This window comes from Pelophylax lessonae (genome assembly GCF_965119305.1).
Source record: "Pelophylax lessonae genome assembly, chromosome: 8".
Classification (NCBI taxonomy): Eukaryota; Metazoa; Chordata; class Amphibia; order Anura; family Ranidae; genus Pelophylax; species Pelophylax lessonae.
The window spans coordinates 71,852,428-72,429,143 of record NC_138775.1 but is presented as its reverse complement, the minus strand read 5'-3'; the positions used below and the strand labels follow the sequence as shown (position 1 = coordinate 72,429,143).

Below are 576,716 nucleotides of genomic sequence, written 5' to 3'. Positions count from 1 at the left end.
CAAGTATGCCTATACAGTGTGTAAGAAATAACTTCATAATATGACCATTTTGTGACAAATATTTTTTTTTTTAAAAATCTTCATTTTGCAAAGAATTGTGGGAAAAAAATTACAACTTCAAAAAACTCACCATGCCTCTTACTAAATACCTTGGAATGTCTACTTTCCAAAAAGGGGTCATTTGGGGGGTATTTGTACTGTCCTGACTTGTTAGGGTCTCAAGAAATGAGATAGGCCGTCAGTACATCAGGTGTGATCAATTTTCAATGATTGGTACCATAGCTTGTAGACTCTATAACCTTCACAAAGACCAAAAAATGTATACTTATTTGGGTTATTTTTACTAAAGATATGTAGCAGAATACATTTTGGTCAAAATTTATGAAGAAAAATGACTAAATTTGCAAAATTTAAAACATAAACGAAAAAAATAGCATTTTTTTTTACAACATTTTCGGTCTTTTTTCATTTATAGCGCAAAAAATAAAAAACCCAATTATGATTAAATACCACCAAAATAAAGCTCTGTTTGTGTGAAAAAAAGGATGAAAATTTCATATGGGGACAGTGTTGCACGACTGAGTAATTGTCATTCAAAATGTGAGAGCACCGAAAGCTGAAAATTGGTCTGGTTAGGAAGGGGGTTTAAGTGCCCAGTGGGTAAGTGGTTAATGTAAAGAAAAAATATACCGAGGTATATTCCCCGTGCCTGGTGTTTTCAATATATTAATATATAAATATATATATATATATATATATATATATATATATATATATATATATATATATATATATATATGTACGTTTTAGCAGCTGCTATAGAATAATGGGTAGGTTGTGAAAAAAAGTAGTCTACTGATAAAGCTACCTATAGTGCTTGCTGATATATTTACACCTTGATAATATAATAAATAAATATTTGTGTCTTGTGATAAATAATGGTGGTTGATAATATTTCCTAATTGATATGTACCATAAAAAACATCTAATACCTTAATAAATGAATTAATAAATGATATTTAGTAAAATTAATAATAATAATGAATAAAATTGTTTTGCAATAATACACTAGTAATTCTATACAGCGATAAATACAAATTAATGGTGAAATATATAAAGTGCTTGTGGCTTATATAATAAAGTCCATAACATGTGACTGTAGTGATAAAGTTCAAAAATAATTTTGTGGATCTCTTGTGCAAATGATGCTTATCCAAAAAAAAGTGCAGGTGCTCAACGCGGAAATTTTCCGTTCACTTTGTGGCAATAGTGCAGCTCTGGTTCCTTTTCCACCGTGATAAGATAAGGGTGGGTCACTTACAAGATGATGTGGGTCTTGTATGCCTTATAGCATCAAGACCAATAATACTTAAATAGCCTCCAGGCTAATAGGGGTCTCCTCGTGGCTCTCCACACATGAGATGGATGGGATGGTGGGCTCCCTCCTCTCCTCTCACCTCGTTAGATATGGGGCCAATATAGGAAGGAAGACAAAAGGTGCTCTGGATAGTGTAGTATTTGTGTTGATGAAACTCGTAAGTTTTGGAACGCACAGCGTGACGTGATGTGTGACGCAGGTGGAACGCAAGCCGGATATTCCCCGCTCGCCACTCTGCAGCTGGTTTGCACTAGCACACACGGTCACAGATAGCCATAACAGCCTTTGGAACTATACTTTTTACTTTGTTTTGACTTTTATCTGTATCTTGCCCTGATGTTTTTTTACCCATGGAATGGGAATAAAATTTACCTTTAAAAATACTACACTATCCGGAGCACCTTTTGTCTTCCTTCCTATATTGGCCCCATATCTAATGAGGTGAGAGGAGAGGAGGGAGCCCACCATCCCATGTGTGGAGAGCCACAAGGAGACCCCTATTAGCCTGGAGGCTATTTAAGTATTATTGGTCTTGATGCTATAAGGCATACAAGACCCACATCATCTGGTAAGTGACCCACCCTTATCTTACCATGGTGGAAAAGGAACCAGAGCTGCACTATTACCACAAAGTGAACGGAAAATTTCCGCGTTGAGCACCTGCACTTTTTTTGGATAAGCATCATTTGCACAAGAGATCCACAAAATTATTTTTAACCTTTATCACTACAGTCACATGTTATGGACTTTATTATATAAGCAACAAGCACTTTATATATTTCACCATTAATTTGTATTTATCACTGTATAGAATTACTAGTATATTTTTGCAAAACAATTTTATTTATTATTATTATTATTATTAATTTTACTAAATATAATTTATTAATTAGTTTACTAAGGTATTAGATGTTTTTTATGGTACATATCAATTAAGAAATATTATCAACCACCATTATTTATCACAAGACACAAATATTTATTTATTATATTATCAAGGTGTAAATATATCAGCAAGCACTATAGGTAGCCTCATCAGTAGACTACTTTCTTTCACTTCTCCACATTAAACTTCATTTGCCATGTCGTTGCCCACTCTGTTATTTTGTCCAGGTCATTCTGTAGGATATCTGCTTCATGGCGTGCAGTTATTGCCCTGTCCAATTTTGTGTCATCTGCAAAAACTGATATAGAACTACTGATCCCGTCCTCAATGCTGTTTATGAATAAATTGAACAGGGTTGGTCCCAGAACTGAGCCTTGGGGGACCCAACTTACCACCTCAGACCAGTCTGAGTATGCGCTATTTATTACCACCCTTTGGACACGCCCTTTTAGCCAGTTCCGTATCCAAGAGCAAACCTGGCGGTCGATGCCTGCAGACCTTATTTTATGAATTAAGCGCTTGTGGGGAACTGTATCAAACGCCTTAGCGAAATCCAGGTACACCACATCCACTGGTCTCCCCCTATCTAGCTCAAAGCTCACCTCCTCGTAGAATGTTAAGAGATTGGTTTGACAAGAATGCCCATTTGTAAACCTGTGCTGATTACTGCTGATGATGTTGTTGTCTTTGGCAAACTCTATGATATAGTCCCTTATCATCCCGTCCAGAAGTTTACATACTATCGATGTCAGACTGACAGGCCTATAATTTCCCGGGACATGCCTCTGCCCTTTTTTGAATATCGGTATCACGTTAGCTTTCCTCCAATCCCCTGGTACATTTCCTGTCATAATACTGTCAGCAAAGATCAGGAACAGTGGTCTAGATATGATATCTGATTGGTTTCTTTTAGTTACAACTCCAGTTCTCTGCTCAGATTAAATTCTAATTTTTTATTTGTAATTTTCCTGGAGCAGGCATTTTTGCACAGTGACTCGCCCTATTAGTGCCCACACCATTCAGAATGGATAACAAGTTGCAGCAAACTATATCAAACTGGTTATCAATGAAAGAAGAGTGATCACTGGTGCGGCAATGAGTGGACAGCAGAACCTGCAAGGCACCTAAACATTTCCCAATAGTTCAAAGTCAGTGGAAATACAAACCAGTCATAAAGTGTGTTTTTTAAATTAGCACAGTCCGAAAAATGGCAGAAAGATTTGGGAAGCTCCTGACAGCCCACTCAGACGAGATGATGGGCCTGGAGAGATCAGAAAGAACAAAAGCAAGTCTGAACCAATCTGGAAGCCACTAAGATAGATTTGAAAGAGAATGGTGGGACCAGGTGGCAATGGCAGCCAAGCGAAGGGTGCTCAGGCAATGCCAGCAGCAGGTATATGACAAAAGTAGTTTAGGACATCAAAATTCATGAAATTCAGTCAGAATCTAATGCCATCTGAATTTCAGGATCAGCTCTAGTGGTGATGTTTATCCTAACCAGTTTTGCTTCTAGAAAACCAAGATGTTTATACCGTGAGGGTAGAACTGGTAAAGTCTTTCTTGGCTGGCGAAGTGGTTAATAAAACCACGTTTTAATGAAATATTAGTGCCAGCCCATAAAGTATTATTAGTTTAATTTGGTGGTGAAACAAAGGCCTTTGCATTTGAACCATGATTAATGGCACCCTTCTGTTACCCAAACCACAGAAGAATAAAACATATGAACATTTCCAGGAGAAAACATAAGAAATTATTACTTTGTCATTATTTGAACGCACTGAAATCTTTATTTTCACGTTGCAAGCAGCCGAGCATATTATTTTTTGTGTTGGCAAGTGATTTAAATAACTCCACCGGCAGAGACTATGAAGTCATTGCCCACAGCTGTGCAGCCAAATCTCCATTTAGTTGGAGGAGTGGAGGGACTTACACAAATAGGCAGTGCTGACCTGTTCCCGGCTTCATCACATTTCTTACCTCGAGCTGAGAGATTTATCATTAGGTCCATTTCAATTTTGCAACAGTATTGCAGTAAAAACAGCCCGGCTGTTTATTTTCTCTTTTAAAAGTTATGAGTTGTTATACGTACATCTAAGTGCACTTTTATGCCAAGGCTAGGTCCAAATGTAAACTTAAATTATTTCAGTTTTCAGGTGTATTTGTATACTTTATCCATACAACTGCTTAACCATTACAGCTTATTATACTTTACCATATTTTTGATTGATTTTGTATTTTCAAAAATTGTTTATTTAATGGTAAGGTAGCGTTTACGTGAAAATCATTTGATTTAATTTTTATGCTTATACTGCATCATAATTGTTCACAATCACTTTACTGTTCACTTTGAAGCAAAACTGCACTTTGTGCACACCAAGCAAAAAAGCAGGTACACTTTACAGTGTAAGTAGCCTTCATTAACTTCTTCCTGCACTTTCCTATGGCTTGATACTACAGCATTCTGAAAATACAGGTTCCCTGGCTATCATGATTATCTAATAGTTTCAGCATTTTTTGTAATATTGAATTGAAACAAGTATGCATATTAGAGCAGGGGTAGGCAACCTTTCAGAGGTTGAAATCTTTGGTAGAAAGGACAAAAAAGAAAAAGAAGGGCGCACCGACCTAGTGCATTACCATAAAACCATTTATTAAAATATTAAAAAGTGTACAAAGTACTCACAAAACTAGTGTGATACAACACACATCGAAAATAGCATATACAGTCTCCAAGGTAGCCAGGTCCCAATTTTGACGAATGGGCATGCAGATGGTCGCATGGGGCTGCTGTGGCTAGGCTGACGCGTTTCAGGGGCGAGCCCCCTTCCTCAGAGCTAGCGGCATTTCATCTGGCTCTGAGGAAGGGGGCTCGCCCCTGAAACGCGTCAGCCTAGCCACAGCAGCCCCATGCGACCATCTGCATGCCCATTCGTCAAAATTGGGACCTGGCTACCTTGGAGACTGTATATGCTATTTTCGATGTGTGTTGTATCACACTAGTTTTGTGAGTACTTTGTACACTTTTTAATATTTTTATAAATGGTTTTATGGTAATGCACTAGGTCGGTGCGCCCCTCTTTTTCTTTTTTGTCCTTTCTACCAGTGGTTCTGGATACCCTTGATCCTGAAGGGGGCAGCAAGACCAAACAGCTCTCTCTACATCTGAGTCTGCAGTGCACCTCTTTCTACTCCATCAGACAGCACTTGAGCGCAGGAGGTTTTGGTTTTTCTTGAAAAAAAGAGGTTGAAATCTACCTGGACAATACAGAGGAAATCAAAGATCCCGGGGGACAAGACCCAAAAGAAAAAAAGCCTATATAGCCCTCAATACAAAGACAGCATGAAGAACACTTAGTGTATCATAGTAGTATACTCTGCCCACCTTCATATCACTTCATATCACCCCCCCCCTACAATAGCGCCTCTGACCCCCTCCCCCCACCCACATTAATGTCCTCTGCCCCTGACACAGCAGTGTCCTCTGCACCCCTTTACATCACCACCCCCTCACTGTAGTGTCCTCTGACCCCCCCCCCCCCAATTGCAGTGTACCCTGCCCCTTCACACCACCCCCTCCACTTTATTGCCCTTTTCTCCTCTGACCCCCATAGCAGTTTCCCCTGCCCCATTTACATTAACCCCCCCCCCCATTGTACTGTCTGCTGCCCTTCTGCCCCTTCCCCCTCATAGCAGTGTCCTCTGTCCCTCTGGCTCCCATAGCAGTGTTCTCTGCCCCCTCCACATCGCCCCCCACTTTTTTGTGTCCGCTGTCCCTTCGCATTACCCCCCTATAGTTTATGCCGCCCCTCTGCCCCCCCCCCAATAGCAGTGTCCTCTGCCCCTCCGCATCATTCTCCCCCACTGTAGTGCACACTGCCCCTCTGCCCTCCCAGAGCAGTGTCCTCTGCCCCTTCACATAATCCCCTCCCCCACTGTAGTGTCCTTAGCCCCCCACAGAAGTGTCCTGTGCCCCCCCAAAGCTGTGTCCTCTGCCCCCCCTCACCTTCCACTCGGTGGTGCCCCCCCCCCAATAGCAGTGTCCTCTGCTCCTTCACATCACCCCCCCTTACTGTAGTGTCCTGTGCATGCCCCCAAAAGTAGTGTTCTCTGCCCCGACCCCCAGCAGTGTCCTTTTCCATATCACACCATCCCTTGACACAAACAGGAGTGTGCAGGTAGCATTCTACTACCTGTTGTAAGGTGTGCAGCAGAGGGGAGAGCGGGAGGGGAAGCAGCACAGTACTGTATGGAGGGTGGGAGCTGCCAGTGTTAACTTTTCATATCAAAAAGTTAGTTATTGGTTGCTGGAGCCAGCTTCCTAGCAACAAATCCCCTGCTGGTTAACTGCAGCAGCTCCTGATCTTTCCCTCCATCCACTATGCTTCCTCCCGCTCTCTCCACTCTCCTGTGAACTGAGAGCTGCAGAGGTGGAGGGGAAAGACCGGCTAAGCAATCTTCGAGATCTATCTGTCAGATGCCTGTGGTTGCCCGGTAGATCATGATCAACGGGTTGCCGACCCCAGTCCTAGAGAGAAGAAATGGTTACAGTATGTCTCTCCTCTGAATCATTCAGCATTTTGTTGATTGCAGTGGCGGCTGGTGAAGTTTTAAGATGGTGGGGCGCAAGACCCGCCCTTCCATTGTAACCCCTCCCATTTCTAAGAAGCCCCACCCCTTATAGACTCCACCCATTTTGTCCCCTGTATTTTGCTTGCGTGAACAAATTCTCCCAATATATCACATATTAAGTGGTCCATCAGTACTAGTATATCCCATAATAGGGAGCAGGGGCCCTATTATGGGATACACTCACTGAGAGTGGCACAAACCCCACAGTACAGACCCCCCCCAGCACAAACCCCTCAAGCACAAACACCCTAGCATAAACCCCACAGTACAGGCCCCCTAGCACAAACCCCACAGTACAGGCCCCCTAGCACAAACCCCACAGTACAGGCCACCTAGCACTAATCCCACAGTACAGACCCCCTACCACAAACCCCACAGTAAAGGCCTCCTAGCACAAACCCCACAGTACAGGCCCCCTTTCAATGCAGTGACCAGCGTACATGCCTCCTTTCAATGCAGTGACCAGCGCACATGCCCCCTTTCAATGCAGTGACCAGCGTACATGCCCCCTTTCAATGCAGTGACCAGCGTACATGCCCCCTTCAATGTAGTGACCAGCATACATGCCCCCTTCAATGTAGTGACCAGCATACATGCCCCCTTCAATTTAGTGACCAGCATACATGCCCCCTTTCAATGTAGTGACCAGCATACATGCCCCCTTCAATGTAGTGACCAACATACATGCCCCCTTTCAATGTAGTGACCAGCATACATGCCCCCTTCAATGTAGTGACCAACATACATGCCCCCTTTCAATGTAGTGACCAGCATACATGCCCCCTTTCAATGTAGTGACCAGCATACATGCCCCCTTTCAATGTAGTGACCAGCATACATGCCCCCTTTCAATATAGTGACCAGCATACATGCCCCCTTCAATGTAGTGACCAGCATACATGTCCCCTTCAATGTAGTGACCAGCATACATGCCCCCTTCAATGTAGTGACCAGCATACATGCCCCCTTCAATGTAGTGACCAACATACATGCTCCCTTTCAATGAAGTGACCAGCATACATGCCCCCTTCAATGTAGTGACCAGCATACATGCCCCTTTTCAATGCAGTGACCAGCGTACATGCCCCCTTCAATGTAGTGACCAACATACATGCCCCCTTTCAATGCAGAGACCAGCGTGCATGCCCCCATGATTATCAATGAATGCAGTGACCACCAGCTTGCCGTGCCCCCATCATCAATGGCAATGCAGTGACCAGTGACCACCAGCTTGTCTGCCGTGCCCCCCCATCAATGCAGACACCAGCGTGCGTGCGTGCCCCCTTCAAAGCAGACAGTGTCAGTGGAAGTGTGCGGGCCGGGCCCCCCCCCCCCCCTGAGGCATCACTTACCTCACTCACGGACGGTCTGCTGCTGCTGAGTGCGGGACTACTCACTGCAGTGGTGTATTTAGGTTTTGTGCTGCCCTAGGCCTGACTAAACTTGTGCACCCCCTAATTTACATATGACCCACCCCTTGCTGTAAAGGCCACGCCCTTTACTGTTTACAACCCGCCCTGTCATCTGTGAACCACAGACCACAAGTCTATCAGTACCTATCAGCGTAGCCTCATCAGTTCCCATACGTTCAGGCTCATCAGTGCCCATCTGTGCAGCCTTATCAGTGCAGTCTCATCACTGACCGCTTTATGGGGTTGCCGGACTAATTTGCCTCCTGGACTCTGCCCTCAGGCCCAATTCACCCCATAAGACTGGCACTATATTAAAAGTGTAGCGCAAGCCGACGGAGAGCCTTTTCGTGCAGGACCTGGGGGAGGCTGTTTTTTTTTTCGTGCAGGGTGCAGTTTTTTTGCTGCCCCCCTGCAAAGTGCCGCCCTAGGCCTGGGCCTTGTTGGCCTAGGCCAAGATACAGCACTGACTCACTGTCTGCGCCTGCGAATTCTGCGAAGAAGTGGGGAGACTGGTCACACTCACTGCCTGGAGATGAACGTTCTCACATTCTTCTTCGAATCTTCTGACTTCCGACTCCGAGTTCCGACTCCTCACACGCGGCTCTGCTCTCTGCTCTCTCGGCGCCAGCGGGCGGGAAGGTGATCACGTGATGCTGGGACGGTGAGTGACTGGCGCATGCACCGCCCCCACGCCTCACGTCACCAGGTCCCGGGATGTCTTCCTGTGTGATTGGTCCAGGCTGGAGTCTGGACCAATCACAGGCAGGACAGAGCAATGCGCCCCGATTACCCCCAGAAGGCCGCCAATCGGCGCCTCTGCCCGCCACACGTGGGGTGAAAAACTCCACCCCCCCCCCCATACCCACCACTAGGTCCGGCGCCCCTAGTGGGCTGAAAATTAATTTTTTTTTTTATCTTTTTTTCCTCTGCCCACAGATTGGGGGGGGGCGTGCCCCTGCGCCCCCTATAGACAGGCCGCCACTGGTTGATTGTTATCTTGCCTTCTATTGAGGTTCATTTTGCAGCATAGCTGTGTGCCTATAGAATGTAACGGTTATAGCTTGATCTGCTGGAATACAAATGGTAAATATTTATATATGTGTATGTAATATTTATCTTAGTAAAAAATAAAATTGTATTTATTTTTATTACTGAATGCATAATATTAATAAAAATGTTTAAAAAAAACTAGATGTTTCTTATAAAAGTGAACTGCATGAAGTATACAATAAGCATTGTATAAATATGGCTTTTCATGAAAAACGTATATTGAGATGAACTGATCAGATTTTATTTATTGTAAGATTTTTTAGTCATATTGGTAGTTTGTGAGTTATTTTCACATTTATTCTTAGAAGTCTGATAAAGCCTGAAGTTGAAATTAGCGGAATCCTAGTTATGCTGTATCCTTCCACAGATACTAATCCATTAATTAGCCACCAGTGAACAGGAAATCTAAATTGAAACTTGAACTTTTGATGAGAGATTTAAGTCCTGTTTTGACTTAACAATTGTTCAACAGCTAAAGACTATGACCTCCCGCAATGATCAGGTCTGTACAATAGCGTAATGATGTTCTGAGGCTTTAAGTGTTAAGAAACACCACTAAAATCATTTATTGTAAAGTTATATTTAAAGGTACACTACAGCCAAAACTAAAAAGTAAGCAAACGTACAGCCTACCTGCTCAGTTTTTTTTTTTTTTTAATCTAGGCTTGTCTAAAGCACCTTTCCACCCCATTCACTTTTGTTAGTAATCTGGTAGTCTTGTAACCTGCTTGAAATGCTGGAACAAGCATCTGGCTCTATGTCACATAAAGAAAGGCAATGTAAAGCATGGTACACACCTTTCGCTGAACTTAGTGGGCTGAATAAAAAAAAAAAAAAAAAGGTTGCTGTGCTAACTATGCAATGTTAGTACAGTTACCTCCTCGCTGTGCTACTGTGTTTTGACAGGGGTCCGCCCCCCCCCCCCCTTCAAAACACATCGGTCAGTGCTCACAGCCATTGGCTGCAAGTACTGATCAGATGCTGATCGGCTGCTGGTTTTCCAGCATACTATTTCAACAGAAGCCAGTCGTGAGATCAGCTTTTGTCCCACAAGGAGCTGTACACACAGGCCAAATGTCAGCCGGTTCCTATTGTATTGGCTAAATTCAGCCAATATGTGGCTTGTTTGTACGGAGCTTAAGACATCATTCACATGGGTGAGCTGATCAATACACCCGTGTGAAAGGCTGCTTACACCCCCCACGGAAGCACAGGTGTTGCTGCATGCAGGCAGCCTGTTCCAATTAGCAGCTGCACACACCTGCATGGGTTTCCAAGCTCATCCCCAACTGTACATCTATAAGGGACCAATACAAAAATCAGAAAACGGTCTAAACACCTGTAATGGTGAATACAGCCCTTTGTATGATTACTAAAGCTTTTTTTTAGGCCTCACTACATGGGTATTACTTTCATACAGTAGGCCCATGTAATGAGGCCTAACAAAAAACTTTAGTACTTACAGTAGATGTTTCTCATACCCAGGGCTGGGACAAAGGGTGGGCAAGAGGGGCAGTTGTCCTGGGCTCAGTGATGCAAAGGGGCAAAAAAATAGACACAGGGTGGTACACCCGTTCTACGGCATGTATTATTACTGGGGGAGGGAAGTGCAATTCTGTATCTTTGCCCCGGGGGATGGATGACCCTGTCCCGGTACTGCTCATACCCAACAATTAGATATAAACCTGCTTTGAAAATTTGAATATGATTGTTGATGCAGAAAGCAGAAGCAGGATGTTACGTAGCTCCAGCTTCAGGAGGCACATGTTCATTGACCCTGTGAGGTACTCTGTGTAATTTGTTAATGTACTTTGCCATAGAGAACTCAAATTAGGCTGAATTGATTGGATTTTCTTTAGTTTGGAACAGCAGCAGTGTGCCAGAAAGCTTTAAGAAGAACTAATACTTGGTACAGTATAATATTTGATACTCCGGTCCCTCAAGGTACAAAGCGCATATAGCATTTTGTCCCATATTTTTAGGAGCTGTAAAATCTGAGATCCATTATGTGACAACGTGCCCCCAACTGCACCTCCCGATTCCCTACCAAATTAGTGGCGTATCAGTTTAACACTGGATAGCACAGGTATGTTCACAGCAGTGCTGTTCCTGTGCTGCTCACACATGGTGTCTGTTTACAAGCTGGGAGCAGTAGCAGTGTCAGAACACGGCTTTCCTAATGGCTTTAACTTACTATTTGTTATGAAAGCCTTGTTTCACGGTATGTGTACATATGGAAGTAGGGCCTCATTCTGACAAGACTGCTGCTCCCAGCTGCTAAATAGACAGTGCATGGGTGAGAAGCACAGGAACAGCACTGCTGTGAACATGTCCATGTTGTTCAGTGTTAATTTGACATGCCTCCTCTTTTGCATCCAGAGTGATGGCACTTTTGTTGGGAAAGAACATGGAGGATGATACAAGCAGTCAGTCATACATCCATCTCCTTGAAGTGTTGTGGCCGAGGCTTGGGTGTGCCATCACAAGCTGGATCTCAGCTTCCACAGCCACTATAAAGATAGGACAAAGTTCTATATGTACATTGTACCCTAGGGGACTGGGGCATCAAATAATATATCCAATCATAGTTCTTCTGTGTCCCACTGCTGGGTAAATTGTTGCCTGGAATTGCCTGGATTTGTGTTTCTACGTTCTTTTAGTACACTTGTTTAAAAACTCTTGCCTCCCATGTACATTGTGTTGGGAGGGCCTCCAGAATGCTTCAGGAGGCCTTCCCTTTTCTACAAAAAAAAGTGTAGAAAAGTGCCATGAAGGTGCAGATCAGGTATGGCAGCCTCTGTTCCCCCTGGCTGACATTATATTGGAATTGTGTTCCTTGGCACTTGTAATGAAATCCTATTTAGAAAGAACAATGTCATACATGGAGCCAATATCCCAATGATTTATAGGATAAAATACCGTATATGCTCGAGTATAAGCTGACCCGATTATATAAGCTGAGGCACCTCATTTTACCACAAAAAAACTGGGAAAACGTATTGACTCGAGTATATGCCTAGGGTGGGAAATGCAGCAGCTACTGGACACCACTGGACCACAACGAGACCCAAAACAGGGGCTGGGGGCATGGTGCAGGGGCTGCGGACATGGTACAGGAGATGCAGGGCTGTGGGCATGGTACAGGAGATGGTACAGGCATGGTACAGGAGATGGTGTAGGCATGGTACAGGTGATGGTTCAGGCATGGTACAGGAGATGATACAGGAGATGGTATAGGCATGGTACAGGTGATGGTTCAGGCATGGTACAGGAGATGGTACAGGCATGGTACAGGGGATGGTATAGGCATGGTACTGGTGATGGTTCAGGCATGGTACAGGAGCTGCAGGGCTGCGGGCATAGTACAGGAAATGCAGAGCTGCAGGCATGGTACAGGAGAATCTTCTGTACCATGCCCGCAGCCTGCATCTCCTGAGGAGATGCGGAGGAGTCTCACTTACCTTTCGGTGAGAAATCCTTACATTTAAAAATGTCCCAAGTGGCGGCGGCACATTCGCACTGCACTGGAGAAAGTGAGACGAGGGGGGCTTTTTCAGCATAAAAAAAAATGTGCTGAAAAAGTCGGCTTATACTCGAGTATATACATTAAGTGTTTAGGAGTATTGGAGGGCTATATTTGTTAAAGTATTTGATTGACTGATTATCCTAGAAAGTCTGTGTAGACCTACAACAGCCATATTCCCTTTACAAAGTGGGAAAATAAAAGCAACGCATCAACAGAGGCTGAATGACTTTTTCACACTTTTTAAAAAAAATAAAATGAAGATGCAGACATTATAAAAATGAAGAAATCTTTAGATGTCTTGGGCCTTTTTCACACAGGTGTAAAAAAGAGGTGTTTTTGCTCCATTGCTTAAGATCGTTAAACATTTTGCTAGGCCCATTCCTGCACTTTACAAACTGTGTCGTACACTATTAAAAATCCCAGTCCGTTTGCACCACTTTGGTCCACAATTAACTGACGTTGATTTTTGTCTGGTCTGCACCATTTGGCAGACATTGTCAACTTACAATGCTTGCCTTGGTTTAGGTCAGTGGAAGCACACCATAAACGCACCTATTTAGCATGCATTTGCAGGGCACTAGAAACTAAATCTGGATAAGCATCCAAAAAATCATTGGGAAATTTTTAGCATGTGTTCTGATGCTGCATAGTTTTTCAAAGGTGTGTGTGCTTCTTTGGTGCAAATTGTGCGCATAGGGAAGCCCACTGAAATGAATGGGCTGTGTGAAAAGTGACACACCAAAATGAGTAAAAACACATGTGCACCGTTGTGCCTGCATAGAGGTGGAAGGATCCTAAAGGTGGATCAGGCTATAACTTTGTTTTCCCAGCTTAGATCCTCACAAATAAGAATTCAAATCAGAGTTTAGTACAGAAAACTCAAAGGTTGCCTCTGTATATATTGTTTTAAAGCGGAATTCCTGGTAAATGCAAACATTTCCTCCCCTAAACCATATTTATTAAAAATTTGTAGAAATATTTTTTTTTAAACCGAACCAGTTGCCTGCATAAATTGTATTAAACTAACAATACATCAGAGTCAATCCCTATCACAAAATATTCCTTAGTCCTCTCTTCACAAATGGAGTCCTACCTTCAAATCTTCAAAATGACTGCAGCATCGTGGTAAGGGGAGGGAGGCCAAGCAGGACTTCTGCCCTCTCCTGAACTCCTACCTTGGAGCAACATCATCTATTTTCATGGGTGGGCCACCAACACCATAGCAATGAATGATGTTGTACGTCCTGGTCCACCTCTCTTTCCACCATGGAAAAAAATGATGCTGTTTTAGCAGATGGGACCAATGCAATGTGAAGCCATGCTGTGTTTGCATCACAAAGTCTGCATGCTACATGCCAGCCCTTCCAGTTCCTGATACCATCACTAGTTTTGGGGGGCTTGACTCAAATCTGTTTGGGGCACATCATCCCAGCACCCCCTTAGATCTGGCCCTGAAAAACTTTATTCCAAAAAGAAGTCAGTAATCACAATGATAACTCCCATATTTAGGAAGCTTTACATGCAGATGTTTCAGGAGGAAGAGTTGGGAACACAAACATGACTGTAAACTTTAGGCATGGAGAATGCCATACAAGAAGGCAGAACAGAACTATAGGATGAGGGCTATAGTTAGGTGCAGCCAATGTTTTGAAAACTGTGAGCTCTGCCTGCCATAATGGACAGATTTTATTCTGTCCGTGTTCAGATCCCCCCACCTTTGCAATTTCTCCTGTTGAATTTTCCATAAAATAACTACAAAATCTAACAAAGAGAACAGGAATTCCTCCTACAGTAATGACCACAGAAGGTGCACAGACTCAGGGACTTACTTATAGATTCAGGTGTGTTAAAATTGTCAGGTGGTTTTACTCTTCAACACCTACCAAACGCTAAAATGTCAGTTTTGCGTCTACAGATCCTTCCATAAATGTATCTAACTGCATGAAGAGTTAAGATCAGGGATTTCTAAAGACTGACAAATTATTACAAAAAAAAAAAAACCCTTTCAGATGTGAAGAGAGACCTCTGCAGGGCAATGACATGAAATGACAAAACACATTACTAAACAGTGTGCTTCCCCCGAAAAACACCAACACTGTATACGCTAGTTCAACATGTTCTGCAAAAGCTGTGTAGTTTTTTTTTTTTTTTTCTAAATATCACAAAGAGTTTGTTAAATGTGAAAAAATATATATTTAGGGTTATATTATGCAAAAATCAACCGGACAATAAAATATAGATAAAGATGTATAGATTTTAAAACTAGAAAGAAACACCCCAAACTAAAACTCCAAATAAATCTAATTATTAATGTAATATTAATGCATATTGTATTGTATAATATTAAGGAAATGATTGTCAGTTTTGTAATATAAACATATAGCATTAACACTGTAATAACAAAAAAGTGTATAATAATTCTGGAAGGGTCTAAACAGAAAAGTTGTACTATATATGACATCAGCATATTATGAGCTTTATTATTCAACTAAATATATATACTATGTATACATATAGTTTCTATCTCTCTTTCTCTCTAATATATATATATATATATATATATATATATATATCAATCAACATATTATGTGCAGTCAGAATTGTGAATGTAAGACAAGAATGATCTAAACAACATATACACATTTGTACTGTTATACAAAATGCTAAGTACCAGAGAGAAATAAAAAAAAAATACTGTAGCAAGCAAAAATAAACACATTTCTAAATTAAATAGACAATAGAAAATATGATTTAAAAATCCAGTGATAAAAAGGTAGAAAATATGTCTATTACATCATTCAAAAAAATAAAATAAAATAACTTGATTAAAAAAAACAGTGATAAGCCAATAACACAGATGTAACAAAATATTCAAGTAATCCTATCATTGTCACATACAGCTACTGAATTATACAGTAGACCAAATGCAAACATGGCGGAAAAAAAAAACAAAGATTTTACAGGCATTTGGCGTTTATTTTTTCAGCCTGTAAACTCACCCGTATGTTACCCATTAGGGTGGATTTACTAAGGGCAAACAGACTGTGTAGTTTGCAAGTGCAATTGTGCTATGCAGATGAAGCTGATCCAGTGCTTAACCTCCCTGGCGGTATGATTCTTTCATATTTTAGGTGCTGAAAGCGGTACCATTATTTTGCATGTAATTCTTAAGAATGAGCAGCCCAAACCAACTATTTACATATGATTTTTTTTTTTTTACTGTGCATTCTTCTTTATAACATCTCGGGTATTATAAAGTTTGAAACACAAAATCATAAATTATAATATAATAAAAAACTATAAATAAGTTAAAGTATGTATGTATGTATATATATGTATATATATACATATATTATGTATTTATATATATATATATTGTAAGGGATTAGCTCGGTGGTAGGCGTGGATGACCCCTTTGGGGGGTGCGTTTACACAAGAAAATATCCGAGAAGGGGTTGCAAACAACAGTTTGGTTTATTAATGCAATTTTCTTCACCAGACTGCAAGCGTCAAAAACAGCCAAAATAAAATAAACACAAAATAAATCCTTGCCTCTGTGGGCGGCTACCTTCACACACTGGAAGCTATCTAATGAAGTCTGTCTCCAACCTACTGTTGGGCAGACTTGGCTGATCATACAGCAGACTTCAATAGTCCATGTTTTAAAAATCTTTAAAAAAATCTTTAAAAAATAAATCACAAAATACCCTTAAAATTAATTATTTTCTATCATCCCACAGAGTTTAAAACATTTTAAAATAGGAGAACTTTAGCAAATAGATTATTATGAATAATGTTTTCCAAACATTCAAATTGCACCTATCACCCATCAGTCGAGATCGATGCAAGCCGACTGAGACACCGCTGAAATATAATTTACTGTTTAAATTCATGTCACTGCTGAGTCAACAGTAAAGAAAAATTAGAAGCTCCTTCAATTTAATCTTTAACACTTTTGCATAGAGCAGCATTTCAAATGCCTATAAACTAAACAGAGCTGGATTGTTCCATAGTACTCTGTACCTGAATGTTGCAAAAAATGATTCAGCATGGCCAATGCCACTGTGAAATACATTTTTATTACTATAACATTAACCAGGCCATATAGTGAAATTATTTTTTTTTTACTATAACATTAACCAGACCATTGTTGGTATTAGTGGGAGGAATCGTGCCCCATCATTGGTGTCTGTGGAAGGAATAGTGTCCTACTGTTGGTATCAGTGGGAGGAATAGTGCCCTATCATGGAGGTCAGTGGAAGGAATAGTGTCCCATTTTTTGGTAGCAGTTTAAAGGAATAGTGTCCCGTTGTTGGTATCAGTGGAAGGAATAGTGTCCTGTTGTTGGTAGCAGTGGAAGGAATAGTGTCCGACTGTTGGTATCAGTGGGAGGAATAGTGCCCTATCATGGAGGTCAGTGGAAGGAATAGTGTCCCGTTGTTGGTATCAGTGGAAGGAATAGTGTCCTGTTGTTGGTAGCAGTGGAAGGAATAGTGTCTCATTGTTGGTATCAGTGGGAGGAATAGTGTCCCATTGTTGGTAGCAGTGGAAGGAATAGTGTCCCGTTGTTGGTATCAGTGGAAGGAATAGTGTCCTGTTGTTGGTAGCAGTGGAAGGAATAGTGTCCCGTTGTTGGTATCAGTGGAAGGAATAGTGTCCTGTTGTTGGTAGCAGTGGAAGGAATAGTGTCCCATTGTTGGTATCAGTGGGAGGAATAGTGCCCCATCATTGATGTCAGTGGAAGGAATAGTGTCCCGTTGTTGGTAGCAGTGGAAGGAATAGTGTCCCGTTGTTGGTATCAGTGGAAGGAATAGTGTCCTGTTGTTGGTAGCAGTGGAAGGAATAGTGTCCCGTTGTTGGTATCAGTGGAAGGAATAGTGCCCCATCATTGGTATCAGTGGGAGGAATAGTGTCCTATTGCTGGTGTCAGTGGAAAGAATAGTGTCCCATTGTTGGTATTAGTGGGAGGAATTGTGCCCCATCATTGGTTTCAGTGGGTGGAATAGTTCCCCATTGTTGATATCAGTGGAAGGAATGGTGTCTCATTATTTGTGTCAATTGTAGGAATAGTACCAAGGGCAGAATAAAGGCAAGCAAAGGGCCTCATCTGGCCCATGTGCCACAATTTGTAGACCACTGCCCTAGAGAAACAAGCAATAGATTTTTTTTCTCATCTGGAAAGCAATCATCTGGAAAGCAATTTTTAATCATTTTGAAACTGCAGCAGTTCACCATTAACCTCTCAAAACTGGCAGGACACATACATGGCAACACAGTGTTGGGCATTCACAAAGGGGCCAGCACCCCTTGTTTATGTTGGGGGCACCAAATCACAGTTTTTGATTGTGTGCCAGCAGACCAGTTCCCTGATCACATGATCACTGTGACAGCCAATCACAGCGATCACCTGACCAGGAAGCCTATGTAACGTCTCCAGTGTTAAGAACTGTTAAAGGGCCAGCTCCCATTAGCTAAAAAGGGTTAAGATACCTTTTTAGATATGCTTACGTGAATCTGATACAGAAGTACGAATTTGAAAAACATTGTTTTTTTTTCCCTAGCATTATAAAAGCCTGTGATGAATTTTGAGTCTGAGTAAATACAGTAAGCTTGTGGAAAAGCTTTCTCTCATGTTTGAAATAACATCGGTTGGAAGCTTGGCTGAAACTTTCAGCCTGCAGCATGTTAAAACAGAGGCTATATCATTAATTATAATTATTATACTTTTTAAGAGCAGAGAAACAGGAGACAATCTCATAATGTACATTGGACCTGTCCAATGTGTTTACACAAATGCTGTGAATTGTGCTGTTTTCTTACTACAAATCCATGTCAGATGTTAATGGAAATAGCATAATTTTTATGTCAGAAATGGCGCCCTGCCATGTAATGTTAACAAACGGAGCTTTTACTGCATCAGATGGACTCGGGAAAGCACAGAGATGAATGTAATGTCTGCAAGATTTATGTGGGATGGTGCCAAGTGTCACTTCTGCACGGCCCTGATTGGTCGGAATGAGAAAAAGCAGTAGAGGGAAACCTTTTATTAGAGGCCATTCATCAGCCGGGGACTGACAGCTTCACCACATTTAATCCTTATAGAAATTACCTCCTCAGTAATGGCATCCCCCTGTTTACAAGTCGCTGGATTTATTAAGTGCTCCAAGTTGCTGTTTGCTAGAAAAAGTAAATTGTGGCTACACTTATTCACTTATTTGCCTAAATACAGCAAGCCATGTTTGAACAAATAATTAATAAATAATTATTTTTGGCAGAGCAGGCTTGATAATGTTATCTATGTCTTTGTGCTGCCTGTCACGTTACCCTAAGGTGATGAGGGGAATGGAGGGCCTACAAATTTACATCAGCTATGAAAAAAAAAAAGATTAAGGCCCCTTTCACACAGGCGATCCGATCCGCCTGTCAGTTTTTCAGGCGGACCTGATCGGATGCTCCATGCATCCCTATGGAGCGGCGGATGTCAGCAGTGACATCTCCTCTGACACCCGCTGCTATCCGATCCGATCCTGTCCGTGAAATCCGGACGGATAGAAACCCTATTTTCCATCTGTCTGGTGGATCGGATGGGTTCGGATGAGAACGGACAAACTGTGCGTTCTCATCCGATTGCCCAATAGAGGACAGCAGGAATCTGACAGCTCAATCTCTGCACGCAGAGACGGAGCTGTCATCCGCCTGCTAAGAGGGGATCGGCGGATCGATCCCCCGCTGAGCAGAATGGACGCCGTCAATGGAGAATGAATGCCAGGTATGACAATTTTTACATACTTATACTGGTCTAACTTGAACCAGTGTAAGTATGTATGTGCCAGAACTGTGAGATTTCCCTGAAGGTGCAACTTCCTGTAGTAGCCATTGCTAATACAGTGATCTCCACTAGCTTCTGTGTCCCGTGCCCTGCTGCATTGTCAACACAAGAGGTTGCTCACTCGAGGCAAGTGCCATTCAGGCAACAGTTTGTATGTTCTCAATGAATTCATAATGTTCTCTGAGTGGACGAGGTAGGGAGTCAGGGCAGTGACGTCTACTGTGATTATAAAAGGTGAGTGTTATCCTGCAGATCAGAGGCGTAACTAGAACCTTCAGGGCCCCGGTGCAAGAAACCATGAAGGGCCCCCTGGACCCTGGCCGGGGCCCTTCCCACTGATCCTGGGGCCCTTTACTCTCGTTGCGGGGCCCTTTATTACAGTCCCACAGCAGGACCCTTTCACAAGTTCTTCAGTGGGCCCCCTTGCTGCCATCTTGGGGGCCTCCCCACAGTGGTGGAATGCCAGGGCCCCGTCTCAAGTGTGACTTTTGCAATCCTGGAAGTTCACCCACTGGCGTCAGTAGTGTTTATTTTTTTGTATTTTAGAGCCTGTTCACATTAGAGCGATCCGACTTGCCGGGGCGACCGCGACCTCGGAGCGGCCGGCACGGACTTCATAACATTGAAGTCTATGCAGGTCGCTCCGGGTCGCCCCAAAGAAGCTCCGGACCCTTTTTCTAAGTCGGAGCGACTTGTGTCGCTCCTATTAGAACGGGTCCACGGCTTCTCTATGGCAGGCGACCTACGGCGACCTGTCAGGCGAAAAGGTCGCCTGACAGGTCGCCCCAGTGTGAACCGGCTCTTAATTGTATTATTTTGTATTGTTTTATTTTGTTTTTTTCCAATGTCCCTGACTATAACTCTGTTCATTCAGAAAAGGAAGGAGCTGGTAAATTACATGGTAGTTCTCTATTGTGACACATCCCCTGCAGCAGCCGGCAGGAGAGGGGAGGGAGCATAGTGTGGGGGGGGGGGGACAAGGGGAGCACACATGGGCCCAGAGACAGCAGAACACAAGTGAACTGGATAGGAGGAGTGGCGGGGGCACCATACAGAGGAACCAATGTCCTCCATTTTCCTCCTGCAGCTACAGGAGGAAAAAGGAGGACAGTGATTTCTCTACATGCCCCTCCTATCCAGGTGTACAGGGGAGCCGCACAGGCCCCCCTGGAGCATGGGGCCCAGTTGCAATTGCAACCCCTGTAGTTACGCCCCTGCTGCAGATGACTTTCCAAGCCTCTTACTAGATTTCCAATCCACTTATGCCCAATGGGTCTAAAAAAAAACTGTCAAAGTCACCAACTGTGTCTTCTGCTTTTTTATTCACCTTTGCTTCCAAAATATCTCCAACTTGTCACATGAGAAACCCAAAAAAACTCATATAGTGTAGTATTTTATAAATAAATGAAAACAAACCTATCTATACTGTACTCACATGTGAATATACCACCATCAGTACACAACCAGTGATAAAGTGCTCCAAACGCCACTTGTTCCGCCTCTTACCAAATAATCAAATTAAAACCACATATCATTCTATTCCATGTAGGTCAGCGGATCAACATCCTTTAGTTTTCCTCCTCTGAAATTGACTCAAAAGAAAATTACTCAAAATAGTGTAATACTCTAAAGATTACACTGAGATTAAACTGAGTATGCCAGGGGGTAATAATGGTTTAGTAAACCTCTCAGGTATGAAAGATTTTGAAACATAGGACTGCACAAAGTCCGATGTTAAAATTGGGACGATAGAATCTGGTTTCCTTTCTTATTGTCCTTCCACTGTCATCTCTCTTCGAGCAACAAACCACGCACATCCTTGTAGGTGCTGACTTTTTCTCAGTTGGTGGGATGTAGTCCATCATGTGACGACCAGTCAGGCTTTCCGGGTTGACAAAGCCAACAGCACGACCTCTAGATCTATTCCCAGCCATTGATGGTGTTTGGTGATTCAGAAAGATATGTTTGGCAACTTTCCAAATGATGTCCGAATAAATCACAGGCTTGTCACTCACAAGCATTGCTCAAGAAGATGTCTGAAGATCTTCTTATAGTACTTCTTTTGCTGTTTCCTCATTGCTGCGTGGAATGTCATTGCTTGGTCGGTTCTGTCGACACCTCCCATGATGCTTTTGTAGTCTATCACTACTTGTGGCTTCATTACTTCTTTCCCACCTTTCATGTGTACCATAACAGTAGAGGTGTTATGCACTGTATTTAATAGGCACACATCTTTCTTGTCCCACCATCACAGTGCCATCATTTTGCCTTTCTGCCAGGCAACCAATTCTCCTGCCTTGAGCTTCTTTTTGCCAAACATTGGCAAAAAGCCCTTATGGTTCTATAGGCATCGGTTTTGTTTTGCAGTAGAACCTTATAAAGTTCAGGAGATGTATAAAAGTCAGTTGTTACACAATAGCCCTGATTTAGCAATGGCTCAATTAGTGAAAGAACAGAAGATGTTGCCATTCCATAATTGCTGTATTTTTTATTGAATTTTGTTCCTTTTTCAGTGTATATCAGTGTATTCCAAATGTAGCCATGTGGGATTTTACGCCAAATCGTGCCCTCTTTGATGCAATGTATTTCACCGAGCTGAGCCTTCCCTTGTAGGCCATTAGACTTTCATCTATGCTGATGTCTCTTTCTGGTACATAACTCCATTGGAAATTCTGTAGAGTCATTTAATATACTTCCCAAATTTTCTTTAGTTTTGGTGCAGGATGAGAAGTTTCATCAAATTCTTTATTGTTTTCGAAGTGGAGATTTTTCGTTATGAGGGAAAATCTGTACTCTGACATGATCGTACCAAAGAATGGAGTGGCAAGTAATGTATTGGTTGTCCAATACCACTTCTGCAGGGGTTTCCCCACCACTCCCCAAAGAATGATTAGACCCAGAAATTTCCAAATGTCATCTTTGGTCACTGGTTCCCACTTTCTGCATCTTGCAAACTTCTGATGCGTAGCCAACTGTTGCTCTTTGTACTGGTTTGTCTCGGTAACTATTTTTTCAATAACCTCATTGGTCAGAAATAATTGTAGGTATGCCAAGGGGTTGTCGTGGTCAACATCAACTTTCATACCAGGTGCTCCATTAAAATGGGAATCTTGGGGGAGCTGCCTGATCAGTACTGTAGTCAATAGAGCACCAAGTTCTCACATCGCTGAGCTCAGTCGCAGAATCGTCGCTGTCGTCACTTTCAGTACCTGATGATGAATTTTTCCATGAATCACTATTACTCAGTTCTTCAAATAATTCCAATTCATTGTGGCTGTTTTCCAGTACATCTAAAAGCACTTTTCAGCTAAAAGAACGCTTTTTGGACGCCATGGACGTTCTCAATTTTCCAGACACAAAGAACTGCAAAAGTACAGGCAGGGTACTGGAAAAGCCACTAGGAGAAAAGCTGTGGTGAAATGGCTTGATACAAAGTTGTAATCCTAACAGATTACACTGTATCATGTAATTTGTATTATTTATTTTTTGAATTTCCCACTGGTTCCACCCCCCATCTTCGCGGAGCTCACAGGGAAGGGAACCGGAAGACAGGTGCGGGAGGATGGCTGGAGGACGGCAGCAGAGCACGATTGGGGATCGTAGCGGAAGATAAGTGTGATTGTGGGGTAATCCTAAGTGTGGCTCGGGGTTACCGCTTTTGGCACTGTATATTAACCCCCGAACCACACTCGGGAATACCGCCAGGGAGGTTACAAACTAAAAAAAAAACTTTTGCCTTTTACTTCAAGACATATACAGTATGTAACTAGCATTAAAATGTAAATATATAATTTAATAAATGATGAATTCTCCTAAGTATAAGGTAGTTTCAAAAAGAAACAGCTCCCAGAGTGAAATACACAAACGTGCACCCATTAATACACTAAACAAAAATAACTTAACCAGCCATTTATATTAAAAATAGGTGTACACTGGGTAGATACTCCTTAATAAATGATCAAATCTTGACATATACAGTAGAAATTGGGGTAGTCAGAATAATTTTAGTCCCGTTAGGGACAAAGCTGGCATGGCTGTTTTTTTCATAGAGATTACAAGGTGTCTTTAGTTCATGAGTAGAAGATAGTAATTGGGTCCCCACATTGCTGAAACACTCAAATAGTACAGCAAGGTTTCCACTGTGCTAATGTAATACTAAAAGTAATCTTGTCACTACAAGGTAGTCACTACAAGGTCAAAACAGCAAAATGCATAACTATAAAAAGAAGAGGTACCATATCTAACTTTCCAGCGGCCCAGGTCTTGAAACACCGTTGCAATGTTTCTCCCCAGCCGCTGCTACCCTAGCCACATGCAGTGGTTCCTCCCACTGGCTCAGAGGAAACCACTGTTAAACAGGAAAGCAGGCATCTGATCTAGGTATCCAACCAAGACACAGGCTGAATGTTAAGTATAATGCCTCCTCTTTTACAAGTATTTCTTCTTTTTTTTTTAGTTTTAACCTTTTAGTGACATGGTCAGTATATTGGTTGCAATACACGTGTAGAAAAATTATTAATTTTTTTTCCAAGTGATCTTTTATGATAGAAATAACAAATCTATAATGGACAACCCATTTGATCAATATGGCACACACAGGGAATTCAGATTTAATTTCCATAGTTAAGATTTAAACAGTATTTTCTTTGTACATTATTGATTACATCTCTGTCTCCATCATGTAATCTCATATACAGATCAATTGAAATACAATCATATTCATGATCAAATTATCTCCGTATTGCCAATCGCTGCAAAACGATCAATAATTTTCTGCCCTGGATGATTGACTCAGTTTGATCAAATCTGATCTTAGGCTGGGTTCACACTTATCCGAATTGGATGCAGATTTCCCCGCATTAAATTCACATGACAGAAGACTGTGCCACACTCTCAGTGGAAACGGTTCACACACCTTCGGGGAGGCCCCAGTCCTAGGGTTGCCACCTCATCCCTTTAAACCAGGACACACATTAATTACACAGGTTCTGTGGCTGATTAAGATGGTAATTAAACTAACTTAGTGCCTAGTGTGCATTATATAAGCCTCAGAACCTGTGTAATTAATATGTGCCCTGGTTCAAAGGAATGGGGTGGCAACCCTACATGGTCCGCACTGGAAAAGGGTCCTGTTCGTCTTTGGCTCCCTTTAAGGTCTGAAATCAGGCAAAATTCGGACTTGCTGCGCACATGAAACTGAGAACTGGACCCCCTGCTGCAAGCCATGGCCGCATAAGTGTGAACCCGGACTAAATCAAGTCTAAACCTATCAAAAGGGAAGTTATGGCTATTCCATTGTTGCAGATTCGTGACATAGGATAGGTGACACTGGGGTTGGTTTACTAAAACTGGAGAATGCCAAATCTGGTGCAACTCTGCATAGAAACCAGTCAGCTTCCAGGTTTTTTATGTCAACGCTTAACTGAAAAAGCTGAATTTAGAAGCTGATTGGCTACCATGCACAGCTGCACCATATTTTTAGTGAATCAACCCCATAGGTACCAGAATGAAGCTTATATATGATGTTTGGGGTCTTATCATATATATAGGGGGTACAATCTCTTGGAGACCAGAGTGAATGGCATGTGTTAATTCAGGGACAAGGTGCTTACCTGGCTTTGATCTAAAGATGATGTGCTGGTTGTATGGAGGGGGTCTTCAAGTGAATTTTTGGCTTTTAATGGAGAGTTACATGAATCAAAACACCATTTTTCTTACCTAAAAACTTAGCTAAAATGTAACTTATTTCTGGATTTGAGAATCAAAGAGCTTGGTAATGGTTTGAAAAACCCCATCTTTAGGAAGCCAAATTCTAGAACTATGCTTCTTCATGCCACCAGCCATCGTCAATGGCTTCTGAAACTGTCCCCACGAGATAATGTTTGCATGATTGCATGAACATCATGGATCTGCAGGGCTTAAAGGAGAGGTTTAGAGCTAGGGGTTACTTACACAGGACTACAGAGGGAGGCAAGGTAGAGGCACTCAACAGGAAAAGATGTGAGATTCTGACATAAAAAAGGAAAAATAAGCACATAAGCGGGGCACAGTGCCTAAACTTGGTTCTCATTGGGACAAACTAAAATCTCTGCTGTCAAGACAATGGCATATTTTGGCATATGTTGATGAAAACTGCACCTTTTCCCCATTTAGCCTAAACAACCCTTTTTGGTAATATGTTACATGTAGCTGAAGGGGATTGTTCATGATGTTTAAAGCGGAGTTCCGGGCACAAAAAAGATTTTTTTTTTTTGTGCCCCTCCGCTAGGTATGCCGCACCTGAAAAGGAATTGGATAGTTATTTTTTTTTTTTTTGTTTACTCACCTTTAAACGTCATAGCTCCCAGGAATCAATGCGCCGCACCGGCCCCGCTCGTCATTTCCGGGCGACGCCGCATTCCCCTGCTAAACAGCTTCTGGGCATGCCCAGAAGCTGTTTAGGAATGCGGCGCCGCACCGGAAGTGACGAGAGGGGCCGGTGCAGTGCATTCTGGGACACGAAGACGCGGAAGAAGACGGAGAAGAGGACCGCGCCGGCTTCAGCTGCCCACAACCGAGATGGAAACGCTGTGGAAGAAAATTTCTAAGTAAGTATTTCTTCTAAAAGGTAAGTGCGAACCGGGACAGATCAGAGGCTAGCCATTGTGGATTGTGCTAGCCCTGACTGTCCCGGGGGTATGTTCATCCAAAAAACGTTTCTCTGCCCGGAACTCCGCTTTAATAACAAGTTGTTGCATATTAAGACAATGTTGTCTATTTTTTAATGACTGTGAGAAAAGGTACAAATTTTTCTAAATAGATTAATTTTTTTTAAATCAATTTGCGGGATATGATCTGTGGTGTGTTTTGCAATATTCATGATTTATTTCTTACTGTATTGATTTGAGTGTTTCCACCTGCCCTAAATTGTGAACGTGACCCTGCTAATTTTTCTTTCCATATCACCTTTAAGGGGTGGAGACTAACTTCCTAGAAAACTCCCTTAACTATTTAATATATATGAAATTGATCTGTAGTCCAAGATAAGAACTAGGAATGCTCTTTGATATCACACAGGATGTGCAAAGAGGACACAGCACAGCTCTGAATCAACAAAATCAACTGTTATTTTCTCTTATCCAATAGATATAACAACAATCTTCCAATGGTATATTAAAAAGGCCAAAAGACCTTATTAGGGTTTGACTATACGTTAAACATAAAGCAATATAGTGTATAACATTATTAGTATGTATCACATTATTTTTAAGTGATATTTTCCTTTTAGTACAGGTGGATTTAGTAAAAATCAGTTCACTTTTCTGTGAAATTGTTACCCTCCAATTTTGGTTCCAGTGGCTACCACCAAGCTAAGCTTGATTGATGTCTATAACCTATACGTAATCTTTACATTATCTAAAAGGTTAGAAGACAGGATGTGCTGCCAGTTAAATAAGTTTCTTGCTGACATCCAAAATTACAATACTTGTCCAAAAAGATAAGGAGCTGATCAATGTCCCTACTCTCAATCACTCACTGACCTCCTTCTACTCGCTCATGTTATGCTAACTGCTGGCTTTTAAGCAATATTCATTAAGCCTCTAGTCATTAGGCAAAGGATAGGATCCACTTTAAAAATGTTACACTGTTTTCTATACTCATTTGTCATTTCAAAGCCAATGGATTTGTCACACATACATAACTGGTTACACCCATCCTAATGCCTGCTGGAAATAAACAGTTTTCGGTTCTTAGTATTTTTAAACAAAAACACTCTAAAAGTAACTCTTCACTGTGCCAAATTTTACAGAAACCACTGTCAGATATGGACTAGTCATCTTATAAACAACTCACTAGTTTATATCCAGTAAATAAAAACTCTGCTCTGCCCCCCAAGACTTAGTTAATACCGCATTGAACTCCACCATCTTACCTGTTACATATCACAAAGAAGGTGTAACTAAGTTGTCAATCACAATTCACAAACTGCGTGTCAAAGACACACATTCCTTTCTATAACAGTCAAGTGTTACTGCACCTCCACCATGATAAAAATTACCACATTGTCACTCACAACATTACCACAAGTGATTTTTTTAAAAATACAAACATTAATTCACTCACGTTTAAAACTGAAATCCTCACAAATTTTAAAAGCATATGTGTATATAGAATATAGAATATCTTGTCGCTATTTAACCCTGTCGTCAGGCATCTCTAACCCACCCACTCTAACCTTGTCTGCATGTTCTCCGTCATACTCTAAAAGGTGTTTGAAAAAAAAACCAAGGAAAAATATTACACATTGAAGAATAATTTATTGGAACACAGTTACATATATTTATATTGTTTCAGTTTAAGTGGACTTTATTTATATGTATTTGTTATAAAACTATTCTAGTGATTCCAGTTGCAGTAACAGTGAGTAACTACACTGTTTCTTTGGTGGTTGAACTATTAAACTGTTCCGCCACTGGTCAATTTGTACAAAGTTGAGGGCTTTAGCTTTATTTTTTATAAAGCATTATTAGATGATTTCCCACCATGTGACTCTAACCCAGCCTTTCTCAACTGGGTTGCTGCCGCACCCTGGGGTGCTGCATGTGCTCATCAGGGGTGCCGCAGCATCCTGGTAGAAAAAGGCTGTGAGATGACTGCAGACTCCAGAATCCCCAGCCGAACACTAAATTGAAACTGCGGCAGCTCAGTAAGCATTAATTCAGTCAACAAAGTGAAAGCAGGGAGGGGGAAATGCCTCCCCTAGTGTGTGTGCTGTGCTCCCTGCCTGCCCTATCAGTGCTCTGGAGCCATTGTGGTGAGAAGAGACCTTAAGTAGAGAGGAGGCTTTCCGATTGGTATGGATGATCGATCATAGTCTTGTCATATCAGTGCTCTGGAGCCAATGTGGTGAGAAGAGACCTTAGGTAGAGAGGAGGCTTCCCGATTTGTATGGACGATCGATCATAGTCTTGTCATATCAGTGCTCTGGAGCCAATGTGGTGAGAGGAGACCTTAGGCAGAGAGGAGGCTTCCCGATCTGTATGGACGATCGATCATAGTCTTGTTATATCAGTGCTCTGGTGAGTGTTGACCACCTAGGGGAGAGGTCTCACGAGGTGGGGTGACGGGTCTGGTGGATTTCGTTTGGACGTCACTCCTTTTAAATATTTTTTATCACTGACACCCATATGGTGCTGTAAAGGACTTATAAAGGCACAGGAGGTGTATTTCTTCTGAAGAGCGCTGCTAATGTGGACATTTTTTTCTGTATGAAAAGTGTAGGCATGATAGAAAATGATTGTTGTTTATTATAGCAGCTGCCACTAGTGTCAAAAACTTCTATGAACATTTTTGTATTGTGACTTGATTTGTAAATGCAAATCATATTATTGGTCATTGCAATTCTACAGGTGCTGGGAGAAAGGATGAGTGGTCTTTGAACCGTAAAAGTCACTTTCGTGTTGTTTTTTTATGTATGTATGTGTGTTTGAATGTGTATATGTGTGTGTGTTTATATTTATATGTGTATATGTATTTATGTATGTTACTTTTAAACCTCACCCCTATTTATGTACTACCAGAACTGCTTTTTTAGGGCTTATTTGTAATAGAAACAAGGACTGGTGCTCCTCTGAAAAACGATTCAAGCTCAGACCCTTAAATGCAGCATCACTATGCAACAACTGCTTGCAATGCAAACAGTTGGAGGTGGTAGAAACAACTCGACCTGGTGGTTTTCCCAACCCCCATCCTTACATGTGAAAGAGCCCTTGGGTCACATCTGTGCTGCTGTATGTTGCATGTAGGGCAGCCCATTCCTTTCAGTGGGCTGCCCTACCCACAGAAATACAGGAAAAGATGTCCCCAACCATTTTTTTGTAAATCCCTCCGCATCAAAAACACTCTGTGTTTGCCAATGTGTGGGGTACCATTAAGGCCCCTTTCACACAGGCGGACCGTTCAGATCCGCCTGTCAGTTTTTTGGGCGGATTTGAACGGATGCCCCATGCATCTCTATGAGGCATAGGATGTCAGCGGAGACATGTCCGCTGACATCCAATCCAATCCGTCAAATCTGGACGGATGGAAACCCTATTTTCCATCCGTACAGCGGATCAGATCGGATGGGATTGGATGAGAACGGACAGACGGTCCGTTCCCATCTGATTCCCCCATAGAGATGCATGGGTCCTGACAGCTGTGTCTCCGGACACTGCGCAGGGAACAGCTGTCATCCTCCTGCCCAGGGGTTGGGTCGGCGGATCGATCCCCTGCTGAGATAAACTGAGTCCTCTTGTCTTGTTCCTAGTGTGAAAGAGCCCTTAGAGTTAATGGCACCACTGCGCATCTGCTAAAGAGCAGCACATTTGTCTGCGTGTCAGGAATATACGCTATTTTGCGCAACACATAGAAACATTAACCAAGCCTTGGACTGGGGTCCCTCGAGACTGAAAATACTTTTGAAGGGCGTCCTGACTGGAAAAAGGTTTGAAAACCACTGCTCTAACCCACGCAGATTCCCTCATGCCCACTGATGATGGGAAGAAATGTGTGGCTGATTTCTACTTATGTAAAATATACCTCTTTGTGCTTACCACCTAAAGCCAAAGGCCTAGGGGCCCTTACGATTAATCCAGCCTTGAAAACCAGTGCCATGGACTACTGATTTCTACCTTTTCATAGCATTTTGACTCATACATTACGCTTAGCCAATAATGGTTCAAATAGCAGAGTTCTGCAAAAATCCATAACCACCAATCAGCTTTCATTAGCCCTCACCTGCCAGAACCCCTTGTTTAATTTGTTGTTATGGGTTACTGCGCACCACTGCTCATTGCATTGTGTTATTAAATAAGGCCACATGTATTTCAATATAATTGAATTTAGATCATTTCTAGATGTAATACAGCAAATTATTATTGTCAGGAAGGAAATGTTGCCAGGAAAATAACAATAATTTAAATAAGGAATGATATAAACCTAGTGAGAGTTGTGTGATGGAGCCACACAGATTTCCAGATGTTCTAACATAAACAAAGACTTTAATCAGAATTTGGTAGCTATCGGACCGTCTTTGATGAGACATATCTGAAGAAATCAGAGCAAGGAAATGATGCGTTAAATTTAGCATGGAACTGAACTTCATGTCCTGTATAATCATTTACCATATGTAATCAGAGAAACCAGCCCTGAATTGCCATGCAGTTAATGGATCATGATGCAATTAGAGCTTAAAGAAAAGACAGCACTGGTGCAAGGTATGATAAAGGCCAAAAGCTTTTTTTGGAACACAAGGCTTACCCTTATTTATACTTTTACATGTTTCATTACTAGCACTATTATCATTATGTCCTCAGGTCCACCCCAATGGTATACAATCAGGACGGTGTTTAGAGATCAAGATAGCTTGTGAATGATGACATCCTGCCCCAAAGACCCTACCGTGGGCTTTATTTAGATATCATTCTGCATGTCTCCCAACTGCGTGAGATGGAAAAGAGAAAAATATTTTAGGACAAAGTATGTAGGCAAAGGAGAAACACACCCCTGGCATGCCCCCAGTTATGAGGTCCGTGCAGGAATAACTACTTACTGACCACTAGGGATCGTCCGATTATCAGCAAAGCCAATATATCGAGAGCCGATATGCACTTTCCCCGATATATCAGAATCGGCCACCAAGGTTACCGATATTGCCGATATTTCAGAAAGCGCTTGTACCGAAGTGATGCCTGCAGCTACAGACATCACCCCAGTACCGGCGTCCATAGCCATCGGTCGGCTGTCTTGTAATGGCAACCTATGCGGCTAAAAAGCTGCTGGGCTGTCATTACAAGGAGCCGGAGGGGACCCTCCTCCCGTCGCCTTCCACGGCTTGCCCGGGTCTCCTGTCCCACCGGCACGGCTGCCGAAGACCCGTTTAAAGCCACATTCGGCTCTGATCGGGTCTCCATGCAAAAACCTGGAAGTGATGTCATGACATCACTTCCGGGTACTCTGCGCCAAATTGAAAAAAATGACAGCATTCAAAACAGCCAAACTTGGCGTTTTGAATGCTTTTAAGTGCAGAGGAGGGGTCTGGGATCTTTTAGACCCCCAGATCCCTCCACAAGAGTACCTGTCATGTAAAAAAAAAAAAAAAAAAAATTTAAATGTACGAAAATATCGGCCCATTTTGGCCAATACCAATACGCGATGACCAAAATATCGGTATCGGCAATGAAAAAACTATATCGGTCGATCACTACTGACCACCCGCCACAGATATACTGCAGCAGGCTGGCTCGGCTTCTTCTCTCTGAAATGATCACGGAGCACCTGTGTTCTTCCTATTTGGGATCACAGGTCTCTGTAGTCATTTCACAAGTCCCTCCCCCATACAATTAGAAAACACTCCCCTAGGCTCACACTTAACGCTTTGATCACCCCTGGTTTTAACCCCTTCCCTGCCAGTATCATTATTACAATAACAGTGCATATTTTTGGCACTGAATACTGTAGTAATGTCACTGGTACCCCCAAAAGTGTCAAAAATGTCAGTTAGGGGTCTGATCTGTCTGCCGCAATGTCGCTTTACCGCTAAAAATCGCTAATCGCCGCCATTACTAGTAAAAAATAAAATTAAAAAAATGACATAAATCTTTTCCCTAGTTTGTAGACGCGATAACTTTTGCGCAAACCAATCAAAATACGCTTATTGGGATTTTTTTTTTTACCAAACATATGTAGCATAAAACAAATTGGCCTAAAATGTTAAAAAATTTTGATTTATACATTTTCTGGGGGGGGGAATTTCATATAAAAAAAATGTGAAAAATATTGTTATTTTTGCAAAATTGACGCTCTTTTTTTGTCTATAGCGCATGATCAAAAAATCGCACAGGTGATCAAATACCACCAAAAGAAAGCTCTGTTTGTGGGAAAAAAAGGACATCAAATTAGTTTAGGTGCAGCGTCGCATGACCGCGCAATTGTCCGTTAAAATCACGCAGTGTCGAATCGCAAAATAGGCCCTGGTGAGGAAGGGGGTAAAATCTTCCGGGGCTTAAGTGGTTAATGTTGGATTAAACTGAAGAAGGTAATATGCTGTCTGTTTTATATGCTGGACTAGTTTTCAATTTAAGAGACCAACAAACAAGAGAAAAGGGAGACCTTTTGATACTTTTCAAATAATAAGGTCTTTGGCTGAATTTATCCACTGTCAAAAGGTGGCCAGAAAAAGGAAACAAAACATGTAAAAAGTTATAAACTGTAAACTTTTGGAGCTTGATGTTGTCCCCTTTAACTTTTGTAAATAATATACAGTTTTCTCGACCTATAATTACACCGTGTAGTCCACCAATCTGCAGAGGAAATAGAGTAGAATCTAAAAAAAGGGTTTTTACATTATGTTCATCGCTGCTGAGTGCATTGTGACTGCTCTCAGTAATTTTACCTTTATTTCTTCTGTTGAACTTACCTATAAGTTACCAAACAAGCTAAAAATGTGAGCAGCATTGAAAGTGTTTTTTTTTTATCTCAGTCCTCCCTATTTCCTAGCCACTGGTACCTGGACACATAAGGGCTCATGCACACTGCAGCTAAAAAAAAGCTGCTTTCACAGGCATTTGAGCTTTTATTTCTTTGCCTACAAGCTTGAACTTTTGTACGCTCTTTTGCACGTTTTTTTCTGAGCTTCTGTGAGTTTTTTAAACATATGCGTGTTTTTTATACAAAACTCCCTTCAGCTCATTTCTCCTATTTTTTTTAGCGTTTTTAAGCTCTTTTGAGCTTTTTCACATTTTTTTTGTGCGTTTTTGGGCACTTAGGCGTCTTTTCTGCTCGAAAGCGCCTCTCAAAATCGAGAGTTTTGGGGGGTTTTTCTGCCTGTATGAACATATACTTGTAAACTGAAAAAGCCATAGTGTGCATAAACACATTGGCTAATGTGGAGGGGAGTTTCCAGGCAGAAAAAATGAGAGCTCAAAAAAGCTCAAAAGCCTGTAGGAGCCGCTTCTTTGAGATGCAGTGTAAGAACACAAAAAGGGGTGGTTGTGACGCAAAATTGTGATTACCAAATGCTAAGAACCATAAGTCCGTAGGTGGGAAAAATAAAGCAGTGGGCAGATGAGAAAAGCCATATACAGGCGGTCCCCGGGTTACAAGTTGGGAGTGTAGGTTTGTTCTTAAGTCGAATGTGTTTGTAAGTTGGAACAGATACATTTTTTAGGTTTAGCTCCAGCCAAAAAAATAATTTTTAAGTATTTTGGATAGCATAGGGAAGAGTTAGCATCCCTGTACCATTTGTTTTGATGTTTCTACCCCTGTTCAGAAGATTTCACCTCACTTTCTGTCCCTATGACAACTGTATTTTGAAAATTTTGGGTTGTTGTGGAAACAAGGATTGGGGATAAAGCATTAGTGGAGACACCTTTTTCCCATGGGAACTCTTACAGGAGTGAATTTCCCTTCCTAGGGGGAGATTTCTCATCACTTCCTGTTGTCTCTCTCCATTTGTAAGTAGGAGTCGTTTGTAAGTCGGATGTTTGTAACCTGGGGACAGCCTGTATTAGAGTTAGGCTGATGATAATATCCTGCAGTGATAGTGGACAGTCCAGAGCTCAGGATAAGACTCTTGAGGGAAGTAGAAGCATAGGAACATGTAGAAAAAACAAAGATAGAGGCACCTTCTAAGTGTAGACTGTATAACATTTATTAGACAAAGGTATAAAACCATTCACATTTAGGCAAGTAAAATCAGGGACATCCGTTTTTTTCTTTGACATGCAATTTGCATAAGCCTCATATTGACAATGACTCCACACATAAACATCAGCTAGTTTCTACCCAATAGCAAAAAGATCAAAACAAATTTAAAAAAATAAACAATTTAGCAAGATGGGACAACAGGCTTATATTTGTGTTTGGTTGGGCGGTAAGAACGCACAGTTGAGCCCCCTTTTTACACCCCAATCGCTCCCCCTCTAAGCTGCAAAGACAGCAGAAGGGTTTTACACTTACCGTAAAAATGATCCCCCTTATTGCACGGAACAGGGCCGTGCTGCAAATGTGTGCTATGCACCCTATTGTGCGTGGTGATGCAATTTTTTTTTTACTGGTTAAAACAGGTGGTGAGGGAGACAGAACGTGCCTCTCTCCCTGTCAAACGCATTCTGAAAAACGACCCATTACAGATTGTTCTTCAGAAGGGCAATGCCAGTGTAGATGGGATGTTTGTTTTGTGACTGAGCCGACTCTCATTGTGGCTGTAGGGCAATTATTTTTATATTTTACCCTTTTGTTTTGAAATGCACCTATCCTTTAATGCCCCCCTCCCCAGTAGAAAATTCTTACCTTTCCTTTACTCCCCCACCACTCTGTTCAGTTTCTGCAATTGAAGAAAATTGCCCAATGCTTCAGAGTATAGAGGAGCATGTGATTCACTCTGTATGCTTGATAATTGCTCCATTGTTGTCACATACGGGAGATGAGAGTCTTTACCTACAGTATATCGAAGCTCTGATTGCAGCAGTGATATGGTGGCTTAACAGGCAGTGGGAGCAGAGGAAAGGAGAGTAAGTACTGTTGGGCATAAAGCTAACTTGCTGCTTGGCCCCGCATAATAAGTGATGAGTGGCAACACTGTGGGGAAGATTTACTAAAACCGGAGCACTCAAAATCAGACGCAGCTCTTCATGGTGTAGCCAATCAGCTTCTAACTTTAGCTTGTTCGATTAACCACTTCACCCCCGGAAGGCTTTACCCCCTTAATGACCAGGCCATTTTTTGTGATTCGGCACTGCATTGCTTTAACTGACAATTGTGCGGTCGTGCGACACTATACCCAAATACAATTGATGTCCTTTTTTTCCCACAAATAGAGCTTTCTTTTGGTGGTATTTGATTACCTCTGCAGTTTTTCGTTTTTGCGCTATAAACAAAAAAAGAGCATCAATTTTAAAAAAACACCAATATTTTCTACTTTCTGCTATAAAACATTCCCAATAAAAAAAATTTAAAAAATCTAATTTTTTTTATCAGTTTAGGCCAATTTGTATTCTGCTACATATTTTTGGTAAAAAAAAAATCCCAAAAAGTGTATAATAATTGGTTCGTGCAAAAGTTATAACGTTTACAAACTACGGGATAGATTTATGGACTTTTTATTTTTTGTATTAGTAATGGTGGAGATCAGCGATTTTTATTGGGACTGCGACATTGCGACGGACAAATCTGACACGAAGTGACACTTTTTGGGGACCAGTGACACTAATACAGTGATCAGTGCTAAATAATATGCACTGTTACAGAATAAATGACACTGGCATGGAAGGGGTTTACACTGGGGGGGATCAAGGGGTTAAATGTTTTCCCTAGATGTGCTTACTAACTGTGGGGGGGATGGATTGAACAGAGGCAGAGGGAGACCTGGCTTAGCTCAATCACACAATCTTGCCCTGCCTCTCTGACAGGAGAGCGGTCATTGTTTACATACCAGACAGCTCTCTTGTCAGTTTTGCCAAAGATCGCGGGAGGCCAGCGGCGATCAAGCCCGCTCCTCCCACAGTCTGCCTCCCGCTGTGTCTAATCACAGTGGAAGCACGGCGCCGGTGGCGCTTGCGCCGAAACCATGTGCACATAATAATTAGATCTATGTAATTATACGCAGCCGAGCCGCCCTGCTGTAGTAAATTTGCGTGGGGCGGTCAGCAAGTGGTTAAGTTTTGACAATAAAACCTGAAAGCTGATTGGTTTCAATGCAGAGCTGCACCAGATTTTGCATGCTCCAGTTTTAGTAAAGCTCCCCCTGTATCGCTGCCCCTGGTGGGTTCACCTCCGATACATCCACATACACCTCCTCCAGTCGGCTGCCAGCCCAGCTCACATGCAGCACAATGTGGGACAAGAAAAGTTTGGATGGCTGTACATCAACGATCCACTTTATTAAATTGCTAGTTGTTGGTAGTAAACCTCAGTTGGAGAAAAAAAATAAAAAATTCTCTGCAAGGCAACGTCATAATGTGCTAGCATGCATTGCATAATAGCACAGTATGAGAGACTTACCTTAAAACAAAGCCCTCCAGCACCGCTGAGAGGGCTGACATCTGCCTTCTGGGTTCCCAGCCTTCGGCTACATAAGTGGCTGCTGGCGCATTGACGTCACTCACATGCATGCGCATGGGAGCCCCCATCTACAGAACAGGCTCTGAAGGTGCGGCACTGTATGATGGACCTTCAGAGCGCATGCTCCTGTAATGTCACAGGCTGCATGCACGCAGAATATCTCCTAAAGAGTGAAAGTTTAGGAAATATTCACTGTACCTACAGGTAGGCCTTATTATAGGCTTGCCTGTCGGTATATGTGGTGTAACAGAGTTTACTACCACTTTAATAAAGTGGATCGTTGCTGTGCAGCCATCTGGATTTTTCTTGTCCCACTTGTGGAGTGATGCCCATGCAATAATCTTTTAAAATTGTGTTTTAGTAAATATGACACACTAGCATTTTTTTACCAAGGCGTCAACTGTAATCCCGCTATAACCTTTCTCATGTGTCCTGTCTAAAAATTGGGAATTTGCATCACCTATGCATTTTGTGTCATGTTCAGGTATGAGATATCACAGGACGCTGACTAACGGTTCTCTTCCCAAATGTATCTCATTATCTTCTGTTTCTTTTTTTGTCCAGCCTTTACTAATATGACTAACATGCCTGTTAGGGGTAGTCTAGAAATCATCGCTAAGCCGTCCTGGGCAAGACACTACCCATATGGAGGCCACATGGACCAGATTCCTATAGACTGGTGGACAAGAAGCCGGGCTGCGGTGCATGTGTGAGAATATTAACAATGAGGTAATCCATTAATGAAACATTCATTGTATTTTACATTAAACAGAGGCAGGGGATTTCATACAAGACGTGATCCGGATGTTAATAACAAGGAAAGATAAATTGATTTAAATTGCAGGTCTAGTGACGTGGTAATCCACAAATGTACTGAGCTATTCCTGCTGCGTAATTGGCTGGTAATTTGCATTCCCAGGAGACTGAGATGGTTATAGGGAATGAAGGTATCTACTTCAATATATGCTCACTGCTATCTTTTCAACTTCCCTAATTGCAAGATGACTTCCCTTTTAAAGCCCCTGTGTCACTCTAATAAATTTGCTTTTGTAAGGCAGGGCAGTAACATAGTATACTTTAAACATATTATTTATTGTCTTTACTTGTGCTCTATACTTGTTGAGTCCTTAGAAAATCTACATTTGTTGCTTGAAGACACTAAGGCTGATGTGTGATACAGTTCCTGCTGAGAGGAAATTTTCTCTCTCTCTCTCTCTCTCTCTCTCTCTATATATATATATATATATATATATATATATATATATATATACAGTCAGGTCCATAATTATTGGGACATCGACACAATTGTAATCTTTTTGGCTCTATACACTACCACAATGGATTTGAAATGAAACAAACAAGATGTGCTTTAACTGCAGACTTTCAGCTTTAATTTGAGGGTATTTACTTACATCCACATCCGGTGAACGGTGTAGGAATTACAACAGTTTGTATATGTGCCTCCCACTTTTTAAGGGACCAAAAGTAATGGGACAGATAAACTTTCACTTTTTAATACTTGGTTGCAAATCCTTTGCAGTCAATTACAGCCTGAAGTCTGGAATGCATAGACATCACCAGACGCTGGGTTTCATCCCTGGTAATGCTCTGCCAGGTCTCTACTGCAACTGTCTTCAGTTCTTGCTTGTTCTTGGGGCATTTTCCCTTCAGTTTTGTCTTCAGCAAATGAAATGCATGCTCAATCAGATTCAGGTCAGGTGATTGACTTGGACATTGCATAACATTCCACTTCTTTCCCTTAAAAAACTCTTTGGTTGCTTTCGCAGTATGCTTCGGGTCATTGTCCATGTGCACTGTGAAGCGCCATCCAATGAGTTCTAAAGCATTTGGCTGAATATGAGCAGATAATATTGCCCGAAACACTTTAGAATCCATCCTGCTGCTTTTGTCAGCAGTCACATCATCAATAAATATAAGAGAACCAGTTCCATTGGCAGCCATACATGCCCACGCCATGACACTACCACCACCATGCTTCACTGATGAGGTGGTATGCTTTGGATCATGAGCAGTTCCTTTCCTTCTCCATACTCTTCTCTTCCTATCACTCTGGTACAAGTTGATCTTGGTCTCATCTGTCCATAGGATGTTGTTCCAGAACTGTGAAGGCTTTTTTAGATGTTGTTTGGCAAACTCTAATCTGGCCTTCCTGTTTTTGAGGCTCACCAATGGTTTACATCTTGTGGTGAACCCTCTGCATTCACTCTGGTAAAGTCTTCTCTTGATTGTTGACTTTGACACACATACAACTACCTCCTGGAGAGTGTTCTTGATCTGGCCAACTGTTGTGAAGGGTGTTTTCTTCACCAGGGAAAGAATTCTTTAGTTATCCACCACAGTTGTTTTCTGTGGTCTTCCTGGTCTTTTGGTGTTGCTGAGCTCACTGGTGCGTTCTTTCTTTTTAAGGATGTTCCAAACAGTTGATTTGGTCACACCTAATGATTTTGCTATCTCTCTGATGGGTTTGTTTTGTTTTTTCAGCCTAATGATGGCTTGCTTCACTGATAGTGACAGCTCTTTGGATCTCATATTGAGAGTTGACAGTAACAGATTCCAAATGCAAATAGCACACTTGTAAATGGGATAATGAGGGAATAACACACACCTGGCAATGGAACAGCTGAGCAGCCAATTGTCCCATTACTTTTGGTCCTTTAAAAAGTGGGAGGCACATATACAAACGGTTGTAATTCCTACACCTTTCACCTGATTTTGATGTAAATACCCTCACATTAAAGCTGAAAGTCTGCAGTTAAAGCACATCTTGTTTGTTTCATTTCAAATCCATCATAGAGCCAAAAAGATTAGAATTGTGTTGATGTCCCAATATTTATGGACATGACTGTATATATGTGATTATGCACAGCACAACTGGCCTTTAGCAGTAAAACTGCTATAGGGCAGTCGGCAAGTGGTTAACCCTTGTATTTATATTAATTTTTGTTTTTATTGTGGTAATGATTTTACTATTTGTAGTCGAGTTTTCTGTGTATGTATACTATTTTAATTATTATTTATTAAGTACATTCATTAGGAAGTGCCTAATCTTACAGTTTATCTGAAGACCTGGGTGTTTAGCAAATAACCACCATAGCTAGTAGTAGTTAGTTAAGGTCAACTGGACTTGTTCAGAAATGTTAAAGACGTTTCATAGCTTCTCCAAGCCACTTTTTAATTCCCAATGAGTTTCAGGAAGATACCCCAGGTTTTAAATCAGGTAGCACAGACACTTTAGGCTAATCACCATGAAATGTGTAAATGTTGATTGTCCAAGAACAGGGTGAGAAGTGTAAAAGTTGTGGAACTGGGGCATCTTCTTGACATTCATTGGACAATGTAGGAGAACACTTGTGAGAAAGACAAAGAGCATTGTTGTCCTATGCCAGAAAGTGCCTAAACAAGAACCTTTATAGCAGGATTGCAAAGTTTTATTTTAACGAACGCTGAAGATTTAAAAGATTGGAATGACCTTTGATATTACCTTAACATGTTCAAGCCTAGGTGAGGTTTTAGTGATCGGTTTACATATACTTTAAACTTGCAGCCCAGTCAAAATTGAAATGCAACTAAACTAAGAGTAAACCTACCCTATCTTTGTTAATCCTATACCAGAAAAACGAAAGTATCCTTCTGGGTTTTAAAGAAGAATATTTGATTCTTTATAAATGATATATGAAAACTTGAGCCAAGAGGAAAAAAGCTTGCATGCATTTTGCCTTGGGCTGCCGTACTGAGCAGTTGACAGGTGCACTTTAACTAGGTTTATGGCAACATGGACAACATATGGACCTTTTATCTCGAGACAAGTATAAAGGATGAGATATTGTCACTTTTTTTATAACAGGATGCAATTTTGCTTGTAAACTTGAATAGATTTCCGTCTTTTGTCAAGAAAGTGAGATCTAGAAATATGGTATGTCAGATTTAATGCTCTTTTGTTAAATCCTATGCATTAAGGCAAGTATTCTCCTTATTCATTGTTGACTGATCATATGGTGAGGGGATCAGTCACTAGATGACATCTGTATACAGAGATAACAGCGTTTATCAAAATGTTCACTTAGTCAAATGGAACGTTAATCCTGCAATGACAGAAAGTAAGATGGCACATTTATTTGTCTTGCCTATTTCAACAATTGTGGCCATACAACACTTTTATTTTCATAGGGAGTTAATAAAGGCATACCGGAAAATCAAGCTTCATGGGCAAAGGAATGATTGCATAATAGGTTAAAAATGTTACGTTATCGTAAGTATTTACTGGTGATTTATAATATTTCTGTTTGGGAAAAGCAATAATATTCAGAGTATTTAACAATCAAAGTAGATCCAAAGGTGGACATATTCCCTCTTCAATCTTTTGCATCGGGTCTGGCATAGGAGGAGTAAATGAGTAAATGTTACTTCTGCATGGTGGTCTAATTCTTTCGTTATCCACCACTTTGTTTCTTGCACTGACCAATATCCAACTGGGTTCCAAGAAGAGTTCAAAAATTTGTACAGTTACTACATGTGCATGTGGTCATCATTGCTTCTTTGATAATGTGTTTTACATTTAAGTTTTTAATTTACTGATCTTTTAGATGCTATCTATAGGTATTTAACTCAATCTGGTTAAGATTGAACTTCCCAGAATGGTTTAAGACAGTTGACTTGGTATATTGGTAATTTTAATACATCTTTGAGCCATGTAATAGCATTAGCAGGAGAGTTATGCTTTTTGACTTCACTTTCATGTGTTTATGAACAACCTGAATAAATCAAGTATTGTATTTTTTATTTTTTATTTGATAGATAGAATTAGGGTCAGAGCTTTTATCAAGACTTTCTGTTTGAGGTGCATTGCAAATGAAGGTAAACAAAAAAATACTTTTTTTTTTTTTTTTGGTCTTTTAACTTGTCTAGCAACATTTTATTAACTTTGTTAAAATAAAATGGACAATTGCATTTTTGTAAAAAAAAATAAAATAATAAAAATTCAGAGGAAGGGGGTGTTCCTTTACATGTACAAAAAAAAAATTCTGCTAATTTAGCCTTGCATAGTATAAATCATCAATCTTTGTCCATGCCATGTCAGTGAATAATTGTACAGACTGAAAGTGGAAATTAGGTTATACTGAAGGAAGTTTTCTGCTCCAGTTGAAATGCAACAGCTGGGAACATCATCTTACGGTATGGTGATATTTAATAATTGCTTTTTAAATAGTTGGCATGCTGCCTAAGCATTGTAAGCCATTAAAAGACTTACTGTGCCATCGCCAAATGCACAGTAGATCAGGAAAGGCCACTGTGCACTAAGGCCCACTGGAAAGTGAATACATATTTATTTAAGGAGAACAAGTCATCTAAGTGAGATCAAAGAATGGCCAGTTGCTGTGTGGATGAAACTATCTTCTGAAGAGAGTGTCAAGTCTAAACTAGAACACAGGATTAATGAAAAATGTAATGCTTGAGTTTCACATTGTGAGTCCAGAATAAACAAGATGACAGTGTATAGTGTTATTAATGCATTCCAAAATGTATCATTTTGTTGGGAATAAAGACATGGACAGAACTAATTGGTGGTCTTTAGGTTTATTTAGAGCTTGCATAAAAAAACACATTCTAGCTGTATAATCTACAATACCCCCTTAGCTTTTTACAGTAAATGAAATGAGTAGAAATAGCGTTTGTGTTATGTTCTAGAGTCCCAGGTCTGGCCCACTTTATAGTATGTCATTGAAAATTCCGAATTGATAAGACTTCTGGATATGATGGATATGATATCAAGTGTGATTTCACAATTTTCATTCTCCCCAGCTGTGGCTACACACATTTATTTTATTTGAAGTCTCTATTAGACACCCTAGATTGTAAAGGCAACATGTAATCAGAAATTGAAAGTAGAACTGTAGGCAAAACTTTTTATCATTTTGGATAGTTTAAGAGAGAGTTGTAATCCCTGTCAGTTTATTTTTGCCATCTGTGCTCCATTGGGGAGATTTCCCCTCATTTCCTGTCCCTTAGCCAAAACAGAAAGAGAGGAAAGTGAGAAGAAATCCCAGCAAATTAAAAGAATCAGTTGGGGACCCCCATGTCACTAGAACTATTGTCCCCACTGGAAGATTTCCCCTTTGTTATCTGGGGACAACTCAAAATTTGGGATTTTCTTTTACTTTTTATGATAATGGTAAACAGGACAAATAGACAGTGTGAATCTCCCTAACAGGGCACATCTTCACTCTGTCGAAAACTTAAAAAAATGTTTTGCCTTTAGTTGTAAAGTATACAAAGAATAGTGATCAGTTACTTCCCCTTTCTTTTTTTGGTGTCTGTTTCCTGCTTGATAGACTTCCCTTCACTTCTTTACCTGGAAGAAAGCACAGCAAGAAATGAGAAAAAAACATTTTCCTTGTCCCCCTTAAATGACTTGCACCAGAACAAGTGCTCACATTAGAAGATTTACCCTCTATTCCTGTTCTCATGACCACTGTACGACTATAGACTTTCCATCACTTAATGGCCCAGAGAAAATTGGCACCAAGACAAACATAGAGGGGGATTACTCTAAATCCACTCGCACAAATAAACAAATAAATGTGACAAAAATTAAAATCATATATTTAAAAAACCCTATAAATGAATTGAGCTGCTGCAAAACCAATAGTGTATCTTAAGAGTAAAAAGAGCTTCTGAAGACGTCACTTTGATGACGAAATGCATCAAGCTGGGATGCACGTTGCCATGTTCCTGGTGTTAGCTGGAACGCATGCTGTTACTAGGCGGCTCATCTTGCACTTTTCCCATTAAACAGTGCGGGAAAGCATACGAGAGTGTTTTGCATACCTTTTTTTAAATTCTTTTAATATTTTTTGTATATACATTGACCCCACAAGGGGTTTATAACCAATAAAGTGCATCCAAACTTTTTTACGCTAGAAGGAGCCCGTCTGTTGTTTTTGTCTCCTTTCCTTGGAATCGCACTGGCAGTTTTTCATCGGTAGGAAACTGACCGGGAGGATTTGTTGGAAGCCTGCATCTTGGTCAAAAAGACCACCAACGGTCTGTTTGACCCCCTTGCCATATGGTAAGAGGGATCAATATTGTCATGGGGAGTGGGACATTTTTCTATATCTCTCACGGAGGGTGTCACCACTCCTACTCTCAGGATACACTCTCATGACATATCTGGCCATAGTGGCAGGAAGATTGTGCCACTCCTGGGTGGAAATCCAAGAAGGATTCAGTATATACTAACTTTGGACTGTTTTTACTGGACTGTAACCTTCATTCCTGAGTGCACTGGGTTCATAGGGGTCACCCCCCGTTTGCCTTTTTTCTTTTCTTGCACTTTCACATTTTCTCACTAGCACTTTATGATATATATTTATCAATCCTTTTGGATTATATTAATTATTATCGTTGATTTGTGTTGTCACATTTGTTTGGGAGTTAGCGCTGTGGTTCGCATAGAGCTTACCACTCTTGCGGAACATTTAAATATAGAGGGTGAATGAAGGGAATATCCCTTGCACATCATAATTGCATATGTAGTGCTACCCCCGCAGGAGCCACTTGGTCATTTGGTTTCTCTGTTCTGCACCTCAACTTCAGGAGCAACCTAAGCTCCTCTACCATACCTGGTTAAATGAAAGTTACTGCAAGAACAGGAATTTGGATATCTTTAATTAGGTTGTCACTTAGCACCAGTAAATCAACACAAGACCGTTTAATGGTAAATGTATTTGTATGGGTTAAAATAAATGGTGGTTTAAGCATAAATGAACACACAGAAGGTAGGTTCAGACACAGTCCACTAGACAGTGTAATCACTATACCAAGGTAATTTGGGCTGGGTTCACATTATATGCGGCGCGGCTTGCAGCAGGGGGTCGGAAGCGTTCCTGTTCACCATTTCAGGTCTGAATTAGGTCAGAATTTTTGCCTTAATGCAGATGTGAAACAGAACCAAAGATGCACAGGACCCTTCTGCAGTGCACTCCACGGCCACCCTGGAGCTGTGTGAACCGGCTCTATTGAGAGCCAGTCAGACTCTACTGTCATGCAAATTGGATGTGGGGAAACCCGCATCAAATTCACATCAGTGTGAACCCAGCCTTAGAATAGAGTTCTGTACCACTAGACTGGAATTAACACATAAGCAAAGTCAGCAAAAACAGTGCAAATAAGCAATAACTGCAATGGGAATAATAATACTACAATTAGTCTAGAGTGCGCTATAGTAAAGTGGTTAGGATATGGTGCAAAGTCCCCTGAGAGGTACCTCTTAGTATAGGCAGTAGGTGAAAGTCTCTGTTTAGACCTGCTTATGCATGCAAATATCCATTATCAATGTCTCTTTCATATGTCTATCCTGCTTGCATTGTGGGTTCTCACTTGATTGTGCACTTGAATAATGACTACACTGTTGTGGCATTTCAAAAAACTTTAATCAAAAAACATTGAAACAGAAAGTCTCTGTATAGCAACTATAAACAGACAGTCTTTAGTCCTAATTCTTTAGCCAGCTAGTGTCGGGGCCCAGTTGTACCAAAGGGTGCACATGAGATTAGTCCCAGTCAAGCCTAAAGGCAGGAGTAAGGGTACTAGATGACTGTATGGTCAGTTCCTAAAGGGCTCAGTCTCTCTCTCTAGCAGCAAATAGTAAATCCCCACAACTGCCGACATGCAGCAGTAATGGTGTACACTGGACAGCTATATGCCCTCTCCGATCTCCCTCACCGCAAGAGAAAGCTGCATCCTGTACAGCTAGATAAAATTCAGCTCTTTCCCCATCACCTGGCAATCTGTCTTTGGGAAAAGCTATTGATTACATCCTGACTCAGCCTATTAAAAGCTTTCTGCTCAGCAGCTCCCTCCTCTTCTCTTGCTGATATCGTTTTTAACCAGTTTAGCACCGCAGGGCAGCGGCTACAGAGAATAGCTGCAGCTAGTGCTTCTCCCACTCTCCATTCTTAGCCAAGCATCTTGCTACACACACACACAGAAATAAAACAAAGTGGTTGCTGGAATTTCTAGATAGAGGTGTAATCAACCCAAAACTACAATAGAACAGTAACTATGGGACAAGCACACCTTCAGCTATCGTACACATTTACTGTTAAATAACATATACAAATTGTACAAAGCAAAGCACAATATGATGCAAGAATGAGTTACCAACAGCAAACTCAAGAGGAAAGTGAAGTTTCTTACATAGTATATGACGTTTTGGTCTCAAGAGAGATGAAACTGCTAAAGCCCCTTTTACTATTAAATAAGTTGTGGACTCCCATGGGCCAGCCTGAATATATTATTATATTATAGTATATTGCACCTATATTTCCTGAGACGTGTGCACAATAGATGAGTGGTCTGACCAACATACACCAAGCCGCATTTTAAGTAACATAGTTTGCATAAGAAGTACTGCTATTATAGGAAGCAGAGGTCGAGAATAGACATGTTTCTTTCCAAAACAATATTCGGATAAATTTTTTGTTATTCGGAGATTCAGATATATACAAATCCCCGAAATACAGTACAAACAAATTTTACCAAATTCTCAGAATTAAGAAATTAAATTTGTTAAAATTTCTGAAATTCGACTCGAATTTTGCATCAAATTCCATTCAAATTCAAACTGTTAACATATTTTTTAAATCAAAGACTGTGTGTGTCATTAGTGTATAATTTCTAAATAATGCTGTTTTTGTTAAGGCAAAGGTTATTTAACCACTTAAGCCCCGGAATATTTTACCCCCTTGCTGACCAGGCCCTATTTTGTGATTCGGCACTGCGTGACTTTAACAAACAATTGCGCGGTCGTGCGATGCTGTACCCAAATTAAATTGACGTCCTTTTTTTCCCCACAAACAGAGCTTTATTTTGGTGGTATTTGATCACCTGTGCAATTTTTACTTTTTGCGCTATAAACAAAAAAAGAGTGTAAATTTAGAAAAAATAACAATATTTTTCACATTTGTTTATATGAAATTCCCCCCCCCCCCCAGAAAAAATTTAAAAATCAAAATTTTTTAACATTTTAGGCCAATTTGTTTTCTGCTACATATGTTTGGTAAACAAAATCGCAATAAGCGTATTTTGATTGGTGTGTGCAAAAGTTATTGCGTTTACTAACTAAGGGAAAGATTTTTGTCATTTTTATAGTTTTTTTTAACTAGTAATGGCGGCGATCTGCGATTTTTTTCGCGGGACTGCGACATTGCAGCGGACAGATCAGACCCTTGACTGACATTTTTGACACTTTTGGGGGTACCAGTGACATTACTACAGTAATCAGTGCTATACATATGCACTGTTACTGCAAAAATGACACTGGCAGGGAAAGGGTTAACTTTATTGGTGATGCAGGGGTTAAGTGTGTCCCTAGGGGCGTGCTTCTAACTGTAAAGGGGTGTGGCTAGTGATGTAACCACAGAGACATACGATCCTACATAGCAGGATTATATGATCTCTGCAGTTACACCAGGGAGAATGACAGGCAGCTTTGTTTACATCAGCCGCCTGCCTTTCTCCCTCTCCACCGGGAGATCGCGAGTGGCCGGCAGACATCGGGTCCGCCGGTCACACGTGCGGACATGTTAGGGAACGACGGGAGCGCTCGCCCCCTAGAGGCTCACAGGCTAGCGATGTAGTACTACGTCATTTTGCCTATACGGGGCTGACCGCCGCAGTAAATAGTCGTGCGGCGGTCGGCAAGTGGTTAAAGAGTCATTGTAATCATTTGATGAAGATATTTTTTTTTTTTCATTCACCTCGCAAGTGTAAAATTGATAAAAAGAAACCAGTAAAATATAAATATTTAAAAGCATTTGACATTATTTTTTCCCAGCTGGCTAAAATGTCTGCAAAGTATTGTACATATGAAATGTTGAAAGTAAGATGTTGATTTTATTAATTAGAACACTTTGCATATTTTGAATAAATGCAATATTAATAAAAACAAGATCAATGTGTATAAATAACAATCAGATGTTTGGTTAATTTCCATTTTCAATTCGACCGGTATGAAATTTATCGATTTGAACATTCGGAATCATTCGAAAAATACATCGATTGAATTCCAAATACAAATTGCGAATAGAAATCCCAAATATGAATTCAACTAATCAACCAAATTTAACGAAACTAAATAACTAGAATAACGAATATGTTCAAATTGTTTAGCATACCTAAGTACACATCCAGCATGCGTGAATTTGCTGTAAGGAAAATTTTTCCTAAAAGGAACTGATAAAGATTTTCCACAGACATGTCATTGTGTTTCTCTTTTTCTTTGCAAACCATATTAGTAGAAAGATGTCACTTATGTTGCTGTAAATCAACATCCAAAAAATGTATGCAGCTGCTCTGAAGTATGAAGGAATTAGTGTGTAAACATGGATTCAGATAGGAATGAAATGATAATAAATCCGACCATGGAAGATCATTTTTTTTTATTCAGTCAGCGGGCTGAATTCCTCCATCCTCCAAGCAAGGTGGATGGAGGAGTCCTCCCCATCAGAACATTGTATTCTGACATCGGGACTCTTCTGCTGTCAGAGTACCCTAAACAGCAGCTCATCAACAAAAGTTTTTAAACATTCCCGCTTGGCAGAAGTATCGAAATTCAGATGGCCAAGTTACACTCCATCTATGACCAGCTTAAGTCTTCTTGTGATCCTTGCCAGATGAAAAAAATATCATCAAAAAAGAACATGGCTGAGATTCAGTAATTGTGTGTAAACATAGGTTTTCCATCATGAATGAGGGTCACATACAGTAGATAAGTAGTAGTAGATTAGCCATCCTCTGAAACTGTTGAAAAATCTGCACATCAAAACAGAAGTAGCTTTTAAATAGCACAATGAAAAGAGGTGCCAACAGGAGATCCTTCATATCCAACTGTAAATTCATACTGGTAAAGACATCACAAATTGCGAGAATATCGTCTGAATGTGTGATAGAGATGTACAGTATAAGTTACTCACATGCATAGTACAAAGCAATTATCAGGTAATGTACCCACTCTCTGGATGCGATATAGAAAGTCAGTAGTGTCCTGAAAGTAGGAATGCATGGTCATCACTTTGGGCTGTAATAGCAAAGCGAGGAGGACTGCAAGAGACTGAGACACAGGGATTGAATTGCTAAATGTAAATAGACACTTGTGCACTTTGCAAGGGAAGTTGAGCTCTGCTAGGTAATAATCCTCAGAGCTTAGTGAATGAGGTGAAGCTCTGCTGACTTTCATTATCCAATCATGCTATTTTTCTAAATTTTACCTGCACATGATGGGTATTTGCAAAGTGATATTTCATCATATTTATTAAGTTCTGGGTAAAACTCCCTTGCAAAGTGCAACTTCTCTTGCAAAGTAAACAGCCTATTTGCCTTTAGTAGGTAAATCCAACAGAATGTAGTGTAATGGCGCCAGCTACAATCTGACATCCTAGTGCAGGGATCCTCCCTCCAGCTGTTGCGGAACTACACATACCATGAGGCATTGACATTCACAGGCATGATGGGAATTTTAGTTCCTGAACAACTGGAGGGCCATAGTTTGAAGACCCCTGACCTAGTTGATGGCATACCTCTTGTGTATTTTTGGGAGACAATGAAGGGATTACCTGTGCATAAACATTTTGCCATCAGTGGTGCCATTCTAAAGGGTAGACCCAATAAAAGTGTCAATCCTCAGTTTATCCACTTAAGTACTAGCCTAAATTCCCCCTGTATTACCCATCTCTGCTTAAAGTAAACAGCAGAGGGGATGCTGCAAAGTATGCCGAGACGCCAGAAAGTTGTGGAAAGAGATGGTCAGCAGACAGACAGAACTCACAACAGAAAAGGATATTTTGCAAGTAAGCTTGTGTTGGATTGTCAACAATTAGTTATTTATATTGCTATTACAGAGCTGATGTTATAAACTGAAAGTGTATGCTGGCTTGTCACCATAGATCTAACCCATAAATCAAGTCCTCTTTCCGGGATATTAATAATATTTATAGTGCCCTAACATAGTTCAGAATAAGTTTATTAGGTAATTTAAGATACAAGTTGGCAAAAACTTGCTTATGTTTGGTCCAGGCGAGTGTCAAGGCTGATATCTACTTGGATACCGAATCGTGGAGATAGTGGACATATTCTACTGAGGGGGCACCTACACATGTATTGATATTCGTTTACCATTTCTGTAGTGTGTCATGCCATGTCATGCCATGCCGTGATTTGGGTGAGAAAAAGCTAGCTTCCTAGACTTTGCTATTTCCATGTTTGGTACATGGGTCAGATCAGGCAGCTTGGTCTTTATATGAATGGTCAACATTTACATTAAGCTGGAGTTGTTAAAGCTGTGTATCAGGTACTCTTCTCCTGGGGAAACACATTGTTTGTCAACAGTACTCATCAGTTGCTTGGTATTAACTTGTATGGCTAAAATTGGCACCCAAATGACAGTCCCTCTACATGTTGCCTGGGTTTGCTGATACTATGACCATACATTGCCTTGCGAAAGTATTCGGCCCCCTTGAGCTTTGCAACCTTTTGCCACATTTCAGGCTTCAAACATAAAGATATAAAACTGTAATTTTTTGTGAAGAATCAACAAGTGGGACACAGTCATGAAGTGGAACGAAATTTATTGGACATTTCAAACTTTGTTAACAAACAAAAAACTGAAAAATTGAGCATGCAAAATTATTCAGCCCCTTTACTTTCAATGCAGCAAACTCTTTCCAGAAGTTCAGTGAGGATCTCTGAATGATCCAATGTTAACCTAAATGACTAATGATGATAAATAGAATCCACCTGTGTGTAATCAAGTCTCCGTATAAATGCACCTGCATTGTGATAGTCTCAGAGGTCCGTTTAAAGCGCAGAGAGCATCATGAAGAACAAGGAACACACCAGGCAGGTCCGAGATACTGTTGTGGAGAAGTTTAAAGCCGGATTTGGATACAAAAAGATTTCCCAAGCTTTAAACATCCCAAGGAGCACTGTGCAAGCAATAATATTGAAATGGAAGGAGTATCAGACCACTGCAAATCTATGAAGACCTGGCCGTCCCTCTAAACTTTCAGCTCATACAAGGAGAAGACTGATCAGAGATGCAGCCAAGAGGCCCATGATCACTCTGGATGAACTGCAGAGATCTACAGCTGAGGTGGGAGACTCTGTCCATAGGACAACAATCAGTCGTATACTGCACAAATCTGGCCTTTATGGAAGAGTGGCAAGAAGAAAGCCATTTCTTAAAAATATCCATACAAAGTGTCATTTAAAGTTTGCCACAAGCCACCTGGGAGACACACCAAACATGTGGAAAAAGGTGCTCTGGTCAGATGAAACCAAAATCTAACTTTTTGACAACAATGCAAAACGTTATGTTTGGCGTAAAAGCAACACAGCTCATCACCCCGAACACACCATGCCCACTGTCAAACATGGCAGCTTCATGGTTTGGGCCTGCTTTTCTTCAGTAGGGACAGGGAAGATGGTTAAAATTGATGGGAAGATGGATGGAGCCAAATACAGGACCATTCTGGAAGAAAACCTGATGGAGTCTGCAAAAGACCTGAGACTGGGACGGAGATTTGTCTTCCAACAAGACAATGGTTCAAAACATAAAGCAAAATATACAATGGAATGGTTCACAAATAAACATATCCAGGTGTTAGAATGGCCAAGTCAAAGTCCAGACCTGAATCCAATTTGAGAAGCTGTGGAAAGAACTGAAAACTGCTGTTCACAAACGCTCTCTATCCAACCTCACTGAGCTCGAGCTGTTTTGCAAGGAGGAATGGGAAAAATTTCAGTCTCTCCATGTGCAAAACTGATAGAGACATACCCCAAGCGACTTACAGCTGTAATCGCAGCAAAAGGTGGCGCTACAAAGTATTAACTTAAGGGGGCTGAATAATTTTGCACGCCCACTTTTTCAGTTTTTTATTTGTAAACAAAGTTTGAAGTATCCATTAAATTTCGTTCCACTTCATGAATGTGTCCCACTTGTTGTTGATTCTTCACAAAAAATTACAGTTTTATATCTTCATGTTTGAAGCCTGAAATGTGGCAAAAGGTCGCAAAGTTCAAGGGGGCCGAATATTTTTGCAAGGCACTGTATATTCTAAAAACACAATGGTTTGGTTAATGTTGTGGTCTCTTTTCAATTCTGTCAATTTAATGTGATAGTGAACAACCCAGTAATCGTTGATGTCTGATTACAAACTGTTTTGGTGCAAGATAACACCCAGCATGAATTTTGAAGAAGAGTTCAGACATATTAACCTCTACATCGAGATCCTGCTAATTTCAAGTACAGGGCTCAGTATATAGGGCAAGAAGGCCAAAAAAATCCTTAGATTTTTTTTATTAAGCAAAGCTGTACCAGTGTATATAACAAGCAGAGATATATTATGCAATGTAAATATCCAACTATAGAAGTCAACTTTAAAAGTAAGCAGCCCATTATTGGGCACAAAGAACTACAGTAAATATTTACAATCCATATTTCTAGAATATTAGAAGGCATGTAGTTATGTATTGGAAGGTTAATTTAGTCTTGGGGCACACTAGACAAATATAATAGCCATTCTGACAATGTTTATATGTAATATTTAGTCTTATTTGCCCCACTTTTCATCCTAAGTTTTTCTAAAACTCAGGATTGGAGTGGAATTATTGAGTTTAATCACACTGTAAATGTTTCTAAGTACATTCTGGGGTTTTAAAGGGGCTCACATAAATGTACACAGTGTTTTTCCTTAACATGAAAGCTGTAAAACATCTAAATTGTATGTAAATCACAGATTTTCCACATAATAAATCATTGAAGCTTATGGTTGGGGAGTTGAATGGTTTAATTAACTGTTCTCCACCTAGAGCCAAGTACAACAATATATATGTAGCTCTGTAAATGCATTTCGGATTAGGTTCAAAGTCCTGGCAGCTTTATAAAACACAAAGCAAAATACAGTGGCCTGTATCATTAACATTATTTTATTAATAAAGTACTCATGGTTCAAGAGCTTACCAAAATATCATGCATATCATACTGATAATTTGGAGAAATAAGTAATGTTGCATTTATCATAAAGTGAGTTTTGGCAGCATATTCATTTTTATTTAAACTGTTATTTTAGATGAATCCTAGCAAATAACTGTATGTATTTAAAGAGACCTTGTCATCAAAACATTCATTCCAACTGCAACATTTATCTATGGGAAGACAGGCAAACTGTAAAATATGAAATGTTTTGGTGTAGGGTTTTGATATACTTTATATCTGTCTATTAACTAGTTTTTACTGTATGTAAAATAACATGAGTGTTGCCTGTGTATATACAATATACAGTGCATCTGGAAAGTATTCACAGCACTTTACTTTTTCCACATTTTGTTATGTTACAGTCTTATTCCAAAAGTGATTAAATTCATTATTTTCCACAATATTCTACAAACAATACCCCATAATGACAACGTGAAAGAAGTTTGTTTGAAATCTCTTACACTCCATTAGGTTGGATGGGGAGCGTCGGTGCACAGCGCTTTTCAGATCTCTCCATAGATGTTCTATCAGGTTCAAGTCTGGGCTCTAGCTGGGCCACTCAAGGACATTCACAGATTTGAGATTTGTTCCATAGCCACTTCTTTGTTATCTTGGCTGTGTGCTTAGGGTCGTTGTCCTGTTGGAAGATGACCCTTCGCCCCAGTCTGAGGTCCAGAGTGCTCTGGAGCAGGTTTTCAACAGGGATGTCTCTGTACAGTACATTGCTCCATTCATATTTCCCTCGATCCTGACTAGTCTCCCAGTTCTTGCCACTGAATAATATCCCCACAGCATGATGCCGCCACCACCATTCTTCACTTTAGGGATGGTATTGGCCAGGTGATGAGCGGGGCCTAGTTTCCTCCAGACATGACCATTGCTATTCAGACCAAAGAGTTCAATCTTTGTTTCATCAGACCAGAGAATTTTGTTTCTCATGGTCTGAGAGTCCGTCAGGTGCCTTTTGGCAAACTCCAGGCAGGCTGTCATGTGCCTTTTACTGAGGAGCAGCTTCTGTCTGGCCACTCTATCATACAGGCCTGATGTGCCTGAGTGCTGCAGAGATGGTTGTTCTTCTGTAAAGTTCTCCTTTCCACAGAGAAATGCTGGACCTCTGTCAGAGTGACCATCGGGTTCTTGGTCATCTCCCTACCTAAGGCTCTTCTCCCCCGTTTGTTTGGCTGGACGGCTGGCTCTAGGAAGAGTCCTGTTGGTTCCAAACCTTTTCCATTTACAGATGATGGAGGTCACTGTGCTAATTGGGACCTTCAATGCTGCAGAAATGTTTGTTTACTCTTCCCCAGATCTGTGCCTCAATACAATCATATCTCAGAGGTCTACAGAAAAGTCCTTGGATGGCTTAGTTTGTGCTCTGGCATGCACTGTTAACTGTGGGACCTTATATATACAGGTGTACGCCTTTCCAAATCATGTCCAATCAACTAAATTTACCACAGGTGGACTCCAGTCAAATTGTAAAAACATCTCAAGGATGATCAGTGGAAACAGGATGCACCTGAGCTCAAGTTTGAGGGTCATAGCAAAGGCTATGAATGCTTACGTACATGTAATATTTTTTTGGTTTTTATTTTTGATAAATTTGCAAAAACAAACTTCTTTCGTGTTGTTATTAAGGGGTATTGTTTGTAGAATATTGAGGAAAATAATTTATTTAATCCATTTACAAATAAGGCTGTAACATTTCATTAGCTGGTTGATTTTGACCCCGTCCACAAGCACCATTAGATGAAGAGCACAGGAGTCTGCAGGGTTTTTTGTTTATTTTGAATAAAGGCCACTTTATGCTACCGGTGTGTCAGTGAGTTTGGGTACAGTTAGGATGGGTCACCACAGGGTGCTGCAAACAGTCCCATCTATTATTCAGTAGCTCCTAGCTCTACGTATAACAAGTATATCCTTGCAAACTAGAATTGCTTACTGATTCAGCATATAGAGTTGTCTACTGCACTGAGCTAAGGAGAGCTCCTGTTGACACCAATGTAGACAAAAGAAGATCTGTTCTCAATTCCAGGCAATTAGAGGAAACTGTACTAAGGCTGTAGGCCAGGTTTTCTCAACCTTTTCACCCCAGAGGAACCCTTTAAATAATTTTAGGGTCAGTGGGGAAAAAGCATCTTACACTGTTGGCTAGAGGGAAGAATGCCCCCTTACAGTGGTGGTCAGAATGCCACCCCTACAGATAGCTAAATATCATTGGTGACATGTCGCTGGCTCTTTGAAGTGGCACTGGCCCCAGAACTATGTAGATACCATCAAATGGGATGTCAATTATACACAGCTCAAGGAACTCCTAACAACCTCTCGAGTAACACTAGGCGTCCACAGAACCTTGGTTGAAAATGACTGATATAGGCTGACTTTATTGATTTTCTAGGCTGGCTTTACTGTACTGAGTTTTCCTGCTAAAAATGCTAATTGCCTGGCCATCATGCTGACTCAATGATGTCAAAGTAGTTTGCATCACTGACCTGAAACAAATATGCAGATCAGGAGTTCTTAATTTGCTTTGATATCACTTGCTGTGTTATTCTTTGGGTCAGTGGCACAAATTATTGAAGCCAAAGACAGACATATATATAGCATTTTCAGAAGGTCAGTGATGGAAGCTAACATATTTCTCTAAATACAGGCGTGCCTTAAAGCCCATTTCCAGCTGTGTCTGGTAAAACTGTTGTTAGGGGACAGGAGGTGAGGGGAAGTCTTTCTTTTTTTCAACTTTAACTTTTTATTGGTTTTAAGCAAGTACAGAAAATGATCCATAGTACAGAAAATTCACAGCATAGTAAGGTACAAAACGCAATTAACATTTTTCACATTGTAACATAGAGGATCACCCTTTTGGGTACAAAGATGGTTAATGCAATGGTCAGTACACAATAAGAAATTATTAGAACTCTGTAGGTCTTGTTGCCCTAGGGCTGCTAAGGCCACTTCTAAGTACCTTAGTTCACACAAGGGAACCAAGGAGACCCAAACTGGTCCCCCCATTTCCTGTACGGTAGGGAATAGAAAAAAAAATAACAAAAAGAAAAACTATAACTGTAATAATAAGCCTGAAATCCTCACTTGCGTAGTATTCTGTGTATTCTTACCTTCCTATATGCTAATACCAAAAGCTGTAACCCACGCTCTCCATTTTTGCCAAAGGGAATTTTTCCTGGCTTGAGTTAGTGCGAAGGAGTGCTCATACGAGCACTGAACATGTACTCTGGATGTTACTTCTGCCTACAATTGCAGAAGTAACATTCAGAGTACATTTTCAGTGCTCGCATGAGCACTCCTTTGCACTAATTCAAGGCAGGAAAAATTATTTTATGAAAAAATGGAGGGGAAGTCTTTCTAACAGAGCCCCAGATAGCAGTAGAAACCCAACAAGGGTTCTGGTCCTCCTCAAATCTATTTACTTCCATTTATTAAAACAAAAATTTCTTAGAGTTTATATGACTATTTAACATTTTTATGCATGCTGTTTACCTTTGAAAAACTCCCTGGTGTAGATATCCAAAATCTCTGATCCAGCTGCTGGGCACTGCCATCTTGGTTGTAATATCAACCGTTCCAGCAGACTTCATTCAGTTAGCAATCTATAGTATTCCCATTTGCTTCTCTCCTGGAAGCTACATAAAAGGTGATGTAGGGAGGTAAGGGGAAAAGTGTAAATTCAGCACAGTTATTAGAAATTCCCAGACAAGGAGAGGGCTATAATGTGCGGTGGCGCTGTTCTAGGGAGCTGACTCTTTTTGGAGTAGTGAGATTTTCTAGCAAGTTCAAAGGTACATTACAAGTGAATAAAAAAAAAAAACATATTTTGAAACATTTAGAAAGATAAAACAGTGCATGTAAGCATTTAAATACTTTTCACCACACTTTTATCTGCGAAAGTTGGTCACACACTTTTTAAAGTATATCTGAAGCTCAAAGTTTCTTTTTTAGTTTTGGATAGAGTAGGGAATGCTTTAAATCCGTTTTTTATTTTGCATTTGTGTCCTACTTGAGAAATTTTCTTTCAACAGGAAGCAAGGAAGTTGGGTAAATGCCCTTTTAGACAGCTGTCAGCAGAACAAGTGACCCTAAGGGAAGATTTTCCCTCTATTCCTGGTTTGGGGAGAACTCAAAGTTTTAGATTTCTTTTTTTCAATCCTAATGACAATGGTCACCAGGATAAAGAGAGAGAGTGAATCTCTCTAGCAAGGACACAAACAGTAATAAAAGCTCGATAGAGCATCTAACCCTACCTTGTATCTAAAACCAGAAAAAAAACATTTCACTTAAAAAACACTTTAACCAAAACTAATTTTTAAGACATAATTTCAACTAACAGTTCCTGTTGAGTGATGTCTGACAGCTGATCACCTATTCCTCATTGTTACTATAACGGTCTAAAATTTTTCTTTCTGCTCCATTCAACAAACACAACTTCCGCACGTTCTTGATATGTTCCTCACGGATCAAGTCTTCTCCTACTTGACCACAAACACACTGCGGTTTGTTATTTCTTTCGTTTTTTTTTTAATCTGTCTTTTCGTACACTGCTTCAAGATCAAAGACTTGAACAATCCTAATTGTTAAGATTGATCTCACTCTTGTGTGTTTATCGTAGATCAAAAAACAAACTCAGGCACAGTGCTGGGAGCAGGAATGTAATTAAAATGACTTGATTTGTCCGACTTTAGATTGTTACAAGTTAAAGAAAAACTGAAGGGGAATTTAATTTTGTTTTTCCTTATGCTCATTAAGGATACATCTGGGTTGTTCAGTTGCTGCTGGAAAGTTCACACAAGTGCGTCACAAACGGAGATGAGCCAAGGGCTGAATTTCAGTGATATGCCCTATAGATCTCTTTTACAAGGAAAATTACTTTTGTTTCTGACTACAGCTTGTGTTGAAAAATGCAGGTAATGGATAAAGATGCATTAGACCGATGTAACTAATTATGTGCCATATCTGTGGGATTCCGGTGGAAGATGGAAATTACTGCAGTAGGCACCGTTACAACAGTAATCTCCACTAGTTTCCAGGTCCCGTGCCGAGCGGCTGCCCTGCTGCTTACTGAACATAGGAGATAAGCTTCACCAATGTAACTATTTAAAAATTGCCATACCTAGAATTCAGCTGTAAAACTTATGTGAAGTATGCATGTAACAAAAAGCCTATCAAAGCATATGCTCCATTAAATCTAAAACACCACTGCAATCTTCAAAAATGGCTCACAATTGCTTTTAAAAGAGGTTTTGCTGTCATGTAACTGCAATCAGGTTTTCTGTGTCACTTTTATAGGGCCAGGGGTATGGGTATTATAGGTGTAGGTTGGCCAGAAGTCATTTGTAAGAGGGACCCAGTTTATCCCCATGTGGCTGTCACACGTATCTGTACAAACAGAGTTGTAGGGTGTCACTGGCTGTTCAGCCCAAACCACATACTGTGCATGCACAGATGTCGGTCCTAGACCTCTTCTCCCCATCCTCAGGGCCACCTGACCCATGCTGCATGAGGGGGTTCTCTCTCACAGTCAGGCAGGGGCTTCTTTTTTATTCCATCACCACTCACTCCAGAGGCATACAGGCTTGCACCAGTAAAGCACATAACTCTCTTCACTTCCTAGGTATTGGCTGAACTTAACACTCTACTTTTCTAGGTCATCACACAGAGGTTCTTTGTTGATATAAAACGTATTTACTTGCGTTAAATAGGAAAATGAAGCTGTACAGTCCAAATGCACATCATACTAAATCATGGCATATAATGAAATCTTCAATATTTAGATCAACATAGTTCCATGAGCATTAAAGGAGCATTGTGGTACCGGTGTCGCAGTCTACCTTTTATTCTAAATCTTCCTTATGCTTTGCAGCATAGTATAGCAGGCATCCTCCCCCCCCCCCCCCTCCGAAGAGGAAAGCAAAAGGAAACCTCAAGAACACCCTTCCTTAGCAGCTCACAGTCTCAGCACTCAGGACCTGAGAGACGGCTCCACCAACTTAATATGAGGCTCACTATGCAGTCACTTCACCAGTAGGAGGAACGACCTTTAATGGGAACCCTACCTGCATACACATTGTCAATCTGGCTCTTCAGGGTTGGGTAGGAAAAGCGTGTCACCTGGTGATATCACAGGCTGACAAGAGGACTACATGTCCTCCTGAAGGAAAGTAGTAAGTGAACTGACTACGCCATTATGAATATGCATCCATTGTTAGCTTAGTCAGATTGGCAGCTTTATCCTTTGGGTTGCCATATACTTGAATTGCTTATTGGTTTATTACTTCTAGCTAATCTATCAGACATTTTAAACTTTTAAATGGTAATGACCTGCCTAAAAGCAGAAACCACAGGCGATGAAGAGCTTCTTTTTGTGCTCCCTTCTGATAATAGTTTCACTATGTCACTAAAGGCTCATCATCGGCGAAGACCTACCTAATGTTTTCCTATCCAGCTAGAGCACCAGCTTTGGCAACTGAAGTGCTCGTATTGACCAGGACATGATGGGTGGGTAAACCTTAGTGCTAAAGATGTAGAAGCAAAAGCCCTAACCAGGAGAATAAAAACAAGATCAGAGGGGTGCACATAGAACTGTGTTTAGGCTTAAAGCCTTACTAAACCCAGAACCTGCATTGACTATATCTGGTCTCCCACAGTACACAGAACATGGAAATACAATTTGTTTATAAATATAAACTGCTAAATACCTTTTCTTATCAGCAGTATATAGCACTCTTGTGACTTCTATTAGTTCCTGGTAAAGCTTATAGGAGTTTTCATACGACACTGAGCTTTCCTATCAGGATCCAGGACCCCTGACCCTCTGTCTGGACTGTGCTCATTGGCCCTGTGCTGATCACATGCACCCTCCTAAAAAGAAGAAAAAAACCTCTCTAGCTCTCTAACAATACACACCAAATTGAGCATGTGCAGCCTGACTCCAAAGGCTCTGTACTATCAGGAAATGTTCTGGAGTCAGGAGGATCTGTGCATACAGGATCAAACAGCCTTTTTACACAATGCAGAGGATTAACCCCTTAGGTTCCACAGTGAGTATAACAAGAATACTTTACTGCATATTCACACTGACTTTACTGTAGTGGGTTTAGCAACACTTTAAAAATATGAAAACACCATTGAGAGAAAGATATTGGGACTGCACATTGGTGCTACACTAACATGACACTAAACGATATCCTTATTCTCCAAAAATAATCAATACACATGCACTATTTAATGGCAGTGTAATCAGGGGCTGACTGGCAACTTTCGGCCCAGGGGGCAAGCACAAACCAGAAGCCCATGGTGCAGCGACTCGGCCCCCCTCCCACTCTCCCTCTCCCTGGCCTCCTCCTGACCCCCATTCCAGGCTGAAGCTCTGCTCCAGGTACTCTCTACTCACCGGCCGAATCTGGGTTCCTGACCTTGCCAGCCGGGGACATTTGGGGGAGCTGGGACAGGGGGAGGAGAGTCTCCAGTGGGGCATGGAACCTGTCTCTGCTCAGACACAGTTTACACCATCCATGCTGGGGGGGGGGGGGCTACGCTCTGTCCTTGTCTTTATTCCGCACTCAGTAGGTCAGTGGGTGGGACATTTTACTCCTCTTCACCAGGAGACCTTTAGGCATGTCTGTGGCAAAAGCGGTGCAGCCTTTTTACATGGCATCAGAGCGGCCAGGGGGGAAATTGCCCCCCTGCTCCCTGGCTCAGTCCTCCCCTGAGTGTAATCTATATTTCATTAAATTGTTTCATATTCTGATTTTCTGCCTCTGGTAACCCCCGTGAGCTCTAAAACCTCTCCTTTTCTCCCTCGCTTCCATTTATTTGGAATGAGTAGTACATAATACTTGCGGTCACATGCACAGCTCTATGTACATTACAAATCCCATAGTCAATAGTCCCTAGTCTTCATGGGAGCAAGCAAGAAAGGGCGGCTACGTACCTACATACAAGGGGACAATGGAGAATGAGCGTAGTCATACTCTAAGAGGGCGTAAGATCACAGCAGCAAAAAAAAAAAGGGAATTTGGAGAAGGTTTCCAAAAATGTTCATTGTTTTGAAAACAAATAAAAGAAGGAAGGGCTGTATATGCTTCAACAAATGATACACGGTAACAGAATACTTATGACAACAAATGCTTTCACAAAAAAGAGTTCCCTCGATACTAGTGATCGACCGATATTGTTTTTTCATTGCCGATACCGATATTTTGGTCATCGCATATCAGTATCGGCCGATATAAGCCGATATTTTCGTACATCTATAAAAATGTTTTTTTCTTCTTGACAGGTATTCTTGTGGAGGGATCTGGGGGTCTAAAAGACCCCAAACCCCTTCTCTGCACTCTGTTTTGAATGCTGTTATTTTTTTTAATCTAGCGCAGAGTACCCGGACGTGATGTCATGACATCACTTCCGGGTTTTTGCATGGAGACCCGATCAGAGCCAAATGCGGCTTTGATCGGGTCTTCGGCGGGTGTGCAGGCTGGTTGGGGAGACCCAGGCGAGCCGCAGAAGGCGGTGGGAGGGGGGATGCCCCCTCCCACTCCCACTCCTTTTAATGACAGCCGAGTGGCTTCTCAGCTTCTCATTACAAGACAGCCGACCCTCAGCTATTGACGCTGGTACCAGGGTGATGCCTCTAGCTGCAGGCATCACTCCGGTACAAGCACTTTCCAAAAGAACGGCAATATCAGTAACCTCAGGGGCCGATTCCAATATATCAGAGAAAGTGCATATCGGCCTTCAATATATCCGCTTTTCCGATAATCGGTTGATCCCTACTCAATACCCCACCATTCACCACTAATCCTTTACTCTATTTCAGTGCAAACAAGTTTTTTCACTTCATCCCAAGCTGGTTTTAGTGATGGGGTAAGGATAATGATCAACACGTTTCACAGATCTGGGATAATTTGAAATTAGACTAATGATATGGTTACCTTTTATAGTCACACTTTAGAAATGTGCTCAACATTTCCTAATGAAGCAAACCCAAAAATTGGTTCCAAAAGAATGACAGTCCCTCCAAATGAGAGACAGTTGGGAGCTATGCCAACGCTGTCAGAGGAGAGGAAGTTACATGGTTCTTCATACCCAGAAGTGTTGAGTGTTGTCTTTGCTCCCAGCAGCCAAACACAAGATTGGAGTAGCAATAGGTAACTAATGTCCCCTTTCCCTGTAGCTAGAGAGGGAAGAATTAAAGTGAAATTGTTACACTGGAAATACACAGGTTTGCTTCACACCCTGGTATGTGTATCCTTTTCACAAATTAAACACTTAAGGACCGGAAGGTTTTACCCCCTTAATGACCAGGCCATTTTTTTTATACCGCACTGCGTTGCGTCATGCAACGCTGTACCCAACAAAATGTGATGTCCTTTTTCCCCCACAAATAGGGCTTTCTTTTGGTGGTGTTTTTATTTTTAGCGCTATAAACAAAAAAAGAGTGACAATTCTGAAAAAAAAAAAGAATATTTTTTACTTTCTGCTATAAAACATATCAAATAAAGAAAAAATTAAAAATCTATTTTTTTCATCAGTTTAGGCTAATATGTATTCTGCCACATATTTTTTTTTAAAAATCCCAATAAGTGTATATTGATTGGTTTGTGCAAAAGTTATTGTGTCTATAAACTAAGGGATAGATTTATTTCATTTTTTTTATTTTATGTTCTTTTACTAGTAATGGCAGCGATTTTTAGCGGGACTGCGACATTGTGGTGGACAGATTGGACACCTAACTGAAACCTTTGAGTGGACCAGTAACATTACTACAGTAATCAGTGCTAAAAATATGCACTGTTACTGTACTAACGACACTGGCAGGGAAGGGGTTAAAACCACGGGGCATTCAATGGGTTAAATGTGCTCCTAGGAAATGCTTTCTAACTGTGTGGGGGATGCACTCAATGGATGAACACAGAGACCTGTGTTCATCAATGGATGAACACAGAGACCTGTGTTGCTAAATAGTAGGAACACAGGATCCCTGTGTTCATCTGTGACAGAACGGCAGTCTGCCTTGTTTACATAGGCAGACCGCCATTCTGTCTCTATGGGGAGTGATCTTGGGTGGCCAGCGGACATTACATCCGCCAGACATGCTGATTGGCTTCCCCTCTGGCGGCACGCACGCGCCCCCACTGTCTTTCACACAAAGCGATGTACAGGTACTTCACGTAATAGAGCCGACCTGCCAGAGTAAAACTACGACAGCTGGTCAACAAGTGGTTAAAGGGGAAGCATGGCCAAAGCTCTCTAGGCTCTACATCCCCTGTAGGTCACAGGAGTGATCCTCATTATGCACTCAAGTGACCCGTTTTCAGCTGACAGCTAGGTTCTGTTTGATCCTGACTAGGGATGATCGAACGGTTCGGGTCCAACATCGGTTCGGCCCGAACATTGGGTGTTCGAGGTTCGGCCGAATTTAGAACTTTTTGCCCAAAAAGTTCGGAATTCGGCAACCAGAACTGACCAAAATGCAATGCTTCAGGAAATGGGCTTTAAAAGCCCGTGATTGGACCAGAACGTTAGCAAAAGCCAATTGAGGGGGCAGGAGAATGCTAGGAATGTGATTGGAGTGACTAGGGGGTCCCTAGACCAATCATTAGTGAATACGCCCCCCAGTATATAAGATAGCCCCCGCCATATTCCTAGCATTGTTATACTGGACATGGAAGAGAGTGGAAGCAGTTCTGTTAATTTTACTTTAAAAGTGTCATTTAGCATTTATTAGTGTGAGGAAAGGGATATCTAGTGTAGTTAGAGTGCTCCTTTACACTTAAGTTAGCTTCAAAAATTTAGTTTCTGTAGGGAAAGTGTTAAGTGTAAAGGGACCGTAGTGTAGTGTAGGGTTAACTGGCAGTGACTGCTATGGAAGGGTGACAAAACCCTTCCATAGCAGGGTGACCGCTATAGAGAAATGATCATTTCTCTGAGTTGCTTCGGGACAGGAATATGGCTTCTCACCAGCAAGCATTTTTCATGCTGCAGGGGTTGCCATTGCCAGTGCTTTTTTGAGGACATGTTTGATGTCAGACATGACATCTGAACATGTGTATAGGGGGTATATATACACATATATGTCTGTATATATACCCCTAGACATATATAGGTGTGATAGTAGCAGAAATATATGCTTGCGCTAATGAAATCATTTACAGTAATATATTTCTGCTACTATCACACCTATATATGGCTAGGTGTCTATATACATATAATTATGTGTGTGTATATATACCACTATACACAAGTTCAGATGTTTTGCCTGCCTCAAAAGAACCCAAAAAAATGCCAAAAAAACGCTAGCGTCAAAAAAAAAATGCCCAGGTGTGTTTTTGCTGGCATTTTTTGGGGGGTTTTGGAGGCAGGCAAAACATCTGAACTTGTGTATAGTGGTGTATATACACACATACATATATTTATATACACACCTAGACATATATAGGTGTGATAGTAGCAGAAATATATGCTTGCGCTAATAAAATCATTTACAGTAATATATTTCTGCTACTATCACACCTATATATGGCTAGGTGTCTATATACATATAATTATGTGTGTATATATACCACTATACACAAGTTCAGATGTTTTGCCTGCCTCAAAAGAACCCAAAAAAATGCCAAAAAACGCTAGCGTCAAAAAAAAATGCCCAGGTGTGTTTTTGCTGGCATTTTTTGGGGGTTTTTGGAGGCAGGCAAAACATCTGAACTTGTGCACAGTACAACTATACACAAGTTCAGATGTTTTTCCTGACTGCAAAGAACCCAAAAAAATGCCTGCTATTAAACCGGCAAGGTGTGAAAACCGAGAAGAGAAGCCAACCCCCTGAGCTGAAAGTGTTCTAATACAAACAATCCTTTTTTTTTATGGTTCTGGACATGCTACAGAGCTGAAACTTCACAGGTACACATTTTAGACCCCCCAGATACGAAATCACACAAAAGTTCTTAAAAATTGTCATTTTTGATAAAAAAGCCAATTATTGAAAAAATTAAAAAAAAAAAGAGATTTTTTTTATTTTTACTTTGGATTTCAGATCTGGGGGGTCTAAAAAGTGTACATGTGAAGTTTCAGCTCTGTAGCATGTCCAGAACCATAAAAAAAAGATTGTTTGTATTAGAACACTTTCAGCTCAGGGGGTTGGCTTCTCTTCTCGGTTTTCACACCTTGCCGGTTTAATAGCAGGCATTTTTTTGGGTTCTTTGCAGTCAGGAAAAATATCTGAACTTGTGTATAGTGGTACTGTGCACAAGTTCTGATGTTTTGCCTGCCTCCAAAAACTCCCAAAAAATGCCAGCAAAAACACACCTGGGCCTTTTTTTTTTTTTTGACGCTAGCATTTTTTTGGCATTTTTTGGGGTTCTTTTGAGGCAGGCAAAACATCTGAACTTGTGTATAGTGGTATATATACACACATAATTATATGTATATAGACACCTAGCCATATATAGGTGTGATAGTAGCAGAAATATATTACTGTAAATGATTTCATTAGCGCAAGCATATATTTCTGCTACTATCACACCTATATATGTCTAGGTGTGTATATAAATATATGTATGTGTGTATATACACCACTATACACAAGTTCAGATGTTTTGCCTGCCTCAAAAGAACCCCAAAAAATGTCAAAAAAACGCTAGCGTCAAAAAAAAAATGCCCAGGTGTGTTTTTGCTGGCATTTTTTGGGGGTTTTTGGAGGCAGGCAAAACATCACAACTTGTGCACAGTACCACTATACACAAGTTCAGATGTTTTTCCTGACTGCAAAGAACCCAAAAAAATGCCTGCTATTAAACCAGCAAGGTGTGAAAACTCCTGTGCTGAAAGTGTTCTAATACAAACGATACAGAGCTGAAACTTCACATGTACACTTTTTAGACCCCCCCAGATACGAAATCCAAAGTAAAAATAAAAAAATCTCTTTTTTTTTTTAAATTTTTCAATAATTGGCTTTTTTATCAAAAATGACAAATTTTAAGAACTTTTTTTTGTGTGATTAATAGTTAATGGGGCATGACCCAGAACCCTAGGGACTTTTTAGGGGCATTTATTGGGTTTTAGGGCTTAAAAATTGTGTTTTTTGATTACCGAAGTTCGGGTCCCATTGATTTCAATGGGGTTCTGAAATCCGGGCCGAACTTTCGGGAAGTTCGGATGTTCTGGCCGAACCGAACTTTTCAAAAGTTCGATCATCCCTAATCCTGACTTTAATGTCAAGATCCACCCAGATGTCTAGAGCGGCAGCTGACTCAGCTTCTCAGTGAGCAGCTGGGAGATGACTGAGCCATTCGCTCCCGCCCCTGCACAGCCCAGTGCTCCAGTGAGGGGCAGATCAGAGGGTCACTGGCTCTCTGCAGACTGGATACCAAGATTTGAGCGACCAGCAGTCTTTGATTGCTCAGTTCTTGGTCTTGCAGGCGGTGGATCAATTTTGCATCCACCTAGGTGAGTTTGTAAAGCGCTTCACCAAAAAATGTGCACAAACCAATCAGCAAAAATGTACTGTATATATGTATATACACCGTATGTATTCACACTATAAAAGACTCTCAATAAATAACTGTGTTTCAACTTCCATTAATTAAGTAAAAAAGTTCAAATAACGTTCATAATCCGACAGATATCCTTCCAACGCCATGAAAATGGAATGGAAAAGGGTGTATTGTCAAAACAAAGAAAGGGTATATCTACAAAAAAAAGTGCTTAATAGTGTCGTTTTTTTATACAAAGTAATAAATAAACCAATATAGTCACATATAAAATTGCCAGAATGGCGCCAATGCAAACAGCTTTTGGTATGCAAGGGAAGAATGCAGCCTACTCGTGGAGCTGGCGTATGTTCCGCAGACCGGAATGTCCACCAACCAGAAAGGGCATCCCAGAGGATCCCGGAAATGACGACAGTGGCCCCATCTCAATGGGTTTTGCACTCTATTGTCCTCAGAAAGCGTCGCTGTAACAGTGTAGGAGCGGCGTTGCATTCTTCCACTACACACCAAAGGCTGTTTGCATTGGTGCCGGTCTGGCACTTTTATATGTGACTGTATCGGTTTATTTAATACGTTGCGGTTTTATTCAATAAAAAAAATACACTATAAAGCACTTTTTTTGCATGGCATTTATGATTACCATCTACAACGTAGAGAGGTTTCTGTGGGTCGGGGTGTTGTTGGAGTGCTGATGTACCCTATTATCATATTCTTGGAGGTCCATTTTGTTATATGCTGATTTGGCAATTTTTGGCCAGAGCTGTCTGGTAAGCCTCCATTGCTTATATCACGTGGTGTATTCATAAAGAAGATATACACTTTGCCAATCCATTTGCACGGTGTTGGGAGGATATCTATTGGATTATGGACGTTATATGAACTTTTTATTTGATTAATGAACGTTGAAACACAGTTAAATATCGAGAGTCTTTTATAGTGTCAATACATATGGTTATATATATATATACTGTATATATATATATATATTTTTTTTTTGATGATTAGTTAGTGCACATTTTTTGATGCAGTACTTTAGCTTTATTTATTTATGATATGCACATTACATATTTAGACATTCTTAACAAGCAAAAAATAGGCTACAAATCTTTGTAGCTGTGGGCACTGTAAAGAGATCCATCCCTAAAGTTTACAGCAGAAACACTAAGGACCATCCCTAAGGCAGTTCTGTTCCCCACTTTCCAACAGTGACTTTGAAGACTTCCAGTCTCCCAATCTCTATTGCAAACACAGAACCCTTAATGACTTTTGTAGCTGCAGGCATTGTGAAATAAATAATACTCAAAGTTTACAGCAGAAGAAATAAAGTTGTTTAGCTGTTTAGGTCACCCTGCTTCAACATCATTACAGGCAATCCCCATCCAACTTACATACGACTCATACTTAAAAACAGAGGGAGACAATAGAAAGTGAGAGAAAATCTACCCCTAAGAAGGGAAATTCATTCCTGTAAGAGTTATCATGGAAAAAGGTGTCTCACGGAAACTTTATCACCAATCCTTGTTTCCATAACAACCCAAAATTTTCAAACTCCAACTGTCACAGGGACAGAAAGTGAGGTGAAATCTTCTGAACAGGGGCATAGACAGCAAAACAAATATTACAGGGGTGTTAATCCTTCCCTATACTATCAAAAAAATGTAAAACAATTTTTTTTGCCTGGAGTTACACTGAAAAAATGTATCTGTTCCAACTTACATACAAATTCAGCTTAAGAACAAACATACAGAACCTACAAGGTTACATAGTTACACAGTAGTTAAGGTTAAATAAGGACAATAGTTGATCCAGTTCAACCTGTGTAGGTGTGTGTGTGTCAGTGACGATAATAATTTCCCATATCCCTGTATATTGTGTTCTTTGAGATGCACGTTTAAGAGTCTTTTAAAAGTATCAATACTCCCCGCTGATACCACAAATTGTTCCATATTCTTACTGCCCTACGCAGCTTAGTGTTAAACTGCTTCTCCTCCAATTTTATTGTGTGGCCACGTGTCCTCTTACACTCCCTGAGATTGCATATTTTTTTCCTATCTTGTTTGTAACCCAGGAACTGCCTGTAATGTGTTTTAGTGCAGTAGTAATCATATTTTGGGTTACGCTGTCACCACTTTAATAGTTTTACACTTTCAGTGTTAATAATGCAGCCTTCTTTATCATCCATGGCAAAGGAATGGCAATAGGGGCTTAGATTAAATGGAGATCGAAAATAAATATGTTGAGCGCCATTTCATATCTCTGCAACAAGTCTAACAACTACATAACTCAAGGTCTGCTATAGAGAGGGAGAAGTGACCACATGACGTGCATACCTTCCTGCACTTGAAATATATTGAAATATATTGTGTATATTGTCACCCTCTGGCTCTATTCTACACTCTCTAACCCACATCTTCAGTCTCTCCCTCTCTTCTGGCATCTTCCCTAACGCTCTAAAACATGCACTAGTCAGCCCCATACTTAAAAAGCCCTCAATGGACCCAACCAATCTTAACAACCTATGCCCTATTTCCTTGCTCCCCTTTTTATCCAAACTCCTTAAACGTCTGGTCTACAACCAACTGGGCAACCTCCTTGCCGTGAATAGCCTTGTTGATCCCTTTCAGTCTGGATTTCAGCCTCAACACTCCACAGAAACTGCTCTCTACAAACTAACAAACTATCTATTAGCGGCCAAAACCAATGGACACTATTCTGTATGCCTACTCCTGGAACTTTCTTCTTCCTTTGATACAGTTGACCACCCCCTCCTCCTCAATAAACTTCACGCCTTTGGTGTACTCTTTAGTGGTTCTCTTCCTACTTATCCAACCACACCTTTAGCGTTACTTACAATTCTACTTCGATCTCTTCTCTTCCTTTATTGGTTGGGGTCCCCTAAGGTTCTGTTCTTGGACCTCTCCTATTTTTAATCGACACCTCCTCTCTGAGTCAGCTGATAGCCTCCCATGGCTTCTAATAACATCTCTACGCTGACGACACCCAAATCTATTTATCCACCCCTCAGCTCACTCCCTCACGCATCACTAATTTACTAGCAGATATCTGGATGTCACACCACTTCCTCAAACTCAATCTATCCAAAACAAAATTTATAATTTTTCTTCCACCACATGCCCCTTCCCCTGATCTCTCTCTTAAAATGGATGGCACAATTATCATCCAATCCCCGCATGCCAAGGTCCTAGGTGTAGTCCTGGACTCTAAACTCTCCTTCAAGCCCCACATCCAATCACTGTCCAAATCTTGTCAAATCTTGCTCCTTGACTACTGCAATTCCCTTCTCATTGGCTTACCTCTACATAAGCTATCCCCCATCAATCCATCATGAAAGCTGCTGCCAAAATCATCCACCTTACCAATCGCTCAGTGTCCGCAACTCCTCTCTGTCAATCCCTCCACTGGCTTCCGCTCACCCAACAAATTAAATTCAAAATACTAACAACAACTTACAAAGCCATGCACAATTTAGCCCCCAGCTACATCACTAGCCTAGTCTCAAAATACCAACCTAATCGCTCTCTTCGCTCCTCTCAAAACCTCCTGCTCTCAAGCTCCCTCGTCACCTCCTCCCATTCTCGTCTCCAGGACTTTTCCAGAGCCTCTCCAATCCTATGGAACTCCTTAGCCCAATCTGTCCGATTATCTCCTACTCTATTAGCTTTTAGATAATCCCTGAAAACCCTCCTCTTCAGAGAAGCCTATCCTTCCCCACCTAACAACTGTACTTCCATTTTCTCCATCAGCTCATCCTCCACAGTTATTGCCTTTTGTTTCAGTTACCCTCCCTTCTAGATTGTAAGCTCTAACGAGCAGGGCCCTCTAATTCCTCCTGTATTGAATTGTATTGCAACTGTATTGTCTTCCCTCATATTGTAAAGCACTGCGCAAACTGTTGGCATTATAAAAATCCTATATAATAATATTATTTCACAATCTATGGAATCCAACAAAGACTTTGATTGGTTTCCCTTTGCTCTGAAACCAAGCGTTTAGCAATTCTTGCTAGGTACAATGATATGCAGCCAATGTCACAGTCAGACTCACTTTAAGAAACATCTCTTGTTTGACTATATAGAATTGCAGAAATGAACAGTATTAAATAGTTTGTATTAAAAACAAACTGTTGGATTATTCTGTCTGCCAAATGGAAATGGTGATCTATTTCATTGTGCTCAGTCTTCTGATTACCTTATAATGTCAGATCCGAGCCAGAACAGAATGTTAAAATAACATGACGTGAGGTTATGAACTCTGCAGATATTAAAGCTGTCTTTCATTTATACGCTGGCACTTTCCAAGCCCGTCTCTTTCCAATTTTCCCATAGTCAAAAGTTTAGTGAAGTCACCCTGACCATCTAAAATAAAATAAATGTTACACCATTGTTACATATAGCCTGAAGTGGACCAATTCCAACAGTTTTACCAACTAGCCAAGCAAATATATTTAGAGTGTCAGCTGTTTTTTTTTTTTTTACTTTTTTTGCATGGTGGAATAGTTCCATGATACGTGGTGTAAGTTTTCTTTTAGAAAGGTCATCCCATAGTTCAGCTTATTGGATGAATTAAATACTTACACTCATCAGCCATAACATTACCACCCACCTAATATTAAATAGGTCCTCCTTTTGCCACCAAAACAGCTCTGACCCATCGAGCCATGGATGCCACTAGGCCTCTGAGGGTATGCTGTGTTATCTGGCACCAAGCCATCCATAGCAGATCTTTTAACTCCTGTAAATTACAAGGTTGGGCCATCATGGATTGGACTTATTTTTTCAGTACATCCCACAGATGCTTGATTGGATTGAGATCTGGAGAATTGGTAGACAAGTCAAAACCACAAAGACTCCTTCTTGCATTGCTCCGTGGTCCAGTTCTGATGCTCATGTGCCCATTGTAAATGCTTTTTTCTGTGGACATGGGTCAGCAGGGGCACTCTGACCATTCTGCAGCAACAAACTGTAATGCACTGTGTGTTTTAACACCTTTCTATCTGAACCACAATTAACATTTTCCGCAATTTGAGCTACAGTGGCTCCCCTTTTGGATCGCACTACAAGGACCAGTCTTTGCTCCCCACATGCATCAATGAGCACTGGCCGCCCATGACCCTGTCACTGGTTCTCCTTTCTTGGACCACTTTTGGTAGGTCCTCCTGACCACTACAGTCCACAAACATCCCACAAAATCTGCAGTTTTAGAGATGCTCTGACCTAGTAATCTAGCCATTACAATTTGGTCATTGTGAAAGTCACTCAAATAGTTACACTTGCCCATTTTTTCTATGTTGAACACAATAACTTCAGGGACAACATGTTCACTTCCTAATTTATCCTAATCTCATTCAGGTGCCATTGTTACCAGGTCAATGTTATTCACTTTACTTGTCAGTGGTCATAATGTTGTGGCTAATCGGTGTAAACTGTCATATATAAGGATGTAGCTTGTATTTACATAACAGTCATGAAGAGAAGGAGCTGTGATGTTGAACAAGACAAAATGATGTCAGGGTGTAATCCACAAATTAAGGGGCTCCATCTAGGGTGGAGTCTTTGGGGTATATCCCAAGTTGGGAAATCTCTTTAAAACGTAACCTTCACATCCTCTCTTTGGGAAAAAAAAAAACAGTTTTTAGCACTGCTCATCCGTATTATAAAAACCTTTCGAAATGCTTCTTATTATTGGTTAATGTTCTCTGAGTTTTTCAATAGTATTTAAAAAATGGGTTTTCTTGTTATCTATGTCCATGATCACTTGACCAAGTGTAATGGGGCAGTGTCATATGGGGCAGAAAAACCATGATGCTCTAATGTGCAAATATTAGCCAGATCCCATGCTTAAGAGCTGGGGGTCACCCCTTCCAGCACCCAAAGTTCACTTTTGGTCATTTGATTATTCAAGAGCTGTCCCAATAGTGAAGATGGAGGCAGCATTGTAGCACATTATGGAGAACTACAGGTACACTTTTAGGCAATTTTCGGAATTGCAAGCAAGAGGATAGTTAGTGTGACATAGACCTTATCAGGGACAGCTTAAGACATTCTTGGTATACACAACCACTGGAGTGAGCCCTTACAAATCTGCATAGGGAAAATATGGACCAGCAGGCAGGTAAAGACGCAAAAGTCCTGTCAAAAGTTACTTTTATGTAAATGTTTAATAAAACAACCTAAATTGTGCAATTACTGAAAACACACTACTGATTAAACTAATATATCACTGCTTTACCACTAGCCGTAAAGGTGTCAAATTTGTTTATGCTAATAAGCCATCTATCTTATTGCCTCTGTGAATAGTAACAGGTGCACAATTTCAATATATGTGCTTACTTTTTCTAGTAAAACACCCCCCCCCCCCATCCCTCCCTGTTCTAAGAATCACCATATTGATATATACCCTGTAACTGATTGTATGTGTATTAGTCATGTAGCACACAGGGGAATGATAGAGCAATCACAGTATCTATAGCATATGAAATCGAGTGGAATCCAAATAGTCACAACGTATGACTCACTCAACCATAGCAGATTTACTGTACTCTCTGATGCAGGCATATACAATCACTTTGCCCCATTGTAATGGTAATTCTATTTGACTAGAAGACATTACAATTTTAATCCCAGGAGGAGATGGGGGAATCGCTGATGGAGGCTAAAATAAGTAAGTAAATAAAGGGTTTTGTAGAAATTCTAAGATCTTTGGCCAAGTATTTTGGCAGCAGATAAATGGAGAGAGCCCTTAGTGATTGTTAAATTCAATATACTCAAACTCGTGCCAGCTAAGACCTCCTTGAAATCTGTAAAGTGCTTTCAGCTTTCACGACCAAGAGGTACCTCTGTTTTCCTTGCTGGGAATGTAAGTCCCGTTAGAGTAAATGCGGGATAGTTGGTGCTGTGAAGCTAGAGTCAGTTACAGTATCTGCTTAATCTTGCAATGAGCCACAATTAACAAAATGACTTTATTAAGTAGAGGAAAACATTTCCACTGCTAGAGGTTCATATTTCAAATTCCTCATGCTCCTTGGCACCATAGACCAGCAACGACTATTCGGAGATACAGAGAGAATTAGGGCGATTGGCAGACGGTATACCAGTAAGTGCAGTGCAATCTTATGTTTGTCCTAGCAATATATTAAGTGACCCAGTGCAGGCTGCTGAGAGATATGATTAAGGTCTTATTATGCATACATTTACAGATTAATGCTGTCAGGAGGAATTGCCCGGTCTATTTCATGTAGAGTACAAGCTAATTAAAGGGGATTATTTTCAGGAAAATAACATATAGGTTTACACAAGAACCAAGCTGACATGGAGCTGTGAGAAGTAAAAGACTTTAGCTCAGTCTATGAGCTGGAACACTAAATGAAAGTCTCATTCTTTTTTTTAAGGAATGGTATGTTTATTAATAAAAAGGTCATCCAGCATCAAACAGACCAGGAATGCATCCCATAATTAGAAGACAAAACCCTAAGTGAGAGGTGGCCCCATGCACACCCGCTCCCATGACAGAGTTTGGCGTGAACAGGGTCAGCCTTGGGAGGGACAGGAACATGATGTACAGGAATGTAGGTTGGACTTCAAGTCATTGAGGATTGTTGAGCAAAGGCTACGACCCATTATGTGCAGGCCTGTCTGAAGCCTAAAAAATTACAATGTGCTGATCCAGTGATGGAAGCTTTGAGATATGATGGGTATACTGTATGTGCTGAGTATAAAGGGGTTAGAGGTTGGCTGCGCTGAGCATATTGGGGTAATACATTATTTACACAATACATTGATTGCCATGGGTTTTGGAAAACCTGAATGCATGTGAAGTGGGTTTAAATATACTGTAGTTGTGACTTTACACTGATGGTCTGACTCACTCTCTACTTTCTGATATCTCCTTTGGAGGCAACACAATCTGTTTATCACTAGAGTGCCCATAGCCACAATCCATCAAAGATTTATTATGTAACCACTGATGCCCATGCTTTTGAAAGACTATTACCTTCATTAACCCTTTAAAAAAGATTTACAGACATCTAGTCTTTATCTTATATTTAAACCACTGGTAAAATTGTCCCTAATTCACCTCTACTTCCTTGCGTGTAGCCCATTCAGTAACTCACCAAATTTATTCACAAAGCACAGCTGTACTTTGCAGGGCCATTGTAGGCTGCCGTGGGTGTGGACATTTCATAGGAATGAATTGGGCTCCAGTGAACATGCACAGGAACAAGAAAAGCTGTCTAGTCCAGATGTTTTCTTTGTAAAGGTTTTGTCAACCTAGGCAGGGCAACACAGTGAGCCTCACTTGATCAAGGCCTAAGCTAAGTATTTTACTGGGTGGGTTGTACTCTGGAGTGGTGGAGGTGGTGTGTGTGTGTGTGTGGGGGGGGGGGTGTTAGGATTAATTAAAGAACAACTGCAAAAAAGGTGAAGTTGTCCTTCGAGAAAACCCTGAATGGAGGTTGTCTGGACATCCAATGGCAACTGGCCAATACCTCAACCAGGAAAACATTTTTTAACTGGTCAATAGCTGGCTGTTATGCTAACCCTCTTATTTCAGTAGGTTAAATAACCATACCTGTAGAAGGGAGAACTCATCCTTTAAACCCAACCCTTTATATACAGTAAGGTCAGTATCCCTTCAGTAGATCTTCCACATTGTATCTCCACATGATCCATTGCTGTGGAGATCTACATTAGTGCAATTGTATTTTATTAATAAAACTTTTCAATACAAAAGTGGCAGATTACTCAAATGTTTCCTCCAGACACAAGCAGCCAACATCACAGCATATTGACATGTCCTCGTCCACTGCAATTTGCAGATATCACTTACGTATTTAAAATCATTTAAACATTTTTTAACATTATGAATGGCATTTATAATGTTACCTGGGAGGAACTGCAGAGGCGATAGGAGCTATATGTTTTTAACTTGGTATACTGAATAGTATTTTTGTAACATTAGGAATGTATGTATCTGTTATAAATGTATTGTTGTTGGCATCTCAATAAAATTGTTCTCGATTAAAACTTTTGCCAAAACAAACCAAGAAAAAAATGTTGCCTGGTTTTAGCCCTTAAATGATGATTTTGATAACATTTACTATGTTTAGAAAATGGAAAATGTTACAAGATTTGCCCATGAACATTCACCTAATTAAAGTGTTACTAAAGGCAATTTGTCTTTTTATTCTAGTTTTGGATGGAGTGGAGAGAGATTAGAACTCTTGTCAGGTTTTATTGCTGTCTGTGGCCCTTTAGGATGATTCACCCTCTCTATTTGTCCTGTTTCCCGTTATCATCAAAAGTTAACGTAAAAGAAAATCTCAAATTTTGGGTTGATATCAGAACAGGAATTGAAGGAAAATCTTCCAATTGGGACACTAGTTCTGGTAACCCAGGTGACACCCCAGAATTCACTCACTTTGACGGGATTTCCCCTCACTTCCTATTTTGGCTATGGAACAGGAAGAGATGAGAAAATTTTGCAATGGGACACAGATGGCAAAAAAAACCTTCCTTGCTCTATCCAAAATGTTTTGCTCCTCCATTGATTTAGTGTGGGAGATGTGCAGCATTCTGTTGCCTAAATGCACCTTAACTCCCTTATAACAGCATTACATATACAGTATATGCAGGCAGCATGGAAGTTGAGCTTTAAAGCATATATGCATTGTTGTGTTGTCCTGGTGCGCACTTAATTGTACCCAGAACTGTCACTGACAGCTCGCTGTCAACAACCGACACTCAAGAGTTGGTAGGATCAACATTCTATTACATCATCACTGTGCAATCACAGTGAATGAATACATGGGAACCCCTCCTACCAGATTCTGGCATCATGGCCCACTTAAAGGACTGGCTCCTGCAAGCGATTACTCACATTCACCGGTCACCCTATGCAATTTTTTTACAACTAACTTTTTTTTTATTCCATAAACAACTAGCTTTATAAACTTGGGGCATATGGCTGGTAGAAGTGTGAAAATGTGCTTACATTTAAAGCTAAATTCTGAGCCAAATGAATATTGTCTAAATGCATGAGCCACGTGTATTCTTACCCATGTACTCCATGTTCTTTATGTATTTCCTCAAGATCTCTGTAGTGATCCAGAATGAAATAACTCCTGCACTTTGCCTATGTTCATGAATTTCCTGTAATAAAGACCAGTCAATATCGCTATCTCTCCTTGTGCAGCTTGCCTGGTCTTGTCCTCATCCCCTCCTGTGGTTTATAGCAGGTATTCTGTAGTAGGTGGGGCCTGCTGGGTCCCTCCTACAGCTCTGCTCAGACTATGTACAGTTCAGTGAAGATGTCACTATTAGGCTAAGTTCACACTGGCATTAAAAGCAGAAGTTTGAGGGGCGTTAAAAATGCCCCTCAAACGCCTATGCAAATGATACAACGGACAGCACGCAGCGCTGTTCATACTATCAAAACATGAAGCGTTAGCACCGCGTCACTTCAAAAGTGAAGCCTCATGTTGAGTCAGGAGGCTTTTGAAGCCTTTGAATGCCTCCCATTCAAGTCTAGGGTAGCGCTTCCCAAAAATTCTGACAGGCAGTTGCGGGGCGTTAAGATTTGTTTATTTCCCGTAATGGGATAGGTATTTGTGGTGCAGTTTTGACACGCCTTAACGCTCATCAAACACTTCAAAACTGCCCAAAGGGCTTTTGGGGAGCATTTTTAACTCATCATTATCACTTGTAAAACGCCTATCTAATGCCCATACTAAAGCTCATAACGCAAATCTAACGCCCATACTAATGCTATAGGAGCGTTTGTTAAGCGTGAGAAATGTAGTCAAGTGTGAACAAGCTCCTACTTCTGCGAGGAAATATTTGAGTATGCAAAGGCATTTGATGCACACAAAGTGAATTTATACCCTTCGCAGCTATAAAGCAGTGGTCTCCAAACTGCGGCCTGCAGGCTGAATGTGGCCCTTTGCTTGCCTTTATCTGGCCCTTGATGCACCATTACTTTCACTGACACCAATGATGGGTCACCATTTCTCCCACTGACACTAATGATGGGGCACTATACTTTCCAAAGACACCAACGATGGGGCACTATTTCTTGCACAGACACTAAAGATGGGGCACCATTGCTCCCACACACACCAATGATGGGGGATCATTCCCCCCAACAGACCCTAATGATGGGGGACCATTCCCCTCACAGACACCAATGATGGGGCACTATAACTTCCACAGACCCTAAAGATGGGGCACCATTGCTCCCACAGACACCAAAGATGGGGGACCATTTCCCCCACAGACACCAATGATGGGGGAACATTCCCCCCACAGACACCAATGATGGGGCACTATTCCTTCCACAGACACTAAAGATGGGGCACCATTGCTCCCACAGACACTAAAGATGGGGGACCATTCCCCCCACAGACACCATTGAAGGGGCGCTATTCCTCCCTTGAATACCAACAATGGGACAATTATTCATCCCCCTAAAACGAATGATGAGCCATTGTTTACTTCCACTGACACTTGGGCATTTTCTACGTTCACTGGCCACAGTCCAGCCCCCCTAAAGCCTAAAGGACAATAAACTAGCCCTTTGTTTAGAAAGTTTGGAGACCCCTGCTATAAAGGAATACATTTACGTGAAAGTTTTTAGTTTAGCTTTAACCATCTAGTAAAATAAAACCCCTTTAGATAATCTGTGAAATTGTGATTTGTCCGTCCAGACTTGGCCTGCCCATACCAATAAGACATTGATAATGACAGCAGAATTTTGTAAAAAAAAAAAAAAAAAGTTTCCATAAACAGTAATAATTTATCTACTAAAAAGATAGTTTGTTCACAAAATACACAAGCTACCATGCCTGATAAAATCAGAATGGTATTTACAGATAAACAGTAGGAGATGCATACGTGTGTTACATATGATCATTTGATTATTCTGAGATGTAATTTCAGACATGGGAAGAGATTGTTCCATGGACAAAAAATTCCATGGGAACAGACTGCAAGACTACTATGATGTATCTCAGTTGCCTTAGATTTAGTGTGCTCTTCTCCAGTCCTGAACCTAGATCTGGCCACATACACTCCAATAGATTGTGCAATATCTGTGCAATCAACTTTGGATTTACCAACAAATATGTGGTGTGATAGCATAGCTAGACACCCGATTCAGGGCTCTTGCAAGGAAATGAGTGGCAGAGGACCACGAGGAAGGTAAGGATCAGTAGAAGGAAGGGAGCAAGGCAATTGTTTTTTTTAATGGACACATACCCTGAATAAATTATGTTGTTTTTTTAATCTGCATGGAGTCCAGTTTTAAGAAAAAAAACATATGAGATTCAAATGATTTTATTTATTTTAAATGATTATAGACTATAAAACATGACAAAATTATTAGTGTTCGACCCAAGGGAGTTAGATGCTGCACTAAACAGCCCATACATCAACACTGTCGGCTATGGAGTAATAAATAAAGCATCCCGAACATTAAAGCTGGGGGATCTTGCCAGTAAATCAGTAAATATCCATTTTGGCAGATTTCCCTTCATTACTAATTTCCTATAAGCTATCCAACTAGAAAGAAGTATTTTAAATTGAAGACAGAGATCAGTTAAGATAAACAGTATAATTGCATTTTTATTTTATTAGGTTAATATATAAAATGTAATGACTTCTTTGCTCTCGTGGCGCACTATTATCAGTAAGAAGTCTTAAAACAGAATTAGCTCCCATTTGTTTTCTACCTTTTAAAGACAGCAGGAGATTTTAACAATACTATATTATATTTCTGTTACAATTACTAAAGAGCCTTAATGGATAGCACTAAGCCTTTCACATGCATACAATTAATAGTAGCAGCACATGCATATTCCTAGAGGATATGTCAATTTGGACATGGGTTCATATAAGTCTCAGCAACTATGATGTAACTGATATATTTGTAGAGTTAGATCATTTGTAGCCACTTGCAGGTCTGGAGCTCCATCTAGTGCCCACTCAAAAATATTAATTGAAAACTAAAATGGTTATTATTTTATATATAGATTTGAGGTCCAGCATGTGTAAAACTCTTTTTTGCAATAGGAATAAATAGATAAAAAAAACACACAGAAGCAAATTAATTAATCTCCCACCTTTATGAAGGAGAAAAAGAACAAGGGCTTGGCCCTTCAAAACTGATTTTGTGGTTAAAGTGGAACTTTAGGAACATTTTTTTTTACATTTTGGATAGAGCAGATTTTTTTTGCCATCTCTCTCCTATTGCAGAGATTTCCCTCCACTTCCTATTCCATAGCCAAACAGGAAGTAAGAGAAAATCCCCGCAAATATAAGGAATTCTTTGGGGACCCCCAGGTCACCAGAACTAGTGTCCCCATTTGAAAGATTTTCCCTCTATTACTTTTCTGGGGACAACCCAAAATTTGTGCTTTTTTTTTTACTTCCACTTTCAATGATAATGGTAAACAGGACAAATAGAGAGGGTGAATCTCCTTAACGCATGCACAGACAGCAATAAAAACTGACAGGGGTTCTAATCCCTCTCCCTACTATTCAAAACTAAAAATACGTTTTGCCTTTAGATACAGTACACTTTAAGGGTGGACTTCACTTTAAGGGTGAGATCTCCCCTGTCAATATTATTACTTATTAAGCTATCAAGTCTCAAAATAAGTCCCCCTTAAACTACAGGTTAGTTTAGTAAAAAAAGAAAATCTTAAAGTGAACCTGTAGCCAAGCTATGAACATTAAAGGGGAAGTAGGTCCAAAGCACTTTTGGCCTTACTTCTCCTGGGGGTCACAAGAGTAAACTTCATTCTGCACTCCTGTGACCCATATTCAGCCAACTAAAACCTGCTATCGGCTGATGTCACTCGCTAGTTCTGGCCCTGCAGTGATCATGACCTTAGTGTTGTGATCACTCCAGATGTCTGAGTGGCAGTTGGCTCAGACTCTCATTGTGCCACTGAGAGCCTGAGCCAGCCACTCTTGCTCCCTTCACAGCCTGATGCACCAATCTAGGTGGAAGTAGCATCAGATCGATGCTCTTTTAATTTGCATATTGCTAAAAGGATGTACATTAGCTTTAAAACAAACCCTCACTGATCTCTGTAGCTGTTGGCACTGGGGAGCAATTCATCCTGAAATTTCACAGCAGAAGCTATTGGAAGTTCAGCCCCCCCCCCCCCCCCCAGAGCACCTGCATTGTGTTTCCATCAAAGATTAGAAGGCGGCTGAGGAACTCCTATAAGTGAGCTGAGCTGGAAAGAGAATATCTTGCTCCTGCTGTGAACCTTGATAATTTTTTGACACTTTTTGCAGCTGCAAAGGCAAAGGTAAGGGCTTGTTTAAAGCTCATTTGCTGCTTACTAAAATTTGCAAATATTTGAACATCTATAACCTGGCGAAGTTAAACAATACCATTTAGACCCTTGCATATGGGGAGCCTGGGAGGAACAGGTGCAGCATGTACAAGGTCCTCATTACCTTTGTTGATAGTAAAGTTAGAAACATATGAAAGGTTGCACATGTTAAAAGGACCCAATAACTAAAATGAAATCTAAAAGAACTCATACCTGTAAAAGAACAGTGTTAGTATTTCCTTATCCTGCTGCCTGGGTTTTCCGATAACTCTCCTGCCAGTAAAGTTTGCAGTTAAAAGGGCAGAGTATTGATCTCTATGGTCCCTGGCAACTTTGATTCTTTCCGCTGACCTCCAATGTAACTACTTTAGCCTTTAGTGGAGGTTAGAGGATGGAATCAGTGGGATCTGTGAGGTCTCGGAGACCGACATTCCTGGAAGTGCCAAATTGCCTGCAGACTTCAAAGGAAACGTTCTAATGGTAGTGTTCAGGGGTGTAGGCAATATGAAAGGTAAGTATTTACACTGGAATTTTACAGGTAGAAGTTTGGGAACATTTCATTTTAATAATGGTACTTTCAAAGTGCCAACAAAAAAAAACAACCTCTTGATTGTGTCAGACATGTAGTGCTGTTCTGTCCATTCTGCATTGTTAGCTCAAACAATCCATAAAGCCTTGATAAACCTCACAGAAGTTACCTCTGTGAACCACAGAACATCTCCATCCTATACTATTAAGAGGGGGAGGTGTTTTTTGGTCCACATAAGGAGTGAGCAGCCTTGAGTGACATTGCTGTTCCTCCAAATATACAGTACAGTACAGTAAATGTCAATCTAAGTAAGTAGGCGTGTTACTAGCAGGGTCATTGGGTGAAAATAAAAAGAAAAAAGGCCTGAAAAAAATTAAAGTAATGCAGCCACCACATCTTAGCAATATTTCATTTTTGTTCTTTAGTTGCACTTGAAGTCACCATAATCTTTTTTACCACCACTGCTCCATACACTTGTGAATATCGAAAATCACTTCGCCAGTCTTTAAGAAACAAGATCCATCATGGCGATCACATGGTACCAGCAGCGAGCTGCTGGTCATCGGCCGTGTCCTGCGGACGTGGCCAGTGACAGATCGTTCCGCTGCGCTGCAGCCACGTTCGCGCATCCTGACAGGACCTCATATAGAACCCAGTCAGGATAACTGACCCACTGCTCGGCTGTCAATTTGCTATTGGCCCGGGCAAGAAGGTGTTAAGAAACATGCAGAACAGGCAGTCCTATATTAATCCCAAAGGGCCTGTTTACACCAGGTTGGTTGAAACTGCTCTGGGCAGACTTACCTAGTGAACTTCCAATGGAAAAGTGCTGTGGTGTATGCTGAAAAACAGTACAGCATGCAGTACTTTTATTTTTTTCAGTGTAGCGTAGTGTCATACAATTTGCCACCTTGAACCGCACTGTAGTAATTACCTAATGAGATGTCACGCTATGACATCTCGATAAAGTTCACACAAAAAAGCAAACAGTGCAATGTGCTGTTTACAGTGCATTAACACCGCTGCCTTTACATCACACGCCAGCCACTGCTGGTGTGAATAAGTCCAAATTGAACAGGATTCTTATCATTCAGATCAAACTTGTAGACCATCCTTTATGTGCCACAACTCCAGTCAAATTTAAAATCTATCAACGATAATTATATAAAGGACGTTCTAAGAGCTGTCACTTGAAAAATGCAAGATGCTTTAAAATCGAACTCTATGTTTACTTTAACATTAAATCAATTTGTCCAAGCTGGCTCAATCGTTTTCCTTTACTAAAAGATGCACCCGCTGTCAGCTCTGTATCAGCTACATAAAGTATACAGCCCTGTGTTCCGGCAGTAGAATGGGGACTTCCCATCTGCTGCCTGAACAAAATGAAATTAGGCTGAGAGCTTCACAGCAAGCCTTGTGTTTTCTCAGCATATACAAGCCTTTCTCTGATTGGCTGAGAGGTGGGTGGATGAAGTCACAATTTCAACCTCAGCCAGTCAGGGAAAGCCTTGTATTCACTGATAAAATACATGGATTCCTGTGACTGGCTGAGCAGCATTCAGCCAGACTTCATTATTTGCAGCAGCAGATGAGAAGTACCCAGATGATGCAAACAGTAGCATACAATATATGGATGTAGCACACAGTATTTACAGCGCTGACAATGGGTGCATCTATTAATGCAGGAAATAGTTTGTTTATGCCAGCTTGGCCCAAACAAACTATTTAAAGTGAAATAAACCTGGAGTTGGGGTTTGAAGCCTAAGTTTGCACCTTCTATAAATCTAACATGATCTGTGAATGGAGGGATGAATGATAGGTCTGCCCCCTCCAATCACAGAAGCAAACACACAGCAGGGGCGCCAAGGTCACGCATTGAGTTATGGTTTATGAGAAGATCCACAACAGGCAGCTCAGTACTCATATAAACGTGTATGAGGAATCCACAAAAGAAACTATTCCAGAGTGCCACGTTATCCCCAAGGTCACAGGAATGCCAGGCATAGCAGTAAAAAACAGTTTATTTATCCAAATGGTACAGTCAATATATTGCACATAAAAGGTTAAAAGTAGTATTACCAGGTTGCTAAATTGTAACAAAGCAATCACATACCCTCATACAGCGGAGTCAGGGATGTATCCAGACTGGGTCTCATAATATGGGGAACTAATTCTGGATGTCACCTCTGTGACTGCCGATAAACAGAGGGAATTCCAGTGTCTGTCGAGGCTTGGACCACAGCTAACTGTGGACTGGAAGTGACGTGGGTGGTGAACTGGATGTGACGTTACAAGCTGGCAGAAACACTCCAAGGTAAAGCTGCTGTAAGGGCAAATCACTTGACGGTCTGGCAGCAATCAATCACAAGTAGATGGAATGATAAGAACAGTCAGTTGTCTTGACTACATTTTTCGGGGCATGCCCCCCCGTCGGGTCATCTCCAATCCACGCCCCTCCAACTATAGAAGCTGTGGTATGGATTTTATGAATGGAGCAAATGGAACCAATAGGCCAGCATATTTGGGCACTCTTGTCGAGTGCCTGCCACAGTCCTTTAGTTTTATTAACCCCCACCACACTGGAAAATTGTGGCAGTGAGTGTGGGTGGGCAAAGGAGGTTAATTTTGGCAAAAGCAAGACACAGCAGCACTGAAAGTATGTAATGTCCCTTATGCTAATTTTTTAAAAAAATGTTGTTTTAAGGTAAAATTTAGGGTGCGTTTTGTTTGAATGAGATTAGTTTAGGATGTTTGTGAGGCCCTTAACAAGGAACAGCAGTCTGTTTTGAATTCCTAATAATGTGTATGGGGAGAAAAACAGTTCAAGTGTGAACAAAAGTCCATGTACATAGCAAGCCCTAAAGAAGACCCAAATTCACAACTATTTAATCTACATTAAGTTAAGGTTGATAGAGGCAGTCCTTGTGCATCCACAATGTTAAGATCTAAAAGGCACTATATAGTGCTTCCGGTGATTTCCTTCCCTAACTGCTCACATTGTTATTTGTGCATTTCAAAATTTGATGTTACCCACCATATTGACATCGGAAGCAGCATGAAAATGTATAAATGTGTACTGTACAGTTTTAGAAACATTGCAGATGATTTATTATGGTTCTGCTAATACCCCTCTACTTTGGAGCATTTATGAACCTGTCACACTGATCATTTTGGTGGCTTTCTACTTTTCACATGTAAAATGTCTTGCATTGGATCTTTTAACTCTATTATTAAAACAGAGATGAGTTTAGGATGTATCTATAGCTATAGCTTTATTCGACAGTGTGTAAGAGTTATAACCTCAGGGAGGTTAATATTGCCTTGTGCCCCTGCTGGGGAGATATACCCTAACTAAGACATTGACCATTGTTCCTGAAACAGAATATCATGGAAAGCCCCACATTTTATTTGAAAGGGAAGTGAGGGGAAACTTTCCAATGGGTATGCCTGTTCTGATAAAAACTGTCCAAAGGGAATTTGGCATCACTTTGGGAACTCTGGATTCAGAAATCTCTCCCTTTGGAAACAGACCCCCCCCCCCCCTCAGCAATTTTAAACATTCCCTTCCTCATCCAAAACTAAAAAAAAAAAGTATTTTGTCCATAGACAACCGATTCTTTGCCACTTTACACAGGCACATGTAACAGGACCACCATTAAATAATAATGGCCTCTAATATACTTAAAACGGTTACCCTGATGGAGTTCGCCCAAAAATGTCACGTCCCGGCTTGCTTGATCTCGGTCGATCCCGAAAAGGCCTTCGACCGGGTTTACTTGCAGTTTCTTGACAGTACACTCCATCAAGTGCGCATGGGACCTAATATGCCGTGCAAAATGCGTGCTTTGTATGGGGACCCTACTGCGCGAATTCGCTCTAATGGCATGCTGTCAGATTCCATACAGATACGTAATGGCACCTGTCAAGGCTGCCCCCTGTCACCATTACTGTATATACTTACTATGGAGCATCTAGCTAATGCCATCAGACAAAATACTGCTATTGAAGGAATTTCTGTTGGCCAACGCCATTATAAATTGTCCTTATTTGCAGACGACCTTTTATTATACGTCTCTAATCCCTTGAAATCTATTCCCGCCATTAACGAAAAGTTCTCAGAGTTTAGCGTGGTGAGCAACTTTAAGGTAAACTACGACAAAACTGAACACCTTAACGTGTCTTTACCCGAGCCTCTCTTATCTAGCCTACAAACTACCTTCCCCTTTAAATGGCAAACTACTACAAGTAAATACCTTGGCATCACTATACCTTCCTCTTTGTCTACCCTGGCGGATATCAACTACACGCCCCTATTCAGGGCGATACACACGTCTTAGAACATACGATAAACCAAACCTTTCTTGGTTTGGCTGTATTAATGCTATTAAGATGGACATTTTACCCAAGCTTCTATATATCTTTCAAGCACTTCCTGTTTCTCCACCCCGGGGCTTTCTGCAGGATACCAATAAAGCTATCCAATCCTTTATTTGGCAGCACAAGAGATCTAGAATTAACCCACACACCTTGGAATTGCCTAAAGCTAGAGGAGGAGTCCCTCTTCCTAACCTAGAGATATATTTCCATGCGGCAGTGCTTACCCGGGTGGCTGATTGGTATTATGGCCATTCCACCAAACTATGGTCTATCTTGGAGAATGATCTGATCCTTCCAGATCTCAAATCTCTTCCTTGGGCAGACCCACCACATAGACCCCTCTCTGCCCTATTGCCTCTTGCAACATTCAACACACTACAGATGCATATCTGGCTAAGGGATTGCTATCCTCTAGACCTAGTCCCCTGACCCCTTTGTTCGGCGTTGCATCCTTTTCCCCTACTTATACCAACACCAAATTCCTGTCCTGGCAAAAATCTGACAATCCTTTGCTGGCACACACGCTTTGTAAAGGTAAAATAATCCCCTTGCCTCAACTGATCCCCAATTGCCACAACCCACCTGGAGCTTGGCTTTAACACACCCAATTAGTTAATTTCTTGGGCAAGCTACCGAACGCTAGTGACCTGACTAGACCGAAAACATCCTTTAAATTAATACTGTCCCACACTGACAGACCAGGCCACTTGGTATCCCAACTTTATCAGCTATTGATACAGGAAACCCAGCCTGACCCCCCTCCATTTATATCTAAATGAGAACAGGAATTATGTACACCTGGAGAAGAGTTGGAATGGAACAAAACACTGGCACTTTCTTTTAAATTATCTGTCAGCTCTATAGCTCAAGAATGCAATTACCGAATCCTGTCTAGGTGGTATCGTTGCCTTAGTGTCCTTCATAAAATAGACCACACTATACCAGATACATGCTGGAGATGTTTGCAGGCGCCTGGCACCATGACGCACATATGGAGCTCATGTCCGCAGATTTTTTCCCTTCTGGGATAAAATGCTTTGCCTGTATGAAACACTCACAGGGGACAGGTTCCCGAATGTTCCCCGTATAACCATACTGTCCATGTTGCCCATCTCCTATAAACAAATTAAAAAAAGCCTAATTCGACATTTCCTGATGTCTGCCCGCTCTGTGATTGCTAGACATTGGAGGCGTACACTGGCGCCATCAATGGCGAATTGGACTTGTGAAATGGACAGGAACGCCTGGAACGCATGATCTCTTGGGATTATGTGGATGGTGTGTCTTAATTTCCGGTTCTCCTCAGCCTTTGCTGACTTTGTAGCGGAGGGCCCAAACCACTCTCAAGGGTAGAGTTTTCCTTTAACCTCGTCCCCTTTTTTTTTCCCTATTTCCTTTCTTCCCTTCTCTGTCTCTTTTCTAATCCCCTCATCTTTATCTTAACTTTACTTCATATAAATAAAACCAGTTTTCCATACCTACTTCTTCCATACCTAGTTTGCTTTATGTACTCGTGACATTGCTCATATGCTTCGTGGCTGGGAGTGCTGCCCTGCGCCTTCGACACAGCTAGTGCCCGGTGGGGGTGTTGGGGCATTGGGACGGCACACCCGAGGTTCGTGGATATCATACCTTGCATTTATTACTTGCTTTATAAATACACAGGATAAATTACTGTACATATAATTGACTGACAGGTACCTTGGCTGTCCAGATTGTACTGACAGCCGTTTATTTACCACCTATGTACTTCTCTCTTTATTTTCCTTCATGTATTGTTTATGATTTTGTTTGGAGAACTGCAAATAAAAACCGATTGAACAGAAATGATGGCCTCATCTTGACCTCTCATTAATATCTAAATTCCAGGCATACTGCAGGCTGTGACCATCTATAACAGCAGTCCTGCAGCCCCGAACCTTTATACCCCCACCACCATGGAAACTGTGGCGCTGTTGGGAGTGAGCTGGACAGTGGCCCAGGGGGGATAATCTTCCTAAGCACTGTGATGTGAGACTCATACAGTCTATGTAGGCCAGCAATAATAACCAAAAAAGAAAGAGTACAGGCGCCTCTGAGTGTAGACTGTAAGTAAATTTATTCCAGACATAATAAGTAGAATTGACATGTAAGAAGTTAAAAAGAAGCATGTCATGAAGATTCAGGCGTCCGGTGATGTAGAGAGACTACAGAGGTTCGGGCTAGAGCCGTCTCTGCCGATCGTGAGGTGGTCTGAGCTGGCTGGATGGTGGTATGATGGAGGAGAGCGGGAAGCAAGCATGAAACACAAGCTGGAATGCAGCACTGACCGTGATTATGTCACCGGCAAGCTAAAGGCGCGTTTTGGAGCATGCGTTGCGTTGTTTTCATTAACTGTATAAGTGTATTATCAATCAAGGTCCATATAGTAGATCTTATGTGCTGCCTGATAGATTAATATCTTCCCCACTAGATGGCAGCACATACAAGGCACGTCTGGCCTCTGTCCCTGTAGCTTAAGAAAGGAGCGCGCATCTTCTCCATTTCCCAGGTGCGAATGCTCTGAAACGCGTTGTTAGCACGCCAGTGACGTCATAATGGTCTGCGCTGTATTCCAGCTTGAGTTCCAGCCATTGCTTATGGCTCTCCTCCATCATACCACCATCCGGCCAGCTAAGACTACCTCACGAGCAGCAGACGGTTCTAGCGTGAACATGTGTAGTCTTTACATAACCGGGTGCCTGAACCCTCATGATGTGCCTATTTTTAACTTCTTACATGTGAGTTTTACTTATTGTGTTTGGAATAAATTTACTTACAGTCTACACTCAGAGGAGCCTGTACTCTCTTTCTTTTTTGCATATATGGAGACTGCTTCTACTCCCCACAGAAAGGCTGACCCTGAAGCCGTAGACTATTTACTACAGTAGAATTACTTTCACATGCACCACTGTCTATATGTTTTGTCAGCATCAGCAATAAAAAACCCCCACCAGAGATAATAACCTATTATTGCTGAGAGAGGTTATTATTGATGGGTGTAATCAGCAAAAATACCCTGCCTCAGGCCAGCAATAATAGCCCCTACTAGCCCTCCATCCTACTGTAGAGACTCCCTCTCCACAAGCTGAAGCCTTGCACAGTTCCAGTACCCCAAAAGTAAACAGCTGCTAACTCCTCACTTTTCCTCTGGCAGATGCACTGGCATATGGCAGAGAGAGGACTTATTTATCCTCCGTCCACAGAGTAATCCCACAGTTCTCATTAATTAAAGTATAGGTCCTGCTTGCGTGGCTTGCCAGTTTAGGGCTGTCCCTGACAGACTGATATATAGGAAGAATTGTAAGTTACTTGTTTTCCTCTATATTAATTTTCTAGAGAAAGCCCTGCTCCAACAAGTCAGAAGTATTACTAAGCATTCATTTCAATAATCTCTGGCCAATAGAATTAATAAACGCCCAAAAGCTTGACGCGCCTTGACGCGTTTGGAAAATGCAGCTTTAGGTGTGTTGCTACGCTGCTTTTCTCTTGCCAGGAAAAAAGGCATTCAGAAGAGCTGGGCAAAAAGTGTGCATGAGACTCAATATGTCTTCTTAGTTACCATGACTAAAAGGTGGCAGTATATTGCATGCTATAATGCTTTAGGTGCCTTTTTAGAATTTCTTACATGCATCAATTCTCCAAGAATTATAAATAAGTATGCATTAGATGACTTTTAAAGTTTTAAAAAAATTAAAAGAGAACCTCTAAAAAGTGCTAGAACCATTGGGCCCTATCCCCAAACTGATCAGCTTGCTTCTCCTATCATGCCCATTTTCAAGGTCCAGTACCCATTTCTAAGAAAATCTGAAGATGCACGAAAAACACAGACACATTTGTATACAAAACCTGAAATATTTTACTTCTTTTAAACTTTGATCTAAGTTTACTTAGATTTCAGTGACTTAATACAAGAGCATTTTGATTTAATTTTGTAAATAAAACACTGTAATAGCCACAATAAACTTCATTATAAATGTACATGATGCAAAAATAAAAATAAACATAAAAAAAAAAAACAGCATGAAAGGGAGAGGTTATACGCTATTATATAGATGCTGAGCAAGGACAATACACAATGTCTAAGTAAGCTTCGGCAGAACTCTGGGACCCTATTAGGTGGACATTCCTGAACCTCCTTCCCAAGGGGACAGGGCACCTGTAGAGCGTTGATAATCCTTTAAATTAATAAGGCCGCCATTGTTTTGCGTAGCTGGATTTTCATAGACATAACATCCGGGTAAATGTGTATATAAACAAAGGTCATACGAAATGTACAAGTATAAAAGATTACAAACATTAATAAATTATTACATCATCACAAAACACAGAACACTTCACAAGGTGCTATTAAAATAACTGCATCATCTTTTCATAGTACAAGAATTCAAACAAGGAGCTGGTATATCTTTTGAAGGCCAGACTTCAAACTATCTGCTTTTTTTTTTTTTTTTTTACTGAATTTCTTTTACATTTTTTTTTTTATATTTGACAATTTTTTATAAGACATCTTTTATGGCTGCACAAATAAACTTGATTTTCAGGCATTTTTTTTTTTTTTTTTTTATTCTCCTTTCTCAGTCGCAAGGACAACAACAAAAAAAAAGTATACACAACCTAAAAATAATTTTTTTTTATACTTGATAGATTTCTAAATGCAAATGAAGTTATCTCTAGAAAAAAAAAGTAAAAGTTCTAAAAGGTATTTGATCTCGTAGAAAAAAAAGTATTTAAAAAGCTATTTACAAGCTATATTCTATGAAAAATTATGCCTTAGCGAACATATAACAAAGGATAATGAAGAGTATGGGATTGACTGAGGAATAATGGTGTTTTTTTTTAAGTGTCGAAGTGCAGACAAACCATTCCTATGCTAATTGCTGGAATCAAACGAATCCAGATTAATTGTCAGAACGCGACACCTTCCCATATATTCAATACTAGGCTTTTGCAGCGGCAACTATTCAGAAAATGATTTTATGGTGAGTTTCTATGGCTGATTGAGCACCAGTTGCATTTTTCTAATGAAGCTGTTGTCCAAAACATGGACACTGGGGCAAAATGGCAGGTATAATATGTTCACTGATGATCGAACTTGAAAATGACAAAACATAGAAAGGGAATGAAAAAAATGTGAAAAATTAGCGTGCAACATAATGCGCTGCATTTTTCTTTTTTTTTCATTTTGTCTTATAGAAAGGGAATGGCTTACAAGTGCTCAATTAACAAAATAAATGTATTTAAACTATATGATATTACCTAGATGTAGACAATAGATAGTGTCAAGAATTTGAAAAAATATTGGGCTTTATTTAGTCATTATGGAACAAATAATATTATGCAGTAACACACAAATCCCAATCAGAAATCAGTGTTCAGATAAACTGCTGATATCTCATAGGCTGTTGGAGTCAGGCAAACTGTAGACTTGAATGATGTAGATGACCATGAAAATGGCTGGGCTCTTATGCCAATCTCTTATGACTTCTTCAGAATATACATACTGAAAGCAGTGGCCACAAGAAATGTTGCATTGAGCTGGAAAATGACAGAACCTTCCCAGAGCTGGTCATGTTGCTTGTCTGATTTTTACTAGAGAATTTTGGACTGGTCAGGTCGCTAGCAATAATTGGCCTCAATAGGGTCAGCTATGGAGGCAAAGATCAATGATTTTCAGTAGCCCATACCCACCAATTAGAAATTAGCTTTCATAAGACTGACTACAGTACACTGCTGAACGTCGGCATCTGAATAGTTGAAGCCATCAGTGGTCCACCATTGGAGGTACAAAACGCTGCTAGATAAAGCCCAAATATTTATGTTGTGCTGAGTGCAATTATCTGGAGCTACGCTGGTGCATGCATATGTATTTTATGTCAACCAAAAAATGCATTATCAACAATACTAATGGTTTGCTGAATCTTTTCTATCTGTACACATGGTTGGAACAAATATGACAATGAGTGCATTTGATCACCAAAGCAAAAGTGATGTTTACCTTTTTAGTGGTCCCTGCTTTTTGAAGCATCAAAAAGGATATTATGGTACTTGGCATAACATATGCCCAATGGACATAATTATATTGCAAAAATACAATGTTGGAGTCGGCTGATAAACATGATAAGGTGGGAGGGCAAATGTTAGAAGTGTAGTGTAAGGTCATAGTGACTACAACTACCATCTAGCCCTGATGAGCACAAATTACCCTGAGGGCATGGATACTACATAAATGCCAAAACAGGGAGCCCCTATCGTAAACCCTTTATCTATAACCCTTGCCCATAACCGGGCTTTCTTTAAGCAGGGTTGCACCAGAGAATGTGAATTATGAGCAGAAACAGACAAAAAGTATCCAAAAGATCAGGTGTCTACCACATAATGATTTCGTCATGTTAATGGGACTGAAACATTTCTAGTACACAGGACAAATTATGGTACTGAGCCAAAGGTTATTTTAATGGCAAGTTCCAAAAAGCTAAAAAATACTCCCTCTGATCTTAAATATATTTCCAGCCAAAACTTTTTTTTTTTGGATAGAGCAGGGAAAGGTCAGTGAGGTAAAATCTCCAAGAGAAACAAGGACAATAAAATACTGTAATTAATACACTATGGGAATGCAATGATCCCTGATAGCTTTGTATTTTTTTTTTGTTATGTCCCCTTAAAAATGTTTCCTCAGTCCGGTCCTGGTGACTTTTAGTTTTATTTACTATCATCTATTCATATGTCATTGTGAGGGTTTTTTACTCAGTGTCGCCTATATATCTTTCCTTCGGTCCTGGTGACAACACTGTTGATGGGACAGGAAGTGAGGGGAACTCTAAGACTACAAACAGCATTATAAACCATATGAATGTTCTAACCCTCCCCCATTCAGTCCAAACTTGAAAAAACGTTTTGGCTGGAGTTGTACATTAAGGTTTAGCACATACTTAATTAACAAAGCACAAAGAACAACGATCATTTATTATTGGTTGATATGGGTTAGCTGCATACTCTTCTTTGCATTTTGAAAGGGCTTCGTGCTAGAAATCTATGTGTTATACACGCTACACAATAAAGCAGTAGCAAACTAAGAGTTATACACTGAAACATGCCAAGTGCCACATTGTGAGTTAGGTGGAAATTAGGAAAAGAAAAATATATATATTTATTCCTGTGTATTTCGAAATTCCATCAACTGTGCATTTACATTGCATCAACATACTATCTAAAAACTTAAAATAAGCCTGTTGTGCTGTGCAAGCACCTAAAATTTACTGGTCAAAAGTGCCTTAAATCCCTAAACGGGTGGGGCCTTATAAAATGGGTGTGGCTTTTCGAAAATCAGTGCATAGTTTTCAGATTTGGGTGGCACAGGGACCAATTTCCTGGGGATTTTTAGTTCTGAGACGCGGAAAGGTGATTCACTTGTGTTAATGTATGATAAAAAAAATACTGGGGTTTATTTACTAAAACTGGAGAGGGCAAAATTTGGTGCAGCTCTGCATAGCAGCCAATCAGCTTTCATTTTTTTTTCAAAGCTTAATTGAACAAGCTGAAGGTATAGCTGATTGGCTACCGTGCAGAGCTGCACCAGATTTTGAACTCTTAAAGAGGAAGTAAACCCTCCTCAAAAAAAAAAAAAAAAAAAAAAACCCTGTAAGACAAAGGCATAATGAGCTAGTATGCATCGCATACTAGCTCATTATGAAATACCTTAGAACGAAGCCCCCCGCAGTACCGCCGGCCCTGCTTCCTGATTTGCGTCCTCCGGCCATCTGATTTGCCAGAGGCGCGATTACGTCTCTCCCACGCATGTGCACAGGAGCCACCGTTAATGGCACAGGGCTCTGAAGGAACGGCACGGGTGGCCGTTCCTTCAGAGAGCATGCCCCGATGACGCCATTGGCTGCATTAAAAGTAAATATCTCCTAAACGGTGCAAGTTTAGGAGATATTTACAGTACCTATAGGTAAGCCTTATTAAAGGCTTACCTATAGGTACAAGTTCAAAGAGAGGGTTTACAACCTCTTTAAGTTTTAGTAAATCAACTCTGTATTTAAAAACCTTCAATTTTTGAATTGCACACCTTACAACACCACATGATGGCGTAAGTTCCAATTCCCAGCAGTCATCATAGTCTAATTAGCAAACTCACTATGACAGCATAAACACAAAAGATCATCTGAGCTGCACCAGTATTTCCTCAAATAACCCTTTAACATTTGACCATGTAACCTATAAGAATAATGCTCTGTGTTTTTTAAGATGTTATAACTATATGCTCAGTTGCCACTTTATTAGGTACACCTGCTCTTTAATGCATAAGCTAAACAGCGAATCACGAAGAAGCATGAAGACCTGGTCAGAAGCAGCTGTTCAATTAAAGACTAACTCCACTTTTGTTGAGAAAAAAAAACATTCTCCTCTGAGTGATCTATGTACATTGCAAGGATTTTTACAATCTTTTTAAGGATTCCTACCTTTTGTTATTTAGCAGGAATAGCTGTGTGTCTGTGTCTATGTGCAGAGTGAATCTGTATGGAAGTGGTTTTATAATTACTAGTCAGATGCTGCCCCTGCAGGGCAATAATGAGTATAGTGGCAGGGTCTGTATATCTTTAGACGTAAACTGCTGCCTTCCTGGCTTTTCCAAATGGTTTCTAGAGTTTACAGAGAATGTTAAGAAAACTAAAAAACATCCAGTTAGCAGCAGTTCTGCGGTAATATAACACTTATAAATGAGACGAGAGGTCTGAGGAAAGTTATCAGACAACAAGTACACTTTACAACAGTGGGGTGGAGATGGGATTCGAAGAACACACAACACGCCAAGAGGAAAGGTTCAGTATCAGATGACCCTTCCAGATTCAAACTTTGAACAAGAAAAGGATATAAAGGGCATAAGATCAGCCAAACTGGATAAATGAAGATTGGAAAAACACTGCCTGGTCTGACCGGGTCTTCAGTCTCAATTTTTAGTATAGGTTAGACTTTGAAGTACATAGACCAATGGATTCATCCTGTGTTGTATCAACAAATGAGGCTTATGGTAGAGTATCGGAATGTTTTTATGGCCCACATTAGGCCCTCTATTACTATTCAGGCATCCTGTGAATGCCGCAGCATACTTGAGAATCACTGCTAACCATGTGCATCCCCTTATGGATTACTGGACAGGTTAACTTAATGAAGTGGCTCCTGAGTGTATATTAAGGGTAAAATTTGCAATAAATATCATTAAGTGCAATAAAGTTTTCTTTTTAATTGCTTGAACAGAGATGTCAACTGTGACAAAGTTTAACCCCCCCCCACCAAAAAAAAAACAATGGAGCACTGGACATCATTTATCGTAGCAATTAATCAGGTTCTCAGTGTAATTCCCCCAGTGTAGTAAGGGACATTTCTTCATTTAGACATAGTAATAGTTAAAACTCAGGGTGGCCTCTTTTATCACATGGGGCAACATATATATTTATAGAGCACTCGGCCTATGTAACAAATACTCCTTGGCATAAAATACAACATAAATTATCAATGATGATTGGCTAAGCATGTTAAAGGGAACTTAGTTCAAACTTTAATTTGCACATGCTGTGGGCAGTATTAAATCTATTGGTCTTAAATTCCTAATAGGTTCAAAGCAAAAACCCTTTTTTCCCCGTATACATGTGCTTCAAAGTCATGTCCCGTGATGCTTTTCTGAATGGCGGCTGCTACATGTTAAGAATTTCCATAGCAATCCAAAACAAATGTAAGTGAAATTTGAACAATTGGTAATGGGATTAAAAAAATGGGTTATTGCTTTTAAACCATTGAGAGTTTGCTTGTTTTTTTTGTATAAGGTAGACCAATAAAAGCAAAACATATCTAAGATCCATTAGTGTTCCCTTTAAATATTGCTATTCATTTTTGATAAAAGTGTAAATACGGAGTCAAATGGTTTGTCTTAGATTTAAGGCCAGCTGTAATAAATGGTTCATACAGGAGAGTCACACCATACCTAACAAATTAGCTTGCACGATTTCTCCTTCCACGCTGGAGGACGTGAATGTTCTGGAACCATGTGTGTGCACAGTGTAGATTGAGATTTAATAGTCAAAAGTCTTTATAGGCGATTTTCTTTTTGTGTACCCATTAGAAACACAACTAAAAGCCTGACATTTACTTAAAAGGTAAGTCCGCTTAAAGCTGATATTTCTGTTTTTGGTAGATGCTGGACATTTTAACCACCTGCTAGTTTCTTTTACCTCTCAGGGTCTTTATTAATGAGATGTCTGTGCCTGGGTCATCATTTTCCATTATGATGGGGTCTTGGAATCCCTGTTGAATTATTTAATGTATTTTATAATATGGAGAACACAACAGGAGTAGCTGGAACATAAAAAACTAGGCAGGATAAACAAAACTCTGGAGTGGACATCACTGTTGGAGTATCCAAGACATATAAGTCTGGGGTTGACTCAGCCTACCAGGTCCATCCTCCTTGCAGTATTTTAGACATTTAAGAAGCCAGGGGCTGACTCAGCCTACCAGATCAACCTATCACATTTTGGTGTACTTACCAGTGCCCTTCAAAACTCTGTTTTAGGTTTTGTGTGGTTGCTTGGCAAATGAACCACGCCCTGCCTTCTCTTTTGGTCTACAGCAGTAAAATATTCACTACTAATTTCCAGTTGTGTCCAATTGCCACAGTCAAACAGTGTTGTCAAAAGTTTGATTTTTAAAGGCCACCTGTAAAAAAAGTTACACCTTCATAATGGCCTTGTCAATGGAGACACACATTTATATAAGGAAGATGCACATCTGGAGCCTCTGATAGATAAAAGAAGCTGGCAGGTGATTCGAGTTAATTGTACCCAGCCACAGCTGGATATCTCATTTGAGTGCAGTTGCAGAATTAAGAATTCCAACATCCTAGATAAACTGAACCCCATGGACGCCTCGTGAACTGCTATATGATAGCTGGTATACCCCGGATGCAATTCTTTTTATGGTACCAAGTAGGATAAAGACTAGATAAAGGAAAAGGAATTGGCAGCACTCCAGGTTGAGTCAAAATCCAGATTTATTGACTGGACATCCAAATATGACAATCGTGACAAGGTAGACGCGTTTCACACACTGACTGTGTGCTTAATCATTTGGTAATGATTAAGCACACAGTCAGTGTGTGAAACGCGTCTACCTTGTCACGATTGTCATATTTGGATGTCCAGTCAATAAATCTGGATTTTGACTCAACCTGGAGTGCTGCCAATTCCTTTTCCTTTATCAAGTTTTCACGGAGGCGAGCCGGGGCATGCACCAGTGTGAGTCATCAGGCAATCACACCACCTTGAGCAGTGAGTTCTTGTCTTTTCAATTAGGATAAAGACTAACTGCTTCACTACAAAAATAATTAACTACCTCTCATGCCCATGATCAGTAAGGGGGTGAAGCTTTAGTTGTAGACTTAAAAACCAGCTCATCACCAATCAAGATTACAATGGATGATACAAATACAAAGCGCACAACACATTTCCTACTCATGGCATGGCTGCAGAATGTGTGACAAGATTCCTGACCAGAATGTTGCACAAGACGTCATGCTGTATACAATGCCTTCAAAAGAAAACAAATGAAGCAATGCATTTTGTGTTTCTCTCACTGACCGCGTTTGAAACAGGTTCTTTCCTAAGACTGGAATGATCCTTTTTTTTTTTTTTTTTGTTTTCTTCTTTCCTGCAAACTAGTCACTCTCAGCAATTTGAGAAAGGACATTATTATTATTATTAAAAAATATTAGCAGTATTCTGTACACGTCAACTGCTGGAAGTTAAAAAGAATTACTAAAGTGGTGGCAGGAAGGTAGAGCAGGGTGGGTTCCTCCAACAATGTCTGCAGAGCGCCACTGCAGTCCTGCAAGAGTTCAAGGTTTAGTGTCAGCTTGCGGGGTCCACTAGCCACAAGAAAAAGTCTGTCTTAGCAAACACTAAAGGAGAAGCTTTCCATTCCGATGGATTTTCAGGATCTTCCCAAGCCTCTGCTTAGCTGTTGCCATGCCTTTTTTTGTACGTTTACCTGAAATGATAATACAAAACAAAGCAGTTAGTTTAGAGGGACCAGCACAAACATCAGCTCTGGTCCACATTATAACTTGGATCTTGGAGTAATAGAGTATGGGACCGCTTTTGGAGTCAAAGAAAAGTGCACAGCTCCAACCCCCTACCAAAGCGCTTCTCTCATAAACTGGGGTTAGGTGATGGCTTGGAATCTGGGACTCCTCCACACAGCTCAGTAATCCAAAATAAAAGCTGCACACCGGTGATGTCTTCACAGGCAAAACTTTATTCAGCCAACAAGCTTTAGCACATGGTCCCGTGAACAGGGCCACCCCTCTAACATGGACTTGATCATTTATCTTCTTTTCATTAAGGCAGGAGGTATAAACATGTTAGAGGGGTGGTCCTGGGGGTAGGACCATGTGCTAAAGTTTGTTGGCTAAATAAAGTTTTGCCTGTGAAGACATCACCGGTGTGCAGCTTTTCTTTTCATTTACTGAGCTTTGTGTGGAGAAGTCACAGATTCCAATCCGGCACCCAATCCCAGTTTATGAGAGGAGCGCTTAGGTAGGGGGATGGAGCTGTGCACTTAGTCTTTTGCCATGTTAGCTATTGATCAATACTAAAACATTTGCAATTTAAGTAATAACTTTTACACTTTTACTGGCTAACTCACATTATTAAAGATGTAAACGTTCAGGACTCCTTAGGTCACTTTCTCAACCCTGATGGGGTCCCAAAAGCTTTCATCTTTAATAAATTGAGTTAGACAAAAGAAGGCATTACTTAAAGTGTAATTAAACCTGCATCATTAAAAACTATCAATAAAGTCTGTATTATATGCTGTTTATATTCACTTTCAGTTTTGGAAAAACCTGGTTGATTCTACTGTTCTTTATCCCTCCCTCTTTTCCATGTCCCTACTACAGTTGGGGATTTTGCAGAGCAGTGTTGGCAGCTAGTGCACATGCTCAGTTTTCAGTGAGTTTCTATGCTAAGCATTTCCTCCCTATCACATCTGAGCAGTCCATGTGACTACAGTCACACATGTGGGTGTATACACAGTAATAAATGACAGCTCACTCCCTCCCTCCCTCCTGACACAGCCTGTTACTGGAAGAAATCCACCACCCACAGCATGTCATTGCAAAAAAATTATAAAAAAATTATTTATTTTTACGCTGTTTGCCAAAGGCTGTTTTTATTTTGAACATGTGACTATTATCAGAGGACTAGAAGCTCTTCCTGACACTGTTTCTCTACAGACATGCTGGGAAAAAAGTTGGGTCATGTGACAGGTGAATATCGATTAAGAAAAAAGGTAATTTATTATTATTTTTTTTAAATGTTTTTTTGAGTTTTAAACATGGATACATATTTATGCACAGCATTTTTTTTTTTTTTTATTAAAATGATTTCAGTGCCATCATCCACACACAGAAAGAGAAGGGATCATTTAAATTAAACAGAGTGTGTTTAGTATCACTTTAAGCTACAAATTTTTTTATGTTATCCCGATCTTAAAGTGATGTTCTATGCAAATTAGACACACTTGTAAAATGGCTACTTGCCTGGCTATTGTGCTTATTCTTTGACTTTTTGAGTTACTGACCAGGAACCAGAAAGCAGCAAATGATTAGGGAACTCCTGATCTGCATACTTCTCCAGGATCAGTGATTTAGAAAGTACAGAAGCAAGAGGATAAGCATGATAACCAGGTAATTAGCATTTAGGCAAGGAGGTCAACAATGGCAGCTTTCATATTTGTGTTGTGACACTGAAGCAATAGTATACTTTGTAGACATGTCTTCAACAACATGACCAGTACACATTTACTAAGTTTTGAGTAATCTTACACTGGTGTGAAGATCTCTGGTCTCCAGGGCTGCAGTACTATGCTGACCTGAACACCTTCATACAATGTTAACAGACCTCCCATTCATCTTTATGATGAATGAAAGTTTCAGTAGAAGTTAGAGGTGTGCAGATCTTTAGACCCAAAATGTATGTACCTACTCCAAAAACTAACCAGGACAGTAGACAAGTCTTTAATTCTGCAACAAGTTCATACGTATTTATTGTAGTAGGACAACCTATATCAGGGGTCTCCAAACTATGGCCCTCCAGTTGTTCAGGAACTACATTTCCTATCATGCCTAGTAATGCCTGTGAATGTCAAAGTTTAACAAATCCTATGTATGTCTTCACACTGGTCCTTTGGGCTTCCATTGCAGTGTAATGTACCTCCCAATTGAAATTAAAAAAAATGCGACAAAAACGCATCAAAACCGCACCCGTGTTGCGTTTGTGATGCAGTTTTTGAGTTACATGACCTATGAAAATAGGACAAAATCTAGGTAAAATCACGTCAAAATCACGCACATTTTCAGTGGCCATTCAGCACCTTTTTTTCTATCAGCAAAACGCTGATAACCCTGTTTTCGCCCAAAAATTTTTGACGGCTGATATATCGATGTATCCCTAAACAATAGGACTGGCTGCAAAGAAATGCACAGAACACCTGTGCATCCCTGTCCGGGTACACAACATCGTACACTGTATGTTGTAGTACACCCTGTATCAATGAGGCCTAATTTTGTCTGACAAGTGGGTGTCAGTATGATGCCATGAGCATATAGGTAACATATGGGAGCTCTGGCCGAAAAGGAAAATAACTTTTTTTTTATAATAAACTTTTCTCTCTGAAATATGCATTTTTGCAAAAGCACCAGGATCAAGATATAAACCCATACTGAACAAAGGCCAAAGTAAAGAGGCTCTGTCACCATATCCCACCCTCAATGCATTGTTAACAGAATGGCAATCTGTGTTAGGCATAGAATTTGGGAATTATAAACAAAGAGATCACCCTACAAACCTGGCAGAAATAGACAAATCCTGGAAGTACAGGATAAAGGTACAAAATATCTCAGTGATGATCTTGATACCCTGACACCTTTCTCTACTCTACTACTACTACTATTCTGGATAATAATAAAACAACGCTTGCATAAATAAAATTAAACATATACAAAGAGAATTATTGTGCAAACCATCAATAAGGTGCTATTAACCTTCTTAGCGGTATTCCCGAGCGTGGCTCGGGGTTAAATTTCAGAGCCAAAAGCGGTAACCCAGAGCCACACTCGGGGTACCGCCAGAAGCATCGCTGGATCCTGTAAGCAGGGTTACTTACCTTGTCACCGGGATCCAGCGATGTATCCCGGCGGTGTCTAGCGGCGATTCTTCCTCCCGATCCTCTCCGTGCCCCGGCTTCCGTCTCCTGCGGCGTGACGTTCGCAGGGGGGTGGAACCGGCGGCAAATTCAAATGTAAAACACACTGATACAGTTCAAAATAAAAAAAAATCACATTAGTTTGCCCCCCAGTGCCCTTTCCTGCAGTTTTACTGTACTTTTTATGTATATATATATACGTATATATATATATATATATATATATATATAATGTATACAGTTGGTTTGGGCTGCTCATTCACAAGAATTACATGCAAAATAATGGTACCGCTTTCAGCACCTAAAATCCGAAAGAATCATACCGCCAGGGAGGTTAAGTGAAACTATCTAAGTATGAGACTCAGAAATAAATGAACAAGAAAACAGCGCTTGCCTAAAAGCTGATAAATCTAGCAAAAAAAATATTAAAGTGTTAAAGTGCAACAGTATATGAATAACATCAATAAGGTGCTAGGGTATTTACACAAATATAAGTGCAACAAATGCTCCAAATGTCCATAAGAGTGCATAAATGTGCTTGAAAGTATAAGGTGCTGGAATGCTTGAAACAAATCAATCGGTGCGGGGTGCTTCTCGCTCCCCTCCTGTGCCCCAACTCACCGGAAATATTGGATCCTCAGCTAGGGCCAATAGAGCTTAAGACCAGTGAGGTGAATGCCAATGGTCCTCCTTGTTGATGCCACACTCAGTTGACCACCGACTTACATACGATCTTTAAGGCTCAAAAATAAAAGACTGGCATAGTGAAGTCCGTAAAACAATATTTTATTGTGCACAATGCTACTTACAAAAAAAATAGGACAGATTCCACCTTTGGTAGAGTACAACTCTTCCGGGAATGCCGCCTAGTGTGCTTTCCATGGAGGACGGGAAGTGACGTCAATGGTTTTGGCGTAACTGGAAGTATGTCAACGCATTTAGCCCCACCTTCTAGGGTGTATTTAAAGGACCCGATACCATTGACGTCACTTCCTGTCCTCTGTGGAACGCATGCTAGACGGCGTTCCCGGAAGAGTTGTACTCTACCAAAAGCGGAATCGGTCCTATTTTTTTGTAAGTAGCATTGCATTGTGTGCAATATAATATTGTTTTCGGGATTTCACTATGCCAGCCTTTTATTTTTGAGCCTTAAAGATCGTATGTAAGTCGGTGGGCAAGGGAGTGTGCCATCAACAAGGAGGACCATTGGCATTTACCTCGCCGGTCTTAAGCTCTATTGACCCTAGCTGAGGGTCCAATATTTCCGGTGAGTGGGGGCACAGGAGGGGAGTGAAGCATCCCGCACTGGTTGATGTTTTTTAAGCATTCCAGCACCTTATACTTTCAAGCACATTTATGCACTCTTATGGACATTTCGAGCACTTGTTGCACTTATATTTGTGGAAATACCCTAGCACCGTATTGATGTTATTCATATACTGTTGCACTTAAACACTAATATTTTTTTGCTAGATTTATCAGCTTTTAGGCAAGCGCTGTTTTATTGTTGTTTACTACTATTCTGACTTTAAGATTTTGGGTGAAATCTTTCCTTAGGGTTGTAATGCATGACTGCGGGTGACATATTCACACTTACAGTTCAGTCATATATTCTGGACTTATTTTTTTTTTTTACAATATATCCCTTATACTAGTACAAAAAGCGTTGCAATATGATGCTCAGTATTCCTGTGTATAACGTCTACTATAAGAGCCTCAGACGAGTCAGAATTTTACATATTCAGGTGGTGTTTATTTGTCCTACATGTAGCAGACGCGTGTCTTGGCTGAGATCTATACCGCTAACTGAAGTGTAACTAACAATTAGCTGCTTATTTTATTAGGCAGTGTTCCATGGTGGAATGTTAGAGGCTGAGTGTAAATCAAACGATGTCTTCCTATATTACTGTATTATGTCATGTGGAATTGTTGTCATTTTCTGCCATGATGTCTTATTTCATTACATGTGTCAATGCTGCAAGGTACTTTAATGAAAATATTCAAAGCTGACAGTTAAAATAACAACATTTTCTTGAAACAGCTTATAATCAAACACCAGTGACTCCCTAGGCACAGTAGCAGTGTCTGCTCCACGGCATTTAGCTGTAATTGCTGTGAGCTTATCTTTGTACTTTATACATTTATTGTGCATTGCCCCTCAGTAAAGTGGGGGGGGGGGGGCAGGGTGTATAATGGGGTACTGTAGTAAAAGCCTATTCTACTAAAAAGTACACTATAATCTGGCTTTTCGAAAGAAAATCCATTAACCCCTCCATGACCAGAGGTCACTGAAGCCTAGGTGCCCAGGCCAAATTTAACAGCATCAGTATGCAGTGGTGTACTTACAAACAACTGTGTTTCCTGCAATACCCACTGTACCATGATATATGTTTATGGAATTTTGTTTTATTCCTTTGATGTTCACATGTCTCAAAAACTTCAATAAAAACATTGGAAAGGAAAAACAACTGTGTGACAAATCTACCCATCTAAATATTTTTAACATGTTTTTAAGGACAAACATTTATTATCAAGTACACTGTTTTATTAGACAATCATTCTCTGTTTTTTTTATTATAGATAAATTAAAAAAGTATATTTAAGCATGTAAACGTGATAAATAGGTGTGCTAGATATGATCAGTGTGTGATTACCAAAGGCAAACACTGAATAAAATATGGAATAAAAGTGTTACCTTATATGGTGAATGTGAAAAATACAAAGAATAATCACAATATATGATCTCCATTCCCAGTGGATGCATCATCAGGGGAAATGCGTCGGGTGGAGAAGCCTGCGCTGTCACTATCTGTGGCCCGCGCTGCAGAGCGGCCACGATCTAGATTTCACTCGCCTTTCAAATCCAGCTTAAATGTAAGTGTTCTACCTTTCAATAAAACATTTTTTAGAGGTAATGCACTATTGCCCATTTTTTACTTCTATGTGGATACTTGTCTGCGGCTGTGTACTGTGAGGGGTCCAAGGAAGGAGCATACCTCTCCACAGCAATAGGAGTTAGAGCAGGATTTTACAAGGGAGTATATTGCCTGAAAATCTGGAGATCAAAATCACTCCTCATTCTAACCTGTGATATACTCACCTCTGGTGAGAGGTCTCTGTGTACCTTACACCGGGTGGAAGAGTGAAAGGTTGGGAAGTTCTTCTGTTACATCACATTGGCTGTTGTTATCCACAAAGTGCATGATATCTTTTATTTGGTAAGGGCATTACCTCTTCATCTTTAACACACTGGTGCTAAGAGGGATTTTGTGTTTGCACATCCTTCCTTTATTCTCAATTCACCTTTAAGAAGATTTCAGCTCTTTTTGTTGATGGACTTTTGGGACCCATTCATTTATTTGCTTTATATCACATATATATTTGTATTGTTTCATTGTTATATATTGTGATTATTCTTTGTATTTTTCACATTCACCATATAAGGTAACACTTTTATTCCATATTTTATTCAGTGTTTTCCTTTGGTAGTCACACACTGATCATATCTAGCGCACCTATTTATCACGTTTACACATTTTACTCTACCGAGGTTAGAGTTTCGGTTGTTGCTGGAAACTCTTTTTATTTGTTTGCGCACCTTATTTTTTTATCATATTTAAGCATGTATTAATGGATACAGAACTGCATTAAACAGTGTCTTTTGTACCTGGAGCTCAGCTTTAAAGCACTATTAAACTCAAAAGCAAATATTTACTATATTGCAGCCAATTTTTATATATGGTTGCTGCATTCGTTTTATTTTTTAGGCTTTCTTCCCTTTATTTTCCCCTGGTGATCTGGCCAGTAAGTCTGTTCTTTTCCAACAGAACAAGCTGTTCTGCAGATTTAACAGTTCAAGGGTTAAGACAAAGCATTTACTACTGACACGGGTGCCTACATGGATCAGATTTATTTCTGTAAAACCTTTATCCCAAAAGAAAAAAAAAAATGTTTGCTGCAACTGCTTATAAAGTGTTAGTTGGAGTTCAATTCAATTTGTTAGTGGAAACCTGCTAGTACATATAAAACTACCCCCCTCCCCCTCCAGATTAACAATGCTGCTGTCCAAAGGTGCCTCCTTGTGATCCTCCATTCAGAGAGGAGGCACTCTAATACAGGAGTTGTGTTACTGGTCAGATCACCAGGTGAAAAAGCTCCCCCCCCCCCCCAAAAAAAAAGAAAACGGAATGCAGCCATCATATCTAGTGATTGCTAAGCTGCAATATATTACACTTTTGGTTTTTGATTTAATTTAATTGAGGAGAAACTATAACAGTTTTTGGCCAATTTCATATTATTTTAAAATTATTACAGTCTTAAAATAATATTTTAAATGTGTGTGCATATATACAGTATACAGTGGATATAAAAAGTCTACACACCTGTTAAAATGACAGATTTCTGTGATGAAAAAAAATGAGACAAAGATAAATAATTTCAGAACTTTTTCCATCTTTAATTGGGGGGGGGGGGGGATAAAAAAAAAACTCAAATTATGTGGTTGCAGAAGTGTGTGTGCACACTCTCTTATAACTGGGGATGTAGCTGTGTTCAGAATTAAGCAATCACATTCAAACTCATGTCAAATAGGAGTCAGTACACACCTTCCATCATTTAAAGTGCTCTGATTAACCCCAAATAAAGTTTAGCTGTTCTAGTAGGTCTTTCCTAACATTTTCTTATTCACATTCTACAGCAAAAGCCATGGTCCGCAGAGAACTTCTAAAGCATCAGAGGGATCTCATTGGTAAAAGGTATCAGTCAGGAAAGGGTACAAAATAATTTCCAAGGTGATAGATATACCATGGAACACAGTGAAGACCGGCATCATCAAGTGGAGAAAATATGGTACAACAGTGACATCACCAAGAAAAAGACGTCCCTCCAAAATTGCTAAAAAGACTAGAAGAAAACTGGTCAGGGAGGCTGCCAAGAGGTCTACGATAACATTAAAGGAGCTGCAGGAATATCTGGCAAGTACTGGCTGTGTGGTACATGTGACAACAATCTCCCATATTCTTCATATGTCTGGGCTATGGGGTAGAGTGGCAAGATGGAAGCCTTATCTTACGAAGGAAAACGTCTAAGCCTGGCTAAATTTGGCAAAAACACATCTGAAGTCTCCCAAAAGCATGTGGGAAAATGTGTTATGATCTGATGAAACCAAAGTTGAACTTTTTGGCTATAATTCCAAAAGATATGTTTGGCACAAAAACAACACTGCACATCACCAAAGGAACACCATACCCACAGTGAAGCATGGTGGTGGGAGCATCATGCTTTGGGGCTGTTTTTCTTCAGCTGGAACAGGGGCCTTAGTCAAGGTAGAGGGAATTATTAACAGTTCCAAATACCAGTCAATATTGGCACAAAATCTTCAGGCTTCTGCTAGAAAGCTGAACATGAAGAGGAGCTTCATTTTGCAGCATGACAACGATCCAAAGCATACATCCAAATCAACAAAGGAATGGCTTCACCAGAAGAAGATTAAAGTTTTGGAATGGCCCAGCCAGAGCACAGACCTAAATCCAATTGAAAATCTGTGGGGTGATCAGAAGAGGGCTGTGCACTGGACATGCCCTCGCAATCTGACAGATTTGGAGTGTTTTTGCAGCAGAGTGGGCAAATATTGCCAAGTCAAAATGCTGACAGACTCATACCCAAAAAGACTGAGTGCTGTAAAATCAAAAGATGCTTCAACAAAGTATTTGTTTAAGGGTGTTCACACTTAAGCAACATATTATTTTAGTTTGTTAATTTTACTTCCCTCCACCTAGAAAATTTCAGTTTGTTGCTCAAGTTTTTAGGTCATATTAAAGGTGGAAAAAGTTCTGAAATTATTTATCTTTGTCTAATTTTTTTACATCACAGAAATCTGACATTTTAACAGGGGTGTGTAGACTTTTTATATATATATATATATATATATATATATATATATATATATATATACACATTTTTTTTTTTTAAACAATACTTTTTTTCTCACCAAAGCAGTTGTTCGTATTAGCCTGGTAAAGTTGAAAAGGAGCTTAGCACTCCACTCAGTAGCTGGTAATGTAATGGCTCTTTTCCACTACATGGTATGGCTCGGTACGGCTTGCTTAAACAGTACCACCTCGGTTGGGGTTCCAAGCGGGCTGTACCTATACCATATCCCACAATCCTTTGCATGCAGCCTTGATTGTTTGTCACTACTAGCCACTGATTGGTCAGAGAATCATTGTAATCCCAGCCACTTACTACTTTAGTGGAAAAGCAAACCAAGCTGAGTAGAGCCCATACAGTGCTGAAAAGTGCCGACTCGTACCACGCAGTGGAAAAGCAAACTGAGCCGACCTGGGCCAAGCAGTGCCGAGTGGAGCCGAGCCGGTACTTGCAGTGGAAAAGTGCCATAAGTATGAAGTTTCAATGTGCAATGTTTCATATTCACTTGACATTAAAGGAAAAAAATATTGATTTTAATTAATAAATGAATAGTAAAATAAACCAGATTAAAATGTGTTAACATACGAATTTACCAAAATCATTCAAATTATCCTTTGAATTATCTGGGTGTTAAATGATGGCTTCCACAGGCATTCCCAATACCTCTGTTTAAAGCTGAACTCCAGGCAGATATTAAAGGCAGAAATAAAACATGTCTGTATTCATTAATAAATCAATAAATTGATTTAAAATTAACACCTAGTGAAAATACCTGAATTGACTAGGTGTTAGCCTCTTGCAACAACCTCTCACACAACACTCAGCGCCGGTTCACATATGTGCCATGACAGACATTGCATGTGATTCGGAGTGCACTGCTCTGCAAATCACATGCGATGTCTGTGCGATGCAAATTCAGCCATACAGATTGTATGGCTGAATTTGCATTGCATTCGGACACAACTCGCACAGGACCCTTTTTTGGGTCCGCACCAGAATCAGATTGCATGGGTGTTCACACCTATGCGATCTGATTCATGTTGGAACTGACCGTTCACACTGCGATATACGAACTGATCTGGGGGTGTCGTTAACTCCGTATTGACACCCCCCAGCGATTCGCATATGTCAGTGTGAACTGCCTGGAATGCGATGTGGGAATCCGCAGTGGATTCGCAGGGTTCCCGCATCACATATATGTGAACCGGGGCTTGACTGACCTCATGCTGCTAACAGAGTCTGAGGACTATTTATAGCGGATACCACTATCTGCTGGGCACATACAAGGTGGTATCAAAAAGTCTCAAGACTAGTTTTGTAACACGCTAACAGATGGCAGCACAAGGCTACACACACCCTCACAGGGAGCACTGACCTTCATAAGTCAGTGTGCCAAAAGTCATTGTTTTATGGATATCGGGAGCTGTGCAACTGGTGCTATTCTGAACAGGTGGGTTACCACGTCTGCTATTTCATCATAGGCAGCAAGTTAATACAAGGAGCAAATGTGAAATTCACCCTGAAACTGGGACAATCTGCCACAGAGAGGTTTGACATGATTCCGCAAGTTTATGGCGATGCTGCAATGAGTAGTTCGAGGTGTTTTGGATGGCACTCATGATTATTCTCCGACGATCATCATGCACAAGTTGCTGAATGGTTTCAACATTTTCAGGGGTTGAGCCCGTTGAAGGTTTTCCGGATTTCTCGTCTTCTTTCAGTGATGTTCCTCCGCTCTTGAAGCGTGCGTGCCACTCAAAACACCTCAAACCACTCATTGTCGCATCGCCGTTGTCGTCATCATTAGCATCATTGCTGTCCATGATGAAATAGCAGACGTGGTAACGCATGTGGTCAGAATAGCACCAGTTGCACAGCTCCGGATGTACATAGGACAATGTATTTTGGCACACTCACTTATGAAGGTCGGTGCGCCCTGTGACTTTGCATGCACCCTTGTACTGCCATCTGTTGGCGTGTTACAAAACTAGTCTCAAAACTATTTGATACCACCTCGTACACTGCACCTGCACACCTGGTACACTGCACCTGCATTGTATATTTCATTCATAAAATGCAAGCCGTAGTTTTGACCCTACAGCGTTCCATAGAGTTTTCTCTCCATAACACTGAAGAGAATACTCTGATTGGTGGAGATACCTGTCACAGACTTTGACAGATAATGTAACCAGGTTGTTTTTTTTAACCAATAAGTGAAGTGAACAGGGCTCAACTTGCTTTGGGACACTTGTTCAATACATCTACAGAGCGCATCACTGTGCTTTATAAATATATATATATATTTTTTTTATTAACAGCGTTTCACTCTCCTCAAAGAAATCCAAGTGCACTGGGCCCCTGTGCCATTGACACATGCAGATTGCAGGGGCAGGAAAGAATCCATAGTAGGCACTATTGACTTAGGAAAATACACTTTATGTGAGGCTATGCTTTGTTTAATTTTTCATTTAACCACTTCCTGACCGTATACTGTATACTTCTGGGTCTGAGGCGCGCGCACCGCCAGACACGACGTCTTCCGGGACCCGCCGATCATTTCCTAGAGAGACAGAATGGCGGTCTGCCTATGTAAACAAGGCAGATTCCCGTTCTGTGAGAAGGGGAGGTAGTATTGCTGTGTTTCTGCTAAGCAGGAACACTGATCTCTACCTTTCCATAGTACAAGAACCTCCCACAGAGTTAGGAAGCACTCCCTAGGAACACATTTAACCCTTTGATTGCCCATGATGTTAACCCCTTCCCTGCCAGTGTCAATAGTACAGTGAAAGTGAATTTTTTTTTTTTACCACTGATTACTGTAATGTCACTGGTCCCAAAAAAGTGGCACTCAGTGTCTGATTTGTCCGCCGCAATGTGAAAATAAAAAAAATAAACATTCTATCCCTAAAATTATGAAGAAATTAGATTTTTTCAATTTTTTATTGGATATAATATAAATATAGCAGGAAGTAAGAAATATTGTTTTTTTTCGGCCTTTTTTTGTTTATAGCGCAAAAAATAAAAAAGCAGAGGTGACCAAATACCACCAAAAGAAAGCTCTATTTGTGGGAAAAAAGGACACAAAATTTATTTGGGTACAGCGTTGCACGATTGCCCAACTGCCAGTTAAATTACCCTAGTGCTGTATCGCAAACAAATTGCCAGGTTATGAAGGGGGGTAAACCTTCCGGAGGGGATAAACTATTAAAAGTTGATAAGGCCTTATATGCACACTTCAAAAACACAGTTTTTACAGGCATTTGACTTTTTTCTTCCCTTAAACGCCCCTCCATGTTAGCCTATATGTGTTCATGCACACATAGGTATTTACAGGAGTTTAGAGGCAGGAACATTTAGAAGGAAAAAAAAAAAAAAAAACATCGCTTGTGCGTTCAAGAGAGGAGTGTTTTGGCTTAAAAAAAAAACCCCACCAGAATGCATCTAAGCATTTAGCTCTTGAGCCCTTATTCATTTCAATGGCCAGAATTAATTAGTATTCTGGCCAATGAAATGAATAAACGCCTAAGTGCTTAATGCACCTAAACACGTTTGCAAAAACACGGCTTATGCGCGTTTTTGAAGCTGCTTTTCTTCTGCCAGTAGAAAAGAGTTTACAAAGGCCCCAGTGTGCATGGGCCCTAAAACTGGGCCCAGCATGACCAGCAGTAAACCCGAATGGTCATTTGATCTTTTACTTTGAGAGCTCAACTAGTCAGGATAAAGATGCTGAATTACTAAAGGAATTGAGAATTTTCACACATAAAATGTGCTCAATCACGAAAAGCAAATCAACTTATTTTATCTGCACATGTTCTCATAATTGGAGTGAATCTTCACACAATTGGTGTGTACATTCGAACCTCCGACAGTATAAATGTTATAATAATTTAAAGGCTGAATATCCTGCTTGTTTCCTAAACCAACAGTGACTGAATGAACAACCAGCTGTTTCATAAATTTAACAAGATTTGAAGATTTTCTAGAGTCTAGCATTTAATCCATTCACAGATCCACTAATCGGGTTAAAAACAAGGTAGAAGACAATGCAATATGCTGGAACTCCGACAAACTGTTTTATGTGAACATCCCAGAATTGCTATATACAGGCGGTCCCCGGGTTACAAACTAGATAGGGACTGTAGGTTTGTTCTTAAGTCGAATTTGTTTATAAGTGGGAACAGGTATATTTTTTAAGTTTAGCTCCAGCCAAAATAATAATTTCAAGTATTATGGATAGCATAGGGAAGGGTTAACACCTGTCCCTATATCAATTGGATTTTGAAAATTTTGAGTTGTTGTGGAGACAAGGATTAGTGATAAAGCTTCTTTGGAGACACATTTTTCCCATGAGAACTCTTACAGGAGTGAATTTCCCTTCCTAGGGGTAGATTTCTCCTCACTTCCTCTTGTCTTCCTCTGTTTGTAAGTAGGAGTCGTTTGTAAGTTGGATGTTTGTAACCTGGGGACAGCCTGTATATCTTTAGAGGGTGTAATTAAATGTGGTGCATGGCTAAGGAACAGAGAATCATAAAATTAACACAATTCAAATCTTTGTTACTGAATTTTGCACACAAAAAAAAAAAATACATTTTTGGCAGAAAAACAAAAAGTCTGGTTTGTCTTTTGTGATACCTTTTTCGCTTTTGTGCTCGTTCCCAGCTGTCCTTTTGTACTTAAGACACAGGTCCTGCCCGCTTGTGTCACATGACTCATTCTGAAAGGGTTCTATAATGGAACACATAAGATGAAACACACCATGATCAATCCATGACCTCACATACAAACTTTGCTTTTCTACTGTCATAATGACTTAATTTTGTAGATTGTGAACTTTACAACAAAATAATTTCTAATAAGCATTCATAATACCATCATTCCCATTTTCCCCTAATGAACCCCGTGTTGCCAGAACTGTTCTACAAGGCCGCTTTTAAAGCACTAATTGTGCAACTTTTTCTTACATTTCTGTTTCAATCATTTTTTTTTCTTTTTAAATGTTTTGAGTGCTTCACTGAACAGCAAACAACCCTTGCATGGTCTGTACATACAACAAGAAATGGTAAATAAGTGAAGGGGAGGGAAAAATGGACCAGAACAAAAAAAAAAGGGGGGGGGGGGGGCTTGGTAGATGGATAGACCGGCTAAGTCTTCCATAAGGCCACGGGTGAACACATGGACACCAACAGAAGTAAACATAGTAAACGAGCATTGAGCTATAGATAGCATATAAAACAAGGCCGAGGTAGCCATCCAGACGACTGCCCTTTACATCAGAGTATGGAACAATAAGTCATAAGGATCTTGAAGACGATTTACACTGTAAATAGGCCTAAAAAATAGAAAGGCCTCAATTCAGTGATTATAGCTTCTTAAATATTTCCCAACACCAAGCAATAAAATGGTCTCATTGGGGAGCTTTAGTTCCCCAACTGCAAACATGAGTTGCTTAATTAAGAAATCTTTTTCTTACATTTCAATGATATGTTGGTTATTGGGGTTTCGGGTGGAGGCATGTGGGTTTATTAACTGTGCACCTTAATCGAAAAACTGTTACAAGATAAAAAGCAGTACTCTGAAGCTGGCCATAGATACAGGCTGGAAACTGCTACGGAAAATTGTATTTAATCTTTAGAATATCTGTAGATTGAGATGTGGTACAGTGTGGTTGACCAAAAAATGGCAAACATGTACAAAAGCTATTCTTACTGGAAAGTCAGTTATTCCAATTTCACCTCATGACCCTAAATGACTACACTTTTAAGGACCAAATTTAAAGGAAAGTTTCAACTGTATTTAAAATATATGGAACATGTAAAAGCCTTTAACTTTCAGTAAATGATAATATGTATGTGTGGTAATGTTTTTAAACTTTGCTTGGAATTTTTTATTACATATGTAACTGGGGGCAGCAAACCTTGCCTATTACATACCCAGGCTTTACTTCTTGCTTTGCAGTTTTTTACAGTGGAGGGAGATCTACTATATCTGGAGCACGCAGAATCTGGTGCAGCTGTACATGGTAGCCAATCAGCTTCTAATTTCAGCTTGTTCAATTAAGCTATGACAATGAAACCAGGAAACGAATTAGTTACTATGCAGAGCTCCATGAGATTTCTCACACTTCAGTTTAGTAGTAAGTGTTTCTACTACTCCTCCTCCCAAGTCTATAGCTGGCCCTTTGAAAAGACTGCACTCCATGTGTAGCTATTGTCACTGCGTTATTTAATAGCTGTTTTTAATACAAATATATAGAAGAGCACAAATAAAATATGTAATGGTCATAATAAAATAATTTTTACGTAAAAATAGTATTATTAACTCTCAAAACGTTGTCATTGAAGACACCTCCCCTTTATTAGGTGCTCATACAGACTCTTCCATGGAGAAAAAAAATGATGATGTACACATACCTGCTTCTGCCTCCTAAACCTTCCTGTCACAACCAAATATTGGACTGTTCTGACCAGCACTTCCCGCCTCTTGCACATTCCTATTGACCAACGAGGCTGTACATAACAATGATGGGCCAATAGGAATGTGAACAGGAATGGCTTAGCGGTAAGTTCCAAAACTCTCTAAAAGTGTTGTGGAAATGTTATATTTGTGCGGACCTTTTTCAGGATATGTTTTATTTAAATTGACGTTATGTCTCCTGGTGTTGGTTTATTGGTATTCGCTATGCACACCGAATATGATTTTAACTGGCACTGAGGAAAGACCTGTAGCTGTGGAAATCTTCCATTAAATGGAGACTGCACGCTACTTGCCTGATCATCCCTACCGGCGGGGGCGCTCTGAGCGGCTATCGCGAACGAGAGAACGCCGCTCCAGATCTATGGCAGTGCGATGTAAAGTCCACCGCGAAAATGTATATCAGTCAGCCAGGGCCCCAGTATTCACTGGCAAGCATATGTTTGTGATGCGGAATTATTATCGTTTTGATAAATATCTTCCCTTTAGCAGGAATAATGACCGGTAGCTTTCTGTTATGCTCGATCCGCATGATCAAAATATTGCTACTATATCCTTTGCCGATATAGTCTCATTTACAAGAACAATAGTATAATCACTATAAAATATGGTTATTATGAGCTATATTATATAGGATTCACTCTAATAGGTTATGATGGGAGTGCATGCGCATGTATTAGCGTGGCCGCGTTCATGAGAATACACGCCAGTTCCATTGTATAGTGTTTGACACGTGGGGCAATAGTGCATGGTTCCTCGTGCACTCAATGGCTGGAAACTCTTGCACACGGCTCAGCTCGTTCATTAACATACACTTCCCTTTCTATTGAACGTTTGAATGTAAACATGTCTGTGATTGGTTGTGTTGTATAGTTACCACCTTCCATTGTAAACCATTGTTTCCTGACTATAAATAAACAAGAGCCCTGTGTTGGAGCAGGACTGATTCTGTTGGCACCGATCGTGACACAGCTCGGGCCTGTTTCCCTCTTTGCCACCGAGCGCTAGGATTTCTTTATACAAAAGAGCTGTACAATGTACCTTCAGCACAAGGGATTAATGGCGCTTGGCGCATATTAACACAGCGAAGTTCTCTGCACACCAAGCGAGTTTCTATGCACCAAACCCCATTAGGTTACACCACAAAAGTGTTGAGCATTTTGCCTGTCAGAACAGCCTGGCATTTAGCCATTTCGGGAAGGTTTGGAAGTTTGGCAGCAGGTTTTTTTTTTTTTTTCACTGTCAGACTCTCTCAGACTAAGACAGGCCATACAATATGCCAATATCTTTCCCGTTACCATGGGTTGAAGGAAAGAAAAGTGCTTAATTCCCTCCAACAACACAATCAATGTTGATGGGGGAATCCCTTCCACTGCGCTATTGTATTCTGACAGCGGGTAATGGGTAATAAAAAAAAAAAAAACTGACAGGCTGGTTGTATTGAAGTCAATTGATAGATCGACTTCGGTACAACAGTCTGCCCACAGGTGGATTGAAATTCAGCTGGTCCCTGTTGAACCGGCTGGATTTCGATCCATCTATGGCTGCCTTTATTTTATAATGTCCATTTAAATTAGTATGCTGATTCACTTATGACAAAAATATAGCACCCCTATCAAAAGAATCTCCATTTTAAATGGACCCAGTTGTTTCAGATTCAGATTTCAGATGCCTTCTCTCAATAAATAAAGATTTTCATCTCTCTAAAATGTACTTCACATTGTGTTTTACAAGTACAAATGTTATTGCAGATCTTTTTTCTTCTAGTGGTAGTTGCAAAGCTGCTTCTATAAATGAATGGCCATTAACAGCACTGTATGAATTGGTTCCTTATATGGTAGCGCTCTAGGAAGGTATAGCACCCAGTGCAGTAAACTTTTTTAGTGAACCCAGCTTCCTAATGTGATTGTAACAGTTTTTTTTTTTTTTCAAATAGTGTTACTGCAAACAAAAAATATGCATTTTATTCTATAATTTGCCTCATTTGCAATATCATGACACTAAAATTACAATTCTGGTATAATACATTGCAAAATATTTACAAATGAAATAGATTTTTTAAAAATTGTACACACTAAAAAAAGAAACAATTTCACAATGAATAAAAACCAAACATGTAAATGATAATGGTTTAAAAAAAGGGGGGGGGGAACTGAAAAATAATAGCTTAAGGGAGAAGGGGTAACAGACTAAATGAGAGATGATTACGGATAACTAAAGGGAATTAGGGGGTAAATAGGTATTAAATTATACTATTTTTTTTTCTTTGTACTTCTCAGGTTACCCCTTTGATCTGTTATGAATCAAAGTAAATACAAAGCAACAATAATGTTACATTGTATTTTTTAACTGAGCATCTGGACAGTGTTGTAAACATTGTTCAGAAGTGCCATGTTATATTTTACACAGCAAGTTTTGATTGTCAAAATACAGGGAAGAGCCATAGGGGGAGAGGCAGCAGGGAACAGGCTGTACATCTACTTCAATTAAGCATTTTTGGGCTTACATCACATGCCCAAAGTCTGCAACCCATTAAACTTAAGAAATGTGTTTAGTTAGAACATTTTACTGCACTGGGACCTTCAGTTCTATACATGTTTAAGTAGCGTGTCAACTTTTTACCTACTACTAAGAATTGGACCATTGTCTGAAGCAGCTAATAATGTTTTGGGAGATCATTTTTAACCCCCCTTTTTACCAACCCTTTTAACACCAGAAGCATTTTCTGGGCTTCCTGATTATGTGATCATTTTGATTGGCTGTACAATGATCACGATACTGGGAGTTCCCAACCATTGCTAAGTGACTGGGAGCTGTCAGTGACAGTGTGGTCACAGTGCTGTAAGCTGGCGATTGAGCATGCTCCCAGCACTAAGTTATGCATATACAGTATCTCACAAAAGTGAGTACACCCCTCACATTTTTGTAAATATTTAATTATATATTTTCATTTGACAACGCTGAAGAAATGACACTTTGCTACAATGTAAAGTAGTGATTGTACAGCTTGTATAACAGTCTAAATGTGCTGTCCCCTCAAAATAGCTCAACACACAGCCATTATTGTCTAAACCGCTGGCAACAAAAGTGAGTACACCCCTAAGTGAAAATGTCAGAATTGGGCCCAATTAGCCATTTTCCCTCCCCAGGGGGTCATGTGACTCGTTAGTGTTACAAAGTCTCAGGTGTGTTAGATTGGGTGTTATCGCCCTCACTCTCTGATATTGGTCACTGGAAGTTCAACATGGCCCCTCATGGCAAAGAACTCTCTGAGGATCTGAAAAAAAAATTGTTGTTCTACATAAAGATGGCTATAAAAAGATTGCCAAGACCCTGAAACTTAGCTGCAGCACGGTGGCCAAGACCATACAGCGGTTCAACAGGACCGGTTCCACTCAAAACAGGTCTCGCCATGGTCGACCAAAGAAGTTGAGTGCACATGCTTAGCTTCATATCCAAAGGTTGTCTTTGGGAAATAGACGTATGAGTGCTGCCAGCATTGCTGCAGAACCTGAAGGGGTGGGGGATCAGCCTGTCAGTGCTCAGACCATACGCCACATTGCATCAAATTGGTCTGCATGACTGTCATCACAGAAGGAAGCCTCTTCCAAAGATGATCCACAAGAAAGCCTGCAAACAGTTTGCTGAAGACAAGCAGACTAAGGACATGGATTACTGGAACCATGTACTGTGGTCTGATGAGACCAAGATAAACTTATTTGGTTCAGATGTTGTCAAGCGTGTGTGGCGGTAACCAGGTGAGGACTACAAAGACAAGTGTGTCTTGCCTACAGTCAAGCAAGGAGGTGGGAGTGTCATGGTCTGGGGCTGCATGAGTGCTGCCAGCACTGAGGAGAGACAGTTCATTGAGGGAACCATGAATGAAAACGTACCGTGACATACTGAAGCAGAGCATGATCCCCTCCCTTCAGAGACTGGGCCGCAGGGCAGTATTCCAACATGATAACGACCCCAAACACACCTCCAAGACAACCACTACCTTGCTAAAGAAGCTGAGGGTAAAGGTGATGGACTTGCCAAGCATATCTCCAGACCTAAACCCTATTGAGCATCTGTGGGGCATCCTCAAACAGAAGGCGGAGGAGCGCAAGGTCTCCAACATCCACCAGCTCCATGATGTTGTCATGGAGGAGTGGAAGAGGACTCCAGTGGCAACCTGTGAAGCTCTGGTGAACTCCATGCCAGTTAAGGCAGTGCTGGAAAATAATGGTGGCTACACAAAATATTGACACTTTGGGCCCAATTTGGACATTTTCACTTAGGGGGTGAACTCACTTTTGTTGCCAGCGGTTTAGATATTAATGGCTGTGTCTTGAGTTATTTTGAGGGGACAGCAAATTTACACTGTTATACAAGCTCACTAATTTACATTGTAGCAAAGTGTCATTTCTTCAGCGTTGTCACATGAAAAGATATAGAAAAATATTTACAAAAATGTGAGGGGTGTACTCACTTTTGTGAGATACTGTATGTGGCTGCACTTTAAAACGCCCACCTCCATGCTGCCACATATATGCGTACAGCTTGGGAGAAGGGATTAAAATATATATAAACCTTATATCTCTTGTAAGCTTTAACATGTTAATGTGATTTCAAAAGTAATTGTCAATAATTATAAATCTGTTGCTTTTGCCAAAATAATATCTAGTAATCCTGCCAAGATCTTTGGTCAACCACTTCCTGTTTTAGGGTGACAATGCTTTGTCCCTGTGTCCCATTTGTGCTCCGGCAACCTCATTCTTTCATAAGGGCTTTCACGCCATTGTACTGTATTACCACAGCTTTGTGTATTGGTGCACTCCAGTGTCATTCACATTTTTTCCAAGACACACATATGTTGCACTGTATGGCACTGCAACCCATGGTAATGCATTACAGTGCATTTCAATGTGATACAAATGAATGGGCTGCCTTAATATAAGGATTAAATGCATGGCTTTGGATCACTCATGGTATGAAAGGGCCCTCAGGGTTTAAACCTACAGTGCTGTGAAAAAGTATTTGCCCCCCTTCCTAATTTTTTTCTTTTTTTTTTTTTTGCATATTTGTCACACTTCATTGATTCAGATCATCAAACAAATTTTAATATTACACAAAGATAACCCGAGTAAACAAAAATGCAGTTTTTTATTGATGATTTCATTAAGAGAAAAAAAAAAGCTGCAAACCTGCCTGACCCTTTGTAAAAAAAAGTAATTGCCCCTAAACCTAATAACTGGTTGTGCCACCCTTAGCAGCAAAAACTGAAATCAAGCGTTTGCGCTAACTGACCAGGAGTCTTTCACATCACTGTGGAGGGATTTTGGCCCACTCTTCTTTGCAGAATTGTTTTAATTCTGCCATATTAGAGGGTTTTTGAGCTTGAATGGCCTGTTTAAGGGCATGCCACAGCATCTAAATCGGATTTAAGTCCAGACTTTACCTAGGCCACTCCAAAACCTTAATTTTGTTTTTTGTTTTTTTGTTTAAGCTATTCAGAGGTGGACTTGCTGGTGTATTTTAGATCACATTCCTGCTGCATAACCCAAGTATGGTTGAGGTCACTAACTGATGGCCGGACATTCTCCTTCAGGATTTTCTGGTAGAGCACAACAAAATTCATGGTTGCATCAATTATGGCAAGTTGTCTAGGTCCTGAAGCTGCAAAGCAGTCCCAGACCATCTCACGACCACCACCACCACATTTGACTATTGGTATGATGTTCTTTTCATGAAATGCTGTTACTTTTAAGCCAGATGTAACGGGATGAACACCTTCCAAAAAGTTCAACTTTTGTCTCATCAGTCAACAGATTATGTGCCCAAAAGTTTTGGGGATAATCAAGATGTGATTTGGCAAATGTGAGAAAAGCCTTTGTGTTCTTTTTTGTCAGCAGCGGCTTTCCCCTTGGAACTCTCCCATGGGCGCCATTTTTATCCAGATGTTGAACCATTAAGTTTCGGTTCACACTGGTGTGATGCGTGAAACCCTGTGAATCAGTGCCGGTTCCCGCATCGCACAGTGATATCTGCGAATCACTGGGGGTGTCAAGGTAAAGTTAATGACACCCCCAGATTGGTTCTCAAATTGCAGTGCGAACTGTGAAATAGTGCAGAAATCGGATTGCATAGGTGTGAACACCCATGCGATCCGATTCCAGTGCGGAGCAAAAAAAGGTTCCTGCACCATTTTGGTGCGAATGCAATGCGATTTCAGCCATACATTTTGTATGACTGAAATCGTATCGCACAGACATCGCATGTGATCTGCACAGCAACACGATCTGAACAGCAATGCAATGTCTGGCATCGCACTAGTGTGAACCAGCACTAACACTGACTTTAAGGCAAGAGAGGCCTGCAGTTCTTTAGATATTGTTCTGGGTTCTTTTATGACCTCCTGGATGAGTCGTCTTCGTGCTCTTGGAGTAATTTTGGTAGGCCAGCCACTCCTGGGAAGGTTCACCACTGTTCCAAATTTTCAACATATGTGGAGAATGGCTCCTAGCGTGGTTCGCTGGTGTCCCAAAGCCTTAGAAATGGCTTTGTAACCCTTACCAGACTGATACATGTCAATTACTTTGTTTCTCGTCTGTTCTTCAATTTCTTTAGCTCCCGGCAGGATGTGTTGCTTATTGAAACAGCTTCTATGTAAGTAATTTATTGATTCAACGGGTCTGGCAATTGAAATTTAACTCAGTTTCCAAAAAAAATGTGATTAATCACATTTCATTCATGATTTAGCAGGGGGGGGGGGGCAATTACTTTTTCCACAGGCAGGTTTGGACAGCTTTTTTCCCCATAATAAATTAAATTCTTATTTAAAAACTGCATTTTGGATTTACTTGGGTTATCTTTGTATAATATTAAAATTTGTTTGATGAATCATTTAAGTGTAACAAATATGCAAAAGAAAAAAAAAAAAAAGGAAGGGGGCAAATACTTTTTTACAGCACTGTACCACTGTACCTAACCAGTTATACTTTACATCAATGCCACTCCAGCCTTTCCATTTCTGTTGTTCTCTCTGTATCTGTTCATTCAGATATAACAGTCATCACAAAACACCTTCTCACAATGCTATGCAAGCAGGTCTCAAGCAGAGGTCCACTTTTTAGATATCAGTGTCAACACTGAGAAGTATTTTCAAAAATCTTGACTATATCAGCTCATGTTCTTCATGGTTCCTTCCACCCTTCATTCCCAAAGCAACAAATCCCCAACTGACACATTTGGACTAATTTATGAAAACTGGAGTAAAAGTTGATTTTCTGCCCAACTGAAACTTGAATCAAAGTTTTATTTTCAAACCTATGCTAGGAAAATAAAACAAAGAATCTCATCCTCTGCCATGGGCAACAGCTCCACTTTTCATAAATTCAACCACTGCTCGCACAAGTCAGTATACATTTCACACGTACATTTACCTTTGGCAGCTGAGTTATTTTGGGAAGACACAGACGGTCTTCTTTGTGTGAGGAACACCCCGGGGGCCATAGGCTGGGACCCTCGGTTTACTTGGGCTACACCAAACGTACTGACACCGGCCGTGTACTCGTGGTCCGTTAGGCTAGACCCCAAGGATTCCAGCTTTGTGGCTTCAGGAGAACTGCTTTCCTGACATAGTTTATTTGTATTGTTGGGTGAAAGCTTCTTTTTTGTGTTCTTTTTCTTCTTGACCTTTTGTTCCTCCTTTAAGGAAGAAAATTGTTATCATGAGGCTGCTTAGAAGTAAAGGTTGACTTCTAAATAGATCTAGCAAGTGCAAAGTTCTCTAGAAAAGAAAGCTCTACAGAATAGATAATAGATGGGCATAAGCAGGCTGTCTGTCTCTTCAGGAAATAAAGATAGGTAGGAGAGAAAAGTGTTTGATTAATAGGGTTCCTTGGAGGAGTTGCAGTAGTCCATTCATTTATTTTACAGTTTATAGGGAATTTTGTCAATAATATTTAGTAGTAACTAAATGACTGTTTGTATTATTTGCATTGCATTATAGTTTTATTTTATGTTGGCATGTTTATTCAAGAATAATTATTGCTACATTATTGCTACATTATGGTGCAATGGATCCCTTTTCTGCTTTAGACATATCTGTTTCCACACAGAAGTTGTCTTATGCCTAATACACATGATGAGAAAATCGTACAAAAAACACAGCTTTCAAAATAGTTGTATGATAATCTGATCGTTCAAGAACCGATAACGACAGTTCAAGCAAAATTATTCGAAGGGACAGACACGAAAAATGTGTTTTTTGTCTAACCGTAAAATTCCATTTCTCTGATGTTCATTGACGGACACAGCTCCTGATATTCTTAACCATTGGGTTATACTGCCCTCTACAGGAGTAGGACACTAGGCAGAAAAAAAGCTTAACAGCGCCTATGGGCAGTCCCAGGGTATACTCCCACTATCAGCTATAGGCACTCAGTTTTGCTACAAGCAGTGTCAGAAGAAATCCAACTCCACAGAGGAGTGGGTGCTTTGTCCGTCAATGAGCATCAGATACATTTCCTCTATCGTTCATTGACGAACACAGCTCCTGATCTTCTTAACCATTGGGACGCCAGGCACCATTGGGACGTCCCAAAGCAGTGTTAAACATGATGGGTGGAAATAGCAGGAAAAAAATGCCCAAAGCTAAACCATAACCAACCAAGTAACATGCTCAACCAAGAACAACTGGTGCTCACCTGAAAAAAAACAAAACACCCTCAAAGAGGACGAGGTCCTCTAAACAGCAGCCTGCAAAACCTTGCAGCCAAAGGAAGCATCCGCAGATGCCAACACATCCACTTTGTAAAATTTTGTAAAGGTGTGCACAGACGACCAGGTAGCTGCCTTGCAAACCTGCATCACTGATGCCTGATGACGGTAGGCCCAGGAGGCACTAAGCGCCCTAGTAGAGTGCGCTGTAAAAGGGAAAGGAGAAACCTGACCCTTAATTGAATAGGCTTGAAACACCGTCTGCCTGATCCATCTGGAAATGGTCGGAGCAGAAGAAGACAATCCCTTTCGTGGTCCGTCTGTGAGCACAAATAGTAAATCTGACTTCCTAAAAGACTCCGTAGCTCCCAGGTACACCCTAATTGCCAAAACCACATCCAAGGAATGCAAAGTAATTTCCTTAGGATGTTTTGGCCTAGGACACATCGAAGGCAACACAATGTCTTCATTCAAATGAAAATCAGAGACAACCTTTGGAAGGAACGACGGACAGGGGCAAAGAACCATCATATCTCCCTGAACCACCAAGTAAGGTGAACAACAAGACAACGCCCTCAGCTCCGACACCCTGCACGCAGAAGTGATTATCACAAAAAGGCCACCTTCTGGGATAACGTAAGCAGAGGAACCTCAATAACATTTTCAAAAGAAGGTTTCTGGAGGACTGAAAGCACGAACTTGAGGTCCCAAGGTGGCAATGGAGACAGCACCGAGAAAGGCAAGTGTCGAACTCCCTGGATAAAAGTAGGCGCCAAGGAAAGTATGGCCAATGGTCGTTGAAAGAAGACCATCAAGGCCAAGACCTGCCCCTTGATAGTAGTCAAGGCCAGGTGCAGCTCAAATCCCTGTTGGAGGAAGGTCAGCATCTGAGCTACTAAAAAGGAGTGAGGATGAACCCCAAGAGACTGACACTACTCAATGTACGACTTCCATGTACGATGGTAGATCTTCCTAGAGGTAGATTTTCTAGCTTTTAACAAAGTAGGAATCAGTGATTCAGACAGGCCTCTATCTTTAGGTACCTGGATTTCAACGGGCAAGCCATTAAAGCAAGCGACTGTAAAGCAGGATGGAAGATTGGCCCTTGGGACAGCAGATCTTCCCTGAGAGGAAGTCTCCAAAGAATATCAGTGACCAGCTGTGCCAGATCAGCGTACCAAGACCAGCGACGCCAGTCTGGAGCCACAAAGATGACCAGAATCCCTTCGGACTTGATCCTGCGCAGAAGTCTTGGCAGAAGCTTGAGAGGGCGAAAGGTGTAAATCAGATGATACTGACCCCCAGGGGGCAAACTGTGGCATCCGCCAGAGTGTCCCGAGACCATGCCACAAACCTCTGCACCTTCCTGTTGAGTCGAGAGTCCAACAGGTCCACCTAGGGATTACCCCACCAGGGGCACAACTCATGAAACACCTCCGGATGAAGTGACTTTTCTCCCTGGTCCAGGGCCTGCCGACCGAGGTAATCCGCCTGCCAATTTTCCAACCCCAGAATGTGTACAGCAGAGATGGCTGGAACAAAACAGTCTGCCCACCTTAGAATGCCGGCTACTTCCCGAGCCGCCAGGACACTTCTTGCGCCCCCTTGGTGATTGACATAGACCACAGCCATGGCATTGTCCGATTGAATTCGTCCTGCACACCCCCAAAGACGTTCCGTCCAATGATCAAGACAAAGTCTGTTCGCTCAGAGCTCCAGTACATTGATTGGCAGTGTCTAGACCTCCTGAGCAGAATCTTTTCCAAGGACACCTCTCCACCCGGACAGGCTGGCAGCCATGGTGACCACTGTGCAGTACAGGGGGAGAAAGGATTCGCCCTGGCGAAGTGCTGGAGAACAAAGCCACCAGAACAGGGACCCTCTCATACCCTGGCTCAGCCGGATCAGATTGTCTATAGACTGTGGATTTTTGTCCCATTTGACTAGAATCTTTCTTTGCAGATATCTTGTGTGGAAGTGTGCAAATGGAACCGCCTCGAAGGCAGACATTATCAGGCCCAGCACCCGAATGCAAGTCTGAAGGGATGAACTTCTGCTGGACAACAGAAGTTGAATTGCTTCCTGCAGTTTCTGGAGTTTTTCCAGAGAAAGGAACACACTGGCTAAGGCCGAGTCCAGAGTAAGACCCAGATAGTCCAGATTTGTGGACGGAACCAGAGCAGACTTCTGAAGGTTCAGAATCCAACCAAACTCCCTCAGAGTTCACAGAGTAATCTCCAAGTTGTCCACAAGAGCAGTTGGGGACTCCGTTCACAGAAGAAGATCGTCCAGTTACCCCAGTGCCACGATCCTCTGCTGACGCAACAATGCCTGCACCGGGGCCAACACTTTTGCGAAGACCTGAGGAGTGGAGGCAAGACCAAAGGGAAATGCCACAAACTGATAATGCTCCTCCCCCACGGCAAAGCTGAGGAAGCGCTGGTGACCAATACATATTGGAATGTGAAGGTAAGTGACCTTGATGTCAATAGAAGCAACAAGATCCCCCTGATGCAGGGATGCCACTACCGTGTGAATGGACTCCATTCGGAACTTCTGCAATGGCACAAAGCAGTTTAGCGCCTTGAGGTCCAGAATTGGATGCACCTTGTCCTCCTTCCTGGGGATTGTAAACAGGTTTGAGTAAAACCCCTGAAAACGTTCCGAAGTCGGAACCAGGACAATCACCCCTTAGCTCAGCAAGTCTTGCACTGCCCGAAAAAGACCCTGTAAGCGGTCTGGGGACAGGCGCAAGTTGGAGGGAAAAAACCTTTCCGGAAGGAAAAAACAAAACTCAATCTTGTAGCCGGACCATATGACTTTGTGGACCAGGGAGGTCCACGGGTCCAGAAACCAGCAAAGACCTCCCCCCACCCAACATACAAGTGAGGGAGCCTTGTCTGCAGGTCTGGAAGGTCTGAAGAAGCCCGCTCTCGGCTTGCCAGAGCAGGTTCGTTTGGATCCTCTGGAGGAGACCTGTAGGGGGCAGTAAAACCCAATGATTAAGAAGATCCGGAGCTGTGTCCGTCAATGAACGATAGAGAAATATTTCTCAGACTAATTATTTTCATTTAATCAGTACAGTATTCGTCCAAAAAAAATTAATGACCAGGGCCCCACATGCTCATAAATGAAAGAATACATTACAATACAATACATTACATCACTTCCGAAGGTTTGTATTCTGTTGTACGAGAATTTTCATCACTTAAAGTGGTTGCAAATCTGAGACATGTGATATGAACAAAGCATATCCCTCCACAGTGTGTAATGTCACATTTAAGAGCGCTAAGTGCCATTTCTGTCTGCTGCTTAATTCCACTGCTATCAGCATGAATCACTTCTGACAAGTTTTCCTGACACCAAGAGAAAAAAGGTGACAGGCGAGAAAAGGTGACAGGGGAGGGACATCCAGCAGATTGACAGCCTTAGCTCTGTTACTGTGTGGAGAGGGATGTGTCTCTTCCCTCCAATCAATTCTCAGAGCTCTCCTGACTGAGCTCTGCAGAGTGTAACTTCAGCTCTTTGCCCCGCCCCCCTCTTTTTTTGGAAAAGCTTTAAAATTCAGTACTTTGAATGTATGTAGAGAAGAGAAGAGTGCAGATAAACAGGTAAAACCTATGTAGGAGGATTTGTTTAATCTCTGTGTCTGACCTGAGGCCAGTCACTTCACTGAGTATATGTAAGGGTTTACAACTACTTTAAGTAACCTCTTCATTTTTGATATAGCTAGACTAGCATGAAAAAAAAATACGAACGATCATTCATCCAATATTCTTATCATGTGTATGAGGCTTAAGTCAACAGTTTTAGCAGCATTGTTAAGCTGGTCATACATTATACAATTTTCTTATTCAATTTCCTTTAGATTTACCTTTGGTTTGGTACATCTAAAGGAAAATTCTACAAGAGAATTGTATAATGCATGGCCAGCCTTAAGTAGGTTGTACATGACCATGCATTAGTTACATTATGTTATGTTTTTTTCTTTTTTTTGGCACTTGTTATTCAGACTAGCTAGTTAATTATTGATACTTTTGGATTCTACACAGCGTATCTCTAATATTTCCACAGAGTTGTCCAACTCAAACTACTGGCCGGATCTGTAGAAACTGGACCACAAGAAAACTACTATCCTCATCAATACTCAGATGGTATTAAATTAATTTTTCATAGTTGGATGCTTTCTAACTTTTCGAGATGGGGAAAAAGGATATATTTAGACAAAAGACACACTTTTGCCACGCTCTCAATCATGCAGACAAGGAAAAAATTTAACACGCAAAAATTGGCAAACCTACTGGTGCTTTTTACACCACTACCTTTCCTTTATACCAGCAATTCTATCATCTGAAAAATGATAAAACGTTTAGTAAAATATAAACCCATCTTGGCAGTTACATTCATTCATACGGGGATAATAATCAAACGCAGTAGAGGGAACCTAAGGGAGGAACAGAGGGATTTGGTTCCAAAAGAGGACCAAATAATTGGGAGCTAAGTAGTTCTAATGGGTAAGGGCTCCAGTATGCTTTGGCCAGGTTTCAGAAATTCCACAAGTTTGGTGTAATAATAGAAAAACTAAAAGCCAAGAAGGTTGTACTTTAGGAAGTTACATATTAAAGGTGTTTTGCATGTAAAAAACCTTTACATTCCTGCAAACAGCTGTATAATTATTAATCTATTTTCTAAAATATAAGGTACATACAGTGCCATGAAAAAGTAATTATATCCCTTGACATTTTCTAAATTTTGTCACGTTACAACCAAAAACTTAAATGTATTTTATAGGAATTTTATGTGATAGACCAACACAAAGTGGCACATAATTGTGAAGTGGAAGGAAAATGATAAATGGTTTTCAAAATTTAAATAAATATCTGAAAAGTGTGGCGTGCATTTGTATTCTCTCACCCCCCCACCCCAGTCAATACTTTGTAGAACAACCTTTTACTGCAATTACAGCTGCAAGTCTTTTTGGGTACTTCTCTACTAGCTTTGCATAACTATACTCTGATACCCCTAACTAAAATCTATTGAAACCAATTGCCTTCAAAAGTGACCCAATTAGTAAATAGAGTCTACCTGTGTGTATTTTAATCTCAGTATAAATACAGCTGTTCTGTGAAGCACTCACCAGACAGGTCAGGGATAAAGTTGTGGAGAAGTTTAAAGCAGGGTTAGGTTATAAAAAAATATCCCAAGCTTTGAACAATATGGCACAACTATAAACCTACCAAGATATGGCCGTCCACCTAAGCTGACAGGCTGGGCAAGGAGAGCATTAATCAGAGAAGCAGCCAAGAGGCCCATGGTAACTCTGGAGGAGCTTCTGAGATCCACAGCTCAGGTAGGAGAATCTGTTCACAGGACAATTATTAGTTGTACACTCCACAAATCTGGCATTTATGGAAGAGTGGCAAGAAGAAAGCCATTATTGAAAGAAAGCCATAAGAAGTCCCGTTTGCAGTTTGCGAAAAGCCATGTGGGGGACACAACAAACATGTGGAAGAAGGTGCTCTGGTCAGATGAGACCAAAATTGAACATTTTGGCCAAAAAGCAAAACGCCATGTGTGACGGAAAAATAACACTGCACATCAGCCTGAACACAACTTCCCCCCAGTGAAACATGGTAGTGGCAGCATCATGCTGTGGGGATGCTTTTCTTCAGTAGGGACAGTGAAGCTGGTCAGAGTTGATGGGAAGATGGATGGAGCCAAATACAGGGAAGAAGAAAACATGTTCGAGTCTGCAAAAGACTTGAGAATGGGGCAAAGGTTCACCTTCCAGCAGGACAATGGCCCTAATAATACAGCCAGAGCTACAATAGAATGGTTTAGATCAAATAATATTCATGTGTTAGAATGGCCCAGTCAAAGTCCAGACCTAAATCCAATTGAGAATCTGTGGCAAAACTTGAAAATTGCTGTTCACAGACCCTCTTAATCCAATCTGACAGAGCTTGAGCTATTTTGCAAAGAAGAATGGGCAAAAATTCCACTCTCTAGATGTGCAAAGCTGGTAGAGACATACCCAAAAAGACTTGCAGCTGTAATTGCAGTTAAAGGTGGTTCTACAAAGTATTGACTCAGGGGGAGCTGAATTCAAATGTACGCCACACTTTTCAGATATTTATTTGTAAAATATTTTGAAAACCATTTATTATATTACTTCCACTTCACAATTATGTGCCACTTTGTGTTGTTCTATCACATAAATTCCCAATAAAATACATTTACGTTTTTGGTTGTAGCATTACAAAATGTGGAACATTTTAAGGGGTATGAATACTTTTTCAAGGCACTGTAAGTTAATACTTATAAGGATGGCTGCATATTTTACCCCACTTCTGTATAAACAGGGGTAATAAATTCCCATTCAACACCATACTGAGCTGATATTCCCTACTAGAAAAGTATGCTATAATTTTAGGTGGTCTCTTAAGAAACCTCAGAATCTCTACAAGTAATGCATTAATTACTTGTTAGTGAAAAAAAAAAAATATATAAAACCAATAAAAATTGTGAATTAAATAAATTAAAATAAAGTTGACTCAGGACCATTATAGCTTTCCTTTTAAATGGAAATGTGTTAAAAATAAATGCAGCACAAAAATAGCCTTTTAGACCCAAGCCTTTAAGACCTATGCTTTAAATGTATTTATATGATGCATAGCACATTACAACAAGCTTTCTTTTTCTGAAGCTTTGTCTTAATAGGAGCAAGCGCATTTTATTACTTTTATAACTGGGACATTTTTTAATCTACGTGGTCATCATGCGTATTAACTAGGAAATTATTATTTTATTTAGATAAAATCAATAGAGGGACAAAATATAATTCTAAAGTTCAAGCATGCTAATCCATTTTTTAGTTATTTTGTAAAATCAGATGTAAAAAAATGACATGCTAACCTTAAAATAAAATTACGACAAATGTTCCCTCTGCTATCATGTGATTTCAAAAACAATTCATGATGCCTATAATAATGTGCTTAGACAATCATATTCGTTTTTGTATTATCACACGGTTCTAATTAAATAATCTTTAATAATCCAATGATCTTAAAATATGATTCTTGTGATGCCATATTCAAGAATAAATTAGAGGGACCTTGAGAAATCAAGCAGATGGATAATGTGAATTTCAAATTTACTAAAGCAATTTATTTTAGGGAAAGAGCAAACAAAGCAAATATAAGGAAAGATAAATAAAAGAAAACACAGACAACAGAGAAATAATGATCTGAAACTAACAGATTTACAATTTCAACTGAGGATAAAAGCTTTAAAAAGTAATCAAAGCTAATTCTAAAAAAAGATTAGATTAGTTTTATCTACAAATCACACTTTAGGTTAATTCCAGTGGAAATAGGATAACCAAAGCATATTAATATATATATATATAAAATAAACATTCTTACAAAATACTACTAATAAAGGTTTAACAAAAAAAAAAGTGTAATATTATATGTTATCTAAATAAAATAAAGCAAATAAGTAAAGTGGGTGGAGCTCTCATATAAGTGTTAAATACCTACCAGGCGATATAGAAAGATATAGTCAAGTGCAATCCACTTCAACCTGTATACATATTAAATAAGCGAATTACCCAAAAACAAAATTGCTTTCTATGCATGAAATATATACCTTTGTGATATGTAAGCTAAACTGTATACAAAATATTTACTGCTATAATAGTGTTACAGCCACAAATCAATGCCCATGTGTTCCTTGTGCAACAGTTTGTGTGTGTCTTCCTAAGGGGAAGATAAGGCTAAAGCAGAACTTCATCCAAAAGGGGAAGTTCTGCTCTTCCTCCTCCTTCCCCCTCCCCCTGCCATATTTCTTTTTTTGGGGGGGAGAGGGGGTGAGTGGGTACCTATTTTTGACAGTTACTCACTTCCACTAGGCGATCCAAGCAGAAGTCCCGTCCCCAGTCCGCAATCTTCTGGGACACATTCACAAAGCGTAGTGTGCAGCCAGCTGTGAAGACCCAAGTACTGACAGGCAGCTGCCCACAGTTAACATGCCGGCACTGGGGACCCAAAGATTGGTGAAAAACCAGCCAAGGTGAGGATGGTGCTGGATGCATGGACAGGTTACATCAGCAGCTATAGTTTTTGTAATTTTTGCACAACTGAATGAAGGTCCTCTAACTACAACTATTCCTAAAAATATTCCACCCCATCCTCCTACCTTTTCTGCATACCCAGTAAAAAGAGATATGTATACTTAACATTTCTTAATCTGGTGCGGTAACACGATCTAGCACCTCCAGCTCCCCTGTGGCAGTAAGCGGCTGCTGCAAGGAAGAGGAGGGAGTGCCAAGAAAGGGCCATGGGAGCCCATGGGTTACATGAATGCTCCGAGAGCTCACAGCCGTTGTCAAGCAGCCTAGGCTGTATTTGTATGATCAGATCAGATTAAAAAAAGGTAAATACACAGATCTTTTTTTTTTTATACAGGGTATACATAATAGGTATAAGGAGGGAGGATGTTAAGTTCTAAGAATAGTTAGAGTTGACCTTATCTTCCATTTTATAAGAACACACACAAACTGATATGCACAAAAAGACACTCATGGACATTCTGACTTTTTCTGGAACGTTTTTAAGAATAGTTAGAGTTACCTTTACTAACGCTTTAATTATTATCCTTTTCAGCTCCTGTGTACATTCCCCTTGAAAAGGTGCAATCCGATAACCTGTGCTCCCACAGATAACTCACCGTAAAATGATGACCTTTCTTATATCTAAAGCTCTGCAACGCTTATTTACAAAACTCCATTTCCCATGAGCCTCCTATTTTCATCACATTTTTTTTCTCTCCCAGCTTTTCTTTTATTGTATGCCTGAAAGAGGAAGACTATGATGAAAATAGGAGGATCGTGGGAGATGGGGTTTTGTAAATAAGCGCTGCAGATCTTTACTTATTCATAATTTTTGGTGAATTACAGTATCTGTTAGAGCACTGGTTGTGGGCTTGCATCTATTTTAAGTATATTTTACATAGCAGGGAAAGAAATAATAATTAGGAAGCATACAGACTGTTGTTGCACAATATATTCATTTTTATTTGCACAACAATTTGTGATTGTAACACTGTTATAGAAAAGAATATTTTTTATATCACTGGAGCATATTGCACAGGAAGCAATTTAATTTTTAGGTGGCTTGTTAATTTGATATTGACTTGATTATTACTCTTCATATCTACTGGTTAAGGTGTCTCTTAGCCTCTGACAGTCATTACGTGAGAAACAGCACACCTTTTACTGTCTCCCAATGATCGCAAAGCAGGATGGGAATAGAAAATACATAAATCTTTTTTAGAAGATCAGCTTTTTTTTTAGCCATTCCAGGTTTAGAAAATAAAACAACATTAATGATGGCTGTATTTAGAGCTGCCACAGTCTATAAAAGTTTATGTTTTGACTAGAGTTCTTACAGCAGTATTAAACCTAAAACCAAAAATGAAATAATTTGCAGCCTACCAATCAATAGATGTGGGGGCTGCATCAGTTTACTTTTTTGTGCCTTTTTCCTCTGTTTTCACCTGGTGATCTGGCCAGTAACACAGCACCTGTATTAGAGTACCCCCACTCTGGATAAATATTTGGACAGCAACACTGTCAGTCTGGGGGTTAGCGGGTCCCCAATCTTTTTGGTGCCAGGGATCAGTTTCATGGCAGCCAATTTTTCCAGGGACTGGGGGGTTTGGTTGGTTGGCAGGGCACAGTGGTGAGGCAGGGGGGGTGGGCGAAGTCAAACCTCCCTGCTAATGATCTGTAGAGTGGCCACTAATACAACTGAGCCTCGTCTGACTTCTGCCCACCCTACGCAATGTGGCCCGGCCCCCAGCAGGTCACAGACATGAAATAAATAGAAGGGTGATCACTGTCAGCACCCTTTTCAATGCACCTGTAAATGGTTTATCTCAATCCTTGAATTGTTACATCTGCAGAAAACAAACAAACTGAATATCCGCGCTACCAGTGTGAGCAGCTGTCATAAACCACAGTGTGATCAGAAAATGAAATATAAAATACAGCGCTGAAAATGAAATCCTATGTATATATGGAAAAGTAAATACAATCAAAAATAACGATAAAATTCTGGAACAGTCCAATCCACCCATGCACCATGGCAAGTGAAGAGATCCGTCTAATAGGTGCTTGAAAAAGTGAGAACCTCCACCACATGTATAGTGACCAATTGGCCTCTTACCGAATACAGGTGACCAATGCTCTCACAAAGGTCATCAACGCTTTTGCTCAAGGCGGGACGACCAGATTCCCAAAATGATGACAGAAGCTCCTAGATTTCTTAGATCTCCTTCCAAGGATAGGATCTATCATGCAGTGTCCCTCATCCAATGTCTTATGTTCACAAAACTCAGCACATGCTTGTCATGTCAAATAAACTGCCTCCCAGTTGTGTACTGATTCTTCATTGCCATTTAATTTCTTCCAGTATCCACATACTGCTGAGGATACTAACACCTGTGTTGATGTTTATGGTCTCTGGTGACAGTGCGGATTCCGTTATGAACTTCACTGAACGCCCCGTCCTCCTCCTCCTCACAGCTGCTGCACTCTTTTTGTCCCCATGACATGAACACTGATGGGCAAATTCTTTTAGATGCTCCACAGGAAAATGCTTAGGCAATGAAACGTGTTTTCCTTATTATTGTTGGGCTGCCACAAAAGGAAGGATTCGGGACTTCTTGACTGTGATGCAAACTTGTTCCAGGTGGGTCTGGTCCGGGGATCGGAGGGATGCTGATCGGTGACACAGATGAAGAAGATGGGCACTCCGGCACCAAGGTGGGCGGGTCTCCCCAATGCTCCCTGGAGTGTGGGCGGAGAGAGGGCGGCGGAGATCTGGCTGCCCACAATTCTCAGCGTTACTATCAGACGGGAGACTCCGTGATGACAGCAAGACGAGCTGAACCCGTACTTGTCTGCCTGGAAAAGTCTGGCGACACCTTGTGGATAGCGCCCGGGCGCTATCCACAAGGTGTCGCCAGACTTTTCCAGGCAGACAAGTACGGGTTCAGCTCGTCTTGCTGTCATCACGGAGTCTCCCGTCTGATAGTAACGCTGAGAATTGTGGGCAGCCAGATCTCCGCCGCCCTCTCTCCGCCCACACTCCAGGGAGCATTGGGGAGACCCGCCCACCTTGGTGCCGGAGTGCCCATCTTCTTCATCTGTGTCACCGATCAGCATCCCTCCGATCCCCGGACCAGACCCACCTGGAACAAGTTTGCATCACAGTCAAGAAGTCCCGAATCCTTCCTTTTGTGGCAGCCCAACAATAATAAGGAAAACACGTTTCATTGCCTAAGCATTTTCCTGTGGAGCATCTAAAAGAATTTGCCCATCAGTGTTCATGTCATGGGGACAAAAAGAGTGCAGCAGCTGTGAGGAGGAGGAGGAGGGGGCGTTCAGTGAAGTTCATAACGGAATCCGCACTGTCACCAGAGACCATAAACATCAACACAGGTGTTAGTATCCTCAGCAGTATGTGGATACTGGAAGAAATTAAATGGCAATGAAGAATCAGTACACAACTGGGAGGCAGTTTATTTGACATGACAAGCATGTGCTGAGTTTTGTGAACATAAGACATTGGATGAGGGACACTGCATGATAGATCCTATCCTTGGAAGGAGATCTAAGAAATCTAGGAGCTTCTGTCATCATTTTGGGAATCTGGTCGTCCCGCCTTGAGCAAAAGCGTTGATGACCTTTGTGAGAGCATTGGTCACCTGTATTCGGTAAGAGGCCAATTGGTCACTATACATGTGGTGGAGGTTCTCACTTTTTCAAGCACCTATTAGACGGATCTCTTCACTTGCCATGGTGCATGGGTGGATTGGACTGTTCCAGAATTTTATCGTTATTTTTGATTGTATTTACTTTTCCATATATACATAGGATTTCATTTTCAGCGCTGTATTTCTACATCTGCAGAAAAGCCTGGTCTGTTGAAAAAGAACAGATTTACTGACCAGATCACCAGGTGAAAAAAAAAAGCCTGAAAGAAGAAAACAAATGCAGCGTTTGCATCTAAGAATAGGTAAGCTGCAATAAATGTTTGCTTTGGGTTTAATACTGAATTACGTTGCTAAATATAAATGTGTTTTTATAAGGAACAATATGTTCAACTCTAAAAGAACCATTTAATACATTGTAAATCTTTTTGTCATGATTTGGAAACTGAACAAAAATAATTTTTCATGAATTTATTGTTAAACTACTAATGGAAATTTCTCAACTATAAATTACATTTATATAGACTGTTTACTGAAATAGTATGCACAATTATTAGAACTTGGAGATAAGTAGAACTGCTTCTACAGTCTGTTTTTTTTTTTTATTTAGAGCATTTTCATTTCTAACAGATGTAACATAGCAAAGGGTAGGGTGTGAAAGAGACACTTTCACATCATCTCACCTGCTGAGACAACTTGGCTGCAGCAGCCGCAAGTCCAGTTTCAATAGAGGCAACCCTCGTACCTTCACGGATAGGCCTGTCTTGTCGGGGTATGGATGGGCCGACTCTTGCTAGATAACAAACATTTAATGTGGAACCAGCATGAATATAATAGCAAACAAAAACCTTAAACAGTCAATTATTACTCAACAAAAATGTTCAGGGAGACAAAATTAATAACCCATTTAAATATTTTTTATGTGGTCAAATTTATTTTATGTGCTCCATGTATTGCCATGAATAAGTATGAAGAGCAAATGCTCTTGGCCGAATTTGCGCAAGTCTCCATAGAACCTCTACTGTCCTGGGAAGAAATGGTAAAATTTTGTTTAACAGTTCAGATTTAATTATTCAAATACACATATACTGTATATTAAAAGCACAAAACCACAAGGTAAAATAAAATAGGGTTTGCATAGTTAGAGGATTCATGAATACATTAAGTGATCATTTTCAAGAAAATGTTTTATCTAGTTTTTTGCCTGTTATGAGAAGAGATGGGTGGATTGCAGCAGGTCCTTAGCCTTTTTACAGAAAGAAACGTCACATAAAATATGCTGGCTTTTCCAGTAAATAAACCCCAAATTCTCTGAACATAGCCAGTCACTGATGGATTGTTGATGGGGCAGAAAAAAAGAGGGTAACAATTGGGGGTGGGGTGTTGCAGTCACATCCACTAAGTTAAAGGATAAGTTCACCTTTTGTAACATATTAGAAGTTACACCTGTATTAGAGGTGTAACATGTAACATGTCATTGTTGCAGCAGATCCCGCATCCTCCCCCCCCCCCCCCAATCTTCTGTTGTGATAGTGGGCAAGGGATGATCTCCTCGCATCTGCTGTCACAATTTAAGAAAAATGCAGCCGCACAGGGCTCCACCCACCCAGCTGCATCATTTATTCACAGATTTCTGTGAATGGGAGAACTACAAGTAACAACAGAATTTGCGGCTAGCCGGTAGTTGTTTTCAATTAAGTACCAGGGCACTGTTGCATGCTCTAAGTCAGTGGTCCTCAACTCCGGTCCTCAGGGCCCACTAACAGGCCAGATTTTAAGTATTACCTTGGGGAGATGCAGACTAGAATACTGCAATCACTGAGCAGCAAATGAGATCACCTGTGATGTAATTTAGTTATCTTGCAAACCTGGCCTGTTATTGGGCCCCGAGGACCGGAGTTGAGGACCACTGCTCTAGGTAGTCCATGGTTCTTGTCATTGTATAACTGCCTGCTCGCATGACATACGAGCAGACAGCTTACACTGACAGTTTGAAAGAGCCTGAGATTGCACCCCTGATCTGGTGATCGTGGGTGCAATGTTTCGCAGGCTTCTAGTAAAAAAAAAAACAACTGTACCTTTTGTTACCTGCAAAAAGATGTGCAGGAAGGGGATATATTCCAGAGATAAATTTATAATCCTACAACTTTATAAAACTCTAGCCAGGCCTCACCTGGTGTATTCTGTCCAAAGAAGGGCAACTAAGCTAATTAGGGGATTGGAGGACCTAAATTATGAGGAGCATTTACAAGCACTTGATTTATTCTCCCTGGAGAAGAGACGCCTGAGAGGGGATATGATAGCAATTTACAAATACCTCAACGGTGATCTCAGCATTGAAAAAAACTATTCAGTCGCAAGGAGTGTAAGAGGACACGAGGCCATTCAATGCGATTAGAGGAGAGGCGGTTTAACCTCAGGCTAGGCAAGGGGTTTTTTTTACAGCAAGGGCAATAAAATTGTGGAACTCTCATCCACAAATGGTGGTAGCTGCGGGGAGTATGGCTACTTTTAAAAGAATCTTGGACATACATCTCCAAGTTTAAAACATTCAGGGGTATGGGAAATTAATATATCCACACACACCTACACAGGTTGAACTGGATGGACTATTGTCTTTATTCAACCTCAACTACTATGTAACTATGTAACATTTATTTATTTTTTTTACAAAGGTGAATTTATCCTTTAAAGAGGTGTTATCACATCAACCATTACCAGGAAATGGGCATTTATTACATTGCAATTGAAGAATAAAGTATAAATGTTATACTTTATTCTTGTGCACCTATGATGGTCTATATCTGCCCTGAGTAAATCTGGACTTTTCATCGCTTGTAGCATCTTTCTGAAGGGCTGAAGTAGTCTAATAATATTGCTCTCGATGACTCCCTGAAATGACTAAAGTTACCTACAGACAAAATAATATTCTAAAGAAACAGGACATTTTGCATCAAACATGCATTTGTCTAAGAAAGATCACTCATAGGATCTTCGAAAGAAAACCATGGATAGAAAAAATGAATCTGTACAACTGGAATCTTTCATTTGTTCTGTCTAATAAACAGTAACAAAGTAGAATGCAATAAAAATTTTATGTGCCCAACACTATTTTGATACCTAGCATCACTCCGGTATATTTTTTGGATACTTCCTGTAGTACAGAAAATAATCACTGTTTATTGGATGATGTTTCCTACAAAAGATTGTTCATCCCAGGCACTGGCTACAAGTCTGTTACTGTTGTATGTCAATTATTAGCTTAGGTCCTACTAAAAATCCACACCTGCAGAGCCTATCTAATAGAGATACATTGCTTCCATTACAAATGTATGCCACTAAGACCTCTGCTTTTATCAGGAAGCAATTTTTCAGGCCGGTTCACATATATGCAATGCGGGAACCCAGCAAATCTACTACAGGTTCCTGCATCACATTCAAATCGCAGGCAGTTCACACTGCCATTTGCGAATCGCTGGGGGTGTCAATACAAAGTTAACGACACCCCCAGATCAGTTTGTATATCGCAGTGCAAACTGTCAGTTCGGACATGAATCAGATCGCATAGGTGTGAACCACCATGCGATCAGATTCTGCTGCGGACCCAAAAAAGGGTTCTGTGCGTATTCTGTCCAAATCCATACAATCTGTATGGCTGAATTCACATGGCACAAACATTGCATGTGATTTTCAGAGCAGTGCTCTCTGAATCACATGCAATGTCTGGCATCACTATAGTGTGAACCAGGACTTCAAGGATAAGTTCACCTTTGGGAACATGTTACATGTGCCACCCGTTTTTAGGGTGGAACATGATTGAAACATGTTCCCACTGCTGCAGCCCCTGCCCGCTGCCCTCTCTCCCTGTGACAGCAGTATGGGGAGAAGTTCCATGTACTAGCTGTCACTTTTTGCTCACACTGCCGCATCGTTCATTCACACAGTTCTGTGAATAAATGAACTACAAGTACCAACATCATTTGTTGAGGTTGGCTTGTAGTTCTCAATGAACTACCACGGCGTTGTTGAGCGCTGTGGTAGTTCATTGAGTCTTCTTGTCAGCTTACACTCACAGCATGCTGGACTCCTGCAAGTGAATTTATTCTCTAAACCAGGTGTAGTACTTGGAAAAATGTCTGCTTTTACATTTCAATTGTGTGAATATATGCTACTTTACATACTTTTTTTTTTTAATCACATTTTTCAAATTGCAGTTTTTCAAAATTTTTAGCAGAAAACAAAAACAGAGTAAAATACATAATTTGAAGGATACCAGAGCAACATGTGAAAAAGAATCATACAAAGACAGCACTAATAGCATGTGCATTCCTTCTAACATTTACAGGTTGCAAGAACTTCCTTGCCTGAGCCCTGGAACATACATTGACATATTTTATATAAATAATAATAAAATAAACAAGAGAAACATGCATATTATCGTTTATCGAATATCCATTTCTAAAACCTATCGCCTCTGCTGAAATCTGTAACATTCATTTGTTACAAATGTAATAGCTACTTAAAAATAACTATAGGGGAAGGTTTAGCCTGGAGGATGCTATCAAATCTTCTCAAGCCACAAGACCCTTACTTTTGGAGTTAGGGTGTAGAAACCCCAGTTTTTGTGCGGTAAAGAAAGCTCTGCAAATAGCATCTGTAGTATACTAATCTAGGGTGGATGTTTGAAAAAAGCTGAGCGTAAGAGGGATACACTCAGGAGAAATACCAAATACGGTGTTTAATGTGGAAAACACATCATTCCAGTATCTGAACAACTTTGGACATCTCCATAGGAGAGGAATTGATTCTGCCCATTCATACATGTATTCTATATTTCTTTCTTAGCTCTAGAAGTCAATAAAGCAGTAGAAAAAAAAATATTTAGCTGTCTTTGTCCCACTGGATAGACTTCCCTTCACATTCTGTCCTTTAGACACACCAAGCAGTGACAGGATATCTCTACAAAGTAGGGAATATCTCTTAGACAGCTGGCACCAGAAGTGTCCCCATTGTACGATCTCCTCTCTATTACTATTCTGCTGACAGCTTAAAATATTTGATTTTCCTCTTACTTTTAGTCCAGACGACAATGTTCACCAGGACAAATGAAAACAGTTAATCCCCCTAGTGGGAACACACAGCAATGAAAATGTGACAGAGATTCTAAAGCAGGGATCCTCAAACTACGGCCCTCCAGCTGTTGCATAACTACACATCCCATGAGGCATTGTAAAACTCTGACATTCACAGACATGACTAGGCATGATGGGAATTGTAGTTTCTGAACAACTGGAGGGCCATATTTAAGACCCCTGTTCTAAAGCATCACCATTCCAACCAAAACTAAAAAAAATAAAAAGATGGTTTTGGCTTTAGATGCCCTTAAAGAATTCACTCATTATAAAAGGCATCAATCTTATCTTAATGTTCTAGGTTCAGTTTCCAAAGGATGCTATCTGTATGGAGTGTACACTACTGTACAAAGGTTTTAGGCAGGTGTGAAAAAACTCTGTACATAAGAATGCTTTCAGAAAAAAAAGTGTTAATAGTTTACTCTTTTTCAAATAGTAAAATGGAAAGTCAGGGTCCATGTACTCTGGGCTTAAAAAACCTGCCTATAGATGTTATCCTATGTGTCCATGCACATTAGGACGCTTAGAGGCAGAACAAAAAAAACCCCTTCACAAGTGAGTTTTTGAGAGGAGATTGCAGGCAGAAAAATGTTTTTGGAAAAAAACGCTTATAAAAACAAATGCCCACAAACTCTACTAAACTGCTACTATGAGCATTTTTTCTGCTGCTTTTTCTGCCAGAGGTTCTGGCATTTTTTTCTGCTCCTAGTGTGCATGGACCCTGAATGGACAGAAGAAATCCAAATCAAATCAATATTTGGTGTGACCACCCTTTGCCTTCAAGACAGCGTCAGTTCATGTAGGTACACTTACACACAGTTTTTGAAGGAACTCAGCAGGTAGGGTGTTCCAAACATCTTGGAGAACTAACCACAGATATTCTATGGATGTAGTCTGACTCAAATCCTGCTGTTTCTTCATGTAATCCCAGACAGGCTTGATGAAAGTTGAGATCAGGACTCCTTGTTTTTCCTTTACACTTAAGATAGATTCCTTGTTCTTCTTTATACTGAAGATGATTCTTAAAGCGGAGTTCCACCCTGGGAAATTTTTTTTTAATAAAAATAACCCCGGGACAGTCAGGGCTAGTGCATTCCACAATGGCTAGCCTCTGATCTGTCCCGGGTTGCACTTACCTTTTAGAAGAAATACTTACCTTGAAAATGTGTTGTCCAGCGCTGCCATCTTAGGTGTGGGCAGCTTGAAGCCAGCGCGATCCTCTTCTGTGTCCTCTTCTTCGATCCCACGATGCACTGCACCAGCCCCGCCGTCACTTCCGGTGTTGCAGCGTCATCCCTGCACAGCTTCTGAGCTGTTTAGCAAGGTATGACGGCGCCTGCACCGGAACTGACGTCGGGGCCAGTGCAGGTGCATTGATTCCTGGGAGAAATGACGTTCAGCTCCCAGGAATCATTGCAAGCCAGGAAGTAATGAATCGCCGTGGCCGCCGAGGGGAGGAAGAGGAAGTAAGTCTATTTTCTTCTAAACCAGGTAAGTAAAAAAAAAAAAAATTGCGATTATCCATTTGTTTTTCAGGTGACCCGGAGCGAGAAGATGGAGGTAAGTATAATTTTAGGGTGGAACTCCGCTTTAATAACGTTGGTTGTATGTTTGTTGTCCTCCTGCAGAATACATTTACGGCCAATAACACACCTCCCTGATGGTATGACATGATAGATAACTATCTGACTGTATTTCTCAGCATTGAGGACACCATTGATCCTGACCAACTACAGCTCCATTTGCAGAATTGTAGCCCGAAACTTGCAAGAACCTCCACCATGCTTCAACTGTTGCCTGCAGACACTCATTATTGTACCGCTTTCCAGCTCTTTGGCAATCAAACTGCTTCTTGCAATAGCCCCATTTTTTCAAATTGCAATTTTTCTGCACCCCAGTCCTCATGTTTTTGTGCATAGTTGAGTTGCTTAGCCTTGTTTCCACATCAGTGGTATGGCCTTTTGGCCACAATTCTTCAATGAAAACCACTTCTGGCCAGACTAGAGTAGATAGGAGTACCTGGGTCCCACTGGTTTCCACCAGTTCTGTGCTGATGGCACTGCTGGACATGTGGAAGGGATGTAAGCACGATGTGTCTTTCATCTACTGCATTAAATTACCTTGGTCCACCACTGCATCTACGATCCACAACTTAGCCCTTTTTTTGTGGTTCTTCAAAAAAGCTTGATCAGCACATCTTGAAACCCCAGTTAGCTTTAAAAATCTTTGCCTGGGAGAAACCATGCTGATGCAGTATTACTACATTTTGTCCTGTTGCTGTGCTCAGTTTTGCCTTGGTGTGTCACCTGTGACATGAAACTGTCTTCCACGACCTCACCTAGTAAAAAAATGTGCCTGTTCATCACCCAGTTTTAAGCTTCCTACACAGCTGTTTTTGATTCAGTTAATGATTGTGTTTCAACCTACATATGAAATTGATGATCATTAGCACCTGCTTGGTATAATTGATTAATCATCCACCTGACTAATCCTACAAAATTCCTGACTTTGTGCAAGTGTACAAGTGTAAGAATTGATGCCTGGTTTGAAGCCAAAGGGTAGTCACACCCAATATTGATTTGATTTAAATGTTTCTTCTGTTTGCTCACTTCACATTTTGTAAATTATCACAAATAAACAATTAAAATATATATTTTTGAAAACATTATTTCTTCACAACTGCCTAAAACTTTTGCACAGTACTGTATATGTCCCTCCCTTGTCTATATGTGTTTCTCCACATAATAAAAAAAAAACCCAGCATGCTAATTGATTGCAGGGCCCTACTATATGCACGCACATTTAACTGTAGTAAGGATAATAAATATAAGAATACCTAGGGCTTAAAAAAAAATAGGCTCTATATTACGTGATTTTAAATTACAACGACGAGGTTCTTTATGACCCCAATAGCATAAATGTACCAACACTAGTGGAGTTTCAACTATGGTGGTCCTTACTGTTTCTCAGTGCCCAAAAAGAGATTATTACTTACAAGGAGTTCCTATTTGCTGGAACACTGTGCGAGGGATCAGAATTTCAATGAATTTCCTTATACCATGACCTTGGCCTCATCAGAAATTCCATGAAGTTTTCGGGAAGTAATTCTTTTCAAACATGTTCGCTAATTCTCCAACATCTCTATCCAACCCACAGCTCAGCAGCATTTTTTCAGTTGTGACCAGATTGTTAGTATATGATAAAAAAAATGCAGTCAGCTTTACCAATGACAAAATGTGATGGAATGATGACATGAGACCTTCCTATGGCTGGCAAAAAACAGAAAAATAGATATGGAAGAATAATGTTGCTCTGACATTATTGCTGTGACTTAAACCCTTAATAAACTAGTTAAAGGCAGTGTGCTTATAGTTTTATTTTTTAATAAACTGAAAAAATACTGCTGTATCGGATAGAATAACAGAGGACTTGGGAGTCTATATTGCAGGAGGATCATAGGAGATGCATGCTCACCTGTGGGGCTATATGGAGCATCATCAGAACATTTTCTCTTCCTTGATCGAGATTTGAACACAGGGTTATCTTCATCTGACTCGAGAGATGGGTAAACTATACAAACAGAGATCAGTGTTATTGGAGTGTACTGCAAAATCTCCACTGCAAATATGGGCTACGTAAAGAACAAGGTACAGTAACCCAGAGCAAATAACCGCAATTCAGATTTCATCTGTCTGACAGTAAAAAGGTTTCTATAGGTTTCTGCACTTGGAACATTTATATTGCATTTTGCAGTGCCCTATATAATAAGCATGGTAATCAGCTTAGCTTTCTCCAATATTGTCAGTCATAGGTGGGTGATATTATTTAGGACAGCATTTATTTAGCTATGGGACTACACTAAATCTCACTTTTTAATGTACGTCGTCCCATTTTGCACACCTCAATTGAGACAGCTTTAAAGGTAAGAAAACCTAAATTATAACTTAATTTGTACAACTAAGCAAAAAAATTTAATATATCGAAAAAAATATGTTTGGTAGCGTACCACAATTTGGGATATAAAAAGGAGAAGGCGGTCTCAAATGGATAATTTACATTTTGGTTGCATGTAGCTTCTTGCAACACAAAATTTGATATCAAGCATCTCATAATTTTAAAAAAATGGGAACTTTTATTTATTCACTGCATTTGAAACTAAATTAGTAGCTCTTTTACAAAGTAAAATAAATGCCAATTCAGATTTGTATGCCAAAATGTTTTAATGCTAGGGGGAGACACTTTTACTACCCACTGCAACAGAAACTTGAGTAGTATCTGTTACAACAGAACAGTTGATGCTGGAGATCACTAAAGAACCTCTGTCTTTAAAAAAAAAAAAAAAAGCTCCTAGCAAGTAGTGTAGGTAGCAAACGTTAGAGTTCACTAATGAGATAGGAAAAGCAATTTTTGCATTTTTTCTTTTAAATTATTCATACACAGGAGTATTTTATGTGAATGATGAATTTATATGTTTCACATGGTTGATTAATAAAATTGAACAGAATAGTGATGGGTCAGTAAAAAAATATGGGGGCATGAAGGAGCATGAAAACAACCAGAACAGCCTGGCACCATGGGGGTACTAAAGGCAGCTGTAGGTGTGCAGGCACCGCTAGTTACCTGCGCTCTATACCCGTCATCCTTTTTTTTGGTTTTTTTTTTAATCTTTTTAAGTGACGGAGTCACTGCAAATAAAGAATATGACACGTAAAACAAATAGCAAATCAAAAAATAAAATGCAAGCTATCCAATTTTAAAGTGTTACAAACAGAAATGTAGAGTGTGATGTGATTTTGATTTGAAGTCTGACAACACAATAAAACTGTTTTTATATTTGCTGTAGAAAATAAAAAGATTTCTACAGTATTCTTCAATGAGTCTGTTGCCTAAAAATCTACTGTGTATAGGAAAAATATCTCCCCCCAAGACCTGTTCAGTTCCACAGGCCTCCAATATGTACCGTATACACATAAATGTCTATAAAATAACTCCGCTCATCTGAGGTGTGCATCATAACAGGACATCCGAATATCGGAGTAAGCACAAAAGAAAAGAGGACACACAATGCAATCGGCGGGCAGCTTGCTACAGATGAAGAGAGAGCTAGGCTTAACTATTTAGTGTATTCTCTAAGAAAACATAATTATGCTTTTATGTAATGGAAATGGATGAGGTTGTAACAAAACAAAAACACAGAAGTGCAAATGGTATTGGTTATCTCATAATGTATGCTTAGTTATTTTCATGAATGAAACCATATCTTTCATGATACACTGTACCGGTAAAAATAACCTTCAAGGACACATCATAATTACTGCACAATAAGACAGGATGTAGTTTGATCATCTGCAGAGTTCAAGGGCAGGGATTGCTTCTATGCTAGTTAAATGTTTTGACCTTCAGTTAAAGAAAACATTTTAGAATTAGGCTATAAAGGTTAAAGTATATCCAACACCACTTTTTTTTAACATTTTTTAATAAGTAAGGGAAGTAGTAAAAACTATTATGTGTTTTTTGTTGTCTGTGTCCCATTAAGGAGAATTTCCTTTACTTCTGGTCTCAAGACACAACCGGAAATGAGAAGAGATATCTCTAAGGAAATGTAAACCCTCACCTAGAAAGTTGTCACCGTAACAAGCATCCCTAGTGGAAGAAGTCCCATCAAGCCCTCTTAAAGGATAAGTTCACTTAAAAAAAAAATGCATTTTTTTTTGCAGGTAAAAAAGTGTGCATTTATTATTTGTTGTAGGAGCCTGTAAAGCATTGCACCAGCATTCAGAAGATCACCGATGCCATGCAGGTCTCCTGCACACTGTCAGTGTATCTGCTTGCCTGTACATCCAGATACCCACTGACAGAAAGACTCAATGAACTACCACAGCGCTCCACAGCATCGTGGTAGTTCACTAAGCACTACAAGCTGACAGCGGTTAAAGCGGAGTTCCACCCAAAAGTACGTCCCGGAAGTTCGGCCCCCTCCTCCTTCCCCCGCCGCCAAACCAATAGAAATGTGCAGTAGGTACCTGGCCGTGAAGCCGTAAGGCCTGGTTCCCTTACCGGCAATGGCAGCACCTGACAGCCGATGGAAACATCAGCTGCGGTGCCGACATCGCTGGACTCCAAGACAGGTAAGTGTCCTAATATTAAAAGTCAGCAGCTACAGTATGTGTAGCTGCTGACTTTTAATTTTTGGAGGGGAGGTTGGAACTCCGCTTTAAGGATGAGGGGGGCGCAGCACTGGGAACAAGTTACATGTTCCACCCTAAAATTAGGTGTAACATGTAACATGTTCCCAAAGGTGAACTTATTCTTTAATTGTAGAATTTACCCTTGGATATATCTAGAGCCCCCAACAAGGGCACAGAAAGCAAAAAAAAAAAACTGTCAGGGACTCTAACCCATCAATACTGTCCAAAGTGGTAACTATACTAAGGTTTAACTATTTTTCCAAGTACCCTAGGAGCCCCTGAAGATGCAAAATACCAGCTTCCACTTTGGAATATTTGGTACTCTGGCAAACACCTTTGCAATGCAAAGCTTTCTTCTGGCTGGAGGGGCTCAAAGCATTGCACAATTGAAAGGGGGGGGGGAGTGTTGGGGGGTGTGTATGCTTGGGGATTGGAGAGACTGGGCTTCCCAAGGCACCCACAAAGATATAGGAGATATATGTGGCCACTTTTCAGCTTTATAGCACCTAATACCAAGTCGAATACTCCAGTCATACTTTGCTTAAAAAAAAAAATGTCCTCCTCTGTCTAGAAAAAAGGAAAATGTTGGACAAAATGTGGCGCCTCGGGTAGATATGATCTGACCTCAGTCCTCACATATTACAGGCCACAAATCTAAGAGCATGTATGAATACCGGAGGTGTCTCTGAGGTTTGTGGATCAAGATTAGTATGTGCTGTGATTTCTCCTTTGGACTGCTATGTTTCTAATGTATGCACTAGTGACACAGGGGTCAGAAGAAAGAACCACAGCGTGAGGTCGGGGGAGCGGACAGCCAACACCCCCCAAAGTGTCAATCATTAACATTATACTGGAATTTTTTCATTCTTCAGCAAACCCATTAAATAAGTGGGGGCCCTTTTTTTTAAAAGATTCAATCCACCATCACTTTAATGCAGCACAACTTTTACACAGTCTAAATTATTTTCCTGCCTTTTTTTAATGTAGATTGACTGGATGTTGTGGAAAAAGTAAACTGTGCATGTGTATAAAATGGTAACACAAGAGCCCCGGTCTCGTGCACCCTGCAGAGGTTTTTTTTTTTAAAACATTACAGTGCAGGAAACATTCTCTAATAACCAACCGCTGCAGGGCAGAAGGTACATCTTTACTGTCTGGGACCCTAGCATGATTGTTACAGATTTTCAGCTATTGTTATCACCAGTGTAATAATGCCCTACCAAAATAACCAGCCATAAGCCAGAGGAGAAGGAAATGGGGTATCATCTCACTTCAGCAGTAAAAAACACACTCACATTTAGTAAGATGAAAGAAGGCAAAAAATAAAAACCAAGGGAAGTCATCTCAGGGACTCAAGCCGAACTGCAGCAATCCAGGGAGGTGTACAAAGAAGCTGCCTGCAGCATATAGAGCAACAACACCACTATTGCTGGTTAGACAGTGTGCGAATATTCCAGGATGGTGTTTGGGGCATGGCTATACGTTTTAAGGCAGTAACATCTCTTTCTCAAGCCTGAAGCTTGAGAAAGAGGTGTTAAAGTCTTGAAATGTGTAGCCACACCCCCTCCCATGCCCCACAGCATCTGACATCATCCTGGAATTTTCTCAAGCTGTCCAACTGGCTCTGGTAATGTTGTAGCTCTATATGCTGCAGACAGCTTCTCTCTACACCTCCCTAGATTGCTACAGTTAGGCCTGGGTCCCTAAGATGACTTCCCTTGGTTTTTAGATTTGCTTTCTTTCATCTTACTAAAAAAAGTGAATTTTTTATGGTTTTTAATAAGAAACACTAACCTGCTACACTTAGAAGTTCCCTCTGGTGCCCATTTTACTCTATTAGAGATAACCTTCAATCTGCTAATGAGCTGCATTGGGGTCATGCAAGCTGTCACTATTTGGACTTATGAACTGTGTTTAGTTCTTACCGCTTTTGCATCATACATTTTCTTACTTAGATATTTTAAAAAATATCCTAGGATCAACTCCAGCTTAGCTGAAAAGTCAAGCTCAACAGTGTTATGGGAGGGGGTGGATCAAACCTTTCCCCCAAGAAGAAATTCAAATTTCTCTGTGTTTTTTCTTTAATCCAGAGCGGCATCTTTAGCAACAGATTAACTTTTTGTGTGTTTTGAATTTTTACTATTACAGCTTGATTTGGTTTTTCATTGACAGGTTAACATTAGTGTTCTATCTAAGCAGAAAAAAATGGAAGGCAAAATCACAGTGAATATCTGCCAGTAACTCATCAACTCACTGCTGGCAATCAATGTAATTGGCATCCCTGCCTCTGCTCCATAGTGTGTAGATTTGCCAATTTTCTCTGCATATGGGGAATGTACTCTTTCAGAAAGCACATCATTTGCTGTATATATGCATCATAATCCCCAACATACACATTAAAACAAGTACATCCTATACTTGGTAGGGGTTAAAGGTTCAGCCGTTTCTTCTAATCTGATACTTTAAAAATGACCAAACTGAAATTACTGGAGTGGAAGACAGTATTTCTGTATTATATGGACAGCCAATATCAATAAAGAGATAGGTATAAGACTATATTTGCCATAACTGTATAAAGGCATGTGGTGCTGCTTTACTGGGATACAAATCCTTTTTCCTACTTTAATCTATCATGATGTATTTATTAAAATAGCAGGCGCTACATTTGCATCGAGCACTTCTAAAGTGCTCTTATTATGATCATAACTGTAGACAGCAAATCAAATTACTGAACCGGTTTGCGAAAACATTTAGAATGTAATGTCTCTCTTTCATGCATTACTTTCCCTGAATGCGGCAAGTAATTAGATTTACAAAATATTGCTGTGCCGGTTTTGCAAATCTTCTCTGCCACCACACACAAACACAACACTTACAAATCTTCAAATTATCTCTTATTTTCACACAAAAAAAGAGAGCAATCATTTTTAAATGTGCCCCAGCTATTATACATCACTGAAGATAAGAAGTATTTAAAGCAGACCTGTAGCGATTGCTAGATTTGCAAACTGCCACTTGGACGGAAGAACAGACACCCCAGGTTACCTGCAGGCAGTTTAAAGCTGAACTGCAGGCAGATAAAAGGAGGTAAAATGGAGCATGTCTGTATTCATCAAGTTAATAAATGTATTCTTTTAAATGTAGCCAGTATAAGTAACTGAATTTTACATGGTACCAGCATGGAATTTGACATGGTACCTGAGTGCTGCCTACAACTAAGCTGCATGTAAGTGTGCCAAAAAGGAAAATGCTGATAGGAGGAAAGAGCAGGGAGATGGCCTCATTAGTCTGCTGCTCCTCCTTCAACATCCAGCTAGCAAGCTAAGGGAAGGAGAGATAACACCACTGTATTCAATTTGCAGTTTAAAACAAGAATTTAGAAAATGCTGTCATATGCCTGGCTTGGCTGTGAAAGAGATCCATTTAAATCTCAGAGCTGGATGAACAGGAATTCAAAATCATTTACTAGGTAAAACAGCTTTCCTATATGTACTTATTTTTGCATTTAGGTGTTTGGAGTTCAGCTTTAACCTTTCTTCATGGTTCCTTTAGGAGCGGTGAAATTCTGGGAAGGCCCTTTGCATTACTGCCAATGATAGGATGCTTGAGCCTTGGACCCACTTTTCTATGCCTATTCTTCAATTTTGGCCCATCTCTGGAAGAGCTAGCCTCAGTTACCCACAGTTGAACAAGACATTGAGCCAAAGCTTCAACGTACTAGTTGCAGTTGGCATCTGCATAACAGAGCTCCCTAGGTTAAGAGGCTTCTTGAACACTCAAAAATATACTTAAAGCGGAACGAAACCCTCCTATCCTTTTCAGCCAAGGAAGCTGCCATCTTAGCCTCTGTTTGATTTGCAGCTGCCAGGATGCTGCACATGTGATCAGTTATGACTCCAGCCATTTGGTGGTTTGACAGTTTGGTTAAAAGCATAAGCAAATGAAAATGTTAGCATTCCCCGCATGCTAGAAACACAACTTTTTTTGAAACTGTTAAATTGATGGGTTTAGTTCCACTTTCAGTGCCTCCTGTTGCAGTTACTTGAAGGTTCACCAGCTTTATAATCATCTCAAGTACAGTTAAGCAGAACAAAAAAAAAAGGGTGTATAATCAGACACAATTCAGAAATTAGCTATCAGTAGCAAAGTTTGAAAAGTTGTTATGGTATACTTTACCATTGTTCTCTACACTAAAGATCAATAAAATGACACATGCAGTAACTCAGTACAAGAACATCAAATAGATCTCCTGGCACAAGTGCCAAATGTTCAATCATCATATTTTACTATGATGACACCAATAAAGAAAACAAGAGCTATAACAAAGGGATTGTTGTGTGGCAAAATGGGCCTTTCAAAATCACATAACGCATATCCCCCAAAAAGGAGCAGGAGCTTCTTTTCAGGTGACAAAGGCGAGTAGAACAGACCACTCAAGTGAATGGGTTGGCCCTATGCTATGTGCCAAATCGCATGCAAAACGCTTAACAAAATTGCGAGCAGGGATGCTAGTTCCTGTTACGCGAAAATGTGAATGTTGCCAAAAGCTGTTCTTTGCATATGCAAGGCAAAGCAAAACCTTATAGCTGCTCCCAGCACAGCCCAAACTAACCTTCACTCCTCGCCATTCCATTCATCACTAGTGGGGAGAGGAGGCCATAGTAGTCTTACTCAAAGTTAAGGATTTTCTCTCCTCATCTTAGTATGATATCACTGGGTGCTTGAGCAGCCAATTGCAAGCACCAGCACTGTTACACAAGAACCCTAACATCACAAGCAGAGTGAGTGACATACAGTGAAGTACCAGGAATTTCTTTTCGCTCCCAGCAGTGACTGGAGTGTCGGGGGAATGAAGCAAAGGTGAGTACAGTATACGCTTCTACAGAGGCCAGCATTTAAGTGAGCAAGTTGCTTTGTAGTGCTTGTGCAAAGCAGCAGTTCACTTTAACCTAGTTCTTACCATGTTGGAAAAATATCCCCCATTTATGGCATTTAGGGGCTTTTCACCTGCCCCAGTGCAGTTCATGGTGTTCAAATGTGTCCAGATATACAATAAAGGCATCAGGGTTTCAGACTATCCCTCCTAAACACCCTTTAGCCTTTTGGACTTGTTTTAGTGAGCCCTCTGCTATGCCATGCCTAGACAAAACACTTCAGAAGTACTTTTCTCCAACTGTCTTCATGTTTAATGTTGAGTTTACTTATGCTCCACTATAATCAAACACGTGGTCCTTACCATAGTCAGAGTCTTTAAAACACGCTCCCAGGTTATCTTGCTCTTCCTCATAGTCATCCATGGTGATACTATTCTTTGAAACTTTCTTGCTGGGCCTTTTGCTTGCACATTTGTTGTTGCTGTTGTTGTTGCTTGATTTCTTTGAGTTCTGAGCTGATATGGAATTGTTTTTTGCTTGGTTTGTGCTCCACGATGTTTGTAGACAGGAGTCTGAGGGCAAATTCGCCATTGACAACATGCCCTGTATTGCTTCTTGTGTGCTTGGTGATGCAGGTGGCTGACTGTGGAACAACATATTAAGCATTAAAACTAGCACATTATCTATTTTAGAACCAATAACATGATCCTATACAAAACGCTTGCCATTTGGAGTTAAAAGAACAAAAAGTTGGGCTTGATCCATTTAGACTCCAACATTTCTTGAATGACATTGCTTCCCAGGTTCTCTGTTTTTTTTTTTTCCTATGTCACATACAGAATGATAATGATGCAATGAAATGCCGTGTAAGAAAATGGTAACATGGATATCACAATGATCAGTATAGAAGCAAGTACTGATGATTGCATTGCTCTAACCTCTAATACTAAAAACATTGCACAATTGGTATAGACAGAAGTTAAATGCTCTTAATGTCCTCACATTGCCTGAAGTTTAATTAAAGCAATAGCAAGACAGAATGTTTCGGAGGATCCCTACATGCATTAGAAATTCAGAGAAGATAGAAGATGGCGATGAGGAAGGCGAAATACTTAACTGTTGTGTTAGACCAGCTAAGTACTGAATTGCAAATTGGAATTCTGCTTTAAAGCATGAACTGATTCTAATAAAATTATTTCTATTTATCGGTTCACATTAATATGTAAAACTGGTAAGCTGAAAAAAAATGAAATTCCCTTTAATAGCAAATGTTAATGACAATGAAATAAATGACTACGAGGTTTAATAAATGCTTCAGTGGTCTCTCTGCAGAGGCCCAAAACACCTTCTGCTGAGTCAGAGCTCTCCCCTGGTGGAGCTACACAGAGCTACATATATTACTACTGCTTCCATACAGGGAGCAAGGACCCTTCTAAGCAGCATGCTGGCAGGAGACAGACTTGTTTCTTACTCAAGTTGTGGCTGATATTTAAAGGGAGCAAACTGTAAGACTTTGATTGTCCTTCATTTTGATACATCTGGAAAATATATGTTGGAGTGTTTAGCTGATTTAAACTAAAAGTTCAATTTGGAATTAAACTTTTGAACTTCAAAAACTTCTAAGATAGAATGAGTCTAGAGATGGCTAACAAAAATGGTGAAAAGTCTGGGAGACAAAACATATCGAGAGATTTCAAGAACCTAATATGTACAGTCTATAGGGGAAAGAAGGAAAAGGGGAGACATGGTTGAAACCTTTAAATACTGTACATCAAGCAGGTGGATAAGGTTCAGGAGGGCAGAATTTTTAATATGAAACCAAGATGAAGAACATGTGGACATGACCTCAAACTAACAGGAGGAACTTTCATAACTAGTCTTAGAAAGTATTATTTTACTGAAATGGTAGTTTATGCTTGGAATAAACTTCCTTAACCACTTGCCGACCGCCGCAAGTACATTTACTGCGGCAGTCAGCCCCTCCTGGGCAAAGCGACGTAGTACTACGTCACTCGCCCAGGAGCCTGTAGGGGCGAGCGCGCGCCGCCCCCGCTCATTCACGGCCATCCCCTCTCCCCCTCGCGAGTGACCGACGGCTCAGATGTCCGCCGGCCACTCGTGATCTCCTGCTGGAGAGGGAGAAAGGCAGGCGGCTAATGTAAACAAAGCCGCCTGTCATTCTCCCTGGTGTAACAGCAGAGACTATACGATCCTGCTATGTAGGATCGTATGTCTCTGTGGTTACATCAAAAGCCACGCCCCTTGACAGTTAGAAGCACGCCCCTAGGGACACACTTAACCCCTGGATCTCTAATAAAGTTAACCCCTTCCCTGCCAGTGTCATTGTTACAGTAACAGTGCATATGTATAGCACTGATTACTGTAGTAATGTCCCTGCTAACCCCAAAAGGGTCAAAAATGTTAGTCAGGGGTCCGATCTGTCCGCCGCAATGTCGCAGTCCCGCAAAAAAAAAATCGCAGATCGCCGCCATTACTAGTTAAAAAAAAACAATAAAAATGACATAAATCTTTCCCTTAGTTAGTAAACGCATACCTTTTGCGCAAACCAATCAAAATACGCTTATTGCAATTTTTTTTTACCAAAAATATGTAGCAGAAAACAAATTGGCCTAAAATGTTTAAAAATTTAGATTTTTACATTTTTTTGGGGAATTTCATATAAAAAAATGTGAAAAATATTGTTATTTTTTCAAAATTGATGCTCTTTTTTGTTTAAAGCGCAAAAAATAAAAATAAAAATCGCACAGGTGATCAAATACCACCAAAAGAAAGCCCTGTTTGTGGGAAAAAAAGGACGTCAATTTAATTTGGGTACAGCGTCGCACGACCGCGCAATTGTCCGTTAAAGTCACACAGTGCCGAATCGCAAAATAGACCCTGGTCTTTGAGCAGCCAAATCCTCCGGGTCTTTAGTGGTTAAGAGGTAGTGAGTCAGTCAGCAGTAAACATGCTTGGGACCAACATAGATCTATACTCTATACTAAAAAAAAAAAACCGAAAACAGGTATAAAGTAAAAAAAAAAAAAAACGCCAGCAGACTTGATGGACTACTTGGTCTTTTTTTCTGCAGTCACTTGTCTATATTTGTGAATTAGTGACCCCAAATAAATGTGTACCATGCTCCTGATCTGCATACTTGCTATGTGACTCACAAAGTATGGAAGCTAGGCAATCGGAATGAAAGCCAAGCAACTACAATATTTCGAAGATCAGCAACAGCTGTCTACATATTTTCCTCATCATAATTCTCAAGAAAACATATCTGGGGTGAAATGTGGACCAAGCTTCAGACATTTTCTTGATGGTACTACTGGGTGGCTGACAATTGCTGCTCCTGTCCTACAGCCTGTTGTGGCTTATTCAGCTCACCTATAGGAATGTGAGTGGCTATGCGGTTGTCAAGAACGTCTGATAATAGCATCATTGCAACATCATGATTAAGGGATCCCCTACGCTGCAAAGACCCAGAGAAAAAGCTTATTGTCCAAGTGCAAAGAGGTGCTGGTAAATCTTATCAGCAGACTCTCTGATGGTACACATCTCTTGTATATACATCTTGTTGTAAAATGATGAGTACGTTCATGCATGCAGGATGAAATGTTGGAAGAGTGCAGGTAAGCTGCTTCCCACACACCACTTGAAAATAAAGGTAGCCTAGATCGAATTAATACCTGCTTTGATTGTGATAATCCTGCAAACTAATTGCATAGCTTTAGTCCATACTTAAGAGAGATTTAAAACCAAATTACCTGATAATCAACTTTTAAGTACCGTAAAAATTAATTTTCAGAAGTGATATCTCCAAGCAGATGTGATTACATTTTGTGGCTTATCTAGGAGCTCCTAACTAAATACATTCTGCACTGAATTAAAGGGACACTCCATCCACAGCACTTATGTGGAAAACCCTGCTGCTTGTGGACAGGTGACAACCAGCAGAGGATATCTCCTTCAACTCCACCTTCATCCCTAGCAATTGTTTTACAAAAAGCAGCTCCAAGGCTGATTGAGCTTTTGTTGTTGTGACTTATCTCAAGGTTTAGGATCTTCGTAAATATGATGGGTCTAAGATTTTAGTGGTAACAAGTTGAAAAGAAAATCTAGCTCTTCTACATCCTTGTTGCTGCTTTTTGTGAAAAAGAGATCTGAGAGAAGCAAATTCTGCTAATCTTAATCATCCAACAAGTGGAGGATTACAGCTAAAGATGGAAAGTGGCTTTAAATGTATCATGGAAGGAAGAGGTTTAGGTGGTTCATACCATTCTTCTTGTTATCCTATTTAACAGTACCTGTGCACAGGGGATGTGGTAAACTCTTCTTTGCCCCCTTTTTGTGTTACAGCTCTCTAGCAAATCATAGATAGCAGCTATGAAAACTGTGTACAAAGTAGACTTTACTTTTAATAGTGCCTCTGTTCAGTCTGTTAGTACAATGATACTGCCTCTCCTTTCCGGATTGGCTGGAATTTTTTTTCTATTGGCTGGTCTCAAATTAAAATGTGATGGGAGTTCTAGCTGTGCGTACAATTTGTCCAATCACCTGAAGGTAAGAGCCTAAAAGTCTATGAATACTTAGCCTGTGTTCTGTACAGTATGATTAACCAATTAAGCCCCGGAAGATTTTACCCCCTTCCTGACCAGGGCCTATTTTGCGATTCGGCACTGCGTGACTTTAACGGACAATTGCGCGGTCGTGCGACGCTGTACCTAAACGAATTTGACGTCCTTTTTTTCCCACAAACAGAGCTTTCTTTTGGTGGTATTTGATCACCTGTGCGATTTTTTGATCATGCGCTATAAACAAAAAAACAGCGTCAATTTTGCAAAAATAGCAATATTTTTCACATTTTTTATATGAAATTCCCCCAAAAAAAAAAAATGTAAAACTCAAAATGTTTTAACATTTTCGGCCAATTTGTTTTATGCTACATATGTTTGGTAAAAAAAAAATCGCAAAAAGCGTATTTTGATTGGTTTGCGCAAAAGTTATCGCGTTTACTAACAAAGGGAAAGATTTTTGTCATTTTTGTTGTTTTTATTTTTACCGCGTAATGGCGGTGATCTGCGACATTGCGGCGGACAGATAGGACCCTTGACTGACATTTTTGACACTTTTGGGGTTACCAGTGACATTTCTACAGTAATCAGTGCTATACATATGCACTGTTACTATAAAATTACAATGGCAGTGAAGGGGTTAACTTTGTTTGAGAGGGAGGGGTTATGTGTGTCCCTAGGGGCGTGATTCTAACTGTGATTGGCTGTGGCTTGAGCTGTAGAAACAGTAATCAACGGTCCTACATTGTAGAACCGTATGATCACTGTTTCTACACAGGGGAGAATGACAGGCGGCTTGTTTACATTAGCCGCCTGCCTTTCTCCCTCTGCAGCGACGATCGCTGAGTGACCGGCGGACATCGGGTCCGCCGGTCACAAGCGCGGGGGGGCCCGTGACCACGCGGGAGCTGGAGCGCGCCTCCGGGGGTGCGCGCTCGCTCCATAGACCCTCACAGGCTAGCGACGTAGATCTACGTCACTCTGCCTGTGAGGGGCTGACTGCCGACGTAAATAGTCGTGCGGCAGTCGGCAAGTGGTTAAAGCTGGTCATACATTATACAATTTTCTTTTTTAATTTCCTTTAGATTTACCTAACCATGTAGTGCAATGGCCTGCCTGATTACATACAAATTGAAAGTTTTTAGGGTTGACCTCATATGGTTTTGGTAAATCTAAAATAAAATTGTACAAGAAAATTGAATACTGAGTGACTAGCCTTTGATAATGAATTTTATTTTGTCTGTGTTGCAGTTTGAGAGTTCATATCACTTCCTAATATGATGTCTGCAGAAATTAGGGATAATCTGCAAGCATCTTGTGGTATCTGTTATTAGCAAGACATTAACTTTTGGAAGTCTAAAATTGTTGACAAAACTTTTTTTTTCCAGTTTTTGATATATTGGGAAACTGTTGAAAACCCTGTCTGAATTTTTATTGTTGGGGATATTCACCCAGGATGCACTTAACAGGATAGAAAGTTTTAAATTTTATTGTTACAGTTGATGGATAATCCCTAGGTAACGAGAAATCTTCTCACTGTGTTTTAGTGACAACTTGGTGGAAATTTCCAATCACTCTGGAGAAATGTTCACTCACTTCCTGTTGTGTCTCTGGAACAGGAAATGAAGATAAAGCTTCAAGAAAGAAAGAAAGAAATTGACAAGAGTTTAAACCGTTCTCTACTCTATATAGTGGGGGCCGATTCCCACAAACTAAAAGCACAGTACCCCCACACGCATAGGTGTGTATGAGCCCTTATGGTTTCTCAGTAAAAGTATACCATATAATGCACCACACAAATGTGAACATAGCAAAGAGCTGGATATCTATTAAAATACTTTTTCATGCAGCAAATTTCATGTGTATCATTGCGCATGTGCGTGAAAATATACAAGTGTTAACAACCCTAAAACTTAAAAAAAAGGCTTTAGACGTTAAGCTTCTTTAAGAGGTTAAAATGGGCCAACATGCTGCAAATAAAATTATAGTATTGGAAAAGACAAAGCAGTGAAGATAAGCATTGTACCGGACTACATGAAATATATATATAAAGTATATAGTATAGTTTTATATATATATATATATATATACAAACACACACACACATATAATGGATTTCCATATAAAAAAGCAACTAATACTTAAAATTTGGTGGTTTATTTTACTACTGCCTTTATGTTCAGTCATTACAAATTTTTATGTGTTGTCCTTATTTGAACTATTGTTTTCTAAAAAAAAATAAAAATGTTATCCAATCACATATGGAATATGCCAAGTAAGACTACAGTCGTTTCCTGTGTGCGGCCTTCTCCTGTAACTCTCAGAAGTAATTGTGGAGGAAACGGACCATCAAACCTGACCAAAACCAGTGAGAGGAGCTGCCGCTGGCTATTTCTCTGCGCAATTAACGGCCACATATAAAGCCAGATCGTTTACTTAAACTGTCCATTAGTGAATATGCACAAAAACTGTCTGAGCATTTTACAGATCATCATCATAAAATTTATACAGTCTTAGTTACTTTAAAGCATGACAGTTTTGTATTTTAAAACATTTGTTCCTTATTTAATAAGTCAATATTACTGCATTGGGTATAAACTTTGAGTTACACTTCTGTAACCTATAGAAACCAATTAACCATCACCTTTTACTATAAATACTGATTTAATGTCATGGGTTGACTGTTTTGACTTATGTATAACCTGCATATGCAAAATTGTCTATATATATATATATATATATATATATATATATATACACACACACACACAGTATCTCACAAAAATGAGTACACCCCTCACATTTTTGTAAATATTTTATTATATCTATTCATGTGACAACACTGAATAAAATGACACTTTGCTACAATGTAAAGTAGTGAGTGTACAGCTTGTATAACAGTGTAAATTTTCTGTCCCCTCAAAATAACTGGCAACAAAAAAGAGTACACCCCTAAGTACAAATGTCCAAATTGGGCCCAAAGTGTCAATATTTTGTGTGGCCACTGTTATTTCCCAGCACTGCCTTAACCCTCTTGGGCATGGAGTTCCCCAGAGGTTCACAGGTTGCCACTGGAGTCCTCTTCTGCTCCTTCATGATGATATCACGGAGCTGGTGGATGTTAGAGACCTTGCTCTCCTCCACCTACCGTTTGGGGATGCCTCACAGATGCTCAATAGGGTTTAGGTCTGGAGACATGCTTGGCCAGTCCATCACCTTTTCCCTCAGCTTCTTTAGCAAGGCAGTGGTCGTCTTGGAGGTGTGTTTGGGGTCATATCATGTTGGAATACTGCCCTGCAGCTCAGTCTCCGAAGGGAGGGGATCATGCTCTGCTTAAGTATATCAAAGTACATGTTGGCATTCATGGTTCCCCCAAAGAACTGTTGCTCCCCAGTGCCGGCAGCACTCCTGCAGCCCAAGACCATGACGCTCCCACCACCATGCTTGATTACAAGCAAGACACACTTGTCTTTGTACTCCTCACCTGGTTGCCGCCACACACGCTTCACAACATCTGAACCAAATAAGTTTATCTTGGTCTCATCAGACCACAGGACATGGTTCCAGTAATCCATGTCCTTAGTCTGCTTGTCTTCAGCAAACTGTTTGCGGGCTTTCTTGTGCATCACCTTTAGAAGAGGCTTCCTTCTAGGACAACAGCCATGCAGACCAATTTGATACACTGTGTGGCGTATGGTCTGAGCATGGAATGGCTGACCCCCCCGCCCCTTCAACCTCTGTAGCAATGCTGGCAGCACTCATATGTCGATTTCCCAAAGACAGCCTCTGGATATGACACTGAGCAGGTGCACTCAACTTCTTTGGTCGACCATGGCGAGGCCTGTTTTGAGTGGAACCTGTCCTGTTAAACCGCTGTATGGTCTTGGCTACCGTGCTGCAGCTCAGTTTCAGGGTCTTGGAAATCTTCTTATAGCCTGGGCCATCTTTATGTAGAGCAACATTTTTTTTTCAGATCCTCAGAGAGTTCTTTGCCATGAGGTGCCATGTTGAACTTCCAGTGACCAGTATGAGGGAGTGAGAGCGATAACACCAAATTTAATACACCTGCTCCTCATTAACACCTGAGAACTTGTAACGCTAATGAGTCACATAACACCGGAAGGGAAAATGGCTACTTAGGCCCAATTTGGACATTTTCACTTAGGGGTGTACTCACTTTTGTTGCCAGTGGTTTAGTCATTAATGGCTGTGTGTTGAGTTATTTTTTAGGAGACAGCAAATTTATATTCTTATACAAGCTGTACACTCTCTACTTCCCATTGTAGCAAAGTGTAATTTCTTCAGTGTTGTCACATGAAAAGATATAATAAAAGATTTACAAAAATGTGAGGGGTGTACTCACTTTTGTGAGATACTGTATATGCATAACTTAGTGCTGGGAGCATTCTCAATCGCCAGCTTACAGCACTGTGACCACACTGTCACTGACAGCTCCCAGTCACTTAGCAATGCTTAGGAACTCTCGTGATCACTGTACAGCCAATCAAAGTGATCACATAATCAGGAAGCCCAGGAAATGCTTCTGGTGTTAAAAGGGTTGGTGAAAAAGGGGGTATGTATGTGTGTGTGTGTATGTGTATATATATATATATATATATATATAGTATATATATTCTGCAAATAAATACATGCTTCCTACTTATCTCTCTAATAAAATCTGCAATTTTTAATAATGTAAAACATCAACAATGGTAGCCAGAGACCAGTGACTTAAGAAGGTTAATGTTAATGCCAAAAGGTACTTTTTTTTCTCCAAAAAAAATCAGTTCTTTAGTATTGAGCCCTATTGATTCATGTGAAGTGTGATTTTTAGTAGAGTTCACATTATTCTAAGCAATACACAAACAGATCTTGATATTCAGCACAATGACAAATACATAACTGCCAAATTTTGTATTTTTAAAACACCAGAAAATGAACATGTAGAATACACCTGTCCATATTATCTGCGGTGCACAGCACAGTCTGTCCTCCTTACCTATTAGAGTTATAATCTAAGCCACCAACTTCTTTGCTGGCTTGCAAGAGGTCCAGAATCCCCCCTGAGCTTGCACTGTCTTTTTTCACTTTGGAATTTCTTGCTGGTTTTGCTTCTGTGTCAATGTGAAGAGATCCCTCGTCTGACGAGTCATCACTCTAATGCAGAGACAAATTGATATTAGTTTGCAAAGAGAATGTTATTTTAAGCCTTATATACTAAAGGTGACTGAAAAGTGCCAATCAAAGTTCTCCTTTCATTTCAGTCTGCTCCGAATAAATGGCAGTTGTTTGAAGGGACAATCCAGCCAACACCAACCAGACTCTTCTGACAGCTAAAGATAACAACATTCTAGGGATTATGTATCCCACTTTTGAACAAAGAAGACACTTTTGAACACAAGACATGGATATTAAAGGGATAGTCCTCCCAGACTAAAATTTTAGTCATAGGTGGAGTCTGAGGGCCCTCACCCACCAGCTTCTTATATCTCTGCGGACTCTAATAGTAAGAGGTCTCTGTCATTATTTTGGCTGTGATCCTGTATATTTTGAAGCCTTACTTTATTTATGCCCCTCCTTCTATTGCATTTTGCAAACAAAATAGCAAATTAAATAATTGGGAGGATAAGTGAGACACCATCATAAGTCATACTAAACCCATACTAAAACCAATTTAACGGGAGTCAATAGCTAAAATGCCACATTAGTAGTCAGTATGGAAAATACAACTCCTACGGTGGAGGTCAGAATGACGCCCTTCTGGACAGGCATGAATTGGTGTCATGCCACTGGCTCTGTCAAGTGGTGTTGGACCCAAATCTATCCAGTCACCATCAGATAAGAGGTCAATAAGCCACAGCTCAAGGAACCTCCAGCAACCTCTGAATGAATCCTAGAGTGCCACGAACCCTAGTTGAGAATGGCTGGTCTAATGGATGGAGTAATTCTATAAAAGTGATTCTAAAAGGAAAGAATTAAAAAAAAACAACAACAAACACGCTGTACTTACCGGCTCTGTGCAATGGTTTTGTATAGAGCAGCCCTGATCCTCCCATTCTTTTTGGGTCTTCCGCCAGCAGTCCTGGCTCCTCCCCCATGCTCAGTACCTCTAACAGCAAGCTACTTGCTATAGAGGCACTTGAGCAGGCTCGCTCCCAACCCATGCTGTGTGTGTCCATTCACACACAGAGCATGGCTCGGCCCGCTATCTCCTCATTGGCTGTGAACTGCAGTGTGAGCCAATGAGGAGAGAGAGACCTAGACGATTTGCTGCTCTCATGCACATCGCTGGATTGAGATCAGGCTCAGGTAAGTATAAGGGGGGGGGTGAGAGGGGGGCTGCACCCAGAAAGTTTTTTTACTTAATGCAAAGAATTGAATGAGTGGAAGATGATTTACCTCATTGCTTATGATTTAAGACATTTTAATTTATTAAGAAAAAAACATTTACTAATTTATATCTTAGTAAAATGTTTTAACTAGTGCATAGTAATCAGCTATATAATTGCCAAATTCAGCAACCCAAACTTGGCCAAGTCTCCATCTGTTATAAAATAAGTTGAAATGATCAGACTTTAAAATAAAAGTAATTATTTCATGGTTTATCAAAAGACATACACCTGTTGATTCCAAATGACTTGCATGGTAAGGTGACAAAACTAAAAAAATACTTTACATTCAATAATGAAGGCAAAAAATAGGCATGAATGGTGCTGTAATAGATCCAAGCAAAGTAACACCAAACTTTTCTACTTGAAAGCATGACCAGCTGCTTCATATTCAGGTTATGTTCAAACCAGATGCTCCGATGTGATTTTCCACAGATTTTCCAGCACAAAACAAAATTTATAGACATGATAAATTCACAGTTTTCAGACGGGCCCGTTAACACCAATATGTTCAGCTGAGGTGTACAGAAAATGTCCCCCATGCTGCATTTTGATGTGTTCACTTGAACTGTCTCACTCAATGAAATGGAATTTTGTTATGCAACAAAAATGGGCGCAACACACATTAATGTAAAACCTCTTATTTAAATGTAAACAAGCCTGAACAATGCAGATGAGAAGTCTCCAAGCTTATGTGATGAAACTGGCTGCAACATCCACGGCTGAAACATGAATGCATGGAAAAACGCATGTTATATATTACAAATAGGCTGCAAAGAATGTGTAACCTATGTATTTAGCGTATACATAGTCAGTTTAGCCTATTAAGAAAAAAACTTATTAATTCAAACAAAAATGAATTACCAATTAAATACTCAGTGGATGCCAAGCGTATACAGTATAAAACACAGAGACCAAGGTTGAAGGCATAATGGGAAATAGTACTTTCATACCTTATACTTCTCTTGGATTTTGGGCTTCTTGGGCGGTACCAGTGGCGGAGATTCCTTTGTATCTGATAAAACTAAGGACAAAAAAAATTACTTGATCCAAAAAATAAAAAAGTTTACTATAAGACAAGAGTTGATTGCATGCTTACCGGGCTACATGCACACACCAGTCATGCTAAAAACAGACCCAATGTGCAAATGCAGTAACCCATAGCAACCTATTAAAATTTATCTCTCAACAATCTGACTACTGAAAACCGAAACATAGTTGTCACTTAGTTATGTGCACATTGGGAAAGATTTATTAAAACTGGAGCACTCAGAATTTGGTGCAGCTGTGCATGGTAGCCAATCAGCTTCTAACTTCAGCTTGCTTAATTAAGTTTTGACAATAAAACATGGAAGCTGATTGGTTTCTATGCAGAGTTGCACCAGATTTTGCTCACCAGGACTAAAAATGTGAGGAGCTTGATGCAGATCTTTAACCCGTGAGAAGGAGTCATTGATTAAGTCTAATGGCATAGATTCGGTAGCTCTCCAACAAAGCCAGGATCCCTAAAATGTGTGGGCCACCCAACCCAAGGAAACCCAATGTAAAATAGGTTAAAAGAGTCATCTTAACAGTCAAAGGTTCTTTATTAGTAACTTGAAAAACTAAAGGAAAAAAACAGGTAGCCAAAGATCTCCCTTTAACAATATAGCAAAAGGTATCTAAGTTGTAGTGTTTGTACCTGTATTTTCAAGTGATTGCGCCAGTAACAAAGGTTGAGTAAAAGAATGAAAAAAAAAAAGTTTTAATTTAGCTGTTTTTACCGGCATAGTCACTTTCAAAACATTCACAGCTTACCACTTGTAAATCATTTAACCTGCCAAAAAGAAAATGTCGAACTTTGTCCAATTAAATATCTCTTGCTATATTGTTTAAATCCTTGTAAAGGAGAGATTGTTGGCTAGGAGAAATGTTGGCTGCCTTTGTTTCCCTATTGTTACTGAAGTTATTAATAAAGTATATTGGGATGACTAATGCTCATTTGACTTTTTTACATTAGCAAGAAATAGAAACAGACCAGAGGCTACTCTACATTTTATGTAAAACTAAAAAAATAAAGTTTTGGGAAAATAAGGAATATGTTCATACATGTGTGCAATAACAAGGAGGGTAATAAACAACCTAAACTCAGTTTACCCTCTGATGTGATTATTGATAAAGTTGTTACTATATCTAAAATAGAATGTCATTTATAAAAACCATGAATAATAACACAAACTATGTTTGCATCATTTTATATACAGATGGAATCTGATCTTACATGATAACTCTCTCTTTGTCGTTGTTGATTTCTTTCTTCTGATGGGAAATTCATCAATTTTCAGCTCACCATCATCTGAAACATATTCATACTCATCTCTGACTGGCTTGTTTTTATCTTCTTTAAAATTCTGAAGGGATCCGAAGATGCTAGGACTGGTTGGTGGCTTGATTCCCTTGGGGCTGTGAAATACAAAAATATGTTGGGTTATTACATTAGTCAGGAAGGAAAAGAGTGCCCAGTAAGGGGAAGTTACACTATAATGGACAGGGTCACAGTGGGCCCCAGAATTAAAGATTTTTTTTAACAATATGGACACAGGAAGCGCAACTCGGGATATTGTCCGTAGGTGTGCTACAATAGGAATTGCCTTCTTGTGGTGGCACACCAAGAAGAGGAGCCAGGAGGGCCAGCGGGGGACTCGAGAAGAGGAGGATCTGGGTTGCTCTGTGCAAAACATGTAAATATAACATGTTTATTTTAGGGATGCACCGAATATTCGGCGGCCGAACATTATTCGGCCGAAAATAGAGAAAATTGCACTTTCGGTGTTCGGCCGAATAAGTCAAAAGGCCGAATAATTTTGAGCGGAACAATGTCAGCTTCCGCCCTGACCGCTCACCTTCCTCATTGCGGCTCGCGGCTCCCTTCTCACACGCCACCGGTGTCCTGTCCAGCCGCGAGTAGGGGGTGTGACGTCACGCGTGCGTCCCGCCCCCTGCTCCTGACTGCGGCTCCTTCACACTAGGTCCACGCCCCGCCCCCCTGTTCGCGGCAAAATAAATGGAAAAAATGCGAAACACCGCGTTCGGTATTCGGCCTTCGGCCAAGCATTTCATTATTATTCGGCTTCGGGTTCGGCCAAGAATTTCATTTCGGTGCATCCCTAGTTTATTTATTTTCTTTTAAAAATAGGGGAAAGATTTATGTAATTTTTTTTTTTTTTACTAGTAAGGATGGCGATCAGTGATTTTTAACGGGACTGTGACATTGCGGTGGACAGATCGCACACCTGACACTTTTGGGGGTACCAGAGACATTACTACAGTAATTAGTGCTAAAAATATGCACTGTTACTGTATTAATGACACTGGCAGGGAAGGGTTAAAACCAGGGGTGAGCAAAGGGTTAAATGTGTGCCATGGGGATGCTTTCTAACTGTGTGGGGGTTGTACCTACTAGATGAACACAGAGACCTGTGTACCTAAATAAGATGAACACAGGATCGCTGTGTTCATCGCTGACAGAACAGCGGTGTGCCGTGTTTACTTCGGCAGACCGCCGTTCTGTCTCTTTGGGGAGCGAACACAGGGGCCCGGCGGACATTGCGTCTGCGGGACCCGCTGATTGCTTCCCCCTCTAGCCAATCGGTGCGTGCCCCCCCCCCCACTAACTGCTACACAAAACGAGGTACAGGTACGTCATTTCCTGTAACAGAGCCGACCTGCCACAGTATACCTACGGCGGTTGGTTGGCAAGTAGTTAATATTGCATCCACTGATATCAATGCTGAGAGTTACTATTGCTGCTACTGACACCACCAATAGAGGTTTTTTTCACTCCAACTTGTGGTACACTACAAGAACTGCAACAGGGCTGGAAATTTCAGGCGTTGAGATTCGTTATAGTTCATTCTGGGCTGCCTATCTTTATACAATGCAGCTCAACACATCAAAACACTGCAACTGTGTGGCAGTGTTAATTTCGTCGACTAAAACCGACTAAAACGTTTTCGTCCACTAAATTAACACAATTTTAGTCGACTAAAATACGACTAAAACTAAAACAATTCAGATGACTAAAATACGACTAAAACTAAAATGGCATTTTAGTCAAAAGACTATAACTAAAACTAAATCGAAATTTGCTGCCAGAATTAACACTGGTGCATGCTCAAAGCCTAATACCACCATAAATAATAACATATTCAATTTTTCACTCAAGGACCAGCAGTAGTATATAATGAGTTTGGAAATTGTAGAGAAATGCTTAAATAATGCATTACAAATTACAATTGAACTACAACCATTCTATTATAGATGACTAAAATGAGTTTTAGTCGACTAAAATGTAGGACGTTTTAGTCGACTAAAATGTACTGGAGTTTTAGTCGACTAAATACGACTAAAACTAAAACACTTGCAGAAGACTAAAATGGGACTAAAACTAAAATGCCATTTTAGTCCTAAGACTAGGACTAAAACTAAATTGAAATTTGCTGCCAAAATTAACACTGCTGTGTGGCCCTTGGGAGGATTGGGGGGCTTACTTAAAGTATATTTAAAGGCAACATGTTTTTTCCGATAGAGTGGAGATGGATTAGAACGCTTGTCAGTTTTTATTGCTTTCTGTGCCCCGATTAGGGAGATTCACCCACTCTATTTGTCCTGTTTACCATTATCATTGAAAGTGAAAGTAAAAGAAAATCCCAACGTTTGGGTTGTCCCCAGAAAAGTATTGGGAGGGAAATGTTCCAATGGGGACACTAGTTCTGGTGACCTGGGGGTCCCCAAAGAATTCCTTTCATTTGTAGGGATTTCCTCTCACTTCCTGTGTGGCTATGGGACAGGAAGTGAAGAGAAATCTACGCAATGGGACAAAGGGGGTGAAAAAAATCTGACAGGGGTTCTAACCCTCCCTTACTCGATCCAAAATGAAAAAAAAAATGTTTGCTTATAGTTCTACTTTAAGGGCCCATGTTACTTTCAAAATGACCACCACTAATCTTCAACACTCGATCCAAAAACAAGTTGTGGCTAGAGTTCCACTTTCAGAAAGGAGCCAATTACTGACTTTACAGACACAGCAGTATGTTGCAAGTTCCTGTCAGCTCATCTAAATCAGGACTGTCAAGTGACAAATCAGCCATCAGGATAAATGGAGCTTCAGGTAGAGGCAACAAGCAGCACATAATAACATTTTAAAATTACCCCTGGAAACACAGAACAGCATCTGATCAAATAGAGGTTAAATAGCTCCATAAATATAAACTAATCAATTTGGTGTCCTTCGAGTGGATTTACTCTTAACATATTCTTTTCTAATCTTCTACAGTTGCTTTATAATACTGTATAATCAATGTTCATTGATCAATAAATGCCTAAAAAAATAAACATTCTTCAAGGAAAACAATAACTTCACCACCCCTATGAAATGTACAAATACACAAGCCCATTCCTACTGAAATGGGAATATTTAAATCATTATTATTACTCATAACATTACTGCATCTTTGTGTACCTGAACAGCTTCTTGCCAGAAAAAGAAAACTTGAATTTACTGTCTTTAATTGCTGAAAATGGATTTTTTTGCAATTTATGCTCCTCTTCCATTTTTAGTAGAGAATCAGGCTTGCTGTTCTGAAAAACAAGAAATCAAAGGAGCAAGTCAATAATTCCAATACGTCTCCATGTTATTGTGCCAATAAATTCTAAGCAACTTTCTCATTTACTCAACAATGCTTTAACACATTAGAAGCACTTAAACAGAATTCCCGTTTCTAACAAGGACGTTTTCTTATATAGTGGCAGCTGGGTGGGCTGTTCATATAACAGTGGAAGCAAACAATGTACTACTTCTTTATTTGTGCTTTTTCCACTGAGTAGTACTGTAATCAATGCCTTGTCATTGTTATCTTATGTAAAACAGCAGGGGTCATCTGGTATGACACCCAGCTTCTCCTATCATTTAGGAATTCTGGTGGCAAGAGACATCCCCAGCAGGAATTCAACATCAAGCCATGCAGCTATAACAAAGCCAAATGATGGTGTCACACTCCCCCAATGGATTATCCAAATGGCAGGATAAACAAATATCCAGTGAGAGAGTGAAATTTAGTTTTAAGACTTTCGAGTGGGTGGTGGAGACACAAACTACTGTGATTAAACCACAAGTGCCTAAAAAACAAAAAAATGTGAGTGGGATGTCCATTTAACATCTTAAACCTCTTAAATATTGGTTAATTTTATCCCCTTCTTGTCCAGGCCAATTTTCAGCTTTCAGCGTTGTTGCACTTTAAATGAAAATTGCGTGGGCATGCAAAACTGTATCCATATGAAACTGTTATTTTTTAGAGCTTTCTTTTGGTGGTATTTAACCACTTCAGCTCCGGAAGGTTTTACCCCCTTAATGAACAGGCCATTTTTTGTGATACAGCACTGCGTTATTTTAACTAACAATTGTGCGGTCGTACGACGCTGTACCCAAATACAAAAATAGAGCTTTCTTTTGGTGGTATTTGATCACCTCTGAGGTTTTTAGATTGTGTGCTATAAACAAAAAAAGAGCAACAATTTTGAAAAAAAAAAGCACAATATTTTTTACTTTCTGCTATAAAACATTCCCAATAAAAAAAAATTTAAAAATCATATTTATTTTTATCAGTTTAGGCTAATTTGTATTCTGGTACATATTTTTGGTAAGAAAAATCCCAAAAGTGTATTTTAATTAGTTTGCGCAAAAGTTATAGCATTTACAAACTATGGGATAGAATTTTTGACTTTATATTTTTATTAGTAATGGCGGCGAATAGCGACTTTTAGCAGGACTGCAACATTGCGGCAGACAAATCTGACACTAAGTGACACTTTTTGGGGACCAGTGAGATTAATACAGTAATCAGTGCTTAATAATATGCACTATTACTGTATAAATTACACTGGCAGGGGAGGGCTAAAACTGGGGGTGATCAAGGGGTTAAGTGTAAGCTTAGGTGTGCTTACTCACTGTGGGGGGGGGGGGGCACACAGAGATCGGTGTTTCAACTTAGCTGAAACACACAATCTCACTGTGCCTATGTAAACAAAGCAGGCGGCTCTCCTGTCAGTTTCCCCAAAGATTATTTTTTCATAAATGTAGGCAAATATGTATTCTGCTACATTTCTTTGGTAAACCCAGTGTTTAATATTTAGTCTGTAGGAAAGTTATAGAGTCCACAAACTATGGTGTATATATCTGAAAATTGATCAATCCTGATGTACTGACGGCCTATCTCATTTCTTGAGGACCAAAAATGCCAGGACAGTAGAAATATCCCCAAATTTACCCCTTTTTGGAAAGTAGACAGTCCATGGTATTTAGTAAGAGGCATGGCAAGTTTTTTGAGGTTGTAAATTTTTGACACAATTTTTTGGAAAATTAAGAAATTAAAAAAAATAAAAAATGTTTTTTCTTTTAAATTTTTTTTTTGTAACCAATTTAGTACCACACTATAGCCAAAAGACGGCTACAGTGCAGTACTATAGACGTCGTCCCAGAACTCCACCACCCAATGCATCAGGTGCACTCTGTGACCACTGTGTCCTTCAGACACAGTTGATCACAGATGCCAGTAAAGGGCCAATCACAGTGGTCATAGAGCGCACCCGATGCACGCTGAAAGGGGGCGTGCAGTTTGGGGGAGTCCTGGGAGGACGTCTCTGTACGCCCTCCCAGAACTATAGTACCGCGCTGAAGTCGTCTTTTGGCTATAGCGTGGTACTGAAGTGGTTAAAGTGGTTGTAAACCCTTACATATACCCAGTAAAGTGACTGGCTCAGGTGATACACAGATATGAAACAAATCCTCCCACATAAGGTGAACCAGTTTATCAGCAGTCTTCTCTTCTCTACATCTTTTCAAAGTCTGGAATTTATAGAGCTTGTCTGAGCTGTCAGAAAACAGGGGTGGAGAGCTGAAGTTACACACTGCATTGAGTGAGGAAAGCTCTGATAGCTGATTGGAGGGAAGGGACACCACCCCCTTTCACACACAGTACACAGGAACATAACTGAGACTGTCAATCAGCTGGAGATCCCTCCCCTGTCATTATTTTTCTCTCGGTGTCAGGAAAGCTTGTCAGATATTATTCATGCTGATAGCAGAAATAAGCAGCAGACAGAAATGACACTTAGTGCTCTTAATTGAGACAAGTAAACACTACAGAAGGATATACTTTGTTCATATTTCATGTCTGGGGTATACAACCACTTTAAAGTAGAAGTCCACCCTAACACTAAAATCCCTGCATCTATAGACCTCCACGATCTAATACTAACCTATCTAACCCTGTAAAGAAGAAATCCGTATATACACTTTTTCTGAAGCCGATCGACCCGATCCCACGCTGAGATGTACGCGGCGGCTTCTCTGTGGAGGCGGGTGCAGAGGACACAGCTGACAACGGAAGCCCCATAGTAACTCTATGGGTATCATCACTTCCCATTCATTTCACAGCCGTTGTCGGTTGTGTCCTCTGCAGAGCTTCCACCGCTGGAGAATGGATCGGATAGATTTCAAAAAGGAATGTATACGGATTTCTTTGTTACAGGGCTAGATAGGTTAGTGTTAGATCGTGGATGTCTGTAGATGCAATGATTTTAGTGTTAGAGTGGACTTACACTTTAAGTTAGGCTTTTCCTCCATTTTAGGGTTACTTCAACCTGCTGTCACTGTCATTGTATTCAAGCTGGTCAAATTTCTCTTTAGTTTTAGGCTTCATTAGTTTCATAGACCAGTAGAGAAATGACCATTAAGGAATGAATTTCATGACACTGCATCAGAACTCCAGCTTTAGAGAAGAGAGTCCATATCTTATATTTAATGCACAAAGAAAGGGGTAAATGCCTGAACCTCTGGCTACCAGTTTGAGTATGTTTTTATGCGACAGGTTTGCTTTAATGAGAGCTGTTCAGTGACTAACGTTTTATTTTGTTCATTTCCTTTTAGCTCAGCCAGGATCTCCTAGCAATGACAGTATAATAGAAAACCTATTCTCACTGGTAATAATTACATATAATTTCTCCACAATACTGATTCAATGTTGAAGAGATGTAAAATTACTGGTTAAGTGTAAAGCTATGTCATAGACTATTCATGCTTAATTCATGTGACTAACCAACATTACTGAACTGAGGATTTCAGATAAAACTCTTTGTAAATCTGAAATGTGATATCCATTTCACCAAAATCTTTAGCTCCATTGTGTTGTCTAAGGCACTAAAATACAGTCTTATCTGGCCATAGATGATGCAATTTATTCATTCAACCAGTGGGAAAAAAAAAAAAGATGTAATTCCCCTGTCAACATGTTCAGTGTTAATAGGGGAATCCCTCCCGCAGAGCTTTTGTATTGTGACAGTGGGCAGAGTTCCCTGCTGTCAGAATACAATGATCAGTGTTTCCGGCTAGTTGGCAGGCTGGTTGAACAGAAGTCAATTGAGAGATTGATTTTTGTACAACCAGCCTGCCCATTGATGGATCAAAATTTCGATCCATCTTTGGCTGGCTTAGTGTGCACAGCAGTAGAGAGGAGTCAAGGAACTCCTTAACCACTTAAGGACCGGAAGGTTTTACCCCCATAATGACCAGGCCATTTTTTTGCGATTCGGCACTGCGTTACTTTAACTGACAATTGCGCGGTGTACCCAAATAAAATTGATGTCCTTTTTTTCAAACAAATAGAGATTTCTTTTGGTGGTATTTGATCACCTCTGCAATTTTTATTTTTTGTGCTATAAACAAAAAAACAGCATCAATTCTGAAAAAAAACAAAACAATATTTTTTACTTTCTGCTATAAAACATTCCCAACAAAAAAAATAAAAAAATCAAATTTTTTCATCATTTTAGGCCAATATGTATTCTGCTACATATTTTTGGTAAAAAAAATCATAATAAGTGTATAATGATTGGTTTGTGCAAAAATGATCTCATTTGCAAACTAGGGGAAAGATTTATGTAATTTTTATTTGTTTATTTTTTACTAGTAATGTCGGCGATCAGGGATTTTTAGCGGAACTGTGACATTGCGGCGGACAGATCGTACACCTGACACTTTAGGGGGGACCAGTGAGATTACTACATTAATCGGTGCTAGAAAATATGCTGTGTTATTGTACTAATGACACTGGCAGGGAAGGGGTTAACACCAGGGGCGATCAAAGGGTTAAATGTGTCCCTAGGAGGTGCTTTCTAACTGTGGGGGTGGGGGTGGGCTTGCTGCATGAACACAGAAACTTGTGTTCCAAAATAGGAGGAACACAGGATCCCTGTGTTCATAACTGACAGAACAGTGGTCTGCCGTGTTTACATCGTCGCTCCATGGGGAGCGATCATGGGTGCCCGCCGACCCACTGATTGGCTCTCCTTCTAGTCAAATAGCGCATGTGCGTGTCCCCCCCCCCCCCACTAACTGCTACAAGAAACTATGCACATGTACGTTGTTTAACATAACAGAGCCGATCTGCTCTGCTACAGCGGCTGGTCGGCAAGTGGTTAAAGTCCTGAAGAGACGAGTTCAAGACATCTTGTACTGCCCCGCCGACCCACTGATTGGCTCTCCTTCTAGTCAAATAGCGCATGTGCGTGTCCCCCCCCCCACTAACTGCTACAAGAAACTATGCACATGTACGTTGTTTAACATAACAGAGCCGATCTGCTCTGCTACAGCGGCTGGTCGGCAAGTGGTTAAAGTCCTGAAGAGACGAGTTCAAGACATCTTGTACTGCTTTTCCCATAGAAAGACACATTCTTCCACTGCAGCTACCATATTTATAACTGACAGAGGTACTAAGCCATGATATCAAATCTGTAAATCATAACAAAACTACACTTTATACAGCCAGTACAGGGGCTAAGGCAGCCCATAGATGAGTCAGTTTTTTTCATTCAACCAGCAGACTGAATGAAAAAAAAAAAATGACTCAATCCCCCCACCCACACACTCAATGTGAATGGGGAATCCTCCCTGCTAAGTTATTGTTTTCTGGCAGCGAGAGACTTCCCCGCCGTCAGAATACACTGATCAGTGTTGCACGCTATAGTATGCAGTGCTGATTGAGTGAGGAAAATCCCACAAGGTGGTTGTACAGAAGTCGATCGGTAGATCAACTTCTGGACAAAAACAGTGCCCCTTATATCGATTGAAATTCACCCAGTCCCTGTTGAACCAGCCAAATTACTGTACAATCCAAGTATGGCTGACGTAAACCCTCTTTTGTGACCAGGGGTCTGTGAAGCCTAGGTGTCCGGGCCAGTTTGCAGTGTCAGGGTAGCTTGATCAACTTAAAGAGTAATTCCACTTTTGTTGAGAAAAAAACATTCCCCTCTGGGTGATATATGCACATTACAAGGATTTTAACAAACTTTTTTGTAGATTACTACCTTTTTCTATTCTCAAGAAATCCCTGTGTGTTTGTCTGTATCCATGTGGTAACTGAATCTAAAGTGTTTTTTTAATTATCAATCAGCTAAATGTGGGAGTTCCTTACCTAAAATGACATTTTTGTTGCAGGGGATGCCTGAAACCTGACTTGTATCTTAGTGCAGACTTCTGATAAAATCAGGGAGCCAATCACACAAACAGGAAATTATGTTTCTGGGGTGTGGTCAGTATACATTCTGCGTACAGAACACCTCCAGGTAGCCATATTACATTGCATTTTACAGAAAATTACAGAGCTACAGATTGAAAAGCGAAGGTAATTTTTAATAACATTCAGTTAAAATATGACTTGAGTCACAATTGTATACACTTTATTTTTTCCCCACAAAAGTGGAGTAACCCCTTTAAAGTAGAGCTATGGACAAAGGTTCTTTTTTTTTTAATTTTGGATAGAGCCCTTAAGGGAGGGTTATAACCCCGTTCAGTTTTTTTTTTGCCATCTGTGTCCCATTTCGGTGATTTCCCTTAATTTCCTGTCCCATAGCCAAACAGGAAGTAAGAGGAATTCCCTGAAAATTCCCATTGGAAGATTTCCTCTCAATTTTTTTTCTTGGGATTTTCTTTTACTTTTATTTTCAATGATAATGTTAAACAGGACAAATAGAGAGGGTGAATCTCCTTAACGGGGCATAGACAGCAACAAAAATGAACAAGAGTTTTAATCCCTTTCCACTCTATCCAAAAATATAAAAAAAATAAAATAAAGTTTTGCCTTCAGTTATACTTTAAATTGAATTCTATGACTAATGTGCTTACCTGAATCACTTTTACATTCGTTTTTAAAGACACATGGGGGTTGATTTAGTAAAACTGGAGAGTGCAAAATCTGGTGCAGCTGTGCATAGTAGCCAATCAGCTTCCAAATTCAGCTTGTTCAATTAAGCTTTGACCAAAAAACTAAAAAAACTAAAAGCTGATTGGTTTCTAGGCAGAGCTGCACCAGATTTCGCACTCTTCAGTTTTAATAAATCAACCCCATAAGGCTTTTGTTTGGTGCACTGTTTTAATAAAATTCTACTTTATTTTTTATAATTTATATTTACTTTATTATTTATGTATTTTTATTATTTAATTTTAAACACAATAATTGTATCTGACAGTTACAGTATTAAACAGAGACATACTGCTATCTCTAGTCTCCATTCTCATTTGCAGGCTAAAGGAATATTTTTGTGAATGAAGCTCTAAGCTGCAAGTTATGACTAAGCAAGCCATAGCTGGCAAAGTAATCACATGATCGGGAACCACTCAAATTGGTTCTGGAGCATTAGTGGGGCTTGGAGCTGCCAATGACAGCTCGGTCTGTTAGCAAGCAGATGAGTGTTGGCTGCAAGCTGCTGTGTACTGTGTAGGTTTAGCATTAGACATTGTACAGGGAAATGGGAAACCCGCATTATGTGGGAAGGAAGTGGCTAAAATTGCTTTGTGCATAACAGTTATGCTGAGTTTGGTGTCTAAAAACATGCACCATCCTCTAATTGTTTGATTTAACAATTGCTTTGATATTCTTATTAAATATAGCAGTCTTTGATTTTCCAATACACATTTTACACTTAAAATGAACTCTGTAAATGAATGATGTGGCTTTGTGGGCAGAGCCCTGATCGGCTGTGCTGTTTTTAAATTGGGACAGTGGGTGTGGAGAGGATGATCAGGGATCCTTTAACCAATTGTCGATCAGCCGCCGTACTTATATTGCGGAAGGTTGGCTCTGTCCTGCAAAATGACGTACTTGTACGTAGTTTCGCTGGACCACTAGTGAGGGCGCGCGCACGCACCAATTAGCTACAGGAGGAACCAATCAGTGGGTCTGGCAGCCGTGATGTCTGCTGGACACCCGCAAACATTTCCTGTGGAGACAGAACGGCGGTCTAGGGACAAATGTAACCCTTTGATCGCCCGTGGTGTTAACCCCTTCCCTGCCAGTGTCATTAGTACAGTAACAGTGCACATTTTTTTTTTTTTTTTTTTTATAATATTTTTTATTGAGATTTGCAACATACATGGAAAAAAGCATAGAAGGTACACATGTGGCAAACGGTAAACACAGAAAGCAGTGTACATCATGCACCAAACATTGTCTGCATATAACAGTAAAGTACAAGAGAGAGGGAGGGAAGGGGAGGGGGGGGGGGGGAGGGGAAGGACGTTCTGACCATGTTGAAATAACCAACGTGAGCATTAGTAACCTTCGTAAACTTGTATAAACATTTATAAATGAACATACAATACCTCAGTAGTGAGCAAACCATACACCTCCTTATAGCCAAAGTAGTGGTAGCCTGAGGGCAATGCCCGGGTACCAAAGCCTTAGACTGCCCGGAATGGTAGCCCCTCTTACAGCTAAACAAAGAGAAATGAGGAGAGAAGGGAAAGTGCGTGACAGCGAGGGGAGAAGTGGAGCCCCCGCGGCCCCCATTGGGAACATAATTGCCGCAGGAGCTCCCACCCCCCCCGGCTCCACGACCTCCCCAATATTGGTTCTATCAACAGTGCACATTTTTAGCAATGATTACTGTAATAATGTCACTGGTCCCCCCAAAAGTGTCAGAAATGTCAGTTAGCTGTCCGATCTGTCCTCCACAATGTCGCAGTCCCACCTAAAAATTGCTGATCGCCGCCATTACTAGTAAAATCAATAAATAAAAATGACATAAATCTTTCCCCTAATTTGTAGACGCTATATATTTTGCGCAAACCAATCAATATACACTTATTGGGATTGTTTTTATCAAAAATATGTAGCAGAATACAAATTGGCCTAAAATGATGAAAAAAAAAATTAGACTTTTCAATTTTTTTTATTGGGAATGTTTTATAGCAGAAAGTAAAAAATACTGTTTTTTTTTTTTAAATTGTTGCTCTTTTTTTGTTTATAGCGCAAAAAATAAAAATCGCAGAGGTGATCAAATACCACCAAAAGAAAGCTCTATTTGTGGAGAAAAAAAAAAAGATATCAATTTTATTTGAGTACAGCGTTGCACACCTGTGCAATAGTCAGTTAAAACAGCACAGTGCCGTATCGCAAAAAATGGCCTGGTCATTAAGGGGGTAATCGTTCCGGTCCAGAAGTGGTTAAAGCAGAGAAGATAAGAAAATACCTGGAGGACACCATAATTGCTTTATAGGCTATTAGGAGGGGTAACTTGACATGCATCAAATAACAGATTTGTCATGTAGGGTAAAAGGGGACCATATAAGGATCTCCTTTTTTTCTGTACGACCAGCTTGATGAATTCAATTTTCACATGCTTATTTTGTTTAAGAAAAAGAGCTTTCTCCTCTTCAGAACTCCAACATTCACTATACCTTATATTTCCACTTTGCTTCTGTTTTGATTTTATTCTGTTCCCGCATTTCAAACTTTTCCACATCGTTGTTCTGTTTAGCTGTCTCCTCCTTGCTAGGAGGGACCGTTATCTCTTCCTTAGGGACCTGGAGAAAAATAAATGTATGGAAGCATTGGCTAAGATTTGCTTCATCTACTTGAACTGATTCATTATCAAGAATAAAAAAATTGTCATGACATAAAAGAATATATAAACCGAATCACGAAAATCTCAGAATAACTTTCACATATTAATTCCAAAAGTTTTCTTACTAAATAATAGAAAGGAGATCTTGTTATGAAGGTCTTTGTTCAGTCACTTCATGTATGGGGTGACAACTGTCTCCCAGTTGTGCTCTTCCATTTTCCCATTCCCCTAATGGAGATTACAAGTGGCTGTGCCTACACACATAGGTATGTTCCACCACTGTCAACATCAGAAAGACAATCTAGAGCAGTTATGGTGAACCTTGGCACCCCAGACATTTTGGAACCCCATTTCCAATGATGCTCAACTACACTGCAGAGTGCAAGAGCATTATGGGCAATGTAGTTCCAAAACATGTGCGGTGTCAAGGTTCGCCATCCCTGATCAACAGCAATGATGTGCAAAATGACAGGACAGGAAATGACTGAAGAGACTGAATAAGATCAGCAGCATGAAGCTACAAAAAGGATGAGAAACCTTAACATGGTAAATTGTTTATGATGCACAATGTTTTAGCAGACTAAAGGCTAGTACACATGATGAGATTATCGGAGGAATGGCCGTCCGTTTTTGTTTTTGCATGCTAGTCCCCATATCAAAAACCAATAGGCTAGTAAAGTACACAAATTCTCATACGAAAATTGACATAATGTATTTGTATTGTATTTTTAGATGAAACCTGTAATGATTAAACAAAAATCGTACGATCTGGTATCATACCAGAAACATTTTCATGTTTGCCCCTTCAGAAAATATCGGACAAAAGCTGGACATTATACAAAGGTATTTGTGTAAAATACCTTTGGTACAGACGTGCTCAGCGCTCAGCTCATCTCCCGCTCTGCTCTCCTTCTCTTCTCCCCCGCTGACAGCTGGGGGTCACGGAAGCGCCAGCAGAGCGAGGAGAGAGCCGAGATACATTAATGTGTGGGATACCGACAGCTGCCAGCAGAGGGAGGAGAGAGCTGAGATAAGGGAATGTGCGCAATACCGACAGCGGCCAGCAGAATGAGAAGAGAGCCGAGATGCATAAATGTGTGCGATACTGACAGCAGCCAGCAGAGGGAGGAGAGAGCTGAGATACAGGAATGTGCACGATACCGACAGCGGCCAGCAGAAGGAGGAGAGAGCTGAGATACAGGAGTGTGTGCTTCTATGACCCGCTCTGAACACTGCAGAGGGGAGTGGCTGAGATCCCCCTCTGACAGCTATGAGAAGAGGAAAAGAGCAGAGTGAGGGATCAGCTGAGCGCCGAGCGGCACTGTACCAAAGGTATTTCACACAATTAGATTACAGAAACACACTGGACATTATAATAAAACAGTAATAGAGTGGATGCTAAAATTTTACAAACACTAAACTAGGGCTTATTTTCAGGGTTGGGCTTATTTTCAGGGAAATACAGTATTAATGGAATTGTATATTCAGCCACACTAAAGATGGCCAATGACATTGCAATACTTGAGGGTGCTGCAGTGGCAAAGCAAAGGATGACACCTTTGTATTGTAAGCTTATAAATAAATACATGTAATATGCATACCAAGATAAGGGGCCTTTTGTTGGTTACATAAAGCAAAGGTAATTGTCACTACTGCCAGGTGGTGATGTGTTTTATTAAATGCACGACAAATGCAGGTAAACATAATCTGTGTACACAAGCCCAATATGTCATCAAAATAGGGGTTATATCTGTTTTACCAGGCATAAAAGATTAGTAAAAAGTCATAGGGCTATGTGTAAAGTGCATTAACCTATGAAGAAGTGCAAGAATGTTTTACTGCTCTAAACAATTATCCTTTTTCCTGCAGATAACTGCACTTTGGACCACCTAACTAATGAATCATTCTGCTAAACATTATATATACCGTGTGATATATACATACATACATACATACATATATACACACACACACACATTATATATATATATATATATATATATATATATATATAAGAAAGGAAGGATGAGATATGCAAACAATGCAAATTTCTTTACTTCAAATTTATATCCATAATGTACAAAAAATCAAGGCACAAAGCCACAAAGCAACTGTACAGTTTAAAGCAAAAACCTATGCTCTTTCTTAAGAAATGGGGACATGACTTTCTGAAGTAAAAGAACTTGCATTATTTGGATATCTCATCCTTCATTTCCCATACAACTATTGTCCATTGCTGATGTGATTATCCAGTCTGGTTTCTGAAGATTTGTAAAAGTGCAAGGATGCCTCATCTTTACTTGCTTATATATAGATATATATATATATACACTTTTTTTTATGTAATTAATTTCATTTTATTTTTAGGTACAGAGGCAAAACACAATGTAGCAAGTACCAATCACATTGAAGAGCATGTACACATCGAGTTATAGAGGGTTGTACAGCAGTAACAATTATATCTAAAACCTTATGCCTATCTATACTAACTGTAGCCTCAACAACAAGCCAGACCTCCGGTTGATTGATGCCTCATGCAATACGTCATAGACTATCAATATGCCCAAAACCCTTGGAGACAGCATCCAACCATCAGAGCCTATAATAAAGTGTTTTTGTAGGACTTTTCAAGTTAATATCTTTCATATGCAAAAAGTTTCTTGATTTCTGTAACCCACTCATCTAACACAGGCCACAGTGGAAACCCAATTCAATAAAACCATTCTACATGCTGCGAAATGAGACTGTGGAATTGCTAAAACGGTGTTCAAGTTCAGATAGATGTATTCAAAGCAGCCAAGTATACAGGTGAGAGGGGGAGTTACCAGTGTGTACAAAAAGTACTTTTACTATTAGAAACCACTGCATCCCCGTATCTTATACGTTTATGACTTCTCCACAAGAGGTGCATGAGGTCTCCTTGTTCTAAACTGCATTTGCTACAGGAAGCGGTTTCCTGGGTTTCTATCCTATATAAGAAAGCTGAGATCCTATAGGTTCTATGTAACATAAAGAATGTTGTCAATCTGTTGGAGGGGGGCAAAGAAACCTTCACGAAGTGTTAAACACTACCTATACTTACTGTAATATCAAAAAAGCAATAACCTTTTTGTTAAAAAAAAAAAAAATAAAAATATATATATATATATATATATATATATATACACACACACTATTTTGGGGGTTACCATGTTATTGACAGTAATGTGCTTGAAGAGGCCCTTAAGATTTAAGGTCTGGGTCTGGCATATCTTCTGCTTTCTTGGGTAATTTGTAGGCTGCTCTCTGGTACAGAAAATCCTTTATGGGCTCTTGAAACATCATCTCAAATATGCAGGATCAGGAGCACCATTCAAATGTTGATGTCCATGTAAAGCTCACGGATATGGTCCAGAAAGACTCTTAACTTATTTCGGGCCCCTATACGGCCCCCTTTATCAGGGTCATATAGCTGGGCCATAAAGGTTATTATATAAGTTGTGCTTACTTCTTTGGTTTCAATACATTTAAAGTCATATATAGATAAAAGAATTCTGACTTCCTTTGACTTCATGTTCAGAAGGACGTCAGCAATAGCAGCCTCCATATTTCTCCACGGCATGTGTACTTATTAGCTCCAAATAAACTAACTTCTTTATCTAAGAATGAAATAATATGTACTCACCGTAACCTTCTTTGGCGTGTCAACGTTAATCAATGCATCCTTAGTGTGGGCCTCGAGAACATCGAGGTCTGGAGTGGTTGGTATTGATGTGGGTGAATCTTTTATCTTCTTTGCCTTCTTTTTGCCTCCCTCCTTGTTTTTAGAAGGTTTGGGAGGTTTAGGTGGTTTTGGAGTTTTGGGTGGTTTGGCACTTTTGACAGGTTTTGCCTCTTTGGGGGGTTTAGGAGGTTTGTGGGGTTTTGACAGTTTTTCACTTTTATTGGTCTTTTTTTTCGTAAATTTTTCCATAGGTGGTGGACTTTCTGGCACTGGCGAGGGAGGTTCTTCTTTCGGTTCACTCTCGATTTTCTCAATAATATTGTTGCTTTCTGGAATGGTGTTGGCACTAATGTCTGTCTTGATGACTTTTGATGCATTCTAGGTTAAAAAAAAAAAAAGAAACATGTAAAATGTAGTTTACCTTTTTTTAGGTAACTGAGCAGGGAAGTGACTCCTTCCTTCTTTCCCCTCCCTCCAAAGAGTTTTTCCTGAGGTATTAAGAAGAACCAGAGTGTGTGAAAGGAAAGAGCACCTGCAGCTCCTCCGGGACATAATTCACTCACCGCCAATATTCCACTGATTCGCAATTAATCTGCCCTTTAAACACGGTGACTATGGTATATTTCTTTGAAAAATAAATGTCTAAATTTAGAGTGGAACTCCAGGCACTTAGACATTGAAATATATAGCTTCACTGTTTTACCTGACAAAGAATATTTCATTTTTTGTCATTCTTCTTATATGAAACACCTTCTCTAATTATTAGGATCACTCTAAAACCTTTGGGTTTATCCCTATTGTTTACTGGGTCTTCTTAACTGCTTCCAAGACCAGTGCCCTGCTCACCGGACAGAGGTAATAATTCTTATTAACTGTCCAATAAAAAGACTGGAGTCAGAGACATGACATAGGAAGCTGAATTGCTGAACCAGGTAGATAAATTGTTTAATCAGAAACTAATGTCACCTGTCTGGCTGTGAAGTGTGGAAAAGGAGAATTATTCAAAGGATTAGTTTTACAGACTTACACAGTCCAAGCGTCACTTAAAATTTTCTCAACAACAAAAAATGTAAACTTGAATCTCAAGCAGATTGGCAGTGGATTTGGGTAGTGGAGGAGCATGGCGAAGTATTTAAAGTGAAACTTTCCTCTCAATGCTTTAAAAAGAATAGAATGTTGTTCCCTTTTACACAAAAAGATTAAATGCTTTTTTTGTGCTGCACTGCATCACTTCCTGCTTTCTGGTTTAGGCCAGAATGACATAATGCCCTGCTGCCTCCTGAGATTCTCAACAATTTAACACAGAAAGCAAGCAGGCTGTGACATTTTGCGCATGCACACACAGACAAGTCGCAGATGTTCCTGATATGGCAGAGACCTACGGCACATGAGCAAGCCACAGAACCACATAAAGTTTTAAATCAGAACCCGGTGGCTTAAAACGGTAGTAAACTCTTTAAAAAAAAAAAAAAAAGTTACTTCCTGCAAGGCAATATCATAATGTGCTAGTATACACTGCATACTAGCACAATATGACAGCCTTACCTTATAACGAAGCCCTCCAGTGGCGCGCTGTCACTGCTTTCATCTTCACCAGGTCTTCCTTCCGGGTTTGCGGGCTCTGTTTGTCTGATGGGTCGAACCACAATGACGTCCCTTCCACATATATATGCGTGCGGGAGTCTCGGCCACAGCACACAGCTCTGAAGGACTAGCACAGGTATGCCGTTCCTTCAGAGCACATGCACTGGTGACGTCACCAGCTGCTGCTCACTAGAATAACTCCTAAACAGTGCACGTTTAGGAGATATCAATTTTATGTAAAGGTAAGTTTATAAGCTTACCTGTAGGTTAAAATAAAAAATGAGGGTTTACTACCACTTTAACCACGCATGTGTAGAAATGTCTGGACATGCACAAACATGCTGCAGGTCTCTGCCAGTTCCTGAAGACTTGGCACAGAACTGCTACACATCTGCACATTCACCAGATATGTAAAGATGGTGGAGCAGAGGATAACAATATCCCCAGTAAAGTTCCGCTGTAAGTATACTCACTTTAAGTACACTCGCGAGTAAGGACACAGCTTGTTCAGCTTGGCATGACACTACTCCCGGTTTTTAACATTGGCGTCTATTGGAAATCTTGGTCAGCTTGACATGGCACTACTCCCAAACCATAAGTGACAGGGATACTAAACTTAGGGAGCACCGAGAGGGGACCCAGGACTACAACAAATCCTGTCTGTGGCTGGCCAGCTTGCCTAGGTAATCTACTATGTCATAGTCCTGGATCCCCTTAACATGCTCCCCAAGCTTGGTGTCCTTGTCACATGGTTTGGGAGCAATGACCAAGATTTCCTATGGAGCTAGTGTATTTACATGCATTGAGAAATGAAAAAAGGTATTGCTTCACTTTAAGTACATTTTCGTTTTACATACATGCTCCGGTCCCATTGTGTGCTTAAAAGTGGGGTATGCCTGTACTCCATAAAATACAATGAACTGGTTACTTTACCTATTATACGCAAAGTACAAGTCCACTTTAAATGCAACACAAAAAGCTCACCTCTGTTAACCGTATTTCTTTGGCGAGATCCTTGATGAGCTGTGATGGCTTGAAATGTTCAGGAAGTTCATCTTCATGTTCTAGGAGAGCCTACGAATACCAATGGAAACATTTTAGGTTTCTCAAAAAAACAGAAAGTATACAGCTTAAAGGGGAGCTCCAGTTTCCCCCAAAAAATTAAAAGTCAAGTTTTAATGGACATTTACCTGTCCAGGGATCCAGCGATGTCAGCACCCAGGCTGACTCTTCAATCGACTTCGGGTGCAGGTGTTGGCATCTTCACTAAGGGAACCCTGCCGTGAAGCTTTCAGGCTTCACAGATGGTGTCTTACTGCACATGCGTGAGTCGCGTTGCACTTTGTGAAAGGTCCTGTCATCTTCTGGGACCTGTATGTGTCCCAGAAGGCTGCAGGGGGAAAGAGGAGGAGCTGGACATACTCGTAGATCGCTGTGGCAATCTTACCTGGAAGTGGAAGCAGGTACCTGCTCACTGTCCATTAAAATTATAATTTTTTTTTTGTACTAACATACAATTTTTCAGGACAAGCTTTCAGGGTATGTCCCCTTCTTCAAGGTCTAAGCAGTACTCGGACCTTGAAGAAGGGGACATACCCCGAAAGCTTGTCCTGTCGTATAATCCTTTTCTCTAAAGTTCATCAACAGACGCAGCTCCTTATCTTCATGACTCATAGGTTATGCTCCTCCTTCTAGGAATAGGCACTAGGCAGGAAAAAAACGTAACCACGCCTATGGGGGCTGTCCCTGCAGGCATAAGCCCTCAGACTCTGCTATCATCAAACAGTTTATTTGCAAGCAGTGTTTAGAAGACAAAAATCCCATACCTCAGAAGTAGAGGGGCGGGTGATGGGTCTGTCGATGAATTTAAGAGAAATGGATTTTACGATAAGTTCTTACAAAAATCCAGTTTTCTCTATCGTTCATTGACAGATGCAGTTCCTTATCTTAATGACTCATAGGGATGTCCCAAAGCAGTATAATCATGAGGGGTGGAAAACAACGCAGAAACAAAACGTAAGTCCCCATTAGCTAAACTTAGCCAACCAGGTAACATGGAGCTCAACCAGGAACAACTGGCGATCACCGGGAAAAAATTGAACCCTCAAACAGAAACAAAACAGAGTTCTCTTTTAAACTGCAGCCTGCAAAACCAAAGAAGCATGTGTTGGCGGATGCGAACATAACTACCTTGTAGAATTTTGAGAACGTATGCAAAGACGACCAAGTTGCCACCTTGCAAACTTGTAGCACGAACGCCTGATTGCGAAAAGCCCAAGAGGCACTAAGCGTTCTCATAGAATGAGCCTTCACTGGGAAAGGAGGAACCTGACCCTCAGTGAATAGGCCTGTACCACCGTCTGCCTAATCCATCTGGAAATGGTCGCAGCAGACGCAGCTAATCCCTTACAGGGTCCATCGGTAAGGACAAAAAGAGCGTCTGATTTTCTAAAGGACTCAGTGGTCTCTTAATAAACCCTGATCGCCTGAACCACATCCAAAGAATGCAAGGCATACTTCTTGGGATGCTGAGGTTTAGGGCAAAGTGAAGACAACACAATGTCTTCATTTAGATGAAAATCAGAAACCACCTTAGGAAGGAACGACTGATTAGGTCTAAGTACCACCTTATCCCTGTGTACCACCAGATAAGGAGAGCAGCAAGACGTCACCAATTCAGATACCCTGCAGGTAGAAGTGATCGCCACCAAGAAGGCAACCTTCTCAGACAAAGAAAGCAGCAAAATCTAACAATTTTTTTTCAAAAGGAGGCTTTTGAAGAACAGATAACACCAGATTTAGATCCTACGGAGGTAAAGGGGGATCGCCTCGGAGGAGCCATTGGCGCACTCCCTGGATAAAAGTCCAGATTAGAACATGCGTGGCTAACGCGCGTTGAAAATATATAGCCAAAGCCAACCGCTGTTCAACCCCTTTCTGCAAAAAGGCCAAAACCCTAGCGACCCAAAACAAGTGAGGGTGCACCTACAGCGATTCACACCATGAAATGTACGATTTCCACGTACGATGGTAGATCTTCCTGGAAGTTGACTTCCTAGCCATCAAGAGTGTAGGAATCACAGAGTCAGAAAGACCCCTATCTCTCAACACCTGACTTTCAACAGCCATGCCGTTAAAGCCAGCGAATGTAAAGCAGGATGGAAGATCTGACCTTTAGACAGCAGATCTTCCCTGAGAGGAAGTCTCCAAGGGGTATTGGCGACCGGCCTTATCAGGTCTGCGTACCAAGACCGGCATGGCCAGTCTGGAGCCACCAAAATTACCTGAATGTTTTCCACCTCTATCCTGCGCAGAAGCCTCGGCAGGAGTTTAAATGAGGGAAATGCATAAATCAGCCGATACCGACCCCAAGGAGCCACCAGTGCGTCTGTAGCATTGGCCAGAGGATCTTAAGGCCTGGCTACGAATCTTTGCACCTTCTTGTTGAGGCGAGAGGCAAACAGATCGACCTCGGGAGTCCCCCACCGAACACACAGGAGGCGGAACACCTCCGGGTGTAGGGACCACTCCCCTTGATCCAACACCTGACGACTCAGGTAATTCGCCTGCCAGTTTTCCACACCTGGAATGTGTACAACAGAGAGAGCTGGAACAAAGCTTTCCGCCCAGGCCAGAATCTTGGCCACCTCCTTGGCCGCCAAGACACTCTTGGTGCCCCTCTGGTGATGGATGCAAGCCACAGCCGTGGTCTTGTCTGATTGAATCTGAACCGGACAACCTTGCAGACGAGTTGTCCAATGACACAGATAAAGCTTTATTGCTCTGAGCTCCAAAACATTTATAGGAAGTTTTGACTCTTCCATCGTCCAGGTACCCTGGGCACAGAGCTTCCCCAGCACCCCGCCGCAGCCTGACAGGCTGGCGTCCGTGGTTACCACCATCCAAAACAATGGAAGGAAGGACTTGCCCTGGCACAGTGCTGGAGACTGAATCCACCACAACAGAGTAGATTTTGTGTTATGGCTCAACCGAATCACAGAATCCAAGGACTTTGGACCCTCGTTCCATTTTACAAGAATATCCCTTTGCAAAGGCCTTGTATGGGACTGAGCAAACAGAACCGCCTCGAAGGTCGATACCATCAGACCTAAGGCTAACATGCAAACTCAGAGAGGACAGATTGTTGTCAAACTTTTGCAGCTTGCCCGGGGGAAGAAAAAGCATCGCCAAGGCTAAATCCAGAGTCAAGCCCAGATAATCCAGTGTCTGAACCAGAGTCAGCGCGTATTTTTGAAATTGATATTCCAACTGAATTCCTTCAGAGTTCCGACCGTGATCGTCAAATTCCCCAACAAGGCTGAATAAGAGTCCGCTCTCAACAGGAGAGGTACTAGTTACTCCAGGTACCCCATTACCGCAATCCCCCGCAGGCGTAGCAGTGCTTATACCGGTGCTAGTACCTTGGTAAACACTCTGGGAGCGGAAGCAAGACCAAAGGGTAATGCCACAAATTGACAATGCTCCTCTGCTACCGCAAAGCGAAGAAACCGCTGGTGTCAAGCGTAGATAGTGATGTGTAAATATGCGTCCTTGATATCTATGGAGGCTAAGAAATCTCCCTGATGCAGACGCTACTACCATGCGGATGGACTGCATCTGAAACTTCAGTACCCGCACAAAGCGGTTCGGGACCTTGAGATCCAGGATGGGATGCACCTTGCTTCCTTTTCTGGGCATGGTGAATAGGTTTGAATAAAACCCCTGAAAATGTTCGTGAGCGGGAACCGGCACAATCATTCCTTGCGACAGCAAGTCGTGTACCGCTCCTCGCAAGTTCCTTAACCAGACTGGGGATACTTGAAGACTGGACGAAAAGAACCTGTCCAACGGACGAGACCGGAATTCGATCTTGTATCCTAATCGGATCAGTTTGTGAATCCATTTGTCCTGAATCAAGGAGGTCCAGGGTTCCTGAAAGAATCAAAGACGCCCCCCCCCCACCCTAGACTCGGGTGAGGGTGCCCCTTCATGCAGCCGAGGACTTGTCTGCAGGTCCAGATTGGCCAGACTTAGATTTTCTCGACCATGGCTTCTTGGAACCCCCAGAAGACCTAAACAGTTTACCTTTTTCTTGCGACTCGGAGGCACGAAAAAGATGTTTGTGAGCAGTAAAGGAAGGCCCCCACCTAGTATGCGGCGCCTTGCCCTTAGAGGATTGGGGCAGATTCGTGCTCTTACTCCCCGTGATACCTTTGATCAGCTCATCCAGGGAGGATCCAAACAGCCTCTCCTCTGTAAAAGGAAGATCAGTCACAGCCTTCTTAGAAGCCTGGTCAGCTGACCAGCATTTTAGCCATACCATGCGCCTTATAGCAATCCCCACTGCTGACGTCCTGGCCACCAACAAAGCTGAGTCCAGGAAGGTATCACACATGAACACAAGGGCTTGGGTCAACTGGTCTATTAGGTCCAGTACCACAGGGGGAAGCCACTCCGAAACAGATCACCTACCACCCGGGATGGAGGTGCTGTCAGCCAAGGGGAAGCTGCGACTCAGGGCATTCCAGGTCGATGCGTCCCAGCGAGACTTTCCACTCGCAGGCTCGTCCCCATCCATTGGGGCACTGTCGTGGCGAGGCCTAGTTCTGGACTATAACCTGATCACTGGCCAGGCTGGGAGACCCTAAGGATCTAAATTATCCAGTGCGAAACCGCAACCGGCTGTTGCTTGTAGTTCCTCTGGATCTTGATCCTCAGGAACTAACTGGTTAAAAAATAATAATTTACAAACTTTCTCTGTTACAGCTAAGACCGAAGTCCCAGCATTGAGCTAGGTCCTATTCCTAACACTAGCAGAACAAACTGTTTGATGATAGCAGAGACTGAGGGGTTATGCCTGCAGGGACAGCCCCCATAAGCGTGGTCAAGTTTTTTTTCTGCCTAGTGCCTATTCCTAAAAAGAGCATAACCTATGAGTCATGAAGATAAGGAGCTGCGTCTGTCGAGGGACGATAGAGAAATTATATGTTAGTGCAAATAAAATAAGTATCGAGGACAGTACTCACTTTTTTCTGTCGTAAGTGCACTAATATGGCTGCCATCACATCAAGCTAAATTGTACACAAAAAAAATCACTAGCATTTGATCGCTAACCATCTGGATGAAATAGCTTCCTATAATGTAAACTACACAAGCACAGGGCAGGAAAGCATAGCACCCAATCAGCAATACTATTTCATAGTTCTGACTATCCTGGACTGAAGAAACCTGAAATCAGGTTGCTATGGGTTACAGCACTTTGCTAAACATCATGGCTGTCTGCAGCTAAAATATTTCACACATATGAACTGTGAAGTTGGCAGTTTGCCTACTGTTCTACTTTAATAGCACACAGCAAAAATGTTGAGTAACAAAGAAAACGAATGCAGGGGCAGTGTGTTTGAGTCTTCCTATGTAATATTATTTAAATCTACACATGCAATATCACAGTGATTGAAAATACCAATGACTCAGACACTTACATGTTTTTTTGTCCACGATCTAAAGGCTCCGTTCAGTATTTTGGCCCCTAGGACAAGATGCGGTACTGGCTGCTTCCCCGCCTTGTGTAATGCTAAAGTAAAAAAAATGCCCAGGATTAATACAGTAGCAGCCTCTTTACCAAAATGACAGTCATGCATTGAAGGCTATTTTATTATGAGTCTTTTTATTCTGAAGCAGTGGTCTCCAAACTGCGGCCCAGTGGTCAGATGGGGCCCTTCCTTTGCTTGCCTTTTTCTGACCCTTGGGGCACTACATCAACTGACACCAATGACGGGGCACCATTCCCCCTACTAACACCATCAACTGACCACTATTCCACCAACTGACACCAATGATTGGGCATCATTCCCCCCTACTGTCACCATCAATAGGGAACTATTCTTCTGATTGATTTGAACAATGCGGCACTATTCCTGCCAATAAAACCAATGATGGAGAACTAAAAGCCGGGGCATTTTCTACTCCTACTGGCCACAGTCCAGCCCCCCTAAAGCCTGAAGGACAGTAAAATGGCCCTTTTTTTGGAAAGTTTGGAGACCCCTGTTTGGAGTTAACCCTGATGCAATCTCACTTTGACAAGGTGTCAGCCTTGGTACAGACAGTAACTGCAGCAAAAAAAAATTATATATATATATATATATATATATATATAAACATTCTAAGTAAGAGTATGTATAGCCAAGATGTGCTCTTTGTTTTGTTTTGGATAGGGTGAGGAATGGTTACATCATCTGTAATTTTTCTTTTTTGCTGTGTCCCATCGGGTAGCCTTTCATGGCCTGTTACAAAGACAAGACAAAACCTAGGAGAATCCCCCTGACATTTATCACCAGAACAAATAAATAATGAATGCAAAGCATTTTCTGATTGGACGAGGTGGAGAGTTATGTCATCACTCTGCCTCTCCGCATCATCCAATTTGACAACGCTTTGCATTCATTCAACGGATGCAAAGTATTCTCCTGATGGTGCCTGTGCCAAGCGTCTGGCCTTCTCTGTTCAGAATGCATTAGGCGAGCCTCTCAGCATGGAACCCAGCATGGAACCCAGAAGCAAAAGTGGAGATCACTGGAGTAGCAGTGTCTATTTCACTGATTTCCAGCTTTCAGGGACATCGGCCAGGTATGGTTTATGCATAGTTCAAGTTGGACCAATGTAAAAATACACTGTACTTGGAATTCATCTTTAGGGCTTGGGTTGTATAACTACATTTACTTTTTTGCTACAATTACCATACAACCAGAACCTTGGATAGACATTGCTCGATGTGTACAAGGACTCATAGTACATGGCAAATATACTATACAGTAAATCACAATATTCCAACATTTCAAAAGTTAACAAATATATTCATGTCAACTGTGCTGTCATGAAAAATAAATTCAACTTGTTTCACAAACAAGGGTTTCGTTTAGGAAAAAACATATCAATTGTTTGTTTTGTGACTAAGGTATACACAAAATGCTTACATTTAGAGTCCATTCACACTGCCGCGACTTGTGAGACAACTTGTGTGCCCTCAAGTCGCCCCAAGTCGCTTGACATAACAAAAGCAATGTTAATCAATGAGTGCCGTCTTAATTGGCACTACTGAAGTCGCTCCGACTTCAGAAAAGGGTCCTGTACTACTTTGAAGCGACTTTTATCCGACTTGTCCCATAGACTTCAATCGGAGTCGCCTCATTATCTTATTTGAAGCGACTTGTGATCCGACTTTCCATTAAAATGGTCCTGAACCAGAAAAAAAGATAATTTTTCTTAGAATTTTTAGTAGCGCAGGGATGGGGCTCCGCTCCACCTGGGCGTTTTTGTTGCAGGCGTTTATCTGGCATTTTTTGGGCGTCTTTGGAGGCAGGCATGACATCTGAACTTCTGTGTAGGGGTTTATATACACACACACATATATGTATATATACACATACACACATATAGGTGTGAAAGGAGCGGAACCCCATCCCTTCGCTAATGAAATTATTTGCAGGGATGGGGTTCCGCTTCTTTTACACCTATATGTGTGTGTGTGTATGTGTATATATATATATATATATATATATATATATATATATATATATATATATGTGTGTATATACACCCCTACACAGAAGTTCAGATGTCATGCCTGCCTCCAAAGACGCCCAAAAAATGCCTGATAAACGCCTGCAACAAAAACGCCCAGGTGGAGCGGAGCCCCATCCCTGCGCTACTAAAAACTCGAAGAAAAATTATCCTTTTTTCTGGTTCCGGACTCCAGAACCAGAAAAAAAAGATAATTTTTCTTAGAATTTTTAGTAGCACAGGGATGGGGCTCCGCTCCTTTCACACCTGGGCATTTTTGTTGCAGGCGTTTATTGGGCATTTTTTGGGCGTCTTTGGAGGCAGGAATAACATCTGAACTTCTGTATAGGGGTAAATATACACCCACACACATATATATATATATATATATATATATATACACATATAGGTGTGAAAGGAGCAGAACCCCATCCCTGCAAATAATTTCATTAGCGCAGGGATGGGGTTCCGCTCCTTTCACACCTATATGTGTGTATATATACATATATGTGTGTGTGTATATATACCCCTACACAGAAGTTCAGATGTCATGCCTGCCTCCAAAGACGCCCAAAAAATGCCCGATAAACGCCTGCAACAAAAACGCCCAGGTGTGAAAGGAGCGGAGCCCCATCCCTGTGCAACTAAAAATTCTAAGAAAAATTATCTTTTTTTCTGGTTCTGGACATGCTACAGAGCTGAAACTTCACAGGTACACCTTTTAGACCCCCCAGACACTAAATCCAAAGAAATCTCATTTCTTTTTTTTTTTTTTCAATAATTTTTTCAATAATTGGCTTTCTATCAAAAACGACAATTTTTAAGAACTTTTTTTTGTGTGATTGAGCATGACCCAGAACCATCATATTTTGATTGGCCAAATACAAAGTCGTACAAAGTCGTCTATCATACAAGTCACGCTGAATTCGCGCAAAGTCGCCCTGAAAGTCGCGCTAACAAGTCGCCCCTTATGAGGCGACATTCTGGTCGCGGCAGTGTGAATGGGGTCTTAATGACTGGAAAATTCAATTGTAATTTTTAATTCTGCCAGTTTTGTTAAATTGTATATTTTATTATTCTTTATTTTTACATTTTTTTAAATTTTCAAAAATACAGTAAAAACTTTACATAACTCCAAATAGCATAGTAACATGACATTGAGAATATTGTAAATGCAAGTTGTAATAAACTCCATGAAAACCAAGGCCCTTTGTGCATTATATTATTTGAGCACATTGCCAAAAATCTTCTTGTTGTCACTAATGCTAAACTTCATAGTTGGCATAGAAAAAAAATAGAAATAGAAAAAAAGTGTGAGCACCATAAAAATGGTTCATGCGTAAACCATTCCAGGCAAACAAGGACAAAATTATGGTTGGACTTTTCTAGACCTTGAAAGGTAAGAAAATAGTTTAGTTTGAATTAAAAACTTTAGCTGTTCTCTTTTGCCTTTTTGGCATTGTTTTTTTATGCCTAAACCAAATGAGAGGAAACGGCAAAAATATCCTGATCCTGATTGAGGGGAAAAGTGCATAGCAATCCATTGTGAACACAGAGAGACCATCTATCTATTTTATATCAAAAGAGCCTGATACAAAATATAGAGCAAGCTGGGTCCTGGAGGCCCCTTGATTTCTGGTGAGTTAACCCCACATTAATGGTGTTTGCTTTGGAGAATTCATGTTTATGGCAGCTCTTAACTTGACAAATAAGGATTTTTTTTTTTTCGAGGAAAAAATGCTTTTTGCTTTTGGCCTACTTGCACTTTTGCTTTGTTTTGAAACCCCCACATATAATTTCCTACATACCAATTTAAATACACTATACAAATGTGGCATAAAAGGAAAAAAAAAAAAAAAAAAAAAAAACAACTGAATTTTCGTCTTACCGTAAAATCCTTTTCTCTGAGGTTCACTGAGGGACACAGCTTCAAATCTTCAGACCATTGGGCTTTATGCTGTCTCTCTTCAGGAGTAGGACTAGGCGGAAACCTTATTGGTTATGCCCCTGGGGCAGTCCCAGAGGGTATACCATCACTTTCTGCTGTAGGACTCCAATTTGTAGCAAGCAGTATCAGAAGAACCTATAACTCAACCGCAAAAGAGGGGAGGGTGCTGTGTCCGTCAGTGAACCTCAGAGAAAAGGATTTTATGGTAAGACAAAAATCCAGTTTTCTCTTTCATTCACTGACAGACAGCTTCAATTCTTCAGACCATTGGGATGTCCCAAAGAAGTGTCAATATAAGGGGTGGGAAAAAAACAAAGCAAACGCAAAATTCCCAACAAGGCTAAACATAGCCAACCAGGTAAAAATAGCTCAACTAATAACAACTGGAGCTCACCACCAGGGAAAAAATTACACTCTCAAGAAGCGTAAGCCTCAGCAACCGCAGCCTGCAAAACTTTGCGGCCAAACGCTGCATCCAAAGGTGCAAGTACATCCACCTTATAAACTTTGTGAATGTGTGTACAGACGACCACGTAGCCACCTTGCACACCTGAACCACTGACGCCTGATAACAGAAGGCCCAGGAGGCACTAAGCGCCCTTGTAGAATGCACTTTACAATGAAAAGGAGGAACCTGACCCTTAATGGAATAGTCCTGCCCCACCATTTGCCTCATCCACTTGGAAATGGTCTCAGCAGATGCAGCCTGCCCCTTACGAGGTCGATCCATAAGAACAAACAAACAATTGGATTTTCGATTCGGTTCAGTCACCGCCAAGTACAATTGAATCTTCCTCACCACATCTAAGGAATGTAAGGCAATTTCTTTACGATGTTTTGGCTTAGGACATAGGGATGGTAGCACAATATCATAATTCCAATGAAATCCCGAGATAACCTTAAAAAGGAACGCCTGACAGGGTCGCAACACCACCTTGTCCCTATGAATCACCAGGTAAGGTGACCGACAGGACAACGCAGCCAACTCCGACACCCTACGTGCGGAAGTAATAGCACGTAAGCAGACCAACTTCTGCGACAGAGTGAGCAATGGAAGTTCTGGAATATTTTCAAAAGGAGGCTTCTGAAGTACCTACAACACCAAATTTTAGCGTTTTAACCTCAGGCAACGTGGGGGGTTCTTTACTGTTAGGGCTACAAGATTGTGGAATTGTCTACCACAAGAGGTGGTTTCTGCGGGTAGTATGGTGACTTTCAAAAGACTCTTAGACTTACATCTCAAGGATCAGGAGATTGAGGGCTATGTTAGATGATTACAGTCACACACACCTACACAGGTTGAACTGGATGGACTATTGTCTTTATTCAACCTCGCCTACTATGTAACTATGTAACTATGTAAATTGAGGTCCCACGGAGGCATCAGGGATCTCACCAGCGGAGCCAGATAGTGCACTCCCTGCACAAAAGTGTGAGCCCACGACTTTGCCGCCAACAGCCTTTGGAAAAATATGGCCAAAGCAGAAATCTGGCATTTGATGGTGCCCAGAGCCGTCGATCTACACCTACTGTATTTTCTGGCGTATAAGACTTCTTTTGAACCTCAAAAAAATCCCCCAAAAATGGGGGGTCGTCTTATACACCGAGTATAATATCTCCAAGGTAACCTAAGTATAAGTATTATCGGCAGATGTAATCTCTCAAGATGCTGGCTGTGTGGGAATCCTGTACTGGTATACCGTATGTACTGTAGCTTCGGCTACATACAGTGTACCGCGCTGAGCCAATCAGGGAGAGCGATGTATTCTATTATTGAATGCAAAGCCTGCTCGGAGTAACATCAGCCTGCCTCTCTGACTCTGCCAATCCGAGCAGGCTTTGCATTCAATAATAGAATATATGGCTCACTGTGATTGGCTCAGCGCGGTATACTGTATGTAGCCGAAGCTACGGTACATACGGTATACCGGTACAGGATTCCCGCACAGGCAGCGTCTTGAGATTACATCTACTGGTAATACTTAAGAGTACCTTGGAGATATTATGAGAGATTACATGTATTATAGTACTTGGGGTACCTTGGAGATCTATGAGAAATCTGATGTTTTTCAATAGTGTTGCCTTGCTTCGGAAGGGGGGTAGTCTTATATGGCGAGTATAGCCCAAAACCTATGTTTTAACTTGAAAATTAGGGGGGTCGTCTTATACGCCCAGTCGTCTTATACGCCGGAAAATACGGTAGTTATAGAAACTCCAACAGACGAGACACAGAAAAGGAACAGGAAGAAACCCCCCTAGACTCACACCAAGTAATGTACCCCTTCCAGACTCGATGATAAATCCTTCCTGGAAGTAGATATCCTAGCTTTTAACAACGTAGGAATCACAGACTCGAACAGCCCTCAGTCCTTCAACACCTGGCTTTCAATAGCCAGGCCATTAAAGCCAGCTAATGTAAGGCAGGATGGAAGATTGGTCCCTGCGACAGAAGATCTTTCCTGAGAGGAAGTTTCCAGGGATGTCTGCTAACAGCCTTAGCAGGCCTGCGTACCAAGACCGGAAAGGCCAGTCTGGTGCCACCAGAATGACTGAAATCCCTTCCACCTCGATTCTGCCTAGCAGTCTCGACAGAAGTTGTATTGGAGGAAAGGCATAAATCAGACAATACTGACCCCAAGGGACCACTAGAGCATCTGCGGCATTGGCCAGAGGATCCTGAGACCTTGACAGGAACCTCTGCACCTTCCTGTTGAGACAGGAGGCCAGCAGGTTCACATCAGGGGTCCCTCACCCAAGACACAGTTGATAAAATACCTGAGGGTGAAGAGACCATTCTCCCAGATCCAATGTCTGCCGACTGAGATTTGCTTTTGCTTGCCAATTCTCTACCCCCCCCCCCCCCCCCAATGTGCACAGCAGAAAGGGCCGAAACAAATCGTTCTGCCTACCTCAAGATATCGGCCACTTCCTGGGCCGCCATGGCACTCTTTGTGTCCCTTTAATGATTGACATATGCCACACTCGTAGCATTGTCCGATTGTACCTGCACAAGGTGTCCCTGCAAATGCTCCGTCCATTGAGACAGACAGTCTGATCGCCCAAATCTCCATAATGTTGATCGACAGCCTGGACTCCTCTCGAGTTCAAACACCTTGGGCCGAACACACTTCCAAGAAACCTCCTCATCCGGACAGACTGGCATCCGTGGTGATTACAGTCCAATACAGGGGAAGAATAGATTTTCCCAGACGTATGGCTGGGGAGTGGAGCCACCATAGCAGGGACTCCCTCGAACCCCGACTCAACAGGATCAGGTTGTCCAATGACAGCGGATCCTTGTTCCATTTGGTTAGAATCTCTCTTTGCAGAGGTCTGGTGTGGAACTGCGCAAAACATCAGACCCAGCACTTGCATGCAAGTCCATAGTGGTGACCGATGGTTGGACAGCAGGAGCCGAGCTGCATCCTGCAGCTTCAGAAGTTTTGTCTGAGGAAGAAACACCTGGGCTGCCGCTGAATCCAGCGTGAGACCCAAGTAGTCCAGCTTGGTGGACGAGACAGTGCCGATTTCTGAAAATTCAGTGTCCACCCAAACCCTTGTAGAGTTTGCACTGTAATTTTCAAGTTGGCTTCCAGAGCCAAAGACGACTCTGCACGCAGAAGCAGATCATCCGGGTAACCCAGTACCCCAATCCCCTTCTGTCATAGCTAGGGCAACACTGGGGTCAAAACCTTTGTGAACACCTGAGGAGCTGAGGCGAGACCAAAAGGTAACACCACAAACTGATAGTGCTCCTCGCGCAAGGCAAAAGGAAGAAAACGCTGATGCCCGACATATATTGGAATATGAAGGTAAGTATCCTTCATAATAACAAAGGCAAGAGGATCTCCTTGATAAAGGAAAGCTACTACCCTGCGAATAGACTCCATCCGAAATTTCTGAAGCCGCACAAAGTGGTTTAGAGCCTTGAGATCCAAGATCAGACAAACCTTCATTCCTTCCTGGAAACGGGATCCTGTAAACAAATTTTAATAAAAACGTTCCGACTCTGGAACTGGCACAATAACTCCTTGTGCGAACAGGTCCTACACTGCTCTGTAGAGAACCTGTAGCCACCCGTGAGACAGGCGTAAGTTGGAAGGAAAGAACCTTCCTGGAGGCAAAGACCGAAATTCAATCTTGTAACTGAACTGAATCAGTTCGTGGACCTGTGTGTCCTGAATCCGGAAAAAGGTGAAGACGTCCCCCCACCCAAGATGTGGGTGAGGGCGCCCCTTCAGGCTGGGGAAGGCTTTACTGGATGTACTGGGTGTAAGGTAAAAATCCTCTAGCACATATTTGGTGGCAATACTGTGCGACACTGTGCATTTATAAATTATTGTCTATTACATTTCAGAAATATTGTACCCTTATCCATCACCTCTGAAGAAAGAGAAAAACTCTGAAACACGTCAGGTATTTTTGTAGGGTTTTACTTGCACCTTTGTTGCTAACCATCATGCCACTATGTTGAGGTGGCTTGCCTTTCTCTGGTTTCAAGCATTTGTTCTTCTGTATCAGCTTGTTATTTTAACACTAATGTTCAATAAAAATCTTGTAGTTTTGTAATTTTATATATAACTTCTTTTTTTGATTGTTTGTTTATTGGCACTCAATTAAATACATTCTTATAGGCTCCCAAAGTCCCAATAAGAGGCACCCCCTGTCCTTTCTGGCTGGGAAAGGCTTGTTTGCGGAACAAGAAGTGCCCGCTTTGGACTCACCATTCCAGGGTCTTTTGGAGCCTCTCGCAAAGTTACGGGTGGATCTCAAGCCCTTTTCCTGCGATCAAGACAGACAAATGGGCCGCTTGTGAGCCGAAAAGAAAGAACAACATTTACGAGGTTCCTTGCCCTTAGCAGCCTGCAGAAGCAATGTACTCTTGCCTCCCGTTAAGGCCCTTAATCATCTCTTCCATAGAGGCATCGAACAGACGGTCACCTATAAAAGGAGGATCAGTCAGCACCTTTTTAGAAGCCTGGTCAGCCGACCAGTACTTCAACGAGATCATGCAGCGAAGAATCACCGCTGTCACCGAAACCCTGCCGACCAAGGGGGCCGCATCCAGGGATGCATCACAAATATACTGTAACCCCTGGATCAATTGATCCGCCAGCTCAGAAGGGTGTTGACTCCTCTCTAGATCCTGGCGCAAAATCTTAGCCCATTCCATTAAAGTATGGGATACCAAGGTGAAGGCAAACACTGGTCTCAAAATTGAACCAGCCACGGTGAAGAGGTACTGGACCAGAGCCTCAGCTCTTTTGTCCACGGGGTCACTTAAGGACGGAGAATCCTCCACCGACAAAAGTGTGGCCATATTTAGCCTGGAAACCTGAGAATCCACTGATGGTGAAATTGTTTCTTCAGAAGAGACTCCTCAAAGGGATATCTCCTAGCAAAACGCTTAGGTATTCCAACCATGCATTTGGGGGAACCCCACTGACCAGTGACAATCTCGTCAAAATAAGCAGGAAAGGGAAACACCTTAATCACCTTGGAAGATTTGCGGGTGCCAAACTGCAACGGCGTCGCCGACTCAGCCGAGTCCTCCAACTTTAAAGTTTCTCGCACCGTCACAATTAGGATCTCCACCAGCGCTATTTCATGCGCGGCTGCGGAGGAGGAGGATTCATCCTCATTATTAGAGCACTCAGCGTGAGTGGACGCAGACCCAGTGGGCTCACTCTTGTCCGCAGCAGCCAAATCCACCCCAGATTGTGAGGAAGCAGAGGATACAGGTGAAAGCGGGGGGCACTTCTTGCCAGGCCTCCTTTGCAGGGCCATATCTACCTTGGCTTCTAGTGATGGCAGGGCCAAAATGGTCTTCCACACTGCTAGAAAGAGGAAGAGGAAATGCTGACCGGACACTAGAGGCCCCCGCAGCCCAGCACCACATCAGACTACAAGAAAATGGCCGCCGTTAAACTCTATGGGGGAAACCACAAACATGGGCGCTGGACTACACAAATATGGCCACCGAAGCCGGGAATACAGAATCCACGGCAAAATGTCCGCACCACGCTGCGCTGCACAGGACCCTGCACCCCACGGAAGCACACAGACCACAGGAGGGGACCCCACGGCACCCAGGTATAGACATCCCCCCCCAACAGGGAGCTGGCAGCGGCGGGGGGGGTGCAGGTGTCAAATGAGGGCACCTACACAGGGGGAACCCCGCTAAGAAGGAGGGGGAAGCACGGGAGGGAGGAAGGACACAGGAGCGGCCTACCATCCCCGGGGCCTGCGACCACCCCAAAAATTCCGTAAGAAAGGAGGGGGGATACTACTCACCATACCACGGTCACCAGGCAGGCGCTACTCCCAGCAGTCCACCACACTATCTTGGAATGGGGGTGCTTCGGCCTGAGGTACGCTGCGACTCTGATCGTGAATGCTGTCGTGACCAGGGCAATGCGAACTCGCGAGGTGTTTCACTCGCCAGCGAGCCCCCGTCCGGTGGGGCTATGTTATGGCCAACCTAGCGTGGAGCTAATAGTTGGGTCGTGCTCGCAGACCAGACTAGGAAGACCTTAAGGATCTAGAATATCCAGTGCGTTGCCCAGTCCAGCTGTTGATTATAGTTCACACAGGAACAAAAAAAAAGAAAAGTAAAAAATTCCATTTAAAAAGGAAAAAATGCCAGGACCGCAGATCCCAACAGAGAGCCAGGTCCTTACTCCTGACTAGGCAGAAAAAAACTGGAGTCCTACAGCAGGAAGTGATGGTATACCCCCTGGGACTGCCTCAGGGGCGTAACCAAAAAGGTTTCCGCCTAGTTCTACTTCTGAAGAGAGACAGAATAAAGCCCAATGGTCTGAAGACTTGAAGCTGTGTCCATCAGTGAACAAAAGAGAAAAATAAATTCCATGCCACTTGAGCATGGGCTGTTGGCACACACAGATTTAGCTTTTCCACTCAAGAGTATAATATTGTTCACTTATGACAAATTTATGTCACTGTATCTGTACAAAGAATGTTAGCCAAAAAAATGTCTTTAGAAAATCTGGCTTTTTTTCATGGTTCAGTGGCTTGGAGCCTAGTGTATACACTTGTATATGGAGCATACCATGAAGTACATGTGCCACCATCTACAGCAGTTCAATAAGGTCTAAAGAGAACTTGTGCTTTGCCTATACAGGGTAAAGCAACGGGTTTGCTTTAAAGCAACCTGTTTGATTGCTTTTGGGTGCCGTTCATAGTAGAGGTGAAAGCATATCTCTGTGTGCCAGAATATGGGGTGTAGGCTTGCCCTAATACCAATCCAGGGGGGTTAGTAAATGTAAAGAGGAAAGGCCACCAAACTACACATACCCTGATGCATTTCACCCCATCTACCAGGGTTTAGATATATGACTAAGCCCCGGTGGGTGGGGGTGGGCGAAATGCATCAAGGTGTGTGGTTTTGGTGGAGACATGTAGGCTGAAGCCGCTATTTATTGTTTATTCACCTGGGCTGGTTGAGAGTAGTAGAGATCCTTTCCTCTCTACATATAGTAACCTCCTGGGTTTGTTTAAAGGATAACTGTACCTTTCTTTAGTTTTCCAGTTATGAGTTTTCCATACCCACCTGAGTGCTGTCTAGTAAGTGACACATTTACCTTCAATCGCAATCCAGCGATGTTCACCATGTGGCCCTTCCTGGAGGTGCACAGTCTTTTTCCGAACAATGACCAGTTCATTCTTGGCATGCCTGCTGCTGCCCTTTTGTTTCTATGGAAAAGCTATAATCATGCTTGCCTTAGGCAGTTTTTTAGAGTACGGCAAATTACCTGTTTCCTAGCAGCGCATACTCACCACCTTTCCTTTGTGCGCCCACCACTATATTCAACCACTAGGTGTAAAGGAAGACAGCCCTATGGAAGCTCAAGTCACAGCTCTAGCCAGAGCTTACACAGAGCTGGAGACTCTCTCCTTGCCCTTATGGGACAATAACGAGCAATCCTGCTAATGGTACAAAATTGAAAGCCCTTTAATTAAAGATGTCATATTTATGTGTATACGTACATATAATAAGATAATTGCAGATAATTTGCTTTCTTTAAAATCTTTTCCGTTCCTTGCAAGTCCCCAAACCTGGATGCAAGTCCAAACTCTGACAGGGTAGACAGTTCATGACTCCAGGTATGAAAGTGTTCTGGCAAAGCAGGATGTGATATCACTTCCAGTTTTTGATAGGTGCCAAGGTTGAGTGCACCCGTTTTGCTGCTGCTGCTGGGTTTCCGACACCAATTACTACAATTACAGTAAAACCTAGACAATTTTTTATTTTAGTTTTGCAAAGAGTGTGGGGGGATTTTTAGTATTTCTTGTGGCAAGGGTTTCTTTTCACTTGGTATCCCTGTAATTCCAGGACCAGACATGACAAGCATGGGGGTCACTGCGAGGAAGACACAGACAGTAATAAATACCACATGGAAATGTTATTTTCCCCCACTCTAATAAGAAATAGGGATGCACTGATACCTGCTTTTTAAGTGCGAGTATAAGTAATGAGTACTCACAGATACCAATTACTGATACCATATGGTGCAATTTAAGCCCATACAAAATAAATTGGCTCAAATTGCATGCAAAGAATCGCATGTGATTTGAACAGGAATGTGGTGCGATTCCTGTCCAAATCAGATGCGGTTTACCGCACCGCTCCTGTGCACACCCAGGCTGAAATCACTATGACAAGCCTGGGTTCACACAGGAGCGGTGCTAGAAACCGCATGTGATTCGGACAGGAATTGCACCGCATTTCTGTTCAAATCAAATGTGTTTCTTTGCAGTGCGATTTAAGGTTAATCATTTTGTATGGGCTCAAATTTCAGAACAAAAGTATCGGTTGTAGGTATCGGAGCATTTGTACAAGTACAAGTAATAGTGCAAATGCATAGTATACCAGTATCAGTGCACCCCACTAAAAACAGTGTCACAGAGACAAGAAGAAAGGAGAAATTGTTCTTCATGGGGAAAAAACAGCAGTTTCTAACCCTTTCACAGCCTATCCAAAAACTAAAAAAATTAAATGTTGGCTGGAGCTTGCAACAGATATATACAACATGAACGTTACAATTGGAGGATACTGGCACAAAAAAGGGCTTAGGATGAGGACTTCAGGCACCCGAAATAAAGCTCAGGGACCCTGAAGGTGTAAAATGTAAATTACCTTTGAACTTCTCAAGAAAGTGTCTTCCCACATACCAGCAAGCCGTCTCGTAATTTGGGAATTGGGTGAGGCTGACGATCTTTAATCTTTTTTCAACTTCGTATGCTCTGTAGATTCAAGGATTAAGACGCAGATAATTAATACACATTAGTGGCAACATGGCAAAGCTCAACATGCTAATGATATTCCCTACTGTAATTACATGTTATAAGCAAAGCTGCTTTAAAGTACACTTGTGCCCAAGCAATGCACATCAATGTACAAAAGTGGAACTTCCGCTTATCTGATTCCTCCCCCCCTCCGGTGCCACATTTGGCACCTTTCGGGGGGGGGAGAAAGTACCTGCTATTGATAGGTACCTGGCCCTACTTCTGGCGGACTTGGCCGTGGCAAAGTACGTCACAAGCCCAGACCCCCTCGCCCGCCGATGCACCAATTAGAATGTGCAGCGCGCTTCATGCATGTGCAGTAGGGAACCGGCAGTGAAGCTGCAAGACGGCTTCCCTGCCCGGCATGGCGGCAGCAGCACCTGGCAGCCAATGAAAACATCGACTGGTGCCGACTTCGCTGAAATCCAGGACAGGTAAGTGTCCTAATATTAAAAGTCAGTAGCTACAGTATTCGTAGCTGCTGCCTTTTAATTTTTTTTCTTTGGGCACAACTCCGCTTTAAATATTCTAAACAAACAGTAAAAGTCCTTGAAAAAAAAAACACTTATTCACCTTTGTAGCTATAGGAATTATGAAAAAATGTATTTTTAAAGCTAAAATCACAGGCACAGAATTCACATCTTTTCTCCTTCTATTTTCTGTGGCAGCATGTCCTCTATTGTAAACAAATGCCAGACAATATAAACTGCCAGAAACTGATTGAAATTTAATTCAGAGTCTTTGTTTTGACCCAGCGCTGAAGGGAGCTCAGAAGTTCCGACACTCCCAGAAGTTTTGATTGTCTGGCAGAAATGAGGCACTGATATCATTGCTTAGGAGTCTCAGATTTCTGCAGCAGACAGCTCTTCTGTGTGTACACCTAAGACAGAATGCCTACCTGTGTTTAATTGGTCAGGGTAGAAGGTTAAGACAGGGTCCCTTTAAATGCCCCCTAAGTGCCAAGTATCAATTGACCTACCACTATTTCCTCAGATGGAAAAAAATGATTAGAAGACGATAACACTCAATGTGATCACACATTCTTTGCATATAAAAAGAAGCTTGGGAAACTATGCAGGAAAAAATAATCTTTAGGTTCAAGTAGATGTAAATCCTAACTGAATGACCTTTACTAAAACATTAAGTCTAATAAATAATTGCTGTTTTACTGCTTTCATCATTTTTCATCCTTTATTGCATCTTAGTGCTGTTAATCTCCGGCAGTATTTTGCAGACACTTCATGTGACATGCATGCATACCACTGGTGGCTGCATGTTATTGCTTAGGGCAGGCTTCCTGATGGGAACAAATGCAGAACACGTCGGTGCATTGAGCATTGGCATGGCTGTTTATTGTCAATGCCAGAAGCGCATATAACAGGATGACAACGATAAGCAATTGGTATAAAGGGACAGAGCACGGTCACCCCATAACCAGAAATGCCTGAACAAGGATTTATCAGATTTCTTTTAACAAGAGTAACTTTTCAAAAGACTGAAAATGATTTTGAAATGACATATTAAGGCCTGTTTCACAATCAGGTGAGAGCCATGTTTACCTGCATGGAGATGCACAGGTGTGCAGTACATCCCATTTATGTCTATTGGGAGGCAGCAGCTGCCCGGACAGTGCCGCTGCTTCCAGTTTGACGTGGGTGCACAGCTCAGAATGTAGACAGTGTGCATTCGGGGCCATGTACCTGCATCCACACAGATGTCAAAATGAGCACAGTGGCTGTGTCCATGCAGCTGCATAGATATGAATGGGACTGTCTGCATAGAGTGTACAGCCCTTGCACGGGTGTACACTGAGGTATGCTGATGTAAATGAAGCTTTAAACTAAGCTCTTGGGTTGTTCTCCTCTGATCAACTAATCTCTGGCATCAAAAATGAAAAAAACGTAAATTTAAATGGCCTTTTATGCAAAATCTGCAGTCATGTGACATTCCAGTTCTGAGTGTAAAGCCCCGTACACACGTACTGATCGTCGGCCGAACGATCGGCCGTCTTTTGTCCAGGGCTGTCGTGTCTGTTGAAAACTGCAAAAGACTGCACACGAATTTTGTCGGCCAACAACATCCGACTGCAGAAGTGATGTCATGTGATGGTTAACTTTCCTTGTCTTTTTTCTTTTCTGAGCATGCCCAGTCTTGCTAATCTGCTGTCTGTCGGCCGAAATCTGTACTGACTGGCGAACAATCGGCCGTTCTGGTGTTGGCCAACAAAAATATTAATGCCTGCATGACAGATTCTGTTCGGCCGAAAATGCGCTGTCGGGAGCATCATACTAACAAGCCTACAATCGGCCGATCGGTCGTCGGCCGAATATTTACAGCCGACAATCGGTACGTGTGTACGGGCCTTAAGTCTTCTATCTTCTTCTGTACTCAGGAGTTGGAGTTCTCCACCTGCATGATGTGGACACTTGCTACTGACTGTCCAGCACTGAAGTCCTCTCAGGATCAAGGAGACAGTCTGCAAGCAATGATGCTAGCATGAGGCGACCGATCAGTACAGGTACATGTGCTGCTCTGAATTATGGATCCCCTGCACCCAGACACAGTGTCACCGGATGATGAATTTAGGTGGGTATAAGTCACTGAATGGATCAGAGGGAGGAGAGGGGGGTGTTGGGACAGGGTGTTTTTTTTTTGGGGGGGATGCAGGTTTGACCATAGAGCGATTAATTTGGATAATTGTGATTGGGATCATATTTACTTAAAGTGAAAGAGAAAAAAAAGACAGAGTATGTAAGGTCTATGGTCATATATTTATTCATTTTATCAACTATAATCCATACTATACTGTATTTAGTGTCTATTTAGCAACCTTTTTTTCATTGATTAATTTGGGAACAATATTTGAAAGGCATTATAATAGAAGTGCAAGGCTTCAACATATGTTTGCAAAAGTGTTCAACTCAGACCTTTGTTTTTATCATAATATTTAAAGGAAATTTAAATGGAGCTCCCTTTTAGCAGCTAGAAGGGGTCTAAGAATTTGGTTGTGTGCACTTTCAGTGAACCGTCTCTCCCACATGCACCTCCCTTGTCAGTTATGCATTAATGAGCTGCTCCCAATGATATCCTATTAGTCTGCAGGAACCATATGAAAGCTATGAGCTAAGTGCTTGTCTTTTTTTTTTCAACTTTCTTTAACCACTTCAACTTCGGAATGTTTAACCCCCTTAATGACCAGGCCATTTTTTTTGCGATTCGGCACTGCGTTACTTTAACGGACAATTGCGCAGTCGTGCAATGTTGTACCCAAAAACAAATTATGTCCTTTTTTCCCCAAAAATAGAGCTTTCTTTTGGTAGTATTTGATCACTTCTGCGGTTTTTAGATTTTGTGCTAAAAACAAAAAAAAAGCGACAATTTTGAAAAAAAAACAATATGTTTTACTTTTCTGCTATAAAACAATCCTAATAAAAAAATTTAAAAAAATCAAATTCATCAGTTTAGGCCAGTTTGTATTCTGCAACATATTTTTGGTAAAAAAAAAATCACAAAAAAGCGTATTTTAATTGGTTTGCGCAAGTTATCGCGTACAAACTATGGGATAGATTTTTGGACTTTTTATTTATTTTTTTTTGTTTTTATTAGTAATGGAGGCGATTAGTGATTTTTAGCGGGACTGCGACATTGCAGCAGACAGATCGGACCCCTAACTGACATTTTTGACACTTTTTGGGGACCAGTGACATTAATAAGGTAATCATTGCTAAATAATATGCACCGTTACTGTATAAATGACACTGGCAGGGAAGGGGTTAATACTGGGGGTGATCAAAGGGTTAAATGTATGCCTAAATGTGCTTACTCACTGTGGGGGAGGGGGGGGGGGTCTCTGTGACAGGCACACAGCTTAGCTGAAACACACGAGCTCTGTGTGCCTAACAGAAGATCTGCCTGCTTTGTTTACATAGGCAGGCGGCTCTCCTGTCAGTTTCTCTGAAGATTTTGGGAGTCCGGCGGCAATCGAGCACACTTCTCCCACGGTCTGGCTTCCGGTGTGTCTAATCACAGTGGGAGCGTGCGCGCCGCCAAGACCAAATACACCTCATGTCATGCACTATACTACCAAAAGTATTAGGACGCCGGCCTTTTACATGCACATGAACTTTATTGGCATCCCAGTCTTAGTCCGTAGGGTTCAATGTTGAGTTGGCCCACTCTTTGCAGCCATAACAGCTTCAACTCTTCAGAGAAAGCTGTCACAAGGTTTAGGAGTGTGTCTATGGGAATGTTTGACCATTCTTTCAGAAGCACATTTGTAAGGTCAGGCACTGATGTGGACTAGAAGGCCTGGCTCGCAGTCTCCGCTCTAATTCATCCCAAAGATGTTCTACCGGGTTGAGGTCAGGACTGTGCAAGCCAGTCAGGTTCCTCCAACCCAAATTACGTTATCCATGTCTTTATAGACTTTGCTTTGTGCACTGGTCCAAATCATTTGGTGGAGGGGGGATTATGGTGTGGGGTTGTTTTTCAGAGGTTGGGCTTGGCCCCTTAGTTCCAGTGAAGGGAACTCTTAGGGCATCAGCATACCAAGACATTTTGGACAATTTCATGCTCCCAACTTTGTGGGAACAGTTTGGTGGTGGCCCCTTCCTGTTCCAACATGACTGCTCTCCAATGAACAAATCAAGGTCCATAAAGACATGGATGAGCGAGTTTGGAGTGGAGGGACTTGACTGGCCTGCACAGAGTCCTGACCTCAACCTTTAGGATTAATTTGATGGAAGACTGCGAGCCAGGCCTTCTCGTCCACATTAGTGCCTGACCAAACATTCCCATAGACACACTCCTAAACCTTGTGGACAGCCTTCCCAGAAGAGTTGAAGCTGTTATAGCTGCGAAGGGTGGGACAACTCAATATTGAACTCTACAGACTAAGACTGGGATGCCATTAAAGTTCATGTTCGTGTAAAGGCAGGCATCCTAATACTTTTGGTAGAAAAGTGCATGACATGAGGTGTATTTTAACCACTTGCAGATTTACTGCAGCCGGGTGGCTAGGTTGCGCATAATCCCATAGATCTACGTGATTATGCGCAACCTAGCCACACCGCTGCAATAGATTATAGTGTACTATGCGCAGCAGTGCATTGTGACGCATTTCAACAGACTACAATAAAATGTATGACTGCAACATTTTATTGCAACTCACACCAACACAGGCTCTATACAAAACAAGGTTCTTTGCGCTGTCTTTGCGTTGAGGACTGTGAGGAGGTGATAATGAGCCCTAACTTGAAAGTGGCTCTAAAGCCTTAAGGTTTTTTAATTCAATGCCCTTCTGTGCATTAATAACTTCTGTGCTGCAGGATCCCCCCCCCCACCCGTTTTTTTTCTTACCTGAGCCCGATCATATCCAGCAAAGTGCTTGAGAGCAGTGGCTCTTGTCGCTCTCTCCCCCCTCATTGGCCACTGGCTCCCGCTGCTGTCAATCAAATGTTGTGACGAAGTGGGGGGCTGGGCCAAGTTGCCTGCCCTGTGTCAATAGACGCAGGCAGGGTGGCTCGGTAGCGAGCATGCATGGGTGCCCCCATGGAAATCGGATTTCTATGGGGGCACTCCCGCTTTATTGCAGCCTGTTGCAATGCGTCACAATGCACTGCTGCGCATAGTACACTATATTAATAAAAGTATTGGGACGCCTGCCTGCTGGCAGGGTGGCTCGGTAGCGAGCATGCATGGGTGCCCCCATGGAAAGCGGATTTCTATGGGGGCACTTGGAGAGGAGGATCAGGGCTGCTCTATGCAAAAGCATTGCACAGAGCAGGAGAGCAGGTAAATATACCATGTTTGTTATTTTAATTTTCAAAAAAAAAAAAAAAAGGTTTAATATCACTTTAAAGGTAATAGGTCCTGTTTTAACATTTCATAGTAAATTAACACTTTGATGATCCATTAGCTAGTTTACTTGTCATCACAGTCAACTGTTCTTAGCACATCAAAACAGTTAAGCTGGCCATAGATATATAAAGTTCAAACAGAAATTCTTAGGAAAAGTCTTAGAAAAATCTGTACATTTGAATGCCATTCCAAGGATTTTGTTTTCTTTTAACATTTGATTTTGGAATAAATGGACTTTACTGAATGAAAACCACATTTACTGTTCATTTGAGAACAATTTCCATCCTGTTCCTTTGAACTTTCTAGTCCCTGCGGTCAAAAACGAAGCTGATTTGACCCACTAATGATTAGAAAAAGGAACAAACTTTCATAGAGCATTCTTCTCATTAGAAATTTTGTTCAAAATCCTACCCATCTATGGCCAGCTTTAGTGTAGGTGCCCGTCCAGGCAAAATGTGATGGACATTCCATACACAAGAAGAGCCTTCTACATTATAAATTTATTTTTGGAAAACATTCTTAAATTCAGAACAAAAGCTCAAAAACTGCCAGGGTATAGAGAACAAAAGAACAAAAGGAAGCCCATTACCTCATCTGCATTTCCACACTGAGGCTGTGCAAGAAGTGCCCAGAAAATGCTAAGCAGTCCATTGGTGTGAGTGTTGCGTAGATCCAACCTGGAAAGACATGAGTGCTGATAAATATCTTAGCAATAAACACACTGCATTTGCATTGGCTTAGATGACCTATTACTGTGGAAGATGGCAGTTTATGTTGTTTCAGCTGTAGCCCTCCCGGCAAAGGTTTAAAAAATTAAATATTACACCTTTGCCAACACCTTTAGTTTTCCCTTCCTACTGTATTTTTTGCTTTGTTACGAGAGTATTAGCATGTGTATGAGATAACAACTTTGTAGGAACTGGCAAACTGCAAACACACAGAAGGTATAAAGTATGATAAGGGTAACAAGCTAGGCTAAGGCATGCAGGTGTCAAGGAAGTCCTACCATAAACTTTATAAAGTAATCACAGTCTAACCTTCCTGCTCTCAAAATGTTCATCAACGTTCCCCAAAAGGATTCTCCCGCTGCTGGCTCTCAATGCGAGCTGTCACTGAAAGTTTGGGTACCGCACCTACTCATAATCGGGAACCAATCAGAGAGGCTTCCAATCAAATGATTGCTATGTCAGCTAAGGCACAGTGCTCACATTCAGATAGAGGCCTCACTGATAAAAAAAAATCCTTTAGGGCTCTTTCACACGGGCTTTCCGTGTGAGAGCTCCGCTGCGGTCCTTTTTTTTTTTTTTTTTTCACGGAGCGGATGACATTTCTGTCATCTGCTCCGTAGGTCCGCATATCATCCCATCCGTTTGCGGATGATATGCGGACCTAATGTAAGTCTATGGGGATTGCGGATGTCAGCGGATGACACCGCTGACATCCGATTTTCCTTCCTTTCCGTTTTTTGAAAGGAGGAAAAATAGGGTTCTGTTCCGTACGAAAAAACGGAACAGAACTGAAAGGAAGGAAATCGGATGTCAGCGGATGGTATTCCGCTGACATCCGCAATGCCATAGACTTACATTATGTCCGCAAATCATCCGCAAAAAAATAGGATGATTTGCGGACATACGGAGCGCCCGTGTGAAAGAGCCCTAAGATTGCTGATGAACACTGACATCTTCAGGCTGCAGTAGACTTTCCAGTTTCATCTACTTAATAGTATAATTGTCAAATGCAATCACATTATAAAAAATAGTACTAAATCAATTGTTAGCGATATTAACTGATTCACACAATAAATTTATATGTACCTGGCAGCTCTGGCTAGACTATTTCCCATTGGCTCAACCACCTACGTGTTTCCTAGAACTGTAATCCAACACGTGTTAATATCCCCATTGTGAGCCTCCAGGACAGAAATTACCTCTACCCTTTTTTTCCTCTTTCCCTCTTTTCTCCCTTTTCCTCCTACATTTCCATATTTCTATCCAGGCCCTTTCCACCTTCCTCCTTTTTGCCCATAAGCAAAAGCAGTACCTCTTTTTGGTCCTACGGACAAATGTACTGTACTTTATAGTTTAAGAGCCCCTAGTTGAAAGACCTTTTTTAAAAATAAACAAAGTGCATCGCTTTTCCAGACAGGGCTCTGACAATTGACTATCTAGCAATATAATGATGCTTGGGACCAATGACCCTTCATTTCTACATTATTGTTTAATGTTCTGTATCTGCAGAGAAAAACTCCTCCTGAACTTGTTCATATTTTCACATAGTATGTTTGGCGGTGTAACGGTCTATTTTTCGTGTCATTTCCAAAAAAAATAAAATTCAAATGAAAGAACAATAGTACTAAATCAAATAAAAGTAGAAAGAAAAAATCTAATTATGCACCAAAAGCATTCCATTTAATTTAAAAGATTATAAATTATATTTGGGTATGGAAAATAGTAATGGAAGAATGATCATGGTGCAGAGCCAGATCATCCAGTAGGGAACCTAAGCAGAAGACTAAGGTCCTAAGAGGTTGCTAGTCACAGTCAGTTTTGCCATTTTAAACATCAAGAGGTGTGTTAAATGATTAATATTATTTGTTACTATTTGCACACAATTAGTTGTATTCACTATTTTTTTGGTTTTGCACTTATTTCAGTGTTTGTTGTGAATTATCATTTTATCATTCATTATTTTTGAGTTTAAAGGGCCAGCACCTACTTTTAGTTTATTTTGTATATCTTTAAAGTGTTTTTCACACTAAGAGGCAGTTGCCTTGGCGGCAGTGTTAATTTTGGCAGCAAATTTCAATTTAGTTTTAGTCTTAGTCTTAGGACTAAAATGGCATTTTAGTTTTAGTCCCATTTTAGTCTTCTGCAAGTGTTTTAGTTTTAGTCGTATTTAGTCGACTAAAACTCCAGTACATTTTAGTCGACTAAAACTCATTTTAGTCATCTATAATCGAATGGGTGTAGTTCAATTGTAATTTGTAATGCATTATTTAAGCATTTCTCTACAATTTCCAAACTCATTATATACTACTGCTGGTCCTGGAGTGAAAAATCGAATATGTTATTATTTATGGTGGTATTAAGCTTTCAGCATGCACCAGTGTTAATTTTGGCAGCAAATTTCGATTTAGTTTTAGTTATAGTCTTTTGACTAAAATGCCATTTTAGTTTTAGTCGTATTTTAGTCTTTAGACTAAAATGCCATTTTAGTTTTAGTCGTATTTTAGTCATCTGAATTGTTTTAGTTTTAGTCGTATTTTAATCGACTAAAATTGTGTTAACTTAGTCGACGAAAACATTTTAGTCGGTTTTAGTCGACGAAATTAACACTGCTTGGCGGTGTTTATGTGGTTTGGGGTTGGCACCCTCTTATATCCTTTTTAGAGGTGTGTTAAACATGACCATGGCACAGAGAGCCACATCATTAATAAGGCAACCCAAGGCATGGCAGGTCAATTCAAAAGAGAATATGCACTTGTAGGCTGATGACTGATGGGGTAGTACAAGCGAGTACAGACAATGGAAATTAGGTCGCTCCCCAGCACTTACTGCAATCCTTATCAATCCTGGGGTGTTCCATGGCTGGACATAGAGGAATGGCAGACAAAATCTAGCCCTGTGTAAATGCACAACTTTTCATAAGGATGGCAATGCAGTATATACAGTATAATGTGTGCACAGGACTGCCAATTGTCAGTCAAGTGAACAATATCTCCAAATGGAGTAAACCTCATTAATATAACATAAATGCAGTTATGGGTTTTATAGATCATGGCCATTATACTGCTGCACACAGCTTCTCTGCAGCACTTTCAGTGATCAACTACAAAGATTCCATCTTGGCTGAAAATTCCCTCTAGACCAGAGCTGCCAGCAAAAAAGAGATAAGGACTGTCTTACCTGATGGAATGAACAGGGTCTGTCCTTGTTTGACCGTACATTTGTAACATTTGTCCACCTGATCTGCAAAGAACATCTCACCATGATTGGCAGCCGACTGCCAGCGCTCATAGAGGGAGATGTTGGCTGAAGTCGGTCTTATCAGATAAAAAATCTTTTCACCCTGAAAAAAAGTTCAAAGATATATCATTAAAGAGGCATAATCTTTTAGCCTTTCATTTTTAGTAAATTTACTTAAAGTGGTAGTAAACCGCATAGTGTTTAAAAAAAAAAAACACCTGTAAGGCAACTGAATAATGTGCTAGTATGCATCGCATACTACCTTAGAACTTACCTTAGAACGAAGCCCTCCAGCGGCACACTGTCATCGTTGACAGGGCTGACATCTTCCCTCAGTCTTTTTTCCAGGTTTGCGGGCTCTGGCACTGTGAGTGGCCCGAGCCGCGATGACGTCACACCCGCACATGCGCACATAAGCCCTTGGTTCCAGCACAAAGCTCTGAAGGTCCGGCATGGTATGCTGGACCTTAGGGCAAATGGGCCGGTGAAGTCACTGGTTGCATCCAGGGTCAATATCTCCTAAACAGTGCCAGTTGAGGAGATATTCATTTTACCTACAGGTAAGCCTTATTATAGGCTTACCTGTAGGTAAAAATCACCAAGCGGGCATTACTACTGCTTTAAAAAGTGCTACACTTTAATCCTATGCATGCTCGCATAAGGGTCTGGTATGGATTTTGGAGGGGACCCCACGCCGTTTTTTCGGCGTGGACCTACCCTCAAATTCCATACCAGACCTGAAGGGCCTGGTTTGGAACCTGGGGGGGGACCCCCACGCATTTTTTTTCCCATTTTTGGCGTGGAGTTCCCCCTCAAGATTCTCACAGTGCAAGTCGTGCCGCAAGTCGGATCATCCTGATCTGACTTGCGGTGCGACTTCCATTCAAATCAATAGGCTCCCATAGGGAACCATTGATTTTGAATGGAGGCAGAAAAAACGCTGCTAAAAGCAACGTGGCCAAACGTGCAATAAAGCAAATGGAAAAAGCTACTGAAAGCACGTTTAACAGCTGCTTTTTCCCGGCGTCAGAACTAGCTTTGCAGGACGTTTTTTCTAACGTCCCGTGTACATGGAGCCTAAGCACTCATGCACACTTTTTTGTAAACGCTGTTTATCCCGACAGAAGAAAATCAGCATTATAAACTCACCTAAGCTGCATTTTTTTCAAAACAGTTTATGTGAGTTTAGCACAGAGTAGTTTGGCATTTGTTTATTTTTTTATTTGGCCAGAAATGTAATTTATTGTGGCCAATGAAATAAACCTTTGCTAAATGTGCCGAGAGTTTATGAGCGTTTAACATTTTTTGTGGTCAGAATTCCTGCTCCTGAATGCGATTTGAGGGCGTTCAGAAAACAGCCTATAAACTCCTCTACTAATACTGCTAAAAACATCCATGTGTGAGGACGTCAAATGGGAGTTTAAGGACAGAAAAAAAAAGGAAAATGCAGAAAATCACAAAAACTTGAGTTTAACAACAGCAGTGTGCATATGGCCTTAGAGAAGACTGGGCAGATATTGTAACATATCACAGTTAGATCTACATAATTAGAAGTACAAATTTTTATTAAAACATGCAAGAACAGTAAAGTGACTTTTTATGAATTAAATTATTTTATAAATTTAATTTGAATAAACTAAAAAAAACTTTACATATTTTTCAAATCTACTGACACAGTTACAGTATGGTCTGTTCGTATGGCCTGCATTTTCAGCTGCAATGTTATTGCACATGTTACACCTTTATTACTGCCAAAAATTTTGTTTATCAAACTTAAAAAAGTAAATCATTTACTGACCCTTAAAGTGTATGTAAAGGCATTTTTTTTTTTTGTTTTACCCCAGAGATTGGCTTTAAATGAATTTATTTTCTATATTTTTTACCCAGCAGCTTTCTTTAAAAACCATCTGGTGATCCTGGTATGAAGGTTCATGTTATAGGGTGACAAAGCTATGTCCCTGTCTCTTAATTGTTCACCTGCATTGTTACCATGTTACACACCCTTTGCAATACAGACTACAAAAAAGGGCAGGTGTTAATGTACAAGTGTGAATGGGAGGTATCCCTAATTGTCAGGAGAGATTTACAATACAGTGTTAAATATCATAGTAACTAGCAACAAAAACACAGTCATATCACAAATGCCTTCAATAAAAGCTCTGGCACCTATTTAAATGCACAAATTACAGAAGCTGAAAATCCCTCGCCAAATTGTGTATCCTAAAATGAAATGATAGAGGCCTGAAATTGCAGAACATAATGTGCCGTGTTTATTTTACATGCTGGTCTTTATCACATATGGATGAAAGCAATTAGAGATCTAAAGCTCTCTATCTTTATAATATAAATAGAAGAAAAATTTCCGCGCTAGATGTGACAGAAAACCAAATGATTAAGAACAATAGTGAGCAGCTGGCACAAAATCAACTAACAGTGATTCAAAAAATACAATAAAAACCAAAAAGTGCAGCGCTGAAATCAGTATACAATTATATAGCTGAAAAGCTCATATAAAGAAAACAAAAAAGGAGAGGGGATAATGTCCAAATGAATAGTCCCAATATTAAGTGCAGAGATGTGAATCCACGTGCAAAATAACTTTCTTCCAGTGACACCAGGGAAAAGTGTAGGAAGGGGACACCCTTGTGCTCAGGTATAACAAGCAGCTTACCGAAATTCCGTGGCTGCTCAATTTAATGAGACAGCCTCTCCCAGCTAGTAGTAAACCAGTAGGTCAACCGATATCAAGCTCAGGTGCTTCGAAAGACTCCAAAAGCCGAAAGCCGTTTCCGGTGTGTTGTTAAACCGATCACATTAATATGTGGCACACTTGGAACTTCTCATATACTCCATTGAACGTAAAGCCATATGTAGAAAGAAACAGAGGCCCATAGCGTAATCCCGTAAACCAATAGGTAAATTTATTAAAAAAACTACTTACAATTTAAAAGACAAAAACAGGCATGTAGTATGTGCCGGTCATGGATCTAACCGCGGCGTCCCGCAAGTCTCCAGATCAGCATATGGATAAACGGCCGGCTTCGTTGGGGGGGCGTGTGGACGTTTATGTCTGGGATCGCCAACGTTTCGTCATAAGAAAGACTTCTTCACGCCCAGAAGAAGTCTTTCTTATGACGAAACGTTGGCGATCCCAGACATAAACGTCCACACGCCCCCCAACGAAGCCGGCCGTTTATCCATATGCTGATCTGGAGACTTGCGGGACGCCGCGGTTAGATCCATGACCGGCACATACTACATGCCTGTTTTTGTCTTTTAAATTGTAAGTAGTTTTTTTAATAAATTTACCTATTGGTTTACGGGATTACGCTATGGGCCTCTGTTTCTTTCTACATATGGCTTTACGTTCAATGGAGTATATGAGAAGTTCCAAGTGTGCCACATATTAATGTGATCGGTTTAACAACACACCGGAAACGGCTTTCGGCTTTTGGAGTCTTTCGAAGCACCTGAGCTTGATATCGGTTGACCTACTGGTTTACTACTAGCTGGGAGAGGCTGTCTCATTAAATTGAGCAGCCACGGAATTTCGGTAAGCTGCTTGTTATACCTGAGCACAAGGGTGTCCCCTTCCTACACTTTTCCCTGGTGTCACTGGAAGAAAGTTATTTTGCACGTGGATTCACATCTCTGCACTTAATATTGGGACTATTCATTTGGACATTATCCCCTCTCCTTTTTTGTTTTCTTTATATGAGCTTTTCAGCTATATAATTGTATACTGATTTCAGCGCTGCACTTTTTGGTTTTTATTCTCTATCTTTATAATTACATGATAGTGCAAGACTGTGATAAATTACTGATGCAGGACAATACGTGTTGTTTTACCTGCTTCTTTGAGACCCTTTCACATAAGGTAAACCTTTGAGGGCCCATTCACACTGATCAGCAACTCCCAAAGAGTAAACTTCAGCGCTTTACCTGTCCAGTAGGGGGTGGTGTGGTGTGCAATTCTGCTCCATTTTTTTTTTTTAACAAAACTTTAAAAAAAAAAGTACACTTTATTCATGTCACTGTATAACAACATGATACGCTGCGCTGATGTACAGTGCCGTGTGATTCTGTACAGTGCACTGCGGTAAATGCAGCATGTCTGCATTTTATCACAGCTTGCTGCAGCCCAGATATTGACTGCATTGCAAAACAATTGTTTTCTGTGTGTCCCTGCAGTGAGGAGCATTTTACTACATTGTCTCCACACATAGTGTGAATTGGCCCTCCAAAAAAACGTATTGTTGAAGAAAAAAAAAAATGAACAGAATACTCACCTCTCCTGCTACTAGTGTCCCTGAACACCACTCAGTTTAGTAACAATCCCCCCATCCCCTAATGTCTGCTAGGGCTAGCCCTGTAGTTATGGGGAGGCCAGGGGAGGAACCATTGAGCACAGTGGGGAACACAACAAATTGACAATCCCGGAAGTGTTGGTTTTTAAAGAAACTTCAACTGAGGATTTATCTATCACACTGAGTGGCATTCAGTGAAGACGGCAACAGGATAGGCAAGTATTTTATTATTTTACGGGAATTTTTTAAGCAAATTTGTTTAAAGAGGTTGTAAACCTCCTAGAAAAATAATTAAATAAATAAAAACCTGTAAGACAAAGGCGTAATGAGCTAGTATGCATCGCATACTAGCTCATTATGAAATATTTACCATAGAACGAAGCCCCTCCAGTGGCGCTCACTCACCGCTGAGACAGTCAACATGTTCATCCGCCTCCCTCCCGGGGTAAGAGCCCTCCGGCCATCTGATTGGCTGAAGCCGCATGTGCATGTCAGCTGTTGTTCACGGCACAGGGCTCTGAAGGAACAGCACGGACGGCCGTTCCTTCAGAGCGCATGCACCAGTGATGTCACTGGCTGCATGTAAACTAAATACTGCACGTTTAGAAGATACTTACAGTACCTATAGGTAAGCCTTATCATAGGCTTACCTATAGGTAAAAGTTACAGAGGGAAGTTTACTTCCTCTCTTGGAAACAAAGTAACTTTAAAAACTTAACTGTGGTGTCCCTGCCAATCCTCTCCAACACATCTTGCGAAAGAGGAGGAACGAGAGAGATCACCTACGATGACAGCGGCATTTTAATGAATTAATTATTTTTTTTTAATTAATTATAAAAAGCTGTTTAGTAACCAGCCCTGCAGCTATCCTTGAGATTGGGACTATCATATGTTACTGAGTGTTCAAGGAGGAATGGGGCAATCTCAGGTGAGCTCTGCTCTCTAATTATTTCAATGTAAGTCCCAGTATACTCTAAGGCTCCTTTCACACTATCCGTCCGTCGGACGGATGCCATTTTTCTCAGTGGGGGATCGAGCCGCCGATCCCCCGATAAGCAGGAGGATGACAGCTGTATCTCCGCGCTGTGTGCGGAGACACAGCTGTCAGTTCCCCATGCATCTCTATGGGGAAAATCGGATGGGAACGGACCGTCGGTCCGTTCTCATCCGATCCCATCCGATCGACGGATGGAAAATAGGGTTTGCATCCGTCCAGATTTGATGGATCGGATCGGGTCGGATGTCAGCGGACATGTCTCCGCTGCCGTCCGATGCCCCATAGGAATGCATGGGGGGACCGTTCAGATCCGCCAAAAAAACGAACAGGCGGATCTGAACGGTCCGCCTGTGTGAAAGGGGCCTTAAGGCCTCATGCACACTGCTGCTGTTTAACTCACATTTTTTTCTGCCCTTAAACTCCTCTCTATGTTATCCTATGTGTCCATGCACACATTTTCTAGCAGTTTTTAGCAGTTTATCAGCAGGGGAGTTTACAGGCTGTTTTCTGAACGCTCTAAAATTGCATTTAGGAACGGGAATTCAGACCACAAAAAATTCTGAATGCTGTTAAACGTTCCTAAACGCACATAAACTCTAAGCACGTTTAGTACTTTAGCGTTTATTTATTTCAATGGGCAGAAAAAATTTGGCCAATGAAACAAATAAACTCCCAAACTCTGTTAAACTCACCTAAACTGTTTTGAAAAAAAATGCAGATTAGGTGAGTTTATAACACTGATTTTCTCCTGTCAAGATAAAGAGCATTTACAAGAAACCAATGTGCACGAGGCCTAACAGATCACATGACCACATTTACAAAGACACCCTGATACTGGCATCTGGCTTCCACATATATTTGCAAATCTAGGCACCAAACCTGTATTTATATTCAAATCTGAAAAGTAGCTTTAATTACGTTATTTCTTTCTAGAAAGGGTTGAATGCGGGTAATTTGTTAGTTTAATGCACTTGTAGTGTATTGATGAGCTGCTTTCTATTTATAAATGAATGAGCTGCTTTTGACTACGGTGATTTTCTGAGGATTTTGCTATATTTCTTAAAATACAATGGGGTTACAGTATGCAGCCGGTGAGATATAAAGAACATTTACTGTAGTTAACACTTGTGCTTTGTTGTGCATATAATTATGTATAGTGGATTCTGTGTAGCTGGAAATAGCTCCTATAAAATATCTTCTCATTCCTTTTCTATCGTGTGAATATAAAACAAAATGAAAAACAGAACTATTATGACTTACTTTAAGGACATGATACCAGGCCGAGGCTCCTCCGGAGTCTATGTGGAAGTCGGTGTAACTGTCCTTCACACATATCAAACAATACTTGGTCACTTTTGGTTTTCCTAGAAGAGCGTCATCAGGCCAATGGTTTTCCACCCAAGAGAGCTTTTTAACTATCTCTGGAGCTTCCACAAAGTTGGACATTCTGTTGATAAAAGGTACAGCATATTTATGAACATTTTGGAAACAGAATATACAGTAGCAAATTCACAAAATGTATGCAAGACATGCAGTCTTTTAAAGGTCATTACATGTTAAGGAGACACTGCTACCTTGCCCATTTAGGTAAAAATGACAGTCGTAGCAAAGGGAACCCCCAACCTATTTATATTTACCTTGCCAGCATTCCTCTGCTCTCCATCACTATGATAAAATTCCCAGATTTAATGCTACAGGGAGCTGTGACCTCACTCCCTCCATCATGTGACAGGGTTCAGGCCTAGAGATTGGCTGCTAGACTCAAAAATTCTCACATGGGAGGAGGTGACATGCTCCACACACCCAGAAGGTCTGCTCTACCTTAAAGCAAAGGGTACTGTTGCTGGCTGTGGCCAAACCACTGGAGCACTGGCAAGTAAATATTAGGGGTTCTGCAGGAAATTTTGCAAAGACATTGTTTTCTGCACGGTGATAGAGTCTCTTTAAAGAAAACTGAACTGAGATACAGTATCTCACAAAAGTGAGTACACCCCTCACGTTTTTGTAAATATTTTATTATATCTTTTCATGTGACAACACTGAAGAAATTACACTTTGCTACAATGTAAAGTAGTGAGTGTACAGCTTGTATAACAGTGTAAATTTGCTGTCCCCTAAAAATAACTCAACACAGAGCCATCAATGTCTAAACCGCGAGCAACAAACGTGAGTAAACCCCTTAAGGCCCGTACACACGTAGCGATTGTCGGCCGTAAATATTCGGCCGCCGAACGGTCGGCCGATTGTCGGCTTGTTAGTATGATGCTTCCGACAACCGACTGCGACTTTTCGGCCGAACAGAATCGGGTGTGCAGGCTATAAAATTTTTGTTGGCCGTCACCAGAACGGCCGATTGTTCGCCAGTCAGTACAGAATTCGGCCGACAAACAGCAGATGAGCAAGACTGGGCATGCTCAGAGAAGAAAAAACACACGGAAAGTTAACCATCACATGGCATCACTTCTGCAGTCGGCTGTTGTTGGCCGACAAAATTCGTGTGCAGTCTTTAGCACTTTTCAACTGACAGGACAGCACCGGACAAAAGACGGACGATTGTTCTGCCGACATTCGGTACGTGTGTACGGGGCTTTAGTGAAAATGTGCAAATTGGGCCCAATTAGCCATTTTCCCTCCCCGATGTCATGTGACTCGTTCGTTTTACAAGGTCTCAGGTGTGAATGGGGAGCAGGTGTGTTAAATTTGGTGTTATTGCTCTCACTCTCTCATACTGGACACTGGAAGTTCAACAAGGCCCCTCATGGCAAAGAACTCTCTGAACTCTTTGAAATAAAGAATTGTTGCTCTACATAAAGATGGCCTAGGCTATAAGAAGATTGTCAAGACGCTGAAACTAAGCAGCAGCACGGTGGCAAAGACCATACAGTGGTTTAACAGGACAGGTCGACCAAAGAAGTTGAGTGCACGTGCTCAGTGTCATAGCCAGAGGATGTCTTTGGGAAATAGACGTACGAGTGCTGTCAGCATTGCTGCAGAGGTTAAAGGGGTGGAGGGTCATCATGTCAGTGCTCAGACCATACGCCCCACACTGCATCAAATTGGTCTGCATGGCTGTCATCCCAGAAGGAAGCCTCTTCTAAAGATGATGCACAAGAAAGCCTGCAAACAGTTTGCTGAAGACAAGCAGACTAAGGACATGGATTACTGTAACCATGTCCTGTGGTCTGATGAGACCAAGATAAACTTATTTGGTTCAGATGGTGTCAAGCGTGTGTGGCGGCAACCAGGTGAGGAGTACAAAGACAAGTGTGTCTTGCCTACAGTCAAGCATGGTGGTGGGAGTGTCATGGTCTGGAGCTGCATAAGTGCTGCCACTGAGCTACACTTTATTGAGGGAACCATGAATGCCAACATGTACTGTGACATACTTAAGCAGAGCATGATCCCCTCCCAGTATTCCAACATGATAACGACCCCAAACACACCTCCAAGACCACCACTGCCTTTCTAAAGAAGCTGAGGGTAAAGGTGATGGACTGGCCAAGCATGTCTCCAGACCTAAACCCTACTGAGAATCTGTGGGGCATCCTCAAAACTGAGGGTGGAGGAGCGCAAGGTCTCTAACATCAACCAGCTCTATGATGTCATCTTGGTGGAGTGGAGGAGGACTTCAGTGGCAACATGTGAAGCTCTGGTAAACTCCATGCCCAAGAGGGTTAAGGCAGTGGTGGAAAATAATGGTGGCCACACAAAATATTGACACTTTGGTCCCAATTTGGAAATTTTTACTTAGGGGTGTACTCACTTTTGTTGCCAGCGGTTTAGACATTAATGGCTGTGTGTTGATTTGTTTTGAGGAGACAGCAAATTTACACTGTAAGCCCGCATTCACACTGCAGCGGCACGACTCTGTACTACTTCGGGGGTGACTTGTGAAGTCCCGTGCAGCGTGACTTCGGCACGACTTGCACGGACTTCATATAATGAATGTCTATGCAAGTCGCTCCGAGGTCGCCCTGAAGTAGTACAGGACCCTTTTTCTAAGTCGGAGTGACTTGTGTCGCTCCTATTAGAACGGGTCCTGTAGCAGTCAATGGACGCGAGGGACCACGACTTGTCAGGCTGACAAGTCGCCTGACAAGTCGCGTTAGTGTGAATGGAGCCTTATACAAGTTGTACACTCACTACTTTACATTGTAGCAAAGTGTCATTTCCTCAGTGTTGTCACATGAAAAGATATAATAAAATATTTACAAAAATGTGAGGGGTGTACTCACTTGTGTGAGATACTGTATATCTTGAAGAAGCCATTGCCAACTTCTTTCTGTCTCTAGAACAATATACTTAAAAATGAGATGTGATCTTTTAGACTTGCAAGTGTAGCCAGATGAAAGAAAACTTCAAACAAGCTCAACAGCTCTGGAAAGGCGACTCCCACATAACAAGGCTTCCCTCGATGGGCACCTAACAATAGCTCAAACTGTAGCAACACAGAAAGGAGCGTAAGACCAAAAGAGAATGAAAAAGTACAAGATCATTTTATTTGTTAAAAAAAAAAAAAAGATATATAAAAACAGCCAACTTATTGCCCCTGAAACATGTTGGCTGTTTCTACTATGACTTTTTTTTATCAACAATTACAAATGACCTTGGACTCTTTAATCCGATTTCGGTCTGGAGCTCCTTTCCGTATTTCTATATTTTTATGTCTCTGGCTCTGAAATTAGTGGTTGGTGGCTTAGAACAAACGCACACCACGTAAAATTAGAATTTCAGAGCAGCATACATATATAACATGAAAGCCAGCTAAATAGCATTTTCAGAGGAGACGGTGAGCAGCTGTAGCCTTAATAGTCAGGATATCCTAAGTTAAAATGATCAAGTGGAAATCCATTATAAAACCTTTGTTTTGGACAGAGTGCAAAAAAAATACAAGTTTAAAGTGGTTGTAAAGGCTGAATGCTTTTTACCTTCTTGCTTTCTATTATGAAAAGTTCTCATAATGGGTAATCACTGGGACAGCAAGTGAAGACAAATCTCTCCAAGGCACGCAGTAATGTAAACACTTTTTATTGTAGAATGGGGAAGAGTTTGAAGCTTCGGCAGATTCTTACTACTGTCTGTGTGTGGCTTGGTGAACAAATGGGGGGGAAGGGAAATATCGCTAACAAGGGCACAAAAAAAAAAAAAAATGGCAGGAGCCTAAATCACAATGCATGGGATGTTCTTATAACAGGTCTATGAATCATCAAACTGTGCAACATGGCTATTGCTAATGCAAGATCCCCTGGTCACTTCTCATACCCATGCCAATCAACCATTACATTTTTAGATACTTTATCGGTAACAGACACGCGTGAAAAAATGGTAAGTGAGAAGTATAAAGCGGCCAAAAAAAGGAACCAGGAAAAAAGGGGAAGACAATTCATAGTATTATATATATATATATATATATATATATATATATATATATATATATATATATATATATATATATATATATATACACACATACACTCTGCTGAAAGAAATTAAAGAACATTTTGAAAACACATCAGATCTCAATGGGGAAAAATATCATGCTGCATATCTATACTGATATGGACTGGGAAATGTGTTAGGAATGACAATATCGTTTAATGGAAGTAAAATTTATTAAGCTACAGAGGGCTGAATCCAAAGACACCCTCAAAATCAAAGTGAAAAAAATGATGCAACAGGCTAGTCCATGGTATCAATTATTTCATTCTCCAGCAACTGGCTGCATATTCTTGCCACATAAGGCCGGGCATTGTCGTGCACCGGGAGGAACCCAGGATCCACTGCACCAGTGTAGGGTTTGAAAATGGATCCAAGGATTTCTTCCCGATTCCTAATGGCAATCAGGGGGGGCATTGTCTAGCCTGTAGAGGTCTGTGTGTCCCTCCATGAATATGCCTCCCCAGACCATCATTGACCCACCACCAAACCGGTCCTGCTGACCGATGTTACAGACAGCATACATTCTCCATGGCTTCACCAGACCCTTTCAGGTCTGTCACATGTGCTCAGGGTGAACCTGCTCTCATCTGTGAAAAGCACAGGGCGCCAGTGGCGGACCTGCCAAATCTGGTGTTTTGTGGAAAACGGCAATCAAGCTCCACGGTGCCAGGCAGTGAGCACAGGGCCACTAGAGGACGTTGGACCCTCAGGCCACCCTCATGAAGTCTGTTTCTGATTGGTTGGTCAGAGACATTTGCACCAGTAGCCTGCTGGGGGTCATTTTTTAGGGCTCTGGCAGTGCTCATCCTGTTCCTCTGTGCAAAAAGGAAAAAAAAATGAGTCCTGCTGATGGGTTAGGGACCTTCTACGGCCTTGTCCATCTCCTCCATGCTCTTAAGACTGTGCTGGGAGACACAGCAAACTTCTGGCAATGGCATGTATTGATGTGCCCTCTTGGAGGAGTTGGACTGCAACCTCTATAGGGTCCAGACATCGCCTCATGCTACCTGTAGTGACATTGACCCTAGCCAAATGCAAAACTAGTGAAAAACAGTCAGAAAAAATTAGCAGGGAAAAAAAAATTGTGGCCTCCACCATTCCTGTTTTGAGAGTTGTCTCATTGTTGCCCATCTGGTGCACCCGTTGTTAATTCCATTAACACCAAAGCAGCTGAAACTGATTAACAACCCCCTCCGCTACTCTACTTAACTGACCAGATCAAAATCCCCGGAGTTTAAGTGTCTGATTAAAAAATGTTCCTTTAATTTTTGAGCAATATATATATATATATATATATATATATATATATATATCATTTATTTTTAGATATCAATCATTAATATTTAGCAAATTTTATTTTTTACAGGATCTTATCTGCTTCTGTTCAGGGAGGTATTTCTCCATGGACATCAAAATGAGGATTAAATGGAAAACTTTGCATGGAGAATTTGGTCATTGTAGAACCTGTCAAGCAGTAAAGCAAAGCAGAAGCATGTCTGTATTTACTTGTTAATGAATGATCTGCCTAACATAGGCAAATTGAAGAGATCAGCGAGACTCCAAAGATTTTTGACAGGTGATAGATATGTTTGACAATAATAAATATGTTAATATTGTTAAATATGTTAACACTCCTATTTAGCTTGCAGCATGAAAACATTCCAGAAATAAGATATTAGTATTTTTGGTGATCAACATGGCAGTTATAATTCTAAGTATTTTGCCTGTTCATAAGGTGGAGTCATGCTTCACATTTTATGAAGAAGAAAGAACAGGAAGACACCCCTGTTTCTGGTGCAACTCAGGGAAGTCAACTGTAATTGGCTGGAAAAAAAAAAGAAACAGAACAACTCTCCCTACAATCATTGGCAATTGTACAAAGAAGGTAACTAACATGAAAGGTAGGGCAATCTACAAGACAAAATGAAATAATAAATGGGGTAGAAGGACAATAAACATTTTATTTAAAAGTGAGTGAGAAATATAAAAAAAGAGAGAAAACTAAAAATATTTATATTAAAATGAGAGTAAAAAAAGGAAAGGAAAAATAAAAATAGAGAAACAGGATGAAGATGATTCAGTGGAAAAATGAAATACAAACTGCAAGGCACAAAAAGTCTAGTGAGTTTAATGAGTTTGAACCACAGAGGTCACGGTTGAGCTGAGGTTAACGAGTCTGGGACTGGTGTCGTAAAACAGATTTTCACAGGTCTACAAGCAAATTATCGGTAAATTCACCCCTCAGTACTGTATCCTGTAATTAGTAATAGAAAAATCATTTCCAGACCTACCTTGTGTCTGAAAATTCTAGGTTGATGACATTGAGTACTCTTTTTCTGTTAGTACTATAATAATAGTCAACAAACTCTTTCAGCTTCATCTTGCAGTCTTTCTGCTTTGTGACATCGGTGACATCAACCACTCTCTCGGGACCTAGAAAGCAGAATGTAGAAATTGTTAAGGATGTTATGTTGCTTTTTCTGCATATTATCTTTTACTGGTTGAAGTTCATGTGAAGAAGCGAGTGCCTCAAATGCATTTGCAAGTGGAAAGTAGCAGAATGGTCAATGTATTAAACAAGGCTTGAAGTTCTGTGGACAAGTCAGCATTAAAGTGCAATGCTAGCCAAAATGATTCTGACGTTTATTTGAACTTGCAATGCAGAGTAGGGTATATTGTATAGAATACAAAGACACTGGTTAGGCAACCCTGTGATGTTCCCCCGGGCAGAACCCAAGGACTTTTAGAAGAGAAAGAAAATGATGCCAAAGATTAAAGAGTTCAAATTATAAAAATCTCATCAATAAAATATCAACGGAGACAAGCCAACACTTTTTGAGGCGGAATCTAGGTTTCCCACTTCATCAGGACTCAGTGTATTGATCAATATGTTAAAGTGCTGCAAAGAACCATGATACGGCAACTCTCCCACACCTCATCCATCTCATCAAGGACTGATGAAGTTAATTACAAAATTCTGAAAAGGTGGCACCTCACCCCTGCCTATCTTCACTGCATCTTTCCAGATACCCCTGCTCTTTGCTGGAGGGGTTAGCGGTGAAGTCGCCACCCACGCCCACATATGTTGGCAGTGCCCTATAATACGACCATTTGGTCCTCAATTCTATATTTGATAGAAAGAATTCAAGGCTTCCCTATATTTAATGATCCATGGGTTGTGCTATTCCACTGAACAGATGAACCAATAGGCCAATATAAGTGCTATATTACACCACACCTCCTAAATGCTGCAAAATCACTTATCCCCCGACATTGCAAGCAGGCCACCATTCCCCACCAACCAACAATGTCTGCAAGTGATGGACCAATTCTATCACATGGAAGACCTTAAATTTGAACACAGGGACTTAGCCCCTATTGCGCATAAGATATGGGGCTGCTGGATCGCTCTGACCTTTTCTTTAGCTTACTTTGAAATTTTGTCTCAAAGCACTTGTTAGGACTTTTTGCAATCCAGGTCTTATGTCTTATACCCCCTTCCCCCCTTTTGTTGCCTTTTTCCTCCTATCTCTTTGATTTCACCTCTTAGTGCCGGGTTCACATTTTGTGCGATCAGAGAGATCGCATGTAATTCGGAGCACACTGCTCCTGCTCCTAAAATTACATGCGATCTCTGTGTGGTGCAAATTCAGCCATATGCACAGGACCCTTTTTTTGGTCTGCAGCAGAATCAGATCACATGGTGGTTCACACTAATGCGATCCGATTCTGTGTGAACTTTCAGATCGCACTGTGATATATGATCTGATCTGGGGCTGTCGTTAACTTTTAATTGACACCCCCAGCGTATCGCATATGGCAGTGTAAACTGCCAGGGGTGCGGATGCAATGCGGGAACATGCTGTATATTCGCAGCGTTCCCGCATCGCAAAAATGTGAACCGGGACTTACTCTCTATTTCTCTCGTTCCTTGGAGATTTGTTATTACGCATCGACAATTAATGTTACACTTCATACATGTAGCACCCTACAAGGTAGGTGCTAGGTAAAAGCATAATGGGCTTTGGCTGCCTAACAGCAGGGCCATGATTTTCAGCTGGGCTTTCATGTCTCCCAGGTGTGGCTATTGAGAAGGGAGTCTACCCACTGGCTCCATGAGAGGATTCTCATTGGGCAGTGGAGGAAACCCAATCAGTGGCCCATTCAGCCCTGTATCTACCCCAGAAGGCAGATTCTGTAGCAGAGGATTCTGGGAGTGGGTATACGTTTGAAGGGAACGCATGACGCAGCGTCTTTGGCGGGAAGCAGAGCCCCAGGACGGGGAGTACAGCTTTCTCTCCTCCTATCAGAAGGATCGGGTGTCTCGGGTGGCTGCCTGAGAATCCAAGAGGGAAAGCTGAGCTGAGTTGCAGAGAGGATCCGGTGTGCCAAGGACCAGTGGAGGCAGAGGGGTTCAGTTCCAGGAAAGCCTTCCAAGGTCGTGAATACTGTGAACTGCCCCTGGAGTCTGCCTAGTGTAGAGGTGAAAACTCCCGTGAAGGTCCCAGGGATCCTGGAGCCTGCAAGTGTCAAGGGGGTTGCCTAGTGAGAGGATCCTGAAGTGTCAAGGGGGTTGCCTAGTGAGAGGATCCTGAAGTGTCAAGGGGGTTGCCTAGTGAGAGGACCCTGGAAGTATAGAGGGGGTGGCAGGGGTTGGGCCCTGAAGAGTCAAGTGTGCAGTGTTAAGAGCTGCAGCAGCACAAGCAGTTACAAGGAGCTACCTCAGTCAGTGAAGGGCTGGACGGAGACATACGCAGGACTTTTGAGCTAGACAGAGTGTCAAGAGTCAAGGATTATTACAGTCCTGGATCTTCTGAGTTAACCAAGGAGTTAAAGTCGAAGTTTCAGCACGTTCAGCAGAACAGCATTTCAAGCGCCAGGAAGCTTTGGTCGGCATTCAGCAGGCGTCAGGACAGCGCTGACAGGCATCTTTTCTACAAAGTGTCCCAGTTAAACCTAGTTGAGCCAGAGGAGTATCCCACTCATTTCCTTCTCCCATCCCCATTATAAAATAAACAAAACAAACCAAAGATGCCGAAATGATCATTGTCTCATTGGGTTTTCAACTTAAATGTGTTGGAAGTGTTCCCGGTAACAATGGCAGACCTACATCAGGCCCAATGCCTGGAAATATTGCTACATACATACTGTTTGCAAATTAACTTTCAGATTTGTCCAGTACTGCTTAGACAACTGTAACTGTCACTTGGAAGTAATCAACACTTGTATGTATGACACATTGCTTTGTCTAATGTTCTGTTTATTATGAATATACTTTCAATAAAAACTTATTGAAAAAAAAAATATATATATACTAAAGTCCTGAAGGAGCAATAGGATTCTGGGCCAGTAACTGTGCATATTGTAAAGCCTTCATATGTGCAGTAAACTTCATCTCTGCTATAAACCAACACCTGGTGAGGTCATCAGGTGGCCCCGCCCCTTCGCTTTTTTTTTTTTTTTTTTTTTTTTTTTAATGTGTGGCGGCATGATTGCTATTTGATCTCCACTGCAGAACATTTTTTTCAATTATTTTTTAATATAGGACTAGTCAAAAACTGGCTCCTGTTTTTATTTACATTACTCTTTTTTTTTTTGGGAGGGGGGGAAGGATTAGGGGTACCCTACTGATTCATGGGGGGGGGGGATCCTAGGGCCCTGTTGTTAAATGAGAGTTCCAAATTCCGATAAGCCCCTAACCTACAGAGCCCCCAGGCTTGGGGGGGCAAGGTCCTTGTCCCCAGTAACAAGGTGCTTTGGGGGAAAGTGAGTCCCCCACCACAAAGCACCCCCCCACCGCATGCAATCTGCTTTTGTGAATGAAGCCCATTGCACAGTGCAAAAAATACCTGTTGATGTTATGAGACATTGTGCTCAAAGACAGGTTATAGTGATGAGGAGATGTATGTGTTCTTTGTAATCCAACAGAAAAGAACTAGGCAGGGCTGACACCACATGCTTAAAGTGGTTGTAAACGCCAGACATTAAATATGAACAAAGCACATCCCTTTATAATTTGTAATTGACTCAATAAAGTCTGCTGCTTTGCTTCTCAGTTATCAGCATGAATCCCTTCTGACAAGTTTTTTAGACACAAGGAGAAAAAAGGTGACAAGGGAGAGACCTCCAGCACACAGCTTGTGATTGACAGCCTTAACTCTGTTCCTGTGTGCCGTGTGAAGGGGGTTGTGTCCCTCCCTCCAATCAGCAATCAGAGTTCTCTTTACTGAGCTCTGCAGAGAGTAACTTCACATCTCCATCCCTGTTTTGCTGACAGCTCAGACAAGCTTTATATATTCTGGGCTTTGAATGAATGTAGAGAAGAGAAGACTGCAGATAGGCAGGTACAACTTATGTAAGAGAATTTTTTTACTCTCGGTGTATCACCCGAGGCCAGCCACTTTACTGGGTATATGTAAGGCTCCGCTCACATATTGACATCCCCAATCAAGGCAAATCGCAGGATGCCCGTGCAATTGCAATTACTTCTGATTGCAACCCAAACGTGACGCGATTTTGCCACGATTGTCACCGGACGAACCGTGGTAAAATCGCACAAACAAAATCACGGGACGCATGTCACCTAAAAGAAGAACAAGAACGTATTTTGGGCAACAGGCGTCCCGCGATTCTGTGTGTGCAATTTTACCATGATTAGACGAGCTACAATTGCGGCAAAATCATGCCGCGTTTGGGGTGCCATTAGAAAGTGACGACAATCGCACGGGCGTCCCGGCGATTTGCTGTAACTCAGGATCGGGCTACCAATATCTGAACAGAGACTCAGGGTTTACAATCAATTTGGTGTATGGTGTAGCTCCGCACAGAAACCAATCAGCTTCCAGGTGTTTTTGTCAAAGCTTAATTGAACAAGCTGAAGTTAGAAGGTGATTGGCTACCATGCACAGCTGCATCAGATTTTGCACTCTCCAGTTTTAGGAAATCAACCCTTGTAAAGCCATTTCAAAGAGAATGGAAGGAGTACACTATATGTTTGGCACATCAACAGTTTTTTTTCTGTAACTGCAACAAGTTTAAGCCCCCAGTCACAGTGAGTGCGGGTTTGAAATCGGTGAAATCGCACGATTTCAAAGCCGCATCTCAGTGAGACTTAGGGTAAGATTTTCAAGACATCTGTGCGGCTTCATGCACAGATGTCCATTGAAGTCGCAGCCAAAATTGGCAAAAAGTAGTGCATGTACTACTTTTTCAAAGTCAGTGTCACATCAATTTGAACACTGCCTTGCCGGCAATAGGATGGGACTTGTCATGCGATTTGGCCTGAAAAATTGCATGACAAATCGCCCCAATGTGAATTGGGGCTAAAGGGACAAAACATGTGGAAATGAGTATGTACAGTAGGGGAAAAAAAAAATTGATCCCCTACAGATTTTGTAAGTTTGCCCACTTAAAAAGAAATTAATGGTCTATAATTTTTTATCCTAGGTGTATTTTAAATGATAGAGACAGAATATCAACCAAAAATCCAGAAAAAAAACACATGACACGAATGTTATAAATTAAGTTCCAGTTCAGTGAGTAAAATAAGTATTTGATCTCCAAGCAAAACATGACTTAGTACATGGTGGAGAAACCCTTGTTGGCAAGCGCAGAGGTAAGAAGTTTCTTGTAGTTGATAAACAGGTTTGCACGCATCTCAGGAGGGATTTTAGTCAACTGATCTGTACAGATCTTCTCTAAATCCTTAAGGTTTCTTTGCTGTTGCTTGGCAACTCGAAGTTTCAGCTCCCTCCATAAGTTTTCTATAGGATTAAGGTCTGGAGACTGGCCACTCCATGACCCTAATGGTTTTCTTCTTGAGCCACTCCTTTGTTGCCTTGGTGATATGTTTTGGGTCATTGTCATGCTGGAAGACCCATCCAAAACCCATCTTCAGTGTTCTGGCTGAGGGGAGAAGGTTCTCATCCAATTTTACAAAACATGACCCATCCATTGGCCCCTCAATGCGGCAAAGTTGGCCTGTACCTTTAGCAGAGAAAGCAAAATGTTTCCACCTCCGTGATTGACTGTAGTGATGATGTTCTTAGGGTCAAGGTCAGCATTTTTCTTCCTCCAAACACTGCGAGTCGAGTTAATGCCAAAGAGCTCAATTTTGGTCTCATCTGACCACAGAACTTTCCCCCAATCCTTCTCTGAATCATTTAGATGTTTGTTGGCAAACTTCAGATGGGCCTGTACTTGTGCCGTCATGAGGAGGGGGACCTTGCGGGAGCAGCAGGATTCTAATCCATGGTGGCGTATTGTGTTACCAATAGTTTGTTTGGTGACTGTGGTCCCAACTGCCTTGAGATAATTTCCAAGCTCCTCCCATGTAGTCCTGGGCTGATCACTCACTTTTCTCATCATCATCCTTACCCCATGAGGCGAAATCTTGCATTGAGCTCAAGACCGAGGGCGATCAATGTTTTTTTTTTTATTTCTTCCATTTGCGTATAATTGCTCCAACAGTTGTCTTTTTCTCACCAAGCTTCTTGTTGATGGTCCTGTAGCCCATTCTAGCTTTGTTCAGGTCTACAATCTAGATCCTGATGTCCTTTGACAGTTTTTTGGTCTTGCCCATGATGGTGAGGTTTGAGCCCCGGTTCACACTTGTGCGTGTGCGGGGTTCGCATGTAATGTCGGAGCGCACTGCTCCGACATTACATGCGATCGGCTGTGCGGTGCGAGTCTAGCCATACAGTTTGTATGGCTAAATTCGCACCGCAGCCGCACCAAACACGCACAGGGACCCTTTTTTCTAGCCGCATCAGGATCGGATCGCACAGCGGTTCACACTTGTGCGATCCGATCCTGTGCGAACTGCACGATCGCACTGCGATATGCGATCAAACTGGGGGTGTCGTTAAGATTTCATTGACACCCCCAGCGTATCGCATATGGCAGTGTGAACTGCCGGGGGTGCGTGTGCGATGCGGGAACAGGCTGCGGATTCGCAGCCTTCCCGCACTCGCATAAATGTGAACCGAGGCTGAATGAAAGAAAGAGATTCTTTGGACAGGTGTCTTTTATACACATAACGAGTTGTCGTTAGGAGCACCTTCTTAAGGCCCCTTTCACACAGGCGGACCGTTTTTGCGTTTTTTTCTGGATATTTGGATGTTATTATGTCACTATCATTTAAAATACACCTATGATAAAAATTGTAGACCCATCATTTTTTTGTAAGTGGGCAAACATACAAAATCTACAGGGGATTAAATAATTATTTTCTCCACTGTATCGCAGAAATGTACTGAATATATTTATTTTTCTTTTGCCTTGACCTATACCTGAATGCACAATAGCATAAAGAAATGATAAGCTAACTTCTATTATTTGTTATATATCATGCCCCCAATTGTATGAAGCTAGTGGTGTATTTCACATTATCAAAAATAAAGTAAACATGATGACAGAAAATAGGAACTTACCAACATAATTCTCCACGTCACTGACATAGAAGGTTGGAGCAGGTACAGAAATGCCAAGACCATCTTTCTTTGGCACCAGAACTGGTTCTGTAAAACCAGTTTCTTCAAAATACTCCACTGTCAGCTGATTGCCATTCAGTTTAGTCACCACATCCTCAGCACTGTGAGAAAAATACCAACATTTATTATTAGTCACATCTATATCAAAAGAAGTGGTGAAGTTCAACTGTTGTTAAATATTTTTAAGTGTTTAAACCATACAGCAGAACAATGCCTTCCTTGGCAAATGAAACATGTGTCCTGATCTACTGCAGATAACGAATTAATATTTACTAAACCAAAACGGATTCACTGTTAACATGGGGAGATGTTCCACAAAGCATACCAGATCATTCCTAATTTTTCATGCATTTTCTAGAACAGTGGTCTTCAAACTTTGGCCTTCGGGCTAAATGCGGACCTTTACTTGCTTTTACCCGGCCCTTGGGGCACTGTTTCTCCCACTAATACGAGGCACTATTCCTTCCACTAATACCAATGATGAGGCACAATTCCTTCCACCAGGGGCGTAACTACAGGGGTTGCAGGGGTTGCAATTTCAACCAGGCCCCATGCTCCAGGGGGCCTATGTGGATCCCCTGTACACCTGGATAGAAGGGGTTTCCTCCTGTAGCTGCAGGTCACACTTGCAACCGGGCCCTGGCATTCCACCACCGTGGGGAGGCCCCAAGATGGCAGGAAGGGGGCCCACTGCAGAACTTGTGAAAGGGTCTTACTGCGGGACCGTAATAAAGGGCCCCAGGATCAGTGGGAAGAGCCCCAGGCTTGAAGGGAAGGACCCCGGCCAGGGGACCAGTTATGGTTTCTTGCACCGGGGCCCTGAAGGTTCTAGTTACGCCTCTGCCTTCCACTAGTACATAGAACTATACACTCATGCTTCTATTACCCATATAAAATATAAAAATATTGAATATTAACAATGTCCACATTAGCAGCGCTTCCAACAGGGCTATATTCCTCCTCTGCAATTCAAGACTTTTTTTACAACGTTTTAAAATTCAGCAACATACTTTAAGTGCTTTAAATCTTCCCAGGAAGTGTAAATGGGGGAACACAGTCTTTCAAATGTGTAGTCCAACACTTCAAAATGCTTCCCGTCACCACACCACGTGAGACCTCTCCCGCAGGAGTTAAGCACTCACCAGAGATCAGAAAAACCAGGCTTTTGATAATACAGGATAGGGCTGAGCCGTCCGAATCAATCTGCCTTGCCTCCTCTGATATCAGCAGGACATGGATCTCACCGCTTTACAAAATCCTCCCCTCGTTCACAAAGGATCTTACACCAACTGGATCACTGGATTGATTAATAAACTGGATTACGCTATGAGTCCTTTAATTTAATTTGACATACTGTATTATCAAAAGCCTGATTTTTCTGATTTCTGGAGAGTGCTTGATCCCTGGGGAGAGGTCTCACGTGGTGTGGTGACGGGAAGCCTTTTAAAGCATTTGACTACACAATTGAAAGACTGTGTTCCCCCATTTACACTTCCTGGGAAGATTTAAAGCACTTAAAGCATGTTGCTGAATTTTAAAAAAGTTTTTAAAAAGTCTTGAATTGCAGAGGGGGGAATATAGCCCTGTTGGAAACGGTGCTAATGTGGACATTGTTAATATTTTTATATTTTATATGGACAACAGAAGCATGAGTGTTTAATTTTATTGTGATATAGCAGCAGCTATTTAACATATGTTGATCTAGTACATACAACTGGCCACTGCCCCCACCTATAACTGGCCTTTGCAGCAAGGAGCGCATGGAAGGGTGATGTATGTACAAAAACCAAAGAAAATTCCCAGCTCAACTTACTGGCCTACAACCCCTTCCATGTGCTCCCTGCTGCAAAGGCCAGTTATAGGTGGGAGCAGAGGCCATCTGTTTGTACTGTTGGAATACTGAGGGGACACACTGGACACCTTTGCTGCCAATGTGCTATATGCTGGGTGTCCAGTGGGCCCCTCTGCCTTTAAGAAGAGATGGGCTCCCTCCTGGCTCACTGACCCTCTGCCTATCCATTATAATGCATCTACTTCTACTTTGGAGGCTCCAAAAATTTTGAGTTAGGACTGCAGATAATACTGGGGTGTCATGGCTCTGGAGCTTACACATGTATTTTCAAATGTGTGCAAAATGAACCATTTTTTAATGCATACTGTTGAACAGGATAATTTGGTTGGTTGCAGGCAGGTCGGTAATAATACAGGGGTGTCATGGCTCTGCAGCTTATGCATGCATTTTCAAATGTGTGCAAACTAAACCAGTTTTTAACGCATAATGTTGGACGGGATCATTTTGTTAATTGCAGGCTGGTCGGTAAGTTGAGCTAGGATTTTCTTTGGTTTTTGTTTGCCATTCCTCCCACTGACACCAAAAATGGGGCACTATTCTTCAAATGACATCAATGATGGGCTACTATTCCAGCCAGTGACTCCAACAAAGGGGCACTATTCCTTCCACTGACACCAACGATGGGGCACAATCCTTCAAAATGACACCAATGAAGGGGCACTATTCCTCCTACTCCTCCAATTATGGAGCACTATTCCTTCAAATGATACCAACGATAGGAGACTATTTCTTCGGATGAAACCAATTCAAGGGTAACTCCACTTTCGTGGAAAAAAAAATTAGCAAATAAAAAAACAAAAATTAAATAGCACATACAATTGCGACACATGGCATATTGTAATTCAATGTTAATAAAAATTACCTTTTCTTTTCAACCTGCCGCCGCTGTAATTGTCAGTAAAATGCAATGCAATATGGCATCCTGGAGGCATTCTGTACACAGATGGTGTACAGAATGCCCCTGAAAATGTAATTTCCTGCTTATGTGATTGGCTTACTTATTTTTCCCAGAAGTTTGCACTAAGATACACATGCCATCTTGGTGAGATACTTCCAAAAGGAAATCATGTCCAAAGACAAGCAGACCCTGCACGTTGCAGGAATCTGCAACAAAGTTTGTTAATATTTATAGCTTGCAATATACATAGATCACCAAAAATGTACAGAGCAAATGACTCCTGCGCTTGAGGGGTGGCCTTGCGGCTGGTATCCTGAAAATGCGATTCAGGTCGAATTGTAGTAAATTCAGGCTGTGCTGCCACTCTCAATGGGTCGTGGTAACCCAAAGCAGATACTGGAAAAGAGAAATGGACAGAGGACGCACCAGTCTAGCGTATTATCTTTAAAACAATTTATTGTAATAGACATGTATACACATTATACTCACAAAACGATTATGAAACACCGGCAATAAGCAATGAGAGACCACCAGGGGTCTCCACTGGGCATCCTCAGCTGCCGTAGGCCGTGGAAGGATGTGGACCTCCAAAAAACTGCTTACGCGTTTCAGGGTGTTCCCCCTTCATCAGAGCATACAAAGATACATAGATCATCCACTGGGGAATGTTTTTTTCCTAACAAAAGTGGAGTTACTCTTTGAGGGACATAATTCTGCAAATGATATTACCATATTTTGCCCTAACATACACTTTAATTTACCTAAATCTCTGTAAGCTGCTGCAACCAGGTCTGTATTCTGAAGCTTAAAGGGTGTAACTCCCTCTCTCACTTGTCCAATCGCCAATCAGATATACATTCTAAGGCAGAAATAAATCTGCTTGTTGGGTGTCAAAAATTTCTTAGCACTGATAAGTCAAGCACTTAGTAAGTGAGCTCTGGCTATGTTTGTAAATGTTTTCTGAATTACACACAGACATGCATTAAAGCTTAGTGAACTATAGCTTATGACAGCTGCAGGAAGAATGAGAAAAAGCAATGCTGCATAAATTAAGATGTGCAACTAATTGGATGGGCTAATGCCTTAAAGTACATCTATGGTCAAAATGTAAAATCATATTTATTTCCAGATTGTCTTTCATTTGTCTCTACTCTCTAGCCTTCTCTCGGTAATCTGAACAATCCCACAAAACGTGCTTGGTGAAGATACTCACACACCTACTTACCTGAATTCCGTGACACATATTCGCTATGCCCCGTGAGCAGGCATTGTTCACATGTGTGTCACACATTTCAGAGAATGCCTTCTGAACTACAGGTGCTGAGAGGAGGAGTTTCAGGAGGCAGAGGTGGTACAGGAGGCACTGCTTGCAAGCAATAAGGTACCATGGGATATGTAGTAGGGATAGACCAATATGTTTTTTCAGGGCCGATACCGATTTTTTGGTCACAACGTATCGGTATCGGCCGATATGGACCGATATTTTGTACATTTAAAGTTTTGAAAAAAAAAAAGAAAATTTTTGACACAAATCTGGTACTGAACATGTTAATTTTTGTTTAATGCTTAAAGAGGTTGTAAACCTCAGAATTTTCTTTTTTTAAAAACCAACACCTGAAAGACAAACACATAATGAGCTAGTGTGCATCGCATACTAGCTCATTATGAAATACTTACAATTATCAATAAAGGTAAAAATAAAAGTTACTTTGTCCCCAGAAAAGTAATAGCGGGGCAATCTTCAAATAGGGACACTAGTTCTGGTGACCTGGGAGTCCCCAAGGAACCAAGGAATTCCTTTCATTTGCAGAGATTTCCTCTTGCTTCCTGTTTGGCTATGGGACAGGAAGTAAAGGGAAATCTCCGCAATGGGACACAAATGGAAAAAAAAAAAAATCTGACACAGGTTATAACCTTCCCTTACGCTATCCAAAATGAAAAAAAAAGTTTTACCTATAGTTCTACTTTATTTTGCCTGAACTTACTTTTCAGAGGGTTGCAGATTGTCTGAAACTGATGGGGACTTGACACTTTTTTAATTATACAAGTAATCTGAACTGCCATCTTTTCATATTAAAAATCACTTTGTTTCATGAAGAACTCATGTATTTCTACATATGAAACTTAAAAGAAAATGTACAAACTACAAAAGAGTGTTTATGACAGGCCTAGGGAATTCTGTTATACTTGTAATGAATTATTGATTTCATTTATGGATTATATACATAAAAACAGACATGCCTATTAAGCATTTATTGATTCAATTGAAAACATTTATTTAAACAAATTGCTTACATGACATAAGAAATGAGACATGACAGGAGATGGATGGTAAGGCCAACTTGCAAAGAATTATTAATACAACGCACGGCAGTTTATTAACAATTCATGTCATTTTCAGACGGGAAAAGCAGCAACAAAGAATAAAGCAAAATCTGTTGTTAATAAACAGTTATGCATCATTGTCTTAATAAGGCTTTTGGGGGATTCATGTGAAAGTCCAGACACTCTTCCACAAGAGGGCGCTACAAATATTAGAGCCTATTCGTTATTTAGGTTCAAGCGATCCCCACCATTGAGAAACAACATACCTTGGCCCTAGTCAGTTTCACCTACTAAGTTTAAGAGGGCAATTAATGGCGCTTTTCCACTGCATAGAACCGTACCGGCTCGGTACGCTTTTGTGCTTTTCCACTGCGGTACCGCATGGTATAGGGTCGGAACGGTTCGGTACGGTACGGTACGGTATAGGTTTGCTTTTCCACTGCATGGAACCGAACGGTACGGTACGGCTCTGAAAAAACAGTACCTACTCGATTGTGGTTCTAACAGGTACCAAACTGGTACCATATCCCACAATCCTTTGCATGCAGTCACTACTAGCCCCTGATTGGTCAGAGAATCACACCCACCCCATTGTTATCCCACCCACTTAACTTTAGTACTACTTTAGTGGAAAAGCAAACCTATACCGTACCGTACCGAACCGTTCCGACACTATACCATGCGGTACCGCAGTGGAAAAACAAACCGGGCCAAGCAGGGCCGAGTAGAGCCGAGCCGGTACTAGCCGGTACTTGCAGTGGAAAAGTGCCATAAGTCTTTGGACGTCTATCCTTTAACCACTTGCCGACCGCCGCACGACTATCTACGTCGGCGGTCAGCCCCTCACAGGCAAACTAACGTAGGGCTACGTTGCTTGCTTGTGAGGGTCTAGGGAGCGAGCGCGCGCCCCCGGAGGCACGCTCCCGCTCCCGCGTGGTCACGGACCCCCCCGCGCGTGTGACCAGCGGACCCGATGTCCGCCGGTCACTCGGCGATCGGCGGGGGAGAGGGGGAATGTCAGGCAGCTTGTGTAAACAAGCTGCCTGTCATTCTCCTCGCTGCAAAGACACAGATCACATGGATCTACTATGTAGATCCGTTGATCAGTGTCCTTACAGCTGAAGCCACAGCCAATCACAGTAGAAAGCACGCCCCTAGGGACACACACAGCCCCTCCCTCCCAAATAAAGTTAACCCCTTCACTACCAGTGTATTTTTACAGTAACAGTGCATATATATAGCACTGATTACTGTAGAAATGTCACTGGTAACCCCAAAAGTGTCAAAAATGTCAGTCAAGGGTCCGATCTGTCCGCCGCAATGTCGCAGTACCGCAAAAAAAATCGCAGATCGCCGCCATTACGCGTTAAAAAAAAAAACAACAAAAATGACAAAAATCTTTCCCTTTGTTAGTAAACGCGATAACTTTTGCGCAAACCAATCAAAATACGCTTTTTGCGATTTTTTTTACCAAACATAGGTAGCATAAAACAAATTGGCCGAAAATGTTAAAAAATTTAGATTTTTACATTTTTTTTGGGGGGAATTTCATATAAAAAAATGTGAAAAATATTGTTATTTTTGCAAAATTGACGCTCTTTTTTTGTTTATAGCGCGTGATCAAAAAATCGCACAGGTGATCAAATACCACCAAAAGAAAGCTCTGTTTGTGGGGAAAAAAAGGACGTAAATTTCGTTTAGGTACAGCGTCGCACGACCGCGCAATTGTCCGTTAAAGTCACGCAGTGCCGAATCGCAAAATACCCCCTGGTCGGAATGGGGGTAAAATCTTCCGGGGCTTAAGTGGTTAACTTTATTTCAGAACTTGAAAAGCAGAACGATGCAGATGGGAAACCCAATGTTGCTGCACCATTTCTCTAAATAGGCCAGTTCTTTGTATTGATGCTCAGACTCTTCAAGGAAGAGGTTCCCACAAAGCAGAGGTTTTGCTTCAGGTATGTGACTGCGGCAAAAGACCAGGTTCTAATGTGTCTCCCTTGTCCCTTGGTTCTTTGTTCCACATTCAGAAAGGTAAGGATTAGGCTTTCAATGGCTTCAGCAAAATCATAGAACTTTGTACAGTTCTGGACCCAAGAAAGGACCCAAACTTCCACACATGAAACCTGAACTTCCAGGATCCTTTCATATGGTTGCTCTACGTCAGGGGTCCTCAAACTACGGCCCTCCAGCTTTTGTGGAACTACACATCTCATGAGGCATTGTAAAACTCTGACATTCACAGACATGACTAGGCATGATGGGAATTGTAGTTCCTGAACAACTGGAGGGCCATAGTTTGAAGACCCCTGCTCTAGATATTTAACTCATATTAGATCTATATAGTGCAGTGCTTACCCTTTTAAAACATGGGATGGGAAATTCATTTTCCCAAAGGGCCACATGAGAAACTGGGTCTGTTGTGGAAGGCCAAACTCTATTCTGCACAATATTCATTTTGGACCTGTGAGGGTCCATAGGAATGTAAACCAGGGACGTGCGGTGAGGTCAGTGGCTGGTGAGGCACTGGCTAGTATCAGAGCCAGATACAGCCCCCACATTATTTAGTGAATAAAACTCACATCACCATTTAGTGAATAAACCCCCACAGCGTAGACGAGCGATGTGAGTTGAAAAATGTCATCTTTATCTTCAGCCAATTGGCTTACGCTTAAAAACTTGTGTTTCAGGCAGGCAGTCAATCAGATTCCCCCAGTCAAATAAACGTCTGGTGTAAGGAATCTATTGGACAGCAGATTTTTATTTTTTTATTTCTGCATTCTGTAACAGCCCTGTAAATGCTGAGATTTCACTGGTCAGGTACAGGGCTGTTACAGAATGCAGAAATAAACAAAAAAAAATTACACTGTGCTCCATATAGCTACCAACAGTCCCGATTTTATTAAAACAAGTCCTTATGTTGTTTAAATTAGTAAACTGTGAGAACTAATTAAAGTGCTATATATAATCTATTAAATAAAAGAATAGAACCAGAACCATTCTCTGATTATATGGATAATATATAGCACCTTCATTAGTTCTCATAGTTTACTAATTGAACCAGCATAAGGACTTGTTTTAGCATATGTAAACGGCGTTCAAAACAACACATGTGAGGTATTGCAGCGAACGTTAATATGTCAACAAAAGTTAGATTTTATTTCCATCATTGACACTTTCAAAATGACAGAAAACAAAACAATGGCGTCTGCAAAAGTTTGGGCACCTTGCAGAATTTATAGCATGCACTGCCCCCCTTTGCAAGGCTGAGACCTGCCAGTGTCATGGATTGTTCTCAATCATCGTCTGGGAAGACCAGGTGATGTCAATCTCAAAGGTTTTAAATGCCCAGACTCATCTGACCTTGCCCCAACAATCAGCACCATGGGATCTTCTAAGCAGTTGTCTAGAAAACTGAAACTGAAAATAGTTGACGCTCACAAAGCTGGAGAAGGCTATAAGAAGATAGCAAAGCGTTTTCAGATGTCAATATCCTCTGTTCGGAATGTAATTAAGAAATGGCAGTCATCAGGAACAGTGGAAGTTAACGCAAGATCTGGAAGACCAAGAAAAATATCAGACAGAACAGCTCGCAGGATTGTGAGAAAAACAATTCAAAACCCACGTTTGACTGCACGATCCCTCCAGAAAGATCTGGCAGACACTGGAGTTGTGGTACACTATTCCACTATAGAGAGATACTTGCAGAAATATGGTCTTCATTGAAGAGTCAACAGAAGAAAACCTCTTCTACGTCCTCATCACAAAAATCTGCGTTTGAACTTTGCAAATGAACATATAGACAAGCCTGATGCATTTTGGAAACAAGTTCTGTGGACCGATGAGGTTAAAATTGAACTTTTTGGCCGGAATGAGCAAAGGTACGCTTGGAGAAGAAGGGGCACAGAATTGAATGAAAAGAACCTCTGTCCAAATGTTAAGCATGGGGGTGGATCAATCATGCTTTGGGGTTGTATTGCAGCCAGTGGCACAGGGAACATCTCACGAGTAGAAGGAAAAATGGATTCAATAAAATTTCAGCAAATTTTGGATGGTAACTTGATGCCATCTGTGAAAAAGCTGAAGTTAAAGAGAGGATGGCTTCTACAAATGGATAATGATCCTAAACACACCTCGAAATCCACGAGGGATTGCATCAAAAGGCGTAAACTGAAGGTTTTGCCATGGCCTTCACAATCTCCTGACCTCAACATAGTTGAAAATCTATGGATAGACCTTAAAAGAGCAGTGTGTGACAGACAGCCCAGAAATCTCAAAGAACTGGAAGACTTTTGTAAGGAAGAATGGGCAAAGATACCTCAAACAAGAATTGAAAGACTCTTTGCTGGCTACAAAAAGCGTTTACAAGCTGTGATACTTGCCAAAGGGGGCAGTACAAGATATTACCTCTGCAGGGTGCCCAAAATTTTGCAGACGCCATTTTTTTGTTTTCTGTTATTTTGAAAGTGTAAATGATGGAAATAAAATCTAACTTTTGATGACATATTATAAGAATGTCTAATCTGTAATGTGATGCCTTTTGAAGATTTTTCCATCTTTCCTTGGCTTCTTTATGCACATTAATACAAATTTTTTACCTGGGGTGCCTAAACTTTCGATCCCCACTGTAGGTGAGTACCACACTGACCACCAATGTAAGGGAGCACCACACTAAAAGCCAATGTAATAGAGAGCACCACACTTACCACCAATATAAGAGAGCACCACACTGACCGCCAATGTAATGTCGCACTACACTTACCACTAGGGTTGAGCGGACACCTAGATGTCCGTGTTCGACGGGTTCGGCCGAACTTTAAAAAAAAGTCCGGGTCCGTGTCCCGGACTTTTACCGAACTTTTCCCGGACACCGAACCCCATTGAAGTCAATGGGGACCCGAACTTTAAGGCACTAAAATGGCTCTAAAACACCAAAGGAAAGGGCTAGAGTGCTGCAAATGGCAGCAAAACGTAATTAAGAGCATGGCAAGTGCTCTGCAAACAAATGTGGATAGGGAAATAACTTAAAACAACAAAAAAAAACAGAAAAATAAAACAATGTTCTTCTTCATCTCTGAAGGACGAGGCCCATATGGAGTAGGAGGGAGGTTGAGGTGGTGGTGGATGTGGCGGTGACATAGGCGTGCGCACAGGGTGTGCTGGGTGTGCCTGGGCACACCCTAATCACCTAGGGCACATAGCATTGCCAGTGAGGAGATGGGAAAGATCTCCCTGGGACCTGCTCTGCTCTATTTCTCCTTGCCTACAGGTACATGGCCCCGATACATTACTCTCCCTGCTGGCAAACACATGCATGTGTATTTCAACTTTGGGGTGCACACCTTAATGCAATAGGCTGCGCACACCTATGGGCGGTGTAGGTGGAAGCGGCGGTGGAGGAGGACCAGGGCCGGATTAACAGCATCATGGGCTTGGTGCTGAGGATTTTGAAGGGCCTTAGGGCCGTGCCTTGCCATGCACCCAGAGGAGGAAGGGTGCAGCCATGCATGCCTAATTCAACATGGGATGCTGTCTCTGAAGCCCATAAACACATCCATGCATCGCCAACTGTCCCTCCTTGTCCGGCCTTCACGCTGTGTGGGGAGGTTCTGAGGGTGCTGCCTGGGGAAGCGAGCATAGAAGCCAGACTTCTGTGTTTACAAGTGACAGAAGAGCGGTAACAGTGAATATGGCCAACCCGGGGCCTATATAAAAGGTAGGGGCCTGGAGCTGCAGCTCCAATAGACCCTACATTAATCTGGCCCTGAGGAGGAGGACGAGGTAGCCAACACTGCTTCTTTTCACAAATTTTAAATGAGGGTACACCCCAAAAGAGTGAGAAAGAGCAAAAATGGAACAATGGGTGGGTAAGGTCGGTATCCATTGCTATTCTGCATAAGGTACGGAAAAGTCCCGTGGGATCCATGCCTGGTTCATTTTAATGAACGTGAGCTTGTCCACATTGTCTCTGGACAGGCGGCTGCGCTTGTCTGTTATAACGCCCCCAGCCGTGCTAAATACCCGTTCAGATAATACACTGGCTGCAGGGCACGCCAGCACCTCCAAGGCGTAAAGGGCAAGCTCAGGCCATGTGCCCAATTTGGAGACCCAGAAGTTGAAGGGGGCAGACCCGTCATTCACTACATGTAGGCGTGTGCACACATACTGCTCCACCATGTTGGTAAAATGCTGCCTCCTGCTAAGACGTTCCATCTGAGCTGCTGGTGCTGCTGTTTGTTGTGGCGTGCTGACAAAGCTTTTCCACATTTCGGCCATGCTAACCCTGCCTTCTGAGGTGCTGGCGGTGCCCTGGTTGCGTTGGCGACCTCCTCCTCCTCCTCCTCTGCCTTGTGCTTCCACTGTGGCCCCGCTGTCAGATGGGAATGCCAGCAGCATGGCGTCTACCAGCGTGCGCTTGTACTCGCGCATCTTGCGATCGCGCTCCAGTGAGTGAATTAAGGACGGTACGTTGTCCTTGTAACGGGGATCCAGCAGCGTGGCCACCCAGTAATCAGCACAAGTTAGAATGTGGGCAACTCGGCGGTCGTTGTGGAGACACTGCAGCATGTAATCGCTCATGTGTGCCAGGCTGCCCAGAGGCGACGAAAGGCTGTCCTCTGTGGGAGGTGTATGGTCCGTGTCCTCTGTATCCCCCCAGCCACGCACCAGTGATGGCCATGAGCTGGCCTGGGTGCCACCCTGCTGTGAACATGGTTCCATCTCCTCCTCCAGCTCCTCCTCCTCCTCATCCTCCTCATCCTCCAGAACTGTGCCCCTGCTGGACAATTGCGTCCCTGGCGTTTGCGTGTGCAGGAACCCACCCTCGGAGCCCCTTGCGAATGACTGCCCTGAAAGCCTTGGAAATGTTACCTCTTCATCCTCCTCCTCCTCCTCATCCTGTGCCACATCCTCTTCCATCATCGCCCGAATTGTTTTTTCAAGGAGGCATAGAAGTGGGATAGTTAAGCTGAGAACGGCGTCATTGCCACTGGCCATGTTGGTGGAGTACTCAAAACAGCGCAACAAGGCACACAGGTCTCGCATGGAGGCCCAGTTATTGGTGGTGAAGTGGTGCTGTTCCGCAGAGCGACTCACGCGTGCGTGCTGCAGCTGAAACTCCACTATGGCCTGCTGCTGCTCGCACAGTCTTTCCAGCATGTGCAAGGTGGAGTTCCACCTTGTGGGCACGTCACATATGAGGCGGTGAGCGGGAAGGCCGAAGTTACGCTGCAGCGCTGCCAGGCGAGCAGCAGCAGGGTGAGAACGCCGAAAGTGCGCACAAACGGCCCGCACTTTCTGCAGCAGCTCTGACATATCGGGGTAGTTTTTAAGGAACCTCTGCACCACCAAATTCAGCACATGCGCCAGGCAAGGGATGTGCGTCAAACCGGCTAGGCCCAGAGCTGCTATGAGATTTCGCCCGTTATCGCACACCACCAGGCCGGGCTTGAGGCTCGCTGGCAGCAACCACTCATTTGTCTGCTGTTCCATGCTCCTCCACAACTCCTGCGCGGTGTGTGGTTTGTCCCCCAAACAGGCAAGTTGTAAAACTGCCTGCTGTCGTTTACCCCTGGCCGTGCTGAAGTTGGTGGTGAAGGTGTTACGCTGTCCGGATGAGGAGGCGGTAGAGGATGAGGAAGCGGAGTAGGAGGAGTTAGGAACAGGAGGCAAACTGAAGCGCCCTGCAATCCTCGGTGGTGGAAGGACATGCGCCAAATTGCTATCCGCCTCAGGCCCATCCGCCACTGCATTTACCCAGTGTGCCGTTAGGGAGATATAACGCCCCTGACCGTGCTTACTGGTCCACGTATCCGTAGTTAGGTGGACCTTGGCACAGATGGCGTTGCGCAGTGCACACCTGATTTTTTCCCCCACTTGGTTGTGCAGGGAAGGGATGGCTTGCCTGGAAAAGTAGTGGCGGCTGGGCACGACGTACTGTGGGACAGCCACCGACATAAGGTTTTTAAAACTGTGCGTCTCCACCAGACGGAATGACAGCATTTCAAAGGCCAATAATTTTGAAATGCTGGCATTCAGGGCCAGGGATCGCGGGTGGGTAGGGGGGTACTTCCTCTTCCTCTCAAGTGTTTGGGAGATGGAAAGCTGAACGCTTCCACGGGACATTGTGGAGATGGTTGTTGGTGACCCAGGTGGTGGTGTTGCTGACAGATCGTCTGTTTGCGGGGTGGCAGGTGCCGGTATCACTACAGATGTGGCTGGAGCGGCCGAGACTGCAGCAGAAGAGGAAGCAGGATGAGCCAGAGACGTTTCTTGGTTTTGAAGGTGTGTACTCCACTGCAGCTCGTGCTTTGCACTTAGATGCCTGATCATGCAGGTTGTGCTCAGGTTGAGAAGGTTCATGCCTCGCTTCAAGCTCTGATTGCACAGGGTGCAAACCACTCGTGTCCTGTCATCAGCACATTTTCTAAAGAACTTCCACGCTAGAGAACTCCTTTGAGCTGACTTTGGTGCGCTCGTTCCCTTGCTGCGTTGGGCAGTAGCGGGCGTAGTGTCTAGGGCACGGCCGCTCCGCTTCTGCACCCTGCTCCCTCTTCTGCTGTGCTGGTGGCTCTGTGCGACCACCGCCTCTTCCTCCAAACTACTCAGTTCACCTGCATGACGTTCATTCCATGTGGGGTCGAGGACCTCATCGTCCTCCACATCATCTTCCACCCAGTCTTCACCCCTGCCCTCCTTGTCGGTCTCCACAATGCTGAACGCCGCAGCAGTTGGCACCTGCGTTTCGTCATCATCGGAGACGTGCTGCGATGATCCTTGCATGTACTCATCTTGAGGAATAAGTGGTTGGGCATCGCTGCACTCAATCTCTTCCACTTCTGGGGCAGGGCTAGGTGGATGGCCCTGGGAAACCCTGCTGACAGAGTCCTCAAAAAGAATAAGAGACTGCTGTATGGCTTGGGGCTCAGACTGCTGGCCTGATTTGCAAGGGGGTGAGGTGAAAGACGGTTGGACATTGGCTGCAGGTGCCAACTCTGACCTTTCTGCAGTAGACTGGGTGGGAGACAATGTGAAGGAACTGGAGGCACTGTCAGCAGCAAACCAATCTACTATCGCCTCAACTTGTTCTGGCCTCATCACTTCTAGGGGCGTTTGATGCCCTACCAAATACTGATGCAGGTTCTGTCGCCTACTCACACTTGAGGAAGGTGTTTCACTTGTGCGTGTAGCTGGCACAGATCGACCATGTCCTCTCCTTGCAACAGGAGCTCTACCAGCAGCACCACGACCCAGGCCACGGCCCTTATTTGACGGTCTCCTCATATTTCTGTAATTTAAGATCTTGCCCTAGAAAGGTTTTTATTGAATAGCGGAATAGAAAATATGATCCAAAAAAAGTGTATGTATATCACACGTACACAACCACACTAGGCCCCAATTACTATTGTTTGTACCCCTAAAAGGCTAGATGAGGAGTAGGGGGAGTATGGAACAGGCAGCACCCTCAAACCTTCAGAAGTATGAGATGAACCCCAACAACTTGGAAAGGTGGATCTCTCTCACACGTACCGACACAGACTATCCCGCAATTCAATTGATCCTCAAAGGTTTTTATTGAATAGCGGAATAGGAAATATGATCAAAAAAAGTGTATGTATCTCGCACGTACACAACCACACTAGGCCCCAATTACTATTGTTTGTACCCCTAAAAGGCTAGGAGTAGGGGGAGTATGGAACAGGCAGCACCCTCAAACCTTCAGAAGTATGAGATGAACCCCAACAACTTGGAAAGGTGGATCTCTCTCACACGTACCAACACAGACTATCCCCCAATTTAACTGATCCCCAGAGGTTTTTGATTAAATAGCGGAATAGAAAATATGATCCCAAAAAAGTGTATGTATATCACACGTACACAACCACACTAGGCCCCAATTACTATTGTTTGTACCCCTAAAAGGCTAGGAGTAGGGGGAGTATGGAACAGGCAGCACCCTCAAACCTTCAGAAGTATGAGATGAACCCCAACAACTTGGAAAGGTGGATCTCTCTCACACGTACCAACACAGACTATCCCCCAATTTAACTGATCCCCAAAGGTTTTTGATTAAATAGCGGAATAGAAAATATGATCCCAAAAAAGTGTATGTATATCACACGTACACAACCACACTAGGCCCCAATTACTATTGTTTGTACCCCTAAAAGGCTAGGAGTAGGGGGAGTATGGAACAGGCAGCACCCTCAAACCTTCAGAAGTATGAGATGAACCCCAACAACTTGGAAAGGTGGATCTCTCTCACACGTACCAACACAGACTATCCCCCAATTTAACTGATCCCCAAAGGTTTTTGATTAAATAGCGGAATAGAAAATATGATCCCAAAAAAGTGTATGTATATCACACGTACACAACCACACTAGGCCCCAATTACTATTGTTTGTACCCCTAAAAGGCTAGGAGTAGGGGGAGTATGGAACAGGCAGCACCCTCAAACCTTCAGAAGTATGAGATGAACCCCAACAACTTGGAAAGGTGGATCTCTCTCACACGTACCAACACAGACTATCCCCCAATTTAACTGATCCCCAGAGGTTTTTGATTAAATAGCGGAATAGAAAATATGATCCCAAAAAAGTGTATGTATATCACACGTACACAACCACACTAGGCCCCAATTACTATTGTTTGTACCCCTAAAAGGCTAGGAGTAGGGGGAGTATGGAACAGGCAGCACCCTCAAACCTTCAGAAGTATGAGATGAACCCCAACAACTTGGAAAGGTGGATCTCTCTCACACGTACCAACACAGACTATCCCCCAATTTAACTGATCCCCAGAGGTTTTTGATTAAATAGCGGAATAGAAAATATGATCCCAAAAAAGTGTATGTATATCACACGTACACAACCACACTAGGCCCCAATTACTATTGTTTGTACCCCTAAAAGGCTAGGAGTAGGGGGAGTATGGAACAGGCAGCACCCTCAAACCTTCAGAAGTATGAGATGAACCCCAACAACTTGGAAAGGTGGATCTCTCTCACACGTACCAACACAGACTATCCCCCAATTTAACTGATCCCCAGAGGTTTTTGATTAAATAGCGGAATAGAAAATATGATCCCAAAAAAGTGTATGTATATCACACGTACACAACCACACTAGGCCCCAATTACTATTGTTTGTACCCCTAAAAGGCTAGGAGTAGGGGGGAGTATGGAACAGGCAGCACCCTCAAACCTTCAGAAGTATGAGATGAACCCCAACAACTTGGAAAGGTGGATCTCTCTCACACGTACCAACACAGACTATCCCCCAATTTAACTGATCCCCAAAGGTTTTTGATTAAATAGCGGAATAGAAAATATGATCCCAAAAAAGTGTATGTATATCACACGTACACAACCACACTAGGCCCCAATTACTATTGTTTGTACCCCTAAAAGGCTAGATGAGGAGTAGGGGGAGTATGGAACAGGCAGCACCCTCAAACCTTCAGTATGAGATTGTGTTCACTGTACCCCACAAAGATTGAGTTCACTGCACCCCACAATGATTGTGTTCACTGCACCCCACAAAGATTGTGTTCACTGCACCTCACAAAGATTGTGTTCACTGTACCCCCCAAAGATTTTGTTCACTGCACCCCACAAAGATTCTGTTCACTGTACCCCACAAAGATTGTGTTCACTGCACCCCAAAAAGATTGTGTTCACTGCACCCCAAAAAGGATGTTGTTCACTGCACCCCAAAAAGGATGTTGTTCACTCCACCCCAAAAAGATTGTGTTCACTGCACCCCACAAAGATTGTGTTCACTGCACCCCAAAAAGATTGTGTTCACTGCACCCCAAAAATGATTTTGTTCACTGCACCCCAAAAAGGATTTTGTTCACTGCACCCCAAAAAGGATGTTGTTCACTCCACCCCAAAAAGATTGTGTTCACTGCACCCCAAAAAGATTGTGTTCACTGCACCCCACAAAGGATTTTGTTCACTGCACCCCAAAAAGATTGTGTTCACTGCACCCCAAAAAGGATGTTGTTCACTGCACCCCAAAAAGGATTTTGTTCACTGCACCCCAAAAAGATTGTGTTCACTGCACCCCACAAAGGATTTTGTTCACTGCACCCCACAAAGATTGTGTTCACTGCACACCAAAAAGGATTGTGTTCACTGCACCCCAAAAAGATTTTGTTCACTGCACCCCAAAAAGATTGTGTTCACTGCAGCCCAAAAAGATTGTGTTCACTGCAGCCCAAAAAGATTGTGTTCACTGCAGCCCAAAAAGATTGTGTTCACTGCAGCCCAAAAAGATTGTGTTCACTGCAGCTCACACACAGAAAAATGGATGTGGATCACTGACACCTGCCTATCTCCAATCCCACACCACACAGCAATATCGATTGTAGTTTGTAGAACACAGTTTCCCTAAAATTCAGCAGACTCTGTCCCTAACAGGATTGAGAAGAGATCGTAGATCAGGATTGAGTGCAGATTCACCCCACCCCCCACACAGCAATATCGATTGTAGTTTGTAGAACACAGTTTCCCTAAAATTCAGCAGACTCTGTCCCTAACAGGATTGAGAAGAGATCGTAGATCAGGATTGAGTGCAGATTCACCCCACCCCCCACACAGCAATATCGATTGTAGTTTGTAGAACACAGTTTCCCTAAAATTCAGCAGACTCTGTCCCTAACAGGATTGAGAAGAGATCGTAGATCAGGATTGAGTGCAGATTCACCCCACCCCCCACACAGCAATATCGATTGTAGTTTGTAGAAGACACTGACCCTATATAATTCAGCAGACTCTATCCCTAAAATGCCTACAACTCGCCCTGCCTAAACACTCCGACCTGTCCCTCAATTCTATCCGGACACAAATGGTTTTTTCCTGCCTATCTTTCCCTAATCAGCAGCCAGCACGTTGATGTGTGCTCTCTGTCCCTGAATCTAAGCAGCATAATGACGCCGCTGCGGCTGCCTCGAACTTATAAAGACTTGGTCACATGCTTCAGACGGCCAATCACAGCTACTGAGACATTTGCAGGCATGGCTGGGATGGCTTAAGGCACACCAGTTAAACGATTGTTGATTGGCTGTTGAAAGCCCGCCATGAAAAGAGCGCCAAAGCATGCAAAACCCGGAAATAAAACGACCGAACACGGATTTTTACCCGAACATACAGTAAAGTGTCCGTGTCCGTGTTCGGGTACAAAAAATCCAATTATTCGGTACGAACACGAATAATACAGTCCGTGTTCGCTCAACACTACTTACCACCAATATAAGAGAGCACCACACTGAACAACCAAATACAGGGGGACCAGAGTTTGCACTGTGTTTCTTTTCTAGCTATTGTAATTCATTTAAGTTCATGATTATTACTAAAGTCTAAAGTCAAATAGAGATGGAGAGTGTTAAAAATGATCTGCTCTTAGCCCCGGTTCACACTACTGCGTGTGCGGGGTTCGCATGTCATGTCGGAGCGCACTGCTCTGATATGACATGCGATCAGCTGTGCGGTGCGAGTTTAGCCATACAGTTTGTATGGCTAAATTCGCATCGCACCCGCAGCAAACACGCACAGGAGGCATTTTTGCTGCCGCATCAGGATCGGATCGCACAGCGGTTCACACTTGTGCGATCCGATCCTGTGCGAACTGCACGATCGCACTGCGATATGCGATCAAACTGGGGGTGTCGTTAAGATTACATTGACACCCCCAGCGGATCGCATATGGCAGTGTGAACTGCCGGGGGTGCGTGTGCGATGCGGGAACAGGCTGCGAATTCGCAGCCTTCCCGCATCGCATCAGTGTGAACCGAGCCTGAGTGTCAAACTTGTTGCTTACACTATATTTGTTATTCTTTTATTTATAATTTGTCTGAAACTCACACAACTGTACTGTGAGCTGTCAATGTAATAATTTTTAGCAGGGGTTACCAGAGACCTGACAATTATTTTATTGGTTTCTGTTGAGAAAGAGTGCATTACAGTACACCTATCACAAAGTGATCAGATCAGTACTGTACTTGGGGAGACAACCTGCAATGGCACACCATGTCGCTGTGTAGCAATTATGTCAAGCCAATTTTTTTTCTGTTTTTTTGAAGTGGAAAGGGATGAAACCCCTGTTTGGTTTTTACTACTATCCAGAACTCCAGAGACAAATGTTCACCTCATTTTTTTCTCCAGTGGCAACAGTTTCACAGTTTCACCAAGCAAGAAAGGAAAGAAAATCAGCAACAGGGACATATACAAAAAAAATTAAAAATTTAATAGGGGTCAGGCTTCCTCTGCTCTACTAAAAACAAAATTATTTTTGCTTTGTTCTGTATTGCACCTGTGATGTAGAGCATTCCAGCACATGCTATTACACTACTGTACACTAGCAAAATTTGCTGCACTCTAAAAACTTTTTGGAGCATTGTGATGCGTTAATTCATTTGAACGAGCTGCCTAAATGTAAGGCACTTTACACAGGTTTGTTAGAAAAAACACAATTGTGAATGGACCCTCATTAAACACGTGCTGGCCACTCAATAGCAGATATACTGCTACAGAGCGGCCGCTGTGTGCAGGATCACATAAATATATGTGATCCTGCACTTCCAGGTAGCAAGCACAAATGCCTGCCAGCAGCGGCTCACTCCTGCTGTAATTATACACAGCGGGTACCACAAACTCGCAGTCCGCCGACACCCACCGATCATCCCGTACAGAGGCAGAACAGCAGTCTGACTATTTAAACAAGGCAAATTGCCATTCTGTCAGTAGGGAAGGCATAGACCCTGTGTTCCTGCAAAGCAGGGACAAGGATCCATGTCTTCCCTAGTAAAAGCACCTCCCACACTGTACAGGGTAGGCACACAGGTAACCCTTTGATCGCCCCTAAAAGTTAACCCCTTCCTAGCCAGTGTCATTAGTACAGTGCATATTTTTAGCGCTGATCACTGTATTAGTGTCAATGGTTCCCAAAAAAAGTGTCCCTAATCGCCGCCATTACTAGTAAAAAAAAAATAAAAAATTCCATAAACATATCCCATAGTTTGTAGACGCTATAACTTTTGTGCAAACCAGTCTATATACGCTTATTGGGATTTTTTTTTTACCAAAAATATGTAGCAGTATACATACTGGCCTAAACGGATGAAGAAATTTGATTTTTTATTTTTTTTCCTCTTTTGGATATGTTTTATAGCAGAAAGTAAAACATTTTTTTTTGTTTTTTCAAAATTGTCAGTCTTTTCTTGTTTATAGTATAGTGCAAAAAAATAAAAAATGCAGAGGTGATCAAATATCACCAAAAAAAAGACCCAAAGGCAGCAGATAGGAGATGTTGATTGTTAGGGTTTACATATGCTGAATATGATTTCCTTAGACAACTGCCTTGCTATCGTTACCAGGTTTGGAATAGATGGGCTGATATTAGAAAGATTTATTAACTATTTATTATTTAACCGCTTCAGCTCTGGAAGATTGACACCTCCCCCCCTCCCGGACATTTTTGTGATACGGCATTGCGTTAATTTAACTGACAGTTGCATGGTCATGCGGCACTGTACCCAAATAAAGTTTAAGGTCCCTTTCACACACAGAGTCTGTCAGGCGGACTCCGTTTTTCTCAGCGGATCGATCCGCTGATCCCCCGCTGAGCAGGCGGGTGACAGCTGTGTCTCCGTGCTGTGTGCAGAGACACAGCTGTCAGGTCCCCATTCTTCTCAATGGGGGAATCGAATGGGAACGGACCGTCTATCCATTCTCATCCGTCCAGTTTTGACCGATCGGATGTCAGCGGACATGTCTCCGCTGACATCCGATGCCCCATAGAGATACATGGGGCGACCGTTCAGATCCGCCAAAAAAACTGAAAGGTGGATCTGAACGGATCTTTTTTTTTTTCCACAAATAGAGCTTTCTTTTTGAAAGTTTAAGGTTATATCTGTTCAATAAAAAAAAAAAATTCTGTTGATCGTGCCAGAAATCTTGTGAGATGATAACTTTCTGTGCTCTCTGTCTGTGCTGTACTTTTATCAATTAGCAATGTTCCCAGCTATCTCCGTGGACTTCAAAACATGTTTTGTATTCCCAACACATTTCTAGTCCTCGGATGACAACTCTGCTCTTCCACAGATACAGTACATTACGTGATCCTTGTCACTTCAGTGCAGGCAGTATGTCCTGGGTTTAGATATTATAGTTATTTTACAAGATTTATATAGTGCCAACAGTGTGTGCAGTGCTTTACAACATCAGAGCAGACAGTATAGTTATAATACAATCCATTACAGGAGGTATCAGAAGGCTCTGCATCTGTCCCCCACTGGCTCTGCAGTTAGAACTGAGTGATCAAACACCGCTAATCGCTCAGTTCTCTCACTCACTCTGAACAGAGAGCCTTGACTGTCAGTCACCAGGTCTCTTCTGTCCCCACGTTCACTCGAGCACTGGGCTGTGCAGGGGGTGGGAGGGGCTGGCTTCCCCTGAGGAAGCCACGTGACCCTGTGGCGTAAAGGCGTAGGGGAGGGGCCAATCTGTCATCACGCTGAGGCGCGCATTATGAGCATACCGTGATAATACTGTCTGATTGTCTTATACCTTCAATGTGAGGACTGAATGCTTTTTACAGTTTGGTGCACTCTAAGCACCAGGGAAATGTGAGTGTTTTTATACTTAGTGTTTAATAAACCGGTTGTTTTAAAAGATGAAGCACTATGTCCAGCTTTCTCTCTTTATAATTTGGCGTATGGCGTATGGAGATAAGTGTTCGAGAAGGAGGATTCTAAACTCAAGATTGCCACCAAAGGAGTGAAGCAGCATAAAACAGACCCCCAGGGAGGGTCAAAAGCGCATATAGACCATTGGTTGGTCTTATCCCCAGGTGAGGACACATCGGATGAGGGGATTATCACTAATGTATGTGGATAATTGTAGCACATAGTGGGGAACACTAATTAACCACTTGCCGCAGACCAGTTGCCGTAGTTTCACTGCAGCAGGTCAGCTCTATTACGCACCTGTACGTTGTTTCGTGTAATAGACAGTGGGGCCTACGCGCGCGCCGATTGGCCAGAGGGGGAGCCAATCAGCGGGTCCGGCGGTCGAGATGTCCGTCAGCCACCTGCGATTGCTCCCCATGGGGACAGAACGGCGGTCTGCCTATGTAAACATGGCAGACTGCTGTTCTGTCAGAGATAAACACAGGAATCCTGTGTTCCTACTATTTAAGAACACAAGTCTCTGTGTTCATCTATTGAGTCCATCCCCCACACAGTTAGAAAGCACTCCCCTTAGCTCTTTGATTGCCCCTGGTGTTAACCCCTTCCCTGCCGGTGTCATTAGTACAGTAACAGTGCATATGTTTAGCACTGATTACTGTAGTAATGTCACTGGTCCCTCCAAAAGTGTCAAAAATGTCAGTTAGGGGTCTGATCTATCTGCCGCAATGTCGCAGTCCCGCTAAAAATTGCTGATCACTGCCATTACTAGTAAAAAAATGTAAAATAAATAAAAATGACATAAATCTATTCCCTGGTTTGTAGACGCGATAACTTTTGTGCAAACCAATCAATATACACCTATTAGGATTTTTTTTACCAAAATATGTGGCAGAATACATATTTGCCTAATTGATGAAAAAAAAGTGTTTTTTATTTTCTTATTTTATATGTTTTATAGCAGAAAGTAAATATATATATATATATATATATATATATATATATATAATTTCAGACTTATTGCTCATTTTTTGTTAATAGCGCAAAAAAAAAAAAAAACGCAGAGGTGATCAAATACCACCAAAAGAAAGCTCTATTTGTGGGAAAAAAAGGACATCAATTTTATTTGGGTACAGCGTTGCACGACCGCGCAATTGTCAGTTGAAATAATGCAGTTCTGTATCGCCAAAAATTTGATTTTTGACTTACCGAAAAAAAAAAAAAAATTTCTCTGATGTCCATTGACGGATACATCTCCTGATTCTTCTTAACCATTGGGTTATACTGCCCCTACGGAAATGGAACACTAGGCAGGAAAAAGCTTGACTACGCCTATGGGCAGTCCCAGGGGTTATACACCCACACTCAGCTATAGGCACTCAGTTTTGTTGCAAGCAGTGTCAGAAGAAAGCCAACTCCACAGAGGGGTGGGTGCTGTGTCCATAAATGAACATGAGAGAAATTAATTTTACGGTAAGTCAAAAATCCAATTTTTGCTTTTGTTCATTCTTCTTAACCATTTGGACATCCCAAAGCAGTGTTAAACATGAGGGGTGGGATAACAGCAGAAAAAAATTCCCAAAACTAACCATAGCCAACTAGTTAGGATGGAGCTCAGCCAAAGAAACTGGAGCTCACCTAAAAAAAACAATACACCCTCAAAGAGGACCAGGTCCTCTAAACAACAAACTTGCGGCCAAAAGAAGCATCCGCAGATGCCATCACATCCACTTTATAAAACTTTGTAAAAGTGTGCACAGATGACCAAATGGTCCCTTGCAAACCTGCATCACTAATGCCTGACGGAAGGCCCAGGAGGCACTAAGCGCCTGAGTAGAGTGTGCCTTACCAAGGAAAGGATGAACTTGACTCCTAATTGAATAGGCCTGAATCACTGTCTGTCTGATCCATCTGGAAATTGTTGCAGCAGAAACGGCCAACACTTTTCGAGGTCTAACTGTGAGTACAAACAGTGAGTCTGACTTCCTAAAAGACTCCGTAGCTGCCAGGTACACCCTGGTCACCTGAACCACATCCAAAGAATGCAGAGCAATTTCCTTAGGATGTTTAGGCCTGGGACATAGGGAAGGCAACACAATGTCTTCATTCAAATGTAAATCAGATACGACCTTTGGAAAGAACAACGGACAGTGACAAAGAACCACCTTAGCGCTGTAAACCAACAGGTAAGGTGAACGGCAAGACAACGCCGCCAGCTCCCACACCCTGTACGCAGAAGAAATGGCCACCAAAAAAGCCCCCTTCTGGGACAACGTAAGCAGGGGAACCTTCCAATATTTTCAAAGGGAGATTCCTGGATAACTGACAACACCAATTTGAGGAACCACGGCGGTAATGGGGACCGCACTGGAGGAATCAAGTGTTGAGCTCCCTGGAGAAAGGTATGCACCAAGGAAAGTGTGGCCAATGGACATTGAAGGAAAACCGCCAAGTCTGAAACCTGGACCTTGATGGTACTCAAGGCCAGGCGCTGCTCAACCACCCGTTGGAGGAAAGCTAAGATCCGAGCCACCGAAAAGGAGCTAGGAAGAACCCTAAAAGACTCACACCACGCAACGTACAGTACCTCTTCCAAATACGATAGTGGATCTTCCTAGAGGTAGATTTTCTAACCTTTAACAACGTAGGAATCACCGATTCAGACAAACCTCTATCCTTCAGCACCTGGCTTTCAACAGCCAAGCCGGTAAAACCAGTGACTCTAAAGCAGGATGGAAGATTGGTCATTGAGACAGCAGATCTTCCCTGAGAGGAAGTCTCCAAGAAGCATCGGCGACCAGCCGTACCAGATTAGCGCACCAGGACCGGCGAGGCCATTCTGGAGCCACCAGAAAGACCGGAATCCCTTGCTGCCTTGATCCTGCACAGGAGTCACACCTGATCTGATGTATCTGATCTGATAAATACAGTAAAATGAATAAAAATCTGCATCACAAGAAGCCAGATTCACATCTTTCTCATCCACCAATACAATGGGGTGGAACACAAAGGCTCCCACATTTGTGTTATGTCCTCTTAATGTGCGCACAGGGGTACAGTCTGGAACTGACCACAGTTTGCAAAGTCCAGTCCAATATGCTGTAGCCAGGAGTTTAGAATTAGGAAAAAAAAGTCAGAATGACAAAGATCTGTCATCTCTAATTTGGCTGCAAAAGTTGCTAAGGGATCTGAGGGATTTGTGCAGCTCTTGTTTCTGAGAGATGCTTGTGGATTCTGGAATATTTCGGTTTTCTCAGGCAGCCTCCAGACGCTGCATTGCCCGCGGAAGAGAGTATTGTACAATCCACAGACGGGTGATTTTCAGGGTGGTAGGGCCCTCATGATACCATGTATCTGATCTGAATCCTGCACAGATTGCACACCACACTATCACAGTCCCATTATAAGTCACTGATCACCGCCATTAGTAGTAGTATAAAAAAGAAAAATCTCCAGTTTATATACCATAGTTTGTAGATGCTCTATACCTTTCATGCAAACCAATCAATATACACTTATTGGTATTTATTTTCTTTTTTTATACCAAAGACATGTAACAGAATACATTTTGGCCAAAATTTATGAAGAAATTTGATTTTTTTTAATTCATTTTATTGTATATGTTTTATATCAGAAAGTAAAACATATTGTTTTTTTTTTTAAATGTTGTTTGGTCTTTTTTCGTTTATATATACAGTAAAACCTTGGATTGCGAGCATAATTCGTTCTGGAAACATGCTTGTAATCCAAAGCATTCTTATATCAAAGCGAATTTTCCCATAAGAAATAATGGAAACTCAGATGATTCGTTCCACAAGTCCTTCAGTTTATAGTCTATATACAAAGATTATAGCAACGTGATAGGTTGTGTAACCATAACATGTCCATCCACAACATGCAGCCTTCCCAAGGGGATTAGAAGCAAAATCTAGCAGAGCTACAGAATATAAAAGAGATGAGAGGCGTCTCTAAGTGTAGCAATATGGTTACATTTAATGAAGGTTCAACATTTTGCAACTCACATGGTTGATGATTAAAATAGGCACACCTAAGTATGCAGGCATCCGGGGCAAAGCTGTCTACATAGATCATCTTCTGAACCACCGGCTCTCACCAATGTCAGTCTGCAATCATGACTGGGAAGAATAGCCTGCAGTAGAGTGATCTGAAAGTGAGGCTTTGAATCACTTGTGGAGTGCAGCGGGGAAGGGATGATGAGGATGGCTGTGGAGAGGATGGTCTATGTGGACAGCTTTACCTCAGATGCCTGCATACTTGGATGTGCCTGTTTTAATCATCAACCATGTGAGTTGCTAAATGTTGAACCTTCATTAAATGTAACCATATTGCTACACTTTAGAGGCTCCTCTTTTCTTTTTTATACATGACGCTACTTGTATATCAAGACTTTGCTTGTATATCAAGTCAAACTTTATTTAAAAAATTTGCTTGTCTTGCAAAGCGCTCTCAAACCAAGTTACTCTCAAACCAAGGTTTTACTGTATATATATATATATATATATATATATATATATGTATATATATATATATATATATATATATATATATATAAAAACAGTGGTAATCATACCACTATAAGAAAGCTCTATTTGTGTAAAAAAAAAAAAAATGATATAAATTTAGTTTGGGTACAGTGTTGCATGACCACTCAATTAACAGTCAAAACAGCGCAGTTCTAAATAGCAAAAAATTGCCTGGTCAGGAAAGGGGCAAAACCTTCCAGCGCTGAGGTGGTTAAGCCCAGGATCTTCACTTTCCTTCCTATGGTATACAATTTATTTTTGAATCAGATGTTCTACAATCTACTGCAAGTTCTCCTTTCATAAATTTTCTTTCAGGCATATAAAATGTGTATTTTTTAATGCTACAGTCAAGCATTTGTTTATCTACTCATTCTTCAAAGTCCATTAACTTCACATAAATCTATGAAAATTACCGCCTTTCCCCAGCAGATGGGGCTGAAGAGTCCCTCCGCGGTGTGTTTGTTTACATTTCCTACGTATGCACTGCGATTTCATGAGGAGGAGGTTGCGCTTCCTGTGAAAATCCTGTGACAGCCTCTGCTATGGATGATATTGTGGAAACCATTGTGAAGACGATCGACGCAGCCAACAGCACGAATGATCATTTGAAAAAGAGAAGAGATCATCTCTGTGTTTTAGTGCTTTGCAAGTGGAAGGATTGCACTTCAGAATACAGTACACACATTTACTAAAACTGGTGCAGCTGTGCATAATAACCAATCAGCTTGCAGGTTTTATTATCAAAGCTTCACTGAAGAAGCTGAAGATAGAAGCTGATTGGGTACTATGCACAGCTGCACCAGATTTTGAGTGCTGCAGTTTTAGTAGATCGCCCCCCATAGTGCTTTTTAAAGCGGAGTTCCGCCTCCCCCTTCAAAAATTAAAAGTCAGCAGTTACACATACTGTACACATACCGTAGCTGCTGACTTTTAATATTAGGACACTTACCTGTCCTGGAGTCCAGCGATGTTTCCATCGGCTGTCGGGTGCTGCCGCCGCCATTGCCGGTGTGGGAACCCGGCAGTGAAGCCTTGCGGCTTCATGGGCGGGTCCCTAATGCGCAAAGCACGCTGCGCATTCCTATTGGCTCGTAGGAGGGAGCCGAACTTCCGAGGGATGGCGCCGTATACCGGAAGTGGGGAACGGGTACGTGTCAAAAACAGGTACCTGTTCCCCCCTGAAAGGTGCCAAATGTGGCACCGGAGGGGGGGAGGAAACAAAAGAGCGGAAGTTCCACTTTTGAGTGGAACTCCGCTTTAACAATGATCCAACATATATCCGATTCTGCTGCGGACCAAAAAAAGGGTCCTGTGCATGTTTGTGCCAAATCAAATGTGAATTCAGCCATATAATCTGTATGGCTGAATTTGCATCGTACAGACATCGCATGTGATTTTCAGAGCAGTTCGCTCCGAATCGCATGCGATGTCTGTCATCACAGATGTGTGAACCGAGCCTGAAGGAGATTGTGCACTCGGATTGTAATATGTGTGATGATATTAAAGTGCAACTTCACTTTCATGGAAAACAAATATAGAGAATGAAAAAAATAAAAAATAATAGCATTTACAATCACCGGCCACTTTATTAGGTTTACCTGTTCAATTGCTTGGTAACGCAAATTGCTAATCAGCCAATCACATGGCAGGAACTCAATGTATTTAGGCATCTAGACGTGAAGACAACTTTCTGAAGTTCAAACCGAGCATCAGAATGGGGAAAAAGGGGGATTTAAGTGACTCAGACGGGCTGGTCTGAGTATTTCAAAGACTGCTGATCTCCTGGGATTTTTATGAACAACTATCTCTAGGGTTTACAGAGAATGTCCAAAAAAGATTAATAAACAGGCAGGAAAAATATATCATATTTACTTGTTTTAAACCTTTTTTTTTTTTACATTTCTCCTGGTTTCTTGCCTAGACAAATAATGTCATACATCCCAGGAGTCGTCGGGGGGGGGAGAGAGGATTTTCTTAGCTAAGCACACTCTCCTGCATGGATGCCTGAGCTAAGGGCAGATGGCTTCCAGGAAGTAAATGCTGCATGAATCATCTGCCCTTACTCAAGATGACCACAAATAGAAATGCTAGAGGGTTGTTTTTCAAAGCATAGAGTCATGGATAGATGGGCGAGTTTGCTTTGAAAAATAAAAATGCATAAATAGTGTTTTTGGTTTGTGGTGCTCAGATGCAGTGAAGATCGATCTGCTTTAATTGTACCATGTCAGCATCATGATTAGACAGCATTTCCTGACGTGTTCGCTGCGGTGACACTTCACAGGTCCCAGAAAACTGCGGCCCCTTCACAAAGCGCAGCGCACTTTGTGCATGTGGAGTAGAAAAGACTTTCCTTATTCAAGATGGGTGGGCCAGTACCCAATAGCCAATTGAATAATCGGCTTGGGCAAGGATTAGGGATCGACCGATTATTGGTGGGGCCGATATTCACTTTTTTTGATGTATCGGTATTGGTCAAAAACCAATATGACCGATATTTCTTCAAATGGCTATACTGGAGTGATGCCTGCAGCTAGAGGCATCACCCCGAAACCGCTGATCAGAGCCGATGGTCGGCTTTCTTGTAATGATAACTGATGCGGCTGAGCAGCTACTCGTTATTACAAGAAGCGTTCCCGTGCCCAGGTCTCCCGTACCACCGGGAGACCCGAGCATCCAGCTAGCATGTCCGCCGGCTGGCCGAAGACCTGAACAAAGCCGCATTCAGCTCTGATCGGGTCTCCGATGTAAAAACCGACATCACTTCCGGTTACTGAATCCTTAAAGGCGCCAGAATATAAAAAATTACAGCATTCAAAACAGCCAAACTTGGTGTCTTGAATGCTTTTAAGGGTGCAGAGGAGGGGATTGGGGTCTTTTAGACCCCAGATCTCTCCATAAAGAGTACCTGTCACTGCCTATTACTGTCACAAGGGATTCTGATCCCCTACTGTAACAGCAGGCTGGGGATCCTCTCCCCTTATCCACAGTCACATTTTTAAAAACAGCACAGCTGTGTGGGGCTCCGCCCACAGTACAAAAAGTGAGAACACCCCTAAGTAAAAATGTCCACAATGGGCCCAGTTATCCATTTTCCATCCCCGGTGTCATGTGACTCATTAGTGTTACAAGGTCTCAGGTGTGAATGGGGAGCAGGTGTGTTAAATTTGGTGTTATCGCTCTCACTCTCTCATACTGGTCACTGGAAGTTCAACATGGCACCTCATGGCAAAGAACTCTCTGAGGATCTGAAAAAAAGAATTGTTGCTCTACATAAAGATGAAATAGGCTATAAGAACATTGCCAAGACCCTGAAACTGAGCTGCAGCACAGTGGCCAAGACCATACAGCTGTTTAACAGGACAGGTTCCACTCAGAACAGGCATCGCTATGGTTGACCAAAGGAGTTGAGTGCACGTGCTCAGCGTCATAGCCAGAGGTTGTCTTTGGGTTATAGATATTTTAGTGCTGCCAGCATTGCTGCAGAGATTGAAGGGTGGGGGGGTCAGCCTGTCAGTGCTTAGACCATATGCCACACACTGCATCAAATTGGTCTGCATGCCTGTCATCCCAGAAGGAAGCCCTTCCTAAAGATGATGCACAAGAAAGCCTGCAAACTGTTTGCTAAAGAAAAGCAGACTAAGGACATGGATTACTGGAACCATGTCCTATGGTATGATGAGACCAAGATAAACTTATTTGGTTCAGATGGTGTCAAGCGTGTGTGGAGGCAACCAGGTGAGGAGTGCAAAGACAAGTGTGTCCTGCCTAAATCAAGCATGGTGGTGGGAGTGTCATGGTCTGGGGCTGCATGAGTGCTGCCACTGGAGAGATAAAAGTTAATTGAGGGAATCATGAATGCCAACATGTACTGTGATATACTGAAGCAGAGCATGATCCCCTCCCTTCAGACACTGGGCTGCAGGGCAGTATTCCAACATGATAACGACCCCAAACACACCTCCTCCAAGACGACCACTGTCTTGCAAAAGAAGCTGAGGGTAAAGGTGATGGACTGGCCAAGCATGTCTCCAGACCTAAACCCTATTAAAGCGGAGTTCCAGCCTAAACACACACTCACCTGTCCAACGGTCCAGCGATGCAGCCACCCGAAGCCTCGCTCTTCTCCCTCTCTGCTCTGCGGCACTGGCATCACTGGTGTGGGCACCCGGCTGTGACAGTTGTCGGCTTCACACCCGGGTACGCACTGCGCATGCGCGAGTTGCGCTACGCGCCTTGATTGGCTGGCAATCTTCTGGGACCTCTGACATGTCCCAGAAGATTGCAGGGAGGGAGGGGGAGAGGAGAACTTCCGTTTAGGGCGCCGTGGCGCTCTGAGTGGAAGTGGGAGCGGGGACCTGTCAAAACTAGGTACCCGCTCCCCCCCCCCCCAAAAAAAAAATTACATCTGGCATGTCAGGGGGTTAGAACTACCTAAAGCGGAAGTTCCACTTTTCCAGTGGCCACCTGTGAAGCTCTGGTTAACTCCATGCCCAAAAGCGTTAAGACAGTTCTGGAAAATAATGGTGGCCGCACAAAATATTGACACTTTGGGCCCAATTTGGACATTATCACTTAGGGGTGTACTCACTTTTGTTGCCAGCGGTTTAGACATTAATGGCTGTGTGTTGAGTTATTTTGAGGGGACAGCAAATGTACACTGTTATACAAGCTGTACACTCACTACTTTACATTGTAGCAAAGTGTAATTTCTTCAGTGTTGTCACATGAAAAGATATAATAAAATATTTACAAAAATGTGAGGGGTGTACTCACTTTTGTGAGATACTGTAAACACACTTTTTTTTTTTACCTGTAAATTCATCTGCATGTATCTTTTTTTTTTTTTTGATTTACAAAAGGTGAACTTAGCCTTATGGCCTGTACACCCTATACGAAAATTAGACAACAGTTCGTTCGTTTTCTTTTGCATGTTAGTCGCATATCAAAAATGGAGAAGTTACTAAAGTTACAAAAATTCTCGTACGACAGGATAAAAATTCAGAAGTGATGTAATGTGTTGTAGTGTATTTGTATTGTATTTTTGGACGACGACTGTACGGATTAAACGAAAATCGTAGGATCTGGTATCGCACAAGAAACATTTTCATGCATGTCCGATCGGATAATATTGGATGAACTGTCGTGATCGGCTCTCGAAAGCTCTGTACTAACGATCCGATTATCTTCGAAAAACTGTATTTTTCATCGGATTTTCAGATCGTGTGTACGGCCATTAGGCTCCATTCACACTTGTATGACTCCAAAGTTGCACCGACTTTGTCGCAACTCTGGATGGGTGCAACTTGGATATGACTATGGCTTTGACTAGTGATAATGGACAACTGTTGCATTTTATAACATTCAGGTATGACTTTCATGCAGCTTCTAGGGGGTAACATTGAAGTCTCTTGCCCTAAGGCTCCATTCAAACCAATGCACTTTTTTCATGTTTTTGCAGAAACACAGAACATTTTTTTTTAACATTGGTTCCTATGGAACACGTTCACATCAATGGATTTTTGTGCCTCTGAATTTTTGGAAAGGGTCAGGGACTTTTTGAAACACAAAACGGTGCTTTTTACCACGATTTTGCTGCAATTTGCATTTTAAAACCTGCCCAACAACACATTTTCCCCCCCAAAAAAAGCATAAAAAATGCAAAACACAAACTGCGGTAAAATTGTGGCAAAAAGCACTATAGAAATGTTTAAAAGCAACATGCATAGCTGTGAATCGAGCCTCAAGTTGCATGAAAGTCAGACCAAAGTAGTGCATTACCTACTTTGAAGTCACTGCAACTTTAAGTTGCACATATATGAATGGTTATCATTGGAAAAGATGGGGACTGACTTGTAAAGCAACTTTGATATCCAAAGTTGCATGACAAGTCGCACAAGTTAAGGTCAGTGTAAGCATACTCTAAAAATGTTTAAAGTGTGTCACCATTATTCACTCAACATGTACTGACTGAAAGAAAAGAAAAACAAACAAAAAAACATGCTACAGTATAAATAAAAAGAATATAAAAAGGCGCAGCGTGACTCAATCATGCGGAAAAAACGCTGGCATTTAAATCTACACTGAGAATAGTCACCTATTTTTGGTACATTTGGTTCTATTCCAAAAAATTTACAAACACAAATAGGCTCCAGTGTGTACATAGTGAGCTGCGTTTTTATTAATTACATACCAGCTACAGATTATCAAGAATTCTGTTTCTCCGATTTATTACAGGAGTCATACACAACACACCGACAACGTGATCACTGAACTCTGTCTGACACTGATCACACGTTAGAAACTACTGCAAGTTTTACACAAACTCTTCAGCCTGACTTTAGTCACTAACAGGCAGATTACAGCAGAGAAAGACCTCATTAACACTTGCAGTTGAGAGTCCGTGTTCCCCAAACACTCCCCCCTTAAGCTGCAAAGGCGGTGGACAGGGGTTTACATTAGGGATAGACCAACTATCGGCAAGGCCGATATATCGGGGGCCGAAATACACTTTCTCCGGAACTGGCCGATATTGCCAATATTTTTGTGACGTCTTTCTGCCTTCTTGGGGCGCCTCCCTCGCCTTGGACAGCCTCACCTGGAGTCAGGACTAGTCTCGCGGGAGTGTATCACAGCCATATACCCACCCACAACAGCCGGTGCCAGCCAGCCATCCACATCCACAGGCCCTGTACCAGCCAGCCACAGGCACTGTACCAGCCAGCTGCCCACAGTCCCTGTACCAGCCAGCCACCCACAGCCCCTGTGCAAGCCACCCACCTACCACAGGGTGCCAGCCAGTCAGCCAACCACCACAGGGTGCCAGCCAGCCAGCCACCACAGGGTGCCAGCCAGCCATCCACCACAGGGTGCCAGCCAGCCATCCACCACAGGGTGCCAGCCAGCCCGCCATCCACCACAGGGTGCCAGCAAGCCAGCCATCCACCACAGGGTGCCAGCCAGCCACCCACCCACCACATAGTGCCAGCAAGCCAGCCATTAAGCATTAAACAAAAATTAACATTAACAGTACCAGATTTGTGTAAAAAATTGTCTTTATTTTTCAAAACTTTAAATGTACAAAATATCGGCCGATATTGATATGTTGTGACCAACATATCGGCATCGGCCCTGAAAAAACCATATCGGTCTATCCCTAGTTTACATGTGTCGTCCACAATGCTTTCCATCATAATGCAATATGTACAGTGGGTACGAAAAGTATTCAGACCCCCTTAAATTTTTCACTCTTTGTTATATTGCAGCCATTTGCTAAAATCATTAAAGTTCATTCTTCTTCCTCATGAATGTACACATAGCACCCCATACTGACAGAAAAACACAGAATTGTTGACATTGTTGCAGATTTATTAAAAAAGAAAAACTGAAATATCACATGGTCCTAAGTATTCAGACCCTTTGCTGTGACACTCATATATTTAACTCAGGTGCTTTCCATTTCTTCTGATCATCCTTGAGATGGTTCTACACCTTCATTTGAGTCCAGCTGTGTTTGATTATACTGATTGGACTTGATTAGGAAAGCCACACACCTGTCTATATAAGACCTTCCAGATCACAATGCATGTCAGAGAAAATGAGAATCATGAGGTCAAAGGAACTGCCTGAAGAGCTCAGAGACAGAATTGTGGCAAGGCACAGATCTGGCCAAGGTTACAAAAAGATTTCTGCTGCACTTAAGGTTAATAAGAGCACAGTGGCCTCCATAATCATCAAATTGAAGACGTTTGGGACGACCGGAACCCTTCCTAGAGCTGGCCGTCCGGCCAAACTGAGCTATCGGGGGAGAAGAGCCTTGGTGAGAGAGGTAAAGAAGAACCCAAAGATCACTGTGGCTGAGCTCCAGAGATGCAGTCAGGAGATGGGAGAAAGTTGTAGAAAGTCAACCATCACTGCAGCCCTCCACCAGTCGGGGCTTTATGGCAGAGTGGCCCGACGGAAGCCTCTCCTCAGTGTAAGACACATGAAAGCCCGCATGGAGTTTGCTAAAAAACACCTGAAGGACTCCAAGATGGTGAGAAATAAGATTCTCTGGTCTGATGAGACCAAAATAGAACTTTTTGGCCTTAATTCTAAGCGGTATGTGTGGAGAAAACCAGGCACTGCTCATCACCTGTCCAATACAGTCCCAACAGTGAAGCATGGTGGGGGCAGCATCATGCTGTGGGGGTGTTTTTCAGCTGCAGGGACAGGACGACTGGTTGCAATCGAGGGAAAGATGAATGCGGCCAAGTACAGGGATATCCTGGACAAAAACCTTCTCCAGAGTGCTCTGGACCTCAGACTGGGCCGAAGGTTTACCTTCGAACAAGACAATGACCCTAAGCACACAGCTAAAATAACGAAGGAGTGGCTTCACAACAACTCCGTGACTGTTCTTGAATGGCCCAGCCAGAGCCCTGACTTAAACCCAATTGAGCATCTCTGGAGAGACCTAAAAATGGCTGTCCACCAACGTTTACCATCCAACCTGACAGAACTGGAGAGGATCTGCAAGGAGGAATGGCAGAGGATCCCCAAATCCAGGTGTGAAAGACTTGTTGCATCTTTCCCAAAAAGACTCCTGGCTGTATTAGATCAAAAGGGGGCTTCTACTAAATACTGAGCAAAGGGTCTGAATACTTAGGACCATGTGATATTTCAGTTTTTCTTTTTTAATAAATCTGCAACAATGTCAACAATTCTGTGTTTTTCTGTCAGTATGGGGTGCTATGTGTACATAAATTACAAAAATTTAAGGGGGTCTGAATACTTTTCGTACCCACTGTATGTATCCCCACTGACGCGCAAGTTAACGCCTCCCCACCACCTGTAAAATGTCCTCTGAAGAGGGATCCAGCATGGATTGCTCTTCAGAGGACACCACAAGTGTAAATAAGCCCAAAGAGATAGATATCCTCCAAGCCTGGAAGTATGGGGTATTTTCGCAGGCTCCAATAGCTCAACAGAATGGTGAAAATGTGAAGAAAAAGTAAAGTGGTTGTAAAGGCTGAAAGTTTTTTTATCTTAATGCATTCTATGCATGAAGGTAAAAAAAAACCTTCAGCGTGCAGCACCCCCCTCAGCCCCCCTAATACTCACCTAAGCCCGATTCTGATCCATGTGCAGGAGACCCAAGGCTCTCCTGGGTCTCTCCCTCCTGACTGGCTTAGATGAAGCAGCAGGAGCCATTGGCTCCTGCTGCTGTCAATCACAACCAGTGAGGCGGGAGCAGGGACTGAGCCATGCGCTCTGTGTCTTATGGACGCAGAGAGCCGGCTCGGGAGGGAGCACGCATGAGTGCCTCTACAGCAAGTGGCTTGCTATGGGGGCACTCGGCAAGGGGGAGTGGCCTGGAGTGCCAACGAGGGACCCGAGAAGAGGAGGATCGGGGCTGCTCTGTGCAAAACCAACTGCACAGAGAAGGTAAGAAGGACTTTTTTTTTTTTATATATATATATAAAAATGTTTCCTTTAGATTCACTTTAAAAGTGTAAGTTTACCTTTTTCTTAAAAAAAATAAAGTTAACACCCTACACCCTCCCCACTGTACTTCTTTCTCTCTATGGGTGATGAGCTGTCAGTGCCCACACAGCCAGGGTAGCAATCCAGGGATTTGAAATCCACACTCTTCCTTCCTTCTTTCCTTAGGACGCTGTACGGATCAGCACCAGCACATGACCACTTTGACCGATCTTTGCGGCTTGAAAGAGCCTTGCGGCATATCTGCACTTGCACGGCACAATTAGGAAGCTACAGGAAATTATTTGCATCTGGTGTGTGCGCGGACTGAACACAAAGTCCCATACCTTCCTAATCACGTCACGTTTGGGCATGTGTATGGGCACACGCACTTGCGCAGAAAGTCTCTGACAGGTACTGAAGGTCAGCACATCTGCACGCACATGGATCTGGGGAAACATAAAACCTGTCGAGCCTAGAAAGAAGTAAGTGCTCCCCTGCAGGACTGTGTTACGTAGCAGAGCTGTGTAAATCTCAGGACTGGATGAGCAGAAAAACAAATCATATGATTTGCTCCCATATAAGTATTTCATCTGTGTATTTAGCGGTTTGCCTGAAGTTCAGATATTTCAGGACATGGCCTATTAGTAAGTTCTCTGCCAGGAGGCCCAGTTCTAATGCTCTAACCTTAACCGCCCTGGTGAGCATGTTAGCATTCATCAGTTCACACACATCACAGCAAAGTTTTCTCTAGTAGTTCACTGTCCAAAATCTTCCTCGCTGTCTGAGCCAAACATTGGAATCAATAGCTTTCCAGTTGGGCAGGCAGACGAGAGCAGAGCAACTTCACTTTTGTAAGAGCACGCCAAAGCCTCCCTGCCAGGAAGACATCTGTGGTCAGATGGCGGCTCTTCACAATCCCCATGCAACACTCTGAAACCCGCACAGAGAAGCCACTAGTTGAATGAGGGTTTAATCTCATCAAGTAGACAGTTATTCACGGCCGACACGTTCCTGCAGAAATAAGGAGATTAATAAACGCAGGTGTCGGAACGAGGAACCAACAGGGTCATCTCCTCTATCAAAGATGCATGAAAGAGCTTATGAACATTATACCGGGAGCTATGAGAAATTACACTCACAATAGAGCTCCTGTTCACTTTGTACAAAGAAAACGATTATGTGAAATCCTAAAAAAAAAATGGTTACTTTAAAAGAAATATCAGAAATGTCAGTACCTATACAGTAAGAACTACGGTCACAACCGGACACCTTATTTTTTTTTTTTTTTACTTATATTATGAAATGATTGAATACAATTAAACAGAACTAAAGACCGGTCATACACAATTCCAATCGTTAATGGGCAGGCTGAATGTACCCAGTTGTTTGATCTATCAACTTGGGTACAACTAGCCTGCCGGACTCTCTTGCGATTGTAGCAGCCGGTAACGATAATCACTGTAGCGGCAGGGACGGCTTACCCTCCCGCAAAGAAGGCAATGTTTGTGTTGATAGAGAATCATGCTAATTTATTTTCTGCAACCTGTGGTTGCAGTAAAGAAATTTGCATTGTGCTTGGCTGGCCTAAGGGAGGGTTATAACCCCTGTAAGGTTTATGTTTGCCATCTGTGTCCCTCTGGGGAGATTTCCCTTTACTTCCTGTCCCATTGCTAAAACAGGAAGTGAGGGAATTCCTGGATGGCACCAGAACTGGTGTCCCCTTTGGAAGATTCCCCTGTACTCCTGTTCTGGTAACTATAGTACCCCTTCTCATTCACCCCCATTGGAAGATTCCCCTGTACTCCTGTTCTGGTAACTATAGTACCCCTTCTCATTCACCCCCATTGGAAGAGTACCCTGTACTCCTGTTTTGGTAACTATAGTACCCCTTCTCATTCACCCCCATTGGAAGAGTCCCCTGTACTCCTGTTCTGGTAACTATAGTACCCTTTCTCATTCACCCCCATTGGAAGAGTCCCCTGTACTCCTGTTCTGGTAACTATAGTACCCCTTCTCATTCACCCCCATTGGAAGAGTCCCCTGTACTCCTGTTCTGGTAACTATAGTACCCCTTCTCATTCACCCCCATTGGAAGAGTCCCCTGTACTCCTGTTCTGGTAACTATAGTACCCCTTCTCATTCACCCCCATTGGAAGAGTCCCCTGTACTCCTGTTCTGGTAACTATAGTACCCCTTCTCATTTACCCCCATTGGAAGAGTCCCCTGTACTCCTGTTCTGGTAACTATAGTACCCCTTCTCATTCACCCCCATTGGAAGAGTTCCCTGTACTCCTGTTCTGGTAACTATAGTACCCCTTCTCATTCACCCCCATTGGAAGAGTTCCCTGTACTCCTGTTCTGGTAACTATAGTACCCCTTCTCATTCACCCCCATTGGAAGAGTTCCCTGTACTCCTGTTCTGGTAACTATAGTACCCCTTCTCATTCACCCCCATTGGAAGAGTCCCCTGTACTCCTGTTCTGGTAACTATAGTACCCCTTCTCATTCACCCCCATTGGAAGAGTTCCCTGTACTCCTGTTCTGGTAACTATAGTACCCCTTCTCATTCACCAACTGAAAAACAATGTGAACGTGTACCATAGGAAACCATGTTAAATCGGCTGTAGTGCATTTTTGCAAACTGCAAAGCGTACTAAAAAACGCATAGGTGTGAACCTAGTGTAATGGTTTATTGAATTTTTTTTTATATATATATATATATATATATATATATATATACAGTGGGTACGGAAAGTATTCAGACCCCCTTACATTTTTCACTCTTTGTTATATTGCAGCCATTTGCTAAAATCATTTAAGTTCATTCTTCTTCCTCATGAATGTACACATAGCACCCCATACTGACAGAAAAACACAGAATTGTTGACATTGTTGCAGATTTATTAAAAAAGAAAAACGGAAATATCACATGGTCCTAAGTATTCAGACCCTTTGCTGTGACACTCATATATTTAACTCAGGTGCTTTCCATTTCTTCTGATCATCCTTGAGATGGTTCTACACCTTCATTTGAGTCCAGCTGTGTTTGATTATACTGATTGGATTTGATTAGGAAAGCCACACACCTGTCTATATAAGACCTTCCAGATCACAATGCATGTCAGAGCAAATGAGAATCATGAGGTCAAAGGAACTGCCTGAAGAGCTCAGAGACAGAATTGTGGCAAAGGAACAGATCTGGCCAAGGTTACAAGAAGATTTCTGCTGCACTTAAGGTTCCTAAGAGCACAGTGGCCTCCATAATCCTCAAATGGAAGACGTTTGGGACGACCAGAACCCTTCCTAGAGCTGGCCGTCCGGCCAAACTGAGCTATCGGGGGAGAAGAGCCTTGGTGAGAGAGGTAAAGAAGAACCCAAAGATCACTGTGGCTGAGCTCCAGAGATGCAGTCAGGAGATGGGAGAAAGTTGTAGAAAGTCAACCATCACTGCAGCCCTCCACCAGTCGGGGCTTTATGGCAGAGTGGCCCGACGGAAGCCTCTCCTCAGTGTAAGACACATGAAAGCCCGCATGGAGTTTGCTAAAAAACACCTGAAGGACTCCAAGATGGTGAGAAATAAGATTCTCTGGTCTGATGAGACCAAAATAGAACTTTTTGGCCTTAATTCTAAGCGGTATGTGTGGAGAAAACCAGGCACTGCTCATCACCTGTCCAATACAGTCCCAACAGTGAAGCATGGTGGTGGCAGCATCATGCTGTGGGGGTGTTTTTCAGCTGCAGGGACAGGACGACTGGTTGCAATCGAGGGAAAGATGAATGCGGCCAAGTACAGGGATATCCTGGACAAAAACCTTCTCCAGAGTGCTCTGGACCTCAGACTGGGCCGAAGGTTTACCTTCCAACAAGACAATGACCCTAAGCACACAGCTAAAATAACGAAGGAGTGGCTTCACAACAACTCCGTGACTGTTCTTGAATGGCCCAGCCAGAGCCCTGACTTAAACCCAATTGAGCATCTCTGGAGAGACCTAAAAATGGCTGTCCACCAACGTTTACCATCCAACCTGACAGAACTGGAGAGGATCTGCAAAGAGGAATGGCAGAGGATCCCCAAATCCAAGTGTGAAAGACTTGTTGCATCTTTCCCAAAAAGACTCCTGGCTGTATTAGATCAAAAGGGGGCTTCTACTAAATACTGAGCAAAGGGTCTGAATACTTAGGACCATGTGATATTTCAGTTTTTCTTTTTTAATAAATCTGCAACAATGTCAACAATTCTGTGTTTTTCTGTCAGTATGGGGTGCTATGTGTACATTCATGAGGAAGAAGAATGAACTTAAATGATTTTAGCAAATGGCTGCAATTTAACAAAGAGGGAAAAATTTAAGGGGGTCTGAATACTTTCCGTACCCACTGTATATATATATATATATATATATATATATATATATATATTTTTTTTTTTATAAAATGGGGTAAGCTTAGAACCTCTGCCAAAATAGGAGAAGATACTTTGCTACACCTATATTACTTCTGGTCCTTTAATCAATTTCTGGGGAATTAATTTAAAGGCAGTAAAAACATATTCATATTTTTACTGTCAAGGTATTCCAGATTTTAAAGTATTTTCTATGTCTTCATGCAGTGAGCACATCAGGTCCTAAGTCCCTAAACAAATCCTCTTATACATGTTTTATAGCACCAGATCATTTATAATGGTGATTTATTGCTAGCTGATATGACAGCTAGCAATAGATGGCTATTATGAGTGATATATTGTTACAGACAGAAAATATAGAGAAAACATAATTAAACAAAAATGAAAACGATGCGCCCTTTGATGATCTCATTTAAAGTAGACTTTCCGCATGAAAGATTTTTAAATAATCAAGTAGACAAGTGTAAAATAAGTCATTCTCTACTGTATGTTTACTGAACATGTGCTGTTTTATAGATTTATTAGATTGCTTTTCAGAGTTCACACACTGTATGTAATTATTCCAACTCTACTTCGAATTGCTTTTTACCAAATTGTTAGCATTGCTGCTGGTGTAACTGCACACTGCTATTAATGGCTATGATCCCACAATTACATTTCATTACAGTAATGCACAGGAAAGTGTCATTTCAGCAGCAAGCATTACACAGAAAGTTCTACAAACCAGAAAGCCAAAAAAAAAAAAAAAAAAACAAGTAGGTCAGCGAAAGCGCACAGAGCTATGAATTAAAGTGAAACCCGTGGAGTTATTAAGGCTAGGTTCACAGACCAAAAGTCTGTGTGCTTAAAAACCAGCCATGGATTCTTACCTTCTTTCCCTTTAGAATGACTATTTTGTTAAATCTCCCTCTTCTTTCAATCAACTGGTTAGCTTTAGCATCACAGAATACCAAGATTGGCTGTCACAGGCACACAACACACCCTGAGGCTGGTGGAAGAGAGGTTAAAGAAACGGATTGCCCACTCTGCATCTATACCGGATGACCAAATGAGTAGAGCAGTCGCTGTTGTCAGCTAGTAGTCCAGATCTAGGTATATGGTCCCAAGATGGATGAACCGTAAGTCCACTGTACACTGTTCTTCCAAAAAAAATGCAGAAACTGTGCAGGAATGGCAACAATGAAGACCTGGCTGGATTGCTCTGGCAAAATGAGATGGAGGCGGTGGACTTGATGCTCAACCTTCTTTAAATGCAGGTTGGTAGTGGTCAATATCAGATGGCTCTAGGCCACTTAGAAAATGTGAAATGGGGGAATTGTCTAATAGAGGCAACACACCCAAATTGGGAAATTTACATGTAGAGGATAAACAGAATGCCAAATTATAAATGTAAAAGTCCATAAAAGCTTTATTCTTGAACAGAAGGTCACCACTGATATAAAAACCACAGTTAACATGTTTTGGGGGGCGAAATGCCCTTTATCAAGGCTAAAGTTTGATTGCTAACGTTTCTGATATGGACTGTATCAAAATTTCCCCCAAAAAAATCTTAGAATAAAAGCGTGCAGGGCTCAATGGATATGTGATTGCTTTGCCAGAAGCATGTCCTGCATGCTTTTCAGTCTAAGGCTGAAATCACATTGATGTAAATTGGATGCGGGTTTCCCTGAATCCATTTCACATGACAGGAGACTGTGACTAGCTCTCAATGGAGCCGGTTCACACAGCTCCAGTGCAGCCATGGTTCGCATTGGAAAAGGGTCCTGTATGTTTTTGGCTCCGTTTTGACCTCCTGCTGGGACTGTTGAAACTTCACACTGGACCTCATGCAACTTGGATTCTTTGCCTCTCCACTCTTTCTCCAGACTCTGGGACCTTGATTTCCAAAGGAAATGCAACATTTTCCACAGTCCGTAATGATTTGGGGAGCAATGCCATCTGCTGGTGTTGGTCCACTGTGTTTCATCAAGTCCAAAGTCAGCGCAGCCCTCTACCAGAAGATTCTAGAGCACCTCATGCTTCCCTCTGCTGACCAGCTTTATGGAGATGCTGATTTCATTTTCCAGCAGGACTTAGCACCTGCCCGCACTGCCAAAACTACCAATACCTGGTTTAATGACCATGGTATCGCTGTGCTTGATTGGCCAGCAAACTCGGCTGCCCTGAACCCCATTGAGAATCTGTGTGTTGTTGTCAAGAGGAAGATGAGAGACACCAGAACCAACAATGCCGATGAGCTTAAAGCCTGTATCAAACCTGAGCTTCCATAACACCCAAGCAGTGCCACAGGCTGATCGCCTCCATGCCACGCCACATTGATGCAGTAATTCATGCAAAGGAGCCCCCAGCCAAGTATTGAGTGCATACTATATTGTACATGGACATACTTTTCAGTAAGCCAACATTTCTGTATTAAAATTTTTTTTTTTTTTTTTTTTTATTGGTCTTATGTAATATTCTAGTTTTCGGAGATACTGAATTTTGGGTTTTCACTAGCTGTAAGCCATATTCATCAAAATTAAAAGAAAGAAATGCTTGAAATATATCACTCTGTGTGTAACGCATCTATATCACATATAGGAGTTTCACTTTTTGAATTGAATTACTGAAATAAATTAACTTTTTGATTATATTCTAATTTTTGAGATGCACTTGGGTGCTCTCTTACATTCACTGCCTAGAGGAACATAGACGATGCATATTAAACTGACATTGAAGAACAAGTGCAGGCCTAGGTACCCAGAAAACCTAGCTGTTCATGTATTAAAAAACAAAAAAAACAGCATTCACCTGTCATGGTTTCCTGCTCTGGTCCATCCCTACCATCAATCATGCTTTACTACTGGCGAGTGACGGGGTAATAGAAGAGCATAGGAGTGGGTAGGCATGAGCCAGTGACCACGAGCAATGATTACTGCATATACCTGCACTGCCTACAGTCCACGCAACTAGAGCTGAATCCTGGGCCCGACTGGCCAATGCCCCAGCACTTTCTTGTACTGCTGAAGCTTGCCTACGCCATCTTGAACAATTCTACTGGAATGGGAGGCAGGCCATTATAGTGATCAGCCAATAGGAATGCAAGTGAGGTAGCAGAGGTGCCTCTAGATGCCTACACATTATACCTGATAACAGCTTTTTTAACAGCCAAATAAACCCAAAAACAATAAAATGTGATGTACTAAGGCTAACAAGTTCCTGGCTGGATTCGTTTTCTTTTTTCCAGTCCAAGAACATTTTCAACAAGCACATAAAATACCTGTCCTTGTCTCATCCAGTCAGCTAAGTTGAAAACAAAAACATTCTTTTCTTTTTTTTAACTACATATTGCAATTTTATATACTCTAAAAATACTTTAAATTAGCGTTAAAGCTGATGTCAGTCCCTACTCTTTTGCAGGGCTAGAGTCACCATTAGAATCTTCAGCATCTGACAGTTCTAGATGTGTCACATGTCTGCGACTCGACTCGCTCCTACAGTTTTAAAGAGACATACTAGTGATGTAGAGGCTGAGGGGGGCATATGTAGAAGATGCAGACATCAGCAACAGCCAGAAGTGTTTAATGCTCAAGGTTTTACTGCCACTTCCAACTTATAGCTTCATGATAATAGTAAGTATTTGTGTATATTACATTACTCTATCTTTGTAGGTATGAAGCATTTTTCATCATCATATGTTCAGTCTCAATTTTCCTGGTTTGCGATTAATTCGGGTAATAAAAACAGACAAAACAGGCGCCTCTAAATAAAACTGTAAAAGGTTTAATGTTGCCGGACACAATAAAAACGTACATATAAGTTAGTGGATACAGGCACATAGGTAGTCCAGTGTGCAGGGTCTGCATGGGGCCGCCTGGTGGGTCAAGAGATGCCGCTTGTATCGTGGTCCTGTTCAGCAGGAACTGATGATGAAGTGGAGGGATGAATCCGAGGGCTGGACCGCAAGGTGAGCCGCAGCGCCTTCCGTGTATGAGTCACCGGCATGCTTGCGAAGCGTTTCGGAGCATGCGCACTGTAGTAAACTTCCAGAGCGCACTCCTTTTTCAAGAGCGTAATCTCTCGACCCACCAGGTGGCCCCATGCAGACCCCACACACCAGACTACCTATGTGCCTGTATCCACTAACTGATATTTTATTGTGTCCTGCAACATTAAACCTTTTACAGTTTTTTAGGCGCCTGCTTTCTCTGGTTTTATTGCATGTTTGGAGATTTCTTCCGCTCACCTCCAGGCTGGCCCTGAGTTCAGAGACTGTACCCCATCTTCCACATGGACAACAAGGGTAGTCTTCAAGACTGCTCTATGGACATTATTCAGTTTGAAAATGCCCTTTGTTTGCGCCACTATGTATCTTTTCTTTCAGGTAAAATTGGTTAGCCTGTAACATTACTTAATAACAAAATTCTTACCTGACAAAAATTACGGTAATTTCCCTTGTATTTTGGCATTTTGGAAATTTGCAATGTAGACCAGTAAGTAATAAGTTACAGTGTAATTTTTTCCATCTTTCCTCAGGCTTAGCATATTAGAAGGAGCAATGTAAATCATGACATAACCCCGGAGAGCAATCAGTTTGCTTTCATTCTGTGTTACCAAGTTAATTATATTTATTGTGTATTAGAGTGTTAGGAGCTTGCTTTGTGTAGCGATGGTGTAAAACATGTAGCTTGATATTTACTATACCCACCAAACAATAATGATATAGTGCTTTTCAAATAGGATTGTGTATACTATACAGGAAATTTGTGACAGAACCTAAGTAGTATTTTTATTGCGAGAATTCTTAAAGCTGAATGCCAAGCAAACCGCTACATTCACAGAAGAAATACATTAATGGAAGCTCTTTATTTGCCAAATGATTTGAATATCTGTCCATTCAGTTATGAAAATAACCCGGGTCTGCCACATAACACAGTCCTGTTTGACAGGGAAGGAGACCTGAATTTTCTTTTCTGAAGTTAAATAACACTTACAGCCAGTTAGTCCTTGACATCAACCAAACTGGAATGTCCAGAGACAGGATGTTGCATTGCAGATGTATAAAGTAAAGATGAGCAACGGGAACTGCCTCAAAGGAGGCTACCATCAGCCCCAAGACTTTCTTGCAGAAGAGAGTTGGAAACCTTTTGGACTGAAGAATTTGAACATGAGACTAGAGAATCTGAGGTTTCTCATGTGAAAGGTAAACTTTGGCCTGAGACATGTCCAGGAACAGACTGGATACGTGTCAATTCCAGTTATGATTTCTGAATGCTCAGGATTCACCCAAACCTCTGTAACCTCTTGACAGTTATAAATACATTGTCTGACAAAGTCCTCGAGGACTGTTCCCTCAACAGACGCTCGCCTAAGTATCTCACACTGAGGATGCCATGAGAAGGTGACAGGGCTAGTTTTGAAGACAGCACCCTGGTGAACACCCAAAAAAAAAAAAAACAGCAATCGTCCCACACATGTAAGATATCACCGCGAACGTCAGATCATGGGCAGTAATTCCAGCACCAGACCTCTTCTGTAAATCTTAAGTGATAATTTGTAAAGGTTTTTAAATCGTAGTCTATGGATGGTAAAATTTACGTGGCGCCCGTTTTTAGTCTTGCCAAAGGCAGAACAAAACCAAAATACACCACTGCTCGCACCGCATGCCTGTTCAAATCACATGTGATTCTTTTCAGTGAGATTTGAGCCCATTCATTTTGTATGGGCTCAAATTGCACTGCACCGCAGGTGTTAGTTTTGGTATTGGAGCATTTGCACATGTACAAGTACTCATGCACATGCTTACTATCAGTACTGATATCGATACCGGTATTGGTGCAATGCTACCACTAGGAATAGTTATCCTTGCAATCAAGCCAGTAGTGGTGAAACTCATCAAATAGGGGAAGTCTCTGGGCAGAGACTACATGGATGCAATTGTATTATTGATAGTTAACTAGAAGGTTTTTGGAAGATGCAGATATTGGTGTGTGGTTTACATTTATCATGGTCCATTGTGGCTTCACCCTGGGTGTCTGCAGTAAGTGAGAGAGATGCAGGTCTGAAGCGGTGCTGCATGTTTGGGATGTTTGATCTACAATATTCTATGCTAGCTAAACCTTCATAGTTAAACCTATTATACTTGAAAAAAATCCTTCGAAAATAAAGATCAGCGTGTGTACTTTGGTTCCAAGCCTTCCTCTGAGCTTACTACAGTCCCCCAAACACAATTCACTACAGTCCCCCCAAAGACAACTGAATAAGAGAAGGGAGATTACAGAACCCGGTCATGTAACAAGAGGATGCACAACTGCCAAGATACAATGTGATAAAACCTTCCCCAATTTTACTGGCTCAAAACTAAAATCAGAAATAAACTGACTTGGCATTCGAAAAAAGCTATTTTTCCATACCAATACAAAAGTCAAAACAGGAGAAAAAAAAAAAGAAAGCAATGGCAATAGACCAACTTATTAACCCACGTATCTGAAGTATCTATATATCTGAAGCTTTACTGCAGTCAATTTTGTTTTTTAATTAATTTTGGAAATAGTGGGGGGGAGGATTACATTTCTGTCTCATTTTTTTTGTCTGTGACCACAATGAGAAAATGTTCATCACCCACCTATTTTCTCTGTGACACAAAAAAAGGAATTAGGGAAAAAGGTGTCACCAAGAAAGCAAGGCATAGAGAGCAATGACAACCTTATCAAAGTGCTAACCTTTCCTCACTCCATTAAAATGTGATTTTTTTTTCTGTGCTCATCCTTGCTGGATAGAATTTTTATCACTTGCAGTTCAAACAGAAACTTAAGTCTCTACAATAGGGGTGCACACCCCTTCACAAAAAAAAAAATTAGGTTGGAGTTGTGCTTTAAATGGACGAGTTAAGGATTAACTCAATGTCCTATCAGATCTTTTATTACTTGTGGACTGTGGCAGACTGATTCGGTTGAGTTTCATGAAAACCCACAACTGTCACTATAAGGAGACTCGTGGTGAAGATTAGAGTACAACCCACCCCAGAAAATAAGTACAACCCACCACAATGAGCCCATGAGATGATCACATGTTGTTGTCTGGGCCAGCCTTTCTTGAACCTTTTATCCTGGAGGAACCCTCTAAATAATTTTCAAGTTTTAAGGTACACCTGATATAGCCCCTTATACTGGAAGAATGTCCCTCTTAGAGTGGTGGCAAAATGCCACCCTTACAGATAACTAAAAAAAAAATCACTGGTATCATGCTGCTGGCTCTGCCAAGTGTTGCTGGTCCCGGAACTATGCAGCCATCATTAAACAGGAGGTCAATCAGCCACAGCTCAACGAACCTCTAGCAAGTTATAGAGGAACCATAGGTTCCACAGAACCTTGGTTAAAGAGTTACTGGCCTAGACAATATTTTATGCATAAAGTCATACTGGTACGTTGAAATATTTTCAGAACATTACCTTGGGAAAGTTCGACTCCGGAGTTCCTTAATGAAGACTTGACTGCCATTTTGAACTGGCTTGACTTCTGTTGCCTGTCCTGTGTCATGTTTGTGCCAATTTCGTTTCTTTTTCACTGCAAAACACAAAGCAAAAGAACTTTAACAAATGATTTTATTAAACAGGAACGGTGACACTGATATTGTAGGCAAGCATAAAAGTATTTATTAAAAGTAACCATTGTACATTTTATCACTGAGTTGGAAGTGAGCCTGAAAGCTGCTGCCTGCATTTGAGCTGTTTACAAAAGGAATACTGTTAAGGCTGACACTATTATTTCTTGGAGGCGATGAAAGTGCCAAGAGGGCTCAGCTAACATTTTATTCCCATGTATAAAACTGTATAGAAAGTGCAATGAAAGAACGAGTCCATGTGTCAACAGCAACCAATCAGGTTGCTTCTTTTGTCCCAACTTGCACTAGAACAAAAAATGATGGAATATAATAGGGTGCTATAGATAAAATGGCACTATTTGGTTAAAGGATCTCTAAACCCAAGAATAAAAATGTAGTAAATGTAGTAGGTTGCAGCTTAGAGTCCTTAGAAGTGATTTCTACATTCATTTTCTTCTTCAGGCTAACTGCATTTTCTGCAAGTACAGAACAATACCTGCTGACCTTGGATAAATTATAGTGTCCTTATTTCTTGAGCTGATATCTCAAACACTGTTTTGCGGTCTACCAGCTATCCCTGCGAACTACCAAACAACTCCCCTCCACATACTAGAGATAGGGAGAGGAGGAGCTGGTTGTAGTCCAAATCAGAAGAGCAGCCTTGAGTCACAACACTGCTCCTCCACTGATTAAGTACAGCGAGTAAGCATTGTTATGCAAGTGAAAATAATAAAATCACTGAAAGAAAGAAAATAAATGTAGCCACTGCATCCAAAGACTAATAAGCTGCAATATAATGGACAAGGTATATACTAGTGCAGGGATTCCCAAACTACGGCCCTGCAGCTGTTGCAGAACTACACATCCCATGAGGCATTGTAAAACTCTGACATTCACAGACATGACTAGGCATGATGGGAATTGTAGTTCCTAAACAACTGGAGGGCCGTAGTTTGGGAATCCCTGTACTAGTGTATCACCCACAAATTTTATTTTGTTTATTGAAAATGATAGTGTGGCATTAAATTGTTTGGAAATAATAGTCTAATACATTGATATAACATTAATTTATTGCATATAACGTTTTTATTCATTAAACTTTACATATACCTGAGAATCCTAAAGAAACTACAGCTCTGCAAACCTTTGGCATTTTAGCTGTCATTTTTGAAGATATTTGTGGGAAATTTAAACCAACACCCTCTGTAATTCATCCCAGAAGTGCAACTGTATGTCATACATCCCAGGAGTCTTCAGGAAGGGAAGGGTTTTTCAGATAAGCACACTTTCTTGTGTGCATGCTTGAGCTAAGGGCAGATGGATCCAGGAAGTAAATGCTACATGAATCATTTCCCCTTACTCAAGATGGCCATGGCCAGGAATGCTAGGGGGTTGTTTCTCAAAGTGATTTCCCAGCAAAATAAAGCATGTAGACATGGATGAATGGGTGAGTTTGCTTTGAATATTAAAAATAAAGTGAATACTGTTTTTGGTTTGTGGTGGTCAGATGTGGTGAAGATCCGCTTTAAAGTGACTCTTCGTTTTACCTATAAAAGAGACCATTAACATCACCAGCAGCATTTAGTCACTCCTTCCTTGTTTCCGTGCCACATTGTTTGCCAGGACTGGGTAAATAAAGCTCTGTGTAAGCGTCAAACTGACTTGTCAGAGCCTTATACAAAGTCAAGGACTTCTTTTTCCTCACCATATTAACAAGCTTGGCCAATCACGAGACATGTATTTCTTCACATGGAAGAGGAGTCGTCAACTTCTCACGCATACCCAAAATTCTAGCGTTGCACAGAAATGAAAATTCTGGTGCCAGAACTGAAAATTCAGGATGCACTTGGCCTAAACCAAAATTGACGTTAATTAAAAAAAATATATATATTATATATAATTTCATTATATTAGACTTTTTAATGAATATCATGATTTTCAATGAATATGAATTTAATTTCAGCCATTTAAAGAAAGTTATAAGTCCAGTTTTCAGTTTACAAAAAGCCATGTGGGGGACACAGCAAACATGTGGAAGAAGGTGCTCTGGTCAGATGAGACAAAAATTTTACTTTTTGGCCTTGTAGCTAAAAACTACACTGCACATCACCCTGAAAACACCATCCCCATCATGAAACATGGTGGTGGCAGCATCATGTTGTGGGGATGCTTTTCTTCAGCAGAGACAGGGAAGCTGGTCAGAGTTCATGGGAAAATGGATGGAGAGTCTGCAAAAGACTTGAGACTGGGACGGAGGTTCACCTTCCAGCAGGACAACAACTCTAAACATAAAGCCAGAGCTACAATGGAATGGTGCAGAGTAGAGACATACCCTTAAAGACTTGCAGCTGTAATTGCAGTGAAATGTGGTTCTACAAAGTACTAAATCAGGGGGGCTGAATACAAATGCTCGCCACACATTTCAGATATTTTTTTGTAAAAAAACTTGGAAGCCATTTATCATTTTCCTTCTACTTCACAATTATGTGCCACTTTGTGTTGGTCTATCACATAAAATCCCAATAAAATACATTTACGTTTTTAGTTGTAACATAACAAAATAGAGGAAAATTTCAAGGGGTGTGAATACTTTTTCAAGGCACTGTAACACTACTTATTTACTTTTCGATAATTTTCTCTTAAAATGGTTCAATTTACAAATGCAAATGTCACCAAAATATGTCAACTTTTTTCAAAGTGTCCACATGAAGAGAAAATTTATCTGTTAAAAGATCTTTTTTTTAGCATAAATTGTTATTTCACCTCTGTTATTTTATACCAACAAACCTCTCCTTTTCTCCTCCACAATTATTACAACTCCCAGTTATCACAACCATGAAGCTGGTGTTACTTTAAGGGGTGATAAACTGCATGATAATCTTTGTGAATTGACTTTTACATTGATTATTCTGATAGGGTCATAGGAGGCCAATAAAATAACACTGTAATAATAGCACTAGTAGTTGTAATATAACCAGTACAATACACACCGGGCTAAATAAATAATAACTAATAAAGTGTATCTACACCCCAAAACAAAATGTAATCTATTGCAGTTTATAAGGCCATAGATAAGGTTCCTGCATTTGTTTTTTTCTTGTTTTTTTTATTTTTATTTTTTAGTTGTATTCCTGACCCTGGGTGGTTATGCTCTCTGCGCCACTGTAAAGGGGGAGCCCTGGTTGTCACCCACGCAGCTCCCCTGATTTGGACTAGACACACATCTTCTTCTCTTCATCTTTATTACATGGAGGATTAATAGCCTACAGAATAACATTTCTGTAATTTCAGGAAATTACAAGATCAATACATTTCTGGTAAGATCAACAGGTATTTTTCTGTACTTTTTGAAAATATTCTTAAGCCTAGTACACATGCAACGATTATCGGCCGACCGATCGTCCGTTTTTTGTCCAGTGGTGTTTTGTTGGTTGGAATGTGCCTAGACTGCACATGAATTTTCTCGCCCGTCAAAATTCTACTTCAGAAGTGATGTCATGTGTTGGATTGCTTTCTTTGTGTTCTTTCTTCTCTGAGCATGCCCGGTCTTGCTCATTAGATTTTTCCCTGTCAAAATCTGTACTGACTGCACGAAAATCGGCCGTGTTTTGACGGCGGACAAAAATTTTATAGCCTGCACACCAGATTTTTTTTGGCCGAAAAAGTCGGAGTCGGTTGTCCGAAGCATTGTACTAACAAGCCGAAAATCGGCAGATCGGTCGTCGGACGAAAATTCCCTGCCAATTTTCGACGCGTGTGTACGAGGCTTTAGTCTAAAAACGAATGCAGCCACCACATCTAAAGGCAAGTAAGCTGCCACATATATATTTTTTTGGATTTAGATATCTTTCAAGGACTGGTTCACACTATCTGCAATGACCTGTGTTTTTTTGTACTAGAAAAAAAAAAATGCAAGCGACCACTAGGGCACAACTATTAGTTAAAGAAAATTATAGGTAAAAAAAAAAACTAAGCATTGCAATGCACTCAAATGTGTATTGTACTGCTACACTGACAGCTGCCTGCATGTGAATCAGGCCTAAGTGTTTTGCATTGTTTTAATTTAAAACAGTAATAAACTATACAAATTCTCTTTAAAAAGTAAAAAATCAGGTCACAGGAAGTGCTGGCTTCTAGTGGCACTGTATAGTCTGTATAACCACACAGAAAGATTTAAATACATATACTGAAACCTACACAAGTGTTCTCAGACACATCTCCTGGAGTCAATAAAATAAACAACTTTACGTGGCTAATATTTATTTTATGGATGAAGGTACACAGGAAAATTATTAGAGGTTTCCGCCGAGCCAAATTATAAAATTTTCTATTGTGCACTTTAGTCTCTGCAAAAAAGCCGATCAATGTGGTGTCTTGCTGATTAATTATCACACTTTTCACTTTGTACTTCATCTCAAACAATGGTTATAAGAGGAGGAAATACAACATTTTCCAAATGTTCTCAAACAATGCTTATAGAGGAGGAAATACAACATTTTCCAAATTTGATCACAATGCTATAACTGTCACTTAATAAAAATCAAAGATAATGTGAGTTTGTAATACACAAAATCTCCATTCAAAAATTCAGGAAATATAGGTGTAGCCTAAAGAAGTGTCGATATCTGAAAAATATGAGAAAGACATAATCCCACCTTGAAGGCCTACTGTAATATTATCTAAATCCAGAGTTGTATAAAGTACTCGAAACCCATACTTGAGTAAAAGTACAAGTGCTCGATCAAAAAGTGACTTGAGTAGGAGTACTAAAGTATTCAACATTTTTTGTACTTAAGTATTGCAAGTAGTTTTTTTTTTTTAAATTTTGCTACTCAAGTACTGAAAGTAAAAGTACAAGTACTGTGTTATGTAGTTATTAAAGAAAGAAGTCAAAAGTTTGAACATCATATTGTTTTTTATTATTTCAAATGCGGCTTTTATTTATACATACAGTAGCATTTATTTTCGTATGCGCTGATAATACACATGTTTTGAGCTTCATGAAACCTGCCATCTACTGTTCTGGCAGTGGTAATTTTTATAATAGTAACGAGTAACTATGCAGCACAAAAAAAAAAATCGGAGTAGAAGTATTGAAATCATCGAAAAAATGTAGTGAAGTAAAAGTGGAAGTAGGAGAAAAACATTCTACTCTAGGAAAGTAGAGATACCGCCTTTCGGTACTTAAGTACAGTAGTGAAGTCGTTCTACTTAGTTACTATACATCTCTGTCTAAATCTAGTAACCTCATAATTCCCAACATCTACTCTACATGCCCCAATCCTCCCTCGTTGAAAAGCTCCATCCCCATAACTTTAGTATCTCTCCACTATTCTCCATATCTCTAGAATATCACACCACCCCTGTATCTTCGTATATCTCAGTTACTCATTTTTCTAGTATCTCACAACCATCCTCCATATCACCAGTGTCTCACCTCATTCCTCTTTATCTCCAGTAACTATCACCTTCCCCATATCTCCAGAATCTCATCACTACCCTCAATATTTCCATAATCTCACCACCATCCCCACAACTCCAGTATTTTTAGCATTCCCATATCCCTAGTATCTCACCACCACCCCCATATCTCAAATATCCCATTAGAACTCAACATATCTCCAGTATCGTCATTCCCCATATCCTCAGAATCCCACCACTAATCTTCACATCTCCAGTATCTTTATAAAATTCCTCATCCCTCCAGTTTTTCACCGCAATCCCAATACCTCCAAAACCTCATTATCATATCCAACAGCTCCAGTATCAGGCCACCATCCTTATAACGCCAGTATCTCACCACCATCCTTACACCTCCAGTATCTCACCACAATGCCCATATTTCCAGTGTCTCTCATCAACACTCTATACATTTCCAGTGTGTCACCACAATACCCTAAAACCTCAGCATCTCACCACTACCCCCCATATTTCCACATAGCACCACCACTTCCATAACCTCTCATTCTTTATAACCACAGCTTCCAAAATGTTAAAATCACTCTAAGCCCAATTTAATTATCGACACCAAGGTCAGCTGCAAAGTTTACATACATTATATTACCAAAAGTTTTGGAACATGTGCTGTTACACACACATGAACTTTAAAGGCATCCCAGTCTTAGTGCGTAGGGTTCAATATTGAGTTGGCCCACCCTTTTGCAGCTATAACAGCTTCAACACTTCTAGGAAGGCTGTCCAGAAGGTTTAGAAGTGTGTCTATGGGAATGTTTGCCCTATTATTTCAGAAGAGCATTTGTGAGGTCAGGCACTGATTTTGGACAAGAAGGCCTGGCTCACAGTCTCCGCTCCAATTCATTCCAAAGGTGTTCTATAGGGTTAAGGTCAGGACTCTGTGCAGGCCCGTTAATTTCCTCTACCCCAAACTCGCTCATCCATGTCTGACCTTGCTTTGTGCACTGGTGAGAACTTTGCTGTTCTATACAGCACAATATTGGAGAACTCTGCTGTTTCTATACAGCACAATATTGGAGAACTCTGCAGTTCTATACAGCACAATATTGGAGAACTCTGCTGTTTCTATACAGCACAATATTGGAGAACTCTGCTGTTTTATACAGCACAATATTGGAGAACTCTGCTGTTCTATAAAGCACAATATTGGAGAACTTTTCTGTTCTATACAGCACAATATTGGAGAACTCGGATTTTCTATACAGCACAATATTGGAGAACTCAGATGTTCTATACAGCACAATATTGGAGAACTATGCAGTTCTATACAGCACAATATTGGAGAACTCTGCTGTTCTATACAGCACAATATTGGAAAACTCTGCTGTTTCTATACAGCACAATATTGGAGAACTCTGCTGTTCTATACAGCACAATATTGGAGAACTCTGCTGTTCTATAAAGCACAATATTGGAGAACTTTGCTGTTCTATACAGCACAATATTGGAGAACTCTGCTGTTATATAAAGCACAATATTGGAGAACTCTGCTATTTCTATACAGCACAATATTGGAGAACTCTGCTGTTCTATAAAGCACAATATTGGAGAACTTTGCTGTTCTATACAGCACAATATTGGAGAACTCTGCTGTGCTATACAGCACAATATTGGAGAACTCTGCTGTTCTATACAGCACAATATTGGAGAACTCTGCTGTTATATACAGCACAATATTGGAGAACTCTGCTGTTTCTATACAGCACAATATTGGAGAACTCTACTGTTCTATACAGCACAATATTGGAGAACTCTGCTGTTTCTATACAGCACAATATTGGAGAACTCTACTGTTCTATACAGCACAATATTGGAGAACTCTGCTGTTTCTATACAGCACAATATTGGAGAACTCTGCTGTTTTATACAGCACAATATTGGAGAACTCTGAGACTCTGCTGTTCTATACAGCACAATATTGGAGAACTCTGCTGTTCTATACAGCACAATATTGGAGAACTCTGCTGTTCTATACAGCACAATATTGGAGAACTCTGCTGTTCTATACAGCACAATATTGGAGAACTCTGCTGTTCTATAAAGCACAATATTGGAGAACTCTGCTGTTCTATAAAGCACAATATTGGAGAACTTTGCTGTTCTATACAGCACAATATTGGAGAACTCTGATGTTCTATACAGCACAATATTGGAGAACTTTGCTGTTTTATACAGCACAATATTGGAGAACTCTGCTGTTTTATACAGCACAATATTGGAGAACTCTGCTGTTTCTATACAGCACAATATTGGAGAACTCTGCTGTTTCTATACAGCACAATATTGGAGAACTCTGCTGTTTTATACAGCACAATATTGGAGAACTCTGCTGTTCTATACAGCACAATATTGGAGAACTCTGCTGTTTCAATTCAATACAATATTGGAGGCAGAGAGAAAGCATAAGTGCTTGTTGGGGCACAGGGGTCACTCACAGCTCCACATCTGCCTTTCCTAACATCGCTAAACTGAAAACATCTGTTTGACGTCCTTAAAATAATAGACTTTGAGACGGGATTAAGCATAATCCTTTACAGACCTGTGCCCAGGACAGCAGGAGTAACATGCACTCACCAAGCCTTTATGATCTTTGATATCAAATCTTTTTTATATTATTCCAAAACCAACTTGCAAAAACCCATTTGGAGCTTATAAAAAAAACATCCTTATGTGATGGCAAGAGCATGTTGATAGTGCAAGAACTACACTCACCGGCCTCTTTATTAGGTACACCTTGCTAGTACTGGGTTTGACCCCCCTTTTGCCTTCAGAACTGCCTTAATTCTTCTTGGTATAGATTCAACAAGGTGTTGGAAACATTAGTCAGAGATTTTGGTCCATATTGACATGATGATATCACGCAGTTGCTGCAGATTTGTCAGCTGCACATCCATAATGCGAATCTCCTATTCCACCCAAAGGTGCTCTATTGGATGAGATCTGGTGAAAGTGGAGGCCATTGGAGTACAGTGACCTCATTGTCATGTTCAAGAAACCAGTTTGAGATGATTTGAGCTTTGTGACATGGTGCATTATCCTGCTGGAAGGAGCCATCAGAAGATGGGTACACTGTCTTCATAAAGGGGCAGGACATGGTCAGCAACAAAACTCAGGGAGGCCGTGGCGTTTAAACGATGCTCAATTGATACTAAGGGGCCCAAAGTGTGCCAAGAAAATATCCCCCACACCATTACACCACCAGCCTGTAGATACAAAGCAGGATGGATCCATGCTTTTATGTTGTTTACGCTAAATTCTGACCCTACCATCTGAATGTCACAGCTGAAATGGAGACTCATCAGACCAGGCAACATTTTTCCGATCTTCTATTGTCCAATTTTGGTGAGCCTGTGCAAATTGTAGCCTCAATTTCCTGTTCATAGCTGACAGGAGTGGCACCCTGTGTGGTCTTCTGCTGCTGTAGCACATCTGCTTTAAGGTTTGATGTGTCGTGTGTTCAGAGATGGTATTCTGCATACCTTGCTTGAAACGAGTGGTTGAGTTACTGTTGCCTTTTTATCATCTCAAACCAGTCTGCCCATTGTACTCTGACCTCTGACATCAACAAGGCGTTTTCATCCACACAGCGGCCGTTCACTGGATATTTTCTCTTTTTCTGACCATTCTCTGTAAACCATAGAGATGGAATCCCAGTAGATCAGCAGTTTTTGAAATACTCAGACCAGCCCGTCTGGCACTAACAACCATGCCATGTTCAAAGTCACTAAAATCCCCTTTCTTCCTCATTCTGATGTTTGGTTTGGTATTAACTTCAGCAAGTCACCTTCACCATGTCTAGATGGCTAAATGCATTGAGTTGCTGCCATATGATTGGCTGACTAGCCATTTATGTTACCAAGCAATTGAACAGGTGTAACAGTGAGTGTATTTTGGGCGCCCAGAATGCCAAGGGATGTGTGCCTACTGGTGTAAGCAATATTCCAGCCTTGGGGAGCACAACCAGTAAGCATAGCCATATAAAATCTTTTCATATATACAGACAAGAATAAAAATAATTGCTTTCAGCTTCAAGCATCTGTCTGATTAATGCACATCTCAACGATTTTCATGTATTAAGCCAGTTAAGCCATTATTTTTACAGCATGATATGGAATAAATAAGTAATAATATCCTCATTAGTTTACAGCGCTTACACAATAAAACTTAAGATGAGACACAAGAGCACAAGATAAACTTGAGACGACACAACACAGGGGAAAAAAAAAAAAAGACATACAGAGCAAAGCAGATCAAATAAGAACAGGACAGGTGAAATGCCAGAGCCGGAGATGAAACAGTACACTAAAGGAGAACATGACACAGGAGAAATGTACACAGAGCTCCCGACAGGCGTCAAAAGACAACAAAACTCCAAAGAAAACGTGGAGATGTAAACCGCCACTAAACAAGGATGTGCACAACAAAACAAAAAAATATGTGCCATACAAGGAAAAACCCTTTATATAAGTATTTATGTGATTAAAAGGTGGGTAAAGGGTCCAGCTGTGAGATTAAACAAAATCAGAGCATTCATACAATATAAATATCATGTTGGGCTAGAGGTAGATATTTCGCTCTGTGAATTTAAGTGGTTCTAAAGACTAAAAATTTTTCTGGACCGGAAGTTTTTTCCCCCTTAATGGCCAGGCCATTTTTTGCGACACGGCACGTTGTTACTTTAACTGACAATTGCGCAGTCGTGCGACGCGTTAGCCAAATAATTGATGTCCCTTTTTTCCCACAAATAGAGCTTTCGTTTGGTGGTATTTGATCACCTCTGCAATTTTTATTTTTTGCGCTATAAACAAAAAAAAGTGTAAATTTTGAAAAAAATATACTGTATTTTTTACTTTCTGTTATGTAACATTCCCAATGAATTTTTTTTTTTTTAAAAATCAAATTTTTTCATCTTTTTAGGCCAACATATATTCTGCCACATATTTTTGGTAAAAAAAATCCCAATAAGAGTATATTGATTGATTTGCGCAAAAGTTATTGCGTCTACAAACTAGGGGAAAGATTTATGTCATTTTTATTTATTTATTTATTTTTTACTAGTAATGGCGGGGATCTGAGATTTTTTAGCAGAACTGCGACATTGCGGCAGACAGATTGGACACCTAACTGACATTTTTGACACTTTAGGGGGGACCAGTGACATTACTACAGTAATAAGTGCTAAAAGTATGCACTGTTATTGTACTAATGACACTGGCAGGGAAGGGGTTAACACCAGGGGGGCGATCAATGGGTTAAATGTGTCCCTAGGGAGTGCTTTCTAACTGTGTGGGGGATGGGCTTGGTGAATGAACACGGAGACCTGTGTTCCTAAATAGGAGGAACACAGGATCCCTGTGTTCGTTACTGATAGAACAGACCACCGTTCTGTCTTCACATGGAGCAATCGCCGGCGCTCGGCGGACATCCTTGACTGGCTCCCCCTGTGGCCAATCGGCGCGTGCGCACATCCCCATTAGCGGTCCCGCGAAGCAACGTACAGGTACGTCGTTTCACAGGACAGAGCCAACTTGCTGCAGTAAAACTATGGCTGCTGATCAGCAAGCGGTTAAAGTGGTTGTAAACCCTTACATATACCCAATGAAGTGACTGGCCTCAGGTGATACACAGAGATGAAACAAATCATCCTACGTAAGATGTACCTGTTTTTTTCTTCTCTTCTCTTCTCTACATTCATTCAAATTCCAGAATTTATAAAATTGTCAGAGCTGTCAGAAAAAGGACCAGAGAGCTGAAGTTACACACTACAGAGCTCAATGAGATGAGCTCTGAGAGCTGATCGGAGGGAAGGGAGACACCCCCCTTTACAAAGCACACAGGAACAGATATGTGGCTGTCAATCACAAGCTGTGTGCTGGAGATCCCTCCCCTGTCACCTTTTTTCTCTTGGTGTCAGGAAAGCTTTTCAGAAGAAATTAATGCTGATAGCAGAGGAATGAAGCAGCAGACAGAAATGACACTTAGTGCTCTGAATTGAGACAAGTACACACTATAGAGTGATATGCTTTATTGTTTTATAGTATGCAAAATAATCTCATTTTTTTCTTGTCTATTGGGGAACAGAGGAAATCAGATACAGTCAGGATGTCCAAAAACAGTCCAACTGAGGAGTGAGCAACACAGCAACAACAACCGCCAACAGGCCTAAAAGTAACCAGGAACTGCGTGCAGCACAGAGGATGCCTAAAGGACCAACGTTTGAATCTGACTCGGAAGAGGCCATGCCCCCACTAAATAGAGAAACCACCAACACTACCAGAGGGAGGGCATGGGGAATCAAATTGGAACCTCAGACCAGTAAGATAAGGCAAATGTCAAGTAGGATAATGCCACAAATAGGTAGACATCAACTGGAATCAACAAACAGCTTATCAACCAGAACCCAAATAATAAAAGTTAGAACAATATTGATTTTCCAGTGTGGTCAACAAGAGAATTGGTCATGTCCGTGGAAGAAACAGGTCCCAAAGAGGAACCTAACCAAAAAAACAGTCAATTCAAAAAGAGAAGGCCCTAATGTTTTACACCCCTAAAACATAGGGTACCAGGACAAGAGCTTTGTGTCAAACAATATTGTATTGTATATAGGTTTACAAAGTTTAGTGATAATATCGTCAGGTTCCATTGTTAGACATACCTAACATTTGTGTTCAAAGAATGTTAAAGGGTTCAGTAGAGACTTACATTTGATTATGTTTCACACAAGACGGTAATTCTAGCATAGTGGGAAATTAAGAGGATGTAGGGGTTGCCAGAGACTAGTTACAAGAACCTACCTCGGCCGACCAATATAGAACTAACAAAGAATAACAAAGTAAAGAACAATTATTAGAACGGTATATTACACATTACAGAGAAAAAAATTGACTTGGTAAATAAAATAATTATAACAAAAGATGGGTTCTGAGTCTGATTGTAAATCTGGTCATCCATTTGAGCTATCAGAAAGGATACTAAAAAGGCTTCTAGTAGCAATTTATATAAGAGCGAGCTATATCAGAGTGGTTGAAGTGTTCTACTTTAATAGTGATAGGGTTATGGAAGATAACATATGGGCCTTTAAGTAATAGGGGTTGTCTGGCTTTGGGGAAAGAAATGAGTCCAGCCAGCCCACATTTTTTTAAAACGTATTGTATTTATCTTTACTTGTAAGAATCCAATATTCCGCCAGCATGTTTTTATCTATTGAAAAGACAAGAACTCACTGCTCAAGGTGGTGTGATTGCCTGATGACTCACACCGGTGCATGCCCCGGCTCGCCTCCGTGAAAACTTGTTAAAGGAAAAGGAATTGGCAGCACTCCAGGTTGAGTCAAAATCCAGATTTATTGACTGGACATCCAAATATGACAATCGTGACAAGGTAGACGCGTTTCACACACTGACTGTGTGCTTAATCATTACCAATCATTACATAATGATTAAGCACACAGTCAGTGTGTGAAACGCGTCTACCTTGTCACGATTGTCATATTTGGATGTCCAGTCAATAAATCTGGATTTTGACTCAACCTGGAGGGCTGCCAATTCCTTTTCCTTTATCATGTTTTTATCTACCTCCAATTTCAAGTCAGACACTGCGGGGCACAAATCGCTTTTCCAGAATCAGGTTATTAGACATTTACCTGCATTTAAGAGGTGGGCAGTATGTTACTTTGTATGCTTTTACTAAAACAGGAGTATAATGGAATTAGCACTGTAGTGTGTTTCTAGATATTAGAAATAGGGATATTTTTTCCACCCAAGGGATCATTTCATCACAGAATTTTTGGATTTTCAGGCAATGCCACCATAGGTGCAAGAAGAAGCCAGTCTGTGCACCGCCATGCCAACAGGTTGGATCTAAATGTGGGAATCTACATGCAAGTTTCAGTAGGGATCTGAAGCATCTGGAAATACATTTGTAACAGGATTTCTGAATTTTTGTACTTACGGAAGAGAAATGGATAGGGAAAGGATTTTCAGGTTCCTGTTTGGCATACCCTGTTTGTTATTTTTTTTTGTTGGTTTGTTTTTTAATGACAGGGTTGCTTTAAAGGACAATTTCACTGAAACTGAAGGGTTAGTTCTCTTAAGGGACACACACATCTTGTGTTCAATGTGATACTTTTTTTAAGTCTACTTTTTTCCCCTTTATAGTATCTAATCTACTTTGTGCCTACACCCAAAACTATTCAATTCCGAGAAATATGCAAGTACGTTTAGCCAGAATAATGGACATGGTAATATCAAAGGTGAATTGACTTAAATGGGCCAGATGCTTGGAGAGCGTGTAATGTGAAAGAAGATGACATAAAATAATGACACTGAGAAAACTGTTCTTGGGTAGTCGCCTAGTCAAAAGTACAAGTACCCTTACAGGTTTAAGCAGTACATCTAAGTCTTATATTTATTAAAAAATATACCTTTCATGGCATTAAGAAAATTGAGGCTACAGTTGTCCAGACAAAATAAAGACATTAAAGAAGAGAGTGATGGGCCTTCAAGTTGTGTAGGTTTTAAAAATTACAAAGTGGGGGAGATTTACTAAAAATGGAGCATGCAAAATCTTGGGCACAGCTGCACCAGATTCCGACTGCTCCACTTTTTGTAAATCAACCCCATTGTGTGCATTTTTGTGTGAAAAATGTATTGAAAATGAAGAATTGAGATATAAAGAGGCATAGACAACATATGCAGTACTTCAAAATTCACCATTTTACAGAACTGCTTTACTTCATTAATCCACCGCACTCTTATCAGAAATTTAGTAATGCTGGAACATGCCTGATTTAGATTCAAGAACATCCACTGCACCCCCCCCCCCCTTTGCTGTCTCTCACATTCAAAAGACCTGATATAAAATACTGTAGGACAGTAGTCAAAGCCACCAATCAGATTCAGATGCAAGTTAGAAGCCCAACTGAAGTTTAATAAGAAAGCAGCAGAGCACATTCTAAAGTCTAAAGTTTTAGGGATGTACTTTCAGGAGCCAATTTTCTGCTCTCTACCTGCTTCCGATATCACCATTCAAAGTCCAACTGAAGCACAGGAAGCAAGCGGTCAATAAAAGAGTAAATGTAAGGTTCTTACTGATTAATATTAAAATAGTTCCGCAGCAGAAGCGCAAAATCCAAGCAATAGGCTGCAGAGATGGACTTCTGCGTTCCGTGTGACATGTACCCAACATGAACCATGATTCTGCAATCAAGAAAGCTTATGCTGAGGGGTTGCGAACCCCTGCAGAAAGCCCGCTGTCTATGTCTTGAATGTTGACCTGCTGCTGGGGATCTACTAACTACACTACTAATTACAGATAGAACCTTACATTTAGGCTTTCATACCTTATGGAATGTATTTTGTCACTTTCTTGTTATGGATCGGTTAATCTTAACTGGAGATACAGGAAGCATTCAGAGAGGAAGATACACACCACAGGCTTCTGGAAATATGCTCCTACTGCCATCATTGTTATATGGTCTGAGAAAATCTATTTGCAATTAATCACAGATTAGGGTTAACCGCGAAAACTTCTTACATTAAAACAATTACTATGTATACATGTAAGTATAGATGATAAAAAACCCATGGGGTAGCAGAGACACCCATAGGGGGGTGGTGTTTTCAAATAGACAAAAATGTAGAAACAATCTATCCAAAACGGTGTAGGCTTCTTTTGAAGGGGACATTTATTAAACACCAATAACGCCTTTTGTGATTATTGGTCACTTCTTCAGATTAGATGTGTTACTTGATGCTTTGTTCCACAGCTGTGGCATAAATTAAACCTCTTTTTGTACTGCTCGCCAATTGTGGCCTATTCAAGTGAATGGGGCAGCCCTGCAACTACCCTGCATTTCAAAAAGAAGAGGTGGCACTAAGAGAGAGAAAGAGATGATCTCAAGTCTTCACAGTACTTACTAGGGCTTTTTTTCAGCGGGAACGATGAATGTATTTCATGGCAAGGTGTGCTGGAGGGTATATTGATGCTGGCTACTGGGGGATCTATTGTCACTGGTGGGATCTTTGTTTTGTGAGGGTCTATTGTTGTTGGCTGAGGGGGTCTGACGTTGTAAGGGGATACATTTAGCTGGAAAGGATCTACTGTTGAGGAAGAGGTCTGCTGTTGCTTCCTGCTGGAGAATCTAGCGTTGTCACAAGAAAGTACCTATCTGCATACCTGTGTAAAGGGCCGCCTTTGTCTGAATGGGATGCACAGGTGTTTCATGCATCCACGTACAAGCAATCCCATTTGTGTTGAATGGGTCTTAACGGCTGCACAGTCACAGCTGCTGGTTCCAATATGACAGCCAAGCAGGTGTGTGTCCCTGAACACAGACTATGTGTGTTTGGAGACACACACATGAAGCTGCTGTGTCCCAAAAGACATGAATTTGACTGCCTGCATGCGGATGAATGAAACACCTGTGCATCCCATGCCGGCAAAGATGGCCCTTCACACAGGTGTATGAAAATACAGAAAAAATAACAGCGTAAGTAAGGTATAAAAAGGGGTAATGCTAGCACATCTATTGTGTAAGGCATAATTCACACGGGGGTTGCCAGCTATTCGTCATAAAAAAAAGAAGAAAAAAAGAAAAAAAAAGAAAACATTTGTCTATGCAGCCTAGAGGCCAACAGGAGTGGCAGGTGTTTGCATTTAGCCGCATGTACAAGTCAATGACAGGCTGTGGTTGTATGCATGTCATCACACAGCCAAGAGTTTTAATGAATACAGAGGTTAAGGAGCAGACTGTCTGGAGTTTGATTTACAAAATCTGGTTCCGCTGTGCATTTGTAGCCAATCAGCTTCTAACTTCAGCTTGTTCAATTAAGCTTTGGCAAAAAAAAAAAATGGAAGCTGATTGGTTTCTATGCAAAACTGCACTAAATTTTGCACCTTCCAATTTTAGTAAATCGACCCCTCTGTGTCCAGGGCCGCTCATCCATCCCTGTATGCGTGCAGATGTGCAATGACACACATACAACCGCAGCTCGTCATTGATTTCTACAGGTGGCTGTCTGCAAATGCCTGTCAACTATGGGAGCCTCCTGGCCACATAAACAACTGCCTGCTTCACAATGAATGGCCATATGTGCCCCTGTAAATAGGACCTAACAAAATATAGTGTTTGGGTACACTGTGGTCTAAACATCCTATCGTGATATTCCTTCTGTTTCCTTGATCTGAGTTTTTGTGTGGCCTGTCTCACATATTGAAGACTACAGGGGCATTCTACTAGACACATAATCAGAATCGCATATTACAACGGTTCTGATAGGATATGTTTCTTTGGTTTTCAAGGATGTGATGATTTTGGTTCTGTTACATATCACAGAACAAATAATACATGTAGAGTGCTGATAACAAAATTACCAACTAGAGGTTTTTGGTGTAGATCCAATTGTTTATGTGGTTTCTTTGAGGTCTAGGCACAAAGTATACAATGGTTTGATTTGGTAGGATTTGTTTGAGATAAGGATCCGTGCACAAAATGTGCCAGTTGGCCTTGAACTTTTAAGTTTCCCTGTGCTTTATATTCTATCTGGTTATAAAGTTTGTACTGTGTACCTGGAGTATCTCCTTGGTCTTTTGTTTTGGGAATAGTAGATATTCTCTGTTTGGGGTCCCTGCTATTTCCTTAGAGTTTTTGATCAGGATTTTGATCAGGAGGTAGTGTTTTTCTTTAAATTTCTTAGTTAGGAAGATAGACTGTCCAAATCCTATAAGGTAGTACAGTTTCAACACATTTTTTTGAACTGGCCATATTTATTTATTTGAGGTACTTACTGTATATAGCGCGTCAATTTACGCAGCACTTTACATATGTATATATATATATATATTTATATATATATATATATATACACACAGTATATATATCTATATTGTACAATCGCATCAGTCACTGCCTTTAAGGAGCTTATGATCTAAGGTTCCTAACTCACATATATACATACTAGGGTCAATTTAGACAGGAGCCAATCAACTTTTTCAGCATGTCTTTGGAGTGTGGGAGAAAACTGGAGTACCTGGAGGAAACCTATGCAGGTACAGAGAGAGCATGCAAATTCTAGGCAGGTGGTGTTGTGGTTGGGATTTGAACCTGTGACCCTAGTGCTGTATTGTATATTCCTTTTCTAACTTTTATAATGGCTGCTTCTGACCACAATGTAACTGTTTGGATCCACTTTCTGAAAGAACGTTCAGGATCAAATAGATAAGCTTTCAGAGATATAAGGTTGGAGATGAAGAAAATCAATACTGTATGTATGGCAAGTAAGATATCGGCTAAAACTGCAATGTTTGGTTCCTTCATACACATATATATATATATATATATATATATACATATATATATATATATATATATATGTATATATATATTTATTAGGGGGGTACTTTGTGCCCAGACCTAATCCTTTATTTTCAAGTAGGCCAATCCTAATATTTGTATAACTGGGAGCATATTTACCCATTTTAGCAATATGTAGTATTGTTGACCCAACAGGAATATATTGTGCGTTCAAACTAATTAAATTCTATCTATATAAAATTTTAATGGTTTCCAGCTAAGCTGCATGCATCCAGAGGTAATCATATATCTCTAAATGTAGGTAATTGCTCCATGTTCAATTAACACCTGTGGATAGCTGTGACTGCTTTCAGCCTGACATTGCTTTGTGCAGGCTGAGCGCCCCGCAACTATCAGCATCCACCTGTGAATCCAGCCTCTGCATTCTTTCCCCAGCTGTAAGCAAAATCCTGTGTGAATGAGGCCTAAGGTGAGATATTTTATTCATATGTATTACATAGTGTACTATCCAAATTATATTGGATATCATTTTCTTAGAATGCCTTCTAGGTTGCAAAAGGATTTTTTTGAGATCTAAATTGTGTTCATTATGGTTGTGATTGTAATATTTGTAGTTTTTGTTCAGCTTCTAATCTAAATTGAAGTGATTGTAAAGGTTCATTTTTTTTTTTTAAATAACAAACATGATATACTTACCTGTGCAAGGACATTGCTCCTGGGTCCTCCTCTTCATCGGGTGCCCCCACGGAAAGCCGCTTTCCACGGGGGGGCATTCCCAAGTCCCACTGCTGCGTCCATTGACACAGACAGCAGGACTGGACCCCGCCTCCGTGTCACTGGATTTGACTGACAGCAGCGGGAGCCAATGGCACCTGCTGCTATCAATCTATCCAATGAGGACCCGAGACAGCAGCTGGAGCTGCTGGACCCATGCTCATTGCTGGAACGATCAGGTTCAGGTAAAAAAGGGGGGGGGCTCTGGGGAGAGCTGAAGCAGAAAAGGTTTAACACCTTAATGCATAGAATGCATTAAGGTGAAAACCCATGGGACTTTACAACTCCTTTACGTGAAATGTGTGTTGCAGTGTCCTTTCAAATTTCCATTTAAAAAGGTATTCTAAGTGGAGATTAGTTATTGTTAGTAAAAATTGGCAAGGGAAATTAAGGTGTTTCACAAAAAAAAAAAAAAAAGATTAAACATTAAAAGGCTTGTTATAAATTTAGATGGATAACTAGACATAGTACTTATCCAAAAAATATGTTTTCATATACAAGTTCTTTTGAAATTCAAGAGGAAGAAAGGCTTTGGTATATGGAAATGAGTAGCCTTTGATAATAAATGTTCTTAGATCTAAAGTACGAAGGTCTCAAATCGCTGCTGTTTATGTAGCCCTCTTCTCTCCTGGAGGTCTGATTGGGCCTCTGATGCTCTCAAAAGAAACAAAGAGCCCACAAGTGCAAAAACAGGAGGGAAGGAAAAGCAGGAGAAACATTATGGTGTAGTTTCAGAAAAATGTGAGGATATACTTCAAAAATAAAATGACTCATCTGAAAAGGCTGCAGGCAACCATATAAAATGTAATCGCAACCTAAGGTAAGAAATTGTTGAGAATACATATGTCCCCACCCAGGTCCTAGGGAAGGTAATTTTAAATTCTAGTTGTCCTTCGAGAACATCAGGGTGGGACCCATTGCAAATATAGGTACTAACAAAAACCTGTGGGATAGCAGAGGCGCCTGTAGGTCGGTCTTCAGACAGACAAACAGACCAGGAATTATATATCCAAAACGAAGTAGGCTTCTTTTGAAAGTAAAATTTACTAAACACCAATAATTTTGATGAATGGTCACTTCTTCAGAACACATGACACAGGCTCTATGGCAAATATTGAGCTACAGAAGAGAATAAGGGAAGGGGAATAAAATAGAAATAGCGTGTGTCATTACAGATAAAAAAACATACAAATTTTGAATATAAGGGAATAAAAAAAAAACTCTTTAGGCATATAATCTTTAATCCAATAAATATAGTAAAAAAAAAAAATAGTTAAAAAGTTAAATCTAAAAAAATATCTTTGAGAATTATACTTTTTAATACATCATCAGGCTATACTACACATACATTAAAGCAAATATATAGTATAAAGCAGGAGTATTGAATTAAAATTCAAGGAGGTCCAGACAGTAAAATTCTCTTCTAGCAAAGGTCCTAATCACGTTTGTACTATGACTCAAAACCTAGTATACTTTGTACATGTGGTCATTTTATGTCCATCTAAAAATAAGCAATGTACAATTTTCATGACGTTATATATATTGCAAGCTTTCAGAGTGGCCCCTTAAATCAGGTGTCCTCTTCAGAGTGCCCCTGTACCTTTCAGTGCCAGATGGGCAGAGGGCAAGGGCAGGGAGGCTGCAGGTCTGGACACAGGAAGTCCACTGATATTCTGCTGTGGTTTTGGGGGCGGGCTATGCATGTGAAATGAGGACTCCAGCAGTCCTAACAACCAATCACTGCAAAGAAGAAGGAACCTGAGCTCCAAGGACAGGCTAGCATTCTGGATAAAATAAGCACTTGGTCCTGGTTCAGACCACATTCTGACATTAAGTAATACCTGTTTAACCCTTTCATTGCGACCAAAGTATGTCATAGCAGCGGCAGGGAGTTTTACAAACCCCCAGCAGCCAGGAGTGCGCGTAAACCTGACAAGTACACCATGAACGCAAATACATGGGTTTGGGGGAGCCTATGAAAGCATCAATTGCACTACACATTATATATCGACAGATTAACAGCAATAATTCTAGGGTCATTATGTATGGTTAACATAAAACAGTGACCAGTAAGAGCTCTTTAGAGAGTTGCCTATGGAAAATGTAAGATACCAAAATCTAAAAATAAAGATATGTGGAGCTGCGCTGATCCAAATAATGGTGTCTCAAAATATACTATAAAGGGTATTAAGATAAATAAATCAATCAAATACTGTAAATCGACTGTAAAATTAAAACAATTGTGCATATTCAAAAACAATATTCAAACAATTGTGCATAAATAACCAATACATATGTGCAAATGAATAGTATAAATTGTTGTGCACTAGAGACAAAGTGATCAAAGTAAAAGGTGCACAATAAATCAGTGCTAAAACATAAACAAATCTGTTCCTATCATAAAAAGTCCACCATGGTGAATAGTGTGATAAATACACACAGATAACAGTGAACACTCAATGGTGTAGAGAGTGAATGAGATAAGGCTCCAGCACCAGGTGGTTGAGCAGAAATGGAGTCACTCTTCTGGGTGTACTACACCCTTACCTTACTGTAAGATAACAGTATGAAGTAAACCACTGGCAGTCATGAAGTAGATTCTAGATGAAGTGTAGGAAATCCCATTGTCTCCAACTCAAGCAGAGCAACATAGGGGAACAGAAGACTCCATATAGTGTAGTAGTTTGAGCAATTTTAATTGGACAAAAATAGTGTAAATCACATTTAAGTAGATCAAAGTCCATAAAAACATCCATATTGTAATGTGCGAGCAGACAGCCAGGGCGCACATCCGGGTTCGCCTATCACCTGACGTCCCGACGCGTATCGTCAGGGTCATGTCACTTCCTCGGGGGATACTGACAGGCTAAGGAACCAAGTTTAAATACTAGAGTAGTTCTGGTCTCCATTTTGTGATAGTCTAGGAAAGCGTGCCTAAGACCAGTGTGCGGCGTCCATTTCTTTGTAGCTATCCAGATTAAACCAACTTTACTGGTAGCAAATAATAAAAATTCTAAGGGTAAAATCAAATACATTCAGACATGGATGGTCTGAATAGGCCGGGGACCTCTGTAAAAAAGCTAAGAATAAAATATAAAATTGATACATAAAAAAGCACTGAGGCCCCAATGGCTAAAATGATGGGAGTCCAGTGGGTGACATAGACTTCTCAAATAAGGCCATGCAAATGAACTGAGATAGACTCAGATGGGCATAAAATACAATTTTAATATATAAGCATATCACAATCATTTAAAATGTTGAATGGCCAAATAAAAACAAAAAAAAAAAAACAAAAAAGCTGCTAGACCTGAATAAAAAGGACTAAAAAGAGACCCTAGCGATCCCAGAAATGAAACCAATAATAACATAATAGAGACTCAAATTACGTATATAAGTAGTCAAGTAGAAAAAATACATGAGTGAAAGTGTAAATGGATGTGAAAGGTGTATATAGTTGAGAAATGAATATAAATAAAGTAAAAGGGCATAGGAAACCCCAATGTGAATAGATGATATATCAAGTCAAAAATTAGAAATCGCTAATAAAGCAATTAAAATCAAATTCGATGTTTAACCCTTGAGGGGCAAGGGTATCATAGAAAATATCCATTTTGATTCCAATTGACTTCTGGAATTCTGGAGTTCTGACTTTGTGACTCCCCCGCCAATGTCTCTGATAGGGGGTAATGCCCCAAAAATTTAAGGCGTTTAGGATCTTTATTGTGGACTTTGGCGAAATGTCTCGAAACACTATGTTTGTCGTATCCTTTGATGATGTTTTGGACGTGTTCTTTGATTCTTATTCCTAAGGGTCTTTTTGTTCGACCAACATATTGTAACCCACAGTCACATTCTAGTGCATAAACTGCACCTTCAGTATTGCAGCAAATTAAGTCTTTGATATCAAACTGGACCCCCGTACTTGTTGCAGTAAATTGAAATCTTTTTTTCATTGGGATGGTGGATATGTGTGCATGCAAAGCATCTTTTGCAGGTATAAAATCCTTTTACAGTGAAGAAGGTGAAGGTTTTTCTTGGGGGATCTATGACATTTTTCACTACTCTGTCTCAAATGGTTGGGGCTCTTTTATAAATAAATTTCGGTTTAGGAGGTAATGCACTTTGTAGTAGTTTGTCTGACTTAAGAACATGCCAGTGCACCTTATTGTGCACCTTTTACTTTTATCACTTTGTCTCTAGTGCACAACAATTTATACTATTCATTTGCACATATGTATTGGTTATTTATGAATAAGCACAATTGTTTGAATATTGTTTTTAAATATGCACAATTGTTTGAATTTTTATAGTCATATTACAGTATTTGGTTGACTTATTTATCTTAATAATTAAGTTGATAAACCTTTGCGCTAATATTGTGTGACATAAAAAAATCTGTAACTATCACCATTTGAAAATAGTATAAGGCAATTGCTAGCAGTATTGCTTAAGTGGTTGTAACCCTAAAAAAAAAAAAAAAAAAAAAGAGAGATCCTGTTACCTTATAGCAGATTAGACAGCACAGTGCTTGTGCTGTCTAACGTGTCCCTGTCTATGCAGTAAAAAACTTGGTTGATCCTGTCTGTTCCTGTGCTACCCTGTGTGTGCTAAACATGGTAATCCTGGCTGATTACTTTGGTCAGTTTATGTACCTCTGTCATCCCGCTGGTCTCCTCTCTCCCACTCCCTCCTTGTCTGTCAGTTCCTGTGTGTGTGAGTCATCTCTCCCCCCCAGCAGTATTAGTAGCTGGCAGTAAAGTTTCTATCAATCCATCCCACTATGTAAATGTTTTAACAAAACGATGCCTGTACACTCCTTATCTCATATCTTTTATCGCCGGTCATGTGACCTCAGGCCACTCCCCCCATCTAAGGGCCACAGCGGGAAGGGCTGTGCGGCCAGCACATCGGTCATGTGACCTCCCCAGCTGACGTTGTAGGGAGATCTCGGCCCCTCCCGCAGAAAACCCTTAGATCGGAGGAGGATTGCGGCTGGAGGTCATGTGACCGGCCAGGAAAGATATGAGATAAAGTATTTAGAGGCATAATTTTATAAAAAACATTTACACAGTGTAGGATAGATTGATAAAACAGAGGGACTGGCAGTAATATTTCTTTGCCTTTACAACCAGTTTAAGGCATAATTCACACAAGCACATTGACCCATTCCTATGTGCACCCCCTGGTGTTTATGCGTTCAGGGAATGACAGATATTCCGTGCAGCCAGCCTGTCAAAATCAATAGCAGGCTGTGAGATCCAGTGGCTGTGCCGATCTTCCTGTAAATACCATTGTTTACATCTGTACAGGATGGATACACAGCTCTGATTACAGGTATGGGTCCAAGTGGTCATGTGAATGAACTCGTATAGCCCACGTTTAATGGGTTGGACTATTTTCTAGTGGTAAGAGAGAGAGCAGATCTGGAGCCTTCACAATATTTATTGATAAGTGGCTAGGTCAGAAGGCACTTAGCGGTAGGAAAGTGTGTGATGAGGAAGGCTGAGCATGTAATGGCTAAATGCTCAACAAGCGTATCAGGGGATCGACTACTTCTGGATAAAATGCATTCCAATGCATTTCACATGAGAAGAAAGATTTGGTGCAGAAGAGCTGTATCAAATGCTAAAATGTATCTAGCTTTATTCGTGATTTGTCGATATATAGTAATAATAAAATACCAGAATACGTAATTTATAAAAAAGGGAAAGCAAATATTTTTTATATTGCAGCTAACCAATTCTTAGATGTGATTGCTGCATTTGTTTCCTTTTTTAGGCTTTCTTTTATTTTCACCAGGTGATCTGGCCAGAAATTCTGTTTTTCAACAGAAAAAGCTTTCCAGCAAATGTATCAATTAAGAGGGATGAGACAAACCATTCATCACTGAGAGGAGAGTGCTTACAATGATACACTTTTATTTGTTGATGTAATACCTTTATCCCAAAAGGAAAAAAAAAACTGTAGATGTAACTGCTTGTGTAACTGCAGTGTGAGCTGGAGTTTGGGTTCATTTGTTAGTGTATGTAAATCTGTTAGTACATCTAACACTCCCCTCCCCAGATTAACAATGTGTGGGGGCACGCTAATACAGGAGGTGTGTTACTGGCCAGATCATCAGGTGAACAGAAGGGGAAAAAAGCCTAAAAGAAGAAAAACGAATGTAGCCACCACATCTAATAATTGGTGAGCTGCAATATATTACATTTTTAGTTTCCATTTTAATACCGCTTTACAGATTACATTACATTTCTGTCCTCTGTTTTTAAAAAAGATTCTTACTTATGAACCTGCTTCAACTACGGGCTTTTCATCTCTCTCCTGTCTAGATGGCAGGACCTCCAAATGTTAAATGCCTGGCCCCAGGACCTCACGAACAAGCACTTGGCTACGAGATCTTGGCTTTCCTAATCACGCATGTGCAGTTTGCCCTCACTTTCACTTATAGGGTGCTGAGCTCAGCCGCTGCGGCAAGAGAAACCATGTGTTGTGGGCAAGAGTTCTCATAGCCAAGTGTTCCTTCATAACATACAGGGCATCGTTTTGACCATGATCATGTAATACTGAAGAAATGGCACTTTGCTACAATGTAGTGAGTGTACAGCTTGTATAACAGTGTAAATTTGCTGTCCCCTCAAAATAACTCAACACACAGCCATTAATGTCTAAACCGCTGGCAACAAAAGTGAGTACACCCCTAAGTGGAAAAAGTCCTAATTGGACCCAAAATGTCAATATTTTGTGTGGCCACCATTATTTTCCAGTACTGCCTTAACCCTCTTGGGCATGGAGTTCACCAAAGCTTTACAGGTTGCCATTGGAGTCCTCTTCCATTCCTCCATGACGACATCACAGAGCTGGTTGATGTTAGAGACCTTGCGCTCCTCCACCTTCCGTTTGAGGATGCCCCACAAATGCTCAATAGGGTTTAGGTCTGGAGACATGCTTGGCCAATCCATCACCTTTACCCTCAGCTTCTTTAGCAAGGCAGTGGTCATCTTGGAGGTGTGTTTGGGGTCGTTATCATGTTGGAATTCTGCCCTGCAGCCCAGTCTCTGAAGTGAGGGGGGTCATGCTCTGCTTCAGTATGTCACAGTGCAAGTTGGCATTCATGGTTCCCTCAATGAACTGTAGCTCCCCAGTGCTGGCAGCACTCGTGCAGCCCCAGACCATGACACTCCCACCACCATGCTTGACTGTAGGCAAGACACACTAGTCTTTGTACTCCTCACCTGGTCGCCGCCCCACACGCTTGACACCATCTAAACCAAATACGTTTATCTTGATCTCATCAGGCCACAGGACATGGTTCCAGTAATCCATGTCCTTAGTCTGCTTGTCTTGTCTTGGCATTCATGTTCCCACCCCTGCTCCCCATTCACACCTGAGACCTTGTAACACTAATGAGGGAAAGGGGAGGGAAAATGGCTAATTGGGACCAATTTGGACATTTTCACTCAGGGGTGTACTCACTTTTGTTACCAGCGGTTTAGACATTAACCACTTGCCGTCTGCTCACATTGCTGCTACTGCGGCAATGTGGCTCGTTATCATCCAGCGACGTAGACGTACGTCGCTGGACTCTGCCCCTTGTGGGCGGCGCGCGCGTGCCGCCGGAGGCTAGCTCCCGCTGTTTTCAGTCACAGCGGGAGTCGGGCCAGGGGAGGGACAGCGGCGATCGCCGCTGCTCTTCCCCGATCGTCGGGGAATCTAGTTTGGCGATCCGCCCGCTTGTGTAAACAGAGCGGGCGGATCTCCTCAGTGACAAGGAGTGACAGATTGCAGTGTTCAAAATCGCAGATCGCCACCATTACGCGTTAAAAAAAAACACCAAAAATGACAGAAATCTTTCCCTTAGTTAGTAAATAACTTTTGGGCAAACCAATCAAAATACGCTTATTGTGATTTTTTTTTACCAAACATAGGTAGCAGAAAACAAATTGGCCAAAAATTACATTTTTACATTTTTTTTGGGGGGGGGGGGATTTCATATAAAAAAAATGTTAAAAATATTGTTATTTTTTCAAAATAAACGCTCTTCTTTTGTTTATAGCGCAAAAAGTAAAAATCGCACAGGTGATCAAATACCACCAAAAGAAAGTTCTGTTTGTGGGAAAAAAAGGACGTACATTTTGTTTGGGTACGGCGTCTCACGACCGCGCAATTGTCAGTTAAAGTCACACAGCGCCGAATCGCAAAAAGTGGCCCAGACGTAAAACAGCAAAATCCTCCAGTGGTAAAGTGGTTAATGGCTGTGTGTTGAGTAATTTTGAGGGGACAGCAAATTTACACTATTATACAAGCTGTACACTCACTACTTTACATTGTAGCAAAGTGTCATTTCTTCAGTGTCGTCACATGAAAAGATATAATAAAATATTTACAAAAATGTGAGGAGTGTACTCACTTTTGTGAGATACTGTATATGTATAGATATATCTTGTATATAAATATGTAAACATATACTATGCAGTATATATACATAACACAGGAGAGTAGATGAGTAGATTATTTTATTCCTAGTAGGATTATAAAGACCTCTGACATGAAACGAGGCTATAAAAAAAAAAAAAAAACCTGTTTCAAAATTTTCTTCTTGTCATCTTTCATTTATTCTAATTATGTTTGTAATGAATTGTTTGCCATAAACTGAGTGATGCCGGCAAGTGAACAGAATCGCAATCGAAGGCAACAACAATCTAGCCTGTGTCTGCCAAGGAAACAGAGCCGTGTCCTTGGACTGTATGCAAGCTTGCTGGGTTTTCATAAAAAAAAAAAACAAAGGTATGCAGAAAAAAAAGAAAAAAAAAGCAATCTAAGTATTGTGACGGATTCTCATAATCCGTTGAAATATATGACATAATATTGCTAGTGACACACTCTCCAATGTGGCAGCTGGCCGGGCAGACAAAAGAAATTACAAAAATTGGATGAGTGGAACGAGAGACTCACCAAAGGTCTTGAAGGGAATTAAATTATTTTACTGACATTTCAAGTGATGGAAGCCGCTCTTTCCACTACTTTAATTTAAATATACCAACAAAGGTGCCAGACATGGCAATCCAAGATCAACCCACATAGCTATGGGCAGAGTATGAGACTAGGAGGTTGACTAGAAGATTTTAAAGGGGAACGCAAGCATAATTGTAATTTTTTATTTACAAACCTTAATGTGGGGCAGCCATGTCCCAGTTTTATGTTCAGCAGTCATTACTATGGAAACCTTCCAATACACATATATTACATACAATGTGGGGTAGCCATGTCCCAGTTTTATGTTCAGTAGCCATTACTATGGAAACCTTCCAATACACATATCTGGCGACAACGCTATCATCTAGAACAGGGCTTCTCAACTAGGGTTCCTCCAGAGGTTGCTAAAGGTTCCTTGATCAATGAGCAATTTCTGTCTCTCAGATACGTTCCCACTGACACCAATTGACTTTTTAGCTATCTGTAAAGGGGAAATTCTTCCCAATAACCACAAGTATAAGGAGCTTTCTTCCCATCACACTAATGTATAATCAGTTGTAGATATAGTAGCCTTTAGTCTTTAGGGGGTTCCCAAAGACCAGAAAGTTATTTTAAGGATTCCTTTGTGTTGAAAAGTTTGAGAAAGGCTGATTTAGAAGTTCAGCATCCAAATGTACTCTTTATTTTACATTTACTTGCAATGTAACATCACTATTTATCTCTACCCAACTATAATTTTGACCTACCGTATATTACTATTTTATACATGCAATCTTATAGCAGGCCGAAACTAAGGGGGAGACTAAAACTTAATTTTACTTCCTATAATTTCTTTTTAAATAATTATAGCATTCTCTTTGAGCACATATTAACCACTTGACCTCCAGAAGATTTACTCCTCTTCATGACCAGGCCATTCCTTTTTTTAACCATTTGCCGACCAGCCACCGTAGTTTTACTGGTCAGCTCTGTCCCGTGAAACGACGTACCCGTGTGTCCCTTTGCGGGACCGCTAGTGGGGGCACGTGCACGCGCCGATTGGCCACAGGGGAAGTCAATAAGCAGGTCTGGCCGCCACAATGTCCGCCGGACACCCGCAATCGCTCCCATGGAGACAGAATGGCGGTCTGCCGTTGTAAACATGGCAGACTGCTGTTCTGTCAGTAATGAACACAGGGATCCTGTGTTCCTCCTATTTAGGAACACAGGTCTCTGTGTTCATTCAGCAAGCTGATCCCCCACAAAGTTAGAATGCACCCCCCCAGGGACGCATTTAATCGCCCCTGGTGTTACCCCTTCCCTGCCAGTGTCATTAGTACAGTAACAGTGTATATTTTAGCACTGATTACTGTAGTAATGTCACTGGTCCCCCCAAAAGTGTAAAAAAAGTTAGTTAGGTGTCCGATCTGTCTGCCGCAACGTCACAGTCCCGCTAAAAATTGCTGATCACCGCCATTGCTAGTAAAAAAAATAAAAAAATAAAATTACATAAATCTTTCCCCTAGTTTGTAGACGCGATAACTTTTGCGCAAACCAATCAATATACACTTATTGGGATTTTTTTCCCCAAAAATATGTAGCAGAATACATATTGGCCTGAAAGGAGATTTTTCCCTCAAGTGTTTTAGGGTTTTTTCCTTTATATAGTAAAAAACTATTTTAAACCAACAGTTGTTAAATACCGCCAAAAGAAAGATCTGCCGGTCTCAAAAAACGATTTTGGGTACAGTGTTGCATACCCAGTAACTGTCAGACAAAGTATCATAGCACTGAAAAATAAAAAACTATCTGGAAAGCGGGTGTAACATGCTGATATTGAGCTGTTTAAAAAATGCTGCGATTAAATGTCAGCCAAATAGTGCATAGTTTTCGTTGAACCAACTCACAGACTTGCATTGTGAGAAGGAGCAGTAAAGCACAACCAATGGGTAGTACTGCAAAGCAGTAAAAAAAAAAAAAGAGTCTGTTTAATAAGGAAATATGTCTAACTAATCTAAATATGCAATCTAGACACAGAAATATATTTTTAAAGCATAAGCACACACTAATAATTTAATTTACATTAAAGCAGAAGTCCAGGTAAATTTTGTTCTTGAGACTCATATCTTCTTTTCTGCAACTGCTCAAGCAGTCCTGGCAATGTTATAGTTTGTCCCAACCTCTAACACTGTCCCTTTAGCAAGACAGCTCAACCTTCAACTTAGAGTAAAGAAAAATTTGAAATAAAAAGTAATAGTTATATGCACATGTTTCCGCTCCTGCAGCTCTCTGCCCGTTCCCCCACCAATGACAGTGGGCAAGGGATCTTCTACCTGCACCCACTGTCACAATTTGAAAAGAACACAGTGGTGTTTGGGCTCTGCCCACACGGCTGCGTCATTCATTCACAGGGTTCTGTGAATGAACAGACTACAAGTACTAGCATCCTTTGCGGCTGGTGAGCATCCTCGTAAGTTCATTGAACCTTCCTGGACTGAAGTACCTGCCTGCCTATGTAAACATCCCTTGTGACAGTAATAGGCAGTGATAGGTACTCTTCGTGGAGGGATCTGGGGTCTATAAGACCGCAAACCCCGCCTCTGCACTTCAAAGCATTCAAAACGCCAAGTTTGGCTGTTTTGGATACTGTCATTTTTTTTTTTTTTTAAATCTGGTGCCTTTAAGGCTCCAGTACCCGGAAGTCATGAAATCACTTACGGGTTACTACATCGGAGACTCGATCAGAGCCAATTCCAGCTTTGTTCGGGTGTTTAGGCCAGTTAGCAGACGTGCCAGTGAGACCCAGGTGGAGGGCGGGGGGGGGGGGCGTCCCCTCCCGCTGCTTGCAATATCAGCCGCATCGGTTGTTATAACAAGAAACCCAACCATCGGCTCTAAAATAAACAGTACCAGGGTGATGCCTGTAGCTGCAGGCATCTCTCCAGTACAACCACTTGAACAATATCGGACATAACAGCAAAAAAAAAAAAGTGAATATCGGCCCCACCAATAATAGGTCAATCCCTACCCCAGACCCTGCACTTTCTGCTTCCTAGCTTTTCCCCAGCAGCAGCACAAGGTAAGGGGGTGCATTGTGATGTAAGGGATGGTGGGGGGCTCTTGACATCTGATGTAAGGAGAGTGGGGTGCTCTGGACATCTAGTCGTACAGATACAACCGGCCCTTTCAGGGAAAACATCATGCTGATGCGGCCTGCGATGAAATTGAGTTTTACACCTCTTCCCTAGACGAAAACGAGCAATTGAACCCTAAAGTGTAGGCATTGCCCCTCTGCAAGGGGTAATTTCTTGGTTGCCCAGGGTTGGGCTTTCATACATGATATTTCTTACTAACCGGTTTCCTTTAAGAATAACAAAGACACAATGAGAGCTATTCTTGTTGATTTGTCTAAACGGATCTTTCCACAATGCCTCTGTCCAAAGCAAGAGCTGTAGAAGGTAAAAGTGAGAAAATGTGCCGACAAAGTGCAAACATATTCTACAGCAGCAAGAATGTCATTGACAATGTTTCATCGCATTATCACACAACGACATAAATAAAGCAGACAGGTCTATTGCTAGCTTCCTTGCTAACTGGTACATTCAAGCTAAAATGCAGGATAACCATTGCAGGGCAATATTTATCCACTTCAAAGAATAAAACTATAGGATGTGTTCAGGAAGCACATATTTTAAGTTTTACGTGATACTTTCCATCTGCCTGCACTTCTGTTTTACAAGACAGCCCTTCATACACAATCTCTGGATTCTCTCTCTAGTGGTTACCTGCATATCGGATTGGAGGACTGTAATTTTAGCATCCTTGCTGAGTGACTACTGAGATAACCGGATAGATCACAAAGTCCTAACCAGACTGACCTAGCACTAAAAATGAAGGTAGCAACAGTGCTAGAGCACTCTGAGGTGCCTACAATTATATAAATTATACTTCAGACTGATCCCTGTCTGATCTTCTTGACCCCCTTGGATCTCACAACCCCAATTCCAAAAAAAGTTGTAAAAGCTACATAGAAACGTAATGCAATGATTTACAAATTCTATCACAATAGAAAATAGAAAATATATCAAATGTTTAGTCCCCGTTCACACTGGGGCGACCTGTCAGGCGACCTGGTCGCCTGACAGATCGCCGTAGGTCGCTCGCCATAGAGAAGCTATGGACCCGTTCTAATAGGAGCGACACAAGTCGCTCCGACTTAGAAAAAGGGTCCGGAGCTTCTTTGGGGCGACCCGGAGCGACCTTCATAGACTTCAATGTTATGAAGTCCGTGCCGGCCGCTCCGAGGTCGCGGTGCGAGCAGCGCGCCGTGACCTATGAGGTCGCCCCGGCAAGTCGGATCGCCCCAGTGTGAACGGGGCCTAAAACTGAGAAAATGCCAGTGTTACTGACCTGTTGCCAATTAACTTTATTAGTTACAAAATGTTCTTCCAGCTCCTCTTTGTTAGTACCACCTACTTTGCCCACTTTTTGTTGCCCAGTTCCAAATTTTTTGAGACATGTTGCTGCCATCAATTTCAAAAATAAATAATTTTTTTTTTTCTCAAAATGGTGCATTTTCTCAGTTTAAACATTTTATATGTTTTCTATTATCTATTGTGAATAAAAATGGGATTTTTGACTTAGGCTCCATGTACACGGGACGCTGGAAATGGCCGTTTAGGAGCAGTTGGGCGTTTTTTTCAGAAGCCCCTGAACCCATCTACATTTTATCTTATCTGTCCATGTACACCAGGTAGTTTACAGTCATTTGCAGGCAGTTGCGCTCAGGGACTGTTTTTAGAAAGCAATTATTTGCGTTCGAACGTGTGTTTCCCGGTGTTTCAAATGTACAAACGCGTCCGCACGCGTCTGAACGCGTCCGAATGCGTCTGAACGCGATGACCCGCATTTAGCGTTCGCGTTTTTCCATTTTAACCACTTAAGCCCCGGAAGATTTTACCCCCATTCCGACCAGGGGGTATTTTGCGATTCGGCACTGCGTGACTTTAACGGACAATTGCGCGGTCGTGCGACGATGTACCTAAACGAATTTGGCGTCCTTTTTTTCCCACAAACAGAGCTTTCTTTTGGTGGTATTTGATCACCTGTGCGATTTTTTGATCACGCGCTATAAACAAAAAAAGAGCGTCAATTTTGCAAAAATAGCAATATTTTTCACATTTTTTTATATGAAATTCCCCAAAAAAAATTTAAAAATCAAAATTTTTTTACTTTTTCGGCCAATTTGTTTTATGCTACCTATGTTTGGTAAAAAAAATCGCAAAAAGCGTATTTTGATTGGTTTGCGCAAAAGTTATCGCGTTTACTAACAAAGGGAAAGATTTCTGTCATTTTTGTTGTTTTTTTTTTAACGTGTAATGGCGGCGATCTGCGATTTTTTTTGCGGTACTGCGACATTGGGGCGGACAGATCGGACCCTTGACTGACATTTTTGACACTTTTGGGGTTACCAGTGACATTTCTACAGAAATCAGTGCTATATATATGCACTGTTACTGTAAAAATACACTGGTAGTGAAGGGGTTAACTTTATTTGGGAGGGAGGGGCTGTGTGTATCCCTAGGGGCGTGCTTTCTACTGTGATTGGCTGGGGCTTGAGCTGTATGGACACTGATCAACGGATCTACATACTAGATCCGAGTGATCAGTATCCTAACAGCAAGGAGAATGACAGGTGGCTTGTTTACACAAGCTGCCTGACATTCTCCCTCTCCCCCGCCGATCGCCGAGTGACCGGCGGACATCGGGTCCGCTGGTCACACGCGCGGGGGGGTCCGTGACCACGCGGGAGCGGGAGCGCGCCTCCGGGGGTGCGCGCTCGCTCCCTAGACCCTCACAAGCTAGTGACGTAGCCCTACGTCACTTTGCCTGTGAGGGGCTGACTGCCGACGTAGATCGGCGTTAGGCAGTCGGCAAGTGGTTAAAGAGGAATAATTTTTTTTGACCTCTAGAAACGCTTCTAAACGCAAACGCCCGCAAACGCTGCTAAACGCCCGCTAAACGCGGGTACAAACGCGACCGAACGGACGTTTCAAACTTCCTAAAAATTCCAGCATTCAACGTTTAACAACGTCCCGTGTACATGGAGCCTTACCATAAAATCCATTTCTCTGATGTTCATTAACGGACACAGCTCCTGATCTTCTTAACCATTGGGTTATACTGCCCCCTACAGGAGTAGGACACTAGGCAGAAAAAAAAGTCTGGCATGCCTATGGGCAGTCCCAGGGGGTATACTTCCTCGCTCTGTTATAGGTACTCAGCTTTGTTACAAGCAGTGTCAGAAGAATTAAAATTCCCCAGAGGGGTGAGTGCTGTGTCCGTCAATGAACATCAGCGAAATGGATTTTACGGTAAGTCAAAAATCCCATTTTCTCTTTCGTTCATTGACAGACATAGTTTAGAAGTTAAATACCCCAGCTATATGAAAACTTAGAAGTGGTTTGCCAACATCCCTGTAGACTGAACAGGCAGAATGGGGGGTCCCCCTAGGGTGTGGGACTTTAGCGGCAAACACACTTCCACAAGTAGATAAAAGTAAATCGTTTTATTAAACAAGGTTTAAAATTGATCTTACATAGATCAAACGGGTATAAAGGTCACAAAGATTGTACAGATAGTGTGTATGGATATAATTATAAAAAAAGAAATGAGGAGAATTGTATTGCATATACTCAAAGGTACATATTAGCTTCTTGAAGGAAATCCTCCCACCCGACGCGTTTCAGGCACGCAGGCCTTTCTTCAGGGGTCTGAAGTGGGGAGATTAGTGATTTCCTACATGACATAATAAGTGTTGTTAAGATTAGTTGCATAAACATATTATCAGATACAATATAAGTAAATTAACAGATATACATTGTATATATTGCACGTATAGGCATAGCTTGGATTCTTGAAAATTCATACCTGTAGGCTAATGAAGAAGTGACAAGAGAGTCACGGCTGTTAAAAGAAAGGAAGGGAAAGAGTTCCGCTGTGCAGGATACCGACGTGGGCGCCACTGGATCCCTGAGGCTGTAAGTCCTCCCGTATGTGGCCCCAACGAGGATGCCTATGTTGAGGTCACACTGGGGTCTGTGTAGATGTATATACAGAGGAATGATTCACATTGTGTTCTCTGTGTGGGTAGTATATTTTTAAAAGAAGAAAAAAGAAGAAAAAAGGAAAAAAGGAAGGAAAGATACCTTCTGGCAATTGTCTCAGCACCTATGCTTAAGGGGGTTTTTTGTGGGGTGTCTGTTCCTGGTCCTGAGAGACTATTAAAATGGGAACATAGCAGATTATATAATGAAGTCTGACCGAAATAAAAATATACTACCCACACAGAGAACACAATGTGAATCATTCCTCTGTATATACATCTACACAGACGCCAGTGTGACCTCAACCTAGGCATCCTCGTTGGGGCCACATACGGGAGGACTTACAGCCTCAGGGATCCAGTGGGGCCCACGTCGGTATCCTGCACAGCGGAACTCTTTCCCTTCCTTTCTTTTAACAGCCGTGACTCTCTTGTCACTTCTTCATTAGCCTACAGGTATGAATTTTCAAGAATCCAAGCTATGCCTATACGTGCAATATATACAATGTATATCTGTTAATTTACTTATATTGTATCTGATAATATGTTTATGCAACTAATCTTAACAACACTTATTATGTCATGTAGGAAATCACTAATCTCCCCACTTCAGACCCCTGAAGAAAGGCCTGCGTGCCTGAAACGCGTCGGGTGGGAGGATTTCCTTCAAGAAGCTAATATGTACCTTTGAGTATATGCAATACAATTCTCCTCATTTCTTTTTTGATAATTATATCCATACACACTATCTGTACAATCTTTGTGACCTTTATACCCGTTTGATCTATGTAAGATCAATTTTAAACCTTGTTTAATAAAACGATTTACTTTTATCTACTTGTGGAAGTGTGTTTGCCGCTAAAGTCCCACACCCTAGGGGGACCCCCCATTCTGCCCATTGACAGACATAGCTCCTGATCTTCTTAACCATTGGGACGTCCCAAAAAAGTGTTAAACATGAGGGGTGGGAACAGCGAAAAATAAATTTCCAAAGCTAACTATAGCCAACCACGTAAACAGGAGCTCAACCAAAACAACTGGAGCTCACCTGAAAAAAAAAAATACACCCTTAAAGAGGACCAGGTCCTCTAAACAGCAGCCTGCAAAACCTTGCGGTCAAAGGAAGCATCCGCAGATGCCAACACATTCACTTTATAGACCTTTGTGAAAGTGTGCACTGACGACCAGATGGCCGCCTTGCAAACCTGCATCACTGGCGCCTGATGACCGAAGGCCCAGGAGGCACTGAGCGCCCGAGTAGAGTGCGCCTTGACAGGGAAAAGAGGAACCTGACCCTTGATGGAATAGGCCTGAGTCACCGTCTGTCCGATCCATCTGTAACTAGTCCCAGAGGAAGTGGACAACCCTTTCCAAGGCCCACCCGTAAGCACAAAAAGTGAGTTTGATTTCCTAGAAGACTTAGTTGCCGCCAGGTACACCCTTAATCGCCCGGACCACATTCAAGGCATGCAAAGCAATTTCCTTCAGATGTTTTGGCCTGGGAAACAGGGAAAGCAACACAATGTCTTCATTCAAAGCAAAATCAGAGACAACCCGAGGAATGACGGACAGGGGCGAAAAACCACCTTATCACTGTAAACCAAGGGTCAAACCAGGGTGGCTAAAAATGCTTATTAGAAAAAAAAAAATGGCCTTTAAGAAATATAAATCGGAGGGGACATTATCTGTTTTCCACCAATACAAGTAATCTAACAAGAAATATAAAAACTAAATCAGGACAGCTAAAAATGAGAGACAGAGGAGAGTAAAAAGAAAAAGACTAAGAAATCCTTGAAATATATTAATAGCAAAAAAGCAAGTATAGAGCACGTTGCACACATAATTAACGATGATGGGAGGATGGTTACAGAGGACACAGAGAAGGCTATGGTACTAAATGCTTTCTTCTCCTCAGTTTTTACACAGGAAAAGGAGGGGTATACTGACCATGACTGTATGGTTAGCAGCACATCACAGGACTTGCCGCTGTGGCTAACAGAGGGTGAAATTAAGGAAAGACTTGATAACATTAACACAAATAAATCACCAGGACTGGATGGCTTGCACCCGAGAGTACTCAAGGAACTCAGTAGGGTTATATCTAGACCATTGTTCCTAATCTTTGCAGACAGTATATTAACAGGAACTGTACCACGTGACAGGAGGAAAGCCAATGTGATACCAATATTCAAAAAAGGGCCGAGGCATATTCTGGGAAACTATAAGCCGGTCAGCCTGACATCAGTAGTATGTAAATTATTGGAAGGGGTGATAAATGACTATATCCAAGAATTTGCTAAGGACAACAGTATCGTCAGCAGTTCTCAGCACGGGTTTACAAAAGGACGTTCTTGCAAAACCAATCTGTTAACATTTTACGAGGAGGTGAGCTGTGAGCTAGATAGGGGGAGACCTGTAGATGTAGTGTATCTGGATTTTGCTAAGACATTAGATACAGTTCCCCACAAATGCTTAATCTACAAACTAAGGTGTGCAGCAATCGACCACAAGGTTTGTTCTTGGACAGAAAACTGGTTATAGGGGCGGGTCCAAAGGGTGGTGATAAATATCCATACTCAGACTGGTCTGGAGTGGTAAGTGAGGTCCCCCAAGGCTCAGTCCTGAGACCAATTTTGTTCAATTTATTCATAAATAACAAAGAGGACGGGATCATTAGCTCAATCTAAGTTTTCGCGGATGACACGAGAATAGGCAGGGCAATAACTTCTCATCAAGATATAGAAATCTTACAGAATGACCTGAGCAAAATATGTGGGCAACTATATGGCATATGAGGTTTAATGTGGAGAAATGTAAGGTATTGCACTTGGGGGCTAAAAACAAATGCAAAATATGTTCTAGGGGGAACCTCTGAGGGAATCAAGGATGGAGAAACATCTGGTGGTTCTAGTGGAAGATAGACTAAGCAATAGCACGCAATGTAAAGCTGCAGCTGCCAAAACCTGCAGAATATTAGCATGCATAAGGAAGGGGATATATTCCAGAGATAAAGCTATAATCCTGCCACTTTATAAAACCCTGGTCCGGCCACATCTGGTCGTCAATCCTCAGAAGGGATGTGCTGGAACTGGAGAGAGTCCAAAGAAGGGCAACTAAACTAATTAGGGGATTGGAGGACCTTAATATGTGGAGCGATTGCAGGCGCTTAATTTATTCTCCCTAGGATAGCGATTTACAAATACCTCAATGGTGATCCCAGCATAGGAAAAAAACAATTTAGTCTCAAGGAGTGTAAGAGGACACGTGGCCACACAATAGGCTTAGAGGAGAGGCGATTTAACCTTAAGCTGCGTAAGGGGTTTTTCACTGTAGAGGCAGTAAGAATGTGGAACTCTCTTCCACAATTGGTGGTATCTGCAGGGAGTATGGCTACTTTTAAAAGACTCTTGAACGTGCATCTTAAAGATCACAATATTCAGGGTTATGGAAAATTAATACATCACTAACACACACACACACACACACACACAAACACACACACACCTGCACAGGTTGAACTGGATGGACTGTTGTCTTTATTCAACCTCAACTACTATGTAACCACCAAGTCTGACACCCTGTGCGCAGAGGTGAAAGCCTCTGGTGAAAGCCGCTGTACCAGAGGTGTACCCCCTTCTGGTACAGCGTAAGCAGAGGAATCTCCTGAAGGTTCTCAAAAGGAGGCTTCTGGAGGACTGAGAGCACCAAATTGAGGTCCCAAGGTGACTACAGAGACTGCACTGGAGGAGTCAAGTGCCTAACTCCGTGAAGAAAAGTAAACACCAAAGAGTATGTGGCAAAGGGCCATTGAAAGAAGACCGCTAAGGCAGACACCTGACCCTTGATAGTATTCAAGGCCAATTTCTGCTCAACTCCCCGTTGAAAGAAGGTCAAGATCTGAGCCACCGAATAAATAGCTAGGGTGAACCCAAAAGACTTATACCACGCAATGTACATCTTCCAGGTACGATGGTAGATCTTCCTAGAAGTACAGACAAACCTCTATCCATCAGCACCTAGCGTTCAACAGCCAAGCCGTCAAAGCCAGCGACTGTAAAGCAGGATAGAAGATTGGTCCTTGGGACAGCAGATCCTCCCTCAGAGGAAGCTTCCAAGGAACTTCGGCGACCAGCCACACCAGATCGGTGTACCAAGCCCGACGAGGCCAGTCCAGGGCCACTAAGAGGACCGGAATCCCTTCCCTCGATTCTGCATAGAAGTCTTTGCAGAAAAGGGAGGAAGGAGGGTTGTTAAGTCTTGGAAGAAGCTTGTGTGGAGGGAAGGCTTAAACCAGATGATACTGACCCCATGGGGCCACCAGCGCATTCGTGGTGTCCGCCAGAGGATCCTGTGACTGAGCCACAAAACTCTGCCCCTTACTGTTGAGCCAGGATGCCAACAGATCCACCCGGTTGTATGCGACCTTGCGAGGCGTTTAACTCGCAGGCCAGCCCCCGTCTAGGGGGCTATGTCAAGGCCGATCTAGCGCGGCGCTGAGGTCTGCGCACGCTCGCTGGCCAGACTGGGGTGAAAGCTGGATATAGATCATCCAGCCCGTCACCCAGTCTGGCAGTTGATTGTAGATCTCTTCGGAAAAAATCCAGGAGAAAAAAGAAAAAATTGCCAGGACCAGAGATCCCAGCTACACGCATCCACCAGCGCCTTTTTGTATGCGGTTGCAGAAGTGGAGGAATCCTCCTCACTATCTGAGGATTCTCTGGCCGAACTGGGGGGACCCTAAGAATCTAGATTATCCAGTGCGTTGCCCAGTCCGGCACTTGATTGTAGATTCTCACAGGACAAAATAATAAAAGGAGGAAAAAATTCCATTTAAAAAGAAAAAATTGCCAGGACCAGAGATCCCAGCAAGGAACTAGGTCCTTACTCCTGACTAGGCAGAAAAAAACTGGAGCCCTATAGCGGGAATTGGGATTAGAGGGACTGCCCCATAGGCGTGCTCAAACTTTTTTCTCTGCCTATTGTCCTACTCCTGTAGGGGGCGGTATAACCCTACGGTCAAGAAGATGAAGTGCTGTGTCTGTCAATGAACGAAGGAGAAAACTGAGTACCTTGGACTGCCCATAGGCATAGCCAGACTTTTTTTTCTGCCTAGTGTCCTACTCCTGTAGGGGACAGTATAACCCAATGATTAAGAAGATCAGGAGCTGTGTCCGTCAATGAACGAAAGAGAAATATGGATTTATGAGATTTGCAAATCATTGCATTGTGTTTTTATGTTAATTTTATACAGCATCCCAATTTTTTTAGAATTGGATTATAGGTCTAGGGCTAGGTTATGCACAAAGTCAAATCAAGATTAAAGTGATTCTAAAAGGCTAAAGGTTTTTTACCTTCATCCATTCCATTCATTCCATTCTGTGTGCAACAACCCCCCATAACTCACTTAAGCCTCCTGTTGATCCAGTGATGTGCACAAGAGCCTTGGCTATCCCAGGACTCCCTCTCCTCATTGGCTGAGACTGCAGCAGGAGCCACTGGCTCCCACTGCTGCCAATCACAGACAGTGAGCCAATGAGGAGAGAGCAGGGGTAGGGCCAAGCCATGGATCTATGTATCTTATGGACGCATAGAGCAGGGCTCAGGAGCGAGCACGCACCAGTGGCCCCATAGCAAGCAGCTTGCTATTGGGGGCTCTAGTCAAGGGGAAGGAGCCAAACTTGTAATACCACTTTACGCTCCGCCTCCAGCACTATGCCCATTCCTGTCATTCAGCTATCAATGCCAGATACTCTACTGCCCACTGTGGTTCCAGCATTGGACAACTGTAGAGCTAAGGATCTCCACTTGGAAAGAAATCCTATACTGTGTACAGCCTGGGACTAAATCATGCTGAACAGAAGAAAACAAACAGGTTCCTCTATACACACTAAACAGCACAGATAGATGAATCTCTTGCTGTGGCTTTTGTTTTCAGATAGCCAACACTGGCAGCTGTCAGAAAACCTGAATAGAAGCTGCATCTGATTTGATGTAAGCACCGCTCAACTGACAATTTTACACCTGACTTTTTTGTTTAAGAATGTAGTGCAAAGTGTTCCCGACAATCAACACAGTATGGCCGGTTTCCCACAGTTTTCAGCTTGTATAAGAGCAGTGCGAACAGCAAGCTATGACAAAGCATTTGCAGAGATTTCAGTAAGCTTTGGGGTTGATTTACTAAAGGAAAATAGACTGTGCACCTTGCAAAGTGCTGTTGCACTCTGAGAGTGCAATTGCTCCAGAGCTTATTAAATGAGATGAAGGTTCACTTTGCAAAGAATAACCAATCACATGCAAAGAAAATAAAAAAACTGCATTTTTGCTTGCACTTGATTGGATGGTGGAAGTCAGCAGAGCTCCCTCTCATTTACTAAGCTCTGAAGCAACTGCACTTGTAGAGTGCAACTGCACTTTGCAAAGTGCACACTCTATTTGCCTTTAGTAAATCAACCCCTATGTTAAAGCTTTTAAAATACCATTCAACTCTAGTTTGGAAATGTTGAACACAGATCTTAATAGGGTGCTGACTGTCACTTTAACCCACCAGCTAGCAGGCTTCAGCACTTCTCGAAGCTTGTTGAAAGCCTACAGAAGCCTGCTAGCAGCTTCTTTAAAGTGCCAATCAGCTCTCCCATTAGAATTTGTGTTCAATATTTACAAACTCGAGTTGAATGGTGCTTTAAAAGTTTCACTTAAGCTTGACGAAAGCTCTTCACTTGCTTTGTCAAAGCTTTCTGTTCACACTGCTCTTATACAACCTGAAGTCTATGAGAAAAAGGCCTACGAGCCTGTGACATTGAGACGTTGGCATAGAGAGTCAGAGCAATCCGGCATTTCGTCAAAGTGTAGATTTCAATCTGAATGCAATGATGGCTGCATCACGGAACATAGTTGGCTTTCTGAAAACAAGTTATCCTTGGCAAGTATTTTATTTATTTTTTTTACCCACTGATATGTCCAACTAAAGGCTGATGGGGTTTTTCATTACATTTGCATAAATACATAACAGAGTTGTTAGTAAAACTCTCTTTCCCGCAATATGGTCTGCATTCCATGGGACCAATGAACTATAGAGATGCCATATTTGGGCCATTTTAGACTGTGTAGAGAAATGACTTAATCTGAAATCATGTGAGACGTCACACACACAAAGCTCTTTGTGCTGCCAGGGCTAAACAGTAAGACCTCATTTACACATGCGAATATGGCTGTCAGTAAATTCCTGTGGCAAAAATCAGCAGAATCCTGCTGAGGACCTGTTCACACCTGGGCATTTGCAAACCTCCTCGATTCTGCCCAAGATCCAAAAACTTTCTGCAAAACTGACAAATTGCACCATGCTTGTTCAGGTGCCATTCATATTCAATAGCACCTAAACGCGGGTGCGATTTTGCCGCATTTGTCACATGATAAATCCAAAAACCGTATCGCGTGTAGCTTGTTGCTCAAAAAGGACAAGCTTCATGCAATGTGGTTGGCTGCGATTGCAGCGCGACAATCGTGGCAGAATTACAACCGCATTTAGGTGCCATTGAAAATGAATGGCACCTGAAGGAGTGGGTGAGATTTGTCCGTTTTGCAGAACGTTTGGGGATCTTAATATAGGCTTACCTTTAGGTAAAATTTAAAGATGAAAGTTTACTTCTTCTTTTAAAGCATCCCCTTTGGAGATCTGTATGTATCGTACTTTGTCGCCATTCTACAAGTCTGTGTGACATGTTAGGTATCTTAATTACTCGGCGTAACATCATCTTTTATTTTTTACCAAACTATTGGGTATTATATTGTGTTTTTGTGCAACAAAATTTTTTAATTTATTTTTCTTTTTTAAACAAATTGCATTTGAAAAATCGCCTCGCAAATACCATGTAAGATTAAACAATTGCAACACACCCCATTTTATTTTTTAGGGCCTCTGCTTAAAAAATATATATAGAATGTTTAGGAGTTCTAAGCCATTTTCTGACAAAAAATACAGACCTTTAAAACAAAAAGTGTCAGAATTGGTCTGGTCTTAACCACCTGACCTCCAGGAGATCCCCCCCCCCCCCCCAAATCAAGACCAGGACATTTTTTGCAAAACGGCACTGTGCTACTTTAACTGACAATTGTCTTGTGGCACCGTACCCAAATAAAATCGATGTCTTTTTTTTTTTTCCCCACAAATAGATCTTTCTTTTGGTGGTATTTGATCACTACTTTGTATTTTATCTTTTGCGCTATAAACAAAAAAAAATACATTTGAAAAAAAAATATATATGTTATTTACATTCTGCTTTTAAAACACATCCAATAAAAATGTTTAAAAATCAAATTTTTCTATAAATTTAGGCCAATATGTATTCTGCTACATATTTTTTTGCAAAAAAAAAAAATAATCCAGTAATCGTATATTGATTGGATTATGTGAATATAAGAGTGCCTACAAGCTATAGGATATATTTATGGAATTTTTATTTATTTATTTTTTATACTAGTAATGGTGGCGATCAGGAACTTAAAGCAAGACTGCGATATTGGGGCGGGCAATCAGACACTAGTTGACACTTTACAGGAACCAGTGACACTAATACAGTGATCTGTGCTAAAAAATATGCACTGTCACTGTACTAATGACACTGGCTAAAGAGGGGTTACCATCAGGGGTGATCAAGGGGTTACCTGTGTGCCTAGCCTGTTTTTGTGTACACTGTGTGCTGCTTTCACTAGGGGAAGAGGTCAATTCTAGTTCCTGCTTTGCAGGAACACAGGATCGATCCCTTCCCTCCTGTCAGAATTGTTGTCTTGTTTACATAGGCATATCACAGTTCTCTGTGTATTGCCGACGATCGGTGGGTGCCGGAGGACATCGAGTGCCCGGCACCTGCAGATCGGCTTCTGCTGGGAATGATCACAGCAGAAGTAGCACGCTCCCTGCAGATGAAGTCTGGAATCACGTATATATACATGATGTGGCGCACAGCTGCCGCCCTGTAGCAATAAAAGTGCTATAGGGCGGTTAAAGTGGTTAATAGCAAAACGCGTAAAAAACGCACCGGCGCTGCGATTTTGGTTCTTTTTTTTGAGTCACGTGTTCAAGTTTCTCAAGTGCATGCTGGGTAATAGGCACCCAGAGAACACACTGGACACACATAAACACGGCAAAAACAGATGTGCATTTTTACAGCGTTTATGCAACAGAGCAGTGTGAAAGCTTCCATACTTAATACAGCATGTGCAAAGTGAACTGTACTGTTGTCACCCAAGGTCTGCTGTACACAGTTGTTTTCTTTGAACACTTGGATAATCTCACAGCAGTGAATTGCTTGTACTTGTACAAAGAACAATCAATAGACACTCACATGTAGACTTGCCATGAGTTTTTTCACAGTTCGGACAGTGATAAATGTCGATGTCCGGTGCTTCATCTTCCTCTACGCCAACACAGCTGTAAAACAAAAAACACGGTGTTATTCCTCTGATTAACTGTTGTTCATTTAACCGCTATACACAAACTGTGATTTACAGACCCCTGTCATGCAGGCCATACACATAACGATTAACGATTTATCATAGACGCAATCGTTTACAACAATCTCTCTTTCTAAAACAAGTACGCAGCGAACCAAAGAGAAACAACAACTGGTCTGGACTGTCCAGCAGAACAAAACGTCCCTTCTTGGTGATTTGTTTGTGGATCAAAATAATCATTTGATGTAGCTGCTTTCTACAAGAGATGGGGCGTTCATTTCAACTGTTACATTACACAAAATGTATTATTTGGTGTTTCCTATATAAGAAAAAAGATGGATCAAATTTGGGCCGCTCCAGCAGGGTCGATCAACTTCTGTCCAAAGGGCTGTCCAAATTATTCTTGATCAACGCCTGCAGTAAATGGGCTGCAGCAGAGAGCCCCGCTGTAAGAATACAATAGGGTTGATTTACTAAAACTGGGAAATGCAAAATCTGGTGCAGCTCTGCATAGAAACCAATCAGCTACTATGTTTTTTTTTGTTTTTTTTAACAAGCTGTAGGTTGGAAGCTGATTGGCTAACATGCACAGCTGCACCAGACATTTTGCACTCTCCAGTTAGTAAATCAACCCCAATGTCTCAGCGGAGAGGATTCCTCTAGCCACCTATATTTGTGTGGATGAAGGAATCTGTTCAATCCAATTATGGCTTGCTTAAGGACCCAAATACACATGCGGTGGCCAGGCCCACCTAAACTAGGGCTGTACAGATGCTGCAGACGTAATGCTTTGCTTCAGGGTCGTGGCAAACATAAATGGCATGTAACTTTTGCCATTCAACTAATTGGGGCTACAATGCAACTGCCCTGCAATGTACTTGGTTGCAGTGCGGTGGATCGGCATTCTGGAGGTTAGAGTAGGAACTGATGAAAGCAACATATCACCTTTTTACTGCCTGTCAAACGCTCTCTAAAAAGTGATCCACTGGGGATCGCTTTTCAGAGCAGCAGTAGTATAGCCCCATGTGTGAATGAACCCCTTAACAAGCGTGCATGTAAACTCCACTCATATGACTTCTTTTAAGAAGGCAATAAAACTCTTAACCGGTTGCCGACTGCGCACAGTATATTTACTGCGGCAGTCAGCCCCGGCCAGGCAGAGTGACGTAGGTCTACGCCTGTCACTGCTATTAGAGCCAATAGCGGGCGAGCGCGCGCCCGTTGAGGCGTGCGCCCGCCTCGGCTCGTTCAGGGAGGAGTGCGGGCGTGTGACCGGCGGACCCGATGTCCGCCGGTCACTCGCCGATCGTCGGTACAGCGGGAGAAAGGCAGAGCGGCTAATGTAAACAAGCCGCCTGTCATTCTCCCCTGTGTAAAAATGGAGATCAGACGGTTCTACTATGTAGAACCGTTGATCTTTGTTTTTACACTAATAGCATTGTCCCACTACAGTTAGAATCACACCCCTAGGACACACTTAACCCCTCCCTGTCCAATACAGTTTCATTTTTGCAGTAACAGTGCATATATATAGCACTGATTACTGCAGTAATGTCACTGGTACCCCCAAAAGTGTCAAAAATGTCAGTCAAGGGTCCGATCTGTCCGCCGCAATGTCGCAGTACTGCAAAAAAAAATCGCAGATCGCCGCCATTACTCGTTAAAAAAAGAACACCAAAAATGACAAAAATCTTTCCCTTTGTTAGTAAACGCGATAACTTTTGCGCAAACCAATCAAAATACGCTTTTTGCGATTTTTTTTTACCAAACATATGTAGCATAAAACAATTTGGCCGAAAATGTTAAAAAATTTTGATTTTTACATTTGTTTTTGGGGGAATTTCATATAAAAAAAAGTGAAAAATATTGTTATTTTTGCAAAAATTACGCTCTTTTTTTGTTTATAGCACATGATCAAAAAATCGCACAGGTGATCAAATACCACCAAAAGAAAGCTCTGTTTGTGGGGAAAAAAAGGACCTAAATTAGTTTAGGTACAGCGTCGCACGACCGTGCAATTGTCCGTTAAAGTCACGCAGTAAAAAATCGCAAAAAAAACCCTGGTCAGGAAGGGGGTAAAATCTTCCGGGGCTTAAGTGGTTAATATCTGTTTTACTCTAATATTTTTTTTTTAGGGTATACTTGGCATGATAAGACTCATGTATAGAATAGGGAACATTTATGAATTATGTCGCAGAGCAAGGCTGTTCTAATCGAGCAGTAAGACAGATAATCAGACAGAGTTATTACTGGAGATGAGACAGATTTTCCTGTAAACAGACGTAAAATTAAAGTGGAACTTTTCTCTGTCAATCAACATCGACTATTTTTAATCCTTATGCTGCTACCCCTAGGCCGGCCATACATCAACACAGACAGTGATGATGCGGGAATCCCTCCTGCCAGGCCATTGTCTTCTCCTGGCGGGGGACTTCCCCGCCGGAAGAAGACAGTGATTATTGCTAATGGCTATAGGAGTCATTAGCAATAATCTCAGGTAAAACGGGGCATGTTGGTTATACCCAAGATGATCGATCAGCTTGGTACATTCAGCCTACCCATACACGGTTCAAATCTCCGCGGGTTCCTGCTGAACCCGGCCAACATTCTAAACGTGTCTGGCCTGCCTTAGTAAATAGATAGGAAAATATATCATATTTACTTCTTTTAAACTTTTTTTTAACAATTCTTCAAATACTTTCTGGTTTTCAGGCCTAGGCAAATAATGTTATACATCCCATGATGGCCACAGCTAGAAATGCTAGGAGGGCAGTTTTGCCAACCTCTTGCAGAATTTTTTACTGACAAAACATGGCAAATTTACTGGCAGAGCACATTTTTTTTACTGACAATCAATATTTACACAGTATAAACACAATAGGGAAACACTGACAATACCCATAACAAGTAATTTGACTGGGTTACACTTATGAAAGTCAACACAGCATGACAAATGATTAGTCCCTGATATTTCTAGACAACTGATTTTTACAAACTGTTCGTAAATTTACTGACAGTTTGCAACCCTGTAGAAGGGTGTTTTTCAAAGTAACCTTTCAGTAAAAAGAGCATGGACACACGGAGTTTGCTTTGAAAATTAAAAATTAATGAAATAGTGTTTTTGGTATGTGGTGCTCAGATACAGTGCAGTTCTGCTTTAGGAAGAGGTCAGGGTCAGGTTTCATTCCGTGGCAGTGCTGCTTTACTGAATCCAAGAGATGAAGCTGTAATTTTGTAGTAAAACTTTCCTACAATCTCACTGCTTCTGTTTACCAGCCTCCTGGTGGGAGCGTAGTGTCATGACCGGCTTTGTTTTGGCTTTGGGGTCAGTTCTTAATTGGGTATTTGGGGCAGCCATGGATGATTCCTGCTGAACCGGCCGAGATTCAATCCATGTATGGGCAGGCTGAATGAACCTAACTTGATCAATCGATCAACCTGGGTACAACCAGCCTGATGGATTTTACATACGATTATTGGTACGGCTGGTCTAGCCGCTGGCAATAATCACTGCCTTCTCAATACAATGGCTCAATGGGAAGGATTCCCCACACAATACTGTCTGTATTGATGGGGGAATCAAGAAAATTTGCTCTGTGTATGGCCTACCTAAGTATCTAAGGTCGCCTGCATCTGCTTTAAGGGAGATGTGCCGAAAAGGGAGAGCTATTTGTATTTCAGTAAATGTCAAGCCATGCCATTGTGGAAGGTCTTCCAAAAGGATCGTAGATATGTTCAGATGAATATATTGCACAACATCTTCATAGGTGATACCTACACTTCAACTAACACTGAGAATAACAGAAACATAGCATAGCAAGGACAGGTAATTGTTTTTCTCTTGTTAGGAACCCCCAGCATGTTGTTTGTCTGGTCCCGCGGTGCTTCAAGGAGTTGGTTAATCAGAGATCAGAGCAGCAAATGAACTCACAATGAGGTTTTAATAGACATGGTAACATAGAGCCAGGAGGCACGCAAACTAAGGTTTTCCAGGAACCGTATACGGAAGATTGGTATCGTCATTAAATATATGGAAATTAAGGCACTCATATGAATGTATAATGAACTCATCAAATACCAGGAGAACCCCAGGCTTTTTTTTTTTTATGCAACAGTTTCCTAATTTTTGCAGTTTGCGTAAAACAATAAAAGCAAAATGAATGATTCCCCAAGGATATGTTTTTACATAATTACACGTATTATGGTAGAGTGACATTATCAATTTTGGGAAAATTGGCCCTTTTTGGTAACCTGTTAGTCATTTTTAACCATTAAAAGTTCTGCTGATGGGCTTTTTTACACAGTTGTTGAAAATAGGTGGTTTGGAAATGTTTTTATCGCTTCCTGACTGCCCATCACTACTCAAAATTGGTAAAATAGGAAGCGGATAAAGGCGCGCACAGTACAACGTTAGTGTTGCCTTGCAGCAGGGAAAAAAAAAAAACGCTGAGTTCAGCGGGCATTGATGCTTTGCAACTGCCTCCATTGACTTCTATTTAAGGCACCTATGACAAAACATCAAAAGTGACCATTTCGCATTTTAGTCTTAGACATTTTAGACAGCATTCATGAAAGACAGAAGTTGTCAAACAAACCTGATTTCTTTTTATGAGGAGGAAAGTAAAGTATGTGGACGTAGTATACTTGGATTTTGCAAAAGCGTTTGCAACAGTTCCCCACACACGGCTAATGTATATTTATACTTTTACTGTTTAAAATACTGTATTATGTAATGAAACTAATATGCTCTTTTCACTTGTACATAGAATTGTATCCCAACTGACCTTCGGACAAAGAGTTTTACCCGAAACGCGTCAGCTCCTTTTTTGGGAAATTTTTCATGTCATCACCTTGTGTGTTTCCACAGCAACACAGTTTTACTGCATGTTATGTTTTATGTAATTTCTTCTTTTTATATGTAAGTTTGTATGTTATTTCTAACCTGGATGTTTAATAAATTTACAAGTTTTTACATTTGTGCATATACTTTAATTACTCGGATGGTCAATTGTCATTAAAGTCCCACCCCCAGGGGAATTTCTCTCTTTTTCCACACACGGCTAATGTGTAAGGTAAAGTCTACAGGCATAGAAAGTTCAGTTTGTAAATGGATAGAAAACTGGCTAAAAGATAGAAGATAGAATAGTGGTTAATGATTCTTACTCTAAATGGTCTAAGGTTATCAGTGGTGTACCCCAAGGTTCAGTGTTGGGACCCTAAATTTTTAATATCTTTATAAATGATATAGGGTCTGGGATTAAAAGTATTATTTCAGTCTTTGCAGATGACACCAAGCTATGCAGTGGAATAATGACCTTACTGGATGTCTCCAATTTACAAGCCGACCTCCATGCACTGTTTCATTGGGCAACTGTGGCAAATTAGGTTTGATTTGGGTGTTCTGGTAGATTATAAACTTAATAACAGCATGCAATGCCAAACTGCGGTTTCAAAAGCAAGCAAATGCCTTTCTTGTATTAGGAGAGGCATGGACTCCAGATTTTAAAGCCCAACTTAGGGAGTAGGATCACCACTAAACTTTGCCTTTCCATTGCCTTGGATGTTTAGAACACATTTAAGACTTACCTTCCTTGGATCCAGCTCCACCACCACATTCTATTGGCTAAGATAGAACCACTGGCACTGTCATATGCATCTCATCAATGACTAGCTGCCTTGCTTTCTAACTTCTTCAATTCTGAAATACAGACCTAGAACAAGAATGCAGGACATGCAAGCCTGAGAAATGTGGGATTTCCCTATGCTTGTTGTAGGGCAGGAAGTCAGAAAGTTTTGTAGCCAAAGCTTTAGGAATACAGACAAATAGCATTCTAAAGCCCCGTACACACGCGTCAATAATTGGCCGTGAATTTTCGGCCAATGTCCGATCGGCCGTTTTTCGGCTTGCTAGTATGATGCTTCTGACAACCGACTCCTACTTTTTGGCCGAAAAAATCTGGTGTGCAGGCTATAAAATTTTTGTTGGTCGTCAACACAACGGCCGATTTTCCGTCAGTCAGCAGATTTCGGCAGACAAAAATCTGATGAGCAAGACTGGGCATGCTCAGAGAAGAAAAAATACAGGGAAAGTAAACCAGCACATGACATCACTTCTGAAGTAGATTTTTGTTGGCCGAGAAAATTTGTGTGCAGTCTAGGCACATTCCAACCAACAAAACACCACTCAAAAGTCGGACAATCGGTCAGCCGATAATCGTTGCGTGTGTACGAGGCATTAGACTTCTTAAAGACTTGCAGTATTGCTTACTGCGCTCTATAAAGTATTCTGCTGTGGGGCGATTTTCAGGCTGACAGGCGTTCAGGAGGTGCTATTGCTGCCTACTGAATACCTGTTTTTTTTTTTTTTAATTTTATTTTGAAATTGCCAAATGGCGGGACTGTAATCGCAACCGTGAGTCCCCTTTAACTCAATGGGAGAGTTTGACAGATGGTGCTCCTTTTGTCAAACTCTGCACCCAGAGTTAATAATACTGCAGCTGATTGTGTACAATTCTCATTGACTGTACTGTTCCAGTTCTGGTGGATGGCTAAGGGACAGAGTAAAACAGTGTTTTCATTGAGACCCCCCCTTCCACAGACCATCGAAATGCAAGAGCGCCTAAATTGATTGTCAAGGGGAAAAAAATGTTTAAAAAAAAAAAAATTCCTATACTTTCCTGCTCTGTGCAAAGGAATTGCGCATAGCAACCCCGAAGCTCCTCTTCTCAGGTTCCCACGTTGGCACTCCTGGCTCCTTCTCTCTGTCCAGTGGCCCCGTAGGAGGCCACTTACCATTGGGGCACTTGTGCGTGCCCCGTTGTCTGTGTCAATGGCCACTCGCTCGTCACTGGTTTTGATTGACAGCACTGGGAGCCAATGGCACCCGGTGCCCCAGCAAAGCCAGCGAGACCTGTAAGTGAGAGTAGAGAAGAGCAGCAGACGTGGACAGAGCTGGATCAAATGAGGGCTCAGGGAAATAAAAGGGAGGGTGAGGGGCCAAATTCGAAGCCTAAACATTTTTTACCTCAATGCAAGGAATGTATTAAGGTAAAAATAATTTAGGCTTTAGAACCACTTTAAGGAGAGGTAAAAAATGGTTTTGATGCAATGGCATCATTCATTTACTTTAATACTGGTCTAATGGAATAGAACAATTTATGTTTTTTTATCTGGTCTCCCACATGCCAGAAGGCTGGAGAGGTGTCAGGATGCCGGATGGTCCTTCTACCTCTGCGGTTTGTCCTCATGCTGGGTATGCTAATTGCCAGGCTGTGAGGGTTTCTATACACCTCAGTGCACATTGTCAATTCTTCTGGCTCTGGAAGAATTCAGGAAACTCTCTGTTTTGTATTTATAAAAGTCAGAGAAGGTATGTGAATACACTGGGCTTTAAATTGGATCCATACTTAAAGTGTTACCAAACCCAGGACCCTGAATTCACTATAGCTGGTCCCCCACAGTACAAAGGACATGGAAATGCAATCATTTTAGTAAATAGTAACTGCTAAATGCCTTTTCTCATCAGCAGTATATAGCAGTCGTGTGACTTCTATCAGTGCCTGGTTTAAGCTTGTAGAAAGAGTTTTCATTCTCTACTGACTGCCCCATGAGGCTGCGGTTCCCCTGACCCTCTCTCTGGACAGTGCTGATTGGCCTGTCCAATGCTGTTGTGCATTCAGGTGTATAATTCAGGCTCCCCACACACTGGCTACAGCATGTGCTCAAGTTGTACACAGATTGATTAGTCCTCTCAATCCTAACGACAGCTCGTTATGTGTACAAGACACCTGTCCACAGAATCTTTCTTCCATTCAAACCTCACCATCATGGGCAAGACCAAGGAGCTGTCAAAGGACATCAGGGACAAGATTGTACATCTGTACAAGGCTGGAATGGGCTACAAGACCATCAGCAAGAAGCTTGGTGAGAAGGAGACAAATGGAAGAAATACAAAAAAAAACATCAATCACCCTCGGTCTAAGCTCCATGCAGGATTTCACCTCATGGGGTGAGGATGATCGTGAGAAAAGTGAGGGATCATCCCAGAACTACACGGGAGGAACTTGTGAATGATCTCAAGGCAGTTGGGACCACAGTCACCAAACAAACCATTGGTAACACAATACATCGCCATGGACTGAAATCCTGCAGCGCCCACAAGGTCCCCTTCCTTAAGAAAGAACGTGTACAGGCCCATCTGAAGTTTGCCAATGAGCATCTAAATGATTCAGAGAAGGATTAGGAGAAAGTGCTGTGGTCAGATGAGACCAAATTAAGCTCTATGGCATTAATTCGACTCGCCACTGTACATACAGGTTTTTGTACCGAATTATAAACAAAAGTTAGAAGATTACATTTTAAAATGGAACTAAACTCTCCTATCCTTTACAGCCAAAGAAGCTGCCATCTTAGCCTCTGTTTGATCTGAGGCTGCCATGGTTCTGCACATGTAATCAGTGACACCAGCCATATGACAGATTGACAGTTTGGTTAAGAGAACAAGCAATTGTGGCAGTTATCATCACAGCATGTCTTGAATGTAGCTCTTTTCAACAGTTAAATTGATGGGTTTAGTTCCGCTTTAAAAATCCATCATTCCAAATCTCTGAATGATGAAATATAATTTATTAAACTATTAATATAAGGAACACCTACGGATATATGTAAACGTTTGGGCACTGCTGGCCAAATTACAGGTTAGCATAATCTCTGCAGGGATTTAAACAACCTGTATTTCTGCAAATCTTAATGTACAATCACAACTGATTTGACATATTATTGAAAATAGAAAGGCACATGGCAAACTAGTCTAGCATGAAAAAGCAGAAAAAGTCTGCAGTGTAAGTACCTGAATTCATCTTAATAACAGACTTCTGTAATCCCCTGCACAAGGGGAATGGGAGGGGCCACCGCCAGGAGCCAATCAGGCTCTGCCGCATGTGCAGACAGGAAGAGAGTATGTGTGGAATGATGTCATTGCAGTGTACTTGCTGCATTGTCCAATGATTAGGCTGGGGTGAGGTCCTAATCAAGCTGTGCTGTTGCAGTAGAGCAGGGGTCTTCAAACTATGGCCCTCCAGTTGTTCAGGATCTACAATTCCCATCATGCCTAGTCATGTTTGGGCATGTCAGAGTTTTACAATGCCTCATGGGATATGTAGTTCCGCAACAGCGGAACAGGAAGTCAGGAAGTATATTGTGACAGGAAGTCAGGTAAATCTGTGGATGTAGTCACAGACAGGAGATACATTTCCACCTGGTTTGGAAAGTTCACCAATTACTATAGGGTGTCGGCTGCAAAGGCAGCAGGAAGGTGTAAAGAAGTTGAAAGGCCTTCAGCTGTTCAGAATGAGGAAGTTAAGGCCTCTATAATTTGTCCAAAGGAAGTCTATGGATTGCTGCCTCCTGACGCCGTGTGCGCTGGGGAGAGGACGACAGTCAGATGTGTGCCTCCCGACGCTGGGAGAGCCTGGGAGAAGGATTGCTGCCTCCTGACGCCGTGTGGGTAGCGGAGGACAATCAGATGGGTGCCGCCTGAAGCTGTGTGAGCATAGGAGGGGAAGACCTCCTGGAGCGATGTGCGCTGAGGAGGGTAAAAAGTGTGAAGACTTCTCAAGGTGAGAAAATGAACTATTTCTATGTGGAAGAAATAACTGAACTGTTTGCTATGTGAAGAGACAAGCAAAGGGACATGTTCAATGTGGAGAGACAAGCAAAGGAATGTGTTCTATGTGAAGAGAAAACCAATGGATGTTTCTATGTGAAAGGAAAGTCCAATGAACATGTGCTGTGTGAAGAGATAAAACATGGACTATTGAGAGTCTGCTGTATGATCAGCCAAGTCTGCCCAACAGTAGGTTGGGGACAGACTTCATTAGATAGGTTCCTGTATGTAAGAAGGTAGCCGCCCACAGTGGCAAGGATTTATTTTGTGTTTTATTTTTATTTTGATGTTTTTGAGGCTTGCACTTGTGTGAAGTAAACTGCAAGAATAAACCAAACTGTTGTTTGCAACCACTTCTCGGCTATCTCCCTGTGTAAACGCACCCCCCAAAGGGGTCATCCATACCCGCCACCGAGCTAATCTCCCACAATATATATATATATATATATATATATAGTAGAACTAAAGTAAATCCACTTATTTATTCTTTACAGCCAAGGAAGTTGTCATTCTAGCCTCTGTTTGATCTACAGTTGCAACAGTCCTGCATATGTGATCAGCTCTGACACCAGCCATTTGGCTTGACAGTTCGGCTAAAAGCACAAGCAGTTGGTAAAGAATGGGTGTAGTTCCGCTTTACCAGACCAGATTTTTTGGGGTCAAAAATGCACATACAGCTGCAAGAAAAAGTATGTGAACCCTTTGGAATGATATGGATTTCTGCACAAATTGGTCATAAAATGTGATGTGATCATCATCATCTAAGTCACAACAATAGACAATCACAGTCTGCTTAAACTAATAACACACAAAGAATGAAATGCTGCCATGTTTTTATTGAACACACCATGTAAACATTCACAGTGCAGGTGGAAAAAGTATGTGAACCCTTGGATTTAATAACTGATTGAACCTCCTTTGCCAGCAATAACTTCAACCAAACGTTTCCTGTAGTTGCAGATCAGACGTGCACAACGGTGAGGAGTAATTCTTGACCATTCCTCTTTACAGAACTGTTTCAGTTCAGCAATATTCTTGGGATGTCTGGTGTGAATCGCTTTCTTGAGGTCATGCCACAGCATCTCAATCAGGTTTAGGTCAGGACTCTGACTGGGCCACTTCAGATGGTGTATTTTCTTCTGTTTAAGCCATTCTGTTGTTGATTAACTTATATGCTTTGGGTCATTGTCCTGTTGCAACACCCATCTTCTGTTGAGCTTCAGCTGGTAGACAGATGGCCTTAAGTTCTCCTGCAAAATGTCTTGATAAACTTGGGAATTCATTTTTCCTTCGATGATAGCAATCCATCCAGGCCCTGACGCAGCAAAGCAGCCCCAAACCACGATACCCCCCACCACCATTCTTCACAGTTGGGATGAGAATTTGATGTTGGTGTGCTGTGCCTCTTGTTCGCCACACATAGTGTTGTGTGTTTCTTCCAAACTCAACTTTGGTTTCCTCTATTTTGCCAGTACTGCTGTGGAACATCCAGGCGCTCTTGTGCAAGCTGTAAACGTGCAGCAATGTTTTGTTTGGACAGCAGTGGCTTCCTCTGTGGTATCCTCCCATGAAATCCATTCTTGTTTAGTGTTTTACGTATTGTAGATTCGCTAACAGGGATGTTAGCATTTGCCAGTGACTTTTGTAAGTCTTTAGCTGACACTCTAGGATTCTTCTTCACCTCATTGAGCAGTCTGCGCTGTGCTCTTGCAGTCATCTTTACAGGATGGCCACTCCTAGGGAGAGTTGCAGCAGTGCTGAACTTTCTCCATGTTTAGACAATTTGTCTTACCGGGGACTGATTAACAGCAAGGCGTTTGGAGATACATTTATAACCCTTCCCAGCTTTATGCAAGTCAACAATTCTTAATCGTAGGCCTTCTGAGAGCTCTTTTGTGCGAGGCATCATTCACATCAGGCAATGCTTCTTGTGAAAAGCAAACCCAGAACTGGTGTGTGTTTTTTATAGGGCAGGGCAGCTGTAATCAACACCTCCAATCTAATCTCATTGATTGGACTCCAGTTGGCTGACATCTCACTCCAATTAGCTCTTGGAGATGTCATTAGTCCAGGGGTTCACATACTTTTTCCACATGCACTGTGAATGTTTACATGGTGTGTTCAATAAAAACATGGCAACATGTCATTCTTAGTGTGTTATTAGTTTAAGCAGACTGTGGTTGTCTATTGTTGTGACTTAGATGATGATCAGATCACATTTTATGACCAATTTGTGCAGAAATCCATATCATTCCAAGGGGTTCACATACTTTTTCTTGCAGCTGTAGATGCACCAAAAATGTACCTATACATTTTTTTCCCAAGATTCCTCTCTCTAACATACATGAAATCCTTTCTAAGCGCCTGAGTCCAGGTATGATCCTAACAAAATCTGGACAGCAAATTAACAAGCACTACAAAGACACGCTACATTATATTGTTGATACAAGAGCTGACAAATGGTCCAAGCAAATTAGTTGTTTTGTGTATGACGTGCTGTATGAAGCCTTGAGATCCTGCTCAATATTCTACCTGAACTTATCTCCTTCTCAGGTTTTACCATGATCAGAATCACATTCGCACGCAGTACCGTTCGATGTGATTTTTGAGTCGGTTGGGACCACAGAGCTGTAAATTAATGAACATCACAAATAAGGTATTAGATCCACAGCAAATGGAAATGTACAATTATCCACACAATCAATATTTTACCACAAACCTATCTGGCTGTGAAAAAGCTGAAGAAAGCACTAGACACACGGCGGATATTGAAGATTGATCTACCCCTGACACCCGGTCCCTCCAGCTGTAGAGTCCTGCTGTGTCTTCAATAGAGAACGCTAAATGCATATGGTTCCCTTCTCCCGTACAGAATGAAATTCTTCCTTTCCTTACTGAGAAAGAACACCGAACGACTTACAATGGAGATCTCTGTGGCACAAATGCTGACAGCCCTCTGTTTTAAAGGAAAACTCCATGTTGCTCAAAGTGGACAGCTTTAGATATACTGTATTTTTCTTATGTTAAAATGTAAATAAACCCACAACAGTAAAATCAGTCTGTATATGTAGTAAAGCATGCTTGGTCACTGTGGGTCCTTAGGGGTTAATACTCTGCATTGTGTAAAAAAGGCTGTTTGATCCTGTGTGCACAGATCCTCCTCTTCTTGCATTGTCCCCATAACAGGTCCAGATAAGACAGAGTTACTGGTGTCAGGCTGCACATGCTCAGTTTGGTGTGTATTGCTGGAGAGAGGTTTTTTTGGAGAGTGCATGTGATCAGCACACGGCCAATCAGCACTGTCCAGACTGATGGTCAGGGGTCCTGCATCCTGATAGGACAGCCAGTGCAATATGAAATCTCCTCCTACAAGCTTTAACCAGACACTGATAGAATAAAGAAGACTGCTATATACTGCTGAGAAAAGGTATTTAGTAATTTATATTTACTAAAATAATTGCATTTCCATGTAGTGTGGGAGACCAGATATAGTGAATGCAGGCTCCTGGGTTTAGTAACCCTTTAAGTGCATGCCTGTTAGGTCATCTGTAAGTTTAAAGTTGAACTCTAGCTATATAGTTAAAATACATATAGACAGATATTCCAAGGACGGCTGAGGTTTCTGTGCTGGCAGTGCGTCAACTTTACACTCCCGGCACAGTGACCAAACTGTCATAGACAGCTCTTATTCTCTAGTCATGACCAGGATTCACAATGTGAGAGCCAATCACAGTGGTCACATGATCAGAAAGTCGCTTTCCCCCCCACCCCATCCTAGGTGCAAAGGGGTTAATGTGCATGTTTGCTGTAATATTAAGGCTCCATTCACACTTGTGCGACTTGTGGACAGAAAGTACCTTTTTTTTTGCACATGCTACGTCTCATTGTGATACGCAACAACAGCATATTACACCAAATCAGTAGCAAATTATAGGAAGGCGCCTGGCCCTTTTTAAAGATATATCTGAACCTGCTGCCCTTTTAATTGTGAAAACAATATAAAATATAGGACGTAGATAAAAAAAGGCGCTGGTGATCTTTTATATTACTGGAATAAAACTTTTTCAGGGTATCACGTGTATTAAGTTATATATTTAAGAATTCCTAATACTGAATAAATTAATATAGTTGGAGATTATAAATATATTTCAAAGTGCACAACTAAAAATTAAGAATAAGAATTATTCCTATTGCATAATACTAGATAAATATATAAATAAATAAATATAATATACGTGCGACAAGCAAATCAAATATATAAATATATATATAATATTCCGTGCAACAAGCAAAAAAAGTGCTTAATAGTGCGTGCATAAATTAAAACACATCAAATATAAATTTATCTAGTATTATGCAATAGGAATAATTCTTATTCTTAATTTTGAGTTGTGCACTTTGAAATATATTTATAATCTCCAACTATATTAATTTATTCAGTATTAGGAATTCTTAAATATATAACTTAATACACGTGATAACCTGAAAAAGTTTTATTCCAGTAATATAAAAGATCACCAGCGCCTTTTTTATCTACATCCTATATATTACACCAAATGCATGGAACAATAGGGGATCAAATGTTTTCGGTCTTTAAAATTACATACATGACTGAGACAGAATAGTTCATGTCGTTAGATATTATGATCTTTGTACAAGTACATTTATGTACCATTGGTCACTGAGTTCTCATTTTCAGAGACTTAATTAGTTAAAAAGATAGTTTACCTTTACAAAAAAAACTGCCTATGCAGATAAGGGATGTTTGTAGATGACAACAAACTGTGCAGCTCTGACTAAAGATGAATAATGCCCTTGCTATAGGGGTAGGCCATTTCCATACCTCATGAAGCCTGACTGGAATACTCCCAGGACATTGGTAAGTGAGGCCTAGTCATCAACGCTCACCTCCACCATCACAGGAGTGTGTTATTTCTCTGATTCAATGTCAAATTGCGCCGATGTGAATGAGGGCTTACTCATGGGGTCTCCACTTTTAACAAAAAAAGTAGCTTGGTGCTCAGAACTCTTCAAATTAACTAAAAGGCAGCTACAGTACTCAAGCTCCTCAAACAATTTTCACAGGTACAAAGCGATACTCAATGACTCTTTTATATATAATGTGTTCAATTCCTACAAAAGATCAGCAGGAAACAGAAATATATTCCCAATCTTTGTTTTAAAATAAAAAAAAAAAAAAGAGTGAAAGCAACATTCACTGCAGGTGGATAAACCACTGTAATTTAAACCACATGCACCAAGAACATTCATCTAGAGCACAGGTGTCAAACACAAGGCCCGCGGCCGAACCCGGCCCTCCAGGCCATTTTATGTGGCCCTTGCACCTCTCCTGCAGCTGCTGCATCTCCCTCATCTCTGCCCCTACCTTGTCTCAGCAGATGGCAGCAGAGAGGACCGAACCCCTCTGGCAAATCCTGTGCTTCCTCCTGCAGCTGTAGAGAGGAACACCCCCCCCAACCCCAACTCAGCAGTTGGCAGCAGAGAGGAGAACACAACTTCTCCTACAGATCCTGCACCCCTCTGTGCACCCTCCTCTCCGCCTCCACTGGTCTCTGCTTTCAGCTGACTCCAGCCCTCCTCCAGACCCTGCAGTTGCTGCTTCCCAGCTCTGCCTCCAGCTTCTTCCCAACAGCAGCACATGGTAAAGGCGATGCACTGTGATGTAAGGAGGGGGGGGGGGGCTCTTGACTTCTGATAGTGGTGGGCTACAGATTGACCTGGCCCTCTAAGGGCGACCATAATACTGATGCGGCCCGAGTTGAAATTGAGTTTGACACCTCTGATCTAGAGCATGGGTGTCCAACCTTTTGGCTTCTCTGGGCCACATTGAGTGAAGAGAAATTTTCTCAGGCCGCATATAAAATATATACTATAGTTAAGGTATATAAGTAATAAAACGCCGCTGCGCCCTTCCCACTCTGCTGCCCCCCCCCAGCACCAATTTAACACAACTAGAGGATGATCCCTTCCGAGGCAGCCTCTGCCTACAGTTAGTTGGAAGCCGCTGTGGCTGTGCCCCCGACCCGACTTCCTTCCTCCCCAGCAAAAAAAAATTGTCAGGGGGCAGTGGGCCGCATTGCCTGCGGTTCTGGGCTGCATGCGGCCCCTGGGCCGCAGGTTGGACATGCCTGATCTAGAGTGAATGTTTGGTGAACTGCTTTATAAATATACCCGGACGTAAATTTTTAAAATGTACATGCCATTGATTCATAGAAGAGATAGGGGAGTACAGACATACATCAATCTTACTGACTGGAGAACACCACAGTGATCACTGCTTCACCATAATGTCTCTTTAATGGCTAATAGAATTATTATTGCATTAATAATGAGCTCTCTATCGGCACTAATAGTGTAGACATCTACAGGATAAGTCATGGTGCTGGAGAAATGACAGAACAAACGTCTTTATACTGTACTATTCAGGCTCCTATATTTCTTTATTCTAAGAGTTTATTCAGTTATTACGTTTTTTTTTTTTTTAGATATCCTTGGGGGGGGGGGGGGGGGCTACAATGCCAAACTGAGAATTAGGATGCCAGAAACATGTTCAAATAAGATTTTAGCCCTTCGCATTAAATATACGAACTATGCCGTGTGACTGGTATCTTATCTCACTACTCAATACTCTGCTAAAGTTTTAGGCAGGTGTAAAAAAAATGCTGTGAATGAAGAATGCTTTCAGTGTTAGTGGTTTATTTTTATCAATTAGCAAAATGCTAAGTAAAAGAACAGAAGAGAAATCGAAATCAAATCAATATTTGGCGTTATTGCCTAGTAACGGTTTCAGTCTACATATGTAATTGATGATCATTAGCACCTGCTTGGTATAATTGGTTAATTTTACACCTGGCTCTAATGGCTCCCTGACTTTGTGGAAGTGGAAAATTTGATTTAGATTTTTCTTGGTATGCTCATTTTGCATTTTGTAAGTTGATAAAAAGAAACAATTAAAATATATATATTTCTCAAAGCACTCTTGCTTTACAGCATTACTTCACACCTGCCGAAACCTTTTGCACAGTACTGTACGGTATATTTTATTGTTTTTAATTATTTATATCTAGTGTCTTTACTTTTTAAATGAATATTTCAAACATAGGAAACTAGAATATGTTTGTGTTTATTTTTTAATAAAAAAAAGTTAAATGTTTATACATTTTTTTTTAACTATATATAATATTCACTGTTTATCTTCCAACAAAATCACAAAGGATTCCCAAAGCATTAAAGAGAGGTATCCAGCTGTACAAAGGGAGGAGCTGGAATCATCACATGTATGTGTATAAATGTCAGTCTGAGCTATTGGGCTCTGTAGGCCTCAGACTTTTTGTAACCAAAAAGCTAGGGTGATAGAGGAAATATGTGAAAAGGATTCTAAAGCTCTAACCACTGACATAAAAGAGGAATTCAAAATATTCATACATAAATAAAAGAAAAAGAAAGAAAAATTTTTCGATTTTCTTATTAGATCTGAATATATATATATATATATATATATATATGTATATACACACACACATATATATATATATATATATATATATATATATATATATATATATATATATATATATATATATATATATATATATATACATATACATACACACATATACACTGCTCAAAAAAATTATAGGAAAAGTTTTTAATCAGAGTATAGTATCAAGTCAATAAAACTCCTGGGATATTAACCTGATCAGTTAAGTAGCAGAGGGGGTTGTTAATCAATGTCAGATGCTTTGGTGTTAATGAAATTAACAGGTACACTAGATGGGCAACAATGAGACAACCCCCCAAAACGGGAATGGTTTTACAGGTGGAGGCCACTGAATTTTTTTTTTCTCCTACTCATTTCTTCTAACTGTTTTTCACTAGTTTTGCATTTGGCTAGGGTCAGTGTTACTACTGGTAGCATGAGGCGATATCTGGACCCTTTAGAGGTTGCACAGGCAGTCCAACTCCTCCAGGATGGCACATCAATACATCCTATTACCAGAAGGTTTGCTTGGTCTTCCAGCACAGTCTCAAGAGCATGGAAGAGATTCCAGGAGACAGGCAGCAACTCCAAGAGAACTGAACAGGGCCTTAGAAGGTCCTTATCCCATCAACAGGACCGGTATCTGTTCCTTTGTGCACAGAGGAACAGGATGAGCACTTCCAGAGCCCTACAAAATTACCTCCAGCAGGCCACTGCTACAATCAGAAACAAACTTCATGAGGGTGACCTGAGGGCCCGACATCCTCTAGTGGGCCCTATCCACTGCCCAGCACCATGGAGCTCAATTGGCATTTACTTTAAAACACCAGAACTGGCAGGTCCACCACTGGCATCCTGTGCTTTTCACAGATGAGAACAGATTCACCCTGAGCGCATGTGACAGACACGAAAGGGTCTGAAGAACCCGTGGAGAACGTTATGCTGCCTGTAACATCCTTCAGAATGACCAGCATCATGTGGTGAGAGAATGCAGTCAGTTCCAGGAAAAATGAAGGAATTGATACCATCGAATGGCCCCCGCGCTCGCCTGACCTAAATCCAATAGAACACCTCCTTGACATTATGCTTCAGTCCATCCGACGCTGCCAGGTTGCACCTCGGTCTGTTCAAGAGCTCAGTGATGCCCTGATCCAGATCTGGGAGGAAATAACCCAGGACACCACCCGTCGTCCCATTAGGAGCATGCCCCGATGCTGTCAGGCATGCATACAAACATGTGGGGGTCATACAAACTACTGAGTACCATTTTGAGTTGCTGCAATGAAATTTCAGCAAAATGGACTAGCCTGCTGCATAATTGCAGGGACACAATTTCTTTGGTCGACCATGGCGAGGCCTGTTCGGAGTGGAACATGTCCTGTTAAACCGCTGTATGGCCTTGACCACCATGCTGCAGCTAGGTCTGTGGCGTATGGTCTGAGCACTGATAGGCTGACCCCCACCCCTTAAACCTCTGCAGCAATGCTGGCAGCACTCATAAGTCTTTTTTTCCAAAGACAACCTCTGGATCTGACGCTGAGCACGTCCATGCAACCTCTTTGGTTGACCATGGGGAGGCCTGTTCTTAGTGGAACCTGTCCTGTTAAACTGCTGAATGGTCTTGGCCACCATGCAGCAGCTCAGTTTCAGGGTCTTGGCAATCTTCTTATAGCCTAGGCCATCTTTATGTAGAGCAACAATTCTTTTTTTCAGATCCTCAGAGAGTTCTTTGCCATGAGGTGCCATGTTGAACTTCCAGTGACTAGCATGAGAGAGTGAGAACGATAACACCAAATTTAACACACCTGCTCCCCATTCACACCCGAGACATTGTAGCACTAACCAGTCACATGACACCGGGGAGGGGAAATGGCTAATTGGGTCCAATTTGGACATTTTTACTTAGGGGTGTACTCACTTTTGTTGCCAGCGGTTTAGACATTATTGGCTGTGTGTTGAGTTATTTTGAGGGGACAGCAAATTTACACTGTTATACAAGCTGTACACTCACTACTTTACATTGCAGAAAAGTGTCATTTCTTCAGTATTGTCACATGAAAAGATATAATAAAATATTTATAAAAATGTGAGGGGTGTACTCACATTTGTGAGTTACTGTATATATATATATATATATATATATATATATATATATATATATATATATATATATATATATATGCTACAGGGCGGCACCTGTGCACCAGATCACGTATATATACGTTATCTGACATTTCCGGGTAGGGGCCACGCCACCGGCAGCTCGCTTCTGCTGTGATCACACTCAGCAAAAGCCAATCAGCAGGTGCACGATACCCGATGTCCTCCGGTACCTACCGATCATTAGGCAGAGAGACAGAAGAGTGATCTTCCTATGTAAACAAGCCAGAACACCATTCTGACAGGAGGGAAGAGAAGGAAATTGTGTCCTTGCAAAGCAAGGAATAAATTCCACCCCTTACCTTAGTAACAGCACCTAACACAGTATAGTAAAACACTGGCTAGGCACACATTTAAACCTTTTGATCGCCCCTAATGTAAACCCCTTCCCAACCAGTGTCATTAGTACAGTGACGGTGCATATTTTTTAGCACTAATCACTGTATAAGTGTCACTGGTCCCCAAAATGTGTCAAAAGTATCAGTGTCAGAATGTCAGCCGCAATATCGCAGTCCCACTATAAGTTGCCGATTGCCACCATTACTAGGAAAAAATTAGATTAACAATATCCCATAATTTGTAGACTCTATAACGTTTGAGCAAACCAATCAATTTTTTTTACCAAAAATGTGTAGCAGAATACATATTGGCCTAATTTGATGAAGAAATTAAATTGTTTTAAATTTTTTTATTAGATATGTTTTATAGCAGAAAGTAAAAAAAAAAGCCGCGCCGTCACTTCCAGCTTGTGTTGACTGCTGGGAGCTGAACGTCATCGCTCCCAGGAGTCAATGTGCCTGCACAAGCCCTGCTCGTCAGTTCCGGGCCAGGCACGTCATCATTCCCTGCTAAACATGTGCAGGGATGACGTGCCTGCCCCGGAAGTGACGAGCGGGGCCGGTGCAGGGCATTCTGGGACAAAGAGGACACCGAAGAGGACTCCCTGGCTTCAGCTGCCCACAACTAAGATGGCAGCGCTGGAGAAGAAATTTTCAAGGTAAGTATTTCTTCTAAAAGGTAAGTGTGACCTGGGACAGTTCAGAGGCTATCCATTTTGGAATGTCCTAGAGCCCTGACTGTCCCGGGGGTATTTTTTTCTAAAAAACTTTTCCGCGGCCGGAACTCTGCTTTAATAAGGATATTTTGGCATGCAGTGCCTTACATTGTAAGCCATACCTACATAAAACAGAACAAAAAAAGCTACTCCAGATTGTCTTTTCTCATCCATAAAATGCTGGGTTGCTTCGAGACTTCTTTGATATCATGAGTAATGTGCGCTCATCTTTTCAACACTTAAGCTAAAAAAATCTGATCAAATAATAAAACAGCACAAACAGTTGGAAGCAGGATACTAAGAATAACTCACAAAACAAAGCAACATCGCAAGTGATATTGTGTTTAAGCACCTGCTGGGACTGTTTGCTTGACAGTAACGTGCAGCACTGCAGGACGAGCTGTTTCATGTGCACACACACAGACTATTCCATCACATGCAAGGAAAACAGAGAAAGTAAATACAGATAAATGAAAGGAATAGTCTATTACACACCAGTGCAGTCATTTCCTTTGGTTCCTACGCTGATTTCCTCCAGCAAGGGTTATCTGTTCCTTCCAGTAGCAAGCTAAGGGCTCATTTCTGGGGACAGTCATCAGTAGGAGTGACCATGAAGATGAACTGACAAATTTCTGGAATCAATTTCCGCATTTTGCAGGATGGAGTTCTACAGAGTAAGTTACACAAATTGCAAGTAGTGACGGTTAAAGTGTCACTCTACTCAAAATGTAAATTTCAGTTTTTAATAGATTCAGGCTGGGTTTGCATATGTGCGAATTGGATGCGGTTTTCACTGCATCCAATTTGCATGACATGCGAGTGTGACCGGCTCTCAATGGAGCCGCTTCACACATGTTCGGGGCAGCCGCGGTGTGGATTCCAAAAGGGTCCTCTGAGATTTTGGATCTGGTTCAGGTGAGAATTCAGGCAAAAATTTGGACCTGAATAGCACCTGAACCGGTGAACAGAAAAGGACCGGACCCCAGACTGGAAAACGTGGCCGCACATATGTGAACCCGGCCTTAGGAAAGACTCACAACTATGGGGTTGATTTGCTAAAAGTAGAGAGTGTAAAATCTGGTGCGACTGTGCATGGTAGCCAATCAGCTACTAGTTTCAGCTTCTTCAATTAAACTTTGACAATAAGGCCCCTTTCACGCGGGCTTTCCGATCAGGGCTACCTGTCAGTTTTTTGCAGGTGCACCTAATCGGATGCTCCATCATGTACCTCTATTGAGGAGCAGCGGATGTCAGCGGTGACATGTCTGCTGACACCCGCTGCTCTTCGATCCGATCCGATGTGGTCCGTGAAATCCAGATGGATGGAAACCCTATTTTACATCCATCTGGAGTATCAGATAGGATCGGATGAAAACAGACAGGTGGTCAGTTTTCCTCCGATCTCCCATAGAGGGGGGGCGGGGATCTCACAGGTCTGTCTCTGCAAAATAAGTGGAGATGGAGCTGTCATCCGCCTGCTCGGCGGGGATCAACGGATCGACCCCCGCTGAGTAAAACTGAGTCCACCAGGCCAAAAGCCCGTGTGAAAGGACCCTAAAACCTGGAAGCTGATTGCTTTTTTTGGAGAGCTGCACCAGATTTTGCACTCTTCAGTCGTACTTAATCAACCCAATTATGTGTACATTACAATTCGCATTGGTGTGCATTTTGTACATTCATTTTTTTTTGGGGGGGGGGGTGTCATTGCAATCATTTTTTTAATTGGCACTCATGCTCAACAGTCAGCAATGCACCTGACCCTTAATTGCACCACAATGCATGTGTGCAGTATATAAAAATACATGTTGGGAAGCATTGGTCAAAAATGGGTAATGGAAAAGGAGGGCTGCACACCTTTGGCCATTATGATGGGTTTCCAGCTGGGCTATAATTATTTTATACTATGGAGAATGCAACAAGATGAGCTACAAAAGATGAATGAAGACACCAAATGTTTATAAGTTGACCGGAATGAGTCACAAATTATGGCAGCAAGATGTGTTTTTTACATTACTGTACAATCGTTTAGGCATCCTGGACCTGACATAGCTTGGCAGGGTGCACCAATAACAACATTTTAGGCAAAGTGGCCCTTTAGGCTCCATTCACCCCTGTCCGGTATGTTACCAACTACACAGGTGAACATGTATTGCATTTAGAAAAGGGGCGCCAAAGCATCCAATGCATGGAAAATGGGAGACATTATAAGAGGGGTGTTGGTATGGAGCATTGGCGTGCTATTCAGAATGATTGGCACAGCAACACACCACTGATCATGTGTTACTGTGCCCTAAGGATGAAATGTGTCGTCAGAACACTGATATGCTTGTTTCAAAGAGCAAAGCTATTTATTCTTGTATGCCCACACAGAGAAGCAACATTTTGGCACCGCAGAGGGACCTTCCTCTGCAGAAAAGGTCCTTGCATGGTCTGGAAACATGCGATCATACAAGAATAAAGAGCTTTGCACTTTGAAACAAGCTTGTTGGTGTGCTGGCGACAAGATTGAACTATGTTGTGCATTGTGACCAGGATTTGGGAGTCGTTGCAGCACCCCTTAAATCACACTGTCAATTTAGGCATTGTATCCAAGAGGAATATGCCATGGAATATGGAATGGAGTTGACCTGTGCATTTTTTGCGGCACACACACCAATCAAGCTCCTTCCTAAACAACCCTCTTCTTTTTTTTCTCTTTTCACCTCCCTTGGTTATAGGGCAGATTGGTCTCTTTTTCTTTCACTCTTTCAGGCACCCAAAGATTCACTGTTTGAATGCATTTCTTTGACCTGCGAAAAGACCAGATGGCTTTATTTCTAAATATGAATTATAAGACAAACTTCCTTTTTCTGGTTGTGTAATGCTCTATAGCAGCCTTTCTCAACCTTTTTAACACAGAGGAACCCTTGAAAAAAATTTCTGGTCTCGGGAAACCCCTGCTAAATATAAAAAATCTACAACTCATGATACATTAGTGTGACAGTCAGTGGGAAGAATGCTCCTTACTCTTGTCATCATTGGGAAGAATTAACCCCTTACAGATAGCTAAAAGGAACAATGATGTCATTGGGAACTTATCTGAGACGCAGAAATTGCCTTTTGTTCAAGAGACCCCTAGCAACCTCAGGAGGAACCCACAGAACCCTGGTTGAGAAACCCTGCTCTATAGGCTTAAGTTCTAAAGACCAAGAGTGTTTTTTTTTTTTTTTTTGCACATAGGCATTTTGGATTTTCCTTTATACAATTTGAAAATGATCAATAAAGAATAAAAAAAAAAGGTATCCCCACCCTCATTGTTGTTCTGGAAGGGCTTGGTTAATGCAGTGCTGCCCCTTTATAAGGCCACTTATGTTTCACGGGGTTGCCCTAAAAAATTTGAAAAGGTTTGGAGGGCATGGGTTGACTCCTCGGAAACTGTAGGTTAAAGCATATGTTTCTGTATTTGTGCTAAGACACTGGCCTGCTGAATGACCTTTAGAACGGTACACGTAGCATTTTGTACTGAAGTTCTGAAGTTCCACTTGTACAGACAGTTATTGAGGCTCGTTTGTACTGTGTTGATATGATGCGTTCCCGGGACAGGGGGAAGATATGATTTCTGTGATTAGGGACCGGGGGGTACTTTCCTCCGGGGGTCGGTGGTTGGCCTCATTGTCCTTGGACAATGGCCTGCACCGGCCCCCAGACCTCGACTCTTCTGGTCTTATTAAGGTGCTGGTGGCTGCTTTTGGGAGGGGGGGGGGGGTTGTGGGTTTTAGGGGTGGTCGTTGTTGTTTTATTGTCTGCCTTGTTTTTTTTGCAACTGTCTGTTTTTGTTTCTCTGTTCTTCTGTAAAATCAATAAAAAAGAATTTTTCAAAAAAAGAAAAAAAAAAATAAGAAAAAAGCATGGAGGTGCTTCATTGGCCTTCCTAGTGAATTTTCAATTATATATGGAGAATGCACTTTAGGGAGAAGAAATGGCCAAGCCTTAACTGTTACGATGGGACAAAAGACAGAGAAGATCTTCCACAAGGGGGTCACAAGCAGAAAACACAGACCTGACCTGACAACAGATCAAACCCATCCCTATTCTATCCACATTCTAATTTAATATTCAGTACTGCTGTTTTAAATGATCCATCTACTCCAAGGGCCAATTTTTTGCAAGTCAAATACACTAGTGTAGATAAGCCCTTAAAGACAATACAAAATCAAAAAGACCAGGCAGCACAGTGGCTAAGTGGTTAGTGCGTCCCCCAAGCAGCACTGGGGTCGTTGGTTCTAATCCCAACTGCAATACTACCTGCCTGGAGTTTGCACGTTCTCCTTGTCCCTGCGTAGGTTTCCCCCACACTCCAAAGACATGCCTTGGCCCACGTATATGTATGAATGTGAGTTTAGGGACCTCAGATTGTAAACTCCTTGAGGGCAGAGACTGATGTGGATTTACAATATACTGTATATGTAAAGCGCTATAGAAGTACATGTAATAAATAAATAATAAGACTGAAAGAAAACGATTCCAAATCTTTTCGCATGTACAACAATCCTCATATGTGAACTTCCACTGTGTAATGAGTGGATTTCATGATGTTCATCATAGTGCATCCAGAGCCAAAGCATTTCTTTTTCAATTTTGAAAAGCTTAAGGACAAGTTAAAAACCCTATCAGGTTTTTCTCCTTTTTGCCATCTGGATGCCATTGGAGAGATTTCCCTTCGCTTTCTGTCCTGTAGATACCACGGGAAGTGAACAGAAATCTATCCAAAATGAGGGGAATCGTCTCTATATCTAGAAAGGAAAACCCCATTGGAAGATTTACCTTCTTTTTCTGTAACAACTTAAGTTGTTGGATTTTCAATCATGTTTATTACCAGTGGTCACAAGGACAAATTGTGAGAGTAAAGCCCCGTACACACGAGTCGAAATTCGGCAGGGAATTTTGCGACCGATCTGCCGATTTTCGGCTTGTTAGTATGGTGCTCTCGACAACCGACTCCGACTTTTCGGCCAAAAAAATCCTGGTGTGCAGGCTATAAAATTTTTGTCCTCCGTCAAAACACGTCCGATTTTCGTGCAGTCAGTACAGATTTCAACAGGGAAAAATCTTATGAGCAAGACTGGGCATGCTCAGAGATGAAAGAACACAAAGAAAGCAAACCAACACATGACATCACTTCTGAAGTAGAATTCTGTCATGCGGGAAAATTTGTGTGCAGTCTAGAGTACATTCCAACCAACAGACACCACTCTGTACAAAAGACGGACGACCGGTCGGCGGAAATTCGTTGCGTGTGTACGAGGCTTTACTCTCCCTATTGCGGTGCAGGCAGCAGTAAATACCTGAAAGGAGTTCTAACCCATCAAAGTACTTCAGATGCACCTGCTGGATTCTTATAGGTCTTGGGAGATTTTGGTAGTGGAGAGCTCAGGTCTTCCCTTACTACAGCCATCAGAAAGCCAAGCAAGAGTGGCACTATCTATAATGTAACCAAAAAATGGAACAGGAATTCAAAGATGATCAAATATACGGACGAGAATGGAGAGCAGCCAACTTTAGCTTCAGACATCAAGCCTATAAATTCCCCAAGCCATATAAAACTATAGTTGGTGGTTTAGCCCACGGGCATCCTCCCAGAAGTAAAATATGAATTTGAGAAGACCATTTTTATATCTTTCTTGTTTCCCGTTAAGTTGGCTCTCAGTACAGGTGCAATTTCTCCCTTGACAAATCCTCATATGCTCCATTTAAAAGCATCACCCCCTCCATAATACCTTTTTTTGCCTGACACACTGATTAGCTGACACTCATTAGGTAGCAGTCATTACAAAACGAGTGAGAAGAAAGCAATTCCTGATGACTACGCCCCGGGAAAAAAAGCTATCAAGGGATGACTTGTGTCTGTTTTAAGAGCACATTTGCTCCAAGAGAAACCTGCAGCTGTTATAGAGAAAGCCTTTAATGAATGAAAACAACCAAAATTTTAGCAGGCATTCTTTATAAACCCTTTGAATTAGGCTCATTGACAAAGTGTTTTTTATCAGCCAATTCCATGCCGACAGCCAGCACACAAATGATGATTTATTCACAGAGATGATCAATATACTTTGATGCCAACAGACTACACATGGACAAAAGGAGAATATTGATGCCAATTTGCTCCTAAATTACTTGTTAGACATAAATACAATCATGCTCTAAGAGTCTAAATTATTCTAATCTATGTATTGAGCCATGGGCTAAAAGCCATGTCCAGGTATTACCCAAATTCACCCCCAAACCTCCCACTGCCCTGTCTAAAGGCCCATTTACACCAGAAACTGCGCATTAAGGGCTCTTTCACATGGACGTTCCGTATGTCCATAAATCACCCCATCCGTTTGCGGGTGATATACGGACATAATGAATGTCTATGGGATTGCGGATGTCAGCGGACCGGAACAGAACCCTATTTTTGTTCCGTTTAAAAAACGGAACAGATGCAAAATCGGATGTCAGCGGTGTCATCCGCTGACATCCGCAATGCCCATAGACATACATTATGTCCATATATCATCCGCAAACGGATGGGATGATATGCGGACATACGGAGCGGATGACACAAGTGTCATCCGTGTCCGTGAAAAAAAAGTGCCGGAGCGGATCGCAATACGGTCCGCTCCGTGTGAAAGAGCCCTTACTGTGAGTTTTTGCATGGGCAGTAATGTGCATTTGATGTGCATTTTTTATGTGCTGTGAGCCCACTTTTTGTCTTTGGGATTTTATGTGCACTGCACTGTATTGCAGTACATTTTTGTGCATTTACATGCTTTTCTGTGCATTTGCAGTGCAGAAAAATGCAGCCTGCTGTACTTTTTTTTCACTGCACTGCAATTGTGTGAACTATTCCCATAGGATAACCTGGATGTTGAACTGTCTATGCAGTTGGAGTACAGTCAAAAATGCTTCCCACTGCATCTGGTGTGAATGGGTCCTAAAGCTAAAACGAAATAGTTGGTGTTAGTGGAAGGAACTGTGCTCCATTGTTGGTGTCAATGGTCGGAATGGTGCCCCATTGTTAATGTCAGTGGCAGGAATGGTGCCCCATTGGTGGTGTCAGCGGCAGGAACTATGCCCCAGTGTTGGTGTCAATGGAAGGAATTGTGCCCCAGTGTTGGTGTCAGTGGTCGGAATTGTGCCCCATTGTTAATGTCAGTGGCCGGAATGGTGCCCCATTGGTGGTGTCAGCGGCAGGAACTATGCCCCATTGTTGGTGTCAATGGAAGGAATTGTGCCCCAGTGTTGGTGTCAGTGGTCGGAATGGTGCCCAATTGTTAATGTCAGTGGCAGGAATGGTGCCCCATTGGTGGTGTCAGTGGCAGGAACTATGCCCCATTGTTGGTGTCAGTGGCAGGACTTATGCCCCATTGTTGGTGTCAGGGGCAGGAATAATGCCTCAAAGGCCAGAGAAAAACAAGCAAAGGGCCGCATCCGGCCCCAGACCCGCAGTTTGGAGACCACTACTGTAGAAGAAACAACTATTTATCACTCCCTCTGGTATCATCACAAGGCTTGTATTCCAGCAGCAGGGTGGATCACACTGACTGGGAGTTCAGAACGCAAATGGTGTGCTGTCAGCCCAAACAGGAAGGTAGGAGCACACTGGATTTCTGGCAGATCAACAGGTATATTTCTGTGCTTGCAGTGTTTTATGGGGGTGAATGTGTACGTATTGGAGAGATATACTGAATATGTTTTTTGCCCAGTTATTCAAAGGTAAGTTTACCTTTTTACAAAAATGAAAATGAGACCTAACACACTACACCCTCCCCGCCCCAATACCTGCTGAATGTATCTCCGGCATAATTAGCTTTAAATGCTCATGCACCTGGTGCAATGGCAGGGATCTGAAAGCTGCAATCTTCTGCCCTTTTTTTCCTTAGGGATGCCTAGACAGAGTGATTCTGATCCCTCAGCGCTGGCATGAGTAAGGCCTCTTCAGGCTGAAACGCGTCAGTGTTTGCTCTTGTACTGAACCTTTGAACACCTTGTGAAGAACTAAAGAATAATTGTACTTATGCTCACGTGGTTGCTGTCTTCATCTTGCATTAGAGGACTTTAAGAAGTACTGAAGCCTGCTAGCAGCTTGTTTAAAGTGGCCATCAATACTTCCATTAGGTTTTTGCTCAACATATACAAACAGGAGTTGAATGGTACTTTAAAATCTTCAAGAAGATTTATTAAGTAGATTGTGGGGGTGCCTTAGCACACAGTGGGAATCATGAACATAATATACCAGGAGGTCACCAACCCAAGTAAGTAACCAAAGTAATATAAAGAGAAATAAAATGGGTGTTCTGTGGGTGGCCTGCTGGTATTTACATGATTGTCCAATTACACACACAAAAAAGCATTATACATACAAATACATAACTTTTATTGTACAGCAATTAACAAATCTTAAAAACATATAATTGGATCCACATATAAAACCATACAGGAAAAGGAAGACTTACAGTCCAGTGTAATAGTTCAATTACGCATTTTGCAGTAACATGCCGTGCTTGTGACAGTTAATTCTATACAAGATTCATATATAAAAACAATCAAAGCAATCAAATTTTTGATTGTTTTTATACATGAATCTTGTATAGAATTAACTGTCACAAGCATATTTGTCAATCTGAAGAAGTGGCACGTCACCGCGAAACGCGTAATTGAACGATATATAACGTTTTTTTTTGTGTATAATTGGACAATCATATAAATACCAGCAGGCCACCTTCAGAACACCTGTTTTGTTTCTCTTCCTATTACTTTTCGTGCTTTAAAAGCTTCAACAAAGCTCGCTGAAAGCTCTGCAAATGCTTTCGAAAAGCTTGCTGTTTACACTGCTCCATGTGAAACTGGCCCAACAGTCTGAAGTCTGCGAAGGATTCCTTGTCAGCAGCAATCTATTAAATGTTTGTTTTTATGTTTAATATTGCTTTAAAGAGTATGTAAATCCTAATGCCTAAAAGAGCCTGTATGCTGCCCAATGACTGCATTGCGCTGCGGCAGATTACACATGGCAATCCTTCCACAAATGGCTGGCAGACGATCGCCCTCTTCCCGAAGAATTGCTACTAAAGAGAGCAAAGCACCATGAAGATGTTAGATGAAGCTCGCCACTTCCTGCTGCTCTCCTCCATCTGTTCCTAATATACAAGCCGGGAAACATCAAACACTGTTTTCAATACTTCAAAACTGTCATATGCTTTACGTATTGCTGTATATGTTACTATATAAAAAGGGACGAGAAGCAAACAGATTTGTAAAAGATCTGATGAAATTTATATCTAAACCAAATGGGGGGGGGGGGGGGGGGAATGTCACGTCTAAATAAAAAAAACAAAAAAAAACACAATAATTATTATATAGGATTTATATAGCGCCGACAGTTTACGCAGCGCTTTACAACGTGAGGGTAGACAGCACAAATACAATACACTTTAATACAGTAGGAATCAGAGGGCCTTGCTCGTTAGAGCTTACAATAATAAAACTAAACTGATTTTAATTCAACTAACAAGACATTTACACCCATGTGTCACAAATTTTTGATATTCTGAAAGTGTGTTTCAATTAAAGAGGAAGTGGGGCTAAAGAAAATAACACTGTCATGGTTGCTTACCTTCCCGGTTCCAGCGCCGGTGTTTCCTCTATCTCCCACAGCCTTCTTTTATTTTAAATGGAGCTGGATGAGCAGCTTATAGAGCACAGGTCTCCAAACATTCTAAGGAAAGGGCCAGATTACTGTCCTTCAGACTTTAGGGGGGCCGGACTGTGACCAGTGGGAGCAGAAAATGCGCCAGCATAAGTGGGCATAAATAATGCTCCATAATTGGTTTCATTGGAAGGAATAGTGCCCCATCGATGGTGTCAATGGGAGGAATAGTGTCCCATCGATGGTGTCAGTGGGAGGAATAGTGTCCTGTCGATGGTGTCAGTGGGGGAATAGTGCCCCATCGATGGTGTAAGTGGGAGGAATAGTGTCCTGTCGATGGTGTCAGTGGGGGAATAGTGCCCCATCGATGGTGTCAGTGGGGGAATAGTGCCCCATCGATGGTGTCAGTGGGAGGAATAGTGCCCCATCAGTGGTGTCAGTGGGGGAATAGTGCCCCATCAATGGTGTCAGTGGGAGGAATAGTGCCCCATCAGTGGTGTCAGTGGGGGAATAATCAGTGGTGTCAGTGGGGGAATAGTGCCCCATCAATGGTGTCAGTGGGGGAATAGTGCCCCATCAATGGTGTCAGTGGGAGGAATAGTGCCCCATCAGTGGTGTCAGTGGGGGAATAGTGCCCCATCAATGGTGTCAGTGGGAGGAATAGTGCCCCATCAGTGGTGTCAGTGGGGGAATAGTGCCCCATCAGTGGTGTCAGTGGGGAAATAGTCCCCCATCAGTGGTGTCAGTGGGGGAATAGTGCCCCATCAGTGGTGTCAGTGGGAGAATAGTGCCCCATCAATGGTGTCAGTGGGAGGAATAAATGGATTTTTGTAAGAACTTACCGTAAAATCCTTTTCTCTTAAGCTCATTGACAGACGTAGTCTTCTTGATTCTCAAGAGCTGGGTTATGTTGTCTCCGCAGGAGTAGGACTAGGCAGAATGACAAAACGTTCTGGCTCCACCCTAGGGGGCAGTCCCTGAGGGTATATCCTCCCTCTCTCTGCTACAGGGAATCAGTTCTGTTTAAAGCAGTACAGAGAATTTAACCCAACCCAACTCAATGATAGAGGGGCGGGTACTACGTCTGTCAATGAGCTTAAGAGAAAAGGATTTTACGGTAAGTTCTTACAAAAATCCATTTTTCTCTATCGCTCATTGACAGACGTAGTCTTCTTGATTCTCAAGAGCTGGGACATCCAGAAGCAGTGCCACAAATGAGGGGTGGGATTGACAAAATCAAATCCAATCTAGTAGGCCCAACCGGTGCCAAACTAGAAGTTTTAAAGGCTCATTATAAACAAAGAATGAGACTAAAAGAAAAAATTTTCCAACGGAAAAAAACCCTCGAGGTAGACCACTGGTCTCCTCAAATTGCGGCCTGCAAAACCTTGCGGCCAAATGAGGCATCAGACGATGCCATTACATCAATTTTATAATGTTTAGAGAAGGTATGCACCGACGACCAGGTAGCCGCCTTGCACACCTGGACCACTGACGCCTGATGGCGAAAGGCCCATGACGCACTAAGTGCCCGAGTGGAGTGCGCCTTAACAGGGAACGGGGGCTCCCGACCCTTAATAGAATAAGCCTGTACTACCGTCTGTCTGATCCATCTGGAAATGGTCGCGGCAGATGCAGGCAACCCCTTTTTGGGTCCATCTGGGATCACAAAAAGTGAATCCGTCTTGCGAAACGAGTCTGTCGTTTTCAAGTATACCCTGATCGCCCGGACCACATCCAAGGAGTGTAACGCAAACTCCCGAGGATGACTGGGCTTAGGACACAGGGAAGGTAATACAATCTCTTCATTCAGATGAAATTCTGAAACCACTTTTGGTAGGAAGGATGGATTCGGACGAAGAACCACCTTATCTCTATGAACCACCAGATATGGTGAACGACAAGATAATGCGGCCAGTTCTGACACCCTGCGTGCAGAAGTAATAGCCACCAAGAAGGCCACCTTCTGGGACAACGTGGGTAGAGGAATCTCCCTAATATCTTCAAAGGGAGGTTTCTGAAGAACCGACAACACTAAATTAAGATCCCAGGGGGGTAACGGCGCGTGCATTGGCGGAGCCAGATGTCGCACCCCCTGGATGAAGTTCCGCACCAAGGAATGAGTAGCCAAAGGCTTCTGAAAGAAGATGGCTAATGCTGAGACCTGACCCTTGATAGTACTCAAGGCCAGTTTCTGCTCAACCCCTTGTTGCAGAAAAGCCAATATTCGACTAATCGAATAAGACCGAGGACGGAACCCCAAAGGTTCACACCATGCAATGTAGGACTTCCATGTGCGATGATAAATCTTTCTGGAAGTCGCTTTCCTTGCTTCAACTAGAGTAGGAATAACTGAAGCTGACAAACCTTTGTCCTTCAGCACCTGGGTCTCAATAGCCAGGCCGTTAAAGCCAGCGATCGTAAAGCAGGATGGAAGATCGGTCCCTGAGACAGTAGATCCTCCCTGAGAGGAAGTCTCCATGGGACGTCCGCCACCAGTCTGACCATGTCGGCGTACCAAGCTCGACGAGGCCAGTCCGGAGCTACCAGGATTACTGGGATTCCTTCCTCCTCTACCCTGCGAAGAAGTCTTGGCAGTAACGCGAGAGGAGGGAAGGCATATATTAGCTGGTATTGCCCCCACGGGGCGATCAGTGCGTCTGCGGTTTCTGCTAGAGGATCGCGGGAGCGAGCCACGAATCTCTGAACTTTCCTGTTGAATCGTGATGCCAACAGATCCACATCCGGGGTGCCCCACCGTAGGCACAACTGGTGGAAAACGTCTAGATGGAGGGACCATTCCCCCTGATCCAGGGTCTGACGGCTGAGATAATCTGCCTGCCAATTCTCCACCCCCGGAATGAACACCGCAGAGATTGCTGGAACAAATCGTTCCGCCCAGCGAAGAATGCAAGCCACTTCTTTGGCCGCTCGGACACTCTTGGTGCCCCCCTGATGATTGACATAAGCCACGGCCGTGGCATTGTCCGACTGGATCCGAACCGGGCTGCCCTGGAGCTGCTCGGTCCAGTGAATCAGACAAAGTCTGATCGCTCTCAGTTCCAATACATTTATCGGTAATCTGGATTCTTTTCCGGGGACCAAAGTCCCTGGACAGATAATTGACCGTGAATTCCTCCCCATCCGGATAGACTGGCATCCGTGGTCACTATCGTCCAATATATTGGCAGAAATGACTTTCCCTGGCTGAGCATTGGAGACCGAAGCCACCAAACCAGAGACTCTCTGGTCTGTTTGCTCAATCGGATCTGAATGTCCAGGGATTCCGGATTCCGATTCCATCTGAGGAGAATCTCTTGCTGAAGAATTCGGGTATGGGACTGGGCAAATGGGACTGCTTCGAATGAAGCCACCATCAACCCCAGAACCCTCATGCAAGTCCGAAGGGAAGACCAGCTGTTGGACAGTAACAACTGGACTGCTGATTGAATCTTTCGGAGTTTCCCTACCGGAAGGAACACTCTTGTCCTGACTGTGTCTAGAATTAGACCCAGATATTCGAGCCTCTGGGTGGGAACCAGAAAAGACTTTTGCTGGTTCACCAGCCACCCGAATTCCTGTAAAGAAATCATAGTAATTTCTATGTTTTGTAGCAAGGTCTGAGGAGACTCTGCATGAAGCAGAAGATCGTCTAGGTAACCTAGAATCGATATACCTCTTTGGCGCAGAAGTGCCAACATTGGGGCCAACACCTTTGTGAAGACCCGCGGAGCCGTGGCGAGACCGAAAGGTAACGCCACAAACTGATAGTGGTTCTCCTCTACGGAAAAGCGTAGAAAACGCTGATGTCCTGCGAAAATGGGAATGTGAAGATAGGCGTCCTTGATGTCTATGGACGCTAGGACATCCCCTGGATGCAGGAAGGCTGCTACCGTGCGAATGGACTCCATTCTGAATCTTCTTATGTTGACGAAAGAATTGAGTGCTCTTAAGTCCAGAATTGGACGCACTTTGCCCTCTTTCCTGGGTATTGTAAACAGGTTTGAATAAAACCCTTGAAACCGTTCTGTCCAAGGAACGTGGACTACCACTCCTTGTTGTAGTAGATCTGTGACTGCTCTCCGCAGATCTTCTAGACGATCCGGAGATAGTCGGATATTGGAAGGGAAGAATCGCGCCGGTGGGAGAGATCGAAACTCGATCTTGTACCCTGACTTTATGACTTCGCAAACCCATTTGTCCGGGATTCTGGAAAGCCATGGATCCGGGAACCGGCGAAGACGTCCCCCCACCCCAGTTATGGGTGGGGGCGCACCTTCAGGCTTTGGATGGTTTATCTTCAGGTCTGGAGGGGGCGGGCTTTTGCTTGCCCGACCAACGACCCCTGACGCCTCCTGCAGGAGCTTTGGAGGACTTAGTTTTTTCACCCGCTGGACGAAAAAACCTCTTGTGAGCAGAAAAAGAAGGCCCTCGTCTTTGACGAGTTCCTCTACCTTTAAAATTTTGCGGTAAAAAGGTGCTTTTTCCACCGGTGAGATCCTTAATGATCTCATCTAAGTTGGCTCCAAATAGACGCTCTCCTGAAAAGGGGATATTAGCCAATGCTTTTTTGGAACCTTGGTCGGCTATCCAACCTTTTAGCCACAGTGTACGCCTGAGAACCACTGCTGAGACTGATGCTCGCGCCATTAATGGAGTGGCGTCTAACGCCGCATCACATACAAACTGTAACCCCTGTATCATTTGTTCCAACAAATCTGATACCGCCTGAGGGACTTCTTCTAAGTCCCGGCGTAACCACTTGGTCCATTCAGTTACAGCCTGCGAAACCAGACCAATAGCAATTATTGGCCTGAAAGCTGATCCAATCAAGGAAAACATGGTGCGAGACATAGCTTCTATCTTGCGATCCACTGGATCTTTAAAAGACGGAGCGTCTTCTAAAGGAATAACCGTGGCTTTATTCAATCTAGCAATTGGTGAATCCACCACAGGTGGTTCTGTCCATTTCTTAATAAGGGTTTCCTCAAACGGATAACGCCTGTCAATGCGTTTAGAAATATTAAAAGTGCGTTTTGGCAGACGCCATTCTTCATCGATTGGATTGCCAAAACATTTGGGCAATGGAAAAACCTTTGCTACTTTGATGCGCTTTTTAGTCCCAAAGGGGATCTCAGTTTCAGCTATTTCTGATGGAATACCCTGTAACCTTAAAGTCTCTTGAACAGATACAATGAGTGCGTTTACCAACGCTTCCTCTCGGGCTATGGCTGATGCCGAAACATCCTCCTCACTGTCTGAAGAGACAGGACCCGAGACACCAATACCAGATGAAGTACCTGCAACTGCAGAAATAGGCTCAGAGTCTGAATCCGAGGTTTCAGATAATAAGGGGTTAGGCGGGGGTCGCTTTCTTGCGCCCTGTCCCTGACAAGCCACTTCCACCCGGGACACAAAAGTTTCCATAATAGCTGACAAAGATTCAATTGTCAATGGGGTGCTGGAGGATCCCGCAGACCCCTCGAGGGGATCCGGAGGAGATACATGAGTGGCAGGGTCCATGTTAATACAGGACACTTTTGCCAGCAAAAACAAAAAAACTTTTTCTTTTTTTTTTTTGTGTGTCTCCCCCTAGCGCAATAGCGCCCCTCAGAGTACCTGCTTCTCGATCCCAGAGAGAGAGAGAGGGACCCCCAAGGCTCACCAACCGATGCAGTGCAGTTTCCAATAAACTGCAGCCAGCGTCTGTCTTACACAGACTGGAAGGAGCTGTTTGCTTTTTCCCGGGCAGAAGGCGTGGCTCCGCCCCCTGTGTACGCCTTCCGGCGTTCCCAGCCCTCCACGAGGAAGCTGGGCTCACAAAACATGGCCGCCCCCATAGAAGAGACATAAGACTCCAAAAACATGGCGGCCGGCGTGACCTGAGGTCATATATGCATTCGGTCTACGGCAAAATGGCGGCGGACCGCCGATATCGTCTTCCCAGCACATCCACCTGCACTCTGCTGAGAGGTGACATATGGATCTACAGAGATACACTGTACATAAGGTAGGATTATACCTCCTATGTCTACTGTAATGTTACAGTCTGCTGGGTAGAGTGTTAGCTCTTGAACCAAGTCCACTTCCCACAAACACATGCTGTATTACAAGGGGGACTTGTAAGTATCAGATATATACTGACCATGTATGGAGGGCCCATAATATATACTGCCTCATAAATGAGGAAAAAAGGGAACGTTTACTCACCATATCGAACCGACAGGCACCCTCTCTTCACAATACCCTCTCCACCGGGGTGGGGGTTTGTGGACGCCTCGACTCTTCTGGTACCTGGCGTCCAAGCGAGCTTTTAACTCGCAAAGTCAGTCCCTTTACTGGGACTCCGTCGCGGCCGACTCAGCGCACTGGTCTGCACGCGCTTTTAGGCAGAAACCGGGGTGACCACTGGATCTCAACATCCAGCCCGTCGCCCGGCCCCGCATACTTACTTGAATATGTCGCGGCCGACCAAGCGCAATGCCATGGTCTGCACGCGCTCGTAGGCCGGCTGGGGTGACCACAAGTGTCGCCCAGTCCGGCATTTTTGCTTGAAGATCTCACAGGAAAAAAACACTGGAGAAAACTACCTAAAAAATGTCTTTTTCTTAAAGAAAAAAAGTCTTGCCAGGACCAAAAGATCCCAGCAAGGAACTTAGGTCCTTACTCCTGACTAGACAGAAAAAAACTGATTCCCTGTAGCAGAGAGAGGGAGGATATACCCTCAGGGACTGCCCCCTAGGGTGGAGCCAGAACGTTTTGTCATTCTGCCTAGTCCTACTCCTGCGGAGACAACATAACCCAGCTCTTGAGAATCAAGAAGACTACGTCTGTCAATGAGCGATAGAGAAAGTGCCCCATCAGTGATGTCAGTGGGGAAATAGTGCCCCATCAGTGGTGTCGGTGGGGGAATAGTGCCCCATCAATGGTGTCAGTGGGAGGAATAGTGCCCCATCAGTGGTGTCAGTGGGGAAATAGTGCCCCATCAGTGGTGTCAGTGGGGGAATAGTGCCCCATCAATGGTGTCAGTGGGAGGAATAGTGCCCCATCAGTGGTGTCAGTGGGGGAATAGTGCCCCAATCGATGGTGTCAGTGGGGGAATAGTGTCCCGTCGATGGTGTCAGTGGGGGAATAGTGCCCCATCGATGGTGTCAGTGGGAGGAATAGTGCCCCATCGATGGTGTCAGTGGGAGGAATAGTGCCCCAATCGATGGTGTCAGTGGGGGAATAGTGTGAAGTACAGAATTTAAAGGGATACATTTTTCTTGAGCTTTTCTCACGCTAAAGATGACAATAATGGCCGACAATAAATTCATATTCATTTAAATTCATGATATTAATTGAAAAGTCGAATATAACACAATTATACCTAAAGTGCATCCTGGAATTTGGTTTTGGTTTCAGCACCAAAATTTACATTCGGTGCCCCTCTAGAAAATTCCACTTGCTTTTAACATTTGATTTTGGAACAAATGCAATTCCAAAATGAGAACCACAGACACTGTTCAAAATTCAATCATTTGGGAAATAATTTCCGTCCTGCTCCTTTGAATTTTTTCGTCTATGTGATTGAAAACTAACAACGACAAATGTTCTTAAAATGAAATTTTTGGAAGAAAATCTATATATGTATACATTTGTATCTGCTGCACCGCAGCCTCTGCTGCAACCACAGTCTGAGTCTTCCAGCCCAATCACTGCTGCACCCAGCCCGGTGTCCACTACACCCACAGCCCATGAACCACTACACCCCAGCTTGATCTCCGCTGCACCACAGCCTGGTTTCTGTACCCACAGGCCAGTCACAACAGCTCCCACCGCCAAAGTCTCAGCTGTTCCAAAAGCCACAGTTTAAACTGCACCCACAATCCAACAAGTGCTGCACCCACCCATGTCACTGCATTTGAACGTGGACCCCCGACCCCCATACATCTTCCTTAATTACACTCCCCAGCACTTCTAGGTATGGAGGAGCATGTGACCTGCCCCCTTTGATCATACTGGTAGGCAAACATCATGTTACTGGAGGAGTGATGTGACTGCTGCCCTGTGGTCCATCTAATCTCAGTGCCAGCTTCAGAGAAGCAAGAAGCTGCAAGGGAGCACAAGATAAGTATATGGGGGTCCGGGGATGCCTTTTCCATACACAATGTCACCTTTCCCTCTCTTACAAATTTCAGCTGATTTTTATTGGAAAAGAAACAAATGTAAGAATGGAGAAACATGTTACCCCGTATTCGGGGTATAATATGTACCATGTTACAAAGCAGCAGCCTCGAGCGCCCCCCAATTGTGACAGCGGGCGGAGATCCTCTGCCCGCACCTACTGTCACAATTTAAAAACAGTGCAGCTGTGCGGGGACTCCGCCCACGTGGTTGCATCATTCATTCACAGAGTTCTGTGAATGAATGAACTACAAGTCCAGTCTTCTACTGCAGCAGATTTTCAAGGGCCCTGGTGAGCGCCCTCGTAGTTCATTGATTCTTCTTGCTCTTTAGTAACTGTTTGCTCATGCGGGAGTGAGAGTCTGCAGAATCCTCGTATTGCACCTGCGATCTGCTGATTGCAGGTGCAATGCTCTGCAGGCTCCTAAGGAAAAAAATCATGTGCATTTATTTATTTACAAAAGTAAACGTGTCCTTTACTATAGTTTAAAATAGGTTTGTCATTAAAAAAATAATTAGGTTAATTTTGTATTTCCCAAAGCTTGGTAAAAAGCCTTACTGTGTTAAACAAAAGCCATTTACGCTCACCCACATGGGGTGCTTGGGACTTGGTATATTGGTGTTTTGGACATATCTGGTATTTTCTGGTTGCATTTTCAGGAAGAAGATGTACAACGGAATCTTTCTAAGACATGAAAACAAGCTGAGATGGGCAATATGATCTCCTCAGGAAGTGACCGTTACATTCTTCAGCAGTTATGAAACCAAAAGTAGGAAGTAGTGACAGTAAAGGCACCTCGGCAGTGTCAACATGCTGTCTGTCTGAGCATTCAGGTGTCAGATCACTGTGTCTGATCATCCCAGCATCAGTCTTTATAGAAAGAATACAAACAGGAGCAGAAATACACAATCACAAAGTTATTTCCACTGACAGAATACAGAATACCCACTGATATAGAGGGCCTTGTGTGACAATATGCAGAAATAAATGTTTTTTTGTTTTTTTTACAGCTGTGACTTTTACCCTCATGCACACTGGACATTTTTACAGCTGCTGTTTTTGGCTTCAGGCGTTTTTTTCTGCAACCAATAAACTCCCCAGCATGCTATCCTGTGTGTCCATGCACCCATAGTAGAAGTGCACGATTAATCGTTCAAAGTGGTAACCTCGATTTAACCCCTCTCACAAGTTTATTCCAGCATTTCCGCGATTCATACAGTGCAGAGCCGTACTCTGCTCGCTCACAGCTGTCAAAAAAAAAAAAAAAGCCTCCGGCAAATGTTTATCAACATCCCTCAGCGCTGAGAGATAACTTTAAACAAAGTATCATTTGGTTCTTTTAGCCCCGGTTCACACTTGTGCGTGTGCGGGGTTCGCATGTAATGTCGGAGCGCACTGCTCCGGCATTACATGCGATCGGCTGTGCGGTGCGAGTTTAGCCATACAGTTTGTATGGCTAAATTCGCACCGCAGCAAACACGCACAGGGACCCTTTTTGGCAGCCGCACACTTGTGCGATCTGATCCTGTGCGAACTGCACGATCGCACTGCGATATGCGATCAAACTGGGGGTGTCGTTAAGATTACATTGACACCCCCAGCGTATCGCATATGGCAGTGTGAACTGCCGGGGGTGCGTGTGCGATGCGGGAACAGGCTGCGGATTCGCAGCCTTCCCGCACTCGCATAAGTGTGAACCGGACCTAAGTGCCCATTCACACTACCGCGACTTGTCAGGCGACTGGTCAGCCTGACAAGTCGCGGTCCATGCAGTGCTACATGAACCATTCTAATAGGAGCGACTCAAGTCGCTCCGACTTAGAAAATAGTTCCTGTACTACTTTGGGGCGACATCGGAGCGACTTGCATTGACATTCATTATATGAAGTCTGTGCAAGTCGCGCCGAAGTCGCGGTGCACGCGACTTCACAGGTCGTCCCCGAAGTCGTGCCGCGGTAGTGTGAACCGGCACTTAGATCAAAGGGATAAACTTTGGTCTGTAAATTAGGTCAATCTAACCACTTAAAGGAGTTTTAAAGCCAGAAGGCTTTTTATCTTTTTTTTTTTTTAATTCGTTTATTGAAACAAAAAATAAGGCACATTACAAGCCACCAGATAAACACAGCAAGCAGTAACAATGTAAAAGTAGGAAACATAGCTCTCGGCTCAGTCAGACAGCATGGAATAACAGGATAATAACATAGTGGAACATGGGGGCGCATAGCCCCTGATACTTAAACAGAAGCATTCCGACCCCCTAGAACCCAGCACATAAGAAAATATGGTACCAAGTGTAAAGTCAGGAGCCCAAGGGCGGCTTTTTATCTTAATGCATTCTATGCATTAGGATAAAAAGCCTTCTGTGTGCAGCAGCCTCCCCAACACTCCCTAATACCGGAGCCCTCATTCGATCCAGCGCCGTGCATGTCTGCAGCTCTTCTCTCCCCTCACTTCCAGGTCTCACTGGCTTTGCTGGGGCGCCATTAGCTTCCAGTGCTGTCAATCAAAGCCAGTGACGAGAGAGAAGCCGCAGGGCCGAATGCCACTGTCTGTGTCAATGGGTGCAGCAGCGGGGATCGGGAGCAAGCATGCATGAGTGCCCCCATTGGAAGCAGCTTCAGATGGAAGGACTGGACAGAAAGGGGGGGCCAGGAGAGGTTTGCGGCTGCTCTGTTCAATTCCATTGCACAAAGCAGGTAAGTATAGACATGTGCGTTTGAAAAAAAAAAAAATCGCCTTTACAATCGCTTTAACGTTTTGGAAGACGCATGATATGACCTGTTCAAATGTAATCAACACTGTAAAAAGGTACCAAGTGCGGCTGTGAGCCATAGAAAACCGTAACGGTTATGATGATACAGATCAATAAGTATGACATAATATAGGTTAGGTTTACAGTAACAATACACAAATTATAAGCTACAGGGATAGGTAGGAAAGGGGAGGTGGGGGGGAAAGGGGGGCAAACGTGTGATGACCGTAAAGCAAGAGGCACTCTCGGAGTACATATGAGAGTCGGGCCTTGCACAGAGTATAGTCAAGAGACGTAGATTTTAGGGCTTCCCAGAACAGGGGACAGAGAGAAGAAAAAGAAAGGGAGAGAGAGAGAAATAGAACACAATGGAAAGAAGAAGAGGAAAACAAAAGAAGAACGTCGGGGACACTCCAGCCACAAACCCAAGCCATAGAGTACCTATAGAAGTGCGTAGGTTTTGGGGGACATTGGAGGGATGGGGGTATTGTATCCATTGGGCCCAGATGTTTTTGGAATTTGTGTGTAGGAAAGGTGATTTTTAAGAACATTCAATTATACTATGGCTTTGTGTAGCGATTATTTACATTTATTGCTTTTTTTTTTTAATTTGCAATTTTTTTTCCAACAAACGTGGAATTATCCTTTAACCTTTTGCTGCCAGGTCCATACATCATACCGACCTGACACCAGGGGGGTTTCACACACAATCCGATGGCTGCAACCAGCGGGTTAGGGTTGTGGTTTAAGGTTAAAGTTAGGTTTAGGGATTTCCCTTGAAGGTCAAAGGTCGGGAGGCTTGGCTTCAAAGGTCAGGAAATATGGCTTTTCTCCATCCAAGTGTGCCTGCCAACCTAACCTGTCCGTCAGGTGGATGCATTTGGGCGGCTACGCACGCCGGAGTGAGAGCAATAATTCAAGCACAGGACCTCCTTCGTAACACTAAACTGATGACCTATAGGAGGCTTTTAAAGCGTAATCTATGGAAAATATAGGGTATTGAAGTTTGTCGCCATTTCACAGGCGCACACAAATTTAAGATTTAACATGTTGGGTATCTATTTATTCGGTGCAAACTCATCTTTTATATTTTACTAAAAATATGGGTAGTTTATTGTGTTTGTTTGCCCTAAAATTCACTTTAGTGTGTTTTCCCCTGACATTTGGCATTTCCTAGACCTTTGTGTTAATATCAAGTGACATAAAAAGTTGGAACTACCAATATTTTATTCTCTAGGGCAGTGAAGGCGAACCATGGCACCCCAGATGTTTTAGAACTACATTTCCCATGATGCTCATGCACTCTGCAGTGTAGTTGAGGATCATGGGAAGTTCCAAAACATCTGGGGTGCCACGGTTCACCATCACTGCTCTAGGGTGTCTGCTGTTAGAATATATATCATGTTTAGGGGTTTTATGTAATCTTCAGGCCTAAAATGATTAATCATAAAAAAAATAAAAAATACGCAAAAGCGGCTCCAGCAGCGAAAGGGTTAAATGTTTGGTAAGCTGCAATATATTTTATTTTTGTTTTTGAGTTTAATATCACTTTAATAGCGGAGGAACAAAGTGGAGGCATTCTACAAAGTAACCAGTCAGATGAAAGCTTTTATATTCCGAGTTGCAGCAGAAAACTGTAACCTGAGATCTGACTGGCCGGTATATCACCGTGTTCTTCTAACGGATTCCCGCAGTCTGACGCAGTGCACTGTGATTTGGTTTCTGTCAGAACACAGCAGATTTCCAGTGTGCTGGTATATGATATGCTTCACATAGCAGATTATTTCCATCCTATGTAACACATTCTCAGCAGCAGAGTTAGCTGGCTTTAGCTGGTATTGCAATGGTACCCATTACGATGCAGTGCAGTCCTATCATTGTTTCCTGTGGAATATCCCTGCTTAGCAACCGATCGCTGAACGCTTATTCCCCACTGACTGTCATTACTTATTTACGTTATTTATACTGCTTTAAGAAATGCTGTGTCTTTTCAAAGATCAAAAAAAGAAAAATATAGATTTCTGTACGCAGAATCAGAAGAAAGGTATTGTGTTTTTATTCACATCCAAGAAACACTTTAAACATTGCAGATTAACTTATTCAACTGTAATTTAAAGTGTATCTATAGCTAACACATTATTAATATTAGTATTATTTATTTATTTATTTTTTGAGAGAGTTAAGGAAAGGATTAGAACCTCTGCCAGGTTTCTATTGTTGTCTGTATTTCCTCTAGAGTTACTAAAGTTTGACAGTTGCCACAACAACAGGGTGTGAGGGGAGATCTTCCAATGGGAATACCTCTTCTTGTGATGGGGTATGAGGGGAGATCTTCCAATGGGGACACCTCTTCTTGTGATGGGGTATGAGGGGAGATCTTCCAATGGGGACACCTCTTCCTGTAATGGGGTATGAGGGGAGATCTTCCAATGGGGACACCTCTTCCTGTGATGGGGTATGAGGGGAGATCTTCCAATGGGGACACCTCTTCCTGTAATGGGGTATGAGGGGAGATCTTCCAATGGGGACACCTCTTCCTGTGATGGGGTATGAGGGGAGATCTTCCAATGGGGACACCTCTTCTTGTGATGGGGTATGAGGGGAGATCTTCCAATGGGGACACCTCTTCCTGTGATGGAGTATGAGGGGAGATCTTCCAATGGGAATACCTCTTCTTGTGATGGGGTATGAGGGGAGATCTTCCAATGGGGACACCTCTTCCTGTAATGGGGTATGAGGGGAGATCTTCCAATGGGGACACCTCTTCCTGTGATGGGGTATGAGGGGAGATCTTCCAATGGGGACACCTCTTCCTGTGATGGGGTATGAGGGGAGATCTTCCAATGGGGACACCTCTTCCTGTGATGGGGTATGAGGGGAGATCTTCCAATGGGGACACCTCTTCCTGTGATGGGGTATGAGGGGAGATCTTCCAATGGGGAAACCTCTTCCTGTGACAGGGTATGAGGGGAGATCTTCCAATGGGGACACCTCTTCCTGTGATGGGGTATGAGGGGAGATCTTCCAATGGGGACACCTCTTCCTGTGATGGGGTATGAGGGGAGATCTTCCAATGGGGACACCTCTTCCTGTGATGGGGTATGAGGGGAGATCTTCCAATGGGGACACCTCTTCCTGTGATGGGGTATGAGGGGAGATCTACCAATGGGGAAACCTCTTCCTGTGACAGGGTATGAGGGGAGATCTTCCAATGGGGACACCACTTCCTGTGACAGGGTATGAGGGGAGATCTTCCAATGGGGACACCTCTTCCTGTGATGGGGTATGAGGGGAGATCTTCCAATGGGGTCACCTCTTCCTGTGACAGAGTATGAGGGGAGATCTGGGAAGAGGGTCTATGGCCTGGTCAACAAGTGGTTCAATAACAAACATGTTATACTCATCTGCTCTGTCTAAAAGTCTAAAATAGAGCAGCCCCGGACCTCTTCTTCTCCGGTCCCCCACCAGTGCTCCTGTCTCCTCCCCACTGCTGAGTGCCCCCAGAGCAAGCCGCTTTCTATGGGGGTACTTGTGCGTGCTTGTTCTATAGACACACAGAGAGTGGCTCAGCCCGGCCCCCTTCTCCATCCTCACTGGCTGTGATTGGCTGTTTCTGAGCCAAAGAAGAGGGAGAGAGAAACGTTAGTTACCTAGTTGTCTTGTGTTTAAATACTTTTGATGTTCACGGACCGGTATTGTGGGATGAAAATTCAATAAGAGGCTTTAGGTACTAAAAGCATTTTATAGTATTATTCAACAAGCTGACTTAAAAGAATGCTTTAAATTTGCCTTAGCTTCTCGTTTTAAAGTCTACAAATACCACAGACAATTCACCATGCTGCAATACAAACACATTTCAATCAGTAGTATACAAGCCGTGACTCGTGCTCCGCATCGTATATCAATACATCCATAATTCTAATTACCGCAAGGGCGAAACATTAAAAACTAACATTTACTGAAGATGCCATTTGTGAACTGCTGGAGAGGACAGAGCGCAGAGTAAAGGGAATCTCCCGTGTCAATTTAATCCCACTTTGTAACTAGTAATAATGAGTATTTCTACGACGTGGTATGAAATATTAATACCATATTTTATTAATGAATATGAATCATTGTGAATCGGAGCGTGGAAACACCCCGGGAATACGTGGCTCTGGCTGGCTCTGATGTAAATTATAAGAACTGTGTCACGTTTTATGACCAGCTTTAAATAGTTACTACGTAGCTGTAAACACTGCAGTGGATTTGCTATGAAGCTGCTATTTCTAGAAAATTAATACGTAACTTGGCAATAAATTTGTGACGTATCTGAAAAAAAAACATTCTTAGAGAGTTTATTTTTTCCTCTTTGGGCTTAGCTCCAAACTTAATCGACTCTGTCATCATCAAATAGAATAAAAAAAAAATAAAATAAAGCAGCAGCCTGCAAAAGACAATGAGTAGAGATGAGCTCAGGCGCGTTCGAATCCTAGTCCGAGCCCACCAGGAAGCTGTCACCTGTATTGGGCCAAACATTTGCGGACAGGGCATTCCCCTCCCCACAATCGCATGTACACAAGGGTTGTGTATACGTGGGAATGCCTCAGCCTCTTATGATTGGATACCGGGAGATCATTTTTACTCACCTTTCCAAGTCTATATGCAGAATGACCCTAAGGCCATACCCAAAGGAAGCAGCCCAAGCCCTAAGAGGGCTTACCGTCACCATCCCTAAATTGGGCACAAGCCACTGGAAGGGATTTCTTTCTACTCAACCACGTTATCACCACCTCACGACCAATGACTGATCAAGTCAGTCCAGCACAGTTTCCAGCCCTAACAGTGCCGTTCTCACCAGAGCCAGTTCTTCCCCTGATCTTCAGTGCCCGGCACCAGCATGTTATTTGTGGGCAGCCGACTGTGACTCTTTGTGGCATCACAGTCAGCTGCCCACTGTAAATCTGCACTTTGTGAATGATCCTGTAGGCTTCTAGGACCTGTGACATATCCCGGGAGGCTGCGGGCAGTAATGCGGGGGGGGGGGGACTTACAGTAGATCTGCCGCGGCGACCTGACCAGAATGGGGGGCAGGTACCCGCTAGCCCCCCGCCCCCCCCCAAAAAAAAACAGTGCAAAGGTAGTGGAGGTGGTGACTAATACCAGTCTGGCAGGCAATAACTCTAGTTCTAATGCTTTTGAAGAACTATGGCTGGCGGACGCTAGCACTTCTAGGTGTTTCAGATGCATGGCCCAACTCTTCATACTGTGAATCAACCTACCAATAATGTAGTGGCCTATGGACATAACCACAAGCAGCAGTAAGAACATAGGCGTGCGCATGGGGTGTGCCGGGTGTGCCTGGGCACACCCTAATCACCCTGTGTCTGTTAGTGTAGAGCCGGCTGCCGAGATCTCCATCTTTGGCACTGAGGGTAGTGAGATACTCGGTGGAGAGGCAGCTGTGCTGTTGGCTCCAGCAGACAGTGAGGCTTGCCATGTGTGTGACACTGTCAGGTAATGTTACTGCTTGCAGGGAGAAAGACAAGCTGTCAAAACTCAGCGGTGATGTCGGGGATGGGCGGGACCGAACAGCTATCAAACACCAGCCAATGGGATGGGGTCTGGGCGGCTGCTTCATTTATGTGGCTCCGCCCCTTTCTTAAGCAGCCCAATCATTGGATGGTGTTTGACAGCTGCTTGATCCCGCCCACCCCCGACATCACCGCTAAGTTTTGACAGCTGGTCTTTCTCCCTGCAAGCAGCTACATGACAGTGACTGTGTCACACACACACAGTGGGGTACCAATAGGGGGGCGCACTGGGGGGTATCAGCCAGCGTCCTCTGAGAGATCCTGTATGGCAGTGTGAAGGCAGCTGCAGTGGCAGCTCCTTCAATCCATGCTGCCAGCGGGGGGCGGAGACGCGGCGGGATGAAGGGGGCGGAGCCGCGAGTGGAAGAAAGGGGCGGAGCCTCGGGGGAAAGGAGGGGGCGGAGCCTCGATGGGAAGAAGGGGGCGGAGCCTCGGTGGGAAGAAGGTGAGTGCCCATTGCCCAAGTGTGTGTGCTCTGTGTTGGATAGGAGGAGGATGGGGAAGCTGCATATAGAGGAATTCATCCTTCCCTATCCTTCCTGCAGCTGCTGAATAACTGATTGTCCTCCTCTCCCTCCTGCAGGAAGAATGGTGAAAGATCAATTCCTCTATATGCAGCTGCCCCATCCCCCTCCTATACAACTTCCTTTGCTGGCCCCCCAGTGCTCTCTTAACCCCCCCTCCAGTGTTCTTATCCCCCCTCAGTGCTCTTAACCCCCCCCCCCCCCAGTGCACTAGACCCCCTGTTCTTTAGCCCCCCATGCTCTTCAGCTCCCCACAGTGCTTTTTATCTCCCTCCCCCCTATGCTCCCTGTCCCCCCCCCCCAGTGCTCTCCACCCCCCTGGTTTTCCCTGCCCGCCCCCCAAGTGCTCCCTGTCCCCCCCAGTGCTCTCCACCCCCCTGGTTTTCCCTGCTCGCCCCCCCAGTGCTCTCCACCCCCTGCACCTTCCAACCCCCCTACAATGCTTTGCAAACCCCCTCTTATTTCTTACCTGTCCCCCCCGCCCACCGTGCCCTTCACCTCCTACAGTGCTCTCTGCTTCCCCTGTGCTCTCCGGCCCCCCTAGTGCTCTTCTATCTTCTATCATGTCTTCAGTCTCTGAGCATCTTCTGTATCACATCCGTAGTCTCTGACCATCTCCTGTATAATGTCTGCAGTCTCTGACCATCTCCTGTATCATGTCTGCAGTCTCTGACCATCTCCTGTATCACGTCTGCAGTCTCTGACCATCTATTGTATCATGTCTGCAGTCTCTGACCATCTACTGTATCATGTCTGCAGTCTCTGACCATCTCTTGTATCGTGTCTGCAGTCTCTGACCATCTCCTGTATCATGTCTGCAGTCTCTGACCGTCTCATGCCAAGGTTCGCCATCACTGCTCTATATATATATATATATATATATACACGCATGTGTGTTTGAGCTTTGGGGTGCACACCCTAATGCAATAGGCTGCGCACGCCTATGAGTAAGAACATCCGACAGACTCAGCTAAAGGCAAGAACAGCAGTTGTCGGAATAGCCAAATCATTTTTGTATAATAATTTATTTTGGTCCACAAACCTGGAGCCTAAAAAAGTATAACTAAAGGCAATTTTTTAGTTTTGGATAGAGTGGAGGACGATTAGAACACCTGCCAGTTTTTATTGCCGTCCGTGCCCCCATTAAGGGGATTCACCCTCTATATTTGTCCTGTTTACCGTGATCATTGAAAGTGAAAGTAAAGAAAATCTTAAATTTTGGGTGGTCCCCAGAAATGTAATCGAGGGGAAATTTTCCAAAGGGGTCACTAGTTCTAGTGACCTGGGGGTCCCCAAGGTATTCCCCTAATTTTCAGGGATTTCCTCTCACTTCCTGTTTGGCTATGGGACAGGAAGTGAAAAGAAATCTCCGCAATGGGACACAGATGGCGAAAAAAAAAAAAAATCTGTCAGGGGTTTAACCCTCATTTGCCCTATCCAAAATGAAAAAGAAAGTTTTGCCTATAGTTCTACTTTAAGCCAGCCATAGATCAAATCTAAGCCAGTTTAGAAGTGACTGGCCGAGATTCAACCCATCTATGGGCAGACTGGTTGTACAGAAGTTGATCCATCGATTGACTTCATTACAACCAGCCTGTAGGATTTTTGGCACGCGATTACTGCCGGTGACTATAGCCGCCAGAAGGGAAGGCTACCCACCGGCAGAACACAATAGGGCTGCAGGAGGCATTCCCCCACCATCAAGCGAAAACGGCATCATCTATGGCTTGCAATAGTAAACTATTCCTCAGGGCCTATGTCAAAAAGGTTTTGTTCACGCTGGATGCAAGACTATGGTAATGCCAAACCTGCTTGAAGCAGGTCAAATGTTGGTCAGAATGAGGTCAACTGAAGGGTCACACGCAACTGGATCTCAGAAGCTTGTCAAACTGAGGCCATCACCACAAGCCAAAAGACCATCAACTCAAGCCCAAAGTAACGAAGTGAAACCTATTCGTGGTGACTATATTTTGGCAAGGATCTTACTTCAAATGGCTGCCAGGTTTAAGCCAGCCATAGACGGTTCAAATCTCGGCTGGTTCAGCAGGAAATGGCCCGAAATTCCAACGATGCATGGGCAGGCTGAACGTACCCAAGTTAATCCAAGTTAAACTGATGCCAGCACCACAACCCCAAAGCCCATCAACTCAAGCCCCAAAGTAACGAAGTGAAACCTATTCGTGGTAACTATTTTTTAGCAAAGATCTTACTTCAAATGGCTTCCAGGTTTAGGCCGGCCACAGATGGTTCAAATCTCGGCTGGTTCAGCAGGAAATGGCCCTAGATTCGAACCATACATGGGCAGGCGGAACGTACCCAAGTTAATCCATTGATCAACTTGGGAACAACCAGTCTGTCTGATTATTACATAGTTAGTCTGGTTGAAAAAAGACACAAATCCATCCAGTTTAACCAATAGGCCATCCAGTTAAAGCGGAGTTCCGGGCACAAAATCATGTCTTTATATTTAATGGCATCCGCTTCCTTATCGTTCCCTGTACAAGAATTGGATATTCCTGGCCTTTTTTTTTTTACTTACCTTATTTCAGAAGGTAATATACTCACCTTTACACCACTTCCTCCTTCCTCGGCCTCGGCCCGCGCCGTGACTTCCTGTCCCGCAATGCGTCCTGGGAGCTCTTACTCGTCACTCCCAGGATGCAATGCGCAGTGACGTAGACGGCTGGCCGCTCCTCTCATCGCGTTATTTCCAAACAGGAAATGACGCGATGTTAGGCGGAGCACAGTGCGGACGGTGCCATATTTAAAAGAAGAGAATGGCTTTATAAGGGCGGCAACTTCCTCCAAGCCGCCGTCCCTATGGAAACCCAGTACTATGCCGATCGCATAGTACTGGGCATGCGCAAAATTTCGCACTGGATTCACCGCCCTCCTCCCACTAGAAGCAGAAAAGCAGGGCAGACCTTTCCCCACTGCGGACTCGGCTCACCAGGACAAAGATGGCGGCGCTCTGCAGAAATTATATAAAGTAAGATTTCATGCTTGCCTAACTCGTATTTAACTATATGAAACAGGATTAGCGGATATATAAAGGTCGGAGGGTTACTCTGTGCCGGAACTCCACTTTAAACCAACAGAATAAGATAGAACTGTTATAGCCACTAGCAAGAATCAATGTGTTCTACCGGTGGGGATGGCTTCCCCCACCAGGAGAACACAATGGTTCTGCGGAAGAGACCTTAGCTTGGTGGTCACAAATAAAACCTGAACCTGATATAAAACCACTTTCTCTAGTATACACAAACACTCATCTCTTGGAGGAAAGGTACACTAGTGGAATTCTGAATGAACACTATATTTGCAGGCTTGCGTGGTCTTTAAAATGAAATATCTTTACAATGTCTCATAACCGTCAGTGTGTGAGAATTTAGAGGAGGCCCCCGAACGTTTTTTTAACTAGGATTCATTTAATTGGGAATCAGGAGTAAATGTTTCAAACGACTTCCCTGAGAAATTGCTAAACAATAATCCTTGTTCAAACTGTAATGAAACATGCAAAGTGGGAAGCATTAGACAAGTTCCACCGCTAAGTATACTCAAGAAAGCAAAATGTTTTTAAACAAGTCACTCCGAATAAGTACTTCCAAAGATGGTTTTTATCGTTTGTTAGCGGTAGGGAATTCAACAATTTGTTTTTATTTATCGGAAAATGACACTTTTGTTATAGCTGAATTCCAGGCACAAAGACTTTCATTGAAATATATTCCTCAAAAGCCACAAAGGATATAAATCCACTCCGTGTACACTAAATGCCTTTCCAAACCCAGCTACTGCCTTGTAAAAAAAAAAAAAAAAAAAACAAACAACAGTGACATCATCAGTTATCAGAAGGGGGCGGATAGAAGACCAGCAGGTCCATCCACTACAGACTTCCTGCAGAAAACAGGAAGGGGGCGGATAGAAGACCAGACCCCCTGCACAATGAGAGAGCAGCAGTGACTGGTCTTTATTACAGGAAGGTCCTACACAGAGGGAAAGAAAGTCTCACACTGGATTACTGCACGGATCCGGAAAAAATACACAGAGCAAACCAAGATTCAAGTAAAAATACACAATCCTTCCATTTGCTGTCCAACAAAAGTAACAGTTTAATTTTTTTTTTATTAGTTACTTTTATAGCGCCATCAATTTACGCAGCGCTTTACATATATACATTCACATCAGCCCCTGACCTCAAGGAGCTTACAATCTAAGGTCCCTAACATTTTTCAGTCGGCTCTCAGGTGGTGCCTCTGGCTCCTGATTAAGGGCAACTGACAGCCGGTTCCCTAATGGGCATATGCGAGGTGCGCTGCACTTTCTGGATGGCCCAAGGGTGGTGGAAGGAGAAGGGAGCCTGAACTTACGGGGGATCTCGCCACAGCAAGGTCTCCAGAAAGTGGGGACGGGTATCTGTCAAAAAGGTACCTGCTCTCCCCTCCCCCACGAAAGGTGTCAAATGTGGCATGGGAAGGGAGGAGGAAGCAAACAAGCCGAGCTTCCCTTTTGGGTGGAGCTCCGCTTTAAAGAGGTTGTAAACCTAAGAGAAAAAAAAAGAAAAACTTGAAAGACAAAGGCACAATGAGCTAGTATGCATCGCATGAAATACTTACCTTAGAATGAAGCCCCCACAGTGCCGCCCACTCACAGTAACACAGCAGACATTATCGGCCGTCCTTTTTTTTCTGGTTCACCTCCTCCAGCCATCTGATTGGCCGGAGGTGCGATAACATCACTCCGGCACATGCGCATGTGATCGTCCGTTCACGGCACAGGGCTCTGAAGGAACGGCACGGGTGGCCGTTCCTTCAGAGGGCATACGCCGATGATGTCATCGGCTGCATTAAAAGTAAATATCTCCTAAACGGTGCAAGTTTACTATAATAAGGCTTACCTATAGGCAAAAGTCATTTACAACCTCTTTTGGCTTTAAAAAGCAAATGCAGCCGTCGCATCTAAGGATTAGTAAGCTGCATTTTACCGTATATACTCAAGTATAAGCCAAATTTTTCAGCATGTTTTTTTACGCTAAAAAAGCCCCCCTCGGCTTATACTCGAGTCACAGTCTCACTTACCTTTTCCCCAGTCAGTGCGCATGCGCCGCCGCCGCTCGGGAAAGCCTGTACACATTTGGCTTTTCCCGGGCAGAGGGCGCATGCGCGGTGACCTGTTGGCGCTGAGCGGCGCCATTTTTAAATGTTAGGCGGAAAAGTAAGTGAGACTCCTCCGCAGCCCCTGCATCTCCTCAGGAGATGCAGTGCTGCGGGCATGGTACAGGAGATTCTCCTGTACCATGCCCACAGCACTGCATCTCCTGTACCATGCGTACCATGCGTGCCATGCCTGTACCATGCCTGTACCATCTCCTGTGCCATGCCTGAACCATCTCCTGTGCAATTCCTGTACCATCTCCTGTGCAATGCCTGTACCATCTCTTGTGCAATGCCTGTACCATCTCCTGTGCCATGCCTGTACCATCTCCTGTGCCATGCCTGTACCATCTCCTGTACCATGCCCACAGCGCCGGAATCTCCTGTAGCATGTCCGCAGTCCCTGTTTTGGGTCTCGTGGTGGTCCAGTAGCTGCCGCATTTCCCACCCTAGGCTTATACACGAGTCAATAAGTTTTCCCAGTTTTTTGTAGTAAAATTAGGTGCCTCGACTTATATTCGAGTCGGCTTATACTCGAGTATATACGGTAATATGTTTTGGGTTTATTACCACTTGAACCATATATGTGATTTGATGATTTGCCCGTAGTTCCTCTTTAGGCAACCAGACACAAAACAGCCAACATTTTTATATAACTGTAGACAGTTCTCATCTGTTTCAAGATAGAAAGGAAAAAAAGGATGCAGCTTGGTGGTAAACCCCCCCCCAAGTCCTAAATAATCAAGATAACATTCTCCATAGCAGTATATAAATAATAGCTTTTACGATCTAAGTACTCCCATTGTAGTTGAATATAACTATAGATATTTCAGGCTTCTGGGAAGGTCAAGAAATGTTAGGATTTGACAGAAAAAAAAAAGATTCCTGATCTGTAGAAGTGTGCAGATAGTAAAATAAAGGATGCAGTGAGTATAGGATTAGTGTAGTAAGTCATAGCGGTGATTATGTAGTATGTAGTAAGTCATAGCAGTGATTATGTAGTAAGTCATAGCGATGATTATGTAGTATGAAGTAAGTCATAGCAGTGATTATGTAGTATGTAGTAAGTCATAGCGGTGATTATGTAGTATGAAGTAAGTCATAGCAGTGATTATGTAGTATGTAGTAAGTCATAGCGGTGATTATGTAGTATGTAGTAAGTCATAGCGGTGATTATGTAGTATGTAGTAAGTCATAGCAGTGATTATGTAGTATGTAGTAAGTCATAGCAGTGATTATGTAGTATGTAGTAAGTCATAGCGGTGATTATGTAGTATGTAGTAAGTCATAGCAGTGATTATGTAGTATGTAGTAAGTCATAGCAGTGATTATGTAGTATGTAGTAAGTCATAGCAGTGATTATGTAGTATGTAGTAAGTCATAGTGATGATTATGTAGTATGTAGTAAGTCATAGCGATGATTATGTAGTATGTAGTAAGTCATAGCGATGATTATGTAGTATGTAGTAAGTCATAGCAGTGATTATGTAGTAAGTCATAGCGATGATTATGTAGTATGTAGTAAGTCATAGCGGTGATTATGTAGTATGAAGTAAGTCATAGCAGTGATTATGTAGTATGTAGTAAGTCATAGCGGTGATTATGTAGTATGTAGTAAGTCATAGCGGTGATTATGTAGTATGTAGTAAGTCATAGCAGTGATTATGTAGTATGTAGTAAGTCATAGCAGTGATTATGTAGTATGTAGTAAGTCATAGCGGTGATTATGTAGTATGTAGTAAGTCATAGCAGTGATTATGTAGTATGTAGTAAGTCATAGCAGTGATTATGTAGTATGTAGTAAGTCATAGCAGTGATTATGTAGTATGTAGTAAGTCATAGTGATGATTATGTAGTATGTAGTAAGTCATAGCGATGATTATGTAGTATGTAGTAAGTCATAGCGATGATTATGTAGTATGTAGTAAGTCATAGCGATGATTATGTAGTATGTAGTAAGTCATAGCGGTGATTATGTAGTATGTAGTAAGTCATAGCGATGATTATGTAGTATGTAGTAAGTCATAGTGGTGATTATGTAGTATGTAGTAAGTCATAGCGGTGATTATGTAGTATGTAGTAAGTCATAGCGGTGATTATGTAGTATGTAGTAAGTCATAGCAGTGATTATGTAGTATGTAGTAAGTCATAGCAGTGATTATGTAGTATGTAGTAAGTCATAGCTATGATTATGTAGTATGTAGTAATTCATAGCGATGATTATGTAGTATGTAGTAAGTAATAGCGATGATTATGTAGTATGTAGTAAGTCATAGCGGTGATTATGTAGTATGTAGTAAGTCATAGCGATGATTATGTAGTATGTAGTAAGTCATAGCGATGATTATGTAGTATGTAGTAAGTCATAGCGATGATTATGTAGTATGTAGTAAGTCATAGCAATGATTATGTAGTATGTAGTAAGTCATAGCGGTGATTATGTAGTATGTAGTAAGTCATAGCGGTGATTATGTAGTATGTAGTAAGTCATAGCGGTGATTATGTAGTATGTAGTAAGTCATAGCAATGATTATGTAGTATGTAGTAAGTCATAGCGGTGATTATGTAGTATGTAGTAAGTCATAGCGGTGATTATGTAGTATGTAGTAAGTCATAGCGGTGATTATGTAGTATGTAGTAAGTCATAGCGATGATTATGTAGAATGTAGTAAGTCATAGCGATGATTATGTAGTATGTAGTAAGTCATAGCAATGATTATGTAGTATGTAGTAAGTCATAGCGGTGATTATGTAGTATGTAGTAAGTCATAGCGGTGATTATGTAGTATGTAGTAAGTCATAGCGGTGATTATGTAGTATGTAGTAAGTCAAAGTGGTGATTATGTAGTATGTAGTAAGTCATAGCGATGATTATGTAGTATGTAGTAAGTCATAGCAGTGATTATGTAGTATGTAGTAAGTCATAGCGATGATTATGTAGTATGTAGTAAGTAATAGCGATGATTATGTAGTATGTAGTAAGTCATAGCGGTGATTATGTAGTATGTAGTAAGTAATAGCGATGATTATGTAGTATGTAGTAAGTCATAGCGGTGATTATGTAGTATGTAGTAAGTAATAGCGATGATTATGTAGTATGTAGTAAGTCATAGCGGTGATTATGTAGTATGTAGTAAGTCATAGCGGTGATTATGTAGTATGTAGTAAGTCAAAGTGGTGATTATGTAGTATGTAGTAAGTCATAGCGATGATTATGTAGTATGTAGTAAGTCATAGCAGTGATTATGTAGTATGTAGTAAGTCATAGCGATGATTATGTAGTATGTAGTAAGTAATAGCGATGATTATGTAGTATGTAGTAAGTCATAGCGGTGATTATGTAGTATGTAGTAAGTAATAGCGATGATTATGTAGTATGTAGTAAGTCATAGCGGTGATTATGTAGTATGTAGTAAGTCATAGCGGTGATTATGTAGTATGTAGTAAGTCATAGCGGTGATTATGTAGTATGTAGTAAGTCATAGCGGTGATTATGTAGTATGTAGTAAGTCATAGCGGTGATTATGTAGTATGTAGTAAGTCATAGCGGTGATTACTGTAGTATGTAGTAAGTCATAGCAGTGATTATGTAGTATGTAGTAAGTCATAGCGGTGATTATGTAGTATGTAGTAAGTCATAGCTGTGATTATGTAGTATGTAGTAAGTTATAGTGGTGATTATGTAGTATGTAGTAAGTCATAGCGATGATTATGTAGTATGTAGTAAGTCATAGCGGTGATTATGTAGTATGTAGTAAGTCATAGCGGTGATTACTGTAGTATGTAGTAAGTCATAGCAGTGATTATGTAGTATGTAGTAAGTCATAGCGGTGATTATGTAGTATGTAGTAAGTCATAGCAATGATTATGTAGTATGTAGTAAGTCATAGCGGTGATTATGTAGTATGTAGTAAGTCATAGCGGTGATTATGTAGTATGTAGTAAGTCATAGCGGTGATTATGTAGTATGTAGTAAGTCATAGCGGTGATTATGTAGTATGTAGTAAGTCATAGCGGTGATTATGTAGTATGTAGTAAGTCATAGCGATGATTATGTAGTATGTAGTAAGTCATAGTGGTGATTATGTAGTATGTAGTAAGTCATAGCGGTGATTATGTAGTATGTAGTAAGTCATAGCGGTGATTATGTAGTATGTAGTAAGTCATAGCGGTGATTATGTAGTATGTAGTAAGTCATAGCAGTGATTATGTAGTATGTAGTAAGTCATAGCAATGATTATGTAGTATGTAGTAAGTCATAGCGGTGATTACTGTAGTATTTGTAAAGAGAACCATTCACACTTGGACTACCTGTAGCTTCTTCATTACAGTAAAGGCCAGACTTCCCACCCTGCTGCCGCTCTCATTCACTTTATATTATGGGAGGCTGAATTTAAAGTTAAAGCCCCACTCCAATCGGCAGGAAAAAAATGACCCCCGCAGAGGGGACCCCTCACACTGCAAGGGTTTAATGCTTGTTAAGTCCGGTTCACACTATAGCCATGTCAGACATAGCATGTGATTCGCGCTGCACTGTTTTGCAAATCACATGTGATGTCTCTGCGATGCAAATTCAGCCATACAGATTGTATGGCTGAATTTGCATCGCATTCAGACCAAAGTCACACAGAACCCTTTTTTTGGTCCACACCAGAATTGGATTGCATGGGTGTTCACACCTATGCGATCAGATTCCTGTCAGAATTGACAGTTCACACTGCGATACGGGAACTAATCTGGGAGGTGTTATTAACTTTGTATTGACACTCCCTGCAGTTCGCATATGGCAGTGTGAACGGCCTGCGAGTCGGGTGCGATGTGGGAACCCGCAGTAGATTTGCCAGGTTCCCGCATCGTGCCAATGTGAACCAGCACTAACGGTGGAGGAATACATTGAAATACTTACCTTTATCCTTACTAAGGGAGACTCCCTCCATCTGTGTAAGCAGTTCTCTATCTGAGATGTTCCAGCCAGTAGTCGCACGCTGATGTGATCAAGTACAATGCACAGCTATGGCTGCATTCACACATGATCGCGGACGGAGTCACTGCGATTCTGCCCCGTGAATTAAAATGGCTGCAAAACGCAGGACGCGATTGCGATGCCATTACTTATAATGGCACCCCAATCACGCTCAATTTTGCCACGACTGTCACGCAGTGTATTGCGCTGCAATCGCGGCAACCGGCGAAAAGAAACTGTGCATAAAACTATGTATTGCAAAAATGAGCAGGGAGCCACAATAAATTACATGAATAGGGGGGTTCAATTTCAAACTTTATGATTAAATTACATTTTTTGTCTCCAAAATTATTTCACCTAGGTCTCAACCCCACCCTCAGAGGCCCAATTCATAAACCAGGACCTTCTCAGAGCTGCCACTATGAAAGATTACAGACATGGGTCAGTCTCTCCAGCTGCTCAATTTATTTTCCCTATCTGCAGCCAGCACAGTGACCCCCATTGTCTAAAAATGTCAGCTGATCTGTAGAGGATGATGAGTGTGTGATACATAGAAAGGTAACATACAGTGGGTAAAGAAAGGGATCACCGCCTAATAAAATAATCACATTTTGCATCCTGATACAAAGACAGACACAGTTTTTGTTTTAGCCAGCTGTATTTACTGTGCAACTTAAAACATCCAAGTGAAAGATCACACCAACATGTCAGAAATTTTTTTTAAAAAGCTGAAAAACAGAATCACTGAGTTGGAAAAAAGATCACCCCCTCGTGTCAGTATTTTGTTGAACCACCTTTTGCTTTAATTCCATCCTTTAGTCTGTTGGGATTTGTCTCTACTACCTTTGCACATCTAGACTTTACAATATTTGCCCACTCCTCTGTGAAGAACTGCTCACGTTCAGTTAAATTGGATGGTGACCGTTTGTGGACTGCAGTCTTCATGTCATTCCACAGATTTTAAATGGAGTTCAAGTCTGGGCTCTGACTAAGCCATGCAAGGACATTCACCTTTTTCTCCCTCAGCCACTGTGTGCTCACTTTTGCTGTGTGCTTTGGGTCATTATCATGTTGGAAGGTAAACCTTCTTTCCATTGACAACTTTCTGGCAGAGGGCAGTAGATTTTCCCTTAAGAATTTGATGGTATTTTGCCTCGTCCATTTTTCCTTCTATCCTGACAAGTGCTCCAGTCCCTGCTGCACAGAAACACCCCCATACCAGGATAATACCACCTCCATGCTTCAATGTAGGAATGGTGTTATTTGGATGATGAGCGGTGTTGGATTTCCACCTGACATATCCTTTGGTGTTGAGGCCAAATAATTCCATTTTAGTCTCATCTGACCATAACACCTTTTCCATGAGGCCTCAGAACCTTCAAGCTGGCCTTTCTTGAGTGGCTTTTTTCCTTTTTTATGGCAACCCTCTGATACAAGCCACATTTGTGGAGAATCTGTGACATTGTTGTCACATGCACACAATGACCTCTCTTTGTCATACATTTCTGCAACTGCTTCAGAGTTGCTGTAGGCCTCTTGATAGCCTCTCTGACCAGTTTCCTCCTGGCTCTTTCATCCAGTTTGGAGCAACGTCCTGATCCAGGGATGGTCTGTGTTGTAACAAAAACCTTCCACTTCTTTATAATAGATTTCACTGTGCTTCTAGGCATTGATAAAAACTTTGTATACATCCCCTGACTTGTGCCTGTCCACAACTTTATCCAGGAGATCTCGGTGACAGTGCCCTGCCACTCATAGTTGATTGTTTGCTTCAGTTGCACTACAAGGGATTAAAATGCTCCAGGAAAGCTCTTTTTATGCTGAGCAATTTAAAATGACCACAGCTGATCACAGTTGAAAGTTAAATGGCTTTGTTTGCCATTGAGAAGGTGATTAGCTACACCTGATTGAGTGTATAAGTCATTTTTTTGGAGGGGGTGATCCTTTTTCCAACTCAGTGATTCTGTTTTTTTATTTTTTTCTGGCATGTTGGTGCTTTATCTTTTACTTGGATGTTATAACTTGTACTGAGTAAATACGGCTGGATAAAACAAAAAAAAAAACTGTGTCTGCCTTCATTTCAGGCTGCAAAGCAACAAAATGTGATTATTTTAAAGGGGGTCGATTTTTTTCTATACCCGCTGTATAATAAATAAGAGACCGAAAGTAAAAAGAGACTACCCCAAAGTCTATAAATGAATCTGCAGCTGTTCTTTAATCACGCTACATCGGTTCTCCAAACTAAGAAAGGTACATATGTTTTTGAAACCCGTTACAAAAGAACAATACGAAAATCAACCTCCCATAAATAAAGTATCTTTCCGTTTGTTATTTCTAATTTTAGAAAATCTTGTGTTCTCTGGACAGGGAATAATGATGTTTGTCAAACACGATAGCATGAAGCTTAGAGCAGGTGTCATTTGTCATACGGCTACAGGCCCCAGAACAATCAACAATGTATTTTATGTCCTTCTGCTTTACTTTAGGTTTTTCACTCCACATTCACTCTCATCTGCTTAAAGCTTAAAGTGATTGTAAATGATTACCTTGTAAAACAACACATTCAGTTTAAACTAGAAATGAAAGGCAAAACATTTTTTGTATAGATAAAAAAAAAAAAAACATTATAAATACCCTTTTTTCCTTTTTTATAAGTAATCATATTCCCTCTGTTCTCAGCTACATAAGAGCTGGGGGAGGAGATACAGCAGTACACTGATCTTCACAGTGAATGGCTGTGCAGTGGGGGAGAGGGTGTCAGGACAAGTCTGATCATTGGAGGAGAGAACACTGAGTTCCCAGAATAGCTAGAGAACTGACCACAGTGCGTTCTTCTGCTTAGTGTGGTCAGTTTTTAATAGGAAAGCAGAGGGACCGGCAGGAACACCAGGGATTTCCCCCCAAAGGAAGCAATACAAAGAGAACAGGATATTTTCCCACACAAGCACATGGTACAGCAGGTACATATTTGTGGGCGGCACAGTGGTGTAGTGGTTAGCACTTTCACCTAGCAGCAAGAGAGGTCACTGGTTCGAATCCCAACCACGACACTACCTGCCTGGAGTTTGCATGTTCTCCCTGTGCCTGCGTGGGTTTCCTCCGGGTACTCCGGTTTCCTCCCACACTCCAAAGACATGCTGGTAGGTTAATTGGATCCTGTATAAAATTGGCCTTACTATGTATGTATGAATGTGAGTTAGGGACCTTAGATTGTAAGCTCCTTGAGGGCAGGGACTGATGTGAATGTGCAATGTATATGTAAAGCGCTGCATAAATTGACAGCGCTATATAAGTACCTGAAATAAGTAAATAAATATTAGGAATATGAAGTGGGGTAACAAATGCTTTGTTTAGTGAAAAAAATACTGCAGAGCTGCACGAAAAAATCACAATCTCGATTCAGTTCCCCCTCACGATCTTAATCCGGCATTTCCACGATTCATGAAAGTGCAGAGCACTGTATCATTTGGTTCTTTTAGATCAAAAGGGATGAGCTTCGGCCTGTAAATTAGTCTTTTTCTGACACTTGTTGCTTACAAGTTATAATCAGTATTTTTTGCTAGAAAATTGCTTAGAACCCCCAAACATTATATATATATATATATATATATTTTTTTTTTAGCAGAGACCCTAGAGAATAAAATTGCGGTCGTTGTAATATTTTATGTCACACTCTATTTGCGCAGCGGTCTTTTCAATGCAATTTTTTGGGAAACACTTCAATGAAAAAAAAAAAAAACAACACACTAAAGATAGCCCAAGTAAGTCAAAAGTAAGATGGCGGTGCGGGACCCAGCTGTTGACAGAAGGATGTCATCGGGACAACACTGCATCTGGTGGCTGGGTGACTATCTGCACTGTGCCTAGAACATCACCAGGCAAGTGGGGGGAGAAAAAATAAATAGGTGGGGTGGGGCGGAAGGGGTTAGGGATGTTCAAGATCATCTTTAAGCTTTATAGCTCATTTAGACTTTAAGTTGGGGATAGGGGGGTTGTTAAGAACATGTAGTTGAGCCCTGCTTTTAGCACCCCACCTTAACTATCTACAGCATGTGGCAAAAACTATAACTCCTGACGCATTCAGAGGGTATTCGGAATGCAACCCATTCAATTAAATGGGGAAGTGTTGTAACTACATGCAATGAACAGCGTTGTAGCACAATGGTGTGGCAATTAGGAGGTTAAAACAGGAGTGTCACATCGCATCCTCACCGCCTGTCAAATGTCGCTGACAAACGATCTGAACATGGATTGCTTTTTAGAGGCGCAGACGTTTAGACGCAAGTGCAAACTTAGCATTAAAGAAGAACTCTACCTTTGCTAAGGCATACCATAGAATTGCCACACTAGCCAATTTGTAGTTTCACGTCAATAGAAATCTTTTTCCCTTACATCCTGACATCATATAGGATTTTCTACAATGATGAATTCAGATGTTGCTTCCCAGCGCCCAGGACAACAGCGACAATAACGAGGTTGTTCTGTAAAATTCTATATACGAAGAAAACGATCGGTTTGTGTAACAGTTCAATAACAAACTTTTGAGACGGGGGAAAATTTATAGAGAAGTTTAAACAGGCTCGCCATTAGGCAGTAAAAGTGTGAGCGCTCACTACAAAAACTGCTGAACAGCGTTCTCCTCATTGCGCAGAGCGTGAAGCGTGAAATTACACTTCATGAAATGAAGAACAATGAGAGATGAATGCTTGTGCCTCACCTGCTAGGAATTATTGGGAGTTTTTGGACAGTCTGAAAACTTAAGAGATTGTGACACCTCGGGATCGCTATATAAAGTGGAGCCTGAAGTTTTTATATCCTTTCTGTGATATTCTAGAGATAAGCATGACCTGCCTCTCACATCAACCTCAGCAGACAGAGAACTGGAGCAGAGCGCTATTAATGATGCATACAATTCACCAAAAATCAGCTTGGAGTGCATGGATGGGGCGACTAATACTCGAGATAAATTATATCAGGAAATTCTACATTTACAAATAAGCGCATCGGTCCTCTCCAATCAGGCAGAACAATATTAAATAGCCAGAAAATTACAACCAACAAATCATCCAAAAACAAAATATATATATATATATATATATATATATATATATATATATATATATATATATATATAGATATAGATATAGATCTACATATATATATATATATATATTTATATTTTGTTTTTTATTAGGTACACCTGTTCAATTGCTTGATAACACAAATTGCTAATCAGCCAATCATATGGCAGCAACTCAATTCATTTAGGCATCTAGATGTGGTAAAGCTGACTTGCTCAAGTTTAAAGCGAGCATCAGAATGAGAAAGAAATGGGATTTAAAGCGGAGTATCACCCTGGGACATTTTTTTTTTTTATAAAAATACCGCCGGGACAGTCAGGGCTAGGGCATTCCACAATGGGTAGCCTCTGATCTGTCCCAGGTTGCACTTACCTGCAAGAAGAAATACTTACCTTGAAAATGTATTGTCCAGCTCTGCCATCTCAGGTGTGGGCAGCTTGAAGCCAGCGCGATCCTCTTCTGCGTCCTCTTCCGTCTTCTTCGGTCCCACGATGCACTGCACCGGCCCCGCCGTCACTTCCGGTGCGGCAGCGTCATCCCTGCACAGCTTCTGGGCATGCCCAGAAGCTGTTTAGCAAGGTATGACGGCGCCTGCACCGGAACTGACGTCGGGGCCGGTGCAGGCGCATTGATTCCTGGGAGCGATGACGTTCAGCTCCCAGGAATCATTGCAAAGCCAGGAAGTGACGAATCGCCGTGGCCGCCGAGGGGAGGAAGAGGAAATAAGGTAAGTATATTTTCTTCTAAACCAGGTAAGTAAAAAAAAAAAAAATTGCGATTATCCATTTGTTTTTCAGGTGACCCGGAGCGAGAAGATGGAGGCAAGTTTAATTTTAGGGTGGAACTCCGCTTTAAGTGACTTTGAACATGGCATGGTTGTTGGTGCCAAACTGTCTGGTCTGAGCATTTCAACTACTGGGATTTTAACACACAACCATCTCTAGGGTTTACAGAGACTGGTCTGAAAAAGAGAAAATATCCAGTGAGCGGCAGTTGTGTGGGCACAAATGTCTTGTTGAGGTCAAGAGGTCAATAAATGGGCAGACTGGTTCAAGATGATAGAAAGGCAACAGTAACTCAAATAACCACTGGTTACAATCAAGGTATGCAGAATACCATCTCTGAACACACAACTCATCGAACCTTGAAGCAAATGGGCTACAGCTAAGAACAGGAAACTGAGGCTACAATTCGCACAGGCTCACCAAAATTGGAAAATAGAAGATTGGAAAAACGTTGCCTGGTCTGATGAGTCTTGATTTCAGCTGTGAAATTCAGATGGTAAGGTCAGAATTTGCAGTAAACAACATGAAAGCATGGATCCATCCTGCCTTTTATCAACAGTTCAGGCTGGTGGTGGTAAATTTGTCAATATGGACCAAAATCTCTGAGGAATGTTTCCAACACCTTGTTGAATCTATACCACGAAGAATTCGGGCAGTTCTGAAGGCAAAAGGGGGTCCAACCCGGTACTAGCAAGGTGTTCCTAATAAAGTGGCCGGTGAGTGTATATACACACACACACATATACAAATGTATACACACTATATGTAACACTGAAAGGTTAGCCATATCTAGACATAATTATAGAACTAAACATTACACCTTAAACCCTGCATCTACTTCGCATGACAGGCAAGTGTGACAAGCTCTCAATGGAGCCGGTTCACACATGTCCGGGGCGGCCACAGTCCAGGTTGAAAAAGGGTCCTGTGTGTCTTCTGGTCCAATTTAGGTGCGAATTCAAGCCGAAATTCGGACCTGATTCGCACCTGAACCGATGAACTGGAGGAGCACCGGATCCCAGGCACAAACCCACGGCCGGACATGTGTGAATGTGGCCTAAAAGTGGTTGTAAACCATAGACATGAAATTTAACAAAGTATATCCCTCTATGGTGTGTACTTGTCTCACTCCACAACACCAAGCATTTTTTTTCTGTATGCTGCCTCGTTCCTCTGCTATCTGCAAGTTTTCCTGACACCAATACAGAAAAGGTGACAGAGGAGGGATTTCCAGCACATAGCCTGTGATTGATAGCCTCAGCTCTGTTCCTGTTGGCTGTGTGAAGGGGGGGGGGGGTGTTCCTTCCTTTTAATCAGCTCTCACTGAGCTCTGCAGAGTTAGGCCTCTTGCACACAATACTCCTGTTTGAGCATCTACTTTTTCCAGACTTTTTTTTTGTATGTATTTGGGAGTATTCGCGTGCATTGAGGCTTAAATTACTGACCAAAAATGCAGATTTTTCTATTTTGTTCTTACTGAAGAATGCACAGCGCTTGTTTACACGCCTGTGTGCATAGGTACATTACAATTAATGGGCTGTATTTTAGCTCAAAAAGCTGTACTGAGCATTTTCAAGCCGCGAGATGCTCAAACAGGAGTATCGTGTGCAAGAGGCCTTATAACTTCAGTTCCCCATTCCCTGATTTCTGATCGCTCAGACAAGCTGTATAAATTCTGGACTTTGAACATATGTAAAAGAGAAATTGCTGTGGAATAACAGGTACAACTTATGTGTGAGAATTTGATTCATCTCCATGTATAACTTGAGGCCAGTTACTTCCCCGGATATATGTAAGGGTTTACAACCACTTTCAAAGGCTAAAGCCCCGTACACACGTACCGATTGTCGGCCGAACGATCGGCCGTCTTTTGTCCAGTGCTGTCGTGTTGGTTGAAAAGTGCTAATGACTGCACACGAATTTTGTCGGCCAACACCAACCAACTTCAGAAGTGATGTCATGTGATGGTTAACTTTCCGTGTGTTTTTTCTTCTCTGAGCATGCCCAGTCTTGCTCATCTGGCTTTTGTCGGACGAAATCTGTACTGACTGACGAACAATCGGCCGTTCTGGTGTTGGCCAACAAAAATTTTATAGCATGCAGACCAGATTTTGTTCGGCCGAAAAGTCGCAGTCGGTTGTCGGAAGCATCATACTAACAAGCCAACAATCGGCCGATCGGACGTTGGCCGAATATTTACGGCCAACAATCGGTACGTGTGTACGGGCCTTAACTCCACTTCATGGACCATGTTATGTTAAACCATATTTAGGGTGTAACATGGTGCAAATAGGTCTGCTCCACTCCATGTCAGTAAGACAGATTGGTAGAAATGGCGCCTTCTTCAGTGAATAGCAAAATTATCAATAAATACAGCTGCCATCAGATTTGGTATATACCAAATAATTATATGTATTACGTTCGAAGTGCTGAATACACAATCGTGTTTTCCTGTGGTGTTGTGTGTTATATTCTATATTCAAATGCAAAAAACAAAAAAAACAGCATCTTTTTACACAAAGTTTAAAAATGGAGATTGCCCATATTTTCTTGTATTCTTCCGCACACCATGTCTAATAGGTGCTCTGTAATCTTCTTATAAGATAAATAAGTACTCTAAAGTGGGGTAGTCTAATAGAAAATCTGCCGAAAATTCCCATCCAAGGTAAAATCGTACAATTTTCGGCTAGTGTGTACACGACTTTCAGCAGCCGATGCCGACATTTTCAACGAAAAAAAACGGAGGGACAAACACCAAAATTGTTATCGTCCGTCCCCAGACGACCAATTTTCATTTAATGTGCATGCAGTACAGCCGTGAAAAATACGGATACGAAAGACCGCGCATGATCTGAAGTTGCTGACAACCCAGAAGTCTAGGAACAAATGTCCCAAAAAAAAAAAAAAAATCAGACGAGAAATTTTGTGAACATTATGCACTGTCAACTAAAAACGGTTATGAACGCTGAGCAAGAGAGAGAAAAATCGGAAGATATTTCGTCCGATTTCCATCAAGTGTGTACGGGCCTTTAGATAGTGCTCCACCACCTTTATGTGAAAGGGCCACTCACCAGATATCTGAGGGCCACAAGGACCCAGATCGCTTTAGGTGTCCTTACTTATAAATTAAAAAAGAATAGCGCACACATGCAAAAGAAATGACTATCAAATATGGAGACAATCCATAAATAAAAATGGGGATTTGGTCCCACCATATGGCCATATCGTGCTCAAGCCCACCACTGCGTCAAAGTACCCCATTATCAGTGTGTCCTACACTATCCATAAAAAAGGGGTGAATCCAGCCTCTCTAACCCTTGGAGACAACACTCCTTGCTGGGAAGGTGTGCTAATGCACTACAGGGGATTCCTTCTATATCTACTTGATAGTGGACACTGATAGAGTACAGATGTGTGTGGGGGGTGGGGTGCTCAACCCCAGAAGTCTGGTCAGACCGAATACATAATAAACAAGCAAAAAATTGGGGGAGCAAACCCTGAACATGTATATCTAAAGCCGGTGCAGCTATGGACCAAGCAACATGTATATTAAAAAATGTCCTTACTTATAACCCAGAAAATGCATGTGTAAAGCCCCGTACACACGATCAGATTATCGAACGATCTGTCGTCCATTTTTTGTGGCATGCTAGTCTGATGTGGAAAGTGAAGAGGTTTTTTTCATACGAATTTTCCCGTACGACAGAATTCTACTTCAGAAGTGATGTCATGTGTTGGATTGCTTTGTATGTGTTCTTTCGTCTCCGAGGATGCCTAGTCTTGCTCTTGAGATTTTTTTCCGTCGAAATCTGTACTAATGAGACGAAAATCGGACGTTGTATTACAGACGACAAAAATTATATAGCCTGCACATCAGGATTTTGTCAGCCGCAAAGTCGGAGTTGGCTGTCGAAAGCACCATACTAACAATCCGAAAATCGGCAGATCGGTCGTCGGACGAATTTTCCCTACAGATTTTCTTATCGTGTGTACGGGCCTTAACTTCCAATCAAGATCAGCCAAAACCGCTATAATTGCCCCCTGGGCCTAATATCAGGAGGTATAGATATCAGATCCACAGCATGGTGTTGAATGCCAGAAGTTCCCCAAAATACAAAATGTGAAGCAAATGATCGTGCAGTAGCCAATTTGGATTGAATGATCGCACTACCAGATAGCGGTTTTCTGGGTGCGCCTAAGCAGTAAATAAGTGCCACATCCTTGAAACTAGAATTGAATAGATTGATGAAAAAAAAAAACATGGACTTTATCGGCACAAAAATATGATAAAACAACTTTTATTGTTATTTAAAAAAAAAAAAACGCCTGTAAGGTAGCAATATGCTAGCAATTTTGTGGGGCCACCAGGACCCAGATCGCTTTAGGTGTCCTTACTTATATCCCAGAAACTGCTTGTGTAACTTCCAATCAAGATCAGCCAAACCGCTATATTCACGGTAAGTACAAAAATCCCATTATTTAACCAGTGTAAAAAAAAAAAAGAACTGCAAATTCTACCTCTAGTGCTCCGAGCAAATATTTGCTTTTCTGGACAGTAAAAGGAGTACGAGTTAAAACAAGCAAATGTTCGGAGATAATTCCTAGAATAAATGTACAGCTTCACTTCCTCAACGAGCCTGATCTTTCGCAGGTCTAGCGACATAAAGAACCAGCATAATTAGGATTAATACTATAAAATCTCCGGGCAAAAAGCTAAATACACAGTTGAAATATGTAAACTGCTTTATCTACCTAAGGTTCTGTAATATAAAGCTTGTGGTTCGCACCTTTTTGCCACAGCCAAGAAGATAACTACTTGTATTCCTCGTTTAGATTTATAGATTCCGATGATAGCTACTTGTTCATTTGACATAGGTGAGGGTGCTGATTCAACGTCCAATAGGCTAGCTGAAGACGGGGAGGTGACATGGAAAGCTACAACGCTGAATCGATGCAGTGTGGCAGAGGTGTGTAAATCACAAGACTGGCTGAACACATTTTTTGGCAGGTAAAACAGTTCATGTATTTCATCTGTGACCATAACACCTGCTTACAGCTTTGCCATTGTTTGTAAAGGTGTTAGTTCACATCCGTACTCCGCCCTAACGTGTGTTGCCTGAAAAAGTGTCATGCACTATAGGTCTTATTGATGGCAAGGGCAGCACATGAAGATGCATGTAACATAGGTTTTGACACATTTTCAGCCCCTCCCTAAGAAAACTTATTGTATGCATCTCCATTTCATTGGCTTACAGAACCCTCCAAATTAGTGCAGAAAACTGCACATAAATGAGCATGCCAATGCATAAAATACACAAAACAAATATAAACTCAGCCTAAATATGGCGGCTGCCTTCGTTTTCTTTTTTTTAGCCTTCTTTCCCTGGTGATCATACCAGTAACATACCTCCTGTCCTAGGGTGACCATGCAGCATTTTATCTATAGAAAAACAGTGTTGCTACCCTAGGATAGGACTACAGAACACCTTCCTCTCCTCTTCTGCATAACACGGAGGAAGGGGGCTGTAGTTCACGGAGATAGCAGGGCGACACAGTGGTGTAGTGGTTAGCACTTTCACCTAGCAGCAAGAGGGTCGCTGATTTGAATCCCAACCACGACACTACCTGCCTGGAGTTTGCATGCTCTCTCTGTGCCTGTGTGGGTTTCCTTCGGGTACTCCGGTTTCCTCCCACACTCCAAAGACATGCTGGTAGGTTAATTGGATCCTGTAAAAAAAAAAAAAATTGGCCCTACTGTGTATGTATGTGAGTTAGGGACCTTAGATTGTAAGCTCCTTGAGGGCAGGGACTGATGTGAATGTACAATGTACAGTTGTATTCAAAATTATTCAACCCCCACTGAAATTTATTGTTTTGACCAGTTTGACATTGATTTTGATCATTCAGTCATCCTGCTTACAATTAAATCAAAGAGGCACGTGTAGGTCAGACAAATATAACATAACATTTATAATGAAATAACCACAAATGTCTTTTCTGTGCTCACATCATTATCAGTTTTATTCAACCCCCAAGTGACATTCAATCTTAGTACTTAGTACAACATCCTTTTACAGTTATAACAGCTTTTAAACGTGAAGCATAGCTTGACACAAGTGTCTTGCAGCGATCTACGGGTATCTTCGCCCATTCGTCATGGGCAAAAGCCTCCAGTTCAGTCACATTCTTAGGCTTGTGAACTACAACTGCTTTCTTTAAGTCCCACCAGAGGTTCTCAATCAGATTTAAGTCTGATGACTGTGATGGCCACTCCAAAATGTTCCAGCCTTTAATCTGCAACCATGCTCTAGTGGACTTGGAGGTATGCTCAGGATCATTGTCCTGTTGAAAGGTCCAACGTCTCCCAAGCCTCAGGTTTGTGACGGACTGCATCACATTGTCATCCAATATCTTCTGGTACTGAAAAGAATTCATGGTACCTTGCACACGCTGAAGCTTCCCTGTACCTGCAGAAGCAAAACAGCCCCAAAGCATGATTGACCCCCCGCCATGCTTCACAGTAGGCAAGGTGTTCTTTTCTTCATAGGCCTCCTCCAAACATAGCGTTGATCCATGGGCCCAAACAGTTCTAATTTTGTTTCATCAGTCCACAGAACACTATCCCAAAACTTCTGTGGTTTGTCCACATGACTTTTGGCATACTGCAGTCGACTCTTCTTATTCTTTGGAGACAGCAATGGGGTGCGCCTGGGAGTTCTGGCATGGAGGCCTTCATTACGCAGTGTGCGCCGTATTGTCTGAGCAGAAACTTCAGTACCCACATCTGACAAATCTTTTCTCAGTTCCTCAGCAGTCACACGGGGACTTTTCTCCATTCTACGCTTCAGGAAGCGCACAGCAGTCGAAGTCAGCATCTTCTTTCTGCCACGACCAGGTAGCGTTTCAACAGTGCCCTTTGCCTTGAATTTGCGAATGATGCTTCCTATGGTGTCTCTTGGTATGTTTAACATCTTTGCAATCTTCTTATAGCCATTACCTTTCCTGTGAAGAGTAATCACCTCTTCTCTTGTCTTCCTGGACCATTCTCTTGACTTCACCATGTTTGTAACCACACCAGTAAATGTCTAGAAGGAGCTGAGTATCACAGTCATTTTAAAGCTGCCTAATTGGTGCTTATTAGGCTTTATTGCTGCTCCCTGACATCCACAGGTGTTTTCAATACCTGATTGAAAACACTTCAATGAACCTCTGTTCTTCAGAGTGGTAGGCTTTAAGGGGTTGAATAATTGTGTCAATGAAGAATTCACAAAATAAACATTTACTACTGTATTACAAAACCAATTGATGTCATTTTAGTTGCATATGGTTCTTTAAGAAGTCCTTGTAGGATTTCATTCTGAATACAATTACAAATGTACACTAAATTCCCTAAAACCCTTTACAGCATTGGGGGTTGAATAATTTTGAATACAACTGTATATGTAAAGCACTGTGTAAATTGACAGCGCTATATAAGTACCAGAAATAATAATAGCTGGAAACAATACAAACTGATGAGTGCAGTAGAGGAGTTTACCAAATGACAAGAATTTGGTTCTGGAAAGATCAACAGGTATTTTCCAAACAGATAATATAGGATTGTAAGGTTAAAAAGTTTACGATTTATTTGCTCCCTTTTGGTTTGTTTTGTTATATCAGTTTGGAAAATACTGTACCTGTTGATCCTATCAGACATTTTGTGAGTTGGTAAACTCCTGTGCTGCACTCTTATCAGTTTGTATTGTTTCCAGCTATCTCAGTAGACTACAGCCTCCCCCCACCCCCGCCCTTCCTGTGCTATGCAGGGGAGGAACTCCACTTGCCAATCAGAAAATAAAAATCAGCAGCTAAAGTAGAACTATAGGTAAAACTTTTTTCATTTTGGATAGCGTAAGGTAGGATTTTACCCCTGCCAGGTATTTTATTTTTATTTTTTGCCATCAGGGATTTATTTTCACTTCCTGTCCCTTAGCCAAAACAGGAAGTGACAGGAAATCCCAGCAAATTAAGGGAATCTATTGGGGCACCCCACGTCACCAGAACTAGAGTCTCCATAGGAAGGTTTCCACTCTTGTTACTTTTTTGGTGATGACCCAAAATTTGAGCTTTTCCTTTATTTTCACTTTTAATGGTAATGGTAAACAGTAGAAACAGAGAGGGTGAATCTCCCTAACGGGGACACAGACAGGAACAAAAAAACGAATATGTAAATCTAATTCATCTCCAGTCTACCCAAGACTAGAAAAAAAGTTCTGCCTTTTGTTATACACAGGCACTGTCCTGAAGCCTTGTGTATCCCAGGAGGATGCAGGTGGGATGGCCGAGATGAGGGCTATGTTATCTGCATCTAGACAAGGAAAGAGGGAGTGGGAGTGGGAGTGAGACCCACCAAAAAAGGTACTTGCTTCCCAGTTAGAATGTCACTATGATTTCAAAATGATCGTCAATTTGACTCCACTAACCCAGTGGTCCTCAACCTTTTTGAGATCAGGGCCCAGTAGATTCTTCTAAAACTTTCCATATCCCAACAATAAAGGATACAATTTATACTCACAATAAAAGTACCAGAATGCAAAATATGTAAGGAAATACTGGAAGACTCTGGATGGGGCTGGGTGTCACTGGAATGAAGATGGGGGTTGTGGAGCAGGTTAGGGGACTCTGCAGAAGACTTGGTAGCCCTTAAAGGGAGGGATGAGGTTTCTGGAGGGGGCTTGGGAGCACTGTTGGACACGATTGGGGGCATTATAGAGAGCTTGAGACTCTGCAGTAGGCTAGGGAGGCACTGTGGAGGCTGAAGGATCTCAGGGTGTTTGGAGGCACTGTGGGTTGCTAAGGGTGGGTTGGGGGCACTATGGGAGCTGAAAGGCAATGTGGGAGGTTGAAGCCATTAAAAAACCCTCAAAGGTTTTTCTCTTAAAATAATAAACATGTTATATTTATCTGCTCTGTGTAATGGTTTTGCATAGAGCAGCCCTGATCCTCCTCTTCTCGGGTCCCCCACCATCGCTCCTGTCTCCACCCTTTCCTCGCTGACTGCCCCTATAGCAAGGCGCTTGCTATGGGGGCATTCATGCAAGCTCGCTCCTGAGCCCCGCTCTGTGCATCTCCCCACTCCCGTCTCACTGGCTGAGATTGACAGCAGCAGGAGCCAATGGCTTCTGCTGCTTTGTCTGAGCAAATGAGGATGGAGAGAGTCGAGAGAACCTCGGCTCTCGTTCACATCGCTGGATCGGGATCGGGCTCAGGTAGGTATAAGGGGAGTCTTGGGGGTGTACTGCATGCAGAAGGTTTTTTTATCTTCATGCATAGAATTCATGAAGGTAAAAAAACTTTGTTTTAGAACCACTTTAAGGGATCTTCTGATGGCTGGAGGTCAAGGAGAAGGGAGGCTGTGGGTTATGGCTCAGTGGTTTAGAACGACTGCACTAACCATTAGAAAATCAAACCAATAACCAGAAAATTTGAATTCTAGAGCAAAATTCTGCTATTGTATGGGCAGGTATGTATGTAAAAAAACACATTTGCCATCTGTAAGACCCGGTCCACACTAGCGCGACTTGTCAGGCGACTTGTCAGCCTGACAAGTCGCGCTCCCACGCAATCTAATGACTGCTACAGGACCCGTTCTAATAGGAGCGACACAAGTCGCTCCGACTTAGAAAAAGGGTCCTGTACTACTTCGGGGCGACCTCGGAGCGACTTGCATAGACTTCCATTATGTGAAGTCCATGCCATGCAAGTCGCTCCGAAGTCGTGGTGCATGGCAATGCACAAGTCGCCCCCAAAGTAGTACAGAGTCGTGTCGCCTTAGTGTGAACCGACTCTAATAAGGTTGTGTATTTATTAGGTGTTACATATCGAAACAATTTCAGCAAATGCTTTTTTTTTCAAGAGCAGAATAAAACATGGATTTCTTTCCCGCCATACCCCAAAAATCTTAAAGACAGTTGAGATTTCCATCTGAATATAAACAAGGTAATATGCTGTTCTGTACATCGGGCCTGTGAAATATTCTTCTTACTGCGCGCTTGCCGATAGAGAACCTTGTGTGACATTCACAGCGCTAATAACGCAGGTGAGCCGCACGCCGTTCTCACTCCCCCACTGAACAAGTTAATAGTCTGTCAATTCAATCAGAGCAGGGTCAGTTGTGGCAGATGAGATTGTGAAAACTGTAATACACACAAAGGACGAACCCCATACATTAATTTACATGTCCCTAACCATGCTCTTAATAAGACTTATTTGTGCACAAATAGATCCGCTTGGCAAGAAGAAAACAAAACCCACAGTAATAATCGCCGTGGTCCTGAGCAAATGTGTAGTCATCTCATTATCATCGACATCTCCGAGCTGCCAGTAAAAATCTATAAGATTGGGAGGCCTCACATTATGCTAATGGACCTTGCTCTGGTAGAACCTCTCTGGAAATAGGAAGAAATGGAAGATTTGCAGCTGCTGCCTGCGCGGAGATGCGGTTCACAAGGTGACGGATTTCTCCTCTACCTGGAATTGAACATGCATCATAATTACATCCGTCAGCATCTCTCGGTGGCTCGAGAGCCGCAAAACATGCGTGTTCACCAGGACAACCGCCAAATCAAAAAGCACAGCAACAGTTATTTTTAAATCGGTACAAATACGCTTAAAGTAAACCTGTCACAAGAGATATACAGAAGCCGCCATTGCTGACCTCCCTATGAAAATTCAATGTTTCCTGACTGGTAAACTGATCCAATGGCTTCAGTACCTTGAGAACACTGAACCAAAAAGGAGTCACAGAAAAGTTGAAAGCTCTGAATACCTGTTCTTGGTCAGTGACTCAAAAAAACTGAATTAAGAAAGTCAGTGTCACAGCCAGGCAAGGAGCAATTTCAGAAAGGAAGGTCAACAATGTTTTTCCTTTTAAATTAAACCTGTTTAAAACTCATACCCTATCAGAATTCCATACCTCCGTAATTTCCGGTTGCGGATGCGCTGTGGCTTTGTCATGAATCAGCTGTAGCCGCGTCACAAATCCTACTGCACATGTGCAGAATAGGTAGGGCATTTTGATAACATCGTAAGGGGTCAGGCAAAAGTCCTAGTGTGAATGCACTGGCGCATGCACACCAAAGGGTCGGGCAGCGGGATCTCTGATAACAAACATCCATCCGATCTCCATGGCCCACACTGTGCTGACCCGACACTGCAGCGACCCGACAATCCGATCTCTATGGCCCACACTGCCCTGACCCGACAATGAGACAGTGGGCGTGCGCATGTGGGTTGGGAATAGGATTGTCCCATTGTCGGTTTGCGCAGTGTATGCCATGTAGATCAGATGGATGTTTGTTATAAGAGATGCCGCTACACGATCCGTTGGTGAGCATGCGCCCACTCATGCGCAGTAGGACTTTTGCCTCACCCCCTTACGATGTAATCAAAATTCCCTACCTATTCCGCGCATGCGCAGTAGGACGCGTCACACGGCTACAGCTGGTATATGACAAACCTGCACCGGAAATGACGTAGGTAGGGAAATCTGATGGGGTAGGGTTTTCTGATAAAACACCGGCCATATATGAATCAAAATTCGGCTGGTTCAGCAGGGACCGCCAAAAATTCGGTCCATCTATGGGCAGGCTGACTGGACCCAAGTCGATCCATTGGTCAACTTAGGTACAACTAGCCTGTTGGTTTTGTACCATGCAATAACTGCCGGTGGCTATGGACGCTAGCAGTAATCATTGTGTTCTGAGACCGGGAAAGCTCCTCTACAGGCAGAACAAAACAGCACTGCGGAAGGCATTCTCCCCATCAACACTGATCGTGTTGATGCAGGAATCGAGCAATTTTCTTTCCTTCTACCCATGGTGTAGTAATGTCACTGGTCCCCCCTCAAAAGTGTAAGTTAGGGGTCCAATCTGTTCGCCGCAATGTCGCAGTCCCGCTTAAAATCGCTGATCGCCGCCATAACTAGTAAAAATAAATAAATAAAAATTACATAAATCTTTCCCCTAGTTTGTGGACGCGAAGACTTTTGAGCAAACCAATCGATATACACTTAAAAAATATTGCTTTTTTTTTTCAGAATTGTCACTCTTTTTTTGTTTATAGTGCAAAAAATATAAAAATTGCAGAGGTGATCAAATACCACCAAAAGAAAGCTCTATTTGTGGGGTGAAAAGGACATCATTTGGGTACAGCGTCACACGATCGCGCAATTGTCAGTTAAAGTAACGTAGTGCCGTATCGCAAACAATGGCCTGGGCATTAAGGGGTAAAGCTTTTCCGGTGCTTAAATGGTTAAAACTACATGTCCATCTAAGGCCAACCTGTTCACAGGGTGTAAACACTGCTGTGTGATTTATAGGCTAAGTTGACCTTTTAAAATTAAATGGACTATGCAGTCAAGGGGCCCTAGTAGGCACTCTGCAGCTTAGAAAAAAAGTGCTTCGTTTAAAAGCCATACTTGTAAGCCATGAGCAGCATCCCCAAATCCTGGTTGAAAATCTCCCATTGTCAATGATCAGCCCCATGTTGCCTAGAAGCTAGGACGTACCATATGCGGAGTGCTCACCCCCAGCATCACTCCCTCGCTCAAATTCTGCACATGCCCAATGCGCTCTTCCCTGAGCTCATCGCTGCCCCTACGGGGGGAGGGAGAAAGTGCTGCACATGCGCAAGTGTGGGTTTTATCATTGCGTTACCTTTGCCAACACAAAGACCAATCCTGATAAACAATTAATAAGCAATACGGACATTTTAAGGTCAAGTAATCTTTATACCAACCCATTTAATTACCCGCTATAAAAAAATATACTACTCAGTACAACATCTTCTCTCTTGTTAATTACAAGGCTTTACAAAGGACGCACTTACATCCCTTGATGTCACAGAAGAATTCTTGTGTCTTCAGGTATATAAAGGAGCCTTTGAAATAACAGTAATTAGTATGTGATGCATTCTAGCAGAATCCCAGGTACAGCAGGCTACTGCTCTGTGAAATGTAAACCCAATCCCGGGAAGAACAAGGCATCTGTACAAGCCAGAGGACATACAAATTGTATATCAAAGGCATATGCCTTAATACATACACTATGCATGTGTAGCCTTCACCTGTGATACCCAAAAATGCAATAGATCTTCTGATGTATACATATACACTATTTTAAAAGTAATTTACAGTCTTTTTTAAAAAAACAGAATACTTATTTTATTTATTGTTAGTATTAAAACATAAAATGCAAAAAAAAAAAAATGTTTTTTCTTGTGTTGCAGCAGTGGATGCAAGTGGTGGGGGAACGCGAGAAGCACAAGTTTAAACTTTTTGTTGAGCCAAGTGCAAAGACAATACTGGTTCACTTTAAGGGCCCGTTCACATTTCTGCATTATGGCAAGGTGCACTAATATGCAGGTGTTAACCAGTTCTGGACCGGAAGGTTTTACCCCCTTAATGACCAGGCCGTTTTTTGCGATTCGGCACTGCGTTACTTTAACGGACAATTATTGTCCTTTTTTCCTACAAATAGAGCTTTCTTTTGGTGGTATTTGATCACCTCTGCGATTTTTATTTTTTGCGCTATAAACAAAAACAGAGCGACAATTCTTAAAAAATATATATATATATATTTCACATTTTGCTAAATAACATTCCCCAAAAAAAATTTAAAAATCTATTTTTTTTTCATCATTTTATGCCAATTTCTATTCTGCTACATATTTTTGGTAAAAAAGAATCCCAATAAGCGTATTTTGATTTGGTTTGCGCAAAAGTTATCGTGTCTACAAACTAAAGGAAAGATTTTTTTTTTTTTACTAGTAATGGCGGCAATCTGCAATTTTTACCAGGATTGCGCCATTGCGGCAGACAGATCGGACCCCCTGACATTTTTGAGGGGACCAGTAACACTAATACAGTAATCAGTGCTAAAAATATTCACTGTTACTGTAATAATGACACTGGCAGGGAAGGGGTTAACCCAGGTGCGATCAAAGGGTTAAGTGTGAGCCTAGGACAGTGATGGCGAACCTTGGCACCCCAGATGTTTTGGAACTATATTTCCCATGATGCTCAACTACACTGAGGAGTGCATGAGCATCATTGTAAATGTAGTTCCAAAACATCTGGGGTGCCAAGGTTCACCATCACTGGCCTAGGATAATGTTTTTTAACTGTATGGGGGATGGACTTGTGGAATCAACACAGAGACCTGTGATCCTAAATAGGAGGATCACAGGCACTCTGTGTTCATTCCAGAGAGAACAACGGTCTGCTGTGTTTACAACTGCAGATCGTCATTTATTTCTCAGTGGGGAGCGATGGCGGGTGCCCAACTGTAATCGCGGCCGCCAGTCCCATGGACCAGCTTCCTAATGGGGGTGGTCGCGCACCTACGGTGGCGCGCGCACGTGCCCCTATGAGCGCTCCTGTGAACCGACATACCCATACGTCTGTTCGCGCAGCCGGGCCAGCCTGCCGCAGTATATCTGCAGTGGGCGTTTGGTAAGTGGTTAATGTATGGCAATAGACCTGCTCTATGTGTGGTATTATTCATTATAAATGGCACCCCAACACACTGCGCTAGATGCATTGCAGCACACCACAACATATGGTATATGCATAAAAAAAAAAGGGCCACAATAAAGTGTTACTAAACCCAGGACCCTGCATTCACTATATCCGGTCTCCCACAGTACACACAACATAGAAATGCAATTATTTTAGTAAATATAAACTTCTAAATACCGTTTGTCATCAGAAGTATATAGCAATCCTATGGTGCATACTAGCTCATTATGTCTTTCTCTTTCAGGTTGCGAAAAAAAAAATCTATGGGTTTACAACATCTTTAACCCTAACGGAACGCTTTGATGTGAATGGGCCATAAAGGCCCATCAAAATGATTGCAGTGCATTTTTTTTTTCTGGCACACACCACACAAGGTATGCACACTTGTGTGTTGTAGGGAGCTTTAGCACAGGTACATATTTATATACTGTACCAATGAGAGAAACCAATTAATTCCCCCATGCAAGCTAAACGGCATGGATGAAGGAATCTCCCATTACCAGCTATTATATTCCAACAGCCGCTGCTCCAGTGGCTTTCAGAATACCCAAAAATTGATTGCATCTGATTAAATGAAACCAATATTCGTCCGATAATTTTCCACCTGACTCCCTCAATTTTTTGTCAAGCCGGTGTCAGTTTGTTGAGCCGGGTGGTGCCAATAGGGGTTTTAAATTCAAGCCATACACAGGCCAGCATAACTCTCTATTGGCGCTTTTCCACTGCATGGAACCGAATGGTTTGGCTCGCTTTTGTGCTTTTCCACTGCTGGTACCGCATGGTATAGTGTAGGAACGGTATGGTACGGTACGGCAGCGCTTTTCCACTGCATGGAACCGAACGGTACGGCTCTCTAAAACAGTACCACCTCGATTGTGGTTCCAAGAGGTACCATATCCCACAATCCTTTGCATGCAGTCACTACTAGCCACTGATTGGTCAGAGAATCCCACCCACCCCATTGTTATCCCACCCACTTAACTTTAGTACTACTTTAGTGGAAAAGCAAACCATACCGTACCGTACCGTTCCAGCACCGTACCATGCGGTACCTGCAGTGGAAAAGCAAACCGGGCCAAGCAGGGCTGAGTAGAGCTGAGCCGGTACTTGCAGTGGAAAAGTGCCATATCACTTTCCTAAGTATAGGTTCACATTGAATGCGGCTCTACTTGAAATTGCCGCATGTCAGTGAGACTTCAGGTGCGACTTGGCTGACATCTGTCTGACTTCATGCACAGATGTCTATGCAAGACCTGAAAACAAGAAAAATAGTGCAGGAACTACTTTTTCAAATCAGTGCGACATCGCAAAGTCAGCATCACACTAATTTGAACAGTTCTATTGCCGACAATAGGATGCGACTTGTCATGCAATTTGACCTGTGAACAGGGACTTAAGTCTAGTACACACTAGTATTTATTTTTTTGTTTAACCCAGCGGGCTGAACAAAAAAAGACTAACAGTTTGGGAGAAGCCGCTGTACTATCTGACATTAGAACATCGATCTCCCCTGTTGTTAAATTGTGTTCTAATAGGGGGGCGGCCCATCCCGCCAGAACACCCTGGGAGCCGATCGGCAGACCTTTTTTGGTTATGCCCATTTGACAGAAGCTGGCTGAGCCGGCTGGCCCCATACACACCTGGGCTTTTGCAATCACGTGCAGAATCGCATTGATTCTGCCTGCATTCCTAAAATGCTCTCCAAAACTGACGAATCACCCCACGCTTGTAAATGTGCCATTCAGTTTTAATGGCACCTGAACGCTGGTGCAGTTCTGCCACGATTGACATGTGATAAATCCCAGCAAGCCATATCGCGTGAAGCTTGTCGCCCAAAAAAAGCTCCTTTTCCAGAACTGGTCTGGCTTTTTTTAGATGTTTTTTGGCAAAATATAATCTGTCTTTTCTATTCTTCAGGCTTATGAATAGCTTGCACCTTGTGGTGAACCCTCTGTACTTGCTCTCGTGAAGTCTTCTCTTGATTGTAGACTTTGACAGTGATACACCCACCTTCTGGAGAGTGTCCTTCGCCTGTCTGGATGTTGTGAATGGGTTATTCTTTACCATAGAGAGGATCCTGCGATCATCCACCACTGTTGTCTTCCGTGGATGTCCAGGCCTTTTTATGTTGCTTAGCTCACCAGTGCGTTCTTCTTTCCTCAGAATGTACCAAACTGTTGATTTGGCCACTCCTAGTGTTGCTGCCATCTCTCTGATGGATTGGTTTCATTTTTAAAGCCCTACAATGGCCTGTTTCACTTGCACGGACAGCTCCTTTGAACAAATGATGTAGGTTCACAGCAATAGATTCCAAAAGCAAATACCACACTTAGAATCAACAAGACCTTTTTGCCTGCTTAATTGATAAATAAATAATGAAGGAGTAGCCCACACCTGGCCATGAAACAGCTTTTGATTTAATTGTCCAAATACGTTTGGTCCCTTGGATGTACATACCATACCCTCAAATTAAACATGAGAATGTGCCATTTCGGCCCATATTCATTATAGCTTGAATATACTCTGAAAAAACTAAAATTGTGCCTGTGTCCAAATATATATGGACCTAACTGTATACGTCAAGTGAGTTGCAGTAGGGTAGTCCATTTATTTTGAATGTGCCACCGATACACCCAAATGCATTTTAATGGACATGAAGCATTTTTCCCAACACAACACACCACAATGCACAATTGAGTACATCAGTGGGTTGCAGTGTGCTAAAGATGCACTGCCTAGGTGCGCTGGCGGCCTTTCAAAATGAATGACGAAACTAAGCACCGCACTGCGTTTTGTGCATTACACAAAGTAATTGTGTGAATGGGCCCTTCATGAAATATGTGGTTTTATTTCCGTAGCAGCACATACTGATTTTCGATGTTATTGTTCTGAAGTGAGGGAGGCAGAAATGGTGTCTATGAAAGGCCGGCATCGTTCCCGAGTGCCGAACAACGGAGGAAATATGGCCCTGATAAATCCTGTGAGAACCTGTCAGTCACAGCAGCTGGATGGTTATATCTTATGTCTCTGGGTATCTTTGGGGTATTATCTGAGAAATCTCTGGTAGAAGAATGGTATGTTCAACAACCCAGCGTACAATACAGCAATGGGGCTCTATAAATCAGCTCTGTATATACACAACACCAGAAGGGAAGCTTTAGTGTCTACTGCACACCTCAGCCATAGATCACTAACTGAGCTTTATAAATCTGCCAGAGCCCCTCATTGCCTTGTTTCCTCTGAGGAAACTGTTTAAATGGCATATGCTGGATATGTTTTCCTTCTGTCAGACAATGCAAGGACTATCAGCGGCCAGAAGAACTTCAGACTAAATGTTGTTTTTGGAAAAATGTATATACCAAATAGGACTGGTACATAGGCTCTTTTGTAAAATGTTGGTGTACAGAACTGCCTCAGCAAAGTCATTTCCTACTCGTGTGATTGACTCACTGCTTTTCATACCAGTTATTTACAAATTACAGTTTGGCTCGATTCACACTGCCACGACTTGGGATCTGACTTGTGAGACCCCAAGTCGCACAACATGTAAAACCCCATGTTACTAATTGAGAGCTGTCTAAAGCCCTTGTACACACTATGAGAAAATCGGGCGAAAGAGCAGCCAGTTTCCCTCAATGTTTCACAGCAAGTCGGAACCGGCGATAGAAATAATGTGCGAAACGTCTCGTAAGAGAAAGGGCCCTTTCACACGAGCGATCCAATCAGATCCGCCTGTCAGTTTTTAGGCGGATCTGATCGGATCCCCCATGCATCCATATGGGGCCGCGGATGTCAGCGGAGACATGTCCGCTGACACCAGCTGCCATCCGCATCCGATCCTGTCCGTGAAATCCGGATGGATGGAAACCCTATTTTCCATCCGTCCAGGGGATCGGATCGGATGAGAGCGGACCGCCTGTCCCTGATTCCCCCCTAGAGATGCATGGGGCTCTGATACCTCCCACTCCGCACACAGAGCGTAGAGGGAGCGGTCACCTGCCTGCTCAGCGGGGATCAGTGTATCGATCCCCCCTGAGCAGCACGGATCCGCCTACGGAGGCAGACTGTGTGAAAGAAGCCTAAGGCTTTTTTTTGTTATTTGTTTTTTCTGATCATGCTCACTCTTTCGTATGATATTTCTCGTATGAAACACGGACAAAAACAGTACACATTAAATGAAAACCATTTGTTCTGTTCCCGTACGAGAAAACTTTTGGCGTTTGTCCCTTCAGAAATTTTCGTTCAGGTCAGATTTAGCTGTCGAAAGTTGTGTAAACACCATCATAAAATTGTTTGTGTGATCGTTCTTTGGATGAAATTTTACTTATAAGTGTGTATGGGCTAATAGGCTGGCCATACATGGGTCGAATTTCAAAAGGATTTTCGTTCAAATTTTGCACCATTAGTGGGCTGCAGCAACGGCTGATTTTCGTGCGGCCATTAAATTTGAGTGATCAGGCATGTTGGAAATTTTCTAATTAATGAAGGGAGAATCGTGCAAAAAATATAATAAAAAAAAAAAGACAATCAAAAAGTGCAAGAAAAGAAAATTCCCGGAAAGAAAAGAAGATTCCCAGCCGCAAAAATAATTTTCTATAGCAAAATGAGGTGAAATTGGTTTGGTTTGGTGGGTCAAATATCGAAATCAATGGTGGCACCATCGCACAATGTCCCAGTCCCAAAGAGCCTGGAGCATTTATTAATATGATATGCTCATTGCAGCACCATCTGTTATTATGTCTACTTAACAAACCCCCCCCCCCCCCCCCCACCAAACCCTGCTGTAACCTCTAATATAAATCTTACAGTCTGCCTTATCTTACTGGGTGCCTTAAAGCGGTATTCAAACCAAAACTAAAATTGTAATTCACTGCAGCTTACCAAATGTAGTAGCTGCATTACTTTTCTTTTTTAGGCATTTTTACCTCTGTTTTCACCTGGTGATCTGGTCAGTAACACACCTCCTGTATTAGAGTGCCCCCACTCTGGATGAAAGAGCCCATGGCGCACAGCAGACAGCAGCATTGCCAGTCTGGGAGAAGGGGAGTGTTAAATGTACTAGCAGATTTAGTTACCCTAACAAATTGAAGCCAAACTCCAGCTCACACTTTCAAATCAGTTACAGAAGTTTTTTCCTTTTGAGATAAAGGTTTTACATAAACAAATAAAAGCTAATCATTGTAAGCACCTCTGGCAGTGTTAAAAGTTTGTCTCATTTCTGTAAACTGATATATTCTTGGAAGAGAGCTTGTTCTTTTAAAAAACATCAGATTTATTGGCTGGATCACCAAATGAAAAAAGCATGAAAAAGAAAACTAAAGCAGCCAAGACATTTAGGAATTGGTAAGCTGCAATATAATAAATGTTTGCTTTTGGGTTTAATACTGCTCATAACCAGAGCACTACCTGCGCCTAACTTCCTGAGCTGAAACCAAAGTTCCAACCTAACCCAAACTCCAAAACCATTGACCTCAATGTAATCCCTAGACCAGGGTTCCATGGAGCCCGAAGGTACCTCCAGAGGTTGCAAGGGGTTCCTTGAGCAATGAGAAAACTCTGCCTTTCGGATAAGTTCCCACAGATATCATTTTTAGCTGTCTGTAAGGGGGTAAGTGTAAAGCGCATTTTTTTCCCACCGACCACCACACTAATGTACCATGAGTTGTACATATAGTCACTGGTTCACTGAGACCGGAACCTTATTTCAAAGCTTCCTCTGTGTTAAAAAGATTGAGAAAGGCTGCCCTAGACCCTTAACCCAAGCTTAACTCTTAGTCCTAACCCTTAGCCTATAAACCTGCTCAGCGTAGAATCTGTTCACTGATTATCGCTGAGCAGGCAAGTGGCTTTTCTGTGTCCGCTACTCTTATATGCACTCCTCAATGAGTGGTTGGATGTAAACAGACCGCCTGTCCTTTTACACCCAACTGCCATCTAATCCACCAGTCACATGGGGAACGGGTCCCTATGCGTCTGTTTTTAGTGGACAGGATCAGATCGAATGTCGGTGGTTGTCAACGGACACATGTCCGGGCCGTTGATCCTCACCACTCCTTAGGGGAACTGGAGGGTCCAATAGCACCGCCCGTGTGAAAGGGCCCTTACTCTTAGCCCAACCTGACACCTACACCTAACCATAAACTTAAAACTCAACAAAAATTGTAGTGCTGATATTATGTCAAAAATATTACTATGCCTTAAGGCCCGTACACACGATAAGAAAATCTGTAGGGAAAAATTTATCCGACGACCGATCTGTCGATTTTCGGATTGTTAGGACAGCCGACTCTGACTTTTTCGGCTGACAAAATCCTGTTCTGCAGGCTATATAATTTTTGTCGTCCGTAAAAAGAACGTCTGATTTTCGTCTCATTAGTATAGATTTTGACGGAAAAAAATCTTAAGAGCAAGACTAAGCATGCTCAGAGATGAAAGAACTCATACAAAGCAATCCAACACATGACATCACTTCTGAAGTAGAATTCTGTTGTACGGGAAAATTCGTATGAAAATAACCTCTTCACTTTCCACATCAGACTAGCATGTCACAAAAAACAGACGACAGATCGTTCGATAATCTGATCGTGTGTACGGGACCTTAGGCCCCTTTAACATGGGCGGACCGATCGAGTCTGCCTGGCAGGTTTCACTGTGTTCATTGACACCTGCCGATGCCCAATCTGATCCTGTCACTAAAAACAAACAGATGGGGATCAGTTGGACTCGATCGGATTGGATCTGATGACAGTCAGGTGTAAATGGATAGGCAGTCGGTTTACATCCAACCACCCCTACAGCAGATTCCTCGCTAAAGAGGCTTGAGACCCCCCCCCCCCGTGTGTAAGGCCCCAAAATGCAACAGCACAAATTATACCATCATGTCAAGTAGGCTTGTGACGGTATCAGATTTTCATGCTGCGATTAATTGATTAAGGTTTTGCCACGGTATACGGTATTATCACGGTATTCTATTATTAAATTTAAATTATTAAATTTCCACCTCACTTCAATTTCATTGCTGAATTTAGGGGCTTTGGTTCACTTATGCACATTATTATATAGTCAGTCAGTACAGACTCTGTGAACCAGGCCTAAAATAGGTCATCAAGCAGTGTCTGGCCTAACTGGTGATAACTGGTTCTGGCGCTCGGCTCCGATCCGATGGCCTGGTCATTAAGAGGGCAAATCCTTGTGGTCAAGAAGTGGTTAAACCTGAAGGAGGTGTTGTTTATAAATTACTTTACTATTGCTTTAGGCCTGGTTCACATGTATGCGGGTTGGTGGTTCACATGTATGCGGGTTGGTGGTTCACATTTGCACAGGCATAGCAGCCCATTGATTTGAATGGGCTGCTATGCCCTCATTTTCCGCAGAAAAAAGGTGCATGCAGCATTTTTTTAAAATTCAGTGGCCTTGAAATCCATCCTGCTTTTGCACCATGCGACTAACCTGCAGTTCCTGCTCTGGCAAGCTTTCTGCATTTTTTGTATACGTGGGCACGGCATTTAAAAATAAACAGTTTGCGTGTGCAGCAACGGCAGGTAAGTCGCATGGTGCAAAAGAAGGATGGATTTCATGGCCACTGCATTTTTTTAAATTCTGCATGCACCTTTTTTCAGCTGAAAACGCAGGCATAGCAGCTCAAGCCCATTCACATCAATGGGCTGCTATGCCTGTGCAAATGTGGGCCCCCAACCCGCATACATGTGAACCAGGCCTAAAGCAATAGTAAAGTCATTAATTGGTTAAACCTGCAGGAGGACCGGTGTTTTTATCTATTAATGACTTTACTATTGCTTTAGGCCTGGTTCACATGTATGCGGGTTGGTGGTTCACATGTATGCGGGTTGGGGGCCCACATTTGCACAGGCATAGCAGCCCATTGATGTGAATGGGCTTGAGCTGCTATGCCTGCGTTTTCAGCTGAAAAAAGGTGCATGCAGAATTTAAAAAAATGCAGTGGCCATGAAATCCATCCTTCTTTTGCACCATGCGACTTACCTGCCGTTGCTGCACACGCAAACTGTTTATTTTTAAATGCCGTGCCCACGTATACAAAAAATGCAGAAAGCTTGCCAGAGCAGGAACTGCAGGTTAGTCGCATGGTGCAAAAGCAGGATGGATTTCAAGGCCACTGAATTTAAAAAAAATGCTGCATGCACCTTTTTTCTGCGGAAAATGAGGGCATAGCAGCCCGTTCAAATCAATGGGCTGCTATGCCTGTGCAAATGTGGGCCGCCAACCCGCATACATGTGAACCGCCAACCCGCATACATGTGAACCACCAACCCGCATACATGTGAACCAGGCCTAAAGCAATAGTAAAGTCATTAATAGATAAAAACACCGGTCCTCCTGCAGGTTTAACCACTTCTGGATCGCAAGGATTTGCCCCTTTAAAGACCAGGCCATCGGATCAGAGCGCCAGGACCAGTCATCACCAGGTAGGCCAGACACTGCTTGATGGCTATATAATAATGTAATGTGGGCTGCTAGGCGTGTGTGTGTGTGTGTGTGTATATATATATTTATTAGAGCTGCACGATTCTGGCCAAAATGAGAATCACGATTTTTTAGCTTGGAATAAAGATCACGATTCTCTCACGATTCTCTGTGTAACAAAAAAAAAAAAATTGGGATAACTTTACTGTTACGTTTTTTTTTTTTTTTTTTTATTCATTAAAGTCTAATCATTGCGTTTGAAAGACTGCTGCGCAAATACAGTGTGACATAAAATATTACAACAATCGCCATTTTATTCTGTAGGGTCTCTGCTAAAAAAATATATAAAATGTTTGGGGGTTCTAAGTACTTTTCTAGCAAAAAAAAAAACTGATTTTAACTTGCAAGCAGCAAGTGTCAGAAAAAGATCCAGTCTTTAAGAGGTTAAACTTCCTTTCTCCCTGGCAGAGGGAAGGAAAAGATACAAATGTAATCATTTTTGTTTATAGTTAGGAGACTTAATGCTGAAAGGTGTTAGCTGAGTGAGTGAATGAGTCATCCAGCTCACTGAAATGTATCAATTCACAAGTCAGGCAGACTTGACAGAGAAACTCGGTATTTTAAAAATGCCACAATAACAATACCGTGGCTATGCAATACCGCGATATATCGAATTACCGAAAACCGGCATATGTCTAATGTCAAGTCCATATAACTATCCTGACAAAAATATCACACTTAAAGAAATCTATGGAGAAATGTCTCCATAATGAACATTTTGGCGCTAACACGCAATACACCAAAGTGCCAGTGCTGAAAAACCCAGACCAACATGTCAGTGATGAATGCAAATGATCCGTAAAGTAATACTGTTCAGTGTTTAATGGACATACCAGCGTAAAGACAGCTTCTCCGATGTCTCTGCTATTAAGAAATATTATTATAATTAGACAGCAGATATTCCTACGTGGCACAGAGCGATCTCTTTTCCGAAAGAGTTTGATTTTTCCTATAATGAGTTATGCAGCATAGCCTTATAATTATTATAACCATATGTATGAAAGTCCAAGCCATGAATGTTAGATTTGCAGCTAGTGAAGTGGTCATATGAGGAATGAACAGAGGAAGGAAAAACATCATTTTAAATTCACAAAGCTAGAGTTTACTCAAAAGCAGCCGAAATCTTTTAACTGCTTTTCCCCAATTTTCCATAACAATTCATGAAACTCAAGTGAATTTAAATTCATTTATATGGATAGGCGAGACTGTTCATGTTCATCTAACCAACTACAGGAAAAAACAGCTCTGTATTTCAAGGGAATCTGCATTCTCAAAAGAATGTGATTGCCTTGCCACAAATAATTCTAACAGGTGTTAATAGGATATGGCGAGAGAAAGATAAGAGTTCTAATGGGATAACCTACAGATCGTTCTCAGGTAAGTGGAGTTGGTTACACCATTATCTGCATAATATCTTGCTTAACCACTTCAGCTCCGGAAGGCTTTACCCCTTAATGACCAGGCCCTTTTTTGCGTTTCGGCACTGCGTTGCTTTAACTGACAATTGAGCGGTCATGCAACGCCGTACCCAAATACAATTGATGTCCTTTTTTTCCCACAAATAGATCACCTCTGCGGGTTTTTTTGTTTTGCGCTAAAAAACAAAAAAAAGAGTGACAATTTTGAAACTTATCCTAACAGTCAACGTAACATCTAAAATCAGCCATAACAAAACTTCCTCCCTAACACTTAAAGGATAAGTTCGCCTTTACAGAAAATCTGTAATGTGAACTTACCATGGACCCCCTCCTTATCCCCTCTGGTCCCTCTGTACCAGTGTTCCACAATTCCTCGCTGTTAGACACCGGGACACCACTTCACCGGCCCAGGAATATCAAATTCCCGTGGCTTTCTCCCCTCTCCTCCAGCACTGACAGGACAGGCTAGAAGGATTCTGATTGGTCAGCGCCATCCATGTGATGGTGCTGACCAATTAGAATGCCTCCTATACGTACACGCTGAGAGGTATGGATAGGGGTTAAAGCCGCAGGGAATCAAAACCCTGGATCGTTGAAGCAGCGTCCCAGTGTCTAACAGAAGGGGATCGCCGGACATTGGTACTGTGGGACCGGGAGTTTTCTGTAAAGGTGAGCTTACCCTTTAAATTTTAATGAGGAAGTTGTGTTAATGGCTGATTTTAGGTGTTACATTGACTTTAAGGATGAGTGGTAGGGTTTAAGTAAACTGAAACTTGACACCCCCTCATTTTTTATAGAACTATAGGCAAAACCTCCTTTTTTAATTTTCGATAGAGTAAGGTTCGGGTCATTTACAGAAGCTCCGTTGGGCTACATTTGGAGGTATAGCCCAATACCCAGACAAGGTGATTCACCCTACGTCGTATTGTTTATGTTCACAACAATGTACTGACTTGGTGTGTGCTGAAAAAAAAAAAAAAATAGAACAAGTTGCATTTTAGATTATTTAGACAAACTACACCAGGGGTCTTCAAACTTTCTAAGCACAAGGTCTTTTTACTGTTCTTCAGACTTTAGAGGGGAAGGACTGTGGCCAGTGGGAGTAGGAAATGCCCAGCATCAGTGGGAGTAAGGAATATCTCAGGCTTGGTGGTCGGTGAGAGTAAAACAGTGACTGTGGTCAGTAAGAGAAGTATTAGTGCCCCATCACTGGTGTCAGTGGGAGGAATAGAGCCCCATCACTGGTATCAGTGAGAGGAATAGAGCCCCATCACTGGTGTCAGTGGGAGGAATAGTGACCCATCACTGGTGTCAGTGGGAGGAATAGTGCCCCATCACTGGTGTCAGTGGGAGGAATAGAGCCCCATCACTGGTGTCAGTGGGAGGAATAGTGCCCCATCACTGGTGTCAGTGGGAGGAATAGTGCCCCATCACTGGTATCAGTGGGAGGAATAGAGCCCCATCACTGGTGTCAGTGGGAGGAATAGTGCCCCATCACTGGTGTCAGTGGGAGGAATAATGCCCCATCACTGGTGTCAGTGGGAGGAATAGTGCCCCATCACTGGTGTCAGTGGGAGGAATAGTGACCCATCACTGGTGGCAGTGGCAAGAATAGCTGCCCTATCACTGATGTCAGTGGGAGGAATTGTGCCCTATCACTGGTGTCAGTGGGAGGAATAGAGCCCTATCACTGGTGTGAGTGGAAGGAATAGTGCCCCATCACTGGTGTCAGTGGGATGAATAGAGCCCCATCACTGGTGTCAGTGGGAGGAATAGTGCCCCATCACTGGTGTCAGTGGGAGGAATAGTACCCTATCATTGACAACAGTGGGAGGAATTGTGCTCCACTGTTGGTGTAAGTAGGAAAAATGACGCCTTCCTGTTGGTGTCAGTGGAAGAAATGGTGCCTACTCCTGGGTGTCAGCGGGAGGAATAACGTCTCTTATAAGTGGCAGGAATAGTGCTCCAAGGACCAAAGGCAAGCAAAAGGCTGCACCTGGCCTGCAGTATAGAGACCACTGCCCTACATCACAGCATGCTTTTGTGTACAGTGTTGATTAAAATAAGATTTTGTGACATTACAAAGAAAGAATGTAAGCACTGCCATGTGTTGTTACAACAAATTGTGCCAACCCTACTCAAGGCCCACTAGCGGGCATGCATTACACATAGGATAATGCAGCTTGCTGATGTATATGGACCCTAAGGAAAAATTTGCATCCTCCTCTCCTATTGATCAACACATAAAAGCGGCTAGAGCAGTGGCGGCCAGTGCGTTGGGGGCGCAGGGGCGCCGCCCCCCCATCCATGCGTCTGGCCCCCTAATCTGCATGCCGAACGCATGGAGTTCAATGGGTTTTTTTTTTCTTCTGAAGCACGTGATTAGAGCCATAGGCTCTAATAGGCTTCAGAAAAGGGTGGACACGGGGCGCAGGGCAGTATGCCCCGGGCCCACCCATTGTGTGACAATAGCGAATGAATATTCGCTATTGTCACACGGATCCTCCTCTTGGCCAATCAGGAAGCGGGTCCGAGACCCGTTTCCTGATTGGCCGAAAGGCGAATTTTTGCGATTGGCCAAGGAGGAGGACTCGGGAGACGCGGAGGACTGAGGAGAAGCCGCCGCTGCATCAGGTAAGTACACGCTGGTCTCTGCACACTGTGCTAACTCTGCATTGAATGGGGGCACGCTGTGGTCACTCTGCATTGAAAGGGGACACACTGTGGTAACTCTGCATTGTATGGAGGCACGCTGTGGTAACTCTGCATTGAATGGGGGCACGCTGTGGTAACTCTGCATTGAATGGGGGCACGCTGTGGTAACTCTGCATTGAAAGGGGGCACATTGTGGTAACTCTGCATTGAATGGGGGCACGCTGTGGTAACTCTGCATTGAAAGGGGGCACGCTGTGGCAATTCTGCATTGAATGGGGGCACGCTGTGGTAACTCTGCATTGAATGGGGGCACGCTTTGGTAACTCTGCATTGAATGGGGGCACGCTGTGGTAACTCTGCAATGAATGGGGGCACGCTGTGGTAACTCTGCACTGAAAGGGGGCACGCTGTGGCAATTCTGCATTGAATGGGGGCACGCTGTGGTAACTCTGCATTGAATGGGGGCACGCTGTGGTAACTCTGCATTGAATGGGGGCACGCTGTGGTAACTCTGCATTGAAAGGGGGCACGTTGTGGTAACTCTGCATTGAATGGGGGCACGCTGTGGTAACTCTGCATTGAAAGGGGGCACGTTGTGGTAACTTTGCATTGAATGGGGGCACGCTGTGGTAACTCTGCATTGAAAGGGGGCACGTTGTGGTAACTCTGCATTGATGGGGGCATGCTGTGGTAACTCTGCATTGAATGGGGGCACACTATACTTTGATTACTGAAAGCCCCTTTCACACTTTTGTAACCTCAAATCATGCAATTTTTTGCCGCAAAGCCTATTAGGTTTTTCTGTTTGTGACGCCCCCCCCCCCCCCCCCAAGAAAATTTTGAGCACCAGCCGCCACTGGTCTGGACCACATGTAAATATACAAGGCACTCAGGACTATACTTTGCATGAAATGTGCAACAAATCAGTGTTATGATGAGCAGGACTAGGTGCAGAAATCTAGAATGTCAGGAACCGAACAGAACATAATCTGTCCTATTACATTAATATACATGTAGCACCCTCCTAGGTAGGTGCTAGGTAAATGCATAGAGTGGCTCTTTCTGCTTATCAGGAGAGCCTGATCTGTTAGTTGTGCCTGTCATGTGTTTCTAGGGGTGTTTCACTGGGTCTGAGGGAATGTCTCCACTGTGTCCAACGAGGGAGCTTGTTGGACAGTGGAGGAAACCCAGCCATTGACACATCGTGTTTTATGGCAGTCCCAGTGGAAGGGCATTGCTGCAATGCATCCTGGGATTGCTCATAAATATGGAGGGAGCACGTGAGAGGGCGCCTTTTGGTGGGAGCAAAGTCCCAGGAGGAGGTGGACGGCTGTCTCTCCTCCTGCAGAGTGAGGAAGGTGGTCCAGGCGGTCGGCCTAGGGACCAGGAGTGGAGCTGGGCTGCAGAGGATCCGGTGTGTGCTGACCAGAGGAGCTGTTGGGCAAAGGACTTTGGGAAAAACAGTATCGTGAGTACTGAGAGATCTGCCTAAGAGAGGGGACCACTCCAGAGAAGTCAGGGGATCAAGGAGACAGCTCACTCAGAGTGTTACAGTAAAGGGGGTGCCAAGTAGTTAAACCCTGAAGATAGGGATAAAGAGGGCGCCAGGAAGGGCCGTGAAGTTGTTCAGCAGTACAGTCTACATCAGAGTACGGCTTGCCTCAGGATAGAGTTTACCTCAGGAACAGGAAGCTTAAGAAAAACCTTTCACAGCCAAGAGCAAAGTGAAGCAGCGGCCTAGCCGTGCCTAGCTCAATTTCAGCGTTACACAGCGTTACCTCGCATTTCTCTCAGCGTTACCTCGCATTCCTCAGCGTTACCTCGAATTTCTCAGCGTTACCTCGCATTCCTCAGCGTTACCTCGCATTCCTCAGCGTTACTTCGCATTTCTCAGCGTTACCTTGCATTCCTCTGTGTTACCTCGCATTCCTCAGCTTTACCTCGCATTCCTCAGCTTTACCTGGCATTTCTCAGCGTTACCTGGCATTCCTCAGCGTTACCTCGCATTTCTCAGCGTTACCTCGCATTCCTCAGCGTTACCTCGCATTTCTCAGCGTTACCTCGCATTTCTCAGCGTTCCTCAGCGTTACCTCGCATTTCTCAGCGTTACCTCGCATTTCTCAGCGTTACCTCGCATTCCTCAGCGTTACCTCGCATTTCTCAGCGTTACCTCGCATTCCTCAGCGTTACCTCGCATTCCTCAGCGTTACCTCGCATTTCTCAGCGTTCCTCAGCGTTACCTCGCATTTCTCAGCGTTACCTCGCATTTCTCAGCGTTACCTCGCATTCCTCAGCTTTACCTCGCATTTCTCAGCGTTACCTCGCATTTCTCAGCGTTCCTCAGCGTTACCTCGCATTTCTCAGCGTTACCTCGCATTTCTCAGCATTCCTCAGCGTTACCTCGCATTTCTCAGCGTTACCTCGCATTTCTCAGCTTTACCTCGCATTCCTCAGCTTTACCTCGCATTCCTCAGCGTTACCTCGCATTCCTCAGCGTTACCTCGCATTCCTCAGCGTTACCTTGCATTTCTCAGCGTTACCTCGCATTCCTCAGCGTTACCTCGCATTCCTCAGCGTTACCTCGCATTTCTCAGCGTTACCTCGCATTCCTCAGCGTTACCTCGCATTTCTCAGCGTTACCTCGCATTCCTCAGCGTTACCTCGCATTCCTCAGCGTTACCTCGCATTCCTCAGCGTTGCCTCACATTTCTCAGCGTTACCTCGCATTTCTCAGAATTACTCAGCGTTACCTCGCATTTCTCAGCGTTACCTCGCATTTCTCAGTGTTACTCGGCATTAACCAGAATTTATTCAAGCCGTCCCTGCCTATTGTGCATAGTTATATTCAGTTGGAGTATCCCACTCATCCCTTCTCCTATCCAATTTCTAAATAAAACATAAAAACTAAAGAAACTGGACTGATTCTTGTTCTATTGTTGCTAATGGTAACCCAGGGGAACCCGTAACCAGAAGCTCCCTTAGGAGTAGTGCTACATACAGATATGGTTGTATTCCACCGATCCTCATTTTACAATACAGTTTACTCCTTTTTATCTAAATAAAGTTTCAGCTACAGCAGGATCCTGCGTCATCTATCATTTAAGCCATGACAGTATCCTGCTTTTCAGCTCCTGACTTTCGATTTAGTGGTTGTGTAACAACATAGGTGTACACTACTATTGTCTGTTAGTATTTCCGCAGCTTCCCGCCCCTTTCAGCTCAAAATACCAAATCGGACGTCTCTCTGTGTATTTCAAACACTCATAAGGAAACACCCCTTCCCCCGAGCAGAGGGTGTGTCAGTCATGGCATCAGTTTACTATTGATATGACCCATTGCTGTCAGTACAGCCCCGCGCTCTCCCAGATACATTTCCTCTTCCACTCTGAATATGTGTTGGCAGTTCCGTAATGTTCTTCTATAACACAGGACGACTCGATTCTACAATTCCACAAGTCTGTTGCATAACACTAGCATGCTACAGAGCTGAGCAGACTCCTTCCCGAGCGTACTTGTAATTGAATTTCATTTCAGTGTTCCCTAATGCAGAAAACATTGTGGTGTCTCTGACATGTGAAAAGAGCATTGTACTCCCACTCAGAATTAAAGAAAGTCATGCATGCAGTAAACTTATGTTTGCTTTGACATTAACATTTAAAAAAAAAAATATTTTAATACCTCATTAACACAGGACGTTAAAAAAAAAAAAAAAAAAAAAAAAAAAAAAAAAAAAAGCTGCAAAGCCAGTACCGGCGGGAGGAAAAAGCACCTTTAAAACCGCACTTTTAGAAGCGTTTTGCATTGGCGTTAATGTGCGTTTAGCCTTGTTAGCGTTTTTTGCCCTCTTCTATTTTCCACTCCAAAATCCAATTACTACAGATTAAAAACACTTGACACGGCTTAACGCTGTATACAACGTTTAGCCGCGTCAGGCGCTTTTACAGCTGTAACACTGCTGCTCCACAACGTGCTGACCCTGGGTTTTTTTTTTATTTGCAGCTTGAAAGGCCTATGTCACTTGCAGCCCCTAAAAGCCTATGTGTGCATGGACACATAGAATAACATGGAGAGGCGTTTTTAAGCTGTAAAAAAAAAAAAAAAAAGCCTGACGCCCCTAGGAGCAGCTGTAAAAAAGTCCAGTGTGTATGAGGCCTTAACGCTGGAATGTGCAAAAAACACAGTCTGTTAATCTAAGGACTCATGCACATGGGCATACAATATTCTGCTTTCAGATCCTTGGTATATAGGGATGCAGGCTCATGCACACTTATTCATAGCACTAAACTACATTGATCGAAACTAGAAAATCTGCCTTCACGGTACTGCTTTTGGCTGTATTCTTATGCTACATACATGTAAATGCGTGTGCTAATGCATGGGTGCTCAACCTGTGGCCCTCCAGCTGTTGCGGAACTACAGATCCCATCATGCCTCTGCCTTTGGGAGTCATGCTTGTAATTGTCAGCCTTGCAATGCCTCATGGGACTTGTAGTTCTGCATGTGCTAATGTTTACATGCATACGCTATTGGCTGTGGCCGCTGCTCAAGTCCAACGTCAATATCAACAATGTGTAGTCAGCAGTCACTGATTGCATCCTATGATGTTTACATCTTCCCGTGAACAAGTCATGTATATGGTGGCGGTACATACGCAGAATGGCCTGGGCTTTTAGACATGAGTGCTCCGCTACAATGACAGTGTATCCCAGCAGTCTAGTGGGATCGTACTCCCACTGTTGAACATCAGCTTCCCCCGTACATCATCCCATTCATGCGCCACCACCACATGAATGCCTAACTCAGGAGGAGATATAAACATCAATGTGTTTGTCAGCAGCGCTGTGGACTGCTGCATACACATACATGTCAGCCCTGGGAAGTGGCAACAATCAATAGGGTCTACAACTGATGTAAAGGTTAGCAGAAACATTACATGTTTACAGAGTATACACAACCTTTACGCAGTAGTAAACTTCCAGCAATTTTTTTTTTAAACCTCCAAGGTAAAGCCATAATGTGCTAGTATGCATCACATACACATACTGTGAAACTTACCTTAGAACTAAGCCCCTCCAGAGGCAAGCTGTCACCACTAACATGGCTTCCATCTTCACCCGTCTTCCTTCCAGGTTCGCGGACTCCAGCAGAGTCACTGTGTGATTGGCCGGAGCCGTGATGACGTCACTCCCGCACATGTGCATGAGAGCCACCGTTTACGGCACAGGACTCTAAAGGAACGGCCTGGGTGGTCATTCCTTCAGAGTGCATGAGCCTGTGATGTCAACAGCTGCATGTACAGTAAATATCTCCTAAACGGCGCACGTTTAGGGGATATATACAGTACATATAGGTAAGCCTCATTATAGGCTTACCTACAGGTAAAAGTCATGTTCGGGAGTTTACTTCCACTTTATACAGACCCTACGTAAAAGCAATATTGTCATGTACATAAGGCCTAAATGGTATATTCGTACAATTTCTTCCTACAGCTGATTTACAAAGATTGATGACATCACATGCCCCACAGACCAGGAAATCTATCTACAGCTGGCCATACACCTGACAACTTTTAGGCTGCATTCACACCTGAGCAGGGCAACCTTTTGGTGTTTTTTAATTTTTTTACAACTGTCTTACAGCTTTTTTGCTTTGCCAACAGAAAGCACTAGGGGGAGGAGAGATGGAGAGCTGCTGTTTAAGCAGAAAACATGCGACAAAACGCTCGTAAAACGCTCATGTTTTGCATTTTCAGGCATTTACATTTAAGTGTATGGGGCCCAATCTGCCAAAAAGAAGCTCATATACTTTTCCGAGCGACAGGGGGTTTGCTTCAAGTGATAGATCGCTTCAGATGTCAACAGGGGCCACTGAAATGAATGAGATTTGCCCTGTTAAGCAATTTAGAGCTTCAAGTAGAAAATCACCCAGGTGGGGCCTCAGGCAGCTTCAACCACTTTCGATCAACCAGGAATCGCATAGGACTGAAGGTGCTTGGCTGAATCCAAGCAATCTAAATCCCAGAAGTTCAAATGTCAAACTGAATTAAATCAATTGTACTGGATTATAAAATACAACTTCAATACGAGTTATAGGAAAAAAATTGACACTTCCCCAACCCAAGCTGTTAAGTGTGCATGGGGATATCAATTGATTCATTAAGTCCTGAGCTGATTGACAGAAAATCTAGCCTTGTATGACTAGCTTAAACTACATGGCACTGGAAAGAGAACTGCTCTGAAAACATATCAGTAGATATGATACATGGAGGTTTCTCAGTGTTGTCCATCAGCCTTAATGGAAAGGAGGCACCAACGTCACTGGATTGGTATGTGTTCAGTGCATACTCGGAGCCATGGGGGGGCAGAATTCTGTTTTATTGTGGCCCATCAGTACAGAAATTTTACCAAGAGATTTACTAATGTCTGATATATTAAAAATGCTGGCTGAAAGGTAGGACACATGGCTGGTCGAGGGGGGGGGGGGGGGGGACGTTCCTTCTATGGCCAGCTTATGTGCTCGTTGTTACCTTATTTTAAAGGCCTGTTCACACGAGAGCAGTAACTGATGTTTTTATCAACTCAAAGAACGTCAATCACTGCTAGGGCACATAGAAAACAAATTGTTTCCTATGTGCCCCATACTTACTACAACACAGCTTGGAGGAGCGATGCAGTAAGGTGCAATAAAATGCAAACATGCTGCATGCTATTACACCTCACTGGAGGGTACTGCATGTCACTGCACAGCAATCACAATGCACTGCGATTTGCACACTTAAAATAAAGTTCCACCGCCCCCCTCTCCCAAATCAGGGGGTGTCCAGACTTTATTACAATAGCATTTATGAGGGTGCCCAACTGCATTAAAGAAGGTTTTTGACCAAAGAAATGTAATAGGAGTTATCTCATAGTATCTGCTCATAGGAGGGCCTCTCGGATTTGGTTAACAAGACTGAAAGATTTGCTTTATTTAGATAAGCATTGGATCCTAACCTGTAAGGCCTCTTTCACACGGTCCGCCTCCGTAGGCGGATCCGTGTTTGCTCAGCGGGGATCGATCCGCGATCCCCGCTGAGCCGGCGGATGACAGCTTCGTCTCCGCTTGCAGTGTGGAGAGGGAGGTGTCTCAGCACCCGCTGCCCTCTATGGGGGATCGGATGAGAGCGGACCGCTTGTCCGCTCTCATCAGATCCGATCCGATTACTGAACGGATGGAAAAATAGGGTTTCCATCCGTCCAGATTTCACGCACAGGATCAGATGCGGATGGCAGCTGGTGTCAGCGGAGGTGTCTCTGCTGACATCCGCTGCCCCATAGAGCTGCATGGAGGATCCGATCAGATCCACCTAAAAAACTGACAGGCGGATCTGATCGGACCGCCCGTGTGAAAGAGCCCTAAACCTTTTTCTTCTTTTTCCTCCTCATGATACATTGAACCTTTCCTGAGGCTTAAGCTGGTCATTGATTGAAGTTTGTCCAGTTCAGCAGGGATCAGACATTTTTTGATCCATGTGTGGGCAGGCTGGTTGTACGACCACCTTCTGTACAACCAGCATGTCTGGTTTTTCTCCCCTCAATGTACTCTGGCAATGGGGAGGTCTCCCTACAGTCTGAATACAAAAGCTCAGCGGGGAGGATTTCTCCCTCCACATCCAGTGTGTGGATGGGAAATCAAGTTGTTGTTTTTTTCATTCAACCCGCCCGTCCGTTGAACTGCTTTAGTCTCCAGGGACAGTAAAGAGAGTACAATAACATGAAGGGCTCCCTACAAATTTCTATGTTTGTTAACCTTTGTGTTGCTTCCTGCTGGCCAATAAATTGGTGCAACAACCATTAAGCACCCATGGAGACTGAGCCTGAAGAACATAATGAAATAAAGTCCCAGATACACTGTGGGCCTTCAGAAAGATGGAAATCCCCTGAACTGTGACCTCTCGATTTAGTACGACAGAGAATTAACCACTTCATAAGCCCCATTGCAAACAACAATGACCTGTGTCTGTTTACATTACATGAATGAATAAAGTCTGTCCATTGAATGCCATGGTTTTCGTAGTAAACTATTCTATTTTTTGGTTAGGCCAGAAAATCTCCAACTGTACCTCATCCAGGAAAAGTCCCTATAGTTTAGTAAAAAATTTAATTCATCTATCATATTCTACATGCAATTGCATGTTGTAGCCCGAAAAACAGTTGAAATGAGAATTTGGTTTCTGAGAATGACAGTGGAAAGAAACAAACTCAAATCTGCAGTCTTTTTGGGTGTGCCCATACACAGTAGTACTTAGGCCTGGTTCACACCTATGCATTTTTTTAGAACGTTTTCAGTTTTGCAGAAACACGCTACAGTCTATTTAACATGGTTTCCTATGGGTCATGTTTACATCTCTGCATTTTATGGATAGGGTCAGGGACTGTTTTTTGGCTCCATAGACTTCAATGGATCAAAGACATGTATTGAAAAACGCAAAATGCACCTGGAATATGCAAACTGCAACCTGCATATGTGTGAATTAGGCCTTACGGTCTTGTGTTTGAGGGTCTGGATTGCAAAGGAGAGGTGTTTGGACAAAAGAAAGAGCTTAACCACTTGCCGACTGCCTAACGACGATTTACGTCGGCAGTCAGCCCCTCACAGGCAAAGTGACATAGATCTACGTTGCAAACCTGTCTCCCGCGTGGTCACGGACCTCCCCCCCCCCCCGGGGGGGGGGGGGGGCGGCGGACCCGATGTCCGCCGGTCACTCTGCGATCGCCGCTGCTGAGGGAGAAAGTCAGGCGGCTAGTGTAAACATAGCCGCCTGTCATTCTCCCCTGTGTACAAACAACGATCACACGGTTCTACTATGTAGGACCGTTGAACATTGTTTCTACAGCCCAAGCCACAGCCAATCACAGTTAGAATCACGCCCCTAGGGACACACACAGCCCCTCCCTCTCAAATAAAGTTAACCCCTTCAGTACCAGTGTCATTTTGCAGTAACAGTGCATATGTACAGCACTGATTACTGCAGTAATGTCACTGGTAACCCAAAAATGTCAGTCAAGGGTCCGATCTGTCCGCCGCAATGTTGCAGTACCGCAAAATAAATCGCAGATCGCCGCCATTACGCGTTAAAAATAAAACAACAAAAATGACAAAAATCTTTGCCTTTGTTAGTAAACGCGATAACTTTTGCGCAAACCAATCAAAATACGCTTTTTGCGATTTTTTTTTACCAAACATATGTAGCATAAAACAAATTGGCCGAAAATGTTAAAAAATTTTGATTTTTACATTTTTTTGGGGGGAATTTCATATAAAAAAAATGTGAAAAATATTGTTATTTTTGCAAAATTTACGCTCTTTTTTTGTTTATAGCGCATGATCAAAAAATCGCACAGGTGATCAAATACCACCAAAAGAAAGCTCTGTTTGTGGGAAAAAAAGGACATCAAATTAGTTTAGGTACAGCGTCGCACGACCGCGCAATTGTCCGTTAAAGTCACGCAGTGCCGAATCGCAAAATACCCCCTGGTCAGGAAGGGGGTAAAATCTTCCGGGGCTTAAGTGGTTAAAATACTATAATCTAATGGGGGCCATGATGTAAGGGGGGACTCTAATGGGGACCTTGAAATAAAGAGGGACTCTGATGTAAGGGGGAACCCTAATGGGGACCGTGAAGTATAAGAGGGGAGCTCTGAGGTTATCCAGAAATCCAGAAAAAAAAAAAAAAGGAGTACAGTTTATCCTAATGTTCTCAACCCCCTGCACCCTCTGACCAAAAATAAATCCCCACCACAGATGTATACATACCTAAGGCTGGGTTCACATCAATGCAAATTGGATGTGGGTCTCCCATCAGAAGAGTGTGACCGGCTCTCAATGGAGCCTGTTCACACAGCTCCGGGTAGCAGCACTCCGCACTAGAAAAGGGTCCTGTGTGTCTCTGGCTCAGTTTCAGGTGCGAATTTAGGAAAAAATTCAGACCTGATTCGCACCTGAAATGGTAAACAGGCACGCTAGGACCTCCTGCTGTGACCAGCAAGTGTGAACCCAGCCTCAATCAGACCACTACAACCAGCAAAACATTTTTAGCACCTCTGGCCAAAATCTTGTTTTCCCTAGCCTCTCCTTTGCTCTAAAAATGGCTGTCTCCCGAGCAGATCTTATACCAGATGACAGCCTAATGGGGTTCAGGAAAAAACATTTCCAGTGGGTCCTGGAATACTTACCTGAATCTGATTCAGGTAAGTATTCATCTGGAGCAATGGAGAAAAGGTTAGCCTGCATCATCGGAAAGGACATTAGGGGGGGGGGGGGGGGCTAAAGAATAGTTTGACATTTTATGAAAGCTCAGCTACCCCTAAAGCCCAACTTCTGCCAGATTGTTATTCCTGTCTGTGTATTTATTGGGGAAAATGCCCCTCCCATCCTGTCCTGTTGACACTAGCACAAGGGGAGGCGCAGGGATTCCCAGGACATTGAGACCCACTCTGCCGAGTGCCACCATAGCAAGTCACTTGCTATGGGGGGAATCATGTGTGCTCACTCCCAAGTCAGCTCTGTGTGTCCATAGACGCCCAGCTCTCTTCTCACTGGCTGTGATTGACAGCAGTAGGAGCCAATAGTTACCGCTGCTGCCCATTGTCCATTGAGGGAGAGAGAAAGCCAAGAGAGCCTCTGCTCTCGTGCACATCGCTGGATTATGATTGAGTTCAAGTATTAGGGGACTAAAGATTTCATACTTTAATTCAAAGAATGCATTAGGGTAAAAAAAAACCTTCAGGCTTTAGAACCAGTTTAAGTGAGGTTACATTTATTTAATGGGGACACAGACAGCAACAAAAGCCTGATAGACATTCTAGCCCTTGCCCTCTAAAAAATACCAAAAAAGGGGTTTTGGCTGGAATTGGGCTTTAATGGTTAACCTAAAATCTTCAGGCTAATTCTGTTTTAAGTGGACTGTTCAAAGGCAGAGAAAACACATTCCTCAAGGTAACTCTCCAGTGACCATACGGACAGACACCAAAGTGTAACATTATTCCTTAAGCAAGTTTATTTAAAGGTTGTACCAAAGGCTTTTTTGAGGCCTTATATTCCACTGGGTACTCACATGTTAGAAGGTCACATTATTGATCTGCCTCTGTGCCATGACCCCATTTCCACACATTCTCATGTATTATAAAAGCAGAACTTTTCTATCTTTCCAATTTGAATTATAACAGAGACAGATCTTTTTATATTTGCATTATTATAATTAATCCCATATTTCACTTACTATATTTGTTTAAACCAAACCTGTTGGGGTTTGCTGCATTTTTAAATTACACTTCTTCGTGAAGCTGAACTTCAGGCAAAAAAGCCAAAATACACAGATAAAATACAGACTGCATATACGGTATATGAACTGGTTTGCCTGCCAAAAATTCTGCAATTCTGTATAATTCTGTTTCGGTCAGACACCCCTGCATAGTTAGAACCAGTGACCACACTTTTCAGCAGTTAAACAATACAGCTTGGTAACCAACCTGAATTGGGACTGGACCAAAAATGTCCATCAGTACAGTGCGGAGGCTCTGTACATCACATTGCCTTTTGCTTTGAAATGGGTGCGAACAGAGAAATGGGTTAAAGTGTATGTAAACTCTAATAAACTGCTCTTATTTGCTCCCTTTTGATCTTTTGAATGTACCATTGAAAGCTTTTTTTTGTATCTGTTAGATAAGTTTAAAAAAAATACCTGTTGATCTTGCCAGAAATTTTGTGAGCTGATAACTTCCTTTGTTCTCTGCCTGAGCTGTTATCAATTATATTGTGCTATGAGCACTACAGAAATATGCCCCTCGATTTTATGTAAAATAGGAGAGGGGAGAGGCTCCATAATCCTACACTATATTGGCAAAAGTATTAGGACGCCTGCCTTTACACGCACATGAACTTTATTGGCATCCCAGTCTTAGTCCGTAGGGTTTATTATTAAGTTGGCCCAACCTTTGAAGCTATAACAGCTTCAACTCATCCAGGAAGGCTGTCCACAAGGTTTAGGAGTGTGTCTATGGGAATGTTTGACCATTCTTCCAGAAGCGCATTTGTGAGGTCAGGCACTGATGTTGAATGATTTCCAAAAAACAACAATATCTCTCCTGCGCTCGAGTGGTATGCGGAAAGGTGAATGTTCTAGGTGGTTTTATGACACAAATGAAGTGGTCTTGCTGCCCCCCTCAGGACCAAGGGTATCCAAAAGGCACTACAAGAAAACAACAAGAGAAGGGCGCACCGACCTTGTGCATTACCACTTAAAAGTTTATTAAAATCAAAGAAGGGTAGCGAACAATATACTCACAAACGTAGCATATGAACAAGCATATAGGAAATGGGCACCGCTCGCTTCCAGGACACTTCCCTACTGCTGGATAGCGTGATGGCGTCCTCAAAACCTGATGTGGCTTACGAGTTTCGAGGGAGGATCCTCTTCCTCAGAGCCAAAATCGCCACTGACCCACCATGCACTCCTAGGAAGTTATATAGCCTGTGGGCACCGCCCACACCACCCCTACCCCGCCCTGGGAGGGGCAAAAGGTCAGGGACAGGTGTAGGAGAAAACAAACTGGGGTGCGTGTCCCAATGGTCAGGTGCATGCAATAGATGATGTTCATAATATGGCAATAGCACTGAGTGCAAACAACCAAGGATAGCATGATGGTAATGGCCCAAAAGTCTTGTATGGATGCTTGTGATACAGGAGAAAGAAATATATGTATACATAAATAAACAAATACATAGATGATGACAGATGATAGTTAATGCTGAAGCATTATACTCAAAAGTATCAATAGGAAACAATGATCAGTGGAGGTTAATAGATCAGTATATGATCATATGAATACCATGATTGGTGACAGACAATTCTGCTAAAAACCGATATTTAAAACAAGGGTAAAACACATGCATAATAGTAGATGCCATTACAAACTCATTCCCCCAGAAAGCTAAACAGCGGAAGAATAGTGATGATGAACCTGCGCTGAGCATTGCAGTATGAATGCTGCATGCTCACATCCAAATGTGTGCACGGTGCATCAGTGCACCACAGAAGCCCATAGGAAAAGGTACTCACGAGGGAGCCTTGGATGCTGCTGGGTGAGGATTTCCCTGACATCGGTGGGTACATGCGAATCAAGGAGTGGATTCAGGTGGGTCCAGTGTTGTTACCAGCATTCCAAGCCGTATATTGTGGGCCTGAAACACACACCTGTATTTTCGACAATTTCATGCTCCCAAAATTGTGGGAACAGTTTGGGGATGGCCCCTTCATGTTCCAACATGACTGAGCACCAGTGCACAAAGCAAGGTCCATAAAGACATGGATAAGCAAGTTTGGGGTGGAGGAACTTGAATGGCCTAAACTATTTAGTAGTGACCTCAACCATTTAGTAGTGAGAAAGGTAACACAGGTTCGCTCTAAGAAAGTACCTTTGAAAATGAACTGCACTTTTGTTAACAAAAAAAGTGTTGACCCTCTGGGTGATGAGTGTACATTGCAGAGATATTAACAAACGCAGATTTCTACCTTTTGTTGCTGTAAAGAAATAGTTGTTTGTTTCACCAGACTGGTTCCATAATGATTCTGAATAGGAGGGATTGGTTTATTATAATTACCTGGTACACTCTCAATGTTTTAATAAGAAAAGCTGCAGGGTCTGCATCCCTTTAAAAGAATTTAACCCCTGGAAAGTATTCTCACCAAAACCTAAATTCTTATAATATGGGGGAACATTAAATGTGACTTGTATCTTAGAGGAGACAGCTGTAAAAATCAGTGAGCCAATCACAAAAGCAGAAAATGACATTTCTGGGGATGTTCTGTACACCAACTGTGTTCCAAATGCCTCTAGGTTGCCAAATTGCATTGAGGTTTACAGAAAATGACAGGGGCTGCAGATTGGAAAGAAAGGTCATTTTTAATAACATTAAATTTCAATATGGCTTGTGCAGCAATAGTATATGCTTTTTTTTTTTTTTTTTATTTGCTATATTCTTTTTGATAATGAAGTTACCCTTTAAGCTGAACTAGTTCATAATGAGTTTAAGGAACAGGGTTCCTAACCAATGATAATTTAGGAGTATATGCTCTTACGTTGCTAAGAAGTATGATTCAAAAAAGATGGTGCAAAAGTAAAGCTTTAATCATAAAAGAATGAACCTAACACAACTGTATTCACATGAAAAGACACAATAACTGTCCAAGTTTTACCTCTGCACTATAAATGTTCAATGTGAGCCCCATTGATGACACAACAGATGATTGCCGTTTACTATTATTGTCACTCTCGCTAAGTTTTTGGACATGATTATAGAATGGCTTATGCCACAGATGGAGGAAGATCTGCTCAACCTAGTCTTTCAGCAGAGTGGCACTCCTCATCATTTCTATTTGGATGCTCACCAATATCTGAATGATACCCTACCAGAAAGTTGGACCATTGGATCCAATGTCACTCTGACCTCTGTCATTGCCAGAACGAATACCCTGTGACTTCTTGGTCTTGGTGTATGTCCCTCCTCCATACCACAGGACCTAAACAACCTGAGACAACACAGCACAGATGCAGTGGAGTCAATATCCAAAGAGAGTCTTGACATAACTGAAGAACCGTCTTGACATCTGTCTTGTCACCAACAGGGCTCACATCAAACATTTGTAGTGCAGAGGTAAAAACATGGACAATTTAGCCCCTTTCACACTTGCGGACCGTTCAGATCCACCTGTCAGTTTTTCAGGAGGATCTGAATGGATGCCCCATGCATCTCTATGGGGCATCGGATGTCAGCGGAGACATGTCCGCTGACATCTGATCGGATCCTGTCCGTCAAATCCGGACGGATGGAAACCCTATTTTCCATCCGTCTGGCGGATCAGATCGGATGAGAACGGACAGGCGGTCCGTTCTCATCCGATTCCCCCATAGAGAACAGCGGGGATCTGACAGCTCTGTCTCCGCACACAGCGCGGAGACAGAGCTGCCATCCACCTGCTCAGAGGGGGATCGGCAGATCGATCCCCCGCTGAGAAAAACAGAGTCCGCCAATGAAGCGGCAAGTTTGAAGGGGCCTTACTGTGTAATTTTTTGGTAATACAGTTGAGTTAGGTCAGTGATGGCAAACCTGGAACCCCAGATGATGCTCATGTTCTCTGCAGTGTAGTTGAGCATCATGGAATATGTCATTCCAAAACAGTGCCAGGGTTCGCCATCACTGCGTTAGGTTAATTTTCGTATGAATAAATCAGCTTTACATTTCCATCACCCTTTTTGAATCACACTGTAAATTATCGACAGGTTATTTCGAACCAAGACATCCAATATTTTGCCTTCTTTCCAGGGTACATGTTTTCATATGCCCTACATATATTCTCCCTGGACTGAGGCTAAACTGAACTTTATGAGAATCCCAAAAATAAGTAACATCTGTTTGAGTCATAAGTGGAGAGTTGGCTCTGAACATGCACAGTGAAAAAAGTTTGTAACGGGCTCCATCCGACCACAGAATGCGAGATGTTACAAAGAGCAGCGGATCCCATCCAAAATAAACACACACATAAAATCCATTTCTCTTTCTAAGTACACACATGCGGTACCACCCAGCTCGAGCCGAAAACATCACCCTATGTGTTAAAATCAAATTCATCACCGCTTAGCAGTCTTTAGCAGTCTCAACAACTGGTTCTGCTTTCTTTTCCTAGAAATGAGCCATGCCAACCGGCTTTTACAAAACAAATCTGCTGCACAGCTCCCTTCCCAAACTAAAGCCAAACAATGAAGTAAGAGGCCATATTATCCCAGGATACAATGTCTGGCTCTGGTACCAGCAAAAAAAATCAACTAGTCCGAAAATAACTACAGAAAACATTACACGTTTCACCCCGAAGCATAAAAAGCATGTTACAGCACGTAGGATTATTCGGACTTATGATATCAAGGCCACATGCACACTGGGCGTTTAGCCCCTGTATGTCTAATGGGAAAGCAGGCAGCTACCATTCACTCCAGACAGCAACAAAATAATACTAACACTTTTGTTGGATAACCAAATGGCCACGGCCTTTATTTATTGGTTTTAAAATGTTATTTCTTAAAACATACATCAATTTATTTATTAGCCTCGGTTCACACTAGGGCGACCTGTGAGGCGACCTGGTCGCCACCCGAAGTAGCGTCGCGGTAGAGTGAATTGGCGCTTACATTTTTCACAAATAATTAAATCATCACACAACCCAGCTTTGAGGCTCGGGTTATCTTAAAGCGGAGTTCCGGGCACAAAAACGATATTTTTTTTTTGTGCCCCTCCGCTAGGAATGCCTCACCTGAAAAGGAATTGGATAGTTATTTTTTTTTTTTTTTTTACTTACCTTGCAATTGAAGATCGAAGATACTCACCTCAGAGCACTTCCTCCCTCGGAGCAGCGGCTCACCCCGTCACTTCCTACCTCGCTATGATTCCTGGGAGCTGAACGTCACAGCTCCCAGGAATCAATGCGATGGCACCGGCCCCGCTCGTCATTTCCGGGCGACGCCGCATTCCCCTGCTAAACAGCTTCTGGGCATGCACCGCACCGGCCCCTCTCGTCACTTCCGGCGCGGCGCCGTGGAGGAATGCGGCGCCGCGCCGGAAGTGACGAGAGGGGCCGGTGCAGCGCATTCTGGGACAAGAAGACGCGGAAGAAGACACAGAAGAGGACCGCGCCGGCTTCAGCTGCCCACAAGAGAGATGGAAACGCTGTGGAAGAAATTTTCTAAGTAAGTATTTCTTCTAAAAGGTAAGTGCGAACCGGGACAGATCAGAGGCTAGCCATTGTGGAATGTGCTAGCCCTGACTGTCCCGGGGGTATGTTTATTAAAAAATGACATCTGTGCCCGGAACTCCGCTTTAACCATGCATAACTTTCCCTCAACAAAAGTCCCCCGTTATATATAAAGGTGACCTACCACATAAACAAGGCCGTGACATATTAATGGGAGGGAAGGTGGGTCGCTCCGCTCCCGCTGTCCTTCTGAGGTGACTGGCCTCTTAACTCCCTCAGACTCCCCTTTATATACCCACCCCTTTGGCTTCCAGAACTTTCCAGGTCACCTGACCCTAGTTTCAACAATCCCCTAGCCTACAGTTACAAGGCTCCCCTCCCTCTTCCTGACAATTTAAAAGGGGAGCCTTGACACTTCTCAAGCGCTGCTGCCTTCCCAAGAGGAAAAGGGGAAAAGTGGGCCTTGAAACCCTTTCCACTTTTCCCTCACATTCTAGCATTTTTGTGCACCCAAGAGGCGAAAGTGCAACATTCAACAACGCTGTCAAAGTCTATGACAGGCGAAACATGCTGTACTAAGTGGTACTCTTGTACCTTTGCCCAGGGCAGCCATTAGAAATATTGGGGCCCCTTACACAGGTTTAGGCCTGGGCCCCCTGGGCCCTTACCACCAACATTCCCCTCAGGACGGCTGGGCCCTTGGGGATGCCCGGGCCCCCTACATGTGTATGGGCTGTCCTCCCCTGATGGCTGCCCTGCCTTTGCCTCTTGGAAGCACCAAAATGCCAGAATGTAACGCACAGATGCTAAACACCCAGTGTGCATGTGGCCTAAACGGTCCAATGGACTTCAGAAACATATGTATGTAGAACAACTAATATATATATATATATATATATATTTTTTTTTTTTTTAAATCTGTGACCAATCAGTTTAAAGTTTTCATTTCTTTGATGTAGTAGACCTACCCCAGGACACACCTACCACAGGCTCCTTACTGTCTCTCACATACAGAAAGCTTCATGTATAAATTGCCAGGACTAAGAGGTTTTTCACTGCACCAACCAAATGCAAATTTTCCTTGAAGTTTGAATCTGATCTGGTCATAAAGCAAACAGAGTGGGAGAAAATTACATAACAGCCTTTCATGAAGCAAAGATACCCACACACATGTGAGGAGCTTTGTGAAATGTGGCTGCAGTTTACGTACAACTAATATTTTTACGAACATTTACGAGTACATTTTCTGACTTTTGCACAGAATCAGTGTTTGCTAGATATTAACTGCTTCCAGACCACGTTCACTTGTTACCTGGATTTGATGTTTAAAATCAAAACATATTGTGCGCTGTCCTTTAGTCTCCATTCACACTACCGTGACTTGTCAGCCTGACAAGTCGCGGTCCATGCAGTGCTACAGGACCCGTTCTAGTAGGAGCGACACAAGTCGCTCAGACTTAGAAAAAGGGTCCTGTACTACTTCGGGGCGACCTCGGAGCGACTTGCATAGACATTCATTATATGAAGTCCGTGCAAGTCGCGCCGAAGTCGCGGTGCACGCGACTTCACAGGTTGCCCCCGAAGTCGTGCCGCTTAAGTGTGAATGCAGTCTAACTGCAAGAGCTTTCTTCCCTTCTCCTGTAGCTGATACAAAACGATATGCAATTCAGAGAAGACCTTCACTTAGAAGTGAAAGTGTGCCTCTTGTCCTCTTCCTCCCCGCCACGTCTAACAAACCCTCAACCTGTGCTTCATTTTCCCCCAACCTCCTGGGATACTGTCACACAACCAGGAGGCTGCAGGCCCAGTCTTCTAGTGCCATGTGATTTTGCACATGCGTAGTGAGAAGCAAGCTGTGAATTATCATAAAGTCATTTGTAGCTGCTAAATCTAAGTGTAAGAAAAGCCTACAGCAGAGTGAGAAAATAAAATGGGATTTAGGCTTGGGTTCACAGGTGGCCACAGTAACCTTTATGATTTTTCAACGTCCGGTGCGGTTTCGTTCAACAGTTCAGGTGTGATTTAGGTGCGAATATTTAAAGTGTATGATACTTTACTACGACTGCAGTCGTCCCGGACATATAGTATGTGAACCAGCTCCATAGAAAGCAGTTTTGGTTCACATGTCATGCAAATCGGATGTGGTTCAAAAAGCGCCACGTGATTTCGCACATACGTAGTGAGAAGCCAGCTGTGAATCATCAAAAAGTAATTTGTAGCTGCTGCCTTTATTTTTTTTTTAAACCTGAGTGTAGGAAAAGCCCATGGCAGAGTAAGAAAATAAAATGGGATTTTGACTCGGTTCACATATGGGTGGTCACAGTTTCCTTACGAAGTCCAGTGTGTATTCGTTCACCGGTTCAGGTGCGATTCAAATGCAAATTTTTTAAGTGCATGATACTTGTATTCACACTTGAACCAGACTGCAAAAAAATTGTACAAGACTCTTTTTAAAAACGGACTGCGGCCGTCCTCGATATGTGAACCAGCTTCATAGAAAGCCGGTTCGGTTCACATGTCATGCGAATCAGACACGGTTCAAAATGCATCCAATTCTCACATATGTGAACCTTAAATGTATGCTTGTTTTTGCTAAATCTGTAATAGAATTGTTATAAGGTCAGTTTAGATCTGCCTTTTTCAACCATTTTTTCCTACAGGAAACCTTGCAATTAAATGTCAGGTCTTGGGGAGCCCCAGCTAAAACTGATTCATTTGGGGTCTGTGGGAAAATGCCCCTTACATTGGTGGTCAATGGGAAGAACTGGCTATTACAACTGATGATGACCCTGAAACTAAGCAGACACCATCAAATGGGAGGTCAATCAGCCACAGCTCAAGGACCCCCTGGCAATATCTGGAGGAACCCTAGCTGAGAATGGCCGATTTAGATGTTAAAAGTAATGACTGGAGTTCTTCTTTGACTTCTAATATGCATAACTTACCATAGCAACTAGATACTCTTTGTAAATTATGTGCATTCATTTGCAAACTGAGCATATCTTACAACAATGCCCTCTACGTGTCTCCGCAAATCTCCCATTGTTTTAAAAAATGACGCTCAGCTATCACCAATCTTCAGAGTGCGTTTTAGGAGCACCAAAGGCCAAACTCACACAAAGGCTCTCAGCATCTAAAACCTGCTCTCATTTTCTGTCTCAAATCTAATTGTTTAAGTCTGATCTAATTACTGCAGTGCTTTAACGACTCCTAAGTAATGTCTTCCCATCCCAATACATTAGAATGACGTAAGGAGCGCACCAGGAACATGTCACTCAGTGCTTCCTGAGCCTGCTGTAGGAAACATGGACTAGATATTAATGTAAGGCTTAATAATACAAATTTTACTTCACATTAGCCAGTGGATGAATCTTTATTAGCAAACAAAGAGCACAGGATACATGAGGATTTTCAGCACTGTACTATATCTGGCCTCTGGATCACTCCCTGAAATTTATAAAGACTGTTTTAGATGCCCTTTAGAAATCTGTCTCGCGGCAATGTGACAAATGACAGATTTATGTCATATTTTATATTATGTGTCAGTGGTCCAGATTGGAGCAATGTAAGTATGCATAGCTCATACCTACCTGGATGATCGCTGATGTGACATCACTGCCTAGACTCTCCATCTCGCCCAATCACAGAATGCCTTGTATTCACTAAAATACAAGGCTATGTCTGAATGGTGGCAATGTAAAGGCTCGTACACACTTGATGAAAATCGGACGAAATATCCTCCGATTTTTCTCTCTCTTGCTCAGCAGTCATAACCGTTTTTAGTTGACAGTGCATAATGTTCACGAAATTTCTCGTCCGATTTTTTTTGGGACATTTGTTCCTAGACTTCCGGGTCGTCAGCCACTTCAGATCATGCGCGGTCTTTCGTATCCGATATTTCGCGGATGTACTGCATACACATTAAACGAAAATTGGTCGTCTGGGGACGGACGATAAATATTTTGGTGTTTGTCCCTCCGTTTTTTTTCGTTGAAAATGTCGGCATCGGCTGCTGAAAGTTGTGTACACACTAGCCGAAAATCGTACGATTTTTCCTTGGATGGGAATTTTCGGCAGATTTTCTATTAGTGTGTACCCCACTTAAGTGACTCCCTGTATTAACCATGCAGAAGGGCAGGCGCTCGGCATGGGACCTGCAGCTATCACTGTAGTACTTGCGATTACTATACTGATATTGATAAGATATGACTATTACTGGAGAAATATAAACTCCAGGTTCACTTCAATGCTGGCCAGATGTTAAAAGGCATAGCCTATCAGTCATATCACCTCTACCGGGAGGGTCATAATTGAAATTGGCTGATCATCCACTTCAGCAAAGACAATGAAACAAGGCCCTAGGCTTCCAGAGATGCAGTCAGCACTCCAGAGATTTTATTCAGCACTGTGCCTATCATTAACTTTAGTTTGAGTATTCTTATACTTTAAATAACCCTGCTCCCTCCTGTCTAGCATTCCCCCAAATTTTACATGTGCTGCTTGCAGGCCTTGACAGAGCAGCCTGCTGGGAGTCACACAGCCCTCTCACAATTGACTGAACTCAATAGCCTTGTATTTTTTCTTTTCAATCTATAACTGTGTAACAATGAATCCTGGCCAGGCTACAAACATGCAGTAAAATCCCCATTCACTTTAAAAGGTATCTTCATGCTGTATGAAAAGAAAAATAGATAGCTACTGTAGCTTCTGACTTTTAATACAAGGACACTTACCTGTCCAAGGTTTCTCCCCTGGGCCGGTTTTTTACCAGTCTTCGGGGGCCTTGGCATGTTTATTAAGGGAAACCAGCTGTGACTCCTTCCTAGGTTCCACTGCCCGTGTGCGACCTGTGCTGTGCTTTGTGAATGGTCCCGCAGACTTTTGAGACCTGTGACATGTCCCAGAAGGCTGCAGGCAAAAGAGTGGGGGGTGATGGGGGGGGGGGGGGGTCGAACTTCTGTTGGGATTTCCTAGGGAGCGGAGACCAGGTACCCGCTCCCCCCAAAAAATACATATATATATATATCCAAAAGTGATAAAGGAGGGGGAAGGAAGTGGAAAGTAGAACTTCCTCTTCTGGGTGAAGTTCTGCTTTAATGAAGAAGCCATCATGATAAGCTCAAATAGTGGACAACTTTTACACATAAATGAATGAAATTCTACTGTGCAAACACGGTCGGCCAGCAACTATAAGCCAGAGCCCTGTGCACCGGTGCTAAAGGGCCAATGTGCATGAGACCTTATTGTGAGAAAACTCTGCATGTCCCAGTGGGCCGCACAGTCAATATCTACAATAAGGCTCGGTTCACACTGGGGCGGCACGACTCCTTACTACTTCGGGGGCGACTTGTGCATTCCCATGCACCAAGACTTCGGAGCGACTTGCATGGACTTCACATAATGGAAGTCTATGCAAGTCGCTCCGAGGTCACCCAGAAGTAGTACAGGACCCTTTTTCTAAGTCGGAGCGACTTGTGTCGCTCCTATTAGAACGGGTCCTGTAGCAGTCAATGGACCGCGAGGGAGCGCGACTTGTCAGGCTGACAAGTCGCGCTAGTGTGGACCGAGTCTAATGGGAACAGTATTGTAGAATTTAGTTAGGGGAGGGAAGGAGGTATTTAAACAATAACTGTATGAAAGGTGCAGCTACACCTCAAAAGTCTGCATGAATACATTTATAACTTGTCAAAATATACAACGATGGCCATCGTTTTATAATTAAAAGTGATCATTGACTGATCCTGAGCTGCTTTACTTGGTGCTCATATGGTGATGTTATTCAGCCTCAGGAAGACTATCCTTTACCAGAAAAAAAGTGGAAACCCTGCTTTAGATAGCACCCTTCAGGACTTGGACCTGATCTCCAGGTCAATAGATATCCCAAAACCAATATCTGCATGACCAACTATAGTGCTTCTCATTGTGGGTTAAGCCAGTTGGAAAAAGAGCAGGGCTTACCATGGAGATGGGATCTATCACAAGCCGGTAGGTGGGGTGGATAGCTCTTAATGAAAAACGGATGAAGTGTCAAGATGGAACAATCTGCATCACCATAAATAGACAAAGTAAATAGTACTTATTAAGCTAAACAATGGCCCTATAAAGAGAGTGGACAAACACAAAACCATTCTTAATGAAAGCATCTACTCCATCAATCTCATTGCAATTTACTAATCTCAATGAGAATTTGCAAACCATTCAATCATCATCCCTGCATATCCATGTTTGTTGATGCCACTATACAGAACAATATACCAATATACTTCAAAGCCCGGGCGCACAATGAATTCATGAGTGTCACCGTTAAGCTGAATATCCAGTAGCTTTAAATTGAGGAATATGAATATGTGTGCAATCCTGTGTGTATAATACAATCTAGACAGAACATGTGCAGAACAAAGGATTCTGTATAATTTAGCATGAAGAGGGATTTATCTCTTAGTTTGTTAACGAATATTCAATCAATTATTCAACCAATTTAACCAGCTGGAACATCACCAGCATGAGACATGAGGGAGATGGACAATAGACTTCTCATCGGAATTTTACCAGGTTAGACAAAGGGAAGAGGAAGAGACAGTCTTTATATCACCTGAGAAGAGAACTGTGGCCTAATTGAAAAACAGGATATTTTAAATGAGGAGCAGTTGAAATCACTAAACACGATCGTTTAACACTTTAAGGGCTCTTTCACACGGGCATTCCGATCAGATCCGCCTGTCAGTTTTTTAGGCGGATCTGATCGGATCCTCCATTCAGCCCTATGGAGCAGCGGATGTCAGCGGTGACATGTCCGCTGACACCCGCTGACATCCGCATCCGATCCTGTCCGTGAAAACCCGACGAATGGAAACCCTATTTTACATCCGTCCTGGGGATCAGATCGGATGAGAGCGGACAGGCGGTCCGCTCTCATCCGAACCCCCATAGAGAGCAGCGGGGGCTGTGACACCTCCCTCTCCGCACTGCAAGCGGAGACGGAGCTGTCATCCGCCGGCTCAGCGGGGATCGGCGGATCGATCCCCGCTGAGCAGCACGGATCCGCCTATGGAGGCGGACCGTGTGAAAGAGCCCTTAGACTTCATTTACGTGGTGTTGGACACTGAAGAATTCCCATTGAGGTGTGGTTTTAGAAGCAGCATTATCTGGACCACTCTCTCAGAAGGCTTCCCATAAAATATGATTAGCAACAACAGTCCCATTGGATAGGGTTTGCATTGCTTCTCCAATAATCAAATGATTCCCCCCCCCCCCCCCCCCAGCCGCAAAGTGTGAATTGAGACATCCAACATTTGCTGCGGACAACTGCAGGTCAGAAAAATTTACTTTATTGGAAACTTACTTATAAATGCAGGAGTGCTAATGGGGATTGCATGAAATATCAATTGGCCTTTAGGATCCACACTGAAAACCAATAGGTCAGCCATCACCCCCATCCTGAGAAATAACTTGAAACTAATGCAGGAAGTGGCTGCAAAAAGTGTTGGAGATCGGCAGCCCTGAGACAAAACAAAGAATGCAAAAACGGTGAAAAAAAATGTATTTAAAGAAAAAAATGATGGTGTTTTAGAAAGCCAAACAGTGATAGTTTATATGATGTAAAAATTTTATGTGAAAGGGACAAAGATTATCTCTGAATCAATGATGGAGGGTTTTGTTCCAATTTAAAGCAGAATTCCTTTTTGTTTTTTACATGGATACACTAGGTACTGGGTTTTTACATGGGTACACTAGGTACTTGGTTTTTACATGGGTACACTAGGTACTGGGTTTTTACATGGGTACACTAGGTACTTGGTTTTTACATGGGTACACTAGGTACTTGGTTTTTACATGGGTACACTAGGTACTGGGTTTTTACATGGGTACACTAGGTACTTGGTTTTTACATGGGTACACTAGGTACTGGGTTTTTACATGGGTACACTAGGTACTGGGTTTTTACATGGGTACACTAGGTACTTGGTTTTTACATGGGTACACTAGGTACTTGGTTTTTACATGGGTACACTAGGTACTGGGTTTTTACATGGGTACACTAGGTACTGGGTTTTTACATGGGTACACTAGGTACTTGGTTTTTACATGGGTACACTAGGTACTGGGTTTTTACATGGGTACACTAGGTACTTGGTTTTTACATGGGTACACTAGGTACTTGGTTTTTACATGGGTACACTAGGTACTGGGTTTTTACATGGGTACACTAGGTACTTGGTTTTTACATGGGTACACTAGGTACTTGGTTTTTACATGGGTACACTAGGTACTGGGTTTTTACATGGGTACACTAGGTACTTGGTTTTTACATGGGTACACTAGGTACTGGGTTTTTACATGGGTACACTAGGTACTTGGTTTTTACATGGGTACACTAGGTACTGGGTTTTTACATGGGTACACTAGGTACTTGGTTTTTACATGGGTACACTAGGTACTGGGTTTTTACATGGGTACACTAGGTACTTGGTTTTTACATGGGTACACTAGGTACTTGGTTTTTACATGGGTACACTAGGTACTGGGTTTTTACATGGGTACACTAGGTACTTGGTTTTTACATGGGTACACTAGGTACTGGGTTTTTACATGGGTACACTAGGTACTTGGTTTTTACATGGGTACACTAGGTACTGGGTTTTTACATGGGTACACTAGGTACTGGGTTTTTACATGGGTACACTAGGTACTTGGTTTTTACATGGGTACACTAGGTACTTGGTTTTTACATGGGTACACTAGGTACTTGGTTTTTACATGGGTACACTAGGTACTTGGTTTTTACATGGGTACACTAGGAACTGGGTTTTTACATGGGTACACTAGGAACTGGGTTTTTACATGGGTACACTGGACTAGCCTTTTGTTTTTATAGGTACACTGGTCCAGCCTTTTGTTTTTATAGGTACACTGGTCCAGCCTTTTGTTTTTATAGGTACACTGGACTAGCCTTTGTTTTTTTACATAGGTACACTGGTCCAGCCTTTGTTTTTTCTTTTTTTTTTTCATAGGTATAATGGTCCAGACTTTTTTTTTTTACAAAGGTACACTGGGGTCCAGACTTTTTTTTTAATGTATTTTTTTTTTACATAGGTACACTGGTCAAGCTTTTTGTTTTAATAGGTACACTGGTCTATCCTTTTTTTTTTCTTTTTAGGTACAGTTATCCAGCCTTTTTTTGTCTTCTTTTTTTTACATACACTGGTCCAGCTGTTGTTTTTTCTTTTTTTTTTTTTACATGGTCCAGCTGTTGTTTTTTCTTTTTTTTTTACATAGGTACAATGGTCAAGCCTTTTTTTTTTTTTTTTTACATAGGTAAACTGGTTCAGACTTTTTTTTTTTTTTACATAGGTATGCTGGTCTAGCTTTTTTTTTTTTTTAACATGGGTACACTGGTTTAGCTTGTAACTAACGCTGGGTCTACACTAGTAGAATTTCATTCAACAGTTTTCCTTGCAAAAATGTTGAAAGAATATCCGCTAATTTTTCCAATCATTTGTGGGGTCAAATCAACATTTTGCTTAAACCGCAGTGATGAGAAAATTCAAAGGAGCAGGATGGAGATTTCTTCTCGAATGGATGAATTTCTAACAGAGTATTTGGTTTTCGTTTAGTAAAGACCATTCATTCAGAAATCATACATTAAAAGCAAAACATTCAAACGCTCTGAGAATTTTCCTAAGAATCTTTGTACAAATTTTTTATTCAGAATTTTACTAGTGTATACCCAGCTTAGCCTTTCCTTTTTATGGCCTCTTAAATCTTATATTTTGCCTTTTGTCTCCTACTCTTTTCATTTTCAATGTATGAATATCTGAGAATAGCTCCACTCTAACCTCACACTTTAAATACTTAGTAAAAAAAAAATTAAATTGCAATAAAATCATAATTCAATAATAATCATAATCAATAAAATCATAAGGTACCTACAGAAATGATATCTCACATTCTACAACGCAATTATTATTTCAAGGCTTGGAACACCTGCATTTATGTGTATAAGCAACAGGTCCTCTTTAAAATGAACAGGTTGTTTGTCATTTGAATATATTAAATTACAACAATGTGTATATTGTTAGGTGGTGGTTGTAAATCACTGCTCATAGCCGTTCACATTCAGTTCCAATTACATTTCCTCTCATCTCTTCAAGCGTGAAATCATTTCACTTTATGGATCATAGTGCAAGTGCTTTTCAAACATTTAGAAAACAAATCAGGTTTATAGAACAAAAATGAAGCTGGCAGCGGGGCGATGCGCACAGCACAAAGCTACGATGTTCTCTCCTAACATTCTGTGCATTCAAAAAGCCTAACTGACTGGCAGGATGCCTTGCCTCAATTAACTTAGCAATACTCAGGTAAGGTGTGGACTAGAACCTTACATTCTTCTTATCCAGAAGTTGCAGTCAAAATTATCTTAGATTTTCAAAGTTTCAGCAATGATTTATAAAAAAAAGTGTAGAATAAGGTATTTAGTTTACACACCAGTATAGACTTTTTATAGTGGCCAGACACACTTTGGCAATAGATTAATTTATTTTCCAATCAATCTCTCCCAATAAGATTATCTTTCTTTCATTAATTAATATGTTATCCACATGGAAGTAGATTTTGATTTATAGCTAAAATACAATCATAAATTAGTATAGTAAATTATTAACTGTATCTCTGTTTCCGCCATGCCAATACTATAATCCGATCAATCAAAATTCCAATAGGAATAATCAATCCATAGTCGATAACCTATTTGATCGATATAACACACACGAAGAAGAGGATTTCATTGATATGCAAGATATAATTGTAACCTATTATTGGAAATTATCAATTGCATCTCTGTTTCTGCCATGTAATCTCATAATCCAATCAATCAAAATTCCAATGGGAATAATCATCAATCTATAGTTGATAACCTATTTGATCGATATAACGCACACAAAGAAGAGGATTTCAATTGAAAAGCAAGATATGATTGTAACTTATTATCATAAATTATCAATTTTATCTCTGTTTCTGCCTGCCATATAATCACATAATGCGATCAATCAAAATTCCAATAGGAATATTTGATCTATAGTCGACAATCTATTTGATCAATTTAACACACAAAGAAGAGAATTTCGATTGATATGCAAGATATGATTGTAACTTATGATCGTAAATTATTAAGTGCATTTCTGTTTCTACCATGTAATCTCATATTCTGATCAATCAAAACACAATCATACTCATGAACAAAGGCTCTGCTCACACCTAGGTGATTTAAATCGCGGGCGGAATCGCGGCAAAATGCAGGACACGTTTGCAGTGCCATTATTCCTTAATGGCACCCCAAACGCTGTGTGAGTTTTCCCGCAATTGTCAAGTGGCAAATGCGCTAAAACAACTGCAAAAATCACCAAACACACCTGACTCTGTGCCATGATTTGATACCGGAGCTTCTTCAGGGCATTTTTGGAGCAGAAGGAGGTCCATTCAAATGAATGGTGCCGCTCTAAAAAAAAATAAAAACAATAAAAGCTTAAAAATAAAAAACACGCTGCAGCAGCTGTCGCTGCGCTATGATGCTACATTCAGGTGTGAATGGTGCCTTAGAGCTGCCGATCAATGATCCAAACTGATCGATTATTTTCTGCCCTGACAATTGCCTCATTTTAACTGAATCGAGTCTAAATTGAATCTGAAATAATTATATAACATATGATTGTAAATTATTGATTGCATTTCTGTTTCTGCCTGCCATGTAATCTCATAATCCGATCAATCGAAATTCCGATAGGAATAATCGATCTAATATCGACAACCTATTTGATCAATAGAACAAACACAAAGAAGAGAATTTCGATTGATATGCAAGATTGTAACTTATAATCGTAAATTATTAATCACATTTCTGTTCCTACCATGTAATCTCATATTCTGATCAATCAAAATACAATCATACTCATGAACAAAGGCTCCGCTCACACGTATTGGATTTGAATTGCGGGTGGAATCACGTCAGAATTCAGGACGCGTTTGCGGCATCATTATTTCTTAATGGCACCCCAAACGTGGTGCAAGTTTGCCGCAATTGTCAAGTGGCAAAATGTGTTGAAATAGCGGCAAAAATCACAACGCCAAACCCGCCTGGCTCTGTGCCATGATTTGGTACATGAGCTTCTTTGGAGCGTTTTTGGAGCACAGGGAAGTCAAATTAATTCAAATGAATGGTGCCGCTCCCCAAAAAAAAAAAAACCCACAAAAAAAGCTAAAAAATAAATAAATAAACACGCTGCAGCAGCTGTCGCTGCGCTACGTGGCTATGTTTAGGCTCCGTTCACATGTAGGCGTTTTTGGGCGTTTTTGGAGCGTTTTTCTGCTCACTGATCAGCTCTCAAAACGCCCAACAAAATAAATCCCATTCATTGCAATGACCCCTGTTCACATATGAGCGTTTTGACGCCCTAAGGAAAACGCCCAACGCTCAAAAAAGTACTTGAGCTTCTTTTTGGGCAGATCACAGGCGTTTTGTCCCATAGACCTCAATGTAAAGTGATATTTGGCGTTTCACAGGCAGTTTACAAGCGTTTAGTTGCTCCTGATCAGCTCAAACAGCACAACTCTCCACCCAGCTCTCCACCCAGGTTTCCACCCCCTTGGCATGCCTCTGCTGTGAGCACATTTTCCTGAAACATGGAGAACAGCAGTTAGGCAGTTTAGGTGACCAGACCCTGCCATACCAAGGTGACCGTAGCCTGCTGCCATACCAGGGTGACCGTAATGTAGTTTAGGTGAACTGACTCTGCTATGCCAGGCTGACCAAACTCTTCCATGCCAAGGTGACCGTAACGAAGTTTAGGTGAACTGACTCTACTATGCCAGGGTGACCAAACTCTTCCATGCCAAGGTGACCGTAATGTAGTTTAGGGTAAATTGACTCTGCTATGCCAAGGTGACCGTAATGTAGATATATATATGGAATCAAAAAACACCATTTTGAAGCCCTAAAACCCAATAAATGCCCCTAAAAAGTGCCTAGGGTTCTGGATCATGCCCCAGGGACTATGAATCAGGCAAAAAAAAGTTCTTAAAAATTGTCGTTTTTGATAGAGAGCCAATTATTGAAAAAAAAAAAAAAATAAAAAAAAAAGATTTCTTTGGATTTAGTTTTAATTTTAGTGTCTGTGGGGTCTAAAAAGTGTACCTGTGAAGTTTCAGCTCTGTAGCATGTCCAGAACCATAAAGAAAAAGATCATGCAGAAGAGGAGGTCCCTGGGAGGTCCAATGCAGAGGAGGAGGTCCCTGGGAGGTTCCTTTGCAAATGTTCTAAAAAAAACACTCTGCTTTTCCATTGGTCACCAAAAACACCTGTTAAAAACGCGCAAAAAAACGCCTGTAAAACGCTTGCTAAAACACCTATAAAAACGCCTGTAAAACGCCTGAAAAACGATAAACAAACGCCTGAAAAACGCCAACGCCTACATGTGAACGGAGCCTTAGGTGTGAATGGAGTCTTAGTGCTGCCGATCAATGCAAAGCGATCAATCATTTTCTGCCCTGGCAATCGCCTGAATCGAATCTAAATTGAATCTGAAACAATTAAAAGGGAAGTTATGGCTACTCAGTTGTTTGAGAATTTGATCGTTTTGATCAAATAACATATCAATTGGATAAGAAGAAATGAAAGCGTCAGTGGCCACCGTTAGGGCTCCCTTATTGTGCGCTGTGAAAGGAGATGTGCTGATGTGTTGTAATGGCACATCACGCGGTTTACTTTCTTTTTTTTCTTTTTTTTCAACTTTACGGAAATGTTACAAAATGATATTTCAGATATCTTTATTCCCTGCAATGCACTGTAATGTGGCGTTGTGCAAGAATAAAACAGAATATGTAAAAAGGGAAATCAAGACTGCAAAAATTCAAAACAAACGAGACTGCAAAATAAAGTAAGACAAACCCCCAAAATTTCTTCAAATATATTAACAGTAAAAAGGTCAGGTCTGTGCATGTGGGCCCTGTACAAAATAATCAGGAGTGGGTGACTGGGGTCAAAAAGAAGGCAAATTTATTAAATACTTTCTTCAGCTCTGTATATACGAGGGAGCATGGTGGAGCTCATGACCATAATGAGGACGGTAACGACACCGCCCCAAATGATCCACAATGGCTCAAAAGTGATATGGTCCAGAAATATTTAGACCGAATAAAGGTGGATAAAGCACCTGGAGCAGACGGCATCCACCCACGCATCCTAAAATAATTGAGCTCTGTCATTTCAAAGCCTTTGTTTCTAATTTTTAGGAACTTGTTAAGGACTGGAATAGTACTGCTGGATTGGCGTAAAAAGGCCAATGTGGTGCCTATTTTTAAAAAGGGATCAAAGCTGGGACTTTTAGTGCACTTTGCTAGCTTGTGAATTTACTTTTACTTTTGGCACATGACAGAGCCAGCAGCATGACATCGATTATCTTTTTGGCTGTAAGAGTGGAATTCTGACCACTGCAGGGGGGGATGTTCTGCCTACTGACCACCAAAAAAAGTGACATTCTTCCCACTGACCAACAATATAAGTGACATTCTTCCCACTGACCAACAATAAAAGTGACATTCTTCCCACTGACCACCATTATAAGTGACCTTCTTCCCACTGACCACTAATATAAGTGACCTTCTTCCCACTGACCACCATTATAAGTGACATTCCTCCCACTTACCACCAATATAAGTGACCTTCTTCCCACTGACCACTAATATAAGTGACATTCATCCCACTGACCACCAAAATAAGTGACATTCTTCCGACTGACCAACAATATAAGTGACATTCTTCCCACTGACCATCAATATAAGTGACATTCTTCCCACTGACTACCAATATAAGTGACATTCTCCCCACTGATCACCAATATAAGTGACATTCTCCCCACTGATCACCAATATAAGTGACATTCTCCCCACTGATCACCAATATAAGTGACATTCTCCCCACTGATCACCAATATAAGTGACATTCTTCCCACTGACCACCAATATAAGTGACATTCTTCCCACTGACCATCAATATAAGTGACATTCTTCCCACTGACTACCAATATAAGTGACATTCTCCCCACTGATCACCAATATAAGTGACATTCTCCCCACTGATCACCAATATAAGTGACATTCTCCCCACTGATCACCAATATAAGTGACATTCTCCCCACTGATCACCAATATAAGTGACATTCTTCCCACTGACCACCAATATAAGTGACATTCTTCCCACTGACCACCAATATAAGTGACCTTCTTCCCACTGACCACCAATATAAGTGACATTCTTCCCACTGACCACCAATATAAGTGACATTCTTCCGAATGGCCAACAATATAAGTGACATTCTTCCCACTGACCACCAATATAAGGCACATCCTTCCCACTGACCACCAATAAAATTGACATTCTTCCCACTGACCACCAATATAAGGCACATCCTTCCCACTGACCACCAATAAAAGTGACATTCTTCCCACTGACCACCAGTATAAGTGACATTCTTCCCAATGACCACCAATATTAGGGACATTCTTCCCACTGACCACCAATATAAGTGACATTCTTCCCACTGACCACTAATATAAGTGACATTCTTCCGAATGACCAACAATATAAGTGACATTCTTCCCACTGACCACCAATATAAGGCACATTCTTCCCACTGACCACCAATAAAAGTGACATTCTTCCCACTGACCACCAGTATAAGTGACATTCTTCCCAATGACCACCAATATTAGAGACATTCTTCCCACTGACCACCAATATAAGTGACATTCTTTCCACTGACCACTAATATAAGTGACATTCTTCCGAATGACCAACAATATAAGTGACATTCTTCCCACTGACCACCAATATAAGGCACATTCTTCCCACTGACCACGAATATAAGTGACATTCTTACCACTGACCACCAATATAAGTGACATTCTTCCCACTGACCACCAATATAAGTGACATTCTTCTAACTGACCACCAATATAAGTGACATTCTTCCCACTGACCACCAATATAAGTGACATTCTTCCCAATGACCACCAATATAAGTGACATTCTTCCCACTGACCACCAATATAAGTGACATTCTTCCCACTTACCACCAATATAGGGGACATTCTTCCCACTGACCACCAATATAAGGGACATTCTTCCCACTGACCACCAATATAAGTGACAAGAAAATTATTTTAAGGGTTCCTCTGATGTGAAATGGTTGAGAAAGGCTGCCTTATAGTGTATCTAAAGCCAAAACACTAATTACCCTAATGAGTCACCACACTTGTCCCCCGCTGTCAGCATGGTCTCTATTTGCACAGTTACTGCTCCCAGTGCTGGCCCTCCCTCTCACAGTTTGAGTGGTGCTATACAACAGATTAAAGAATGCTAAACATGAAGACTGAAATACTTAAACCAGTTGCATTTAAGCCCCCGTTCACACTAAGGCGACCTGGTTGCCTCACAGGTCGCCGTAGGTCGCCTCCCATAGGGAAGCTGCGGACCCGTTCTAATAGGAGCGACACAAGTCGCTCCGACTTAGAAAAAGGGTCCGGAGCTTCTTTGGGGCGACCAGGAGGCGACCGCCATAGACTTCAATGTTATGAAGTCCGTGGCGCGTCGCCCCTATGTGAACGGGGGCTTAATGAGCAAATACAGGCATTTGTTTTTTTTCTTATATATATATATATATACACACAGTATGTATATTTTCTTAGGGCTCACTATACACCATGCCCATAGTTTAGCCATGCCAGTATTATAAAATGTTCTGTATATGTCAGGGCTTGACAAATTTGCTTTGAATCTAGGAGCCAGCTAAAAAAGTTAGCAGTTTTTTTTAACTAACAAATTATACGTGTGAGCCACATGTTCCCCAAGGTGAACTTATCATTTAACCCTTTCACATCCAGAGCTGTTTTTGTAGGTTTTTTTGCACACGTTTAAAAAAAAAATTTTAGGCCTGAAGATTACATAAAACTTCCAAACATTATATATTTTCTGAAAGCAGACACCCTAGAGAATAAAATAGCGGTAGTTCGAATTTTTTATGTCACATAATATTACCGCAAAGGTAAAAATACACATTAAAAGTTTATTTTAGGTGGAACAAAAAATCAATAAATGATCTAGTTCTTGTCGAGGTTGTACCATGTAAATAGATACCCATCATGTCAAACCTTAAACATGTCAGTACCCTATATTTTCCCTAGACGATGCTTTAAAGGCCCCCTATAAGTCATCAGTTTAGCGTTATGAAGGAGGTCTGGTGCTAGAATTATTGCTCTCATTCCAGCGATATGTAACGTGTATTGCAATTACCTTTTCAGGCATAGGCGCCCCGCTGCGTGTTTACATTTGTACGTGAGTATATGTGGGAGTGGGGGGCCTCAATTCTTTTTTTTGGGGGGGGGATTTTATGTGCTTGGGTGTAACTTTAATTTTTTACAATTACAATATTTTTTTATTTAACTTTTTTTCATCACATAGGGGACAAAAAGTCCGCTATGTGATTTTTTTTTGTTGACAGATCCTCTTTAATGAGACATACTGGGTTTAAAGACCCTGCATGTCTCCTCTGTGTTCCAGTGAATGTAATGCAATGCACATCGCACTGCATTACTGTACATTCTTTCCGAGCCCTGATGGGCAGGGAAACTGTGACCAGGGACCCGGAAGTTATGCCACACTTCATGAACGGGGACCCGGAAGTGACGTCACACTTCACGAACGGGGACCCCGAAGTGACGTCATTTCCGGGTCAACAACTAAAAGGGGAGGAGAGTGGACATGTGCCTGCTCTCCTACCTCTCCTCTACCCGGCGGCACGCGCTATACTGGTCCCGGGCCTGTAGATTTGCAAGTGAACCTGGGATACATGGGGGAGAGAGGGGCACATGCGCGGGGTGTGGGGAGAATTCGGGCAGCACCCCAGGTGCCAGCACAAAAAATTTGGTCCCTATGGCGACCTGGCGCCTGGGCTTTGTTGAGCCCTGGTATATGTCATATGTTACATTTACAAGGAAGAATATCCCACCCCACATCTAAGTCAAAGTAGCTTGTTGAATGGAGCAATGATAGCAAGGTATTTCGAAAATAGCTAGTAACCACGTCACAAGCAGTGACACAAGTAATCTAGAACATTTATCTTAGAAGGCAAATATTTTTTTTACAGTGAAAATGTCTTTTCTGATGTGTTTAGCACGAGGAAACGCACCATTTATCTCCAAAGCCGACTAAGTAATGAAATGCTGTGGATTGATTTTCTCCCCAGATTTTGCTGTCTGTGCAGGATATCTCCTTTCATTTACAGACAATCCAATTTAAATTCATCTGTTTGGAAAGATATTTTTGTCTTGAAGCATCAAAGTACTAAACTCCTATACATCGCAGAGGGAAAGAATGTGGATCATGACCTGGACCTTTTAAAAGCTTCAGTCAAACACAAACAATTTTGCATTCGTGTTGGCTCTCCTTACATAGCCTACCTGCTGGATAGTTTTTTTGACAGTCATTTTTCGTAGATGTCTCCCCTGGTGACTGAATTCCTATGTCTGCTGGTATTCTGATCTAAATAAATGGGCATGGATTAGAGCCTGGATGATCGTCCTCTTCCTGAGCCCTCTGCTGCTTTAACCATATTGATGCATTAATAGGTGGCTGCACAGCAGAGCATCATGGCAAAAGAACTTTAAATCTGGCAGCGGAAAATGATATGAATTAAATCCGAACTCTAGTTTCAATTATTTTTTTAAATAGCAACTCACCAATTCTAAAAACAAAAAAAGAGCAGCTCCTACTGCAATACTTCCCTCCTCTGCAATGCCCGTTCTGAACACTTACTGTTTCAAAGATCCAGTAACAGGGTTTAATGATGCTAATGTGAGTGCAGGGCACCTTGGTCCCACCCCATTGAGATGTGTCAAATTGGCCCCTGCACTAAACCTGGCCACAGATGGATCGAAATTCATCTGGTTCAACAATGACATGTCCAAATTTCGATCCATTCATAGGCAGGTTGTACAAAAGTCGATCTCTCAGTCGACTTTTGTACAACCAGCCTGTTGGGTTTTTATTTTGCCTGATCAGTGCTGCTGGCTATTGCCAGCAACACTGATTATTGTATTCTGCAGGCAGGCAAATCTTACCGCCAGTAGAACACAATAGTGCTGCGGGGGTGATTCCTCCATCCACATCAATTGTGTGGAAGGGGGAATCAGCATTTTTTTTTTCATACAACCCACTTGTTGAATGAAGATAAATGTATAATGTATGGGCTGCCTAACAGTACAACCATGCAGGGAACAGCCCTTACAGGGAATGCATGCAGGGGATCATCTGGTGGGGGATGATGGGGTATAAAGTGGAACTGTGTTTTAAATTATGGTAAATTGTGTGAACTGATTGTACTTGTTGTCTTGGATCTTGGAGTGTATCTATAGTACTTGTTACCTATGATCAATGGTCTCCAAACTGTGGACCGGGGGCCAGATCCAGCCCTTGAGGTACTATTCTCCCACTAACTGGAGATACTATTCTGTCAACTGGCATCAACAATAGGGCACCATTTCTCTCATTGACACCAACAATGGGTCTCACAATGATACCAATGATGGGGCACTACTCCCCCATCTTATACCAAATGTCATGATGGCAGTAAAATGTCCACTTCTGCTGCCACTGTCCGTCCCCCCTAAAGTCTCAAAGACAATAAAACTGGCCCTTTGTTTAGAAAGTTTGGATACCCCTGCCTTATATTTTGGACTGTGTTGATTGTACAGTACTTGTTGTCTTGGATGCTGGAGTGTCTCGATAGACCTTGTTACCGAAGATCTTGGACTGTGTTGCTAGTACAGTACTTGTTGTCTTGGATCTTGGAGTGTCTCGATAGACCTTGTTACCGTAGATCTTGGACTGTGTTGATTGTACAGTACTTGTTGTTTTGGATCTTGGAGTGTCTCGATAGACCTAGTTACTGTAGATCTTGGACTGTGTTGATTGTACAGTACTTGTTGTCTTGGATCTTGGAGTGTCTCGATAGACCTTGTTACCGAAGATCTTGGACTGTGTTGCTAGTACAGTACTTGTTGTCTTGGAGTGTCTCGATAGACCTTGTTACCATAGATCTTGGACTGTGTTGATTGTACAGTACTTGTTGTTTTGGATCTTGGAGTGTCTCGATAGACCTAGTTACTGTAGATCTTGGACTGTGTTGATTGTACAGTACTTGTTGTCTTGGATCTTGGAGTGTCTCGATAGACCTTGTTACCGAAGATCTTGGACTGTGTTGCTAGTACAGTACTTGTTGTCTTGGAGTGTCTCGATAGACCTTGTTACCATAGATCTTGGACTGTGTTGATTGTACAGTACTTGTTGTCTTGGATCTTGGAGTGTCTCGATAGACCTTGTTACCGAAGATCTTGGACTGTGTTGCTAGTACAGTACTTGTTGTCTTGGAGTGTCTCGATAGACCTTGTTACCATAGATCTTGGACTGTGCTGATTGTACAGTACTTGTTGTCTTGGATCTTGGAGTGTCTCGATAGACCTTGTTACCGTAGATCTTGGACTGTGTTGATTGTACAGTACTTGTTGTTTTGGATCTTGGAGTGTCTCGATAGACCTAGTTACTGTAGATCTTGGACTGTGTTGATTGTACAGTACTTGTTGTCTTGGATCTTGGAGCATGTTGATAGTACTTATGGCCTTGGATCTTGGACTGTGTTGATCTTACAGTACTTGTTGTCTTGGATCCTGGAGTGTCTCGATAGATCTTTTTACCGTAGATCTTGGACTGTGTTGCTAGTACAGTACTTGTTGCCTTGGATCTTGAACTGTGCTGACTGTACTTGTTGCCTTGGATCTTCAACTGTTCTTATTGTACTTGGTGATCTCAATTCAGCTCATTAGAAAGTGTTACAAATGGCTATTCATAGCTACCAAATTACCTTCAGGAGGGGTTTTCTCAGCTAAGCAAGCCCTCCTGCCTGCATGCCTGAGCTAACAGCAGATGGATTCCAGGAAGTAAATTATACATGGATTATCACCGTAAGTAGAACGAACATATTTTCTATGTGCTCCCTGCTCATCTGACAGAGTCGCTCACAAAATCTGCGCTGGGTTAGACCCTCCTTGTTCTAACACAAACCTAAATTGGTACATGGCCACATTACACTACCTAGTAACTATGAACATTACACCTGAACAGCTGGAAAATGGCATTCATTTCTAATGTATCACCTAATTGTACACAGAGGGAAATAATATTATCATTTGATTTTTCAAGAATGTCTGAAAATGTAAATCCCAAGAACACCTGCACATCATGTCACTATAAAATCCCTAAACAGGCACAGATGTTGATACTAATAGTCATTTAATAAAAGCTGATCCCAAAGTAAAATGCAAAACGCATTTTACATTTTCTTTTTTAAAAGTGTCATCTGACATGCATTAATGTTACATATAGGCCACTAGCGATTATACTGCATGAGAACCCAAATGCCTCCAATCCGATTTGAGCTGTCCTCTTTTACTGCTGTTTAACCAATAAAACATCTGAGTAGCTAGGTATGTAAACATTTTGAGCAATGGCTATTGCAATCCACAGCAATAGAAAATGGACTAAATTGACTGAGTGCCTTAGAATATGGTCAACCTCTCAGAGAATAAGAACTCAAACTATCAGCCTGGAGCTGATAAAGGTTTTAGTACTAAATGGAAATGTTTCTCCAGAAAGGTCATAGGGCAGCACAATAACTGCAGCACTGAAGGACAAAGAATCTCTCAGAGTCACTAGAAGCCACATAAGTCACAGGCTCTGTCATTAAACGCAAAGACTACCTTCAACATTTCCAATCATGGCTATGAAACTGCTCATATGTGTGCTGGATACACTTTGATACTCTGCAACTGGCATTGCAAATAACGGAACTTCAACTCCATCCTGAATGGTGACTGCTCAGAAAATTGGTTCAGAAGTTCGTTTGAGACATCAGTAGACACATCAGTAGTCCCTGTCAATCAAAGCGTCATTGCGTATTTCCCATGCATGGAAGTAGCAAATAGGAGTGTAGGCATTCAAATGGATGGATCGACTTCAGCCTGCTTATAAATGGATCGACATTGGACTGGTTCCTGCTGGCTTAACTGAAGTTTTTTTTGATTAACTACTTTCCTACTGGGTACTTTTACCCCCCTCCTGCCCAGGCCAATTTTCAGCTTTCAGAGCTGTCAGACTTTTAATGACAATTGTGCGGTCATGCAACGCTGTACCCATATGACATTTTTATAATTTTTTCACACAAGTAAGGCCCCGTTCACATAGGGGTGACGCTACTTCGCACCGAGGAGGAGCAGCGCGCCGCGACCTCGGAGCGGCCGCCACGGACTTCATAACATTGAAGTCTATGGCGGTCGCCTCCTTGTCGCCCCAAAGAAGCTCCGGACCCTTTTTCTAAGTCGGAGCGACTTGTGTCGCTCCTATTAGAACGGGTCCGCAGCTTCCCTATGGGAGGCGACCTACGGCGACCTGTGAGGCGACCAGGTCGCCTCACAGGTCGCCTCAGTGTGAACCGGGACTAAAGCTTTCTTTTGGTGATATTTAATAATTACTGGGTTTTTGTTTTGTTTTTTGCTTAAGAAAAAATAAATAAAAATTGGGGGAAACAAAAACCTTTTTCATAGTTTGTTATAAGATTTAGCAAACAGGTAATTTTTCTCCTTCAATGATGTGCGCTGATGAAGCTGCACTGATGGGCACTGATGAGGCGGCACTGGTGAGGAGAAACTGATGAGGGTGCACTGATGGGCACTGATGAGGCGGCACTGGTGAGGAGAAACTGATGAGGGTGCACTGATGGACACTGGTATGCAGCACTGATGGGCACTGAGGAGGCGGCACTGGTGGGCACTGATGATGTCATCCGCTGACATCCACAATCCCATTGACATGCATTATGTCCGTTTATCATCCGCAAACAGATGGGGTGATAAACGGACATATGGACCGGATGACACAAGTGTCATCCGTGTCCGTAAAAAAAAAAAAAAAATGCCGGAAAAAAAATGCTGGAGCGGATCAAAAAACGGTCCGCTCCGTGTGAAAGGACTCTAACACTACTCCATTGTGTTTTATTGTCTGAGGATTGCGGAGGAAAAAAAAATTGTTGCCAGACAATATCAAGAAAAGAAAAGCCTTGTTTGTCCTTAAAAAATAATATATGTATTACCTTGTTATCTTCAGTAATGACAAAGTCACTACCCAATAAACAGGTCCATAGCAGAAGTGTAAAAATTGCTCTGGTCCATAAGGGGGTGAACTGTAGCGAGAGGCAAAGTGGTAATAGAAAAGGCAAATAGCGATCCTGTAACATATGACATGACCTGGGATATACTCTGCGCAGTATAGCGACTGCATGTGCGACTATTTCCAGCATACCTTATAGCTGCAATGTAGCCTATCATCAGATAAATGATCCATCTACAGTAGCTGCACTGACATGCAGGCTCCACCGAAGGTTTCCTCTGGTGAGAATTCATATTAGCATTACCATCTTGTTCTGATAATACTCTGCATGAATCTGCATAATAAGAGCAATGTCATCTCTGATACAGTAACCTTTACAAGAGCGGCCGCTGCATCTTCTGTGAGATAAGAAAGTAAAACACCAGGATGGACACAACAAATATAGAAGATCACTAGATCATTTCAGAATACCAAAAAATAGAGATCCACTAGAAGTCGCTATATATTTAATCAGGAAAATCTTTTTTTGCTAGCTTTTACAGCTTTAAAAGGCTTCACCGTCTGATGTGTTTGATTACTGTGTAAATGCCGACAGCAGGCAGGTTTTCATGTTATCACTCCCCTAAATAAAGCATGGTATATTTGTTTTTTCTGTCTTCTGGCAGGCAGAACCAGACGCTATTTCTAATGCCATTCTGTCTGATCTTCTTCCAACCTTCTGCACTGGTTCACACTGAGGCGGTGCAGGAAACCGCATGTAATTCACACAGGAATTAAAACACATTCCTGTACAGTGTCTCTGGGGTGCGATTTAAACCATGGACTTGTCTCAAATCGTGCTGCAAATCGTACCAAACTCGTGCAGGACCCTTTTTTTTTTCCTGCACCAGAATCAGATTGCAGAATCAGAATCAGATTACATGCAGCGTCACTGCGGTGCGATTTAAACCATGAATTTGTCTCAAATCGCACCGCAATCACACCAAATTTGCGCAGGACCCTTTTTTTTCTGCGCCAGAATCAGATTGCAGAATCAGATTATATGCAGTGTCTCTGGGGTGCGATTTAAACCATGGACTTGTCCTAAATCACACTGCAATCTCACCAAACTCGTGCAGGACCCTTTTTTTTCTGCACCAGAATCAGATTGCAGAATCAGAATCAGATTACATGCAGTGTCTCTGGGCTGCGATTTAAACCATGAATTTGTCTCAAATCGCACCGCAATCACACCAAATTCGCGCAGGACCCTTTTTTTTCTGCGCCAGAATCAGATTGCAGAATCAGATTATATGCAGTGTCTCTGGTGTGCGATTTAAACCATGGACTTGTCCTAAATCACACTGCAATCTCACCAAACTCGTGCAGGACCCTTTTTTTTCTGCACCAGAATCAGATTGCAGAATCAGAATCAGATTACATGCAGTGTCTCTGAGCTGTGATTTAAACTGTGGATTTGTCTCAAATCGCACTGCATTCCCACCAAATTAGTTCAGGGCCCTTTTTTTTCTGATCCAGAATCAGATTGCATGGGTGTTCACACCCATGCGATAGGATTCTGCAAATCGCACTGTGTTTTGCAAACTGAATTTGGGGGTGTCGTTAACATATATGTAGATATTCTGCAGCACACCAAGGATCATCAATTATGTCCAAACGTTTTTTATTAAAGCAGGATTACATCACAAAATGGTGTAGTGCTGGTGAATATATACATATTGTACAGGTTCCAGTATCCAGCTGATGGTCGCTACAGCACCCAGTACCATAAGAGCTCATTCCAGGAACGTGTGATGAGAATGTGGATTGTTTACCTAACATACACTCCACAATCGGTTTGCATGAAAGGGTTGAGATTTTGATGCGATGCGGAATCCATGACTAATTCACTGTGAATTCACACCGCATTTAGTGTGAACCGAAATCGGTTTGCAAAACGCAGTGCGATTTGCAGATTCAGATCACATAGGTGTGAACACCCATGCAATTCAATTCTGGTGAAGACAAAAAAATGGGTCCTGAATGAGTTTGGTGCAAATGTGGTGTATTTGTGCCATATAAACCCATGGCTCAAATGGCACCCCAGAGACAACGCATGTGCTGCGATTCCTTTGCGAATTACATGCAGTGTCTTGCAACGCATCTGTGTGAACCTGGACTGAAAAAAGCTTCATGTGTGTGACTGAAGATTATGGGACGCCTTCATCCTGGTTGTAACACTGTACCATATTCATGATTAAGTAACTGCTTCACCACGTTTTAATCCCCCACTCTCCCAACTTTTAAGCCAATATGTTCAGTGGGACTGGTACACCTAGATTTGTTGCATTGCTTCATGGAAAATAATTCAGATCCTTTTTTATCCATTGATGTGCATCAAGGGGCCCATATATGTCAACGGGAGCCCAAGAAAATACATGATATCGAGACCTGCCCCTGGCAACTAGATAAGTGCTCTTGGCCTAGAAACAATTGAAAATTGCAGGTTCTTCTCACGCCTCCCTAAATGCTGAGCACATAATTCGAGAAAACGTACAATAAAGACATGTCTTAGACGCATGAAAATGGAAGGGCATAGGTGTGAAGCCTATGATTTTGAGCTCTCAGCTCTGCTGGAAGGCAAGGTGATGCAACCCATGTCTCCTAGAAATATTGAAGGGTAGGCCATGGTAAAGGTCTTATTTTTTAAGGCCGATCATTTTTTTTACAAATGGGTTTTTAATCCCTTCGGCCCATTAAGTGGATCTAAATGCTGGGAAACGGAGAAGGGCATTCCCATCATGTGACCGCTGTGATTGGCAGTTACAGCAGTCACATGTTTGGAAAGCTCTCAATCTTAAGTATGCATTGAAAGCTTTCTGGCATGCATTTGTTCCTACGCTAGGAGTGCACAGGGAGCGTAAAGTGTTTACCTAGGATCATTAAAGCCCACCCATTGAGAGGCAGCATATATACCTTACCAGCTGCTCAGTGTCTGCCACCCCTCTCTACCAATCCCTACACTGGCTGCCAATCAGCCAGTGAATAAAATTAAAAAACGAACAACAACAAAGCCATTCACAAATCTGCCCCGAGCTACATCACCAATCTTGTCTCCAAATATCACCCAAACCGTCCTCTCAAGACCTCCTGCTCTCAAGTTCTCTTGTCTCCTCCTCCCATGTATCTCCAGGACTTCTACAGAGCCTCTCCCATCTTCTGAAACTCTCTACCTCAACCTATCCGGCTATTTCCTACTCTGGCTGCCTTCAGGCAATCCCTAAAAACTAATCTCTTCAGGGAAGCCTATCACGTCTCCAACTAATCTTTTACTACTTCCATCAGCTCATCCCCCACAGTTACAACCTTCTGTACCACCTGCCCCACTCTAGTAGATTGTAAGCTCTTTGGAGCAGGGCCCTCTTGTATTATATTGTACTGCCACTGTATTCTCTTCCTTTTATATTGTAATGCGCTGCGCAAACTGTTGGTGCTATATAAATCCTGTATAATAAAACAAATAATATGCACCAGATCGGCGTGAAGCAGTTACCACTTGCTGAGAGGCCCATAGTAAAAATATGTAACTTCTTTGACTTGACGTTAAATACCGGTGTTATGGCAGCACCTAGCTGCCATATCCCCCCATTATCATTCTTTTACTATGGGCAATTCTGCGTCAGATAATAGTGGTCTCGCAGGCGCATTCACCGCGGGATCTCTATTAGAGGCAGTGGGAGGAGTATCCCTCTTCCGCTGCTTCCCAGTCGTTTCCAGGCTTACTGGAGCCATCGGTAATGCCTGGAAGCTTTCCGATGTGCCCGTTTGTTGGGTAGAAAGATGAGTGAGGGCAAGATGGCCCCCACTCGTCTCTATGCTCTTGGAGGACTGGAGCAACCACTGACGCCACTTCCGGTTCTCAGGCCAAAGCAAATATATATATATATATATATATATATATATATATATATATATATATATATATATATATATTTTTTTTTTTTTTTTTTTTTTTTTTTTTTATTAAGTCAATATGCTTTTAAACGTAAATGAGAGATCTTGGGTCCTTTTACATTCCTTGTAATAGGAAAAAAAGTGATCAAAAAATAATAAAGGCACAGTGTAAAAAAAAAATAAAATAAAAAGTAAAATAAATAGGGAAAAAAAAAATTGAAAGCGCCCCATCCCTCCGTGGTTGCATGCAGAAGTGAACGCATACATAAGTAGCGCAAGCATATGTAAACAGTGTTCAAACCACACATGTGAGGTATCGCAGCGAACGTTAGAACGACAGCAATAATTCTAGCCAAGACATTCTCTGTAACTTAACAGGTAACCTGTAAACATTTTAAAAGCATTGCCTAATGAGATTTTTAAGTACCGTAGTTTGCCGCCATTTCACAAACAAGCTCAATTTTAAAGCATGACATGTTAGTATTTATTTACTCAGCGTAACATCATCTTTCATATTATACAAAAAAACGGGGGTAACTATTGTGGGTTTTTTTTATTATTATTATTTAAATGTTTTTTCCCAAAAAATTGCGTTTGAAAAACCACTGCGCAAATACTGTGTTACATAAAATATTGCAACGATCTCCATTTTATTTTCTAGGGTTTCTGCTAAAAAAAAAAAAAATGTAATGTTTGAGGGTTTTAAGTAATTTTCAAGCAAAAAATACTAATTGAAACCTGTACACAACAGTCCCAGGAAAAGTCTGGTCAGCACGTGGTTTTGTGTTGGGGAGGGGAACAAGAGGGAAGAGTTCACTTTAAGCTTTTCGTTAACAGCATAGGTTAGCTAGTGTGATAGGGTTAAAGTGTATGAAAACCCCTAACAACAAACGTCTCTTATTTTATCTCTTTTCCTGTTAAATATACCAATAACTGTGTTTTGTTAGATCTGTTTGACAAGTGCAAAAAAATACCTGTTGACCTTGTCAAAAAATCTGAGTTGTCCAATGCACAATTCTTTTGTTATCACAAGGAGGGTAATTAGCCCTCCCCATTCTTATCATGATCTACATAACAGCTAGGAGGGGGGTGTCACAGTGTTCCATTGTTTTGATTGGTGGTATTTTCACATATATAAACACTTTATCACATGCCTGACGAAGGGGTCCTGCGTGACTCCGAAACGTTGCACTTATCATGAAGTGATGCGATCCCTTTCCAATAAAAAGTTCCTTCAGACTGCTGTGCAAGATCCATGGTGGGCTGGCGAATAGGGATGCACCGATCCGATATTCGGATTGGAAATCGGCCCCGATCCGGACAAAATAGCTGGATCGGAGGTCGGTAAAGTTCAGCCGTCCGACGGGCCGATCCGTTTTTTGCTTAGTAACGGCTCAGCCATCCCTTACTAGGTGCAGTAGTAGTATGGGATGGGAGCCGCTACTTCCTGTATAGGTCCGGCTCACAGGCGGAATGATATCAGATGCACTCCGCCTGTGAACGGAGGAGCCATACACATGAAGCAGCGGCTTTGCAGCCGCTTGCTTTGTGTGTAGCTCCGGATCGGTTCCGTATCGGTATCGGCGATTTCACCTCGCCAGATATCGGTATCGGCTCCGAAAAAGCCGGATCGGTGCATCCCTACTGGCGAACATGTATGTTTATCTACATAACAACTAGTCTCTGTGTTGTGGAAACAAGTAGAGTAGGAGGATTCAGAACTTTAGAAAAAAAAAAACTGGGCAGGGCTGACACCATCCAATCAACAAAAAAAACGTTTGTTATCATCCCACAACAAGAAATTAGGAGCAGAGTGCAATTCTGGTAGATCAAAAGTGATTGTCCTGTGCTTGCAGTGTCTTTAAAATTTTGCTGCCCACATAATGCATATCTGCAGTGGAAAAGAGGGTGAGCTTCAATGCCCAAACCCTGTACATATCTGTCTATGGGCAGCAGAGGTTTCTGTGCTGAGAGCGCACTCACTACTCTTGGTCTGCACTAATGATCGGGAGATGGCAAGTCTGGCTCTTAATTAACCACTAGACGACCGCCCGCCGTAGATGTACTGTGGCAGGCAGCCGCTCCTGGGCGAAACCTTGTACTTGTAAGGCGTCGCTCTGGAGAGTGTAGGGGGCGAGCTCCCGCCCCCGCTCGTCAGCGGGGAAGCTGGCGCGTGTGTCAGACGGCTCAGATTGCCGCCTGACACTCTCGATCTCTCCCTGCTGAGAGAAAAGGACAGATGGCTGACGTAAACACAGCCACCCATCCCTCTGCCTGCAATGATCACAGAGACCTGTGGTCTCTGTGATCATTTCAAAAGTCCAACCCCCCCCCCCCACAGTTAGAATTACTCCCCTAGGGTCACATTTAACCCCTTGATCACCCACAGGGTTAACCCCTTTCCTGCCAATGTCATTATTACAGTAACAGTGTATATTTTTAGCACTGATTACTGTAGTAATGTCACTGGTACCCCCAAAAGTGTCAAAAATGTCAGTTAGGGTCCGATCTGTACACTGCAATGTCGCAGTCCAGCAAAAAATCGCAGATCGCCACCATTTCTAGTAAAAAAATAAAAATCTAGACGCAATAACTTTTGCGCAAACCAATCAAAATACGCTTATTGCGATTTTTTTTTACTAAAAATATGCAGCAGAAAACAAATTGGCCTGAAATGTTAAAACATTTTGATTTTTAAATTTTTTTTGGGAATGTCATATAGCAGAATGTGAAAAATATCGTTTTTTTCAAAATTGTTGCTTTTGTTTTGTTTATAGCGCAAAAAATAAAAATCGCACAGGTGATCAAATACCACCAAAAGAAAGCTCTATTTGTGGGAAAAAAAAGGACGTCGAATTCATTTGGGTACAGTGTTGCACGACCACGCAATTGTCCGTTAAAGTCACGCAGTGCCAAATCGCATATAAATAGGGCCTTGGTCATTAGGCAGGAAAATCTTCCGGTCCAGAAGTGGTTAAGTGACCAATTTGACAGCCAATCACAGTGGTCACACGACTAGGTAGACCTTCCCACCCTTCGGGCATACAAGCCCAGTTAAAGGGACACCAAGGCAGACGGGAAGGGGTAAAAGGAATAAAATATGGGAAAATGTGCATGCATTACATAGGTGTACTGCTTTTTTTTTAAAATACTTTGCCTTTAAAGCGGAACTTCATTCTCTCAATCAACATGGACTATTTTTAATCCTTATGCTGCAAGCATTAGTAAATAGATAGGAAACTATATCATATTTATTTGTGTTCAACTTTTTTTCTTTTTTTACATCTCCTGGTTTCCATGCCTAGGCAAATGATGTCATGCATCCCAGAAGTCTTCAGGAGAGAAGGGAGGGATCTCAGCTCAGCCTATGCCTGAGCTAAGAGCAGATGGATTTCAGGAAGTAAATGATACATGAATCATTTGCCCTTACTCAAGATGGCCACGACCAGAAATGCTAGGGGGTGTTTTTCAAAATGATTTCTCAGCAAAATAAAGGATGGATGGGGGAGATTGCTTTGAATAATACAAATTAAATAAACAGCATTTTTGGTTTGTGGTGTTCAGATGCAGTGCAGTTCCACTTTAACCACTTAAGCCCCGGACAATTTTACCCCCTTCCTGACCAGGGCCTATTTTGCAATTCGGCACTGCGTGAATTTAACGAACAATTGCGCGGTCGTGCGACGCTGTACCTAAACTAATTTGACGTCCTTTTTTTCCCCACAAACAAAGCTTTCTTTTGGTGGTATTTGATTACCTGTGCGATTTTTTGATCATGCGCTATAAACAAAAAAATAGAGACAATTTTGCAAAAATAACAATATTTTTCAAATTTTTTTATATGAAATTCCCCCCCAAAAAAATGTAAAAATCAAAATTTTTTAACATTTTAGGCCAATTTGTTTTATGCTACATAGGTTTGGTAAAAAAAAAAATCGCAAAAAGCGCATTTTGATTGGTTTGCGCAAAAGTTATTGTGTTTACTAACTAAGGGAAAGATTTTTGTCATTTTTGTTGTTTTTTTTTTTTTAACGAGTAATGGCGGCGATCTGCGATTTTTTTTGCGGGACTGAGACATTGCGGCGGACAGATCGGACCCTTGACTGACATTTTTGACACTTTTGGGGTTACCAGTGACATTACTACAGTAATCAGTGCTATACATATGCACTGTTACTTTAAAAATGACACTGGCAGTGAAGGGGTTAACTTTTGAGAGGGAGGGGTTAAGTGTGTCCCTAGGGGCGTGATTCTAACTGTGATTGGCTGTGGCTTGATGTGTAAGAACAGTGATCAACGGTCCTACATAGTAGAACCGTATGATCTCCATTCTTACACAGGGAAGAATGACAGGGGGCTTTGTTTACATTAGCCGCCTGCCTTTCTCCCGATGTAACGGACGTTCACGAGTGCCCGACATCGGGTCCGCCAGGCACATGCGCGGGGGGGGGGGGGTCCGTGACCGCTCGGGAGCAGGAGCGTGCCTCCGGGGGCGCGCGCACGCTCCCTAGACCCTCACAGGCTAGCGACGTAGCCCTACGTCGCTTTGCCTGTGAGGGGCTGACCGCCGCAGTAAATAGTCGTGCGGCGGTCGGCAAGCGGTTAAGGAGTCTATGCACAGAAGATCTACACAACTTTCACTCAAGATTCACGCATTTTTCAAATTGGATTTAACTGGAAAATGCGTGAATCCTAGAAACAATTTGTATGAATCTCGAGTGAAAACATTTATATATATATCCTAAGTGTGAGATTAAACCACAAAGGGTAGATTAAGGCTGCTATAAATATTAAAACTTAAAATAAATTCAGCGCAAAAACGCCCACGCCAAGAACTACTGCACTGAAAGCTAATGCACCGCATGTAGCAAATACTGCAATACTGATATGCAAGTGTAGACAAGTCTGAAAATCCCAAAATTACAGCTTCACATTATTAGTCCCAGCATGGTGTGTCTTGTACATCCCCTATATATTAGCCTTTGTCATGCTCAGAGCTGTCTCTCTTTTCAGTTCTACTCATTGCTTTATAACGGGCAGTCCCAGAAACCTTTGCTCATGCACCATACAGCTCTGTGAGTAATAGACGGCTCCTGAAAAAGACTGATAACGAGCTGAAAATACTTCACAAAGAGAATGGGCAGTGTGCTCCAAGCAAACAAAAAATGATATTTGGTGCATTAAAGAGAACCTGTCAGGATAGATATGCAGCCACGGCCAACTTGTTTTTGAATGAGCTAGCTCAAGGATTGCCACCTTTATTTCTCTTTCAGTACTTACTAAGCTGCTTACCTGGAACAAGTTGACATGAGATGCCCCAATATTTTTATGATGGCTTCCTTTTCATTGAAGGAACAGAGGTTTGATGGTGAGAGAGTAGTAGGAAAATAAATTATTTTTGTATCAGATGTAATGCAACAGAAATGTTTCTGGAAATGTTCTGGATCAGTAAATCAAACTTTGCTGATGGCCTCTGACAACTTCCAATACAATTTCTGAGCTGACAGCACCCAAATCCCTCTCTACTCCTAACTGGCATACGTATGGATGTCATACCACTTCCTTCAACTTAATCTTTCCAAAACAGAGCTCATATTATTTATCCACCCCTTGCCGCCTCCCTAGAGAGGGGAAGATTAATGGGACAACTAGTGTTTCCTGCCATAATGCGCCCCTGGGTGTAATCCTGAATTCTGACCTCTCCACTCATCGCCAACTCTAATCGTTGTCCAAATCTTGCCACCTAAGCTCCGTAACATCTCCAAAACACTCCCTTTCTTAACCAATGACACCCCAAAGCTAACAATTCCCTCTCTGTTTATCTCTTGCCTTGACTATTGCAACTCCTTCCTATTATCTACCTTTACATAGGCTATTATCATGAATCCCACCCAACTTGCAAGCCACTCAATGTTCGCCATCCCTTCCTTCCAAATCCCCCATTGGTATTAACTCTCCCAATGAAGAATCATTACCAACCTAATCTCAAAATATCAACCAAACCACCCTCTTCGATTTTTCCAAGACTTCCTGCTTACTAGCCCCCTTGTCACCTCCTCCCACGTTGATCTTCAGGACTTCTCCAGAGCCTCTCCCATCCTCTGGAACTGCCTATCCCAATTTGTCCGTCTATCTCCTACTCTATCCACCTTTAGGGGTTCCCTGAAAAATCTTTAGGGAAGACTAACCTGCCTTCACCTAAAAAATGTACACTGTACTTTTATTTTCTCCATCAGCTCATCCCCCACTGTTATTACCTTTTGTATCACTTGGCCCTCCCTTTCAGATTGTAAACTCTCACAAGCAGAGCCCTTCTAACCCTCCTAAGTTGTATTGCAGCTGTTCTCTCTCCCTTTATTTTGTAAAGTGCTGCGCAAAATGTTGGCGTTATATAAATCCTATATAATAATAATATCAATTATTAGTCTAACTGTAGTAGGAGAGAAGGTACCAATGCTGGATAAGCCTTGTACGTATATTACTACTATAAAGTAGCACTAAAGGCAAAAAGGAAAAGAACTGAAATTTTCATTGGGAGCGTGAAGTTTCTCTTAATTGGAGATGCACCAAAATTTCGGCGGCCGAAAATTGTGTTTTCTGCATTTTGCCGATAGAGAAAAAGGTACCGATAGTGGTGCCAAAAACGTACACGATTTTATCGCGATTTTACTTTGCTTTTACTGTGCTTATGTTATGTTTTTCACAGGTCATGTGACTCAAAAACCGCATCAAAAACGTAACACAGGTGCCTTATTGATTGGTTCTTGCTGCGTTTTTTAATGCATTATAATGAGGAGGTGCGTTTTTTTTTTTTTTTTACTGACCAAAAATGCAGCAAGCAAGATTTTTAAGACCACAACGGAAGCGCAAATTACCAATGTGAAGACATACATAGAATTTAAAGGGATGCATTTTTCTTTGGATTTTCTAGGGCTAAAGGTGCCAATAATGGTGGACAAAAAAATAATATTAATTTAAATTACTGATATCGATTTAAAGGTCAAATTAAAACAATTATATATAAAAATATATATATATTTTTAAAAAAAACTGTCACTTTCGGTTTTGGCCAAGTGCATCCTGACTTTTCGGGAACCAAAATTTCCATTCAGTGCACCTCTACTCTTTTCGTCCATATATCTTTGGATCTTCTAAACCAGGGGCATCCAACCTTTTCACCTTTCTGGGCCACATTGAAAGAAGAGGAATTGAGTTGGGTCACACATACACTATAAACAAACAATAAGGATAGTGGATAAGCATAAAAAGTTGGGCAAATCACAAGTTACGAACCACTGATGTAGATAATGTACCTATCCGAGTAATAACACTTTATTTTTTTTTGTAATATTTTTTAATATAAAAGTAAAAGAGGACAACATAAAAGGAGTGCAAAATTTGACACTGTTTTTAATGAACTAACGCATCAATACCTGGTTCGATGGATGTAGTAGCAATTTTCAATGAGTTCTCAAAGTGCTCACCAGATATTTTGGTTCTAATTTTGCCCCTACATGTGCTTCATCCTTAAAATTAGTTGCTCACAAATATAGATGCTGCCGAAAACGGATGACATGAATAATCCATGATTGTGAAGAGTGGGAAATTTTTCATTGGGAAGATAAAACTTCTAAAAGTCAAGTAAGCCCAGGTTCACACTACTCCAACATGAAAGTCACAAAACTTCCGATCTGACTTTGCCCTGCAACTTTAGTCCAACTTTGATCTGACTAAATGTAACTTTTTACACTCTATGGCATTGACGTTGTATCAAAGTCAGACCAAAGTAGTGCAGAAACCTTCTCTAAAGTCAAAGCAACTTGTGTGGGATCGGTTAAGATGGCTCTCATACAGAAACAGTGAATTTGACATGTCATGGAGCTTGTGCTCTCACAAGTCGGATCCAATGACGCACCAGTGTGAACGAGCCTAAAGAGACAATGTCAAATTCTTTACACTTAGCGAACACATGCGACTGAGAAACACATTCTTACAAAAAATCGGGCCAAAAAAATCAACCTTTTTAAGCAAGCTTACGATTTTGTCTTGAGCTGCATTCATAGCCGTCACATGGGCCGCAGGTTGAACACCCCTGTTCTAAATATTTTGCCATATTTTTCAGTAAGCCCAGTTTGGATTCATTAGGATTGCAACAATTTAACTTCAAACTGGACATGAACTTTAAAGATTGGTCCACTCATTGATAAACTTTTCCTGATTTCACTATCCCTATTTTCTCCACCTTAAGCAGCTCTTCTTATCTGCGCTATACCCAGCTGCCACACTGAACTGGCAAAGCTCCACAAGTTCCTGGTGATGATGGTGCTCATCGTTCTCTTCTTGCCTCTCCCACATTCATATTGACCAGTGAGGCATCCCATAACAGTAATGGGACAATGGGAATGGCAGTAGGCAAGCTCCAACACTTCCAGAAATGTTATAGCTTTGCCCCTTGGGTACTTGGACATGCTTGCATCTTAGTTTTTGCTTCCTGTCATTAAAGTGCCACATTAAATGCAGGGTTTAAGTCCTGGAAACACATTGCAATGTAATATTTTTGCCATTTTGCCAAATGGCATAAGCTGGAATGCAACTTTTAAAGAGGAAATACTTTAAGATACATATGTAAAATTATAAAATTCAAAACATGCTGCAAAAAATAACTACGTACATTAAAATATGCAACTTAAAACTTAGCACATATTCTTTTTCAACCCCTTACTCGCTAGAGGTTCTTGCACTGCCCATCAGATGCAATAACCCTTCACTGCAGAATGCTTGTGAAAACATTTTTGTAAGTTGTCTGGCCATCCAATACCGTAATGCCTTCAAGCTATGACAGGAGGTCAGATGTCTTAGACTGGATACTAGGAAAACATGTCTGTGGTATGACAGTGCTGGAGTAGTGATAGACATATATGTGTCAAGCATTCGTAGGTACCGTGGAACCCTAGGGCTATTTTGGGAGGTTGCTTGGGGTTCCCTGAGCAGTAATGGTATGATCTCCTGCCTGATTGTGCTTGCATAGTTCCACATCAATATCAATTGTCATTATATATATCATATATATACTGACCACCATTGAAAGAGGATACTCCAATTTTTGCTGTCTGCACTTTTTTCTGGCCATTATTAACACTTTCATGATGGCATTACGCCAGGGCTTGACAAACTTGTTTTTAATCTAGGAGCCAGCTAAAAAAGTTGGGAGCCATTTTTTTAAACTAACAAATCTTATGGGTGGCACACGTAACATGTTCCCGAAGGTGGACTAATCCTCTAACCCGGTCACTAAGTGCCGATTCACACTAACGCGGCACGACTTCGGGGGCGACCTGTGAAGTCGCGTGCACCGCGACTTCCACGGACTTCATATAATGAATGTCTATGCAAGTCACTTTGATGTCGCCCCGAAGTAGTACAGGAACCTTTTCCTGTACTACTTCGCTCCTATTAGAACGGTTCCCGTAGCACACAATGGACCGCAACTTGTCAGGCTGACCAGGAGGTCTGGTGCTAAAATTATTGATCTCATTCCGATGTGTAACATGTATCGCAATTGATGTTTTCAGGCGGGGGGAGGGGGGGGGGTTATATGCTTGGGTGTAACTTTAATTTTTTACAATTAAAAACCCATTTTATTTTGTTGTTACTAAACTTTTTTTTTTCCATTACATAGGGGGCAAAGAGTCCCCTATGTCATGATTTTTTTTGATAACAGGTTCTCTTTAATGAGACATTCGGGGCCTAATAGACCTTGCATGTCTTCCCTGTGCCCCACTGAATGTAATGTAATGCACATCGCACTGCATTACATTTGTTCTTGGCCCTGAAGGCTGGGGAAACGGGCGCACACTAGTGATGTCACACGTCACTTTCAGGTCAAAAACTAGAAGGGGAGGACGTGTTTACGCTCTCCTCCCACCCCCTCTACCTGGCGGCACCCGCTATAATGGTCCCGGGCCCGCAGATGGGTAAGCGGAGCCGGGGATACATAGGGGGGGCACACGCAGGGTGTGGGGAGCATTCAGGCAGCAGAGAAAAACTTATCGCCATGACAATCTTGCGCCTGGGGTTTTTCAAACCCTGCATTACGCATATATGTGATGGCAGGGTGGGTCCTGTTATGGGAGGCGCTCCCAGAATTGTGATCAAGTTGCCACCGACAGCTTACAGTCAACCACTGACGATCGACACAGCTCCCAATGAAATCAGTACTGTGTCATAAATCACAGTGCAGCAAGATTGGGAGCCCCCGTTGACCAGCTCCAGATGTCGCAGCCCATTTAAGCCTTCAGCTCTGGCTCATTTCATTATTATTACTGAAAATAATTTTGAGCATGCAAGGGACTGTTAAAAAATGATCAGCACTCGGTGTCAAGTGCATTATGTGTGTCACATTCTTTATTCCTTCCGTTTATTATTATATTTAAAACTTACTGATCATAATAATGAACCATTAGCTGTCGTTTTTAGCAGGGGTTCCCCCGAGATCTGTAAACTATTTCAATGGTACCTTCGTGGTAAAAGATTTAAGAAAGACTGCTGCACATGCAAACGACCTAATGCTACATGCTAACGCTTGCTTTATATAGGATTCCTCAAAAACACGAATAAACTGTCAGTGACTTAAACACAAACATGATAATTAAAATCTGGCCTACCCTGGGGCAGGGCCCCGGGGACGGGGGCCCTTCTCGGGGTGGCGCGGACCCGCGGTAGCCCCCGGACCATTGATGAGGGATCCGGATGGGGGCCAGGGTTGGCGCTGGTCGGGTTGGGTCCTCTCCCTCCTCTCTTAGTTCTTAGAATTTACCTACTGTTGCAGTGTGATTTGTAATGCTTCTTATCCCGAAATGAACATCGCCTGTTGTATTTGTTATATCTGTTATACATGTTCCTTGTTGTATTTTGAAACATTCAATAAAAATTATTGGAATTAAAATCTGGCCTACCACAAATACTAATTTTGGGTGAAAAACTCAGAAAGTATTAAAGTGGCCACCATATCAGCCAGGCAACTAGCATTTTAGCAAAGACATGCCAGCCGAATCTCATGACAGGTTTCCTTTAACCACTTTAAGACCGGGCCTATTTTTGATACTTGGTGTTTACAAGCTAAAATAATTTTTTTTGCTAGAAAACTACTTAGAACCCCCTAACATTAATATATATATATATATATATATATATATATATATATATATATATATATAATATATATATATATATTTTTTTTTTTTTTTTTTTTTTTTATCATTTGCGCAGTGGTCTTCCAAAGGCGTTTATTTGGGGGAAAAAAATCACTTTTTTTAATTAAAAAATAAGAAAACGGTAAAGTTAGCCCAATTTTTTTCCATAATAAGATCATTAAAGAAAATAATAAAGATAATGTTACGCTGAGTAAATAGATACCCAACATGTCATGCTTCAAAATTGCGCACGCTCACAGAATGGCGACAAACATTGGTACTTAAAAATCCCCATAGGCGACAATTTCTACAGGTTACCAGCTTAGAGTTACAGAGGAGGTCTAGGGCTCAAATTATTGCTCTCGCTCTAATGATCGCGGATACACCTCATGTGTGGTTTGAGCACCGTTTACATATGTGGGCGGGACTTGCGTAAGCGTTCTCTTCTGCGCTTTAATTTTTATTTTTTTTCCTATTTATTATTTTTTATTTTTACACAGTTTTTAAAAAACATAAATAAATTTGATCATTCTTATTCCTATTACAAGGAATGTAAACATCCCTTGTAATAGAAATAGGCATGACAGGACCTCTTTATTGTGAGATCTGGGGTCAAAAAGACCTCAGACCTCACAACTACACAAAAAAAAAGAAAAATTGCTGAAAAAAAAAAATCGTCCCTTTAAAATCGGTTGCTAGGCAACAACGTCGCTTTGGTCCTCCAAGAGCATAGAGTTGAGTGGGGGCCATCTTGCCCTTACTCGACTTCCAGTCTGTGAGGACCGGGGACTGGATCGTTTTCCCCGCTGCTGCCGGGTCCGGTAAGCGGGGAAAACGTCCGGGACGCGGTGGGAGGGGGCACCTCTTCCACCGCACCGTAAAGGTTATCTGCCGCTGGGACCACCCTTATCTGAAAGCTGACCGCCCGCCGTTTAAAAAAATAACTCCGGTATTTAGCGTTAAAGGACCGACGTAAAATGATGGCGGGCGGTTGGCAAGTGGTTAATCAAAAGCTTTAAGGAATACATAGTGGCATTTTAAAAATTAAAAATGGGAAAACAGGCAGGATTTTTAATGCAGAAGAGATATGCTCCCGTATATGCACAGGAGTAATGTCATCTCGGCCCCGCCAATGAAATCAGGCTGGCAATCGATACCCGGAAGCAGGTCACTTGAAGATGTCAGTAGCTGGCGGGGAGCTCTGGCACACCGCATCGCTGGATTGAAGGTCAGTATAGTTCTGCTTTAACAACATTGAAGGGGAACTAAAGTTCCATTTAAAAAAAAAAAATGTTAGCAGGTAGGTTTTTATTGTAGGAGAGGCTTTGTTTCTCTCTTCTGCCATAAATGTATTTCTAACTATACACTGTACACTATGCCACTCTTGCACAGTTCAGTGAATAATATGTAAAATGCTAGCAGGGTGTCAGGACGTAGGAGATCCCGTGTAAAGTGCTTCAGGAGTTATATCATCTATGGCAGACCAATGACTGAGGACAGAAGGCCCCAAAGAACATGAGAAAATGGCATTGGTAGCAATGGGGCGTTGAGGGCGACTGTTGACTTTGTACCGCTGGAGGTAGGAACAGTAAAAGGAAAGTTTGCCATAAGGTGCAGAGCTCTGGAACTAATAAAGTCCAGTTTCTCTAAAGGAACACCGAAGTTAACTAAGTCGATAAAACACAAAATATGACTCCTCTCTTGTATGAGGTTGCAATTGCTGACCTTTCTTCTGAAAATGCTATTTCCATGGTTGTCTCTGGCCTCGATACTGTGTAAATCACAGACCCAGAGAGAGCATGTAGCTAGCAATGCCAAGGAAAGACATGACTTCTGATCTGCATACATATTCCAGTCAGCGATTCCAAAAATTACTGAAGCCCTAGTATCAGCATAACAACCCGGCAACTAGCCTTGAAAAACAAGAGTTCAGCAATGGTTTCCTTAAAAAGCCCAGGTTTCCTTTAAAGTAATTACAAAAATAACCTTGTAGAAGGCCCCCTACCTCTGCTTTGTGAGAGTTAAATGCTCATTAACTCTAGGGGATGAGGAATAAAGTGTATTACTTGCTCCTCACTGTGGTGCTCTCCGCTTCTCTGGCTTGTGGTTGGTCCCTTGGCGTCCTCACATGCAGTGCAGAACAACTTGCCCCGGGATGGTGTCGCAAAGCGCCTTATAAAAGACAGGTCACACAGATGAAGTTAGCCTGCCCGAGCAAGTGGTAAGGTATGTATTACTCCTCATTCCTAATCCCCTAGTGGTGTGAAGACAACAGATCACTGGAAGAGAGCAGGCCGAGTTCTCAGCATAGCTAGAGAACTGACCACGATGTGTTCTTCCACCTAGTCCGGTTCGTTTTTTTTTAGGAAAGCAGAGGGACTGGCAGGAAAACCGGGGATTTCACACAAAGGAAGCATACAAAGAGAAAAGGATCATTTTTAATACAAGTACATGGTACAGCAGGAACATATCGGGAATATGAAATGTTGGGTTTACGTATTCTTTAACGGGCATTTAACCTTTGCAGTGTGAAGGCCCTATTGTACAAGTAGGTTTTTTTATTTTGCAATTATCTAAGTTGGAACTTTTATTTTAGTTTTGGATAGAGTGGAGAGGGATTAGAACACCTGGTTTTCATTGCTCTGTGCCTCCATAAAGCCCCGTACACACGCACCGATTGTTGGCCGACCGATCGGCCGTCTTTTGTCCAGTGTTGTTGTGTTGGTTGAAATGTGCTCTAGACTGCACACAAATTTTGTCGGCCAACAACAACCAGCTGCAGAAGTGATGTCATGTTCTGTTCTACTTTTCGTGTGTTTTTTCTTCACTGAGGATGCCCAGTCTTGATCATCACATTTTTGTCGGCCGAAATCTGTACTGACTGACGAACAATCCGTATGTCTGTTGACGGCCAACAAAAATTTTATAGCCTGCAAACCAGATTTTGTTCGGCCGAAAAGTCGCAGTCGGTTGTCGGAAGCATCATACTAAAAAGCCGATAATTGGCCGATCGGACCTTGGCCGAAAATTTACGGCAAACAATCGGTGCGTGTGTACGGGCCTTTAGGGTGATTCAGTCTCTCCATTTGTCCTGTTACCATTATCACTGAATGTGAAAGAAAATCACACATATTTTATTCATAAATGTTCGATAGTGGGCAAGCGCTCATACCTCTGTTATATTTAACTGCTGTGTGTCTCCTCAATTAGACAATTTTTACATATTTTCTGACTTGGGGACCCATTGTACCTAGGGCAGGAAAATTTCATCTTGGATAAAAGAGAGAAAAAGAAAAAAAAAGAGAAGTAGAAAAAAAAAGAAAAAAGAGAGCATAAAACAATAGAACAAATCTAGATTAAAATTACTGTTCACAAAATGTATTAAAGATTTTGTTAAAAACAAATTTTAATCTGGACTTGATCACCTTTTTGGCACTCTTTTTTTCCAGCCTCACAATATCTCAATTCAAGAACCAGTCAGTGTCCCTTAGAGCTACCTCATTTGAATCACTTCCATCTGAAGATACCATAGGAAGTTTATGAACCCTTTAAGGCAGGGTGTCCAATCTTTTGACATTCCTGGGCCACATTGGATGAAGAATGGTCTTGGGCCACACATGAAATATACTAACAATAAGGATAGCTGATGAGCAGAAAAAGTTGGGCAGATCACAAGTTAACGATCACTGATATAGATCATGTACTTATCTTATCAGAGTAATAAAACGTCATTTTTTTTTTTTTATAATATTTTATGTTATAAAAGTAAAAGAGGGCAACGTAAAACTAGTGCAATATTTGACACTGTTTTTCATAAACGAATGCAGAGGCCTCAAAACTGCAGCCCTTAGCCTGCTTTTACCTGGCCCTTGGGCAATTATTCCTTCTACTGACTCCAACAACGGGGCACTCTTTCTCCCACTGACACTAATGATGGGGCAGTATTTTTCCCACTGACACCAAGGACGGGGCAGTATTCCTCCCACTGATATCAACACTGGGGCACCAATAATGGGGCAATATTCCCCCTACTTACACCAATGATGGGGCACTATTCCATCCAGCGACACCAATAATGGAGCACTATTCCTTCTCCTGACACCAACAATGGGCACTACTCCTGCTACAGACACCAACAATCGGGTGCTATTCCTCCACCTGACACCAATGATGGGGCACTATTTTTCCCACTAACGATGTGGCAATGTTTACTCCCACTGACACCAGAACATTTTCTACTACCACTGGCCACAGTCCATACCCCCTTCAGTCTGAAGGACAGTAAATGGGCTTTTTATTTGGAAAGTTTGGAGACCCCAGAATAAACACATCAATATCTGGTTCGACGAATGTAGTAGCAATTCTCAAGGTGCTCATCCGGTATTTTAGTTCTAATTTTGCCCTTCGTGTGCTTCATCCTTTAAAATAGTTGCTCATAAATATAGATGCTGGGGGGGTTGGCATGCCGCATCTGCTGAAATATCACTGGGCCTGTCACCTTACCCGGATAATTGATTGGCACGCTCATGCTGGCTCTAAGGACTGGGTATCCTTGGAGTCTGCGGTATCTACCATCCCCGCACATCATCTCCCGTGGGTGACGCCGGCCAAGATTCCACGCTCAATTCTGGCTCACCCCGTTACGGGTGCAACCCTGCGCCTTTTCCATACGATACGCCGCAAATTGGATCTTTCTCTGAAACTTAGCCCACTACTACCCCTGAGTGCGTCCCCGGAATTCACACCTGATCTCCCTTTCGTCCCACCCACAGGGCCCACCGGAGACATGCCCTTTCAAGCGTGTCACTTTTTTGTCGACTCTCGCCCTCTTACACATCAAGCCCTTCGCCTCAAATACCCGTCTGTTGACATCCCGTTCTACAGTTTTTTACAGGTTAGACACTTCCTACACAGCGCACAATCGGTGGCGGATTGGACCCGCTCCCTTACCTCCTTCAAACGGCTCTGTGAGGCGCCGGGGCCACACTGTCATCTGATATCCATACTATACACCATGCTTTTTCCGGCTGCCCACGCACACACTGAGGCACTTAGGTCCAGATGGGGGAGAGACCTTGGCAAAGACTTCTCTGAGGACGATTGGACGAGAATCTATTGCCACATGCACAAGGGTTCTCTGAATGTTCTTGCCCAAGAAACTGGCTACAAACTCTATGCTAAGTGGTACAGAACTCCTGAATTATTGCACAAGTTCTCAGCAGCTAACTCTCCCACATGTTGGAGATGCGGCCTACACCCGGGCTCTCTTTTGCATGTCTGGTGGGATTGCCCTGTCGTCCAGCCGTTCTGGAGAGAGGTACACTCTCTGATTCCCCGAATCACCACCTACACTCCCGACTTTACTCCGGCACAATACTTGCTCCATCACATGTCCATACCCTATTCCAGTTACAAAAAGTCCCTCACACTACACCTCATCAATGCAGCTAGGATGTGCGTGCCCTGTCATTGGCGCTCTACTTCCCCCCCCACAGTTGCGGAATGGCTGAAGAGGGTTCAGAGGGTAGCAGAAATGAAAGACACTATTGCGCAGGCTAAGGATACCCACCACAAATATTACACGACCTGGGCTTCCTGGACACACTTTACAACTCTTCCTGAATTCCAGAGACTGACCACTACATCCTAGATGCTAGCTAAATTCTACCGGACGTGGGATGCTTCGGACATCTTCTCCCGTCGGCCACTGATTACACTTAGTTGATCGAGTCCCTCTCACGAATACCACGGGCCTCATGCCCCCATCTGTTTATTTCTCTCCTTATTCTCCCTTTACTCTCTTTCTTCCTGTCTAACGTCCTCTCCTCATGTCTTTCCCTCGACCCTCCTACCCCCTCCTTCCTCTCCCTCCCGCCCCCCCCCCCACACCCGGATGCTCCTCTGCTCCCCCCAAGCCGCAGACCCGACTCCGCCCACGGGCCGGAACACTCACCTCCACTGACCCCTTATGTGGGTTTCTTCGGAATTACCCACCCCGAGACGGCATATACGCTTTTGATGGGTGCCCCCTATGCCCGGATACAGCATGTTCCCCCTTGGGGGTGTCCGGACACGTGGGGGCAACCACCACTGCCCTTGGAGGAGCCTTATCCGTCGCACGCCCAGTCATGGTGGAGGTCGCCATTTTCTTCTGTTGTTGTTTTTGTTTATGTGTTATCCCCATGGCCCGGCACCAAGAGTATGGGGACCAAGATTGTCCTCACTTTACTGACCGGTCTACATTGCCTGACTTGTGCTGATCTTGTACATTCCTGTACTTCACTGTATGATTATGACGAGGTCTGTTTACTCAACCTTATTCACGGTGCATACTGTTGCTGTTTACCTAGCTTTTCTTTTTGATGCACTATGTATTGCTTAAAAAGGATGTTCACTTGTTATGTCATACCATTTTACCTCAATAAAATGTTTTAAAATCAAAAAAAAAATAAATAAATAAAATAAATATAGATGCTGCCGAAAACCGATGACATGGATAAGGCGTGATTGTGAAGAGTGGGATATATTTCTTTGGGAAAGATAAACTAAAAAAGGTCCAGTAAAGACACCGTCAAATTTTTCTTCGACCACATGTGTTCGCTAAATGCAAATGCATTTTTACAAAAAAAAATAGAGAAAAAAAAAACTTTTTTTAAAAAGTTCCTGGTTTTGTCTTGGGCCCCATGCAGCCCGTGGACCACAGGCTGGACAGCCATGCTTGAAGGCATCATACACACTGGAAGCTTTGGCCGTCTCTCCTAGAAGCTTTTCCTCCTGGCAGCAGCATTTTGGCAAAAAAATATTGACACATGAAAGCCTAGGCACGTCAAGCGCTTGGGCATTAAAACATTTTATTTGCCAGAATATTCATTTATTCTGGCCATTGGAATGAAGTAACGCTCAAGAGCAAAACACACTTAGCGTTAACGCAGGTCAAACTTTTTTTTTCTGCCAAAATGCTGCTGCTCCAGGATGCACCAGCAGTGGACTTCTCTAAAGGCCTATGTGTGCATAAACACATAGGCTAACATGTACGGGTGTTTAGAGGCAGAACTAAAAAACGCCAGATGCTCCTAAAAGCAGAGTTAAAAACATCCAGTGTGCATGAGGCCTAAGGATCCAATAGCCCAGACCTACCATCCATAAGGAGTACATGAACCCCTAAAGATCCAACACCCACAAAATGTTGCTATGTGCGATAAGTCTCACCGTGGTGTCAATCTCCTAAAATAGGAGTTTGACACCACGGTGAGACTTATCGCATAGCGCAGGAGAGTGGACATAGCAACATTTTGTGGGTGTTGGACCTCTTACTACATGTGGATAATGTGCTCCTCGCTGCCCTCAAAAGACTGGGGACATCTGATATGGCTGTAAGTATAGGAAACAAAGAAGGCGCGTAGGCCTAGCTCATTATCCTCAAAACATATTCAATTGTATAAAACGGAGGTGAATGTACTCAAACCAATGCTTGCATCATTGCTTAGACCAGGCATGTCCAACCTGCGGCCCAGAACCACAGGCAATGCGGCCCACTGCCCCCTGACATTTTTTTTTTTTGCTGGGGAGGAAGGAAGTCGGGTCGGGGGCATGGCCACAGAGGTTTCCAACTAACTGTAGGCAGTGGCTGCCTCAGAGGGGATCATCCACTAGTTGTGTTAAATTAGTGCTGGGGGGCACGGCAGCGCGGGAAGGGCGCAGCAGCCTTTTATTACTTATATACCTTAACTATAGTATATATTTTATATGTGGTCCGAGAAAATTTCTCTACACTCAATGTGGCCCAGAGAAGCCAAAAGGTTGGACACCCATGGCTTAGACATAACATCATCTGCTTAAGTCCATATACGTAAATTCACAATGCTTGCAGACACATCAGCTAACGCGTTTCGAGGTTACCCTCTTCTTCAGAGCCTTGTCTGGATAACTACTGGTATAGCTGAAGGACTCTTGTTGTCCAATTCCGTGCCTCTCAGCCTGGTGCTGTCACTTTGCAGATCCTCCTCTCATGTCTGAGCATCTTATGCAAGCATTGGTTTGTGGGTACATTCGTCTCCGTTTTATACCATTTAAAAAAACAGGTTTTGAGGATAATGCGCTAGGCCTACGCGCTTTCTTTGTTTCCTATACTTACAAAGATCCAACACCCCCCTGAACCCAAAGCTACCATAAGAAATTAAAACCATGACAGAGGTTCAAACTTGCTAAATCCTACCAAAAGTGACCAACTCATGGCTCCTGGAGAAGCATATCTTACCACTGGTATCAATAATAGCCTGATGGTGTGCCAGTTAAACTGGGGCATTTAACAATCATGAAAGCATTGTGGAAAATATAAAAAAAAAAAAAAATCTATTTTGGGACGTTTCCTGGCAGCACAGATTTTTGAACATCTCAGGCTGCAGATGTGGCTGAGCAGGAATTATGGCCATAGCTCAGGGGACACATGATGTAGTCAGAAGTTCACTGCTGTATGTGACATTTGGGAGGAAGAATTTGCTCCTGCAAAGGAAAACTTGTCAAGATGGAACCGTAATTTATATGTCACAATGAATGTGTGTCCAGGGGTGAAAGAGGTGAAATGTACCTGGTATTAATAAAGTGGATTTTCCAATCTGAAGACTGATATATTATTTATCCACCTTTGTGACCCCAGTGTGAGATAGTGGTACAGGCCTGACCTCTTTTTGGGTGGAATTAGGAAGGTGCCCAATCGATATAAAAGGGCAGCGAAGGGAAATTCAGCAATTCATGTGATTTACAGAATACAGCAAATCAAGAGAAAGCGTGCAATTCATACGGCACCAACACTGCTCTATGTTAGGCCTCCTGCACATAGACGTAATAATTTACTGATGTTTATATGCTGGAAGGAAGATCCTGAGAAAACAAACCCCAGGTTATGTTCCGCAAAGACCTTGCGAAGAGGCGCGTAAATGTGTGGTGCTTATACCGTACATGTGTAAATTCTAATTTATCCTCTTCTAGCTGCCAGGGTTGTAATTTCGGAATATACACTCATATTAGGGATGCACCAAAGTTTCATAGGCAGAAACATATTGGCTGAAAATGGTGTTTAAGCACAGTAAAATCGTGGCAAAATCATGTGCGTGTTTGGCGTAATTATCAGCATTTTTTTCTCTAAAAAAAAGTGCCAATAATGGCGCTAAAAACGCACATGATTTTGCCAAGATTTTACTGAGCTTATGGTGTGTTTTTCATAGGTCATGTGACTCAAAAACCGCATCAAAAATGTAACGCAGGTGCGTTATTGATGCCCTTATTGATGCGTTTTCAATGCCTTTCAAAAGGGAGATGCAATTTTTGGTGAGGTCTTTTTAACTGACCAAAAATGCAGCAAGATTTTTACCACCACAATGGAAGCGTAATAGACCAGTGTGAAGACATACATAGAATTTAAAGGGATGCATTTTTGATTTCATTTAAAATTTATATTTGTATGACAATTTCAAACCGCTTATTGATATTAACCATTTGACCTCCGTAAGATTTACCCCCCTTCCTGACCAGGCCATTATTTGCGATAGAGTACCGTGTTACTTTAACCACTTACCGACCAGGCCTATTTTTAACACTTGGTGTTTACAAGGTAAAATCATATTTTTTTGCTAGAAAACTACTTAGAACCCCCAAACATTATTTTTTTTTTTTTCAGAGACCCTATAGAATAAAATGGAGATCGTTGCAATATTTTTTATCACACCGTATTTGCGCAGCGGTCTTCCAAACGCAATTTTTTGGGAAAAAATTCATTTTTTTAATTAAAAAATAAGAAAACAGTATAGTTAGCCCAATTTTTTCCATAATGTGAAAGATAATGTTGCGCCGAGTAAATAGATACCCAACATGTTATGCTTCAAAATTGTGCATGCTCGCAGAATGGCGACAAACTTTGGTACTTAAAAATCCCCATAGGCGACATTTTAAAAATTTCTATAGGTTACCAGCTTAGAGCTACAGAGGAGGTCTAGGGCTCAAATTATTGCTTTCGTTCTAATGATCGCGGCGATACCTCACATGTGTGGTTTGAACACCGTTTACATATGTGGGCGGGACTTACGTATGCGTTCGCTTCTGCGTGCCAAAGGGGACAGGGCGCTTAAATTTTTTTTTTACCCTATTAGGGGGGGACCCATAATCGTTCTGCGCTGAGAGAGAAGGATGGTCGGCTGTTGTAAACACAGCTCACCGTTCTTCTCCCTGGAATGATCATAGAGCCCATGTGATCCTTCTATATAGGAGCACAGGTCTCTATGGTCATTTCACAAGCCACACCCCCCACAGTTAGAATCACTCCCCTAGGCTCACATTTAACCCCTTGATCACCCTTAGGTTAACCCCTTCCCTGCCAATTTGCATTATTACAGTAACAGTGCATTTTTTTTAGCACTGATTACTGTAGTAATGTCACTGGTCCCCCCAAAAGTGTCAAAAATGTCAGTTAGGGGTTTGATCTGTCCGCCGCAATGTCGCAGTTCCGCAAAAAATCGCAGATCGCCGCCATTACTAGTAGAAAAAAAAACTATAAAAATGACATAAATCTCTCCCGTAGTTAGTAGACGCAATAACTTTTGCGCAAACCAATCAAAATACGCTTATTGCAATTTTTTTTACCAAAAATATGTAGCAGGAAACAAATTGGCCTAAAATGTTAAAAAATTTTGATTTTTAAAATCTTTTTTTTTGGAGAATGTCATATAGCAGAAAGTGAAAAATATTGGGGTTTTTTTTCAGAATTGTCGCTCTTTTTTTGTTTATAGTGCAAAAAATAAAAATCGTACAGGTGATCAAATACCACCAAAAGACAGCTCTATTTGTGGGGAAAAAAGTATATGAATTTTATTTAGGTACAGCGTCGCACGACTGTGCAATTGTCCGTTAAGGTAACAGTGCCGATTCGCAAAATATGGCCTGGTCATTAAGGGGGAAAATCTTCCGGTCCAGAAGTGGTTAAAGAGGAAGTAAACTTCCATCTGTGACTTTTACCTATAGGTAAGCCTATAATAAGACTTACCTATAGGTAGTGTAAATATCTTCTAATCAGCACTGTTTAGGAGATATTTACATTGTATGCAGCCGCAGTGACATCACTGGCGCATGCGCTCTGAAGGAACGGCCACCTGTGCCATGAATGGCGGCTCCCGCATGCATGGGTGGGAGTGACGTCATCGCAGCTCCTACCAGTCACAGAGCCGGAGTCCGCAAACCTGGAAGCAAGACGGGTGAAGATGCTGACTTCTCTGCGCTGGAAGGCTTCGTTTTCAGGTTATTTAACGATTATGAACAACTCTTTCGTTGTTTCGGCCCTACACCTAAACGTATCGTTTTCAGGCTTTTTTTTTTTTTACGTTTTTTCAGGCGTTTTTTGCAGGTGTTTGGAGGCAGGCATTGACATCTAACAAAAACGCTTGTAATCTGCCAAAAAGAAGCTCACATACTTTTTTGAGCGGCGTTTTGCTTCAGGCGACAGAACGCTCAAATGTGAAATAAATGAGATTCTGCTTGTTTGGCGTTTTGAGACTTCAGAGATGAGCGTTTTAGGAGCTGAACAACGCTCAGGTGTGAACAGGGCCTAAACATTTTCACTAATGCTTCGTACACACGCAAAGATTGTTGGCCGTGAATTTTCGGCCAACGTCCGATCGGCCGATTGTCGGCTTGTTAGTATGATGCTTCCGACAACCGATTGCGACTTTTCGGCCGAATAAAATCTGGTGTGCAGGCTATAAAATTTTTGTTGGCCGTCACCATAACGGCCGATTGTTCCTCAGTCAGTACAGATTTCGGCAGACAAAAATCTGATGAGCAAGACTGGGCATGCTCAGAGAAGAAAAAACACACGGAAAGTAAACCAGCACATGACATCACTTCTGCAGTTGGTTTTTGTTGGCCAACAAGCAAGTCTAGAGCACATTTCAACCAACACAACAACACTGGACAAAAGACGGCCGATCGGTCGGCCGATTATCGTTGCGTGTGTACGAGGCATTAGCCACAAAAAGGTATTTGACTTTTGCTTCTTTATCTGCAGTTTTCCTTTACTAATCAAATGCCACTTTCTGCTAAAGAAAAATATGCCACCTCTCTAAACGAACCCGAGTTCACTTATGAAATTTATTTGATAGAAGCCAGAAGGTGAAAATGAAAATGGGATTGGTTGCCATTGGAAACAACTTTCTGTCAGTTTCTACAAATCGCCCTCATTATATGGAAGGTCGTTTTGCTTTTCTTGCGTCTTTTCTTCGGTAGAATATCTTGCTGCCGAGTGCTTAAATTGAATTAGTGTGAAAAATAAGAAAATGCGATTATTCTGGAGGGTGTTAGCACGTCTTTGTCAGGCACCTGCTTGTGAGAATTTCCTGTGGTTTACTGGCAGTTGCAGCTGTATTGTCATTGCCTGACTAGCTGTAATCTGTGCTCACAGGTGTGTGTTTTATGTCGTCTTCAGCAAGCGCAAATTAGTTTTCGTAAGGGAAAACAAACGTCTTGTGCATCTTTCTGCCGTTTGAATAAATCTTTGTGTTGTTGAATTGATACTTGAGATACAGCGGACTGTAGTATCCAATGTGGGCGTATGCCGCAGTCCAGGTGGTGCTTCAGTAAGTCTTTGTCACTGAGACAATCAACTTAATATGGGGAAAAAAAATAGCAAATAAAGAAAAAAACAATATAGCGTATACAATTGCGACACAAGTCATATTGTAATTGAATGTTATTAAAAATGACCTTTCCTTTTCAATCGGCAGCTCTGCAATTCTCTGAAAATGCAATGCAATATGGCTACCTGAAGGTGTCCTGTACACACAATGTGTACTGACCACACCTCAGAAACATCATTTCCTGCTTGTGTGATTGGCTCTCCCATTTTCCCAGAAGTCTGCCTAAAATGCAACTCAGATTTTAGGCATCCCCTGCAACAAAAATTTCATTTTTGCTGAGATACTCCCAATGAGAAAACGTCTAAAGGGATGCAGGCCTAGCAGCTTCACTCATTGGAGCCCTGCAGGTGCACAGCTGATTGATAATTATGAAACCACTCCCACTAGACTCACTTTCCCACATGGACACAGACATTCACACAGGGATTTCTTCATACTAACAAAAGGTAGAAATCTGCAACAAAGTTTGTTAACTACTTGCCGACCATATACGGCGGCAGGTCAGCAGGTTCCTGCGGGGAAGCCGAGGCGCGGGGCGGGGCCAGCGGCTGCGATTGCCCCCGGGCACCCGCGATCGCTCCCCGTGAAGAAAGAACGGCGGTCTGCTGTTGTAAACACAGCAGACCGTTGTTCTCTCAGCTATCAACACAGAGCCCCTGTGTTCCTGCTATTTAGGAACATAGGTCTCTGTGTTGATTTCACAAGCCCACAGTTAGAAAACACCCCCTGGGCTCACATTTAACCCTTTGATCGCCCCTGTGTTAACCCCTTCCCTGCCAGTGTCATTATTACAGTAACAGTGCATATTTTTAGCACTGATTACTGTAGTAATGTCACTGGTCCCCCCAAAAGTGTCAAAAATGTCAGTTAGGGGTCCGATCTGTCCACCGCATTGTCGCAGTCCCACTAAAAATCACTGATCGCCGCCATTACTAGTAAAAAAAAAAAAAAGTGCCCTCCATGTTAGCCAGTGTGTCCATGGCTTTTTCAGGAGTTTTACAGGCATATGCTCTTACAGGAAGACAAAAAAACCCCACCCCACCAAAACATTTTTGAGAGGAGCTTTCCAGCAGCAAAGACGCCCAAGCGCCAAAAACCACACGGTAGAGCATGAAAAGCATGAAAAAGTTCAAAGAAGTCTGAAAACATGCACACGTAAAAAAAAAAAAAATAGGCAAAATAAGCTAAAGGTAGGGTTTGTGAAAAAAAAAAAAACTGCTATGTTTAACTACTTCTTGACCAGAAGATTTTCCCCCCCAATGACCACGCCATTTTTTCGGCGTTAATTAACTGACAATTGCGTGGTTGTGCGACACTGTACCCAAATAAAATTGATGTCCTTTTCTTCCCACAAATAGAGCTTTCTTTTGGTGGTATTTGATCACCATTGATGCGATTTTTTATTTTTTGCGCTATAAACAAAAAAGAGCGACAAAAAAGTGAAAAAAACCTCAATATTTTTCACGTTCTGCTATATAACATTCCCAATAAAAAAAATATGAAAAAAATCAAATTTTCATCATTTTAGGCCAATTTGTATTCTGCTACTTTTTTTGGTAAAAAAATTCCCAATAAGCGTATTTTGATTGGTTTGCGCAAAAAGTATCACGTCTGCAAACTAGGGGAAAGACCTATGTCATTTCTATTTTTTTTTTTTTTTTACTAGTAATGGCGACGATCTGCGATTTTTAGCGGGACTGTGACATTGCGGCGGACAGATCGGACCCCTAACTGACATTTTTGGCACTTTTGGGGGGACCAGTGACAATACTACAGTAATCAGTGCTAAAAATATGCACTGTTACTGTAAATATGACATTGGCAGGGAAGGGGTTAACACCAGGGGCAATCAAAGGGTTAAATGTATGCCTAGGGGGTGTTTTCTAACTGTGGGTGGGGGGATGGGCTTATGGAATTAACACAGGGACCTGTGTTCCTAAATAGGATCACAGGATCCCTGTATTGATAGCTGAGAGAACAACGGTCTTTTGTGTTTAAAACAGCAGACCACCGCTCTGTCTCTACGGGGAGCGATTTGCAGGAACCTGCTGACCTGCGGCCGTATATCTGATATACGGTGGCTGGTCGGCAAGTGGTTAAAGAAGCTCATTAAAAATGTGCAAAAGAGCCAAAAAAGTACAGCTTCTTCAAGCTGAAATAAAAGATCAAATACCTGTAAAGCAGCTTTTTTTTTTTTTAAGCTGCAGTGTACATGAGCTCTTAAGGCCCGTACACACGTACCGATCGTCGGCATACAAACGTCGGCGGACGAAAGATCTGCCGATTGTACGCTTGTTAGTATGGTGCCTCCGACAGCCGTCAGCGCACATTCTGCCGACAAGAGTCTGTCTTGCAAGCATTAAAATTTTTGTATGCCGACACCAGAGCGGCCGATTGTTCGCCAGTCAGTACAGAATTCGGACGACAGACCGCAGATTTGCAAGACTGGGCATGCTCAGAAAAGAAAAAACACAGGGAAAGTTAACCATTACATGACATCACTTCTGCAGTCGGCGGACAAAATTCTTGTGCTGTCTTTGCACTTTTCAACAGACACCGACAGCCCAGGGACAAAAGACGGCCGATCGTTCGCTGACGACCGGTACGTGTGTACGGGCCTTTAGAGTACGAATACGAACGTCTTTTTTTATGCTGCTTTTTCTGCCAGAGTTTCCGACACTTGTTCTGCTCCTAATGAGCATGGATCCTTATAAACAGACCCCTTAGTAAATATGAACTCTTCTTGACCGAGCACAGGGTGGATTTGTTTTAAATCAAGTCGATTTAATGCATGATTTTAATCACTAGTAAAAAAGGCTTGATTTAAATCAATTCAATTTAAATCATAATTTTTAAAGAGCGACTGTCATCTCTGTCCCGCAGCGGCTCCTCCTCCAACCCGCTGTTGACTCGCCGACAGTCCCATTCACTTTAATGGGAGGGCTGGTAATGCAGCAGTGACACAACAAGGTGAGGAACGTGGCGGCAACAGGTGAGTGGATGCCCGCTAACAGGCGCTGCCATGATGGATCTGAAATGACAGGTGCTCTTTAAATGTAAGCACTCATTCTTGCTGATAGTTATTGTGAAGTTGTATGAATGCATCAAGGCAGCGCATGTTATCTCACCTTGCAGAGCTTGGGTTCATTAACCGGTTGCCGACCGCCGCAAGTACATTTACTGCGGCGGTCAGCCCCGGCCAGGCAAAGTGACGTATGGGTACGTCACTCGCCTGTCACTTGCATGTGAGCCAATAGCGGGCGAGCGAGCACGCTGAAGCGAGCATGCGCCCCCGCCCCGGCTCGTTCGCGGGGAAGTCTGTGCGTGTGACCGGCGGACCTGATGTCCGCCGGTCACTCGCAATCGTCTGCCGTGAAGGGAGAAAGGCAAGCGGCTAATATAAACAAGCCGCCTGTCATTCTCTCCTACTATGTAGGACCGTTGATCACTGTTCCTACACCAGTAGCCATGTCCAATCAAAGTTAGAAGTACGCCCCTAGGGACACACTATACCCCTCCTTCCCCAATAAAGTTAACCCCTTCCCTGTCAGTGTCATTTTTCAGTAACAGTGCATATATATAGCACTGATTACTGTAGTAATGTCACTGGTAACCCCAAAAGTGTCAAAAATGTCAGTCAAGGGTCCGATCTGTCCGCCGCAATGTCGCAGTACCGCAAAAAAAAAAAATCACAGATCGCCGCCATTACGCGTTAAAAAAAAAACACCAAAAATGACAGAAATCTTTCCCTTAGTTATTAAACGCAATAACTTTTGCGCAAACCAATCAAAATACGCTTTTTGCGATTTTTTTTACCAAACATATGTAGCATAAAACAAATTGGCCTAAAATGTTAAAACATTTTGATTTTTACATTTTTTTTTTTTTTGGGAATTTCATATAAAAAAATTTGAAAAATATTGTTATTTTTGCAAAATTGACGCTCTTTTTTTATTTATAGCGCAAAAAGTAAAAATCGCACAGGTGATCAAATACCACCAAAAGAAAGCTCTGTTTTTGGGAAAAAAAGGACGTCAAATTCGTTTAGGTACAGTGTCGCACGACCGCGCAATTGTCCGTTAAAGTCACGCAGTGCCGAATCGAAAAAAAAACCCTGGTCGGAATGGGGGTAAAATCTTCCGGGGCTTAAGTGGTTAAATGAGTTTACCAAAAATGTAAATATTGCATACATAACTAAGCTCCATTTCATGCTGAATAAACAAAATGATTAATTAGTCTTAAATAGAAGATTTTTATTCCAAAATAATTTTATTAAAATAAATTTGATAAAAATTTAAAAAAAAAAAAGATTTAAATTTAAAAAAAAAAAGATTTGAAAATAAAAAATCTAATTTTTTTACAAAAAAATCATTGATTTTTATCCACCCTGACCGAGCACTAAAAGCCGTTTTTCAGAAAGGTGAAAGGTTTCAGATTTGCTAAATAATTTTCATGCCATTATCGGGCGCATATCATTTAACAACTTGACAAATGAACGCTCGCAGAAGTTACCTCTAAAGATATTTATCATCATATATTTAATAGTGACGCACTGCCGAGGTAATAGTGAAGAATGGACAGGTGTTATCCTTTAAACCTGATTTACTCTTGCAGTATTTTGGCTTGGGGCACTGGCGAGTAAAGCTTGGCAGGCCAATGAGACTTTCATGCCCAGAAAATAGTGAAACGCGTCTCCTGGTGAGGATGAGAGGAAACACAAGAGGACTTGGAAATGTTTGTAATAAAGGAATTCTGTCACTCCTCTGTGACTTCCCTATGGCGCCTTATTGGATGATGTCAGGCCGGGGTTGTAATGGAATGAAAATGTTGATATTGGGCCATTTTCTATTTCTCCAGTACTGAGCAGGGAAGAAGTCTCGCATGCATAAAACTTTAGGAACTGCGGTTCTTACTGCCCATAGCAGCAAATCAGCACCCTTCTTTTATTCTAAAACGCAGCAATGGCAGCAATTAAGGAAGAAGATGATTGATTGTCGTGAGCAGAAAGGACTTTTCTTCTTTTTCTTCAGAACCCCAGGCTACATTTATTAGTGTCTAAGACTCGATTCACACCTATGAATGTTGCTTTTGAGTGTTTCTGTAGTGCTTTTTGCTGTGCTTTCCACGGTTTTTTTTACCGCGATTTTGCATTTATGCTTTTTTGGGGGGGGGGAATTTGTTGTTGTGCAGATTTATAAACGCAAAATTGTGGCAAAATCGCAGTAAAGCGCACTACATATTTTTCTGTAGCTTCTCCGCTAAAGTCTATTGAACCAAAAAAGCACCGTTTTACGTTTTAAAAAAGTCCCTGACCCCTGACAATGGGCATGAATCTAGTTGTTACTTCAACCCCTGGTCTCCATGATCAGGGATACTTAATGGGACTCAAATGTGGTGTCCTGGCACCTGAAGATGTCTACTATTCGATGCAGGTAGGAATTAAAACCAAAAAACCCACACTTTTCTTTCACTGGTTCTTGCCTACAGTCCCACGATTTATATTCCTCAGGACAATGCCCGCGATTAATGTGTTATTTGGGAATTAGGAGCCCACAGCAGCGTGTACACTTATTTTCAAGACTACTCTTAGGCTGGCCATACAATTTTCTTGTACAATTTTCTGTTAGATTTAGCCCCCGTTCACACTGGGGCGACCTGTCAGGCGACCTGGTTGCCTGACAGGTCGCCTTCCACAGAGAAGCTGTGGACCCGTTCTAATAGGAGCGACACAAGTCGCTCCGACTTAGAAAAGGGGTCCGGAGCTTCTTTGGGGCGACCTGGAGCGACCTGCATAGACTTCAATGTTATGAAGTCCGTGCCGGCCGCTCCGAGGTCGCGGTGCGAGCAGCGCGCCGCGACCTGTGAGGTCGCCCCGGGAAGTAGCGTCGCCCCAGTGTGAACAGGGCCTTACAACAAACCACATAATATGAGGTCAAAGCTAAACAACACTTTCACTTGTATCAAATTAGGTAGGCCTTTTTACTATATAGTTGAAGGTAAATGTAAAGAAAGTTGTAAGCAAATTGTATAATATATGGCCAGCCTAAGGCCCCTTTCACACTGTGGAGTCCGTCGGCAGACTCCGTTTTTCTCAGCGGGGGGGGATTGATCCGCCGATCCCCCGCTGAGCAGGCGGATGGCTGCTCTGTCTCCGCGCTGTATGCGGCGACACAGCTGTCACGTCCCGCTGTTCTCTATGGGAGAATCGGATGGGAACGGACCATCTGTCCGTTCTCATCCGATCCGCTGGACGGATGGAAAATAGGGTTTCCATCCATCCAGATTTGACGGATCGGATGTCAGCGGACATGTCTCTGCTGACATCTGATGCCCCATCGAGATACATGGGGCGTCCGTTCAGATCCGCCCAAAAAATGGACAGGCGGATCTGAATGGTCCGCCCGTGTGAAAGGGGCCTAACACTGACAGTGCTTGACTTGCAGTCTAGCGATCGCTATGGCAACAACACCATGTGATCACAATCATTGGCTAACATAAGAAACCTGCTGGCTCAGCTGTCAATGTGCCTTGCACAGGGTCACACTGACAGCCGAAGCGTCTACAAAAAAAAAAAAAATATGATATAAGAAGCTTCTAAATGTAAATTGTTTCTGCTTCCTCTATGGCTACTTGGTATCTTGCCTTGGGATGTCATTGCCCCCAGTAAATCCTAGTGATTTCATGACATCATAGCATAATCAAAGCTCTTTAATGGAGTCACTGCCAAAATATGTAGGACAGCCATCCATTGAAGGTGGGTTGGGTTCACAATTCGCAGTAGAAAACAAACAGTTGGGTAGTAGAGACACCCATGTGCTATTTTTACCCTATTGCCGAGTGGGCAGTTCTGCACTTGATTTGACTCAGCATGTCGCGGTCAGTAGGCTTGTACCTGCTAATTACGTCAAGTAAGGGCAATGGGGTTGCATCACAATTACCTGCCAAACATGACGGTATGTCAATGTCAGATCCTTGGGAGGGGGCAATATTGCATCATGTCTGTCTGTAAACTGGTTCCAAACACATTCAGATCAAAATAAATGAATAATGCTAGTCGTATTAAAAAAAAAAAAAAAAGAACTGCGCCCAATAGATACGAGTTGGTAAGGGACACACATTCTGCCAGGGGCCATTAGCTGTTGAGCAGCTAGGATCATTTTTTTTCGTACAGTAATAGATGAAACTGATTGCCTTACTACTGTACATTCTCCTTTATACGGCGAAGTTCCGATCAGTAATTAGTGTCAGATTTTGTGACTGGTAACAGAGCAATCTACGCCCAACTTGAACCTCCTCAACACTTGGACGGTGCTTTGCTTGTTTGCAGCAGGGCATAATTTATATCCCAGCTGCCCAGTCACTTGCTTATTGAAGCAAGTATGAAATTTACTAGGATACAAAAGGATCGGAGCCACCCTGTGCACCAGCAAATTAGCACACAGAATTACATTTTGAAGGAGCGCTTGGCAGGGCCTTTTTGAAATTTTCAGGAAATATTTATAAAATTCTCACCAGCTGCAATACATAGAAAAGCCTGAGATGGCTCAACATTTGCTGGATGTTGGAATTTTGAGGATTTTAAAGCTAGAATTTTTTCCTTAAATACACTGATGGAATTTATATAGGGAGCAGATTAATCTGTCAAATGATCTATATTTTGTTCCATCCAGTTTAGAGTGTTACACAGCTCTGCCACACAGCACATCCCAATGCGATCAGATTCATGTCCAAACTGTCAGTTCACACTGCGATATGCAAACTGATCTGGGGGTGTCATTAACTTTGCATTGACACCCCCAGCGATTCGCATATGGCAGTGTGAACTGCCTGCGATTTGAATGCAATGTGGGAAACTGATGTGGATTCGCAGGGTTCCCGCATAGCATATGTGTGAACCGGCACTGATGCTCCTGTAATACACCTGTAAAACGCCTAAAAACTCCTGGGAAAAAGACAGGAATAAGCTCTGCTTGGGTGTGATTGAAGGCTCAGGAAAAAAAATATGAATCTTGGGTGAAAATATTTATTAACTGCCCCTTAAGTAAAAATGTGCCTAGAAGAGCTCTTGCACATCAGTGGCTAAGTTGGTTCGATGTAATTGCTGGCGTATTTCCTATGTCTGAGCAGCCCAGACGCAGCATACAAGCCCCCCCCCCCCACTAACATTAATAGCTGTACTCGGGTATACGGTGGTGCGATCGTAAACACAAGTACATTGTACAGCATATGAAAAAAAAAAAAAAAGCTGTATGTTGCACCTGGGCTACCCAAGCGAAGGGAATTTGCCAGCAATTACGCTGAACACGATTTGCAGAATGTGTGCAAAATCCCGAATAGGACTATATACAACCGTTTAGCATCATTACCTACTTACCTCTTTGCAATGTGGGAGCAGTTTTCTCCACTTTCTCTGACTTCTTTTCCTATTTTGTCAATGCCCACCTCCTCCTTTAACCCATGATAAATATAAGTTACACTACATTGTCAAAAGTATTGGGGCACCTGCCTTTACACGCACATGAACTTCCCAGTCTTAGTCTGTAGGGTTCAATATTGAGTTGGCCCACCCTTTGCAGCTATAACAGCTTCAACTCTTCTTGGAAGGCTGTCCACAAGGTTTAGGAGTGTGTCTATGGGAATGTTTGACCATTCTTCCAGAAGCGCATTTGTGAGGTCGGCACTGATATTGGAGGATAAGTCCTGGCTCGCAGTCTCCGCTGTAGTTCATCCCAAAGGTGTTGAGGTCAGGACTATGTGCAGGCCAGTCAAGTTCCTCCACCTCAAACTCGCTCATCAATGTCTTTATGGACCTTGCTATGTGCACTGGTCCAAATCATTTGGTGGAGGGGGGATTATTGTGCGGGGTTGTATTTCAGGGGTTGGACTTGGCCCCTTAGTTCCAGTGAAGGAAACTCTTAAGGCGCCAGCATACCAAGACATTTTGGACAATTTTATGCAACTTTGTGGGAACAGTTTTGTGATGGCCCCTTCCTGTTCCAACATGACTGTGCACCAGTGCACGAAGCAAGGTCCATAAAGACATGGATGAGTGAGTTTGGGGTGGAGGACCTGGACTGGCCTGCACATAGTCCTGACCTCAAACTGATAGAAGACCTTTGGGATGAATTAAAGGGGAGACTGCGAGCCAGGTCTTCTCATCCAAAATCAGTGACTGACCTTACAAATGCACTTCTGGTCCAACATTCCCATAGACACACTCTTAAACCCTGTGGACAGCCTTCCCAGAAGAGTTGAAGCTGTAATAGCTGCAAAGGGTTGGCCAACTAAATATTGAACCCTACGTACTAAGCCTAGGGGTGCCATTAAAGTTCATGTGCGTGTAAAGGCAGGCGTCCCAATACTTTTGAAAATATAATGTATGTAGGATGAGGAGGTAAATTGCTGCATCATGGGAGTTGTACCTTTTTCCCTGGTTCAGTACTACTTTTCCATGACATGTGAGGAGGAGATCTAACAATAGGCGCAGAAGAAAAAATTCAAAAGCCTTGTATGTGCCAATGGAAGATATAGGGGTTGTATTCTTATTTTTTTCACAGCTGGAATCTGCTTAGTTACTACAGCTTCAATTACTTTTACTTTACTTCTGTAAATCAGACACAGCTGGGTCTATTAGAAATAACCTAACCTGATGGTAATAAGGTCAAATTTGATTAGTTAGAGACTTTTATACTTCACATAATCATAAGTGCACTTTACTCTTTTCTATGGAATACCACCAGTGGCGTCTATGGACTGTACATTACTTAGGGGTCTACTTATAAATGTCTTCACAGAACTTTCTTCCAGGAATCTCACATTTTTCCAATTGAATCCAATTAGAAAAATGTGTGAGTCTTGGAAGAAAGCTGTGGGAATCCTGCATGAAAACTTTTATAAAAGACCCCTTATGTAATACAAATCTTCAAAATCGAATGTAATAAATCTTCACTTTATGTTATTGTGATATAAAACATTTACCCTGTACATTAAACATGGACAATTATTGGAGCTTCAAAAGGTGGTTGGTTACTTATGGAGTACATGGCGATTTTGGATCTTCCTGTCCCCGTCCACCAAGAGAGGGGGTCAAAAATGTCTGCACACTCCACAGGTTTCTAAAGAACTAACAGATTCTCATTGGGACTGACACAGACCACCGTGGCCGGGCATTGAACACAAAAGTGTTTATAGACTTTTAACAAACAGTGAGGGCCAGAATAAACCAGAATGAAATGGGGGGAAAGGCACATTCCGTGTGTATTTCATCGCACTGTGTTCAAAACGCACTGCCTGGAGGATCTGAAGCAGGTGCCAATACATTGTTAACGGCACCCCAAACACAGATTTTAAACGCAGTACATTTGCGGATGCCAGATCGCATGGTACCGCAGTACTATGTGATTTTGCGCAGCTCATTTTTCAAAAGTAGTGAATGCACAGGAAACTCACAGGAACACGGACCGTGTTTCTGTGAGATTCTTTTGTGAACCAGCTCTAAATAAAGTTTGCAACAAGCCTCCACTAACCCCTGTAGCTGCAAGCACTGTGGAGACATTCATCTTCAATATATACATAAAAAACACTGAACTCCTTCAGGCTGTGCACTTAGGTGCTCAGCTTACCTGCTTCTCCCCTACCAAAGCACCTGCTCCTGGTTTGGGAATGGCAGTTGATTGATCTACAATTGTGACAGCCCCTTTATCAAGCCCTCTGGAAGAAAGACACCTTCTAATGGGCAATGACTAACCTTAAAGCGGTTGTATATCCTGCTTTTTCTATTTTTTACCTACATGTAAGCCGATAATAAGGTTTACCTGTAGGTAAAATGAATATCTCCTAAACGTGCACCGTTTAGGAGATATTCACCCTTCATGCAGCCGCTGTCGTCAGCGACACATGCGCTATGAAGGTTCGGCATATCTTTATGGAATTTTAGAGCTTCTCGCCAGAACCAACGGCTCCACTACAGGGAGACCACTACAGGTAATCTTCAAGTATGACTCCACTAAAAGATTAAAATATTGCCTAGGGTTCTAATGGATTTTTTCTGTTTTCAAAATAATATTGATACTGAAGATGCATTGTCCACAGTGGGTACCAAGTTTTGTCTTTATTATAATATTTAGGAAAGTGGAAAGATAGCGCAGGACCCTGTTGGTGTAGGTCACATGTGTCAAATACAAGGCCCTCGGACTGAATCTGGCCTTCCAGACCATTTCATGTGAACCTCGCACTTCTCCTAGAGCTCCAGCCCTCCTTTGGGCCTCCTCCAGACCCAGCACTTTCTGCTTCCCAGCTCAGACCCCAGCTTCTTCCCAGCAGCAACACAAGGTAAGGTGGTGCATTTTGATGTAAGGGAGGGTAGGATGGGATGCTTGACATCTGATGTAAGGGGGATGGGATACTCTGGACATCTATCATTACACATACAACCGGCCCTTTAAGGGCAATTATAATGCTGATGCGACCCTCAAAGAAGTTGAGTTTGCCACCCATGGTTTAGGTGGATCTGGTTAACAGGCAGGCTGCTTCTACAACCCAAAGGATTTCTGTGGTTTCTTTTGTTTGTACTGTACCAAACTATATAAAAATGTAAAGTGCCACACCACCGCTCAATAGTCCAGATACAGTTTCATTCCAGTAAAGGTCAGGCCAACAATCAAAAGAGAAGTCAATGTGTTTTAAGGTTTCTAAGAAAATTCTCTTCATCAAAGCAAAGGAAAACAAAGAGAAAGGTCTATAAAAATCTCCAGGTTTCCCTTAGCCTTGGAGGAGCAGTTTTTGGACCCATGAAACGCGTTGGCCACCCTTTCTACTGTTAATTTGGCCTTTACTGGAACAAAACCGTATCTGGATTTTAGAGCAGTGCTGCCAAACTATTTTTTTTATTTATAATGTAGTTTAATTAAGAGTTATATTGAACAGACATGGTCCACAGTGGATATGAAGTTATGTTTACAGTTAACATCCATCAAGTGTAATTCCAGTATTTTATAACCCACTCTGAAATCCCTTTGTCTCACTTTTTTCTGTCATGTAAAATCAGATAGCAGCACTTTTACACAGATAGAAGGATCAATATTAGCAAATGGCCAGCCAAAAATGTGTTAATAAAGATTTTATAGTAAACTAGATCAATAATCCATCCCAATTACAGTAAATTTCGATTTTCCTATAAGGGTAAGTAAAGAAATTCATTTTAGGCCTGTTCAGTGTTCATCCAATTTAAATATCTGCTTACAATTGACAACATGGACAAATTCTGTACTACAAATTAACAGAACAGCAAATCATTTTCTCCCAGCAGTTATAATAGACAATCGCCTACCTGTGTAATCGATTTACTTTATTTGTGGTCAGTCCTTGGTTCTCCTTGTAATATGGTTTAAGAGGAGAATTACTCTATTTGCTGGGCCTGCAGTCAGTGTGTCCTTGTATGACTAAATCAGAAGAAATTGGGAAGGTCAGACGGAGGAGTATGTAAAAAAACTGAGTTCTTTCCTACGCTTATAAGTGTTCTGTAACCAGAACTGAAAAGTAAAGTAGGCCCAAACTCAAAAAGTAATGATTTGCTATCTCATAGGAAATTTGCTATCTCATAGGAAATTTGCTATCTCATAGGAAACGTCTAGAAATGCTACCCTTATAAATGTACTCTTTTGTACTCAGTATCCTTATAAATGTACTCGGTTCTAAATTCCTCTGAAAAAAATAGTAGTAAATTTCCTATGCCTAGGCATTCCTATTCTGTAGTGTAATAGCCATATATCTGCAGTGTCACACGATTTGCATTGAAACTTGGTGATGTCACTTCTGTGCTTGCTGGAGAGAAATCTGTACCTGTGGTGAAGGATCTCCCTGCTCCTGTTTTATTCCTTCTGTGGATCTCCGATTTCTACACCTCTCTTCCTGCTTCCTAAACTTTACCACCACCACCACCCACCATCAGAGCAGCAGTCATCAGAGGGGCAGCTCTACCATGAGGGCCCAAAGCCCTGACCCTCTACCAAAATGGCAACCATCGCACAAGAACTAAGCTTGGAACAAGAAATGGTAAGTCAGTAACTGGAAAAAGATCAGCTGCAGGGCTGTCTATTTTATGGGCACAACCTCAAAAATTCAAGACCTCACTTTAGGCCAGGTTTACACATATGCGGCCGCGGGTTTGTGCCTGGCGTCTGGTGCACCCCTGTTCACCAGTTCAGGTGCAAATCACATCCAAATTTCTGCCTGAATTCACACCTGAATCGAACCAGAAGACACACAGGACCCTTTATTTAATGCGGACCACAGCCGCCCCGGACCTGGGTGAACCGGCCACATTAAGAGCCGGTCACACTCGCCTGTAATGCAAAATATCTAATTTTCATATGTGTGATTCCAGCCTAAAGGATAAGTTCAGGTTTGGAACATGTTCCGTGTTCCACCCGTTTTTAGGGTTGAATATGTAACATGTTCCAGCGTCTACATCTTCTTCCCTCAATGCCTCCCTCCCTTCGACAGCGAGCGGGGGAATCTTCTCCCAGCACCCGCTGTCATATTTTAAAAATAGTGTGGCCAATGCGGGGCTCCACCCACACAGCCGCGTCATTTATTCACAGTGTCCTGTGAATAAAGTACAAGTACCATCAGCCATTGTGGCCGACAGCTTGTAGTTCTCAAACTACGATGGAGCTGGTGAGCGCCCTCTTAGTTCATTGATCTGCTGACTGCGGGTGCAATGCCCTGCAGGCTCCTCAGAAAACAAACAAATAAATGGATTGTTTTACCAGCAAAAGATGTGCATTTATTTTTATTTTTTTTCAAAAGGTGAACTTATCGTTTAAAATGTATACAGGAAGCAAATCCTACCTGCAAAGTACGTCATGTTTTCAGTCATAAATTTCCATAATGCACAAGTACACCTCAGACCGCATTCACACTGAAGCAGCACGACTCGGGGGCGACCTGTGAAGTCGCGTGCAGCGCGACTTTGGCCCGACTTGCACGGACTTCATAAAATGAATGTCTATGCAAGTCGCTCCAGGTCCCCCCGAAGTAGTACAGGACCATTTTTCTAAGTCGGAGCGACTTGTGTCGCTCCTATTAGAACCGGTCCTGTACTACTCAATGACCGCGACGGTGCACGACTTGTCAGGCTGACCAAGTCGCCTTACAAGTCGTATTAGTGTGAATGGACACTTACTCTATTTTGTTACTAATCAGGTGATTGGAGAATTCCTTGCTGGCCCCTCCCTTCAGCCATAGTCTGCCTGACTCTTATTAGGATTTATCAGGTCTAAAATAAGGTATGTAACGAGAAATGAAAAGGTTTTAATTCAAGAATGAGTTCTCCTTTTCACAAAAAAAAAAAAGGTGAACTTCAAATATATTGGAACCCTGCTGCACATAGTGGCCACGATACCTCGTGCTGCCAGTGTAGCAGTCTGCACAGTGCAATACGCATCCCCTGAGTGAGCATCTATCAAAATTCTCACAATTGCAAGCTCTCATTGACAAGAGTTACCCCATGACTTTACTGACCAATGAGGAATGGTTTTTTTCTGGGACACCTTACCAAAGAAGAAGCCTCAGATGCACATTTCATTGGTCAGCACTGTCACATGACTGTGCTGACCAATGAGCACTTGCATTTGCAAGCGTTATGATGGATACTTACTTCGGGGCTGCCTTGGTGTGTACGGTCCACTATACCGGCAGTTTAGGCCATCACGACCGCTATGTGCAGCAGGGTCTGGAGGGGTGGCCAGGATATTTGAAGTTAGAAGCACAAACCCGAGTGGATAGGAGTGGAGAAGCACAAACCCGAGTGGATAGGAGTGGAGAAGCACAAACCTGAGTCGATAGGAGTGGAGAAGCACAAACCTGAGTCGATAGGCGTGGATACAGAAGGTGCAGAAGATCAAAGAAGCAGAGGAATGGGTAGCAACCTGTAGGGGCACAATGGAGAGCTTTAAAAGCATTTGGGCTCTTTGGCTAGAACATACCTCTGAGTCTGATCCAGGGCAAGTTCCATCCAGCCTAGAAGTCACACTACTAGAGCTAGCAGAGCCCTCCCTTAAGAGATGCCTTTAGCACCAGGATTTGCGAGACTAGAGCTATTTTTTAGCCTCTGTATGAACACCTCTTTCGTATACTTACCTTTCAGTGGAGATCACTGGTGTGAGCGACTGTGTCCTCAGGTAGGTGGAGTGGGGGATGTTTTGTTTCTCCCTCCCTTTTTTTTTTTCTTACTTTTCTTTTTTCTTTATTTTTCCTGGTTTTCTAAGGGTTTTTTTCTGTTGTGTGTATTATTTCAATGGTAACACCCGGACATTCTGACCTGCTACTCCACCACAAATGTCCCTTCTTGCGACGATGCCATCAGCTCGCCTCATGATTATTCAATGGCATTGCCCATATGTAAGATAGGGTCCCCACGTTAACCTGGTACACACCTGTTTGGTCCACGGCATGGAGCAGGAGGCTTGAAGGAGGCTTTTGGGCCCCCATCCTCTACTGTGGGCCAACAGGACTAATGTGTAGTAGACCTAACAATTTAGATATGTCTACTTTTTTTGAAAGGTGTTTATTTATACATTTTCAAGAACAAGAAAAGAACAATATATAACAAAGGCACAAGCAATGTCAGTTTAGAGCCGGTTCACATACAGGCGACCCGTGTGAAGTCACGGCGCACAGTGCGCACCGCGACCTCGGAGCGACATGCACGGACTTCATATCATTGAAGTCAATGCAGGTCGCTCCAGGTCCCCCCAAAGTTGTACAGGACCCTTTTTCTAAGTCGGAGCGACATGTGTCGCTCTGATTAGAACGGGTCCGGTGCTAATCTATGGCAGGCGACCCACGGCGACTTGTCAGGCGACTGACAAGTCGCCTGACAAGTCGCCCCAGTGTGAACCGGCTCTAAACAGAACAGGGAAATACCTCGAACCAATGGAAAGCATTGCGGCATTGACAATTCAAACAACAGGCCAACATGGCCAAGGGGGGACCTCATGACAGAAGTGCTTGGAAGCCGAACGGCAATATAGGGACACACCTAGCAGGACACCTTAAGTGATCCCCACCCTAAGGTGGACATAGAAGACAACCAGACAATACGACCAACTCAAACAAGGACATTGAGATATGTCTACTTGAATAGGCCCACCGTTAGGTTAGTCTGATATGGCGCCTACTTGCTCTGGCCTGTATGTATACCTACAGGGCTGCATTTATATTTTAGTGGGATTGTTTCTCAGATATGTTATGTAATGCTCTGTACTCTTGTATTCTGTACAATTTTATGTGTACTTAAGTTTTTGCATTTATGGATATGTTTATGATGACATATTACGTTGTCTTATATAAAGATTATATAAAGAAGCACAAACCCAGTACTGAAGAACATATTGGTTAGCATTAGCAAGGCAGGGACAACTACAGATAGTCCTCTGTATCTATAAGAATACAGTGTGCTTAATTAGCATATTTTATGCAAAGTAGGTTGTTTTATTTTTTTTAAAATAGAGAAAAACATAAAAGTCGTGTAACTGACATTACACACAACTCTATTACACATAATGGACAATACTGGTTAAAAACTCCCATGGTATGTTTTTTTACAATTAGCTTTTTTTTTTACCAGCACTGTATACAAAAGTATAAAAACAGCCATCAATACGCTACAAATTACCCACGGCATTCAGCATAACGAAATACTATTTTTCAGCTTAAATAAATAAGGCCCTTAGAGCTTTACATCTTTCTAAATTACAGTTTCCTGACATGAACTTCCACAGGTGTAATGACACCGGCGCCCTAAGAGCGTTGTAACACAGGTAGTTATTAATAAAGCGCTTGTACGGCTTCTGTGTAGGTACACGGCACTGTTCACTTGAGACGGTGTCTTCCTCAATGATTTCTGTGGTTGCATAATTAATACAAACACGTTTTTTCCACTAGCCTTAGCTGTGAAACAGCTGCCTGGTTTTCCCACAAACCCTTTGAACGCTTCTTGCTTTTCTACAGCAAAACTTGCCAGACACAAACTTCAAAGTGTCAAGGATGAAGAGTTACCTCAGAGAAGTGCAAAGGAGGAAATGATTCCTCAAAGCAAAGGTACGATCAAGGTTATTGCTGAGAACGATCCCGATTGTTCCATGTCTAAGAAGTAAAGGTTTACTTCCTCATTCTATTAGGCAGGAAAAAATAAACAGAATTTATTATATCCATGTTATTTAGAAAATGCTCCTGTAATAGGTAGCCTTTATGCTACCAATATTCCAGTACAGAGCTGTACCTTGTAATATAGAAAGAGATGTTCCAGCTGTTCAGCCCATGCAGCCTTAAAGTGTTTCTAAAGGCATAGATGGTCTGTAAGCACAACTTACACACAGTATACCAGGGGTATCAAACTCCATTCATAGCGAGCCACATCAGCAGTATGGTTGTCCTCAAAGGGCCGGTTGTATCTGGAAGTGCAACACATACACAGTGCAGGGTTCAGGAGTGCATTCTAGATTGTAAGCTCTAACGAGCAGGGCCCTCCGATTCCTCCTGTATTGAATTGTATTGTAACTGTATTGTCTGCCCTCATGTTGAAGCGCTGTGCAAACTGTTGGCACTATATAAATCATGTATTATAAATATAATTACATACAGACTGCAAGCAGTGCGCTACATACACAATGCAGAGTTCAGGAGTGCGTTACGTACAGAGTGCAGGGTTCAGGAGTGCATTATGTACAGAGTGCAGAGTCCAGGAGTGCACTACATGCACAATGCAGAATGCAGGAGTGCGTTACGTATAGAGTGCAGGGTTCAGGGGTTGCTCTACGTACAGAGTGCAGTTCCAGGGGAGCCCTACGCAAAGAATGCAGAGTTCAGGGCTGCGCTATGTACAGAGTGCAGGGTTTAGGACTGTACTACATATAGAGCGCAGAATTCAGGAGTGAGCTATGAACAGAGCGCAGAGTTCAAGGGTACCCTGAGCACAAAGTGCAAGGTTTAGTAGTGTGCAACCGCAACCCTTCCAAAGCTTCCTTTCATCTCCTACCTGGCCCGGCTCTACTACCTCCCTGTGTCGGCGGCTCTACTACCCGTGTATTCGGCTCTAGTACCTCCCTGTGTAGGTGACTACTACCTGTGTATTCGGCTCTAGTACCTCCCTGAGTAGGCAGCTCTACTGCCCGTGTATTCAGCTCTAGTACCTGCCTGTGTAGGCGGTTCAACTGCCCGTGTATTCAGCTCTAGTACCTCCCTGTGTAGGTGACTCTACTACCTGTGTATTCGGCTCTAGTACCTCCTTGAGTAGGCAGCTCTACTGCCCGTGTATTCAGCTCTAGTACCTCCCTGTGTAGGCGGTTCAACTGCCCGTGTATTCAGCTCTAGTACCTCCCTGTGTAGGTGGTTCTACTACCCGTGAATTCAGCTGTAGTACCTCCATGTGTAGGCGGCTCTACTACCCGTGTATTCAGCTCCAGTACCTCCCTACGTAGGCCGCTCTACTACTCCTGTATTTGGCTGAGAGCAAAGCTGCCCCTTGTAAACACAGAATGCTTCTATGTTTACAAGTGGCAGTGGAGAGCAGGAGCACAGGGGGAGAGCTGCCTGAAAAACTGAGTGTGATGGCCGCGTGACAAGGCCTGACCAGCCAGATTCGACCTGTTGGCCTTGTGTTTGACATTATGTGCCGTATACTATATGTGGCATATTACTGATAGACTAACCCAACCCCTTTCACCTCTCACTGGTCAGCCTGTATCCCCCTCGATTCCCTGCAATAAACCAGGTGCCAAGGCCCTGGAATCTGCTCTCTCTCCACTGCAAGCCACCATCTAAATAAAGGGCCACAAACCGAAGGCGCTTAACTCCACCAAGGGTTTATTGCAATGACAGCACACTGCTCACTCCCAGCCCAACATGTTTCACCCACAGTAGGCCTTTATCATAGGAGTCATGGTAGATCCACGCCATTACAATAAACCTTGGCTAGAGTTGAACACCTTCGGTGTGCAGCCCATTTTCTGGATGGAGGATAGCATAAAACTGAGATTATGGTTTCTGCTTGGACATCTACAATAAAGTTTTTTCACTTAGCCATCAGAGTTAAACATCATGCTCCAGCATTATCTATTTACCTCCAGCAGCTACTATATGCCGGCGTTTATTGAAATAACACACACTGTCATTCCTATTTTTATGAAGCAGTGTGAGAAAGGTATACAATTGCTTGAAGCTGTCACTCATCTCCCACGCGACATCACAGTGTTGTGGCACATAAATAGCATTGTGCAAACAATCCTCTGTCATTATCAAAATTGCACTACCAAAGATGAAACTTTAAATTATACTAATAACAACGAGCAATAACGCAGACTGTCACAGAAAGCAAAGCAATGAAGTGGTGTCACTGGGGGGGGAGACTTGCCCCAAACTGTAAGCTGAGCAGTAACAATCAATATCGGGGCTCATCTATCTAGGTACATCAGGGAATATCTGTCTGACACTATTTATTTTGCTCCTCTTTCATCAAATTTCCCTTATGTGGACCATGCACATAGCTATAACAAATATTGGTACAGTAAATAGATTCAATTTTAAAGCCCCTCTCTGGGAACTGAGATAATGAGATACTAAAGGGCACTTAAAGCACATCATTGAGATTTTATAGGGTACATTCCAATGTTGGACAGTTCACTGTACCCCGGTAGTGTTTTTTGCCCCTTCCTGCCTACTGCATATTCCTATTGGCCGTTGAGGCATCTCATCATAATGATGGGTTAAAGTGGAGTTCCGGCCTATTTTGCAACTTTAGTGATTCCTGGAGTGCTCGCTGTGCTGATCAACAATAGGGCATTTTAAATTTTTTTCGGGGGGTCTCATTTTTGATTGTACTTCCTCCTTCTCCCATCACTTCCGCCTTTGCATTGCATCCTGGGAGCTGTTTGTCATCACTCCCAGGAGGCTGGAATCAGGAAGAACTCCCAGAACTCTCCCTGGATTCAGGAAGAACTCCCAGAACACTCCCTGGAATCAGGAAGAAGGACACAGCAGATTAAACTGCGGCTTCAGATGCCCATGTCTAAGATGGCCGCGCCCAGACAGCGTTTTTAAAAGTAAGATTTTGACTAAAATCCAATACTGTACACCTTGTAAGTATGAGAATAGCGGTTCTGTAAAGGGCGATTGATTAGTGTTATAGGGGTATTTTTAGTTAAAAAAGGTATTTGAGGGCGGAACTCCGCTTTAAGAGGAATGTGTGGAAGTCAGGAAGGAGTGGGCAACCTGTAGTTTAGAGCAGCCTTTTTCAATCTGGAGTGCCTTCAGATTTCTTCAGGGGTGCCTTGGCAAAATGCCTACAAATTGCCCAAAAATTGTATACAAGCCAGTGGGTGGATCAAGCCTGCCTTTTATTTACACAAAGCCACAGAGTTTCATTATGCACCATTACAACCTTCTAGCTACTGATGTCCTAACAACCAATGACATCAATGGTTGATATGGAGGACGTTGGAAGCCTGCAGAGCATCCCTGTTTGCCCCTCTCCTTCCCCTTTCCATCATCACTGGTGTCACATTAGCTGAGTGAGGAAGAGAAACTGAGTTAGTAGAAAAACACTGGAAAACAAGTCAGTTCCAGTGTGGAAAGTTATGTTTGCATTGAAAGAATAAATCACCTCTAGCATTGGGCATCCTATGTGCGCGAATGTTGCAGCATTACGTAAAACTATTTGTTTTTTTTTACATTTTAGAATGGGGTGCCTCGACATTGTGCAGAATTTTATTGGTGTGCCTTGACTGAAAAAACATTGAGAAACACAAGTTTAGGGAACCACTAATGCTTCCTGTGCAACTGGCCTGCTGAATCCTTGTCTGGAACTCCTCCTGAACATTAGCAGTGCTCCCGGTACCTAAAGGAGAAGGAGGGCTAAATATAATTTGGCCCTACTTACTCTCTGGGTGACAGGAGTGCACTTAGCTCTGCACCCCTGTGACCCATATTCAGCCGATAGCCCTTAAGTCTGCCTTTGGCTGACGTCACTCAGCTGGTCCAGGCTCTAGATGGAGCCCCAACTTTAAAGGAGAAGTACAGCCAAAGCTTGTTTGGCTGTACTTCTCTTGTGGATCACAGTGCAGTCTGTTCTGCAATCTTGTGACCAGTTTTTGGCTGACAGTGGGCTGAAGCCCGCTGTCTGCTGATGTCAAAGGACTGGTCAAGGCTGGGGAAAGTTTGCAACCATATGATCGGGATCCACCCAGAGGCCTGGACTAGCACCTGGCTCATCCTTTCAGTGAGCCACTGAGAGCCTGAGCCAGCCGTTCCCACCCTCCCCACAGCCTAGCATTCCAGTGAGGGGGGGGGGGAGCAAAGCAGAGAGCTGTGACTAACAGTGACCAGCTGTCTGCTCAGGAAGCACTGAGAACTGAGTGATTAGCTGTGTTTGATCGCTCGGTTCTCTGCCTTAGAGCCAGGGGGGAACGGATGCAGCATCGGACCGCAGCTGCATCCACCTAGGTAAGTATGATTCAAAAAAAAAAAAATGTGCCCATACTTCTCTTTTAGACCCGTTCACACTATATCGGATACGACTTTGGGGCGACCTGTGAAGTCACGTGCAGCGCGACTTGCACGGACTTCATAAAATGAATGTCTATGCAAGTCGCTCCAGGTCGCCCCGAAGTAGTACAGGACCCTTCTTCTAAGTCGGAGTGACTTGTGTCGCTCCTATTAGAACCGTTCCTGTACTACACTATGGGACGCGACGGACCGCGACTTGTCAGGCTGACAAGTCGCGGTCCAATTCGGATCAGTGTGAATGGGCTGTAAAAGTGATTGTGGACAAACATAGATCTACACTAAAAAAAATAACAAAAAAATAGGGCAGACTTGATGAACTACTTGGTCTTCTTTGTCGTCACTCTTCTATGGTTCTAGCCAATGTGTTTTCAAGGCTGGGGCTGCTGGAGAAGGTGTTAAGGCAGTTTACAAATGTAAAGGTGGTTTAGTAAGGGGGCATAAAATCACAAAAATTGTTGAACAGAATTAAACATGTATTGATAGATAAATCAGTTCACAAATATGTGCTTTAAGCTTGTCCAAAATATGTGTTGTCTTTCCAAAAAAAACAATTATTACTAACCAAACAATAACCCAATATATTAGGCAATGCAACAATGATCACCTATCTGTGAAATGATGTCCACAATCAATAGCCACACAGTTTTGGGTTACTTTATTGCCCATCAGCCAGCAGATTCGATGATGAAACACTGCAAGCCTTGACTGCAGAACTGCACAGCAGCAAATATTAGGACATTCTGGGTGTAATTATAAGCACTGAACTCTACGCAAACAAAGGACATGCTGACAATTTATTGATATATAATATGGGATTGTTCACACCGGGACTGCTGAGGTCGGATTGCAGAAGTTAGAATTCCTTGCATTGAAGGCTGTCCTCTCCGTGGACCAGCTACAAATTTAGAAGAGTTCTCTTTTTGCTACATCCTGCAGACGTCCTGCCAATACTTTGTAGCACTTCAAACATTTTACAGACATTTGTTACTTTGAACACCACCTCTCTGCCTTTCAGGTTTTTAGGAAAAACTACAATAAAAAATATACAGTTTGGGTGGGCAGCAGTGATTCAATCACCCTGCAGAATCTTATCTTTTTTTTTTGCTAGAAAATTAGTTAGAACCCCCAAACATTATATACATTTTTTTAAAAAGTAGAGGCCCTAGAGAATAAATTGGTGGGTTTTGCTATTTTTTATGTCACACAGTGTTTGTGCAACAGTTTTTAAAATGCAGTTTTCGGGGAAAAATACACTTTTTAAAATATTAATACAAAAAAAAAAAAAACAACACATAACCCATTTTTTTTTTTGTAAAATATAAAAGATGATGTCACGCCAAGTAAAAAGATACCAAACATGTCACTCTTTAAAATTGCGCACGGCCGCACAATGGCAACAAATGACGTAAATTTTATTATCCATACGTGACACTTTAAAAGTCTTTACAGGTTACCACTTTAGATGTACAGAGGAGGTCTAGTGCTAGAATTACTGCCCGATGTTCGCAGCGATACCTCACATCTGTGGGACGATCGCAGGTTTGCATGCGGGACTAACGCACGCATTCGCCTTTGCACGCTTGCACGGGGGGACTGGATCGCTTTAACATTTAATTCTTAATTTATTTTATTTTTAAATTGTTGCTTTTAAAAAAAATATATATATACAGTAAACCCCCCCTCCATTGCGGGGGTTACGTTCCGGACCCAGCCGCGAAAAGTGAAATTCCGCGAAATAGAAAAACCCTATTAAAATGCATTGTAGGCATGATTTTTTTACTGTCACTGTACGTGTAGAAGCATTTTAAGGTCTTTAAACACACTTTTAAAACAATAGAAACTCATTTAAACACATAAAAGATACTTAGAGACAGAGCAAGAGCTATGAAAAACACAAAAATCTTTCATTTTTAATGATTTATATAGTAAAATAACATTACAAAAAAAAACGCGAATTACCGGGACCGCAAAAACTGAACCGCGATGTAGCGGGGGATTACTGTATATATCATTTTATTGCTGTCCCAATGAGTGTAAACATCCTTGTGACAGTAATTGGCTGTGAAGGTATTCTTTATGGAGAAATCTGAGGGCTATAAGACCCCAAATCCCTCATTTGCACTTGAAAGAATTCAAAACGCCAAGATAGGCCTTTTGAATACTTTAGATTTTCAAAAAAAGAAAACACCACAAGATGCTCGCTATTACCTTTATTAGGCCTCATGCACACAGGATGCTGCACTTAAAGGGCTCTTTCACACGGGCGTTCCATATGTCCGTTTTTCATCCCATCCGTTTGCGGATGAAAAACGGACATAATGTATCTCTATGTAAATACGGATGTCATCGGATGATCATCCTCTGACATCCGTTTTTTGTCAGTTCAGTTCAGTTCAGTTTTTTTGAACGGAGGAGAACCCTATTTTTTCTTCCTTTCAAAAAACGGAACTGAAGCAAAAACGGATGTCAGTGGTGTCCTCCGCAGACATCCGTATTTACATAGACATGCATTATGTCAGTTTTTCATCCACAAACGGATGGGATGAAAAACTGACATACGGACCAGATGACACAAGTGTCATCCGTGTCCGTTACAAAAAAAAAAAAAAGGACCTGATCGGGCAAAAAAAAAGGAACGCCCGTGTGAAAGAGCCCATAGGCATTTGACTTTGAATTGCCTGTAAATGCACTGCTGTGTTAGCCTAGGTGACTCTGCACACTGCAGCTAAAAAAAAGCAGCTTTTACAGGCATTTGAGCTTTTATTTCAGCTTGTACTTTTTTTTTTTTCGGGCTTCCTTGAGCTCCTTTTTTTTTTTTCACTAACCCTCCTCAGCTAATTTTTCCAAATTTCTTTTGTGTGTTTTCGAGCTTCTTCGAGCTTTTTCATGCTCATTCATGCTTTACGCATTTTTGCGCGTTTTAGCACTTAGGTGTCCTGTCTGCTCGAAAGCTCCTTTCAAAAGCGTGAGTTTGGTCGGGGGGTTTTTCTGCCTGTAAGAGCATATGCCTGTAAACTCCTAAAAAAAGCCATAGTGTGAATGGACACACTGGCTAACATGGAGGGGAGTTTCCAGGCTGAAAAAAATGAGAGCTCAAAAAAGCTCAAAAGCCTGTAGGAGCCGCTTCTTTGAGATGCAGTGTTCATAAGCCCTAAGTGTTTACAGGTGTATTAAAAGAGGGGCGTTTAGAGGCTGAACAAAATATACCACCAGCGCATTCATGCTGGGTTCACACTATTGTGATGCTAGACATCGCATGTAATTCGCATCGTATTGCTGTGCACATCACATGCGATGCAAATTCAGCCATACAGTTTGTATGGCTTAATTTGCATTGCATTCGGACCAAAATGGCGCAGGACCCTTTTTTCGGTCGGCACTGGAATCGGATCGCATGGGTGTCTGATTCAACAGTTCACACTGTGTTCTGCAAACTGTTTTGGGGGTGTCAAAACCTTTATAGTGACACCCGCAGCGGTTCGCAGAGAGCATTGTGAACTGCCTGCGAGTCTGATGCTATGCAGGAACCCGTACAGGAATCACGCTGGTTTCTGCATCGCGCCAGTATGAACCCAGCCTCAGGAGAGGAGCTTTTGAGCAGAAAAAATATGGAACGTGCATTAACGTGCCTAAATGCTAAACATGTTTATCTACGTTTGCATGTTAATGCATTCTAATGAATTAATATTCTGGCCAATAGAATGCACGAAGACACATAAAACGCGTGTGCAATATGCGGCTTTACCAGATTTTTTAAGCAGACTTTCAGCTGCCAGGAGAAAAGGCGATCAGAGGAGCTGAGCAAACTCTCAGTGTGCATGTGGCCTTAGGCAGACAAGTTTCCTCTACGCCCCTTTCTGATTCAGTTTTACATTGTTATTGGGACCTGACACTACTTCCCCTGTGCGATGAGATTCTGAAGATTTATTTTTCATCTATCTCTCAATAGGGTTCGCCTAAGGCCGCTTTCACACTCATGCGACCTAAAAGTCACGCGACTTTGCTGCGATTTTGCCTGGACTTGAAGCAATGCCTATGTCTATGGACCTCAAAACGCATTAAAATCGGCCCAAAGTAGTGCAGGGACTACTTTGAAGTCGCTGCAACTTGAAGTCTCATAGATATGAACGGTACTCATTGGAAATCATGGACACGGCCTATATAAGTTCACTCGCGCCAACCAAAATTGATAAATAATAAACTTGTAAGGTAGTAGCAGCAGTCCTTACTATTTATGGAGTACGACTTGTCACGCGACTTTGCAGTCCCAAGTCGCACAAGTATGAAAGGGGCCTAAAGGTATAACTATAGGCAAATCGGAGCAGCTGTCACTTAGGTATGACATTTAGGTACAAAGATGTCACTATACAGGTTGAAGAAAATGGAAAAAGAGCAGAACAAATATACAGAAAGTGATTTACTGGCCTAGAAATACAGCTCATCAATCCACCAGTGTTTTCCTACCTACCAAAAAGGCGCTGCATAGAAATCTTGGGAGGAAGCCGAGAAACAGGTTTTTCCTGATAAGCGTGTCTAGATCCAGAAAAAACAAGAGAGTTTTGTTTTCAAATAATGCTACTGAGTAGTGTCATGTTTGCAATCTCCGACAAGTATGATAATACTTGAATACCTTGAGGCTCGGTTCACATTGGTGTGATGCAGGAATCCTGCGAATCCACTGCGGGTTCCTGCATCCCACCCGACTCGCAGACAGTGAACACTGCCATATGCGAACTTCTGGGAGTGTCAATACAAAGTTAATGACACCCCCAGATCAGTTCGCATATCGCAGTGCGTACTGTAAATTTGGACAGGAATCAGATCCACACCCATGCGATCAGATTCTAGTGTAGACCAAAAAAAGGGTCTAAATGCAATGTGATGTGAATTCAGCCATACAATCTGTATGGCTGGTTTGGCAATGTAATGTAAAGTTAATGACACCCCCATATTGGTTCGCAGTTCGAACTGTAAAATGGTGCAGGAATCAGATCGCATAGGTGTGAACACTCTGATTCCAGTGCAGACCAAAAAAAGGGTCCTGCACCATCTTGGTCCGATTGTGATGCAAATTCAGCCATAATTTGCATTGCACAGACATTGCATGCAATTTGCATAGCAGTGTATTGAGAAGCACATGCAATATCTGACATCGCTATAGTGTGAACCGGCACTAAGGGTTCACACATGTGGTGGGACTGAGTTTGGCGGCTATTCCAGCACATGGACAAAGCAAAATGTGACTGCTCTGCAATGTAGTGTGCGGGCATGGTGCTCGCATGCTGCTCTGAAATAACTATCGCGTGCAGTACTCTTTTTAGCACAATCCAGTGCCTCGCCTAGTGGTGCTGGCAAATCATTTTTGTTTAAAAAAAAAATAAAAAATGTGATGTGATAAGCTCAGCATCATTGCGCTGATCTCGGCCCCACAGCACTGCACATCTGCCGCTGTGTTCCAATGCATTTGCTGCTGTGATTGGGCCCCAAAGGGAGCCAAAGTCATTTTATTTTTTATTTTTAAATAAATGTGGAAAAAGCAATTTTTGTGATTTAATTTACCTTACCAGAGTGTGTGAAAACAATTGTGAATTGCAGTGTATAGCATAGTGCATGCACCACATTTTGTAGTGCATTGTAACACGGCTCATTCAAATGAACGAGGTGCCTTGACACAATGCATGTTAACACATTTGTGCTTATTTTAGATTGTAAACTCCAACGAGCAGGGCCTTCTGATTTCTCCTGTATTGAAATGTATTGTAACCGTACTGTCTGCCCTCTCGCTGTAAAGCGCTGCACAAACTGTTGGCGCTATATAAATCCTGTATAATAATACAACTGCAACAGTGTAATCCCAGCTTTAAAGTGCATGTTACCCCAACATCTCATATTCCTTAACCTCCCTGGCGGTATGATTATGTCAGGAATTAAGTACCAAAAGCGGTACAATTTTTTGCATGGAAATTTGGCGTTATGTATTATAGGCCTACAATTCTTAGTAATTACTGACTTAAACCTGACCAAAACAAGAGTCTAGTAGACATCCCAGATGTGATAAATTTGAAACACAAACGCATGAATTATAATCTAATCAATAATATAATTTTATTATATAATATATAATATAATATCTATATACTGTATTTTCTGGTGTATAAGACTACTTTTGAACCTCAAAAAAATCCCCCAAAAATGGGAAGTCGTCTTATACGCCGAGTATAATATCTCCAAGGTAACCTAAGTATAAGTATTACCGGTAGATCATATGATAGGGGGGTCGTCTTATACGCCCAGTCGTCTTATACGCCGGAAAATACGGTATATATATATATATATATATAATAAAATTATATTATTGATTAGATTATAATTTATTTTTAATTTTATTTTAATTTATAATTTAAATCTTTACACAAGCTTTTTGCCTTTTATTTCTATTTTAAACTAAATGGGTTGTTTTACCCATTCATATAGGAGTTCATATATACTTTACATTTTATTAAAATCTGTATGGTTTGAAACTATACACGATTGCTATACCAGAAGAGAGAATGCTTCATGGAAAAAAGAATATGAAAGTGAGGATAGGAGCTAAAGCAGTACTGCATGGTATCACATCTGTTTAATATGTGCATTTTAAGAAAGCCTGCATGTTACAACTGCTTTACTTAGTTTCTATACCCAGTCACCCCAGAGGAGCTACAGTCTGAAATCTCTAAAAGGAAGGCACGTGTACACATATTCAAGGCTGAGTTAGGTCATAAACCAACCAACCTGCCAGTCATTTGGGGTCAGGGAAGAAAACGCATTAATCAACAGGAAACTCACCTAACCGCAGGATTTACAAACAGAGCTCTCTGGTGAGTACTGAACCCAAAATACCAGTGCTACAATACAAAAATCCAGTTTTTTTAACATATATTTTGCTTTTCACATTTGGTTGTGCCTCTTTAACCCCTTGGAACCTTAAGCCTTTTTCTGATATATGTTGCTTACAAGTTAAAATCGGTATTGTTTGCTAGAAAATTACTTAGAATCCCCAAACACTATATATATATATATATATATATATATATATATATATATATATACATACATACATACATACATACATATATATATATATATACATACATACATTTTTTTTTTGGGCAGAAACCCTAGAGAATAAAATGGCAATCGTTGCAATATTTTATGTCACATGGTATTTGCGCAGTAGTCATTCAAATGCAATTTTTTGGGAAGAAATATACTTTTTATGAATTAAAAATAAAAACAAAGCAGTAAAGTTAGCCCGATTTTTTTGTAAAATGTAAAAGATGATGTTACAGCGAGTAAAAAAAATTGGGCTAACTTTACTGTTTTGTTTATTTTAATTCATAAAAAGTGTATTTCTAACATGTCATGCTTTAAAATTGCGCACACTCGTGGAATGGCGACAAATTTCGGTACTTAAAAATCTCCATAGGCAACGCTTTAAAAAATGTTAACGGTTACCTGTTTAGAGTTACAGAGGGGATCTTGTGCTAGAATTATTGCTCTCGCTCTAACAATCGCGGCAATACTGCACATGTGTGGTTTGAACACTGTTTACATATGCAGGCTGGACTTGCGTATGCGTTCGATTCTGCGCGCGAGCAGAGGGATGGGTCGTTTTAATTTTTTTTTCTTAATTATTTATTTATTTTTACGCTATGCATTTTTTTAAAAAAAAATTGATCACTTTTATTGCTGTCACAAGGAATGTAAACATCCCTTGTGACAGTATTAGGCAGTGACAGGTGCTCTTTATGGAGGAATCTGGGGTCTAAAAGACCACAAATCCCTCCTTTGCACTTAAAAGCATGCAAAACGGCAAGTTTGGCTGTTTTGAATGCTGTCATTTTTTAAAAATCTGGCCCCTTTAAGGCTCCAGTACCCGGAAGTAATGTCATGACATTGTTTCCGGGATTTTACATCAGAGACCCCATCAGAGCCGAATTCCGCTTTGTTCAAGTCTACAGCCAGCCAGCGGACGTGCGGGCTGGTCACTCAGGTATCCCGGTAGGGAGCCACGAAAGGTGGCGGGAGGGGGGGGGACGTCTCCTCCCACTCCTTGTAATGACAGCCAAACGACTGCTCAGCCCCATCGGTTGTCATTACAAGAAAGCTGACTGTTGGCTCTAAAAAACAGAACTGGGGTGATGCCTCTAGCTGCAGGTATCACCCCGGTACAGCCCCCTGAACCCGAGGCCACATAATTGCATTCCATTGGCGCAAAGGGGTTAAAATCTAATTATGTTCCAGAATATGCATTGTCTGAAGAATAATTACATTTTAGCACTTTGCAAATCCAGCAGAATTTCAAAAAACACAGATATCAAAATAAGAGTGTGGAAACCGTTTGTGAATTTATTTCAGGTGTGAGTGCTGATAATTTATTCCCCTTGAAAAATGTTTATATGGAATTTGCTTATGGCAAATAAAAGTAATGCGTTCCCTAACAGTTATTGGGAGGTGTATCACCACATGCAGAGGATTTCATGAACTCCAGTCCAACCAGTAAAATATATTTAGCGATTCCTTGCCCATTGTTTTTTTTTTTTAAAGAAAAAAGTTCAGCACAAAGAGTGGTTACCCAGCATATATCTTCCAAAACAAGCATTCAGCCTCTGGTTATCATAGGTGTATTTTAAATGAGACAGAATATCAACCAAAAGTCCAGAAGAAAACACATAAAACTAATGATATGAATTAAAGTGGAGTTCCACCCAGTGACTTTAGATGTATGTAATCCCCTTTAAAACGACTTTTACCAATGGAAAGTTTTTTGATTTTTTTTGCTAGTAAATACCTTATTTTCTGCTTTATTTATCCTCTTCTCACTTCCGGGTCCGGTCGGCGATTACGTCATTCGGCGATTCGCAGTGTGTGCTGGGATGTATCTCAGGGCATGAAATCTCGCATTATTACACAGGAGATGAGCTGCACTGCGTGCTCTGCCCCGTCTCCGCCCCCTCTCAGTGAGCTGTACTGTATGTATTGTATTGAGGCCGTGCTCCGCCCCGCCTCCTCTCAGTGAGCTGTACTGTATGTATTGTATTTAGGTCGTGCTCCGCCCCGCCTCCTCTCAGTGAGCGATGACTGAAATCATTATAACCTGACTGAGCTCACTGAGAGGAGGCGGGGCAGAGCACGGCCTCAATACAATACATACAGTACAGCTCACTGAGAGGAGGCGGGGCAGAGGCGGGGCAGAGCACGCAGTGCAGCTCATCTCCTGTGTAATAATGCGAGATTTCATGCCCTGAGATACATCCCAGCACACACTGCGAATCGCCGAATTATGTAATCGCCGACCGGACCCGGAATTGAGAAGAGGATAAATAAAACAGAAAATAAGGTATTTACTAGCAACAAAAAAAAAAAAAACTTTCCATTGGTAAAAGTCGTTTTAAAGGGGATTACATACATCTATGTAATCCAATTTATTAAAAATGGGTGGAACTCCACTTTAAGTTGCAGTTCAGTGAGTAAAATAAGTATTTGATCCCCAAGCAAAACATGACTTCGTACTTGGTGGGGAAACCCTTGTTAGCAAGTACAGAGGGTAAGATGTACACATCTTAGGAGGGATTTTGGTTCACTCTTCTTTACAGATCTTCTCTAAATCATTAAGAATTCTTAGCTGTCTCTTGGCAACTCGAAGTTTCAGCTCCCTCCATAAATTTTCTATAGGATTAAGGTCTGGAGAATGACTAGGCCACCTTAATATGATTCTTCTTGAGCTAATCCCCTGTTGCCTTGGCGGTATGTTTTGGGTCATTGTCATGCTAGAAGACCCATCCATGACCCATCTTCAGTGTTCTGGCTGAGGGAAGAAGGTTCTCATTCAAGATTTTACAATACATTTCCCCGTCCATTGGCCCCTCAATGCGGCAAAGTCAGCCTGTATCTTTAGCAGAGAAACAGCCCCAAAGCATCACGTTTCCACCTCCATGCTTGACTGTAGGGATGGTGTTCTTAGGGTCAAAGCCAGCATTTTTCTTCCTCCAAACACGGCGAGTTGAGTTAATGCCAAAGAGCTCAATTTTGGTCTCATCTGACCACAGAACTTTCTCCCAATCCCTCTCTGAATCATTTAGATGTTCACTGACATGACTGTACATGTGCCTTCTTAAAGAGGGGGACACGCCATTTTAATTTTGTATTTCATATCTGCCTGGAGTACAGCTTTAGGTTGGGCAAATAATCCTATTTTTATTTCCCCCACATGGTGAAAATTGCCCTTTAAAAATTAGGCTGACGCCCTAAAGACAAATTCCCCAGATTCACAAACTCTACCACAGGCCTAAAAATAACACATGCAAAATTGCAGAGTGACTTGGTAAACTACAAGTAAATACAAATGTAAATGCATAAAAGAAACATTCAAACAGTTTTGCATCCTAGCAACTGAATTTTAGTAATCTTTGAGGTCATTTGACTTGACTACAGATGATCGAGTCCATGAGCCATGACCCACGGCAACAAAATATTGTCCTCCACTTTTAGTACAGCTGTTATTGCATTGGCTTAAACAACAAATAAATTGCAATGTTCTAAAAAAAGGTTATACATCAAAAGAATAATCAGATCAGCTGCCATTAATAAAAATTTCCACTTTTAGACACTTTAAATACGCAGAGACCAATATAAGCCAACTCTACAATGGCTGAAAGAAGAACAACCAACAATCAAAATATCTTCTACATTATCTACAGCAAGATTTTATTTCCGCAAAAGGATGGGGGTGATATACGGAACGTCCGTGTGAAAGAGCCCTTATTCTTTAACATTTAATTTAACATATAGTGTAAGATACTACAGTACTACTAAGTACAAGCAAATTACTGGCATCACGTTCACCCCAGCCTTACAACCCTTTGATTTTTTCTTACTTGGGTACTCTCCCCAATAGTTGTCTCCACTTGGTTTTCAATTATACAAATCCATCTATGTTTTCTTCTACTTTTACTTGTTTACATGTGTCCTATCCTCTTCCCCATTCACAAAACTTGACATTGGGCAGGGAATGACATATGGGACAGTAGGCAGGATCCAATATAATATTAACACTTAACTTAAATAAAAAGCAGACACCTGTGTTCTTTGGAAAAATATAGGCCGCGGACGTTTATTACTGGTTTTTAAAACTTTCAATAAATAAATATATAATAAAACATTAACACTCTCAACAGCCTAGCCACCACGGCTCAGGCCGGATAAATAAAATCACATTTAAAACCATCAACTTCCACTCAAATATAAGAAAAAAACCGTCCCCCTTTGCTATAGCAAAGGTGACACCACCACATAATATACAGCCGCGACAAGGGAGGGGGGGGATGGGGAACTCATACTGCTGATTCTTCTGAGGCGAATGAGCCCCTCTGAGGGGAGCTCCACCTTATATAGGGTCTCAGAGGGCTCTAGAAGCTTCTACACTAAACCTATTCCTATAGGTGCTCTGACCCCTGCAACGCCACGCCCACTACAGCTATTCCCTCAGGATACCTTGAAAATCCCTCCCTTTTTACCTGAGGGAAAAAAGGAGGGAAATATTACCTCATGAACTATTTTCCTACCCCAGCCACTCTCCCATGAGGAAAAGGGGGCTTATTACTGTTCACCTGTTCCTTTCATTCTACATAATAGATATCAAATACCCTTAAAGAGCAGTCTGGAGAAATGGCTCGGGTTAAACCCAAGAGGCCGATTCATGAAGTTTTATAGCTCATTCCAAGGCCGCATACACACAGGGCATCTGTGCCCCTCTAACCGACACAACTCCTGGTAGGAAAAAGCTGCTTTAAAAAGACAGTAAACGCCACATATTCCATACATGTTTAGGTGCGTTTAGTGTTTTAGCGTTAATGAATTCTATTAGCCAGAATATTTATTTATTCTGCCTATTGGAATAAATTAAGGCTTAAATGCTAGACGTGCCTACGTGTGCCTGGAGTTTATGTGCTTTTAGACGCGTTTAGGCATGTTCCGTGTTTTTTCTGCTCTTCAGCTCCTCCCCTGAACATGCCTTTTAGTTGGTTTATATCAAAACAAAGTTTTTATAATCATAAAAACACATTTTTCAAGAATATATGCACTACTATGCCCGAAATACCTAACCCAAAAGAAACATGTATAACGCCAAAGTACTTTGAGTTCTTCTTGAATCAGTGAGGTCATTGCAACCTTTTAAATGTGGGATGATTTGGCAATGTATCCCAAACTTTAGATTTAGAGAAGGTCTAGATTTAGAGATTTCCCCTTCTAGAATAAGAAAGTGGAGATTGTTGTATTTAGGATAAGTGTTCAAAGTAAAACTACCTAAAATTGATTATGTGTCATCATAGGTAGTTTAGAATAGGGTAATTGGGGGTAAATGGAAAATGTAGTAATGGTAAAGGGCAGCATCTATCAACCAGGGTTCCATGGAACCCTAGGGTGTCTTCAGAAGTTGCTAGGGATTCCTTGAACAATGACCAATTTTTGGATCTCAAATAAGTAACCACTGACTACATGATCTTTTAGCTAGCTTTATGAGGGCATTCTTCCCACTGACCACAAATGTAAGGAACATTATTCCCAGTAACCATCACTACCATGAGCTGTAGATTCATTTTTTTTTTGGCAAGGGTTCCCCCATGTTAAAAAGCTTGAGAAAATTTGATACAGGTTATTGGTTAATAGTGAGATGAATTAGGGAAAAATATAGACAGTATAAAAAAAAAAAAGGGGAAAAGGGATTGAGGTAGCAGGAAAGGTGGGCGATGGAAAGGGGAGGTTTTATGCCATGTGGTAGCAATCATGGCAAAGTTAGAGAGTTAAGCCTCGTACACACGCAACGAATTTCCGCTGACCGGTCATTCGTCTTTTGTCCAGAGTGGTGTTTTGTTGGTTGGAATGTGCTCTAGATTGCACACAAATTTTGTTGTCCGACAGAATTATACTTCAGAAGTGATGTCATGTGTTGTATTGCTCTATGTGTTCTTTCTTCTCTGAGCATGCCCAGACTTGCTCATAAGATTTTTCCCTGTCGAAATCTGTACTGACTGCACGAAAATCGGACGTGTTTTGACGGTGGACAAAAATTTTATAGCCTGCACACCAGAATTTTTTCGGCCGAAAAGTCGTTGTCGAGAGCACCATACTAACAAGCCGAAAATCGGCAGAACGGTCGTCGGACGAAAATTCCCGGCCGAATTTCGACTCGTGTGTACGGGGCTTTAGGGTTGAGGTGTAAATTCAGGAGAGACCAAGGTGACCACAGGTTGTAGGAGTGTCAGGATACTAAATTTAACATAAACCTGGGTAATTGTGTTTTGACTTTGTGCAAAGGAGTGTTCTGATTTTTTTCAGGCAAAGGCTATAATTTGCTTTGCCATTAGGAATGCTAAATTAGTCGGCTTCTGTTGATAGTTTTCTATTTTGCCATGCAAGAGAGAGATTCAGAGGTCTTTTTGGAGTCAGGTATTTAATAAAGTGGAGATGAGGTAGAAAACTTAAAAGTAGCAGATGGATACAAAAGGATGTTCACCATATCTGCATCATGTCGCCAACCACATCACAACCTAGAAAACATTTCCCTGATAGAACAAAGATGAATGAAGTGAGCTATCCTGGCACTGGCAGGGATTAATGGCCAACAATTAAGTTTAAATAAATCATTCATTATTGAATGATTGCAAAATTTGAGACCATTTCATTCTAGTCTTGAGATGCAGAAATTAATTTCTAAATCCAATCAGAAATCACCCATCAACCGATCTTACTACAGTAATGTAAAACTTGGTTGCTACAGGGTGCGTAACACACTGTTTAAAGGGGGCAGTCTACCAAAAAGCTGATATTTCAATTTATGTTAAAACAGCAACAATTTGGTGAGTCAGCAGCACTTTTGTTCCTGGATCTGCACACCTGCTTGTTGGATTTTATGGAAAATGCAACAGAGGGTGCAGGAATACCCCAAACTCCTAAGTAGACAGGAAAGGAATGTTGGGAATTGTAGTAACTCGTTTGTGCTGGAGACCTCGCTGGAATGACTGGATCAGTCACTGGTCATGGGTGGGTTATTGTGTGGGCAGGTAGGTAGAAATTCCGTTCAGTAGATTGTGCTCAATGGTGATGGTGGTAGTGAACCCTCTTGAGCAGGGGTGTCAAACTCAACTTCATTGAGGGCCGCATCCGCATTATAATTGCCCATAAAGGGCCGGTTGTATCTGTAATACTAGATGTCCCGAGTATCCCACCCCCCTTACATCATCTGTCAAGGGTCCCGCCCTACCCTCCCTTACATCAAAGTGCACCCCCTTACCCTGCTGGGAAGAAGCTGGGGTCTTAGCTGGGAAGCAGAAAGTGCTGGGTCTTTGAGGAGGCCCAAAAGAGGGCTGGAGCTCTAGAAGCGCGAGGGCCACATGGAATGGTCTGGAGGGCCGGATTCGGCCCGAGGGCCTTGTGCTTGACATATGTGCTCTTGAGGCTTAAGCCCCGTACACACACGTCGAAAATTGGCAGGGAATTTTCGGCCAACGTCCGATCTGCCGATTTTCGGCTTGTTAGTATGATGCTTCCGACAACCAACTCCGACTTTTCGGCCGAAAAAAATCTGGTGTGCAGGCTATAAAATTTTTGTTGGCCGTCAACATAACAGCTGATTTTCGTGCAGTCAGTACAGATTTCGACAGGGAAAAATCTGATGAGCAAGTCTGGGCATGCTCAGTGAAGAAAGAACACAAAGAAAGCAAACCAACACATGACATCACTTCTGAAGTAGAATTTTGTTGGGCGAGAAAATTCGTGTGCAGTCTAGGCACATTCCAACCAACAAAACACAACTCTGGACAAAAGACGGACGATCGGTCAGCCGATAATCGTTGCGTGTGTACGGGGCTTTAGGCTGCTACGTATTCGATACAGCCTTATGGTTGTCTAGGCCTGTAGACTAAAAAAGGAAGGAGTATCCAGTGTCCAAAGGAATGCGAGTTTGAAGGTATATTTAAAAGGTGTTTTTTGAAAGTAGCAACATGTAGATAAAGCGTTGGCTTGATGTACATATCACTACTTTCAATAAACACCTTTTAAATCTACCTTCAAACTCACATTCCTTTGGACACTGGGAATTGTTGTAGGAAGGTCTCACTGGTAAGTCAGGGGCTGATTTAGGCCACCAGAACCTGCATCTAAAATTATCATTTACTTTCCTGTATTATACAAAATACTTGTGATATTTTCCTCTTTTTCCCCAAGATAAACTGACATTAAGCCATGTAAAAAAAGATTAAGGATTATAAATACTCCATCACAAAGCATTTAAAATAATGAAGATCAATTCATTTAATTTTAATTGTAACAGTGACCTTCAACACTAAATAATATAATCCATTCACCTGGCAAGCATAATTAGATTAACTTTAACTCATTACAAAGAAGTCACTACAGAGAAAATTCTATTGTAAGGAAGCAAAAAAAAAAAGAAATTTTGGAAAAATGCTCTGCTAATGTGTCAACTAATCTTACAATTAAATTAAAGAGGACGTTGCTTGATCAAATGAAGTTCACAAAATGAGATTTCATTTAATTATATGCACCAAAGTACGCTGCGGCGCAATGTAGCATGTCAAAGAGCAGCCTATCCTACTTTTTTCTGGGCATACAGTTTGGTGTGAATAGAACCAATAGGATATAAGGCAAATTGACTTGTCTATGCGTTGGCTAATGTAGCCTATGGGGTTGGTGTGAATGGGCGCTAAGGAAAGGTGCACTACAATAATGCCACAACTTCAGGTTTACTTTCATTATAAATAGTTTGGGCCAGCTTGGATCAGAATAACCTTAAAGAATAACTAAAGGTAAAACGTTTTATTTTGTTTTGGATGGATTTGAGATGGATTAGACCCCCTGTCAGTTGTTACTGCAGTCTGTGCCCCGATTAGGAAGATTTAGCCTCCGTTCACATTAGGTCGCTCCGACTTAGGGGGCGACCTGTGAAGTCGTGTGCTGCGCGACTTCGGCGCGACTTGCACGGACTTCACATAATGGAAGTCAATGCAAGTCGCCTCCAGGTCGCCCCGAAGTAGTACAGGACCCTTTTTCTAAGTCGGAGCGACTTGTGTCGCTCCTATTAGAACGGCCCCTGTACCGCACAATGGGAGCGTGAGGACCGCGACTTGTCAGGCTGACAAGTCGCGGTCCAAGCCGTACCAGTGTGAATGCGGTCTTACCCTCTCAATCGGTGCTGTTTACTATTACTGAAGTGAAAATAAGACAAAATCCTGAATTTTGGGTTGTCCTCAGAAAAGTTAGTCCCCGTTCACACTGGGGCGACCTGTGAGGCGACCTGGTCGCCTCACAGGTCGCCGTAGGTCGCCTTCCATAGGGAAGCTGCGGACCCGTTCTAATAGGAGCGACACAAGTCGCTCCGACTTAGAAAAAGGGTCCGGAGCTTCTTTGGGGCGACCCGGAGCGACCGTCATAGACTTCAATGTTATGAAGTCCGTGCCGGCCGCTCCGAGGTCTCGGCGCGCTGCTCGCACCGCCACCTCGGAGGTCGCCCCGGGAAGTCGGATCGCCACAGTGTGAACGGGGCCTAATAGAGGGGAAAACTTCCAATGGGGACACTTCTTCTAGTGACCTGGGGGCCCCCAAGGGATTTCCTTAATTTGCAGGGATTTCCTCTTACATCTTGTTTTTGTTATGGGACAGGAATTAAGGTAAATCTTCCCAATGGACACAGATGGCAACAATGGGTTATAACCCTCCCTTACTATATCCAAAATTAGAAAAAAAAAAAGTTTTGCCTATAGTTCTACTTTAACCACTTGCCCTCCAGAAGATTTACCCATTTACTTCATGTCCAGGCCATTTTTTGCGATACGGCACTGTGTTACTTTAACTGACAATTGCGCAACCGTGCGGCGCTGTACTCAAATAAAATGTATGTCCTTTTTGTCCCCACAAATAGAGCTTTCTTTTGGTGGTGTTTGATCACCTCTGAATTATTTTTTGCACTATAAACAAAAAAAGACAATATTTTGGAAAAAAAAAAACAATAATTTTTTACTTTCTGCTATAAAATATATATCCAGTAAAAAAAAAAAATTATAAAATCAGATTTCTTCATCAATTCAGGCCAATATGTATTCTGCCACATATTTTTGGTAAAAAAGAAAAAAAATTCCAATAAGCATATATTGATTGGTTTGCCCAAAAGTTATTGTGTCAACAAACTATGGGAGATTTTCTTTTTTTTTTTTTTTTTTGCTGCTAGTAATGGCGTTGAATAGCGACTTATTGCAGGACTGCGATATTGCGGCTGACAGTCGGACACCAACTGCCACTTTTTGGGGACCAGTGACACTAATACAATGATCAGTGCTAAAAACAAAATATGCACTGTCACTGTACTAATGACACTGGCTGGGAAGGGCTTAACATCTAGGGCAGGGGTCTTCAAACTATGGCCCTCCAGTTGTTCAGGAACTACAATTCCCATCATCCCTAGTCATGTCTGTGAATGTCAGAGTTTTACAAGGCCTCATGGGATCTGTAGTTCCGCAACAGCTGGAGGTCCATAGTTTGAGCGATCAAGGGGTTAAATGTGTGCCTAACCAGTGTTTCTGTGTATTGCAAGAAGGTGCTTTCGCTAGGGGGAGACATGATTCCTGTGCCCCTGCTTTGCAGGGAACACAGGATCCATGCCTTCTGTACTGACAGAACGGCAATCTGCCTTGTTTACATAGGCAGACCGCCGTTCTCCCTCAGTACTGAAGGACTGGTGGGTGCCGGTGAACATCGAGTCTGCGGTACCCACCAATCAGCTCCCACTGTGTAAAATTAAAGCAGGAACAGGCATGCATGCATGCAGGCAAGCAAGCATTTGCGCCCCAGACCCCAAAGTGCAGGATCACGTACTAAGTAAATGATCCTGTGCAGCAGTGCTACTTTGCCGCCATATATGTAATTTATACAGTCGGAAAGTGGTTAAAAAAGAAAACTAATGTAACCACCACATCTGAGAACTGGTAAGCTGCAATATATTACATTTTTGTTTCTGGGTTTTGATATATTTTAATTCTGCAAGAAAAACACTAGGATAAGGAATGTGAGGAGGTAACACATGAGCTGCTTTTACTTCCATAGTAAGGAAAAGTAAAAAACGCAAGCCGTGCACTTGCAGTGTGAACTGTCTCAGGTCAGCTGTTCCTCCCGTCATACTGAGCCTGTAATTACCTGTCGGTGACCATACTGGGAGCGATCCACCTTTTCCAGTTATAGCTGAAATCTGTGTTACATTCAGAGTACTGAAATACACATAACAGGCTGAAAGTGACAAACTCGGCAATGGCAGTTCTACAAATTGGCAGTAATACTGTGGGGCCCGCTTCAAGCAACAAGCAAGACCATACAAACAGTATATAGAAAATAACTAGTTATGATCTGTATCTTAAGGCTAGGTTTACTTTGATGCCATGGGACTTAGATCTGATTTGATGCGATTTTGACACAATTTGGATACAGCTGCGATATCGGTGCTGGGGAAGAAAACCTGATTAAATTGTATGACAATAGGACAGATAAGCAACTTGAAAGCATTTACGTTGAAGTCTATGAGTCGCACCAAAGACCATTTCCCAAAGTCAGATCTCAGCTGCACTGCATCGATGTGAGCAGGCTCCATAGGAGCCCATGTTATTTCCCTTGTCATGCAATTCAGTGCAATCCAATCACATCAGAGATTGCATCAATGTGAACCAGGGCTAAAGGTAAAAAAAGAAAAAACGGGTAAAATAAAAAATTTATCAAACCCCCTCCCCCCCCCTTCCCCCTGTTATGAGTGATCTTCACCCTTGGACCAACACTGCCCTCCTGTCCTCATAATTGGGAGGATCTCGGAACAAGCCGCTATCCCTTTCCTGTTGTGGAACTACACGTCCCATGAGGCATTGTAAAACTCTGACATTCACAGACATGACTAGGCATGGTGGGAATTGTAGTTCCTGAACAACTGGAAGGCCGTAGTTTGAAGACCCTTGGTCTATAGCAGGGATCCTCAAACTACGGCCCTCCAGCTGTTGCGGAACTACACATCCCATGAGGCATTGTAAAACTCTGACATTCACAAACATGACTAGGTATGATGGGAATTGTAGTTCCTGAACAACTGGAGGGCCATAGTTTGAAGACCCTTGGTCTATAGCCTAACCCTCACATTTTATTTTTTAGCATTGGAATAGTAAAAAAAAAAGGAAAGGCGCACAAGAAAGAAAAACATCAAAAAATACTTTGACCCCTGCCTGACACTTTCCAAGAGAATTCACTCCAGTCTATTGCTGAAGTGCATTATCACTGAACTTTTAGACATTTTTTTTAAACTAGTATTTTATTGGTTTTTCAGTCTGGGGCTTGGGGACTGACAATAAAGAGGACCTTCCACTTTCCTGTCCCGGCCAACCTGACCAGCTGCACATGCCTTCCTTTTGCCAAGTTTTGGTGCTTGAAGTGTTACTGACCCAGGAGCCTGAATTCACTGTATCTGCTCTCCCACATTACACAGAACATGGAAATGCAATTATTTTAGTAAATATGAACTGTAAATACCTTTTCTCATCAGCAGTATATAGCAGTCTTGTGACTTCTATCAGTGCCTGGTTAAAGCTTCTATGAGAAGTTTTCTGATTGTCCTATGCAGGGCTTTATTCCTCAGACAATAGGTGCAGGAACTCCCCCTTTCCGAGTCACCCCTAGTCTCTACCCCTTACCCACCTCCTGCTCCATTTTTTGGTTCCACCCCCTACCCACCTCCCAGTACTGCCCCTTTTAGAGAATAAAGAACCAAGTAACAATTTGCAATTTGAATGGAATTTGTTAATGATAACAAGAAAAGATGTCAAATAGATCCTATGCAGCCAGCAACAAGGGACCACCCACAACAAAATACCCCCCCCAGCAAAAAAATATTCCCAGCAGCAACAACAGATCCCCCTGCAGCCAGTACCAATAGACTCTGCAGCAACCAGCAACAATAGAACTCCCAGCAACAATGGATCACCCGCAATAAAATACCCCCAGCAACAAAAGATTACCAGCAGCAACAACAGATCCCCCTGCAGCCAGCACCAATAGACTCTCCAGCAACCAGCAACAATAGAACCCACAGCAACAAAGGTTCACACACAACAAAATACCCCCTCCCCAGCAACAAATATCCCCAGCAGCAACAACAGATCCTCCTGCAGCCAGCACCAATAGACTCTCCAGCAGCCAGCAACAATGGATCACCTGCAACAAAATACCCCCTACCCCAGCAACAAAAGATTTTCAGCAGCAACAACAGATCCCCCTGCAGCCAGCACCAATAGACCCTCCAGCAACAATGGATCAACCGCAACAATAGACTCCCTTCCAGCAACAACTGACCCCCAGCAGTATAAGACTCACCCCAGAGACAGTAAACAAGTGTATTTTTTTTTTTTTAGCAACTGTTTACAAGTGTGTGTGTGTATATGTGTATATATATATATATGTATGTATGTATGTGTGTGTGTGTACATATATATATATACACACACACACACATACATACATACATACAGTATATATATTTTAGCAACCGTTTACAAGTGTATATTTTCTTTAGCAACTGTTCACAAGTGTGTGTGTGTGTGTATATATGTATATGTATATATATATATATATATATATATATACATATATATATATATATATATACACACACACCCACACACAGTATATATATTTTAGCAACCGTTTACAAGTGTATATTTTTTTAGCAACTGTTCACGTGTGTGTGTATATATATATATATATATATATATATATATATATATATATATTTTTTTTTTTTTTTCTTTTTTAGCAACTGTTTATAAGTGTATTTATTTTTAGCAACAGTTTACAAGTGTATATTTTTTTTTTAAGCAACTGTTTACAAGTGTATATATATTTTTTTAGCAACTGTTTACAAGTGTATATATATTTCTTTTTTTAACAACTGTGTACAAGTGTATATTTTATTTTTTAGCAACTGTTTACAAGTATATATATGTTTTTTTAACAACTGTTTACAAGTGTATATTTTATTTTTTAGCAACTGTTTACAAGTGTATACTTTTTTTAGCAACTGTTTGCACTTGCACTGTATATTTAGCTGCATGCTTACCCCATCCTCACCATCGCCTAATAAGTCTACTTGGAGAAAATAAACAAAGAACACATCACAGGGCTGTAGCTCTGGAGTGAAAGGGTTGATGGCCAATGCAGTTAAAGAATTTCAGAGACAGCCATAAGGTCGGTGTAAACTGACAGACTAAATGGGTACACTGCTACCTTCCCGCTGTGAAATTCTAAGTTAGAGAAACGCTGGCGTCGGATTTTACACATTACGTAATGAAGGCCTTTTACCGAGCACAAATCTGTACACACTGCTGTTCATTTTCTGAGTCTGCTACCAGGGTGGGAAAATAAAAAAATAAATAAAAAATGGAGCCTGAACCAGGAATGCTGAGAAGAGGAATTCTGCATGACACAGTATTGTCTGATGGTCTTAATTCTCCCGGGTCTGGAGAGTAAAGTTATTTTCTTCTCTATTAAAGCTCATTTCTCGTCACTGAGAGCAGAGCACTTGGCACAAGCCGGTAAAGGTTGCCATAGAAATTCCTCCCCTCTGTGATTTCATTTCAAACATTTCGGCAACTCTCCCCTCCTCCCCAATCAAAACTCCATCTCCACCCTACTGAAAAACCTATATTCATCTCACTGGCGGCGATACGGCGTGTTACATTAAAACTTTGCTAGACGCACTTCAATTTAGATGTTTGTTTCACTTGGCAAGTCAGTGAGCAGAGGAACACTCCAACATACATGAATATTTCCCATCACATCACATACAGGATATATATTACATAGATGGTCCATAGCTGCACCGGCTTTAGATATACATGTTCAGGGTTTGCTCCCCCAAATTTTTGCTTGTTTAACATATAGGATATATAGCCGGCCAAGAATTCATCTCCTCAATACGAGGCGAAAAGAAAACTGCCCCACTTGATAAAACAATTTGCCTTCTTACAGCTGAAGTTATGGCAATTGTTACATTACATTTTATCTCAATAAATGTAAGCATGTATGTGCCATACCTGGCCAATCCCCGTGGAAGCTGGAAATCACTGTAGTAGGCACCAGTGGCGGCTGGGGCTCCATGGGCCGGGGAGGGGGGGGGGGGGCGGTAGACGGACCACACCATACATTCCCCCCCCCCCCCCCGGACCACACCAGCTCCAGCCCACACACCTAGCCCCTCCCCCCGGTTGCCGACTCACTTATCTTGGGCAGGCAGCGGCGGCCTCCCCCTCAGTCTCCACCGTGGGCTTCCCCTGCATCTCCTCCCTCCTCCTCCGCCTTGGCCAACAGCATGGCTTCTTCTTTCGGCCAATTGGGAAACAGGGTCTCATGACCGGCTTCCTGATTGGCCAGGAGGAGAATCAGTGTGGAAATAGGGAATATTCATTTGCTATTGCCACACAACTGGGTGGGCTCAGGGCACAGAGCTCTGCGCCCCGAGCCCACCTTTTTTTGAAGCCTATTAGAGCCTCTGGCTAAAATCGCGTGCTTCAAAAAAAAAAAAAAACCCATTGGAATCCATGCATGGATAGGGGGGGCGGCGGCCCTGCGCCCCCAATGGACGGGCTGCCACTGGTAGGAACCGTTAATACAGTGATCACACAGCTGGCTTCCGGGGCCTGATCTGAGGGGCCACTCAGTTCTGCCCTCACACCCGCAGACTGCCTATGGATACAATTTCTGCTATAGGCCAGTTATTTTAGCATTAAAGGTTTACTAAACCCACAACAGTTAAATCAGTCTGTATATGCAGTAAGCATGCTCATTATATGCTTACTGCTCATTATATTCACTGCAGAGCCTAAGGAGTTAAATCTCCCATTTTTAATAACATTCAATTACAAAAAGATTTGTTTCGCAATTGTTTTTTTTTTTTTAATGGATTTTATTGGGTTTCAAGAATTGATTTACAACAGTAGCAAACATAGTTGTGGACGCAACCGCTTCAATACTAGAGAATAGGATATAGCATCTTGTTACGGTAGTTGAACAACACAATGTGACACACACATTGGTACAAGTGTCATAGTGAAGGTAGCAGGTAGATTATATCTTGTTCCATCTGTTATTGGGAAAATGGGATTGACTAGAAGGAGTAGCAAGTGGTGTGTTTATTCCTTCCTTTTTGCAATGAGAGGGCTTAGGGTTCTAGGGAAATTAATTAATCAGTCCCTTTATTGTTCATGAATGGAGGAGTGATGAGGGAAGCGGAAAGGTATGTATATGAGGGAGTGGTAGTACAGACGTGGAGGGGAAGTAGGGGTGCAATTGAAGCCCCTTTCACACTTGTGTGACTTCAAAGTTGCACGATTTTACAGCGATTATGCCGTGACTTTGTTGCTGCGATTTTGATGTGAATTTGACTGGGCTTGAATGTCTTTGGACCTCAAAACGCATCAAAATTGTGCCAAAGTAGTGCAGGGACTACTTTGAAGTCGGTGCGACTTCCAAGTTGCACAGATATGAATAGTACTCATTGGAAATAATGGAGAATGATTTCTCATGCAATTTGGGACTGCAAGTGTGAAAGGGGCCTGAAAGGTATTAGGGGGAGAGAGAGATAAAGGGAAGGGGTATTGCCTCCTAATCTCTCCCGTCCGGGACAGGAACAGACAGTCGTGTCTGATATGCGTCATAATAGTTCATACTCCCATCGCACACCTTCATGGATATAGGCACATCAGCTGTGGGTGCTGTAAGGATCACCAGCTGGATACTGGATCTATCACGATACATATTTGCCAGCACAATAAGGATCTTGCACAGCAGTCCGAAGAAACATTTTATTGCAAAAGGATCACATCAGGATAGGTGCAACGTTTCGGAGTCACGCAGGACCCCTTCGTCAGGCATGTGACATCACATGCCTGACGAAGGGGTCCTGCGTGACTCCGAAACATTGCACCTATCCTGTGATCCTTTTGCAAGAAAAAATTTCTTCGGACTGCTGTGCTGGCAAATATGTATGTATCTGTGATATGTGTCACATTTAGTTGTCGTAAAGAAATGCTGCCAACCCGACCATGTGTTTCTAAATTTGAAGGGGGTGTCTTTTGCTTGATGGACAAGGTCCTCCATTTCTGCAATTCGTTGAATACCTTTAAACCAATCCACGATGGTTGGAGGATCTGGGGATTGCCATTTGATGGGTATGCGTAATTTGGCTGCATTCACAAGATGCATGGCCTGACATCCCATTCACACTACGGCGGATACGACTTCGGGGCGACCTGTGAAGTCACGTGCACCGCGACTTCGGCACGACTTGCACGGACTTCATAAAGTGAATGTCTAGGCAAGTCGCTCCAGGTCGCCCCGAAGTAGTACAGGACCCTTTTTCTAAGTCGGAGCGACTTGTGTCGCTCCTATTAGAACTGTTCCTGTACTACACAATGGGAGCGCGACGGACCGCGACTTGTCAGGCTGACAAGTCGTGGTCCAAGTCGGATCAGTGTGAATGGACTCTGAGAGTGAAAGTATTTTGATTTTGGGATTGTAGAGTGGGGATACGCTATATTGTTTTTTCTTTATTTGCTGATTTTTTTTTACCCACGAAAGTGGAGTTACCCTGTTGGTTAACAGTCGTTCCCCTTTAACAAATGGCCCCTAAGAAACTGCATTACTTATGAACCCTTTCATTTCAACAGGCTCCTTCTTGAGCTGACAGGTTTATTCATTCAACCGAATAGATACACTTTGAGGCCTACTTAGTGCTGTCACTTGTCAGATTTTTCCATTTCTGGAGGGAACATGTCATCTAAACAGTAACCATTTTGTGACTGGATGATGATGATGTTAAAGGCTGGGCAAGTAGATTTTACAGCTGCAATCCAATTATTAATCTTATTAGCCAATATGGATAAGTTATTAGCCAAATTACATTATTTCGCATGATCATGCATGGGAAGATAACCAAACTCTAGTTTTTTTTCCTTTCTAAGATTCTGACCACATTTGGTTTCACGCTGTTTAATAGACTTTAACAATTTAGCTGTGAAGAGTTCAGGAATATATAATGTTCTTTCCTTAGCTCTCCATGGTTACAGGGCAAATATTCACTCTTTCCTGAATCCACATTTTGTCTGAATATTACCTGAATTCTGTGTTTATTTTGCAGCCTAGACACTTCTAAGCTTAGCACTCCTGGACTCTGAGGCAAGCGGTTATAAAACGTTATGTTCCGTATAAATCGGCGTGCCCGCTGGGGTGTGTAGTGTAGGGGCGGTGCAAAGCCTTCTTACAGTTTTCTTTTCTTTTTTTATTTTTACTTTACTGAAATGTCACAGGACGACATATCATTTAATATTTTACACGTTACTATGCCTTGTAGCAGATCGTAACATTCTACACTGTGTAAAAATGCAACCTGTCCTACGTTTTTTTTTTAGCGCGCACGAACACAGCGCTTTTCTGTGAACTGGAATAATAGGACATAAGGAAAGCTGCCTTGTCTATGCATTGGGCAACACTGTCCAATGCAGCACCATGGGGTTGGCATTACATAAGCCCTTGTGCTACAATTTGTTCCTAAATTGTGCCTACTGATATGCACGACTCATCGGTCTGTAATATTTCATGAACTATACACTTAGCAAATTGCTTTTTGTTTTAGTGCAGTATAGAACAGAGCACTCCAAACTCTTTCTTGCTTTTATACATACAGTATTGTGTATGTGCTAGTGCGCTCAAGTGATTGAAATAAATGGGATTAAATGAATATAAAATTAACAATTAATAATCCCTGTATCTAACCATATGGTTAAGACAGATGCAAGGTGTATGCAATAATAAACAAATGATCAATAAAAAAAAACTGTTGTATGCTTATAACTATTGATCGACCGATATCGTTTTTTTACCGCCGATACCGATATTTTGGTCATCGGATATCGGTATCGGCCGATATTGGCCAATATTTTCGGACATTAAAAACACATTTTTTTTTTTTTTAATGTCTACAGGTACTGTGGTGGAGGGATCTGGGGGTCTAAAAGACCCCAAACCCCTCCTCTGCACTTAAAAGCATTCAAAACACCAAGTTTGGCTGCTTTGAATGCTGTAAGTTTTTTGAATTCGGCGCCACCAGTACCCGGAAGTGATGTCATATCATGACATCACTTCCGGGTACTCAGGGGCGCCAAATTCAAAGAAATGAAGACCCAGTCAGACAGCGGCGGTGCAGATGGAGACCCGGTCAGACAGCGGCGGTGCAGATGGAGACCCGGTCAGACAGCGGCGGTGCAGATGGAGACCCGGTCAGACAGCGGCGGTGCAGATGGAGACCCGGTCAGACAGCGGCGGTGAAGGTAGGATGCCCAGGTCTCCCAATGGGACAGGAGACCTGGGCGAGCCACGGAAGACAGCGGGAGGGGGGGGACGTCCCCTCCCGCTCCTTGGAATGACAGGCGAGCGGCTTCTCAGCCGCATCAGTTGTCGTTACAAGACAGCCGACCGTCGGCTATGGACACCGGTACTGGGGTGATGCCTCTAGCTGCAGGCATCACTCCGGTACAAGCACTTTCCCGAAATATCAGCAATATTGGTAAATCAAAAGGCCAATTCCGATATATCGGGCAAAGTGCATATTGGCCCTCGATATATCGGCTTTGCCGATAATCAGTGGATCACTAATTATAACTCTACAACACAAAGTGCTAAGGTGCTAAAGTGCAAAAAAAGTATTGGATCTATGACATCGGTGTGTAACACATCAAAGATCAATGAATAGTCGATTTTTCTAACCTTATGCATGGTTAAGGCAGATGACAAAGTGCAGAGGAGCATACAATGCTAAAACAAATACTCAAATAGAAAATATATGTGTCTCTGAAACACAAAGTGCAAGGTGCAACAGTGCAAAAAACCTTTTGTGCAGTACCACCAGTGTATATAATACATCCAAGAACCAGTTAATAAAGAAAATAGTCCATCTTAAGTGCACAAGTATGAACATTTCAGAATATGTAGCAACAGTCTTTACTAATGGATTTTCTTAATGGTTCAAAATGAGTAAATTATGCTTCCTAGACTTTCGTTGGTGCCGCATGCAATCCCCAGGTGTTCACACGCAAACGTTTAGGTGGCAGCTTACCAGAAGGCTTTAATAACCAGCATGGAGAAAAGGAGGTATACTCCACTTGTAGGCAAAAAGGAATCCTGCTTCTAGCAAAACTCTTTCAGACCTGAGGAATTCCCATCTCATTTAACACAATCCACCTTTCCTTGAAGTTTGGGAGTTTGACACAGCACACTGAACACAAAGCCAATGACATGTCTACATGGATCTCCAATACGTTTCCATGATACCCAGGAGGACATGTGAATGGATAGAAAAGGCTGGATAGTGCATTATCCCCAAAAATAGTTTTTATTTGAATAAAAAACGCTTACATTTAAGATAAGGTAGCTTAAAAATAACATGTAGATTAAAGCGGGAAGGGAAAAGGGATGAACCCACCGCTCCAAAACAGTCCGCAGAGCTGTGATCCCAGAGAGGCTGGAGAAAACCCATGCAGGTTGCTCGCTGAGGTCCGTGGCCCGGAGAGTACAAATGTGCAAAAAGAGAGGATGCGGCACTTCCAAATGCAGGAAAATCGTAGAGTTTATTGCACATAAAATCATCCGACATAGACCATAGGACAACACACCATTCAGCAAACGCGTTTCACACGATAGTGCTTAATCATTGCTCGTTACCATAGGGTGTGTGGATTCTCTTATGGATTAAAATATGCAAATGATCTCAATCAAAGACAATTAGCATTTGTCCAGGTTTTTTCAAAAAGATCCATCAGAGAAAGCACACACACCTGTACAATTAACTTGACAAAGATGTAGTGGAAAATACAATTGTGTTCAATGTGAATAGATAATAAAAATAAAAAAGAGAGACTTATACCACAATACATATAGTGAAAAGACTGCATATATATCAGAAAGGCATTTATAGTGGCAGTAAGATTAATAAAGAAAAATGTATATGCATGCCACAAAACACCATAAAACCATCTTTTTTTGTATAAATGCAAAGAAAAACGATATTCCTTGCATGCACAAATACATACACCCAACAATAAAAAAAAAAAGCAACAACTATAAGAGCCGGTTCACACTGGGGCGACTTGTCAGGCAACCTGGTCGCCTGACAAGTCGCCTTGGGTCGCCTGCCATAGATTAGCACAGGACCCGTTCTAATAGGAGCGACAAAGAAGGTCGCTTCTTTGGGGCGACCTGGAGCGACCTGCATTGACTTCAATGATATGAAGTCCATGCCGGCCGCTCAGAGGTCGCGGTGCGAGCTGCACACCGCGACTTCACAGGTCGCCCGGGCAAGTCGAGTCGCTGCTATGTGAACCGGCTCTCAAGAGGAGAGATAACAGCCAGTGATGGCTGAATATGTATATAAATTGTTTCACAAATATCTCCCTAAAAACACTAGTTGCCAAGAAAAGGAGGGGGAGGGGGACAATAGTTTCTTATATTGATCAAAAAGTATGTATAAATTATATGCATGATATGATATAATAAATCCCTCTACTTCCTCTTATTACCTGTCTTTCCTTGTTTTTTGTTATTATCCCCACAGAGCAAATGTAAAGTGGTGTAAATAGAAAAATATATATGGGAGCCACCTCTATATATAGATGTGAATGAACATGTGAAAAAATATACATGCAATGGCAACAAAAAGTGCCATATACACATATACACATATATATATATATATATATATACTGTTCACATATGACAAATTATGAAAGATATGTAATAATAAAGAAATCTCTAAGCGCCGGTTCACATACACGCGACGCTACTTCCCGGGACGACCTCCGAGATCGCGGTGCGAGCAGCGCGCCGCGACCTCAGAGCGGCCACCACGGACTTCATAACATTGAAGTCTATGGCGGTCACCTCCTGGTCGCCCCAAAGAAGCTCCGGACCCTTTTTCTAGGTCGGAGCGACTTGTGTCGCTCCTATTAGAACGGGTCCGCAGCTTCCCTATGGGTGGCGACCTGTGAGGCGACCAGGTCGCCTCACAGGTCGCCCTAGTGTGAACCGGGGCTCAATAGAAAAGCGCAATGGATGCTAATCAAAATAATGGGATATATCCCACTCAAAATTCATACCTTTGGGGATACGGGTATCTAAATGAAAAATCCAATAGACTTTGCGTCTACATATAAATAACATGCACAGCCGCCTGCAGTGCGGCCTGCGCCGAGGTGACGATGCGGCTTCTCCACCCGACGCACGTTTCTCCTCAACAGGCGTCCACTGGGATCCCATAAAAAAAGATGTGCTGTAGCACCTAATTATAGGGCCCCTTTCACACTAGTGAACCGGTCGGGTCTGCCTGCCAGTTTTTTAGGTGGAACCCATTCATACCCTCCAGTATCCTCTATGGAGCGGCGAGTGTAAACTAACATGTGTCCGTTTACATCCGTCAGCATCTGATCCGATCCTATCCGCTAAAAACAGACAGATCCTTCTAGCAGATCAGATCAGATGCCAGTTGGGTGTAAATGGACATGTGGTCTATTTACATCCGACCCCCCCTAGAGGTTAGCAGGCTATGTCTGCATACCAGAGATGTATAGTAACTAAGTAGAACTACTTCACTACTGTACTTAAGTACCGAAAGGCGGTATCTGTACTTTCCTAGAGTAGAATTTTTTTCTCCTACTTCCACTTTTACTTCACTACATTTTTTCAATGATTTCAATACTTCTACTCCAATATTTTTTTTTTGTGCTGCATAGTTACTCGTTACTATTATAAAAATTACCACTGCTAGAACAGTAGATGGCAGGTTTCATGAATATTTGTATTATCAGCGCATACGAAAATAAAAGCTACTGTATGTATAAATAAAAGCTGCATTTGAAATAATAAAAAACAATATGATGTTCAAACTTTTGACTTCTTTCTTTAATAACTACATAACACAGTACTTGTACTTTTACTTTCAGTACTTGAGTAGCAATTTTTTTTCAAAACTACTTGTACTTTTACTTTCAGTACTTGACTAGCAAATTTTTTTAAAAAAAAACTACTTGCAATACTTAAGTACAAAAAATGTTGAATACTTTAGTACTTCTACTCAAGTCACTTTTTGATCGAGCACTTCCACTTCTACTCAAGTCACTTTTTGATCGAGCACTTGTACTTTTACTCAAGTATGGGTTTCGAGTACTTTATACAACTCTGCTGCGTACCTCTGTGCATAAGTAGAGCGGACACAGACCAGACTTCCGCTCGCGCAGTGGGGATCAGTGGACGATTACCTGCTGAGCAGGCAAACTCCAATGGAGTGTGGAAGGGGCCTAAGTCCCACAATTGCAATTATCCAAAAATACCCGTTAACCCTACAAGTAAAGTTTAGCTTCCTGTGATAGTTTGACAACAATGCTGCATTTCTCCTGAATTCAGAGCAACAGTACTTGGCTGAAAACATTCACTTCCACTTCAACTTAGTTGAAGCTTTTCAATTGTTACCAATAAAATAATATTTTCCGGCGTGCTCTGGCTTTTACACTAGACCGACTGTGACTGAGCTCTACATTAATTTTTTAAATAAAAGCGGAATCTCAGAATTCTGGAGAAATGTGTAGTTACACTGGAAATGTAGGTCATTCAAACTTCTCCATTCATCGCTCACTCAGACTTTACCTTGACTTGAAGAAGAAAAGTGAGAGGCAATAGCTGGAATTTTGAGCTGTGTGACAGAACCTGTATTTACATAAGAACGAACTTAAGGCTCCGTTCACATGTCAGCGTATGGATCGCGGGCAGAACCGCCGCGGTTCCGCCCGCGATCCGGAGATTATTGCAAATCGCGGGACGCCTGTGCGTTGCCCGTTGATTTGCAATAGCCCCCCAAACGCTGAGCGATGTTGCCGCGATTTCCGCCTGCCGAATCGCGGTAACATCGCGCAAAAAAAAACGCGGGACGCAATACGCTCCAAAGAAGCTCTTGTACTTTTTTGGGCGTAATGCGTCCCGCGATTTTTTTTTGCGTGATGTTACCGCGATTCGGCAGGCGGAAATCGCGGCAACATCGCTCAGCGTTTGGGGGGCTATTGCAAATCAACGGGCAACGCACAGGCGTCCCGCGATTTGCAATAATCTCCGCCGCGGTTCCGCCCGCAATCCATATGCTGACATGTGAACGGAGCCTCAAGCAAAACTCGCAACAAATGCAAGTTCCAAAACATCTGGGGTGCCAAGGTTCGCCATCACTGCTCTAGGGTAAAAGGTTGAAAAAAACTGCTTTAAATGTTAAAATATTAATAATCACACTACAATAAAAAATGTCTTCTAACCCCCATATTCAGGGACAACATGCATTTTATATTAAATGGGCAATGAACTACCAAATCAGATGTATCGAATGTAAATCATTTATCGTGAAAAACCAGCCTCGGTCAATTTGTGAATTGACATCCTCAGTGTTCATTCATGCAGCTGCATTGGTACTCAATACAAACACCGGCAAATTAGGACTCCAACTGTGATGGGCAAAATTCAGTGTACTTCCAACATAGAATAAATATCGGGTTGGACAAATTCTAGGTCTCAAGTAGCCATTAAGATTACAAAATGTTATTTTGAACCTTTTCTTTCAAAGGAAATATCCCTGGCTCCTTTAAAGTAATTCTTAAAGCAAGTTTTTGGGGTTTTTTTTACCTTAAATCCACTGTAAAGTTAAGAGCCCATTCAGACTAGCGCGACACGACTTTGGGGGGCGACCTGTGAAGTCGCGTGCACCGCTGTGCACCGCGACTTCGGCGCAACTTGCAGAGACTTCACATAATGGAAGTCTATGCAAGTCGCCTCCAGGTCGCCCCAAAGTAGTACAGGACCCTTTTTCTAAGTCGGAGCAACTTGTGTCGCTCCTATTAGAACGGGTCCTGTGCTAATCAATGGACCGCGACCGAGCGCAAATTGTCAGGCTGACAAGTCGCCTGACAAGTCGCGCTAATGTGAATGGGCTCTAAAAAAAATTTTTTAAAAACAAAAAAATAACAAACATCTCTATACTTACCTGCTCTGCGCAATAGAATTGCACAGAGCGGCCCCAAGCCTTCTCTTCTCGGGTCCCACGCTGGCGCTTCTGGCCCCTCCTCTCTGTCTAGTACCCCCACTGGAAGCCGCTTCCCATGGGGGCATTCATGCGTGCTCGCTCCTGAGCCCCACTACTGCATCCATTGACCAATGGCTTTGATTGACAGAACTGGGAGCCAATGGCTCTCAGTGCCCCATCAAAGCTAGCACCCGGAAGTGAGGGGAGAGAGCTGGATGGAATGAGGGCTCAGGTAAGTAAAAAGGGGGGTGTAGGGAAATGCTGATGCTTAAACCTTTTTTACCCTTAAGTGTTTGTTGCCCTAAAAAAAAAAAAATAGATCTTGTTCCTTTAAAGCATGTTACACAGCACAGTGTAAGTTGGCCCCTTCTATCACCTGAAATACCTGGCCGACATTCCTGGTTCTGCCTTCCCCACTGTAAACTGACCATGGTTTATCATGGCTGCTGAGCCCTGCTGGTCAGGTTACCTGCCTCCGTCATCCGCTCTCTCCTCTGTCCATTCCTCCATACTCTCCCCCCCCTCCCTCCCTGCCTGTCAGCTCCCGATCCTCCCCTCCTGCTGTAAAAATAACTGTTTGCGATTTCTATAGTTCCCTCTGTTCGATAACATGATGCTCCCCAGTGTATGTGATTTTTTTAAATATGCCGTATAATACCTTATTTCTGAGCGCCGCTAGGCGCTCACGTGACTGCCTGCTGGTCTCCTCCTCTCCTTCTCCTGGCTGACGTCAGCGGGGTATACTCAGCCCCTAAAAATAAGGTATTAGGCAGCATATTTTTAGAAAATCACATATACAGATACACATATACTGGGAAGCATCATGTTATCTAACAGAGGGAACTATAAAAAGAAAAAAGTGGCTTTACAAACACTTTAATGCAAGCAATGCATTAAGGTAAAAAATGTTCAGGCTTTAAGACCACTTTAATGTATTCTCTGCATTAAGGTAAAAACCCTTCTGGCTGCAGTTTTCTCTCCCAGCCCCTCTTATACTTACCCAAGTCTGATCTCCATCAAGCAATGTGCTAAAGACCAGCGGCTCTCCCAACTCTCTCCCTCCCCATAGGCTCAAAGCATGAGCAATTTTCTCCCACTGCTGTCAATTACAGCCAGTGAGGAGGGAGTGAAGTGGGAGTCGGGCCGAGCCACGCTGTGTGTGTCTATGGACACACAGAGGCAGCTTGCTATGGTGGGCACTCGGCGGAGGGGAGGAGCAAGGAGCACTAGCAGGAAACCTGAGAAGACAGGGATTAGGGCTGCACTATGCAAAACCACAGGGCAGGTAAGTATAAGAGCCGGTTCACACAGGCGCGACCCAACTTTGCCAGGCAACCTGTGAAATCGCGGTGCTCAGCTCGCACCGTGACCTCGGAGCGGCATGCACGGACTTCATATCATTGAAGTCAATGCCGGTCGCCCCAAAGTAGCTCAGGACCCTTTTTCTAAGTCGGAGCGACTTGTGTCGCTCCTATTAGAACGGGTCATGTGCTAATCTATGGCAGGCGACCCGCGGCGACTTGTCAGGCGACCAGGTTGCCTGACAAGTCGCCCCAGTGTGAACTGGCTCTTACATATTTGTTATTAAAAAAAAAAAAAGATTTAAAATCACTTTAAATTGCCTGCTATTTCCTATAGTAGACTGACTGGCTACTGCATTGACTTGTCTGCGCCTAAGAAAATATATTTATTATAATACATAGGGGGCACAGTGGTTAGCGTTATAGCCATATAGCAACCAGACTCTGTGGGGTTGATTTACTAAAGCCAAAACAGACTGTGCAGTTGCTCCAGAGCTTAGTAATGCCTCGTACACACGCATCGATAGTTGGCCAACGTCCGATCGGCCGATTTTCGGCTTGTTAGTATGATGATTTCGACAACCGACTGCGACATTTCGGCCGAATAAAATCTGGTGTGCAGGCTATAAAATTTTTGTTGGCCGTCAACACAACGGCCGATTTTCCGTCAGTCAGTACAGATTTCGGCAGACAAAAATCTGATGAGCAAGACTGGGCATGCTCAGAGAAGAAAAAACACACGGAAAGTAAACCATCACATGACATCACTTCTGAAGTTGGTTTTTGTTGGCCGAGAAAATTCGCGTGCAGTCTAGAGCACATTTCAACCAACACAACAACACTGGACAAAAGACGGCCGATCAGTCGGCCGGTAATCGTTGCGTGCGTACGAGGCATAAATGAGGTGAAGCTCTGCTGACTTCCATCATTCAATCAGCGGCAAGCAAGAATTCTGTTGTTTTTATTTCCCTTGCATGTGATTGGGTGTTCTTTGCAAAGTGAAGCTTTACCTCATTTACTAAGCTCTGAAGCAATTGCACTTGCAGAGGGCAGCTACACTTTGCAAAGTGCACAGTCTATTGGCCTTTAGTAATTCAATCCCTGTGTGTCATCTTCCACCAGTTTACTCCCACAATGAAAACACATACTAGGAGTAATTGGCTTCCACCCAATCTGACTGTAGTGCGTTTGTTTGACTCGGAGAGGGATATTAGATTGTAAACTCCTTCAAGGGCAGACACGGATGTGCATGGCTCAGTATTGCTGTCACTACGTATTGAGAAGAATGGAAGAATGAGGAAGGAAGTTGTTGAAAATGCCCATTGATCCAGATCATAGTATAGCTACTAGCAGTTAGTTACAGTACATTTAACTGGACTGGTTCTGTAATGCTGAAGATGTTTCCTCACTCATCCAAGAACCTTCTCCAGAACTGAAGAACCTATTTAGATGAGTGTTAAATCATCTTCAACTTTACAGACCAAGTCCACATGACATTGACTACTACTACTGTATTTTCTGGCGTATAAGACTACTTTTGAACCTCAAAAAAAATCCCCCAAAAATGGGGGGTCGTCTTATACGCCGAGTCTAATATCTCCAAGGTAACCTAAGTATAAGTATTACCGGTAGATGAAAATTAGGGGGGGTCGTCTTATACGCCGGAAAATACGGTACTAACTGATGAAGGGGATGGGAATACATAACTCAATAATACATTTTGCTCAAAAAACAAATACAAGTTAAAGTGTATTTAAACACAAAAACAAAAATGTAATTGACTGCAGCTTACTAGTCTTTAACCATCTAAAGACCGGAAGGATTTGCCCCCTTAATGACCAGGCCCTATTTTGCGATTCAGGACTGCGTTACTTTAACAGACAATTTGCGACGCTGTACCCAAACGAAATTGACGTCCTTTTTTTCCCACAAATAGAGCTTTCTTTTGGTGGTTTTCGATCACCTGTGCGATTTTTATTTTATTGCGTTATAAACAAAAAAATAGCGGCAATTTTGAAAAAAAAAATAATATTTTTCACTTTCTGTTATATAACATTCCCAAAAAAATTGTAAAAATCAAAAAGTTTTAACATTTAAGGCCGATTTGTTTTCTGCTACATATTTTTGGTAAAGAAAAATCACAATAAGCGTATTTTGATTGGTTTGCGCAAAAGTTATCGCGTCTACTAACTATGGGAAAGATTTGTGTCGTTTTTCTTGTTTTTTTTTTTTTTTTTTTTTTACTAGTAATGGCGGCGATCTGCAATTTTTTTGCGGGACTGGGTCATTGCAGCAGACAGATCGGACCCCTAACTGACATTTTTTACACTTTTGGGGGTACCAGTGACATTACTACAGAAATCAGTGCTAAAAATATGCACTTTTACTGTAATAATGACACTGGCAGGGAAGGGGTTAACGGTATAGGTGATCAAAGGGTTAAATGTGACCCTAGGGGAGTGATTCTAACTGTGGGAGGGCGTGGCTTCTGAGATGACCACAGAGACCTGTGATCCTATATAGGGATCCCCCAATCTGACTTTTTTGGTCCCGATCCCGATCTTTTGCTTTGTAAAATCACCGATCCCGAGTCCGATCCGGAAGTACTGTTTTGTGAGCTTATAACAAAATAATACTTCCGGATCGGTATCGGTAGATACCTTATAACAATTTTGCATTCAAAATCTAAAATGTCATGGGTTTAGTCTTTCAGAGGTTAAACTTCCCTCCTCCGGCAGACGGAACTAGGAGAGTTGAAAGGCATTTGCAGGAGGCTCTTTTTTTTTTTTTTGACAGCTGTTCTCTGCTCCCTCACAGCTATGTAAAGAGCAAAACCGGATTGGCCCGTGGATCTCTTAATTTTACCGATCCCCCAATCCAGCTATTTTGCCCGTATCGGGGCCGATATCCGATCTGAATATCAGATCGGTGCATCTCTAATCCTATATAGAAGGATCACATGAGCTCTGTGATCATTTCAGGAAGAAGGACAGTCGGCTGTGTTTACAACAGCCGACCGCCCTTCTCTCTCAGCAGGGAACGATCGGAGCCGCCTGACACATGCATCAGCTTCCCCGCCGACGATGGGGGGCGGGAGCTCGCCGGCGGCGGTGCGCACTCACCCCCTAGCTCCTCCCAGGCGAGCGACATAGATCTACATCCTTTTGCCTGTACGAGTCACCCTGCCGGAGTAAATATAAAGTAAGCGGTCCGGAAGTGGTTAAGGCCCCTTCCACACACGCTGTGTCAAGGACAGATCTCTTGCTGAATCGGAAAATAACAAATTATGTTACCTTTGTTACATTCGCATTCGTGCAGTTTTTCTTTCCCTGCATTTTAAAACTGAAGCTTTCCGATCCCATATTAGATCTATGGGCGGCCAGATGTACCCAGACTTGCATCTGTTTGCATTAAAGAGGAAGTAAACCCTCCTCAGGAAGTTGTACCTATAGGTAAGACTATGATAAGGCTTACCTATAGGTACTGTAAATATCTCCTAAACATGTACGGTTTAGGAGATATTTACCTTACATGCAGCCAGTGACGTCACTGGCACATGCGCTCTGAAGGAACGGCTGATCGTGCCGTTCCTTCAGAGCCCCGTGCCGTGACCGTCGGCTCCCGCGCGCGTGCGCAGGAGTGACAATCAGATGGCCGGATGCCGCGATCCCGGAAGACGGGCGACTGAACATGTCGCTCGTCATACAGGTAAGAGAGCGGCACGGCGGGGGATCGTTCTAAGGTAAATATTTCATAATGAGCTAGTATGCGATGCATACTAGCTCATTATGTCTTTCTCTTGCAGGTTGCAAAAGAAAAAAAAAAAAACTTTTAACGAGTTTACAACCTCTTTAAGCTATCTCAGATCCTTCACATTTAGGTCCAAAAAAAAAAATGTACACAGGCCATATTTTCAAGACCTAGATGGACTCGGAGGTGACAGGAAGAAATAGACGCACATCCGTGTACATCCCCCTGCCCATAGTCAGGTCTGCCTTGAAAACATATAGGCAAACCTAATCAGACTACATATGTGAAAGGGTCTTTAGATGTGGTGGCTGCACTAGTTTTCATCTTCTCAGGTTTTTTTCACTTTTTGCACTGCAAATAATACACTTTCTGTCCTTTTGTGGTTACATTCACTATCTATAGAGGAAGCGTGGCTGTCACCCAGCCTGGACTTCAAACATATCTTCATATCCATTACATGGTAATTGATAGAATTAGTAGTTTACTAAAAAAAAAAAAAAAAAAGTAACACTGTTATTGCTCTGTTTTATTTTCCCAGGAAGTGACAAGAACACTGATGTTTTTTGCGAGATCCACTCGTATTTTCTATAGTTGCTGAAAATGTTCTTAGCCTGCAAAAGTAATGCAGCCACCACATCCAAGGACTGGTAAGCTACACTATATTATTTTTTGTTTCTGTGTTCTGGGATGATTCTGTTGTCTTAGGCCCCGTTCACATAGGGGCGATCCGACTTGGGGGGGCGAACTCCGAGGTCGCGGTGCGAGCAGCGCGCCGCGACCTCAGAGCGGCCGGCACGGACTTCATAACATTGAAGTCTATGGCGGTCGCCTCCGGGTCGCCCCAAAGAAGCTCCGGACCCTTTTTCTAAGTCGGAGCGACTTGTGTCGCTCCTATTAGAACGGGTCCGCAGCTTCCATATGGAAGGCGACCTACGGTGACCTGTGAGGCGACCAGGTCGCCTCACAGGTCGCCTTAGTGTGAACGGGGACTTAAAGTCCCAGATGGGATGTGGAAGGGATACTCTGTATCTGTTTTTTTGTTGTTGTTGTAATCCAAAGCGGACTACCTTATTGCCAATATCAGGGGTGTCAAACTCAAGCTCATTGCGGGCCGCATCAGCATTATGATCTCGTTTAAAGAGCCAGTTGTATCTGTAAGACTAGATGCTGGGGGCGGAGCTGGGAAGCAAAAAGTGCAGGCTCTGGAGGAGGACCAGGGAAGGGCTGGAGTAAGCTGCCATAGTCTGCTGAATGTGGAGACAAGGGGGTGCTGCAGCTGCACAGAGGGGTGTGGGATCTGTAGGAGGAAATCTAAACTCCTGTCTGCTGCTGAGACCGAGGGGGGGGGGACAGAGAGGAACCTCACCTCAGCTGCATGGAGAAGCGCAGGATCTGAAGCAGGAGTTCTGCCCTCCTCTTTGCTGCTGAATGCTAAGACAAGGTGGAGGGGGGGGGGGTGTTGCCGCAGCTGCAGGAGAGGTGGGAGGGCCACATAAAATGGCCTGGAGGGCCGGATTCTGCCCGTGGGCCTTGTAATTGACACATGTGGCCTATATTGTCACTAGTTGTCCAAGCCTTAGGTATGTAGATTTTGGCTAACTAGATTGACGTTACAACCTGCCTACATCCTTGTCTGTATTTCTATATAATACACTATATAACCCAGTGACCATAAAAACAAAGCAGGCCTTCAAAACATAGCTTATGAATGAATCATAATGTAATGAAAGACTGCTTATTATATTTACAGAATACCATGTAATACTGATGCATTCACAAATTAATAGGATCATTCTATTCAAACACAAAGTTTTAGTGTTAGGTGGATGCCGGCTATACACAAAGGCTGATTTACTAAAACTGGAGTGTTCAAAATCCCAAGCACAGAAACCAATCCGCTTCCAGGTTTTATGGTCAAAGCTTAATTTAACAAGCTGAAGTTAGAAGCTGATTGGCTACCATGCACAGCTGCACCAGATTATGAGTGCTCCAGTTTTAGTAAATCTCCCCCACTGTCTGCATTTTAGCCGGTCCCTGGTGGCCATCTTCAGCCCAACATCCCTCAATTGAAAAATGTCAAGAACCTGGCAGAAGATCATCAGCAAAACAGTGGTTGTATCTATTCAGATGCAGCTGCGGTTCTGGAATTTTGAAATCCTGCGGGGCCAGCTGTCAGAATACAACAGCCACAGTGGGAGATTCGTCCATTTTCCTGTATAGCGTGGATGGAGGCCCAAAAGTTTCTAAAAAGTTTCTAAAAAGTAACATCAAAGATATCAACATGTCATTACCCAACTGCTGGCTACAAGTAACTGATAACTACAACCTTTAGAAGTCTCCCATCCTCCATTGATCGGCCTATCACAAGGACCTGCTTTGAACTTTCTCTGTAACTCAACAATCTAGCTGACCTAAAAACCAGTAAAAACAGAAGAGAACATTGATAGCTCAAAAGCAGGCAGTTCCCACCACAAGCCACCAATGGCAGCCCCTATATATTTATTTAGATTTTACTGATCATGACAGGCTAACTTGATTGTATTCATTCCACATCAAAAATTGTACTGTAGGCTTCCTCTAGACTAGTGGTCTCCAAACTGCGGCCCTTTACTGGCCTATATCCGGCCCTTGGGGCACTATACACCAACAACAGGGGTATAATTCCTGCCACTGACACCAACAATGAGGCACAATTCTTCCCACTGATACCAATGATGGGCCACTATTTCCCTCACTGACACCAACGATGGAGCACTATTCCTTCCACTGATACCAATGATGAGGTGTTAATCCTCCCACTAAAGGTGTGGCATTGTTAAAGCCTAGTACACACGCAACGAATTTCCGCCGACCGGTCGTCCGTCTTTTGTCCAGAGTGGTGTCTGTTGGTTGGAATGTGCTCTAGACTTCACACAAATTTTGTCGTCCGACAGAATTCTACTTCAGAAGTGATGTCATGTGTTGGTTTGCTTTCTTTGTGTTCTTTCATCTTTGAGCATGCCCAGTCTTGCTCAAAAGATTTTTCCCTGTCGAAATCTGTACTGACTGCACGAAAATCGGACGTGTTTTGACGGTGGACAAAAATTTTATAGCCTGCACATCAGGATTTTTTCGGCCGAAAAGTCAGTCGGTTGTCGAGAGCACCATACTAACAAGCCGAAAATCGGCAGATCGGTCGGACGAAAATTCCCGTCCGAATTTCGACTCGGCCTTTACTCTACGGACACTGGGATATTTTCTACTCCCACTGGCCACAGGCCCGGCCCCCCTAAAGTCTGAAGGAATTTTCTCATTTTCCAAAAGATTGTGACAAAAAAAAAAAAAAAAAAAAAAGCTTGAAAAAAACTTGCAATACCTCAGATTGTCTACTTTCCCCAAAAAAAAGGGTCATTTGGGGGTATTTTTTACTGTCCTGGCATTTTGGGGCCTAAAGAAATGATAGGCCGTCAGCACATTAGGACTGATCAATTTTCAAATATCTATACCATAGTCTGTAGACGCTAGAACTTTCACACAGACCAATTATTATACACTTATTGGGGTTTTTTTTTTTTTTTTTTTTACCAAAGACATGTAGCAAAATACATGTTGGCCTAAATTTGTGAAGAAATTTGATTTGATTTTATTGGATAATTGTATAAAAATAATTTTTATTAATACCATTGGATAAAAAGGGCCAATAACAATTGCCTCCTCTTAAGAAGGACACACATTTACTCTTAACAATACACATTTACAAAGAAGCACAAAGGGATCAAAAATGTCAAACTTGAACTGAACAGAGGTACCGCCAATTGTAATCCGCAGACTGAGATGACATCACCACAGTCCACCTCAACTGGAAGAGTCCACTGCATTTCACACAAGTATTACATAACGTTCTTCATCAGGGTAGTACCAATCTACAAAATAATGACCTCGTTGTCAAAAACAAAAATGTTCAAATATTGTTTTTAACAGAATTTTTTGGTACACATAACCTTTTATTGGATATGATTTATAACTAAAGTTGAAAAAAACTTTTTTTTTCAAAATTTTCAATCTTTTTTGTTTATATAATAAAAAATAAAAACCCAGTGGTGTGAAAAAAAAACTATATACATTTCATGTGTGTACACTGTCGCATGATCGTGCAATTGCCAGCTAAAGTAATGCAGTGATGAATAGCAAAAAATGCCCGGGTCATAAAGGGGGTAAACACTTTCAGAGGTCAAGTGCTTAACTTGATTTAGGTGTCACGAATAAGAACATCCTTCACACTCATCTATAACCCCAACTCCAAATTACCCAGCTGCAGCTCACTAGAGCAAGGCTCGACAAATCCCAGGTGCCAGGGTGACTAGAAAATGTGGTCTGGTGCCTGGGCTGTTGTCAGGCCCAGTAGCTAGTGGGGGGGGGGGGGGGGGTGCACCTTTGCAACATTGCCGGGTGACCTGCAGGTGTAACATGTGTTTTCTGATGGAGAGGGGCAGCGCTGTGAAGCGGGGTTAAAGGAGGAAAGTGGTGGGACTCTGAAGGGCAGGTTAGGGCAGATGCGGGGTTGTAGGGTAGTAGGAGGGGTGGGTCCAGGGAGGAGCGGTGCTGACAAAGGCAGAGCCCCTGGCTGGAAGTGTCCCCTGTGTGGCTCTCTCTCTTCCTTCCAGGTCTAAATCGAGCAGTCTGAAGAGACTCCCTGGAGTGGGAACAGACGGTTCTGAACAGGCTCGGCAATGGCCACGAGCTAAACACTACCTCACATGGGATCCCCGGGATCCCCCCCTGGATGGGCTGCGGCTCAGAGTCGGGTATGGGCCCGAGAGCTTGCTATCCCCTGAACAGCTGGTGTGGCCATCTATCAGTGCCCATCAATGCTGCTTTATCAGTGCACATCAGTGAAGCCTCATCGGTGCCCTATCAGTGCAGCCCAATGAATGCCGCCTTATCAGTGCAGCCTCATCAGTGCCCTATCAGTGCAGCCTCATCAGTGCCCTATCAGTGCAGCCTCATCAGTGCCCTATCAGTGCAGCCTCATCAGTGCCCTATCAGTGCAGCCTCATCAGTGCCCTATCAGTGCAGCCTAATCGGTGCCCTATCAGTGCAGCCTCATCTGTGTCCTATCAGTGCAGCCTCATCTGTGTCCTATCAGTGCAGCCTCATCTGTGTCCTATCAGTGCAGCCTCATCTGTGTCCTATCAGTGCAGCCTCATCGGTGCCCTATCATTGCAGCCCCATCAATGCTGCCTTATCAGTGCAGTCTCGTCAATGCTGGCTTACCAGTGCAGCCTCATCAGTGTCCTATCAGTGCAGCCTCATCAGTGCCCTATCAGTGCAGCCTCATCAGTGCCCTATCAGTGCAGCCTCATCTGTGTCCTATCAGTGCAGCCTCATCTGTGTCCTATCAGTGCAGCCTCATCGGTGCCCTATCAGTGCAGCCCCATCAATGCTGCCTTATCAGTGCAGTCTGGTCAATGCTGGCTTAGCAGTGCAGCCTCATCAGTGTCCTATCAGTGCAGCCTCATCAGTGTCCTATTAGTGCAGCCTCATCAGCGTCCTATCAGTGCAGCCTCCTCAATGTCACCTTATCAGTGCCAGAAAAACTGTCTCCTAACTTTTTTAGCTGGCTCCTAGATTCAAAGCAAATTTGTCAAGCCCTGCACTAGAGTACAAAAAAAGTGGGAGTTGGGATTAGAGATGAGTTCAAGAAGTGCATCTCTAATGACAAAATGAAACTTTATTCAAGTCTTGGCACCTCGGTGCAGTGCAGCGCCATGCAGTGTGTGCAATGATTGCTTTCTACATGCCCTTGCATTGGTTCTGCATTGATCTATTCAGAATAACGCATCTTAACGGACTTGGTGTGAACAAGTCCCTAGTGTAATATTTTTGGACAGCATACCCAGCACTGAACAATGATATATTTGTGTCTAATTTTGTACATGCTTCACAACTGCATGGTTGAAATGGGTTTTCCAAAGCATTCAAACACATGATTGTTTACAGCTAGAACTTGGCATCGAGGCCAACTTCACATTGTACAGCACACAACAGCTGCTGGGAACGGCGTTCTGCTATGTGGACAATGCTGCAGTGCTACGCTCCAGTCCTGAACACAAACAGTTCAATAATATATCAGAACACGACTGGTAAGATCGCAGTACAAGTTATAGCCACATTCCTAAAGAACCAAAGATCAACAACAGGAAATTGTGCTTCATCCCAGGACTATTCAACCTCTATCTTCTGCTTTGTAACAATGACACTACAGACCTGTAATTCAGTGCCATTGACCTGACTAATCAAACAATTCCCCTTAACCAATTTGTACCAGCTGGCCCTATAGAATAGACAGAAAGGATGCAACTGGGCTATGCTTACAGTACAACTAAAGGAAAAGCTCATTTAGGAAGATTCACCCTCTCTATTTGTCTTGTTTACGGTCATCAATGTAAGTGAAAGTAAAGAAAAATCCTCAAATTTTGGATTGTTCCCAGAAAAGTAGGGGGGAACACTACTTCTGGTGACCTGGGGGTCCCCATGGAATTCCCTTAACCACTTTAGCTCCAGAAGGTTTACCCCCCTTCATGTCCAGGTCATTTTTTGCAATACGGCACTGCGTTATCTTAACTGAAAATTGCGCGGTCGTGTGGCGCTGTACCCAAATTAAATTGATGTCTTTTTTCCCCACAAATAGAGCTTTCTTTTGGTGGTATTTGATCACCTCTGCGGTTTTTATTTTTTGCACTAGAAACAAAACAACTCTGACAATTTTGAAAAAAAAATATATATATATTTTTTACGTTCTGCTATAAAAAAAAAAAACATCAAATTAAAAAATATAAAAAATCGAATTCCTTAATCAGTTTAGGCCAATATGTATTCTGCTACGTATTTTTAGTAAGAATCCCAATAAACGTATATTGATTGGTTTGTACAAAAGTTATAGGGCCTTCAAACTATGGGATATTTTATGGAATTTTTATTTATCTTTTACTAGTAATGACGGCGATCAGTGACTTATAGCGGTGACTGCAACATTGCGGCAGACAGACTGGACACAAAGTGACGCTTTTTAGAGGACCAGTGACACCAATACAGTGATCAGTGCTATAAATATGCACAGTCACTGTACAAATTACACTGGCAGGGAAGGGGTTAACATCAGGGGCGATCAAAGGGTTAAATGTGGGCCTAGGGAGTGCTTGCTAACTGTGGGTGATGTGTTTGTACTGTGAGAAGGCAGAGATCCCGGTTCCTGCTTAGCAGAAACACAGGATCACCTCCTTCCCTTCTCACAGAACAGCGATCTGCCTTATTTACATAGCCGTTCTGCTTCTCTTGGGAAAGATTTCCGAGTCCGCCGGTCTCGCTGATTGGTTTCTGTTGTGTCCAATCACAGCTGGTCACTGGTGGCACGTGTGCGCGCCCAAGGCCCAGAAGTACAGAATCACGTACAGATACATGATTCTGCATAAGAAAGCCACTTTGCTGCTATATATATATATATATATATATACATATACATATACATATATACACACACACACACACACACACACACACATACAGTCGACAAGTGGTTAATTTGCAGGAATTTCCTCCCACTTCCTGTTTTGGCTGTAGGACAGGAAGTAAAGGGAAATCTCCCCACTGGCACACACATGACAACACAAAAAAAACACTGACAGGGGTTATAACCCTCCTTTATCCAAAATGACAAAAAAAGTTTTGCCTATAGTTTTACTTTATAGAATTATGGGGGCTGCCGTTGACAACCTCCTTCAAAAATGCTATCTGTACAGCTGTCCCAGGTTTTGAATTAAAGGCCATGAATGACATTCAGTTATTTTAGAACAATTTTTCTTACACTTTCTTTTTATATCATCAACATTGCAATATCAATACAAACACTGCTTTCAGTATATTTCACAATCCAACATTAAGCTTACATAATAAAAATCTCCTTTCATGTTACTAGTGCTGCCTGCCTGCTGGTCGTCTCTTTATACAGCTTCCTGGATTCCCTACATGCTCTGCAGCTTCTCATCTGCTGTTTACTTTCAGTTTCTAAGGACCACATATCCCAAAGTACCTTGCACAGTTGCTTGTGCTCTCAACTGAACTGACAACCCAAATGGCCGGGGTCATAACTGATCATATGTGCTGCATCATGACCACTGCAAATCAGACCGAGGCTGAGGCTGGCCATAAATGGAGAGGAATTTGCTTGATTCCCTAACTAACAAAGACAATGTTAATGCAGGGAATCCCTCCTATCAGGCCATTGTCCACTCCCACCAGATGGGAGACAATGCGAGAAGTCAGTGATTTTTGCTAGCAGCTATAGCAGCCGCTAGCTATAATTGCAGGTAAAACCCGGCATGCTGGTTGTACCCAAGTTGATCGATCGATGTTCAGACTGCCCATACACAGTTCGCCTCTCGGCCGTTTTTTGCTGTTCCGCTTTAATCCACCAAGATGCAGAGATCTGCCAATACATCCCTTCAGAGCCAAGGCACTGATCATGTCCTATCTTGCACAGTAGTGAAATACTCTATAGTATACTACGGTCACCTTAAAAATGATCCCAGGGGACAGTCCCCCAATCTAGCAAAAAGCAACCTGATCATAATATTCTTTGGCAGCAGCAAACGCCAATAGTTCTCAGAGAAGAGGTTATTGGTTGGGTTGGATTGTGTCATCCTGGTGCTCGTGGTTGTCCAATGTAAGGTTAATGACTCCTCTCATATACATTATGAAGCAGGTTTGGGTAAGTTAATGTAACATCCATTTAAACACATGTTCAGCGATAATCCAACAGCTGTCTAATGTCTTTTATGGCAACCAATCAGATGTCAGTTTACTATCATCACACCATAAGAATGGAATTCTCTATGGCTTACGGAATTTTGTAAATAGTTCTCTGACCTCCTGAATAAGTATACATACTGTATATTATAACATCGCCCCATCATTCTCATCAATGTAACAGGACAGGACCGCAGCAGCTCAAAACATAAAAAGTGCAATGCACACACTAAGAGCGCGGACCTTCCCACCGACAATTACAGCTGGCTATGGAAAACCAGTCGTTTTCCATGTCCTTCATGCTCATATAATCTCCAATGTTATACCGAAGACAGACTGCAGTGCAAAGTCCTGCGGCTAACATACTGCCAGACCTTGGCACAGAGGGGTACAAAAAAAAATCACTATTAATGCAAATGCAAAGAATGGGTCAGCTGATAAAAAAATCATACACTAAACATCACTGGAGGCCATCGCACAGGACAGGTCCCCTGATATAAACACACTAACCGTCATCTGAGACCATCGCACAGGACAGGTCCCCTGATATAAATACACTAACCGTCATCTGAGACCATCGCACAGGACCGGTCCCCTGATGTAAACACACTAACCGTCATCTGAGACCATCGCACAGGACGGGTCCCCTGATATAAACACACTAACCGTCATCTGAGACCATCGCACAGGACAGGTCCCCTGATGTAAACACACTAACCATCATCTGAGACCATCGCACAGGACAGGTCCCCTGATATAAATACACTAATCATCATCTGAGACCATCGCACAGGACGGGTCACCTGATATAAACACACTAACCGTCATCTGAGGCCATCGCACAGGACAGGTTCCCTGATGTAAACACACTAACCGTCATCTGAGACCATCGCAGAGGACAGGTCCCCTGATATAAACACACTAACCGTCATCTGAGACCATCGCACAGGACAGGTCCCCTGATATAAATACACTAACCATCATCTGAGACCATCGCACAGGACGGGTCCCCTGATATAAACACACTAACCGTCATCTAGACCCATCGCACAGGACAGCTCACCAGATGTAAACACACTAACCGTCATCTGAGACCATCGAACAGGACAGGTCCCCTGATGTAAACACACTAATCATCATCAGAGGCCATTGCACAGGATAGGTCACCTAATATAAACACACTAACCATCATTGGAGACCATAGCACAGGACAGACCACCCAATGTAAACACACTAACCATCATCTGAGACCATCGCACAGGACAGGTCCCCTGATATAAATACACTAATCATCATCTGAGACCATCGCACAGGACAGGTCACCTGATATAAACACACTAACCGTCATCTGAGGCCATCGCACAGGACAGGTTCCCTGATGTAAACACACTAACCGTCATCTGAGACCATCGCACAGGACAGGTCCCCTGATATAAATACACTAACCGTCATCTGAGACCATCGCACAGGACAGGTCCCCTGATGTAAACACACTAACCATCATCTGAGACCATCGCACAGGACGGGTCCCCTGATATAAACACACTAACCGTCATCTAGACCCATCGCACAGGACAGCTCACCAGATGTAAACACACTAACCGTCATCTGAGACCATCGAACAGGACAGGTCCCCTGATGTAAACACACTAATCATCATCAGAGGCCATTGCACAGGATAGGTCACCTAATATAAACACACTAACCATCATTGGAGACCATAGCACAGGACAGACCACCCAATGTAAACACACTAACCATCATCTGAGACCATCGCACAGGATAGGTCCCCTGATATAAATACACTAATCATCATTGGAGACCATAGCACAGGACAGACCACCCAATGTAAACACACTAACCATCATCTGAGACCATCGCACACGACAGGTCCCCTGATGTAAACACACTAATCATCATCTGAGACCATCGCACAGTATAGGTCACCTAATATAAACACATACGCTTACCATCATTGGAGACCATCACACAGGACAGGCCACCCAATGTAAACACACTAACCATCATTGGCGATCATCACACAGGACGAGTCACCTGATGTAAACACATATGCAAAGGACGGGTCACCTGATGTAAACACATATACTAATCATCATTGGAGACCATCGCACAGGACGGGTCACCTGATGTAAACAAATATGCAAAGGACAGGTTACCTGTATAAACAAATACACTAACCATCATCAGCAACCATCACACAGGATGGGTGACCTGATGTAAACACATACACTAACCATCATTGGGGACTATCCCAAAGGATGGGTCACCTGATGTAAACACATATACTAACCATCATTGCAGAGACCATTGCACAGGACAGGTCACCTGCTGTAAACACATACACAAACTATCATCAGAGACCATCTCACAGGACGAGTCACCTGATGTAAACACATATGCAAAGGATGGGTCACCTGATGTAAATGCATACACTAACAATCTTTGAAGACCATCGCACAGGACGGGTCACCTGATGTAAACACATATACTAACCATCATCAGAGACCATCACAGAGGAAAGGTCACCTGATGTAAACACATATACTAACCATCACTGGAGAGTGGAGAGACCATCGCACAGGCTGGGTCACCTAAAGTAAACACATACGGAAAGGGCAGGTCACCTTATGTAAACCCGGACACTAACCATCATCAGAGACCATCGCACAGGACGGGTCCATCATTGGAGACTATTGCACAGGACGTGTTAGCCGATGTAAACACAAATGCAAAGGATGGTTGAGCTGATGAAAACACATAAATAGACCATCGCACAGGACAGGTCACCTGATATAAACATACACTAACCGTCATTGGAGACCATCACACAGGCTGGTCACCTGATGTAAACCTTCATCAGAGACAAACCCACAACACGGGTCACCTGATGTAAACACATACACTAACCATCATCAGAGACCATCGCACAGGACGGGTCCATCATTGGAGACTATTGCACAGGATGAGTTAGCCGATGTAAACACAAACGCAAAGGACGGTTGAGCTGATGAAAACACATATATAGACCATCTCAGAAGTGTAAACACATACACTACCTATTATTAGAGACAATACAGGATGATCACATGATGTAAACAAATACACTAACCGTCATTGGAGACCATCGCACAGGACAGGTCACATGATGTAAACCTTCATCAGAGACAAACCCACAACACGGGTCACATGATGTAAACACATACATTAACCATCATCAGAGACAATCACACAGGACTGGTGTCCCAATGTAAATACATGCACTAACCATCTTTAGAGACAATCACACAGGGTCACCAAATGTAAACACATACATGAATCAGAGACAATCATACAGGGTTGGTCACACAATGTAAACACATACACCAAGGGTCACAATACACATTATAATCTGACTGCAAAGTCTTTATACATTTAGATTGTGGGCAAAACTATGTAATATAAGGACCTAGCCTACCTAATCTATGCAATCAATTATTATCTAATCAGGCAGGCCCTTGCATTACACAGTTGTTGGCAGATGTAAAGGAGATTGTACAATCAGATTGTTAAATGGGATCTTAGCCATCATCAGAGATAATCACACAGGACCGGTCACCAGATGTAAACACATACACTAACATTCATTAGAAACACAGGGCGGCTCACCTGATCTAAACACATACACTTATCAAAGGTAAACGTACAGGTCAGGTCACCAGACATGGACAGATACATTAATCAGAGACAATCATACAGGATGGGTCATACACATTATATTATGTCTGTATAATCTTTATACGATCAACTTTAGATTGGGCAAAACTATGTAATTTGAGGACCTACCTAATCTATCCAATTAATCTGTATCCATCCAGGCAGGCCCTTGTACTTCACAGTTGTTAGTATATCTAAAGAAGATTTTACAATCAGTCAGACTGTAAAATGTGTCGTAATCTTAACCATCATCAGAGACAATCATTCAGGACGGGTCACCCGATGTAAACACATACACTAACCATCATCAGTGACAATCATACAGGACGGGTCACCCGATGTAAACACATACATACACTAACCATCATCAGAGACAATCAAACAGGACAGGTCACCTGATGTAAACACATACACTAACCATCATCAGAGACAATCATACAGGACGGGTTACCCGATGTAAACACATACACTAACCATCATCAGAGACAATCATACAGGACGTGTCACCCGATGTAAACACATACACTTACCATCATCAGAGACAATCATACAGGACGGGTTACCCGATGTAAACACATACACTAACTATCAGAGACAATCAAACAGGACAGGTCACCTGATGTAAACACATACACTAACCATCATCAGAGACAATCACACAGGACAGGTCACCCGATGTAAACACATACACTAACTATCAGAGACAATCATACAGGACGGGTCACCTGATGTTAACACATACACTAACATTCATTAGCAGCAATCTTACAGGATGGTCCCATGTTGTAAACAAATACACAAACCATCAGAGACAATCGCAAAGGACAGGTCACCTGATGTAAATACAAATACTAGCCATCATCAGAGACAATCATACAGGAAGGGTCACCCGATGTTAACAGATACACTAACCATCATCAGAGACAATCATTCAGGACAGGTCACCTGATGTAAACACATACACTAACCATCATCAGAGACAATCATACACTAACATTCATTAGCAGCAATCTTACAGGATGGTCACATGTTGTAAACAAATACACAAACCATCAGAGACAATCGCAAAGGACAGGTAACCCGATGTAAACACATATAACCATCATCAGAGACAATCATACAAGACAGGTCACCTAATGTAAACACATACACTAACCATCATTGGAGACCATCACACAGGCTGGTCACATGATGTAAACCTTCATCAGAGACAAACCCACAACACGGGTCACCTGATGTAAACACATACACTAACCATCATCAGAGACAATCATACAGGACGTGTCACCCGATGTAAACACATATACTAACCATCAGAGACAATCATACAGGACACATCACCCGATGTAAACACATATACTAACCGTCATCAGAGACAATCACACAGGCTGGTCACCCGATGTAAACACATATACTAACCGTCATCAGAGACAATCACACAGGACGTGTCACCTGATGTAAACACATACACTAACCATCATCAGAGACAATCACACAGGACACGTCACCCGATGTAAACACATACATTCTTAATAGACAATCACAGTCCCACAAAAAAGAGTTAGAAGTATTAAACCCATGTGGTAGAAATCACCCAGACACAAATACTGGTAGCTTTATCTATCACAATTTATATAAACAAAGGCAATTATGTTTCCGATGCCAGGATGTGTGGGGTTGTCATCGTTGACTGGACACAACTGTCACACCGTTGCTGATGCACATCCCTCTGTCAGAACTGTCATTGTACCTCTCTCCTCTTTAACCCTTTGTACACAATGCAATCAGACTCCTCCTGAATACACTCGCCCTCCCCAGCCGCCTGTAATCCATGCCAGGAACAGTGGTAACGAGGAGAGTGTAAGAAGCAGCTTCATGGAATGCTATTGATCCAATCTGACTGGCTGCACTTTTTCTTTGGATGCGTTCAATAAATTCTTGCACAGGGTAATCACAGCGTTTTCTAGGTTGCTTGCACTGGCAAAGCATTACCCTCCAGGGTGCCATATACACCGGGCTCCGGCCTGGCCACCAAATCTCCAGCTTCTATTTCTTTTTACATTGATCATGGCTGTGCTGTGTAATGCCGGCTCCGGCCTGGAAGCTGGGTGCTGGCAGCCTCGGCTCGGACCGGGGCACTTGTCTGGTGAACAGAAGTGGTTAATAGAGCACAAGCTCCTTATTGTTCGCCTGTCAATGAAGCAGCCAGAGCGAGACCAGCTGATCCCCATTCAGAGCCACTAAAACCATTCATGGCAAGATTTCCTCCTGATGGTGGACGCCGAAGCGCTGAGGATGTTCCAACCGCGACAACTGGAGACAAGGGACGGCTGATGGGCCAACACACTCTCCTGCATTCAGCTATTTACATCCCCCCACCCTAGGCCCTGCACTACAAAGGGTTAATGGCAGCCAGACTATAAACAGCTTTGTCCAATCTACTTTTTACAGAGCTATCTGCCCGCCGCTGTGCCCGCCATTCAAGTTTCTGCTTCCACCCAGATAGTCACAACATACAGGAGAAAAGGGGGGATGAGGATAGGGCATGGGGGGATGAGGAACACTGACGGGGATGAGGATAGGGCATGGGGGGATGAGGAACACTGACGGGGATGAGGATAGGGCATGGGGGGATGAGGAACACTGACGGGGATGAGGATAGGGCATGGGGGGATGAGGAACACTGACGGGGATGTGAACCGCTCATGGGGAGATGAGGAACAGTCATAGGGGGGATGAGGAACAGTCATAGGGGATAAAGATAGGAGGACTGCTCGAGGGGGATGAGGACCACTCATGGGGGGGTGAGGAACAGTCATAGGGGGAATGAGGACAAGTCATGGGGGATAAAGATGGGAGGACTGCTCAAGGGGAATGAGGACCACTCATGGGGGGGATGAGGAACACTGACGGGGATGTAAACCGCTCAAGGGGAATGAGGAACAGTCATAGGGGGGATGAGGACAAGTCATAGGGGGGATAAAGATGGGAGGACTGCTCAAGGGAATGAGGAACAGTCATAGGGGGAATGAGGACAACTCATGGGGGGATGAGGAACAGTCATAGGGGGAATGAGGACAACTCATGGGGGGGTGAGGAACAGTCAAAAGGGATGAGGACAGGTTATGGGGGGTGAGGACGGGAATTGATGAGGAATACTCCTGGGGAAATGGGGACGAGGATGGGTCATGGGGAGATGACGACTACTCAAGGGGAATGAGGACCAGTCATGGGGGATGAGGACGGGGTACGGGAGGATGATGATGAGTAATGGGGTAAAGGACCACTCATGGGGGGATGGACAGGTTGTGGAGGAATGAGGACCACTCATGAGGGGGATGAGGACAGGTTATGGGGGGGGGGGGTGAGGACGGGAATTGATGAGGAATACTCATGGGGAAATAAGGACGAGGATGGATCATGGGGAGATGACTACTGCTCAAGGGGAATGAGGACCAGTCATGGGGGATGAGGACGGGGTACGGGAGGATGATGATGAGTAATAGGGAAAAGGACCACTCATGGGGTGGTGAGGACAGGTTGTGGAGGAATGAGGACCACTCATGGGGGGGATGAAGATAGATCCCCAGTGGATGTGGACAGGTAATGGGAAGATGAGGACCACTCATAACGGGGTGAGGATGGGTCACTGGGGATGACAGCTGGTCATGGGGAGGATAAGGACAGGTCATGAAATGATATGGACCACTCATGAGGAATGAGGACCGATCATAGGGCGATATGGACTGGTTGGAGGGATTAAAACCACTCATGTGGGGATGAAGCAGGGTCACCAAGGGATGAGAACTGATCATGGAGGGGTGAGGATGGGTCATGGGAGGATGAGGACCACTCATGGGGGATAGAGATGGGTCTTGGGTGATGAAGATTGGTTGGGGGGATGAGGACTACTAGAGGGGAAATTAGGTTGGGTCACCGGGGAATGAGAACTGGTGGGGAAGGAGACGATAAAGATAAGGACTGGTCATGATGGAATGAAGGTGGTTTACAGAGTAAATGAGAACTGGTGGGGAAAGAGGACCCAGATGCAGACTGGTCATAGGAGGATGAAGGTGGGTTATGGAGGGGATCAGTACTGGTGATGTTGGAAGAAGAGGACGGTAGGGGTGCAGATGCAGACTGGTCAGGGGTGATCCTTCCTAAGTCCTGGTAATAGACATTAGGAAGTAAGGCAGAATCCACATGGAGGATGTGGCACAAGGCAGTGGGGGTCCACATGGAGGATGTGGCAGAGGAGATCCATATGGAGGATGTGTCAGAGGGCAGAGGGGATCCACATGGAGGATATTGCAGAGAAGATCCACATGGAGGATGTGTCAGGGCACTGGGGGTTCACATGGAGGATGTCGCAGTGGGGGTTCACATGGAGGATGTCGCAGTGGGGGTTCACATGGACGATGTCGCAGTGGGGGTTCACATGGACGATGTCGCAGAGGGGATCCATATGGAGGATGTGGCAGAGGGCAGTGGGGGTCCACATGGAAGATGTTGCAGAGAAGATCCACATGGAGGATGTGTCAGAGGGGATCCATATGGAGGATGTGTCAGGGGGCAGTGGGGGTTCACATGGAGGATGTTGCAGAGAAGATCCACATGGAGGAGGTGTCACACATGGAGGGGATCCATATGGAGGATGTTGCAGAAGGCAGTGGGGGGTTCACATGGAGGATGTCTGGGCAGTGGGGGTCCACATGGAGGATGTGTTAGAGGGGGTCCATATGGAGGATGTATCAGGGCAGTGGGGGTTCACATGGAGGATGTTGCAGAGAAGATCCACATGGAGGATGTGTCAGTGGGGGTTCACATGGAGGATGTGTCAGAGGGGGTTCACATGGAGGATGTGTCAGAGGGGGTTCACATGGAGGATGTTGCAGAGAAGATCCACATGGAGGATGTGTCAGAGGGGATCCATATGGAGGATGTGGGGGTGTCCGGTGACACTATGGAGAACAATAGTGCTGTGTAGACTGACAGGCGGCACACAGGAGGACGGAGAGGAGATGGAGGAGGAGGCCGCCTGTCATTCCCACCAAAACCAAACCCCGGGGACACATCCCCGTCTTCCCCGATCACACACCGGGGACCCCCGATCACACCGGGACAGTGAGTGGGGGGCCGATCGCACAATAGAGGCATGAGATGACAGTCACCGGGCTAACAATAAGTCCCCCCCCCCTCCTCCCCGGACACCCTCCTCCCCTCCCCGGGCACCGCACACCCGGAGGCCCGGATGACACACAGCCGATCCCTACCTGCCGTGGAACCAGTCCTTGCAGGCGTCGCACTCGATCATGAAGCGGGTCACGTCGTAGGGCAGGCGGCAGATGCAGTACACAGGCACCGTCGCCATGTTAGATCCCCGCTCACAACAACACTCCCAGCCAGGGACGGAGGACAGGACACCGGGGGGAGCCGGGAGAGGAGAGGAGAGGGGGAGGGGAGCCGGGCGGCACAGCTCGGGATCCGGGCACAATGCGGGGGGCTGAATGCGGGAAACTTTCCGTGGGCTCTCCCCGAGCTCCTCCCGGATCAGAGCGAGGGAGGCGGCGGCTGAGCGGGGCTCGGAGCGGGGACAGGCTTTGTCTGTGTGCCCCCTGGTGACAGCTCTGCCTGCCTGCCTCACTACACTCTACACTGTCTGTGTGTATACAGAGAGAGGACAACAACACCACAATATACACTACACTCTACACTGTGTGTGTGTATACAGAGAGAGGACAACAACACTACAATGTACACTACACTCTACACTGTCTGTGTGTATACAGAGAGAGGACAACAACACCACACTACACTACAATATACACCACTCTGTACACTGTGTGTGTATACAGAGAGAGGACAACAACACCACAATATACTATACACTATACTCTACACTGTCTGTGTGTATACAGAGAGAGGACAACAACACTACAATGTACACTACACTCTACACTGTCTGTGTGTATATACAGAGAGAGGACAACAACACCACACTACACTACAATATACACCACTCTGTACACTGTGTGTGTATATAGAGAGAGGACAACAACACCACACTACAATATACACTACACACTACACTGTCTGTGTGTATACAGAGAGAGGACAACAACACCAAACTATACACTACACTGTACACTGTCTGTGTGTATACAGAGAGAGGACAACAACACTACAATATACACTACAATATACACCACTCTGTACACTGTGTGTGTGTACAGAGAGAGGACAACAACACTACAATGTACACTACACTCTACACTGTCTGTGTGTATACAGAGAGAGGACAACAACACTACAATATACACTACACTGTACACTGTCTGTGTGTATACAGAGAGGACAACAACACTACAATATACACTACACTGTACACTGTCTGTGTGTATACAGAGAGAGGACAACAACACCACAATATACACTACACTCTACACTGTCTGTGTGTATACAGAGAGGACAACAACACTACAATATACACTACACTCTACACTGTCTGTGTGTATACAGAGAGAGGACAACAACACTACACTATACACTACACTGTCTGTGTGTATACAGAGAGAGGACAACAACACCACAATATACACTACACTCTACACTGTCTGTGTGTATACAGAGAGAGGACAACAACACTACAATATACACTACACTGTACACTGTCTGTGTGTATACAGAGAGGACAACAACACTACAATATACACTACACTCTACACTGTCTGTGTGTATACAGAGAGAGGACAACAACACTACACTATACACTACACTCTACACTGTCTGTGTGTATACAGAGAGAGGACAACAACACTACAATATACTATACACTATACTCTACACTGTCTGTGTGTATACAGAGAGGACAACAACACTACAATATACACTACACTGTACACTGTCTGTGTGTATACAGAGAGAGGACAACAACACTACACTATACACTACACTCTACACTGTCTGTGTGTATACAGAGAGAGGACAACAACACTACAATATGCACTACACTCTACACTGTCTGTGTGTATACAGAGAGAGGACAACAACACCAAACTATACACTACACTGTACACTGTCTGTGTGTATACAGAGAGAGGACAACAACACTACAATATACACTACACTGTCTATGTGTATACAGAAAGAGGACAACAACACCACAATATACACTACACTCTACACTGTCTGTGTGTATACAGAGAGAGGACAACAACACCACACTACACTACAATATACACCACTCTGTACACTGTGTGTGTATATAGAGAGAGGACAACAACACTACACTACAATATACACTACACTCTACACTGTCTGTGTGTATACAGAGAGAGGACAACAACACTACAATATACACTACACTCTACACTGTCTGTGTGTATACAGAGAGAGGACAACAACACTACAATATACACTACACTCTACACTGTCTGTGTGTATACAGAGAGAGGGCAACAACACCACAATATACACTACACACTATACTGTACACTGTCTGTGTGTGTATACAGAGAGAGGACAACAACACCACAATATACACTACACTGTACACTGTGTGTGTGTATACAGAGAGAGGACAACAACACCCCAATATACACTATACTCTACACTGTCTGTGTGTATACAGAGAGAGGACAACAACACTACAATATACACAACACACTATACTCTACACTGTCTGTGTGTATACAGAGAGAGGACAACAACACCACAATATACACTACACACTACACTGTCTGTGTGTATACAGAGAGAGGACAACAACACCACAATATACACTACACACTACACTGTCTGTGTGTATACAGAGAGAGGACAACAACACCACAATATACACTACACTCTACACTGTCTGTGTGTATACAGAGAGAGGACAACAACACTACAATATACACAACACACTATACTCTACACTGTCTGTGTGTATACAGAGAGAGGACAACAACACTACAATATACACTACACTGTCTGTGTGTATACAGAGAGAGGACAACAACACCACAATATACACTATACTCTACACTGTCTGTGTGTATACAGAGAGAGGACAACAACACCACACTATACACTACACTCTACACTGTCTGTGTGTATACAGAGAGAGGACAACAACACTACAATATACACTACACTCTACACTGTCTGTGTGTATACAGAGAGAGGACAACAACACCACACTATACACTACACTGTACACTGTCTGTGTGTATACAGAGAGAGGACAACAACACCACAATATACACTACACTCTACACTGTCTGTGTGTATACAGAGAGAGGACAACAACACCACACTATACACTACACTGTACACTGTCTGTGTGTATACAGAGAGAGGACAACAACACTACAATATACACTACACTCTACACTGTCTGTGTGTATACAGAGAGAGGACAAAAACACCACAATATACACTATACTCTACACTGTCTGTGTGTATACAGAGAGAGGACAACAACACTACAATATACACTACACTCTACACTGTCTGTGTGTATACAGAGAGAGGACAACAACACCACACTATACACTACACTCTACACTGTCTGTGTGTATACAGAGAGAGGACAACAACACTACAATATACACTACACTCTACACTGTCTGTGTGTATACAGAGAGAGGACAACAACACCACACTATACACTACACTGTACACTGTCTGTGTGTATACAGAGAGAGGACAACAACACCACAATATACACTACACTCTACACTGTCTGTGTGTATACAGAGAGAGGACAACAACACCACACTATACACTACACTGTACACTGTCTGTGTGTATACAGAGAGAGGACAACAACACTACAATAAACACTACACTCTACACTGTCTGTGTGTATACAGAGAGAGGACAACAACACTACAATGTACTATACACTCTACACTGTGTGTATATAGAGAGGACAACAACACTACAATATACACTACACTGTGCACTGTCTGTGTGTATATAGAGAGAGAGGACAACAACACTACAATATACACTACACTGTGCACTGTGTGTATACAGAGAGAGAGAGGACAACAACACTACAATATACACTACACTGTGCACTGTGTGTATACAGAGAGAGGACAACAACACCACACTACACTACAATATACACCACACTGTACACTGTGTGTGTATATAGAGAGAGGACAACAACACTACACTACAATATACACTACACTCTACACTGTCTGTGTGTATACAGAGAGAGGACAACAACACTACAATATACACTACACTGTACACTGTGTGTATACAGAGAGGACAACAACACTACAATATACACTACACTGTACACTGTGTGTATACAGAGAGGACAACAACACTACAATATACTATACACTCTACACTGTGTGTATATAGAGAGGACAACAACACCACAATATACACTACACTGCACACTGTGTGTGTGTATATACAGAGAGGACAACAACACCACAATGTACACTATACTGTCTGTGTGTGTATATACAGAGAGGACAACAACACCACACTACAATATACACCACACTATACTGTACACTGTGTATGTATAGAGAGGACAACAACACCACAATATACACCACACACTACACTGTACACTGTCTGTGTGTATATACAGAGAGGACAACAACACTACACTACAATATACACCACTCTATACTGTACACTGTTTGTGTGTGTGTAGAGAGAGGGGACAACAACACCACACTACAATATATACCACACTATACTGTATACTGTGTGTGTATAGAGAGAGAGAGGACAACACCACCACAATACAATTTACACCACACTATACTGTACACTGTGTGTATAGAGAGAGAGAGGACAACAACACCACACTACACTACAATATACACCACACTATACTGTACACTGCGTGTGTATGGAGAGAAAGAGGACAACAACACCACACAACAATGTACACCACACTACAATGTACACCACACACTATACTGTACACTGTGTGTGTGTGTGTATAGAGAGAGAGAGAGGACAACAATACCACACTACACTACAATACACACCACACTATGCGGTACACTGTGTGTGTGTGTGTAGAGAGAGAGAGGAACAACAACACCACACTACAATATACACCACACTATACTGTACACTGTCTGTGTATAGAAAGGCAGAGGACAACAACACCACACTACAATATGCACCACACTATACTGTACACTGTGTGTGTGTGTATAGAGACAGAGGACAACAACACCACACTACAATATACACCACACTATACTGTACACCGTGTGTGTGGAGAGAGAGAGAGGACAACAACACCACACTATACTGTACACTGTGTGTGTATAGATAGAGCGAGAGAGGACAACGACATCACACTACAATATACACCACACTATACTGTACACTGTGTGTGTATGGAGAAAGAGAGAGGACAACAACACCACACTATACTGTACACTGTGTGTGTATAGATAGAGCGAGAGAGGACAACGACACCACACTACAATATACACCACACTATACTGTACACTGTGTGTGTGTGTATGGAGAGAGAGGACAACAACACCACACTACAATATACACCACACTATACTGTACACTGTGTGTGTATGGAGAAAGAGAGAGGACAAAAACACCACACTACAATATACACCATACTATGCTGTGCACTGTGTGTATGGGGAGAGAGAGGACAACAACACCACACTACAATATACACCACACTATACTGTACACTGTGTGTGTATATAGAGAGAGAGGACAACAACACCACACTATACTGTACACTGTGTGTGTATGGGGAGAGAGAGGACAACAACACCACACTACAATATACACCGCACTATACTGTACACTGCGTGTGTATAGAGAGAGAGAGAGAGGACAACAATACCACACTACAATATACACCACACTATACTGTACACTGCGTGTGTGTATATAGAGAGAGAGGACAATATACACCACACTACAAAATACACCACACTATACTGTACACTGTGTTTGTGTGGAGACCGAGGACAACAACACCACACTACAATATACACCACACTACAATATACACCACACTATACTGTACACTGTGTGTGTATAAAGAGAGAGAGGACAACAACACCACATTACAATACACCACACCACACTATACTGTACACTGTGTGTGTGTAGATAGAGAGAGAGATGACAACAACACCACACTACAATATACACCACATTATACTGTACACTGTGAGTGTATGGAGAGAGAGAGGACAACAACACCACACTACAATATACACCACACTATACTGTACGCTGCGTGTGTATATAGAGAGAGAGGACAATATACATCACAGTACAAAATACACCACACTATACTGTACACTGTATGCGTGTGTGTAGAGACCAAGGACAACAACACCACACTACAATATACACCACACTATACTGTACACTGTGTGTGTATAAAGAGAGAGAGGACAACAACACCACATTACAATACACCACGCTATACTGTACACTGTGTGTGTGTAGATAGAGAGAGAGAGAGAGATGACAACAACACCACACTACAATATACACCACATTATACTGTACACTGTGTGTGTATGTGTATGGAGAGAGAGAGGATAACACTGATATACAATACACTGTACAATATAAATCACATTATACTGTACACTGTGTGTGTATGGAGAGAGGAGGACAACCCTGCTACACAAAAACACACTGTACAATATACACCATAATATACTGTACACTGTGTGTGTATGGGGAGAGAGAGAGGAGGATAACACTGCTACACAACACACTGTACAATATACACCACACTATACTGTACACTGTGTGTATGAAGAGAGGAGGACAACACTGCTATACAACAACACACTGTACAATATACACCACACTATACTTCGTATGGAGAGAGAGGAGGATAACACTGCTACACAACAACACACTATACAATATACACCACACTATACTGTGTATGGAGAGAGAGGAGGAAAACACCACACTGTACAATATACACCACACTATACTGTACACTTTGTGTGTATGGAGAGAGAGGAGGACAACACTGCTACATGACAACACACTATACAATATACACCGCAATATACTGTACACTGTGTGCATGGAGAGAGGGGAGGACAACAACACTACACTTTATAATATACACCACACTATACTGTGTGTGTAAATGAAGAGAGAGGAGAGCAACAACACACTGTTCAATGTACACCACACTATACTGTGTGTGTGTGTGAAGAGAGGAGGGCAACACTGCTACACATCAAGACACTACACAATATACACTACACTATACTATACAATGACTGGGTGTGTAGGAGGACAACACTGCTACACAACAATACACTGCACACACCTATACACTACACTGTACAATGACTGGGTATAGGAAGACAACATGGCTACACAACAATGCATGTTACATTACACAATACTATACAATGACTGTATGGAGAGGAGGACAACGCTGTAAACAGCTATACACATTACTCTACACAATACTATACAATGGTTGTGTGTATGGAGAGGATAACAACACTCTACACACCTATACACTACACTATACTGTAAAATGATTAGGTGATAAGGAGGACAATACCACTACACAATAATACACTGTACACACCTTTAGACTACACTGTACTGTACAATGACCAGGTGTATTGGAGGACAATACTGCTACACAACAACACACTGCACACACCTGCAGTATCTCACAAAAGTGAGTACACCCCTCACATTTTTGTCAATATTTTTTGTATCTCTTTTCATGTGACAACACTGAAGAAATTACATTTTGCTACAATGTAAAGTAGTGAGTGTACAGCTTGTATAACAGTGTAAATTTGCTGTTCCCTCAAAATAACTCAACACACAGCCATTAATGTCTAAACCGCTGGCAAAAAAAGTGAGTACACCCCTAAGTGAAAATGTCTAAATCGGGCCCAATTAGCCATTTTCCCTCCCCGATGTCATGTGACTTGTTAGTGTTACAAGGTTTTAGGTGTGAATGGGGAGCAAGTGCATTAAATTTGGTGTTATCGCTCTCAATCTCCCATACTGGTCACTGGAAGTTCAACATGGCACCTCATGGCAAAGAACTCTCTGAGGATCTGAAAAAAAGGAAATGTTGCTCTACATAAAGTGTCAAGGTCTTACCTTGCTTTTCTGTTGGCAGCCATTTCGGACATGTGCAGACTGCTGCCTCTTATAAACTCTGTTTGCATCATCACTTGTCTGCTGCCTGGGCATCGCTCAGTGATGATGTTGCACACCTGACTATATATACTGTATCACCTGATGGCTTTCAGACCTTGCCCTTGTGTTTGTGCTCCAAGGTGCATCACTGCTAGCAGTCCTCTGGTCTCTGTGGTTTCTACGTGCATGACTTGGCTTGGCTGACGACCTTCCTGGCTCTGGTTTCCGCATCGGCAGACGACTCCGCATCAGGTGACGACCCGGCTTTGGCAGACTACCCGCTTCTGGACTCTATCTCGGCTTGGATGACTACCTGTTCCTGGACTCGATCCTGGCTTGGATGACTACCCGCTTCTGAACTTGACCTCGGCTGTTCTTGATTTTGCTCCTCTCTCTTGCTGTGCGATTTATTATTGTTGCATAAATAAATCGCTTTATTTTATTTGCATCCTCGTGTGGTCTGGTTTCCTGGCACCCTGACAGTACACAAGGGCCATGAATCCTGATGATGCGGGTGCTCCTATGCTTCCCATGCTGGTTACCAGGCTTGATCAACAAGATCACCCTTTGGGTCAGTTCGCTCAGGCTTTGCAGATGTTGCTTGAATTCACAGCACACCTTGCTCCTGGTGCTGCTAGGCCTGTGGTTCCTCCTGTTGTTGCAGCAGCTGCTGCTCCTGTTGCCGCTCCTGCAGCTGAAGTTGCTGTTACCAGAGGGATAACTGGTTCACCCCCCCTCCCGCAGCGCTATGGGGGGGAACCGAGTCAGTGTCGTGGCTTCCTAAACCAAGTGGGCATTTATATTGAGATGGTTCCTAAGGCGTTTCCCTCTGACAGGTCCAAGGTGGGCTTCCTAATCTCATTGCTCTCGGACAAGGCCTTGGTCTGGTCAAATCCCTTATGGGAGAACGATAATTTTATTGATTCTTGATTACCCAAGTTTTGTTGCCTCCTATCTGAGGGTATTTGATGTGCCTGCTCGCACTGCTTCTGCTGCTAAGCTGCTCCTGTCCATTCAACAGGGTATTCAAACTATTGCCGAGTATGCCATCGAATTTTGTACCCTGGCAGCAGAGGTGGGCTGGAATAATGAGGCTCTGGTGGCGGTCTTCTCTCATGGTCTCTCCAATGCATTGAAGGATGAGATCGCGGCCAAGGATCTCCCTGATGAACTAGATGCTCTCATTTCCTTCCTAATTTTGATCGATACTAGGCTTAGGGAGAGACCATCGTTTAAGGAGCGCCTGCAGAGGCCTCCTACCAGATTGGCTCCTACGTTTTCTTTCCCACCCATTCCTCCCTCACCTCCCATGCCTCCTGGGGATGGTGCATCTGGCTGTGAACCCATGCAGCTAGGGTTCACTCGCCTTTCTGAGGCTGAGCGGGTCTTTAGTAGGAGGGAGGGCCGGTGTCTGTATTGCGGCCTTGGTGGACATTTCCTGAATTCTTGTCCTACCCTTCCGTGAAACGCTCGCACCTAAGATCCTGTCGGGGGCAGATCTTAGGTGGAATTTCCTCGTACCCGTTTTCCCGTAAAGATAAACCGCTAATTACAGTTGTCCTCTCCTGGGCAGCAGGCTCAGTGGTTACCCAGGCGATGGTAGACTCCAGTGCTGGCGGTTACTTTATTGACAGTACATTTGCTGCTGTGAATTCCATACCCTTGCAGCCCCGTGTTGCTCCACTGGTCATCGAGGCGATTGATGGCAGACCCCTGCAACCAGCACAGGTTACCCACGAGACTGTTCCAGTTGACATGGCTATAGGGGCTGTTCACAGGGAGTCAGCCTGTTTCATGGCTATATCGTCCGCACACTACTCTGTTGTTTTAGGGTACCCTTGGCTTCAGAAGCATAATCCGACCTTTGATTGGCAGTCGGTTGAGATCCTCTCTTGGTCTCCACAGTATGGCGCTGTTTGTATCCATGGGCCTGTTAATGTACTTTGTACATCCTCAGATTCAGTATTGCCTAATGAATATCATGAGTATCAAGATGTATTTGACACGGTGCGTGCTGGTACTCTTCCTCCTCATCTTCCGTACGATTGTGCTATAGACTTGCAACCTGGTGCCATTCCCCCTTGTGTCAGGGTTTATCCTCTCTCGGTTGCGGAGAATAAGGCCATGGAGGAGTATGTGGTGGATGCGCTTGCCCGAGGGCAAATTTGCAAGTCCACTTCTCCAGCGGGTGCCAGATTTTTCTTCGTAAAGAGGGGGGGGGTGAGTTGAGACCTTGCATTGATTATAGGGGTCTCAATCGCATCACAGTCAAGAATGCATACCCGATTCCGTTGAATACTGAATTGTTCGACCGCCTCAAGGGAGCAACGGTTTTTACCAAGCTTGACCTAAGAGCCGCGTATAACCTTGTAAGGATCAAGGAAGGCGATGAGTGGAAGACCGCGTTTAATACCATAACCGGTCATTACAAATATTTAGTAATGCCCTTTGGCTTGTGCAATGCACCCGCTGTCTTCCAGGAGTTCATCAGTGATGTCTTTCGTGATATGTTGCAGCAATGTGTGGTAGTCTATTTGGACGACATCTTGATTTACTCGGACTCCATTGAATCACACTACCTGGATGTCAGACAGGTGCTGCAACGGTTATGCGAGAATGGGCTTTTCTGTAAGCTTGAGAAATGTGAATTCCATCTGTCTCAGTTTGCCTTCTTGGGCTACATCATTTCTGCTGAGGGGCTCTCTATGGACCCTGAGAAGGTTTCGGCTGTTCTACAGTGGCCTCACACTAGTGGTCTCTGTTCCATTCAGTGTTTCCTTGGGTTTGCCAACTACTGCCAACTACTATCGGAAATATTATTTTTCCTCTTTGGCTAAACGTATCTCATATCTGACCAAGAGGGACAGCGATCCCCATAATTGGACGCCTGCTGCTATCCAAGCTTTCGAGGCCCTCAAATCTGCTTTTGCTTTGGCTCCCATTCTGTCTCATCCCAATCCTGATTTGCCCTTTGTCCTAGAGGTGGATGCATCGGTGTTTGCTAGGGAGGTTTTCCGCTTACACGGGTGGCCTAAGGAGAGTGTATCAGACCGTAGGAGTCAGTTTGTCTCTAGGTTCTGGCACGCCTTTTGCTCTCAGTTGGGTATTCGACTCTCCTTCTCCTCGGCCTACCATCCTCAGTGCAATGGTGCCGCTGAACGTTCTAACCAAGCTCTGGAGCAATTTCTCCGCTGCTATATCTCTGACCATCATGAAAATTGGGTTGATCTGCTACCCTAGGCAGAGTTTGCCAGGAACTCTGCTGTCAACTCGTCCTCAGGAATGTCTCCATTAAAGGCCAATTATGGGTTCCAACCGGCTGTGTTGCCCGAATCGTTCTCGCCACAGGACATTCCAGCTGTGGAGGATCACCTTCGTGCCCTCAGTTCCTCTTGGGTGCTGATTCAAGACTCTTTACTGGTCTCCAGCATCAGAAGCTCCAGGCAGACTGGAGACATTTATCTGCTTCTTCGTACCAGGTCGGGGAGAGGATGTGGTTGTAATCTCCACCTCAAGGTGCCCACTCCAAAACTGGTACCTCGCTTGGTTTGTCCTTTTCGCATCCTCCGTAAGGTGAACCCGGTGGCCTATGCCCTTGATCTTCCTCCTGTCAAGCGTATCTCCAATGTCTTTCATGTGTCACTTTTGAAGCCACTGGTTTGCAATCGCTATACTTCTTACCCTCATCCTATTCCTGTGGGCAATCATGAGGAGTATGAGGTTAGCAACATATTGGGTTCTTGTCTGTTCCGAGGTCAGGTTCAATACCTGCTTCTCTGGAAAGGTTATGGTCCTGAGGAGCGATCCTGGGTTCCCTCCACTGAGGTTCATGCTCCCACCCTTCTCCGTGCTTTCCATGCTCGCTTTCCTCAGAAACAGTTTTTTGCTCCACGGAGGAGGGGCCGTTGAAGGAAAGGGTACTGTCAAGGTCCTACCTTGCTTTCCTGTTGGCAGCCATCTTGGACATGTGCAGACTGCTGTCTCTTAAAAAACTCTGCATCATCACTTGTCTGCTGCCTGGGCGTCGCTCAGTGATAATGTTGCACACCTAAAAAAAACAAAATGAGGTTGAAGGATTGTAAGAGGTGCATGGAAGTCAGCCAGCCCCCAGTCTGATGTACTCACCCTCCAGTCTGTCACCAACCAAATAAAACCTTTCTCTTGGTACAAAGAACAGGAGTTTAGTTGACACACATTTGCAAACGCATGTGAAAGCTGCAGAGCCACTTCACGGCACCCTGTTAAATCTGCAGTCCTACACTCTTAATTTAGTGTCCTCACACTGGAGGCACATGGCCGCTAATGGATGGATGGGGGAACAGGTGAGAGGGAGGCAGTGTGCTTTACAGGCCATGCCCCATACATAAAATCCCTTCCTATCTATATACTGCATCCACCAAGGGGATGGAGGTGTAATGCTTTTCAGCTGGTCTTTTCCAGTTTGCAACATGGTTATAACCTAATTATTTGAGTCTTTGAGACAACAGCCAGTCGTGGATGAGGGTGGGTTGGGGGAGGTTGGGCTGTCTCCCTCTCACCTGTTCCCCCATCCATCCATTAGCGGCCATGTGCCTCCAGTGTGAGGACACTAAATTAAGAGTGTAGGACTGCAGATTTAACAGGGTGCCGTGCAGTGGCTCTGCAGCTTTCACATGCGTTTGCAAATGTGTGTCAACTAAACCCCTGTTCTTTGTACCAAGAGACAGGTTTTATTTGGTTGGTGACAGACTGGAGGGTGAGTACATCAGACTGGGGGCTGGCTGACTTTCATGCACCTCTTACAATCCTTCAACCTCATTTTGTTTTTTGTCATAGGGATGGAGACGCCGGGCAACGCCAGCTTGGGTCTCATTTAAAGTCCCACCTAGTCCAATATGTTTAATGTTGCACACCTGACCATATATATCACCTGATGGCTTTCAGACCTTGCCCTTGCGTTTGTGCTCTGGATTCCGCATCGGCAGACGACCCCACATCAGGTGACGACCCAGCTTCTACAGACTACCCGCTTCTGGACTCTATCTCGGCTTGGATGACTACCTGTTCCTGGACTCGATCCCGGCTTGGATGACTACCCGCTTCCGAACTTGACCCTGGCTGTTCTTGATTTTGCTCCTTTCTCTTGCTGTGCAATTATTATTGTTGCATAAATAAATCCCTTTATTTTACTTGCATCTTCATGTGGTCTGGTTTCCTGGCACCCTGACATAAACATGACCTAGGTTGTAAGAAGATTGCCAAGACCCTGAAACTGAGCTGCAGCATGGTGGCCAAGACCATACTGTGGTTTAACAGGACAGGTTCCATTCAGAACAGGCCTTGCCATGGTCGACCAAAGAAGTTGAGTGCATGTGCTCAGCGACATATTGAGAGGTTGTCTTTGGGAAATAGACATGTGAGTGCTGCCAACATTGCTGCAGAGGCTGAAGGGTGGGGGGTCAGCCTGTCAGTGCTCAGACCATACACAGCACATGCATCAAACTGGTCTGCATTGCTGTCGTCCCAGAAGGAAGCCTTTTCTAAAGATGATGCACAAGAAAGCCTGCAAACAGTTTGCTGAAGACTAAGGACATGGATTACCATTTCCTGTGGTCTGATGAGACCAAGATAAACTTATTTGGTTCAGATGGTGTCAAGTGTGTGTGGTGAGGAGTACAAAGACAAGTGTGTCTTGCCTACAGTCATGCTTGGTGATGGGAGTGTCCTGGTCTGGGACTGTAGAGATGCTGCCAGCACGGGGGAGCTATAGTTCATTGAGGGAACTATGAATGCCAACATGTACTGTGCCATAGCATGATTCCCCTCTCTTCAGGGACTGGGCCGCAGGGCAGTATTCCAACATAACGACCCCAAACACACCTCCAAGACAACCACTGCCATGCTAAAGAAGCGGGTAAAGGTGATGGACTGGCCAAGCATGTCTGCAGACCTAAACCCTATTGAGCATCTGTGGGGTATCCTCAAATGGAAGGTGGAGGAGCGCAAGGTCTCTAACATCCACCAGCTCCATAATATTGTCATGGAGGAGTGGGAGAGGACTCCAGTGGCAACCTGTGAAGCTCTGGTGAACTCCATGACCAAGAGGGTTAAGGCAGTGCTGGAAAATAATGGTGGACACACAAAATATTGACACTTTGGACATTTCCACTTAGGGGTGTACTCACTTTTGTTGCCAGCGGTTTAGACATTAATGGCTGTGTGTTGAGTTATTTTGAGGGGACAGCAAATTTACACTGTTATATAAGCTGTACATTCACTAATTTACATAGTAGCAAAGTGTAATTTATTCAGTGTTGTCACATGAAAAGATATAATAAAATATTTACAAAAATGTGAGGGTTGTACTCACTTATGTGAGATACTGTATACACACTGTACACACCTATACACTACACTGTACTGTACAATGACTGGAAGTATGGGAAGACAACACTGCTACACAATACCACACATTTCACTACAACCCTACACAAAACTGTGCAATGTCTGTGTGTGGATGGCAGGACAACACTGCTCACTATACACAGCTATACACTATACAATACTGTACAATCACTGTGTGTGTGTGGATGGGAGGGCAGCACTGCTACACAACATACATCACACTACACTGTGCACTGACTCTGTGACGTATTCCCCTAAAATGAAGCGAATAGTGGTGTAACGCTAAAGTACTAATATTACTACTCTTTAGGCAATGATATTCAAATCTGGTGAGGTGAACTACAAAACACCTCCCTCTCTTGTGTTAATAAATGCTGTGATTTTTCTAAATGCAATGAAGTCACATGTGATGAAAAACGTGATTGATTTCTGTGTCTATATAAATAAATAATAATTTGGACTACAATACACCTCCCTCTTACATGCCTACATGGGAAGGTGATAGATGTAAATTCAGCATTTAGAGTACCTTCTCCTATCAGATGTGCTAAGTGCAGTAGTGGACTACAACACTCCTCCACAAAGGCAAAATATATGAAATAAATGTGAATATATGTATGTGAAATAGTATATGTATAAACTGAAAGATATAAATGTTTCCAAATCAACACTATACTGTGCAATGACTCTGTGACATCTTCCCCTGAAAGCAACATTTCCTCATTCAGGGATTCCCTTAAACACCTGAATTGGTTTTTGGCAATGTACTGAAGCAGGGGTGCTCAGCCAGTGGCCTGTGGGCCACATGTGGCCTGAGGAGCCCTCTGATGTGTCCCGTGACCCCCTGCTCTGGGATAGCAGGTCAACAAGCCCAGATTGCGGGTGGCCAACTCACAATCCCAGAGCATCAGAGTGGCTGAAGCTGGCGCCAAAGGAAGCATGCAGCTGCGGAGGGAGCAGAGCTGCATAGGCCAATGCTTCCTCTTCAGCAGGGGTCTCCAAACGTTTTAAAAAAGGGCCAGTTTACTGTCCTTCAGACTTTAGGGAGGCCGGGGGCCACACTGTGGACAGTGTGAGTAGAAAATGTCCTGGCAACTGTCCCATCATTTGTTTTAACAGGAGGAATAGTGCTCCATTGTTGGTTTTAGCAGGAGAAATAGTGCCCCATCGATGGTGTCAGTGGGAGGAATAGTGCCCCATCAGTGGTGTCAGTGGGAGAAATAGTGCCCCATCATTGGTCTTAGTAGGAGGAACAGTGCCCCATCAATGGTGTCAGCGGGAGGAATGATGCCCCATTATTGGTCTTAGTAGGAGGAATAGGGTCCCATTGGTGACGTCAGTGTGGGTAATGATGCCCTGTCATTGATTTTAGTAGAAGGAACAGTGCCCCGTCAATGCTGTCAGTGGGAGGAATAGTGCCCCTTCATTGGTTTTAGTAGGAGGAACAGTGCCCCATCAATGGTGTCAGTGGGAGGAATGATGCCCCGTCACTGGTCTTAGTAGGAGGAATAGCGCCCCATTGATGGTGTCAGTGGGAGAAATAGTGCACCATTGATGGCGTCAGTGGGAAGAATGATGCCCCGACATTGGTCTTAGTAGGAGGAACATTGCCCCATCAATGGTCTTAGTAGTGCCCCCTAATTGGTCTTAGTAGGATGAACAGTGCCCCATCAATGGTGTTAGTCAATCCCTTGAAAAAGTCACGTGGGTAGTGACGCAACGCGCGTCGGGAAGAGCCGGGTGACGTCACCTCCGTGTTTACGGCCGTAGCCGGAGGTTCTACAGTGTATTGCTTTTGCTCGTTTGTTGCTATTTGATTGTAAGTGTATCTTTTATTGTAATTAAACTGGTTTTGAAGTTACTGCACCATGAGCGTCTCATTTTATATCCTATGAGGCGGAACGGCTTGGAGTGAGCATATTGTGCAGCTGAAGATCGTTACTGGATTGGGAGATCGATGTACTGTGAACATCAGTGATTACATGCCTGCAAGAGAGGAGAGAGGTCGGAAGCCCAGTTCAAAGGAAAGCAATCGGCTTGTTTGGATTACACACATGTGCAGATAGTGTGTATGGGAGGTAAGCGGCCACTACACACCTGTTTGTTGGAGATTGGATCGATATCCAGATTATTGATGTTATATTTTACGATTGGTTGATCCTTTGAAGATTTATTTCATTCATCTTTGATTGTATATTGGACACTGTGGGATTTTCTCAGACACTTATATTTTTATACACAACTTTTTTTATGAATTGTTTTATGAAATATTTTCAGGAATTTTTTCATCACATATCGGTCATCAACGATTACATTGATCATCACCCTTTTTCATCTATTGCATTGATTTTGTGATTGCATTATATATATAATTTTTTTGAGGACTTTATTTATGCACAGTCTTTTCAGAGTCATCCACTGAAGATCTTTTGTGTATAGGCTCGCTTTTACAGTTTTACATTGAGGATTGATTTTACTTCGACATTTTTGCATCAGGTTTTATCATATAGAGCACTATCCACAGTGGTGGACATCGTTATTGTCACAGAGTGTATCACATTTATTTATGATTTGAATTAGCGCCGATTTTTCACACCATACAAGTGCCCCGTCAATGCTGTCAGTGGGAGGAATAGTGCCCCTTCATTGGTTTTAGTAGGAGGAACAGTGCCCCATCAATGGTGTCAGTGGGAGGAATGATGCCCCGTCACTGGTCTTAGTAGGAGGAATAGCGCCCCATTGATGGTGTCAGTGGGAGAAATAGTGCACCATTGATGGCGTCAGTGGGAAGAATGATGCCCCGACATTGGTCTTAGTAGGAGGAACATTGCCCCATCAATGGTCTTAGTAGTGCCCCCTAATTGGTCTTAGTAGGATGAACAGTGCCCCATCAATGGTGTTAGTTGGAGGAACGATGCCCTGTCATTGGTCTTAGTAGGAGGAACAGTTTCCCATCAATGGTGTCAGTGGGAAGAACAGTGCCCCATAACTGGTCTTAGTAGGAGGAACAGTGTCCCCCAATGGTGTCAGTGGGAGGAATAGTGCCAAATCATTGGTTGTAATAGGAGGAACAATGCCCAATCGATGGTGTCAGTGGGAGGAACAGTGCCCCATCAGTGGTGTCAGTGGGAAGAATAGTGCCCCATCGATGGTGTCAGTGGGAAGAATAGTGCCCCATTGATCTCGTCAGTGGGAGGAATAGTGCCCCATTGATGGCGTCAGTGGGAGGAATAGTGCCCCATCGATGGTGTCAGTGGGAGGAATAGTGCCCCATTGATGGCGTCAGTGGGAGGAATAGTGCATCATTGACGGCGTCAGTGGGAGGAATAGTGCCCCATTGATGGTGTCAGTGGGAGGAATAGTGCCCAATCATTGCTGTCAGTGGGAGGAGTAGTTTCCCATCATTCAGCTTCGGGTGTGGCTGCTGGAAGGTTCTCTGGCTGTGTGTCTGGAGCTGCTCCAGGTGATCTGTGTAAGAGGGGAGTGAGGTGAAATCCCTCCCAGCTCTCCTGGCTCCCTTCTGGGGAAGCCATGGAGGCCAGCAGGGCCTCTCCTGCTGGAGGCTCTCAGCCATCTCCTGGGCGGATGGATGGCATGCATGCTCCTGTGCAGCCCGTGGTTGGTGATCTCTCTACACCTGGTGAGGATGAGGATGCTGGATCCATTCGGGAGCGAGTGGTGGCCGGGATCAAAGTCCTCAATAAGGAGAGAGACAAGCTCTACAAGCTTAGAGCGGATTTGAAACGCCTGAGGAAGCAGCGTGAAGGCTTGTTCAGCAAGAACCGTGGATCCATGGATTCAGAGGTCCAATTAGCGAAAGTCCGTGTGGAACATCAAGAAACTATCGTGGCCATGATGGAAGGCAGGGATGGTCCCTTCAGGGAGAAGTTTTGCAATGAACGAAGGTTTGCAAAGATGGAGGTGGAGGAGGAGACCCCCAGTTCTGACCCCCTTCCCCCTCAAGGTGAGGTAAGCAGCCCATTGCCATCTCAGGACTCAGGAGGCATGTATACAGGTAATGGAGTCTCCAATGCAAGAAGATCAGCTGGTGTTTGGTGGTGTGGAGGACTTACCTGACAGTGTGCCTGATAAAGTAAAGGATATAAAGCCCCAGGTTACAGATAAAACTGTTTTTGTGCCTTTTAGCACCCTGCCTAATGATGGGTTTCCTAATGACACTCAGGGTGATTCCCCTAGGCTCAGCAATGTTGTGCCTGCTGCTGATGTCTCTAAACAGGAAAAGTTTTGTTTAAAAAATGACATTTCTGCTGAAGAACCACAAAACCCAGAAGAGCCGATTAACCCCCCTTCTGCTGAGCTTAAAACTATTTCAGTCACTGTTGAACAGGACTCTACAGCGCAGCAGCAGGAAGCACCTGGTACAGCATCAGAAACAGTTATCCCTAATAACATTGCAGGCATGGTGGAACCCACCATTGTGTGTGGAACTGATAATGCTGCTGGTTTAGGCCAAGCTGGTAAAAATAATAATAGTAGTGTACCAGCTAATGTGACATCAGTATGGGGTCTTGGCCCTAAAAAACCTACATTTGCACAGGTGGTAAGCTGTGCTCCTGGCAATATCATCAAGCCAGGGTTACAATCAAGGAGGAGCTCTGCTTCTAATCAGGGTTTTCCCTCGCAGGCTGCCACTATGAGCACCATTGGATCTGGTCTTGGATCTATGGCTTCTGCTGGGGGTCCAAGGCGGAATGGGAAGGTGGTGCAGTCCCTCTAGCAAGGCGTATGGTGGTGGACCTCATTTTAGATATGGGTTTTGGAGCTGATGACCTATATGCCCTGATACATGTGGCTGGAAGCTGGGAATACACAGTTAGTTTCACCAGACCAGAGGGTCTTGACTTGTTCTGGGAACGATATATGGCTCGGTGCAGGTCAAGACCCGAATGGGAAGGTCTGGTGCCAGTGGCAGTTTCCCA

General features: G+C 42.3%; 1 protein-coding gene and 1 pseudogene across 2 annotated transcripts; both read right to left on the bottom strand.

Moving 5' to 3' along the window:
* Positions 1 to 22,229: 22,229 nt before the first annotated feature.
* On the bottom strand, positions 22,230 to 23,043 carry LOC309562150 (piggyBac transposable element-derived protein 4-like; annotated as a pseudogene). Its single transcript has one exon. The product of its transcript is annotated as a piggyBac transposable element-derived protein 4-like (transcript).
* A 73,935-nt stretch (positions 23,044 to 96,978) lies between these two features.
* PHF2 (PHD finger protein 2) lies at positions 96,979 to 557,810 on the bottom strand. Its single transcript, XM_082265845.1, has 23 exons — positions 557,502 to 557,810; positions 322,738 to 322,823; positions 278,623 to 278,737; positions 230,968 to 231,128; positions 223,828 to 223,969; positions 217,358 to 217,544; positions 210,734 to 210,896; positions 207,418 to 207,505; positions 200,821 to 200,927; positions 187,639 to 187,730; positions 182,141 to 182,230; positions 179,534 to 179,950; positions 175,703 to 175,828; positions 166,433 to 166,551; positions 163,193 to 163,374; positions 161,886 to 161,956; positions 159,543 to 159,700; positions 150,329 to 150,609; positions 142,379 to 142,474; positions 134,456 to 134,565; positions 120,716 to 120,980; positions 111,450 to 111,542; positions 96,979 to 97,673 (listed from the first exon to the last, which is right to left on the bottom strand). The coding sequence occupies exons 1-23, from the start codon at positions 557,597 to 557,599 to the stop codon at positions 97,585 to 97,587; spliced, it is 3,336 nt and encodes a 1,111-aa protein (XP_082121971.1). The 5' UTR covers positions 557,600 to 557,810; the 3' UTR covers positions 96,979 to 97,584.
* Positions 557,811 to 576,716: the final 18,906 nt, after the last annotated feature.

What these genes read in the sequence shown, in the direction of transcription:
- PHF2 (XM_082265845.1), bottom strand. Translation starts at nt 557,599, where the DNA reads ATGGCGACGGTGCCTGTGTACTGCATCTGCCGCCTGCCCTACGACGTG. An exon ending in GATCGTGGACAAAAAAACAT is followed by an intron (nt 182,231 to 187,638) that starts GTAAGTGTCTGA and finishes TGGTATTCGTAG; the next exon opens with GCTCTCCTAGAACATGAAGA. An exon ending in AAATCCAAGAGAAGTATAAG is followed by an intron (nt 159,701 to 161,885) that starts GTATGAAAGTAC and finishes TCTCTGCATTAG; the next exon opens with AGTGATGACTCGTCAGACGA.